This window comes from Triturus cristatus, chromosome 5_2 (genome assembly GCF_964204655.1).
Source record: "Triturus cristatus chromosome 5_2, aTriCri1.1, whole genome shotgun sequence".
Taxonomy (NCBI): domain Eukaryota; kingdom Metazoa; phylum Chordata; class Amphibia; order Caudata; family Salamandridae; genus Triturus; species Triturus cristatus.
In genome coordinates, this window is record NC_140588.1 from 520,687,728 (window position 1) to 521,264,443 (window position 576,716).

General features: G+C 42.7%; 1 protein-coding gene across 6 annotated transcripts; it reads right to left on the reverse strand.

Moving 5' to 3' along the window:
• Nucleotides 1-51,280: 51,280 nt before the first annotated feature.
• Nucleotides 51,281-396,567, reverse strand: ARPP21 (cAMP regulated phosphoprotein 21). Of its 6 annotated transcripts, none has more exons than XM_085607564.1 (21): nucleotides 395,927-396,567; nucleotides 382,421-382,600; nucleotides 380,633-380,805; nucleotides 379,997-380,038; nucleotides 378,720-378,809; nucleotides 373,596-373,746; nucleotides 352,595-352,673; nucleotides 350,060-350,119; nucleotides 345,548-345,688; nucleotides 268,162-268,270; nucleotides 260,238-260,339; nucleotides 241,110-241,147; nucleotides 238,807-238,863; nucleotides 230,753-230,979; nucleotides 222,338-222,568; nucleotides 218,231-218,391; nucleotides 213,249-213,353; nucleotides 210,612-210,869; nucleotides 190,242-190,368; nucleotides 65,937-66,088; nucleotides 51,281-52,098 (listed from the first exon to the last, which is right to left on the reverse strand). In XM_085607564.1, exons 3-21 carry the CDS (start codon nucleotides 380,765-380,767, stop codon nucleotides 51,841-51,843), a joined length of 2,523 nt encoding a protein of 840 aa, XP_085463690.1. In that variant the 5' UTR covers nucleotides 380,768-380,805; nucleotides 382,421-382,600; nucleotides 395,927-396,567; the 3' UTR covers nucleotides 51,281-51,840. The 6 variants fall into 6 exon arrangements, with proteins under 6 accessions (XP_085463690.1, XP_085463688.1, XP_085463689.1 ...); XM_085607562.1 differs by having other exon boundaries at nucleotides 373,596-373,749; nucleotides 395,927-396,562; XM_085607563.1 differs by lacking the exon at nucleotides 395,927-396,567 and adding an exon at nucleotides 382,859-383,271 and having other exon boundaries at nucleotides 373,596-373,749.
• Between the last annotated feature and the right edge of the window lie 180,149 nt (nucleotides 396,568-576,716).

Below are 576,716 nucleotides of genomic sequence, written 5' to 3' on the forward strand. Positions count from 1 at the left end.
AGGCCCTCTCATGTCAAAGTTGTGACATTTGCAGAAATATGCTGCTGGTACTTAGTACAATGGAATCATGGGCTGCTCCGAGGAAATGCTCACAGACATTTGTGATGTAAAAATCAGCTAAGTAGACAACTTGCACATTGATTGATTGAAGTGCTTCCAATTCCAGTAAACTTGTTGCCTGGTGTGTAGTGGCACTAAGGCAATATGTGTGCATTCAATTGCTTCAGCCACATGTGGTAGGTGATCCAAATCATAGAAATTGCCCTTCACATTCTCAAAATCCTCATGTCATGGAAACTGGATGAAGATGTTGATGTGTTTCGTCATTGACGAAAAAACTTCATGTAACACATGTCTGAAAATTGGTTGTGACATTCTACCAGATACTGCCACAGTGTATTGGAATAATCCTGTGGCCACAAAATAAAGTACTGTCATGTGTTTGGCAATTGGTGTAATAGATGTGGGATTTCTGTAATGAGGTAGAAGATCTGGGTCCAGCTGATGACATAAATCCAGTATAGTTTGCCTATTCAACCAGAACTTGGTGGCAAGGTCTGGAAATGGGCGGTACACTTGACGCTGTCATCTCTGCACTCTCACAGATTTATTAACACAAATGTAATGTTGTGCTAAAAATATATATGGTATAACAACATGTTTTAATCTGACATTTCATTAGTTATCTTTACTTCACAAATGTCATTTTATGGCTGTCAATATTTTAAATATGAAAGAATGTGTAAATAATACATTTCAAATTAATTTTTTACACATTCTTTTTTTGAAACTTTTCAACCAAAATACTGCAACAGAGGTGTAAACAACACTGCACACATATCGCATTTAACGACAGTAACACATTACATACAAATGTTTTTTTTTAACTACATCAGTGTATTTCAAAGTTTGAATATGTAAAAAAAGCTTGCCACCATTTTGAGTGGTGGTGACGCACTTAACAGTCAGAAAGACACTATTTGAACTTCTAAAATGGAAGGCGCCTGACCTCGTCATCAGGACACTTGGGATCAGACATCTGCGGTAGATGTTGACTGCGTAGTGGGTGTTCAACTCCACAATGGACACAGCCATCAAATAACATGTGTGAAAGCAACATACAAAGGCCAATAACTGTGTTGGTCTCCACTGACGATCATGTACATCGTGTACATGTATGCAGCAGTTCAAAAGAAGCTCACCTGCCTCCTATTACTTCAGCCATCAAGACCTCCTCCCTGTGCTGCTGTTTGTGTTATCTGGGAGCAACAATGCCAGGTCAAGCAGATGAGAGGGCCCCTGCTTTCTCACCAGAGGAGCTTGAGTTGCTGGCATAGGAGGTTATGTCCCTGTATGGCCAGCACAGTGGCTCACCAGAGGAACAGGTGTATGTTTGAAATGTATATGTGAATCTGTCCATCTATTTTTTTCCTTTAATATAGGCTACAATGTCCCTTTGAGTTCCTGAGTGAAGTGTAGGGATTGATGTGAAGTGTCATATATGTATGTGTTGTGCGTTTAAAGCCCTAGATTCTATTTGGTATGTATGTAGAAATATATCTAGCTATATGGTTGAATTACATATGAAATGTAAAAATCTCACACCATGTAAATTAGAAAAGAAATTATAGTGTCTTTACAAATGCACACATATATGTTTTCCATACAAACCAAATGAGAAAGATGTTTGGTATGTGTATCATCCCACAAATCACTCAGCCTAGATCAGAGGTACCCAAACAGTTGATTGAGCGCTAGCAGTAGCCCCCTTCAGAGCAGCACCCAGCCTTGGGGTCAGTTATTAAATGGGTACAGGGTCATTTTCTTAAATAAAGGTTAAGGGAAGGCCATGTGAATTTGACACCATGATCATAAAACTTCACATAGCAGGGCCTGACAATCAGCAGTGCTCAGTAAGAATTATGGGCCAGGCTGGGGCTGAGTAACAGGGGCAAACAACTCTGTCAACTCTGTCATAAAATAGTTCCTCGTCAACTCAAACTCGGAGGTGTGCAAAATAAGCCCCTGAATGCTATGGATGAGAATTGAAAGGGAGAGTTACCTAACTTCTTGAGCTAACACTTCCTTTAATTTTACTCCAATTTCAAAGTGTTTCATTTGCAGACTGCATGCCCCTTACTTCCAGTGGCCAATAATGACTGTGCTGTAACCACTTATGCAAGATTCAGCCCTTTTTTACATGCGAGAATTTTAAAGTTAGGACAAATGTTCCATGATATGATATAAAATAATATTTTGTATGTTGTCCTTTTCTTGTCGTCTAATTGAATTGATGCCATCAGTTTCTTTGTTTGGTAGAATAGTTATCTGCACATTTAAATTCCCCCAATTCAAAAGGACATACAATTGTATGTTTGTGTCATCTATGAATGGTGCCACATGTGGTAAAAGGTGTGACTTGTGCTACAAGCACTTGCCGCACAGACTCTGTCCCCCGTACATTTATATCCAATTTATACATACCTATGTTCATACATTCCAAAGAGCACGCTCTCAATGACAATCATGGCAGCCCTTTCATAGCGTTCTCAGTCATAATATGTACCATAGTATCTATGGACTTTAGGCATCAATAAAGCTGGCAGTGAGGTTGTCTGGCAACAATGCGCAAGTTGGTTAGCCTTCAGTAGTTCACAATATTTTGCACTGATCAGAAGTAGCTCACATGACAGAAAATGTAGGAGCCCCCTGGGCTAGATGATGTCACTGGCCTGGATTAGTGAGTTGATGAATTGAAAAGGGATGATGGTAGTCAACAGTTTCGCTACAAAGGTGTATATTCATATATTTGTCTCAGTCAGTATATGAAAATGAATATGTTGTCTGGTAAGTTATGAGTCATGCTTGTGATAGATGTAGTGAAATTGTGTTAAATCATTACAGACAAGCAAAAAGTCACAAAACCATTCTATTTTTCTTTATTTCTTGCATCTATACAGGTCAATGCTCATCAGAAGTGGGATATTTGGAAGGCCATCGCCAGGAAGGTCAGACCTTGGGATCAACAAAGCAGCGCAGCCTCCATTGCAGGAAGAGGTGATAGGACCTACAACGCTGGACCAGAAAGTCAGCCGAAGTCTAGCTTGACCAGTCCTCCCAAAAGCGTGCACCACATCCTGCATTTGTGTGGTAGCCTATCCCCAGCCTGATGGGCAGTTGAAAGCCCAACAGCAGCACAAAGGGGGTAAGTTCTTATTTGAGTTTTACATGTTACATGACATTTTTTTTGTTAGAGCCATGTTCCCTTCAACAGTAAGGCTGACACAAGTCCAACACACATGAAGAGTTCTTGAAGGTGTACGTTTTGCACAATGTGCATGATGATTTGCTTTGTCCACTAATTGGTTGTAAAGGATCCCACCTGATTCCTGTTCACTACCAAAGGACTGTTCTGAGCAGACACATAGCTGCATAAACTGTACTTAAACACCAGGTTGTTTGATGTCATGAGGGACAGTTGTACCAAGCAGGCCACTAGTCTTTGTTGTGACAGGTGTGATGCTCCATCACTATTGTGGATGATGTAATGGTAGATCATGTACATGTGACATAGCATACTATGTACTTGATACAGTGGACGTTCCAAATGTCTCATTTGTATGTTGGGATTTTACACAAACAAGAGTGAGCATGTGAGCCAAAATCACTAGTCACATCAAAATTATTGGCTACATTTTGGAGTCTACACATATCCCAATTGTGTTTAGCATCACATATGAAAAGTGACAGATTTGCATCATGTCTTACTCCTTCACAAATGTGTAAGGCTATGTGATTTTCCATAAATTCTTGTGATAGGCATACAATATTTGTAGAAACACAGGCAGAAATGTGTACGAAATGGTGACAGAGTAACACATAACCCAAGCCATTTTTCAATGTCATTTGTTCTGTCCAGACAAGAACTCAATGATGGAGAAAAATTAGATACTTGAACGGAGTTTGGCAAATTGCATGTTCCATCACATGTATTTTGGAGTATCCCAGCCTAAAGACTTAAAATCAGGCCAAACTCATGACTAATTTGGGAAATGGTGAAATGCATCAAGCTGTGATCTGTTTCATTTTGTCAATTGCATTTCATTTCTTGATGTAGATATCATATGTTCATTAGTGAAAGCCACCAAATCTTGTTCAGCAATTTCACAATGGTGAGACAACCTTGAAATAATTTGAGGTATTTTGGAGTCAAATGTGAATACGTGGTTGCTCTGTACTGGTGGATTAGAAATGTTTCAAGCCCTATGTTTTTACTTATGGTATTAGAGTCATTTACTAATCCACGATAAAAATATTTATACATTTCTTCAACAGCATGTGTAAATACATAGTGTGAGATACATTGGTAAGCTACTTCAGTACTGAATACATATACTATGTTGTACATTTCTACTATACTTGAGTTACTTGAGGTAAGTGATGCCATTGTGAAATGGCCAAACAAATGAGACAGGCTTTCAGTTTCTACAAATTGGTACAGCATTGCAGTATTTGATGACACACACTGATTCATATTTTTCTTTTAGTGTATGTCATTAATACAGCTTTTTTTACCTTGTACACACTGGCCCTCATTACGATGCAGTTCGGACTGTAACTGATGTCTTGTCGGTGGCAGTCCGAAGCACATCTACTGCTGCGGTCTGACCAATGCATTAGGATGCATGCTATTGGACACAACAGTAGGAGGAACCGACAGACGCCTTCCGACGGGCTCATTGAGCTTGTTGGTCGAAACTCCTCATAATTCCTTAAGAACATTGTTTACCCCGTCAGGATTATGATGTTGGTTTCCGACAGCCTTTCCATGTCTGCCTTTCCAACATGGAAAGGTTGTCGGAAAGCGACATTGGAAGCTCCAAGCAAGTCTCCCTTTCCCCCTGGCCCTCCGCAAGGGTGTGCACCATATGGCAGGCACAATGAGGTGCCTGCCACACCTTGCAGGGATTTTAACAAACAATCATTTCTCAATGGGAGCTTGTACTGTGTGTGGGTTCTGCCCGCCCAACAAGCTCTCATTGAGAAATTAGTTTCCAACCGCATTATGTGCGGTTGAATCGTAATTCATAGTACAGAACCTCTGACCTATGGTCGGGCGGTTTCACCACCAAAATGGGGTCGGTTGGAGGCAACTCCGACTAACATCGTAATCAGGCCCACAGTGTCCAGTGGTATTTTTGGTGCATATTCTTCTTGGTGACATACGTTCACAGTTCTGGAGATCAAAGATCAACTATTCAGAGGTCATCAACAGTTTCTTTAGAGAAATTAATATGGTTAAGAGTCAAGATCATATATGATGTAGGAGCTATCATGGGGAATTATAAAACTGTGACCAAATGTTTCAGAAGTTGTTCCCTACATACATGAAATGATGATGTAAAGGACTTGTAGCAGGTGCAATACGGAAACTAGGAAATGTTTTGTGATCAAAGTTATTGATCAGTTCTTTTCACGTAGCTACAATGAGACTATTGCATATGTCTTTTCAGCATCATCCGGCTCAGGTGAAGGAGACGTTGGCTTCGTAGGCGGGGGAGCAGCTGGCCACTGTGTCTTACCTGGTGAGACTATCGACACAGAGAAACACAGTGCCATGGAGAGACTGGCATGGAGGCCACCAGCTCCAGTTACACCTGCATCCTTGTCTGCCACCCAGATAGCCATCTCCACCCTCCCTCTTGCTCTTCCATTTGACCAACACTGCCCCCCAAAAAGGGCTGGGGACTCCTTTTCCCCAGGCACCTGTCCTTCCGGCTGCGCTGAGTGAGGAGGGATTGAACTCCTCCGGAGCATCGCTGTAGGCCAGACTGCACTCCTAAATGCCAGTCCAGGGGTTTAGCTGCCATATGCAACAAATGCTAGCTTCCCTGGAAGGCATTCATAGTGGTATGTCTGGCCTAGAGTGGTCTTTTCAAGGTCTTGCCTCTTTATAGACCACAGCCTTCCAACCATCCCACCTCCTGCCCCTTCCCCATCCCATTTCCCTAATCCCAGCCCTGTCCAAAGCATACTCACACCTTTGCATGCATCCACTCCAACACACACAAGCAGCACAAACACACACACATGAACACAGAGACAGCAAATAAAATAGGCACACACCCAAACTTATAGATTCCACACCCACATGAAAAATCACCAGCATACACACAGAGACTGCACCCGCAACCACACCCATATGCACCACCCCCACCACCAGCACACTCACAAACACCAACCACCACCACACACACATGCACCACCCCTACCAATAGCACAGACACCGCACCCACCACCACACCCACGTGCACCACTATATTTACATGCACCACAACCACACCCAGCACCTCCACAGCACACCCTTCCACACACACACATATATTAGAAAGCACACAAAAAAACCTCCCACAGTTACCCAAACAACAAACACTTAGGAAGCAACACTTCCCCAACGTACACAACATACACCAGACACAAAGGCACCTGCACCCTCTACAGACACATGCAAATCACCCACACCCACTCCCTCTACCTATCAACCCCAGCTCCCTGCCGAACATCCTGCTCATTTTCCCCATTACAGTTTACTGTTTGCCCTAACCTAACCAAAGCCCAAACCACCCATCCCAAATGCAAAGCTACCTTTTCCACACCACAACCCATACCTTCTATATCCCAGCCCACACTTACCAAAAGAGAAACGACCCCTACTAAAACCAAAAGTACCATTCTCAAACCCAAACCCACCCCTCCCAAACCACGCCTCCCAAGGAAGATCTTTGAGGTGACTGCTCTGCCCACTAGTTGCCCCTTCCTGAGGAGGTTCCCCATGGCAGTGAATTAGGAGGCAAGCTTTATGGCACGGAACAACAAGGCACAGGTATTTGTTAAAAGGTTATGGACTGCCACTTGACATTTGCAGTATGTTGAAAGACTTATCTGATTTCTTGGAATAAACCCATAATTTTGGCCAAGTTAGTCCTGGCATTAATTTTCTTTTGCAATTGTTTTATACCTAGCAATGTTTTTGACTAAAATGTGAAGTACTTATTTTTCTTTACCATGATGGCAGGAAATACAACAGATTTTTTTAATGTCTACTTTGTTAAGTGCATACACTGGTTAACATTGTATGTAATGGTCATTTGAATTTAGGTGCAAGCATTCATCATAGCAATGGCCACTTGCACCAACTAATTGCTATTTAAACATTTTTGGGGATGTGTTACTACAGGTGTGTTTGTTTCACCTTGATTACTGATCAGTATGAGCACATAGTCAAGTCAAGTCCAACAGGATTTGTATAGTGCTGCTTATCACCCGTGAGGGTATCCAGACACTGGGGAATGAGGAGGTGCTGCTGCTGGGGGAGGCCAATTAATAACCAAGGGGCAGATTTACGTTCCCTGGCGCATCCCTGCAAATCAGCAGGGATGCGCCAGGGAAGATGCGTCACGCAAGTTTGCCCTTGCGCCACCGCAGATGCGCCGCATTTACAATACGGTGCATCATGGCGTGATGCATCTGCCGGGGTAAGGTTGGCGCAGTGCTTAAGTTGTGTCGCAAGCGTGATGCAACTCCAGCACTGTTCCAACCTGCCCTATCCCTAACATGGTGCGTCACGCCTTATGCCTGCTTGAAGCAGGCGTAAGGATTTGACGCACAAGCGTCGGAAATGTGACTGCGTGAAATCTTGTAGATTTCACTGCATCACTTTTCCAAGGCTTTTCCCGACGTAACGCCCACCCTGCAAACATTAAACCTGACGCGGGTTTAATGTGGCGCAGTGCTTTACAACGTGACGCATCTCCCTAGATGCGTCATGTTGTAAATCTGTCGCAGCATGGCGCTAGCTTTGCGCCGCCGCTGCGTCACAAAAGTGACGCAACAGCAGCGCAAAAGTGGCACGCGGGGCTTGTAAATCTACCCCCAAGTGTTTAGGCTCCTCCTGAAATCCAGCAGGGTGGGGGCTGTTTGAAGGTGGAGGGGTAGGACGTTACAGGATTTTGTGAGCAGGTGGGAGAAGGCATGAACCCCACTTCTGCTTCTATGGATGCGGGGCATGTGGGCTAGGGAGAGTAGGGAGAGGGAAGTAGAGCATAGTTGTCTGACGGGTTGGTGGAAATTCACTCTGTGAGTGAGGTAGGCAGGTCCCTTGTTGTGCAGGGCCTTGTAGTCTTGGGTAAGCAGTTTGAATTGGCACCATTTGCTGATGGGGAGCCAGTACAGGGACTTCAGGTCAGGGGTGATGGGCGTCCACCTCGGAAGGTCAAGTATGAGCTTGGCTATGCATTGCACCTTAAAAAGTATTGTAACTATTAAAATTGGAGACAGTACAGGACTTGGGGAAATGTTACATGGATGTGTACAAATTTGGTACTGGCATTGATTTTACTGGTGATTTATACGGTAAAGGTTACACCTCGTCTAGTGCAATTTCTATATCATACTGCATTGTACTTATCCCAATGATGTGTGTTGCATATGTTTTTACTATCACAATTTTTTTTTATTTATCTAAACACACTTTTATGCTGATTTTCTTTTTTTTTTTTTACTTCTTATTGTTTTTGTTAGTAACAAAGCAACAAGACACTTGAATAGACAGTTTGTTCGTATCTTTTGACAATACAACATCCCAATCTACACCACGGACAGAAACAACAGATCGGTAATGTAGTCCATGGCCGGCATCAACGGTTCCCATTGCCTCCCCAACATCTACTGCATCAATCTGAATCAGAGGTGTCATCATGTGGCGTCGGTGGTGGGTCACCTATGCCGCCCTGTATTTGTTCCACGCCCCCATACCTTGTCCCACTTGCGGGGGCAACCCCGCCTAATAAACACTGAGCGCTCAGCAAACATGGCCACGTCCATATCTCTCCCCCATGCAGTCAGTGAAGGCACCTCCCCCACCCCCCACTTTTGGGCTATGTTCCTCTTCGCCATCATTATCCCCAGGGTGGCCCAGCTCTGGGCCTGGCGACTGAGGTCGTTGGGCTCCCACACATTCAGCAAGCAGCGCCGGGGCTCCGGAACCAACGAGACGCCGCACGCCTGCGACATTTTATGCTGACTTTTTGATTTCACATCCTTTTTTGTGCTAGTGTCCATTTTTTTGAAGGCAGCTTGCATCAATTTTATTGACATTGCAGAAAAATGCATTGCACATTGGTATCCCATTGCTTGTAAGAGAGATTTAAAAATGCTCAAGTCCAGTGCAAATGTTAACAGACAAGTCAAAAGGTAACAGGTAAAAGTGGATCTTACTGACAAATCCGTCGATGACGGTGTTGATTTTGTTCATTATCAAGCAGCAGCCGCTGCATGACTAGGAAGTTCGGGTTCATGAAGGAAAAGGAAGTGTGGAAGTGAGAAAAGGTGAGTGTATGCCTTATATAGGTGTCAATCTGCCAACTCAGGTGTGGAGTTTTTATTGCCACTGTCATGTCGGTGGGAAGGCACATTGTGATTGGCCCAGCAGACAAACTAGCGGTCCTCCGTTCGACAGTCGCTTTTGCCTATTGCACCATCAACATGGGTGAACATTCCTGGCGGAGTCAGCAGCACTCCTACGGTCTTTCATCTGTCAAACCACCAGCATCCAAACAGACAACCTGATAGGCAGGTGGAGAAACCAACGAAAAAGCGGCACCAGGATTAGCCCTGCCAAGATCTAAATTAGGCCCTAAGTGCCTCTTCCCTTCGCAAATAATTTCTCTTCCCAGGCCCATTTCTCCTGTCTCTCCTCCATCCTCTCCTATCCTTGTTAGGGAGATAGTCTTAGTTTCATCTTCTCAAACTCTCTGGCCTTCTCCTCTTTCTAAGTCTTAGTCTTCTGAAGAGCCAACTGCAAGCTCAGGGTGTCTGATAGACTGAACTTGCCCAAGGGATTTATTGACAGTGATACCATAGAACCTTGGGGTGGTGTACACACCTTGGGCATTCTAGAAGCTAAAGGTGATGAGTGTCTTGGGAAAAATCAGGAAAATGCATTAGGGGACACACTGCATGTGTCCAGGAACAATCTTTCATAAGGAATCCTAGAACCTGAGTCCACAGTGCTCTCTTCCTGAGTTCCTAACATGGTTTCTTCCTCAGAGCCAATTACAGCCTCTTCACTTTCACCCAGTGTCTCATAGTGGTCCATAATGAAGGTAGTAAGGGCATGTTTGTCCCTACTCCTTGGAACTCTGCACTCTCTGTCCCTACATAAATCTGTAATTTGATCTATGGGCGTGGTGCTGATGTCTATTTCCAACCTTTGTTTTGCATTTTCTGCCAACTTTTTGCCTGATTCACAAAATTTAACTTAGACCAAAAGTCTTAAGTTTATGACTTTCGGTATTCACAAAAGTAAGTTATGAGAAGTATCTTTATATCCGCACATGTGGCGGAGTTTCCGCCATTGGGGCAGAATCTCTACACACGGGGTGTAATCTCGGCTCTCAGGTGGAATCTCTAACCCGAATGCGGAGATTCCACTCCACACCCAGAGTGGAATCTTAACACTCATGGCAGAATCTCTGCACTTGGGATGGATCTCCAGGCCAAGTGTGGAGATTCCGCCCTAAGTGTGGAGTTTCCACCATGAGTCCGGATGTAAAGGTACTGCTCAGAACTTACCTCTGTGAATACAGAAAAGCAGTAAAGTTAGACTTTTGGTCTCAACTTGGACCAAACGTCTAACTTTACTTTCGTGAATCGGGCCCATACGGTGTAAAAACTGAACTTATTTTACTATTGGTGTAAGTTGGAAATTACCAATGCCACCCTATATCCAAGCTCATAAACATTAGGAACCCAATGCTTGCAGCTGATTGTCAGAACCCTGTTTATAAGGCCACTAGGCAATCAAAAGCTGCTGGCCCAAATTTTGGGAGTTGCAAACATTTGCTCCTGTTGTCCGATGCTCCGACCTAGTATGGATCATGAGCAACTGGGCCACGTACCCCTTCAACTCTTGACTCTCAGTTGAAGTGCAGATGGAGCAGTATGAAATTTGTCTAGAAGAGGTAGACAGGGGTGGGACACAGGCTTCTTGCTCAAAATATGTTCATTAGCAGAAATACATGATTGTCCAGTCAAATACTTGCTTTTATGAAAAAAGGAGTATTTACATACCAACACAGAGTTCAATATGACATTCACAAACAATACACACAGTCCACAGAGGTCAGGGGTCTACTGTTTCCATAGGCGGGTTCCTGAGTCCCACTCCTCTCTCAGTAGCTGTAGTGGTTATTGTCCATTCACTTATAGGTGATATTCAGGTTAAGCCCCACTACTATTCTTAGTCTCAGGAGTCCCACTCTGACTGTCATTAAACTCAAAAGTGTCCCAGTGACGAAGCGCTATAGGCACGTTCCCCTTGGGCCTTTCAGCCCATCAATCAGTGTTAGCCACACCAGTAGGGCCTGCACATTCAGAGTCTCTGAAAGTACCTCCATGTGGGCACTGAAGATGTAGCAGCTGTCTCCAGTGAGTATTGCACATGTGATGTTGCAGGGGTGGCAGTTAGGTGTTTTCAAGCTCCTCACACATTGTCCTACAGGGACAGAGGCAAGGTATCTATGATGCTCGTCCCATGCTGGTAAGTTTCCTTGGATCCTCTCCACAGGCGGTGCGGAATTTGACGCTTCTGGTGCAGATCCTTAATTAGGACTTGGGCCCACACTGGTTACCACAGCAGTCTCTTCCTTTTGACAAAGGTCTAGACTAGACCACACTCCTTACCTTTTTCCCGGTGGCCCCACCTTGCATACAGGGTTACTGCCATCACTCTGCAAATGGGCTATGGCCCAATCGATCTGGCAGCACTCTTCACGGCGGCCCCACCTGGCATATTGGGTCACTGATTTCATTCCATGCAAGGGTTACGGCACAATCGTCATGGCAGCAATCTTCACGGTAGCCCCACCTGGCATTTGGGGTCACTAATTTCACTCTGCACATGGGCTATGGCCCAATCAGTGCAGAACAATCTCCTCATGCTTTGTTTCAGTGATTCAATCACCAGGATCTCTCACTTGACAAACAGGTAGGCACTGGTGTTCTAGGCTCTGGGGACAGGTGGTATTATATTCCCTTTGTGGTGTTCCCTCACCCAGCTGGGAGACTGGCAGGACTTAGCCTCCAGTCTTGGCCAAAGGCAGAAGCCTTGCAGAACTTCTCCTTCTCACACAGCCCAAATGGCTGCTTGACAGTTGAGACTGTTTGGGGCCCTCAAGCTCTCCTGCTTATAGTCCATTTCCAGACTCCAACTGTGATTTGGGGTCTGAGTCTTTGAAGGTTAGTTCGGGGGTCTTCCTACTACTCTGTCCTACCCTTCCTCTGGAAAGCAGTCTGTCACAGCAGGAGCAATTCCAAATCTGATAGCCCCACAACACCAGCCATGGCAGTGGCTGGAGGTTCACAACTGGATGTCAGCCACAATAATTTGTGTATGAAAAGGTTACCTCAGGGCCTTAACCCTACTCTTTATGATTCTTTTATCAGCCTCATATCCTTTCTGAGATATGAACAGGTCCCTACCCAGTAACCTTTATCTGAATCCTTCGAAGTATACTTTCCCTTCCTCCAATGTGTCCCACCCAGTTCAGAGGAATGATGCTATCAACAAATCGGTCAGAGGGGATTCCTCTACCTCCTCATGCTCCTCATGCTCCTCATGCTCCTCATGCTCCTCCACTCAGCCTTGGGTCTCCCAAAATTGAACACAGAATCTTTCATGTATTGTACCACTCACAGGCACACATATACCCAGTGCATGCATATAATATACACACACTTCACAGCACTACATCTTCCATGCATTGTACCATTCACAGGCACACATACACAAAGCACATGCATATAACACACAAGCACTGCACAGCACTGCATACTAACTTTATGTAGACCAAGGATGAGTAAAGCATACAGCAGTGGAACATTGCATACATGAACCTGTAGTGCTCACTCCAGTGACACATGTGAAAATACATGTTCACTTCTATTGATCACTACATTCTATGCTGCCATCACTGCACTTGTGCTACTTAGCTCCTGGCAAAGGCAGTATTATAATTTCACCACTATGATGGTAGCACTTTGGGCCCCCCTCCTAGTCCAAAAAGACCACAATCTGTGAGACTGGCCTATGTCATGGTGCACACACATGATTTGTGTTCGCCTATGACAACAAAAATCAGCACCAGGGATCCAGAAATCATTGAAGTTTGCGGCACTCACCATCACCATGCAAGGGACTTTTCCATCTTAGCATTTCTCAAAACTAGTCCAGGGCTGGTTGTTTCTTGCTGGGAGGTGCTAATCAGACCAACTCAAGGAGGAAGACAGTGTTATCCCAACTGCTATTTACTAGATTAGACTTTGGGAGATGATAAGGGTGGATAACCCTATGAAGCTTTTCATGGAGGCTGTGTCACAGCTTGCATACCTTTGGAGTGAATCTGCCTCTCCTTGCTTAGACAGACCATAGATGGTCTGGAATAGCTAGACAGATTCAGTCAGTCAGGGCCACACTTCTTGTATCTCTGCTGAAATCACATTGTCCTGGATTTGAGGAGGAAACCCTAAGGCAATGCAAATATGGATACAGTCAGGATCAGCTCCTAACCTCAGGCCCTACTCAGCAGGCAGAAAGAATATTGTGTACAATCCTGAAGGTGCAGAGGTATCAGATTCTGTGATTGTGCACCAGATTGAGACAAATGTCAGTGCACACCTATTTGGTATCAAATGGTGCTCTCCCATTCAGGTGCTTAGAAATTAGCAACAGTGCTGGCATCCTTTCTGAAATATGCTGCTTCAACTATGAGATATTATGGAGACTAAACAGGACACAAAGATAAGAATGCTGTGAAGAGTTTATTGGGACACAAGACACAAGAGAAAGCCCATCACACTGTGCATTCCACAGCTATCTTCAGAGTAGAAGTAATAGCAGAGCAGGAAATTAAGTTAAGAGAGGACCAGCAGTCCTAGAAATCAGTTCCCGGATGCAGCAGCTTGAGCAAAAGACTGGAAATAGAATAGAGCTGTACAATTATCATGAAGTAATAAAGAGACTATTGACATGAGCAAAACATTACTTTGGTCAGCCTCCAGAAGTGACACATGTGATGTGAACAGATGTATGTGCTAGGCATGAAAGGACATGCCTTCATCTGAAGTTTAAATGGCCTTTTAAATAACTGCCCCCACTAGCAAATCTGTGCATAACCACCAGATCTTCTTTTTACTGTCCATGATATCAATGTAAGTCTGGTTAGCATCTCAGCAAACACACTACTATAGCTCAGCTATTACAGCTTGATTCCCAACCACTGCCAAATGTCTGTAATTGATCCACAGGCCCAGTACAATGCACTGGTCACTGACTAATGACAGATGAAGTATTGCATAGATAGAAGCTGGATTTGGGCATTCACAAGAAAGGAAAGAAAACCTGTCCACTCTGGTACTTTTACTGAAGGATCAAAGGAAGTAGGGAATGCCTGTAATTAGTAAATGTCATTATACTATTGGGCATTACAGAAGAGTGTTAGGCGAGATCAGGGAACCAAGAAAATGTGTTATCAGAGAGGTTGCAACATACACTGGGCTCAATTGACCAAGGTTTTGCTAAGAGTAGGTGTGAATTACTTTTGTAGTATTCCTGACTTATGGGCTGTTTTAGATTTTTGTGAACGGGTGACTCCATCACAACAGTGACGGATATCCCGTTCACCAAAATATAAATCCCATAGGATATTATGGAATGTATATTTCAGCAGATGGAATATCTGTCACTGTTGTGATGGAGTAAGTTGTCTGTTGAAATCTAAATTAGGTCCCTAATACTGTAATTCCAGTGCAAGCCAGGTGTAAATCAAATCTTTTTGAACTGGCCCATAGTCATAACTCTGTGAGCGTTTATCAATACCTATGTGTGTGCGAGTGTATGTGTGTGTAAAATAAATACCCATTTATATTTAAATATATATGTGTGTGTGTCCATATCTATACATCTATATCTATCTATATATCTATATATCTATATATCTATATGAGTGAAATTAGTGAAAGCCAGAGGTTTGGCATGCAGCGAGTGCGTACTGAAAAAGCTCCAGGGCATTTGTTTACTCAACTATTCAACGCGGAGTCCGGCCGCGCCAGAACAGCACCATCTTCGCTACTGTGAAAGAGGAGGCTGGGGATCAAAACTACTTTGAACCTTTTCAGCGCTGCTTGCCATACGTAATGTACTCACCTGTGCCTCGTGGATCCTACTCAAGGATGGAGAAATGTTTTTTAATAAAGGCGAGTACAAACGGAACCCACGCAGGGTATTTGAAATTGCTCCAGGGAAATACAAGTCCCAGCATCCTATGAGAACAGCTCACTCAGAGCGGCATCCAATGAGATCAGCTCACTAAGAGCGAATAACCAATGGGTGCAAAGGAGCACCTCCCATTGACTCGTGACAGCCTATGAATAAGGGGCAACAAGCCCTGAAACGCGTCAGGCAAGGCATTCTTCCACCACGATGCAGGGGTCGAGTGAAATTAGTGAAAGCCAGAGGTTTGGCATGCAGCGAGTGCGTACTGAAAAAGCTCCAGGGCATTTGTTTACTCAACTATTCAACGCGGAGTCCGGCCGCGCCAGAACAGCACCATCTTCGCTACTGTGAAAGAAGAGGCTGGGGATCAAAACTACTTTGAACCTTTTCAGCGCTGCTTGCCATACGTAATGTACTCACCTGTGCCTCGTGGATCCTACTCAAGGATGGAGAAATGTTTTTTAATAAAGGCGAGTACAAACGGAACCCACGCAGGGTATTTGAAATTGCTCCAGGGAAATACAAGTCCCAGCATCCTATGAGAACAGCTCACTCAGAGCGGCATCCAATGAGATCAGCTCACTAAGAGCGAATAACCAATGGGTGCAAAGGAGCACCTCCCATTGACTCGTGACAGCCTATGAATAAGGGGCAACAAGCCCTGAAACGCGTCAGGCAAGGCATTCTTCCACCACGATGCAGGGGTCGAGTGAAATTAGTGAAAGCCAGAGGTTTGGCATGCAGCGAGTGCGTACTGAAAAAGCTCCAGGGCATTTGTTTACTCAACTATTCAACGCGGAGTCCGGCCGCGCCAGAACAGCACCATCTTCGCTACTGTGAAAGAAGAGGCTGGGGATCAAAACTACTTTGAACCTTTTCAGCGCTGCTTGCCATACGTAATGTACTCACCTGTGCCTCGTGGATCCTACTCAAGGATGGAGAAATGTTTTTTAATAAAGGCGAGTACAAACGGAACCCACGCAGGGTATTTGAAATTGCTCCAGGGAAATACAAGTCCCAGCATCCTATGAGAACAGCTCACTCAGAGCGGCATCCAATAAGATCAGCTCACTAAGAGCGAATAACCAATGGGTGCAAAGGAGCACCTCCCATTGACTCGTGACAGCCTATGAATAAGGGGCAACAAGCCCTGAAACGCGTCAGGCAAGGCATTCTTCCACCACGATGCAGGGGTCGAGTGAAATTAGTGAAAGCCAGAGGTTTGGCATGCAGCGAGTGCGTACTGAAAAAGCTCCAGGGCATTTGTTTACTCAACTATTCAACGCGGAGTCCGGCCGCGCCAGAACAGCACCATCTTCGCTACTGTGAAAGAAGAGGCTGGGGATCAAAACTACTTTGAACCTTTTCAGCGCTGCTTGCCATACGTAATGTACTCACCTGTGCCTCGTGGATCCTACTCAAGGATGGAGAAATGTTTTTTAATAAAGGCGAGTACAAACAGAACCCACGCAGGGTATTTGAAATTGCTCCAGGGAAATACAAGTCCCAGCATCCTATGAGAACAGCTCACTCAGAGCGGCATCCAATGAGATCAGCTCACTAAGAGCGAATAACCAATGGGTGCAAAGGAGCACCTCCCATTGACTCGTGACAGCCTATGAATAAGGGGCAACAAGCCCTGAAACGCGTCAGGCAAGGCATTCTTCCACCACGATGCAGGGGTCGAGTGAAATTAGTGAAAGCCAGAGGTTTGGCATGCAGCGAGTGCATACTGAAAAAGCTCCAGGGCATTTGTTTACTCAAATATCTATATCTATATATATATATTTGTGTGTGTGTGTAGACATTTATACCTATATATATTTAAGGTTTAATGTCTTTGTTTTGCAGTAGACTTTTAAATTAGAGTTAAATTAAATGTGCGCAATTTAGAAGTTAAGGTCATCTTATTATTTGGTCATTTTAAGGCAGTCAACATTTTAAAAATAGGAATATTATTTAAGTTAAACTCTGATTTAAAGTTACATTTAAGCAATATAATGTTAAACAATTATTTAATATATAGGTTTAATACATTTTTTAGGTTGTTTAAGGTTACGTTTTCTTTAAAATAGTGAAATGGGTTTTTAGGGGTTAGTCTGCTGTTGTTTGTGGTGGGAAGGTGCTTTAGGGTATAGGGACAGGTAGTAATAAGGGGTGGTAGGGAGTGTTTAGGGTTCAAAGAAAGGCAATGCTTAGTGGTAGTGAGGGTTTTTAGGGTTCAGGGATGAGCAGTGTTCAATGCTAGTAATTGGTTTTCTGGGAACATTAGAGTTTGGCGTTAGTAAGGGATTTTAGGGCTCAGGAGGGGTATGGTTTATGATTTAGGGTTTATAAGGGGTTTTTAGGGTCCAGTGATGGGTAGTGTTTAGGGTTAATAAAAGCATTTTAGTCTTCTGGATTGGGTAGCGTAAAACTACTTTACATGAAAAAATAATAAATACATTTAAATTATAATTAAACAGTGAGATAGATAGATAGACTAACCTCACTGCTCTTAAAACAGATAATTTTTGGCACTCTAATGAGGATGTTATCCAGAATCATACTTTATTACAGCATGAAGAAAAAGGAACGCCTTTGGGCAACACTGCCTTTCTCTAACCAGGAAGGGACCTGCAGATTTAGGTCACTTCCTTAAGTACAAAAACAATGTAAACAATGGACATAAAAAAATTGCATAGGAGTGAAACAAAATGCAAAAAGTATGTACACGTAATATATGTGGGAGCTGTGATTCTTATAGAAGTTCTGAGTCCCTCATTCATGGTACTAAAGGTAACACAGTAACCAGTGTGCTAACCAGCACTGTGAATGTGTGACAGCATAATTCCTCAAATTGCTATATTGATATTTATCAGTCAATCTAACTTTTATAACACAGTGGGCACTTACGTCAAATGCAAATTATTCATAGGTAAGTCTTACAGAAACAAGTGAAATAACACAAGACAATTACATTTCTCAATAACAAATAAGTCTCAAGTTGAAAATATATTTTCACAATTAAATCATGAGGAACTAGATTTTAAGCCTTTGCGGTCATTATTCATTAATAAATCATAGAAAATATATGTGATAAACTAAATATCTCTTCATCAGTGCTGTTTATAAACCTTATGGCACCTAAAAATAAAAAGGAAGAGAAGTTATTAGTCAAATAATCTCATTAGCATCACTAAGAAAGAAATTTAAATATATTATAGAACCAGTTGCTGCATCAATCTTTGAAAGCAGCAGATTACGTTTATATTTTACTTAAGGTGGCTAATTAATTCTTCATCAGCTCTCTGACCTTTAATTCCACATGCACCTAGGCAAATGATGTATCAACTATTTTTTACAATAATAAATCCCTGTTGTGACCTTTTGGTTTGTTAATCTTTTTCTCAATTCCAAAATACATCAATACATCACAGTTAGGATCATGTTTTTCAAGACATAATTTTAAATTATACCGTCATTGGACTGCCAACAATTGTCTGTTTGAGCAACCATGAAATTGGTATATTTGGGCATAGCCTATATGTATCAGTTTTATCAGGTGTTTGGTTCTCAGTATTGATTCCTCAATAAATGCTAGAGCCTGATGCTTGATTGTAATTCTGCGGAGAGGATTAGGTAAGGATGTATCTTGTAGCAGAACTGAAATAACTTTTCGAATGATATGAGAAGTGTAACACATCCAAAGGGTGTGTGTAACCTCTGGATGTTTGGTTGATAGTTACCCATGAGCACATAGAAAATGAGGAGAAGAGTGCACTGAACAAAATAACATTTGCACAGTTTCAGCTTTAAATTTGATTGTAGCAGATAACAATTAAAATACTTGCAGCAGCATCACGGGGTAACATTGAAAATGTGCCTCGAGGCACAACATTGAATCGTAAAGGTAAAGGAAGCAATATGAACAGTAATAATGATAGTAAATGGAAGGCAACAGTGAATAATAGTTTTAATGAAACAATCAATGTAGAAATTGGGAATGAAAAAGGGGGTTAGGCAGTAGTTTATACTCTCTCACTGAAACAAAAAATTTACAAACTTGTAAAGTTGCATAAAACAGAGTTAAATAAATGGTTGGGGCTTGGAAACAGAATTTTAGGAGAAATATTTGGAGGCAGGATATATTCCAAGATCCATCTGCAATTACATAATGCAAAGCTATGAAGACCTTTTCCAGCACTGATTGATGAATGGGTGGCTGGAAGCAACTGATACTTGATACACTGGATGAAAACCCTGGTGCTAATGATAGAACCTCATTTTCAGAACCAAAAGATGTACTAACCATTGAACTGCCCAAACAGGAAAACAAATATTTCATTAAAAAATATAAGACACATATGCACAGCAGATTAGAGAAATATGAACAAGAGATAAAAGCAAAAAGAGGGAAGGTTTTTGAGACACACACGGTCACATTTTCACCAATGCTAAAGTTTTGATTTACTGAGAAAATACATAATTAAAGACCACAACCAACATAAGTTATACTCAGTAACACAATCTGGTACCCTTGATGCAAGTGGAACTTCCTTGGACATCAACTCTATGGATTCAATAAGCTTGAATGAAGGAAATGCTGTTAAATCTACACAAATCACTTTTTTTACACATATATTTACTATTTAGTAAACACAAGGAAAGGGAACAAGAGGCAGTGGTCAACCAAGAGGAGCAGGCAGAAAATCAAGAGAAAGAAATACCAAATGGGGTAATGCAAAGAAAGTGGAACAGCGAGAGCAAGACTCCATGAAGAGGGTGACCAAAGGACCAAGCTCAGCACAAACTATTGGGAATTTATCTTCATTCACATTGACTTCGAAAGAGCAACAGAGTTTGGAATCAGACTTGTCTCATTATTCTAAACAAATATTTCATTTTGTTGGAACACACACTGATATATTCAAGTTTTGTAGGAAATTGAAATTACATGAAATCTATGGATCTTGACCTACAACGATGCAACCTCCTAGATCGATTGTACATATTAATCTAAATATTAGAGACCTTTAACATTCAGCAAGGTTGTGTAATTGGGGGCAAAAATGCCTTGGCAGCCAGAGAAATACTTAGAGAGTAAGCTTTCAGATTTGGGCATATGCTAATGTAAATATTGATAATGGGTTGCCCACTAAATCCACCTTTGTGCCCACTCTGCCTTATGACAAAGTTGATGCCCTTGAAACTGCTGCCCTTATTGTTCTTGGGACATTTAGGGACTTAGCCAATGGTAGTGGAATTGTCATCAGCCTCTCAAATAAAGGGGAGAATATAGTAGTACTAATGAATAGGTCCATGTACATAGAAGAGGGTATTTGCCAGTTACAAGATCCTGCATGTTACACTAGGATTACGAGATAGGAATATCAGAGTACAGTACAAAAATATTTTTCTGATCTAAGTAAGTGGAGAAACGCAGGGCTCATTGAGTTAGAGGAATATCAGTTTTTGAAGAAAGATCATCCTATGTTGCCTACCATATATTTTCTTCTGGCAATACATAAAAATCAAAGTAAGCTCCTAGGAAGACAGATGGTTTCTTCCAATAGCAGCTTATTAGAAAATACTTCAATGTATATTGAACATTTCATTGCTTCTTTTGTCTAGGGGTTATCATTATATGTCAGAGATACCATGGATTTTCTATCCAAGATATATGATAAAATCTGGACAGACACATATTTGTAAGACTATAATAGATGTGGCTTCCCTTTGTACCTCTATTGAGCACTGTAATGCCATTGCTGCATGCAAACATCTTCTAAATACGATATGATGCTATACTATGATATGATATTTTGAGCATACTGAAATATTGTTGAAAATGTTAATTTTGTTGGCAAATAACATCTTTATATTCAAGTACACAAGATACAACAGACCAGGGTGGCATGGTGAGCAAAAGAACAATGAATTCAACCAAGATCTGTTGACTGGGGGTGAATGTTTTGATTTGTTCTGCATTCCGTACATCATTTGTGTGTCTTTTGCTTTCTCGCCCTAAGTGTGTTAGGTATGCCCTGACGTGGCTCACTGTGCCACTGGATTCAAGCTAGCCTGGCTGATGAGGGGTGAAACCCCGAAACTGGTCCTAGGATGCTTGTTTCCGGTTTAAGGAGGACCTGGCTTGGCTGTTCGGGCTCGACTGTTCCCATGAGGCACAGGGTCAAGACTGATTTGTATATGACTGGGTCTAAACTGGGGTGGCATGTGAGCAAAAGAATGATGTTCTGTTGACTGTGGTGAATGTTTTGATTTCTTCTGCATTCCGTCCATCATTTGTGTGTCTTCTGCTTTCTCACCCTAAGTGCGCCGGGTATGCACAGACATGGGTCCTGGGCTCACTGTGCCACAGGATATAAGCTAGCCTGGCTGATGTGGGTTAAAACCTCGAAATCAGTCCTAGGATGCTTGTTTCTGGTCCAGGGAGGACCTGGCTTGGCAGTTCGGGCTGGATTGTTCCCAGGAGGCATAGGGTCAAGACTGATCTGTATATGGCTGGGTCTAAACAGGGGTGGCATGGTGAGCAAAAGAACAATGTTCTGTTGACTGGGGATGAATGTTTTGATTTGTTCTGCATTCCGTCCATCATTTGTTTGTCTTTTGCTTTCTCGCCCTAAGTGCGCTGGCAATCCAGACGTGGGTCCCAGGCTCACTGTGCCACTGGATTCAAGCTAGCCTGGCTGATGATGGGTGAAACTTTGAAACCGGTCCTAGGATGCTTGTTTCTGGTCCAGGAAGGGCCTGGATCGGCAGTTAGGGCTGGACTATTCCCTTGAGGCACAGGGATAAGACTGATGGATTCAACCCAGATCTGTTGACTGGGGGTGAATGTTTTGATTTGCTCTGCATTTCGTCCATCATTTGTGTGTCTTTTACAAAAAGACTAGTGGCACAACCATGGGTACTTGTTTTGCCCTTAGCTATGTGAATGTTTTCATGTATTGGGAGGACTAGCAGGCAGTCTGGACAGAAAAAATATCTGTATACATGGAAGATATAGTTTTCTGGCTTCAGTAGCTGACTTTTTTGTAATTTCGAATGGTGATTTAAACTGAGCAAGAGATTTTTAAGAATCTTAATGATATTGATGTGGATTTACACCTACGGTATATAATTCAGAAACACCAAATAGCATTTCTGGATATTATAGTGAGGACTAACGATGATAAGTCAGTGACAAGCTTATACCACAAACCTACAGTGCGTAATAGTTCTTAACACGCAGGAAGCTGTCATCTCCCTTACTTAAAATGGAGAATTCTATAGTGAGAACTGTTTTGAACCCAAATAAATTGTTGTGGCAATGATAATTACCCTAAAGATCAGAAACTGGTTCTGTCCCATTTTAGAAAATGAGGATATCCTGAACATGTCTTGCTGGAATCTAAAAAGATAATACGTGGAGTTACGAAGGAGGAGTTCCTATCCATTTAGAGTAAAAAAGGATGAGAATAAGATCACTCAATGTATTACTATATACAGCACATAAACCCCACAGACTAGGAAAATACTGAAGAAACATTGAGGATTATTGTGGGCTGATATCAAATTGTCACCAACCTTTGGAAATATAGTGTCTGTAACTTTTAGGAAGGCTTGTTTATTGAAGGATTCTCCGGTAGAAAAGATAATTGCTCGCAGATAATGAAGAGGATTTTCGGACAAGGTATCAGGCTTTCATAAATGCCATAGGTAAAAGGCCTGCCACAGTGGGCCTGACATGCCAACTATAGAATTCCTGGCATGAAAGAAGTAAACAAAGGACAAATCTATTACATGTATGACATGTTATATGATATATTTCATGGAATTTCCTTGCGGTCATTGGTACTTTGGCAGTACAGTGCTGTCTGTCAAGAAGCACATTTTATAACATCAAAGAACCATCACCAAAAATAATCACTCTGATCCAGTTGCAAGACACTTTAATGAAAAATTGTTACTTACTGTGATGAATTGACACATGTTGGCATTATTAGTGTTTAGCAAACCAAGAGGTGACAAAAGGAAGTCACTATTGCAACATTTAGAGTCAAGATAGATCATTCAACTAGGTAGATTTAGTATGAAAGGTTTGAATAACTGATGAAGAATTAAATACCCAAATCATGTAAAAAAGAATGTCATCTGCTGCTTTCAATGATTGTTTTGCTCATTATTTTATTTCGTTTTTTAGGCACACTAATGAGATTATTTGATTGTTGGCTTCTCTCTGTTCCCTTTTAATTCTAGGTGCCATAAGGTTTTCTAAATCAGCTTATCAAGTAAATTTACAATGCATTATTAATCAACTTCAAATTTATTAATGGGCTTTGTTTTTAGTATATCATGGATTTATGTGTGAACAAATATTTACCACTTGGGATTTCTTTGCTATTTCCATCAGACTCACGTGTGAATAAATTGTATTTGACATAAACACTCATTGTAGCACAAAATAAAGTTCAACTGACTGATATATGTACTAACATGAGGAGTTATGAGTTCACACATTGAAAGTAGTCACTTAGCACACTGCTTATTGTATTACCTTTGGTGTGATAAAAATGTATTTCAAGACTTTTATCTGGATGACAGCACACACACATAATGTATGTATATATTTTTTAAACATGTATTTTGGCTCAATAATCTGCTTATTTGATGTCCATTTTCCATGTTATGTTTGCACTTAAGAGAGTCACCACAATCTGCAGGTGAATTCCTGGTTCGAGGAACAAGTTACTTTTCCTTTAAAATTTTGGATTATACATCCGTTATAGTGCAGACAATTGTCCATTCGAGGAGCAGTGAAATTGATATATTTGGGCTCAGTCTGGAAGACGTCGAACATATATATGCCTAAAAGGGTATTTTTTTATATATACATATATTTATATAAATATATATATATATTACCTACTGGCGGTCGCCAGTAGGTAGTTATAGTTAGGACCCCTTTTCCATAGGAAATCCGCAACATTCTATTTTGAATAACTTTGGCGCCGGTCGATGAATCCTCGCGAATTTCTCAAAATAGGTGGGGCGCTACGCTCCGCTCCTTCCCTGAAAGTCTCGGGGGGATACGTCAAGCGGGGGCTGAGATAAAAGGGGGGTCCCAAAACGCGTTTTTCCCATGCATTTTTCCATAGGACCTTTAGAACGAGCTACAGCCCGAACGGCTGAACAGAATTACTAGAAATTTGGCAGAGAGGTAGTCCCTATGTCAAGGAAGTGCCTTTTGTAGGTTTGGTGTAAATCTGTTCAGTAGATTCTGAGAAAATAGCCTTTAAATCAATATATATATCTGAGCCCGCTTACGGTACGCTTACCGTACGCTTACGGTAAGCTTACGGTACGCGTACGGTGGCGTGCGCGAGCGCGATTCTGATTGGCTGTTAGATCTTAGTAAACATTCGAATCGGCCGAAACCAGGAAGCGGCGGCCGCCATTTTGTGTGTTTCACTCAGAAAAAAAAGAGTGAAAACAAGAAAAGGGGGCAATGAGGAGAGTTACAGACCCCCTTACATTTGTGAGGGGGTCAAAGAAGGACTGTAAAGTACAAAGAAAACATTTATTGATTTTTTAAAAAAATCACGGGGTACGCGTACGGTAAGCTTACGGTAAGCGTACGGTAGAAAAAAAAAATAAAAAAATAAATGAAATTCAGATTTAAGTGTTTAGATATTAGGGGGCTCTAAAAAGAGCCGTTGTGTTTATGAAATGATTTTTTAGTGGTACCTACAAGTAAGTACCGATGCAGAGTCTAAGGTTCAAGAGGAAGACTCTGTTCCCTTTATCATTGAAGTGCACACCATCTCCTCTATAAATGTCTTGCATGTCAAAACGCAAGTTGTTGTGGTAAATGGCACCCATACCATAGTCACGGAGGAAAGCAGAAACAGATTTGTTGACGTGCTTTCTTGCTTTGTCAATCTGCGGACAGAAATGATTGGACCAGTTCCATTTTTGCCTTTGGCATATGTTGGAAAACACAAAGGCAGTTTTAGGGAAAAGTGAAAACAGTTGTGCAAAGGTGTCCTTCATAAGCATTTCCAGACCTACCCCAGTCAAAGTGCCTAGGTCATTGCCACCACAGTGCACTATTATGAGGTCAGGGTGTTGGATTTGCATGAAGGATTTCACCAATGGCATCAATTGGTGCCACTTTAACCCTCTCTGACCAATCCATTTAATGTCTACATTTGGCAAAGCAAGGTCTCTCACCATATCTGTTTTCTCTGCAAACTTTTCACTCCAGAAGACATAGCTGTGCCCTACAATCCACACTGTGAACATCTTCAAAGGAGAACTGGATGCACTCAGGAGGTGTCTTTCAGTAGAATGGCAATATGAAAAGAAAGACAGTTTGGAAATGGAGGCATACATATTTTTTTCAAAACAAAAAGAACTGATTGGCTGTTTCATACCATTCTAGAATAAAAACTAGGCTGCATGTGTAAACTAATAGAAGCATGTTTTGTATTGGTACAAAAAAATGTGTTACCAAAGAACAGTACTATGGATTTGCTGTTAGGTTTGAAAAGTCAAGCACTCTTGCTCTGTGGAATTGAAACATTGTGTGGCGAACTTCTGACCTAACTCCACACAGCAGTGTTCCATGAGCTGTTGCTATGGTAGCAGGCAGAAGTCAAGTTGGGGGAAGGGTACTAGGCAGAAGTCAAGTTGGGGGCAGGGTACTTTTGGAAAAGGGTTGGTTTTCAACCAATAGAAATGTGTGATTACATTTGAAAAAAAGGGGGAAGCACTGAGATTTGAAACTTACATGTATATGTGTGGAAAAATAGAGGGAAAGTTTGCCATTATCTGGTTCTGCTGAGAGGAGAGAGGTGAACACAACAGAGATCCTGGCTCTGATAATCTGCTGTTTGAGTGTCACATTTCTTTCACAACTAACTAATTTTAAAGGTGAGTTTAGAGTTTGAGAGGGGATGTATGTGGTAACTTAAGAAATGAATAATAGAAATGGAAATTCTTTTTGTTGTAGTTGCGTTTATCATTTTCTGTTTTGGGAGAAATTTAAATGTGAGGAACATGTAAAATAATATGGAGTATATTTTCACAATAAATTAAGGTGTACTGGAAAAAAAAAGAATAGTTTAAGGGTTTGAGGTTGGACTCAGTAATGCAAATACATTCAGCATCACTAAGGCTGGTTGCCCTTGCTGGAGTGTAGGCAGCCACCCAGGTTACACATGGAGGTGGTCTGAAAAAGAAGTTTGGACATGTGCATTTAAGAAAATCGAAAAAAGTGGTTTCATAATGTGTCAGTCTGTAAAAGTGATTTTCACTTGCCCAAAAAAAAAAGAGCAGTAAGTGTGCTTTCAAATTGGCAAAGAAATTTCGTTTTGGGACTAATGTGAAAACATGACTCTGTGTGCAGAGAGGAATTATAGGCAGAGATTTATTGCGTATTGCTCTGGTGATTTCACAGTTGCATTAGATGGAAAGGGGGAGCGATTTTTTGGGGGAAGAAGCAGACTCTTAGCACACACCCATGTGCTTGCCATGTATAATCATGCACAGTATTTACAAGCGAGTGGGGTTTTCAGGTTTCAGTCTGTAATGCAAATACATTCAGCATCACTAAGGCTGGTTGCCCTTGCTGGAGTGTAGGCAGCCACCCAGGTTACACATGGAGGTGGTCTGAAAAAGAAGTTTGGACATGTGCATTTAAGAAAATCGAAAAAAGTGGTTTCATAATGGGACAGTCTGTAAAAGTGATTTTCACTTGCCCCAAAAAAAAAGAGCAGTAAGTGTGCTTTCAAATTGGCAAAGAAATTTCGTTTTGGGACTAATGTGAAAACATGACTCTGTGTGCAGAGAGGAATTATAGGCAGAGATTTATTGCGTATTGCTCTGGTGATTTCACAGTTGCATTAGATGGAAAGGGGGAGCGATTTTTTGATGCAGAAGCAGACTCTTAGCACACACCCAGCTCCTTTCCATGTATAATCATGCACAGTATTTACAAGCGAGTGGGGTTTGAGGTTTCAGTCAGTAATGCAAATTCATTCAGCATCACTAAGGCTGGTTGCCCTTGCTGGAGTGTAGGCAGCCACCCAGGTTACACATGGTGGTGGTCTGAAAAAGAAGTTTGGACATGTGCATTTAAGAAAATCAAAAAAGTGGTTTCATAATGTGTCAGTCTGTAAAAGTGATTTTCACTTGCCAAAAAAAAAAGAGCAGTAAGTGTGCTTTCAAATTGGCAAAGAAATTTCGTTTTGGGACTAATGTGAAAACATGACTCTGTGTGTTGCCCGCTGTAAAATGATGAATGCAATTGCTTTCACAATTTATAGTGAAATGCAATATATTCTGAAAACAGCAAAAATAAGGCAAAAATATTTTTTGGAAAAAAATGTAAATATGTGTACTGTATTATAAAATGTTTTAAAAATATTAATACTTTTTTCTTTTTTTTCAGATTCATATAGAAAATTTTCGAAAACTAGAACCATTTTTAAAGCTATTTTTTAAAAAAACAAATGAATAAATATTTTTTTGAGTGAGTATGGTAAGTCAATAATAATAATTGTAGTCTCTCAAGGACCTTGTAATGTGATAATTGATTTTTAGTGTTTTTTTTTAAAAATAAAAAAAAAGGACGCGCACCGTACGCGTACGGTAAAAAAAAAAAAAAAAGTTTTTAAAAACATATGTAAAAAAAAGATGAAAGATAAGGTTGGCTCTTAAAAGAACCGTTGTGTTCATGCAGGGACAGAGGAAAGAAAGCATGGGAAAATTATTCAAAGTGACAAATGTGCTGATCTATTTTGTTGTTCACTAGGGAAACACTGGTCTCCCTATGGCAAATTAGATCTTGACAAAAGGCGCATCGAATATCAACCCTTCGAAATCGAGGGTTCATTTCCAGAGGGCCAGCAAAAGGAGATTCTCCCCCCACAGATGAAGGGCTCACCTGACCTGCAGAAGAAGGAGTCAGCTCTGCAGACGATGGTCCAGGCTGAGCTGCTGTGGATGTACTTGCTTGTCTTTCTGAAGAGTTACCTCCAAAAAGATGACCATGTGTCCTTTTGTGTACATCCTTGAGGTGTCTCTTCATGGTGTGATTCCCAAAGGAATACTTCCTGTCAGGATTACCTCTAGAAAGTACACGCTGACACAGCCTGCAAGTTACTAAGGGTGCATTCACCTTTTGCTGGCCTTCAGGAAAAGTAAAATAATCCCATACATAAGAGGGCTTTTGTTTCCTCGATCTCTGCCTCAAGACAGTGCTGCTAGTGCTAGCCTCACTCTCAGAAGAGCTCTGCTGTTCTGCCATCGTATCCCAAAGACAAACCAGCTCCTTCTCCTAAGGGATCACAAGCCGAAATGAGGGGAATGGGTGTGGTGTAGGAGAGTTCTAGAACTGAAAGTAGTTTCAACCAATCAAAAGTTGTGTTTCATGATCACATGACCTACCGTACGCTTACGGTACGCTTACGGTACGCTTACGGCAAAAGTGCGCATGCGCGTAAAAAAGACACGCGCTTGCGCGCATGCGCATAACAGTCACTACCCGACACTTCCGCGTAACGTGCGCGTGTAGCGTACACGCGTACGCGTCCCACGCGGAGGACGCGCGGCTACGCAAATTGCGTAACTATACGCAAACAGCGTAGATAAATTACGGACGTTGCGTAAACCGTACGCTTACCGTAAGCTTACGGTACGCGTACTAAAAAAAAAAAAAAAAAAGGAAAAAATGTATTGCTAATAAATTTTACATGTTTATTTTATAAAATATATTAAAAAAAACATATTATAGAATTTTAAAAATTTAACCATAGTCTTTAAAAAAGGATAGAAAATTAAAATAAAAATATGTTTAAAAAAATAGAAGAAAAAAAACAAAATTAGCATTTAAAAAACCTTGCAAATTCACTGAAAAAAACATGGGTTTCACACACGTTATAGTTAGGACTTAGCATTTAAAAAACGTTAGAAATTCAGTGAAAAAACCATAGGTTTCACACACGTTATAGTTAGGAATTAGCATTTAAAAAACCTTAGAAATTCAGTGAAAAAAACCATAGGTTTCACACATGTTATAGTTAACTGGACATTTTACTCGTAAAAAACCAATGAAATTCCCCCGTTATAGTTAGTTCAGCTAACTATAACTCGCGCGCCCGCAATGCACTGCTGATGACGTCACATATTACATCACTCATGACATGGTCAGTGACATCACTCATGACATCACTGATGACATCTCAAATGACATCACTGATGACATCACTTATGACATCATCCAGTGAATGTGTGTTATTCTGAAAATTAAATATATGTATATCTCAAGGTCGATGGAAGAATAAATGGGTATATAAGTGTCTAAATGGATGATTTGTTTTTGAAAAATTGATTGTATTACTGACTGATTAAGTGTATCTTTATGAATACATGGCTAAGTGAGTAATGTTTAAATGTGTAAATACCTGTATCAGTCTCTCACTTTGTATATAAGTGGCTGCATGGGTTGGTGAGTAGCTACATGGGTGTCTATATAGGTTATTAGTTGGTTTTTTGAGTATCAGTCTGAGTGTCTGCATGGTTCGGTGGGGGGTATTACGTAGTGCATAGGTGTATGAATGAGTGACTCACTGTTTGTATGTGTTGAACACAGTATGTGTGCAGGACTGTATGGGTGGATGAGTGTGTGTATGGGTGTGTTAGTGAGTGAATGACTGTCTCAATAGTGTCTTTATGAGTAACTACATATGTTTTAAACTAGTATATGTGACTATTGGTGTATATATGTGAGTATATGTGAGAGTGAGAGATTGAAAGAGTTCCTGTATGAATAAGTATGTGTTTCTATAAGTGATTGTTTAAAAGACTAAGTATATGTAAGTTTCCGTAGAAGTAAGTGTGGTGGTGTGTGTATAACTGTATATGCAAGTAAATGTATGTTTGATTCTTTATTAGCATGACTAACTATGTGTGTGAGTACCTCTATGGATGAGTGGCATTGTGTAACAGGATGTATACGTGTATGAGTACATATGATGAGTGAGTACATGTATGAGTGACTGTATAGGACTGTTGGTGAATGAGTGGATGTGTATTTGGATCTTAGAATTACTGTATAGGTTGTTGTAACTGGTATTGGTATGTCCATTGTTTTTAAAATTTTAATTTCTATTTTTGATTGTGTGTATCAAATGTTATATTAGGGGAAGAGGAAGTCTGCCACTCTATCACAAGGATGATGTCATCAGTGATGTCATCAGTGATGTCATTTGAGATGTCATCAGTGATGTCATGAGTGATGTCACTGACCATGTCATGAGTGATGTAATATGTGACGTCATCAGCAGTGCATTGCGGGCGCGCGAGTTATAGTTAGCTGAACTAACTATAACGGGGCAATTTCAATGGTTTTTTACGAGTAAAATGTCCAGTTAACTATAACATGTGTGAAACCTATGGTTTTTTTTACTGAATTTCTAAGGTTTTTTAAATGCTAATTCCTAACTATAACGTGTGTGAAACCTATGGTTTTTTCACTGAATATATAATATATATATATATATATATACATATATATATATATATATATATTCACTGAAAAAAACATAGGTTTCATGCACGTTATAGTTAGGAATTAGCATTTAAAAAACCTTAGAAATTCACTGAAAAAACCATAGGTTTCAGGGGTGTTATAGTTAGCTGGACATTTCCCTCGTACAAAACCCTAGAAATTCCCCCGTTATAGTTAGTTCAGCTAACTATAACTCGCGCGCCCCCGCAATGCACTGCTGATGACGTCACATATTACATCACTCATGACATGGTCAGTGACATCACTGATGACATCACTGATGACATCTCAAATGACACTCCAGGAGACTGTAGCAGCCGGCCCTGGGGGGTGGCGGTCCCCAGGGCCCTCGAGGGCTCCAGGAGGGGGGCCATGAAGCCCCCCTCCCCCTATTAATTTACAAACATTTTGCCCCAGGGATTTGGCCCACCCGGGGGCTAATTATTAACGAAGCACGGGAGCCCGCGCTTCGGGTTTTTTTTCGGCCGGATCCGCGCACCCTGCGCGCATTTCCCGATTTTTTTTTTTTAAAGGGGGCCCCAGGGGGTCCTTCTGGGACCCCCTAAGCAACACTAAAGGGTCAGAGTATTTCTACCCTGCCCCCTTTATATGTTTTAAACACTTATTCCCCTTACTTCTTCAGCCTCGCTTCTACAGAGGCACAAAATGGCTGCCAACAGTTCCTGGTTTCAAATGTAGACAGACACTTGACAGCCAATTAGCATTCAACGTGTGATCGGGAGGGTGCGCGCTCGGTTTGGGGAGGTTGCGCATAGGGTGCGCTTAGGGTGCGGGGATCCTCCGAGGCCATAGATATATCTATCTTTTTTAGTCTAATTTCATCAGGAACTACTGAACAGATTTATGCAAAAGGCAGGAGTCTGAACTGAGGACTACCTCTTTGCCAAATTTGGTGTAAATCCGTTCAGCAGTTCGGGCTGTAGCTGCGTCAAAAAGTCCTATGGGAAAATGCATGGGGAAAACGTGTTTTTGGACCCCCCTTTTTCCTCAGCCCCCGCTTGACGAATCACCACGAAACTTTCAGGATAGGAGCAGACTGGAGCTGGCCAAAAGTTTGGAAAATTTCGCAAAGATTCGTCAATTGGCGTCAGACTTATTGGGAATAGAATGTTGCGGATTTCCTATGGAAAATAGACCGCCAGTAGGTAATATATATATATATATATATATATATATATATTCACTGAAAAAACCATAGGTTTCAGGGGTGTTATAGTTAGCTGGACTTTTCACTTGTACAAAACCATTGAAATTCCCCCGTTATAGTTAGTTCAGCTAACTATAACTCGCGCGCCCGCAATGCACTGCTGATGACGTCACATATTACATCACTCATTACATGGTCAGTGACATCACTCATGACATCACTGATGACATCTCAAATGACATCACTGATGACATCATCCAGTGAATGTGTGTTTTTCTGAAAATTAAATATGTTTTATATATGTATATCTCAAGGTCGATGGAAGAATAAATGGGTATATAAGTGTCTAAATGGATGATTTGTTTTTGAAAAATTAATTGTGTAACTGACTGATTAAGTGTATCATAGTGAATACATGGCTTAGTGAGTAATGTTTAAATATGTAAATATCTGTATCAGTCTCTCACTTTGTGTATAAGTGGCTGGATGGGTTGGTGAGTAGCTACATGGGTGTCTATATAGGTTATTAGTTGTTTTTTTGAGTATCAGTCTGAGTGTCTGCATGGTTCGGTGGGGGGTATTATGTAGTGCATAGGTGCATGAATGAGTGACTCACTCTTTGTATGTGTTGAAGACAGCATGTGTGCAGGACTGTATGGGTGGATGAGTGTGTGTATGGGTGTGTTAGTGAGTGAATGACTGTCTCAATAGTGTCTTTATGAGTAACTACATATGTTTTAAACTAGTATATGTGACTATTGGTGTATATAAGTGAGTATATGTGAGAGTGAGAGATTGAAAGAGTTCCTGTATGAATAAGTATGTGTTTCTATAAGTGATTGTTTAAAAGACTAAGTATGTGTAAGTTTCCGTAGAAGTAAGTGTGGTGGTGTGTGTATAACTGTATATGCAAATACATGTATGTTTGATTCTTTATTAGCATGAGTGACTATGTGTGTGAGTAACTCTATGGATGAGTGGCATTGTGTAACAGGATGTATAGGTGTATGAGTACATATGATGAGTGAATACATGTATGAGTGACTGTTGGTGAATGAGTGGATGTGTATGTGGATCTTAGAATTACTGAAGAGGTTGTTGTAACTGGTATTGGTATGTCCATTGTTTTGAAAAGTTTAGTCTCTATTTTTGAATGTGTGTATCAAAGGTTATATTAGGGTGAGAGGAGGTCTGCCACTCTATCACAAGGATGATGTCATCAGTGATGTCATCAGTGATGTCATTTGAGATGTCATCAGTGATGTCATGAGTAATGTCACTGACCATGTCATGAGTGATGTAATATGTGACGTCATCAGCAGTGCATTGCGGGCGCGCGAGTTATAGTTAGCTGAACTAACTATAACGGGGGAATTTCAATGGTTTTGTACAAGTGAAAAGTCCAGCTAACTATAACACCCCTGAAACCTATGGTTTTTTCAGTGAATTTCTGAGGTTTTTTTTTTTTTTTTGTTTTTTTTATAAAAATTTTATTGTGCAGATAAAAAGGGTACAAGCACGGGCCTACAACCTCCGGGGCCGGCCGCTAGTATTCAGAAATGATCAAGCAGTTCAAAAAAACACTGACTGGCCCACAGGGGCTCCGCTAAATTACAGGAGGTCAGACTGCACATAAGGGACGTCAGGATATACCCTTTTTACATAAATATCAACAAAAGTAAAGAAAAACAAAAAGCAAGGCGAAAAACATTGAAAGGGCGTCTAACCACAGTAGAGGAACTCCACACCCGACCACCCTAGGGTGGTCAATAAAAAGGGGGGATCTGAGAGGGCGGGGGGGCCACGGGGAAACCAAATCTATACATAGATGAACAAATTAAGCAAGGAACCCTCAAGGATCAGGGGGACAAGGCAACCTCAGACGTATCCACCAGGGGGGGAGAACAGATAGTCCCTCGATACACATTCCACTGACCCCAGATTCTACCCCACGCCCCCGGTTTACCACAAGCCACAGACACCGACTTCTCCCTGAACATGCACCAGTCCATGTTCTCCTTCCATACGGACACGGTGGGAGGCCGTTGGGAACCCCAAAGCTGCGCAATATCTCTCTTTGCGATCATGTTCCCAAGGGCCGCCCACCGAGCCTGGGCCGCATTATAGTCATTGGGCTCCCACACATTCAGAACACATCGGCGCACCTCCGGCAGCAGAGCGACCCCAGTGACTCGTTTCATAACATCATGCACCTGGCGCCAATATTCCGCCACCTCGCGGCACTCCCAGAGGATGTGGAGAAAGGTGGCACTGAGCCCGCAGCCACGCTTACAGAGCCCGTCATCAGAAAACCCCATCGAGACCAAACGGAGACCCGTCACATAGACACGATGGAGAATCTTAAGCTGGACCAGACGGAGACGGGCCGGGATAGCAACCTCCTTAGGGGATGACAGCGCAGACTGCCAGTCCTCGTCGTCCAACTCAACCCCATCACCCGTCCACGCCTCCCGAAGACGCACCAAGAGATCAGCCCGATTATTTATTAGTTTTTTATAAATCAGGGAGATAGTACTGTCGGGGACGTGTCCATCGAGTATACGGTCCTCGAGAGGCGAAGAGACAGGGACCGTGGTCCCCTCCCCAAAGACCGAGAGCAGGGCGTGCCGAACCTGGGCATAGCGGAAGAACTCCCTTTCACTAAGCTCGTACTCGCTCTGAAGCGCCGCAAAGGATTTAACCGCGCCTTTAACCCATAGGTACCCCACTCTGCTAATGCCGATCGTATCCCAGTGCTCAAAGCCTTTCGTTGTCCAGAGGCTTCCCAAGCGCTCTGAGGCGAATAAAGGAGTAGCACACGTTAAACGCTCACTCCAGCCCACAGCTACATTCGCCGCCTTCCACACACGTACCGCAATCCTAGTAGGGCCCGTGAGGGTCCTACCGGCAGACCGAGAGTAAAGCGCGTTGTTATAGTTACCGCCGGGAAGCAGGAATTTATCCATCTCATATGCCGGGTTCGAACCAGGAGCGTACGTAGCATGGTTAATGGCAGCCAGCTGGGAGGCCCAATAGTACCTTCTAATGTCAGGAAGCTCGATGCCCCCGTCATACCAGGGAAGAGTCAGCTTTGCCAAAGCGATACGCGCACGACCGTCCCAAACCAGTCTCCTCTGCAAACTCTCCACTTCCCTAAAGTAGGCCGCCAGAATGATATCGAAGGAGTTCTGGAGTGCGTAAAGAAATCTGGGAAGGGACATCATTTTAAACAGTGCTGCGCGACCAAGTGGAGACAAGGGCAGCTTACACCACCGAGCCGTATCCACCCTCAAACGCCGGAGGGGAGACAGGAGATTCTGCTAGTAGCGGACCGCCGGATCCAACGAAACGTACACCCCCAAGTATTTAAAGCCGGATTGAGATGTTTGGATCGGAAGCCGAGGCGGCAAGAGAGGAAGGCCACCGGAGATAGGATACACGCAAGATTTGGACCAGTTAATTATCAAACCCGAATTTCTCCCGAAGGAAGTAAGAACATCAAAAAGCACATTGAGCGACTTCCGCGGCAAGGTGAGGTACAAGAGAATGTCATCCGCGTACAACGAGACCCGATCCTCGAAGCCCGGGGCCCACCGGATCCCTCTGATCAAGAGCTCCCAGCGGAGCCAGGCAGCGAGCGGTTCCAAGGCGAGAGCAAAGAGCAGAGGGGACAACGGGCACCCCTGCCTAGTACCCCTCCCGAGAGCGAAGGGCCGAGAAACCCGCCCATTGACAACAACCTGAGCCATTGGTCCAGCATAGAGGAGCTTAACCCAACTAATAAATCCCTCCCCAAAGCCAAACTTCGCCAAGACGGCCCAAAGGAATGGCCACTCGATGGTATCAAAGGCCATCGTGGCGTCTAAGGAAACCAATATGGCCGATTCAGAGAAGTACTCCGCCCTAGCGAGGACGCCATGGAGACGCCGCAAGTTGAGCGCGGTATTACGATGCGGGATAAAGCCGCATTGATCCGGATGTATCAAATCACATATAACTCTCAGCAAGCGATTAGCGAGGACCTTGGCAAGGATTTTCGGTTCGGCATTTAAGAGGGAAATAGGCCTATATGAGGCACAGCGGTCTCGTGGCTTACCGTCCTTGGGAATCACAACTATGGTCGCCAGACGCTGGTCATCGGGAAGGGAACCCCGCTCGAGCGACTCCAGAAACATACGACGGAGGAAGGGCGCGATTTTATCCGGGCGTAGTTTATACAGTTCAATCGGCAGTCCGTTGGGGCCCATAGCCTTGCCCGAGCAAAGGGAACGAATCGCGGTAGCAATCTCATCGACAGACAGGGAGGCCTCCATCTGCTCACGGTCCTCGACGGATAAGCCGGGCAAGGCAATATCCCGCAGCAAGAGACGAGAGTCATCCTCATCTCTATCAGACACCGGGGAGTACACCGGCTGGAGGTGGTCCGCAAAACACTCCACAATCTCACCAGGGTCAGTCACACACACTCCATCCGAAACCCGAAGCTCCGGGACCACACGATTCACTCTCTCCTTCTTATCCAACCAAGCAATCAGTTTACCCGCCTTGTCCCCGGCATCATACAACCTACCCTGCTGCTCCCTATAGATGGTCTTGGCAGCGTCAGTGACAAGAGACTTATATTCAAACTGCTTCAGGCTGAGGGCGTGAAGCCCATCCTGAGTGACACCCGTCTCCAGAGCCGCCTCCAGCCCCGATATTTCAGTCTCCAGCTTCACCACCGCCTCATTCTTAACCCTCTTAGCCTCCACTATCTGGGATAGGGCGTGCCCTCGGAGCACTGCTTTGAAGGCTTCCCACAGGGACACTGAGGACAGCACCGACCCCTCATTCTCAAGAAAATACTGATCAATCGACTTAACAAGGCTATCACGAATCTTGGGGTCACGCAAGTACCAAGGGTTAATAGGGGCGATCCGCCCAGCGGACCGCGTCCCGGTGTCAAAAAGCAACCACAGTGGGGAATGATCAGAGATACCCCGGGCCAGGTGCTTAACCTCTCGAATCCGGGCAGTCTGGGCCGCGGGCATAAGAAAATAATCCAATCTGGAGAGACTCCCATGGGCCCCAGAGTGAAATGTGTACTGACACTGTGTCGGATGCATTAACCTCCAACAATCCACCAGACCGAGGGTATCCAAGAGCCTGCCGAGCCACGCCTGGGCAGCAGGGAGGGCCCTGGGCGGGTGGCGATCCAGATCTCCCGAAACAACCGAATTAAAATCCCCACCCATGAGCAAAAGACTGTCAGGAAGCTCAAGCAGCATACGACCCAAGTCTGAGAAAGTGGAGTTCTGGAGGCCCGGGGGAACATAAACCGAAACCAAGGAAAGGGACTGTCCCTCCCACCTCCCAGTCAGGGCCACATAGCGCCCTCTATCGTCTAGGACAACCCTGGTGATCTCTAGTGGAAGTGAAGATCGTAGGAGAATGCCCACCCCTCTAGAGCCGGTGGTGAAACCGGAATGGGCCACGAGTCGGTAGCCCCCCCTGTTCATGGCATGACAAACATTACCAACCAAATGCGTCTCCTGTAAGAATACCACATCAGGAGTCAAACGACGCAAATATTGCAGCACAATACCTCGCCTTGAAAACAAAAAACACAAATCCAAACAACCCCTCCCCCCCCCCGAATTCAACTCCCCCCACCCTGCACCCCTGCGGTCCAAAAAACCACCCCAACTTGCAGTGTGCCTGTCGCCCTAGAAACCCCATTCTACGAAAAGACCCCGGAGGAGGAAAGGGACCCGTCCCTGCCCGCCCCCAACACAGATCATAATTAAACAAAATGTACAAAAGAAGTAGAACCCAGCCGAACAAAACAAAATGTCAAAGTCAAGGACCAAAAGTCACTCGGAAAGAGGCCCGCCACCCTCGGCACCACCAGAAGGCCCAGGCCGGTCACCCCGGTCCGGCAGAGAATCCAGCCAGTCACTCACAGTCGCAGGACAGTCAAAAAAGGTAGTCCGGTCTTCGTATTCCACTCGGAGCCTAGCAGGAAAAAGCATAGAGTACTTAAGACCCAGGTCCCGGAGACGACGCTTCACCCCCTGGAAGCCCATCCGCTGCTTCTGGACAAGTTGGGTGAAGTCCGGGAAAAAGTTAACGGATGAGTTCTCATATTGGACCGGGCCATGTACTCGTGAGGCCTGCAGAATCGCATCTCGGTCTCTGTAGTGAAAATGTTTTGCAACAATAGGCCTCGGGGGAGCCCCCGGTCGCGGCCGACCGCCTGGGACTCGATGGGCCCGCTCCACGGCAAAGAACTTACTCAGGCCAGTGAGTGCAAGCTGGTTGAGGATGAGATCCTCAACCATAAGATCAACCGGGCGATTGTCGGAGGTCTCTGGAACACCTATGATGCAGATGTTATTGCGTCGAGCCCGTCCCTCGAAGTCCTCCAGCCGCCGGGCCATCAGGTCGTTGGCCGACTTGAGGTCGCCAAGAGCAGTCTGCAGGTCCGACACATCCGTACCAAGGGTGGACGTCCGCAAATCCAGCGATTGAACCCTCTCATTGGTCTTAGAGAGATCCGCCCGAATTAGCGTAACATCACTGGCCACCGTGTCGATTTTACGGGCCAAGGCCTCGTACTGCTTAGCGATGGTCTCCTTGATGCCATTAATGGCGCCCATGATGTCCTGCAATGACAAATCCGGAGGGACGGTCGGAACACCACCAGCGTCATCCGGGAGAACACTGGCTGCCCCAGGGGACCCTCTACCTTGGGTGTAGCGGTCCATGTTGTTAGTCTGGACCGGTCCCCCACGTAGGGATGTCTTGGTCTTACGCCTCTCGGGATCCCCCCTGCCACCCATGTTGAACCACACTCGCCGAAGGGGACCACCGAGCAAGCGGCGAAGGGGCGCAGGCGAAGCAGACACGAGCCGTACCAGAGACCGCAATGTGGCGGTGCGAGAGGATCAAAGTCAATGGGCACACTGGTATCAGGCGGAGGCAAAGGCACCAAGCGAAGGCCGAGTGAAAACCCAGCCGCACAAAGCAACTCCACTGTCCAGCCACTCGGAGATCCAAAAGTGAAACCGAAAGTGATGGGACAGCCGCTGGCACAGCCCAGATGCCGTTGTTGTTCAACTATGCCCCGGCTCCACAGTTCACCTGCGCACCGGCACAGCCATCAGTGGGGCCTCAAAAGTTCAAACCACCATAGATCAGGTCTCCCAGGTCCGATTTGGTTTCTGAAAAGAGTTTAGGGTTCAGCCAACGTTCATCTTCCAGAATCCGTCAACCAAGTCAGGATAAAGTCAGGATAAGTTCCGAGGAGCAGCGAGGGTCCGGTGAGCCCTGTGCTCACGCGACCATCTTGGATGCGTGCTAGGCTCCTCCTGTCTGAGGTTTTTTAAATGCTAATTCCTAACTATAACGTGCCTGAAACCTATGGTTTTTTCTGTGATTTTCAAAGGTTTTTTAAATGCTAATTTCTAACTATGCCTACAGAGACAGGACATGTGAAGAAAGAAGAAAAAATGCACAGAAAGAAAAAAAAGAAGTGCAGAAAGAAGCAACAGAAGTCCTCAAAGACGAAGAAAACTGCAGGAAGAAGGATAACGTGCAGAAAGAACAAAAAGAAGAGCAGAAAGAGTCCTTGTAGCAAAATCATCATGTACCCTCAACTTTTTCAGACGGATACTGGTGGTAACTGAGTCTGACTAACCAGTCCTAGAGCCAGTGCTATGTTAAAAGACACTTAGAATACAGTGAAAACACCTACATACACTAGGGAACATTATGCGTTGGGGTCCACCTGTGATTAGCATGACCTCCTCTGTAAGCCCCTAGTATATAATAGGGCAGGGGGATTATAACTACCTCTTAAAACAGGCCACAGGGCGTTTTTGCACACGTTAACTCAGGCCCCATCCCCTCCCTTCACCACTGTGTAAACACGCCCTGTGTCTGTTTTTAGTTGGGAGATTAAGTTCATTTGAATCCTGAGGGTCCGTAAGGTCCAACTAGCCCACTAGGTACCTCCAGTAAGTGCCACAGAGCTGCGTTGCAGAGAGGTGTAAAAAGTGGCACGGCCTGGACCACCTCTCTGCAATGCAGCTCAGTGGCACTTACTGGAAGCACTTGGTGGGCTAGTTAGCCCCCAGGGGCCCTCAGTATTGAAGGAAAATTATATCCCCAATTTAAAACGTGCCATAGTGCGTGTTTGCACACGTCACCTCAGGCCCCGTCCCCTCCCTTCACCACTGTGTTAACGCGCCCTGTGGCTGTTCTAAGTTGAGAGATTAAGTCCCCTTGAATCCTAAGGGTCCCTAGGGTCAAACTAGACCACTAGGTACCTCCAGTAAGTGCCACCGAGCTGCGTTGCAGAGAGGTGTAAAAAGGGGCTTGACCTCAGAACACCTGTCTGCAGCGCAGCTCCCTGGTGCATACTGGAGATGCCTGTTGGGCTAGTTGGCCCTCAGGGACCCTCAGTATTGAAGAGGAATTAATTCCCCAACTTACAACTCGCCAGGGGGCGCGTTTGCAGAGTGCTGCAAGGAGGGGGCGTGGCCTCCGGCACGATGCCAGTCTTTTATTTATTTTAATTTTTTAAGAAGGGGGGCTGTGTGGTTCCCCTTCTTATTCTAATTTATTGGCCCTGATGACCCCATCCCCCAGGGCCTGTCTCCTAATTATATTTTTTTGACCCTAATCCCCAGGGCCGGCCACTGTTTTTTATTATTTTTAAAAAATATATGTTTATAGACACACCTAGGACATGCTGGACAAACCGTATGTACCTATCACCATGACGATTTGCGTGATATTCATTAAAAGGCGACTATGCATACAATGAATCCACGTGGAATGTATTTACACCAATAGTGAAGCTCTGACATGTCTGATGCCCTACCGTGCCTAATCCCGGTAGACACCCTTGTCGTTTATTTATACAAACATGGGTAGCTATTGACGGGCACATTTAATACACATGCACACCAAGCCATTCAAAGGGGATTCGACAAAAATTCGACCAAAACTATGCAAGAAACCCCCCTCAAGGTTAATAAAACACACATCCACTGCCGGATGTGTAATACTTTTTATTTTACTCTCTGGAAAGGGGACGAACATCACTTGAGAGTCACAGCGCGCTCCTGGCAGAGCCCAATGCTGTGTTACACCCACCATTGCCTGTTGAGTGCTACACACCTCTGTGTTGTATTCCACTAGCTAGTGCATATGCTATGACACTCTCTAGCCCATGTGCACTGTAACACCACCCCGTTAATATGTCATGCCACACTTGTCTTCGTACGGGTTATATTGCCCCATCTAACGTGCCTTCCTCGATGCCTATGTTATAATGCACAGCGCTATGCCATACATATTACAATCTGGGATCCATATCTTTGTCACAGTGCATATGCAACGTTACACTCCCCAGCACATATTTTATATTACAACTTTAGAGACTAGTTAGGTTACACAACACTGCCCTGTGCATATTACACTCCAAGGCGCATATCGCATAGCACGCGCTAGTGCCTGTGCTATCTCGCGCTCTCCAATGAATCTGTCATTGCGCACAATGTATTGCATATTATATTTCACGCCCGGTTCATCTTATATCACACTTTTTGGTGCATAGTTTATACCATACACTATATCTAGTTTTCATTTTCAATCGTGCTCTCAGGACTATGTTCTATATAACACTGTGTTCACCTACCCTTTTCACGGGCATTACATTTTGCGATAGGGGGTGGAGGGTCAAGGAGTGTTTCTGCCAAGTGAGCCCGGAGTCACAGTCACAAACGTCCTCTTCTTCCTGAATAAAAGTGAGATTATGCTGCATACTTGTTCGTATTTTAAGTAGTTCGCACAGACACACGTTTTAAAAACAATAAAGTTCCTAATACCCGCCTTCTCTGAACAGTTAGCTTGCTGCCCCATCCCCCTACTCCCTATCCTCTGTTGTGTGAATCCATGGACTAGCCTCCTCCCTCCTGCCATGCATGGTCTGATGTGCTGCCACTGCCCTCAATTTAGTATGATGTACCAGTCCACTCCTCCTGCCCTCCATTGCCCAATTCTATGCCCCATCATTGACCTCCTGCTTAAACTCTGTGCTTAGCTTGCTGCCCCTATTCCCCTTCCCCCTGCCCTCCGATGTCTTTGTGTATGCCCCTGCTCCATCCTCTTTGCCCACCATGTTCCATGGACCTGCCACTCCTATCTACTCTGAGTGTTCTGTTGAGCTGCCACTCCCCTCCCACCTGCCTAGCATTGTCAGATGACTGTAACCTGTCCCTGCCACCTCTACCCTGCCTGTCCACATGCCATGCCCCTATCCTCTTCCTCCTGTCCTACATGGTCCATTGTACTGCCACACCCTTCTGCCCTCCCTGGTCTGTTGTGCTGCAACTGCTCCTCCTGCCTGCCCCGTGCGGTCTGTTGTGAGGCCCCTTCCCCTGAACTTTCTTGTCTGTGCACAGGTCCTGACCCTCCCTTCTATCCTCCATCGTCCTTTGTGCATGCCCCTGCACCCTCCTTCTTGCCCATCATAGCCATTGTGCTACCACTAACCCTCCCACTTGCCATGCATGGTCTTCTCTGCTGCCATGGCCCCTCCCACCTTCCCTGTGTGGTCAGTTAGCTGCCCCTGAACCCCTCCCACCTTCCCTCCATGGTCTGTGTGTATGCCATCACAGTCTCACTGTTGCTCTTCATGGTGTGTCTTGCTTCTAGTGCCCATCCTGCCTGACCTTCATGGCTATCTTGCTGCTCCTGCCCTGCCCCCTAGCCCCCAGCCCTCTATTTACATGTGCAGACCCCTACTCCCTCCCTCCTGGCTTGTCTGTTCCATTGTAATGCCCCTGATCCATCCCTCCTGCCCTTTATGGTCTGTTATGCTGCAGCTTTCTCTCCTGTCTGTCCATTATGGTCCTGCCTCTTGCCCCTCTGTTCTCTGTTGTCCATGTGCATGGTCCTGTCCCCTCCCTCTTGCTTTCTATGGATTGTTGTGCTGCACTCCCGTCCCGCATGCCCTGTGTGGTGTATTGTGCTGCTGAAAACCCTGATGCCTGCCCTGCAGGGTCAGTTTGGTGCACCTCTCCATGTCCCTCCTGTCCTCTGTTATCCAAGTCCATGTCCCTACCCCATTTCCTTCCATGATCCAATGTACCATACTTGCGAACATTTTGGACTTGGTAAGAGGGAGATTTTGAAAAAAAACTGGGGTATTGATTTTCCCCTTTGAGTTACATTGAAAAAGAGGAGATTGTAGACAAGAGACAGATAAAATAAAGCCCATTTGAGCTTAAAAACATTGGACGTTTCCTGGCTGAATCGGGTCTGTTGGCATGTATGGTTGTACTACCATTGCCTCTTCCTTCTGCCAACAATGGTCTATTACATTGCCACAGCCTCTCTTGCAAGTCCTGTATTGTTGGTTTGTTGCCCCTGCCCCCCTTTCCACTGCCCTCCATAGTCTGTTGTGCTGCCACGGCCCTTCCTGCCTGCTCAGTGTGGTTAAATTGTTGCCTTTGCACCCTCCTACCTGCCTTCAATTTTCAGAGTCCGTGCCCCTGGCCTCTGCCTCTCAACAGTATCCTAATGAACAACTAGATAACTAACATTCTATATTTATTACAAAAGTGTGGAACGCCTGACGTCATCTTGATGTAATCAAAACTGTAATACCTAGAGCATTTCCTTTAGAAATTACATATATGAGAGGGTCTTATTGGCATCAAATTAAGGTTAGTGCTCTAAAAGACTAAAATAAGGACATATTTTCTGAGTTTTCAAATAGCGAGAAAGCACTTTTAAATTATTTGTTACCTTTATGTTTTTTTATCCAGTTGACCACTTGATTAAATGTTGCACTTAGGGGAGAGGATGTGGTGTTACTTCCAGAACTGCAGACTTTGCAACTGGGGAACCAGGTTGGAGTTTCTGCTTCAGCTCGACATTCTGTGATTCTGGTCAAATCACTTAGTCTCCCCATGTCTACAACCAAAATGAATTTGTTTTTGTGTGATGTAACCAATGCTCATGTAAAGCACTCCAATACCTGACAAGTCTGCACTATATAACACTGCAAAAACACAAAATAATAAGTGTTTTGCACACTTCTGTCATTGGGCTATATTTGGGCTACATCTGGGTGATTTTGGGCTACATTTGGGCTCTTTTGTCTCCGGTGGCCATCTTGGGAGATTTATTTGTTATGAAGTTTCCTAATTTCCTCATGTACTGCAGTCTCCTCAGTAGGAAATGCTTTCCGTTTTTTACTTTGATTCCATCATGAAGGTATTCAGATATGTCACACATTTGCCATAAATTCTGAATGTTAGCACTCTAGTTGCTCATTAGATCACTGTAGTAAAACTACTGTTCACCATGGAAGTCTGCTCCTGGTATTAAAAGTGCATGTTTCAGTCTGCATGTCAGAATTTTTTAATGAAATAGAAGAGGATTTGAGAAGTCACTCAAAATGTGCCCTCATTTTCATTCTTCAGCATTAATCATAATTTCTATGGCAAAATGAACACCCTCATTGTGTTCCTTTTTAAATTAAATGTTATAAGTGTTACCAGTTTATTCCAATCAAGATGGCTTCAGGTGTGCCATACTTTTGTCATAATGAAGACAGTAAGCGCTCTAGTTGTTTTTAAGAACACTCTGGGACATTCTGTCATTGGGCTATACTTGGGCTACATCTGGGTAATATTTGGGCTACATTTGGGCTCTTTTGTCTCTGGTGGCCATCTTGGCAGACTTATTTGTTATGAAGTTTCCTAATTTCCTCATTTACTGCAGTCTCCTCAGTAGGAAATACTTTCAGTTTTTTACTTTGATTCCAAAGGCATTCAGATGTGTCACACATTTGCCATAAATTCAGAATGTTAGCACTCTTTTTGCTCATTAGATCACTGTAGTAAAGCTACTGCTCACCAGGGAAAACTGCTGCTGGTATTGAAAGTGCATGTTTCAGTCTGCATGTCAGAATTTTTTAATGAAATAGAAGAGGATTTGAGAAGTCACTCAAACTGTGCCCTAATTTTTCTTTCTGCAGCACTAATCATACTTTTTATGGAAAAATTAACCCCCTCATTTTGTTCCTTTTTAAATTAAATGTTTTAGGAGTTACCACTTTAATCCAAGCAAGATGGCTTCAGGTGTGCCATACGTTTATCATAAGTAGGACTGTTAGCGCTCTAGTTGTTCTTTGGAACACTCTGGGAAGCTGCAGTAGAACACAAAGGAATCAACTGACAGTCTCTGCCCTTGTTGGATGTACATGTTTTACTGAGAATGTCAGACTTCATTCTCACATGACTGAGAAAGATAATGTGAATTTACAGAAAATAAGCTCTCAGTTTAGCTTATAGATCACCTTCCAAACCTCTGTGGGAAAAGCATGAGAAAATATTTTTCTCTCAATCATGATATCCCAGCAGAAGGCTTTTTCACATGGTGAAATCACCTTAGAACATACCACAATTCCTAAAATGAGTATGGTACCATCAACAAATGATTTATAATGTAACTAAAGTCTTAAAACGTTCTATTAACTGCAATGCTTTTTAATGAGGTGATATCATGTATATTGGTCCCAAGATGGCTGCCAACACTTCTTGGATGAAGTGCTGACAGCCAATCAGATCTCAGGATGAGATGTGTGGTTAGGCTCCGCCCACATATATATATGATTTTACTTTTGATTTTCTCAGGAACTACTGAACAGATTGACACCAGCCCTACAAAAGGCACATCCATGACCTGAGGACTACCTCTCTGCCAAATTTCAAGTAATTCTGTTCAGCCGTTCGGGCTGTACCTTGGACTAAAGGTCCCTATGGAAAATTGCATGGGGAAAACGTGTTTTGGGACCCTCCTTTTTTCTCAGCCCCCGCTTGACGAATCCCCCCCGAGACTTTCAGGGTAGGAGCGGAGCAGAGCGCCCCACCTATTTTGAAAATTTCGCGAGGATTCGTCAACCAGCGCCAAAGTTATTCCAAATAGAATGTTGCAGATTTCCTATGGAAACACGGTCCTAACTATAACTATCTACTGGCGACCGCCAGTAGATAATATATATACATATATATATATATATCCACAAAAAAGTTACTCTGCATTAGTAACTTTTTTGTGGATATATATATATATATATATATATATATATATATATATATATATATATATATATATTCACTTAAAAAACCATAGTTTTCACACATGTTATAGTTAGCTGTACATTTCACTCGTAAAAAACCAATGAAATTCCACGTTATAGTTAGATCAGGTAACTATAACTTGCGCGCCCACAATAAACTGCTGATGACATCACATATTACATCACTCATGACATGGTCAGTGACATCACTCCTGACATCAATGATGACATCTGAAATTACACATTGTGGATTGCGGTCGCGCAAGTTATAGTTACCTGATCTAACTATAACGTGGAATTTCATTGGTTTTTTACGAGTGAAATGTACAGCTAACTATAACATGTGTGAAACCTATGGTTTTTTAAGTGAATTTGCAAGGTTTTGTAAATGATAATTCCTAACTATAACGTGTGTGAAACCTATGGTTTTTTCAGTGAATTTGTACGGTTTTTTAAATGCTAAGTTATGTATTTTTTTTTTTTTTGGGGGGTTTTTCACTGTGCACACACCCTGCGCGCACTCCGCGATTTTTTTTTAAATTATTAAATGTATTTTCCGTACTTTTGGGTCCTTCTTGGAACCCCTGACAAACACTAGGGGGTCTGCAACTCTCTTCGTTGCCCCCTTTTCACGTTCCCCACCTTTGTTTCTCAGTGCGAGAGACAGAAAATGGTGGCCGACACTTCCTGATTTCGACCGATTCAAATGTTTACAGTCATGTAACCACCAATCAGAATTGAGCTCGCGCACGGCACCGTACGCGTACGGTAAGCTTACGGTAAGCGCACGGAGCGCGCTTACAGATATATATATTGATTTAAATGCTATTTTCTCAGGACCTACTGAACAGATTTACACCAGACCTACAAAAGGCACATCCTTGACCTGAGGACTACCTCTCTGCCAAATTTCAAGTAATTCTGTTCAGCCGTTCGGGCTGTAGCTCGGACTAAAGGTCCTATGGGAAAATGCATGGGGAAAACGCGTTTTGGGACCCCCCTTTTTTCTCAGCCCCCGCTTGACGAATCCCCCCGAGACTTTCAGGGTAGGAGCGGAGCGTAGCGCCCCATTAGTTTTGAAAATTTCGCGAGGATTCGTCGACCGGCGCCAAAGTTATTCCAAATAGAATGTTGCGGATTTCCTATGGAAACACGGTCCTAACTATAACTATCTACTGGCGACTGCCAGTAGATAATATATATATATATATATATATATATATATATATATTATCTACTGGCGGTCGCCAGTGGATAGTTATAGTTAGGACCGTGTTTCCATAGGAAATCTGAAAATTCTATTTTGAATAACTTTGGCGCCGGTTGACGAATCTTCGCAAAATTTTCAAAACTAATGGGGCGCTCCGCTCAGCTCCTACCCTGAAAGTCTCGGGGGGATTCGTCAAGCGAGGGCCGAATAAAAAGGGGAGTCCCAAAACGCGTTTTCCCCATGCATTTTCCCTTAGGACCTTTAGTCGAAGGTACAGCCCGAACGGCTGAACAGAATTACTTGAAATTTGGCAGAGAGGTAGTCCTCAGGTCAGGGATGTGCCTTTTGCATATATGGAGTCAATCCGTTCAGTAGTTCCTGAGAAAATTGCAGTTAAATGCATATACATATCTATAGCCGCACCTCGTGCGCGAGCACCCTAACGTGCGCGAGCGTAATTCTGATTGGTGGTTACATGTTAGTCAACGTTCGAATCGGTCGAAATCAGGAAGTGTCGGCCGCCATTTTGTTTGTTTTCAGTGCGAGAGTGAAAAAGGAAGGTGGCGAACGTGAAAATGGGGCAGGGTAGAGAGTTCCTGACCCCCTAGCCTTTGTCAGGGAGTCCCTGAAGGACCCCGAAGGCTGAAAAAAAATGTAAATTTTTTTTTTTTTAAATCGTGGGGGTGCGCGCACGGTGAAAAAGAAAAAAAAATGTTAATACGTAGTTTATTGTAAAATAAATATATAAAAAAAATAATAATACATACATAACTTAGCATTTAAAAAACCGTACAAATTCACTGAAAAAACCATAGGTTTCACACACGTTATAGTTAGGAATTAGCATTTAAAAAACCTTGCAAATTCACTTAAAAAACCATAGGTTTCACACATGTTATAGTTAGGTGGATATTTCACTCATAAAAAAATAATGAAATTCCCCCGTTATAGTTAGTTCAGATAACTATAACTCGCGCGACCGCCACTCTATCACAAGGATGATGTCATCAGTGATGTCATGAGTGATGCCACTGATCATGTCATGAGAGATGTAATATGTGACGTCATGAGCAGGATTGCGGGCGCACGAGTTATAGTTATTTGAACTAACTATAATGGGGGAATTTCATTGGTTTTTTACGAGTGAAATATCCACCTAACTATAACATGTGTGAAACCTATGGTTTTTTAAGTGAATATATATATATATATATATATATATATATATAGATATATCAATGTAATAGTCAGTAAAGTAACAACTGATATTCAACCAGGGACTGGAACTGCTCTCCAAAGGTCATCTGGCTTTCTTCTTTTTCGCTGACTCAAACACACAAAAAGGCAAAAGAAGTGTCCAATGGTGTGAAAAAGTGCCAGTTAGCCCACTGTGACTGAACTGCAACAAAGCCAGCTACAGATTCATGTCCTGTCCCACTGAGGCCTTTTTTATTCAGCAATTGAGGATACCAGAGTATCTCCACAGAAAATTATCTGATCTTGTAGAGCACCCACCAGCTACAGCCTACTGAATTGCCCTGCTAAAGGAAAACAAAATTCAAAAAGTGACTACTTTTAAAGTAGGATTCTATACCAAGACAAATGAAATAATCTACTCTGTGGTAAAGCGATGTCTGCAGCTATGAAGTCTGACATTGTCCTGCTCAGATAATGTGGCACCAAAATTAAAGGCTTCAGAGGCAGCTTGACGATGACATATCAGACTTTGAGGGGCTTTACAAATATCAACATCCTGCCATGCCTTAATGGAAGATTTTGAGAACCAGAAAATTAGCAATGTCTGAAGGTAAATTCATTGACCGTTGTGACCTGCTAGGCTTACCTAATCCCTGTTCTGTTGTGGTGAGTCCGGGATCGCACCTAGGCCCTGGTCTTCCACAAAGAATGACTTAATTTGGTGCCTTGAAATTTCTCGGGTGTTTTGCTTTCAACTTTTATTAATACATACCTCTGGTATCTCTAGTCAGTTCTTAAACCATTTTTCCATTTTTGTCTATTCTTCGTGACTTTTGTATACTGGTTTGGGAAGTTATTTTATGGTGTTCAGAACTTTAATGTTGTTTGTCACTACTTGAACTTAACACTCATTTCTTAATTGATTTGCTGCTTGTGCCACACCTACTCAGGATTAAGCAAAGTTTCTAATTGAACTATGTTGTGAAACAACCACATTGCATTTATTAAGTTGTCAGTGGTACCTGTCTTACAACTGAACAACTCAGTCTATACCAGTTGCAATGTAATAATACCATAGTTACTGCATTTTATTATTGTTGTGGATAAGGAGATTATTGCACTCTTGTCCTTCAATGATAAAAATCCAAGAATATTGCACCACGCAACTAAGACTACTTAATAGATTGTGAATAGCTGTCTTTGTTTATCAGGATAAACTTGTGAAACCAAGGACCGTTCTGGGCTGCCATGATGTCACATCAGTATATAACCCATATAATTTTACCTTGCTATGGCAACACATAGCGTGCTCCCAATTCTAATGGAATGTAAGGCCTACTGCTATATTTACATCTTCTCTGCTGATATTAGGGGAGTCCTCTGGCTGCATGATGTCTCTGCACAACCAAATGATGGGGAGTAAATGCTTTTTCTGTAGCATTATAATAAAATATATGAAACATTATGTAAACCATTGATCAAGATCTGATTCCATGCCATTGTTGCTTGCTCGCCACTGCAGTGCACAAGTTATGAAGGCTAAATCTAGTATCAAAAAGACGTTAGATGCAGCCAAACAGTCATCCAGAATGCTGATTGGCATCTTTAGTTTTGTTAAGTAGTGACATTTGTGGTCTTCCGCTTATTATAGGCTCTAATTATCAGCAACTCCACTAGTTTAACTCTGCATATTTAGTCAAAAACATAATTCATGGAGAATACCCTGGAGAACACTTGGCTAATAAATATAACTAGATAAATTTAAATTACGCCTTCTGAAACAGGCCTTGATTTGGTCCAAGAGATTGAGCCAACTCCCTCTAATTTATTTAACCCCGTTAGTTCGAGCATCAGCGCACATGCGCTGTCTGCAAGACCTGTTGTCATCATTACCACCACGTTTTTCCTGCCTCCTACTTACCATTGGCTCACTCCGATGTCGCTTTTCTTTGGTCCCTCCTCGCTCGTTCACTTTGGCCATACGACATGTCTGTTCAAGGCTCAGGCACACCGGTCAATAACAGTTTCCCTACGCATTCCCTCTTCAGATGCTGTGTGGAAGAACTCCTTTTGTTTTCTGCCACCACTCGTCGCAAAACAGGTGAGGAAAAATGCATTTTCATGCATTGCAACAGATTACAACAACTTTACTTTCATTTCCTCAACAAAAAGCCATGTTCCAGGCGCATCACAGAAGAAGCAGAAGTGATATCATGTGCACTTTTAACTCGATGATGTCACAGTAAAAATTATATCACGTGCTCCTTCAGCTGCAATGACTGGCCACGGTGCTTTTCTCTTCTTAAATATTTATGGAATGCTTGAGGCTGCTAATACTAAAGGAATACTTTTAAACGATCATCAGTCTCATTGGTTAAATTACAGGGGCAGTAAAGTACACCAGAGGCTGTAACATAGCATTAGCAATTCTACCTTGTTTACCGTTAAATAACACCAATGATTGGGACCAAGCCATTGACGTGACTTTGGAGCAGGAATCATAGACTGTACATCTGGTTTGCAAGAACTTTCTTAAATCAGGCAGCGTTTACAAATCTGCATCAAATCATTTGTTTAGAAAAATACATTAATTATACTCCTTTTTTATACGGTAACGCACACTTTCAAAATGTGGATTACAATCATTCATTAAAGAAGAGAAGATTCAAAACAGGTAATAGAAACATGACCTTCCTCCATGAGGTCAAATAGTTTTATTGTGATTAAACACTACAATACGGTATATATCCATAAAAAACTCTATATTTTATATAAATTATTCCTTCCTTTCATCAATTCTTTTTTTCCGATACAGCTTTGGTACATGTGATCTTATGATTTATATAAATATATACACATATATATCGATATATATGTATGTATATATATATTTAGATTTAAATACTTTATTTTCACAAACTCAACACAAAGTACAAAACTAATCCAAATTAGGGATATTACAATCTACACAGTGCTGTTCAGCGGTAGGAAAAAATCTTACCTCGAAGTATTCATGTCACTAGCTAAGCTATAAAGGCAGATCTAGCAGACATGACAAAAATATGCACCATTTAACCAGCAAACATTTTGTAACTTTTTACAGTTGACCAGTAGCAATCAATTGAGCATCATAAATAGTTAAGCTCTCAGCTGATCTTCCATCGAGTTCTTCTTTCTATGAAGGCCAGAGGTTATTTGTCATGAAATGCACCATTAGTTATGTTTGTATGTCCTTTTTTCAATATTTAACTTGCCATCCTGTGGTATTAATGTTCGAACAGTTTGTCCTGCAGTTAGCGGAAATAACTGGAACATTTCCGGTCGGGCAGTGTGGGGAAACCAACCTTAAACTGTTCTGTGGAGAGGGAGGTATGACATTGCAATAAACCGGCATTCCATTGGCTGTAAGTGTTCCTTGCCCTGATTGGTTTGGCAGCATCATCGATTGTTGATATGATGGTTGTGGCATTCCTTGAGATCCCTGGGTCATTGACACCTGCAAATATGATAGTGGATTATTAATTCACTCAAGTAAATATCACGTAGTTCAAATTCAAATTCTCTCGTTTTCGCTTATATCTAGGATTACTAGTCATTTTTGGGCTCTGTATTACAACGTAAAAAAACTATGCCATTTTTAGGGGTCTGCATGGTCAAGGACTTGCACATCACCATCCAAAATAACATTACATAAAACATTTCTAAATTCGTTAACTATTTTAAATGATTATTAATTATTAATTCAATCTTTCATGCCTTTGCTACAAAAATAAGATTTGTATTAAAACTGAGAGAGGATTATTGGTCTAATTGTACATGTTTTGACTAATCTAATTCCATTATTGGGGGTAATAATAGGAATGAAACAAGACTTCACAGTCAATATGTCCCAGCTTTTTATGATGTGGTGGTGGCTATTTAACCAGCTGTTGGGAATATAGTGCCATTTTTATGCTGATTATCAAGCTATAGGAAAATAAGGTGAGATTATTTACTATTTGACCAATGGTCATGAAAATATCTAGCTAAAAAGCAAAAGTAAGCACTCTTTGGTCAGCGGCCATGCAAACAGTAAGTAAACATCGCTATTTAATCAGCTGCTAGTTAAATACCTGAAAATATGCAAGATCTGGCTGGTTGCTAATCAAACAGCAGAGCAACATCATTATTTGTCGAGCTCCTGGCTAAGTAAATAATTGGCACCACTGTGCAAATAGCAAAGAAGGTTAACTATTTACTAGGCGTGGGCAGAACTCACAAAATTTCACTCCATGGAATTCCCTGGAGTTACCTAAAAACTTTTGCGGAGTTCCATGAGTGGCGGAATTCAGCACATTGCGCTGCTAGTGCTGATTTCTGGCACCTGGGAGCTTGTTCCATGCAGTAAAATCAGCGTGAACTGCACCACGCGACATGCCAGAGTGCGCTGCTTCTTTCTGCCACTCGAGTAGAGTTTTTACTCGGGCGGTAGCTTTCTCAATGCGAATGGTAGTGACCTGCCATTACCGCCCCATTGAGAAATCTCGCAGGGATGCTTTCTAGCACTAGATTTTCTTCACTCGCCATCTTAATGTTTTAGTGATCTTAATAATTCAATGTAGGTTGAAAATAAGTATGCCCTTCTACAAAGGTAAAGAAAGGAGGAGCTCTTTGGGAACTTCACACTGAGCATCTTTTTGATTAGAGCTGAGGTGAAATACACTGCCTGATCTAAAGGCAGCACGCATCATCGCTTTGCTCTCTCTCTTTTTACTCACCCTGGTGTTTGCACAACTTAAATAAAGCAAAAACAATGGAACTAGTTGGTTGGCGTAACTGTAATACTCAAAGTCACCTCACAATGGTGACTTTACGTGTTCTGCCTACTGCTCCCCCACCTTGTTTGCTTCAGCCCTGCAGGTATACCCATGCCAGCAGCTGTGCCAATGCTATTTAGCCAAAAGCAGCAAAGAAAGTTGCCCATTTAGCCTGTTGCCAACCTTCAGAAATTCTGCACAATTTAGCCAGTGACCTGAAAATATTTTATTTTCCCTTGGGGTGGCCGGTAAACTCCACTCCACCGGTGGAGTTCTCTGAGTTTTGCCCACATTATGTGTCCTGCCTGCTCCTCCACCTTGTTTGCTTCAGCTCTGCCAGTTGACTTCAGGTTGACCCATGCAAGCAGCTGTGCCAGTGCTCCGCACAAAATCTGATGTGCAAGTGGCAGACTCACCGCTGCCTGACAATAAGAAGAAAATCAGCTTTGAACTGTTAGTATTATTATTCTCTCATCTCACTAAGGCACGTGCATGCCCAGTAACTCAAACAATACCAGGAACAAGATACACTGCTGTGTGATGGCTCTGAGGGGTTGTTTCAGAAACTGCTGGACTTGAGAAAAGTTATTCCTATCTTTCATAAACAGCACACTGCATTTCCAAAAATAACTGTCTATATTTATTTGCAGGTGATTTATTGTGAGTACAAATGCACTGTGGCAGCGTCTGTGTGGGAAGACAGCATTTGTGTCTCTCTTCTAATGTGAAACATTTTTAATGAGGAGAGCGCTTCTACTGCACACAACACTATACTGTTTTGGCTGCACCACTGAATATTTTGCTACAATAAGGTTCACGGCTTACTAAGTATATTGATGACTGTGTGCAGTTCACTCTGTGAGGAACTCTTTCTAGTTAAGTACGGGCAACTGATACAGTAGTTCACGTTTTGCACTGAGGAATTGTGGGTACTGTTCTCGTTCCACATGAAGGTACTGTGGAGGGGGGCAAAAGTATGTATGCATCTATCCTATGCTTACTCAGGTGACCCACACAATTCTGCACTTGTGCAAGTGGTCATGCTGCCCCCACTGACCAGAAGGGGTGCTATGGGGACCAGCGCGCTCTTCTCTCTACATGCTCCTGACTCTATGGTGAGGGGGGAGAAGCGGCTCCACAGCACATGTGGAAAAGTTGCGAGCAGTCAAACCTGAAAACACATCAGCCCCCTTTGCCAGCAGAGCTCCATCAGTGCTGTATCTTCTCCTGCAGGTATGTGGTGTAGTGATCACTAACAGTCCTAATGGCCATCCCACACCCGCAGGGGAATTGCGGGTACCAGCTGCAAGCTGCTGATAAAGCACACAACTCAAGTGATGATCCACTAAAGTATGATTAATTAAATATGCATTTGGTATTTTGACCAGGTTCCCACACAATGTGGCAATGACTTTGGCTTGTGCAAACAATAAGATTTTCAAAAGGCAAAATGATTTTCAGTTTTGCATAGATCTACATCCCCTATTGATGCCCTCATGCACATTGCCTTTCCCACCCCCTTCCAGCACTACACCTCTGACATGAACCTGGCTCCTTGTCACCATATGTTTAGTCTTTTACCAGGTACATGGAACTCAGGGTGATCTCGCTGAGTTTTCTGGTAACTCCACGGAATTCTGTAAAGTAAAATTCTGAGAGTTCTGCCCAGCCCTAACTTTCACCCTTCCATGACCAGACAGACATTTTCATCAAACTTTTTATTGCTTTCTCCAATTCAGAATCAAACAGCGTTACTGGGTGTATGTCACTATATTGAGTCTTCATACCCTCTCTGATCCAGACTCCCAACGCTCAGTCTCTCATTAGACCAATTCTGATGATCTCTTGAAGAACCTCAGTAACCCTCAGACATGCTTCTGAGCATCAGATCTCACTACAAGATCCTGAATCTGATGATTAAGGAGTCCTTGATACCTTCTCAATTGACCCTCAGAGCCCTCAGTCACCCTTTTTTAACCCTTGAAGCCGCTAAGCAAAGCTCTTGAGTGTTCTAATTTTCAGTGTTAGTTGCATATTCACTCCAGGCTTTTCCTTTTAATTTGAGCATTTAAGGTCCTTCTCATTCTATCATAAATGCAGGACTACATGTTCCAGAATGCAATTAAAAAGTCTGGGGTGGGTCAGTAAAGGGAATCTGGATACCTGGAATGTTTGCCTTTGACGATCTCATAGCCGCTCATGCTCCTTAGCCATAATGAGGAACACTACTGATTTTTTAAAGAAAAACATTGCTTTATTTTTGCATTCTTCTGCTTCAAACATCATCTTCAGTGGAAGTTCCATAGAAAATTACATTTCCATAATATAATTTGGAACCTTCTTCTTATCTGCACTTAAATGTTGGCATACATACATGGTTGTCAGCCAGTGCTCAGCTTGCCAATTCACAGATGGAGCAGCCACTTGCAGCTGTTGAGCATTTGTCTGAAAGCATGCTTTCCTTGCTTATATGTCCCTTTTGTCAAATTCAGCCAGGTCTCTCCTGGTTATTTATGGCAAAATGCATGGCTCCTGTACTAAACTTCAGGTTCTTTTCTCTTGTGGTATAAAGTCTCCACAGAGGAGGACAGATAGTTTGTAGATGTATGTCAAGTGATGAAGACACCATTACTAAGGGCCTTCATCTAATGAGAGCTGACCTAACTAACCTGCATCATGTTAGTTGGAATCAGCCTTCTACCATAATCGGGAAAAAATTATGTGATGACCATTTATTTTTCTGGCATCCGGGTGAATAGACACTTTAATAACATGTCTCGCAAAATGGTTTATATCAGCAACAAGGTAGTCTTTAAGATGACTCCGTCGTACACAGCTACAATAGGGTGCTTCTAGCAAAAATTCAACATGGGAGACAACATTAAACACTTCTTTGCAAACACAAAGAAATGTATGGCAAGACAGGACAATTTCAGCACAGGAAACAGCAATCAAGATTCCTTTCCAGACAGAGGAATAGTTAAGTACAGATAGCAACAAAGCATACAAATATGCACTAACACAACACACACACATACATCCCAGATATACAAGTACATGCAACAGCCAGACAAGTTTGCTTCACTCAGACTAGTTACTGCTCACGACTTTAGCTACTAGGTGAGGGTATGCAAATATAGCATGGACTCTGCCCACATGATCTGACTGGTTACATTTTGATGAGGGGGCTTCTCTTAGAAACCTGAAGCAGAACCTAGAAAATAATTCAGCAATCGGAAAACACAGCTTGGGTAAAAATGTAAACTTGAAATCTGCAGCACACAAAAACAGGTTGAATTTACAGACTGTGAGCGAAGAATCAAACTTCTGCAAGTGCTTCCTAAATGCATGCTTCGTAACAACAGAAAGGAAATAGAGACTGGTGGACACAAATCAAAGCAGATACCTAGGGAGGCTGGTATCTGCCAGAATTGTGACTATCTCAGAAGTAAAGTGTGAGAGACATTTACTCCAAAAGTGGCCCACGGTATACTTATATTGCCACCTGAAAGAAAAATGAAGGCGTCCTCAAAAAAATGGAAGAGGCAAAGCTCTCCCTTATTCCTGGGAAGATATCAAGAAACATGGGGAAAGTAGCAAAGTATATGTAAACATGTCAACAGAAGAAACATGATACTTAGACTAGACAAAATAGTATCCTAGAAAAAATCAGCCTGAAAATGCAAGGTGCAACCTTGCAGTTTATGTTTATTGAATATATTCCATGTAAGTATTGCACTAGATTAATTATAAATCACACTTTCTCCATCCACAGCTTTTACCGTTTTATATTATATCACTTATGCCATTTAAAATAACAGTATTTATAATAATAGTTATGACACCGCAAATCACATCTTTTGGGAGAACACAGTGCATGGTAGAGTGGCGAGCAATAGTAGATGTGGTGTGGCTAGGAAGTTGAATACACTGCATATGGAGGTGTGTGAGATATAATAATTTGATGGTGTTGCGTACATTGTAAATTAAAGGCAATAGTATGTTAACAATTCTTCATTTTTGTGTAGTTCAAATGTGGTTTGTATTTAAGATAAATAAAGTTATATTCATTTCAAGGCAGTGCAAAATATATAAATTTAGGTATAACCATAACTTTAGGGTTTATAATGTTTGTGTATTTTAAGTTTGGTTTTTATTGAAAGAATAAGTAAAGGTTACCTAGCTATAACTATGGTATAACCTTTGTTTTTTTCTGTGAATTTCAATGATTTTTTATTTTTAATGTAAATGTATTTCAAATTGTAGTTTACTGTCATCGAGTGGAGTGTCATTAAGTGAAGTGTGGTACAGTAGAGTGCAGGAGAGCCTTGTATAATGTACTGTCGGAGAGTGCATTGTCGCAGACTGGGGTAGACTGCAGTGGAGTAGAGTGAGGTGTGGTAAAGTGGAGGGGCGTACAGGGTAATAGATTACAGTGGAGTGGCACAGAGAGGAGTGTGGTGGAGTGAAGTGGGGTATGCTAGCATGAAGTGGTGTAGTGTACAGTAGAGTAAATTGTTGTATAGTGCAGTGGCATGTTGTATAGTAGAGAGTATGGAGTGCTCTAGAGTGCAGAGGCAGTGTAGAGTCAAGTAAAGTGTTATAAATCGGATTGGCGTCTTGTACAGTACAGTTGAGTGGTGTGTCATAAAATGTTGAAAACTGTTCTAGAGTGGAGTAGAGGGTTGTACACTAGGGTGTAGAGGAATAGAGTGGATGAGAGGGTTGTACAGATTTGTGTAGGGGCATAAAGTGGAGTGCACTGTTGTATAGTGGCACACAGTGTAGTAGAGTCTTGTAGAGTGGAGTTGCAAAGTTTAGACTGTGATACAGTGGGGTGGTGTACAGTAAAGTGGTTTACAGTGCCATAGAGTGGGGTAAAGTGTTGTGCAGTGGAGTACAGTGAAGTGGAGTCCAGTGGAGTTGTGGAGCATAGACTGGAGAAGTGTCTTCTAGAGTACAGTAGTGTGGAGTTGATTAGAGAGAAATTACGTAGTATACAGTGCAGTATAGAGTTGAAGAGTGGAGGGTTGAAAAGTGTCATAAAGTGGAGTAGAGTGGAGGATCACAGAGTGGATCAAAGTTCCGTACAGTGGAGTGGCGTTGAGTAGAGAAGAGTGTGGTACAATATGGTAGAAAGGAGTGGGTAGACTGCCATACAGTTGAAAAGGCATAGAGTAGCATAGAGTAGCATACAGTGGAGTGGCATAAAGTGCAGTAATTTAGAACGGTGGAGTACAGTGGAGTAGTGTCTCATGGAGTAGAGTGTATTAACTGGGTTGTAGCTGCATAGAGGGACTTGCGTGGAGTTTCATAGAGTGGAGTACAGTACAGGGGAGGTGATGCGTTGGTTCCTTACTGTCAGAAGAGGTGATGTGTTGGTTCCTTACAGCGAGGGGAAGAAATGCATCGATCTCCAGACACGCTGCCTCAGTTCCTTACTGCTAGGCAACGTAGATGAAGAACTTGGTGCCCAAGGATGCTGAAAGTTGATGCGTGTATTTTCTTCTCAGGTTCTACTTGCAAGGACCCAGGAACTGGATTTTGCACCACTTAGCAAGTCAAGGCTCTCAGCCAAAGAGCCCAGGCACTGGCAGGTGAAGTTGTTAATTGCCTTAAGACGTCCTAACAGGAGGCAAGCATGCACAAGCCTGTGGAGAACCTTGCAAGCAGGATGTAGAAAGGAAAGTCCAGTGCTTTCAATCCCAGGACAGAAGCAGCAAGCAGCAGGCCAGCACAACAAAGCAACCAGCAGTGTGTCATTCCCTGCAAGAGCATCCAGCTCTTCTTCCTGGCAGAATAACCTTTAGTTCATAAGTGTTCTGAAATGATGGTGTCACAGCTCCAATATTTATATCATTTTGTGCTTTTGGAGTAGTCATACTTCAAAGGAAAATCATTGTAGTGCACAAGACTCTGAATATCCCTGACCTGGCTTCAGACATAATGCAGGGGGGTGGAGACAGCTTTGTGTGAGGACACTCACAGCCCTATCCAGGTGTCAGTGACAACTCCTCCCCCCACTCTAACTCAGGAAGACCCATCATCCTGGTGATGGCCAAACAGGATATGCAGGGCACACCTCAGCTCCCTTTGTGTGGCTACCTAAATTGAATGCACAAACAGCCCAACTGTCACCATCCTTCAGACGTAGATTCCAAAGAAAGGCAGAGGCACAGAATGGTTAAGCAAGAAAATGGCCACTCCAAATCTCTATCTCTTCTCAATTGGAAGTTACACTTGTAAGATGTTACAAGTCAGCTCCAATGATAACCTATGGGAAAGATAGCCCTTGCAATAATGAAAAACAATATTTCATTATTAGTATATGTAAGACACACCTGTACATGTCCTACCTTTACAATACACTGCACCCTGCACATGGGGCTAACTTGGGCCTACCTTAGAAGTGCCTTATATGTAAGAAGAGGAAATATTGGGCCTGGCAAGTGGTTGAACTTGCCAGGTCAACATGGCAGCTTAAAACTGCACCCACAGCACTGCAGTGGCAGGTCTGAGACATGTTTACATGGCTACTCATGTGGTTGGCACAATCAGTGCTGCATGCCCACTAGTAGCATTTACAGGCCCTTGGAATGCCTGGTGCACTTTACTAGGGACTTACTAGTAAACCATATATACCAATAATGGATAAACCAATCACCAATACAATTTAAACTGAGAGCATATGCACTTTAGCACTGGTTAGCAGAGGTAAATGGCCCAGAGTCCTAAAGCCAACAAAAATAGGTCAGGAAAATAGGAGCAGGAAGGCAAAGTCTTTAGGGATAACGCTGCAAAAAGGTCCAGGTGCAACACAGTGGAATAGCATAGAATACAGTATCGATGAGTGGAGTGCGGTGGCATAGAGTGGAGTGGCATTGACTTCATTGGCGTAGAGTGGAGCGGCATACAGTGGAAAGCGTACATTAGAATGACATACAGGGCAGTAGTGTCCAGTGGAGGAACATACACTGGAATAGCGTAAAGTAGACTAGCATCCACTAAAGTAGCCTACAGTAGAGTAACGTAGAGTGGAGTGGCATACACTGGAGTGGTATAGACTGGAGAGGCGTGGATTGGAATAGCATATAGTGGAGTAGCAAAGAGTGGAGTAACAGAGTGGAAAAGCATAGGGTGAAGTTGCATACAGTGGACTACCATAGAGAGGAGTAGCAAAGTGTAGTAGCCTATAGTGGAGTGACATACACATAATTGGCATAGAGTGAAATAATGTAGAGGGGAGTGGCGTAGAGTGGAGTGGCATACATGTTAGCGGAGTAGAGCAGAGTGGAGTACAGTGGAGTGGCGTACAAAGAAATATAATATAGTAGAGTAGCGTAGAGTGAAGTGCCATTGAGTTTAATTGCATAGAGTATATTGAAGTGTTGTAGAGTGGACCTGTGTATAGTAGAGTGCGGTGAAGTGCAGTGGTGTACATTGGAATGCCAGAGATTGGAGTGGCATATACTGGGGTGACATATACTGTAATAGGGTACACTGGAGCAGGGTAGAGTGGAGTGGTATTGAGTGGAGAGGCATGGAGTGTAATACCGTAAAGTGTAATGGTATACTGTAGAGTAGCATAGAGTAGAGTGGCTAGAGTGGAGAGAGGTACAGTATAGTGGCATAGAGTAGACTAGCATAGACTGGAGTGAAATACAGTCTAGTGGTGTAGGGTAGTGTTATAGATTGGAACACCATGGAGTGGAGTGTTATACAGTGGAGTGGGTACAGTTTAGTGTGGTAGAGTGTAGCGGCATACAGTGTAATGGCGTACAATAAAATAGTGTACTGTAGAGTGACGCAGACTGGAGTGCTCTAAAGTGGAGTGGTGTACAGTGGAGTAGTGTAGATTGTAGGGGTATAGAGAGGAGTGGTGTAGAGTATAGTGGCATACAGTGGAGTAGCGTACAGTAGAGTGGTGTAGGGAGGAATAATGGTGAGTGTTACTGGCATACAGTGTAGTGACATAGAGTGGAGGCGTGTACAGTGGAATAGCATAGAGTGTAGCATGGTAGAGTGGGTTGACATTTAGTAGACTGTAATGCCGCAGAATGGAGCATAATGTCATGTCATACAGTGTGTTGTCGACAAATTGAATTGCATCTAGTGGAATGGCATACAGTGGAGTGGCGTAAAGTCTAGTGGTGTACAGGGAACAGCATACACTTCAATGGTGGACATTGAAGTGGTGCACAGTGAAGTGGCAATGTAGGAAAGTAGGATCTCCTTTTATTGTTACCCCCACTGTTTGCCTGGTTCCAAGCTGTATTGTGGTTAGTCTGACTGGGATCCTGCTAATTAGGACCCCAGTCTATCTCCTTTCTCCCTAAATTGTTGTGTTGAGTACTTAGGTACACTCCAGATTAGATACTGGGGTACTCTTATCTGTTCCTAGTATTTGGTACTAAGGTACCCAGGGCATAGGTACCCCAGAGGTCTCCCATGTGCTGAAGCATGCATTATACCACCCATGGGAGACCATGACAAATTGATCTACAGGCCTGCCATGGCAGCCTGTGTAAGTTGGTGCTTGCACCACTTACTTAAGATATAGGCTTACTATATCTAAGGGTCACTGCACTTAAAAACTATTAGTCACCCCTATCGCAGGCCTTTGCAATCCTGAAGGCAGGGTGCTTGGTTCTAAGTGAGAGGGTGCCCCTGCATGAGCAGGCCACCCCAGCAGCCTACAGAGTCCATTCTCCCGGGTTGTCAGTGAAGCGGCCATATACTATAAATAGGGGCACCGCGAAATTACGCGGTGACCATCTTGAAAAAGGCTGCAACAAATCCTATCATGTTTGGCATCAAACATGTTGGAATCATACTCCCATACCATTTACGGTGTGGAAGGTCTGATTCCAAGCACTGGAGGAGCCCTCCGTTAAGCTCTCAGTGTTCCCGGTACCAGTCTTCTAGACCCAGACAGCACAAAATGGTTGCTGCTGACCAGAGACATATTTCTGCCCTCCTGTTGCCGAGCTAAGCTTGAGCAGAGGAACGTGGAACAATAGGCATCCTGTCACAGGGAGGTGTGACCACCTCCCAGACAGGATTTAGTGTATTGGGACTGGGTGGGTGTGCTTGCCAGCACCAGAAAGTCTGAATGAGGGGCACACTTAATCTCCCTTCCAGTCTGCTGCATCATCTGTGCCTGTGCATCATACAGGAACCTTCCAAGGCCTGTGAAGAATCAAAGACACCTGAAGTAATCTCTCTTGGAGTGAAGGAGTCACTCCCCTGCATTGGCAGGCACAACAACTAAGCTGACCGGTCTGCAGATCCTGAGCTCCTCCAGACTCCCTGGGCTCCGCAACACAGGTGGTGGTTTTCGACAGCTCCCGACGCCTGCCCTGCTCTCTCACCAAGTTTGAGGCTAGTATGCCTCGTGGGGGTTGCAATAACTGTACCCGTGTGCACCGGTCCAACTTGCAGTTGCAAAGGCTTGTTGGCTTCTTTTGCAAGAAGATCTTTGATCTCCAAATAGCCCCAACCTCGAGCACCTCCAGTGACCAGAATGTTTAGCCACACCGCATGATGTGCATAGTGGCCTGCATCTTTTGGTGAGCTGCTTAAGGTCCTCTCGTGACCCCTGTGCCTCCAGCCTGTGGGTCCACTTGAGGGTGAAACTTGTTACTTTTGGGCTGCCCTGTTTGCTCGGGACCTGCCCTGACTCCCCTGCCTTTGGTGAGTCCCCTGGGCCTTGCTGGTCCCAACGTTGCTCCTTCTTTGATTCCTATGTGGCTTGCCTTTGCCAAGGCTTGTTGGTGCTCCTGCCGGACACCGACCACTCAGCACTGAACATCCTGCATGGGACAGCTTGTACCCAGGTCCTGGCCTTCCTCAGCATCACCTGGTCCTCACAGCTGCAGAGTCAAGGTCATCGTCATCTTCCTTGAAGCACCTGACATCAGAGGGCATTCGTCTTCCAAGTCTCCTGGTCACTCCTGAGTGACATAGACTCTGTCTACTCTGCTTTCAGGTACTTCTTTTCAAGAATCCAAGTTTGGATTCCCACAGACACTTTCTCCTCTTCCAGCAGCGGCACTTTCCTGAAGTCCTTCATTGGGTTCGACTGAGGTTTCTGACACCACTTCACACGTATGCACCCGGCCTCACTGGTGTAGGTAACGTGGGTACTAGAGTATCCACGGATAGGGTAGCTCTCTAACTTTCTGTCTTCCGCTGGGTTTCTTCAGGGTCCACTGGGAAGGGTCCTTAATCTTTAAAAATTAAATCGCAGTTTGCACATAGAGTTGAACGGAGTACGCCGTTGTGTTTCCACACTGCACACACTCTCCATGAGGTCCCTATCTACTCACCCTGGGTGGTTACTTGGGTTCCCAGCGCTTCTACATCCCCACAACACTGTCTTGACTCGAGTTGTGGTTCTTATACCACTTTCTTAGTATATGGTTTGGTCTCCCCTGGGGCCACTGTGTATTTCATGCTATTTACTGTGTTTCTTTGCTAAATGTACTGGAATGTACTGGAGAGTATTATATAATGAATACATATTTTTACAAATACTTGGTGTGGTTCTTTTTCAATTAATCTATACTATAAGATTGCATTCTGGTAAAACAAGCTGGATTGCACTCCTTCTGGACTAAGCCTGAAGGCAGCTCTTCACACCTACCACTTAGAGAGCTTTCTAAGGTTGTTTAATTCCTCCTAAATAACCATATGGGTTGTCTGGGATTATGCAAGGTGCCACTTACATTAGTGGACATCATATACCAGGCCAGCTTATCACAGGCATAGAGTGGAATAGTGTAGAGTACAGAGTCAAAGAGAGGAGTTGTGTACAGTGGAATAGTGCACAGTGGAGTAGAGTAGAGTGGAAGGGCATAGAGTGTATTAACCTACACTGGAGTGTTATACAATGGAGTGGATTAGAGTGTAATAGCGTACAGTGTAGTGGGGTAGAGTGGAGTGGAATACAGTTGATTAGCAACGACTAGACTAGAGTATAGTGGAGTGACATAGAGTGGAGTGGCATAGAGTGTCTTAGCGTGCAGTGGAGTGGTGTACAGTGGAGTGACATAGAATGTAGTGATGAAGAGAGGCGTGTGGGAATTGAAACAGACATAGTGTGAATATATGGCGGGAAAATAAATTTGGTGTAAATAGTAATTTTTGGTAGTATGAGTGAATAGTGTAAGTAGCTTTAAAGTTATAATTTTAAAAATACTTAGTTAAATATGTGCCACTGTATACCATGTGAAGTTCGCATATACCGCGGTACGTGCAAATGATAATGCAGTCTGAGATTGGCTAATGGCTGTGTTTACCAAACGCAAAAGGCAACAATGTAGTTTTCTGCACATTTTGTCTGTGTTTTGCATTCTGAGTTACAATGTGTTCTGGTTTGGGGTCTTAGATGTAGGTAAGGAGTAGGTTTTATTGATGATCTCCATCTATTACCGATTTATTAACGTGTTTATAGGTACAATTAATATATTTATACATTTTTATACATTTTTACAGGAGTTTGGGGAGAACTGCGCATTTTTATTAAATGATTTTAAGTAGCATGGTAATTTGTAGGTATTACCAAAGTACTTAGTACACTTTTCACTAAAGATTTAAATATGTTAAAATGGCAAATATACTGTTGTACCCTATATTTGTAACATTTAGGGAACTACAGTGTATTTCTGATTTTTTTACTTGTTTAGTTTTTTTATGATTTATGTTTTGTACAGCAGTACTCCTGAGACAGTACAGCAGTACTCTGTGTTTTTTTTTTAAAACATATATACACTTATGAATACTTTTCCTTACCGTTGACCACTTTAATATACCTAATCTTACCTCCATGTAAGGGCATACTGCAGAACACAGGCAAACTGTATCTAAAAACGACATGGCTACCTTTAACTTTTGTAAAGACAGTCATTAGACAATCACATAATGACTTGTCATTGACTTGTCATTGCCATGTTCTGTGTTAGAAAAGATATCACCAAGTTTTTGATCATTAAAACTTTATAACCCCTTCATAACACCACTTACAATAGCAGACAGGACAATCTAGACTCTATAATGTATATTCATGGCAAATGTACTCAAAATCAATGTAGACATTTATGAAGTACTTTGAATACAAAACTCTATGGAGAATACATTGGGGGGGGGGGCTGCTTTAGAACCCTCCTTTTATCTTTGCAGCCCTTTAATGATTCACCACAAAAACTTCTATCATCACAAAATATGGACAATGCTATAGGTCTGGAAAGTTTTGGGGATATATTCGTATAAATTTCCCTATACTTTCCCATAGGGCAATCCATGGTGATCTATGCCCGGGTAGTGGACATGTCTGCCAAGAAGGAAAAATGTAAAATAGGGCAGTACAGTTAGTTGTAAATACCACTGGGAAAGAACCCCCTCCAATTTGAGTGTGTGGAAACCTATAAAGTGCAGAAGTAAATATACATCTGAGTAAATATTTACGTGTATAATTATTTTTAGAAATCGGGCCTTAGCGTATGAGCTAAATTTGGGAAAATGTACCCGTCATAAATACCTGATAAGACGGCATGGTAGGATACTGAACCATCATGCCTTGCACCTGGTTTCCCTGTTGATTGTTCATCATATTCTGGCTTTGTGGGGGCGGCTGCAGCCCCATGAGTCCCTGGAACCCCTGTTGTTGATTTGGTAAGACAGACTGGAACCCTGCAGGGAAACAAAGATACAACTCAGGTTAATTAATGGCATACGGACATTGTCTTAAATACGATAAACAGTATTTTCGTAAGCTGTAAATACATTTCTTTGTATTGCCTTTGTGTTCCATATATTCGACTTCTGTAGCAAACATTTTTTTAACTGAAACACCATTAAATCAACCTAAAAGATACTAAATGTTACTTCTCTGGAACATTACATGAGAGGAGCCATACGAATATGAATGTGAACACTTATTCTATCGCTTATTTTTCAGTGAACAAATCCATCACCAAAATGCAGACTATTCTTTGACTTAAAGTAACCTGGTCCTGAGCTGAGTTATAAACATAATCAAGTGGAATATTCACAGATATGTCGCAAAGAACCTCTATACTTTCATATTAGATCTGAATCATTTCATGTGGTCACTGAAGTATCACAGCAATTCACAACACCAAGCTTTGTTCAATATATTGAAGAAATGGAGAGATGGCAGAAAAACATAAGTAAATAGTTAAGGAACAATATTCAAGTAGCTTAAGGTGTATTTTATCATCATTATAAAAAATAAACGTTTTAGGAAAATAGAACCTGAATTTTCATCTCAGTTTTTTTTTTTTTTTTACATTGACGTGGAACAGGATATGGGTAAATGTCAGCAAATTTGGACAGACGCTAGATGTATGAATCCACCAGGGCTTAGGTTTTAATCTAAAAGTTCAATGATTTGGCTATACTAAAAGCAGAACCCAAGCACCTCTGCTTCAGAAAAGAATGAAGACTAAACTGTTCAGTCTTTAAGCCTCACACTATTTCACATGGCATAAGGTCCTGCAGCCACTGTGAATTAGAGAGACTGTAAAAATGTAAAAGCGATACACAAATTACATCCGAGCATGCCCTGCTCCCTTGACACCAATGACATAGCCAGGCAAGGGGGGTTTCAGTGAAAACGACATTGAGACAGTACAATAAACTATGCCCTAGCTGCAATACAACTACATGCAAGTAACCATATGTAAACAAGGAAAAAAGAAGACAGGGATCGAAGAATGCTGGAGATAGGAAGTATTTCGCATGTGCACTAGTCACTGACAGACATATTCTCATACATAAAATATTTGCTTACTTGCTCAAATTGTAAACTATCACCCATGACTGAATTCAGGATTATATCTTGTAGTCACACATAATAAAATAATTATCGAAGGCATTCCTTCTTTGATTATATTTATGCACCAACCACTAGGACAAAAGTAGCCTTGACTAGCCAGCAGAGAAGTGTCTGTGCTGGACTTGGACAACGTTCTACACATTCTGTAGCCATCAGCAGCAAAACAGTGATTTCAGGCATTCACAAAACTACTGGTTTATCAAAATTCAAGAGATGCCAATTATTCTTAAATCCTTGAAACCAGCTGGATTAAAACAGATGAGTCGGGCGGGGGGGCTGGGGGGGGGGGGGGGGTGGGTATCGCCTGTCAAAAGCCGATGTTAATATCTGCATCTACAAAGTGTTGTTTTGAAGTCCCTGCCCTGTAAAGAGGGTGCAGTACTAACAATATGGTTTAGTGCTAAAGAAATGTGGAACATTGAAAATGGGGAATGCAGGTAAAGCCATCAGAGTTAAAGGCAGCTTCACTATGTGATCGGTGAGAGACCGTCATAGACAGTTGGAAGGTTTTCAATGCTTTGTGACTGCAGAAGGGTTCACTAACCAGTGACACACTTTCTTGGGAATCACAACGAAGGAGAAGCAGAACGTCACGAATAGCACTAATATATAGGAAGCAAAGAAGTAAATAAATAATGAGTAAATATCCTTGGATCAGTGGGAAACAAGCTTGTGGCAACACATGTTTTGATGGGTAACTTCTCAGAGGATGAACCACCTGATTGTTTATCTCTGTGAGTTATTTTAATTACTGTTGTGTCTTCCCCCTCGAGCAAATCCGCTTTTTGGTAGAAGCATTGAACAATCTTCTTAGTTCTGCTTTTGATTTTCTAGCATCAATCTTTTACTAGAAGTGTGAATTCCTAAACTGGATATATTCTTTAGGCTGTGATAAAAAAAAACTCCATTCATGCACTTGTAACACTGCTTCCTTCCTTGTGATAATTAAACTTCTGCCAATTTACATCCACCTTCTTGTGGCTCTGCCTTGCCAGGCTGTTTGAAAAGGCCACTCACACTGAACCATAATCCCCTGTGTGCTTCATCATCTATATTGCAATAGACTGAGCTTTAAACTTCAAATTTTACCACTCTCTTAATTCTTAAAGGTCTATCTTTTCCAACATTCTTGTAGGTATCAAATTATTTTCTTGTCTAAAAACCAAATTCAATAAAATATGCATACACTAGCAAACCCTTTATTAATGTCATGGGTAGACTTGGAATGTAGATGGAAGGATAGATGGCCATAGTACTAAGCCGTGTAGCCCCTACTGATAGCCATCACTCTCCACAGCAAAATCAATGTAAGAACTTCATTTGTACATCGTCTTGCAGATTGCCCCTAAAGCAATTTACCATGGACTGCAGCTTCTTGTCTTAGGTGAGAGTGTAACTAACTATACTGTGCTCTACCAATGTGTAAGATCGATACTGCTGACAGCATATCATTCAAAAACTATCTTCCAATGTGGCACAGTTAGTGTCAAATTATTAGCTTTGCTAGTACAAGCCTGACCTTTGCGTCCTTTAGGGGACTTTTTTGCACCTCTGTGCTCTGTTGGTGCGCATCTGTCATTAAACTTTGAGCAACTCTCAAGGTGTCTTTTGTGCTTTCTTCATAAAGCGCTTCATCAAGGTTTTGGCTTTTTCTCCTCCATCGAAACACACTACTCTTTCAGTCAGTTTTATAATGTCATCCTTGCACACACTTTAATTATTAACCTATCTATGGGGATATAATCGAGTCAGGTGCATTTTATGAATTAAGGAATATAAATGAATCCATATTTTAAGCAGGTATGGAGGTTTGCCCTTCATGAAAGGTGATTTCTGCATGTTTTCATTTGTAATTAGATGTTTGATCGTGCCCAAGGATAGTCCGCGGAAAGACACATGAGCGTACCTGGGACCTGCTGCATGCATATGGACACTGCCTATCAGGCAGTGCATGAAAGGTAGTGATGCCATCTGTGGAATGTGTGAAAAAGGTATGTGGATTTATTGGAAAAATGAATCACTCATCCTACTTCTATGAATATATGATTGCCCGGAGAGTTTTGTCCTCTAACTGGTGAAAACGCCTATAAATTGCCTTATGCCTATTTAGTTTATGTTCTGCATGAGTCTCGTAATTCAATTGCAACTTGATCAGGAAAGTGATTCAAATTAGAAGATCTGCGATGAGAAGCCATTTGACTGTGATGTTCTATTAGCTTTTCTCAGATGCATTGTTGAAAACAGTTTGCTTTCATTACCTTTTAGAAACTGAAGTGTTTCAGTCTCTGGATCATTAATTCTTCTGGCGACCCGAGATTTTGGGAACTTGTAATCTGCTTCTATTCAAAAGATTGGAATAATATTCCATGAACTGGACATTAAGCCTGGGCAAAGCACTACGCTACGCTCGCGTAGTTTGCGAAGTTTGCGCTACTTCGCACTACGCAAATTGCACGTAGCACAGTGCAAACATGCGTAGCGTAGCATTGCGTAGTCCAGCGGTCATTTTTTGCTTGCTCGCGGTCCTCAACATCAAGATGGCGACCGCGAGCAAGCAAAATGACATCCCGGCGAGACTTTTTCCTTGTTCGCGATCAGCAACATCAAGTTGCCGATCGCGAGCATGGAAAATAAACATCCCGGCGAGATTCTCAATGCGAGGAGGTCAGGTTTCTCATTGCGAGTGGTCGCGTATGCTTGCGACCGCTCGCGATGAGAAACTACCAGTCCGCGTTGAGAAATCTGCCGCTCGAGTAAAAATCTACTCGAGCAGCAGAAAACTACAGCTCGCACTGTGCAAGATGCCGTTTTCAATGATTGCACAGTGCCGGATGCTTGTTCGCACTGTGCAATCATTAAAAACGGCATCTTGCACAGTGCGAACAGGGTAGAACGCAGTTCGCGAAATGCTACGCGAAGCTCGCGTAGTGCGAAGTACACTTTGTGTAGCTTCGCGTAGTGCTACTTCGCGAACTACGCCCAGGGTTACTGGACATGAATAAGGTCGAGCCCCATCTACAGCTGAGGGCTCAGAGCTGTCTTCAGGACTATTCAAGTCCACTTTCACGTTATTTTATAGCTCAGTAGAGGGGGACATTTAATTTTTCCCCTTCAAAAAGCCTTGGTAATGTAAAATCTGTATTTGTAAAGCGCAAACTACACACCCTTACGGGTCTCAAGGCGCTGGGGGCCATCGTGGAAATGAAGTGAGATATTGCCCAGAGTCCCTTAGGTGCTGAGCTGAGCTGCCACCAGACCCAGGGATCGAACCATGAACCCTGTGCTCTAAAGTCAGCTGTCCTGGCTGCTGCACCACACCTCTCCACTCCAATGTAGATTTGTTCCTCTGAAACAGAACAGTACTTGATATTCCTACCCCTACCAACGAGGGTCTGCAAAGATGCAAAATTACACTGATCAATCGCCCATGCTTGTTTGTTTAATGAATATTCCTTGGTATGGTTGATCTCATTTGTTGAGTGTTCATCTGTTGATTTCGATACAATAAGATACTAGATCTTTCATGTGCTTTTGACAGCGTGATTGCCTCATTTTTCTCAGCAATCTTCCTTTGGTCTCCCAGGCTTGTAACTTTCTTGTATTTTTCTTCGCACCTGTCAGATAATTATTATTAATTCAGTGATGCTAACTATTGTTCTGCTTCTTATCCTCCTCTGCCAGCTACTTTTATAATCTCTCCCTTCCATGCTACAATTATTTTCGTTTGACTTGCCTGGATACCTTCTTACTCTCTGCATGTCAGTCCGGTGGAAATTGAGATTTGTTGCCCCATCTTCTGAATCACTCCTTACTCCATCTCCCCTCTCCACCACATTCCCTCCTGCTATTCTATCTGTATCTTGTTCAGCTAAAATCTTGGTGTCATTGTTAATGCTTCTCTTTTGTTTTTGCGAACATATTTCTTGATATCTGCACCTGTCTTTTCCAGGACTACATTTTTCGGAATAGTTGTTCTACTACCTCTTTTAACACTAATAAATACTTACCTCTGAATTTAGTCTTTTCCTTTCTTGGTCATTGCAGTTATCTATGTATTGCTCACCCTGCATTTCCTCTTGCTATCAGTTTTTTCCCTGATCAGATTTAATTCGTTGATCCTCACCTGCTCAAACATTCTTGCTTTTCACGTTTTTGATATCTCATAGTTGAGTTCTATTATCATTGTCTTGTGTTTAAATATATATGTCCATATATATGTCCAGCCTATGTTTATCTTTTTAGAAAAAGAATTATGTTACCCTCACAAAAAACTAAATGCTACACAGTTCAATCAATCCACTACACAGTGTTGTGGTAAATTGCACTAATCCAGAGAAACTATAGCTCCCTCACATACACAAAAATCACCCTCCCTCTCTCTAAGGTCAGGTTACCACTATTACTATGCAGTATACTAGGGGGCAATTAGGGATTGCGCTCAGGTGTGGCACCGGGATATTACTACCTGTACGGAGTTGACTACTCAAGGGATTATTGAACATAGTGCTAGTAGGACAATCCTACCCTCCTTTTGTGCAATGTTAAAAATCAAAACTGGATCCCATTGGTTTTAGTCCTCTGACTCACACACACACAGAGTCCTCCTACCATAAACTTGTCATATACTCACTGTACACGCACACAGACTCGACGCACACAGATGATTCAGATGATTCATCACAAGGGGCTTAGCCTCACAACAATAGAACCCTGCATGAGAGGGGTCAGTAGGCCATGCTGTCCATGATACATATAAAAAGGTCTGGTCACACAATACAATATCAAACATGGCATGCTGCCACTGCTGCTTTACCTGATGAACCCAGAAAAGGGACAATCGGCCATAGTCCATTATGAGGGCATTCTTAGTGTGCCCCTTCAGGTCACAAGACAAATCCTGAACCTCACTTTGTCAGGGACAGGCCTAAGCCTCTGTGCACACACTAGATTATCCAGGACCAAAATAAAAAAGTCAGGATACCAGATTCACATGGAGTGGGCACTAATGGCAGTGGAGCATCTCCAAACATATGATGCAGTGGACATTCCCGTCCAACACAAGTATGTTCGAGAGGGTTCAGTTGGTCCCTCCTCATTAAAGATTTACAGCAGTTTCCATTCCTATACACGGGTATCAGCAACCATAGTATGAATGTGAATTGGCTAAACGATCCGATGATTACAAAAAACTGGCAGTGTGCCAATAATAGTTCTCTTCTCTTGCCTGATCTTCAAAAACACACATTCCACTCTTCTGCCTGCTAATTGCTTGTAGGTATGAAAAGCTGGGAACCATATAAATACTCATAAAAAAGGCTTTCTGAATAAATTATATTGAAGCTAATTTCAATCAGCAACAAATATTTTAGTTTTTCCCATGGTTTTGTAAGTCATAAAGGGCCTGATTATGAGTGAGCCGATTGCAAGTGAGTGAGGTTAATTTAGACCCATGCGTAAACCCCTGTTTATGCATGGGTCAGAGTTACGGCTGTGTTTGACGGTATTTAACGCAAATGAATATTATCTGATGCATTAAATAACTCAATCTTTTTTAAATTTCATCAGGTCAAACCTGCCAAAATTTGACGGGGGAAAGGCATACAGCAATTACTGTATCATGGAGATTTCTGTGTATTAAACACCAAAAGCCACATGTTAGTCCCCACAAACTCGCAATACATGTTATGTATTGCACCTGATAAATGATGTATCCTGTGGTATTGTTGTTTATCAGTTGCAGTAAATAACATCTGAACTCGTAATCAGGCCCATGGACACTTTTCTCATAAGAAATTGTTTCCTCATATTTGAAATATGTGCTATGCTGATATTACCGACCATTCTACATTTTACAAATATCTGTGCTTCAGTTCTGGATGGTTCCCTTCTAAGTGGTTAATGTCATTTCCAGCTCAAATCAGTACCAGAGCAGTAGTATATACCATTAAGGGACATCATGTGCCTTCCACCATGTCCACTGTGAATTTGTATACATGTTCACAATGGATGCAAGTGCCCACGGGCTACCATTTGCCACTACACTGATATGTAAGAGTTGAAACTATGGCCTAAGTAGCAGTGTGCTACATAGTCAAATATTTCTTTCACAAATGCCATAAAGTTGCAAGTTTCCAAAAAGTACGAAACGTTTGTGAAATGTAAAACAAACACATACATGTTGTGGGAATTCTGTCACAAAACATTTTATATGAACAGTCTTCTACAAAAACATTTTTGGCAAAAATGTTCACCCACAAGTGATGATTTGTGGAGTTCTGTAAAAGCTTGCCATCTTCTTAACCTTGGAAAGTTTAATGACTTTTTAGCACAAGTTTTCATTTCACTTACCTGCCATCTTAAAACATGTTAAAACAGTTTTAGAAAGCTTCAAGTGCTTTGTCTAGCCTTTTTCATATTTTTTCCATTAATATATTGTTATTATTTAGTCTGACCTGTTGCTTGCTATCATTGAGTAGAGAATTAATTTGAAACCCTTCTGCCAAGTTTCTTGCAATAGTGAACAGGGGACAGTACTAGTCCTATTCTTAAAATTCTACAATCTTCTTTTAGTCAAATTGCTAAACACTATGGGGTCGATTATGATGTCGTGCGGATGGCAATCTGCACGACATCACTGCACAATTTAACCCCCGCCATATTACTATGGTGGGGGTACCGCGGCAGACGGAAAATCCGTCCGCCGCTTTTCCACCGGTCGGATTGCTGGCCGGGCACAAAAGGCACACAATATGGTGGCGGTGCCTGCGGCGGGTATGCCTTTCGATGGCGGAGACTCCGCCATGGAAAGGCATGCGGTAAATGGCTTTGGGGGCCTGTTGCGGGCCCCTGGGGAGGTGAGGGGTGGGGGGGTGGCAGCACTTCGGGGTACCTATGGTATCACACTTCATTGCCATACACAAGGTGACAGGCACTGCGCAGTGCCTGTCACGTTGTACATTCTAATGCACAAAATGCAGATTTTACATTGCGGTGGGTGCTGCTTACAGAACCGCCCACTGCAATGTATTAGATGCGGGATGCAACCACCAGGGTGGTGGTTGCATCCTAATGGGCCTAGCGGGACCGCCGCACCTCTGGCGGTCGGTCCCGTTTACCGTTATCCGCCCGCCATCGTAATGGGGCCATATATGAGAGGCCACACTCTGGGTAACCAGTCTTATTTATAATCATGGTGCATAACTGGATGGCTTCAAACATACTTCATTGAACACCAACCAAAACCGAGGTTTCTTATTAGTTGATATTCTCTAACCAAATGGACCCCTTCTCTTGTTGGGCAAAAATGATGGAATTTTCCATCCCTCACTCCCCTTCACTCCATCATACTTGGTTCACAACTGAGGTATTCAAATCAATTCAGAATTTTCTCCTTGGGTGGATAAATATAAGCAATATCTGTTTCAGGTAATTCAAGCATCTGAGGAAAATTCTGCGGTACGCGCGCCCTGATCACCAAAGTTCCTTAGTCACAGGCCTGATTCAGTTCAAACTCCATAGAAGGAAATCAGTCAGCTCTAACTCAACGAAATGTTGCAGCCTACCTACTGATCAGTTTGAGATATAGAGTCCATATTTCACTATGCAGGCTCCTAGACAGAAAGAGTATGCTTTTAGCTTTCCACAACTCCTCCTCTTTTTTCTTGGCACCCAAGTTCCAACCATAAAAGCCTAAAGGTCATCTCACAAATGGTTGGTATACAATCCCAGGGCAAGGAGAGTCTCTTTTGGCGTTAGGACCTTCTCCATTGCAGCTGCCAAGGAATGGATTAGACTGCCTTTGAAGATCCTCTCCTCACCTTCCCTTTCAGCTTTTCATAAAAAACTGGAAACTTTGCTCTTTAATCAATAAAATCAATAGTCTGTCCCTTGACACCTGTATCCAGCTATGTTGTTATCTATCACAGTGTGATGAAGGTATGGTGTACATGCTCTTAACAAACAGTGATATAAGATAACATAACAAAGACCATTAGATTAAAAACAAAATTAAACTCTCCCAATATTCTACACACCTCAGTGCTCTACTGTATGGAAATTACATCAGGTTACAGCTTGCTATTTTTTCCATGAAACCTCATCAATTTCATAGTACCAGGTTGCCTTCGAGCAAATTACAACAAATCTGTTCAGGCAGCTGCCTGCACAGCAGGTCTTCCAGACTTCACCTGCTGTGACATCTGCTTTGCTTCACACTTTACTGTCCAGGAGGGCAGTGAAGAACAAGGGAAAGTGTACAACTAGGCACAAATGTGAAAACGGTGCCAGTTTCCCGTCAAACAAGGTGTGTTCACTCAGATTGCTAATCCTTAGAAAACAACTCTTCTGTGGAATATGTGTTCCCAGATACTTAAGCAAATGTTTCAAGACTGACTTGTGGGACACCATTCTAGAGAGTTAACTTTAAAGGTAAGAAACGTGTCATGGTGAATTTAAATCACTCCCAGAACACACAAAGAAATAACTGTAGTAGAAAACTTGATCTGCATTCAATTTGTGTCAAGGCATATTTATGTGTGGTGGGTTCACCAGTATAGAAAACAATCTGTATGTAGGGCATGTTGAACTTTACCTTTGTATAAAGGAGACAAACTAGTGCCAAATTCAGTTTTTTAGTGAACAGCCACTGTTTTCACTTAATGGGACACAAAAGGGATAAGAGTCAACATTGTATGCTTTACTCACACATAAAAGGCACAGTACAGGTAGCAGATCTAAAATCTTTGCGCACACACAGAACAAATACAGAACCAGCAATAACTGTGAACACTTCTATCACACAGGACAAGTATAGCACAGCATCAGTGCGAGTTCTCCACACAGAAAAGGATAGCACAAGCAGCAGAACTACAAACTCTGTATTACACTCGTAATCTCTATTGAACACACACAAACACAGGCATATACACAACAGACAATGCAGACTTGACTCAGAACCAGCAGAGCGCTGGCATCAGCAGTTTAAAGACTACTGCAGAGCATACTTTCATCACACACAGAACATGTAGATCCAGTACTAGCAGTATTCACACATAGACTCCACCAAACGTGTGCAACATCAGCAAAAACTTCCTTCACACATGCAACTATCTTACCATTAAAGACATTTACCACCTGGTGGCTGCTCACCTTGTTCAGAGGGACCCTAGATGAAGGGTGCCTGGGCAACAGCCCAATTTCATAGTGCACCCATGTGAGTACAGTTTACATCCCCTACTCTCACATATTTACTCTATATGGATGCTGATATAAATATTAAACAGAGAAACTAGACTATAACCATTGCTTATTTGTAAGTTCTCATACGGGGGCGATGTATAGGAGAAACAGGTTTCAAAATGAAAATAAAAAAAACAGGATATGTCATAGACATAAGACTAGATGTTGGCAGCCACTGTAAATACAATGGGGCACAAAAAGAATTAAAATGTAAGGACCCTCAATATAAGATGAGAACAACAGCAGCATAGTAGCATCTAATAAACTGGCACCAAATGAGAAATGCAAGAATGACCTGTATTTCTAGGGCTGAGCACTTTGCTCCTTTCATTACTTTTCTTGATTTTTCAAGCTGTCCAGAGCTAGACATGTAAATCCTATCGGGTTTTAATCTCTTTACAAATTAATATTAACAGATTTCTTAATATTAACAGATGTCTTACTTACATAATATAAGTGCCAATATGCAAGTGCAATCAGGAAGCGTAGGAAAACTTGCGCAAGTCGAGTTATATACCTGACATGTGTCAGCTTGACTTCGAAGTTTTTACCAGCTTAGGGACAGCTCATAAATCTCAAGTTCTTCCATTTCACAGATGAGCAGTTAATTTAGTATTTTATTATTTTCATTCTGAGACTTGTAGTCCTGGATTTATAATGTCAATAACACAATTCAAAGGATAATACAAATAATTAATACTCTGGCCAAACCGGACGTAGAACAGTTTGAGCGCCTAGATAAATTGTATATCATAAAACATTTGTGGCGCAATATTGATGGGGCTATGAACACTGCTTCTATTTCTCCTAACTAATTTTTCTTTTTCATTTGAATGCCCTGTAAATTATCTTCGAAAAACGACTTAACTGGCATACAGGTCGTGTTTTTTTTAACAAATGTTTCTTGGATAAAGCTGAAAGGGTGACGGGGAGCAACCCATGAATATGCAACGTGAATCACTCACATTCCATTGACATGGAAGTAAAAGACAATGTTCAGGGTCCCTGATTCAAACTGGATAGTTATCTCTTAAGTAGGATCAACCAGACAAAACATGCCCAAATGCACAGGAATTGTTACTGAATTTTATGCAAACGAAAGTACACAGGAATAACAAGCGCAACTATGTAAACAGACAGTAACATCCACTGACAAGCTCATTTCACCAGGCTCCACATATGCTACTTTGCTGCATCCCTGGTAGATAGTAGCACATGGTCCACATCGCCCAGTAGTCACTGCCAGAACACGTGTGGAGCCTCCAAGCCGCTGGAAGTCGCCACTGGGGACCGCTGTCTGGTAACACTAGTGGCGACTTGCAGCCCATTGGCCAAGCCACCCAACTGTGTTGCAGGCTATGGAAACCACAATAGTAGCTCGGCATTGACTCAAGCTTGCACTACAACAGATGCCTGCACTGCACTGTCCCCAGCCTGCTTAATTTGATCTTCCACTCTGAAACCAGCTCACTCAGACTTACAGAAAGAACTCACAAAAAAGTTAGCATCTCTGCTCAGGCTCTACACACAACTGCCAAGCATTTCCCAAACAATTGAATGAGGATTTTCTCAATCACTTCAGGATCAACCCACTTTCCCCTCAGTTGGAGGAAAGGTTTCGAGCTACCTAGTTGTTTGTTAACTTCTGGATGCTATAAGCTCTGTCTGCTGGCCGTGATTTTGCATTAATCTAATCTGTTAATGGCAGCACTATATTGAATATCAGGTTCTAAATCCGGATATTCGTTGCTATGATGCTGCAACCGTGGGAAGCAAACGTTGTAGTAGTTGAAAGAAGTGGAAAGAAGTGGCAATTGATTTTGGGGGGCGTACATAACATAAACGTATAGATGGTTAAAAAGTGAAAAACAGGAACGTTTTTCTATTACGGTTCTGAGTGACATTGTAGAGAATTAGAGCTTCGCTATTGTTGTCTATTTGATTTCACTCTGAACCCCTCGATGAAAAACACTCCAGCAATTTGCACTCACCCGCCTATAATTTTACATATCTTTTCTAATGCATGGTTTAATATCTTGCAGAGATTTTCACATTTTTAAATAATATTTCGATTTTGTGACAAAAAACTAAATATTATTGGTATGACTAAAACAATTCATATTCATACAAATGTTAACCAAGTCTCCCTGGCTATTTTTGAAGACTGTTCCACCTTCCTTATAGACAAATGGTTACTGATATTATATTAAAGTAAAATCACAATTTGTAGGTGTTAACTTCAATAACAGTACTAATTCAGGCAACTGCACCTAAACCCGCATACATCAGTATCAATGTGCCCTGTTTCAATGCACAGGAAACGTGACATGATGCACTCTTTCAATGAAGGTTCCAAATGAGGTGCAAGACGGATGCTAATTTTCGTCGTAGTGGTGCAAAAGCAAAACACAACCAAAATGTAAAGAGAAGGCTTGATGCATGTGCCTTCCTCCTCATGCATTCCAAGTGCAGAAATTTGGGGAAAACTATGAGCAATTTCTTCCTTACACTGATTGCCATCAATAGAAGTAAACATAAGAGTGACTATTTACAATGGCAAAGGGAAAACTTTTTCCATTGTAAGCACTTGCAGGCAAATACTATTTGAACTAGTAAAACACTGAGGGTCCGATCCACAATAGGTCTCCACACTCGTGAAGGAGGCCCTGCAGTCGTAGCGGGACCTCTGTAATGCAGTTACCTTTTTTCAGGTCCCCGCCAAGACTACGGGGCCTCCGCCACAAATGCGGAGGCCCTTTGTGACTCCAATCCCTGAATATCATGAATCCAATGTTATAGCTTTAGTTAAGGAGCCTTATAAGCAATTAGTTATTTTTAGCAACTGTAGACGTGGCCCATGCAGGCAACAGCGGTGGGGCCGGGTGGGTGGGGGTATTTCTGCAGATGACGACGAGGGGAAATGAATTATTTATTTAATTTTCCCTCGTCATCATCTGTTGAAATCCCCTCCACCTTGAGGTTCTGTAGCGATCCGAACCCGTGAAATCGGTATCGTAGTACTGACACGATTTTGGTACCAATGAACCGCAAATGATCCATTACATACATGACAGTGTTTTCGCTACGCAACTAGCATGAATTCACTGAGAAATAGGGCATTCTGTTGTAAAGTCATGGCATCCATTTTAGTTACGGCATCCATTTTGTTTCTTGCCCTCACATAGTCAATGAACGGGCAATGACCCCGACAGAGTCACCTTGTTAAGGACACGTAAGCTCGAGCCCCGAGAAAGGCTGACGCTGCATGACTAGGCAGAATCAAGCTGCCTCCCTTGCCTGAGGCCAGTCCTGCTATACTGGTTCTCGTGTCCGTTGTCCTTACTGAAAGGCCGAAGACGGTAGCCATGCCCGTTTATGATCCATAAACACCTCTTATCCTACTTTTCAATCCTTTGCACCTGGCTCTGCTCCTCTCCTTCTGGGCTTTTACAATGGGGAGGTTACGATTTTTATGATGGGGAGGATCGGGTAAAGAATGGAAAACTGACAAGGGGACCTGATCGAATTCCGAAAACCTACGACTAATTATTGTTTGATGTCTATTTACTGTTTATTTGGGATACCGGGTTGGGCATGAGAAATATTCATGTAATGTTGCCTAAAGACATTTTCCGTGTATTTAAGGAACAACCCACTTAATGCAATTCGAACAGTCTCGTAGATTCTGCCTCTGTGTGGTTCCTATGACTTCTGTGTCCCTGCAGTAAATAAACCTTGGTCTTTGACGCCACCATCGAGAAGCCCGTGTCTCTGTTTATTTGTGCACCGAGACAGGAGGAACTCAGGGGTCTTTGGGTGTTGTTTCCCTGACACCTCTGGACTCTTAAAAGTCCAGAACCTCAAATTGGCGCCCAACGTTGGGCTACGTCATCCGGTACCGGTCCAAAGCCTGAAAAGTTCGAGAAGTTTCGTGTGAAGATTCCGGAGGGAGGTACACCGCTTCATCGATCCCTGCATGTCGTAAAAGTGGCCCGACGATCTCTTCCACGAGGGTTCCCGTTCCCAGACGGCTACAGAGGACCGCTGCCCTGACTGTCGCCCTGTCTTGGACCCGAGGTGCAGACCTTAGTACGGCGAGACGTAGACGGGTTCTCCTTGGTGACGTCTTCCACATTTCAGTTAAGTATTAAGTGGGTTACGCTCAGTTTGGTTGTTCTTTGTTGCTCTGGTTTAATTCGTAGATTATCATTGGTTGCTCTTGTTTAGATAATCTTTGTTTTGGTATTAGTTCATTTTTGGTAGGCCTGAGTTCTTTGCGCATTTTGGTTGGAATTTGTCTTTGTTTGTCATGACTACCAGTAGTAATTGTTTCCTGTCCTGGTTACGTTGCAACGGGGATTCCCGGTTGGAGGATTCGTGTTCGGTTCCTCCGATTAGAACTCCTACATATGAGCTCTATTGTAAACATGGTGTTGGTCCTATTACGTATAATGAAGTATGGGTCCGTTATACCAGAAAAGATGGTGTCCTTAGTTGGCCACCGCATGGTAGCTTCGAAACCGAAATACTAGACAATCTAGAAATGAAGTTGTTTAAGAGAAAAGCCCGGCCGGCAATGTTTGATTCTTTTCGCGTATGGCGCAAAGAAGCCAAACAGAGAGAAATTAGGAAGACGAAGAAAGAACAGAAAGAGAAAGGGTTGACTTTAATGGAGTCTGCTAGGCAGCTGCATGTCAACGAGACTGAGAAAGCAATAGAGATGGCGAATAGAAAATATAATTTGGCGATTGATAAATGTTACCCTGTATTGCCATCTTGTCCTACTAAGCCAATGGGGATCATGAAAAGGATCCTCTGTTGTCTTACCTGTTGAATTCACCTCCACCGTATGCACAGGGTATTACAGTACCACAGTAACTACCTGTTGTACAGCCAGCTGCTGGTCAGCCTGGAGTAGTTGCTCCACTTCCTTTGATTCCAGCACCTGTCCTTCCCGTAGTTAATGTTCCTTCGGCACCCCCTCTTCCTGGGTCGCCTGCTCCGCCTTTGCCTGCCGTTACGCAAACTGCTTTACCTGCTACTCCCACCCTTACTATTTCATCTGCTCCAGCTGCCCTATCCCCGAACACTATGAACATTCTGACTCCGCTTTCCGTTCGTCGGAAAATAACCGACTCTGTAACTAATATCTTAACTCCTCTCTACAGGTCTTTAATTGGGACCCCCATTTCTGACTCTATACAGAAACGTAGCCAGCTTCCTGGTCCCCAGGAACGAGAAATGTTAGATTCGACAGCTCTTAGGTGGATGTCGAAAGCTGCGAAGTATGATGCACGAAGAGTGTTAGATACCTTTATGCAATGGAATGAACCAACTCAACGTTATGTTTTTGACGTGATGTGTTCTCTTGTGCGTGAGGAATGGGAAGATGATGACTTAGATTCCGTCCCCTCTGATCTGATAAATGTTCAGCAGAAATTTGCCGCAGGAATGGTGATAGGTTCAGAAGTAAGGGAAGCGATAGAACTGATTTTAGCTTATTGGGATGATTTCCCTCTTCGAGCGCCAAGGGACCCTGATGGTTCACCGATTACTACTAGGAAAAAACGAGGTCAATATCCGATGAGGGAAGTTCCACCGATATGGCGTGATGCAGTTCAAGCTGATGCGGCTAATGGTATTGCAGCTGCCCCAGCACAATTCCAGAGAGTATGGATACATATCCCTTGGAAACGGGCTGAAGTATTAGCAGTCAAACAAGCATTGCCAGACCCACGTAAAAATCCAGCTGGTTATTACAAAGAGTTAACGCAGACAGTTCAGGCGTGCGTCATGAATTTGGCAGACATTGAAATGTTATTTGGTAATGTAGTGCCACAGCCTATATGGGCCAAGATTCGGCAAGAGAACCACCCAGTCGCCTTAGGAGGTGATTGGCCAGCTATTGTAGCAGCAGATGCGCAACAAGTTGGCGGTGCTAAACCTGAACCTCTGATTGCTGCCCTACCTGGCAGAATAATTAATCTGATGAAAACGCTGATGCCAGCGTTACGAGTTAATTGGGATAAACTATCGGCATGCAAGCAAAAGAAGGACGAAAGCGTCTCTGACTTTTTCACTAGATTTGAAGAGACCTTCGTAGACCACAGTGGGCAAGATATGAGTACTGAGGGAGGCCAGAGATTGTTTGTCGACAAGTTTGTGTTTAATTTACTACCTGAGCTTAGTAACAAGTTAAAGGATTCTGAAAGTGCATGGGCAGTGTCGACAACAGCACAGATACTTGCAACTGCTCAGTATTACGAGAATAGAGAGAAAGAAGAGAAGGAAAAGTCAGAAAAGAAAACGAAAGATTTAAAGACTAAAGTTCTTTTGCAACAGGCATATCTGCCTCGCTCGAATCAGTCAGATTCACAGCAGCGACCCCAGTTTCAGCAACAGCCACAATTCCAGCAAGGGACGTCCCAAAGATTTAATTATGGTTTTTCCCGACAACAGTTAGCATGGAATCAGTGTGCCTATTGTAAAAAGGAGGGTCATTATAAGAATGAGTGTCCGGTACTGCACGCACAGACTAGTGGTGTCCCAGCTCAGAGAGGTAATGTTGGGTTTATGCAAACTCCTAGGGGTAGAGGACGTGGTACAATGACACCACAGGCTGATCGCCAATCGAATTATTTCGATCAGCGAAATGCACAAACTGCGCAAGCAGGTAGATCTCCACAGTATCATGTTGAAGATTATTATGATCATAATGAAGAGATTCAGAGAAGCGAGTACTAGGACAGCCACAGGCAAAGAGAGGGAGTAGTATCAGTTCCAGTTGATCAGAGTGGACCTTATGTCGCAGTAGTTACATCAGGCGTGGTCGAACCGTTTCTGTTGGATACTGGTGCGGCAAAAAGTTCAATTATGCATGCGAAACTCCCTGGCGCACCTTTGTCTGGCTTAATGAACACTTCAGTAGGTTTCTCAGGCGCCCCTGTTCACAATCCTGTTTCTAGTCCTTTGCCAATTTCTGTTGGGCCATGCGAACTAGAAGCACCCCTTATTCTAACAACCGGTTGTAATGAGAATCTGCTTGGTTTAGATCTGTTGAAACGCCTGCATGCGACACTGTACTGTTCTCCTTCGGGAGTACAGCTCACATTAGGCAAAAGAGTAATCTCTCCAATGTATATGTCGATGGATAAGCTCCCACCGGAGCTGCGTTCTCTCCCTGATACTCTTTGGGCAACTGGTCCTAACGATGTAGGCCTCTTGGAAATTCCCCCTTATGTGGTAAGTCTGAAAGCGAATGTTAAATTCCCACGAATCCCACAGTATCGGATTTCGAATGAAGGGGAACGTGCACTCTTGCTGATTGTGAAAGACTTGATACAGAAAGATGTGATTGAGGAATCTAGAGGAAATATCTGCAATAGTCCTGTTCTACCGATTTTGAAACGTACTGACCCTTCCAAACCTCCAATCTACCGGTTTGTGATTGACCTCAGAGAGGTTAACAAAATAGTGATTCCGCAGTTTCCTGTGGTACCAGATATCACTGCATTATTAACGTTGATTCCTGCCTCAGCCTCATGGTTTACAGTGATCGATTTGAAAAATGCATTTTTCAGCATTCCGATAGCCGAGGAAAGTAGAGACATTTTTGGTTTCTCCTTAGGAGGTCGCAGTTTCAGATTCAAACGCGCTCCACAAGGTTATTGTGAGAGCCCTTCAATTTACAGCCAAGCATTGAAGAGTCAATTAGATGCTCTTGTACTTCCTCCTGATGTTGCTCTGATCCAGTACGTAGACGATCTTTTACTGGCTGCTGATGACAAGGAAACTTGCAAAGCAGCTACAATTTCTCTATTACGTCATTTGTCGGACTTACATCACAAGGTGTCACCTTCTAAACTGCAATATTGTTGCCAAGAAGTGACCTACTTAGGTCATCTTTTGTCAAAGGAGGGAAGAAGGTTGACCCCAGAGAGAATCAAAGCAATTTCGCAGATGACTGTACCAAGCACACAGAGAGAAGTGCGTGCGTTTTTGGGTATTACATCATACTGTAGGCAATGGATCCCAAATTTTTCTCTCATGGCAAAACGATTGGTAGCCCTGACTGGAAAAGGTGTTCCGAGCCTTTTGCCATGGTCTGACGAATGTCAACAGAGCTTCTCTGACTTACGTGATGCGCTGTGTTCAGCTCCTGTGTTGGGTACTCCTGACTACAGTAAGCCGTTTACACTATATGTCCATGAAAGAGAAGGTTGTGCTTTGAGTGTTTTAATGCAACAATTTGGTGACAAACAGCAACCTTGCGCATATTTCTCATCCACATTAGATCCGGTAGCCAGAGCATTGCCAAGTTGTTTGAGAGCTACAGCAGCAGCTGCAGTGTCTATTCGACAGTCTGCTGGACTAGTCATGAACAACATGTTAGTAGTCATGGTTCCACATGCTGTGGATACACTCATGAATCGAACGAAAACTCAGCACCTCACCAGTGCTAGACTATCAGGCTATGAGCTGACGCTTTTGGCAAGTCACATTCAGATTAAGCGATGCAACATATTGAATCCAGCAACGCTGTTGCCGACTACTCAGGAGTCGAGTGATTCAGAGCCCCATGATTGTTGTTTCAAAACTGAGGAAGAGACAAAAGGTAGGATTGATTTGAAAGACACTCCGTTACTAGATCCAGACGGCACTTTATATGTCGATGGGTCGTGTTTTAAACTACAGAATGGTGATGTGACGGCCGCATATGCAGTTACGACTTTGAGTACGATTGTTGAGACTGCAAGAGTAAGTCAGAATTCTGCCCAAGCTGCAGAATTAATTGCATTAACAAGAGCGTGTGTTTTAGCTGAGGGAAAGAGAGTGAATGTGTTTACTGATAGCCAATACGCCTTCGGCGTAGCACATAGCTTTGGACGTCTCTGGAAAGAAAGAGGTTTTCTCACGTCCCATGGAACTAAGATCCAACATGGACAGTTAGTCAGCGATCTATTGGAATCCCTGACCCTACCGAATGAAGTTGCGATTGTGAAGTGCAGTGCACATCGAAAGATTACGGATGATGTTGGCCGTGGGAATGCGTTTGCTGATGAGGTCGCTAGAGAAACGGCCAAGAACATGACGAGCCGAATGTACGTTGCAACGTCTGCAAGATGGATTGCTGAATCAGGGATGTGTGAGAATACAATTGAAAGTGTGAAGGCAATCCAGAATGAAGCAACTGAAAATGAGAAGAATGAATGGAAGGAGAAAACGGGTAAAATGGATTCAAGTGGATGTTGGGTTGATTTGTCTGAGCAGCAGCGTTGGATGTTACCTGATGCGTATGTGCTCGCAGTAGTCACGATGGCGCATGGAGCGGCGCACATCAGTTCGAAAGGGATCTGTAAAATGTTAGCTCCAGTATGGAAGAACGATGGAATTACTAAGTGTGCGGAAAGAGTGGTGAAAAACTGCATGATATGCCTGATGCATAATGCTGGCAAGGGAACCCCAACCCCAACTGGTCATTTTGCTCCCCCTTCTTGTCCCTTTGAAGTGATTCAGTTGGATTTTATCCACATGGACAGGTGTAACAATCTTACATACGTCCTAGTGGTAGTCTGTGCCTTTTCAAGATGGATTGAGGCATATCCGTTAAAGGATAACACTGCTATGTCTACTGCCATAATCCTCCTCAAAGAGTACTTCCCCAGGTATGGTATGCCACGGATTGTTTGGTCGGACAATGGAAGTGAGTTTGTAGGGAAAGTTATGAAGAGTGTGTGTACGGGTCTTGGTATTAACCAAAAATTTCATAGTGCGAATCACCCGCAGTCAGCGGGTTTGGTTGAAGGGTACAATGGCACCCTGAAACTGAAACTTGCTAAAATTAAAGCTTCCACTGGTCTATCTTGGCCAGATGCACTGCCTTTAGCTCTACTGTCCACCAGAGCGACTGTACACTCTCGAGTAGGACTTAGCCCATATGAGATAGTGTTCGGTCGTCCTGCTAATGTTTGGGGAGTCCCTAGGCCAAAGGAATTCAAACAGATTGAATACCCAATGTTGATTGATTATCTTTATGATCTGACTGCTAAATTAAGCCTTATTCATCAACAGGTATTTGAATCCTTGCCTAAACTGCCAGAGAGTCCAGGCCACACGTTGAAACCAGGCGACCAAGTTGTAGTACGGAACTTTGAACGAACTCGGAACCTCCAGCCAAGATTCGTGGGTCCGTTCCAGGTACTCCTCGCAACAAGAACTGCTGTACGCCTAGCTGGAAGGAAGAATTGGGTGCACGCTAGCCATACGAAACGTGTCCCTCTCCCACTTCCCTATGACAACTGGGTTAGACAGGGATTTGGCGTATCCGAGACAGAACCTGTTCCTAGGCACATCCCTTTCAGTGATGCAGAGTACATAACGGACCACCCACGAACTGAAACACAGAACTTTGACACCTCAGCAGGAACCGCTCCTTTGAATCCTGGACCGAGTATTGTACAAAGTGAACATTTGCCACCTGTGGAGTCGAACATTTCCACACCTGTAGACCAGCTATTTCAAGATCAGACAAGACCCGGAAAGTACAGATATAATCTACGTTCTCATGTTATGAACTAATGACATTGCATAATTACCTTTCTGTTTGAAAACTGTTTTGATCTTACCGCATTCCATTCAGTCAGGAAGTTTGCTCTAAGTTTTATCTTTTTGTTTTTGTTGTTTCTCTCACCTTGCCGTCTGGGTTACCGTAGGGTCGTAACGTGTGCCTTGTTTTAATTTGCAGGGAACCAGACACAAGGTTGGTTTCTTCTGTCTATCTTGGGAACTCCCAGGGTAAACAGAGGCAAGTTTTTAACAGGTACAAACCATCCGTTGCGAACGGTTGTAGAAGATGGAGCTTCCTGAACTGCGACGGGTTAATGTCATAAATGTGCACAAGACAAAGCTATATGACATATTATATAGCAAATGTTTTCTAATGCAATGTACTCTGACACTTCTAATTGTTTTAATAACTTTGGTAGGCGGAATTATTTTTAGTATTCAGTTGATCTTTACACCTGTTACATCTACAGTATCTCCCCATGTTCCTGTTTCTCCGACTGTTGTTTCTCTTCATTCTTTCCATCCTTTTCCTGCCCACGAGCAAGCTCGACGCTCTGAGTTTATAAATAACACTTTCATTCAGCTCTTGCACCAACATCAACTAGTGGTTAACACAACAAACTGCTGGGTGTGTGGCTTGATACCACATACCATGGACAAGGGCATCCCTTATCTGGTTCTGCCCTTTAGTTATAATGGATCATTCTGGGCATTTCAGACCATGTTCGCTTATGCCCTAGAGACCTATCCTCCACGACCTCCGCGTTCCACTCGGTATAACTCTGCTAATAGAGCCTTGGTAAAAGGAATCACTGACATGGTTAGAGATGTCAATAACACTCCGTTCATTCCCAAGGATGAATTGCGAGTTTACATGGGTTGGAATGTTACGGAATATGGCATTACTCTGGGTGAGAACAAACGTAAAAGCTCAACTCCGATCTGGGTCGTACCCCACCAAGGTCAGGTCTGTTTGCAAGGAAATGGGAGGAATCCAAAAGCTCGACTAGGGAAGAGTGACTGTATCGAAACATATGTTTTCCCGTCACAGCCTTTCCCTGCATTCTTAGCTGCTAAGGATACCTATTTTGTTTGCCAAGACAGAGCATACACATGGCTGCCTGCTGACTTCTCAGGCTCATGTTATATCGCTCAACTGCTACCTCCGACATACACTGCTGCACCGGACTATCACAAAACTAGAGTTGTGAGAGGTGTTTTCAGTAAAGAAGATACTGCTGGCCAAGAAGCAGGAGACTTCTTCAAAGGTTTCCTTCCGTTCTGGGGGCCTATGGTTAACAGTAGAAACTTACGTCAACTAACACGGGTAGGTGAATCCACTATCACCGAAACTGCGGGTGCCCTTAGTAACCTGACAGCTGAGCTTCAAGCGGATCGCCTCATGACGTTACAGAACCGTATGGTTCTTGATGTGTTACTTGCAGATCGAGGTGGAGTGTGTAAGATGATCCAATCGAGTTGCTGTGTTTTTATCCCAGATAATGCGCCAACAGTATACAAGGCCATCTCTAAGTTACACAAAATCTCTGACTCTATTCATGTAGAGGAAGGTGACTGGTCATTAATGGGATGGTTCTGGAGCCTGTTGTCTGCGTGGGGATGGAACGTTCTGATAGTCACTGGTGTTGCGTTGGTATTTTTATTTTCGTGCTGTCTCATTGTTCAGTGTGGTCCTGCCTTATGTAATCTCTGCATTTCAACATGCGTAAGAAGACCACCTGTTTTTAGAGATACGCCACGGGATAGAGTAATGGTTCAACAACATATCAGTGACCTGATGAACATAGAAATGGACTCCGACATAGAGTAAGTTATTGCCTATGTAAGGGCAAAAGGACGGTCTGAGGTTCTGTAGCGATCCGAACCCGTGAAATCGGTATCGTAGTACTGACACGATTTTCGTACCAATGAACCGCAAATGATCCATTACATACATGACAGTGTTTTCGCTACGCAACTAGCATGAATTCACTGAGAAATAGGGCATTCTGTTGTAAAGTCATGGCATCCATTTTAGTTACGGCATCCATTTTGTTTCTTGCCCTCACATAGTCAATGAACGGGCAATGACCCCGACAGAGTCACCTTGTTAAGGACACGTAAGCTCGAGCCCCGAGAAAGGCTGACGCTGCATGACTAGGCAGAATCAAGCTGCCTCCCTTGCCTGAGGCCAGTCCTGCTATACTGGTTCTCGTGTCCGTTGTCCTTACTGAAAGGCCGAAGACGGTAGCCATGCCCGTTTATGATCCATAAACACCTCTTATCCTACTTTTCAATCCTTTGCACCTGGCTCTGCTCCTCTCCTTCTGGGCTTTTACAATGGGGAGGTTACGATTTTTATGATGGGGAGGATCGGGTAAAGAATGGAAAACTGACAAGGGGACCTGATCGAATACCGAAAACCTACGACTAATTATTGTTTGATGTCTATTTACTGTTTATTTGGGATACCGGGTTGGGCATGAGAAATATTCATGTAATGTTGCCTGAAGACATTTTCCGTGTATTTAAGGAACAACCCACTTAATGCAATTCGAACAGTCTCGTAGATTCTGCCTCTGTGTGGTTCCTATGACTTCTGTGTCCCTGCAGTAAATAAACCTTGGTCTTTGACGCCACCATCGAGAAGCCCGTGTCTCTGTTCATTTGTGCACCGAGACAGGAGGAACTCAGGGGTCTTTGGGTGTTGTTTCCCTGACACCTCTGGACTCTTAAAAGTCCAGAACCTCAAATTGGCGCCCAACGTGGGGCTACGTCATCCGGTACCGGTCCAAAGCCTGAAAAGTTCGAGAAGTTTCGTGTGAAGATTCCGGAGGGAGGTACCCCGCTTCATCGATCCCTGCATGTCGTAAAAGTGGCCCGACGATCTCTTCCACGAGGGTTCCCGTTCCCAGACGGCTACAGAGGACCGCTGCCCTGACTGTCGCCCTGTCTTGGACCCGAGGTGCAGACCTTAGTACGGCGAGACGTAGACGGGTTCTCCTTGGTGACGTCTTCCACATTTCAGTTAAGTATTAAGTGGGTTACGCTCAGTTTGGTTATCTTTGTTGCTCTGGTTTAATTCGTAGATTATCATTGGTTGCTCTTGTTTAGATAATCTTTGTTTTGGTATTAGTTCATTTTTGGTAGGCCTAAGTTCTTTGCGCATTTTGTTTGGAATTTGTCTTTGTTTGTCATGACTACCAGTAGTAATTGTTTCCTGTCCTGGTTACGTTGCAACGGGGATTTGACGCCACCATCGAGAAGCCCGTGTCTCTGTTTATTTGTGCACCGAGACAGGAGGAACTCAGGGGTCTTTGGGTGTTGTTTCCCTGACACTTCTGGACTCTTAAAAGTCCAGAACCTCAACCTGGCCCCACCCCTCTCGCCTCATCGCTCTTACCTGCACGGGCCATGACTGAGCAACTGGTGACTTTTACATTTTCAGTTTCTCTTCATTAAACGGTACAGGCTTTGGTGCTTTAGGAGCATGCAACCAAAAGACTCTTAAAGCCTTTGAAGCTGGCAATTACCACATACACGTGAGTCTCTACTGTCACTAGGGATAAGGTGAAAGGGTTTAGAAAGCCTTACCTGTCTTAAAAATAGAAGCAAAAACGTATTTCACTCAGTCTGAAAAATTCTCAACGTCCACTATTTTCCCAGGACAAAAAGCTAGAAGTTTCACTGTAATAGTGATTTCATGACTGTTGTAGCGTTTTTAGGTCTGCCGTGAAAGAGCAGCCTTTCCACCTAATGTTAACAACAATTTAACATATTCCTAGACCAGACTTTCTCTCCAACCCAGAGTGATATTTCTCCCTCACCTTCTGTTTTTGTTTGTTAGGATGTATCCTTATAGTTTCTATTCCAAAGCATGCATTACTATTTCACACCTAAAAAGTACACTCAATCATTACACATTCAATTTCTTATATCATAAATAGGTTATATGCACGAAGCAATCCTTTTCTCTTATAGAAACAAAGGCAAGACTGTAATGAAGGCTTTCTTGCCATCCGACCCTAAACAGATCTCTATCGGTAGAAACAAAGGCAAGACTGTAATGAAGGCTTTCTTGCCATCCGACCCTAAACAGATCTCTACCGGTCAATAGTAAATGCATGGAAGCCTTCGATAAATATTTAGTCCTGCTTTCGTTTTATTGTGAAACCAAGATCAAAAACACAGTTCACCAAGTCTAGCTTCAGTATGTCAATACATCCAAGCACAGGCAAATGGCACTTATGCAAGCCGTTGTATATGTGGATTACACTATTAAAGCCATACCCATTGCCAGGATGCTTGTTATTCTTTACTTTCCTAAGAAAAATGTCTGGACAAAACACTGCTTTACTATATTTCACTAATACATAGACAGTCAAAGATTTATCAAAATCATTTGACGAGAGAGACGGTAATTTTTGCAACAGTAAACTATTTTAGACAAGCTAAAATTCTGTTGTAATTAATTAAAGAATGTTAGCTTTTAGCTATTTGGGTACAGTATCCAAATGCTTGATGCATAGATCTAAAATACTTGACCATCTACTTTTAGAGATCTGACCTCAAACGTATCATCTTCCAGACTCTGTGAGACAGAATAGGGAAGAAGAAAAGTAGATGTCAAACTTATGCTGGGCATGCTGCAGAAACCTATCACTTAAAAATGGCACATTAGTGGAGCCACTTAGACGAGCCTTAAATGAAAGGATGTTGAATGTAAATCTCTTTTACAAATTGCCAATCACTTGAACAAATTGCCATAATGAGGTTGCTATTTAATGGGAGACTATGCTTCTGATAAAATCTGATTAAAAGTTTTCTACCACTGTAGTGGAATACGTATGCCTACGGTCCTTCACTTTAGCATGACAAAGAAGGAAGGGGGAGACATCCTCTGTGAAACAGGAACTTCAGTTACTCACTTTATTTGAACTGTGTCTCCAAAGCTGCAAAACATTTGCTTAGTGAATTTAAGGAACTATGATTTATATCCTAAAGGCCAGCTCCTTAAACATCAGTTGTGTGGAGATTTTGTTCCAAATTACAAGGGTAAATGACAGAATTTTACTGAGTAACAATGGTTTGTATCCGTGAAATAAAAACAGAAATCAGCAGGCCAAACATTTTTACATCAAGGTATTACCATTTCCTCAGCGAGTGATTAGACTAAAACCTTTGACGAAAGTGTGCACCTCACTATACCTTCAAACACATTATAAGAATAAGAACATATTCAAATTCAGCCCCGAAAGAATAATGTTAAATATAACAACAGAACCATTAATCAAAGCCATTAATTATCTGCCCGTTGTTCACGAACACATTTATAACATTTTGTGTAATGTGATTTAGTCAGGTATAAGCGGTAGTGGAGAAAACACACACTTTAGCAAGTTAAAAAGCATACATATTTGACCAAAGCACCAGATACAGAGATGTGGAAGATTTGCACCAGTCCTCTTAAAGATATCTTTCAACATTTCTAGATCCGTATACTTAACTATCTAAATGCCAAGCTACGTATTATAAGAAGGCTGACTGATGAGGTAACTATTTTACCGAGTCCAAGAAAAGAAATCATGACATATCTGAAAGTTTTCCTATTGCCTCCAGAGACATCCTGGGGTCTCTGTAAAGCAGGATAATCTCGTCCTAACCAGTTTGTACTTTTTTCATGTGTATGTGTGCTATATATCCCTTGGAAGAGCTTGAAAATACATCATTGAAAAATGAAATATGGACTACTGGAATGATTTGAAATAGCACCCCCTAAATCAGGTACTCTCTTTGGTAGACTCAGTAAAATGAACTTGTGAAGAAGAACAAGTTTTCATACATTATAACATTTACTGCCCACTGAGATAGTAAATTAATAGGTCTCCCCACATGAAAAGACCTGAACACAGATGGGAAACAGCCACAGGTCAAGCACATTCCATTTCACAAGCACAGCAAGAGGAAAAGCATACACTCAGTTTAGGGTGGGTGGTGCCCCTATTATGAAGAGGCCTAATGAAGTTCCCTCTTTGTTGGTGAACGTCATCCAGAAGTCACCAACACAGCATTGAGTCTCAGTGAGTTGTGGCTGTGCCCCATGCACAAACCACCCAGCAGTAGACTGGTTAAATGATGTTCTACAGTGGGCAGTGTGCGCCTGCAAATTGTAGCACTATCATTTTTAACTAATTTGTAAGGAATGAAGTGGCATGGGGAGGGCTAGATTTCAATAGAATTTGTTGCCATGAAAACTTAGTTCAATCTGTCCAACGGAGCAAAGTAGTATCAATTGTACTGTGATGATGCCTGCAAATGGATGACAATGCTCAGATCAACTGAGCTTTGGAAATGGACTGTATCTGCTGTTTGACAGTAGGGGTAATCACTACAGGGCATAAGATGGACACCATTGTTCTTCCCAGAGACAAATAGAACCACATTTTAAAGCTATACTTTGTAATCTTGTTTACAACAATCTGCTTTAACTGCCATTCGTAGCAAAGATGAGAGTACACTACAAACAAGCATTGGCAAAGTCCATGTATCTGGCCTGGGCACTAAATATAGAGGTTGGCCCCAATTACCCTCTAGTGATTAGGTCTAGTCCCATATAAAGAACAGACCAGTACCTAAATCGAGATCAATCTGAACTTTTTCATTGACAATAGTGCGTATATTATTTTTGGACATCACCATCACATGTACAAAAAATTCATTACAATTCATTTTAACATCCGGACACTGCTCCACTGTTACAATAAGTAACACTATATAGAATTGAAACCATCTTCAGGCACATACATAAATGTATATATATACTATTTTGTATTCATGTTTAAGTGCCTTTAACTTGCTCAAATATATGATCAATATTACAATGGTACAGAATGCATGTACAAGCCATTAAACAATTTAAACAGATCACCGGTACATAGATGTGTTAAACATCGATCACCAGACCACGTGCAAACATTGCTAGAATGAGTAATCTGGCAAAATAGAACAAGGATGAGTAAATTGACAGAATAAACTGAGATAAGAGATGCTGTGTGAAAAAATGTATCTTGTCCTAATCATGCATGTACTTCTTCAAAGTCAATGGGCATGACACCACGTGTTCTCTAGTGAGGTCACAAACCTATCCCGAGTGTATGGTCTATTATACAAATACCTGAAATTGCCCCAAGTCTTTCTTATCTTTAGAGATTGTTGTTTTGTATCATTTTAAAAGCTGGCCCACATTCCCTTGTGCAGTCCTGAAGAGGCCATTAAACAGATTGGTCAAAACACGCCAACTATATACTATGAGTTCACACTGACAGTTGAAAAAAAGAAAACATTGACATATGGGCCACTGACCTAATTATATTGAATGGTCTACATTTTACCATTAAGTGATAGCTAGAAAGAAAGTGGACTATCTCTTGACAGACCCGGCCTAAAAACATGCATTCGACGGTCCACTCATATGTTTACAAGGACAGTGTGGATGTGTTTTTTTAAGGTTTTGTGTTCTTATTCACAAAAAGTATTTATAGAATATATTGTTGAGGTATTGTAACACTGGAGGAGGTGTCTGGATGTTAAACCTAAATTTAATGAATGTATTGAACAAGTGATGGTGATGTCCAATGATAACATACGAGTTATTATCAATAAAAGAGTTCAGATTTATCCCTCTAGAGGTACTGTTCTGTTCTTTATATCTGCCCATGGCAAGCAGGTGTCATGTGTACGTTTTCAAAAGTTTTAATGGAGGCATATATTTCACTACAAATAAGAAACAGAAAATGGGGTAAAAGGATGCCAATGCCTAAACATGGTGGTCATGGGCTTGCATTAAAGATTTTATTAAAAAATATAAATAAAAAACCATTGCATAGAGCTTTAGAAGAACAGTATGGATGCTTCCTAGCGGCACTTAGAACTAGGACAGAGTCAGTGTTAAAAAAAAGTATTGAAAAACGTTTTTATTTTAAAAGACCATCACAGAATATATTTATCATATTGCAGCAAGAAAAGGAACTAGTGAATTTAAATTAATCTAACATGTAGACATAATTAAAACAAAGAAGGATGATAAAAACAATAAAACCAGATAAACAATGGAAACAAAACAGAATTGACAAAGTAAACTACTGGCCCACCAGCCCTGGCACTGATAAGTACTTATTTTAAGCGGATGTGCTGCAAAGGACAAAATATCCATCTCTCACAGTGTAAGAGACAATGGCTGATGTGGGCTGGCCCATTGCCCCAGGCTGTAACCTGTGGTGAGCAGAATCCAAATAAAAATTACAGTTGAAAAGACCAATGGATGAATAGGGCTGACCTATTGCCCCTTATGTATTCATTTGAAAGATTTAGTTTTTGCATGAGGCGAGCAAGCCAGCTTTAGCCAGACTATAAAATATGAATGAATACCCAGAGTTTTATGACTCTGCACAAGTGTAGGTTTGCTCATTTTTCGGAATTCACAAAGGTTTTCTATGTTAAGCTTGGAAACGTATGACAGTAGGCAGCATCCATGCGTATTCATGAACAACCATTGTGAATTTCCATTTTGTAGGATCAAATATAAAGGTGCAGGTTTGCTAAGTGAGACGCTGCAGATCAAGTGCAAAATAATTAACTATACATTCTTATCTTTTTTTCTCTATTGGGAAAATGTTTTTCGCATTGGAGAAATCCCCTACATCAGGAGAAAATTTCAGATCTCTTCTGTAGAGGGAAGGGGCTTGAGAGATGCTTATGAGTGTGCACAGTTTCACAGTATATTCAAGCAGCATCATCTTGAGAAATTTGGGGAACCAAGGCAAACCATATTTGGGGGGTCCCTGTATGGAACAACGTTCAATTTTATTATCCATTTCAAGCCCACATTATGCCTGTTAAAGCTGACAGCCTTTAGTCTCCCCCCAAACCTTTTGACTTCCTCCTCCATTTTTGCTATCTCGTTTTTGCTAGCCTTAGTACTCTGCACACTTTACCTCTGCTAACCAGTGCTAAAGTGCATGTGCTAACTCCTTAAAACATGTTGAAATTGTCTTATAGCCAATTGGCATGTTTAATTTACTTATGAGTCCCTAGTAAAGGGGAACTACACATGCCCAAGGCCTGTAAATTAAATGCTACTATCACTGATTGTGCCACCCATTTAAGTAGATAAAGCAAACTAGTGTTCAGTTCCTAAGTGTGGGTGGTAATATTCAGGTCTCTGATAAAGTGCTCTCACACACCCCCAGAGATGTCATGCTTCATCATTGGGCTTTGCTCCTCATTGGGCCAGCGCTGCAATGCCCTATGGGCACCCGCGAAGGGGCTCTTTAGCAGAGTTCTTTTGTTGATGAAGCCATAAGGTGCATGTGGGTGTGTGGACTAGGTAGTGCAGTGAGTGTAAGGTGGTGTTAAAATAGGTTTGGGGCTACCCTATATTCTAACCTAACTAAATACAGAAAGCCCTAACTAAATGCAATGGTCCTAAATGGCATGTTTTGCCCTGGTGTGAAAGGTCGACATGTTTCTTGCCTTGGATAGCCCCGAACAGGTCTGGTGGCAATTCATCAGGACCAAGTGTAAAAATAGAGAATTTTTCAAAGCTGACACTACCGCAATGCTGCTATTGACACAATGGAGTAGTAACCAGCTTTGCCTGTGGACACCAGGTCCGATTGACCTTGTGTTAGGTGACCTGAAAAAAAGTGATAATAAATAAAGCTTTAAAATTTTGAGGCAGAAACCCGCTGTGCTGAACTGTGTCAAAAAGGGGATCCCATTGTTGGTCAGGCTGTGATTGCATACTTTATTGCCCAGGGGAACCTTATTTCTATCCCCTCTGCTGTGCCTTATTGTTTCACTACATCCAAATTGCCGGAAATTCCTGTGTCGTTTTTTCACTATTGATGAGCAATTAAAAATTATTATCAGCATGGGTGAGCCGTCCGTAGCGCTCTTAGCGGTATGCACTACAGTTGCCCGTGCCTATGATAATGCTCAAGCTGCTCCAAATGTAAACTCATTAAGTAGTCAAACCCGTAAACGAAACGTGTGCAAAAACTTTGACCATTCATTTGTGGAGATGCCAGGCAGCAATACATAATACAAGACTGACAAACATGTAGGGTGGGTGGAGGCCACTTCTTTGTTGCAATATATGTATGAACTTGTACCAGTGCAATAAACCATGCCTTTGCATCCTGAGTATACAGTTTTAAAACTGCTGTTTCAACCTGGCAAAGCAAAACTTTCTGCCAGGCCCAAACCTTCCTTTTTAATACATATAAGTCACCCCTAGACCCTGGACAGGCCAGATGGCAGGGTGCCGTATATTTTAAAAAGTTGGAAATGTCCTCTGAAATTTTACATATCCTGGTGGTGAAAAATTTTTACATTTGTTTTTCACTACTGCAAGGCCTACCTCTCCCACCGATGAGCATTGGAGTTACCTTATTACATTTAATAAGCTGTCATTTCAAATTGGAGCAGGTAACCAGTTCATGTTTGGTATCTTGGGAATTGCAATGAAAAATCCTAACTTACGGGGAAGTCGGATTTTAAGTTTACATTTTTTGAAATATCACTTTTAGGAAGTTGGCATTTTCTTGCCGTAGCAAAGCAGGCGATGTGGCAATTTCACAGCCGGGAAGTAGGCAATGGGTTGATTCTTCAACGGCAAAGCAGGGCTCCGACGGAGTTGTAGCAGTTGCCAGGGACATTGGTCACATGTTACTCAGGACTCAGGCTGCAGTAGTTTTTCAGCCACAAAGCAGGCAATGCATCGATTCTTTAACTGCACAGAGTTGCTGCATCGAGAAAACGGATGGTGTGAGTCGATGCGTGGATTTTCTCTTCAGATCACCAGATTCTACTTCCAAGGGCCCAGGAACTGCATTTGGCACCACTTGGCAAGTCAGGGCTCTCAGCAGAAGAGCCCAATCACTAGTTGGTGATGTCTTTGATGGCCTTGAGACATCTTTACAAGAGGCAAGCATGCACAAGCCCTTGGAGAACCTTGGAAACAGGATACAGAAAGCAAAGTCCAGTACTTTCTCTCCCAAGACAGAAGCAGCAAGCATCAGTCCAGCTCATCAAAGCAACTGGCATAGTCGCGGTCCCTCCTACAGCATCCAGCTCTTCTTCTTGGCAGAATGTTCTTTAGTCCAGGAGTGCTCTGATTTTGGGGTGTCAGAGGTCGAATACTTATACCCCTTTCTGTCTTTGAAGTAGGCATACTTCAAAGAAAATTATTTGTAGTGCACAAGACCCTTCAGACACACTACAGGGGGTGGAGACAACTTTGTGTGATGAAAGGCACAGCCCTATGCAGGTGTCATTGACAACTTCTCCCACCACTGTAGTTCAGGATGGTCCATCGGCCTGGTGATGGCCCATCAGGAAATGCAAGGCAAATCAGCTTCCTTTGTATGACTGTCTAGAGTGTAGGCACAAGAGCCCAACTGTCATCCTAACTCAGACATGGATTCTACAGACAGGAAGAGGCACAGAGTAGTTAAGCAAGAAAATAAAACACACCAGTACATGTCCTACCTTTAAAATACATTGCACCCTAACCATAAGGCTGCCTACCTTAGGGCTGACTTACATGTAATAAAAGGGAAGTGTTGGGCCTGGCAAGTGGGTCAACTTGACAGGTTGAAATGGCCATTCAAACCTGCACAAACAGACACTGCAGTAGCAGCAAGGCTACTCATGTGGGTGGCACAATCAGTGCTGCAGGCTCAACAGTAGCACTTGATTCACAGGCCCTGAGCACCACACATGCTCTTTACTAGGGACTTATTAATGAATCAAGTGTACTACTCATGGATAGGCCAATCACCAATACATTTTAGAAAGAGAGTATCTGCACTTGGGCACTGGTTAGCAGTGGTAAAGTGCCCAGAGTCCTAAAGCCAACAGAAACAGACCAGATAAATAACAGGAATAAGGCAAAAAGTTTGGGGGATACCCCTGATAAAAGGGCCAGGTCGAACACCCGGCTTGACGTAATTCTTTAAGATGATACAGGTTTTGAAAGACGTAATGATAGGAAAAGAGAGACAGAGAGAGAGAGAGAGAGTGAGAGACAGAGAGAGAGGTTTGGATAGATAGAATAGACAGAGGTCAAGCGGAGAGAACGTTAATTTTCCCAATGTGTCCATTGAAAGGTGGGCGCACTGGGCAATTGCCCACTTTCCCCATCCCTTGAAGCATTTTTGTTTTCGAGCCCTCCTACACCGCTCTCTGTTCCTGTGAGTAAATGCAATTTACTCCAACAAAAATCTTCATGGGGGATATCACTTTCTGTAAGTAGTGAACCATTAAATGACCTATTTAATTGTTTCAGTCTCTCAGAGGGTTACTTAAGATGTTTAGCTCTGGAATTCGGATTACTCAAATTGACACATTGAGGAGGAAGTTAGAATTATGCATTTCTATTTTAAAGGAAAAGCAATCAAAACCACAAACCTCTGTCTCAACCACTCGGATTGATATTAAGACAGATTGTAGAAATGCTTAACCACTTCTGAAGTTGTATTTTCAGAGTAGTGACTTTACAGAAATGCATGCAATAATACCAGGGACAATAAAATTGCCTACTGATGTCACGACCAATAACACTTGGAATCCTACAGAGTACTACCGCCGAAAACTATGCAATAATCCCACTCCACACTACTTGTAACGAGGGCCTCAAAGAGGAAAAGTAATACCCACTGCAAATATATTACTGCACCCTTTTAGCGGTACTCAGACTCAGGTACAATATTTCCCAGAGCGTTTTTTACCCCTGCCCTGCTATGAGGCCGTAATAAGGAAATCTGGCAGAAGCCACACACTCTTGGCCCAGTTCTATGAACACTGGTCACCCAATGCCTACAAATAGATTCATTAGAAATGTTTTATGTGTGGCATAGACTTGCTGCACATTCGTCTACTGAATATTTTTGGGGGGAAGCACTGTCCTTAACAACTGGGCTCAGAGGGAAAGAGAAGCGAAACAACGTCCACGATTTAGAATATGTAGTGTGTAGTTATAAAGTTGACACCCTCCTGGGAAACAGCACCGCCAGAGCCAATAGCGTGCCTATCGAGGTTGCTGCTTTGTTCCCTGCTCGGTTTCTCATTAGCTTTCATACTACATAAAGTGTAATGTGTAGAAACCTCTTTGCTGTCCCCTGGGAGCATGCATACGGGGGCTACGTTTAATGGCAGCACACATCAGATGAACCGCCCCATTACTGCAAGCTCCAGGGCCTCTTTACTGCAATTATATCATCCTGTTCCCTGCTATCTCTGCTACAAAGAAGGTTTTTTTCACTTCAAGTCAGGGCAACATGAGAGGCATTGCTAAACGACCAAAGGAATGAACCGTGCACAGAATTCAAATGCAAGCCTCCGAGAAGAAAAGAGGGCTCGGGGTCCAGCACCAGAGGCTGTCTGTCATCTTGCTTGTTACAGTTCCCTGAAATGATGTCACCGTCCCGACATCCTGACAGAAGCCCTGCCTTAAACAAGCCACGGAGAAATGTATTCCGTAAGAGCTCGCATTTTGGCAATGATAAAAAGCCTCACACATGAAACAGCGGTGACACGTTTGCGGCATGCGTGGACGACTGGAACGCGGCCCTTCACGAAAAGCCTTCCACATCAAGCGAACACCGCGCGCAAATTGGTTGGACTTGCTGCAGCTCAAAGAGTTACCATGGAGAATAAATTGTTTCCTCTTCCTGAGACACGGGTCAAGGTCAAGGTTGCTTCCAGCTCCTGTTTTGGAAATACGTCTTCTCTGTACTGGTCACATCACGGCTTCGGCGTGTGTTCAAAGGAAAAGACACGCTCCTCCGCGCAGGATGCGGAGGTCACGCAGGTCACGCACGCAGCGTTCTTCTGTGCCATCAGTGGTTTATTGAAGCTTGCAAACTGCATGTGGCAGGTCTTACCTTTAGGCATCCACCAAACCTGCAGGAGTTAGAGTCGTCGTCTATTATAATGCAAACCTGTTATTAACCATAAGCACACTCAAAAGAGCAAGGACCCTTCCGACACAAAACGCATTGTGCATCTTCAGTGCAGAACAGCATCCACGTCTATTCAGGCGATTCGACTGGACGTTTACGACGCTCCTCTTCTTCCATCCCTTAGAGAATTGGCGATCAAAAGAGACAGGTAGACTAGTCTACAGATACACATCTCCCCAGGTTCTAACTCAAGCATTTCAGTGAAAAAATATACCACTTTTAATTCTGGCCCAGTACAATTTGAAATCCTATCGATATTGCTGATCTATAGAGCTGGGAGTATGAACCACAATATACTGGAGGGAGGGTGAATGGCAGCACTTACCATCCCCATCCCTTTCAGATCACAGACAGGTCTGTCTGCCAGTCTCTCTCCTGACACTTGACAGGAAAGAGGGTGGGAGATGGAGAAACAGGGACCCCTAGCCAACGGGGTAAAGGGTGGTAGTCCACCTACCACTCACTCTGCCTTTAGAAATTAGGGCCACGCTCCACAAAAAGTTTACAGTATACATTCTTGCCTTTCAAAAACATACATGTAATCACACATTCACAGGTACCAGCTGGTAGCAAACATCTTGCTAGAAGAGAAAGGATAAAGTATTCTGATCAAGGGCCAAGGTTGAAGATAGCAGTGGCTATTCAATTATTAAGATATTGTAACCAGTGAATATGCTGGTGACCGTTCAATCGTTGATGGTTCTGGCTGCAGCATAAGTACCAATGATAACAATTCGAACCTATCAGGGTATTTCTTGGAGTATATGGGCAAGTATGCAAAAGCAAAACCATACTATAAAAGAGCGTGTAGACAAAAGTAAAAACACATTAACTGCACTATATATCCTCATGCCTAACACTCCTTCTGCACCTGCACAGAGGTAATGACACACAGGTATATCTGAATAGCTCAGGTTTATGTGATTAACTGTACACGTTATAAGGCTTGGTGGCAGTAGTGTGATGTTATGGGTGAGCCAACATATCTTGACATCAAATGTGAGCAGATTTCTGGTTTTGAAGGCTTTCCTTACCACTTAATGAAACATGTTAAAACTCTACTACTATCTACCTTCATTGGAATGTGAACTTCAAAAATGAATACCGCGTACACCCTGAAGGTTTGGTTGACTTGCATAAGGACTCCAACATGGAACTTGTCGTGATATCTTCGTTTGCACCTAAAATTACTAAAACATATCCTACAGGGGGCAAACATTTTAGAGTTCTTGACACCTGTAATTTAGTTTATCAAAATATCTGTTTTGTTAATGTTTTCAATTGTATTTATTTTTACAGCAACATGGTATTTCAACAAAAAAATGTCTTGCAGAGTAACCATGTTGTGGTACATATTACATTATCAGTTATAGAGGGATACACAGGGATTAGAAGACTGATTGATGTTGAATACAAAAATTACTACACCAACCTTTTTTTAATTTACATTCAGGGATGGACAATATTAGAGATGCGATTTCTGGCTCACAGAATATGCACCCTGTACAAGCAAGAAGCACCACTCTAGTCATGATAAACTAGATATACACTAAAAGATAACCTGTGCTCATCGTAAGGTAGCTTGGCATGGAGCAGTCAGTTTTATCTAAAGGGCAATGTGTAAAGTATTTGCAGAACACACTGACCCTGTAACACAATGTAAACACCACAAAACTACTACAGACAGGGTTAGACAAATAGATCAATGTTATGAGTAAAACAAGACCAAAACGATAACAATTGAATATGCAGACCCAGAATTATGAACTTTTAAAGATTAAATCAAATTATAGTACTGAGTGTCAACCAGCGCCAACTGGGGACATCTGGTCGCACTAGACAGGACTAAATCCAAGATTCAGGCCAAATGCGATGGAGGGCAGGTCGATTACAGGACTCACGCAGGTCCTGTTGAAAAAGTACCTTAAACGGAGGAAGCGTCAATGTCGAAGACAAGATGCGAGGAGCAGAGGAGGCAATTCATCGTCGTCGATCCCGTGGATAGAGGCGATGTGTCGGTTTCAATCCACGCAGTTGATGAAGGCTTCGTTGATGAACTCCTTTACGATGCAGCCAATGTGTCATCGTAGAGCCATACAGCCCATTGAAGCAATGTCATCGAGCACCAGCAGCGTCGAAGAGGATGCATCAGTTCAGATCAATGAAAAGTCGTTGATGTGTCAGTTTTGATGGATCAGCATAGCAGGAATCACCTTTCAAAAGCCCAGGACTGGATTGGCACCCCTTGGCAGGGAGGACTCACAGATGGCAGAGTTGCTGTTGCAGGGTTGAAGGAAGTCTTTGATGGCCCTGAGACTTCAGAACAGGGGGCAAGACAGCAAGTACTTGGAGTCACTTGGGGTTCAAGTGAGATGGGTACAGTCATTGTCCTCAGTAGGGCAGAGGTCAGCAGACAGCAGGGTAGCACAGCAAAGCAGAAAAGTAGTTCTACCAGAGCAGCAGTCAAGAAGAGTGGCAATCCTTGCAGCACAGCAGTCTTTACTCCTGGCAGAGTTCTTCACAAGCCCAGTAGTGCACTGTTTTGGTGCGGTCAGAGACCAGTATTTTTGTGCCTTTGAAGTGGGGGTGACTTTCTTTCCAGCCTTGGCTCCAGACTATTAGCAGGGGTAATCTGCCCTTTGTGTGGGAAAGAGGACATGGCCTATTCAGTTGTGTCAGCTCCCCCCTTTCTCCCTGCTTCGGAAGAACCATCAGAATGCAGATGAGTATGCAGACACACCTAACCTTCCTCTATTTGTGGCTGACTAGAGGGAATGAACAAAGTGTAGCTGTCACCCACCCCAGACCTGTATGGGAGACAGGCTGCAGGCACACAGAGCAGTAAGAGCAGAGAGATTCTCACTTTCTAAAAGTAAAAGACACACAGATGATGGACAAAATGCAGAATAAATCAAACATTCACCCCTAGTCAAGAGATCTGGGTTAAATCCATCGTTCTCTTGCTCACCGTGATTTTGGGTGTTTGTCACTACCAGGACATGCGAAACCTATATGTCCATGTTCTGCCTTTTACTTACACAGCACCCAGCCCTATGGACTATCTAGGGCCTACCTTAGGGGTTACTTATGTGTAATAAAAGTGGAGTTTAAGGCTTGGCAACTAGTTTTAAGTGCAAGTCGAAGTGGCAGTAAACTGCACACACAGACCCTGTAATGGCAGGCCTGAGACAGGTTTGAAAGGCTACATGGGTAGGTGGCACAATCAGCGCTGAATACGCACTAGTAGCATTTAGGTTATAGGCCCTGTGTATGTGGTATATCACTTCACAAGGGACTTACAAGTAAACTAAATATGCCAATTGTGTATACACTAATGTTACTAGGTTTATGGGAGGAGCACATGCACATTACCACTGGCCAGCGGTGGTAAAGTGATTTAGTAAGACTGCCAAACTCGCGGTGGCGGTGGCTCATCCGCTGTATTACTATTATATGTAGTCGTAGCGGCGGAGGACAACCGGCTGCGCCAGGAAACCGCCATTCCCTGGTGGTGGCCGAGTTGCGGCACAATACAATATGCTGAGCAGGAATGTCTGTACTCCTCCAAGGATTCAGCACAACATGAACGTCACCGTCCATGCTGTGCTGGTACTTTTTTGCTGATCCCATTGCGGTGCTTGTTTCCCAGGAACCGCTATTTGTACAACTGCTATTTGTAAAGCGCTAATTAATCACCCCTAAGGGTCTTAAGGCACTGGGGGCCATCGGGAAGATTAAGCGAGCTATTGCCTAGAGTCACATGGTGCTGGGCTGAGTTGCCGCCGGTGATCGAACCGTGAGCCCCATGGTCCGGACTAGCAGCCTTGGCTGCTGCGCCGCACCTCTCTCCTATGCCTATGACGGTCCTTTGCCATGGGAAAGGAAAAGGACTGTCTGCCTTACACAAGTTCAATTTGTGATAAAGCGGGCAGTCCTTGCGCGGGTTTGGTGGTGCTGTGTTGGTGGAGAGCTGGCACAGCACCGCCAAACTCGTAATTGGCCCCAACATTTTTCAGTGCTTGAAGATTGAGAAAGGTATTTTGCTTAAAGATTAAAAAGGCCAAAACTTGTTGATATTTTTGCTATTCTGCAAAGGTTAGTGTTGCTGAATATATTCATGTTGTTAGTGAACAGAAATCAAATGACAGTAATTCAAGCATTTTTTAACAATAATTGATACCCAATTCTTAAACCTAACCTAAATAAACTAAAAGCTATATTTATTCTATTCTTCTAATGAGAGAACTGCAACTGTCTTTTGGAACCTGTTTAGTGTTGAAGCTCGGTGGCCAATATGCAGTGAAATAAGGGGAACTTGAGGGAGGTTCCTAAGATGCATGAACTTAAAATGAGCTTTAAAAAACACAGGAAGATAAATCCAATGGGTCTGAATATATTGATTGTAGTGGGCCCTTACAGTACATCAAATGTCAAGTCACAAAATGTGCATTCCATAAATGATAGGAAAATATTTGTAAGGCAATTCAGTGTTAAGATAGAAATCGGGGGGGAGGCGTGGCTAGCGCCCGAGGTAGACGGCAGCGTGTCCCTGACTCTCCCGGGACGGTGAAGAAGGGAACGGGCACACACAGCATATGGAATCCCCAGACTAATGGGTGTGGAACCGGAGGCATTACATCATTGAGGGAGCTGATTTTCATCCTTGTGAAGACCCGCAACAGTTTCTTTTCACCAGAAGAGTGGCAACGCGGCTTTGTGACGGAGCGGCCGCCATTTTATATCACGCCTGACGTGATTCGGCACGCAACAATAATCTGCCAGTAAATGAAGCAACTTGCTGGCAAGCAATAAAAACCTGCTGGTAAATGAAGCTAATTTCTGTAGTCACCTTCTTACTGCCTAGATGAATGCAGTATGGGCACTAACCATTCAATAGTTACCCTTTCCCTGTGAATGACTGTGCTTAGTGACTGCATTTTCCCCCATTCATCACCATTTCATTCCTCATGAGGATCAGTCTGTTCTAGAAGTTCCATGGCCGCCTTTCTCTCTTTTTGTTCTCGTCTTCTTTTCTTCTAAAAAAATAAAGGCATATCTTTCAAGCTCACACCAGCTCTTCTCCTCTTATTACATGTGGAATATATTCCTTCTTCATGTTTTATTTATTTTTATGAATGTCATGCAAAAGTTATAAGGAGGACATATAAGTGCTTGTATCTACAAATACCTTTCTAATAGGAGGTCATTCTTTGTCTCTCTCCAATATTTCATAAAGGTTCTGCCATTCTGTGTCTCTACCTCAAATGCACACTCATCTCCAGAATACTGAGGTGCTGTCTCAACATTGGTGAAAGGTGGGGTAACAACAGAAATTTGCATCTACTGTAATAGTTATAACTGCTACAATCGTGCTTAGGTGCATGGGCAAACTACTTAAAGTATAGTCACGCTCAGCACTCTCACCACGTAAACTGTCTACCCATCGCAATCCTTGCTCTCGCTATCTTTCGATGGAAGACTCAACAAATATATCGCCTAAGGGTGCCCGTCTGCTGCTACTTTATCCTCGGGTACTAATAACGCACCGAGCAAACGTCTGAAGAAAGATCCTCCCTCTCCTCCTAAGCAGCCCTCTTCAGTCTCGCTAGACATACAGCTGGAGGAAATTAGAGCTCTACTTCCTTTTGTTGAGTAAACTAACTCTAAGCTGCAAACTCTAACATACAGTCGGTCAAGTCTAGAGGATAGAGTTACTACAATGGAGCAAAATATTGAGTGTCTGAGTTCCTCTAACACCAAAATGGAGACGCTTCATTCTCAAGTAGCGGTGCTACAAAAACAGGTCAAAAATCTCGAAAACAGAAATAGAAGAAACAATCTCCGCATATATGGATTACCGGAAGGTTCAGAGGGCTCGGACCCAATCACTTTCTTCAAATCCTTCATTCCAAAAATTCGTCAATTGCCAGAGGGTAGTCATCTTAACATCCAAAGGGTTCACAGGCTAGGCCCTCCACATTCAATGTCTTCATCTGCTGTGAAGAAACTGAGAGAAATAACCTTGTATTTCTTAGAATACACTGACCTAATCAAGATCTTATCAGCTGCCAGAGCGATTAATCGTCTCACATGGTCAGGTAATCCTTTGTTTTTCTCTCAAGATTACTCAAAACCCACTGCAGACAGGCGCAGAAAGTTCCTGGCAGTGAGGCCGCATCTTCGTTCGATTGGAGCACGCTATGGCCTTTTTCATCCATGCCTGTTCAAGCTGACCATCAACAATAAGACTACCACATACGAGGATCCTGTCAAACTTAGAAGTTTTTTTATTTCTTACCATGCAACTCCTATGGACTTCTTCCTTCAAAGTTTCCTTAATCCTATCATGCTGATTTTATGGATAATTCTTCATCACACATGAGATAGACGTTTTGGACTATGAAATGCATTCACCTCTGTTACATGATGATTTAGTTCATTAACAATTTTACTTGTTTGCAGATATTGCCTGTTAGAATTAATCTCCTTTTTTCTTCCTTACAGGTTACGTCCCCATGTTTCACTTCCCCTATATTTCATTACACTTTGGTTCTGCCTTTCTTCCCGCCTTCCCGCATGGGGTCTGGACTCGTCATTGTTCTGTGTGGCCTCACCTCCCCCCACCCTTCATAGGTCCTGGATTACTTGTAAATCTTTAGATTTGTTCCTCTCTCTTTACTTTTGTATTGCTCCCAATTCTCTCCCATCTCTTCTCCTTTCCTATAGTTTTGTCTTGCTATTTTCTCACTCAAATACTCCTTCTTCTTTCTCGATGTTTTTTCATATCTCAAATGTTGTTCATTCACTTAGATCTTTCTTCCTTTTTCTTTTCCCTTTCACTTCACTTGATCCAATCTACATTTAGTCGGTTTGTTGCTTGGTACGTTCTATGTTGTACAATGAATTGCTTTGATTGGTGTTTATTTTTTTTCTACATTCTCGTCCTATGTCTTTAAAACTTGTTTCCTGGAATGTCAGGGGTTTACATTCGCCCATTAAAAGGCAGAGAGTTTTGACACATTTATCCAAGTTGGGGACAGATATAACCTGTTTACAGGAATCTCATTTGACGGCTGAAGAGCCTCTAAAATTAAAGGGAGGTTGGGTGGGGGGGAGGTCTTTTTCTCTCCAGGCAATGGTCAACGAAACGGAGTTCTCATTCTCTGCCGATAGTCACTTCCTGTTAAAATGTTATCGCAATGTGCTCATAAAGATGGTAGATGGCTGTTTGTTAAATTGATGGTGGGTAATGCTCTGATCTCTTTACTTAATATTCATGCACCCACCACTGGTGATTCCTCCTTTTGGACATCCTTGGCCCAACAAATTACACATTGTTTTGATGATAACTTTATTCTTACAGGTGATTGTAATCAAATTTTTGACCCATTTTTAGATCGTAATTCAGCAATCTCCTTTGTCCCCCATAAAACCCATAACATTTTCACACAAACTACTAAGCAGTAAAAGATTATAGATGCTTGGAGACTCTGTAATCCCAAATTAAGAGAATATACTTATTATTCTCCGGCACACCACACCCAATCACGACTAGATTATGTTTTTTATATCACATAACATATCTCAATCATTGTTGGCAGCAGATATTGGATCTATTCTAATATCTGATCACGCTCCTATTACTATTCAATTTGACATTTTGCAGAAACCAAATTCAACTCGAAAGTGGCATTTTTAATAACGCTCTGCTTTTGGACTCAACATTTACGTACTCCTTTGTTTCTTTTTTCCATTAATATTTTCTCTTGAATCAATCTGATACTTTGCCTTTTAATGTGGTTTGGGATGCTTTTAAAGCATCAGCTACGGATTTTGTTATCAGATATGTTTCTAAAAAAGGTAAAAAGTCACAGGAACTCACCAAAATCCTTTTGGCCAAGATAAAGAGATTGGAGCATTCTTATTATTCTTCCAAGTCAAAAGCTTGTTTATCAGAACTTATAGATGCTAAATATCAGTTTAATAAGGAAACAACTAATAATGCTTCTATTTATTTACTAAAGTCTAGCGCAAAATTATATGGTGGCCAAAATAAAGCTGAGAAAGTGTTAGCTAACTCTTTGAAGATTAAGCAGAACAAACTCAATATAGAGTCTATTTTGGATTAACACAATACACTGAAATTTATGGATGATGATATTTTAAATGAATTTCTCCAATTTTATAAAACATTGTATACGTCAGAAATTCCTTCCTCTGATCACTCTATTTCTCAAATTCTAACCAACATTCAATACTCTTCCGTTACACGAACAGATCTCTCACTCTTAAAATCTGACTTATCACAACAGTAGCTTCTCACTGCCTTACAAACACTCAAGAAAGATAAAGCTCCTGGTTCAGACGGTTTTACTGTTTAGTTTCTCACCCATTTTGTACATTTATTACTCCCCAAATTACATACTCTCATAAATACTTTTTTACGATCAGGTGAATCATTTGGCTCCTTTTCGGATGTCCTAATTTGTCTTATTTCTAAGGATGGCAAAGATCCAAAATATTGTAAAAACTACCGAGCCATCTCTCTGGTTAATACTGACTATAAAATGTTTTCAAAAACCCTAGCTCTACCTTTGGAATCCCACGTGCCTGACTTATTAGGAAAGGAACAATCTGGTTTTGTTAAAGAACGCCTTATCACAGACAACACTTGTTTATTTTTTGACATCCTATCCAAAGCTGCACATGTCCCACACCCCTTAACAGCAATAGCTCTTGATGCAGAAAAAAGCATTTGATAGAGTGGAATGGCCCTATCTTTTTCACACACTTAAATGGTTTGGTTTTGGCTCAAAAATTATTTCTTTAATATCTATTTTGAACTCTAATCCGCGAGCGGCAGTGTGTGCAAATGTTGGTGTGTCTTCTTATTTCCAGTTAGGTAGGGGTGTCCAACAAGGCTGCCCACTTTCTCTGTTTCTTTTCAATCTAGCTTTAGAACCTTTTTTTGTTAAAAAAATTGTCAAAATGATAACATACATGGTTTTGATTTCAAGGAGACTCAAATCAAGATGGCAGCTTATGCTGATGATGTTCTGTTATTCCTCTCGCAACCTCAATCCTCTTTCCCCGCTTTCTTGGAAGAGGTTGACTCTTTTGCATCCATCTCTGGTTATAAATTGAACAAAGACAAATGTGAAATTTTACAGCTAACAAAATATACCTTCAAAACTGACTTCATCGCCTCAGGTTTCGCATGGAGTCCCCACCATATTAAGTATTTAGGCTTACAATTCACTCCCTCTATTTCAGGAACAATATCACAATGTATGGAAAATTGTACACAGAGATTGTCCTCTCTAACCACAAAGTGGCACCCTCTGTACCAATCTTGGTGGGGTCGTCTGGACACTATAAAGATGATGCTATCCCCTATAAGTCTTTATACAACTTCCAATATTCCACTCTCTATTCCCTTAAAATGTTTTAGGAAATGTAATTCTATCTTATCCTCTCTTCTGTGGAATAATAAAAAATCACTTATGTCCATATCAAAATTGATTCGTCCAAAATTGGAGGGTGGGGAAATTTCCCTGACATTCCTACTTATCATAAATCTTTTTTACTTCGCCAAGCATCAAGATGGCTCTCCAAGTCTCCTTTGGATTATCCTCTTTGGGCTAGACTTGAACAATCTTTCATCTCCCCCTTCTCATTTCAAGAATACTTATCCTTCACACGTAAGCCGCAATCTTTATTCACTCGTATAATTAAACATACTTACAAAATCATACCATCTGTCTCTTCTTCAGATCCCATGGATTGGAACTCTTTCCTCAATTCCACCATATGGCATACAACTCGCATATTAATACGAAATAAACCTCCATATTGGGAATCCTGGCGGTAACGAGGTCTAATTTGGGTACATCAATGATATGTCCCAAATGAGATTATGTCTTTCTTCCATGCTAGTAGTTCTTTTGACATGACTACATCTTTCCGCTCAAAGTATTCTCTCCTAACAGAAGCTATTCAGAATGCTCGTACCCATTACACAAACTCACATTCTTCCACTGACCATGTGGTTCCTCCTGTTAATAAACTACGTGCTCTTTTAATTAATAACTCTAGAGCCTCTGTCATATATAACTATTAACACAGTTTACCCACCCCAAGAGAAAAGACTAAAGTAGAGCTCTCTTGGGAAAAAGATTTAGGAGTCTGTTGGTCCATAGAATCATGGAATAAGATTTGGCTCAAAATCAGGAAGTCCTTTAGAGCAGCGAACACCTTACAAACACTCTTTTTTATATATAATAGACTCCTACTCTCCCCACTTACTTTAAATGCAAGACATGCTGACCTCTCAGACGTTTGTTGGACTTGCTCTTCACCACATGCTGGTCAATATCACCTACTTTTTACATGTGCACCTGTTCATAGTTTTTGGAAAAAAGTATGGTATCAAATTAACTTGATCTTTGACTCCGGTTGCCCTTTCTCTGCTTCTCATGTCTTCTTAGGAAGTTTATCCCCTATTTGGGCCGACTGTGAATCTAATGTAAAGATAATAGACTTGTTGCTAGCAGTTGCATTCCAGCAAATAACCAAGAATTTGAAAGACTGCACCAAATTGTCTTATCAAGCATGGTGGTACGCTGTCTGTTACAACCATAGACTGGACACAACATTTGTATATCCGATACATATGGCATCGAAACGTTCAGATTTATGGCTAACTGTTACATCGTTTATTGATGCTAGTGCCCGATGTTCTCTGTCTTTGAATCCCTTACAACAAGAAGTGTCTAAACCTCCATGACTTCCCTCATATCAATATTATATTGTTAAGTCATATCTAATTTTATATCACAATATCGACATAAAATGTAACTATCCTTTGTTCACTGACTACTTGTATATCACTGTTATTCTCCTTTGTATGCTATGCTAAACTGACTTACACATTTATTTTCTCTATTCCTCTCAATTTTAGTTGCTTTATCATATGTAATTTTTCATTGTTATAATATCTTTTGTATTATTATTTTGTTCTTTCTCAATAAACTTACCTTTTGAACTTTAAAAAAAAAAGATAGAAATCGAGCGTAAGTCAGAGTCCCTGAACTCCAAACATTTATTTATTTACTGTATTCTGCTGCTTTTTTTCTGTAGTGTGGATTCTGAATGCATTGGGCCCTAATCAGAGTGTTCTTATTGTTGAGGGAGATATTTGTTCAAATCAGTTTTGAAGGAGGACTGTCATGCGCACCATGCCACATAGCACCCTTAGTATGTGTGTGCACGTGTGTGGTTTGGTTTGTTTTGTCTTAGACAACTGTTCAAGTGAAATTGCTCCACAAAAAATGTTCTTAAACAGTACCAATTCTCTGGGACTCTTAGGTCTAAGAAGCAAGTTAAGCATAAGCATAATTTCCGGGTTGTTAGTGCTATCAAATTTTACAACTGTTTTCTCTTTAATTTTGATAACTCTGGCAGTCTTTTTGTATATTTTACCTAAGAGGAAGCAGACACAGCACACCTCAGAGAGTAATCGGATCTTTGAGAGAAAGAGAGAAGTAGATCTAGTAAGAGAGAGAGAAATGCTTACTTTTTCAACTAGAATTGTTTAACCTTCTTTTTGATGTCCTTAATCAGCAAGTAAAAGCTTGCTAAGGCAAACAGGGTAGTGGTGTTACTGGGTGGGGTACCTGCTGGGGCCAGCTCTCCATCTGTAAATGCCATGCCCTCTCATCCTTGTGACCCACCACCTGCGACAGCTGTAGCCAGCAAAAACAAACACTGCCCTCTCAGCCTGGGAACAAAAATGTTGTTCATGTTTACATTTCACATTTTACTTACTGTTGCATTCCCTAAAAGTATTTGCTTTCTCTTGAATGTTGTGTTTCTGCAGAGTTTTCATACAATGTTCCTCGTGTGTAGGCTGTATTGTGAAAACTGTTGCTACTCTGTAACTGTGTGAGTTCAGGATATGGATGGGCCATGATTGACAGCTTTGGCGTTCAGGCCAAATACAGTGGGAATTTATCAGTGCCTGACAGTAGGTCATTAAGAGGTTTGGAATTGATGTTCATCAAATTCTTGGCCTCTCAGCACAGCACACAGTGTAATGTCAGGTGTGAAGCTTGTAATTGTGATTATATGCAACAGTGTGTGAAGAAAGTACACTGTTGACCAAATATTGAGAGGGCAAAAGTTTAAGAAAATGTATTGCATGCAGGCGAATGCGTGCAATGTGTGTGTGTGTGGGAGTGGGTTGGTGAAGAGATGGATATGCAAGAGAGTATGTACAGGAGAGAGTGAAAAGAGAGTGCTAAAGATGAAAGAGATGAGGTGTGAAATATGCAGATTAAGTGTTTCAGACGGATATGAGGAGAAAAAGAGCACAAATGTCTAACAAAGTGACTGCAAAAGAGAGTTGCATGAGGAGAACTGCAGTGATTGAGACACTCCAAAGACTTTACCCATTTCATAGACCATAAACATGTTTAATTCACAGTCTGCTCAAAAAAAGATTTACATTACTTTATGTTTATGTATGTATATACATTTATAGATATACACATAGATGCATACTATTCATGATCACCCATTGTAGGTGCCCACCCCAGTTTCATCTATGGCCCTTTTGTGCACCTACCAAAAAATCACATCTAGAGATGCCACTGACTAAGGATTGGATATGAGTTTAGGAATACGTTCGTTTACACATCTGGTAACTCCTAATGCCCCTCACCCACCTTCCATTTTGTGCTTAGAGGGCAGACGAAGTTAAAAGGGTGAAATCCTTTCCTTCTTCTCCTACGCATTGATATATGCATGACTTAAAAAGCTATTTGGGGCTGCTCATATTTTTTCAATGATATGTTACAGAACCATCACAGCAAATGTCTGCTCAAAGTATTCCCTCTAGTGCCTGAAATGTGCTTTTAACAACGCCAGTGCATCACCAATAAAACAGCAAATGTCATCATAGCCAAAAAGAATGTAACATTTCATTACTCAGAAATGGAATTTGCACACTTTGCTTGCACAACCAATCATAAAGACAGCAGTCTGACACATCAGTATTTTGCCATGATTGACATAAGCACTATTAAGCACTATAAAGTCAAACATAAATAGGGACACCAAAGAGGATATGCATGGACAAAGCCAATCAGTTTCACCTGCGACACGTATTTGCTTTGGTAATGCACTTTCGCTAGATGACTGTCATGTACACACATGCATACACCGATTATACTAGAATCATTTTGTTCCAACAACAAAAAAATTCAAAGATGAACACTGTATGTGCACCCATATGTGGCGGGCATCATAAAACGATTTTTCTTTAAGCAAGAGGAAAATCATTCCAAGATGGCTGTCGCTCATATGTGTGCATGCATGGTGGGTAGCCTGGAATGTATGAACCTTGGTTTTAAGAAAAAACATTCCCAGATTGCCACAGTGAATGCATGAATATGGACAGCCTTCTTGGAATGGATTAAAATCCATTTAAAGATGGCAGTTTGCTGATACAGTGGGAGTGACAACGTGTGCAGGACTGAGAGGAGGGAAGATGAGGGGACAGGCACACAGAGGTAGACACAGTATTCCTGGAAAAGCTGTTATGCATGGTAATGACAAAAGAATTAGGAAGAAACAACTCATCCAATCACAACACTGCCAGATAAAAATTCTGTTATGCGAACAAACACCAGAGAAGGTAGGAAAATCATCAAATCAGGAGCAGGGAAATGAGATGGACAGGAAACCCATGGAAGGGGTGGGCACAAAGCCCACTGGGTGCATATATTGGATACAATGAGCTTCTTAAACAACCAACAGCTGCAACGGTCTTTGGCAAGACCTAAAAACAGAAGATGTTGCTGAGAAAAATGGTGGCTAGGAATGGACATTCGACCTCCTTCACAAAATAAATGAGGAAAAAAGGAAAAATAGATCCTAAGGTCTCTTCTCAAATAATTAAACTGTCCCAAAACTAGACAAATGTAATTTGTTACTTTTACTGAGTATTAAACATTGACATTGTTACATGCATCTTGCCTAGACAACCCTTCTAAGCTGAAATGAATGTTTCTCATCAGGGTTCCGTAAACTTGTTCCTCCCTTGTGCTCACATAAGTGCCTGTAACGAAATAGGCCATTATAGAAGACATAGAGCAACAGTCTAATTGTGATGCTCTATTATTATTTTATAGATAATATTGTTACTCACAATTCGGTATTCAATGAACGAGAAACTTTTTTCCTCCAACTGAAGAGCCTTTCCCATACACAAAATGCTCAAGAAGAAAAATATTACATACATTAGAAGGAAATCTGTTTTATGTGATACTTAACAAAATGAATACACTGACCACTCAGAAGCTGTGTGGCAGTCACAGCACTTAAAAAAGGAATGATAGCAAAATTTCATTAAGTTACACTGATAGACATATCTCAATGAGTGACACTAAAATGAAACAGGCTTATTGAACCTACTCTGTATTATCACGTTTTTGTATTGAATTGTACTGGTTGTCTGACAGAATATCATTCATAAAAATATCTTTTGACAGAAATATTGTGTCCTAAATATTGCATACAAAAATATCATCATATGGGGCGTATATCTTCTATTGCCAACTCCAATCATATTTTGGATACAATATTTCTGTTTTGGTTATGATATCCTGGTAACATACTAATCGTACCATTGTGAGGGCTGTATTAATAGTTTGTATTCATTCAGGTCTATTCACAGTGTGAGGTTCAGTCTTTGCCCTTTAACTATCAATTAGATTTTGCCATGAAGCTTAGAGATAGACTACAGCACAGCACACAATGATATCATCACATGACAACTCTGAGTCTGATCTGTGAAGGAATCCTTACAAATGTACAGGACAAAGCTAAAAGACTACAATAATGGGACAAAGCACGCTATACACATATTATTAATGGTATATAACTTATAAACATGGATGTAGATGTTGAACGTGGGTGCCTATTCATTTGTTGTCTTCATTTGCATTTCCTCAGCCCGCATTGAAACACAAAAGAAAACTACTGAGTGTGTGGAGTCGTTAACAGTATTATTTCACAGTTGTGGTAAGTCAATGTAAGCTCAATTAAAATCTATTTGGGTTAGGAAGTGTTAACTGCGTTGTACAGTATAAATGGAGCACACACATTGCTCTGCTGGAATGAATATATGTGGTTCCAGAAGGAACAGAGGCTGTGGTGGGAGAATGTGACCCTTAACCCACAGCTGCCGACATCGGAACTGAGGATCCAGATACGAGTCTCGGTGTTGGCGCAACAGCCTATGATTCAGGGAAATTACTTAATCTCCCTCTGCCTAAAAAATGAATGTGTCCTTGTATAATGTAACTATTGCTCATGTAAAGTGCTTCAATACCTTTGGTCGCGTTTGCAGTATATAAAAAACAACAGCCCCCATGCATCTAATGTGAAAGTCTGGCTCTCTCACTGAAAGGGTAGCTTGACTGGTGACAACAGAGAATTATAAAGGGGACAAAAGCATTTGTAATAAAATCACAAGGTGATGTACACTCGTACAGCTGCCCTACACGTTTGAGTGGTGCACTCCCAGCCAGGGCCGTAGGAAAAAAAAAAGATTTTTATAGATGGGGATCTAAATGATGATGTATTGATTTGGGCTAATAAAGAATACAGTCACATATTAGATGAAGTAGGAACCCCAGCGGGGGAACCAACATAACATATCTTTCAATGATTTACAAAATAAATACATAGAAAAGGCAACTGGAAACGTGTTCTTCCTTTAACTCCAGTGATTATGATGCAAAAAAACTTATTGATGCAGTTAAATGACTAGTTGGAACAACATCACAGAAGTTCACAAATTAAAAAATATCAAGATACATTACGCTTCTTAAAAATAACTTTCATTCTGAAGTCATGACAACATACCAGGGTAAATTTCAAAGCTCAACAACCACGTGCTCAAACAAAGACCACTGAGTGAGTTTAATGCATGAACAAATTGAACAAATACATATATTTTCCATAACGTTCTTTTTTCTGTACTATCCATACTATGAGGCGATAAATACTACACCAGAGGCTGCGTGGTGGGAAAGAACTAGGAGGTAAAGCCCAAGAGTTGGGCATAACATATATTAATGTAAAAAATATTACAAGAGTGAGAAAACGAGACCCTCCCCCCCGCCCAATAAAAAAGGATGACATTCCTTCTGCAGCCTCTCTATCCACATGGAAAACTCTTTACTCTCCAATATAAAGCCGACATATTTTGTGAAGGTATCACAGTCTAGCTCAACAAACAGATGAAGGGTAACCTGGGATGACTTTCGTGCTTCTATGCCAGGAAAGCTCATTTCCAAGGTCACTCAATGAATCAACAAAGCTATATGGGCCATCTGGCAAGAAGAAGGAGACTGAATGAAAGTCTTGCCCACACCCACATCTCATGGACAAAAAATACATAACCTAAGACAAAGGTGGTATGGTCATCTTCCATAACATTACTGCATCCCTATCAAAATAGTACATATAAAAATATCCCTAAATAATGAACACCATTACCCCCCATCCTTCCAATAAAATAGTCGCCGGACGGACCAAAAAAACAAATCATATACTGCAATAGATCATGAAAAACATGCATCTTTTCTGCTTCAAGTTTGCATGTTGGGTTCAGTGAGCAGGAGCAAGAGTGAGGAGGTAAAACGAGGGTGACATTTATTGAGTGAGTTTTAGATTCCTGCCTGCCAACCAACTAGCTGGGAAAAAAGCAGATGCAGGATTGATACAAAGTGTCCAGTGCATGAGCCACATCTGTGTAAAATATATAGGGCTACTCCCAGCAGAACGCTAAGTGGTTGCTGAGTCAGTGGACACCCCGAGATTTGTTTGGTTTCTCACCACAACTACTTGGAAGCAGCTTGCTGTGGCTAGAAAATGTTATGCTCTATTTTGAAAGGGAACAAACAGCTGTGTCTATTGTATTTTATATGAGACATGTTTTGAATAAAGGATTGCTGGCCGGCTGGTTGGCTAATAATATTTCAACATCGTTTTCCAACTGCCAGACATTTTCTACATGATCACCATCAAATATTTCTGATATTTTAAATGCTTTGGGCAGCAATAAATGAAGGCAGACCTTAGAGGAAACTTTTGAAGCGGATCCAAACTGAGTAATTTTTTTGTTTTTTGTGGTGACAACGAAGACAGAGCCAGGAAGAATGTATGAAACAGGAGCGGCCTGTGCAGGTAAGAGCGGTGGGGCAGGGTGTCAACAGACGGCGGCGAGGACAAATTTTATATTTGTTTAATTTTCGCTTGTCGTCGTCTGTTGAGTCCCCACACCATTCTCCACCACCCCACAGATCTTACCTGCACGGATCTTTCCTGGAATTAACATCAGTTTGATGGTGTGTATGATCACCAGCAGCTCAATACTTTGGAAATAAACACACATTCTTACAGTTTTCCATGTTTCTAAAATACTAAATATATTATCAAAAGTGCTAAAACTCTGAGCGATGATTGCTGGACACTGCTATACTTTAAAGAAATCCCCCAGTGATCTTTGTGCACCTGCAGTTCCATGCACGCCAGATTTAGCCTATCATCTTTCTGTTATGTTATGTTATGTTATGTTATGTTATGTTATGTTATGGGGGATTTGTAAAGAGCACGGCTACTCCGAGGAGTGTCCCGGCGCTGAGAAAGTACCCCTTGGAAAGAGAGACCCTGGTCACTCACAGTCCTACACAGCATTCATTACTGATGGAACAGCCAGGTCTTAAATTGGCGTCTGAAGCTAAGAAGCTCTGGTTCTTGTCTGAGGGAAAGAGGCAGCTTATTCCATAATCTGCCCTCTACCACCTGGAAGGAGCATCCCCCCCTCCCTGGTCCGAAAGAATTTTGGCACCAATAACAAATGTTGGGCCGATGACCTCAACGTCCTGGCTGGAATATAGGGCATAATTCTCTTTCTGATGTACTGAGCCCCACTGTTATGAAGAGCCTTAAAGGCCAGCACAAGAGACTTAAAATCAATCCTATTTTTCACTGATAGCCAGTGTAGGGTTTTCAAATGACTTGCCATGTGAGTTCTAGGCCCAGCCAACGAGATCGCTCTGGCTGCCGCATTTTGCACAACCTGGAGGCGGCCCAGTAAATAGTTCGGGATGCCCAGGTATAATACATTGGCATAATCCAGCCTTGACATAATCAAGGCTTGGACTACCGTCTGCCTATGGGACAGAGGCAACAGTGGTAAGAAGTTCCTCATCATTTTTAGGAGTCTAAAACACGTGCCAGCCACAGATTGAACATGCGACTTCATAGAAAGGTCCGAATCTAGCATGACTCCAAGATTTTTCACAATGGTGACAGGAGTGGGAGGAGAAGGTTGATCCTGGGGCCACCAATTCCGCAGTTAATATGTAAAATTATAGAATTATCGATTGGTAACAACAAATAATGGGGATTTTTTTTCATCATTGGGTTCTGAGTGACATCCAATGAACAACGAACGTGAAGCTCAGTGAAAAAAATCCCTGCTATACATTCTTTACCCATCAATAATTTCACGTAATGTATGGCCCCCAAAATAATTTGCCCCTACTTTCAAATGGTACACAGCAGCAGAGGAGTAATGGGAGAACCATACAAAACATGGCCTATCCCGCACATTCCTTAAAGTAAGAAAACTTTTCCTCCACCTAACACCTCTATTACCCTCTATGGCTTCATTACCCTTCCAAATCTGAAGCTTTGCTCTCTGCTCCCCTGGAGAGCAGAGAGCCAGCGCCACACTATCATGCTCTCAGAGAGCCCTGCCAGAGCAGCCTGGGATTCATTTATGACATAGGAACAGTAAGCACCAAGTTAAGGTAATGGTAATATTACAAGTATGGGCAAACAAAAAGTACCATCTTTGTTATGAGCATAGATTTCTGAGATATATTCTTTATGCCTATACGGTCTGAAGTGTACTTCATGCAACCAATTCATTTGTGCTGATAAAGTTGAAGGTCTGTTATGGAGAGCATATCTATATTTTATGCAAAGCCTATCAGTCAAAGCCATTAGAATAGAAGGTCGGCTTACGGCTCTTAGGGAATAGGAGGAAATCTGTGAGATTTCTATGTTGTGCAGCATGCTTCCCCTCAAACTAGGCATAATTGCGAAGAAGCTAGCAACTGATGTAAATTTGCTCTTTACTTTTAGCAAAAGGGAGAAAGTTGCAGCAGCCAGACTTGATCCTCAGTTGTCAGCCCTAATACTTAAAGCTTCATTAGCTAATGTAAAAAACATGTTCGAAGAAAATAAAGTGGCTGGCTTCAAAGATGTTTACATCCATTGCCTTCAACAACATCCTTGGCTTCCTGTTTGTCATAGAGCTATTTTCAGCAAAACGCAACTCAAGCTGCCAATCCTAAATCGAAAATTCTAACATTTTATTTCATTTTAACAACACATAGTCTGATGATATGTATAAATGTATCTAAAGCAATTGATACTCACTGCCATTCTCACGACATTGTTCATATATTAATAATTCAGCTACATTGGCTACCTCTATTAAGCAAACGCAATATGTGTACTTTAGAGGATGCAATAATGCTGATGAACGAGGCTGGTCCTCTAAATATATAACAGATTTTTTTAAAATTTTAATGTGAGGATCTTCCTGCACTATAAAAGTGTAATATGTTATTGTATTGATGCTGATTATGTACTATTATCTTCTTCTGTGGAATCATTCCTCTTTTGTCAGCAAACCTAATATGACTTCTCTTCTCCAAACTCGTCCTCTTCCCCATGCTCTCTCGTTAACTGTACACAATCATAACCTTTCTTGGTATTCTCTACAGTCTCCCTCTGAATCCATGGAGATCTGTCTTTTTAGCATGCTAACAGCGATGGTTCCGTCATAGAAGAGTGCTGCATAGCAAGCATGAAAATTAAATGGTAATAAAATGATTTTATTACCATTTAATTTTTTGCTTTCTGCCAGCAAACAGAGTGTGTGGGCGGGGCGGAGCCAGTGCATCACTGCTGCTGATTGGTAGCAGTGAGGAGTGGTCACTTCAGTTTGAAGTGCGCATGTTGATTTGGCTAGCTTACCTTACTATGGCTAGACCGACATGCACAATTCAAAGCTCTCCAACCCAGCTGCCTTAGACAGCTGGGTTGGAGAGCAGGCACAGGCCTCCAGTGCCTTTCGGAGTGCTGAGCCAGCCCACTGTGGCCAATCCAGATGCTTCACTCATGCTACTTAAAAGCATGCGAGCAGTGTCTTCAATGGATAAGGGTGTTAGCAGTGGGACCTCCCACTCACACTAGAGTCTGGAGCCAGGAACATTGAGGGCGTGCTGCGGAACATTGAGGACATGCTGCAGGCAGTGCAAGGCAAGCCTCTGCTTACATATGCATAAATACATTTAGTACAACACTACACAACTGCCCCGTGGAACCACTTATGTTGGAGTATTACCCTGAGCCATGCACATACACAAGCTGGTGTGTTTCCAACTCACAAATTGCATCTCTTTATTTTTCCTGCGCTCCTTGACATTGAGATAAAGCTTTTTATTAAAAAAGGCCGTAAGGAGACTTTGTAGCACCTGTGTGATCACAGGCAATGCTTCCTATCACTTCAAAAGCACTTCAATACATAGACATGCAATGGCTGCACATCAAAGGAGGAAACTAACACAAATATTGGTTTAGAAATTCATATTCTGACAACATTTGCCTAATATGGGTGTATCTTTTCGTGTTCACTTGCGGTGATCAAATAATAGACCATGTTAACTCGACTACCAATTACTGAAGAATCCGGATGCTTCTAATGGAATCGTATTTATCTGGAATGAATAATTCATCTTGGATAAAATGCCACGAATATATTATAGATAAGAAAAGTTATGTCCTGTTGAGGAGGAGACGTTACAATGAGCACTTACAAAATGGTGTTACAGCCCAGGGCATCTCACTTACCTACCCCATACTTTCTCACCACGAAAAGGTAGATTCGTTTTTAGACACTGAAGTGAATTTTTCAGATGTAGCAGACAGCCCATTGAAGTTGGTTAGGATAGCTTGGTGTAGCAACTTCTAATCCTTATTTGACATTTGATACCCCTGGCACTGTGGCTGCTACCTACAGTCACAGGCGCCATGAAGACGACGTCACGAACAGAAAGTCAACATAACTCCAGGATTCTTATATGTTTCCCGTAGTTTGCCCTCCAGGCCTTTGCCTGAGACCATCAATATCATAGTGTGGGTTGTTGTGGGGCTAATTTAGAGACAATGAGTGAAACCTATGATGTTATCTGGGTGCAAAAAGTCAATGTCGCTACCATTGATATTTTGCTAATTGGAAGTGCATGCTGCAGCCCTGGTTGTACCTCAGCTTTAGATGTTACAACAGCAGGGGGTATGCAGATGTCTTCAAAAACATCTCTTTTGCTTATACTTAGGTGCTATCAGGAAACCTAATACAGCCATGGCAGCCATTTTAGTGAACGGGAATGGATTGTGTCTACGCGCACCAAAGTAAATACTTCTGCAAGCAGGATGATGGATCCTTCAGAAATCCATTTAGATTTTACAACCACTTCTTGTTGATGATCTCAAACTGAGGACACGGAGCAAAAGTCTATGAAGGTTTTAATTGACATTGATTCACTTGTGGTTGAACACAAACATATTGATTTGTGCTCCAAGCCTCAATTAAAAGGAGTTCTTCGACTCAAAACAATATGAAACATACATACAGAAGCAGCACGACATGTTCAGAAGTGATAAAGTGCTTTCATTATGAGCCCATTAAAAATGCACATTAATATCTTTTCAGCCCACATTTTAATTAAGACAGACTGGCATTTCATATTTTATTCTCTTGTATATCAGGTAGCAGCAGGTAAGGTCAATCAAAAGGAATGCACAATGAAGCTATGCCAGAAATGGGCCCGTGGAGATCTGGCATTATAAACAAGAATATGAAAAAGGGCATAGTGAGGTAGCTTATGTTTGAAATAACCTCCTTTGGTGTGCCTGCTTCCTTGCTATGTAATAAAAGCACGCTTGTCAGATAAATAAATCTGCTGGTTGATGCATCTCAGAGGATTGAAGACAGTGGAAGCTAATTAAAGAAATGTGCTCAAAATAATATGTATACAACAGCCAGTGTGTTTTTAATTGCATTATTTTAAAAAATGGGAGTAAGGCAGGCCACTAGTAAACAACTTGTCAAGGCAAAATGCATTAATTTGTGCTAACAAGTCACAAATGTCCATCCATGCTCATTTTCTCAAATAAGGTGCACGCTCTATTCCTTTTGACAATAGTTTATTAGGCATACCGTGCTGCAGAATTTTAGACAAATTCCCAAATTCAGCATATTTATTTTTTTCATGTAAAATTGCATGCCATAGATATCCATAACTCAAACCCCAGGCCTCTTCACATATGGGAGAAGGAATACTTACTGTAGCTCCCACACTGCTATTTTTTCCCCTTATAAATTTCTCAAGGAGTCGCACGACATCGCGGTGCACGGGATGGCGGCGCGCAGCCAGCAGCTGCACTCAAAAATAATTGCAACGCAATAATGCAGGGCTCCATTTCAGCAATGTAATTCTGGTAAGGCAGCTGATCCAGCCAGACTCTTGGCACTCGCCCAGGTCTGGGAGACTGACATAACTGCATTAGCCTCGAAGAGACATGTGCAGCTGTTTGGAGTCATCTGAGCCCTTGAAATTATCTGGGACACATAAAAAACCAGTCAGCCAGTAAATGACAAAAGGGAAGTGACTGGGGAGTGATGCGGTGAGCGGCTCGAGTGCCGCGCAAGCGTTATGCACCTGACAATTAGCTGTACCCAATGGAGACCAATAGCGGATACATCTCATGAATTTACCTAGAGTTCTGAGGACTTCTAAAGAGCACATTGGATCCCTGAGGATGGGCGCGTTCTGAGACAAAGGAAGACGTGCGGGTTTAATTATTCTAATTGTTCATCAAGGAACACCGCGATCAGAGAGTCTAAACCAAATGAGAGTCAATAATTGATTTCTAAACATTAATATATGCACCTAATTGCTCTATTCAGTTAGGAGGTGCCGCAGGCCTACATCCTAATATGTTGTAATTAAGAAAGCATAAACAATGTGCTTCTAATATGATACTGTTATTCACTTCCACTGGGGAAACCAGGCACGTTCAGAGGATGTCTGGATAGGAGCCCACCGAGCAAAAAGTGCACCTTTAGGAACGAAAATGGGATTGTATGGCTTGTAAATGAGGGCCCTAAAATAGGCTCAAGATGAGCACAATTAACGCGATGGTTGGCTTAGATTCTAAAATGCACAGCCAGATAAAGAAATATTTGTTCTGAAACTAATTAGTAGATGCGCAGACTTGCTGTCTTACACTATAATCACAAATAATTGTTCAGGAAATAAATCTGGAAGCTGTTGTCCGAGGGAACTCACAGTTTGTGCAACATGAAGAGCATGAAGAAACTACACGCATGCCGCATTTTCTACTGTGCAAATCTTTGTGAGTGTGATACCAGACGTCAGCCGTGAATCGGGGAGGTATTGCCATGAATTCACTAAAGTGGAAGCCTTGGTCCAAGGGGCACCAGTGAATTCATGCACTCTGAATTATTATCAACCACAGTTAAATTGCAGAATGTTACATCTACTATGTAGTCTCAATTCACATGAAGTCACAAAATTACGCGAGGGGAGATGCATTCTAATGGATCAATCACTGAGTATGTCACTTCAACACCCAAATTCAAATCACACCCTCAAAAGAGTGTGATTTGGGGCAAATCATTTATCGTCTTACGTCTAAAAATTGCAAATATGAGGATTGCAATTGTAAATGTTTGAAATGTAACTGTGTAATTTAATGAAGTAACTACCCTTTTGAGGTAACCGATCTGGTATCTTTTCCCAGAAGGCACCATAATGAACACTGCTCTGTTACTACCAGCCGCGGCCCGTGGAGGGAGTTCCGTGGGGCAGAAAGGCGGGGCGGGGAGGGGCAGGGTGGGGGGTACTAAAGACCGGAATATGGATAATTGGACGTAAGTAAACAATTAAATAAATAAAACTAATTTCGTAGCGCGTGCTGCATCACATTTTGCGATGCAGGGCGCGCAACGAAATTCGTTTTATTTATTTAATTGTTTACTTACCTCCAGTTATCCATATTCCGGTTTTTAGTACCCCCCACCCTGCCCCTCCCCTGCCCCGCCTTTCTGCCCCACGGAACTCCCTCCACGGGCCGTGGCTGGTTCCTACACAGTTAGGTTCACGCTATATAATAGTGACGAACAACAATTTTGGCAGGGAGGGGGGTGGTTATCCACATATGCACACATATAAACTCACTCACACCCATGCATTCACAAATGTTCACACACACACACTCATTCACAACACTCACTCGCAACAAAATCCTACATACATACATACATGCATGCACTATTCAAAAACATAAAACGTACCTGCCCTACAACTCCCAGAGAGGAAAGCTTTGCAAGTCCCAGGAGGGTTGGGACTGCTGCTTAATTCAGCCAATGAAGGGAGGCAACAGTCCCTTACTCGTCACAGAGTAGGATGGGGTCCGTGAGACATGCTGACCCCAGCACATTCTATGATATGGTGTCACTGATTGACACCCAGCCCTGGGCACTTCAGGGCTTGAGACTGAGGCACCCCGGTCCAAGGCTATCAGTGACACTCTTTTTCCAGGCTGGGGAGGTCACACCCATAGGGTTGTGAAATTCTCAGCTTGGCAAAGTTCAGCTTAGTCAGACAGGAGCCTTTGCATTTAGCGCATGTCTAGCTCTTGGCTGCCTGACCTGAGCAAGAAGAGTGTCTGTAAGGCTGACATTTGCTCAGGCTGACCGACACTCTTTTACAGAAAAGGTGATGGTGCATGACCTCTCCGCCCGTTGGGATGGGCCATGGCAGCTATATAAATACCAATAAATACAGTGGTGCATTTCATTTTGCATTGATAAAGTGTGTTCAACAAATTAATGTGTTTTCTTACTAGAAGCTTCCAAACAATCCTTGCCCCCAGCCCTGTTGTACTGTGGATCTTACCACAGTAAACACTACAGACCTTGCAAACTAATTAACCTCTTCCATGAAGCAGTTCCCTAAAGATAGCAGGGCTCTTTCATGCAAATCTGACGAGCATACTTGTTGATGTTAAAGAGAGGCCTGTACCTTTACCTTTTTATCCCTCCACATATTGAAAATACATCTAATGTATAGTTTGAAATTCTGTTATATACTGGTACAAATGTGTTTATTTCAATAGTATATTTGCTACAGATTTCTGCCACCCTTTCAAGGCAAAAAACTATGTTTGTGTTGATGCTCTTAGTCTCTCTAGAAAGCAGGTAAAAGATACAAATGACATTGACTGAGTGAGCGGGTTAGTGTGTTCCTACAAAGACCAACTTTTTAGGTTGAGCCTGGGCAGCACATGCGCTGCTCTGCAAGGCATGCTGTATTGAGGAAAGGAATAAAAGCTCCGCCCATTTCTCACCCATCTTTTCAATTGGCTCCTGGCACAGTCCATTCAAAATCGTTGCTTTTTATTCGTGAATAGGCTTACTAGTCCCGCCCCGGTACCACCCTGTCTGCATTTGTAACCTCCCATAACAACTGGACTTTTTATTTGTGGTCTTACACGGTCTGCTTTATCTAGTCGGTGAGCACTATTTTCTTTAACAGTAATTAATGTAACAAGCACGGAAGGCATGCCAGCTTTAGCAATGCTGGCAGTTTTTTGGGGGGTACTAGCAGCGAGCTAAGCACGCTTTCACTTTCGCTTAGTGGTCGTCGGTTATAAATATGCCCCCCATTACCCCCTACACAGACGCTGTGTGAAGCGGGTGCTGTTATTCTGCCAAAACTGTTTTTTACTAACTCAGCGCTATCATTTTGGAATATACTCCATTCTTAGCCCCCTCCCCCTGCTGCACAGATGCCAGCATGTTTTTTTTTTTTTACTATTTCACTTTTTGGTTGTTTTCAAGCACCCCATGCTGCGCTTACACTTCATTGGAAGCAACGTCCCTTTCTTTAGACGAGTGTGCCTAAGGAATGGTCCGTGGCTGCTTAAAGTGAAACCGTGGCATGGGGCGCTTTTACCAAAAAAGCATTTGTTTCTCAACTTGATAAACAAATGCTTTTTTGGTTAAAAGCACCCATACCAAATTGAACAACATCTGAGATGCTTCTGTTTAGGGCTGGTTCTTAATTAGGTGGTTTTGCTGCATTACCTTGTAACTTTGCTCAAAGGGTGGCTCGTGGGAGAAGAGAAAGTTGATTAAGTGCTGCAATAAGTAATTATTACTGGCAATCTTCAAGGCAATTCAATCCCATATTTTAGGCAAATTGCTCCATAATGTTAATTAGCTTCGATATAACTCTTTTACAAAACCATTTCATACACTAAGGATTCATTGTCAGCCCCATTTAATCTACAATTTTTGAGACACCTTGAAATCCCTAGATCTTAAAACCGCTACAGTTTTCATGCAACCTGCTTTCCAACCTGCTTGCCCCAAGAGCTATTGCTTTATCAAATTAGTATCTCCTTAGCTAAATTGCCAAATGTAAAGAAGAACGGTCTACTCTGGCAGATGTCATTTACTCCACAATATCTCACTGCATTAGACTTTATTTTATTTTGATAGTTTTTTACAGAGCGAACATGACCCTTGAACACTGGAGAGGTACATACAGGTGGCTGGAGAGGTACCTGTAGCTCACGAGCTATCGTTGGAGAAGCCTGGTCAAATACATTTTAAAGCATGCTTTTGCACTTAGTGTCATAAAAATGAACCATCTTAAGAACTCTACTCCAGCGTCCCTTCTTTTTGTAGTTTCATTTCATTGCGCTTTTGCTAAAAACAGATCTCACCCATAGATCAAACTGAGTCAATTGATAGTGGGTGATTTCGGAGGCAGAGTCGGCTGGCTAATTAGGAGGAAGAGGAAGATAGCTCGTTTTTCATGTCGTGAAAATAAAGTACAGTCCTATGGATTCCAGCTCAATAATTCTTATTTCGGAGCTGGTGACAGGTCAGTGGAAGACTGCTGGGTAAATGAACGGGGTCTGCCCGGCAGGCTGTGCTCATCTGTGTGGCCATTATTAACATCCTCGCATTTCCTCTTCTGCGAACCGACCAGATGTCTTTTTTCCGGATTATTTCACTGCTTATAATTTAGTAAAATGCTTCATCCCGCACATTCATTCCTTGCTTTCACACTACTGTCAAATTGTGCTTAACTTAGCTGGGAGTGCTTATTTATGTAAAACAACATCTTCATTGCTTTAATGTAACAAAAAACACGATAGACGACTGCTGTAGTTAACACATCTGTGAATGGCCATTGCCTTTCAATGTATTGAACTGCACATGGAGCGCTATTTACCAATCTCCTAATGCTTCCTTCTGTAGGAGACCCAGCTGGTTTGTTCTTTTTGCGAACTGTACACAGTAAACCTTTTCTTCCCTGTGTTATTAGGGCTGGTCTAGAGACCGCTTGCAGCCAGCTTCATGTTTTCCACAAAATCCTAATAAAACACATGCATCTATGCCTAAAGGGGCTTTGTCTCGGCTGGCTCCTTCCATTGGTCTGTTCAGTCATCAATCACGTTTTGCTTCTACCTGCCATAGAATATAGCATGGGGCAGTGGGTCAGCCCCATGCTTCCCTTGCATCCATTGGCTATCTTGCGCTGTGATTGATTGTATTTGACATGCTTACATGTACACAGCCACCTGAAGGGAGTGTACTTTAGTGCCAGAGTTGAGGTGCCTACGCTGCTCAGCTGCTTCTTTTTGCATTGCTAGTGTTTTTTTGCATATTGCAAATGTTTGCAAAAACAAAACAAGAAAGAAAAACATTGCATTCTTGACAAGGCCAAACCTAATGTATTTTCCAATGCTTGTTAGGTCTGGCATTGGCTTTACTAATATTATATATATATTTATATATACATACATGCATGCATACACACACACACACACACACACACACACACACACACACACACAATATACTGATTTATAGAGGCTTTCATTTAGCTCTCTTCATCCATTGATCTGTTATTGTGTTATTCACATTATTTGTCTGCCTGCTACAGCATAGGACAATGGGTCAGCTGAGTTCAGTCACTGGCTGACTTCACTTTGAGTGACACCAGTCTGCTCTTTCACAAAAGGCACATCCACAGATAAAGTAGGTCCCTTTAATGCCAGAGACTATTACGGCAATGCATGAACTTCAAGAACAAAAACTCTTTGCTTTTGGGCCCAGCAGTTTTCCCAACACTAACATTTTGCAAAAACTACGAGAAAACAAAATAGGGATTGATGACGTTAAAAGGCTGGTGTCCAATGCCAAAACTATTGACTAGTGCAAGGTTTGATTGAGTTGAGTTGTGTTGTCTATCTATCTCTTTCATTTGAAGTACACTTACTCTACAGCCTCCTCACAGGTACCGTGCATTAGAAGCTGATGAATGTTCGGCTTTGGGGTGCCTCCTTCGTCTGTCATCTGTAATCTTAGGACTTTGTTCATTTAAAAGCATGGCTAGGCTAATAATATTACTTTAATTTAGGCTACGCCCTAGGTTACATTTTTCAGCACCAGTAGTTTTGAAGGGTGTAACTTGTAATTGTTTGCCAGTGACAAGTTAATCCAACTTCAAATACAGCAAAAATAAAACTTTTACGGCTTCAACGTTTTATAGCATCTCCGAGACAATCATTGTGTATCTTTTTTGTATTTCGATTTTCATTTTTTAAATGTGATATTGCACAATTTGAGCAATAAAGTTAAATTATAAATTGTAATAAGAGGCATTTAAGCTCTTCAGTCGGCCACGAGCGAGATTGCCGTCCAAGACAATATTTTTTCTGTAAAAATGCAAGCATTATGTGGAACCTAATTTGATCTCACAAAATTGGTTATGATGCAGTGCAATTTACGCAAATAAATACCAAAGGAAGACGAAGATCTATAGAGCAGAAGGATAACATATTGTGCAGGCAAATGATAAAAATGCTTACATTGACAGCTGTGATTTATTGAAGCAATTCAAATGTACTTGGAAAAGTATATTAGCTGCGCCCCTGCCCACAGAGGGCACGTTGTTAGCAGGGTAGGCCACCCCAGTGATAAATGATATACCACAACCAAGTGAAGGCAATTGGCACTTCAGATGCCCAAAGGCCCCGAATTACCCAGATAATGGGCTTTCCATGATAATATCTCACAGGCAATGACATCCGGGGCAGTGATAGAAACAAATTAGCCCTACATTATTTATGCTTTGTTGGAGAAGATTACGATTGACTTGATATTATCGTTTCATGGGCTTTTCTACAGCTTTAACTCCATGACAAATGTGAGCTTTGAGAAACTGGCCCCCGCCTCGGCGGCCTTGCAATCCCGCAGTGGTTACTTGGCATCTACAAAAACATCCCACTGGAAAGCACAGGGCACCGCTGATTCGTTTTTTGGCGCGATTCTCAAACATATATGATGCTTTACATATTTAGCTCCCTGGGGTCATTTTTAAGGTACAGCAGGTTAAGGTGTAGCAAATATGTATTCTTGTTGTTATCCGGTGTACTATACTTGTGGTTATGATGGCATTTTTGCTATCTGAGTGTGGGCACAGTGTTTAATTGTGAAGGATTAATTCCATGTTTCTCATACAAGGTAAACTTTTTTGTTCATTCCTAGTGACACTGACAACAAACTAACTTGTATATTACTAGGTACACCTTTTTCAGCTTTTGTATACCACCATGTAAACCGTTTTATAAGATTATTAGGTCAACCTTTCTAAGATTAGTTTATGCTACTTTTCAACCAAGATTCTCTACACCTTGTTCGCCATGTCTTCTATATAATGACATATGCTGGGGTTTCGTCATCTCTGTGTGAAACATTCATTCATAAGCAAAGAAAATTAATACAAATACGATTAGCCCAAGACTAGCACATGTAACTCAATAAGGTGCATAATGTGCCTTATATGTCTACCAGCCGCGGTCCGTGGAGGGAGTTCCGTGGGGCGGAAAGGCGGGGCAGGGGAGGGGCAGGGTGGGGGTACTAAACACCGGAATATGGATAATTGGAGGTAAGTAAACAACTAAATAAATAAAATGAATTTCGTAACGCGCGCTGCATCACAAAATGCGAAGTAGCGCGTACTACAAAATTCGTTTTATTTATTTAATTGTGTACTTACCTCCAATTATCCATATTCCGGAGTTTAGTACTCCCCACCCTGCCCCTCCCCCGCCCCGCCTTTCCGCCCCACGGAACTCCCTCCACGGACAGCGGCTGATGTCTACGATAACATAGAAAATTGCTTCAGAAGCATGCTTTTCATTTTGTTACTGTTCTGACTTAACCTTGATATTTCTCACATCTCACCTAGAAAAGGAAGGCCGAATCAGAAAGAAAGCATTCAAGCATCACACAGAAGAGAAGCTGCTGTGCCTCCTTGATTGACAAGTGGCCCCCTACTCTACCAGTACATATTATATATAAGCAACATTTTGTGGGCATGCCTTTTTAATTCATTTAGAAACATAAACTATATTTGTGAAAAAACATCATAAACTCATGGCACAATGCTTTTTGACAATGTTTTGGGGGTACAAAAAAGAGGCACTGCTAAAGAAGAGACAAAGCAGCAGAATGTAATCCTCAATTACATGATCCCTAAGAAGCAGAAGTCTCACAAGGACCTTCTTCCAGCACAATCATACTTCTCCACATGGCCTTGCACATAACATAGCAGGGGGTGCTATATTCCTTATTAGACCTCTAGAAGATATCATCATTTGAATGTAATACACTTCACAAGTACAGGATTTCAATGCATTATAAAAACCTGTTTTCTGCTCAGTTAACAACTTCTGAAAAATGTAATTTCAGAAAAAGTAAATACTAGCTAGCCAAGTATTGGATAATAGATTGAAATGTATGATAGCATTTGAACAGCTCTTACTATCAACTTGTGGGTCGTTGAAGCGATTACCCACACAGGCAGCAAGCTACACTGTTTACCGTGTGTATTTGGTAGGGTCTTATAGTTTTGAGCCTACGTGGAAAGTGTTTTGCATCTTGTGCATGATGACCACCAAGGTGCAATGCTCATCATCCTTTGGCCATATTAATATGTATGGTTTTATAATTCGAGCACCCACGTGAGTAGCTCTGTAAACATGTCTCAGACCAGTCACTGCAGTGTCTGTTTTATTTTATTTTATTTATTTTCATATAGCGCGAACCAGACCCCAGAGGGTATCAGGGCGCTTTACATTTCGGATCATTACATTAGTTACATCAGTTACGAGAACATAGTAAGGTACAGTAAACAAAGCAATGTTGCTGGAATTTGTAGGAGGTAGGGGAGGAAGAAGCCATAGCAAGGAGACGAGGAGGAACTGTGTCCAATGTCCGTCTAGGTAGGTGACGGTCGAGGGGGAAACCAGGGCCAATCTCCTCTATAGCTGGCTAGCAGCTCCACTGGGCATCAGCCATGTTGCTCAAGTCTCAGCGATCAGGGAAAATGGTTTAGAATAGATACATGGGCTACAGTTGCATAGTCAGGTAGCGGAAGAACATGTCCCCACTAGGGGCAGAGGTAAAAAGGAACGGGGAGAGTAATCCAGAGAGGAAGCTGGGGCTGGCATTTAGGCTGCTGAGAGAGCGAAGGCAGAGGTGGCCGCCTTATTAAAGTCAAGCAAGAAATTTCCAGGCCTCTGTAGAACCCTGTGTAGGCCATGAGGTGCCCAAGACATTCAGGGAGCACCCTCAATAAGGGGGGGGGGGTGGCAACATGAGAGATGGCGAGTGAGGTGCTTCATGTTCCAGACATTCTGTGTGGTTAGTTTTAAATTGCCATTTCGACATGACAAGTGCACCCACTTGCAAGGCCCAAACCATCCCTTTTACTATGTACAAGTCACCCCTAAGGTATGCCGAAGGCATCCCCATAGGCAGGGTGCAGTTTATGTGTAAGGTAGGACATGTACTGGTGTGTTTTACATGTTGTAATAGTGAAAACCTGCTAATTTCATTTTTCACTATTGTAAGGACTATCTCTTCCATAGGGTAACACGGAGATTGCCTTGAGATATCTTTTTAGTCTAACTTTCCATTGGGAGCAGATTGAAATTTTGAGTTTTGGGTCTCTGCACACACAATATAATAACACCTTTTGGTAAAGTTGTTTTTAAAATTGCGTGTTTGAAAATACCACTTTTAGAAAGTGGCATTTTCTTGCTTAACCATTCTGTGCCTCTGCCTGTCTGTAAACCACACAACTGGGTTGGCTGATAGTTGGGCTAATGTGTACTTATTCTAGACATTCACACAAAGGGAGATGAGGTGTGCCCTGCATATCCTGATGGGCCATCACCAGGCTAGAGGGGTGGGAGGAGTTGTCACTGACACCTGAATAGGGCTGTGCCTATCCTCACACAAATCTATCTCCACCCCCCCTGTTTAAATGTGTCTGGAGCCAGGGCAGGGAAAGGCAGAGTCTTGTGCACTACAAAAACTTTCCTTTGAAGTTTGCCTACTTCAAAGGCAGAAAGGCGTATAAGTAATAGACCTCTGACACCCCAAAATCAGAACACTTTTGGACTGAGGACATTCTGCCCGGAAGAATAGCTGGCCTGCTGCTTGCTGCTCCTGTCCTGGGAGCGAAAGGACTGTTTCCAAGATTCTCAGAGGGCTTGTATGTGCTTGCTTCCTGTTAAGAAGTCTCAGGTCCAGCAACGATTTCACATACCAGTGCCTGGACTCTTCTGCTGAGAATCCTAACTTTCCAAGTGGTGACAAATCCAGTTGCTGGGCCCGTGGAAGTATAGCCTGGTGACCTAAAGAGAAAATCCATGCTACGACTCCCAGTGCCTGTTTTTTCAATGCATTGCTGCACAAGATCGAATGATCAATGCTGCCTGCAGTGTAGTGTGGCTCCCAATTGGCGAATCGACCACAGCTTCCACTGCAAATAAATCACCTCAGCTTGAGTCCTGAGCACCGTGCCACCAATGTCCATGACACCTGCTCCGACTCCAACACAGCACCTGGTTGGCAACTGTAGAATCGATGCAGGGCTGGCTTTGTGGCTGAAAAATCGACACAGCACCTGAGTCGCCACTGTCGCGATGACACAACGCATCTGGATTTTCTATGCATCGTCCCTCAACGCTGACACTTTATTGATGTCACACTGCAGTAAGGAACCGAGGCCATGTGTCTGGAGATCAATGCATCACCTACCCTGACAGTAAGGAACCGATGCATCACCTCCCCTGCCTAGCAATAAGGCACCGACTCATCACCTCCCCTGGCAGTAATAAACAGACTCATCATCTCCTCTGTGGAGTTAGGAGCCAATGCATTGCTTTGCAGCACCTCACCTCCCCTGGCTTCATCTTTGATTTTTGGCACATTCAATGTACTTTGTGCTAAAAGAAATGCAACCATTTATTTCTATGGATTGAACTTGCTTAATCTTTGAACTGGTGCATGTTGGACTTTTGTCATTTTCATCTTGTTTTATTCAGATAAATATTAGCTATTTATCTAACCTGGTGTGGACTCATTTTGTAGTGTTTTTACTGTGCTACTGTGTGTGTATGTACAAATGCTTTACACATTGCTTCTGAGATGAGTCTGTCTGCTTGTGCCAAGCTACCAAGGTGGTGAGCAGAGGTTATCTTAGCTGTGTGACTCCACAGAGGTTTTCTTAATATTGAATATACTTTGCTGAGGCATGTATTATTACACTATTACCTTATCAAACCTTCTTTCTCAAGGACTATACATTAATTTATAAAAGGAAAATGGAGAAATAGGGTAACTCAAGTTTAAAATGTTCAAAACATTTGCATCTTGACCTATCAACAAGTATATTGCTACAACAATGAGAACCTTTATTCTGCACGTAAACAACATAGTGCCAAATCCTGATTTCTGTACTTCAGCTTATAGAAACCTCGTCACTGGAGGCTACTCCTCATGGCTCTTTGGCACAACACCTCCCTTCCTACATTCAAGATCTCCCTAAAACGTATCTACTTTGTGTTGTGCACCAAAATAGTTGACCCCTCTCCTAACAGATCCCCATCACATTCTGTGTCCCTAAGACAACCCTCTCATGACAGGGTTCCTAATGTGTAGCATGTGTAATTCATTGTGCGTTATGTACAAGTGATGCCTTTTTCTTACCAATAATCCATCACCCTATCGCTCATACCTCTATATGTGCCCAGACAAACAATGCTCTCATGCATTGTATGTAAAAAATGTCATGCATTTTTGTAAAGATACTCTTACTCCTCAATACGTATCCATAGCTCATCAGTAAACATAAACACATTATAGGTTTGCTTGGTGTTAACTGAACAATGCACCAAACAGTGCACACAATGTACCACAAAAGTATTTTTTTGATAGAAGAAACCTTTATGGATATTCAAATACATGTTCTCTTTTTCAGTAAAGTGGATTTTTTTTTCTCTTTTTTTTTAAAAAAAAGGAAAGCCGCCTAAATTTTTTAGAGTAGGCAGAATAAATGAGCGACATGCTCTTCTCCAGGTATGAAATCCCATGTTTCCATGTTTCTTCAGTATTTTACTTGAGGTCTTTGGACATACTCTAATAGCAATGTGAAGTTGCAGCAATCAGTCCAAGCAATTTATCCTGTGCACAAATATGAATCAAGATTCCTATCTTCGGTCTGGTGATGAACCAGCCAGAAGTGCATGTTATTTAGATTAAATACATTCCAATAATGTTCATTTAACACTCTTATTTATGTGATTAAATATCTGCCATGGGAATCTTGTAAATTGCTGTCCACTGATTAGAGAATGATGCGAAGTGGCCACCTATCTTGACCTAAATTCAATTTATGCATGAAAATTACAGTGTAGTGTTTGTTATCAAATGCACTTGCTTAGAGATCGGAAACATCCGCCTGCCATCTTAAACAGTTGCTCAAAGTGGACTGATTGTGAAACAGATGTTATTTAACCTTTTTCCGTTAAAAAAGGAGGGGTTTTAAAATGTGGTGTGCTTAATTTCACAAATTGAATTGGTACATCAGCATCATTTGAGTTCAGATTATAATAAAGGGTTTACGGTGATGAATTAAGGAAAGTAATCCATGGAGCATGAGAATAAAGACAGAGCAGCTACAAAGTGGAGACAACTGTGTTAAAGTTTGTAGAAGAGGTGCAGACTTCATTGATCTTGTGTTCCTATCTCCTGTTTGCTTACCTGCCTCTGATGGGTCTGTCAGTCCGTCAATCCGTCCGTCCATCCATCCTTCTTTTTTTTGTTGCAGTTTTATATCGCACATACTCAGCCCAAAACCATTGGAGCACTATATATGAACACCAGTTACTTTACACAAGGTCAGATTTTGTTTTGTTTTTTGTTTTTGAGCCACGGGGAGATTACGTCAATTGCCAGGAGTTACGGAATGTTAAGCTGACACTAATACTTAAACCGGGCTCCTCAGTTCCAAAGCCAGCATCTCTTAATGTCATCCACTCGTCCGTCCATCCAACCATCCAACCATCCATACATCCATCTCCTCATCTGCCTGCAAATATTTTAAATGATACTCTAATATCTACGAAACAGTTTACAAATTGTATTGATTTGCAACATTAATACAGCACTTACGCCTATGTCGGACATTGAAGTGCTTGCCTACATGAACAACACCAATTAGGATGTATGGTTGGAAGGCTTCTGTCTTTCTTTTTATCCAATGTGGGAAGTATTACCATGTCATACAAGAGGACTACTGAGGTGCACTTCTCGAATTATGGGACACAGTGCTAAGCAGTGTGATGGTTGAAGTTTAAAACATAGGCAGCATACTGTTTATGGCTTTCATTAAGCTAACTGTTTTTGAAAAGCTTGCAAGTCCCTTTGTGGTATTTCCTATGATCATGGTTGTTAGACCTGTCAGCCTTAGGGAGTTCTTCCCCAGACTTCTTGCCTATCCTCCTCCTGTTTTGCTGAATTTGGTTTTCTTGGCCTTAGGATTCTGCACAGTTTACCACTGCTAACCAGTGCTAAAGTGCTTGTGCTATCTCCTTTAAACGTGGTGAAATTGGCTTACACCAAATTGGCACATTTAATTTACTTGTAAGTCCCTAGTAAAGTGGCACTCAGGGCCTGTAAATTAAATGTTACTAGTGGGCCTGCAACACAGATTATGCCACCCACATAAGTTGCCTTTAAAAACCATGTCCCAGGCCTGCCGTTGCCATGGCCATTTTAAACTACCATTTCAACCCGGCAAAATAAACCTTATACCAGGCCTAAACCTTCATCTTAATAGACAACAGTCACCCCTAGTCTGGGCCCTAAAAAGCCTATGAAGCAAGGTGCATTGTTTTTTAAAAGTTGGACATGCACTTTTAAATTTTACAAGTCCTAGTAGTGAAAAACTCCTAAATTCATTTTTCACTACTGGACGGCCTACTTCTCCCATAGGATAACATTTGGTTACCTTATTACATTGAAAAGGTGATAACTTTTGTGTAGTAGCAGGTTGGAAAGTCATGTTTTGGTGTCTGAATAATTTAATTGGAAAGCATCTTTAACCTTCATGTATGATTTTAAGTCACACGCCTTGAAAGTGTCACTTTTAGAATGTTTCCATTATCTTGTCCTAATGATTTGATGCCTGCGGGCTGTTCCTGGGTCACGTGACTAGATGTAGTTGTCATTTGGCCTTTGTGTATTCCTTTTAGACAGTATCATAATGGATTGGGTCTGGGTGTTGGCAGGATGGACCCTCCTGGATTGATGGAGGGGTGGAGCTATTATCTAACACACTTACACTTCAAAGACACTGCCCAGCTCCCCATAAAAAACTTTGCACTAGCCTATTGTGCCCCATGACTGGGACTAGGGTAGGGAGGCAGGAAATTCCAGACACCTTTCTAGTGGTAACTCCAGGAACCTCTACCACTTCAATGTGGGCACCAGACCCACTCTTCAGAATAATCCTAGACCTGCGGAGGTGCTTCTTTAGGTTTTGGACCCTTGGCTGGCATCTGAGTGCAGTCCTCTGACTCCTGAAGTTTTGGGCTTTTCGAGTCCATGAACAAGCCTGTTCATGTGAAGATTGTTTATCATGCGCCGACTGCCAATCAGAAACTCCGGTGAACCTGATACTTCAAGTTCCAACGATCGCCAGCAACGACCGCCAATGCGAGATCTGCACTCTGCACTACAGCATCAACAGGCTATGGTAATATTGGCAAATATTGAGTCACTCAAAAGGTCTATTTATCTGTCTTGCATGGACATGATAGATTAGTAAAAAATGCACCCATAGGCTGGAACAACAATATATATATATATATATATTCACTGAAAAAACCATAGGTTTCACACATGTTATAGTTAGCGGAAATTTTACTGATAAAAAACCAGTGAAATTGCCCCGTTATAGTTAGTGCTGGCAACTATAACTCACGCGACCGCAATCCTCTGCTGATGCTAATACTGTATTTAGACACTTATTTGCCCATGTCTTCTTCCATACATTTTTAGCTATACATATATTACAAATATTTTTTTTTCATAAAGACACATATGTCATCAGCAGAAGATTGCGGTCGCGTGAGTTATAGTTGCCAGCACTAACTATAACGGGGCAATTTCACTGGTTTTTTATCAGTAAAATTTCCGCTAACTATAACATGTGTGAAACCTATGGTTTTTTCAGTGAATTTGCAAGGTTTTTTAAATGCTAATTCCTAACTATAACGTGTGTGAAACCTATGGTTTTTTCAGTGAATTTGTACGGTTTTTTAAATGCTAAGTTACTTTACGCCATTCGAGGCGTGCGCGCCCACTTAACGCAGTGCGTTCCGTGCACGGTTTTTATCAACTTTAATAACCCCTGTACATTTGGTGGCCTTCGGCCACCAAAAGCACAGGGGGTGGGGTCAATGTGGATAGTGTTTTTTTTATTTCGATTTTATAATTTCATGTTGCCAAAATTTTTTTTTTTTTACCTATTAATAAGCCCTGTACATTTGGTGGCCTACGGCCACCAAAAGCACAGGGGGTGGGGTAAGTGTGGATAGTGTTTTTTTTTTTTTTTTTTTTTTTACCGTACGCTTACGGTAAGCGTACGGTAAGCGTACTCGGCGAAATTGCCGAAAAAAAATAAAACCGTTTTTGCTCTTGGGGGATGTTTGGGGACTCCCTCAACATGACTATGTGGGAGGGAGTTGTCAAAACAGCCCCGTAACATGTTTTTGGCCATCTTGTTTGATAAACAACACTCAGTGCGAGAGACAAAATGGCGGCCGCCGCTTCCTGGTTTCGGCCGATTCGAATGTTTACTAAGATCTAAGAGCCAATCAGAATCGCGCTCGCGCACGCCACCGTACGCTTACGGTAAGCGTACGGTAAGCGTACCGTAAGCGGGCTCAGATATATATATTGATTTAAAGGCTATTTTCTCAGAATCTACTGAACAGATTTACACCAAACCTACAAAAGGCACTTCCTTGACCTAGGGACTACCTCTCTGCCAAATTTCTAGTAATTCTGTTCAGCCGTTCGGGCTGTAGCTCGTTCTAAAGGTCCTATGGAAAAATGCATGGGAAAAACGCGTTTTGGGACCCCCCTTTTATCTCAGCCCCCGCTTGACGAATCCCCCCGAGACTTTCAGGGTAGGAGCGGAGCGTAGCGCCCCACCTATTTTGAGAAATTCGCGAGGATTCATCGACCGGCGCCAAAGTTATTCAAAATAGAATGTTGAGGTTTACCTATGGAAAAGGGGTCCTAACTATAACTACCTACTGGCGACCGCCAGTAGGTAATATATATATATATATATATATATATATATATATATATATATATATATATATATATATATATATATATATATACATATATAGATATAGATATAGATATAGATATAGATATAGATATATATTTGATAAAAATATGAATATTAATGAGCAAAATGGACAATTGTAAAATAAACCAACAATCGAACAGTAGCAAGCTTGTTGGGAGTTCCAAGGTGCTGAAAAAGCACTACCTAATTATGTTATACTGAAAAAGGTGCTCTCATGTAATTTTACAGAGGTAAAGAAAGGGGATGTAAAGCAAAAGGGGGTGGAGGATAGTGAAAAAATAGTTAGATTTGGGGGGAAGAATTTCTCCATTGGCTGGCTAGTGCACAGGATAAATCTGGCACCGCACCATCACCTCCTCAGAACATTCCTAGACCTTGGGAAGTCTCCACCTGAAGAAAAAGGCCTTCCATGAAAAAAGAAGAGTTGTGACTTTTGAAACTGAACAAAGAAGAAGATTCACTCAAGCTCCCAGGAATACAGTTGAGTTCAAAGGGTTGACTCCCTGTTTGCCTGATTGAGGGACACAAATAGCAAAATTACTCCTGATTCACAGAGGGTCCAGCTAACCACAGAGGACTGGACCGTGCAGGAGACATGTCTGGAGACAGCTCCAACTACTCCAAGAACTCCTTCAACAACAGAAAACAACATCACACCCTCGCGAGATCTCTGCCACACCTTTGGCAGGCTTTTTCCACAACAATATTAATACCATCTACCAAGACTTTGCACTCAAACCCCTGCCGCAGACAGCATCAACTTCCTTACACCGACCAATGCCCTTCCAAACCAGCTCACCTCATGGAACCACCTCATCAAAAAGGAAACTGCTACCATCATAAGATCCATCCACTCCAGAGCCCCTGTAAACCCCTGCCCCCACCAAACTTTCAATCTCAGCTCATCAGCAAAGAACTCACCAAAGTTCTCAGCTCCTCGATCACCACAGCCTACTTCCCTCAAAAGTGGAAACACGCCGACGTGAAGCCTTTGCTGTAGAAGCCATCTCTGGACCTAGGACACATGAAGAACTAACATCCCCTCTCTTTGCTCCCCCTTCCCGGACAAGGTCATTGAGAAGGCAATCAACATCCAGCTTACCAGTCATCTGGAGCACCACGACCTCCTGAACCACTGTTAATCCAGCTTCAGAGCAAACCACAGCATCGAGACAGCACTAGTCAAAGCCACAGATGACATCCGAATGCTGCTAGACCAGGTAGAAACAATTGCCCTCATCCTCGACCTCTCAGCAGCTTTCAACACTATATCCAACAACACACTAATGAACAAGCTCCATCAGATTGCAACCCAAGGAGCATCCCACAAGTGGATCGCATCATACATCACAGAAAGAAAACAAAAAATCATCCTCTCTCCCTACTCCTCGCTTGCTAAGAACATCACCTGCAGGGTACCTCAAGGGTCATCCCTCAGCCCAACCCTCTTCAACAAATACATGGCCACCCTGTCCAACATCTTCAAAAGCCATGGACTCAACATCATCTATGCTGATGACACCCCACTCACCCTCTCTCTGACTTACAATCCAAGTACCATCAAAGACAAGCTCCAAAGATGCCTGAAAGATGTTGCTGACAGGATGAACAGCAACTGTCTCAAACTCAACAGCCACAAGAAAGAAGTACTCATCTTCAGGAAATGCAAGGACACACACTGGAACAACGAATTGTGGTCCCCGGAGCTGGGCCCAACCCCAACCCCAATACCCACTGAACACACCTGCAACCTCAGCATCATCCTTGACAGCCAGCTATCCATGAAGAAGCAAGTCAGCATTGTTTCCATCACCTGCTTCCTCACGCTCTGTATGCTCAGGAAGGTGTTCAGATGGCTCCCGTCCAACACCAGGTGAACTGTCATGCAGGGCCTTGTCACCAGCAGACTGAACTACAGCAACTCCCTCTATGTAAGAATAACAGCCCAACTCTAGAAGAAGGTCCGGACAATCCAGAACACAGTGGCCAGACTCATCCTTGACCTCCCCAGAAGAGACACGCATAACCCCTCCCCTCAGGAAACTCAACTGTCTACCAGTCATGAGAAGATGCCACTACAAGCTACTCCCCCATTGCATACAAAGTATTAAACAACATAGGTCCTCAGCTCATGATCCCCACCCATTGCATCTTCTGGACAAATAGTGGAGGCCGATCTTTCTCCTATCTGGTTGCTAAGACCTCAAATGACCTCCCCCTGCACCTCAGACAATCCTGTGTACTGAAAAGGAGAACAAGCATTTGAATATACACAAAAGTTTCTTCTATCCAAAGAATTCTTGCGTGGTAGATTGTGTGCACTGTTTGGTTAACACCAAGCAAGCAACCTCCCCCTGCACCTCCAGCGATTCAGGATGGGACTCAAGACATGGAAGTTCAACCAACAGGAGAACAGGCAGTTTTATCAGGCAGCACCTCTAGACCCTTATGGGTAAAGCAGCCATGCTCTGCAAATCCTGATTGATTGATTGGAGAGAAAACTGGTGCCCAGAGGCCTGCCATGAAGAGCAAGGGGCTGCAGGTCCGACCAGAAGAAATTTCATAGCAACTGGAGACTAAAGCTGTAGGTAGAACATTTGACTGTGTGTTGTATCCGACCTCCGCACCATCATGGTCATCTTGTAATTGTCAATAGGTCCAGGTCCACCATGAACTGTTGTTTTTGCAGAGTGCTTGACTTTTTTCCAGGTGATATTTGCCTTAAACCTTGAACAAGTCACAAGTCATAATTGGTTTGGGTTTGTTATAGGGTAGTGTTCTTTACATTATACTTGTTGGTACTGTTTTATCTTAGCACACACTCCTCCAGGGATTACCTGCTGCTTGTGCCCTAGCTACCAGGGATTGAGCAGAGATTATCTCAGAACTGTGTGTATATATCAACCTACACAAGCTCACCACTCATCTACTTCTCCTTGTTAGGGCAGCAGTGCCTTCTCTGTTAGCACTGCCTGTGCATAGATATCACTTATTTTCTCTTTGCATTCGGTTGTAAGCAATCTTTGATTTAAAAAAAAAAAAGCCACAAATGTGTGTAGCGATCACAAATATATGAATCTTCATAGGACACTTTTGTTCTCTTCTAGTTCTCTTGGAGGTAGCACCAAGATACCCAGAACCAGGGCAGCAGCAACCAGGTCCCCTTCCTCCCTTCCTCCCCCACCCCCAACATCCTGTGTCTTTAAAGGGCCATCCTCTTGAAAGAAGCTTAAACAATGCCTTTACCCAGTCCTGCAACAATAACCTACACTAGGAATTCTAGAATGGTACCTTCTTTGATTATACTAACTAGAGTTTTGAGATGTATTATGGCATAATTCCACCCCTGGCCCCTTTAAATGTTCCGCCCTAATGCTTGAGGCTAGCATGGCGGACCAATGTTTAGTTTGCTCCTGTTCTTTGAATGGAATCTGACCAGCGTTTTGATCATACTTTTCTTTCAACGTCAAAGTCGCATTCACGGGAGAACAGGAATAGTGGAGCCCTTTGAAGCGGTATTCCCGTCTGCTGGGTTTACTGCGAGAGATCCACCTGACATCTGTTTAAAGCCTAGGATTTTGACTTGTTCTGGCACCCGATTATGATGCCAGACAAAACACTGGATCTAGTGAACCGACTTTCAGCATTCTGTTTCATTTGTATAAGAAACACATTTTCAAGTTTCATTACATTTGTAGAATAAAGTGAGCTTGAAATATTACCGTTCATCATACAGGGCACAGCATAATACTGCTTGTCTCCAAATGACACAGCCACTGTGCCCTGAAAGGCCGCGTGTCATTGCAAGTTCTGCTTTATTAAACAATGATTCATTATAACAGCTAATTACAGTTATAAATCATTAAAAAAACTCTTCTGATTGCAATTGTATTTCTCCTAAAACTGTATGAAACTAGATTTGAGTATTTCTAAGTATTCGTCGTTTGCCCTGGCAGGCCTGCATTTAGCCACCTACAAAATCTCAAAAAAATACAATAAAATGTATTATTACAATATAAACAGTTCTGATGTAAGAAACATCCAGACCTTTCGTCACTGTTAAATAAACTAGCACCTGGTTTCTAACATAATGCAGAATCTATTTATTGATTCCAATAATGCGATCTGGGTTATTGAGCTATAACTATAGAGAACACATGAAATGCTACAATCTTCAGCTATAAAAGTCTGTGATATTTGGAAGATGTGATTTGGGGCACCGGGCAGGTTGTTGTGCAGTGATGGGTATAGCAGGAGTAAACTTTCTTTTTGTTTTTTCCTGCATCTGGGATCATTTATTGTTTATTTATTATTTTATTTATTTTTGTGATTAGTGCGGACATGCCCCAGAGGCATCAGAGCACTTCACAATAAAGCCAGAACATATGATTAACATATACATGTACATTAAAAGGGGAGTTATCACCCGGGCAGCCTCTCCCAGGAGGTAGAGCACTTCACACATACTCATAACAAAGCACAGCAATGATAAGCAGTGCCGCCACATGAGGTTCATCAAAATTTCATGTAGGTTGAGGCTGAAATGCGATTGGAGGGAGCGTGATGAGGTAGGAGTGGTTTAGGCCAGATGTCCCCTGCTCTTTACCCTGCTGTTCATTTATCAAAAATCCCTCACAGATACGTCAAATACTCATTCACACATGCATTCCTATACATAGGCACTGTGGTCAACAATTCTCTCAAATGCCCACTTCCAGAGAAACAAGCTACTCACTGAGTCACAACAATTCCAACTCTGGGGGGCTATCAAAATTCTGCATAAATAACAAGTCGATCAGCGAGCAGACTTAAAGCCTTTCTTTGTCCTTGGTTTCACGCTGTGCCCTTGTTTAATGCTACAAGAAAAGAAAGGGAGGATGAGGGTTGTCTTTACAAACGATGTCCAGAGGAGATGGGCTCCGGTCTGAGAAGGTACCTGGTATCCTCATTGGCAGTAATTTCCCTAGTCTCCATCTGTATGCTAAATATGCCAAATGGTTTTAGGACTTTGCACCAAAAATGACGCACCTCTATCCCATACCCCATGAAGTAAACATCGCTGGAAGGCCTGTGTTTGCCATGTGATCGGAAGTCAGGCCATTTTCTCAAAGCTTCAGTGCCTGTCTAGTAGGCTAATGCTGTGACTGAAAAGCGACATTTAGCCCTCTACAAAATTCAGACATCAATTAATACACTTTACTGATTGGGCTTGTCGTGGATCCTTCTAATAAAGGCAGCTCCCCACTCCTTGAGTTCCTCAAGGCGGACATGACCATTGTTCTTTCAGGAAAAGGCTAGTAGGACCTCTATTGGGCTGAAGGGAGCAACCTTGGTGACTGGAGCTTGGAAACGACCATAAGGCGAGGAAGACTCTTTTGCAGTCCTTAACACACTTGAATCACAACAATTTATTCTCCGGTTATAAAAGTGAAACACAGTTTCCCACAAGGCTATGCAGTGAGCATTTAAAAAAAGAAACTTTATGAGATTTCAAAAATAAGGTCGGCAATCTAGTTAGAGTTTCCTTTCTTTCAATGTCCTAAATATACACTCAATGTGATGAGATTCTGGGCTAGAAATCCTATAAACTCGTGTCAAGGGATTTACAACAAAGTGGCATGCTGTGGGATATTCTTTTTCAGCAGGCTTTGGGATAGCAATCTTATTACCAGCTAAAGAAATATGCTAGCCAGGAGCACTGGCAATAAAATGCACTGAGCATCTAAGAAGTACTCGGTGTTCCACGGTGGATTTCAGAGTGCCTTCAGCCTTTTCAATGCTGTCTTCAGGCTGTTATGTCTTCTGCAGAGCAAGTGCTTAGAAGCACTGTGCAACAGAGCATTGAGTTCTACAACTCAAGATAGCGTTAAAAGGCAAACATGATGAAGACGAGTGGCAAACAACACATATAGGTGAATGTATATGTAGCTGAAACACCTGCCAACCTAAATGAAATGTGAACAAAAACCCAAAAGAAAAAAATAACCAATCAAAGGGAAAAATTAGCTCCTCAACCCAAACAGCCATTTTAGGCATTCATCAACAGACTTTAAATCCGGCGTAAGGACCAAGCAGAATCTGTGGTCTTGCAAGTCTCTATATATACAGCATGAGGGTCTTCCTTTATGCATTTCCAGTGCAATTGAAAGATCTTCCAGTGTGCCTTTGGCATTACAGGGATTGCAAGTGTTAGCGGGCAATGCGTTTAATCTAACTACAACCTAGCTATGTACTTCCAGTAAGAAGAGAGTTTTACGAAATAATTATTTATCTCTTCGGGAGACTGATAACCATGGTAGCTGGTTCCATGCAAACCTGCTATGTATAACAACACAAAGGCAGAGAACATGTGCAGAGAGGAAATATTGAATAAAAAAAAACAATTCTGCAGAATCGTAATTACAAAGTTGGAAACATTTTTATGACTTCAGTCATAATTTTAAAGATTTAATCAACAATTTGTGTGTGTGCTAACATTCAAACCATAAAAATGCTTCATCCATGCTCTGATTCCATATTCTTTCAAAATTGGTTGTAAATATACAATTAGTAGTTGTCTCACACCTGGAAAGCTTGTAGTTATGCTCTGCAAGGTTTCATTTTGAAGACAGCCCAAGTGACTGATCTTAACTGGTGTATTAGTCTTTCTCCAATTACTTGGGTAGTCTTAGAAATCCACTTGGTGCCATCAAAATCATGTGCATTCGCGATATAGGTAAAACTGAAGACTAAAAGATAAATATGACTGAGGACATAAATGTATAGCTTAAGACCAGATAATGTATGTTGACGATAACATTCAAACTCAAAGCTATTTATCAAAGAAGGAGCTGTCTTACGTTTTTACAATTTTTGCTAATAGACTGAAACTTGCTTCATGTACGTTCATCTTAATTATGGTTTCAATAAATCTTTTAGTTAGATCCATCCCATACCAATCTGCTTCAAGATAATACTTTTTAAAATATGTCTGTAAAATAGACTTAATGCCATGCGACTATTTGACAACTTCCTTGCAGAGCAATGCCGCCGGCGAAAGTATTTCAAAGATGATTACAATGCATTAAGAAATTCTACTCATCCGTTGCTGAGATGGCTGGAATACTCATTTCAAAACTAAGAATACACTATTGAGTTATTAACCTGGCATGGATTAGTTTATGTAATTCTTTGCTTTCAACACAGTCTAACGTTCCCTTCCCATTGTGGCTAAATGCAGCTGCACAATACAGCAATAATTAAATAACCTTGGCTTCAAGCACTTTTAGCAAAAGTAAACTCTTCTGGGCAATGAATCGACTTTTAAAACAAGCAAACCCATTAAAGCATCTTTCCACCCTAAGTCAGAGGTCCTTAAAATCCGAGGTGTGTGAAATTTGCACAATTTACTTTCACACAATTTGGCAAAATTACATGAAATGACACTCTATACAAACTGCAACTCTGTCATTTTGTGGTATATTTTAGCATGAATGGGTTCCTGGAGTAAATTTTTGATGTGAAAGTGCAATTTTCACCCCCCAAAAACAGAAAGAATAACCAAAGAACTGAAAATCACAGCGTTTTGTTGTTCCTGTGCATTTGCAGTAAAGTTTGACCACAAATTATGCATTTGCGGTACATTTTTACAGCAAATGGTGCATCATTTTGGAAAGTGGCATAATGCTCTAATTTTGAGAACGTTGTGTAACAAGCATAACACGAAATTCCCAAAATTACTGTTGCATGAAAAAATTTGAGCCACGTCTTATTAAAATGTGATTTCCACTATAGTGAGCTGTCAGAGTTAACCCCCAAGTATTTATATTGTACAACTAAATCTAATCTGCTTCCCCATTCAAACTAGATACATTATTTTTTCCAGCAACTAATGACATAAGTTTGGTTTCAGGATGATTCATAGATAATTAATTCCTTCGATTATTTTCAAAAGGGGAGGTTAATTCTAGTTGCAGCTCAAAGGGTATTTATTTAGAAGGATAATATCGTAGGCGTGTGCCAACATGTATATATGAGTGCTTTCCAAACGTGGTTGAAAGCTTTTCACCTTTACCAGATTGGTGACTTAGTCAGTCATTTACAATTCAAAGAGACAGGGGCTATTACCCCCAGGTCCCTCCGTCCTCGACACCGTCATGGACAAGTGAGATCTACTATCTCACTGACAGAAAAAAGAACGAAGGAATGCTGGACCTACCCTCCCCCTCCCACTGGGAGTACTTAAGGAGTACCGTCCCAGCATTCCTCCTGTTCTTTTTTCTGTCATCCTGACAGTGTGAGGACGCGGCAGGAGCGTGGGCGCTCCTGCCTTCTTTCTGGATGTGGCGTTGTGGCTGCTGGGTCTTACCTGGATGCCGGCGGCCCTTCGCTGTTTGCCTCTCCCTCCCTGCTGGGCTTGGGGGGAGTGGCGCGGGCCTCTTCATTTCCGGACCTCGCGGCGGTGTAATACCGCGTTGGTTCTCTCCTGGCCCGATGGCCGCCTCTCCCGGCCTGCTGGGCTTGCTGGGGGGCGCGGCCGCGCTGCTCCTCTGATTGGATGGCGCTGATTCCCCGGCCGGATGTGGTCATGCCTGACTTCCGGTTTTTGAGCGTGGGGACGGAAGTCAGGCGCCTCGTGATTGCCGGCTTTGGGGAAACTCGTTTAAAGACGAGCGTTTGGGGTGAGTACCGCATAGCGGTTGTTATCTCTGGTAATATTGCTGTTGTTGGTGTGTTTTTGTGATGGGAAAACATTCCAGGAAACGTCATCACCGGGAGAGGTCGTCCTCTTCCTCTAGTGCTTCCAGGTCTCCCTCTCCTGCCAGATCCAGGCGCCGTGATACTGGTGCTGATGCGCATATTAAGCGCTTGATCAGGGAGACTTTGTCTGAGATGGGTGATGCTGGATCCCGTCGCAGGTGTCCTGCTCCTGTTTCTTCGGACTCTAGTGGCAATGAGTCTGCGGGTTTGGGAGAGGAGGAGTTAAAAGGCAAATATATGGACAAGGAGACTATGTCCGCAATTGTGCAGCATGTTAAAGAGAACATGGGGTTCCCTGACGGAGACGCGCCTAGTACCTCTAGGGGCCCTTTGTTGCGACAATTTCAGAGTGCTGCCACTGTCGATGTCCCTGTCCATCCCTTCATCCGAGATGTTTTGAAGCGCGAGTGGGCTGATCCGCATCACATCCTGATTCCGCGCTTCATGACTAAACTCTATCCTCTGCAGGATATGGCTACTGAACTACCTGATTCGATTCCTATTGACTCGTTTGTGGCTAGTTTGGTGGGGCGTACTTCCCTTGCTGAGGATGCTGTACTGAAGGATCCGGTTGACAAGAAGGCGGATGTGGCGCTCCGTAAAGTGTATTCTGGTTCCCACCTGGCCTTACGAGCAGGCATCTACGGGACTTATGTGTCGCAGTCACTGTTGTCTGACCTGAAGTCCCTCTATCAGTCTATGGATAATGCCACGGACTGTTCTGGTTTGCTGGAGCAGATTGAGCGTCAGGTGGAACTCCTATCTGATGTCTCCTTTGACGTTGTGCGGGCTTCGGCTCTTTCCGGGGGAGCTTGTGTGGCTGCACGGCGCAGTCTTGTCCTTAAGGACTGGAAGACTGACTCTGCGCAGAAAGCATGCGCTTTGAGGTTGCCCTTTCAGGGTACTATGTTGTTTGGGGGGGAGTTGGAGGCGAAGTTACACAAATTGTTTAAGGAAAAGAAGCATTCCTCTTCCTTTAAAATCTCTACTACTGCTCCTGTCCCTTCTAAACCCAAATCTTTCTTTCGCCCTGCTTCTCGTAGACAGTTTGTGAGAGGCCAGGGTAGGTTTGCTTCTGGCCGTGGTCGGGACCGTAAGGCTAAATCCCCTCCTCCTGCCAAGCCACGTTCCTGACTCTTTGGCGGTGGTTCCCGGGTTGTTGGTTGGAGGGCGGCTGCGCTTCTTCCTGGCTGCCTGGGTTCAGTCTTGTTCCGACGTCTGGGTGTTGGACATCATTCGCCAGGGTTATGTTCTGGAGTTTACGACTCCGCCTCCGGACTCGGGTGTTCGGCCGACTCCTTGGCCTTCGAGTCGCGTAAAGCGGTCCCATCTTTCTCTCGGGCTTCTGGACCTTCTTCGAAAAGGTGCCATTCAGGAGGTTCCCCCGCTGGAGACGGGGTTGGGTTTCTATTCCCTGGTCTTTCTGGTTCCAAAGAACACGGGGGGTTTCCGCTTAATTTTGGATCTGCGGGTTATGAACAAATGGGTGGCCAGAATTCCTTTCCGCATGGAGACTTTACAAAGGATAATTCCGTTGGTACTGCCGGGGCACTTCATGTGTACCCTCGACCTTCAGGATGCGTACTACCATGTACCGATCCATCCTCGGTCCCGCAGGTTTCTGAGGTTTTGTGTTCAGGGACGTCATTTCCAGTTCATGGTCTTGCCGTTCGGTCTCCGGTCGGCGCCACGGGTGTTTACGAAGGTGGTGGCGCCTTTGGTCGCATGGCTTCATCTCCAAGGGGTGATGGTATACCCCTATTTAGACGACTGGTTGATCCATGCTCCATCTCGGGTCCTGTTACTGGAGGCCAGGGAGGTGGTGTGCTCGGCGTTGCGGGCCCATGGTTTCCTGATCAACTTGCCCAAGTCTCAACTGACTCCGTCTCAGGACATGGTTTTTATTGGGGCCCGATTCCGTTCGGATCTGAACCGTGTGTTCCTCCCCGAACCTCGGGTGACGACGTTGGTGTCCCTTGCTCATCGTTTCTGGTTGGGGGGAGCCTTTCCGGTGCGCCTTTGGTTGCGTCTTATGGGTCTGATGGCGGCGACTGTTTTTACAGTGGCTTGGGCACGGTTTCATCTGCGCCCCCTTTGGGTGTACCTTCTGTCTCTTTGGGATCCCCGGTCCCTCGCTTTGGAGATTCTCATTCCTGTGTCTCCAGTGGTCCTCCCGGTTCTTCTTTGGTGGTCTGTGAGGGATCATCTGTCTTTAGGTCTGCCCCTGCAGTCTTCTCCTTCTCTGGTCTTGACTTCGGATGCCAGCGCCTTGGGTTGGGGGGCGACCTTGGGGTCTCGCTCCCTTCAAGGTCGTTGGTCCCTCCTGGAGAGCCGCCGGTCATCCAACTGGAGAGAGCTCACGGCGGTGTCCCGGGCTGTGATGGGTTTCCGCGCTCTGTTGCTCGATCGGAACGTGTTGGTGCGGTCCGACAATATGGTGACGGTGGCCTATCTGAATCATCAAGGGGGGATTCGTTCGGCGTCTTTGAATGCGGTGGTGGTGCCCCTATTTTGTTGGGCGGAGGGCCATCTGCTGTCTCTGACGGCGGTTCATCTTCGGGGAGTGGACAACTTTGTGGCGGATGCCCTGAGTCGGTGCTTTCCGGATTCTCTGGAGTTGTCTCTCACCCCGGTTGCGTTTCGGCTTGTGTGCGGGAAGTTTGGGCGTCCCTTTCTGGACCTCTTTGCCTCCCGGCACAATGCTCAGCTCCCTCGTTTTTGCTCCCGGTTTCTGCAGGAGGGTTGCTGGGGGGTGGACGCACTGTCTCTCCCGTGGCCGTCGCGTCTCCTCTATGCCTTCCCCCCCCTGGCACTGGTTCCCAGGTTTCTGGCCCGGTTGTGTCAGGAGGATCGGGAGGTGGTGGCGGTGCTACCGTTTTGGCCTCGGAGGTCTTGGTTTCCGACGGTGCGGCTTTTGGCGGTGCAGGGTCCTTGGTTTCTTCCCCTGTCTCCGTCTCCTCTGCGGTCTTCCCCGTGCCTGTCTCTTCTCCGGTTGCGGTTGTCGGTGTGGAGGTTGAAAGGCAGGGTTGGCGACGGCGCGGTTTTCCGGAACATTTAGCGATGGCTCTTCAGCGTTCCCGACGACCTTCTACCCTTAAGGCTTATGATCGTCATTGGGGTAATTTTAATCGCTGGTGTTCTGCGTTGGGTGTCTCCCCTTTGTTCTGTTCCGTGCCGGTTGTCCTTCAATTCTTGTGGGAAGGTTTCGAGAAGGGTTTGGCTGTTTCTACGCTGCGTGCCCAGTGGGCCGCTGTTCGGGCTTTTCGTTCCCCGTGGGGGAATCTTTCGGATGTTGAAGAATTGGTTTCTCGTCTTCTTCGCAGTTTTACTGTTTCCCGGCCTGTGCCTCGCCCTTCCTTTCCCCTGTGGGACTTGCCTTTGGTCCTGCGGGTTTTGGTCGGTCCTCCTTTTGAGCCCTTGGAGACGGTGGATTTAAAGTTTCTCACCCTCAAGGTGGTTTTCCTGGTGGCTGTCACCTCTGCTCGACGTCTTGGGGAGTTGGGGGCCTTGATGGCTCGTGCTCCCTTTCTGTCTTTCACGGAGGGTGGGGTTGTCCTCCGCCTGGATTCTTCCTTTGTGCCGAAGGTTTCTTCGCAATTTCACAGGTGCCAGGAGTTGGTGTTGCCCTCCCTGGGCTCTGTCTTGGATTCTCCCGGTGGTCCCCGGTGGTCTTTGTTGGATGTGTGCAGGGCTCTGCGCGTTTATCTTGACCGAACTGCGGAATTTCGCAAGTCGGACTCCCTTTTTGTCTCCTTTGGTGCGGCTTCTCTGGGGTGTAAGGCTTCTTCTGTGTCCATCGGCCGTTGGCTGAAGCAAGCCATTTCCTTGGCCTACTCTCTGTCTGGTTCTCCTCCTCCTTTGGGGGTTCAGGGTCGTTCTACGAGAGGGGTGGCTGCTTCTTGGGCGGAGGTTCGGGGTGTTCCTCTCTCTGAGATTTGCAGGGCTGCCACGTGGGCCTCTTCTAATGCCTTCATCAGGCATTATCGTCTCCTCAATCTTTTGGGGGATGATGGAGGTTTTGCATTGGGGGTGTTGAGCTCTGTTCGCTCCTAAATGTTTTTTTCTGCTTATTTCCAATAAATCTCTGGGTTTGTTTGCTATCCTGGTGGTTTGTTGTGTTTTCTGGTATGAATGCCGGTGTTTGCTTTGGTATTTCTCACTTGTCCATGACGGTGTCGAGGACGGAGGGACCTGGGGGTAATGTCCTATTACTTACCGGTAATCTTCATTACTCCGGGTCCCGTAGTCCTCGACACCGTCATGACTTCCCTCCCTCCCTCCCTGTCTGCCGGCCTTCATTGGTGCTTGGTATTTCAGGAGGAATGCTGGGACGGTACTCCTTAAGTACTCCCAGTGGGAGGGGGAGGGTAGGTCCAGCATTCCTTCGTTCTTTTTTCTGTCAGTGAGATAGTAGATCTCACTTGTCCATGACGGTGTCGAGGACTACGGGACCCGGAGTAATGAAGATTACCGGTAAGTAATAGGACAATATGTGCCAATGTTTTAGGCCATTGCTGGTATTAATGTGATCGGTCAAAGAGTCTTTGTTGTTTGTCTGCACCTGGACCCAAGTGTTGAAATGTAAATCTATAATCAAATAAAGAAGAGGTTAACTCATGTTCACTTCTCCAGCTTGTCCCATGAAAGTCTACCATCGAGGTTATTAAAGGATGCACTCTAGTCGAACAAACAATATTACAGCCTTCTTCAATTCTTAAGACCATTTGATGCAAGCTGGAATCAATATTCCAGCTTGCCTCAAATGCCATTAAGAACACTAGCACCTAGTGATAGTATTCTTTAGGCTTCTTTATGGACTTTAGTTTGCAGACCATTATTAGTCCCGTATTCTCTATCCAGCCTTCCATATCTAACAGGAGAGCTTTGGTGAACTGTTTAGATTCAACATTAAGCAAATTGATCCATAATTGACAACGGTTGACCTGTCGCCCTTCTTATGAGATGACTCCATTATGTTGCTTTGTCACAACACATTAAAATGATGGAAATTATTAAAGGTCCTACGGTACTGGATAACGTTTCAAAAAGAGTTATAGGTATCCCACCGAGACCAGGTGCCCTAGAAATTCTAGATTTGTTTATCAGATGTGCGATTAATTCAATTTACCATTCGTGCTAAGCCAAGGGGAATTTTTTCTCTTGTGATAGCGGATCACTCAGAAAATAGTGTATGTAAATTATATGTGCTAATTGGCGCCTCAAACTAACGCTGGTATGAAACTCCCTATGGGAATCTCCCCCTCCCAGTGCCCAGAACTTCCTACAGTAACTTTGTATAACTGCTTCCCACAGTACGGACAACTGGTGTTCCTCATTGACTCTTTTTCATCAGCAAGTATTGCTCAATGCTAGTGCTTTGTTCTTGGACTTCTAATTTCATTTGAATGCTACCAGAGGACTTGGCATTCAATCTCACCTTTGCAGAAACTGAGGCTTTATCCTTTTTCCATTTTTTGTAGGCCATTGTGGGTATTATCATCTTGTGAATCAATTCTCTGTTTATTTTTGCCTGACAAGAACTTTAAAGCAGAAACCCATATTTTTTCCAGTCAGTAATTATTTTATTGAAGTCTCCCTCTGGGATGTTAATAGTCCATCAATTGTTCTGATTCAACTTTAAGCAGCCAATCTTGGGCTTTAATTTTCACATTACCAGTCAACTTTATTCTTTTCTGTCAATGCATTGAGTTATACTCTCCATTTTATATTGCAAGAATTACTGCAGTCTCTGACATGGCCAACTAGCCGCATGGCCTTAACTCTGCTTTTGCCTACTTATAAATCTCCATGCATCCCAATAGCATGTTATCGCACATGAATTTGGGGCTATTGGAATTGTCATCTACTCCAGGGTGAAGGAAATCCCCTCTGCAGAAGCCTATTGCTTCTACCACTCAGCAGTTCACACTTTATTTGTCATCGAGAACTGGGCTAACCATATTTAGAATATCTAATCAAACTGGTCCCAATCATACTATGTATTTTGATTTGACCAACCCTGAAGCTAAAGTGAACTGGGCTATTGTTAAGGACTGATTATTGCTAGATAAGGGTTTTTCCATCCCATCGATCAAATATAAAGCATCTACCTTGAAGGATCTCACTCGTCCGGAGTTATTTTTCTTGCCATCTCTTATATGTAAAAAGGACAAAACTGAATTGTAAGGTCTTTTTATGCAGAAAAGACACATTTTAAGGGAGAGCATTGAGAGCCTTGCCTATCACGGGCAATGGGAAGGTGGGAACGATCACTTTTATTTCGTTTCAGGGCAGGTACTGTTCACTACTTACTTAGCTACCTATTGGATTTTAATTGTGTGTCTCATGAGCATGCCTAGCACTGCAGTGGTAACTCAAAGCAAACCTTTGTTACACGTTGTCATTTCCTGTTCATTTTATGAAATTTTAACTAAACAGTTGTTATAACCGTTATTGTAGAAATGTGGTATTATTCAATGTAGGGTGGCTTTATGCTATCTGCAGTTGTTACGAAGTTAAGAGGTGTATTTTCTAGTTGGCTTCCATTGGAAATCTACTATTTTTTCAAGGAACAGTATAGGCTATTGAATTGCTTGAAAACGTTTTTAAAGTACTACTCATACGGATGCTTGCCTTTTGAATCTATTTAATTTTTTTCTTATTTTATTACAATGCATGTCTTGTACATTGGTATCTCTGCCAGCTTGTTGGCTCGAATCTTTGAATTACTGTGATTATTTTTACTGTTCTATTGTTTTAATTGTTTTACTTTTATGCATACCACAAGTTTGAGAAAAAAAGAAGAATTGATTGATAGACTGATTTGGCATGGAATGAGTTACCCTCTTCATTCCTGCTGCCCCTGACCAGCTTGCATTCAGGAAGGATTCGAAAACTTGGCTTTTTTTTAGCAAGTTGGCTCTTTTGGCTTTGTTTCTGATTTTTGGCGCTAGCTCCAGGACACCCCAGTGTAACAGTGCGCTTTATAAAAATACTTAACATTGATTGATTGATTTATTGTCTCTGACATTACACAAAGTGCATTGTTGAAAGAAATTATCTCACAAGTAAGGATTTAAAAGAGAGACATTACCTAGTAGATACCAGATTGGATTATCAAAGTTCTAACTGTTAGAAAATTCTTTTCAGTAAAATATCGAAAAAGAATGTGAACTCCCAGCTTCAAATCCCAAGCTAATTTGCCTGCATTCAATTAAAATGTAATATCCATCAGACATCAAATTTTAGTGCAGAGTCCTCAGTGAGTTTTGCATTATAAATGAAATTATTATCTTCACTGGAATATATCTCTTTACAATGAATGCGCTACAACGCATTCTATTACAACGTGGTCATTGTTACAATGCGAACCATGACATCGCAAGTCGTTACAACGACTTGCTGTAGGGGGCATGTTGGATTTAGGAATAATATAATTTCCCAATCCTACTCCAGTTTGTGCAACTGCAGGGAAGATGTTGGATTGTTGAAATGACTTGCGATGTAATGGTTTGCGTTGTAATAACACGGTCGTCGTAATGATCGCATTGTAATGGAATGCGTTGTAATGCATTCGATGTAAACGATGTCTCCCTCTTCACTGATGCCTTTGTTTTATGCGCATCCATTAAAAAATATTTTATTACAAGTTGTAGGTAAATGAGAATGTAGTGAACAAATTTACTATATTGAGAGATGTATAAAATAACATCAACAGGTTGTTCTGACAGTGTCACTAGGTTACACCAATGTAGAGTGGAATGAATTATATAGCTGGATGGCAATTTCTTGTCATTGATCACTTAATAGAATGAAACCTGCTTTAAAATCTAATGTGGTAGGCTCATAAGCAAATGTTAATTGATATTAGTGTTGTCTCCAAAATTTGACATTTAAATTGTTAGTGACAATCAATCTTCACATACATATTTCAGATACACCCCAAATGTACTTTTTTGTTTTAGTCTAGAAGTAAAAACTGTCAAAGGACCTAAGATAGGCATCTCACAGGAGTAGGTCAAGGGCTCCCACCAACCACTCATGAGGCCCAACTATTTCTTTGGGCACCCAACACCAGTGAATCAGGCCTTGGAATAAGAGCAGATGAGGAATGACCACCAGTCTGTGTTTGCACTCAGGTTTGGAGGTGCTTCTCAAGAGTTAGACCAGCTGCCCTCCTGAGTCCCCAAAGGCATAAATGAAACAAAATGCATCTCTGTTGAGGAGCCAGCTGCCACTAGAACTAGAATTTAGCAGAGCCCTAGTTGGATTGAATGATTGAGTCGGTCTCTCACTTCTGTCTATGCCCTGGGCTTCCTACATGCTGTTCCGAGCAGACTGGAAGATTTAAAAGTGACCAGGAGGAAGACAAACAGAATCCTGAAAAAGTTTAAATTAAAAATGTCTAACCTCTGGATGGCCAGTGCAAGGTGCTGAGGCTATCCAAAACAGAGAGACTTCAACAGGCAAGTTTGTCCAACTTGGAGCTTTTTACCACAAGACATAAAGTTTCAAGTGGACCTCATGTAGAAGGTATTTAACCTCAAACAGGTGTGTGCAGCTATGGTCTCTGCCCTTGTACCTTTAAAGGATTTCAAGAATCAAAAATGTAACAATGAAAAAGGAAGTATGATATCAAGCGCTTTGTACAATAGGTTACCATACAGAATGCCGCAGCCAAACTATTCCTTGATCTCCCTAGACTAACCCACATAACCATCGACTTTAGGGAACTCCACTGCCTCCTTATACAGAAAAGATGCCAGTTCAAGCTCCTGACCCATGCATACAAGGCCCTACACAACTGCGGACCACCCTACCTGCCCCACCACCTAAACTTTGGTCAGCCCACTAGACACCTCTGCTTCACATCCCTTTCTCCAACCCTCACCCCCCATATCCGATGTAGATGCAGAGTTCACACCTTCTCCTCCCTCATAGAAAAGACATGGAATGAGCTACCCTTTCACCTACTGACATTCCTATATCTTCCAGAGTTCCAATAGTCCCTGAAGACCTAGCTATTCGGCTAATCAACTGGGCACTCCCAACACCTCGATACCCTCACGGGTTACAAGTAGCACACTTCAAACTTACTAATTTATTGACTGACTGAGGTTAGATTTATGAATATAATTATTGAATGAAGCACAATCTCTTACCTGTGAGAGAGCACTGCACACCTGCATTTTTCCTACAATTATGCAGTGGCCTATTGTGTACAATTAGTTCATTTTCAATGCAAGAAAAAAAACAAGCTCAGCACAGCTCTTCAAGATATGGCCCTTGTTTGCATTAATGCCACTACTGTACTCAAGACGAGTACTGCATACCTCCACCGACCTCAATGCTGTGATCCATCTCATTGTGCATGGCACCTCTGTCCTGCTACATCAGTTCTGTCAGACATCTCAAAGTGTGAACTGTACACCTCCCCTGCTTTGAACAGTTCTATCACATAGATGCTTGTCACCAGCCTCGAGGCACACTGCACTATAGAAACCATCCACAGCATTCGCTGAACATGGGCATTATTGTATGAGTTTTTTGGGGGTAGTTTTATAAAGTGCAAACTCGACCCAAAAGTATTGCAGCACTTTACATGAATACCTGTTACATTCCATAGGAAAACATTAATTTTTGTTTTTTAATCACGGGAAGATAAAGTAATTTTCCCAGAATCACCAGATGTTGAGTCAACGCAGAGACCAGAACCTGGCTTCCCAGTTCCATAGTCGGCAGCTTTGGTCGTTATTCCACATTTAGAAACAGGGGAGCAGTACATTGAGACATTTTATTGCAGAGATTCAATAGTGCAGAACAACTATAGCAGCGGAAAAAAGATGCAGCTTTTCTCCCACGAGAGTCCGAAAAAACATCCTTGCTTTATGTGAGTAAAATACTCATAAAAGCCAGACTGGGGGCCAAATGCAGCCCTGGGAAAAAATGTCCAAGCCAGATCAGCTACCTCCCTCTTACATTTCTCTTTAGCTCTTTCTCATCTCTTGCTCTCGCTTTCTGTCTCTCCACTTTCTTATCTTTACTCTCTCTCTTCTAAAGCACCCCCTGTGTCTGCTGCAGTTAACTTTGCAGAGAAGGAGAAAGTTGAAAAGGGCAAGCAGAGGCCCTGGGGCCTAAAGATCTGACCTCCAAATGCGCCAGCCGCTGGCCCAATCTAAATGTCAATAACGAAGATGCAATCTCGAAATGCTGCATAATCTGCATAATTTCAGCAATACAGAATTATCGTTGATGTGCAAAACTCCTGCAGTTACACTATCACACTATGTCGTGTAATTATTAGGAGTGGGCAAAATATTCCATTCCTCCTGAGGAATTGGTGGAATTTTGGTGATTCCTCGTTACTCTTGCACTGCAGAGTTCCGGACAAATTCTACCAATCATCACGTGGTGGAATTTTTCTCGTGTGTGGCTCTAGAATGGTATATTGGTGAGGGTGAGCAAGATTTAGCATCCTCTAGCACGATTTCTGATCACTAGGAGGAGATCTGGTGAGATTTTGCTAATGCGGCGATCGCAGGCGGGTGTGACATTTCATGGTCAGTAGGCTGCCACTCGAGTAGAAAATGTACTAAAGTGGCAGTAAAATCAACTCAGTTAACTGCACCCTCTGGCACACTGCGTGGTGCCATTCATGCTAATTTTTCAATGCAGAATGTGATCCTGGTGCTAGACTACAGTGCGACTGGTGTAACATACCTATTTCCGCCCGTTCACGGTGCTCCGCAAAATCTCACAGAGTTTTTAAGTAACTCTATGGAATTTCGCAGATTCAAATTCCACAAGTTCTGACCACCCTAGTAATTATGCACTGTCCTCTGCTAAAATTTTGCAATAGCACATGGTAATAATGCTAATGACCAGAATACAAGCAGCTGCTACTTGTGTTTCATGTATTTTTTTAGCTTTTGTAGTGCAAAATGCATCCTCATTTCCAAAATGCATGTCAAGATGCATTTTGTACTAAAATATAGTGCCAAATGACAGTTTCGCATTTTGCTTGATAACTTGCAATTTCAATAAATGTTTCCAAAATTTTGCCTAATTATGCTAAAGTAAATTATGTGAATTTCACACACCCCTAATAATTGGCCATTCAAGTCCTGGTACTGATAAACTGAAGCATAAGTGCATGAAGGTAACAAAGTCGGTTGCCCAACAGAGACAGTGGCCAGGCATTTTGTTGGGCTCGCAGGGTCCGGCCGGTTTCACGGCTGGTGGGGGTCTGTTTTATTTCTGCTGGCTAAATTCCTAACTGCAGGGCTAGTAATAAAACACTGCAGAAATAAAATGCTAATGCATGCTTAGAGTATACCTTAAAACCATTTGCTTTAGGAATTTTTTATTTGGAAGCTCTGCAAGTAGGAACGTGGTTGGCAGGTCCCCAGTAACAAAACCGATCCCCACGTTCAGTGAAACAGACATCCACCCTGTCAGCCCAGAGACACGCCTCCTATCGCCCGATCGGCCAGTTCGGCAATGACAGTGTCGGATTAATCACTAGGTAAACAGGAAAACCTATTCAATCACTTTGTTAAAAAGAACAGTTCAAATGATGAAAAGTCTAATCATGGACAAGCTTACCAACATGTTTACATATTCCTCAAGAGGTCTCTCTGTGCCACTGATAACAGTGAAAGGCAATCTGCTGATGAAACTCCGATTTCTGTGCTATCAGATTAAAACTTCAGGTACCATATTAAACTATTTTGCTGCTGGTAAAATTGGAAACACAGCAACAAATTCTGTTCCATTGCACAGGTGTGAGTGGCCAATTATAGTTGTCTCTTACACAACAAGCACAGGCTCACGAGGTATGCTATCTATATTTGCATTAAAGCCCAGGACATCCTTGTAATGCGCCGCACACACACAGAGCACGTGCTGTTCTTGTGTACGTATTATCACATTTCTGAGTTGTTGGGAGAGGTACAAACTTACATGCTGCCTCAATTGACCTGTTCTTTTCAGAATAAGCGGGACTCCAGGCGCCTGAGCCTCAGCATGACCATATGCGCAAACAGCTGAGCTGAAGACAACTATAGGAGAACAAGTGGGCGTCTTCCAGAGCTTCCACATGCTCCTGTTGCTAGGGAAACCATTTCTTTTGTTGGAGCACATTCAGAGTGACAGGATCTTTCAAGCATTAATGCTCAAACATAAAGCATGGCAAAATGCACAGTATGTAATTTTGTAGGCTGAAGTATATTTCAGCACTTCCTACCGATTTAAAGAGGATGGAGTAAAACATAATAATTAAAGAATACTTACATTTAAATATGTCGTGCCCTCCCCTTTAAAGGAAGGAAGTCTGAGTCAACTAACCACAGGCTTCATCAGACCGTAGAGAATCGCGTTCGCTGTGTACCTCTTTGACATTCTCATCTCTTGTAAACATCCATAAAAGAAACAGATGTGATGGTGCATTTGCATGGGATGTGGGATTAAGGAACCTTGCAACTGCAATTACAAAATGCAAGCGATGCCGCTGCGGATGACTAGCATATAACAGATCGCAAAGCAGGTTTAAAAGAATCCTCTGTCAACAGAGTTCAAATATGGTTTCTTAAATATCACATACTGAAAATACCTTTTGTACAGCTGTAAGCATTTATTTGGGTACTTTGCATTCAACAAAACAGGAAATACACGCACTGTAAAAGACAAAAGGCAAGTCCATGGCACAATACATAACATAACATAAGAAGAAGCAAGAATGTTACATACTTACAATTTCAACACTCATATGGTTCCACATTTCGATACTACACACAGGAGGAAGGAGTTTGCTCTTGTGAGGTTTGCAAGAGCTGAAGAAGCTCTGGCCGGAGGAAGTGGCTAGATCAGAAGGATATAGGTATTTCCTCCAGTCCTCTTATGGGATTTAACTATATAAGATTTTTTTACTAATTCTTCAATCACCCAGTGACATTTAGTGCTCCCCAATTTACAGGTGTGGTTTTGTAAACAGTGGTTTCTCCACAACAGGCAACAATCTTCCTGAGCAGGTCTCTCACCTCTCCATGCAGCCAGGTACTTCTGGGCAGACATCACAAAGATCTTCAGATGAAATATAATGTCTACTTCAGTCCCTAACGGTCTGTGTAATCCCTAGTTCCTAGAGTGGCCAACTGTCACAGACCTCCAAGCACTTGTATCATTGTTGCAGTTTCCAAGCCTCAATTAAACCAATATCAAGTTCTCTCTAATGCAACAAACATCAACACCATCCCTGATGTGATTGACAATGCCTTTGGCATTAGGAGGTGTCATAAGATAATATTTGTGATGTTATCTATAACTTCCGATTTGAGATTGGGAGCAGAACTAGGGTCTGTTCAGAGTGTGTGGCAAGCATAGTGCTGCTTCTTCCAAATATCGTATTGCCATTGCGCTTTGGTGTAGGATGTAGTTGAGAACCTCCCATATTTCGCAGCCACTCTTTTAGACCTGAAACCTATTCTCCTGGCCATGGATCATTTGTGTAGTTTGTATAGTACTACAGCACTAAAGTAACATGATAATGTTTTTTTTGATGAATAAAGGTTTGAATGCTGAATTTTATTCTGACTGAAGTCTGTTCTTTGTGGTATGTCACTCAAGTTGGGGTAGGACTAGAGATGTTACTATGAGAACTATTAAGCCGTGATTCTGAGGGCAAGGCAGGCACATGTTGATCCCTGTGCAAAGCAGAGTTTCAATTCATGGGGGTAAGACCCATATCTGAAATATTTCCGTGATGGAATTCGGCATGTGAAAATTATTCAGGGAAAGGGGTGCAGTAAAAAGCACAATATGTAGAACCAGGACTCGAATACACAGATTGCACATGCCATCTCGCATTTCTGAGTAGACAACTTAGAACAGGGATATTTAATATACCTGGAAAGTACAGCACCCTCAGAATCACTCTTTAATGGATGACAACAATAGCTACTCCTTTCTGTCTTTCTTAGTTCTCATAATCAAGGTCTTAATATTTCCAGGTATCAAATTAAGGTTTTGACCATGTTTTTTGGGGGGTACCATACAAGTCAGTGCTCATGTAGATGTCAAGATTCTTTTCAACCAGTGAAGGAGTATAGTTTTGGCCTAGCATTTCGATTCAATGGAAAGGAAGGACACTATAAGTACAAGGAAGGACTACAGTCTGTGTCAAATTGAAGATTCCCCCAGGATCTTGGATGATAACGTTAACAAATAAAGACTGATATCTTGAGCAATGCCAAGCAATATGCCTACAGTGCTACCAGGAGCTATCTCATCCAAGATGCTGTTTATCCAAGGATCTGGCAATCTGACAAGTTTGAGGAGAGACACTACCAAAATTAGTAGAGTTTTTAGCTACGAATAAAATGTTGACAGCTTTAAACATATACCTCCATCGATGTTAATTTAAATAGGTTTTTCAATCATTCATAGCTCTTTTTTCAATTCATGCACTACTGTACTACCTTGTGTAATATTTTACATGTTAAAATATTGAAAAGCGTTTATATGGACTGGGAAATCTCCACAGTGAGCACATATTAGTAGCTTTTTGTTCTGCATACAATTGTGTTCTGGCAGTTAAAATTAATAGCTAGCATGTTTGAATTCACTAATAAAATAACCCCCCCCAACCAAGAGCCAGGTGGACGACCAATTTGCGACTCTCAACTTGGTTGCAATTCAATTTGCGAATGCAAAATGTGCACTACGCGATGAACGACAGGCATTTGCAAATCTGAAACAGCCATTGCAGCCGATTACCAAGTTGCAAAAAATTGCGAGCGTGAAAAGCGACTCGTAGATAGTGAACCTTATTGTGAGTCACAAAATGAGCATGTACAAATGAGTCGCAAAAGGCGATCTGTCACAAAATGGCCCATTTGCACATGCAATTTACCCCAAACTGAAAACAGGTGGTAACAGGGCCCAACCGATAAAAATAGGCCCAGAATGCATTAGAGACCTTCCAACAGTGGCTACCCAGTACGTGCTAGCAAGGAGGAGGCACATTTTGGCTGCTCTGCAGAGGAGGCAGAGACAGGAGATGATCTTCAGAGTCTGGTTGACTATGTTTGAAAAGACAGATGAAGAAATATACGAGCAATACAGGCTGAGTAGCAATGTGATCCTGGAGCTAATAGCCACCTTAAAGCCACTCCTTGAGAGCAGTACACTACGGAGCAATGCTATCCCCACCTATGTCCAGGTGCTGTGCTACCTCTACCTATTGGCCAGTGGTAGCTAACAAAATGTCTTCACAGTGGCCAAAAGGGGTTTCTCAGAGTGTGCTATCGCTATTCTGTTGTATGTTCATTGATGCCATCATCCACCATATACAACACATCTACTCATCCAGAGATGATGTAGAAATCCAAAATTCAATAACCCAATTTTACAGCATAGCCAGATTTCCACAGGTAATTAGCTGTAGAGAAAGGACCCATGTGCCCATATGTCCACATCCCACCTTAAATACATATTTTGGAACTGCAAATCCACACATTCACTAAACATTCAGGTTGTCTGCACTGCACAACATATTATCACAGACATTGTAGCAACATTTCCAGGGAGCACCCATGACTCATACATCTTTTGCCACAGCGGCATTCATCAGTGACTAGTGGGGACTTTGATGAAGTATACCTTCTAGGTAATGGAATGTGATGTACAAAGTGAAACGTATCAGTGCAAACATTACTCTCTGTATGTTGTCTCACTCTTATATGTGTCTCATCAGGTGACAGTGCATATGCCCTGTCAGCATCATGGAATTGCACTTCTGATGCCTTTATAAAAGTGGAGGGGACTTGAAGTATGAGTCTGTAATGGTGTGAAAAATTGTGGGGACATGTGCTATACTACACAACATTGCCTAAAGGAAGGACCTACCCATGCAGGTGTTTGATTCAGCCTCGGAGGATTACCCAGGCCCAACTGTCCAGCACCCACCCAAGCAAAGTAGAGCAGCAAAGGGGAGAAGACATAGGGACCTCATAGCCAGACATTGTTTTCATAGTAAGATGCATCCATTTATACAACACCCTCTACAAATGTGAAGACTAGTAGTGGATTTCACAAACTGGGAAACCTTTTAAAATCAGGGTATTGAGAAATGAACTGCAGGACAACATGTACTTCATGGGCAACATCACCTAAATGTTGGTGACAAAGCGCGGTTACTCCACCGCCAACAATGGTACCATGGGGGCAACTACATGGTAAACAAGAAATGTACAGTCACTTCCTGCCTCTTCAGTTGCTTGGGGGGTTTTACCCTCTGGGGATGTGGGCTGCCTGCCCTTACGCAGTATGTGTGTGTCCGCAGTGGAGCCACTGCTGCAGCTGGAAACATCGCTATTGGAAGCTTCTCTCATTGCCCCAGTGAGAAGACTAGAGGTCTGTATCGCCTCAGCAGCATCAGTGATACGCTTCAGGCTGGCCACATCTTCACTGTAATGGCCCATTTCCACCTGCCGTGCCAGTGTGCGTCTTGAGTGGAGGAATCGCCCGGGTAACTGGCCCTATACTGCTCCCTTTTGTTGAGCCTCTGCTGGCTTCTCTCCTCCGCCAGATCAGTGTAGAGTTGCCCAATCACCCATGAGTGCATCAAACTTGACATCCAGCCGGGCCTGGTTGTCTGCCAATTGGAGGGATAGGTCTGTGAATTCCTGGGTCAGCTTAATGTTAATCACTCTCAACTGTCTCTGTTGCAGCCACTGAATTTGGAGCATTGCCTGTTCTATGCCGCTGGCCTACACCTGGTCACCCGAGCCTGCCTTTAAGTGGGCATAGGGCCTTGCCAGTTGCCACCTCTGCAAGCGCTGAGTTGGAAGCATCTGCCAGGCCCTGGTGACAGGCGTTGCTGTCGGGCAGCTGCCTGCTGGGATGTGTTAGCTTGGATGTCAGATGAACCTGGCTGAGGCTCTGCCTTGACATCCAGCTCTTCTTCCATCAGCTCAATTACTACTCTTCCCCTGCTTCCTCTTGTGTGTCCTGTCCTTCCACAGGTCTTTCTATGTGGTACATATGAAAACAAAATAAATGCACGTGTGAGACACTATCTCAGTGGTCGAACCATGTTATTCAGCTTATGTCAGACAGTTACTCCCCACTGTTTCTGTACCTGACTACATATCCCATAATGCAACAGCTGTGACTTTTGGTGCCTGAGGATGGAGCATCTAGGGGTTTCTGTGTTGCATGCCTGTGGACTGCAGGTTTCTGGCATGTATGTTGGAATAGAAGGCATATTGCACTTACCATGGGGTGCAGAGGTGTGGATGGTCCCTGAGGCACACGCTGCCTCTGTATACTGCACAGGATCCTGCTGTGGCTCACAGATAAGTGGGGGCATCAGATGTTCCTGACCCTTGGGACTCTCCCAGCTGTGCTGCAATCATTCCCTTGGCATAAGATCGCAGGTCGAACAACCTTTTTTTATCTCTTCGATTGACCTATTGGCAGCCCCTAGGGCATTTATCTGTTGCTGCATTTCCCTCCAGATCTTGCACTTTTCAGACTCATGAAATGTCTGGGATGCCCACCCGAAAAGCTGTTCATGCAGCAACCATTAGTGAGAAATTCCAATTCTCTTTCGGAAAATGTAATATTTCACCTATGTTCCCTTGCTCCCTTCCTGCTCTGCTGGCTGGCCATTGCAGTGCTTGCTTGGTGCCTGGATGCAGTCTTGAAGTGGGCTGCTGCCTTCACAGTGTGCTCCTACTGCTAAACAGGAATCACAATGGACACCACTTCCTGGATTGGAGTATTTCTGCTGTTTCAGGAAGTGATGGACATTTTTAAAGCCGTGGAGCTTATTGCGACGGCTGTTGCAATTTGTAACCACGGACTGACTCACAAAATGCAAATTCTGTAATTGCAATTCGACTCGATTGTGGTCACAAATTGAGGGCAAGATTTGTACGTACATCGGATTAAGCAACTCTTCATTTGTAAATCGCTAATTCTCGTAAATTGTGAGTTGCTATTTCTCTCGGTCGTGCATCTGTCTACAAGTTATTTGTCATTTAAAAATGGCCAGAAAGATTTCTAACCCTGAAGGCCATACATAACATAGAAAAATAAATAGCAAAACCTGCACTTTTTCAGTCATGGACAAACTGTGCCTCATGGCCCCATCATAAAAAACATAAAATACCCCAAATGAGTCATTAACTCATTGAATTTATACTAATAAACAATCAAGCTTATCAACACTACATCATTAAATAGCGTTTCCTAATAAAGAAACAAAACAGTACCTATGGTGATGTCATTGATAATGTTAATTTTAGGGTGATGTAAAATGCCAACAGTGATGTCATGGGTGTCTTCTGTGATGACACATATTTGAGGTCATGAACAGTAAGCTTTGTGGGCAAGATATTGTTTTAATACGGTGGCCACGAGTTACGAGGTGTGTAGTGACAGTAAATTCTAATGGGCTGAGGGGCCACATCCCCTCACCTTTTGGCCATTAAAAAGAATGCCTGTCAGGCTGAGAAAAGGTGACTCTTACAGACACTCTTTATTTTCCGGCCAGGCAGCCAGGAGTTAGATACGCACTAAATCCGCAGTACCCTGGCTGCTTGAGCCGGGTTGAAGAAGTCACAGCTTCTCTGGACATGACATCTTCAGCCTAGCAAAGCAACTTGAGGCTCTTACCCTCATGCCGAGGGGGAGAGTCACTGATTGCCATGGATCTGGGCACTTCAGTTCTAAGCCCTGAAGTGCCCAGGGCCGAGTGTCAATCACAGGCACCTTGTCACAATTGGGGTGGGGTCAGCAGTCTCACTGATTCAATCCTACTCTGTGACAAGTGAAGGACTGCCAATGAGGAAAGGCAGCAATCCCAACCTTCCTGGGACCGCTGTGGCCTGGGACTGCTTCCTTCCACCGATGAGAGAAAGCAGAAGTCCCAACCCTCCTGGGGACTCCGAGTCAGTGCTACGCAGGTATGATTTTTTATTTTTAATGTTTAGTGCATGTGTATGTGCATTAATATTTGGGAGTGACTGCAGTGAATGAATGTGTATGTGTGCGTTCATGTGTGACTGCATGAGTGTGAGTGTGCATGTGTGCATGTGTGGCCCCCTACCCTCCTCCCAGGAAAAAGTACAGGGTACCACAGTGTAGTGGATGTGCTAAATATTCTACAGATTCTTCAAATTTGCACCAGTGTTGAAGGAAGCTAAAAACTGCATTTCCAATTGAAGCTGCAGCTGGAACATAACCAGAATCACTATTACTGACTCTTTAATACATATACACATAAAGACATACTAAAACTTAAGTGCATGGAGACAATTATTGTTCATTTGTATTCCAATTACAGTGCCAATATTCAGTAGATTTCTGAGTGTAAATGGTAGATGGTATTGAGGATACTGAGGTCAAGTCATGATGCCTGACTCCACCAAGGGGATCATTTCAAGTTACCTAGATGTTCCAGGAAATCACTTGGCCCTGAGGAAATACTGATACACACGGTGCAATATATTCCCATAGTGAAATGACCACCCTATTCTGAGTTAATGAGGAAGGAATGAATGATAATCTGCAGTATCAGAGACTCCTTAACCTACACCCACAGGTTTCCCCCTATTTCTGACAACCTTTCTCCTATATATATATTGCCATGTTTTTTGTAGAAAATCTGAATGGGGCAAATCTCGGTAGTCAAACATTTCCAATTTCACATTGGGTGCAAGAAGTTGCGCACGTCTGATTTGAATTGATTGACCAATTTAGAGTGAGGCCTTAGATGGATAACTTACAGGTTTAGATCTCTTAGAGAAGGGGTATAAAGATAGCCACAGAAGAATTCCAGAAATATTGGAAAATGTCAAGTTAAACAAGTATTGGCAAAGCCAATAAACCTTGCTTTAAAAATCAATGACAATCAATGTCATGCCCTCCAAAGCTGCATTTAGCACTTTCCTGATGTAAGCTGCTGTACCTCAAACCCTTCCCAGAGCACCAATAGGATTAACTTAAGCCTTTTTTCCCCAAACTGCCACACCGGCAGGCAAGAGATATATATGCACTGCAAAGGTAGAGGAAGGTTTTGTTCTACTCAGTTAGGTGTACTAGATTACGTATGGGAGATATGATAATTAGGTTAGGTGTGAGAAGTAGTTTATTAGTTGGGGTGGATTGTGGTGGCAAGTGATATTAGCACAATTCTTTCTCAGTTCAGTAAAGAGTTCAGAAATGTAAACCTGAGCTCAACTCCTAGAGCTATGGAACATGGCAGACAGGTTTAAGATAAGAAATGAATGAGAGGTATTTCTATAGTGCACAGCTATTCCTAAGAGTGTCTCGGCACTTCTAGTACTGCCCAAGTGAATAGTACAGAGGGTTTGCCTGCCTGCGTGCACCGCTAGAGTCTAAATTTAGAAGTTTCAATAGAGTTAAAAAGTCGAAAAAACACAAAATATTAAAAATCCCACTTCCGTTTACAAAAATAGAGAATATTTTATTGAACAACATTACACCAAAACAACAAAAATCCAATAAGGGGAAGCTCTAAATAAAAATAGGATTAAAGAGCACAAAGTGCCAACCGCGGGCAATTGGCTGCACTAGACCAGGAAAAAGGTAACGTTTGAGGCTTACTCCGATGGAATGTGGGACAGATTTCAGGACCAGGTTGGTCCTAGTCACAGAGTTACCTTTGGGCTAAGAAATGCTTCTGAAGCAACAGTGGCCGTCAATGAGTCAGCAAGGGGCAAGCTGTGGTTCAATGGACGTGGGTTGCTGAAGAGCAGGGTCCTAGTGCAGTCATCAGTGAAGGTGATAAAGCTTGACTACGTGAAGTCTGACATCCATGACCAAGAAGATCTCGACCTTGATTGGCTTCGACTCACCTTTGCTCTTGGTAAAGCCTTCTATGTTCGGACTTGGAAGCTTTTCTGGAAGTCAGATTTCCTCGAGTGAAGCAAACCAGCAAGTTGAGGCTGACTGGCATTTTGACCTGGATGGCTGTGCCTTTGATGGAGACCCCAGTCTCCATTATATCTCCAGGCAGAAATTTAGCAAAAGGTTTCCCAGGATTTGCATTTCCAGTTTGGGCAAAAGTAGTGCACTCCAACACCACTAAGGGATCCAGAACCCCAAGAACAGCACTTGGGGGTCAAGGTGCACTCCAACAGAAGATACCATCATTGTCCAAGGCAGGTCCAGTTGACACTGATCCGCTGGGCTCTGCCAGGAAGTGGTCATCTTGCAGCGTTTGTTTCCCTTTAGCTTAACAGGAGGTCAGCCAACAGACCCTCTAAGTCCACTTCTGTGTCTTGAGTTGAAGTGGGGGCAGGCCCAGCAATTGGGGTTCTCCTTACAGGTCACAACAGCAGGTGCAGTTCTTCTTCTCTCTTCCACAGGTCAGCAGTGTTCTAAAGAGTATGCCCAGGTGTGCCACAATTATGCCACTTGGCCCCTCTGTGATCAAAAGGGCAAAAGTTACCAAGTGTAACTCTACACACATTTGCATCAGTTCCAGTGTGCCCTACTGGAAACAATCCCACAGTGCTGATCTCTACCTAACACCAAGATGACAGAACATTTCCTCCCATATGCAGAGCTCCTTTGCCCATCTTTGAGCTGTGGCCAGAGAAATAGGGAAACGCTCCCCAGTGGTAGGATTGTTGCATTGGTGGCTAGCATGACAATTGAGGGGGCAGGCTCAGGTCTGAGCTATCTGCATGAGACAAGGCTGGCCCCTTTGAAGGTAATTATGTTCCCACGTACTGCCCAGCTAGTCATCCTGCCATGGGAACAGGACACCTCCCCAAAAGCAAGGATGTTTGGTCTCAGTTCAGGGATCTGCTTCCCAATTAATCAAAGAGCCATTCAGCTCCTAGGTGACAGTTGGAAGCTCTTTTTAAAGTACCTTTTGGGAAATGTTTGTTACAACTTCGACTTTGCCAATGGATTGGATTGGTAATACCTGTTTAAAAATCAGAGAAGTAACATTGTATCTGGTTCTTAGATAGAACAGCTAACACTGCTGTCTAAACAATAGCTTGTTTGGCCTTTTCATTGTAAGGACATGTTTTACTTTAAACTGCTACATATCCTACTCTTAAATACCATGGACACAGTCTTATGGGCACATAAGCCTAACCCTTGAGCAACTTATTAATATTTTAAAGGCGTGTTATTTTGAAAGGTAGAATTTGTAGTTTGAACCTCCAAAGACAAGTTACTGGTGGCAGGCCTACAGTTATGTTTTGTATTTTCAGTGCTGCAGTCCACTACTAACATTTAGCTTACAGGACCTTGGTACCATATACTAAAGACGTACAGTTAAGTTAAGCGTGTGCCAATTTGACATGTTATTAGCGGTCAAGGCACATACATTGGGCACTGGATAGCAGTGTCCCAGTGTGCATTGTCCAAAAAGCAGCAGTAAAATCTAGGAAAAAGTGGGGATGACCATGCAAAAAGGGGCATTTTCCTATATTTGGTATGGTAAGTTATGTATTACAAGTAAGGCAGGTAAGTTATGATAGTAAGGTTATGTAGCTATAGTAGATACATATTTATGGTTGTTGTGGAAAGAAGATATGATATCTATGAAATGTTAGACAGGTATAATGTAAGTAATTAGGTATTGTCAGAAAGTAGATATTGTAAGTAGGTATGTATGTAGTTTTTACAAGTACAAAAGGTAGTTATTTTAGTTAGGTATTGAGGTAGGTGAGGTGTGATAGGTTAGGTATGGTAAGTAGTTATAGTAAGTTAGTTATGTAAGGAAAAGTAGATGAAGTATGGTTAGTAGATATGCTAGGTAAGTAGGGATGGTAGGTAAATAAGTAGGCACAGGTTTGTTAGGTATGATAGGTTAACTATGTGATGTAGGTTATGCTTGATAGCTTAGATCTAGTAAGCATCACAGTTTGGTATGGTAAATTAGAGTATAGGAGGTTAGGTATGTTAAGTTATTTAGATAAATAGGCTAGGAAGCATAAGTAGTTATGGACGGTTTGGTAGGTTATGTATGGTGAACTAAAGTAGGTTAAGTACGGTAGAATGGTCAGTGAGATGCAAGACTTGGATCAATGGTGAGGTTAACTTCTAAATGCAAGAGTGCATGCCTCAGAGAAAAACTTTTGACATATGGTATTGTTTACATAAAATTTGTGTACTGTATTGAAATAAAATTTTGGAAAACATTAATTAAAAAAAAAAAAAATTAAAGTACGGTAGGCTGCAATGGGGGTACATTTGGAACATATGGTGATAAGGTAAGTATAATAGGCAGCCGCGGTCGGTAGTAGGAGTAACTGCAGGGCGGTGACGTGGGGAGGGGGAGGGGGACGGTGGGGGGTAGTAAACTATGGATTACGGTGGTTGACAGGTAAGTTAACATATAAATTAATAAAACGAATTTCGTTGTGTGCACTGCATCCCCAAATGCGATGCTGTGCACGCAACAAAATTCGTTTTATTAATTTAATTGTTAACTTACCTGTAAACCTCCGTAATCCATAGTTTACTACCCCCCACCCTGCCCCTCCCCCTCCCCACATCACCGCCCTGCAGTTACTCCTACTACCGACCACGGCTGATAATAGGTTAGATATAAAACGTATGTATGACATGTTGATATGGTAAGTTAGGTATGGTAGGTTAGGTTAGGTATAGGCAGTATGTTAGGTGTTATGAGTTACTCGTGGTAGGTAGGTATGGTACATTATGGTAGGTAAAACAGGCTACGTTTGGCAGGGTTGCTACCTAAGTTTGGAAAGAATGATAGATAAGTTGTTATGTATGTGGTTTCGCTAGGCAGAGATGGTTTGCAGGTGTGATAGTTCAGTATGTTATGTACATTAGGCATGCAATGTTAGGTAATGCAGGTAGATATGGAAGGATTGGTAGGTTAGTTATTGTTAGGTTAACTATGGTAGGTAATAACGTTTTATTCTGATATGTAAATGTTTGTGCTATAAAACATTTTCCTAGACTTCTTGCTTACAAATCAGAGCATTGGAAGTGAGAAGTATAAACATGTACCGTTATAATTTTGACTAAGGGACAGTACTTATGTTGCATCTTTCATACATTTTTATTTTAATTAGAAAAACACAGAAAAGCCAGCAACGTTTTATTACGACAGCAAAGTAAAATAAATGAATGTTTGATTAGTGGACATCATTGTGTCCTTATGACAGGCTGAGGCATCTAGTCAGCCACCAGTACCGCCATAAATCAGCAATAAAAATGTGACTGTGCCAACAAAGTAAATAGATTGAAGAACAAACACTGGGACTCAGTTTCAACCTCAACATCATGTTGCATAATTTAAAAAGAACTGCTTGATGTAATCCTCCTAAAAATGCCATGGTCTTGGCATCCCCTCCGTGCAATGGCAAACAATGATAAGCACATGAAATATGGTTGCTGAAGAGGACTAACCCAAATCACATTCTTTGTCTATACTTTTTGTACCTCTTTTTAAAGTCCTGATGACAAGAGCTCTCACAACAAAGAGCTAACGTGCTCTGTAGCAAGACCTAAAAAATGTGGGTGTTAATTAGCAGCAGTTATGCTGAGAGAAATAAACATCATTATCATTACGATTTCCCAGTTTCACAGCACATTTTGGAAAAATTAACATAAATGAATATATATAGAAAATATTTTCCGAAAATAAGGATCAAGCAAATTATCCCTCAATCATGGCCTCGTTCAGGCGCTGATGTTTTAAAAGGTTGGAAGACAAGAAGCAGCACCGCAGACATTCCACTTCGCTTTTCTAAATGATATACCCCCCTTTTATTGATCCACCTTCCTCTGCCCTGGAGTCGCGTAAACTCCATTTTCTTCTCTTCACAGCCATGTGTGGACGCACTGTCTCTTCCGAAGGGGATGCTGCGGTGACATTTTCCCTGCGCTCGTGACTACACGTCATGAATATTGTTCCACTTACCGCCAGGCCTTTTTCTAACAAAAACAAATTGATGGCATTAGTTTAAGCCGCGACCTCGGCAGCTCTGAGTGGGTGAAATAACTGCACGCCCTCCAATGAATGGAGGAGTGCACTGTACCTCGTTTAATGTATACCCTGGCAATGAACCATGACACATTATCGACTCAACAAATGCCGCAACAAGACTGCGGGAACATGAAGTATTAGCACGATCAATCTCGACCACTCAATCACCCTCTAACCGCTGCAGAACCAGAAGCGACTGGAGGAGCTCATGCAGAGAGATGGTCGCCGGTCCTTCCTCTGGGCAAACTGTGTAAGGACAGCGCGTGCTGTGTACAGCCCCAAACCACAGGACGTGGTGCGTGGCGCGAACTACTAAAGAGCAAAGGGAGACTGTTTATAGCCATTATCGCAAAACAGCACTTGTTTCCATTGAATACGGGAGTTCTAGGTGATACAAAACAGTTTTTGTAAATGAATTTGTGACGGTTTCATGTGCATTTTATAATTCGTCATGTCCCGGACTGTTTGGAACAAAGGGAGTTTTTCTCCAGAGTACTGGAAGAATAAACCTAGAATTCTAATTCAAGGTGTATCAGGAGAATTAAGGGACTCATTTGCAGCACTAAGTTTAGAGAATGCAATGGTCACACAGTTTCAGTTTTGAGGAGGTATCCTACCGATGTGCACAGATTCACTCCTATCTTTTTTATAATGGGGAACCTAAATGTTTTGTGGATGTTTCCCACGTGTCCCACCCTTGCACAGTCACAAACCCTCCATTGCGAGCACATATTCTCAGAAGGTACATTAAATCCATTTCTGATTTCAAATTCACATACAAATTCATAGTCTGTGAATTACAAACATAAATCAAGAAAGTCGAAGTGTGCTTGTGAATAAAGGTTTTACGTTCACAGGACTGTAATTGAGATTTTACTCAGTGAAATACTGTAGGGCAGAATTTCATTTTCAGCACCACTCCTGCGCAATTTCACAGTGACAATAAATGGCATATATGCACAACACAGTGGCAGTTGCCACCGTGTAGTTATGGCTCAGGCACACTTTCTATTAAAAAGGCAGTTTTTTGATATGCCTATCATTTTTTTACTCCGAGGACAGATTTGCGTGAAATCTACTAATTTATTCAGTTACGATTCAGGCAGTCAATTTTCATGCAGATCTGTACTAAGGAAAAACGAAGTCGTTTCTCATATTATCTCCCATGAGAAATTTTAATTATGCCTCCAGCCGGAACCACTGAACGGATTTAAACCAAAAGTGGAATTAAATTACAGCTTTAATAAGACAACGTGTTTTGTTCAGTGGTCGAATTGGGGAAAAAAAGGTAGGGGAACTGTGGGCGGAGAATCAGAGTGCGGGAATAACCTGAGGATTGGATCAGTGGGCGGAGTTAGAGGTGTGGCCAGGATTGACAAAACATCCCAATCTTTAGTATTTGTTTGGCATTTCACTAACCAGTTACAGCTTATTATTTTATGTAATTCAACCAATGGATACACATGATTATTTAACGATTAATATGACTTATTGACATTAAAATAAATTCACAAAGTGATTTTAATCACAGAATGTCCCAAATATGCTTAAAAGTGGAAGCACAAGCCCTTTGGCTCTGAGCCATGGATTTTCTGTTGTCAGCAATATACACAGAGACAATCAATTTTACGTGTGTAAATCACTGTATGGGAAATGTTACATAAGACAAAGGACTACAAGGTGTAGGAGTCACATGACAACCATACTAGTAGGCCGTATAGTTTAATAGTGATTGATCTGGAGAAACACAAACTCAGAATTTAAAACTTAATACCATGATTGGGGGTTCACTTTAATAATCATTATTGATTTCTATCCAAATGAATTTTTTTTGCAACATTAGGATAATCAAAGGCTTAGGGAAAAAAACAATAAAGCTCTAGTTTATACCTTGCAGTTTGTATGCAGCTCTAAGAAGAAAGTTAATAGCTCACTGTTCTTTGTTAGGATTTTAACTTATAAACTGCAAGTAGCAAAAGGATCTTACTGACAAAAGCAGTAAACCAATGACCTATTTACAATATGTGCACTTTGTGAAGGGCACGGTACATGTTCTTAGCAGCAGGCACATTAACCCTCTGCGCTATCTTTCCATGAGTCAAAACTTCCACTAGACAAAACTCCGATCTTGCTCTAGTAAGACGTTTATTCACCGGAGTTAACAAGACATTTTTATTATTGCCAAAAAATGCTGTAGGCCAGGAAGGAGGCAGCAATTGCTTTTAAAACCATAATATACAACGCCCCCACTCAAAGTCAGCACCTGTTGCAGTCACACCGGTCGCACCACCCTAGTGCCAGCTCTTCTCAGGGGTCCTGTGACCTCACTGTTGCTCTAGAGTCTGCTACTTTGTAGGCCTGCCAGCAAGACTGGAGGTGGACTTCAGTATGGATTGTGGTGGGCAAGCCTTCAAGGTGAACCCACACTTGCCACTGCTAGGGTCCACCTGCTGGTGTTAAGACACCAGGGCTTTTCCGGTTTTGCAGGGCCTTCTAAGGTCTAGCGTGGCAATGTGCTCCTTCAGGAGAGTGGTCTGGGGGACTGCTCATGAAGGCTGAACCTGGTTCCCCAGTTCTAAATTCGGCAGCTCTGCCCCCAGTGCTATATCCGCTCCCTCACTGAACACCATACTGCCCCACTGAGAGAAATTCACACTGCCTTCAACTACAATCCAATTTGACCTGCTAAAAAAAACTGGATGTGACTCAATTCAAATTAAGCACTAGGCAAGAGCAATATGCTCCCTAAAGGAAAAAGTAACAACATCCTGGAAAAAGCAAACACTTATTGGGAATGAAAGATTAAATATAGCTTGTGAAATGTAAGCAGGAACAACATGGTGAACTTAACGCTTTTACACTCACTATTCAGAAATCAGTGAGTGCTTCTGCCTGAAAACTACAGGGCCCAGAAAGGACCCATTTCAATGTCCACTGATTATATGCTTACAAAACGTAAGCAGTATGGTTTAAAAAGACCACATTAGTGAACACAAAGCCGCCGTACACATTTTGTTTTCCAATCCACCCATCAACCAGGTATTGCAGTACCTCAAGGTTTGGCGCACTTCCCCACCGGGGGAAAACAGCGCTTCTCTGGCAAACTCAGTAAAATGACGCTAATGTTTTGGGGGTTTGAATAAAACTGATCTAGCCACTTTAAGAACACTCCGTCTTGCTTTATTTAGTTATTGATTTTTCATATTTTGAAACTTTTGTTTCCGTGGCTGCACTTTGGAATAGAAAAATGTCAAAACGGCATTTCCAGCAAAAGTGGTTTTCTTTTTTGCATCCATTTAACAAGGGAAAAAATGAACGACAGGAAGAAAGAGAGGGTGAGAACCATTTCTTGAGTCACGGTTTTCGGTAAGTGAGGAGGAGTTAGACAGACAGAGCGGGAATAAGAGTAAGAAAGAGGGGGGGCAGCTGCCAGCGGCAGAGCAGAAGCGGACACCTTCCTTGTCTTGTCTGGGCAGGAAGCAAGAGACGGAAACCTTTTCCTTCTCTGCTCCCCGTCCGTCCCCAAACAATCACTAATGTCAGCCTTCTCTGCAGGCCTTGGAAATTTCTTACGTCCAGGGAAGCATGTTCCAGATAAAAAAGTTGGGGAACGGAATCTATAGAATTAAAGAAGTAGGGGCACGCCGTGCCCTGCCGTTCCCGCCCACTTCGACCACTGGTTTTGTTGGATTGATGTAAATCTGTTCAGCATTTTTTAAGATATTAGCATTATAAACACTTTTTGAGTGGGCTTTAAAGGGCTAACTCTTTTGTCTATCTCAGTCGTTTTAACTCATGAGTCACGACTCTCGAATCTTGTCAATCACATTTTGAATTTTTTAAGAAATGTGATTGACAGGATAAGAGCCCTGACATTTTTTTTCAGCCATCTTAAAATGTGTTAGTCAGCGCCGATTTGGAAGTGTCACTCTGTGGAAAAAAGAATTTACACACCAATGTGGGATCAACCCATAGGTGAGAGAGTCCACAGCTATTCTCATGGGGACCCAGAGGCATGGAAACTTCAAGGCCTAGAACAAGAAAATTACCAAGAATGGTGCACAACATGTGAGTCAAAAGAAAATCATGAGGTTGAAAGCAGATATTATAAGTGGAGGATTTGACTGCCTTTGCATGTGTCACATGCCATGACACACACCACCCCCATGCACAAGAGCATCAATTTACCAATGGCACAACAAGAAAACATAGCAACGTAGCAGGCAAAGTGAATTGTGTGTGTGTGTGTGTCTGCCTCACAATAGAAGAGTGACAATTGATAACTAAACTATATAGGAAAGAAACTGGTGGCAACAGCATCCTGCACGCTACCAGCTCCCATCCTATGTGCCTAAAATGGAGCATACCATTTTATGAGTTGCTCCGTGCAAGGAAGAATTGCTCTAGTGAGGAATCTTTCAAAGCTGAATGTATGCTACACAATGATGGATCGTTTCCAAAAAAGGGGCTACCGCAATAGGGTTCTCCAATCAGCACAAAATTAAGTAATCTCTCTACAGAGGGATGATTTGCTATTTAAATCAAGAAGAAAGGGAAAGACAAAAATACACAGGACAATCAAATAAGATAGCTCACGATTATAATTGAAAATTTGGTGATATTAAACAACTGATCACTAAACAATGGGGTGTCCTGACAGCTAATCGTGTGGTCAAAACCATCCTAGGACCCCATACAGGCCTCACATACAGAAGGGGTGAAATCACTAAGGGACTCTTTTATACACAATCACTTGCAGAGTCCGACAAAGGAAAGATGGCTCAAAAACACAGGAGGGTACCTCAAATATGGAAAACGTAAGGCCTGCAAACATAGCAACAATAGCAGATCTTACAAATTGCCAAATGGAAAACAAATAAGAATCACAAAACTTATCAATTGCACATCAGAATACTGTATTTGTATCCTGGAGTGTCCATGTAAATTATGGTACGTGGGAAACATGATCATCACTCTCAAAAAAGAGAATTTTGGAATATTTACATGTCATAAAAAAACACTTTTGTCACTTGCAAGAAATTTCCAACATAGCACAAAATGAGTCTGTATATCCTTCAATTTTTGGGGGCATTGACAGGATTGACAGGCCAGTGAGAGGGGGAGACCATGAGAAGCTTCTACGCATACAAGAATCACATCAAATTGTTGACCTGGAAACCAGGTTACGCAAAGTTTGAATATGGATGAGGAACTCGGCTTACACATTTGAGTTATAGGCATATGAATGCCCTTCAAATCATGATCCCTGGTGTATGCTTATCCAATCTGCTTCCACACATCCACACTGCAATCTATTAACCTGTTCTCTCATTCATGAATACATATATGATTTCCTTAAATGCTTCTTATGCTTTCTCACATTAGATTTCTGTGATTATCACTGTTTCAGTCAAACCATTTCCCAGCTGGGGACCCTATGATAACAAGTATATTGCTTATGTGGTAGCAAACCATCTCAGTTAAAATAAATTAACATTGATTATCCAAATCTCTGAGGATGCTGGGTTTTGTTTCAAATGCACTTTCACCATTAAGTGGAGGTCCACTGGGGCAGAGCACTTGTCATTGTGACCATTGATGTGCATGTCCACTTGGGCTTGAATGAATCTTAACACTTGGATTTCACAGATGCCGCATGGGGCATGATGATTTTATTGTTTCTGTTAGAGATTGTTTCATATAACATTTGTTTTCGAGATGATAACCTTAGAGGCTTTTGTATGGATTGAGATATGACTGCATATGTGACCACAGTGAACTGAGTCCCTAAAATGCATGAGGAAATAATGAGGCGTCTAATCATGAAATACTAAACGATACCAACTTCAATCATATCATATCTATTGTGCAAAGACTTTGCATTACAATCATTTCTGAAGCGTGTATACGGATATATATGTGTGTGCACACATGGGGTCAATTGAACACTGACACCAAATTCCAGTGGATGCCTGATTGTGACCTGCAGATCCATTTTTACCTTTTTTTTGTAATTATTGTCAACTTTTGCTAAGTAAACACAAGACGCTTGCATAAGAAATAAGATGCAAATAATCAATAACAGCGAGATGTATCAATGAGGTGCATTGTGGGACAATGAGGCAGGCGTTCATAAAACACAAAGACGTATGTTGATTTATACTGCTAATACCATTGCAAAGATTTTCGCTACATGTTTTTTGAATGACTCACAAATGTATTTTCCATATGCAGAACATCCTAAGACATTATATTCTATGTAATTGATGATATTGTTGAGTTTATTTCCGACATACTCTGTTTACTATCTTTTTAAATTGCTGATTGGGTTGTTCTATATATACACACACCTCTGCCAAAGAGAAAGGATATGCACTCAAGTCCAAGCATCATTCCTTGTCAATCTTCAAACAATCCAGGTACTATTTTTGTGATGAGGACTGCGGGGAATGGAATTGGAGTCCCGTGTGGAACTTTCAGTGAACTTTAATATATAGAGACAATATGGGTAATGTGCCATATGATAATGACAATGTACTTACCTATTGCAGGATTCGATGGGTACCAAATTGTCATGCTGCGCTCTTTTAATACCAGAATGCAGTAATGAGAAAGTCATTGAGACGCTCATTTGAGCCCAATTCTTATCATGCAAATAAATGGATGGAAAGCACAGCACACTGTAATTGTCACCAATTGGCCCTTGAGCAAGGACTGAAACGCGTTGGGCCTCATCACAAAAATAGTACCTGGATTGTTTGAAGATTGAGAAGGAATGAAGCTTGGAGTTGACAGAGGTGAGTGTTTAAACAAAAAAAATATATATATATATATAAGTTCCCAATCCTGAAATGCTTGGTTCCAGCAACAAACAGGTACGGACCACAGCGTGCTTGTTGAATCTAAAGTGCAGTTTTATTGCATCGATTTCAGCTACATTTGATACAGCAAGTATCCAGCATGACGCGTTTAGACAGCAGGACGCTGTCTTGATCACATGACGCACTAAGGGCCAATCAGCAATAAATAATCATCAAAGTGAAAAAAACTGGTGAAAGATGCCCGTTTTTTCTAAAAGCATAAAGCGAGAAGAAACACTATAGTAATTAAAATACATTCGTGGTATGGTATAAATATAATTACTAAAAAGGGCAAAAAAGAAATTCTGATGTACTCAAATATAAAAAAAAGTGCTAGTGCAATGATTCATGAATAACAAATCAATTCCTCATTAAAAACCAGTTATTAACATCATAACTGCTAATTCAGTCTGAGAAATACCGTATAGATGCTGTTATACTCATAAATCTACAAGTGCAAGTGCATTACTAAATTTAATCATACCGAGTAAAAAGTATGCTGAGTGCAAATAAGTCCTGTTCATCACCAATCATTGTAAATAGTTTCATTATAATCAAAATTGATTACTATTATTTATGTGATGATCAAGAGAAATGTCAATATAACGTGCAAGTGCATAAATATGACATTAAAATATTGCAGTTAATAAATAAATGGCACGAAAAGGAAACATTCAGTAGGTTCAAGGTGGCTTAATGTATAAAAAGAAACTCTAAAAAATGCTCATATAAATACCCCCAACTCTAGCCCCTTAAAAGCCAAGCGAAACCACAGGAGAAAGCTGGGGAAACCCAGATAAAACCAGTAGTAAAACCCAGCTAAATTATGGCTAAAAATCAAGGAATAAATATGAGACAAAACATCAGAGTTATGACAGATCTTAAAAACAAACTGAATGAGTTAGGGGAATGTTTTCAGTACAATCATATTCAATCTTTCAATTATAAGAAATTGTGTAGATCCTCCCCTGTATTTAGACCATTCGGCATCTTGGTATCCAGTGTTAGTATATAGTGAGACTCAAGCTGCCTAAGCCTTTTCTCTCTATTTCCACCCCTGAGTGACTTTGGCACAGAATCGATTACATAGTAACTCAATTCACTGAGGTCATTACTATGGACATGTTTAAAATGTTTAGCCACCGGGTAGCAAGGATCTGAGTTATATATATATATTTATCTCGCAGGCTTCGTCTTAAGACATCCACTCGTGATTAGGACAGACGAACGTGGACCCAAAGTTCTTCGTGCAGAACATTTTATTTGTTGCCCTGCATCACCGCCATTACGCGTTTCAGCCCCACCTGGGCCTTGATCACATGACATGTTGCATATTTTTTGACCTCTATTTAAAGTGCTAGTGCAAATTAAGACCAGTTGCTCCTTCAATAAACATAGAAGAAATACTACATAGTGTTTAACACTGAATTAGTGTTTACAAAAGGTTCACCATGTGCAAAAATAGCAATACACTTGATTACATAATAATAAATACTTAACTATGCAATAAATACATAAATAAATATACGCATAAATGCAAGATAAATATTATTGCAAGTAAAAAAGTGGCACCCAATTTTTTGGCATTTCAAATCTATAAAAATATTCATATAAAAATGTAAAAAAGCCAATATTAATAAAAAAATATGTTATAATCATAAATATAAATCGGTCCACAATGCATCAAGTCTGCTTGATCAACACATTTAGTTTATAAATAAAACTCAATGTAAGTGCAGTTTCCTGTTATTTGTCAGGTGTCAAGATAGTCCTCACTTTGTATAAGTTACGCTCAGTAAAGTCAAGTCCCAGTGGGCAAATAATCACTCCATGTTTAAAACAAGCAACAATTGTGCTAAGCAAGAAAGCGTGTCACCCATATGAACCAGCCGGTTCAATAAAAGTGTTAAAGTGCCATAAAGTGCAAAGAAATGTTAAATAACAAATTCAAAAAAAGATAAAATATGGTTACAAAGCAAGGGAAATATGGCTCATCTATACATGCATGATATTACATTTGAAAAAATTGATTTAATCTAGCGCTGCTACAGTACATCAAAATAATGGATTGCCACTGCTATACATCCTATAAACAGGTATAAAAATCTTCACTCGCATTGAGCCCTGCCAGTGTCTTTGTATGAAGCTCTAATATATATTTTGTTTCAAGCAGGTGAAATTGGCCCTCACGATTTCTACCCCTTCTCAGGGGGGGGAATAGAGTCTATTACAAATTAAAGGAGGTGCAATGGATTGCTGTCATGGCTCACCTCAAAATGTCTAGCCACTAGGTAGGCTTGATCCTTATTTGTAATGGCTCTTATGTGCTGGAGTATCCTTTTGTGTACTGGGAGCTTAGTGCTCCCAATATATCTTAAACCACAAGGACACTCCAGCACATAAACAGCAAACTTCATTTTGCTAGTCAGTCTTTTACTGATAATTACCGGATCTGACTTAACAACAGAGTGGTATAGCTTGTTTTGTTTTTAGCAAATTTGCAAGCTTTACACGTCAGGCATTTAATAAATCCTTTATGCGAGGTAAGCCAGTTAATAGAGGATCTATTCTCTGGACAATTTTTTACAAGACTATTTGCCATCGACCTAGCTTTCCTAAATGTCAGTTCCAGTTTTTTAGACAGGTATTTACCCACAGTGGGATCACTGCGTACCGGGCTCCAGTTCTTGTTTAGTATTTTTCTAAGTCACTGTGCTGCTTATTGTAGGTTAAAATCACTCTACAAGGTGGTTTCAGGTGATCTGAACCTATTTTTTGTTCTCTATTCCTAGTAGCAAGTGACTTATCTCTAGTGAGTAGCCTGGTTTTATTAATATCTCTATCTATGGCCTCCAGAGTGTAACCTCTTTCTAGAAATCTCTGTTTACTAGCTCCCTGAGCTATTTGGCAATCCTCCACCTCCAGAGGTGAGTGTTTTGAAAAAAATATTATATGTATATATATATATATATAGTCATGTGATCAAGGCCCCACATGGGCTGAAACGCGTCATGGCGGTGGAGTCGGGCTTTCAATAAAATATATGCACCATCTATTGGGTTTGCCTTGTCTATATTGCAGAGCGTGATCGTATCTGAAGGACGACTTAACTTTATATATACTTAACTTTATATATATATATATTCACTGAAAAAACCATAGGTTTCACACATGTTATAGTTAGCTGGACATTTTACTGATAAAAAACCAATGAAATTCCCCCGTTATAGTTACTGTAGGCAACTATAACTCACGCGACCGCAATCCTCTGCTGATGCTAATACTGTATTTAGACACTTATTTGCCCATGTCTTCTTCCATTAAATTTTAGCTATACATATATTACAAATATTTTTTTTTCATAAAGACACATATGTCATCAGCAGAGGATTACGGTCGCGTGAGTTATAGTTGCCTACAGTAACTATAACGGGGGAATTTCATTGGTTTTTTATCAGTAAAATGTCCAGCTAACTATAACATGTGTGAAACCTATGGTTTTTTCAGTGAATTTGTACGGTTTTTTAAATGCTAAGTTACTTTACGCCATTTGTGGCGTGCGCGCCCACTTAACGCATTTCGTTCCATGCGCGCACGGTGCGCTTCGCGCACCGTGCGCGCACAGTGAGCACGCGGTGCGCTTCGCGCACCGCGTGCCCACATTACGCTAGATGGGCCATGAACGCACGATGCGCTTCGCGCACCGTGCGCACATGGAGGACATATGAAGAGCAAACTCTTAAATCTGCTTTTCATTTTTTTTTTTTATTTTTTTTACCGTACGCTTACCGTAAGCTTACGGTACGCGTACCCCGTGATTTTTTTTAAAATCAATAAATGTTTTTTTTGTACTTTTCTGTCCTTCTTTGACCCCCTTACAAATGTTAGGGGGTCTGTAACTCTCCTCATTGCCCCCTTTCCTTGTTTTCTCTGTTTTTTTTCTGAGTGAAACACACAAAATGGCGGCCGCCGCTTCCTGGTTTCGGCCGATTCGAATGTTTACTAAGATCTATGGGCCAATCAGAATCTCCTTCGCGCACGCCATGTTTCTTCCGTACGCTTACCGTAAGCTTACCGTACGCGTACCCCGTGATTTTTTTTAAAAATCAATAAATGTTTGTTTTGTACTTTACAGTCCTTCTTTGACCCCCTCACAAATGTAAGGGGGTCTGTAACTCTCCTCATTGCCCCCTTTTCTTGTTTTCACTCTTTTTTTTTCAGAGTGAAACACAGAAAATGGCGGCCGCCGCTTCCTGGTTTCGGCCGATTCGAATGTTTACTAAGATCTAAGAGCCAATCAGAATCGCGCTCGCGCACGCCACCGTACGCTTACCGTAAGCGTACGGTAAGCGTACCGTAAGCGGGCTCAGATATATATATTGATTTAAAGGCTATTTTCTCAGAATCTACTGAACAGATTTACACCAAACCTACAAAAGGCACTTCCTTGACCTAGGGACTACCTCTCTGCCAAATTTTGAGTAATTCTGTTCAGCCGTTCGGGCTGTAGCTCGTTCTAAAGGTCCTATGGAAAAATGCATGGGAAAAACGCGTTTTGGGACCCCCCTTTTATCTCAGCCCCCGCTTGACGGATCCCCCCGAGACTTTCAGGGTAGGAGCGGAGCGTAGCGCCCCACCTATTTTGAGAAATTCGCGAGGATTCGTCGACCGGCGCCAAAGTTATTCAAAATAGAATGTTGAGGTTTTCCTATGGAAACGTGGTCCTAACTATAACTACCTACTGGCGACCGCCAGTAGGTAATATATATATATATATATATATATATATATATATATATATATATATAGATATATATAATATTTATATATATATATATATATAACATTTATCTGGTGTATATATGTATGTATCAGATGAATTTTCAATACAGTTCCAGGAAAACTGCATAAATAATGTCGAACATGGCAGGCAGTTGAGTTAGCTGCGAGCTAAAGGACTGAGACAGACATTATGCTTAAACCTTTTTGCCTTCACCTACAAACAAAATAAACAGACTATGGCTTTTTCATGAGGTTACCAGTTACACTGTGACAGAAGGTAGAACATATATGCAGCAACCTCTGCAGTATATCACTTCTGTCATATGATGATGGTGAGAGAATGCACTCATGTCCTCTATGTTCAAATGCAGCAATGCTTTCTGATAGGAAAGGTTAAACAAAGGCTTCCTTCTTCATCACATGAGACATTGAAGCCAAAGGATTAAAGCTAGCCGGGTGCACCTTTCTTTAAAAGTTGTTATTCTTTGGTATGGACACCATCACTTAATAATGCAGAAAGCAAAATAGCAAAAACATCCCCTTGCTGTAGAAAACCGCCATTTAACCATCAGTATTGCAGTGTCTAACATTGGTCGGAGATAGCTGGAGTCTTGCCACATTTTCATTTCAGGATGTCCATGTGCAAGGAAAAACATACAATGAATCAAATTATTTTCACAGTCAATGACCACCTTGGAAATCTGCCATGGTTTAAGATCTCACAGTTTAACATTTTCACAGTCAATGACCACCTTGGAAATCTGCCATGGTTTAAGATCTCACAGTTTAACATAGTACACTCTTGATTTTGTGTAATTCTTGTGGACATTATGAGGATAAACCATTAACAGCAGTCTCCTCCCCATGCCAGTTCTCTTAGACAGGTGTACTTTGTATGGACAATCAAGGACCCTTCCCTGGCCCGCTATATTCTATGTGTGTTTAGATGTGATCTATATGTGATGATATCTGATAAATTATTTCTTTGCTAATGTCATCAATTTCATGACTGTTGATGACATGTTTGTTGCCATCAGTCATACCATTTGTGATGCCTTGCATGATGCAACGATCAACATATTTTGGGGCATTAAAATGTGTTAAACTATGTTCCATGATATTTTCCATGGCCATTGTAAGATTAGATTGAATGTTCAAGATCCCAGCAAGACAACTTGTTTTAAATTGTCTTCCTTTACTTTATTAACAACACACTAACTACAGCTATATGAAATTTATCTAATTGATTATTTTTTGTATACTATACTCTAATGATTCTTCATCATGTCTAACCTCAACTCTACAGTAAACAGACCTTATAAATTGAATTTCCTAGTTTATTTATGAGAATATATATTTCATTTAAAATGTTTGACTCAAGCCCTAAAGCCCGTCTTTGTAGCCTGTAAACTTAAGTATTGCAGCAAAGAAGAGGATTGATTTAGTCTCTTGAGTCCACATTGAGTAACAAAACGGCAGAAAATGGAGGCTGCTTTGTGCATCTTTGATCTCCCTTTTAGCAAGTGAAGCAGCACATCAAACAGACAAGTGAATGTTCCTGCAGATGTCTCCCAGTGTTAGGCGCTCAGTTTCAGATTCTGTGTTACTGCCTCTTTGCTGTTTTGTTTACTGGCCATGTAAACATATTTTCCAGTGTCAGTGTATTTTCTGGCTAGTGTATGAGTGCACGTGTCTTCCTATACAAGTAAGGGACCATTGCAGCGCTGGCCAGTGCAACCCATGTCTAATTGCTAAAGAGATTCCCATCACACTATTATAGTTATCATGCCCCAGTTTCAGTTTGTGCAGTTTAGTTACTATGATGACCATGGAAAATTAAGTACAATTTTGTTTTGGTGTTGTCCTGCTCATCATGTTTAATTATTCTAATACTTGAATTTCCATACTTCAGCTTCATTGTGTTAGTATGGCCCTGGAACACAGAGCACTAAATACTGTGACTCTTTAATGTGATTGTCAAAAGATCAACAACCATAATATAAAAAAGGTAAGTATATACAGTTAAGTACAGATTCACTAGATGGGGTGTTAACAATAATAAATCTGTACTAAGCAATCTATACTTACCTTACTGACATTTTGGCTGTCAATATTTTGGCAATAATATTATTGTTCTATGATATTTACAACTCGTGTATCTGCTTCCCCACTGTTCGTATGTTCAATGTCCTGCTGTAACTGTTTATCTTTTGCAGTGTAAATATATCCTCTATCTAGGTGCATTTCTTTCTCCATCATGTCGGTGTAGTTTCCTGCCCTTGGTATGAGTTACTTTCTGTTCCAGTTTATTGCTCGTATTATTGTTAGCATGTTGCTGTGTTCTTTAATGTCTACCAATTTCAACTGTTAGGTACTGCCCCATCACAACATGAAAGTACTCCCGCTAGAGTCAGAATATATTCTAGCATATTATATGGTATTTTTTGTAAGATTGAAGGGGTCTCCTTGTTCTATTGTTAGCACCCCTACTCACAGTGGAACTTTATTTGTTGTTCCGGTGTCAGTAAAATTCCTGTCCCATTGTCCCTTCAACTCTGTCCAGATGTTTAGATGTTCCAGTTTGTTAGACACTAATAACATCATGGTGTTGCCTATTTGGTACCCCCCAACTCCATTGTACTTGTCATCAATTCCACCAGTGAGAATAAAGAGCTGTGCGAGTTTTTTGCAACTTAAGGGTCTATATATGGGACAGGTCAAGTTATGGAGTAGATGTTCCTGTCGTGACAATGATTACTCTATAGTGTAGAGGAAACAATAGGTTGAAGTTGAAGGGTTGACAATGTGATAAATAAAAGTAAGGGAGAAAAAGCACTGCCATATATCCTACAGAAAGACAATGATGAGTACAGATATTCAGCTTTAACACAACACAAAGAGGCCCATTTCAAAAGAAAAACGTTTGAAGTGGTTTTCTTTAATGTCAAACAATATTTCACATAATAACTTATTTTATTTTAAACAAATCACTATATTATCACAAACATGTCATGGAAATTCTTCTTAGGCATTTATTTTAAGAAATAAATAATTATTGGTTCATTGCAACAGAACATCGATTTCAATGACGTGATTTGACACAGTAGGAAAAGAGACCGGTTCACTGTGAGACCTGCTACTCACTCTCTTACAGTGTAACGGCCCCCCTCCCAACTGCACTTCCTTGTAGTCCAAAAAGGTTATATGGATCCCAATCCATACATTTTTGAGCACCTGCTGAATGAATGTTACAGTCCTTCAAAGTCACAATAGACAGCTTGTTGTTTGACAATTACATTCCTTGTGCATTTTGTTCAAACATGATACAAGGGAGCCTGCAACCCCTGTGTAAAAACCTGTCTCTGATTTCCTTAATACAGTTGAGTTGTGACATCTCTAGTTACCTGCAATAAGAAAATTACGAAGCTGCCCAACTATAATAAGCTAATATTGAGTCGTGGAATTATAATGCTTCTGCCAGCAGCGAAGGTGAAAGGCAGGCCACGGAGGATCAGTACAGCTGCAGTTTGAAAATCAAAAATGCTTTTCACTCTTCTGACTTTTTTTTTACAATGAACCAGTGACAAGTAGAAAGGAGATATTTATGACAATACACCTTTTTTGTACACTTGGTCCCCCTTTATGAGTTTTATGTTAACTGATATGCTATACATTGGATCCGATAACATCTGACGACACTGGGTGAGAATTTATCAAGTGCTATAACTGCCACCCAATAATTTTCAGAGATATTGGGGAATAACATGTAGATTTTGGTGCTTGCCACACAAAAATCCATACGTCCTGGTATTTACAGACATTTTCCCCCGATAAATATTGGCAATTTAGACCTCGCAGGTTTTACTTTATTTGGGGGATGCGGTATTTATCAAAATACTCACTATGTTAATATGTGCAGTAAACAAATGTCTGGCCAACTTGTACTGAGGGCCCACAGATCATTGCAGGAAAGATGTGATTTCTCAACATATTTAATCTGACTTCCAAAAACTGATTATAATGCTTTTACGTGTGTTTTGGTGTGGTTACAAATCCTATTTGTATTTGTCATGTCTGCAACCATACTACCGCTTTCATATGAAAGAGCAAGACGCCAATGATTTAAGTAGGAATGAAAGGGTGATGGTGGGACCCTCTGCTGTTCAATAAAAGGATACTGCAAGTGGCATCGGAGAACCATGACCTTATAAAGGAACTCGGCCTCTTTCCTTTATATGGTCACAGAACTCCTCTGTTACTTGCGCAATCAAAATAATGTATGTCATTGAGTACGTTATCCCATACATAACTCATTCTGTAGCATACCTCTTTTTACCAACTTTCTGTTTCATAGCAAAAATACATGTAAAATTAAAACTCTTGTTTGTATTTCTAAATGCACATTTTACTTAAAAAGACAGTGGCTATGCTCCCTATTTATAAAACAAAAATACCAAATTAACATATATAGATGATTTTCAGGTAGCAGAAATAGGTAATGATTCAGGACTGAATTCTTGCACTGCTCATAGAAGTGTTCATGTTATACACAATTTCAGGTTTCACATTGGCATGATTAAATATTTATAATGCAGACGTCTTTCCAATTAAATATTTTGCTACTTTACATACTGATATGCAATGTGCACAAGTGAAGACGAATCGAGACTGCAGAACAACAAATTAATTCCTTCAATGCAATTATGTATATATAATTTCTTGTAAGAGATTATTTTACTAAAAGTGTAAATATCTTATAAAAGTACCTGATTGTTGTGCAGTCTGCGATATCTGTTGACCTCTTTGTGCGCTGTATGGAACGGAGGCCATTGGCCGGAACGGCTGGTTTGCTGAGGTAGGGTATTGCCCAGATGAGTAATAATACACAGGCATCTGCATGATGGAATAACAAATACGATCATCAGAGAAAGCAACTAGGAACATTCCTTTTCTTTTAATTGTTCATGGAAGGCTCATACATATTTCCATTTCCCCAAATATATTGCTCAGTTAATTTGCATTTTAGAAAGGAAGAATCGTCTATACAAGTGGTTGGGGAAGCATAAACGTTGTTCTGTATATGAATGTTTAAACCTGGGAGCTATTGAGTGAGAGAAATTATTAAATTTCCCAGTGAGTAAGGCTATTTGAGAGACTAAAGTGGGTGATAGTAAGCACACAAGAAACCGTATTTTGTGCACCTTCAAACCTCAGGCACTTTAAGCTCAAAACTCACATCCCTGTCACATCTATTTTCGACTCCATGCTCGACAATATTAACTTTTTGCAGGATTATTTAGGTTGTATTTATGAACGCACATACAATTTACGATAGATCTCATGGAGAATGTCTTGCCTACTGTAGAATACATTCACATGGAAGCGCCAACCTTAAATGAAGGCCAAGGAAGGAAGAACTTGACAGAAACGAGCACTGAAGAATAAGCATTTGTGGTAGTTTAAGATGAACATTACAACCGAAGCAAACTCCAGGAAGGAGTACAAGTAAACATTTGGCAATGCATGCCTCTTTCAATGAATGACATATCTGGAGTAATCGGAATGATAGAAGTAAAACACATTTTGCATAAAAAAAACAGAAGCTGAAAAGAAGGACATTTGGGACTGGTCTGCAGAGTCAAAGTCACCCGATAGCCAAACTGATATCACATAAAATCAAACCAGCTGATGGGGTGAAACAAAGATTCTGCTCATTTACAGAATGTTTAAATCTATCAAAGAGTCCAGATTCGCCTCCACTTTAACGTTGCAAAACAGTGCAGTAATCATACAATTTTTCTCTACTCCTATGTCATTTTGCACCAAGAAATATTTAAAGAAACTGGCTCTTAGAAATGCAGACGTGGCAACTAGTAATTACAGCCATCCACTTTGAGTTGCCTCCTGCAATGTCGAACTTATAGTATCCAGACCTGAACAATACAACAAGATGACCCGATACACAAACCCTTTGTTGTGAATTACTCTTGTAGTGCTCTTGTAGTGCTCGTGGCTTAGTCATGTATCCAATGGACCAAAATCACAAAGAATTTGCAGTGGCCCTCTTTTGAAATGCTCCTGGCATATTCCTTAAATTCACGAGTACACCAGAAGTGATTATTGTGAGGAACAATATTTCATTCTTTTTTAGAGATAGTTGGAAAGCATTTGGAAGAACCAGCTACTCTGTGGATGCTTAGAGTAAATTCTTTGTGTAACAGTGCATCATAGATTGTTAGTTTTGAAGAAGGAGTAGATAGGACTACAGAAACTCTGCACCGATGCTTTAACTCTGCATATTGATTCGTTGACTAATAGACCTCAAATTACTTATGATACAGTGCAGAACAGACTTGCAGTCGATATTGTCTCTATTCCTGCTTAACGAGACTATATAAGATAAATATTTGTGAGATATATCATTCTCAATATCCTGGAGGATTGCTCGGTTATAAACAACAGATATGGAATATGGGTTTCTTTGTTTTTGGCAGTTTATGCCAAGGTCAAATAATGGTAGGGATTTGTAGTAAAATATCTAAAGTCAAGGGGAGAACTTCTCTTTGGTAAAACAGAAAAACTTGGCTTACACCTGGATTTCAGTAGTAAATCACGAATACCCCTGACCTAATACTGGAATTCTGAAGTAAGTTAAGTGAGCTCCAAGAGTAAGTCACAGCAAAATCTTTGTGGCTCAAGCCTGGTCCCCCCAGTAAAATTCAATTTTGTGACCATATGATTCTAATAACAAGTTTGTTAAGATACTGAGATGGTGCATCAGTGTAACATTCCCTTAAGGTTGAACAGTCTTAATACACAGAACGCTGTGCTCAGAGGCAAAACTTGTGTGGTAGTAACACATTTTAATTATAAGTCACCCAAGGGTAATCATAACATGTGAACCTTTTTTATATATAGTAAACTTAAACATGTACTGCATAACTTGCCCTTAAATCCTTGCAATAATGAGTTATCTTAAACTGTCATTATAAATATTTATTAATGTTACAAAAGTGCATGTATGTATACATGGATTTGTATACCCTCACCAAAGACCCCACCACCGCCAAACTCAACTTCCAGAAAGGAATGCAAGACGTCGCAGCCAGGATGACCAGCAGCTGCCTGAAACTCAATGCCGAGAAGACAGAAGTCCTCTTCCTTGGAACCACCCCCTCAGCATGGGACAACACCCGGTGGCTGACCGCCCTCGGAGCCCGCCTTCCCCCACAGACCACACCAAAAATCTCGGCATCATACTCGATGCATCAGTCACAATGAACCGACAGGTTAACGCCGTCACATCCATCTGCTTCAATACCCTCCGCATCCTCCGCAAGACCTTCAAATGAATTCCCAGAGTCAAGGAAGTTAGTCACCCATGCACTCATCACCAACAGACTGGACTATGGGAATGCGCTCTACACCGGCATCAACAAGTCCCTACTCCGCAAACTCCAGACAATACAGAATACGGCCGCCTGATTCGTCCTCGGCATCCCCCGTCACGAACACATCAGCCAACACCTGAGAAGACTCCATTGGCTACCCGTGGAGAAAAGAGTCACCTTCAAAATCCTCCCTCACGCCTACAAATGCCTACACAACAACGGACCCAAATGCCTCAACGACAGAATCAACTTCCACGTACCCAAAAGAAACCTCCGATCCTCCAACCTCGCACTGGCCAAAACCCCGCGCATCCATAGAGCCAGAGCAGGCAGACGATCCTTCTCTCATATTACAGCCAAAACCTGGAATGAACTGCCGGAGGACATCAGACGCACCCCCTCCCTGGACACCTTCAGGAAGGCCCTCAAGACCTGGCTTTTCAGTTAACGGATCTGTGGACACCCCCTCCCGCCAGCGCCTTGAGACCCTTACAGGTGAGTAGCGCGCTTACAATTCCCTGATTGATTGATTGATTGATTGATTGATTGATTGATTGATTGATTGATTGATATAGTTTGAATTTATTGCAAAAGGCAGCAATTCATGTAGAGGGTCAAAATCAAATATGCTATCAAGGCAGCTGGATTTAATATACAGTCATGGTAGATGGATTACAGAAGCTGAAATGGACTATTGCTGTATCATGACATGGTGTATTTAAAAGAGAGTCATCTTCAGCTCTGTCCTAAACTGGAGTAGGGTAGGGGTACTGCCAAGTGATAAAGAGATGTTCCAGATTCTCCATGCATAGGTGGAGAAGGCTTAATCCCTATTTTTTTTTCACTTTTTCTTCTCCATTAAGATGTCCTGACTGCGGGCGCATTGAGAACCACCAGATTTGCTGAGTAAATTTTCTAAATAGACAGGGATGTTGGTTGTGATGCATGCTAAAATTGCAGATTTTAACCACAGTTGTTGGATACATGACATTAGTGCAGTATACATTAAGGCAACTTCCACTACAGGATGTTGCATGACCACTATTTAGACATTCATAGCTATGTGTTCGAATTGTGTATGTCCTTTACCGAAAACATGACAAGTGGCAGTTTTCAAAAATGCAATGTTTGTAAAACTAAGCACTGCTACGTATTAATAATGCAGTTCTTCAAGATTGTTATGATTGATGGCATTTTTTTGCTTTCATGCAAAATACAAGTATGTAGTAACGAAAATGCCAAGAACATACAAGCAACAAAAGTCAGGAAACACATGTATTGACCAAAGTCACTATTTCTTTTGGCATAGTAAAAAAGTGCTGTAATTTGGCAGTGGAAATTAGAATAATGTGTCTCCTACACAAGTACTTTCGAAAGAAAGTAGGATGAGACAGAAACACAAAAAGAGATTGAGTTAAATGATTCAACAACATTTACATAGAGATGTTGTGTACCAATATTTTTATATATTTCAAACACATTTTACAAAGTGACTATCCCTCTCTGGACCCCTCTCCCTAGAAGCTACCTAACGCATCCGCCAGGCAAACCGAGGAGGCCGCTCTTTCTCCAACCAGGCGGCTAAAACCTGAAACACCCTCTCCTTGCACCTCAGAGTCTCCCCATCGCCCCCGCTGTTCAGTAAGGATCTCAAGACCTGTGTGTTTAACCAACAGGTACAGGCAGCGTGATCTCACAGAATGATCCCACAGCGCCTCGAGACCCACACAGGTGAAGCAGCTGCACTCTACAAATCCTGATTGATTGATTGACTATGCAACTAATGCCCTCATTACAACATATGCAGGGACACCACATTGGTAATCTCTCACGATTAAATAATTATATAGCATGGTACTATAATGAAGAGATAACGGATTACTGCTGAATTACACGTTTCCCCTGAGGAATAAGAAATGTGTAAATCAATGAATGCTTCTGCACCTATTTCCAGAGATTTTCCTATATCCATTCTCTTTTACCCCAATACATCTTGTCAGGTTTTAACTGACGAAATTGGTTGGGGAAAGAAATAGGATGCACACTATTCCCATACATTTCAGAATCCTAAATTGGCTATGAACCCATTTTCATTGCCAAAGTGAAATTACTGCACATCTTTAAATGTGGTCCTCAAACTCTTCTTGTGTGAGACACCCTCTATCATGCATCTTTCCTTCCTTAAAAAAGTATGTTTACTGGTAGTTAATAAAAAGTCATGCTACCGAATAATAAATCCTGTAGTCTTAGAAAAGTGACATAACCCTCATGCTACTGTACAGCGTTATAATTTTGAGTAAATTATATAAATGTGCATAATTATATGTAAATTAATAAAAATAACATAATCTTTGGATCTATGTGATAGAATCGTAGTGTAACCCTATTAGAGTATGGCTTCCCTTGTTATGTTATGTTAGACGTATTTGCAGAGCACTCTGTTACCCAAAGGTGTCCTGGCCCTAGGTCATATATGTACAAAGTGATCTAAGGAAAAGGCATAGTTGTTAAATAGCCAGGTTTTCAATTGTTTCCTGAATGTAAGCAGATCAGTTGCGGATCTAATATGGAATGGTAGTGCATTCCATGCTTTGGTTGAGCCTATGATGACACTTCTGCCACCCCAGATGTTTTTTTTAAATTTGGGAACCATGAGGGTTTTTGATCCCAAACAGCGAAGTGTTCTGTTTGGTTCGTGCCATTTGAGCTTCTGCCTAAGGTAATGAGGTCCTATATTATGAAGAGCTTTAAAGGTAGTACATAAGGCCTTAAATTTGATACGCTGCCTGATTCGAAGCAAATTTAGTTTCCATATTTCAGATGTCACAGACTTGAATTTAGGAAAGCCTGAGAGATTTCTGGCTGCTGCATTTTGCAACATTTGCAGCTTATTAAGGTGTTGCTGTTGTAAATTCAGAAAAAGTCAGTTGCAGTAACACTAGTGAGGCCACTACCGTTTTCTGTGATTCATACTGAATGAACAGGAGAATTAAGTTTATTATCCTCAAAGTGAGGAAGGTATAAGAGGTGATTGAGTTTACCTTGTCTAAAAAGTTTATTATCCACTAGTATGTCTAGATTTGTAGCTTTTTTCACTGGTGGTGGTAGGGAGCCAAGTTCTTCTGGCCACCATGATGGTCACCAAAAGGCTGCACAGTTTCCAAATAGGATAACTTCAGTTTTACCTGAATTTAACTTTAGGCAATTATTGTTCATCTAAGTGCTGATAGAACGCATACAGTTACAGAATCTGCTACCTGTGTACTTGTCCTGGTTGGAGAGTGACACAAGGATATGTGTGTCATCAGCATAGGAAGTCAGTGAGAAGCCAAACAATCTTTTCACAGAAGCCAGTGAGAACACATACACATTAGAGAGTGGAGGGCCCTGGCGAAACCCGCAAGGGTGGGAAAAAGGTTCTGATGCAAATGGGTCCAAGGCAAAAATGTGTTTTCTGTCAGAAAGAAAGGATCGCAACGGAGCCAGTGCAGTACCCTGCACCCCTATTTTGACCAAACAGTCCATCAGCAGATCATGATGCCTTTTTCCTGAACACTATTTTTGCTGCTGTAGAACTCTGTGAACTTTACCCTTTCTAACCAGGCATAAAGTGCTTGCTCGCTCCCTTTTAAACATGACAAAATTGTCAAAAACCTGAGTGGTACATTTAATTTACTCCACTCCACTAGTACATGGCACTACATGTACCCTGCACCTGTAAATTAAATGCTACTGGTGGACTGCACTATAAAGCATGTCTCCAGGACTGTCACTAAAGGCTGCGTGTGCAGTTTTTTTAAATAACACATTTTATTGATTTTCTGTTTGACACAAGATAATACTTCAACAAGGGTCACCCAAGGATCACTGGGAACTTGGTGTAATAACTATAAAAAAACACATGGGTCCCTGGTAAAAATACTTTTAATGCAAAGAACCAAATGGTGAATAAGAAGTTTATGAAAAACAATTTTCAGACACATAGTGGCACCCTGAATGTGCAAAACAAACATGCTTGGTGTTCTCTTTTGAGGTGATATATTCAAGTGAGAAAATCTGATCAACAAGTGTATCTACAAACACAAGAACAGCATGGCCCGTTACACCAAGTTCTCAACAATCCTATAGGATCTGTGTTTTGAAAGTTGACGGTGTTTCAATCGCAATATAAATGGCTGGATCATCATCAGTACTCTGGGGACAGAGCGAGCCAGAGAGAGAGATTATGAATGTTAATGTGTTGGCTAAAGGAAAGGATCTGTAGCGACAAGCCTCAAGAACATGGTGGCTAGGAATGGCCTGAGCTGGAAATATATTGGACACCCCAGGGGGCTTCAATCAGGCCGCAGAGGGAAGCATGTTCGGCATGTAGGGTCTGAGGGGTTGCTAAAATATGTGGTGCTTCTTTGAATTCTGTCAAGCTCCATTCTTCCATCGTTCCAAGGTGGGAAGCTAGTAGTTTGAAATGGCAGAGCTGTGGTATTAAGCACTGTATAAACATATTGTAATTAAAGAAGAAATGAATAAGCAAAGTGAGTCACCAAAGTCGATAGGGACATAGACAATGGCCATGTAGAGCAAAGAAGACATACTTTACACCATTTAAATAGTCAGCACTTGAAATGTACGTCACTGGCACAATTCTTACACAAAGGTGAGTAAGATGTAGAAAGACAGCAATTGCAAGACAAGAAAAACTTGACATAAAATGCAATGCTGTTAGGAAATCCTGAACCCCAGGCAACAAAAGCATAATTATAGAGGAACTCAGCTAACAGGGTTGTAGGTAACTACAGAACGAGTATTTATAGAAAAATAAAGTAGATTAAACCAGTGCTTCATTTGAGCCAGTGGTTTCAGGTGCTTGGCACCGGCACTTAATTGTCAGCACCGGGACTTTTTACAGTGCCCCAAATGGTGGTGCTGTTTGTCTGGTTAGGACATAAGCACAACAATAGTTGTTTGTTAATTGAATACACATTAAAAATGACAAATGCCGGCCACCCTAGCCATTCTTATAGCTTTGGGGGAATGGAAAATTCTGAACTGTCACACTTGTAGGAGTGTGATAGTAGAAGTGTTGGTACTGTAATTGGCAGTTATGGCAGGGGCAGTGGGTGGTGCAAGGTGCAGTGTCCTCCTAACAAGAACTCTGGCACTTATTCTTTTACAAATTAAACACTGGATCAAAACTTTCTTTGAAGATTCGTTACTAATGGATATTGAGATGATATGAAATGAGGGAAAGAATCACCATAGGGGTCAGACATTAAGGTTCACCCAAACACACCTTGCATGAGCCATCGAAAATACGTGTTTTGTTCTCAATTAAAAGTTTGGAAACTTGCTCAGTAATAAGGTCTACAGGTGAGTGGCCTAAGAAGATTCTCGGTAAGACGTCTACAGAAAAGCGGTGCCGACATTGTACAGTAGCTCCAAAGTCAATGTGATAACCTGCATGCTGATAAACGAGGCAAGCTTGTGCCACCGGCTGCCGATAGGAACTAGCTAAGTGAGCCCCCTGCAAGCAACTCTTAATACAATTGACATTTAAATATCATAATTAACAAGTATAGCAGAAACTTTTATGGTGAGGGAGTGTGAAGTTCCTACATCCCACGGCTATAAAATAAAGCTGACCATTTGTAAGCACATTCTGATACTTCCAGAGACCTAATGGCGTGGGCACGGTCCGTGAATCCCAGTTGAGCAGCAGACACAGCAAACAAAGATTGATTACGTCATGATATCTCAAACCAGGTCCCATACCTTGGTATGTTTTGAGGACTGCTGATTTCATGCAGGGTTGGGTAACCCCCATTTTAAAGGGATGACAATCTGCTATAACTTCTGTGTTTAATTAAAATTGCTTTTAAATCATGTCCAGATGATTCTCTCTTATGGTACGCTCATGCATGCAAGAGTATTGATCCTATGCACACTTCACATCCACTGATGGAGTCAAGGACACTTTTGTTGAAGAAAGATGTAGGGCGTTTACTTCAAAAACAGTGATACAAGGCATAATATCCGGCTATACTACTGGCAGTTATATAACATCTAACAGAATAAACACATTGTAAAATGAAAAACACACTTGTTCCTATTTACATCCCCTGGGGGGCTGGCCCAAATAGCTAACACATATTATTCCAACATTGTTGACAATCCTGAAACAGTGTCAAATAAGAGACAAATTCTGTATTTACAAGGTAAACATCAAGGGCCCGCTTAGCGCATTATTCCTTTCAGGGATCCACATGACTCATATCAGTCACACCCAGGAAACATAAACTTCGTCCATTGGCGGTATGGCTAGAAGACCTGGACCACCAGGTGGCCAGTCTGCTCCCATAACCTGTTATGTACCCATATAACAATCTCAAAGGAGAGATGTGACAACAATACCAAAGGCACAATAGGATATAAAGGCTTGTGTCTTGAGGTTGAGATATTGTGGGCAGATCAGTGAATCATGGGCTTGACTTGAGAAGATGGGACACAAAGTACTCACTGCTCTTTGCACACTGACAGCTTTACGATCCTCCCTTCACTTTTGTGCAGCCACAGATGTACAACAATGCCCATTCTGCAGGATTTACAGTTTCCTATCTTGTTAATTATAATAATTCCATTTTGCAAATTCTATGGAATGCTTGTGAACGCAGGGATTAAGGCTTCGAGGGACTGCAGAACTCCATCCTGGCATCATTTCAAAATACCTTTATTTTCTGAATTCTGACCTTGTACCTTATGGGCGGAGAAGCTGCAAACAGTACATGGCCTACATTTAGAAAATAACATTGCAAGCAGCAAAGAGAATCACGGGGAGAAGGCTGTTGTCCTTTGGACCAATAACTGCACTCCCAGATGTAAACATCCAACATCCTAAAAAAAGTAAAATCTGTCTGTCCCACACCGCTTTCACCTTAAAAATTGCTACCACCTTCTTTGACAGATCCATACCCTGCAATGTTTTGGTAATTTTTTTGCAAACTAAATTCAGGAAAGGGATGAACTTTTCACCCCCTACACCTTTCAATATGCACGGGTTTGCAAAGGATACTTTGCTAGCTAACAAAGACATTTCTTGCTGACAAAGTACTCTTTGTACATTGTAACTCTGTGTTCTACAGCTGCAAAGCCTATGATTTTGTGAGTCTCAAGTGTTGTGTCCCAAAAATATTTTTGTACATTGGAACCGAAGTCCTCAACTTGTTGCAAAAAATTTACACATCTTAACTTCTTGGAGAACAAATACAAAATATGATGTCCAAAAAACAGTGCAGAAATGAGTATGGAGGTGAGAGACAGAGGGTAGAAATTAAAGGTAGAGAGAGAGAAGTGGGGGTAGGGTGAGTGAAGACAAAGGAAGATGGAGAGGAAGAAATCATATATAACTATTAAAATTTTATGTATTTTCAAATGCTGATTCACAAATTTGATGATGATATCATCTGTATTGTTGCCAAACTTTATTGTTAACTTCTCGGGTATCAAAGAAGCATACATGTATAATGATTTGTGAACTATAATCCTGATATTTAGGACTGATGCCTAACAGGAAATAACATAATCTCACTCCCTTCATTCTTACTCTTTCTATATCTCCTGCTCTGCCACCTGTTCAATCGCACTGTTTGCTGTCAACGTTACAAGCTAAGACACACTAAACAGTTGACATATACTACCATGTTTCTTTTAAGCATCATGAGTCTGCTGAAACTGGAGCTAGATTGTACTTATCAAACATCAGTATAACCTTTACCAATGAAACAAATGTATAATAACTACTATGAGGGTATATACAGGACCCATTAAGGATGTTTCCAGGACTTGTATCCAAAATTCTATTGAGGTAAATGTATCCAGAAGTAAATCATCATGAAAATCTAATTGCTACATTTGAATTTAAAACTTTGAAATGGCTTAAAGCCGGATTACGAGTTTGGTGGATTGGATATTCTGTCACAAACTTGATGGATATCCCGTCCACCATATTACAAGTTCAATAGGATATAATGAGTGTGACGGAGTAACCCTGTACGCCAAACTCATAAGCAGGCCCTTAGTCATAAAAGTAAGACCTTAAATGTAGACAAATCGCAAGAGTTGCTTATAATATTATAGTTAATATTTAGTTTTGTACCATGTCAAAGATGTTTATACATCAGCAAACAAATGAAAGGTTTTGTTACAGAGCATCTGCTTCCAACACTGGTAAATTTTCTAACTAGAAAATCTCATATCTGTCCAGAGACCCATATTATGTAGTAACATCAACTTATTACTTTTCTACAGCGATACCTAGAGAGCTCTTTAGTGATTTTTGTCCCAACTGTATCAAAAGAACTACCTTTGAGCATGAAATTTACCAGGATCAATTAAGCAATTATGCACTTTATACGGTATTCCATTGTATGGTGAATTTAAGTATTGCTGAAAGCAAGATACTTTTTAAAGGGACCTAATGACTGAGTTGGAGAGGCACTTTCAGGCTGCGTCAGTTTAATGAAAACCCATTCATGCTGCATCAGTTTAATAAGAACACATTGTGCATAGGAGGCCACAATAGCACCTTTCTAGTTATGGGTACATCACGGTTTCCATTGAAAAGGCATTTTCTGTTTTCTTAATAACCTTGAAGCCATTTGACATTCCTGTACAAATCTTTTCCCAAAAATATCACTGACATTCACCATTTATAGTTATTTCAATTAACTATAACTCACCCCCATGCACAGTGTTGTCGTCAAAGATTTAATCTAAGATGTGATATTGATTTTAACAATAATGTGATAGAATGTGTCATAAGCAGTGCATGGCGAGAAAGTGAGCTATTGTTAATTGAAATAGCTGTAACTGGTGAATTTCAATGTCTTCTTTAGCTTAAAATGTTACGTTTAAACTTACATTTTCACCTAACTGTAACGCCACTTTAACCATTTTTTGCAGTACATTTCTGAGATTTCTTTAACAGAAAATAAGATATTATTACCATCCCTACCCTCCCTGGCTGTAACTTCACTTTAAACTTTGGGTATTTTCATCGAATTTCTAGTTTGTTTTAAATGTATATTAATATTTTATCACCATGTATAACTATACCAACCCGCCCCCGCTACGCCCTCCACCCAATCCCCAGTGAACAGCAAACACCCCACCACACACAACTTTCATCCATGTGCAGTGTGGGGGTGGGCAGGGCCTAGCTTGTGGCCAGGTTCTGTGCCCATTCCTCGCAGGCAGCCAATGCCAACCACAGAACTCAATCACAACTGTCCAGATATACATATATTTTAAACAAATTTCTCAAAACTACTGAACCGATTTACACAAAATCACAAAACGTTAGCTTTTTGGGTAAGGATCCAGCTTTCTGACAATTTTGATGGAATTCAGGTCCACCCTGGAAAACACTTAATAAGAGTGGCTGGCGCCTGCGTCGCCCCACAAAATGAGACTGCTTGTGGATAAACAGTGGGGCCACAGGCCCCTAGGGATCCCCTGGTGGATCCCAACAACAACAAAAAGCTGTGAGCATCTCGAATAGAACTGGGACACCCACAAAAAAATGACAGAAAAAAACAAACGTTGGGGAAAAAATATTAAATGAGCAGCTGGAGCCGCTCACTTATTATTCTCTGTTCCTGGAATGGGGCAATCTCCAATTCTTTCAGTGCACTAATTTAGCTATATTTGGCACCATGGTGGTGCACCTCAATCTGGGCAGTGGCAATATAAGCATATTTTCTAAGTGGTGTGGGGAGCAGCAGGTAGAACAGCAGTCCCCCAGAAATACTTAGAAAATTAACCCTCTGTTTTTCATGGGTTTATAGAACATTACTCCATGAAAATGTGATGAGATTGTGAAGCATTCCTAGAACGGGAGCATTTTCCCTTCAGTTTGGGAATGCAGGGTCCCCTTGTGGTTTGTTTTATGGTTGCATTATGTGGCTTTACCAGTGTAAAAGAAATACTCTAACACCTGTTTAATGTTTTTTTTTTAATTAGCAATGCTTTAATTAAATGTTTATTTGTAGACATTGCAATGACTACTTAGGAAAACCAATAGGCCTGCCTTTTTTATATTGACAGTGACTTACATTTTTTTTTAAAACTAGAATATCACTGAAGAAATCACAGGTTAAAGTGACAGAATTAGTTAGGAATTCAAAAAACCTTACAAATTCACTGAAAAAACCAAAGGTTAAAGTGAGAGTTTGGTGATAATTTCAGTTGCTACATTACATTTTGAACTAAAAAACTCAGATACTTAAGTGACTATAAGTCGCGCCCTCACCATCCACTGCTTATGACCTCTCATATTACATCAAGGATGACGTTCTAATGACATCATTGATTACATCAATGTGACATCGGAAATTACATGATGGAAGATAACACTGTGCACGGCGGAGGCTTCAGTGGCCCAATAGCACAATATTTACAGCAGCTGTACTAATATGCACCCATTCACACATGTTTTACTATAATGCAAAGGTCAAATTTCAGTTTACCATAGCAGAATGATGCTGACAATCGAAAAACAGAATTTACCCAGGAAAACAATTCTTGTAGGGGTCAGAATGCATCATCAATATAATCATTTACAAAACTCAGAGCAATGATGGTTACAAATTAAATAAGAACCACTGCACTCTCAAGTTATGTTTAGGAACAACAGTCATAACTCGCACAACAGCCATGCAAACTATAGCAATAAACACCAAATGCAATGCTTAAGGTTCCCTGCAAAATATTGATTTCTCATCACAGTGGAAGACCCCAAAGCCCAGCTGAGTTTTACCATGTAGAGGCTACTAGGAATATGCAGCATGGACAACCAACTTATCAGGCAAGGTTATCTAAAGGATGTGGCCAAAAATAGACGTTTTGCACAACATTTTCTGGCACATTCTCCTGCAGTGTTACTCTGGCAATGGGCTTAACATCAAGAGAAGAGTGAGCCATAGAACTTGATTTTATGGTGAGTTCAGGCCGAGCGCCATTATTAATCACTAGACAGATTCTCGTTAGCAATACATGAAACCAAAATATATATATACAGTACTACTATATTGGTATTTTACATTCAAAAAGCCATGGGGGACTCATACTAACATATGTGTAAGCAGTATATTGAATTATGCATTAAAGATCGGTGTCGGAAGGAAAACATTTAGAAAACATTTCAAAATGAATTCCAGCTAAATACATCACAAGTCATGTGTCATCTTTCATGTTTTATACATTTAGCTATTTACTATGAAGAAAGACATCCACGACTTCCAATTACTGATGCAATGATGGCCAGGACCCAAGACCCATCTATTGCAAAAATGTCAAAGTCCAGTTGAGGCTGAGATCTCTTCTACCATGCACTTACTCTAATTTACCTCCAAATATTATTCATCATGAATATCTAGCTTTGCTTCTTCACATTCTATACTTAAAGATTGACTTCTGGACATGTCTGATGCTCTCACCCACATCCATTTTTAGCCTTGCTCTATTGAATTTTACCTTCAATCACTATGTATATATTTGCAATCAATATGTACTTAATCTTAATAGTTTTTGTGCCTGGAATCAATCTGGTTCTGCAGCATATACAGCCTACATAAATATAAAGTTAGAATGCTTTACCTCATATCTCACTCTTCAATTTCCTAGTGATGTCTGGCATCGAAATTGCAGTGATATTTTTATGGAAATAGTGAAAATTACACTTGGCAAATTTGATGTGTCTGAATTAAAAGATGCCAGACTGCACATCTGAAATTCAGCTGAATGTCAAGGAGCTTGTGATGGTCATGCACAGTCGACTGAACACGTGCCACAAAAATCAACATATTCATGAAAGATTTACCAAATGTCATAATGTAAGATTAACACATACAAAAACGTTCACATCCCCCTTCTGTTTCAAAAACGTTCACAGCTTTATCAGCATTAGAATCCCCTATTACTGGATCTAACCGGATCTCAGTGGAACAGATAAACAAACAAGCAATAAAGCTAAAATGTGCGGTATAACCTTACACAATACAGAAATGTATAACTGTTCACTTGGTTTACAAATCTTCCAGGTGTACTCAGGGAAAATTTGCCGAAAGTTGCTTCTTTTTTTTACCTAACCCAATGTTTGAGGACTATTTGTATTGCAGGACTTCCATGCAATAGGGTAATGGAACACGTGACATTAAAAAAGAAAGAGTTTTGGGATTTCTTTAACTCATGGACAACCTTCTCTTTCTCAATGTACCATCTGCAAATAGAGAATATTGGTTTACTGGAGCACACCATTTGCACCATGCATTCCTGGTTCATTCAGGATGTTTAAAACAGATAAGTGCATGCATTGCCAACATGAACATTTACAACCGTGCTTTTTCAATTGTTTGCACAGCTTTTTTCCTGACAAATTCCCTAAGAACACCTATTTTTATATCCCTGGGTGTCACCTGCACTAACTAACTGAAATTCTGCATGCTTTGAAGTTGTAGATGAGGCCTCCCATATGTGTAACACAGACATTTCACCCTTTGCCAATCTTATAACGCATGTGTGGGTACCGTGCAAACCTACCTAGGACGCAATGGAGCGCTGCACAGGTAGGAAGACGTGCTCCAAGATCGTGCACATCAAGTGGTTCACATTTGTAGGCACAGGGAGGCTCTTCTCAGAGTTACATGAAGTTGAGCCAAGCACCGCGGGTACCTAGATCCCCGGGTTCCAAAGTTGGCATCTCTAGCTACTGGGCCACTCTCCTCCTCTTACTACTTAAGGATGCTAGTGTTGCGACTAGCGACTAGATGCTTGCGCTATACTGGCGCGCCTTCGATGTTTTCTGAATCAGACACTTTGACTGGCTCACTGTAGAAAAACGTGTAGATGGGCCTCTGCGAACCATGCCTGCTTTGCCTGGGTTGTAATACTGCACATTAGGGGTTAATCCAGATATCGTAAAGCATCTCCGTAAAATGCAGTGCAGCTGATGTAGGAATCCACACCGATCGTTGAGTGTGTTTTTTTCGGGGCTGCCGAGGCGGTATGTGAAACTGCTCATTACGGAACATTTTCAGAGGGAACTCTTAATTAGAGACGCAGCACGAGCCACACTTAAGAAACTGTATATGTCAGGCCAAATGGTAGCACAATAATTGTGTCTCAAAATGTCAGCACATTCGCGCGGTGCTCGAGATTAGCATCCCTTCACGTCGCAAGCGCTGGTACTAATTTTGCCTCTGAAGTAGCAACAGTTGCCATGGATTTGCAAACGTGTTGCGGAGGCGGAAGCAGCATCATTGAGGCAAACGCGATGCAAATGGGTGTTCGAGACTGGGAACTGCCGCGCTATGACAATTATAGATTTTTTTTACACAGAGTTCAGCAGATAAAGCCGTCACCTGTTTGTCACAAATGTGGTGCGCGGGAGGTGATAAAAGAGGCGCCAAGCGACTAACGATCCGGCGCCTTAAACTGTGGTTTAAAGGCAGTTATTTATCACTAATTAAGTTACAATTGTTGGAATGGAAATGCGTGCTTGGAAAACGGGCTGACAGCCCCTCTGTGCATCTGATTTCATGGCAGTAATCACGTTCAGTATTCTTCTGCCTTACCCATGGGACAGGCTGGGTCTTAGGTGGAGAGCAGAAGAAAGCAATCAGTCTTCGGCAAGACAACACACATTACTGATCTGAGGTGTCTAACATGTTCAAGTCAATTAAATATGATGAATGGCTACCTGTTCAGGGTGTCGGTGGCTCTGCCTGGCTACACTAGGGAGGGAGGACAGGTGGTGTGTGCTCCCCGCCTCATCCATATTCATTGAAGGGGCAGACGCGTCTTCAAGCGCAAGAGCGCTCGGAAGGCAAGGTTGGCGGGGAAGGTTCACGCAATGATGCCTGGGGGAGCTCATGAAAGTCAAATAAACCTGGAGACAAAGACATATGCTTTAAGAATCCATCGCGGGGTGTTATGGAGGCGTAAAAGAACAAGTAAAGAGCAGATGGCCTTCTCAGAACAATGTACGTCAAGATAATCAGGGCAGACTGGAAAGTAAACTGAGCGAGAGTAATGAGATCATATCTACTATTTTCACAAGCGCTTGAAGTGATATGCCTAATAAAGAACGAAATAGATATTACAGCCGCGATTAACCAAATACAGCTCTGGAAGCTCTTGGCGGACAAGTTATAATTCAGCAATATGCATGCGGATACAACTGGGCACCAACATTATTTCTCGTTTGGCAAATGCAAGGCATTGGATCAGTCTAGTAACTGTTTAAATTGGTCTTAAGGCTTGCGATGAGCAGCATTTGACATGTGAATCAAATAGGAGACTTGAGCACTTCTGTCATCGGTAACTTTATGGAAATGGAGCTAAAGGGCTTTGATAGAAACTCATCAGACCTCCTTGGTACACAGAACCAACGCTGAACTAGAGAGGAATTCATGACCATGAGACTGCGACCAATGATGAAGACGTTTAGCACCTTTGCTTTGACTTCTTCATACCAATTTTCAAGTATGGGCTTTGGTGAAATAGATGAGTAAAATTAGTTAGTTTATCAATTTAAAACACAAAAGTGAAATATGCAAAAGTAAAAGGACTATTCATTTTACTCACATCTATCTACCTTAGGTATTTGGGGTTACGTTTGCTTTCATGATACTTGGTTGTCCTTCATGGTAAATTTTCAAAAGTTTTAAATGATGATATGATTGACTATATGACAGCTTATGCCAAATACGCTGTCGTTTGTCCAGGTGTTCTGTGTTTGGACGAGTGGAGTGCCTGCTTTAGCACTGTATCAGAAGTAGTGTATATGGGATCTCTAACCTTGGTTATTATGCTTAACAGTGACAGAAGAACCTGTTCAAGCTTCATGCTCAGAGATCACATTGTAAATATTTCGAAGCAAATGCCTTAATTGTGACGGCACACTGAAATACATTGGGGGAAACCATATACTGACAACAGACCCTGGTTTCCTAACCCTTTCTCCTATCTGTCCCTCCCATAGAAAATGAAAATAATAATTGATATTGTTTTCACTAGTTCAATGTTAAAAAAAGATCACAGTGCAAATGCTGTGCCTCATCCACAATGTGCCTCAAGGGTACGGACAAGAGACTCTCTCCAGCTTAATACAGCAATACAATCTCTAAACAAATTAAGGAGAGTGAAGAGCTGCTGTAGAGCAAGAGCTCACCCTCGCCTAACACAGAACTTTACACAAACTATAGAGCCCAACTTGATTGGATCAACCTTAGAACCCTCCTGTTGACCTAAGGGGAAAGACTCCTTTTCCTTTAAAGAACTCCCTGCCACCAAGGGTTCTCTTTGGTGGCATGCTTCATCATAGAGTTCTTTCCCATTCCATTGCAGATCGGGGTATGCTATAACCTGTGAGCTGCACAGGAGCACTTTGTTGGAAAAGGAATGAGGTAGTGAGTGGGGGTAGGGTTACTTTTTAAAAATTCCTGCCTGCTAGCCCTAATGTTTTAATCTGGGAGCCAGCTGGCATGGTTAAAAATGGAAAAAGATAGAAAGTCACAGGGCTCTCTCTGCTTACCCCTACTTCCTCTTAGGGTCAACGCTTCTGACACTTATGTTTCCAAATTCTCATGGGTTTCGTCAGGACCGATCATACTACCACAATCAACAACTATTCAATAAGGCTGATGTAAATACTTTAGGGCTACTGGGCAGGTGTTTTTAAGGAGTACCCCCTACCCCCAATCACTACCCTATTTATTTTCCAACAAAGTGCTCCCATGCATCCTACACATTGTAGCATGCCCTGTTCCACAATGGAACGAGATGGAAATCTATGATGAAGCATGCCACCATGGGTACCCCTGGTGGATGAGAGTTCTTTAAAGCAAAGTAATTATTTTTCCCTTAGGTCGATGGGAGGGTTCTTAGATTGATCCATATGAGTTTGTCTCCACAGTTTGTGGAATACAATCCTGCCACTAGTATGAGACAGTCAACCATAATCTTCTTGGAATTTCGCCAGACAGATATAAATGGTTTGATATAATGATATCCCCTGCAGCTGCTCTATTAAAGTCCTCCAGAAACACACCATCTCCCCTGTCTCTCCACAGGATCTGCTTCTCTGGTGCATCCAATCACCACATTCAAACCACCTTGCTCTGAAGCAGCTGTCTGCTGCATGACACCCTTTAAAGGCTATCTAACACGTAGTATAATGCTACATTTGGAGGCCCATACACTTAACTGATCCTACCTCGAGGATTGGATGTAAAACAAATGAGGTTTGAATTCAGCTTCTATGTCTGTGATGCTAATAAAGCATGCAAATATAGTGAAAACTAATTTAGCAGACAGATTACACAATTATTAGACAGAATGCACAGATTTAGCCCTTTGCAGCCAGAGAAGTTAAAACAATTAAGATGATATTATAAGTGGAAAAATTGGGTTGCCGAAATAAACTTTACTGCCTTCTATAGCTCCTAGTATAAAAATCTATGCAGTTTTGAAACACTATAAACAACGGACTGCTTTATAAAGCTGCACAGGAGCAGAATGCGGCTCTGCAACTATTTTACAAATAAATATCCCTGTCTTCAAACATGCACTTACCCACTAACTTTAAGTGTAGAGTGAAAAAATAAGATGTACCAAGTCCGCTGAAGTGGCTGTGACGGCCCTATGGGCCTTAAGGCACCAAGTATGGGCTATGAAGGCTCCAGTAGAGGAACACGCTGCAGTTGGACAACCACTGCTCTGTATTTCCATGCTGTGCACATGCACTCACTAGTGGAGTAATTGAGCTAGCAAAATTACAGATTTTATACAGTAGCATCTCTTTGTGTAAAGGGCATAGCCCTAGTCTGCGCTCATTCGTGGATTCCTAATGGCATTGCACTCCTTAGATAGATGATCCACTGAGTTCACTTTTTTCCAAACTCAGTGGAATCATTCAATCAAATTCGGAAGGATGAAAGGCTATGGGCACGATTAAACTTTTTCTATTTTCCTCTTGTAGAAGGTATACCAAAGATGTCAAGACAGAGCAATCTTAAATATGGGTACGCACAGACATTTCTGGGATAAATCCATAGACAAACCTTCTAAGCCTATCTTGGCATCTAGGGTCCACACTCCCCAGATACAATCTGGGGGGTTTGACTTCGGAGGAATGACCTGCAAGTGCACTATATTTGAAGACAGCCCCTCTACCATACCGTAGCTTAAGTGACTAGTGCTCCTAATGCTTCAATCGATGTCTCCAACAGCACCCCAAAAAATACAATAGTCAATTAAATATAAACCAAAATGTTGCTCTTCACACCTGAATACAAATGCTCTGATTCATGTAATCAAAAACATACTGCAAAACACATATGCAACTTTTGGATACAAATCTTGGCCTTAAGTGACAGGGGGTGGTAATCTAGTATGGTGTATAGCACAGAGGGCATGCTGGTATATCGTTATAAGCCAGCTACAAGCAATATTGCCAAACTGAATTTCCACACCTCACTTTTCTTGAGTTTCAATTTCCATAAACAATGAAAGTGCTGGAAATGCTTGGGCATTCCAGAAAAAAATAATTGTCTGCTTTCAGCTTTTGTTGTGGCTGACTGGTTGTGCAGTGCCCACACCTATTAGCAGAGTTACAAAGACCAATCATGTAATACCAGATGTGCACTTCTATGTGTTGTACATGCTATGTTTAGGAAATAACAAGCTACATACCTGCGATGGGGGTTGTTGAACATATCCTTGTGGAGGGGGTGGCGGCTGTATTGGCTGTTGAGAGGCTGGTGGTCCTGCACCTGCAAAACTTCCTGGAGGAATTTGCTGACTTGGCGATGCCATAACATAACTAGTCTGTGGAGGTGGTGGTGGAAGAATAGGTGACGGGTATACAGGCCCAGAAGGTGGGTCGGTGGTTTCTCCTGATGACTGGCGGCTTAGACTCATCTGGGAAAACTGTGTTGTGATATCATCTCTCTGTAGAAAATGAAACCAGTCAATAACATCAACAGGGGTCTAATTTGCATTCCATAGTTTTAACATGAGTTCCTCAAAACATTGAAACCTGATGCCATATTTATGACCTGGTTTGTATTGCGTTTGCACCGTCCAATGTGGTGCAAGAGAGATACAAACCTAAAGTCATATTTTAGAAGCCACGCAAAGCCACTTAGCTTGGCTCCAAAAATCTGCAGTAATACAATGCAGTGCAAATTGCTGGGTTTCGTTACTGTACCCTGGGTAGGTCTCCCATGGGCATTGAGTGGGTGTTCCCACGCAACTCCCATGGTTTTTGACGCATTCCTAGATTTACAAAACCTTGTAAACCTGGGAATGTGGCAAAAAGATACACCTTCCCAGGGGAGCCATAACGGGTTTATTTATGTTTGTTTTTCCCTCTTTCTATTTTTACTGCATACTGCAGCACACACATAAAGAGGAAAAAGCCTCACAGGATAGATTTTGTGGAGGAAGATACCTCTTCATGCACAAAAACAATCCTGAATGCAACAACAAAGGCAAGCGTGCACAATGGTGGCTCTAGGCTGCCAAAACAGAGCCAGCGCAGGGGAAAAGGACAGGAATGCGCAGTTTTGGATAAATACTGCGCTTTCTTGCTCTTTCCCTGTGACAGCAGGGTGAGTTTCTGCGCTGCTCCGCACCTTTAATATTGTAAATATGGTGTCTAATATTTTTAATAATATATGTATGTTTTTATTCAATTATTGCGCCTAAACAAATTCGGCATTATTCATTTAACTCTTTGAAGAACTCGAAAACATGTTCTTTAATATACAGAGATTGCAGTTAAACAAAGGAAACAAAAGCATGGCCACTGAACTAAAAACCTCTTGCCAAAGCACCAAGCAAGAAACTGAAAATACTCTTTCCATCAGCAGCACTACATAGCGCGGTGTCTGCTCTGCCTGTGAGGTGGCTGGTATGGCTGCACTGGCACAGACTGGAATGCAGTATCCTTTGCAGAATTTGGACTAAAATGTGTTAACACAGTTTGTGCTTCTAAAGAAACAGCTAAAATATAGAAATCATTCCTTTAAACGGGTTAAAAGAAATGTGTCCTTTCCCAGTCTACTGGGGACTGGGAAGGAGTGTGTTTTGATTTTTTTTTTCATTACAGACCTGTAATTCCATCAAAAAAAAATCTTCACAGCAGGGGTTTGATTTAATGACGCTCAACGCAATTTCAAAGGAGCTCTCGGTCGCTACAAACCTCCCACAAGACGCCTGCAGAGACGCTTCATCAAACTTTAGCTGGGAGGCTGTTTCTTTCAATTTAGAGCTTTATTTTACATCTCTCACTTTTGTAGACTGTCTGCATGGGATGGGGAAGGACTTGTAAAGCTTGTCTCAGATCCTCTCCTTTGACACTCTGTTATCGTAAGAAAGAACCTCTGAATTTCAAAGGAAGTCATAACACTTTTTAAATTCCACCCAAAAGTCCAGATGGTTGAATGCAACGGAAGAACATTCTGTGTCCGAACCGAAGTATACCATCCATATAGTAGTCTGCAGCCGCAGAGCCCTTGGAAGGAGTAACTGGCCTGCTACATCTGCTCCCGCAGTAATGAGGTTGTACCCGCCTGTCCCGTGCACTTTGTCTAATGAATGCCAATCAGAATGTTTACTGCGCGTGCACGGGTCATTAGTCAGGCACGCAGTGAGAAATGTAACAAAGGTCTATGCTGCGTAACGGGTCTACGCTGCGTAACGGCGCTAAGCAAATGCGACGTGAAAGGCTTTGTCTATTTGGACAGGAGTCCAGTGACCTCAGAGCTATGGCGTTCAGCGTACACGAATATATGTTCCCTGAACGAAATTTCATACGTGCTCAAAAGAAAAAAAAATGATATGGTTTACAAAGCAGGTGTGTATGACAGTGCAAACCAAGCTACACAACAGAGAGGAGTACATATATGGCGGTCGGCAGTGACTTAACGTAAAATGATGGGGCCCTTCTGCTGAATGTGGCAGAGGGCCCCAGAAATCCCCTTACCTCACAAAAATGCACAGACCATTGGTTGCATGGGCGACTCCTGCGCTACAGAGGAGACGCTCCCTGCCAGTCCCTGTTGGGTGTGGTGTCGCAAGGCAACAGCAACGCCATAGCTCAGAAATGCCTGTGCGTGGTCAAGTGGTATGTGTATAAGTACAGGGTATTATGCAAGTGCAAATCAGCGCAAAGAGGAAAAGTCGTTCTGAAGTGCCCATGAGGCGAAACGTGCAGCAGTCCGAAATACAGCAAACAAATAAACACAAAATATAGAAATGTGCCCTTACACACAGTTGACACCACCACCAAAGACTAGGCTGAAAACAAACAGAAAGCAGACATACCACAGGAAACTGTTGAGTGGCAGAGAGGGACAGAAGGTGCTGGGAAGGGTAGGAGAGAGCTGGGTACTGCACTGATTGAGATGATGACTGCAGAGCCTGGACGGGCTGCAAAGAAAGAAAATCGGTCAAGCCTTTGCTGGGCACAACAGAGAAGCAAGCACGCATTTGCAGCTAAACACTTGATTTTCTAAAATAATTTATTTTGTGCTACATCATTGATTTTTCTTTTCATGATTAAAATACACACTGTCTGTCAAAGAAGCCCCTTTTGCACCCTGCGCATTCTATCAGAGTAAAGACAGTGTTGAGCGCTTAGAATTGGTGTTTGAATAGCGCGTCTTTACAAAATAACAATTTCAACACTGGGTACTACTTACTTACATAAGGAACTTGAATTCCATTCAATTCTCATTATTTTTTAAGTAGTATGTGTTGCATAGCACAATGGAGCACTGCAAGGTCATTTTTAAAGGAACAGTAATCATTTTATAATTATCATGATTATAATTCATTGCTATTTATATTAATGATAAACATAAGAATATTAAATATGATAAAGAAGTCCCACTCTACATTGTAATGATGTTGCAAACCACAAAACAGTTCCTGGAACAACAAAGAAACAAGGGAAACTCTTCTCATGGGGCCATGGAACTCTGAGGTGAATTGCAAGATCATTGTAACTTGCACTAGGGAGCATTTTTTTTCAATATATCGTACACTCTCACGACATCACTCCAGACGAACCACTTCATAATCCTTGTTTAGTTGCTCCTTTATAAGAGAGTGACGCTGGCTATGGATCGAATGCATGTAATCCATGTATTGCGAAACGAGCAATCCCTTGTGCAGCTTGTAATTTGTTGTAAGCATATTTTAAGTCTCTTGATAAGTCACTGGGTGTAGAGCACACTGAGTGGTGGCGTAGAAAGTGCAGAAGGTGCAGTGAACATGCAGATGGATTCCATTCTGGCCTAAACACCCTCAAAGCAGTAAATGAAACAAGCATTGGCATAGCCAATAGGTCTCACCTTTGGGACCTTGTAAGTGTTTAGCCATGCAACAGTTGTTGTTGCCCATAAGAAATTGTGCTGCATAAATAAATACTTATAAGGTCCCAAAAGCGAGACCTATTGGTTATGCCAATGCTTGTTCTTTGTAAAGAAATAGATGCTTGTTTCTATTTCTTTACTTTTGCTATAATCGCGGCACCAGCGCTTTATTTTTAACATTAAAAGTAAAGCGCCGGTGCCGCGATTATACCAAAGGTAAAGAAATAGAAACAAGCATCTATTTCTTTACTTTCGCTATAATCGCGGCACCGGCACTTTATTTTTAACACTAAAAGTAAAGCGCCGGTGCCCGATTATAGCAAAAGCGCCTTCATGAAGTACAGTACCGTGAGGAGACATATGGCGGCTGCGCGCGTTCACGCGCACATGCACTCAGGCTTTAGGCCAGCGGCTGCAGCACTTTGAAAATCCCCTTACAAAAATTCGAGTAACAGCGCATGCGCTGTTCTAGGCTCGACCTAAAAACAGCTCTAGCGTCTCCTTATTAGCCAATGACTGGGCGCGTAGGAAGGACAATGAAGCGGAGCTGGACTGCTACTCTTCATTCCATTATTTAGGCAGCAGTTTGCTGAGCTTTGACACAGGCAGATGCTTTTCAAACAAACCCTGCCAGGGGGCTTTGTAACATTGCAGGACCTCATAACACAAATGAAGATATCTTTAGGACAGTGGAGATGCGAACACTTATTGCAGGTGCACAGTGATGTCACACATAGACTGTAGTAAGGACATTAGAGTCTAATTTTTTAACAGTGAAGACAGACTTTGTGCATTCTGAAAACAATGGTAATAATAAAAATAATCAGAGTTGCAAAGCAATTTTTATAAATAGCATTTACATGTATTTGATTGTATTTATTTAATTTGCTTTTCTAACAAAATTTTACACATAGCTTCATTATTTAAAAAGGTGCTACAGCTGATCTTTGGCTGAGGCATCTCCTTTACACACTAGCGCTGACACAAGGTATTGTGACACTGTCTCTGGCATCACAACACAACTGTAAGACATTTTAGGATATTACTCGTGTGGTATCCTATTACTAGTAAAAGTGCCACAACTAAACAGTAATACGGAAATCCCAGACATGATTATTGAGGAACCATACTCTTTTTTGTATTGTTATAATCATAACTCTAATAAGTAAAATAATAATAGTGAGAGTCAACCAGCATTTTTATATTATGCTTTCATATAAACTTGTTTTTATTTGCTAAACAAAATGCTATAGATAGTTTAAATGCAAGCTGGAAACAAAGTCCTATCTTTTGATGTGTGGACTACGAGTAAAATAATGTTGTGAAAGGCAAATAATCGTAAACTTCCACAAAAATGTAAGTTTGCCTTTGTGAATCCGACGCCGATTCTGTCCTTCCAGGATAGGAGCTCATGACCTGCAGAACTGCATATCTGTCAAGAGACAGTTACCAACAGAGACGCAAACCACCCGCTAGACATTCGCATGAGTTCTCCCCTCTTTGATTAACCATACACAGATGGTGATTGAAGGTAGGTCTCTAACATAGAGGTGTTCAGGCAGGCATGAAACTAGAACACTAGTTGAAGCAGAAAGCATAAGGAACTACAGGAACACGTGGTGCTTGATAAGAGGGGATCAACTAAAAGTGAACACTTTGTCAAATCCATAGAAAGAAATTCTCATGTGGCATGTCCCTCGTCCCAAAGTTGAACTTGGGGTCAACGAAGAACAACAGAAAAAAAAATATTTGAAAACAGACACCGTAAGGTGCATCCGCTAATATTATTTATATAAGGTTTAACCCCTTCAGTGCCACGCCATTTCCCCGCCCAGTGCCGGCCGTTGCATTAGCGGGCGGGGTTCATGACGAGCTGGACTCGTCATGGGCACAGCGCAACCGCGGCCCATGACGAGTCCAGCTCGTCATGGGCACTGAAGAGGTTAAAGGTGCTGGGCACATAAAATCACATTATGATCCAGTCGGCAAGGTCCCATGCTCTTGGCACCGAGGAGCTATAAGAGAACCTGCTTGCTGTTTTGCTTTTGAATTGTATTTTGCTCCAAAGGGCCAGGCTGACAGACTCAGAAAGGCTCTCTGCCTAAATACACCCGAATCCCATCAATCTTTTCTCACCGCAAAATGCCAGGATAAAAAGGTCTAAAACGTTTGAGGCTAATTGCCTGGACCCTGGTGAAGAAAAGAAAGGTCAGAAAAACAAGAAATTGCAGAGGTGGTGAAACAAGGGGGATCACATCTCTTGCTCTTAGCAGTAATTGTTTTATTATTGCTTCTGACCATTCATTTAGAGCACCTTATTATGCAGATACCAATTACATTGAAATTGACCTCTCTTTTCTCGCTTTTGGCCCTCTTAAGTTGTTGCTGCGGTAGGTTGCCATAGATACCAGTAATAATGCATTGTCAGCAGTCAGTTGCTTCCTCCCAACCCAATTCAAAAAGATGCACAAAAAGGAGAGATCTAAAACTCCAGGACGAAAAACAGAGCAAAGGAGAAATACATTTTGCTAAATTCATACAGCATGAATCGAGGCACAGAGTGGCCTTTTTTTCTAAGCATTGCAGAACATCATAGTGGCTGTGAATTTACTACCTTCACTGATGTATTATTATATTGGTTTCTTAAAGAGGAAATGGGGGCTGGGGGTTTTGAGGGAGGTGTGCACAGCCCAAAGATGAGCTTCTACAAGATGGTGAACAGTGTGACAGAGAGTGTCAGGCATCGTTCAGCAACAAAACATTTACAAAAGACAAATTTTGGACAAAAAAAACCCTAGCAGCATCGTCAGCATGAGACACTCAGCTACTCGAGAAGTGCAGACTCCAAGTAACCTTCAGACAGAAGAGCATTAGAGTGAAACACGTGTATGCTTGTCACACATGTTCATGCAAAAAATGAAGGCCTTGCCCTTCACGTCAAATATTACACCACTGAGCCATCTGCTCTGACTCCCCCCGAAGCTGACCATCAGCTCATGAAGGCGTCAGACAGTAAATGGACTCGCCAGCTTCACAGATGTGCTCCCTTCTGACAAATTGCAGGTGTCATGAAAACTTCCCTTCCCGTAACACATCTAAAGGGGCAGCTTAAAATGTCAACATCTCAGCGAGAACAACAGCTGTCACGGCACATTCTCTCAGGGGTTCACTCACTATGATTTCAGGCAAAGTGGCGCAGCAAAGGAGCTTGTTGTGCTGTGTTGTGTGGAAAGGAGAGAGCAGAAATGCTCCATATTTGCAAATACACATTTCTGTTCTTTCCTTGCATTGGCACATTGTGTAGCACAAAGGTGCTTGCGTTACAGGCAAATTTGTTTTTGTGTAGGAAAGGATTCCTTCTTGCTCCCAAAAAATCCTTAGAGGTATATTCTTCTTTCTATACATACTGTCGAATGTAGCACACATGGAAAGAGGAAGTAGAAGGAGAAGTACAGATATGTCTCCTCGTTACGTCTGTTAGGTAAGTGCACCAATTTGGCGCAAACCCAGGTTAACAAGTCCTTGTTATTCTGGCTTTGTGTCAGAATACATGCTCTACCCATGTAACACTCACCCAAAACAAAGTCAAGCAGGGTAGCGCGCTGCCTTGCATTACTTTGTATTTACTAAAACATGTAACTAAGAATGACACATGATTGATGTAAAGGAAACAAAGTGTTATAGAGTGAATTAAACAAGACAGCACCATGTAGGTGAATAATGTGTGAACAATGAGTGATTGCGAAGTCTATAAGAAATGTAAGTGGACAGGTCCAAGTGTCCTATGGTTGAGCTATTTACTGTACACCAGAGCAAAGCAAGGAGAAAAAAAGATGAGGGAATTATTAAAGTGTTATCAATAGCAACATTGTATCAATAGCAAAATTGTTTTCAGTGCAAACTACACCCTAATGGAAATGAATAGGTTACCTGTGTGATAAGGTGGCCTGCTATTTGCTGTGGTGATTGCTGTTGCTGTGATGAAGGCTGCTGCTGTTGCGTCTGTCCTACAATCTGACTTCTTATTGGCTGTTGAGCACCTGGTGGGTTGTAGATTGCAGGTGTACCATCAGGATTCACAAATGGTTGACCTGTAACAAAATTAATGTAATATGCTGAATGTTTTCTTAGCTGAAGTAAAGGTCAAATGAATGTGCTTACGGGCAATGGTGTAATCTGCACTGCACTGTGTTTATGGGGTAAATTTGTTCATGGACAGATTCATTTTTTACTAAGCACATACGTGGCTAGGTGCCTACCTTTTCTGTATTCAGCCATGTTGGCAGCTGCTAGCCCATTCCCAGGAAATTGAGGTGAGAGCAGGCGAGATTGCCCGCTCCCTTGGAAGATTTGCCTGAATCCTAATGCCTCTGTGTGGCACCACAGAGCCGGACGAGAGGGGATGCCAGGGTATAATTACTCTTATAGCGTAATGCTTTTACTCTGCTAAAATGCGCAGAATGACCTATGCTGAGAACAACAGGGGTAACCAAGTAAACAATTTTTAAGAGCCCTTCTTGAATGTAAAATCAGAAAGCCATTATGTAAATGCTAGGCCCAAACTCTCAAGGCGATATTGCAATCCGAAAGGCTTTAGCAAGCTGAACCACGCTCATACAAACACATTACTCTAGTAAAGTACCTTAGAAAAGGCAGAAATGTTGAAGTGTGAATTGACCTTCGAGGTCTCTTGTTCTGAAGTTGTTAGGATATCTTCATTATTAGAGAGGTGTGGCACAGCAGCCAGAGTGGCTGACTCCGGAGCACAGGGCTCACAGTTCGATCGCCGGCAGCAGCTCAGCATCGTTGTGACTCTGAGCAATAGCTCACTTAATCTCTCCGATGGCCCCCAGCACCTTGAAACCCTTAAGGGGGCAATATGCTTGCGCTTTACAAATAGGAATTATTTATAACTGTATATTGAAGTGAACCATGGCAAGTGAGCTGCTTAAAGGAATGCATGTACTCAAGCAGGTGGGCATGTAGCAGCTGGTGAAAAGATTACATTATTTGTCCTTTGTTGATTTGTAAGAGATTAGGATAAAAAGTATCTTTAAACAACTAAAGAGAGCAGAAAAGTGTCAGGAAGTTCCCCACCAGTAAAGGATGAGGGGCATATTTACGAGCCCCTCACTTTTTGTGATGCAACGGTGGTGCAAGCCACCAAATCATATTTATGAGGCCACACAAAGCCACTTTGCATGGCTTTGAAAGGCCTCATAGAAATGGAGTAAGGCAAGGCAGCGCAAATTGCTGCGTTGCCTTACTCTGCACTAGGGAGGCATTCCATGAGCATTGTGGTGGGCGTTCCCATGCAATGCCCACGGATTTGGATGCATTGCAGATTTTCAACACCATATATCCTGTTGATGAACCAAAAGCTTACGCCTCCCCAGGGGAGGCTCACCGGGGAGATATAACTTTATTTCTCATCATTTTTTCCTCTCTAAAAAGATGAAGGTGCCCCTTCTGTACAAAAAAATCCTGCATGCAACACAGGCACCCCTGCACCATGATGCAAGGGTGCTTGCATAGGCACTAGGCTGCTGAAACGGCACCAGCACAGGGGAAAAGGACAGGAATGTACCATATGCCATAGATAATGTGCATTCCTGGCCTTTCACTTTAATGCAGGGCAGCACAGCAAGGTGACTTCATGCGCTGCCGTGTCAAATGCCTATAAATATGCCCGAGTCGTTAAGGATTTGCTTTCTCTGACAATATCAGTCAAAGCAACTATGCTGATATTATTCAAGAGCATCTATTGTTTTCTCTCATTAATACTGATTAGCTGCCATATGTCATTTTCCCAGTTACATACCCCCTCAACAGACTTGGGGTAGGATTTGGGAGTTTTACCACTGCACTTCAGGGAGGTAAGGCACATTATGTCAGTTCCATGACAGATAAAGGACTGCCACACTTGGAGATCTCCACCAGCCCAGCAGTGATTCTTTGTGTACATAGGAGCAATCACAATGGAGGCTCTTTTGAAGGCCCTGAAAGTTTGGTGCACAACCATTGTCTTTTAGGCTGCAGTGAAGAAAACCTTTTTGTTTTAACAAACAAACTCCAAAAATGGCAGATCAATTTTAAAAAACAATTATAAATGTTTTATTTTGCTGTTCATGATCACCAGGTTTTCCTTGGTGGTGATGGATAGAAAAAAGTACATCACACTGTCCACTCAACGTAGGGAGGGAGGACTCATGTCCTTATTCTGATGGCCCATACTCTGTAGGGACCATCGGAGTAAGTATTTCAGCAGCAGATGCGGAGAATGCACAGTTGTTTGAAAGCTAAATATCCACCCAACTCAGAGTACAGCAAGCAGACTGAGGGTTTGGTTGACAGATACTAAACCAGACCCTTGATTTTAATTAGTTCTGGGTTACACAGAGTAATATCATACTATAGATTGCGCTATGCATGAGTGCTAAAAATAAAAATAGCAATCTAATAGCCCTATTTCCTATAATCCCACACAGTCAAAAGCTAAATATGAAGGACTTCGCCCACGCTTACACACTACAAATAGGATACTGTTCTGTCATTGTTTATTACCCAAAAATAGCCTTCTGCTTATTTAGTTCTTTCCATGACTGTCACTTTCCTCAGCCCACATTGAAGTGATATGCAGTAATGTTTCTATCATGTATAACACTCATTGTGATGTACAGACCTTCCTGAGAATTATGAAGGACGACAGTGATAATGTTCTATAACAATAGGTTTGTGGTGAGCCTATGCAACCCAAATAAAGCCACCTCGGCTCATTTATATACCAGTCCTGTAGAGTTTTCTATGTGTTTTCGTAAAAAAATCTGATATAAGCCTCATTGGTCTGCGTATAAATGTGTTCAATAAAACCGCCTTTATACACTGATCGACCTGTTATGAAACATCCCAGGAGGAGGCTCCTGCAGGTGGTGGTGCATAAATATTTTGCACAATACAGATTCACTATATCTTATTAGAAATTGGGTAGCCAGTACAGGTTTTATGAGAACTGATCAGAGACATAAACTATCAACGGTGCAGCAGGTGCAGTAGAACCATGGTCTCAGAGTGTGAGGGTCCCACTGCACCAGATGCCACAACCATGACTGTCAAATGACATCAATAATGGGTGGGCGCTTATCCAATCCACCCGGGGTCCCACATTGCTTCCTTGAACTAGTGCTTTTCATGCCACTGTTATACCACCACCGGAAAGTTTTTATTTGCTGCATGTAACCAACAGGCATTAAAGGGGGTTGTGGGTGCCTAAAGCAGTGAAATCTTATATGCAAACATAGTTATTGTTTGCATTTAAAGAAAAACACTTGAAGACTATACTATTCATACAACCAAACGTGAAGTCACAAGACAATTAATCTGCTGACCCTTTCTGTGTACTTTATCTGCATACCATCTAACCTAATGCAACACACACTGGCTAAGATTAAGCATTGGTGCATCCAACGAAGACAATAATAACATATAAAAGACATGGAATTTAAAACAGTAGCAAGTAAGCAGGCTCAAGTTCAATAATAATTCACAATATATAGTGATACAGTGTTTTTGAGAGTTAGGTCTACGTCATGCATAAAATGATTATAAAAGTGTCGTTCAAAGGGAAATGAATGTTAGCTACCCATGAACCAAAAGCATTCTGAAGGTAGAGCCGAATTTAGAAGAGGAGAAGTTTGATGAGGACATCGTTCGGATTTCAGAATGGGCAGATCTTGTAGGGGTAGTGCGTGAAGCTTGTCAAGATAAGGTGCAATAGACAAAAATGTTTTTCAAGGATGAAAGATATTCTACTCAGGTCCTTACTGTGTCTGATGAAGTCTGGGAGACTGTTGTCACCCATACCTCTTAATAATACAAACAGAAGACAAATCCCTATTCTGTGATATGAATCCATAAATCCATTTAACATTTTCAGGATATGCTCCCAGCCACCTGCCGGAAGTCAGCATATCGCACACAGTGTGGCTGTCACTCTCCAGTCCCAAACAGTAGGATTGGTAGACAGAAGTGGGATGTTACCTGTGTGTGGATTTAGAAGAATGCTGCCTGGAGGAATGCCTGCAGCATCTAGTGGAAGTAGAATGTAGCTGGTGCTGCTTGGTGTCACCTGACCACTCATTCCATTGTCTGAGTACGAAAGGTTACTTGTCGAACATGCTGATAGGCCTGGAAGAAGGGGTGAGCTTTGGAGAGGTTGATGTGTTCTTGACAAAGACCCTGAGGAGCCAGCACTGCTGGAAGATTCTGAACCTGTAGAAAAAGGCAGCATTGTTACAAAAGGTAGGTTTATTATTCACTGGAGACAACAAAGTGATGTTTCCATGTAAGTATTATAGGGTAAGTGATGTATATCATAGCATTTGAGACACTTCAACTAAATCAGTGTTAAAGGCAGCAAACATGTCAACTAAATCATCTTTAGAGTCAGCAAACATAAGTCCTGGAAGGATTATCAATCTTGTGAAATCTCTTCAGGTGCAGCAGAATTGCATTTGTAGATTAAACCATCCAGAGCGCTTAAGTCATCTGAGTCCACTGCAAACTGTGAAACAGCTCTAAAAGGTTGTAGGTTAATAAATTGCAGTGGAAAGTGTATTGCATACTACCGCTGGTAACTTCAGGAGAAAATATTATAAACCCTGTTGTTTACAGTATTGCTTTCTTCCTTACAGATTGCAAGCATATTGAATTAATCCCTTGTAACTTGGTGGGAGTACATGCACTGAGTCTGAGGGTATAATATACTGAGAGAGTATAAGAGCAAACGCCATTTTGTGTGCTGTTCCAGATTAGGCATACTCGATTTTCTGTTTTCTGTGCACCCAAAAAACGTATCCCTTTAACGGAGTATAGCACATATGCACGAGCTGAACAAAACATTCATGGCCCAGAAAAAAAGGAGGAGGCAAAACCTGCTTACATTTCCATGTAAGCACCGGTAGAATTGCCAGATTACCTCTAATTTGTCAGATTGCCTTCACTTTTAGTAATCGGACTGCTCGTTTTATTAAAGGAAAATAGTCAGAACAAGGTTTTACCAAGTGAACGCAGAACAAGGTCTATGCTTCTGACATTGTGGCACACCATCTTGACTCTGCACCGAGCTGTAATCTAAGAACCTGCACTGGGAACCACTTTATTGAACAATATCTGAATATTCAAATGATTCGGACTCTGGGGTGGGGGGGGGGGGGTTAGCAATTTATATTTACTTTTTATTCAGTGTTAGTAAAAAAAATAAGTACTTTTAAAAAATATATATTGTAGACACTGCTGCATATTTTATAACTTGCTGGGGAAGAAATAGCTGGCATATTTGTGCTAAACCCTCTAGTACATCTGTTTTGTTTCGATCACAGAGGGTAGTTTTTATTTCTTTTATGTCTCCATAGAATAAACAATACCGTTTTGTGTTATGCTTTGGCCACCGCAAAGAAAGGCTACCACTATCTAGGCTGGTGAGTTAGGAGTGATATCAGAATAACATAGACCATCAGTCAGTCTGCTCTGAGGGGTTTATGGGAATAGAAATAATATATACACCAAAGCAGGGGTGTCTAGGATAAGTCCAGACATATGAGCATCATATCAGAGTTTTAGGAAACCCAAATAAATAAATATCAATACAATTAATCCAAGTGGGATTATATACTCTTAAAAATATTGTCTGGCAGTTTACCTAGAAAATATCGTGAGATAATTCCCTTATATACCATTGACATTTGTCCTTAAGCTCTGACCCATATAAGTTTGGAAGGACAGCATTTCAAGAGAACCAGTGGCTATATATTTATACTAACTGGTTGGCTATTCTGTTTCTTTTCTTGCAGTGAAACTCAAGTGTGAGTAGAATCAGAATCAGACGTGTTTGCCCCTGCAAAGTTATAGCTATCAATGGTACAGCAGGTGCAGAGGCACTGGGACCCCGGGGTGTGAGGGGCCCTCTACTCCTCATTTACAATTGTAGTTCAGTATTGAACCAGGAGAACGGGCCCATTTTCCTTTATTGATTTCTGACCCAGGGCAAAATTGCCACTCTATGTTTGTCCCAGGTAGAAAGCATTATCATTATTGATGAAGGAATTCAACAGCACCTTCTTCTGTAACTATTAGAGGCATGAGGCACAGTGGCTTCATATGTTGAAATCGTACTGAAAAGTTAATATGTATTGAAGAGGGGCCCGCTTGGTCTCATCTACAATAAGGAATGTTCAAGTGGAGATTTCACATTTAATTTGGTACATTCCACAGAAAAATGAGGTTGCCCCAGAGTATATTAACATTTTAGTACAATCCCCAGAGCCTCATTTTTCCAACGGGAGTAATATAATGAATAGCAATCACAAGGTTGTGCATACAGACAAGTGTGCGGTGATCTGCGTGTATTAGGGAGCCATACCCTGGAGTGGTTGAAGGTTACAGCTCTCAATATTGTGCAACCAGACTTCAATGGTTGCCCTCTTTGCAGTAGGCCCCGACAGCGCAAGGGCTAGAATGTTGATCCAAGCAGCACATGTAGGACAGAGCCCTACCTGTCTGCTTTTAGGAAGAGTTCAGGCACTGATCTCAGGAAGGCTCATTGAGGGCTCATGAGAACTGCATCAGGCCAATGGGAGACTCACCAGAGGGGTGGACAAAATATGCACAACCTTGTGATTGCTATTCATTATATTACTCCCGTTGGAAAAATGAGGCTCTGGGGATTGTACTAAAATGTTAATATACTCTGGGGCAACCTCATTTTTCTGTGGAATGTACCAAATTAAATGTGAAATCTCCACTTGAACATTCCTTATTGTAGATGAGACCAAGCGGGCCCCTCTTCAATACATATTAACTTTTCAGTACGATTTCAACATATGAAGCCACTGTGCCTCATGCCTCTAATAGTTACAGAAGAAGGTGCTGTTGAATTCCTTCATCAATAATGATAATGCTTTCTACCTGGGACAAACATAGAGTGGCAATTTTGCCCTGGGTCAGAAATCAATAAAGGAAAATGGGCCCGTTCTCCTGGTTCAATACTGAACTACAATTGTAAATGAGGAGTAGAGGGCCCCTCACACCCCGGGGTCCCAGTGCCTCTGCACCTGCTGTACCATTGATAGCTATAACTTTGCAGGGGCAAACACGTCTGATTCTGATTCTACTCACACTTGAGTTTCACTGCAAGAAAAGAAACAGAATAGCCAACCAGTTAGTATAAATATATAGCCACTGGTTCTCTTGAAATGCTGTCCTTCCAAACTTATATGGGTCAGAGCTTAAGGACAAATGTCAATGGTATATAAGGGAATTATCTCACGATATTTTCTAGGTAAACTGCCAGACAATATTTTTAAGAGTTCTCAAGCATTAATTTATGAATTTTCACTGGCATCTGTCCTTTGGTGACAAAATGTGAGAAAAATGGTAGTGTGTTTGTCATGGGCAGAATGCCCTAAGCCTGATACAGACAAGTGTGCGGTGATCTGCGTGTATTAGGGAGCCATACCCTGGAGTGGTTGAAGGTTACAGCTCTCAATATTGTGCAACCAGACTTCAATGGTTGCCCTCTTTGCAGTAGGCCCCGACAGCGCAAGGGCTAGAATGTTGATCCAAGCAGCACATGTAGGACAGAGCCCTACCTGTCTGCTTTTAGGAAGAGTTCAGGCACTGATCTCAGGAAGGCTCATTGAGGGCTCATGAGAACTGCATCAGGCCAATGGGAGACTCACCAGAGGGGTGGACAAAATATGCACAACCTTGTGATTGCTATTCATTATATTACTCCCGTTGGAAAAATGAGGCTCTGGGGATTGTACTAAAATGTTAATATACTCTGGGGCAACCTCATTTTTCTGTGGAATGTACCAAATTAAATGTGAAATCTCCACTTGAACATTCCTTATTGTAGATGAGACCAAGCGGGCCCCTCTTCAATACATATTAACTTTTCAGTACGATTTCAACATATGAAGCCACTGTGCCTCATGCCTCTAATAGTTACAGAAGAAGGTGCTGTTGAATTCCTTCATCAATAATGATAATGCTTTCTACCTGGGACAAACATAGAGTGGCAATTTTGCCCTGGGTCAGAAATCAATAAAGGAAAATGGGCCCGTTCTCCTGGTTCAATACTGAACTACAATTGTAAATGAGGAGTAGAGGGCCCCTCACACCCCGGGGTCCCAGTGCCTCTGCACCTGCTGTACCATTGATAGCTATAACTTTGCAGGGGCAAACACGTCTGATTCTGATTCTACTCACACTTGAGTTTCACTGCAAGAAAAGAAACAGAATAGCCCACCAGTTAGTAACGAAGTATATTGTCCGCCAAATTCTAAATAAGACCCATTGTCGTGCAAAAGTCCAGATGTTATGAAGATGTCACCAAAAGTGTGCAATGTCTGCTCAGAGAGACAGGATCCCTGGCAACCTTCAGTATAAGCACTGACTCTGTAAATGAGATCAATTTAAATTCACTGTATAAAAAAACATCCTGAAAATGTAGCATATAGCCCACCATTATGAATCTATGTCGCATATGCTCCTTAATAAACTGCCATTTTACTCTCTTGAAGCTTCGCTTAAAGACTCCTTTTATCATAATGTACGAACGTATTGAAGTGTCAAGAACATTAGAGTACTCTGCAGTGTACCAAACTGTACACTTCAGTGCTTTAAAAGGTTTATGAAAGTGATTGAAGCGTGGGTAGACACTTTGCTGAACAAATTGCTACAATTTAGATTAAAGCAATCCTTCTCACTAGTTATGTAAGATCACTGCTCTCACTTCTTGACTGCTTTGATCGATAAAGTAGAACGTTATTTGTGGCCTCACCAATAAGGAGAGAGCCAGCAAAACAATTCAATTTTCTTAGTTCACCCTACAAAGTGTAAAGGATGATGTGCTAGGTGGGTATGTAATAAGGTTTGAGGACTACCTCATAGGCTATAGCATACAGATACCATACTTATTTAATATTGTAAAAAGGTGTGCACAACAAACAGAGTTAACTCAAATGCAAAATAAGACTAATCAACTTTCAAGATTGATGTGTGTGGATAAAAAACTTGAAAAAAGAAAGCAACAACAAAATAACACGTAGTCAGCTTGAATTTTATCTATGGTAATTTGTACAATACTTACATGCAATGCCGGATCAAAAAACATAATTTCACTCTCTATTGTATTTATGGTTATCTAAGCATTATTATAAATACACATTCATAAATCACCCATACTTAAATACTATACAAATCATAAAATAATGCAAATTAAAATATGCATTTTTAATTGAGTTAATTGATTATCCTAGCACGAACAAATCACACATCTTCCTCAATTGTCTAAGCTCTACGTATTGCAAATATTACTTTAAATAGAAAGTGAGAAGTACAGGACAACTGAGGAACTGATGGCAACCTGTGTGTAAATATATACACTTAGAACAGGGGTACAATATACAATAAAACAACAATGGTTCCTTGGGTCTCTTCGCTTAGGCGTAAATCCAACCAAAATTCACTCCCTACATCATCCATCAGTAATGCTGTCTTTACAGTACAGTACAGTACAGTAACCAATGATTGTATCTTGGACTGGTTTATTTACTACAAGTTCTTGGACATCCCTTTGTGTTTAAGGATCACAGTTTTGGAGCACTGCGCCGTCTGCACTGCACTTGATTTTGCTGATGTTCATATGGTTGTGTATGAATACAGAGAGCATTACTGATGGAAGAGGTAGAGAGTGAATTTTGGTTGGGTTTACACATAGATGAATCGAGACCCACAGAACCATCGTTGTTTTATTGAAACCTGTTTAAAAAGACACATAGGAGAGTCTATGATTCTCTGCAATATTATACTAGATATCTTCTACAACTCCCACAAGAAGCTATCTTCAGATAAAATCCAATATCCTTCTAGAAGATTAACCATACAAAGGCAACATTTTGAAGCCAGCCTCTATGTAGCTGCATTTGGTTGTCTCCAAAAAAAGCCTAGCTTTGAAGAATACATTTTAAATCAGTAATTTGTCATTTTGTAAATGAGACTTCAGTGTAACTTTTTATTGACATATATTCTACAAGTAGCAGTATTACAGCAATATGTCTGTCATAGCTCATTCCGCCTGCAATATTTAATGAAGTAGCAAAACAGCTGCAGAACCCACTTCTGATGCCCTGATCTGGAGAGGGCATCTCAGGCAAGGTAGGACTCAAAGAAGGCAGAGCCCAGCAGTACAAGCAGTATTGCAGGAAGTTATTTGTGATTCTGAGACTTCAGAAAACATGAGGCAAGCCAGCAAGCCCTTGGAGATCACTTGGGGCGAAGGCAGAGTCCAGCTCTCCTTAAGCAGAGTCAGGGAGCAGCAAGAAGCTGGGTAACACACAAAAAAGCAATCCTTCCAGAAAAACAGCCCAGTTGAGTCCTTTAAGCAGCACAACAGTGGTTATGACAGAGGTCCAGGTAAAAGATCCAGAAGTGCCTGCATTTAGAGGGTCAGAGACCCAATACATATACCCAAAAGTGTCTTTGATGTAGGGTGTGACTTCAAAGCAGTTCTCTGAAGTGCATAAGGATACCCTAAATCCCAGTCCTGTCTGCCAGGCTTTCTGTGGGGGCAAATCAATGATTTGTGTTTGGACAGGACACTACCTATTGAAGTGTAAGTATTAGCCCCTCCCATTCCTACCCACCCAGGAAGACCCATCAGAATGCAGAAGAATGCAGCTGAGTGATCAGAATGCAAATTATCCTCACCTTCCTGTGTTTGTGGCTGATAAGAGGGAATGCTCAATGTGTAGTTGTCACCCAACCCAGATGTGTATTGGAGACATGCAGTGAGCAGGGCCGGACTGGCTACCGGGCGTTTTGGAATTCTGCCGAGCAGGGGGCTGATTTCACTGCGGTGGGGGCTGATTTAGTTCATAGAGACCTGCGTGTACTTCGAAATAATTAAAGCAAAACGAATTTCGTTCAGTAGACGCAGGTCCCCATCAACGAAATCAGCCCCCAGCCCAGCAGCATTCCAAAACGCCCGGTAGTCAGTCCGGCCCTGGCAGTGAGGCACAAAGAGCATTAAGTGCAGAAAAGTGTCCAGTTTCTAAAAGTGGTATTTCTAAAACAGTAATGTAAATTCCAACTTCACCAGTAAAGTAGATTTATCATTACCATTCAAAACATATGAAACATGAAAAAGCTACTCCTTTATGAACAGGAATTACAGCTTAAAAGTGTATTAAGGAATTCCCAATGCTGGCCTATGATAGAGGTAAGCCTCACAGTAGTGAAAAACAAAAAAAGGCTGTTTTTCACTACCAGGATATGCGAAACATACAAGTACATGTCTTACCCTTTACTTACATGGCACCCAGCCCTTAGGTTTACTTAGGGCCTACTTTAGGGGTGACATTTGTAATAAAATGGGAGTTTAAGGCTTGACAAGAAGTAATAAATGACAAGTCTAAGTGGCAGTAAACTGCACTAATAGGCCTTACAATGGCACACCTGAGACAGGTTTGAAAGGCTAATTGTGTGGGTGGCACAACCAGTGCTGAATGCCCATTAGCAGCATTTGGATGACAGGCCCTCGGTATATGGTATACTACTTTACAAGGGACTCATAAGTAAACTAAATATGCCAACAGGTCCAAACCAATAATAACATGTTTAGAGGAGAAAACACTTGCACTTTAGCACTGGTCAGCAGTAGAAAAGGCCCCAAAGTCATAAAGCCATAAGGAGGTTAGAAAAATAGGAGGAGAAAGGCAAACATTTGGGGTCACCCTTTAAAGAGGACCATTTTCCAGCAATCATATATGACTTTATTGTTTCCCAATTCTATACAATGTTTCAAAATTATTAGATTAGACCAAAAACACGCTTCTAAAACCTCCACCTTTGATCCAAGCATACAAAATGGGATGAAACAAAGGAAGAAGAAACACTAATTTAGTGATATCCCATAAAAAAACTCTGTTAAACCAGTCTTTCTTGGAAATTACCTTACGTAACAAAGTTGAATTGTGTTGGCCCTTTCAGAAAGAAATAAAAATGACACATTCTCTATCGCTTCCCTTTCTTTAAATTGTATTTTAATTTTTGCTAGTGCAGGTGTTTATCAGTGTTTATATGTTTACACTGATGAGGGTTGTTTCCCTTTTGGTGAGGGTTTGACCGTTATTGTAGGTTGAAACCTAAAACAGGATAGACAGCCTAATGTTAACTAACCTGTGCCATCAATAATTCTGTTACTTGCAGATAACAGATTTAGGTTGCAAACAGGTTGGCACCCACTGAGAAAAAAACTAGGTATCTTTGAGTTGGGTAGCAATAATAAGTTATATTCACATTTCTATGAGGAATACAACTGTGGCAAAATCATTAAATATTACAGTTTATTCTCAGCATGCAATTCATATAAATGCAGTCTGGACTAGTTACCTGTTTTAGATAGTTTTCCAGTACTTCTGCTACTGGATGAGCTATCACCCCTTGTCAGCACAGTAATTCCACCAAAACTTGCAGTCTTTGTAATGGCTGGCTTTAGATTACGACTGGAGCTGTCTGAGTCCGTACTGCTCCAAGGTCTTGGGTCTGTCCATTTCAGGTCATTCTCTGTGCTACTTTGCCGACTTCCAGAGGCCCTGCCTGTGCTGTCTCTATTACCTCTGTAGCATGAAAAGGGTTGAAAATAAGACAAGAAAAATTTGGAGTGATTACATTTTATGTTATTATATATAAGAACCTTGAAGCTTTATGCAGCGTATGTACTAAAACAAATGGACATACAAGGATATGTTTAACATACAATCTACAAAACACAATTACAACCTATCAGTACAAAACATTTTTGGTAGATTCCTCACCTCATGCAAATATTTGTATTTGTATGAAAACCATACTGGCCAATACAATAAATTATGGTATGTATAAAGAAATGAGATAATCCATAGGCAAAAGTAGAGCAAAGTTTACATGGGGAAGAAGGATCTGCTTCTGAAACGAAGAAGGTTTTGAGGGGAATGTTAAAATAATGCATTCTTCTAAAGCAAACAATACCCCTCTTTACCATAAGACGGAAGTGAGGAAAAGACCTGAAACATTATTGGAAGGGCCAATTTCAGCTTTTTTGTGTGTTCATATATAAAACGTTATGTTCTCAACCTGCATTACCCTTTAAAGTTTCCAGCAGTAGACAAGTCATCGGACAAAGGGTTGCATAATTGGGCTGCACATTTTCATTTAATAAGAATAGATGTACTACCAACCAGAAAAATGTTGACAGATAAAAGCCAATCACATTCCAGGAAATATTGAAAGATAAAAGTCAATTATATCTCATAAACAAAACCTTAAATAAAATAACATACCATCAATACAATATTTTTGCTATTGATCCTTATTTTTAAACATCTACGGCATCTCAGACAACAGAAGCAGTGGATGCTCACTGTCGACCAACAGCCAAGGGTGAGGAACTCGTAGGGCTGGGCCACCATTTCTTTTCTCTCCTAGACCTAGACCCTTGGAAGATACTTATTTTCCAATCTTTTAATATGCAGCATTTTATGGCTGCAAGGAGTGCAGTTCCCATGAGAACACGTTCAATAAACAACAGTTATGGCTGTCCATTTAAACCCCAATGCGTCTCTACTCTCCCTCTCTTGCCAACAATTCTGCCATGTTTTAAAGTCAGCCTGTCCCCTTAGGTATTGGGTTTGTTAATTTGATGCTTTGCTTTGCTTTCCTTACAGAACTAATTTTGCATTGATACAATGATATAGGACTTCCATGGTCCTCAGTAAATTCTGTGGCCAGTATGAATGTACTTGTGGTTAGGTTAAACTAACTAGGTGAGGTTAGTTGTATCCATGACAGAGTATAGAACAGAAACTAGAGGCTCAGACACTGAGCCGTGTACCTAAGGGGGAAGATGCTCCAAAGAAAGACCTACAATTCTATATGCGAGAGAGTGAAGTGTGGTATGTTTTCATAAATCCCGGTACTTGAAGTGGTAGAAGTGTACTATTCTAAGAGCAGTATAAGAAAGTGAATAAAAAATTGAGGTGAGGGTTAGTGCATCACAATTGATAAAGTCACTAACCTGTTAGGTCCAGGCAGAGGTTTCAGTAATTTAAACCTGAGCTCAAATCCTTGTAGCTATGGCACAGAGCAGCCATGCTTAATTGTGTTAAATTGTGCAAAGCATTTAGAACTACCAAACACAAAACAATTACATCCTGCTCCAGATTAGAAAAACTGAGTAAAATGTATTAAGCAAAATAACACCAAAACTTGACCTGGGTAAAATTTGAATTAAACTAATATATTTTGTATACTTTTGGGAATTCTGTGTTACTTAAAAATATGCCATCATTCCACTACTCATAATTATGGACTTTTGACTGTATAAATTTACCACAAATGCATCAATTACTGTAAACGTTTCTTACAAAGGCACTTGAACAAAAGAACGGGAGCAGTTATTCATTGTTCTTTTGATTTTTGCACTTTTATTAATGTGAAATGCATCCTCGCACCAAAAATAGACCCAAGGATGCATTTTGCGCTAAAAAATAGCACTAAATGATGGGTTTATACTTTGAGTAAATATGTGTAATTTCCCATAATTTTGATGGTTTCATGTAATCATGCAAAAGGAAATTATGCAAATTTCACACAACCTTAACCAAAGCAACAAAAGCCAATTAGGGGAACTAAAGGTACAGATTTATAAAGATTTAAAAGAAAAAGCACCAAGAAAAAGCAAAGCTTTAGTCAATGTTTGTGTGTGACTAGGATTTAGCTGTGATTTCAGGCAACCATGATGGTGCAGAGGTTGAATGCATCCATTAAGTTCATTCCAGGGAAAGATTTTACCTTAGGACCTGGGCTCTATAATGAAAGTTAAAATCCCATGTTTGCTGATGGGATTGAGGGAAGCTGGACAGCCATTGGATGAGGTCCTGCTGAAGCTATTTGTTTTAGTTGGAAAATCTCAGACTTAAAATTTGTAACCCGGTGAAGCGCTCCAGTAATCCAGATACTAAACGTTTGGACTTAGGGCCTGATCAGGGCCTGATTTAGAATTTGGCGGGCAGCTTACTTCATCACAAATGTGGCAGATAACCCGTCTGCCATATTACTAGTGCATTATATCCAATGGAACTTGCAATATGGGAAATGGGATATGCTTATGATGGAGTAACCCATCTGTCAAACTCTAAATCAGATCCTTAGTTTAATTTCTAAAGCCCAGAATCCATCAGCGGTACAAGACTGCAGCTGTATACAATGGGATCCATGAGGCTTGATCCTTCTTGCCAACTACCCATGGAGATGGACTTGAGGCTAATGAGAAGATCCAAGTGGGAGAAATAGTCTAATTAATTTGCACATTTGCTGGATCAGTGCCAAGTGGTTGATCCTGGTCCTCTGGCATCTAGATTTTAGAATGTTTCAGAGATTCTATTATAAGTCCAGAATTTCAAAGAAAGGGTCCCAGGACCTCAGCGATAGCACTTAGGGGTAATTAATCCCTGCAGCAGAGGCCACAAGCTGGGTCCACTGCATGTCTATTTGCCACATTTATTGTTGCCACTGGCTAGTGAACAGAGGTGACTCCAGCCTTCTCCCTAACCAACAGGCTCCCCTACTGCAAACAATCCCACAGTGCACCTCACCATTAAAATCCAAGATGTGGAAATCTTTCTACATTATGCAGAGTCTATATGCCCTCCCAAAGTTGTGGCCAAGGACATGAGAAGTCTACTCCTCTGTGGTCACTTAGACATGGTTCCAGGGCAGCTTCTCTCCCACTGGGTTTGGAGCCAGCCTGGCTGGGGCAGGAAAGGGTTGCCTTCCCCAGGTCTCATTTCACCTTACAATTACCGGCGAAAGGGCAAGCCTCTTTATATGTTAATGAAGCTCCTGTGACCAACCTAACTGGTCTTCCTCATCATAACCAGACCTTTTTCTATGCTCTGGGAGATGTTTTCATACCGCATTAAGATAAAAAACTGGTTAGACAGCTGCTGGAGAGCCAGCACAAATTAGCCTCCAGGAGCGTCAGCCAGGAAAACGTTTGCTTTCTAAAAGTCATCTTCCCTATATATTTAATAAAAATCTGACTCCACCATTGAATTGGATTATAAATAGTGGTTGTATAATGTTTCTATCTATTGGCAAACCTGAGATAGACTTAATATTTTAGTCTGTACTTTAGTTTTCTCATATGACAGCTAAAGCCTTCCACAATGAAAATAGCCTTTGGAGGCTTGTCACTGCAGGGACATGGAAGCATTCGATTTCCACATGTCCCACATTTAAATACCACGCACCCTATCTTGTGGGCTGCAAAGCCTGTATAGAAATTACATATTTTAAAAGGAAGCATTTTCCACTATCAAAATGGTTATTTTGACAGGTCAGGCTGCTGGTTTAACCTACAGCAGTCAGGCTACAATGGTGTGCCTCACACCATGTTTTGTAGTGTGTGAGAGTGACAGCTGGATTCATCAAGCAAAATCAACAGGTCAGTTGAGACTCACTGTTCTAACACGTTACCTGTGGAGGCTTTCTGGCATTAAAGATACCAGAGAAGTACTTTGGGTATTACCCCAGTTACATGGCCAAGGCTAGAAGAGTATACTGTCTCTGTCAGTGAGATGCCTAGCTGAGATTTAAAGTGCAGTTGTAGGGTTGCAATAAGTTGCCAGGAATCAATTTGGTGGCACTGAGAAAGTGATATCCAAATGATAAAAGGACTCGTGAGGAAGAAAGAAAGACAGATGAATGATGGAGTGAATATGTTTGATTGAGTAAGACCAAATGATTTATATCTCCTTAGCCTTAAACAACAACAGATGGAGACAATCTTCATTATTGTTTGTAGTCCATATTTTGGCATCCTTAACCTGCTAGCAGCAGAAATTCTCTAGAGTGAGATGCTACCAATTCAGATGGAATCTCACTCACTGACTGGATTATAAAGTACCAACAATAGTACATGTAAAGCTAATATTAAGCTCTTGAATGTAACATAATCAAACTTCCAAGATAATTGTTCTGAGAATCAAGCAATGTCATTTGCAGTGGACAAATAACTAGTCACTCAAACATTGGTATACACCAGTTTTGTGTTTACTTACTATCAAGTAACCAAAATGGTGAAATAAGTTGCTATATGCCGAGTTTCTACCTGTTTATTGTTATGTTTTGTGCCACAATAATGCATACCTGAGAAGTGGTTTGTCGCACCTATTTCATCATGGTGCACCCTGGGGAAATGAGTGCCCATCCAAGGAAATAGCAAAGGGATTCGGTAAAAATTACCTCGATGATATTCAGGATTATGGCATTACGTGTTTCTATCAATAAGTCCTACAGAACTCAGGTTACTGTTGTTTATAATCATATCGCTATCCTATTTCTTTTCTGCTGTTAGTAAGTTAGGTGAGTGTGGAGGGCAAAGGGCATAAATAAGGTTTGTATTTTTGTGAAATTTTGCAAATATCTTTTGGTACTCAGGTATGTGAAGTCTTTCGTTCTCCCACTTAGCTTCACTAAATGGGGATGGTTGTTGTAGCTTCCTCCACTTTATTCCTGGTTGATTCAGATCAAGTTTAGAAGTGGAAGGTTTAAGAATGTAATTGAAAATTTGCAAGAAAATTCTACCAAAAGCACTTTATGATTTCACCATGCTTTTGGCACAGGTGCACTTTGCTTTTCATTCACAATAAAGAAGACATATGTTTGGTGGACTACTAAGATCAGTGAGAAAAGTTACAAATCTTGGTGTTTCCCTTATGTGCATGGCGAACTACCCTAAAACTCAACTAAGCACACTGATATCAATATATCTGCACATATGAGTGATTTGTCATGGCTCAGAATCGAATATTGCTTGCACGCTTTTCCCATTTTGTGATTTGGACTTATGATATGTATATATTATCCTTTTTGTTGTACTTCTGCAATTACCCTAACAAAAATTGGCTAAAATTGGTAATTTCAATAATGTGTTTCATTATATAATAAACAATGGGACACATTTGCTATTATTTCATGCAACGCGGCACAGCAAGGTAACTTTCTGTGCTGCATTGCTTGAAAGGGAGAGAGCAAAAATGCTCCATATTTATCAATAAACTACGCATTTCTGATTCTCCTTGAGCTGGAGCGCTGTGTGCTGCCTAGCATCAATGCAGGCACCTTTGCACCATAGTGCAAGTGTGCCTGTGTTACGTGCAGGATTGTTTTTGTGAAGGAAGGGACACCTCCCTGCACTAAAATCAACCCGCAGAGGCATTTCTATGTGTGCAGCTGAATGAACAGCACATGGAAAAAGGAAGTAAAGAGGAGAAATAACAATAATTCTCCTTGCTATGAATTTGTAGGGTAGGTGCACCATTTTGGTGTAAACTCATGTTTAAAGCCTTTGTGAATCACGGTTTGCATCAAAATATATGGATGGGTGCGGGGAACACCAATGCTCCACCAATGTAAAACGTAGCCAACACAAAGTAACGCTATGCACTGTGTTGCATTACTTTATAATTACAAAACCATGCAAAGCCACTCAACACAGCTTTGTGTAGCTTATTAAATGCCAAAAATGATTTTGATGCATGGATGACCCACAAAGGGGATGCAACTGTATGAGAATTTTATGGATTTACATTTTTGTGCAGCATTAACAATGGCCAGTAGGCAATTTCAGACAGAATTTCACACCTACAGACTGATTTAATGCAACTGCTTTTGAAAATTGTTTTTTTTAACAATGTGTAGAAGTATATTTTCTAATCTGTTTTAGTTAGGTCACATTTCTGTGTGAAATGCCATTTTGATGAAAATGGAAGTCAATTCTGTCACTCACTCACTGTACCCATTCGCTCCTCACAGACTCTGTAGTACTTGTCAATCTGCTCTGTCTTACATTTCTACTGTTGGTTTTGCTTTGCTCATGATGAATTTTCTATATGTCCAATGTAATTGCAATCATATTGCCATATCTTTTGTTTCTTCACTGAGGTGTATTCATACACTTAGTGCGACAAATATATTTTTTTTTGCAAGAAGATCTCTGGATGACATTAGCATAGAGGGCACTGACTAATTATTAATTCAGTGGGTTAGTGCTTAGGTGTTAAGGTAATGTGGTATTTATTTTTTCTTGTTATCTGATTTGCTGTAGAAATGATCAGTTCACTCAGACCACGATAAAACTGCAAAAGTTCTTCTTTTCTATGCAAAAATTGTGTATAAAAACCATTGATTTTGGAGGTGAGCCCAAATACCTTCCTGTTCTAGTAGAGAAGCTGCCAAATTCTTTTCTGAATTTGGCCATTGAGACTTAGCATATTTCCTGATTTTTGCATAGCCTGTATAATTCCACATTTGACTGCCTTCATGGCACTGGTACTGTATTGCTTATTTTTTAATTATTTAATAAAGTCCTATACCTATGCATACTAGAACTCAGTTATTGATTGGGGCCATTCAATCTGATCACGTTCAATGAATTTATATTAATTGATCTTGGTGCTTATGGTGGTGCCTTAACGCCTCATGAAATTGAGGTTAACACTGTCTCCAATCCTGTAAATCGTAGGAGGACTGATTAAGGTAAATTTGGAGTGTCTCAATTTTGGAGTACGTTTTTGCTCCCGCACAACCCCTAGCAATTCTGGGCAACTATTTACAATTTAAAAGACTTTATTGAGAATCTGCATGGATTGTAGGAACACCTGAATACAATATACCATGAAGGAGTCCTAAAGCAATGGGAAAATAACGATACCATGTGAATGACAAGTAAACAACATTCTGGGACCTAGAGCACAGAAATAGCAAAATGAGATAGGCAACAGGGGAAATGGCCAACAGTGATCTTACAATGAATAAAATATCTAAAATAATTAAAATCATGAGACTGGAATGATGATTAAATTAAAAATCATTAGAAACTTTTCAAGGGTGACATGACAAGTGAGTGGCTGATATCATTTGGACATTGATTAGAGTCATGTTGAGAAAACAGGGAGGGAAATCAGCAAATTGGCTATTAGAGTGGTTTAACAGTTCCCATCCTGCATTTGGTGTGTATATGTTACCAATGAGAAATTGAAAGTGCTCAATTCAACCCACCTTGTATACTCTTGCAAATCCCACAGAATGCAACAATATTTTCCTCACCCCATAATTTAGGCACTGCATTTCGGAATTAAGTGTGCGATTAAATGAGCCCGCTTAAAAGAAAAGGATTATTGCTTCATGGGCTCTCTATAATGAAGCAAAAAACTCCTCTGTTGCTGGTTTCGTCACAAAAAAATAATCTGCTTTCCCTTGAAAGTTGTCCCTATACATATGTCATGGAGTAGAAGAGGCTACTTGAATTTACAAATAATTTTGAGCCAGTAATATATGTTTCTTTTAGGAGGTCAAGGCATGCACAAGCAACATGTATTGACAACAATATGATGAACACAAACCTGAATAGCTGTCTTTTTTTCTGCGTATCGTTGCATAAGCTGTCTTCCAAGAGTCGACTAAAAGTAAATAGGAGGGATATATAAATTAAATGTTGATATTTATAAAGTGCACTTAATATTCTATGCTTTGAAATATCATGTCTCGGTGTTGCTATGAAAGGTTGTAGGTCAAAATGTCACCTTGTTTTTTAGATCGACCTACAAATATAGTGAACCCCGAAAATAGACTACCAATATATCATCAAGGAATTTATAGATTTTCTATTCTTAATTCGACATGTGCTATGCTTACCTTGAAGATACATGTTAATTTTAATAGTCTGTTGATATAGAGTTGAGAATAATACCTCAATTATTACCTACATATATATAGCTGTGTGTGTGTATTTATATATATATACATATATATACATATATATGTATATATATTCACATATGTGTGTGTTTATATATCAGTGTGTGTGTATATATATACATACACACACATATATATAATAATTGATTTTATATATATATGTATATATATATGTGTATATATATATATATATATATATATATATATATATATATATATATATATATATATTCCATTTAAATGAGGCAATCAATATTACAGGTTGATATAATTATGTGGCAGAACACCTTCCAGAAGCACGTGTTTCCTGCTAGAATGACAGCATGGGTGAACTCTATGGGGTTCAGCAGTAAGCAACATTCTGGGATAGAGCACAGAAATATCAAAATGAGAGAGGCAACAGTGGAAATGGTCAGCAGTGATATTACAATGAATAAAATATTTACAAGAATTAAAATCATGCGCTTGGAATGTAAATTAAAATAAAATCATTAGAACCTGCCCAGACTAGGTGGCATGAGGAGGGAGGGGTTGACATTATTTGAGCAATGCTATCGATATTGATAGTTATATTATTTGGACAATACTTTTGCTTGCCGGTCACAGCCAAGACACTGTTGTAGGACTGAACACGCTTCTCTGTTATCGAGTCAGAACCAACTCCATTGATATTACATGTCTGGAAATGGTTATGCTTTGTAGGAATATGTGTACATTTTTCTTCCTTTAAAACGTTTCCATGGCAGCAAATCGGCAGTTTGATAATTCAACCGGTCTTTGTCTATGTTAGTCCTAATTCAGACCGCTTTTCTAACGTGCAAAAACTTTAAAAACAATATATTTAAAAGATAATGACTTAATAGCAGACTTTTAATTGGATATAGTAGTTTGTCTTTCACAAGTGTTTTATTGTTTTATATTAATGTTTTTGTGCATGTGCAGAATGACCTTTCCTTGTAAGCAAACATGCAAAGTGAGGAACTAAGAACACTGGTTATCAGAGGTGCTTTCTCTTTTTAGAAGTGACATTCACTTATTATATTTCTAAATAATTGGGTAGGCTTTAGTCTAATCGCATCCATTGCAAACTGCTATGAGCCAGTCGATGGAAAATCCATTCCCCTTTTTACATAACGGATTTTGAGATCCTCTATGAGCAGAGTCTAGATTCGCTCTCTAATATCCATTGTGTCAGGGGAAATGATGCCTCGGTGTCCCCCCCCTATATCACTGTTCTGTGGGTCAATTTGGGTACCAACATAAATAAGCTATACACTGGTCACCAAATACAGTGAGTCCTTTTAATGAACTTAAATGAAACAAGATAATAGCATATCCATGCCCTTCTTAAATGCATAATGGTGTTTAGGGTACTGTGAGTAACATTGTGCCTGGTCTGTCTCTCTTATGCATTAGCAAAAGAGCATCCCTGCCTTTTTATTGGGATGGGTTACAATTGTAGAAAATGCAGCAGTAGACCGTGAACACTACAAATAGATAACAGCTAAAACTGCTTTGTTACTAATCCGCCCCGAATAAATTTAGGATTTCATCCAATTTATCGCAATGGTGATCTTTACATTTCATTCACAGAAGAAAAACAGGAACATGTTTGGTGGGATGCAAAGTCTGTAACTGAGATCCGGTTGGAAAATCAGTATGTTAACAGGAATTAAGTCTATTCAAAGTCGATTCTGGCTGTCATTATTCCCAGTGGCCCATGGATTAAATATAGATTCTGCTTTTTAGAATGAACATTCTTTTCGATGGCCAATTGAAGGACCGAAATTCTTGCAAAGGGACAATATTATATGCAAATTGTAAATGTATGCTTTATTAATTGGCAAGACAGAAAATGAATGGAATGGTCTAATTTCGGACTACATCTATAGCATAGATTTAAATTCTGATTCAATTTATTTAAAAAAACCAATAGATATAATTTTACCTGGTTTCCACAAAAAGGTTTTCCTGGGAACAAACTGACTGAAAAATAGAAAAGATATTGTATCAGAAGCTCTGGGTTAAATGTTTTCCAGTTTTATTCCTGACTCTCAAATTTGTATATTTCCCTCATGCTGAAGACGAATATGTGATGATGCAAGACAAAATGGCTGTTGTAAAGATAATTAAGAAATAACACTAGCTGGAATAGGCCTGACATTGCTATGCAGTAGGGAACAGCTGCATCTAGGGAGCACCTGCCAGTAAAAGGGTGTCAGACATGAAGTGCTGGAAGGGAAGGTGTGGTCAACTGGAAATGAAGAGGGTACACATTAAAAGAAAGAAAAAGCCCTTTGTGTAAGGGATGTATAACTAGTGCAACACTGTGCACTTGAGATATCTCACTTTAAAGAGAGACATTGTCAATAAGAGCAGTGGGACAAGTGTCTTATCTAGACTATGAAAGTATCAGAAGACACAATGGTGACAATATACAGGCACTGGAGATGCCCCTAACAAAATGTCAACTCCTGGTGAGATTTATGAACACAGACCTCCCCCACCAGCCCTTAGTGAGTGGTGTTTTTAATCACCCAGATAACATTCTATAAAGGGCTCAGCCCTCATCATTCATAAGCTACAAGAGAATAGTTGATATGGAAAGTAATGCTTTTAGGCTTGGCGTACATTGTGTGCCACAACTATTCACTTAATGCCAATGAAGTAACACACAAGCTTTGTAATAATAGTTTTTTCATTTGGAAAAACACAGGAGCTTTCATCTTTTTTAATGATGAAATGTCTTTTCATTTTGATATGAACAAGTCTCAGTTAAATTGATTTTACTATCATTTGAAAAATGTTCACAACAGGAGCCAAGGCCTGCTGCTTGCTGACATTGCTTTGTAAGGCAAACGAATAGCATGTACTTCAACTACATTTCAAGAACATCAGGTGTAAGCAAGAGCAAGGCAAGGCAGAAAATGCATGCGGATCATGCACAAAACTAAGAACATCACAGCTGAAGCACTTTGACATGATAAATGGGAGAACGATATACATTAACCAAGCAATAAATGTCTGTTGTTATAGCGTGTGAATGCACATTTTAAACGCATACAGTAAAGGTACCTGTGACTGGTTAAGATAAAACTGTTGAGATTCCCAGGTTACCCTAATTTGACTCAAATACGTTTTTGGAATTATGACTGCACTAAATCATCTACAGATAATTTAAACAAAGTAACTATTTGATAGCCCATAGTGAATTATTACTAAGTCCACCTGCTCTGCTTATCTCTAGTTGATCAATAAGGAAAGCAACATTAAGTGAGTTTGTGGCTGGCAAAAACAATTATAGATATAAAAGGACTCTGCATGTTTCACAAGTGTAGACATGCACAAACATGTGATTGATTTATCGGAAGCGCAATAATCATTGATTTTTTGAGCATCTTATATCTTTTTCAGGTGCCCAAAAATAATACCCACAACGAACATGCAAGTATGTTAAAGGTTTCAGAACAGATACTGGTCTTGGCATAGTGTGTTCGGGCAAAAAATTACTGTGAATGGCCAATGTCTTATGTTTTAGTGATACATATCCTCATCTGAATTCACCAGTCATCATCATAAAACATAACATGAATGCAACATTGCAAAGCGGCATTCAAGGGTACCTTTTCAATCTTTATTACCTGCAATAAAAAGCAATTGCTCAAAAGTGAGCAACGTCTGGGAAGTCATGTGACTCTACAAGCTTCACCCAAAGAAAACGTTAGCACTTTACATCGTTCTGCTGCCCCACGCTTCTTTACTTGGGCATGCTGTGCTACAAACTATACCATCACCCCCATCGACAAGGCTCTCACAATAAACCATCCAGCCATTTTTGGGGTGAGCTAGATTCCTTCATAAAGTTTATGCAGAGTGTATGCTTCTAATATTGCTCCACTCATTCTCTATTTCTCATCAGTAGCAGATTTAGCTCTGTTGTTTTAATCAGATCATATTGAAAAATAGATGGTCCTACAGATTTTATTAAAGCCAACACTACCAAGTCAAAAGCTATTTAGACAAAAACAGATACAAAGGATCAGGAAGTACTATACACCCAATGGTGGTTTGAGTGAATATACAAAGACATCTGTATGTTCGGCCTACTTCCCCAAGATTGAATCCCAAACTTGCAACTATAGCCTGCCACCTCATTTGACTATAAAAATACATATTATCTATAGGAAAACAGTGCCTTCGGCCATTGTCTGTGTTTTAGTGCTATCTGAAATTACTCCTACTTATTTTAATGTAAAATGGAGAGACCACTAAAATGAACTTGCAAAAGCCTTTTATGCAAGCAAAGACCCCATTATTGATTATCTCACATCTGTAAACCTGGGGAAATTAACATTTTCCTTTAATTTAGGAAATCACCTCATCATCTAAAATCCCTGTCATTGCTGCATGGTCTGACACTCTAGTATCAGCTATCACAATACATTATTGAAGCACTCACGCTGGCTGGCTACCAAAACAAGAAAAGGCTCATTTGAGAGCTGCATCCTAGCCAAACAATGGCATCATGACCATCGAGCCCAAGCCGGACATACTCTTTCCAGCGAACAAGATTATTTGGCCCATTAAGGCTGACAAAATGCACCAAGAGAGATCTTTGGTTTTCAGAAGCATATAGAAGATTGAGCTGTCCAAAAAACAAAGGGCCATCGTGAGGAATACATCTTTTAACTACCTGAGTATTTGAAACCTTTATCTACATAAACGAAAACACTATGTGGGGATATGCATCCTAAATATCGAACCCACCATATCTCTCGGACAGAATACTGTACACAAAATAGTGAAAAGATTATATCAATAGGTTAGTCTAGATTTTCTATACCTAACTCCATACATATTTTCATACATTGTACAATATCTTCAAGGTTTATGGATGTGGAGTTCGGAATAGTAAATCTACACATCCCTATATGCACTAACCTTATGATATTTTGTCCCTCAATATTCTGTCCTAAATATTCTTCTATCTCTATATTGTTGGTGTTGATATTCAGTAGTACAACCCAACCTGCCATGGTCAAATGTCACTGCATTGTCTCGACAAAACAATTCTGCGGATCCACTCAGTGAAACACTAGAATTGATTATTAATTTTTTAGCAAAATCATAACCAAACTACAGAAGGGCATCTTTCAGTGGACATTCAATGCTATTTATGTTTTACCAGTCATCTCTGACTGCAAAGTCTCACCCAGGATACAAACTCGCAGGATGAGTGAACACATTGGGTATAGGAATCTAAGTAGGTCTTATGGGTTCTATGGACTTGTGTATTCCTAATCTATTTTCAGATTTTTATTTAGTCTTTGATTGCACATGAAAACTAACTGTACTGTCACACCTGCCGATTCCAAAATTATGCAATAAGAATGGCAGCAGCTAGACTAGAATGTGTAACGTCACTTAACATCAAAAGGAAAATCGTCAAGAAATGGAAGCATGGTCTCCCCTGGAAATCGCAATTTGAAAAAAGGTTTGAAATTTCTTTCACCATAAGCCAGACGTGCCATTACTATGCCTTTGCTCTGTCACCACAATTGACTATGAGAAGCATTACAATTTGGGGGAGGGGGCTGTGGGGAGAGGGTGGTTGCTAGGTCTTGAAATTTGATGCCTCACAAATGTTCGCTGCTTTAAGCTGCAAAGGCTTTGAAAAGTGTGGCCTTGAAAAGTAATTTAAAAAAGGGCACTCTTCAGCATCCCTCAGTCTCCTACATATTGTATCATTTGTACAGCAATTATTTCCCTTCGAAACAGCACCGCTGAATTAATCCTATTTATTTTGTGTAAACATGAACATGCTATACTTCTCCAGTCCACACAAGTCCTTCTGTGGATCTGACAGATGTTGTCACATGTTACTACTGCAACTTCTTTTCTCGATATCATTTTCTGTTACCCTATCACGCCTCTCAAATGAGGAGGGCTATTTCTCTGCAATATGACCAATGACGAAAGGAAATGTGAATAGGTTAAACAGAATATGAGTCATCATTTATAAGCACTCCAAAAGAGCCTCTCAAAATATATATATTCTGCTGCTCATAACAATGCAGCAATGAACAACCTGGATAACTATGCAGCTGCACAAGAATCCTGAATTCCATAGCTCTCTTGGGTTCAGACTGGTAATGGCAGGAAGTGACACCTATTTCAATTTTCAGGAAATACGTCTGTTGAATTCTAAGGTTGCTAGCCTTTTACCTAAATTAAGTGTTGTTTGTTTGCCATTTGCCTCTTTTACTGTAATGGCTAGTTTGGTTGCAACGTTTATTAAATGGTTCGGCTTGGTCTGCAAATGTACCCATATCATATTCCCTATCACTAACCCGCCTCTTGTTGATTCTATTTGCCTTAGCTTTAACGCTGTTACCACTGTTCTAAATAAAGTTCTTGGCTAGTGCCAATCACAATCATAATGATTAAGGTAGTACCTTCTTTGAGTGCTCAACTCAACATCAGTAATGTCTTTACAGGTTGCAAAGATTATATTTCAATGCTACTTGCGATGGAGATTATCACTAGCAAATCAAACAGAACCCAAATTAGTAAATGACCCGCAATCGTTATCTCAGCACACTTTGGGTTTGTCTCACTGTGGAATCATCTTTCCCTCAGTGGAACCATTCCCTTATGTAGGGAGCTTTATAAACCTGATCAAATGTGGCAGATATTGGTCCAACATATATATTTGTCTTGTCACTCACAGGAGAATCTGTCTCCAAGAGTACATTTGGTGTGCCCAGCAACAGCCCAATGCCTAAAGTCTTACAAGTAACCAACATATCAAACTAGATTACGCATTTTCCTGCATTATTCTAAAAGTACTCAAAAAATGAGTTAAGTGACTGAACAGGATGACTTGACACTTTGCCATAACACTGTTTGGTTGCCTTTCTCATTCATATCCATGGTGATATTGGAGAGGAAGTGCAATATTTTGCATTTGCATCATAAATAACCTCTGTTGTGACAGAAAAAAAGTTTGGAACGGGATAACATGAAATAATGATCGGGTATAAGGAGAACTAGAAGGTGGAGGATTACTCACATCCATTTTTTGATAGACACTTTGTCCTTATTTTCTTGGAGCATCGAAGTTTCCCCACACACGGTAGCAATAAACGAGTCAGATTAGTTTGCTAACATCAATGAGGGTATGACCTGTCTACTTTGGACATCCATTTCTATCAGAGGTGCCCAACAGTGGCATACCAGAAAACCTTCTATTTGCCACTGCTGAGACAGCATCTGCGCCACATTATCTTGTAATGCTTCACAGATACCTCAGTCATGGCAGTATTTTGCTCTTTACAAATGTAATCCACAGTGCTCTTCTGGTTTGCTTATAGTCTGCTCAGTCTCAGAAGGGGATACGAAACCCTAGGCTGTGCTATCCGCTCAGCAGTATCCTTTCAGGTTTCAAGGTATTGAGAACACCTGATCATATTTGATGACCCTGTGAAAACCCAAGACCAGACATGCAGCCCTAAAATTGGGTGCTCAAGTGTTTTCTCGATAAATGCAAAACAGAGAGTGTCTAGATAAGGAGCACTGACAAATTGCTTTAGCAGAGTACTCCTTCTATACTTCACACAATGGCTTCCTCAATGATCATCTGGTGTGCTTAAGGTCTGCTCTTAGTGAAAGACAAGGGTATATGTACTGGTATTGCCCCTATAAAAGATTGCTCTGGCTTATGGTCTCCAAACCACCCACTTCAATTACTCATGATCCAACTGTAGGGCAAGACTGAAATGTGCCACACAGTGTTTTAAGGAGCAACACTGAATAGAGATTGGCAGGTTAATGAGTGATCATACAGATGGATAGAATTGAACTGTTTATTTGATTCACATATTCTGAGGGGCCAAGAGCAGTGATCATGGGACTAAGTAACATCTCTGTGTGGAAGAATAATAAGTTACAGGAAGTTTGAGGTATTATCAATTCGGGAAATTCCAGCAATTAGTCAAATGTGGAAAACGAATGCTATGAAGATTAAGCAAAAAAAGGTAAGTGAAACAACAGGAAATTATCTTTGATTTGACTGGTCAAAGTATGAAACATAGAGCGTGGATTAGCAGAGCTGGAAAGTGTGAACAGTGGTCTGGTAGACAGAAATGTAATAAAGTACTCAAGGTGTGATGTTTTGAGGAACTCTCTGACCAAGAAGAGGGAGAGACAAAGTTTTGGCCAATGTTTTCCTAAGTTTCAACCACACTCGGTTATAGATCACTTGGGTAAATGAATCAAGTCTCTATAAGTTACACTAAGCTCACTTCTTCGGGAACTTTGGTAACTACAAAGTAAAAACTACAGTCTTCGAAAATTGAGCTTGCTAGTCTTAGAACAACATTGCAGTAAGAACATTCCAAGTAGCTATGTAAGTAAATTCACAATCAAAAAAATGACTAGAAAAATTACTGAGATACTGGTTCATTTTGACCTGCACAACTCAACTTTGGAGCAAACCAAAGGGGGCGAAACATGCAGTTTTGATGTAATAGCCCTCAAAGGGCATTTACCCTGAATTGTAAGGTGATTGCACATGCAGTAAATTCTGTAATCAGTGGTTTTGGTATTTAGTTATTGTGCAATTAGAACATGGGATTATATGAGAGAAAGAGTGAAGGCATACCTATATTACAGGAGTCCTAATGAGGTATATCTTTGGTGTTGACTTGAACATAAATGAGTCATGATTTCAAACTGAATATACAAGTCACACATGCAATCATTTTCTCACCACAAGCCTGTATCTGCATGACTTCTTGAGTACCTTGGAGACACATTCAAAATTAAAAGCTTTTTTCCTAGAACACCCTTCCACCATACATCTTTCAAAAAGGCATGCATGCTCCACCCAGCGACAACCTGGACAAGGCAGGAGTGTTGTGAAGCCTCTTGATTGGAAGATGTGAATAATACAAATGCCAAGTCATAATAGGCTTCACAATGTTACTTTAGTACAAGGGGTCTCATTTGGAGGTTGGAGGAAATTGAAAGTCTCCCAAATGCTGTTTAATGGGGGGAAATGGATATAATGAATGTTTCAAGAGTTATAATGGTAACCTCAGCTTAGTGGAGGAATTGGAAGGTCTCCGAAATCTTCACAAATATCTCAGTAAGCTGTTGTCCTTTAAACACACCAGCCTTTTGTTTGTAAGGGTGCCTGTGGGTTCCTCTTCCATTACTTTGGACATGTTTGAAATGTCAAGGTTCCTTTGTGTTATTGACTAAGAACTGAATATTGTGTCATCAATTAGTAGCATGAATGCTTTTAATCTCAGCAAAGGCCACTGAAAGGAAGGATGGGATTTCAATAATGACTTTTGGAATTTGGGTTAAAAATGAAAAAGAAAATTTGTGTAATTTCATCTATTGAAGGATTTAAATCCGTGGTTAACTGTTTGCTGGAAATGACCCTCCTAGTTGTGAAACCCTATCAGATAAAAAGGTTGCTGGAGATCAAATGGAAGTACCTTGGTAACAAGAGGATTTATATCCATTTTTCCTGGTTGAATAGAGGGCAAACTCTCCGTAAGTGGAATGAATACGTCTTCTATGAAAGGCTCATGACTTTAATTGTATTTCTGGACCTGACGTTCACCACTTTTGCCATCCTAACTATCACCCTGAATTAAGTTAGTTCATTTTCTAGTTCAGAGTTTGTCATCCTTTCTTCTTTTGTTATGGTTACTACATCACTTTGCTCTAAATGAGAAATCTTTGATGCAAAATGCTTCCCTTCATGTACTTGTCTTAGATGACACTCTACAATACACCACTCCATTCCACTCCATGACCTGTCACTCCATTCTACAACATTCCACTCCACTCTACACCATTCCACTCTATGCCACTCCACTCTCCCTATTCCACAATATGCCACAGCACTCTACACAACACTCTAAGACCCGACCTTCTACACCATTCGACTCTACTCCACTTTACTGTATGTTACTCCAACACACGCCACAACTCTCAACTCCACTCTATGACACTTTGTGGCACTCTACGACACTCTGTGCCCCTTCACTCTATCACACTCTATGACATTTCACTCTACAATATTCTACTCACCTCCGTGCCACTCTATGCACATTATTCCACTCTATGACACTGTACTCCCCTCTATGGTACGCTACACAACTCCCTGTATGCTACTCCATCGCACTTTACTCCACTCTACTCTATGGCACACTATTCAGCTGTACTCCACAAAACCACACAACTCCACTCGCCTCCGCAACTTCACTCTGCGTCACACAACACCATTCAACTTTGAATGGTGTTGAGTGGCTAGTGTACTAGAGAAGGTGTCTAGTCATGAAGCTCTACTCTAAAGATCGCTTAGCGTGATTCAGCGCGGGACCCAACTGGTGTCCTCTAGTCACCGCCAGGACTGTTGCTAGCAATTTCTAGCAACCCACTATGTAACGCACCTGAAGACGTGGTAGGTAGAATGCACCTTACCACGTAGTGTAGATAGTTGCTTCTGATCCTGAAGAAGTGCCTAGATCCCCCTGACACACGAGGCACGAAACATGTCGATCTTTAGAGTAGAGCTTCATGACTAGACACCTTCTCTAGTACACTAGCCACTCTACACCATTTTAATCGGGTAGTTTACCTTCCTAATAAACTATTCATAAGGACTAACTGACTCGTTTTAATCTCACTCCTTCACACATCTACACACATTAGGCCCCTCACCCCCATGCACCAACCGGCAGGAACAGAAGATCCCCGATAAAGAGCCCCGGTTCGGGTGCCCGTCAAGGATTGCAGCGCCGCCTTGACGAGGGGCAGAGCTCATATGATGAAGCATGACACCCAGCTTGCTGGGTGTGTGAGAGCTCTAGTTCAACCAAGGGAATTTCCCAAGTCACTGCCAGGCCTTTCCGGTTCTGAATAATAGGATTGACGTCCTGAGCAATCTCTTCTATGTACCAGAGGAACTTTGTACCCAGTTTTGTTCTTAATCGTTGGGGCCTGTACACTGGACCTCATTAAATAAGCCCGTCTGTCTTGTCCCTCCTTTTGCATTATATTATACTCTACTCTATATGTCACTTGAGTTGACACACCACTCCACTCTACAACACTCCACTGCACTATCTCTATGACATGCCACTCCACTTTGTGAGACACCACTCCACTCTACAACATACCACTACACTCTATGACATGACACTGCTCTACGTCACTCCACTCTATGCCCTTCTACTCAAAGAGACTCTACGACACACCACTATATGACATGCCACTCCACTCTACTGGATTGCAGCCGCTGCACTCTACAACTTTAATGACACACCACTTCATTCCACTCTATGATATGTCACACCATTCTATGACATGCCAGCTCACTCTACGACATGCCACTCCACCCTATGACACTGAAATGGCATCATTTATGAGAACAATGTGGATGGTAGCAGGGTGAGTTACAGTTAATGTGTCTGCCCAGCAAGTTCACAGCACTGGGACTGGAGGTGTGCGACTTATAATATGTGTTGGCTGGAGCATAAATTATAACTTAAACCTATAACTATAACTTTAGAATTTATAATGTATTTGTAATGTAGGTGTGCTTTGCATAAAAATAATCTTTCTTAACTATAACTAATCTTTAACGTTTTGATTGTTTCATTGAAAATATATATACATGATAATGTAACACAGTGTACAACAACATGTTGTACGTGTCCACATGTTGTAAAACATGCACAGTAGAGGCATGTTTGCTAAGGGCTTAACTTGAATTCCTTACCTGTTGTATTCAATGCCCTCATCAGTATCATGCTTTTTTTTGTTAGGTTTTCCAGACTCTGAGAATCTCTAGGGGAGTTTTCAATCAAATGCTTGCCATTCTTACTTCAGCTTCTCTTAGGTTCTCATCAGTAACTGGTTTTTAGCAGGAACAATCGTAGGGGAAATACATTGGTGCTAACTTTGTCTGAGCTCTTGATTGTTTTTTTCTTTTTTATCTCTTTTTTTGCAGCCTGCTGCTGTGCCTTGAAGGTCTCTCAAAAATATCCTGAACTCATGAATCAAAGAGGGAGATGGGATGTAAAATCTTAGTACTCCAATTGTGGGAAAAGGTGAGGTACCAAATCTGCCTGAAAATGTAAGCATTATATTGCACTTCATAAGGAAATAACTAGACACATCCAATTAGAAACAATATATGCACATTATATTTTTTAAGTGTTTCTGAAAGAGGTTTGTCTCTGCTCACTTTAACAAAGCAACTAGCATTCTAATATGCAGATCCCATTTATTAACCCTAACATGTGAGTGTTTTCATCTGGTGACATTCGAAGCCTAGAATCTACCATTATGCCAATGAAGCCTCATGCTTCTCATGCCAACAGGATAGCAGATGTGACATATTTCCATTGTCCTTGAGGGCATGCACTCCTTTAATTGCTTATAGGGGGACTGTCTGCTTGAGGCTAGTTTATCCATGTTTGTTGGATAAACCTCTTTCTACAGGTCCTTTTAAGAGTACCCAATGCTCTTCCTGGTAAAATGTATGAACCCTTTGCAAGAAGGACTCTGTTCCCTCATATTAAGTGTGTAACATAGATACTATGCTTATAACCATCCCAGTAATATTCTTCATAGGTAGACATAATGCTTACAGTTGTTGTAGCTCATAACTTGAGAGTCTGTCCTGTTTACGCAACCCTCTCTCTCGAACCTTACCCATACTAAAAGGGATTTATCTCCCTCTTGGAGACAGGTGGGATAAACAAATATTTGAGCTAAACCTGATTATTAAATTATGTCTGCAAAAGGGCTTTCATATTCCTCAGTGGCTTCAGACTAAAATTTGAACATTGCTCATATGTCACTGGCAGAAAAGAGCAGTATCCAACTTCACAATGCAATAACTGCACTGGACATCCAATATAGTCAATCATTTTGAGGACCCAATAGAATATGACAGGACCACCAGTATGTGGAGCTGGCTTCCTGTCCACTACCTTTCAAAAGAGGACCAAGTTGGACAAAGCTTATTTCCTATTCTGAAAATGCCCACTTTGACTGCCTGACAACTGGCCTGAATGCAGATAGCAAAAGGAATTTTCACAGCAATGGGGAAACCAAACATCACGGAAGGTGAGCATTCCTACCTATCTCAAGGACCTCTCAGCTGTATGAAACATAGAACAGCCACAGTATCAACATTTTAAATGGACATGGGACAGATTAATGCAGAGTGCAGGTCAGTGACTAATGGCCTGATTTAGATATTGGTGGATGGGTTACTCCGTCACAACGGTGATGGATATCCCATCCACCGAAATATAAATCCCTTAGGATATAATGGGATTTATATTTCAGCTGACATGATATCCATCACCGTTATGATGGAGTAACCCATCTGCAAAAGATCTGAATCAGGCCTTAAGTTAGGTAATGACCCACCTTTGGGGGGGGGGGGCTCAGCCTCAAAGCAATGAGTACAATTCTCACTCAGTGTAGGCAAACCATCCTGCTTGAGGGACACCAAAAGGTACCTGTTGCTGAAACTCCTCTGCCTAGTTTCCTTTCTTTTGATAACCCACTTAAGCTGGCCTGTCATTGATCATGGCCCAAATGATCCCCAAGGGCTTTTGAAAGTTGTTAAGCACAATCAATCTGCCTCATGCCTGACCTGGCTAACAAAGTGGTCTAGTAACAATTCTTCTTCACATTGAGGCAGATGTTAACCAAAGAACTGACTGTGTAGAGTAAGGACCATCATGATCCTCAGCCTTGTCTGACCAGAAGAAAGAGCAGGCAGAGGTAGGAAAGACAACAAGAAACTCAAATATGAATTACCAATACTAAGGTCATACTTTGCAAGAGACCTGTAAGAAACTGGGTTGTTGGTTGCTGAATGTGAGACCTAGTGATGCAGCAACCACAATCCTTGCCAGGGTGAGGCACAAACCAACCCTAAATTGACCTGCACGCAACCCTCTGGTAGTTTGGCACAGAGCTGTCAGGCTTAACCTATAGGCAATGTGTACAGTATTTGTGCAATACTTCAAACAGTAACAAAGTGAAAAGACCACATAAAAAGGATCCCACACCAAGGTAGAAAATGTGAACTTTCTTTAATAGACAAACAAAACAAGACCATAATGAATTAAAAACGCAGAAATGCAATTTTAAAGATTTTAGTGAACATAGCACCAAAAAGCACAAAGCACCATTGTGAATATCTGGTCGTGCCGGACAAGAACACTGTCACAATTTTAGGTCACTGTTCCTATAGGGACACCATTACTGTGCACAAAGAAAAGGAATAGGAGGGGACAGGCACCCATGCGAGTGTAGGTGTTGCAGAACAGTGCAACCAGCAGAAATCCCCGTTACAGTGCGGACGGACATGTGAAAGCCTATGGAGTGATCTTAAGTTTACCAATAATCATTGGTGATTATTTTAGCTGACACCATCCTGTAGTTTTCACAAGAGGAACCGCTCGACTTTTAATATAGGGTTCTTTATTTATTTGTTTGTGTTTCACTTTTCAAAATTACCCTTTTTGGTCCTGATGAAGCGCCAGGGATCGTTTTGAACATTGAGGGGCACAAAACATGTTGACCTGAGAGTTACTGGGGTACAATATTACCCAGCCAGTAACACAGAACCTACAGGTTTTTTAAGCCTGTCAGGGGAACCAACATATTAAAATGTCTTTCGGGTATGCGCTAGCCAGTTTTAGTCATTCACTCACTCACCCTCTCTCATGAACCCTCTCTTTCACTGCAAAATCTCACACCCTCACTCATCATATGGCGTAATTAAAGGATCTCCACCAAAGTGACCCTTTGGGGGACCCGTAGGGCGTTGTAGCACCGGCCCAAAGAGGAGCAACACCCAATGATGAAGCAAGACATCCCTCAGGGTGTGGGAGGGCAACAAGAGACAAAATCTGTGATATACTACTACGTGGAGCACGGGTACTGGACCTCAACTAGCTCCTAGTCCCCCCCCCCCTTTTTGATTTATAGACAATTTTAGGTCAACCACTGTGGAGCGCGGGCCGGCTGCAGAGACCTAGCTAGGACAGCTGAACAAAGTACCTTAAATCCTGGTTTGCAGAGATTGGTTTCAAGAGCATTGAGGATCCGCTTTGAAGTCAAGGCAATACGTCGATTCCAAGATGAAGCGAGACTGCAATGTGAGGGTATGCGTCAATGTTGAGAATCCTGTTGACGGGGCTTGTGATGTGAAGTCAGGTGTTGAAGATGCACTGTGCAGTCAGGGCTATGCATCGGTTCCGAGGAACTTCAAGGCTGGCGAGTCTGCCATTATCTGTAAGGATGACATGGATGAGGGATGTGAGGGCCTGCACTGAGGTTTTGATGTACAAGGGGGGGGTCCGAAGAAATTGTGGGTTGTGGCATTGATGTGAGTCTTTATGATTGCGCAAATATACACAGCAGCAGAGATGGGTCAGTTCTGCTTGGGGTTGCGCTGCACAGCAGAGGAGATTTGCTGGTTCCACTGGATCAACAAAGGCTGGCAGAGCACCTTACGCTCACTTCCAAGGATCTAGAACTGGGGTGGCACCACTTGGCATGGTAGACTCACAGATGGCAGAGTCCAGGTGCAAGGTTGTCTGAAAGCCTGTTACGTCTCTGAGGCTTCAGATCAGGAGGCTAGCCAATTAGCCCTTGCCGTCACTGGGTTCAAGAGATGCAGATCTAGTCCTTCTTTCCCAGGCAAGTGTAGAGCAGGCAGTAGGTCAGCTCAGAAGGGCAACAGTTCTTCAGAGCATCACTCCAGCAGAGTGGAATTCGTTTCAGCAGCACAGCAGTCCTTCTTCTCCGTAGTGTGTTCACAGTTCCAGAATTGTACTGAAGAGGTGGTGTCTGAGGTTCGGTATTTAGACCCAGTTGTGCCTTTGAAGTGGGGAGACACTTTCAAAGGCATCCCTTTGAAGTGCACAAGTGCCCTGTCTACCTGACCCTGGCTCCAGATTAACTACAGGGTGCATGCATCTCTTTGTGAGGAGACAGGACACAGCCTATTCAAGTGTAAGTGGTGCCGGGCCCAGCTCCTGCTACCCATCCAGTCACACCTAAACTCCCCATTGTGTGTGGCAGTCTAAGAGGAATACACAAAGCCCAACTGTCACCCACACCCAGTCAGTCACCCACACCCAGTCATGTGACCCAGAGACAGATTGCAGGCACCAAATGGCTAAGGCAAGAAATATCAACTTCAAAAGTGCCATTGTCAAAACTGAAATTTAATATCCAACTTCCCAATAAGTTGGGATTTAAATTGATATTCCACAGACATCAAACATGAACTGGTTACCTATTTTCATTTGAAAATTACACTTAGAAATTTAAAAAGGGAATACCAATGTCATCCTGTGGGAGTGGTAGGCTTTGAAAGTAGTTACATCTAAGTGTTTCACCTCAAGGACATGTAAATCTCAAAAGTGCTTGTCCAGCTTTTTAAATGCACTGCACCTTGCCCTTTGGGCTCCCCAGGGCTTACCTTAGGGGTAATTTATATGTAATAAAAAGGAAGGTTAGGGACTGGCAATGGGTTTACTGTGCCAGCTCGACATAGTAGTTTAAAACTGCACACAAACAGGCTGCAATGGCAGGCCTGGAACATGTTTAAAGTGATACTCAAGTGGGTCACACAATCAGTGCTGTAGGCTCGCCAGTAGTGTTTAATTTACAGAACCTGGGCACAGGTAGTGCCATATTACTAGGGATTTATAAGCAAATTAAATATGCTAATTGGGAATAAGTCATGTTTTAAGGAGAGAGCACAAGCACGTTAGAACTGGTTAGAAGTGATAAAGTGTGCAGATGCCTAACACCAGCAAAATCAAAGTCAGCAAAAACTGGAGGTCTGAAGGCAAAGCGTTAGGGGGAAATCCACACCAAGGATGCCAGGTTCTCGGATCTTGGGAAACTAAATAATACTGTCATTGAGCATTATAAACCAAAATGGAGGTGTGTTTTGTTGTCTCATGTTCTGAACCCCCCCCCACAACTTATCGCCTAGAACTCTAACAATCATTGTTGCATTAGAAGACACCTCACCACAAAAACCCAGAATTGAGACACAGAGTTATTTTGGTGGCAACTGATAACAAGCTAGTCAATGCCAAAAGGCTCCAAGACAATGAAAAAATGATACAGAAAAATCAAATAAATATGAAAAATTAATATGGGTTGTGTGGATAGTTTTTAAGGTAGTTGTATAAGGTTTCCAAATTCACAGTGTTGTGACTTTGCCCAAATTTAGAGGTGTTCAAAACTTTCAACGGAAAAGAGGTTCTAGTGGAATGGCTCTCCACAATGTACCTTACTAAAGGTTGATTTTCAAGGGTTTTCTTCCACAAAACCATTATTTTCCAAGACTTTTCACACACATTTTTTCCAAGCTTTCCCAATATTGTGATATCATCGAGTTTTAAAATGTACAAATTTCTAAAAATAACCTACTACAACATAGTTTGCTTGTTTCTCCTACTCTAAGAAGGCAATGAAACACAGAAGTACCACATAAAACTGGGCTGGGCTGCAAGGGTTGTGATCCCTCAACCATGGTGACATTGTTTTGCCACCAAGGATAGTGGTGAAGCTAGTTATAGCGCTGAAAGACGACAGCATATCTTTGGCCTTTGGGATAACATTAGACCATTACTGTTACAATACTGGTACCCTCTGATTTAGTGGCAAAAGTACACAGGATGTTGTCTCAGTAATTGTTATGTCTAGACAGTTTTGGTTTTCACATTAGCTAATCGTCTCAAATTGTATATGTACCAAAGTGATCATTAAGAACAGATACTTTTTACAAACAGTATCTCTGACTGCATATTGACTGGATTTTGACATTAATTGATATTGTTCATTATTGTGTGAAATTATGTCTGTTGCCAATCTTCAAACAATCTCTCCGTATTTATACCTTAACCACTACACCAATGCTACCACTGGAGAGTCAAGGGAGCTAAGCAAAGTCATTGATCAGTGAGGCAAACATGAACCAGACCCTTTGAAATTGCTAGATGATGCCAATAGAGTACAGCATGTGGAGACAACCCTTGCAGTAGTCCTTCTTGTTATTGTTTGTCTCTGTTCTAGGTGTTCCTTTCCCCCATTCCTGATGCAATACCTGAAATTATGGTTTATGCCATGAAAGTGAGGCACTTTCTAATGGATGTGCTTGGTGGACCATGATAGGTAAATTTGCGCTAGCCAACTGGGCATACTTTGCAGGCACGATGACTTCACAAGTTCAATGCAAACTAACCACATGTCCTTCCCTATGTGTAGGGAAATGTTGATGGCGAACCCACTTCCAAGCATAACTGCATTTTTGTTTGGGACACCTATTATGAAACCAGCATTGATGTTTTTTTAACTCACTAGGCCCAACTTGCAAAACCCTTTTTCAAAACATGCTGATGCGTATCATGAGAAAAGGTGGATTTTGCATATTTGAAAAGTCACAAAAAGGGTTGTGTTCAAAGTATGATGTGTGCTAATTATATTTTGCACAACATATTGCCCCTGGGCAAAATTGTATTCCAGGGAATATTATTTGCAGATTCCAGAGCATCATTCTTTCACAGAGAGATTTTCTGGGTTTCGAGCCCGCTGCACCCACTGTTGTCATTTAATGGTCCTGGCCTTGTACAGGGTTGTTGCAGGGGCAGAGTCAATGCATAACGAGAACAGACATGGGCACTGTATATATTACAGATCCAGTACTCCAATCCTTAGGACATTGGAGTGCAGTGGAATGGTGATTTACATTTCGATCCCTTAGAGGAGGAAATGTAAAGATAAGCATTAACTTTTAAGTGCACATTTAGGGTCGGTACATTTTATGCTGTTCCTGTCAGCGAAGTGGGGATGATGTGGAGGTCTACTGACATAGGAAGGACCCCATCAACATGCCCAGCTTCCTTAAAGGATCCAATGCGTAAGAGGACATGGGGCGCATGCTCCCTACTTTGCAATGTATGGAGGGCCATTGAGAAATGATAAAGTGAATTTTGACATCACTGCAGTTTTTCCCCTACCACTTGCTCAGGAGTATGAAGCGGGCCTGAGGCCATAGAATAAACAGCTGCACATTTGTGATGACTATTTGCCCTTTTCAAATGTGCATTCATTTAATTGTGAAAGATGCTCTTTCATGTAAATTTGTGCATTGATGGCTGAGCCACAAATGTGAGTGAAGCATCAATATTCATTCCTGTTTCTAAATTGGGACCTGCGGGCACTGAAACTGCAGACGCAGATTTGCGCAGAACAAAATGACGCTCACAAATATGTGGCCGCAGCTTAGGGAATCAGGGTCCCTATTGATTTTTAGATTGAGTTCGATTTTATCAGGGAAGCGGTAACAACCCAGTTGTGGAGATGGACAATGGTTGGGTCATGAAGAGGTACTCAGCACATCAAGGGCACCAACCTGTAGATGCCAGGACTGCTTGCGTGGTCAAGACCTACATTTAGGCAACCCTGACCCATCTATATGAAAGTCATTTGAATGCTGGCCAATACACAAGTCATACCAGAAGGGAATTGTCCCTGCTGAATCCAACACCGTAGAAGGCGTCTTCGCCCATGCACACCCACTTTAATACATTTATTCAGTTTCAGCTAATGTGGAGCACGAGACTGATTCTTGTAAAAATTATGAGTGCTGAGCAAAGCACTCTGCGCAATTGACCTCACTTTATTAACTTCTATAATTTGTTGAACGAGACATTTTATCCTTAAGACAAAGGATTAAGAGGTTTCTGAAAATGTACCCTTCCTAATACATGAAAGAATCAATGCATCGTTTTGCTTTAAATGAAAAGTCGGAGAACGAAGGCATTGTTTTAATTAAGGATTCTAAGATTAAAGTAGTTTAAATTAGGATATGTTGTACCATCACACCTCCACGTCCAATGGGTATGATGTGCAGTGAGTCACACCGACCTAAATAGATCCTCTCTCATTGAGTCATACTAAAGGGGAATGATTTACACCTGCTTCACTGCAACAGGGTCTTTTTTATCCATCTTTCTTTGCTTAGCCATGAGGAGAAGGTGTTGCATTGAAACAATCCTCTTCCGGGGTATTGCTAAGTGTAGACCTACTCCAAGAAGCATCCAGCTTTAATGGGTGCTTTGAGGGAGTGGCATTGACTTGCCCATGCACTTGGCATGCAGTGATTAGGAAAAAGCAGTAAACCAGGGCAGGAAGGAAAGGAGGCAAAACAGACACCATATTCTGTACATGTCCATTACTCCTTTGCAGCCCTTTGCTGTTGTCTCACTCCTTCCCCATTAAAAAGTGGTCAGTTGAGTGCAGCACATGCAAAAACAGAACATGGGAAAAGCAGAGAGAAGAGGGCCTGTAAAGGATATCAAAACCAGGAAGACATGACTGGGGAGAGATTGAGTGCCATTGAAACCATATCCCAACCAGGCCAAATTGTGTGGTCTTAACTAACTGTGGTAAAGTTGGTGGAAACATTTCCAGTCTGCTTCAAAAGTTATACTGAATAATTCATTTGTAAGAGGGCATTTTCGGAGTGCGAAAAAACATACATACAACAATATATAACTGCTTTTCAATCAGTCTTAATATTCACAAACAGTGTTTTACTAGCAGTGTGAGCCAGACTGGGAGCGCTAAGGTGCCCCCAAGGACATATGTGACAGATTCTCATCATGATGATGCCACTGCTGGTGAGCCCTCCAGTACTAAATCTTGCATTAAATCCGAAGTACCCTAAAGGCAGTGGAGGGCAGAATCTGTAAAAATGGCACTCTAGAGGGGGCCGTGATGGAGTGCTCTCAGGAAGCAGCAGCTCTTACTTTCTTGACATGCACACGCCTGCATTTGCAGCCATAGCTAATCAGCTCAAATGCTGCAGTGTCGCGCATTCGCTAGGCAGAAGGTACTTTCTTATTGCAGCGACACTGTCAATGTCAGAGGGGGGAGGATGCTGTCTGACTACTGATAAAGATATGGCACTAAAGAGGCAATTTAAACAACTACTCACATCTTGTGCAAATATTCTCTCTCTTACTCTCTGATACTCTTCTTCTCTCTCTTCAATTGATTTACTTCGTCTGTCATCTCTAAATGGATGCATTCTATTTTGCTGAGCAGAAAAAAAATCAGGAGGGTTATACAAGTTGAGCTGTTAAAAACCGCAGTTAAGTAGCTGTCAGCGTAGAATAATGAATGTTCACTTAAACAAATGAAGCATGAAAATGACGGCGAGCCTCCATTTTGTGAGGTGGTGTAATGCACATGAAGCATGAGTGAGCCGCCTGTGTATACCCTGGGGCGGCGGGGTGGGCCGGCTCGTGTAGGAGCAGACACTCAGAGCAACGTTCCACACACAGAACAGGTCCCTGTTCTTTGGCGGGAACAAGCAGCTGTGAATGCGATTTCTTCGGTTTTCTGAGTGTGTGGGCCATACAGAGGAAATAACCACAATGGTGCATGGGCACAAGGACAAGAAATATATATATATATATATTTTTTTTTTTTACGACACGAAACAATGACAGTGTTTTTTTATGGCCTGGCAAAAATGGAATGACCAGTGAGAAATGACCAGATGGTCTTCAGTTCGATATGGAGTAAATATCTAAGGACAGTGAAACAAAAACATTCTGACAATAAGGGTGACAAAACACAAATTAATAATGTATAAATGAAAAGAAACACATGATGGTGATGGGTAGAGACATCAGGGAGTTACATTCACAATCTGACACAATGCCAAGTAAATACAATGCAATGTCCTAACTTTCATAAATAGTTAAATATATACAGTTAAATTGCTGTGTCCCAGTAAAAGTTTAGTGTATTTCTGTTGACTGAGTGCTTTTAAAATTCTTAGGTAGAAGTGGAATCAGTAATGCATGAAAAGTGTATGCTCCTATTTTTGTCTCTTTGGTGCCCTCAAAAATAGCACCCACCTTAGTATCCTTCAACGTGTGCTAATATTCTGTTATTGTTTCAAGATATACTTAAGTATACTATGTCCATGACTAATCTCGCTGGAATATGTTAGATGCCCCAGAATAGGTGCTAAAAAATTAAATTCGACATTGACCTTGTTGTAAAGTTGGTCAATCTCATAGGATCATAAAGGCGAGCCAGCAAAAGCTATGTTAGAAGAATAGTATTATGAAAGCAATAACTTTGACCAGATGACTTTGCTGTCAAAATATGACACAGAACTGCAGGCACTATTTCCATGGTGCAGAGTCTTCCACCTTCATTTTGGTGCCATAGATGATTGAAAGATGATAAATAATTATTATTATTTATTTAAGTGCTGAGGCCCATGTTTTTTGCTCAGAAGTCAGAGACTGGCGCTATTGAAAATTGGGGTGCCAAATACCAAGGCTGCATACTCTTGATTCTACCTCATGCCTCTTTAATCCATCACTACACAATCTCTGCTTCTTTATCTCACTCCTTCGGGTTCTTTTTCATTCCTGCTTGCTGTCTTTTTCACTGTCTTTCCCCATTTTTGTTTATCTTTTGCTCTGGATCAAAGTTTGGTGAGGAAAAATAAGTGCTGGTCCACAAAAATGAGTGTTGGTGGTCTCCAATTGAAACCCACCTCAAATTAAGCACTGGAGAGGTGAGGTGCAAACCAAGCACTGAGAGTCTTCCTGAAACCAGAGCTTCTGCATAGTTAATGGGCAAAGATTGTGGGATGTTGAGGGATGATGAAGGGATGCCACATTACCTACAGCCCACAACAGGATACGCAAAAGTGATTTTAAAAGTGGAATAGGTAAAGGAAAAGATGCCTAACCTTGACTCCGGTCAACTGTGATAAAACAAGATTTTATAACCATGAACTTAAAAAAACAAATCACATTTAGATTCTCTATTGCCCAGAGACAGACCCATTTTTTGTAACATCTCCACTTCTGGTTATTTGTTGCATGCACATTTGTAAGATCCAGCGCATCCCTAGTTGTCAGAGAGATGTAGTGGAAGGAATAGCCCCCTGGCACACCTCACATGCCCCCCCCCCACTTATATGAAATACATGAAGAGTGGACTGCCGATTTAAATTCTCAGCCCAAAGTGAGTGGCGGAATGTATGGGTTAGTTGAGGCCAGTAATTGTCAATGCTGCTTCCCTACGTTATGTGGGCAGGTGGTGGAAGCCTACTAACATCAGTATGCTTCCTTGCCCATGGCCATGCGCATAAGGGAGGTAACGCATAACAGAACTTCCTAGCCGCTTTCTTACACATGGGTGCCCAGGTGACAATAGCAGTTTGCAACATCTGCAGACTCTACCCAGCTCTCGTCCTGGCTGCAGATTGCGAGTGAGTATTTCGATCTGCAACTACATAATGTACTAAGGCAAGGAAAATGCATTATGCCTCTTGTAAATGTGAGTTCATATATGCGTGAATATGTCCATTTTGGGCGCTTAGATATTCTAATAATCACGAATTGGACATCCCGAATCTAGGTACTGTTTTTAAAACATCGATTTTGTTGGCCTTGTCCACGTCAGACAGAAAACCCAAGCATTTGCAGGTACTGACAGCGGATAAAGTTTAGGAAATAACATATGCTCAGATGCAAGCTGTGTAATTTCAGTGTGGCACGCAGTTGTCAATCTCAGTCTGTTCAAACACTTACAGATGTACCTTAGAAGCCAGGTGTACATTTATGTTAAGGGAAAGATGTCGATTGTCAAAGGTGAGGAAAAGTTTCATGCTCATGTATACATCCGCCTTGTGCTCAGATGCCATGCACAGATGGGAATTCAGCTCATGTAGGCGATTGGCAAACCTGGCACAATTTTTGCAGAATGTCTGCATTGCTTCTTCGCGCGCACTGCATGTGTCATTCCACCATCTGGGCACCAGCAATGACTCAGAGCTCGTGCTCACACCGAGCACTGGTGCATATTTATGAGCTGGGAGAAAAAAGCGGGCGGGACACTGCAGTATGCTGACCTTTTGATTCTAATGTTCTTCATGATCACAAAACGCTGAAATATGCTCCCTTTATAACTGCATTTATTCTACAGGCTGTGGATGTGGGATATAGGAACAGATCACGTGGTCATAGGCCTCTTATCAAAAGTGTCATAACCAGCCGCGGTCGGTAGTAGGAGTAACTGCAGTGTGGTGACGTGGGGAGGGGGAGGGGCAGGGTGGGGGGTAGTAAACTATGGATTACGGAGATTTATAGGTAAATTAACATATAAATTAATAAAACGAATTTGCGTGCACTGCATCGCATTTGGGGATGCAGTGCACGCAACGAAATTCTTTTTATTAATTTATATGTTAACTTACCTGTAAATCTCTGTAATCCATAGTTTACTACCCCCCACCCTGTCCCTCACCCTCCCCACGTCACCGCCCTGTAGTTACTCCTACTACCGACCGCGGATGGTCATAACACTGATCACCAACTAAAGGACGCCTACTTCAAAGAGTAAAAGAATATAAGTGACTTCAGAGAAAAAGACAGACACAACGCATGGAAGTTCACAGACATCCCCCCTTCCTGCACAGGGGGGGCAGCCTCGTGGATGAGAATTAAAATGAGTGCACCAGTAGCACGCACCAAGATTCAAAGCCTTCCATCCTCACGTCACAGGGTAGAGCCCTGGATGGGTGTGTCTTAGCCTACTGTGCCTGTTTATGTGACCACTGGTCCTGCACCCTCTTGGGCTATGGTGAGCTGAATTCAGCGATGAACATGGCATGTGCTTAGGTAGCAAATGAATACTCCGAGCCACGGAAAACCACTTATCCCTAGGCAGCTATTTTCCTGTTTCCCTTCTCCCAGGGATAAGTAAGATACTAGAAAAACAATCCAACCTGACTCTGAATTTCTAGAAAAATATAAATTATTTCAACCTACCCAGACTGGATTCCGGCCTCTTCACTGCACGGAAACGGCCCTTCTGACAGTGGTCAAGGAATCTAAAAATCTTCTCAATCAAGGAGGATCAGCTGCCATCATATTACTCGACCTGAGCTCTGCATTTGGTACAGTACATTATGACATCCTCATATTAAGACTTGTCTGGAATTAGTGAATTCGAAACACTACACCACGAGAACAGGGGATAGGGTGGCATTCCTCTTATAAATCCTCTTCATTTTTAGGAGTCATTAAAGAAAATTATATTTGGAACCCGTATGTGGGCAGGCCTAGCAGTGATACAAGTTACTGCAGACAGGACAAGGTGGGGGCGAGAGTGCAATCTACTACCCCACCCCAAAACAGTCAGATCTGGCATCATCGGGGGAATGGTCATCGATAGCCCCCTACGCATGCAATCACGGATTCGGACCACGTTGGCAGTACGATATCTAGGATCAAAAAGGTAGGGCGATCTGCATGCTGTCGCTATTTAAGATAAGACGAGGATGGTGGGAGACTGAATGTTTATCTCAACAAGAGTTTAGCCTTAATTATGACGGCATCTGGAGGCAATATGGAAACTAAACATACTGATGGCATGATTGATTCATAGTAGGGCATGAAGCACGCCAACAAAGAGCCTTGCTGAGTCCTTGTTATAAGGGGCACTTGATCACCTACTGCTTTCATCACTATTGACAGACACAGCAAAAGCGTTGCTAAACCACGCAGGTTCTGTAGAAAATACTCAATCATGTACCTTGAGGGATGTTTGGCTTAATATTTATTCTATTCAGCAGTGTGTGACTACAGAGCGGTTTTCCCACTACCGTCACAGGTTCAGAGATTTAATTACGAAACTTGGGTAAGATACTCCAAGGGTAGCCTCACTATGAAGGCTTCTGTGTTTTCACCACTAGTGTGCTTATGGTTAACAAGTCCATACCTTCATGGGTGTTGGGTCCTTATTGTGTGTTTATTATGTTTTTATGGCAACACTCGGGGTTGGGACTACACAGGTGTGTTTCCTAAAAATGAGATTGGAACGATCTTTGTATATTTGTAGGGGTTTAGAAGGGATCACTCATGATTTTCATTTCTCTTGAGACATTAATGATGAATGTGTTACTGGGAAACAAGTAAGGTTGAGTCAACCACTTTGTACTAATTGATCACATTGTGATACAGACCAGTGTTACTAGGGATCTTTAGCCTGAATAAGGCCAGTGACCCAGAAGGGCAATTAAATGTGGCTGAAACATGTTGGTACATGCAGTGAGGGCTAAGGATTGGCAACTCCTCCTATATACCCTGCTTTTTGATTTTTGTTATCCTGCCAAGGGAGACCAATAGTAAAGGAATTTAGGTGGTACTTCCTTAGACAGTTTTAGCTCACTTTCTTCTGCACCAGTGATCCCTCAAGGGGGAAACTTTTCCTTCCTTAGCCTCACTTTTCCTTTTTCTTTACCTCTCAAAAAATAAAAATCATTGCTCCGTCCAGTGGTTTGGTCTCCACCTGGGTGTCATAAGTGGCCCTATGTTGAAGCATGACACTAATTAGTGGGTGAGGGCTGTATTTAAAAATCTGTTAATTTTTCTCTCTTTTACTGTTTTACAACTCTTTCTGTAGTTTTCCTAGGACAGAGGCAGACAAAACTGCATATAGTATGGTGTCCTCTGTTATGTTTTTTAGTCCTTCTCTTTTTGTGAGTTGAGGTGTACTTGTGAGGGGAGTTAGAGAAGGCTCACCCCCTTGTTTCTCTTTTTTTGTGAGTCTGGAGCAGAAAGAGACCTACTGCTTACTGTCCTTTCAGTCCTCTCTGTGCATGTGGTATACAAAAACAGTTGAGAAAATTTGTGCATCTTTCAATTCTTATTCTGCACTTATATATAACGCCTCATAGTAATTACGATTGTCTCTTCCCAAATCAATAAGCTGTGCCTTTTCTCGAGAACTTTATGAACTTTAAACATGCATGTCTGCTATGAACAAAATAGTGTCCTGCATTACTCTAAAGTGTTTTGAAAAAACATCAACTCGAAAACACAGCACATGCACTATGTGGAATACTTCTAATTTGAGAGTTTAGGTTTTGCCACATAGGTGGATAAGATTCTGTGGATGTATACGCTCAATGTGTAGATCAGTTTTTAAGATGAGTCATCTTGGATTTTAACCTCGCAGGTTAACTCAAAACCTGAAATCTTATTTCTGCTGGATCTAATGTGTACTAATGTCTCATCCTTGTGTAAGAGTCAATAAAGAAAAGAAATACCGAGGAATATTTTCTGCCAGACATAACCAAGTGTCTTGCCCACCTATCAGTCAATCCAACTAATTAATTAAAAAAGAGAAATCCAACATTTCTCATAGGTTTCCTTTTACAATGGAGTACACAGGCATTCAGACATCTACTCCAAACGCAAAAGGAAGTCTACAGTAGTAAATTCCAATATTTTTCTGGGCTTGAGCGCTTTTAGGCACGTCTAGGAATAAGATCCAATTTCCATCCCTCAAAAACGATGATGTGATCTTGCAAAACAGTGGGTCAATGTAGTTAATTAATTAATGTAAGAATGAGGGATCTTCACATTTACCTCCAAACCCATACCACAACTATTTAGCGGCACTTTTTATATTCTCCGTATTCAAAATATGTATTGGCAAATAATCTCTTGTGTGTGCTTAGGGTTGCCTTGTTGGTGAGTCTAGTCATATTTGTAACGCACTATCATGGAGCAACAGAGGGAACCAGTAAACAGAAAGCTATGCTTGTTGTGCAGATCACTAAATCGTACATTGGCAATACATTGAAAGACCACTATTAAAGTTGAGCGCCTGGAATGCTGAAAGATTGCAAAATTGATTCAGAGAACGTAATTTCCCAAGTTTGGTAGATTCACCCATTTCTGGTCATATATTCCATTCAAAAGTGATACTTTGCCAAGAGGTGTTGATGAGCACTGTACTCATATAGCAACGGTGAGCTACTTTTCTCTGTTTTGTTTTTCAGTAGATTGCTGTTTTGCAGCAGCAAACATTGAAGTTTGCATACACCTATGCCGACATAACTCAGAAGGGATGAGGCAGAAAGACCACCAGACTCAAGAGGGGTGGCCCCATTCCTGTATTTGTTAAGGTTTCCAAAATATGACCATCACTTGCCACAAGTACAATACAGCATTGAGATCAGTACAAAGAGATACAGGAAGAGAGCGCATCCAACCAATATGGACAATGGCACAAATTAGCACCACTTGGGCAGCTTATCTATCCTGGACCAAGCTATTAAGCTCTGTCTGCATCAGTATCTGCAGACGTTTACTTTAGCCTAAGTGTCATGAGGTGTGATCTTTCTTCGTTGTCAAGCACATAGCAAAATATTGTAAAATAACTAAACAACACTTGCCTATCCCAAAAGCCCAACGCAATAACTAACACACGAATAAGTAACAAGGACCACAACAAGGACGAACAGTCCGGTACGTACAAAGCAATTTCTGAAAGCGGTGTTCACTAATAAAACAAGAAATAAAAAGGACTGCAGCACAATAGTTTTGTTCATTTCGGGATGTAACTGCTTCTAACCTGCTTCAGAATGAAATTTGAGTAAATCATATATTTACCTACGCTGACTAGCATTTTTTCGGCATCAGTAGATAAGTGCTATGGGTGCAGACTGAAGGATAGGTTGCTAGTGAGGCTTATCCCCATTTTGTGTAAATGTTGCATACAAACACCCACACATGTACACAAGCACTTACACGCACTTGGGAGCAGCAAATGACAAAGCATAAACAGCAGCTTTGGAGGCCAAGAACTCACTCCTCTCCAGCATGCAGGAAGAAGGGCAGCACTGCAAAGCATCAGACATGCAGCCTACACACTGCCATTTCCAAAGCAGCCACAAAAGCTGGGCACAGACCCGTGGACGCCAAAAAGGTAGGGTAGGCGAGACAGAGAAAAAACGGAGGATGGGAAACAGAAACACCAGCCAGCCCACCTGCAAAACAGACCACATGGCAGCATCTCCGGAATTCAGAACCAACCTGATTGTCTTCTGTATCAAGACTAGAGTTATCTCGCTTCAAGATAAACCGCTTCTGGGATTCTTCACCTTTTTCATCTTTTAAATGTTCACAAAACCTTTGCTCTGGTCTGCCAGCAGAGTAAAACATATCAATAAAAACTCTTTTTGTGTTTTTCTAATTTCTAGCGTTCTCTTTTTATGTTTTCCAATAAAGTAATTAGTGTAAAGGCTGTTGATTGTGAAATGATAATGAGCAGTTTCAGGTTGCTTTGAACATCTTATGTAGTAAAGTAGACTTTAGAAATGTACATTCGAGTGTCAATTATACTATCGGCATTTCGTATGCATTCTATTTATTGGTTTTCAATCTATCATTGCATTTTTTTAATGCCACAATAACAATTAAGCAAATAACATGCAGCAAAATAATCTAGAAATACATATGTAAAGCAGCAGATATTTTCGGAAGCCAAAAATATGCATTGCCAAAAAAACAAATGTCCAGATCAATTGGGACCAGTCCACAGACCAGCAACCCTTGAAATGTTTTCCTATTCTCACTGCCCTACCCCAAAGCTATTTGAGCCCCACGAGTAGCATCGTGTACGAGCGCAAATTCAAGTATGTGATTCACAAAATATTAAATTGCTCTTATAAATGGGTTTACTCAAATTAAAGCTACCCAAGTATGGTATAATTGTAAACGTGAGTACCCTTTCTCATAGGGATGCGTTGACCTACAAAAGGAGTGGCAGGAGTAAATCAGTTTTCGGAGTAATGAAAAGCAAGGGACAACCTGAAAGTTGGTGAGGGGTGCAAGAGAAGGGATTTTTCCTTAGAAAGGTTTTTTGTGGTGAATCAAAAAAATATCAGTCGTAACTCTACACATTCTACGACCCTGCATGCATAACTATTTACGGAAATGAGTACCCCTAAGTGGATGTGACAAGAAGTATGTATGGAAAGCTATGTGTAAATTCATAAATAGTCAGAAATTTGCTCTTGATATAAGAGTAACTCTATGGGGCCATACTGCCGACTCCCTGTGTGAGTCGGGCTCCAGGGGAATGTCTTGTTGCATTTACACACTCTAGCGAACATGTTTTATTGTTAGCAATGCTAGGTTGTATCTCGAAATGTCTGTGGCACATTGTAAAAGCTGCTCATCTGCCAAGACCATAGCTAAAAACGGTGAAGAGAAATTCTGATGTATTGTGTCCAACTTTACCTTTAGGGGACTCCAAGAACATTCAGCTACATATCTACTTGCTGGCATTTTAAATCAAACATATAATTTAGTATGTCTTTAAATAAAAGAATGCAATATTTTATACGGTAAACTAAACACATTTTAAATCTTTTGGTCACAGTGGCTAGTCGCAGAAAGCATAAGCATTATTTTCCAGAGATTATTAAAGGGTTAAATACACCAGAGGTTTCAGATAGTGGAAGGATGATGATTACACAGAAGACTTAAACCAATAGAGACATGGTGCCATTTTTTGTGACTGTGCGGGTGCTCTGGGTGTGCAGAGCATACCCAAGGGTCCTGCATTGCTTCTCCAAAAATTGGACACTGTAAAATAAATTCTCAATGAAAGAATTTCAGTTTGTGCTGGAGACTGTTCAGTACTTCATCCTAGAATGGAGCCCTCAAGCTCACATAATATAAGGAGAACTTACAAAATTGTATCCTTTCTTGAGAGTTTTTTTCACGGCCCAATAGACTCTCACGACATGGAGTGCTCTCACGCGATTGCGTGCAATCACAAACTGCACTAACTTTTGCGACTTCTTTCACAGCATGGCCGCTGTTATTTTGTTAGTATCAGTGCAGAAGTAGCTTTTGTTTGAAGGCGAACCAGTCTCTTCTACCCACACAGCCTGAGTGCCCCTTCCCAGATCATGACCTAGAGCAAGAAGTTGATGGACTGCCATGGTGGTGATGCATAATTAGCATATTCTTAGCAAGTGTAATTTTACAAAGCAAATGCATTTCCTCATTGGCATGTGACCACACTCTCATTCAAATACGAGGAATTCCACATATGCCCATACTTCGTAATGATCTATTAGTTGGCCCAGATGCAATGCTGAATATACGGTCAGTTTTCCAAGTTCCAGGTTTGCAACTCCAAAACTTAAAAACATATTTCTAGTCACAGAGAAATGCAATTCAGTCATTGCCTTTCATTTGGGTTCACATGAGCTGATCCAGAAACTGTTTGCATGTTAGAATATACAAATATTATCCCACTGGTATAGATTTTCTATTAATAACTCCAAATAGGTAATAGTTTTGTAAACAATATTTAGGACTCAATACATGCAACAGAAGCTAGTGCAACTATGACCCTTGAGAAAAAGTACTTTCGCTTACACACATGGTTATTGAGAAAGAAAATATGAGAAGTTATGTAAACAATATTTTAGAGACAAATGTCACATTTAATTGCCAGCTACTTTTCATGTGTGAACAAAAGACCAAATGGCTTCCATTTTTACTACATCAATCTAATTAAGTCATATGGTAAGAATGCAAACCCTTTTATGAACACTTTTTAAACTTAAATATATTCATGATATTACAAAGCAATTATGCTTTTACGGTGATGTGGGGCTTTTTACACAAAAGAGTGTTTAAAACCAAAAAGTGACAGTGGTTGCTAAGAAAAATAGAAATTATAATCTCTCCTTCTATTGTCATTACTACATAGAAATTGGCTCACTGAAACAAAAATCCCTCCAGTATATTGATAGAAATTGTATAATGGTCTAGATTGGAACAAATAACTCCTAGCATGTTTTTCAGATGGTTTGTTTCAAGTTCCCTCATCACCCATAATTTGGGGAGTTCTCCAGGGCTTTATACATTCATTTAGATTTTGTATTCTATGCATGGAAAGTTGGTGAATAATCAGTGGCAAACAATGCATTCAATGGCAATATATTAATCTACCTCAAAGCGTTGTTGGCCGATGGAATACACATAAATGACAGCACGAGTTCAGCCACATGGCCCCAAGCCCAACAAACTGACTTTGGTGACTCAACCTGCAAGCACATATCCAATCTAAAGCATTCTACATCATATCAAAAGCCATAACAATTAAGAGATCCTCCAACTAATCTGTAAGGTTTACAATCATTAGCAGGAACTGTACAACCTAAAGCCAGGCCAAAAGCAGAATGGAAATAAGGATTGAAGATAAGCACACGCATGCTCACTCAACCTGATTACTCCCATCCCTCATGCCTTTCGTGCCCCAAAGAGATTACACCACCTACTACATATAAACACCCTCTGAATTGCATCCCTCTCCTTAAACACTCTCTGAATTGTAAACATCTATATAACTATTCAGCTCTTCTTGGTTCTCTTTTCCAATGTTTCACACCCTGGATAATAGGAAGCAGCAGATTTTTAGTATGAATGTATGCTCCGTACAATAGTTGCCCATATTGAATACACAAGTGTACACACAGTTTTGTCTTCTTGCTCCGTTAATGGCCACCGAGAAGAGGGAATGCCACACCCTTTACCGGTCCCTGTGATGTATATTAAAATAAAGGGCTTTCCTGACAATGTGGAAAATAATTCAAATTGGATTTTCTCTAAAGATTTCTTAGAAATTAAAATTGAGTTCACATTTTGAGACAAGAAACAGTGTCCAAAGTAAGAGTATCAATAAAAAGACAGTGAACAGATGGGACACAGTTGGAGAGAACCCAACAAGTTCCAATGGATTTACTTTATTTTGAATTGGGTGGTCTTTTTGTGGAGTTCCATTTTATTTAGCATATTGCCTAGTGATACTGTCTATAAGGCTACTATTATTCTTCCTAATCTGTTCCATCTACCTGTGAGCTTCTGGATAAATGTAAATTGACAATTATAGCCAATTAAGTTAAATATGATAATGGGTCCTGTTATCTGCACAGCTTTTGATGTCTCAGATTGCAAAAAGATAGTGCTATTAGTATAGATAAATGTGTATTCATATCTCAAAGAGACCTGCTTCTTCAGTGTGGCAAAGAGTGCTAAAATAGCACAGAATATTGTCACCATTAATTAACAGGATCTAAGGAGCTACTCATGCCCATTCCCACACTCTGAACCATCATGTCCCACAATAAAGTCAATAGAGTCAACAATATCCACCACTTCCTTGATTGTCTTCTCTGAAACACTAAACCAAGCCTCCAAACATAAAGCAATAGACATGAAAATAATGTCCTCAAAGTTCGAATGCAGAAATATACTTTTAATGGGAGTTCTATGATATGTTTCTCAAGACCAAAATACATCCAAATGTGGTAGCCAGAGAATTGGTGGGGTATGAAAGTTCTCGAACAATAGTGCCATTCAGTGTTGATTGGGCAAGCTGACTGCCCAAGCTAGGGTACAGTACAAAGAAGGTAAAAAATAAAGTAAAGTGGAAGAAATTCATCTAGTGGTTACATCTCATGTTGTCTTTGGACTTCATAAAAGGCATGACACTACAGAAATTATGTCAGACTTTGAAAGTTGTAAAGACACAAAAACCAAGTTCTGTTAAGGATGGTTACACTACAAGATGTGACTCTTTATGTAGATGATAGCATTCATGCATCCCTAAGAAAACCTGCGAATGATAGTTAGCCATAATTGTTCCGGAGAAAGAAAGCATGGACCAGTTTTCAGTAGTCAACAAAAGAGACTAGAAATTCATACATGTTCAAGAGGATTTTTGATTTCAGTTCGGTGACACATACAACATTGGGATTCTCTGTGGGCACAATATGATAAAGGCAGAAAAAAAATGTGGATGAAGTGCATTTGGATAAGAATTGTACCCTGTGAAAGCTTCATATGACCTGACATAGTCCTCAGTCAAACACAACTTGAGAGGCATTCATTCACTAAGAAACTGCTCGCCCAGCAGATGTGGCTTTATTGCAACAGAGTGTAGCCAATATACTTTGGATGGCTAATCTGAATGGTAATTATATTGTATCAATTTATTTGAAGCAGTATGTAAATTGGACCAAGTTTTGAAAAAAAGACAGGTGGGCAATCATATGCTGAGCCAATGTACAGCCTGATCAAAACACCTGAGGTGGCTCCATAGTTTACATTTAAGGGCCCCCACAAATCGGTGATTTATTTAAGAAGGTTTATATACTTTGAGTTCCAAGAGTCCACTCTACCTGAGACAAGTGTACAGAGAGATTGCATAGCTCCTATATACCTAGTCAATGGATGATACTTGTGCATGCCTTTGCTAAAATGGTCAGATTTTGAAACTCCGATAATTTGTGTTTCTCAGAAGACAAAAGGCCAGTCAACATTGTTACATGGCAAAAGTAAGTGACCAAGGCATGGTTTCCATTTGGTATCAATGTTATACTATTAAGTTGGAATCTAGCCAATAATTGATGTTGGACAGATAAGCTGGGGCAGACATACAGTTTGTTTAATTTGCATTCCTATGTCCATTTGAGGTGTTTTAGGAGTGGGGGTTATGACGTGTATTTGAACCTGCAGGAATAAAACATTGGGAAAGTATGCTTCAATGTACACCTAACACAAAGGATCAATGTTCTAACATCAAATATGTCTATAGATTCTAGAGTCTTTAGCATTAGAATGCTCATTTAGTAGGCTTGTGCAATATATGAATCTCAAATAAGATAGCAGCATAAAGCGGAAAGCACAGCCAAGAGAGCTGAAATTGTTAAAAATACGGAAATAGCAATGTAGGTACATGCACGCTCAAAATTTTGTCAGCCATGCAAACCTTTGTTTAAAAGCTATGTAATACATAAATTGATTGCAATTAGCAAAATCTTTATAATGCATAATTGAATCTGCTTGATGGACTTACAAATACAATTAAAGTAACTGTGTAGAGTGGCAATGATTAAAGATGAAACTAGGCAATGAGCTGAATGATAAGCTATTTCTTTATGACACTGCATACGCCAACATTAATTTACTGAATATTGCCACTTCAATTCTGCTGTAATTAGACTTGTCTCTTTATTAACGAACATGACACTGTTCAGTATCTCTCTAGCAATGGATCATCTTTCTCAGACACATTCACAAATCACAACTTTGCCAATACAGACAAGTGTAGACAGCCACACAGTAACATCGCAAATGTGCAGTACCAAGAACCTTCAAGTACATTACTAATGTTTCTACGCACATAAATTACCACAGGCATTTTTTCTAATTATTATGTTGTTGAAAAATATTATACTGTTGAGCATCATGCAGGCCTATGCAAGTCCTGAATCTAGCTTCAAACATTTCCCAGTAATCTTTCAAAATAGGGAGTCTTTTAGCTCTACCACTGGTCCAAGGGCATCCAGTCTGCTTAATGTTTCTGAATCTTGCCCAAAAATACTATGTATTATATTATAGCTTCCTTTGAAATTGCTCCTACTGTGAAGATCATCCACTCGGGGGTCAATCTGACAATTACCCGCGCACCTGCACCAAAGGACTCCTATGATCAGCAAAGGACTAATACCTATCTTCAACACCTTTATTTAGTCTGCACATTTCCAGTCACCTGGAAATATGCCACTGTCACACCCCCACTAAAGAAACCATTGGCTGACACAGCAATGTCTTCCAATTATAGACTCATCTCCCTCCTACCATTCCCAGAGTCTTAGAGAAACCTATCAAACGATTCTTTAATGACCACCACAGCAACCACCAGCTCAATGCCATGCAGTCCACATCCATGCCTAACCACTGTACAGAATCAGCACTCTTCGCTGACACAGACAATATCCACATGATCCTTGAGAGAGGAGACACCACAGCCCTCATTCTCTTTAATCTCTCCGCAGCATTGACATGGTCTCACACCCCATCCTCCTCAGCTACCTGCATGAGATTGTCATCCAAGCACACGCCCTCCATGGTATCTGTTCTTTCTTAATGTGTAGAACACAGGCTATCAGCCTGGCACTTTAGTCCTCAGAAACCTGCAAACTCATCTTCAGAGTACCTCAAGGTTCATCGCTCAGCGCCGCCCTCTTCAAACCATTCATGATTTCTCTATCCAACATCATCTGCCCACTACACATCAACAACCTCGCCTAAGCAGATAACACACACTCATGTTCTCCCTCTCGGACAAGACTCCCAATACAAGAAACAAGTTCACAGCCTGCCTGAACTTGAAAGCCACCTTTCTCAAGCTCAGCACAAGACAGAAGTAGTGATCTTCAACAAGAACACATCATCATGGGTCTCAAACTGGTGGCCAGATGAACTCAAGTCCAGACCCATGTTACTGACTGATGAAATGTTTTGCAAACAAAGCAAAGAGGCAGCACACCCATAGTCTCACAATTTCCTGTATTTCTCAAGGCCTTGTGGTCACTGCAAGCTCAGCACAGGTCATAAGACCTTCAGACATTCTGCAAGCTCTTATTAGGTGTTCCAAAAAGGAACTTAAATCGATTCTACACACCCATGCCAGGAACCTCGAAACAATTATCAACAGCAAACTGGACATAACTGCAAAAGTCAACACAGTCACTGCATTATGCTTTCAGACACCGAAGATGCAGAGGAAGATCTTTTAATGGCTCCCTAGCAACACTAGACAAACTGTCAATCTCACCTTACTCACCAGCATGTTAGACTACGGGAATACCATCAATGCCAGGATCACCAAGCAGCTCACTAAAAGGCTACAGACCATCCAGAACTCAGGAGTCAACCTCATCCTCAGCCTTGCAGACATAACTTACATCACACTACACCGCAGGGAGCTCTACTGGCTTCCGATACGCAAACACGCTGTAGCAAAATGGGAGATACCACACACGCTCATTTCAAACTCCTCACAGACACATTCAAGGCACTACACAACTTAGGCTCTACCTACCTGAACAGTCACATCTCCTTCCATGAACCACCCAAACACCTCCTCATACTCTCACACACCCCATGCATAAAAAGAACCATATCAGGAGGACAGGCATTCCCTTACATCCCTACTAAAGCAAGGGACCTGCCTGTCATTCGACATCAGAGCCTCCTCCTCCTCTATTCTTAATTTCGTAAGAAGCAGAAGACCTGGATTTCCAATAAACAACCTACCATAGGCTGGGCTAGGAACTCACATCTGTTCAGCGCCAGGATACCCTCGAGGATGATATTGTGCTTTACATATATACATAGCATAACATAAAATGACTGTATTCATTTATTAACCTGCATATTTCTCTCAAAGGATTATGGCATTGCTATGCTCTTCCGAGCGACTGACAATGCTGTGCAGGGACAGTTACTGTATACAGGAGAGATAGCATTGGAACCTTCTTCCCTGTCACCTACCTATCAGTTACCAGCACTAGAGAACAGCAGAACAGTCAATAAAGAATCCCATAGCAGAATCATTAAAGCCTATCACTTGACAGCAACAAGCTGTGTAGCTCAAGAGTTGTAAACAAAACTTCACAGCACGTCATTCCAAGAATGTAAGGTACATTAAAAATGTTACAAATGCTTGTTTGGTTATGCCTAGGACCTGCTGACCTCGGGTAGTGCTTGGTGCACAATTTTATTATTAACCTCATTTAGATCACATCTTCACCATTACAGTTATTGGATGTTTCCTTTTAACCAAATAAATATGATCACATCACTGACATCCTGATGAAGCTTCACTGGCTCCCCTTGCTGGCCCACACCAACTACAAAACAAATAGTAACATTTACAAAACCATTGCACAGAATGCCGGCTTTCAAGGTGGGTCCTTGACCATTTGCTACACATTTTGAAAAATATGTTCCTCACTTATCTTTTACCCCACAAGCGATTTTTAGCTGGTGAAATACTACATCTGTAAATCTAGGAAAAGAGGTATGGACATTTCTGATCCGTCATCGTGGATATGGAGGTCACTGGCTTCAGAAAATCTGAAACACGCTCCCCCTTTAGAACGAAACTGAAGACACGTAATTCTACTGACTAGCCTGGTCTTAAGTATACATCAATTCAACTCTCCTCTGAAGGAATACCCTAATCAATAGCAATAATTTCTCAACCTTATTGGGAACCTTATAAAAGTACATAACATAATATAGAAATGCATATGTAAGCATAACCTAGTAGTCAATTGAAATACAGGAATAATATTGGGGAGGAAACTAAATCAAAGGAAACTGGGATTGTCTTAATTCATTGTAGCACAGTTTGTGTAAATCAGCTGTGGATGCCTTGCCATGGAGCCATATTAAATTGGGAGCAGTGTAGATCTGTATCATGCTACCTTACCATTTTCATCATCTTATGTCAAAAACTGTCTATAGGAGTTTTAAGAAGGGAAACAATTGAGACTGACTACTCAGGTAGAGGAAGCCACCCAAATTCCTTCCAGTATTCATGGAAGTACATTCACATACACATTTGTAGATACAATGTCTTTCTAACACAAATAAATAGGTAAACAGTAGTCAATTCAATTCAATTTTTATTTGTTAAGGAACTCCTACGGACGTCCAAAAAAATACACCAATACAATAAAAAAAACATATTTTAAATACAATACAAAAATTTTTTCCGTTTTTTTCCTAAAATACAACAGTAGATTAAAAAGTGGGAAGAAGGATAAACATACTTTTTATACAGTGCAAACTTCTTCAATATCCAACAATTAGACGTTATAACCTAATAGATAGATTTAAAATTTTTCCTAATAAAGAGCCAGAAAAGTTTTAAAAAATTGGAATATCCTATGACAGACCATTTCATTTGGTGGGGATAAAACAAATGGTCGGGCCGCCTGAGCAGAATGAATATTAAATTTAATAAATGATGATCTTAAAAACATATGCCTTGCCCTTTGTAATTCCGGACACATAAATAATACGTGATTGAGATCCTGGATTTGTATATGACACAATTCTCAAATCCTCTCCTCTCTTGGGATTTTATCCCAAATGCCAGTAACATCTCTTAAGGGCAACAGGTTAATTCTCAAAAGAAGCATCAGTCTTCTAATCCCATGTGGATGATTCCAAGTTAAGTAAGATTGTGGCCTTTTACCCAAGGCACTCCCACAAACCAAATCATTGTGGGACTTAGATTTACTTAAAACTATATCTCTTGCCTTACTAAACGAGCTTGCAGACTTCTTTATGAGTAACTTCAGTGCAGACTTTGTCATAGGTGAATTACTATTTGAACTGAGTCCAAATATGTCATTTGTGTAAGCAAATTATCTAAAGAATGCTGATCCTTTAGCTTATCAAAGATTTCCATTCTTAAGGCGGCCCTAAGAGAGCATTCCCCCACTTCTGGACCACTGACAGAGATAAAATATAAGAAGAGACTAGTCCGTATTCCAAGCGTAGAACATGTGGGGCAGCCAGAGAATTTAGATTACAAATTTGGCGGAAGAACCGGCCTTTAGCCTTATCAAAGGCGAGCCAGTGGTGCTTATCCAATACTTCTGCAGCATAAGTTAATGAGGGAGGAATTTTAACCTTGAATACTGACAGGACATGACTAAAATGGCGTCTCCCACAGGTTTTATAAAATCTGTTTAGAGCTCCGGCCTGGGAGGCAGCCTTACCAACACACAGTTTAATATGCTCTGAATCTTGCCAATTTGTTGAAAAAACCTTTCCCAGGTACAAATATGAGTCAAACAATTCTAGTTCTTCATCCCCTAACAACCACTTAAACCTTTTCTTTATTCTATGACCTTTCTTGCGGAAGATAAAGATTTTGCTTTTTGAAATATACATTTTCAGAAAATGGTCCTCCGCATATTTAGTTAGGGCATCCAGTCGACGTTGCAAGCCAATAGGAGTTAAATCGAAAATTGCAACGTCGTCTGCATATAGTAGGTAACCGATGGACAATGTCCTAATTCTAGGGGCATCCACCCTCACTGAATTTAACATGCCTGGGAGATCATATATTTAAAAGGAAAACAGAAGAGGGGCCAACAGGCAGCCTTGCTTAAGCCCATTATCAGTCTCAATGCTACAAGATAGACCCTGGGGCCTCCCATCATCACTTGACACCAGGTGTCTGTATGTAATTCTATCAAGAGGCCCAGGAGATGGTGTGGCATACCGAGATGGTGAAGCTTTCTCCACAGCGTTTGACGATCCACTTTATCAAACGCCGTGGAGAAATCAATGAAAGCCGTATAAACTGGCATGCTTCGTGAGAAAGCATATTTCTCTACGATGGTCTGGACAGCCGCGATGTTGTCCAGGGTTCCATGATTTTTTCTAAAGCCAGCCTGTTATGGTGGTAAGATGTTCTGGTCATTGGTCGATTGCTGCAGGTGACAAAGTATACTTTTTGTAAATAATTTGCCCAAAGCGTCCAATAACTCAATCTGTCTAAAACTAGTAGGTAGACTCTTCGGGCCCTTTTTGTACAAAGGAACTATAATACTCCCCTTCCAAGAGGAGGGGATATTAATCGTTGGAAAGCTAAAGTTAAACAATGGTGCCAAAAGAGCACCCCATGCCACTGGCTCCTTTTTAATTAACACGATCGGGATTCCATCCAGCCCTTGTGCGCTGGAGGATATAGCATTCCTTATGTAACCCACTACTTCATCCCTTATACCATATTCCAAAAAAGAAGATTCCTCTATGGCGGGCATCAAAAAAGGTACTGAACCATTATTTTTATATAATAGTGAAATATAGACCACCCACTCCCTTTCTGGAATCGGAGTAGGGAGAGCCCTCTATCTTGAAACGCAATATTCTGCAATCAGGTGCCAGCATTTTCTTTGAGTCTTTGGCTCTAGCGGCTTCCCTCAACCCAATCCATTTGGCATCAAACTCCCTTCCCTTTTCTCTGAATTTATAGCGACTTCTTGCTCGCTTAAGGCGACTGATTTCCTGTTGTTTGCCAATGGAGAATTGTAAATGTTGTTTTTGGACTAAACGGCTAATTTCTTGATTTGATACGTTCAGCAAGGGCAAACCCTGGTTTGCAATACGGGGGCCAGCTGAATCAGTACTTACATTTTTTATCGCCTTCATTTGGGCCTCGAAGAACTGTATAAAGTTTGCAAAAGCAAGGCCCTGCTGTTCTACGTGACTTTTCTTCACTATCACAACTACCTCGTGGTATTTTTTGGGGTCCAAAAGGAACGTTCATTAGCTTTATTAAAAACCACTGAGCCCTGGTCCAGGTTCCCTTGATTCAGTGCAGGTAGATTAAAGGCTATTGTCAAACCTATTATGCTGTGGTCACTCCATACTGACGGAGATACCACTAAGTTTTCACAGGCCCCAAACATTTGGTAGGAGACACCCACGTAGTCCAATAGGCTTTGTGTATAATGGGAGTTGAAAGTAAATTCTGCTATTTTATCAAGCGGTACCCTACCATTTAAAATGACCACGTCCATGCTTCTGGTACTATCAAGCAAGAGAAAACCCCGTTTGTCCGTTTTTATTTTATTTGGTAGTAGAGAATCTGGAATTTGCCAGATTTCCTCTTTATCTGGATTGGCATAAGTCTCCAGTGCAGAATTTGAGATTTTCGCATTCAAATCTCCCATTAATACAATGAAGTGGCATTCTTCCATGGTAGCTATCTCATGAATATATGAGAAGAGTGTACTCAACAAATGGTCGAAGTTTCTCCCTGGGGGGATATATAGATTTGCCACCAGGAAGAAGGTAAGACTGCCAGATTCTCCCAAACATAATACAGGCATTAGATCCAGCCCTCGTTTTAAAAAATGCTCGCAATTCTGCATGACCAAATTGGCCACAATCAGAGAGCTAAAGATGACTCTAGAATAAAAAAAGCTCCCATCCAAGTTAATCTTCACGAACGAGATATCCCTACTTTCTATCAACTTTAGTGCCTCAATTTCGGAAAAGAGCTTTAGAATGAATCCTCTGTTTACCGGACAGGATTCACCATCACATAGCCAAATAAAATCCACGATAGATGAAGAAACATTCTGCAACACATTATCTATCTTTACAGAGTCTCTTGGGGGGATCCATAGAGGTACTCTATCACCATGACTGACAGCTTGTGCCTCCTCATTAAACTGAGTCGTCAAGTGTGACACAGTAGTGGTGATTGGAATATCTGACTTTCTATTATATGATGATGTTATCCCTGTGAGAGTTCTATTAGATCCCGTTTGTGAGTTGTTCAGTACTTGCGACCCCACCTCTAAGTTATCATCCACATTAGCGCCCAGTGCACTAGACCATGTCTGATATATGGCAGCCCCACCTCCCTTTAGAATTCCCCTACAGAAGGGATCGCACAACTCACTAGTCTGGAGGGAATAGGATACCTGAGGAGGCTGCAACACTGGACTCAATGGAGTATCTTCCATTCCTGTAGCTGCCATTCTCCCGTCTGATGTTAAATGCACTATAAACAGGTCTCTGGGGGCACCTTCCTCAACTGGCAGTTTGAGACTTCCCTCCTCCATTGTAATCTGAGGATCACTCTGGCTATCAGGGATCTGTGGGAAATATAATTTTGCCATTTTCCGTTTAGGGAATTGTCTTGTCTTTTTATGTTTCTTATTCATATTATCCCCTTTGAGGTTTATTGCGAGACCTCCCTTCTTCTTGGCTTTTGACCCTCCTTTTCCCTGTGAGGTAGGGAGTTGGGCCTGTGATGTGGATGGGGATGGGGCCTCCCCCTGCATCTCTCCCCTGCCTTTTTGCCTCACATAACTCCTGATAGTCTCATCTTTCTTGCTATCCCTACTGCCCCCTTTTTCCCCTTGATGTACTTTTTTTGGGTAAGATTTTAGTGTGACATTTCCCAATGGGGTCTCTGGGGGCACCCTCCTCAACTGGCAATTTGAGACTTCCCTCCTCCATTGTAATCTGAGGATCACTCTGGCTATCGGGGATCTGTGGGAAATATATTTTTTCCATTTTCCGTTTAGGGAATCGTCTTGTCTTTTTATGTTTCTTATTCATATTATCCCCTTTGAGGTTTATTGCGTGACCTCCCTTCTTCTTGGCTTTTGACCCTCCTTTTCCCTGTGAGGTAGGGGGTTGGGCCTGTGAGGTGGATGGGGATGGGGCCTCCCCCTGCATCTCTCCCCTGCCTTTTTGCCTCACATAACTCCTGATAGTCTCATATTTCGTGTTATCCCTACTGCCCCCTTTTTTCCCTTGATGAACAAAGGGTAAGATTTTAGTGTGACATTTCCCAAGGGGGGCCCGCTATGGAATACCCAAAAAGTGAGTTTAAACAAAGCTCTTCCTTTTCAAGATTACACAAAGGTTCAATGAGGGACAGTAGGAAAAGGGGTATTTCTGCTTGATGACTCTACTGGTTAAAAAGATGTTCCGAATCCAGTTTTGCATACAAGTCAGCACCTGATGCGGTTGTTGATTTGGAGAAATATGTTGTTTACTCTGCCGGCTCTGTTGGGTTGAATGGTGAACGCGAGAACCGGGGTCCAGGTTAATGCATGGGGGTATCAGATGGTTGCCCGCTTGAGCCGTCCTGCACTCCTGAAATTGACTGTGCCGTGGCCCCTTCGCAGTACTTTATCTGACCCCCCACGAGGCCACAAGGGTTCCTCCGTGCTTCCCCCAAAGATGAGTGATGAGATGTTGCTAGGAGAGGATTAGAAAGCAAGCCTTCTTGACCCAGTATTCCCTCCACAGGAGCAGACCAAGGAGTTGTTCGAAAAAAGCCAGTAATGACTGGCTGGGCTTTATAACAGAGATGCTGTAGATGTCTGGTCCCGCTATAGAATCTCCTTAATCTACTTATATGGCTTGGTGACGAGGAAAGTACACGCCCAAGCGTAATTTTTTGGAGGACATCTCGCACAGGCATACTTAAATGTCAAAAAGGAACAAGCTCTCGCCTCCACTCAATTGCTTGTTAAAAAAGAAATGATCCAGTGGTTCAGATGTCAACCTGATCCCACTAACAAATGAAACTTGCTGCTTACTGTTACTTGCAGCTTTCCCTTTATTTCTGCGGTTGATGGCTGAAACCCAGCTCATGCAGTGCACTGGTGGCACATTACAGCAAGCAAGCCAGACAGAGCGAGGAGGAAATGAGAGGAGACAGATGGGAACACCACAAAGACCCTGCTACCCCTGCCTTCCTTCCTCCTTACCTTGCTCCGGACTTCGCTCCTGGCGCTTAATGTTGTATCATCAGTGTCTCATCAGTGTCACCGCAGGCCGCTACAGCCTCAATAGCCACAATAATCTAAATTACAAGAGGCCCCTCAGCCACCAGCAAGAAAGTGGAAAGTATGAGAGACTGCCACCGACTGCCACTCAGCCACCAGCAAGGAAGTTTGAGAGACTGCCACCGACTGCCACTCAATCGGTAGTCATAAACAGGTCGCAGAACACAACTGGAAAAAGACGCCGGATGTAAAACACCGACTCTATCCGCTGGGCTGGCTGACGGTCTAACAATCGTCAGATGGCGGGCGCTTGGTAAAAATGCTGGTGAAAGTGCTGGGAGGGAAAAAAGCCGCCCAATGTCCCAGGCTGCATTTTATTTTTATTTTGGCATTTTCAGGTGTTTCGTTTGCACTCCCTCACTGCCTCCTTCGCTGCTTGAGCTGCTTGAGCAGGCTCGAATTCCTCCACGTGGAACCAAGCGAACCAAGCAGATTCTCGGTTCACTCCCCAGCTTCCTCCACAAATTACCTCACCCGTCACCCTTTGTCGCTGCCAACCTCAGCGACCTCAGGGGGCCAAGCTAGTCCCAGCTCGCAACTCAGCAGCTTTTAAGGCGGCTTTCCTGCTGTGGCAGAGTTTTTTGAAGCGGCACTCACAGCCTGCCCGCTCTGCTCCTCACACACAGGCTCAACTGACCTCAAAACATGGACTGGAGTCACTGCCCAAGGCTGAAAAAGCTATTAATAATATGAGTGTCCTGAAAGTCCAAGAATAAATCACAAAATAATAGATGAGACGTGTCAGAACACTGATGACACTGTTAGCGCTCCTGCGCTTAGACGACTGGTTTCCAGATCGGAATTGTTAGATCACTGATGGCACAGTCAGCGCTCCTGCGCTCCGACTACTCTTTTCCAGAGAGTAGAAGAGATTCAGGAAGCTGGTTCAGCGCTGGCACGAAAGAGGAACTCCAAGGCCTTCCACGGCGGGGGCCGGTAGCAAGGAGAACACAATGTGCAGGTAAAGACGAGTGAGACAGGGGCTCACTCGAGGATGTAGCAGCAGGATTCAAAAGCGGCAAAAAGGAGACAGTTGCTTCACTGTGTCAAAGTAGCTGCCTAGGATGCTGCTGTGAATGTGTGCAAAAAGATTAAAACTGACATTTCCAGGATGTTAGAAGGGCACTGTCAGAGGGAGTGAGTGACTCTACCCCTTGGATCAGTGATAAGTGGCTTGATGTAAATCTTACAACAGTTGCCTTGTTACATGATCCAAAAGTGTATACAGTTACTGCATCTCCATTTCGCAAGGGGATGGGATTGATATGAGACAGGAGTATCTGAGACTGCAGTTCATGGGTCCTCTACAGGATACAGCATTGTCCATTGGACTCATTTAGGACAACTGTATAAGATCCCTTTCAGGAGATAATAAATGCAGAACATATTGAAGATGTTCTAGCAATGGTGCTCTCCCGCCTTCAATTGTTGTGCTGGTGCAGTTGCAGAAAAGGTTGATAAAGTTAATCTGTGTGGATGCCCATGGTCAGACTGGGACACAAAATATGCCCAGACACCAAAATAAAAATGGTCCCATTAGCAAATCAGATAGCTAAAAAATGGCCCATGTGTACAAACATGGCAGTTTTAAACTTCTAAAGACACATTGCATAGGTTATTTGCAAGGCATCGGAGACTGTGTACATTTGTGCATGCAAAAGCAATGTTTGTGCTTTAGGTAATGGAGGTTCTATTTCGTCCATATAATTTTCAAGGGAAGAGAATGATTTGAGTTCTAGAAAGGATTTAGTCTGTTTCCACGAGCCAGACGGTAGATTTGTTCGGACCCCACCTGATCCCAGTGCACTGACTTCAGGTTTTTTTATTTCAAGAAATGAAATAGAATGTGGATCTGACCAGTACCTTTGCATGCTTAATTAATAGCAGGTCTGTTTCACACAGGCCAGCCACCAAAGCTTCCTCCCTCTTTGGGAACTATCCAGTAGGCACCGGATAGTTCCTCTCTGCCGTTTCCTTGGTGTTGGATGCTACAAGGTAGCCGTGAGATTCTGCAGACCTGAAACATTGCCCGTTATAGTTTTTTCAATTGAAAAGTTTTTAGAGAGCATCTGGCGCATTCTGTATAACCTTTTAACATGCTTTAAAGTAAACATAGTGCAGTCCTGCCCATTGGTTGAGGTTACTTAATTGTATTTCTAGATTTGTGCTGTGCGATATTATACATTTTTGACTAGTGTTATCATTGCAATGCTTAATATTATATTTTTTATGTATTGTTATTAGACTTGATCGGAAGTAATTTACTTGTACTGTATTATAATTTTCTGCCTTTATGGTCAATGACCGAAATAAGTACACATGAATAAAGTGTAATGTTTGTGTTGATATCAGGGAAACAACATCAAAAACTGACCCACCAGACCAAAAAACAGGCCCACAATCCTCCAAACAACATCCCATTGAATGATATATCAGACCAGCCCTTTGGGTCCTACCTGAATGTCCTATAGGCCAGTCTGACCTGATGTTAGAGCTCATAGTTTTGGGTAAATCTCCAAACAATTGACTTTCGTCTAGGACAAAACATTTTTGCTGTGTCTATCTTTAATTATGCTTTAGCTCAAGTTTCTCAGTCAGATACTTTTTAGCACTGGCTCTCCATAACGTCTGATTGGATCTCAAGACAGTTCCAAACAATTTTAGGAATTAACTCACTCTAGCAGTCCAGGAAGATGTACCAATAAACATGTGTTGGTCCTAAGTTTTACATTGTACCCTCACATACGTTAAACCAGCTCCATCAGAAGCTATGGTCATTTTGGCACTGTTACACTGCAGGTATTCGTCTCGAATTCGCCTGGACGTGCACCTGAATGAACCCTCTTTTCTTCTCAAATTGGTGATGACCGCACAAGCTTATAGTGATAGTTCACTCTTCCATTCAATCAGGTAGCACGAGACGGCAAAAACATATCAGTACTTATTGAATCGCATATTTAAGGGGCAAAATACAGCGACCTTCCCATTAACTTTTAATATTGTATAAAATCTTACTCATATACCAGGTTTTCTGCAAAACAAATGTAATAACTTCAAAAATGGCATCACTTATTCTACATATAGATGTGCCTCTCACCATTCTTCCTGTTTAATGCTAATTAACAGTTGCATTTATCAACATTTTCAAGCTTTGGCTCCAGAAAGAAACTTTTCTTATTTACTAACCTTTCATAATGTCGATTGGAAAATCTAAGAAATATGTGTCAAATTTCCATACTTGGTTCTACTGAACAATTCAACTTTCACCATATTAAGCAATTTGGTTTATAAAACTGAGCTTCTAAATATTCATCGTCGTCATTTTATCATATAGGCTAGTACTATTAAACTTTTACCCAATTTAATGGTTCATCAACCTTGGCAAGATGAAAGGCTGAGATGGCCATGCAAGGATTCAGTAATTTCCAGTTTTCTCTTGAGGCCAATGTTCAGCCCTTAACTCGTTCAGCCGTCTTTATGACAGTATTTAATCTTGGAACATTACCAAAGTAAACAATATTTACGACTTCATGATAACAAATGCATAAACGTGGCAAGGTTGGCATTCTGTTTTTTTAATGCACCCCCATAAACAAATAGCAAAGTTTGCTCTGATTGTATTTGCCCACAGGTTGAATGGTGAAATTGTGTGACCGATAATGAAGCAATACATTGGTAATGTGTCAGAATTTGAGAATTGGCAGGGTGCTAATATAGCCCAGCGCAGGTGGTTGTGTAACTAATTTGGCATCTCCGAGTTCACATCACAAATCGCATACCCATGTGCACAACCATTAGGCATGCAAATTGCACACCCTGATTCGTGAATAGCATTTGATGGTGCCCCCTTAGGGACGAGCCCAGCCCCCTCTCATTGGGTCAGCTTCCACCATGAGCTATAAGTCTATGGTGTCCTACAACAACCACAAAGCCCAAGCTCTAGATCAATCATCACAAGGGTGGCTTAATATTTACAATACCCAAGGCAGGTCTTGGTCAAAGGGATCATACATTACCAATTTCTTCTATTCTCTTTGTGAGAGGGTGTGTGGGCATAATGCCTTTCTCTACCATCTCAATCTCCCAAAATCAGGGATGCTGCTAGTATGCACATGGCGGGGTGGCAATGCTCATCAGGGTCAGTGCATGTGCATTATCTTTATATACACAGATACAAATTATGGCCCTGTTCATTCTAGCAAGGTTATGCTCAGGGGACAAGTCCTAAAACAAGCATTGGCATAGCCAATAGGTCTTGCTTTTGGGGCCTTATAAGTATTTAGTTATGCAGCACAATATCCTTGGTGCAACAACATCAACTGTTGCATGGCTAAACACTTGTAAGGTCCCAAAGGTGAGATCTATTGGCTATGCCAATGCTTGTTTTTAATAATCATTTGATGATTTAGCTTGAGTACTCCTCACTTTTGTAATGAGAGGAAAGAGGATGGGGACGACGAGCTAATGCTTACATTACTTACTGGTAATTCTATTACTTAAAGTTCAGACCTCCTTGTTCCAATCTTTGCTTCCCTCCCTTTCTTCCTGGATGTTTGATCAATTGATTATAGAGAGGAAGGAAAGAATGTAAAGTGTTATAGCTTCACAGTCTACAGGCAGAGTGCGTTAAGGGGAGGCATAAGGAGGGAGGGAGGAGTTGGTTTTGGGCTTACTAATATCTGTTTATGGAGGCACTGGCACCTCGGTTTGTAATGCTAGGAATGAGGAAGTTTGTACTCAGAATAATGAAATTACTGGTAAGTAATGTAAGCATTATACAGATGGTGACGAGAACCTGCATATGACCAAAAATGGGCTATAAAGATACACTTTTTACAGGATACCAGTCCCTGTGCTTTGCACCCTAAAAGATAATCATATATAGTAATATGAGTTTCCTAATTCTCATTGAGTCTAAAAAGGCAATAAAAAGAAATAGGTGAATGTAGTCTGAGTAAAGAACTGTAGACACTCCCAAAAATGTTGATAAGGAAAACAAAGAACACAACGGAAACTTACACAAAAAAGTGAAAGAGGAATGAAGACGCCAAAGTGCAGACAAACTAGATAGATACAATTAAAATACTCTTGTGTACTATTCAGAAAATTATGTTTTATGTGGCGAGACAGAGTGCATTTGTAAACAAGAGGTTATGGGGCAGACTTACTTTGGGTTTTCTCATGACTGCATACTACACTAATAAGTCATCACGTTACAATTTGGAATATTTGTGAAATACAATGCTGATTTTTACCCTTGTCTTATATATGTAAGATATTATAGACTATGTGTGAATAGTCATTTAAAATTAATGCAACAGTCTAGGGAAGAACAAGCAAACTAAAAATAGGTGGGAAGATTAAAGAAGTAAATGGACGAATGCCGTCGCAGGCACAAGGAAAATCTGTTGGATTCGACTTATCTCTAGGTGTTAATGAGTTCTGGAAAGCATAAGACGAATATTGCTCGGAGATTCCGTATACATGAGTTTTGAAGGGTTGACTACAATGGAAAATAGCTTCTTGACTTGGACGTAAGGAGAGCGGATCTGAGCAATTCTCTGAGTGCAGTTCATTTGTGCAGAAAGGGCTGGTATTTATTTATTTATTTACGTATTTATTTGTGTATTTATTTAATTATATGAGTCATCCTTATCCCCTTCGGAGTCTGCTCACCCGCTATCAGAGGATGCATTAAGTCCAAGAACTTTGTTCTGAGAAAGTAAATAATGAAAATGATTTTTTTAAAGCGTTACATACCGCATTTCTGCCATTTCTAGGCGTTGTAAATACCATCAGTTGTCATTATCACTGAGAACAGTACTCAACGTACCGGCCATGGAAAAATGAAAGGCTCGGCTCGCCTTGGTGGGATAGTAACTGTGAACTTCAGAGCACTGCAGACATCAGCCACAAGCGCAAAAATTCGGAAATTTTTCTCTATGAACAATCCATGCGTTTCTTGACGCAAGTTAAAATCGTTTGGATTTCAACATCAAACAAGTAACCTGAGACTGGAATGCAGCCTGCCCTCCATCAGGCACACTGCGCGCTGCCGCTGCTAATTAAAAACAGAAGGCTCCCGGCTCGATGCTGCTCGCTCCCAAGCTCCACAGGCCAGGGGAGAGAGAAGGCGGGACATGCACCCGCCTTTGGCCAATTGCGTGCTGTCTTTCTTAAAAAGATGCATGCAAAGGCCAATAGAGGGTGATGAAAAAAAAAAGTTCTTACTAAAAGCCTCGTAGAGCAACGCAAGCGCTCTGTCTCAGGTGAGACCTAAAAAGAAGTGGGAGGACTGACCAAGTCCGGCAGTATGCAAGTGACATCATGATGCATGCTATTCCAGGTGGCATCACAGGAAGTGACCTCACTGGTGATGCTCTGATAGGTGTATGTTATAACATATGCCAACTGAAAATGCAATAAAATATTTATTTTTTTAAAGTTGTCTCCTGCAAAGCATATCATGTAACATGCAGATCACAGATTTTTATATTATGTAAATAGGTAAGTGGATTACAGACATCCTTTTGTTACTTGCAGTTAATAAATAGTAATCCTTCTAGTAGACCACAGTGAGCTATGAAGTGTATTTGACTCCCAGTAGCGGTCTGTGGAGGGAGTTCCATGGGGCGGTGAGGCGGGGCGGGGGAATGTAAACACCGGAATATGGATGAACGGAGGTAAGTACACATTTAAATAAATAAAACGAATTTCGTTGCGCCTGCTGCATCGCATTTTGCGATGCAGCGTGCGCAAAGGAATTTGTTTTATTTATTTAAATGTGTACTTACCTTCATTCATTCATATTCCGGTGTTTACATTCCCCCACCCTGCCCCTACCCCGCCCCGCCTCATCACCCCACGGAACTCCCTCCACGGACCGCTACTGTTGACTCCTACACCTTGTAACGCTGACTGTCCCATGTAACACATCTTGTGCATTAATTTACACACTTACATGTTTTATTTGGAATGGATAATGTGTATGTTATGTAAAGTGCTCTAATGCTCTGCATTAGGATGAGTAGCGCTATAAAAGAAATAAAAAGTGCTTTTTAAATTGTTATTTGTGTAAATAATGAGACTGACCAACCCATCAAGACATTCTTACAGTGCATGCACTTATATACAACAAAGTAAAAAGCATGCCTCTCTTAAGTACCTGTGAAGAGATAACAAGCTGTGTGCTTTTGTTTTCTCACAGGGTGTATTTGCGAGGTTCCAAGATGCCTCCAGTCCTACACTCGATCAAAAGGAGGCCTGATGGACCTTAAACTTCTGTCTTTATCATTGCCCAGCTGGAGGTGGAAATAAAAGCCCCCTCCCTGCCTACCTGTTGCTGCTGGGAATCGAAAGCAGACAACGTGAAGGAGCTGAGTGAAGGAGCTGATGAATGTGTCCCAGTGTTTCAAAATGACAGTGGGACAAGTTCAACATATTTCTGTGGGGCCCAACTTCTTAGCAGAGGGGATGGCATCCACCCTGTGAAATAGTGGGTGGACGCCATGTACCCACGTGTACCCCAGACTCGGGCCCTGGTTATGCTAGATCTATGCATTGTGAAGGAATAATACCCCCCGTCACTCTGCCTGGAGGTGAACTGAAATAAAGGACTAATTTCACATTTTCTGGGTTATTGATTTACTCTGGGTAGTTAGCATAGCATAATTCTTTCCATGAGTGCTTTACAGGTTGCAGTGCATTAAGTCAGGAGTATTTTGCAGCACTGCAAATTAAGTAGACTCTGCCTTTAGTTTTAATGTTCTCAAAAAACAGACTGGGACAAAAAAAACGAAATCTGCTTTGCACATAGCTGCCAAGGTGTGTGACATTATCATAGTTTCAGTGTTAATATGAGTGACATTTCAACGACTATGAGTGACACTTTCTGGCGAGCAAAATCAAGCAATGAAGACGAGGGAAACATATAAATATCAGAAATTTCACCCATTTGGGCAATGAGAAAGTCTAAGAAGAGTCACATCATAGGTCGCAGGTTGATTTCTTTAAAAAAAAGTAATAAGATCATCAATTATAATGATTAGCTGACTAAGCGGTCCACCCCAACGTTGCACCCGCTACCTGCCCAGCCCTGCTGGTGGCACCATCACACCAGCCGCAGCCTGTCACTACACGCTCTGCTGACGTAGTGATGCGTGGTGCACTGAAAAGTAAAGTTGACAGGCACCACAGTGGCATGCAAATGTATACAATGATATCATAAACATACATAACGTGATCACCGCTGACAGTGTCTGCTCTAACGCCCTATTTCACTTTTTTTTAAAGCCTTATTTATACATTTATGATTAGAAATTTAGACCTAGGAGATTTCCTCACTGTCCCACTTACTTATTGCGAGGCGAGACCGAGCCGGTGGCAATAAATGGACTGTATCCTCAAAGACTAGGGGATTCCTGCGGCAACGCTGCATGTGCTGCCTCTGGGCTGCTGAAGAACCACTGGGTCAGGTCTGGTCATGGGATTATTTTACCGCAGTGTAAGTACAGCAGCTGTGCTGCCATGATTGTCAGAAGATGTGACAAGAAAGATGGAATGGAGCGGTAAGGGGCTATCAAGTCATTCCCCAAGACAAAATGTTTTATGATAATTCCATTCCAAAAGGTATTAGGGTTCAAGACACATATGCACAGCTTGGCCGCAGAGTATCCATTTGTTTTGAGGCCTGAGGAGAACCCTTAAGTCATACATGGTTTGAAATGTGTCAGCAGTGGCATAGTCCAAAGAGCATGGAGGAAAGACATCATTGGCATGCAAGGAAATTGGTTAAAACAGTGTAAAGAATAGATCCCTGCTACTAGTCACAAAACTGTAAGTTGGTTATCCGCTTCTGACATAAGCCCATCAAGCAGGAGCTATTGAAAGGTCACAAGGAGTTTGGCTCCTAGTGGGAAGATCAATTCAGAACCAGGATACTAATTGTCATTACATGTTTACACATAGGTGTGATAGTATTGCATTGTGTTTTTATCACATGTGAATTTCTTGTGAAAATTTAATGAATTCATAAACAAATATGAATTAATTGGTGGCCATGTCAATTGATTTGTGCACCCACAGAATTCAAAGTTATTGTATGTGTAAAATGATCATCAGCATTGGCAACAGTTTATTTGGTGTATAAGATTGCCAGAAGAGCACTGCAGGTTCAAGTCAGCTACATGCGCCGGTGAGGTTGAATCTCATCTTCATTACCGCCGCAGACAAAATTTCAAAGAACAGTTCGCAACTGGACAAACCAGCCTATTAAATTGTGTCTCTCAAACTGATGCCCAGACCTCACCTGGCTGACACTATGTCATTGGGCACTGACTCCTGACATAATGCCGCTTCTTGCTTTCAAATGTCATTATGTGTACTATTGTAGCAGAGCAACAACTAGAGCTGCAAGCAGCTGAGCCAGCCCTCCTAGCCTGCTGGAAGCAGCATGCGCTGCTAACTGCTGCAGCTTTCACAGGCAGTATGGTGCATTACAGCAGTTTCTGATTTGATAGCTGAGAAGGTGCTTTAATACGTGACTTTGCATTTCAGTGCTGTGATGTGGACCAACACACTGAAATGCGTTAGTCAAATGCCTTTTGCATGATACTTGGCAGGGTTGTTTGCAGATGCACTAAAAGGAAGCTAGAATCCTGTCTTGGAACACTGCATGTATTAGACTGCCGCATACTTACAGAAACTGAAAAACATCCTGTTGATGTGTAGTTTGCCTATTGGTTTTGTGCATTTGATACCATCAGAAAATCTTACCAGGGAATTTCTGAAAAGGCCTTCTATTCTAGGATTTTTCAGGAATTCTGATTGGCGGCAAATAGTCAATCAGAATATGTGTCCCTGAATTTAAGCATTCCTCTTTAGCTGATGATCATTTAGAGATTGCCCATCTATGTCCTTGCCCACCTATCCAGCTGTTGACTTCTGTGTCTAAGGGCATGGAAAGGACAGTAATTTCACAACAATACTTGGCTCACTGCAAGAATACAGACTGCCTTCCATGGAAGGCAGAAGCAAGTTAACCAAAATAACTGATCTGCACCACAATCTGCCTCCCCTTACCAAAGAATTCAATATAAATTACACCAGCCTAACCATGAGCTTTACACTGTGCTTGGGAATACAGTATTTCAGAAGAGCACAAGCTGTTTGTTTAGCACATTCCAGTCTACCTTTTTACACGAGGATATACAAACGTTATCCTCCTGCTGAAGTATGTTACAAGACTTTAAGAGAAAATGCCTGTTTGTATAGAACAGTACACAACAGTAGAGACTACAGGAAGACATTGAAAATAAATGGGGTACACAGCACATTGTTTTGTGCTGAATAGAGTCACACATAGGATTACAGTGAGGCTGTTGAGTAGACATGTTTGGCAGAGGTGGCAGCTCTGAAGCTGGATGGAAGATGTGGCTGAGAATAGCTGGTGGCTAGTGTGGGAATTCTTTAAACGTGGGATGCAAATTTTAGCTAGGATTGTATCATGTGTAGGGAGCAGTTTTGCAGTGAGAATGGGAGGTAGTTTAGGTGTTAGGGCCTTTTAGTTTCAGCCAATCTTGTATGGGTTTCATCCAGACCCTTACTGCTCTGAGTTCATTTGGAAAACATGGATACCGTACTAGGCCTATATCTACAGGACATTCAAGAGGACATTGTTGGCCATTGTGACAAAGGCCAAGGAAATGCCATGGAAATACAGCAGCAATAATAGGCAGCCACGACCCCATCAGCTATGGCCAGGTCAGCAGATTGTAATTACCACGAGAAGAGTCTTTGCCTCCACATGCGCTGGTCTAAAACCTGACTAAGAGATATGTCTATGCAGATATATAGCTATCATGCTACTGCCTGATGTCTAGATGCAACACATTTGCTACATAGATGGCTTTCTGTGACAGATGTGCCAAGTGTTGTATCAATAAAACAAGTAGAGATGCATTACATTTATCATCCTTCCCATACACATTAATCAGATGTTTAAGCACAAAGTGCCCTTTTCCATGTGAAGGAAGAGAGACTCATGTAGGTTACTTGCAGTCTTCCATCTATAATCATGTGTTAGTAAATTTGAATTCTGCCCCATTGCTTCTGCTTATCTTGCTCTGAGCAGGGAGAATTTTCATTACATTTCAGTGCTTGATTTGAAGCAAGACCAATGACCTATAAGAATTCGACTTCCTACTTTAATTAACCATAAGGTTGACATTTCTCTAAGTGATTGTTAATACTAGACCGTGAGATTCTATCTGCATATTTTCAAACTAAAAGTTGTTCACCAGGTAGAGCTTTGTCAAAGACAGGAAAAAGGGAATGACTAGGGTCCATTAGGTCACACGATACCGTAGTGCTTGTTGTTCTTTCAATCTGCAGATGGCAAACGCCTGAGACTTAAGCTGCCTAGATCTTTACTTACATCAACCCCGAGAGTATAGGCTACCAATATATCTTTAAGGTAACAACAAATACTAACCTTGATTATATATAGGAAGTTGATACTGTGCAGAGTGACATAAAAAAACATTTTGATAGAACACCTCTTTAGTGTGCTGAGAAATGAGCATTTCATGATATGACTTAGATTTTGATCTTGAGTGCATCTAGTGTAATAAAAGTCAATGCAGGACACAACACGGGAGAATGTACCTAACCATGTTAGTTCTTATTCATTTTAAGCAAGTTAAGATTTGATTATTTTCAGTAGATTTTGTGTAACTATTCTGTACAAAGGACAGCTAAATGTGTGTGAATTCGGATTTCATTAATCTTCACCTACAGAACAATGCTGAACATGCTATTTTTCGGGTAATTAGCATTTGTCTGACTTCATTTTGTAACTGACATGAACAACTATGTTAACCTCTATAAAAATTGTTTCTGATGAAGGATCCTATGTGAAATGTGGCAAGTCTCCAAGTGAAAAACATCATACTCCACAATCAGGAAACTGAAAATATGTTCTCATTTATGAGATCTAAGGGCTAGAATGTACAAAGCAATTTAGTGGTTATAAACCATACGATTCGCAAAATGACAGGGTTCAGAAGTGCTAAGTGGCTCTTTTGTATGCACTAAACCCATTTTGCGATTTGGCAAACCCATTTTGTGGTTCCCTAAGTATTTATCGAATTGTAAAATGGGATTAGAAATGACTACAACATTAGCAATTTTGAAGGGTCCTGTTTATTGCATTCAGTACTCAAGTCCTAAAATACAGAAGTGGGGGACGCACCAAGTTTGGCAGAATGTGTGTGACATCACCACATGTGACATCATTGCCTGTGACATCACAGAAAGAGACATCACAGGAAGTGACATCATGCACTACATCACATGTGGCATCACAGGAAGTGGCATCACAACCCATGACTTCACAGGATGTGACATCAGATCGTAAGAACTCACATATGCTTAGCATGTCTATTATGAGTACATTTGAGCCCGTTACAATTGAACAAATTCGATTTTGCATTGCAGTTGTGACAAAATATTGATGCAACCCAGATGCTAAATCTGGGCCTCATCTTATACATTAATTTTTGCATACTCTGAAAAAAAATATTTGCCAACAAGGAGAAATGTAGCAGTAAATCTGCTCTGCTTAATTGGTTGCAATGTCCGCATTTGAAAATATATTATAGGGTTAAGGCGCCAGCTGCACAGATCTTTGGGTGTCAGCTAAGTCTCAGAGAATAGTAATAATGGAAAGATAACTCTGGAGGATAATGTATTTCCTGGAGAGATCTGTCTTTTGCCTAGTCCTAGTTTTGAATCATAGTAGCATTGAGGGTTAATATGTGTTCTTCAAAGCACATGCAGATTTTATTTTATGTAAATGGGTAACTGGGCTACTGCATTAATGACGGATCCTTTTGTTACTTGCAGTTCATAAATTCTAATCCTTCTAATGTAGCACAGTGAGGAATGAAGGGCATGTGGCTGCCACACCTTGTAACCCTTACTGTCTTATTTAACACATCCTTTATATTGCTGTACACACATATGATTTATTGTCACTTTATAATCTGTACCTGTGATGTGAAGCGCTCTGACACCCTGCATTGGGATGAGTAGTGGCACTACTCATCCCAATGCAGGGTGTCAGAACACTTTACATCACCTGTACAAAAATAGTAATCTAAATACTACTATTTTTTTTATTACGCTTTAGCCCTACTGTGGTGCTAAAGTGCTATAAAGGAAATAAAACAAAATACTGGTATTTAAATAGTTGTTTGTGTACATACTGGGGCAACCAATACACCCTCTTATACAGGGACTGAACAAAGTTAAACGCATTTCCCTCTTAAGTACCTGTGAAGTGATGTCTTTGTTCCCCTCCACTGCATCTAGGCGTCAGGCTCCTAATATCCACCAACCAGGTTAGTCCAACAAAAAGAGCCCTAATGGCCCCTTAACTTTGGGCCCAGCTTGCATCTGATAAGCCCCTTCCTCGTCTTCACGTTGCTGCTCAGAACAAAAACAGACAATGTGCAGGCGCTGCTGAAAGTGTCCAGTGTCAAAAAATTACACCGGAATGAGTTCAGCATATTTCTGTACATCCAGAAGAAGTAGCAAAGGAATGTCGCACTCCGCTGAAAGAAGATAGCTTTGCAGCAGGATAAACGTAGTCTACCTTTGAAAATAGTGGGTAGACAGTGTCTACTTGCATCTAACCTCGATTCAAAACCTGATGGCATCCCTTCCAAATTGTGATTTGGAATGTTATGTGTCAATGGCTTGCGACCACAATTTCAGTCACAAACCCCTGATAGGCTAATGACTACTCACAAGATACATTCAAAAAGGGGAAGGGGCACTTAGGAACACTTCCCCTTTTTCAATGTAAAAATGTTTGTAAAAAAGTAAATTTCTATTTAAACAAAACACCATTTACTATTAGGACATGGGCTACATTAAAAATACTATAGATGTATTTAAAATGTGACCACAGATATGGTGGCTTAATAACTCCAGTGGGCCACTATCCTTGTGATACTATCTGTCAGATGAAGTTGCAATCTGTGACTTACTTCATGAATAGTACTGAGACAGGTCAGATTACAACCAATTATGATCCCTATTTTGTGAATGGACCTGTTAATACATTGGTCTGTTCACAAACTAACTGTGGTTGCAAATTTACTGGTCACAAAGTGCGAGCAGTATTTTCTGACCCAATGTATGTACATCCGGTCCAATGCAAAAAAGAACAAGAAGAATTAAAATGCAACCAAAACCAAACAAATCATTTCAGCATTTCAATATTGTAGTTGATGCCAATTTGTGCTTAGTCTACATACATGTATATCATGAGTGAAACAATGGTCTCTGTCCTGAATTGAAAATGTGAATGACTGAGGTGTGTTAGAAAAGGAGACATTAAGTGCAATGAAGACATAACTAAGTCCTTCTCTTAATATAAATCTTGTATTTTGTATAATGTATAATGTTGTTGCAAGCGTGGTAGTTAAGTTTACTCAGACAGAGAATGTCCAAGAGAAAATAGGCACTAATTAGGTTGCAGTCAACAGACTTAACCTCGACTGTAAAGTAGTCTGGAATAGTGAACATTACATAGCATACAACTTGCCACATGTTCTGATGGCTTCATCTTTGAAACATAAGATATCCCTCCTACCATACAGAGACACATATTTACTAAGTTGATGGTAAACTAAGAAATGACATTTTATTTTGTGTCACTATTTAGTTATGTGCTGCACACAGCTCCAGTGACTTTACGTATGGGATTTACACTTCATACATATTTAAATAATACACAAAAAAATATGCAACAAAAGTTTCTTTACCTCTTTCAAACTTCTGTGTCTTAGTCTCTGTATCTTTCACTGGGGAATCTATAATATCTTCCATGTGTTTTTCTGCCATTAAATATGTGTTACTAAAGTGATGTCATAAACTGATCCTCTCCATCCGCATCAATTGGCACAAACAGCCGCCAAATCTGTTCCAAGGGGAAACAATCAGTGAATTCACTGCTGATATAATGAGGAGAATCATGGGTATGAGCAGGATGGCCAGTTTTAAAAATGAAATTCAAGCTATTAAACACAATCTGAAAATTCGGGGTCATGCCATAAGGGAGCTCGCTGCACCCCAGAACATCAAAGGTCTTTAGAGCAATGCTTTATCCTACCTATCTCTAACAATGCATACAAAATTGTTTCAACAGCCAACTGATTTTAACAAACAACTCAAAAAAGGTCGATACATGCTTAGGAATTGAACAAAGGACTAGAAACAACATATCCACACCTCAGTTGTAGTGGGTCTTACATTCTGTCAGCTGAAGGGGGCAACCAGACAAATTTTCAGGCAAGCGTTTTCTTCATTTATTGCATTTAGACTATTATAAAAGCATATTGCGATGAGAAATGTTGTCAAAGTGTCCATAGCAGTCATGCTAAAACCCTTCATGGGGGACGAGGAGAGGGTCTTCAGATTTCCAATAAACTTTAAAACAGTTTCATAGGCATTTCAAAACTGACTACATTACTTATGGATACAGCCATTAGAACCACACCCATTTGGGCTTATTTTTGAAGGATTTACGTTTGCAACAAATAACAAATAATTTGTTTGGCACTATATAAAATCTGCATGAAATACATTCGACTTGTATATTTTCCCTCAGAGTTACATTTCTCTTCTAATTCTTATGGATAAAAAGCAAATGTAATCCAATATTGTAGAATATTAGGAAAATCTGTGGGCAAAGGTTTGCTATTATACATTGCAATGTAATATTCGGGCTACATTTCAGCTTATCAAGTGAAGTATGTAATCTGCATACCACATAATTATATGATAGAGATACCTCATACATCTACCTACCATGCTTAGTCTAGTTTTAATAACATAGGTTTAAGCACATTATCCTGGCAGTTTTATAAACGTCATTGTTTAGTTGAGTAGGTAGTATGCTGAAAGGCACCCTTGAATGGAGTACATTTGTTAGAGGTTCCAGGTAAGGACACTATTTTCAAGGGGTATGTAAGTTCCAAAAAACAGATGAGTTTGTGAGTGCTTACCTATCTTTGTAGATCAGACTTCCCTCAAATGCCCACAAACCCATCTTTAAGTGCAGAAACTGAACTATACATATGAGCTTTTGTATTCACATATTTTATTTGCCACAGTAAAATTCTAACATTACATATTCTGGGCAGAGATTTCAAATGAATAAGTCAAAATTTACTTGAAAAAGCATGCAGCTGCTTCAAACAGAAACGTCCCCATGCCCAAGCAGACAATACGGGTCAGCCGGATTAACATAGAGGCTAAACACTTTCAAATAATCAGTATTTGAGCAGTTTTTTAATGTTGTCAGACACTCTGGCCAGCGCAGGTTGGGTGGTAGACTGTTCCATACTTTAGTCATGAGAACAGTAAAGGAGCTGCCTTCAAAGCGAGACTTCAAGAATTTAGGGATCCGCAGGACACGGCTGTGTACCCTCTCTTGACAGTATGGCGACAGTCTGTTTAACAGGTATCGTGGGGCCTCACTGTGGAAAGCTCTGAAGGCCAGTCTCAAAGCTTTTATTTGGATGCACTGTTCCACTGGGAGGCAGTGCAGATATCTCAGATGTGGAGAAATATGATGGCAACGTGGGACGCTCCTAATTAATCACACTGCTGCATTCTGGATTGACTGGAGTCTGTATATCAGATATGCAGGGAGACTGAGGTAAAGGCTTTTCGAGTAGTCCAGGTGAGAGGTGACTAGAGTATGGACTACCATTTTTTTTCTTTTCCTCAGGAACCAGATGAAGGAACTTTTTTAAGATTTTCAACTTTATGAAACAGACTGATGAGATTTGCGTAATTTGAGTGGCAAAAGACTAAGGATCAAAGATGATGCCAAGATTTCAAGCCAAAGAGGTTGGATTGGGAGGATTGTTAAGTTCAGCTGGACACCAAAGAGATGGTGGAGGGGGATCTGCTCTGGTTGATAACCAAGACTTCCTTTTTGTCAGAATTAAGTTTTAGGCAATTTGCCTCCATCCAGGTTGTGACTACTCTGAGATTTAAAATATGAAATTATAGTTATTTGTGCATATAAATTGAGATTAAGTGCCAATATAATTTTGTAAATCTGCTCAACTGAGTTTTTTCCTCCCATGGCCTTATTCATGGTCCAGCAGGTTTCTGTAATGGGTAAACCTGATACAAAAGCGAAACAGGCTCTGCCCTTTTCCACAAACAACCAGCAATGTTTTGCATTACTAATCGTGGCACCCCTCTTTTTCCATTACTTAATCTTAGTTTTTTCTTTTGGTTTTAGTGTTAATAAGTATTTATGCAGCCTAATATTGTTTTAATATTCTTTTTGACTCACTATGACTCAAGGATTGCTTGCGAAATCTGCTTTGACAACACACCACCAATGTTTCCTAATCTACTTCTAACTGATGTAGTTTGGATTACCAGCTACAGTTTCCTTGCACACTGTTTGACCTATTGTTTGAGACTCTTAAATGCATTGCTTGCTATAACTCCCACATTGCAAATTTTCTGCCAATTTTTAACAATATGTTTATTATGTTACATTCTGTTTAAAAGCAACAGCATGTGCCTTATCTGGTGTAAACAAGCAATACCTCTTGTCATTTTTCTTATTGACGCCCACTCCATTGTAATATATGGATGCTCACATTTGCTTTGGGCCATCACTTTAGAATTCAGATAGATTAAAAAATATTCAATTTGGGTTCTTATAGCCTCACATTTAAATGTATAGACAGTACAAATATCATTTGGAAACCACAAATTTTACTTACACCTGGTGAGTTTTATTTTACATTTTGTCCCCTTTATACATAGTTTCTTAAGCCAAGTCTCTGGTTCCCGGAAGTACCTAGCAACATAATCATGTATAATTCTTCCATTCAATTCACAAGTTAGAACAACTGGAGTTCCAGGAAATGTTTCTCTGGATGATAAGAAATTTAACTTCAATATTTCCATTTATTCTTTTACCTTTTTATGCCTGTTTGGCCAAGTGTAGAAATGATTCAGTAGATGATTTTCATTTAATATCCACTGGGAAATCGTTTTTGTGAGGAAAAGGAGTTTCACTCCGAATGGATGATAGTGCCTTTCAGAACAACACTATCAGATAAGAAAATTTGATTCCCCTAGACACAGAAACTTCCTTTTCCTTTTTTGTAGTGCTGGGTGAAAAAATGTCGCTCCACCAGTAGAGTTTGCGCAGTTTTACACACTCCATGTTCCGCTTGGAATGCACAGTTCCCTCAAAACTCTGCAAACCACTGTGTGGTGGAGTTTTGTCTAGCATGTGGCTTGCCAATGTTAATTTGGCGAGAGCGAGCTAGAATTTGCATCCTCTAGTGTGATTTTTAGGTGATAGAACGCCTCTCAAAGAGATTTCTCAACGCAGGTAGTCACAGCAGGTCCTGACCATTTGCGCTGAGAAAGCTGCTGCTCGAGAAAATGTACTCGAGCAGCAGAAGAAAGCAGCGCACTCTGGTGCACCAGATGGTGGCATTCATGCTGATTTTACAGCAAGAAACAAGCTCCCAGTGCTAAAAAACAGCGGAGCAGCACGATGTGCTGAATTCAGTCTGCTCAGAGAACTCTGCGAAATCTCGCTGATTTTTTATGTAACTCTGTGGAATTCCGCAGAGTAAAATGCAGAAAGTTCCTCCCACACCTAATTTGTGTATTTTTTGTCAAAGACAGAATAACCCTTAAAAGTTGAAGAGGTAAACAAGGACTACTGAAAAGAAAAGTGCAAACTTGCACATAAAGGTTTCCTGTCTTTTATCCTCCATTATAATTGGGTATTTATATACTTTCATATGTGTGTCCAAACCTTATTCATGCTAGTCAAATCTACACTAGACGAAATCTGCACTGCCCGATATTGACTTGATAACATCTCTAAAAAGGGGGATTTTTCCTTTCTTGATATCTAATTGAACATTATTTAATGAGGAGGTATTAGTGTTACAAATATTTGTGTTTTGAAAAGTTATTTAGGATGACTAGTGTCCTTCGATTTTTTGAAACTCTTGCCTCTTTTGGAGTCCAATACTTCTTGCACAATTAAAGTACTTTTACTACCAACTATCTGCTGAAAATGTAATGGGGGTAGCTCCGCATGTAGTGCAAGTGCTACCAATTTTATTAAATGTAGTCAATTTATGTTCATTTGTTTAAATGTTTACTCAGTTATCCTTCACATTATTTACAGAAACCCTTCTGTAACCTCTTATACTGTTACATTATCATTCATCTTTCTCAGATCACTGATCCAAGACAAAGGTAACTATGCAGCCCCTACCAACTTGATCTTAGTGGTGTGTGTGATACTGTTTCCCATGCTCTACATATTCAATGCCTCCACAATGTTAGTGTGAGGGGTGGAGTTCTTCAACAGCCTACTTCTTTTCTGTCTGATGGAACTCACTCAGTGTACATTCCTCCCTTATTCTTGAGTTCTCAACTTCTGATTTGCAGGGTTCTTCAAGGATGAGACCTACCAAGTTCAATCTTTATCTAACCCCAATCGCTGTATTTATTTTTTCTTATGGGCTATGTACTACTCAGACAGTACTCAGATTATCATCTCTTTAAAGGACAACATACGTAGCAGTTATTACAAATGTATACATTGTTTCTCTGAGGTAGCCCCTGTATGAACAGCAATACCCTTAAACCCTTAAACTAAATAGTAATAAAATGGATGTCCTGATTCTAGGAACTCTGTTCTTCTGATCCACCATGTGGTGGCCCAGAAAGAAATGCTCTACCCTCCCCCTTTTCCAGGGGAATCTATTTAAAAAAACTGGAAAAACAGACTAACAAAACTCTGAGTCTCTCTGGTGGCTTCCTGTTACTTAAGAATGCTGAGAAAATCATCCCCTTTCTTCCCTCTGATGGGTAGGAATCCAGGCCACCATCTCACCTCTTATTGATTACTGTAATTCCTTATACTTAGCTCTTCTGAAAAGTGAAATTAAGAAAATTCAAGTAATCTAAAACACTGCTACAAAATTGTAGTTCTGTTTTCCAGCTCATTCCTCTAAATTAACTGATTTAATCAACCTTCTTTGGATGACTAAGCGCATTATCCAACATCACCTCTCCTGTTATTCACCTCCTAGGTTCGTTTGGGCTTCGTCTGCCACTTTTGTCCAGACTCTCATCATCATCAGATCCCATAGGGGAGAACGCTTCATTTTGTTACTGGCGGCCAAATACGTTAAATCTCTCCCCCCAGATATTCATCGTGAAAACATCTACATGTCCTTCAGGAAAAAGTCTAAAGCATGGCTGTTGGGATGCTTTCATAGTGGAGCATATTATCTCTAAGTCCTCACATGCCCAGATGATTTGTTAAGCTAACAGCATGACAAACTCCTACTCATGAATTTTTTCATTCATTTACTGGTGAAGTCCACATGTTTTAAATTAATTTTAGAGACATACTTTAGCAGAGGAAGGTAGTCGTGATCTACCTCAGTTAAGAAGCAGAGGATTCCATTTCCTCTGTTGCTTCCTCCGATAAACAGATTGAAGTAAATACAGCAAAGAATTTTCATTCACTTTCTGGTCATGAGTTAACTTATGCAGCTCCTTTTATGCTCTTCAGTTTGTTCTTTTTGTCATCTTTGTTTACAGAGAAGCAACACATACCTAGAGACATTGGAGGATCTCTCTCAAGCTTATTTGCAATATGAATTCAAATTTGACATTTATATTTTTACTTGTCTTCTCTATACATAAACATTTAGAAGCTGTCATCTATTCGAATTATATGATTAGCAGCCACCTTATGCTTTTTGATGCTTTCTACAAATTCTTCTACCTTACGCATAGGAGAGTACAGGAAAGTGGACCTTACTCTTCCATATGCTCACCTCTGTAGATATTTTTACTTGAGTACCACTCTAGAAGGTTAAGTGATATGTTTACAAAATTGTTAAGGTTGTTAGTTATGTTATCAGGGCAGACGTCTTCAGTCATGCCATCATGGCAGATGTCATCTGAGGTCAGCACATACTAGGATAGCTCCTTCAGTCTAAATACATTTTTGCATATTGTGCAGAATACTTAGATTTTTTCCAGTTCACTGAATAATGTTTTCACCAGACCTATCTGATAATTTAGTTGTATCTATTTGTCAAACATTGTTTCTTGTATTCTCAATAAGTGTGTTCCACCTTAAGGAAATTGATTATGCAATAGAAAAGCTAATACTAACTGAAATATTGAATTGCACCAAGACATCCACCACATCAGCTTTACACTGTGGAAGTCCGACCTCAAAGTGATATCCTCTTCAGAATCTTGGTAGGCTCATTAACATTGCTTTAAGCAGTTATTTGCCATCTGGGTTTCCAAAAGAAAATTCTTCAATCATATTTGGAATTTCCACATTTTCAGTGTCAGGGTGGCCCAACAGACATTCTTTGTGCACCTTCCTGTATTACACAAGGTTGAGAGTGCTGTAATCCAACCATGGCAAAGTGTATGCTGGTTCAAAATAATTAGCAATAAAGTTCTTAAGTAACTGAACAAGGGCTCGAATGTACCCTTCCCTGTCCGTGTTTGTAGTACTCCTAGGTTATTCATCACATTCACTTTTAAGTTTCACATGCTTTGTCGTTGGCATCTTCAGCCTTCCAAAAGGATAAACAAGGCAACCTCAACCCAAGTTCAGACAGGAAAAAGTAATATGTCCTAACAACAAAATATTGAAGGAAAACAATAAAATGGAGAACAATAAATGTCCTAAATGTGTCAAAACATACTTTGCTAATGGTGGTTCCAACTGGTCAAACACTAAATTTATCAGGAATTGAATTGTATTGAAGAAGCCAATAAACCTTAATTAATCACTGGAGAGTTTGCAGGGCTATGGTTTAATAACATTAATCCCCTAAGATCCGTGTAATTTCTTGACGCCCTCAAGCCCACCATCCATGCCTCGGTGGTGTGCACACCTGCAGTCCCACGTGAATTTAATTGCCCTTCCTCCTCTGAAAGGTATGAACTGATGCTGCCACGATCCTGTTCCCTGTGTGGTTGAAAGAATAAATGGTTGAATATGTGAATGGTTTAAGGCTCGTTAGCTAAGTTAGTATGATTCTAGTATGCACAGTGCCATTAGGGATGTAAGCAGTGGCAAAACAATGCCTCACAGAAATCTAAAATCACAAAACACTAGGAAGCTTGCACTGATGAGACTGAACAAGAGTAACGATGTATTTGCTGTCCAGGTGGTAACACACAGTGCGCCATAAGTCAGGATAATAACCACCCACAAATGAGGATCAAACATTTTCCAACCATGAGCAATGCTTTCACCTGTGGCGACCTTACTTCCGAACTCTAAATTTCATCCAGGGCAATTTTCATACATCTCCCTTCTTGAAATGAGGTTTCATGTGCCTGGTATTATTCCAAGATGCACTAAAATGTGCATTCTGCTGTGAAAGCTTGACTTTATTGTTCACTTCATCATACAGACAATATAATAAGAGGCCATTGCTGCATTATGTGCAGAAACTAGACAAGTAAATCATTACAATTACCCTGACAGAGATTCCAGGATGTTAAAAGGTTGTCTCTGTCTCTCAAACCCTAAATAGCATTTTAAAACCTTTAAACTGTTTTAACAAAGAACATCTTTCAAGTCAGATCCTTTGTTCAAGCATCACTGTCTAGAAATAAACAAATGATGTATTAAAGATTGACTTAGTTGGGTTTATTGGCTATTAAATGGAAAAAATGATTTTCTGTTATTATTTCACCAGCACGTTTGGTTCAAGAAGACAGCTCCTATCTGCCAGCCTAGCACGTGTTTTGTAGATTTCAAAACAAAATGTAGTTCTCAAAACGGAAATGCCTTGTGATGTTTGGGTACAACTAAAACCCAAAAGCCAGAACATATTTCTTAAAATGGGATATTTATTCACCAAAATCTAAATTATTATTTTACATCGATAATGCAACTTCATAAAGTCATGTTTAATATCAACTTTGGGGCCAAAATTACCATTGCAAATGTAACAGGTTTTAAACTTTAAGTAGATAAGAGGACATGTTTTTAGGAAATGACAAGCTGCAATAACTATGGTTTTCTTTCTGCTCCACAAAATCGAAACAATATGCAGTAGAGGCTCCACTGCCTTAGCGGAGGAGTGTCGCCCCACTACATATCGCAATGTAAATAAAGGAAAAATAAAATGATATTTAACTCAATGTTGTTATCATTTTATTTTTTCTTGCCGTAGCAGCTTTGCGGGCGGGGTGGGGATGCTTTGTTGGTAGAGGAGCAGGGGAAGGAGTGATGAGCACTCTGTAAGTGCACATGAATGTTTGGCTGATCGTCTTGGGCCGGCAAACATTTATGCGCACATTTCATGTTCTCCACCCAGGTTCCCATTCCCCGTCCGAGCACCGAACCATGGCACTCAGACCAATCACAACACTGCATTGAAGTGCTGTGGTTGGCTTAGGGGAGCCTGCAAATGTAACAGGTTTTAAACTTTAAGTAGATAAGAGGATATGTTTTTAGGAAAAGACAAGCTGCAATTACTATGGTTTTCTTTCTGCTCCACAAAATCGAAACAATATGCAGTGGAGGCTCCACCGCCTTAGCGGAGGAGTGTCGCCCCACTACATATCGCAGTGTAAATAAAGGAAAAATAAAATGACATTTAACTCAATGTTGTAATCATTTTATTTTTTCTTGCTGTAGCAGCTTTGCAGGCGGGGTGGGGATGCTTTGTTGGTAGAGGAGCAGGGGAAGGAGTGATGAGCACTCTGTAAGTGCACATGAATGTTTGGCTGACCGTCTTGGGCCGGCAAACATTTATGCGCACAGTTCATGTTCTCCACCCAGGTTCCCATTCCCCGTTCGAGCACTGAACCATGGCACTCAGACCAATCACAACACTGCATTGAAGTGCTGTGGTTGGCTTAGGGGAGCCTGGGTGCTTCCTGTTCCTGCTGGGACGAGGAGGAGAGACGGGGCAAGGAGGTGAGTGAAATCTTTTTATGTACGCACTTACCCCCACCCTGCCAAACCCGATCCATGACACCCGCCACTAACAATATGGCCTACCATTTATATGCCTATAATATGTCAAACACAACTACAGACTACTCAATTAAAAAAAAAATGTGGGAAATAAATGTGTTAATATAGCTGTTTATTGTTCAATGATACAAACTAAATGACAATAAAAGGCGTTTACAGAAGCACGCTTCAAATGTATTCTAAACATTAGTCACACACATTCCCAACCCATGGGAAATACTAAATACTGACATACATTATTAAATTAAACTTGTTACAAGTACAGACTGCAGAATGTAGGTGTGCACATTATGCAATGGCTTTGTTTATTTCAATATCCAGTGATAATAATGATTAAAAGAGGGATTTAAGCACAATTATGACAGCGTTAATTGATCTTAATGCTGTTAGAATTTTGCTCAAGTTAGATTTGTTTTTTTGCGAAAAATTGTATTTCGTTGTAAAAATAATGCCAACATAAGACCAAAAGAGAGAATGAGGAGGGGTCATTTTTTAGCAGATCCAAAAGAGAAAGTGATGGGAACGAGGGAAAAACTGAAAAAATTCAATCAAGGACCAGGAAAAAGACAAATTCTGAGTTCAGTCAGGTAGATAGAATCAGACGTTTTGTGCTTTTTCAAACAGTTTAAAAATAGAAGGAGAAGACGGGCCCAATCTACCAAACAAATCAAGCAAAAACATCGATTTTTATGGACCTCTAAACTGGGACAGTCATTCCTTACATAGAACAAATTCAATTCTTTTTAAAAGCTTCAATGTATAAAGAAATTCAAGAGAAAACAAAATGGATATACACACATACGAGATACTTTTAAGAAGCATGCCAATTTCAAGAACTCAAAGAAATGCAAAATGTTGTAAAATTATTTGGATGGATCCTTTCACCAGATTGGCAGTACTTAAAACATTGTAAAAGCGTTAATAAACCTTGGATATAGGGGGAGATTGTTTCCTGAGACCTCACAAAAAACTGGACAGGGAGAAATGTCATGGTTTCAGCCACAAACAGTCCATAAACGTGACTAAAAATAAATGCTTGTTGCTGAGAACAGCTGATTGTGTCCTACACTTTTGTCACCTATGTGAACTGTTGATATTGGAGGATTAGCAAAGATTGTACATTACTCATTAGAATATTTCTGATAAAATGGGGTTCTGGAAATCATCTGAATGCAGTCTCAAAGCAAAGATGTACTCCTATTCATCTAATTGAAGGATTCTGAACTTTCTTGTGTGTTCTCTTAACTAGTGACTTCCTTTGCCACTTGGACTTGTCATTCCAGATTGCCATAAACGTTCTTTCACTGTCAGTAGAACATGATCAACAATATGCTCTACAAAAATACCCTGCATTTTCATTACAATAAAAACACAGAGTGGTCACATATATCATTAATGATATAAATAATTTGACTAAAGTATTGAATATATTGAATGGTTGACAATTTAGATGGTGAGCACAGATAATGGAATAGTTTCAGGATTTTATGTTTTAATTCTAATCATTTGGATTTTGTATTATCAGTAATAATTTGTAATTATGGTATTACTGCATGTAAAACCACATTGGTATGACTGAACGTGATTAGGAAACTTGTTAAAGGATGTTACTAAAGAACAACTGATCGATGGGAATGGCTTATGTGTGATGCTCTGAAGACAGTTATCGGTAATTGGCAATGCGCCATAAAAAACACCCATTCATAGGCCTTTAGTTATCGAGAAGGACAACATATATTTACCTCTGCATTAAAAGTAAAGTTCTTTCTAATGAACATTTGCAAGAGCAACAGAATAATGAACCAATCAGAATTAATCAGTAATATGCAAATTTCTATGCAATATGTGATATCAAGCATTTTATTAACCTCAACTTTCTTACTCCACAAATTCAGATAGAACAGGAAGCCAAAAGAAACAACTAGAAGGGAAGTTTCATACCTAAAAGCCAGCTAAGATTTATACTGCATTTTGGAAAGTTTTCTTTAATCTAAATCCTGTTGAAGAAGTTTTGATATCATTCCTCTACAAGCAGTTTGGTTCTAAAAATATTGCTTCTATCATGGCCTTTTGAAAAATCCAGCACTTAGAGTAGGCTAAAGTACAAGTGAACAAAGGATAATATGGTTTTAAAGGATAATATTCATACAGGTTTAATTTAAGAGTTAAGCTGAGAGGAGCTATCAAAGAGTGGCAAGATTTAAGGCATCAGACCACACTCAATTTGGTATTGCCTGTGAAGATAAACAAATAAGTGGAAAATGGGTTTGGACAACATTCATCACATAGAAATGCATTCATCTTTCTAGACATTGCACTAGTCAGACCATGTTAATATTAAAATGTTGTTGTGACATTAAACCAGGATTACTCTCTAAAAATATCTGAGCCTGGGATTAACCAAGGCTGCCCGATAATTTGCAAGCAAGATAAGATCATGAGATGGACCAATGCTGTCCGAATAAATGTAAACCAAATGAAATGCCTCCCCTTCGTCTTCAACTGTCAGAAATTAATGACTATCTGATGGTTCATAGGTGGTAAATGGATATAAAGATCAGAAATCATGTCTCAACAGTTAAATTAAAGAAGTTGCTGGAAGTGCTGGACTTTTTCGTCTGGGAAATGTTTAAAATTGTGATTGGTGCTCATGTCAGAGTTGAAGAATCACACAATAAATCACAGACAAACAAGAATTTTAGGGAACTTTTTTGCGAGAAATTCCACTCTGGTCCCCTATTGGGGGAATTTTATATTTAGAAGTGATGGAACTCATATGAGTGCTAGACAGGACATAATTGAAATCAAGAATTCTACACAGATTGAAATTTGATTGTCTAGTAAAATGTGTGAGAACACCGTGACAAAATCCACTTACATTGTCAATTTTATTTCCCCTAGATATTTATTTATGCAAACTGTGTAACTATATGTATATATATATATATATATATATATATATATATATATATATATATATACATCCTTTCGCCTTCCTTCGCCTTGTGCAGTGGATCGCTTGCAGCTGGCGGAACGCGCCAGACATAGTATTTCCAAACTCAGTTCAAAAAAGCAATCATTCACAGGTTTTGCAATTCACCAGAAGTTGGTTTTAATCCAGGTGATTAAAACCAACTTCTGGTGAACTGCAAAACCTCTGAGTGATCGCTTTATTGAATTGAGTTTGGAAATATATATATATAGAGCACTGTGGATTACCATTCTCTCATTACCAAGTGGCATGAAAAAGGACTATTCGTCATGGACAAATTCCTATTTCTGAGATGATTGAATCCTACCATCCTGACCTTCTACCATCTACTGAAGGTGCATAAGAACAAGTTGGCACCGCCGGGAAGACCCATTGTGGCCTCGCAAGGGAGTCTAACTGAAAATATGTCGATCTATGTAGATTCTTTTCTTTTACCTCATGTAAAAACTTTAAAATCGTACATTAGAGATACTAAAGACTTGCTAGGCCACATTGCATCATTGCAATGGATTGAAGGCTATAAATTGATGGTATTGGATATTACTAGTCTAGCGGATTGGTACTGGACTTTGCCAGATTTTGTCTAACTAATAAAATGTTTCTCTTTAAGACACAGATGTACAGGCAGATCTCGGGCACGGCCATGGGCACCTGCTTCGCCCCCAGCTACGCGAACTTATTCGTGGGCTGGTGGGAGGAGCAGGTGGCCTGGGGCGAGGCCAATAAAGAATGGACAAATCGGGTTGTCAGGTGGTACAGTTTCATCGATGACTTGTTCATCATATGGAACGGATCACTGGATACAGCTAGGGAATACATCAGGATTCTTAATACAAATAAGGTCAATCTTGAATTCACTGGAGATGTGGATGCAGTATCAGTGAAATATTTAGATCTTAACATCTATGTGGAGGAAGGGCAGCTTAAGACGAAGCTCTACCGGAAGGCAACTGCAGGGAATTCTGTCCTACATGCCTCGAGTAGTCACCCCACCAATTTGATGAGGAGTATCCCCTATGGGGAACTACTCCGGATAAAGAAGAATAGTTCAGATGACAAGGAGTTTCAGCAGGCAGCGAAGGATAGTATCAGCCACTTTCAAATACGAGGTTACAGCAAGGAAGTACTGGATGAGGCCTTTGGGAGAGTTAATCTTACAAAAAGGACAGACTTACTGAAGAATAAGGATATGCAGAGTATAGATAATAGACCTAGTGAAGGTAAATTTTGGCTCATTACGACCTACTCTAGGAATGCAGAGGATGTGAAAAGAATCATGAAAAGAAAATGGCATATATTGCAGACCGACAATATAATAGGAGAGGATCTTCCTTCAAATCCCCTTATTACATTCAGGAAGGTAAGATCACTAAAAAACAATTTAGTCTGTAGTCATCTTATTGATGTCCCGAGATCAGCTTTTGGGGCAATGCAAGGTTTCTCCCCATGCGGCAAGTGTAAAGCCTGCAAGGGAAGTAAGAGGGTTCTTTTTTATGACATCCCTAATGTGAGCATTCGCAAAGATATTAGGAAGTTTCTGACTTGTACTACACCCTATACAGTATACTGTCTCATATGCCCATGCGGCCTACGTTATGTAGGCAGCACTATTCATCCTACTAAAATCAGGATATTGTAGCATATGCGGGTGATAGCAAAGGGGGATGAAACATACCCTGTTGCGCGGCATTTTGATAAAGTACATCATCGCAACAGGGATCTGTTGAGTTACTTTTGCCTTGACCATGTACCGATTAGCCCTAGAGGGTCAGACAGGATCCTGAGACTCCGTAGGTTGGAGTCGCGTTACATAATTGACCTTCAGACAAAGACACCTCTAGGTCTTAACAGTAGCGAAGAGCTTGCCATTCATTTGGGGGAGTGAGATATCTGCGTAAATTAGTCTGACTAAAGTGAGACATCTGATTAAATAGTTGTATATAATTTCAAGATACTCTCTATAAGGGACATATATGTATATACGATGATCTATGTATTTCCTACTGTTACTCTTTTCCACCCTTTCTTGATTTCTTGATTTCTTGATTCCTCTGTGATCTGCTCTTTTCTTCAATTTTCTTCAAATTTAATTTTCTTCAATTTTCTTTGATTTTGACCACGATTTGACTTGGAATATGCATTCTTAGCCCATTTTTATATAATTGTATACAACTGTAGAAATTTGAGTAAAACATGTGATATGGAAATAGGCTACTTAGAGGCATGAGGACATCTATTATAAAGTAGTGTCATTTTCCTCCAGGGTGTTGCCCATAAAGGGCTTAATGTTCTGTCTGGTTTTACTAGCCGAAATGAATTTTTTGAATAGCACCGGTCTTTATGCATTACCCATTAGTGTGTGTGATATACAATTAATGTACTGTATTTTACGTGTCAGGTATTTACTATTATGACCGATATTTATAGTTCCTTGAGTTGTCTGTATATGAAATTAGACATTTCAAGATGGCGCGGATTGATTGGAGGAAATGCGAGAGACATTGCAATGTGCGGTAGTCCCTCTTTGATGTTTATGTAAAAAGATGAATGTTTAAAAATCAAGGCTCGTTGGCGCTTCGGTAAACATAGAGAAAGGTTGTTACCGAAACGCGTCTGTTTGTTTTTTGTATACGTGCAAAAGTTTCCGGTTAATAAAATTACGGAAACGGCCCCCCGTGAGTGCTTTCTTTCTCCAGAGAAGTCTAGAGTGAGGAGGAGAGTTGCAATTGATATGCGAGAGCACCCCCGTATTAAGAAGCACCCGCCTGCAAGTGCACCCGATTGGTGTTTTGGAGCAGATATATATATATATATATATATATATATATATATATATATGTTTCAGAAAAGCTCTGTTTTTCCGGGGGCCCCCAACCCTGCAGGGCGGGCTCTTGTAACAGGAGCAGAGAATCCTGTAAGCATGGGTTTCACCAGAACAAGCAGAGCCCAATTCCGACTTCCATTTAAAGCTGACTTTTATTTGTCAAAGGCGTGGCAGCAATTAAATCACTTATTTATACCTAACATGTTTCAGCTATTCGCCTTGTTGACCTTTCTCTATGTTTACCGAAGCGCCAACGAGCCTTGATTTTTAAACATTCATCTTTTTACATAAACATCAAAGAGGGACTACCGCACATTGCAATGTCTCTCGCATTTCCTCCAATCAATTTCATTGCTGCCATGCTTTTGACAAATAAAAGTCAGCTTTAAATGGAAGTCGGAATAGGGCTCTGCTTGTTCTGGTGATATATATATATATATTTATATCGCCGTGATTTATACATAGAAATGTTGATAGAAATGTATGTTCTATGTCCATTGATTGAAGCACCAGCACTTGCACTTTAAAAAGAGCGGTCATCAGCCAAAGTGTTGTCATGTGATCAAGGGCGGGATCGCCCGAAACGCGTAATGGCGGAGAATGGCTAAATAAATAACGAATTGCACGAATAATACTGGGTCTACGCTCGTTTGTTTCCAGCGAGGGAAGAGTGAGGCGAGTGGAAGTAATATTTTACCGGATTGACTGTCTCCGGTTCGTGGACCCCCTCTCTGACTGTGGCTTCACTTACGGCAAGTCTTGTCCTGGAGTATCCGTCTGCAGTCAGCACCACGGGCCCGTGGTGCGTCTTGGCGGGGACCCCCGGGGCACTCAAAAGGTTTTTTCCAATCGGGAAAAAGTGAAGCCCCCTGCCAGCCTACAGTTTAACGCAAGTACGAAGATTGGCCTGCCGAGCAGCTGTGGAGTTTCCGTCCGCTTCCGGTGTTTCCCTGGAGGATCGGCGGCGGCAGCGAAGAGGCATCCACGGCTAAATTGGTGGACATTTCTAATAAGGTACGGCGCATTTTGGCGAAGGGCAGGTTGAAAGGTGTGCAACGCGAGTACGAACCCCTGTGAGCATCACGCAATAGGTGTTCTAGCTCGCAATTCGAATTATACAAAAAGGCCAGAAAATGTCCGCAGACACACTCAGGGACCGCGAGTTAGCAGCTGAAGGGATGTTTTCGGACTCCCCCGAGGACGGTCAAGGAACTGGAAAAGTGACCACGGAAGAACCCGTAAGAGCATGGGGCTGCGAGATAATTTCCGAGCTTTGGAAAAATTGAAAAAGCAAGAGCAGGCCAAGTGGTGGGAGGCGCGTTCATTACAGAGATATCTCGATGTGGGGAGAATTCCAAGAGGCCTTAGAATAATGATCGCCCCCAGCTACGAATCCCCGAATCCTCTCATGATGGCTGAATGGGGAGAATGCAATCTCGAATCATCGAGGCGACTTGTTACAATATTGGTAAAGTACGCGGAGATTGACAGGGCAGCTCTACAAGAAAAGATTGAGCTCATGGAAAAAGAAATAGAACCACTAGGTGACCCACAGGCTAAGCAAAAATTGGTGGAGGAGATGAACGCAAGACTCAAAAAGGAGGAGGAAAAGATAAAGAGCCGCAAAACCTTCAAATTTAGGCGTGATCGTGACGATTATGCAAACGGGCAAATATTCACATTTGCAAGGAGGTATGATTCTATGCGTGTTGATACAGCCAAAAAGCGCATGGGCAATAGGGAGGACAGGAGAAATCACCAAGAAGCAACCAACGCTTCCCCATCAGCATCGGAGCTCAGCTCGGCCATGGAGAGCGGATCAGAGTCCGACAATCCGGCAGTGAGGGCCGAGGCAAGGAGCATTAGATTAACCTTGGGGGAAGAGTTGGACATTTTAAAACGAAGCAGGAGGGAAACATTGCGGCCACGCACCCAGGTAATCGAAAAAGCAGGGCAAACAAACGAAGAAGGGAGCGTAGGCAAGCAAAACGAAAACGTCAGAAGGCGTGGGAGGGGCAGAGCACGACGGTAAGGGATCAACTGTCGCCAAACCTATGCACTGACCCTTCATCCTCTGAGCAATCCAATACCATTGTTAATCTGGCAGGTATTGATCTCTCAGCTGCGGAACGACAGCTCCTTTCATTAGGACTTTCCTATTGCCCTGAATCTAACTTCAACTATACCCAAACCCGCGCAGATGTTTATAAGTTCATTCGCAAGCTGAAGTTAAAGAAATATCATCATCAGCGAGGAAACAAGGAAAGACCAGAAGAATTGGGGGGCCCGGTCAAGATGCCAGAAATGCACGGGCTGATAAGCTCTGATTATGAACTATTTGAAACCACGCGGAGTTTGGAAAGAGGTGACAACCCAGTCAATGATCAAGCTCAATGGGACAATATCACAACCAACACGCAAACGTCACAGATCCCAGGAACGGATATGAAACCCTGGACTCCGTTCCGCCCAAAGTCTAAATTTGTACCTGTCATGGCGAGAGATTCCATAGACGTTTTCAATGAACAGATAGTGGCGCAAATCAAGAGGCTCAACATTGCAACTAATGAAACAAGCAAAAAGAAGTTTTCCAACCAAGAGAGAAAGTATTGGCAACTCATCAAAAAATTAAAAGAAAATCAGGAGATCATCATACGCAACTCAGATAAAGGAGGCAATTTGGTGCTGTGGCCACTAAAGGAATATCTTGAAGAGGCTCACAGCCAATTAAACAACATAGAGTGCTATAGAAAAGTAGCACCGACCAAATTTAGAACAACACAAGAGACGCTCTTTTCCCAGCTTGTAGCTTGGAGAAGCACAGGTTTACTCAGTTGGGATGAATTTAAATATCTCAAGAAAGAGAATGCTACCATCCCAGTCATCTACTTTATACCAAAATTGCATAAAGATATGAAGAAACCCCCGGGACATCCAATTATTTCTGCGTGTGATGGACTTTTGGAAAATTTATCAAGATACATAGATTTCTTTTTGCAGGATTTTGTAAAGAGTTTGAAATCATTTGTACAGGACACAAGTGACTTCCTAAGGAAAGTGCAACATATTACATGGAAACCTTCGTATTTAATGATTGCACTACATGTGTCTTCACTTTATACCTGCATCAGAAATAATGATGGTATCAGAGCCATAGAATTTTTCTTGATGAATAGACCAATTGAATTCTTTCTGCACAATAAGATGTTGGTTAAAATGCTTCTTTTTTGTCTTGAAAACAATCTGTTTTTATTCAATGGTGTTATGTACCAACAGATACAGGGAGTGGCCATGGGGGCCAGCTTCTCTCCCAGTTATGCCTGTCTATTTATGGGCTGGTGGGAGGAGCTGGTCCTCATGCAGCAACATGAACAGATATTTAATGAAAAAGTAATCTCCTGGCTCCGCTATATTGATGACCTTTTTATAGTGTGGGAGGGTGATGTTGACAGCGCCACTAAGTTCATTGCATTGTTGAATGACAACACACTCAATCAATCAATCAAAGACATTTCTAAAGCGCACTACATACCCGTAGGGTCTCAAGGCGCTGGGGGTAGGGGGGGTGCCGCTACTGCTCGAACAGCCAGGTCTTCAGCTTCTTCCTGAAGGAGAGGTGGTCTTGGGTCAGGCGCAGGTCGGTCGGGAGGGAGTTCCAGGTCTTGGCGGCCAGGTAGGAGAAGGACCTTCCTCCTGTAGTCGCTCTTCGGATGCGGGGGACCGCGGCGAGGGCGTGGTTGGCTGAACGGAGGTGGCGTTTGGGAGCGTAGAAGTTGATTCGGCTGTTGAGGTAGCTCGGGCCTTGGTCGTGTAGGGCTTTGTGTGCGTGGGTGAGGAGGCGGAAGGTGATTCTTTTGTTGACGGGGAGCCAGTGTAGGTCTCTCAGATGTCCGGAGATGTGGCTGGTTCGTGGGATGTCGAGGATGAGTCTGGCTGAGGCGTTCTGGATCCGCTGGAGTCTCTTCTGGAGCTTGGCGGTGGTACCGGCGTAGAGGGCGTTGCCGTAGTCCAGTCGGCTAGTGACGAGGGCCTGGGTGACGGTCTTCCTGGTCTCGGTGGGGATCCACCAGAAGATCTTCCGTAGCATGCGTAGGATGTTGAAGCACGCCGAGGAGACGTTGTTGACTTGTCTGGTCATGGAGAGGGAGGAGTCCAGGATGAAGCCCAGGTTGCGTGCATGGTCTGTCGGTTTGGGTGCGGTGCCCAGGGCGGGAGGCCACCAGGAGTCGTCCCAGGCGGAGGGTGAAGAGCCCAGGATGAGGACCTCCGTCTTGTCTGAGTTCAGTTTCAGGCGGCTGGTCGTCATCCACTCGGCTACCTCTTTCATCCCTTCGTGCAGGTTGGCTCTTGCGGCGGCGGGGTCGTTGGTCAGGGAGAGGATCAGCTGGGTGTCGTCAGCGTAGGAGATTATGCTGAGGTTGTGTTGGCGTGCGATGGCCGCGAGGGGGCTCATGTAGACGTTGAAGAGGGTGGGGCTCAGCGAGGATCCTTGGGGGACGCCGCAGATGACTTCGGTGGCCTCTGACTTGTACGGTGGTAGGCGGACTCTCTGTGTTCTTCCGTCGAGGAAGGAGATGATCCATTCCAGAGCCTTGTCCTGGATTCCGACGTTGCTGAGGCGCTGTACTAGGGTGCGGTGGCAGACAGTGTCGAATGCCGCGGAGAGGTCTAGGAGGATGAGGGCCGCTGTTTCTCCGTTGTCCATCAGGGCTCGGATGTCATCGGTGGCGGCGATGAGGGCGGTCTCGGTGCTGTGGTTGGCTCGGAAGCCAGACTGTGAGGGGTCGAGGGATCCATTCGTCTCGAGGAAGGCGGCCAGCTGCTTGTTGACGGTCTTCTCGATGACTTTGGCTGGAAACGGGAGGAGCGAGATGGGGCGGTAGTTCTTGAGTTCGGTGGGGTCCGCTGTGGGTTTCTTGAGTAGAGCGCTGAGTTCGGCGTGCTTCCAGCTCTCGGGGAAGGTGGCGGTGTCGAAGGATGTGTTGATGATGTCTCGCAGGTGGGGTGCGATGACAGCGTCGGCCTTGTTGAAGACATGGTGAGGGCAGGGGTCGGTCGGTGATCCGGAGTGGATGGAGTTCATCGTGCGGATGGTGTCTTCGGTGCTGATCGGGGTCCAGGCGTGGAGGGTGGTGGTGGGGGGTGGTTGTTCTGTCGTGGTGTGCGTTGGTTGGTTGTTGAAGCTGTTGTGTATGTCCGCGATCTTGTTGTGGAAGTATGAGGCGAGGGAGTTGCAGAGGTCTTGCGATGGGGTGATGTCGTTGTTTCCTGCGCTGGGGTTGGATAGCTCTTTCACGATGTTGAAGAGTTCCTTGCAGTTGTGTGCGTTGTTGTCCAGCCGGTCCTTGAATGCTGTTTTCTTGGCGGCGCGGATCAGCTGGTGGTGCTTCCGGGTGGCAAGCTTGAAGGAGGTTCTGTTGTCCGGTGTTGGTTCCCTTCTCCAGACTTTCTCGAGGGCTCGGCAGTTCTTCTTGGAGCTCTTGAGTTCGTCGGTGAACCATGGGGCTTTCTTGCTGCCGGGTCTGCTGGGCGGGGTCCTCAGCGGGGCGAGCTCGTCCGCGCAGTTGCTGATCCACTTCGTGAGGTTGTCGGCGGCCTGGCTGGGGTTCGCTGAGCTGGCAGGAGGGTGCTGGCTCAGGGAGGTGGCGAGCTGGTCGGCTGTGATCTTGTTCCAGCTTCTGCGGGCAGCCTGTTGCTGGTGGTGGTGGGTCGTCGTTCTTTTGAAGGTGAAGTGGACGCAGCTGTGGTCCGTCCATTGAAGCTCTGTGGCGTGGCTGAAGTCGATGTCTGTGCAGGAAGAGAAGACTGCGTCGAGTGTGTGTCCGGCGAGGTGGGTGGGGGTGGACACCAGCTGCTTGAGTCCAAGATTGGCGAGGTTGTCGAGCAGGGTGCTGGTGTTGCGGTCGTTGTTGTTCTCCAGGTGGAAGTTGAGGTCCCCCAGGAGGATGTAGTCAGCGGAGGGGAGGGCATGTGGGCTGACGAAGTCGGCGATGTCCTCACTGAATTGGGTGCGTGGTCCCGGAGGTCGGTAGATCAGGGTGCCTCTGAGGGTGGTCTTCGGGTCGGTGTGGATCTGGAAATGCAGGTGTTCGGCAGTGGTCAGGGTGTTGTCGGTGCTGGTCGTGAGACGGATGGTGTTCCTGTGGATGATGGCGATGCCTCCTCCCATCTGGTTGGCGGTGCGATCCCTCCGGGTGATCTTGTAGCCCTCTGGGATGGCGATGGCGATGTCGGGAGCTGAAGAGGCGTTCATCCAAGTCTCCGTGAGGAAGGCAACGTCCGGGGCTGTGGCGTCTAGGAGGTTCCAGAGTTCGATGGCGTGTCTGTGGACGGAGCGGGTGTTGAGCAGGATGCACTTGAGGTGGGTGCTGCTGGTGTTCGACTTGGCGGGTGCTGGTGCGAGGCAGGTCCGGATGCAGGTGAACTTGCAGGCGTGGCAGCTGAAGGGTCCGTGGGTGCGTCGTGGTGTGGCTCGGTAGCATCCTGGGAATCGGCCGGTGTTGAGTGCGATGAGGGTGGCGGCGGTGTACGTCAGGCGGGTCGGTCGGGGTCCTCGTGGGCCAGGGGTCCTGGCGCTGGGCGCGATCCGGTCGCGGACGGGCGCAGACGGGCTTACCTTTGGCGCACCTTCGGCGCTCAATCGGTGCTCCCGCTGCGCGCGTCCGCTGCGCGGTCGCTCTGGGGACGTCATAAGAAGGGAGCCGGTCGGGAGGGTCTGCGGGGAGGCGGGAGCGCGGTCCAATCGGCTGTCGGGGGCGGGGCCACGGGCTGGGGCGGCGGGAAAAGCAGGTGTGGGCTCGGCGGCCCTCGGGAGGCTGGGGCAGCGGGAGCGGCAGCAGGCACAGGAGCGTGGGGGTGACCAGGCCGAAGGCGCTGTGGTCACTCCCTAGATCTTGGTCTGGCTCCCCTTAAGAAGGGAGCCGGTCGGGAGGGTCTGCGGGGAGGCGGGAGCGCGGTCCAATCGGCTGTCGGGGGCGGGGCCACGGGCTGGGGCGGCGGGAAAAGCAGGTGTGGGCTCGGCGGCCCTCGGGAGGCTGGGGCAGCGGGAGCGGCAGCAGGCACAGGAGCGTGGGGGTGACCAGGCCGAAGGCGCTGTGGTCACTCCCTAGATCTTGGTCTGGCTCCCCTTAAGAAGGGAGCCGGTCGGGAGGGTCTGCGGGGAGGCGGGAGCGCGGTCCAATCGGCTGTCGGGGGCGGGGCCACGGGCTGGGGCGGCGGGAAAAGCAGGTGTGGGCTCGGCGGCCCTCGGGAGGCTGGGGCAGCGGGAGCGGCAGCAGGCACAGGAGCGTGGGGGTGACCAGGCCGAAGGCGCTGTGGTCACTCCCTAGATCTTGGTCTGGCTCCCCTTAAGAAGGGAGCCGGTCGGGAGGGTCTGCGGGGAGGCGGGAGCGCGGTCCAATCGGCTGTCGGGGGCGGGGCCACGGGCTGGGGCGGCGGGAAAAGCAGGTGTGGGCTCGGCGGCCCTCGGGAGGCTGGGGCAGCGGGAGCGGCAGCAGGCACAGGAGCGTGGGGGTGACCAGGCCGAAGGCGCTGTGGTCACTCCCTAGATCTTGGTCTGGCTCCCCTTAAGAAGGGAGCCGGTCGGGAGGGTCTGCGGGGAGGCGGGAGCGCGGTCCAATCGGCTGTCGGGGGCGGGGCCACGGGCTGGGGCGGCGGGAAAAGCAGGTGTGGGCTCGGCGGCCCTCGGGAGGCTGGGGCAGCGGGAGCGGCAGCAGGCACAGGAGCGTGGGGGTGACCAGGCCGAAGGCGCTGTGGTCACTCCCTAGATCTTGGTCTGGCTCCCCTTAAGAAGGGAGCCGGTCGGGAGGGTCTGCGGGGAGGCGGGAGCGCGGTCCAATCGGCTGTCGGGGGCGGGGCCACGGGCTGGGGCGGCGGGAAAAGCAGGTGTGGGCTCGGCGGCCCTCGGGAGGCTGGGGCAGCGGGAGCGGCAGCAGGCACAGGAGCGTGGGGGTGACCAGGCCGAAGGCGCTGTGGTCACTCCCTAGATCTTGGTCTGGCTCCCCTTAAGAAGGGAGCCGGTCGGGAGGGTCTGCGGGGAGGTGGGAGCGCGGTCCAATCGGCTGTCGGGGGCGGGGCCACGGGCTGGGGCGGCGGGAAAAGCAGGTGTGGGCTCGGCGGCCCTCGGGAGGCTGGGGCAGCGGGAGCGGCAGCAGGCACAGGAGCGTGGGGGTGACCAGGCCGAAGGCTCACCACTCATTTACTTCACACATCAGCAAGGTAAAGGTCACATTTCTTGACGTGGAAATCATGATAATGAATAATAAGATCTCTACTACCCTCTATAGGAAACCCACAGCGGGTAATACATTATTGCACGCCTCGAGTTCCCATCCTCCTCATCTAATTAAGAGCATCCCCTACGGGGAGATGCTCAGAATCAGACGTATATGTAGTGAGGATAAGGAATGCTCAATCAAACAAGGCGAAAGCCGGGCGAGATTCCTTAATAGAGGCTACAATACTGAAATCATAGAGTCTGCCATTATTAAATCTAGATCATGGGCAAGACAGGACCTGCTAAAAAAGAAAGAGACTGTATTAGACTCGAAAAAAGAGCAGGAACCTATTCGCTTGATTTTAGGATTTTCACGACAGGAGAAACAGATCAGAAATATTGTAAGGAAAAATTGGCCTATTGTGAAAGATGACCCTATATTGGGAGAATTGCTACCAAACAGTCCCTCAGTTGCCTTTAGAAAGACTAATAGCATGGGCATGGCTTTAGTCAGAAGCAATTTGGAAATAGGCAGCAAGGGTTCCTGGTTATCCATGAGAAAGGGATTCTTTAAATGTGCATCTTGTAAAGCATGTAAATATGCCATTAATACCAAGAACTACGTTCCAGCATTTGGTTTCAAAACATGTGAGATTCAACATCATCTCACATGCAAGACCGAATTTGCTGTTTATGTGCTCACCTGCAGGTGCAATTTGAGATATGTAGGGAGCACAAAATTACCGGTCCATAAAAGAATCCTGCAACATCTAAGAGCGATCAATAATAATGATGAGAATTACCCGGTCGCAAGGCATTTCAAAAGTACTCACAATAGTGATCCTAAATTCCTGCAATATTATGTTATTGACACGGTCACCCCACAAAAAAGAGGAGGGGAGAGGGAATCCAGGTTAAGGAAATTAGAAACATCATACATTTTACGCTTGGATTCTAAACACCCGATGGGGCTTAACAACAGTGAAGACCTGTATACGTTTTTGTAAAATCTGAAAAATTGTTTACAATATGAGGTGTGTTGCCAAATAGTATGTATAATGGAATGTTAATGTCTATTTTAGTCTCACGCTCTGTATGACAGTCCATATGGACGATTTAATTGTATGTTAGAGGCTGTGCCTCTTTGTTTTACCTCGGTCTCCTTGGAGGGTTAGACGGAAGTCTCCATCACCACAATTTGTTTATGGACATGAATATTTTAGGTGACATTTTAAGATGTTGTATAGGGTTATTTATTGAATATGAAATGAGGTTTTAGGAATATTTTTAATTAAATAGATAGCATATTATATGCATCTATGAAATGATTTATGATTCCTGTTGGATCTCCTAGAAATAGCTCAATTTAATAATAGGTACATTTCATCTACTACCTCAATGCACTTTTTATTTGTCTATGTAATTATGTCCTATGTTCAGATCTGGCTCTGATTTAATATTGTGCCAGACCTGGGTCAGAATGGAATACGGTAACCTTCCGAGATCATCATTTAGTCTTCCTTGTATGAATTTAGTCGTTTATACTTATTTTTAATTTTAGATGAATTAGCACTTAAATGTCGAGGTGAGGGCACTGTCACTGTTTGGTAAAATAATTATTTTTAATGGACATAATATAAAGTACATATCATGCATTTACGCAATTATCAAGTGTCATACGATGTGAAAATCAGTATTAGGATAACATAATGGCATTATGCGGTTATCGTGTTCGCCGTGATTTATACATAGAAATGTTGATAGAAATGTATGTTTTCTATGTCCATTGATTGAAGCACCAGCACTTGCACTTTAAAAAGAGCGGTCATCAGCCAAAGTGTTGTCATGTGATCAAGGGCGGGATCGCCCGAAACGCGTAATGGCGGAGAATGGCTAAATAAATAACGAATTGCACGAATAATACTGGGTCTACGCTCGTTTGTTTCCAGCGAGGGAAGAGTGAGGCGAGTGGAAGTAATATTTATATATATATATATATTATATATATATATATAAAATATATATATATACATACATAAATATACACATAGATAGATAGATAGATAGATAGATAGATAGATAGATAGATAGATAGATAGATAGATAGATAGATAGATAGATAGATAGATAGATAGATAGATAGATAGATAGATAGATAGATAGATAGATAGATAGATAGATAGATAGATAGATAGATAGATAGATAGATAGATAGATAGATAGATAGATAGATAGATAGATAGATAGATAGACCACCACTGCGTTTATGGCTTAAAATACCACCTTTCATTGTGGTATGCACCCTTTTGAGACTCCACGAATGGAGCAATACCCATTAGCCAGAGGATAACAGCATAAACAGTGAACGCCCTTGAAACCCTTTGTATAGGCAATATACTGAAAACTCCAATTATTTTCACAAAATCTTTTAACACTGGAGCAAGTTAACATCCTGTAATTGCGATTAATTCCAGAAATCACTCAGGGCAGAGGAGGTGCAGATCAGTTAATCTTATATAACTGCTGAAACCATTTTTTATGTCACCGGTTTATGTTGCCCAAGCACTGTAGTGTTATGCTAGTGATCTGGGGTTCTCTTCTCTAAACATACTTTTACTGTAAAAATAAATAGTTTTCATACAGTGTAAAAAGTGTATAAGCCTGAAAAAAGTAATTTAAACGGCTGTGTTGTGCTGTGCAGGACATATAAAATTTAAACAGCCTATGTATATTGACATTGTGAAAATAATGTACATAAGGTATTCATATAGGTGTCATCTGTCAAATGGAAGATCTGCTTCTTAAATAGCCAACTATTTTCTTCCCATCATTAGCTATTAAAGACTAGTGCATTATTCAGAGAACCGTTAGTTGTCTTGCACATATTACTACAGAATTGTTTTAATGAACTGGCCTGTGAAAAGGATCCAATCTCAAAGGATTCACAGTGTCTATGTGAACTTCAATTGCATTGCCATAGCCTATTATTTGCTTTAGCTTTATTTCCTATCCTTCAGATGGAGCAAGTGGAAGAATTGGTGCTTCAAGCTCAGCAACTAGAATGCAGAAAAATGGACATGCGTAGCTTGTGTCTTTCCAAAAACACATCAGATCATGCAAATATTTGTAATAAATTGCACTTCAATCCTAATCTGATATGGGTTGACAGTCAATAGGTGACATTTCTAGAAACATAAAACACAAAGTAATGAGATTTGTTTAAACACAGTCCTTCTTTAAAAGTTGATAACTAATTTTGAGAAACAGTTTAAAGAAGTGGACTCTGGAAACATTTTTGAAGAGTGGAAAAGAAAGATGTAATATGTGCCGTAAAATAGCATTTAAATCACTGTCAGGTTCTGATGAAAAATGTTTTTATAAAAAAAGACTGATTTCAAGGATGGGGAATTAGATCTCGCTTAAGATATTAGGGTGATCTTCTAATGTCTTTTTGTATTTGGCCCCAAATTCCATACACCAGTTTTAGGAGATTTGTAAAGAAAGACCAGATACAGGCTTCGCCAAAATTGCAAGAGGTAAATTGCAAAAGTAAGTCATGCCCATTCAACTGTTAATGCAAATATTAGAGAGAAAAGGAAGGAAGTTTCACAAAAGAGTTTTTCAAATCCAGAGCAGAGTTTATGAGAAGAAGAAACATATTTTCCATAGGTTCTAACTTAAATCATATGAAGTATCCAAAGCCTTTTTGAGGAACAGACTGTTTTCAGGATACATGTGTTTGATTTTCCTTTGCATGAAAAGTACTTCTAAATCTTTCTTGTGGATAAAGACAATGGGACATGAATACCCAAATTAGCAGATATGATATGTTCTTGATGGATTTTCTTAAAGGATAGAGTGGAAAATTAGAGAGGGCTATGTTTTCTTTGTTGATGAAGGCTTCTGTAAACCACTTTCTGGAACCATCCAGTAGTTCTAAAGCAAATGGCAATAAAGTGATTTTACTCCCAATATCTGCTATCTTATTTGTTATAAATGAGCAGTGAATGCTTTTATGAAAAGGGTCTTGTTCGTGTTCACAATCTAAAAGTCTAGATTTGTCTCACTGTTTGAATGAAAATGTGCAAACTACAATTCTATCTTTAACAAATGAAAATACATTTGTCTTCTTGCTATAGAGATCCATCTATTAGAACGTTTTGGTCTGACTGTGGAAAGCCCAAAGATTCTGAATGTTTTAATGGAAGACTCAGGAAAAAGATTTTCTGTATGGTAGTATCTTAAGTAAGTTGTTGAGGAAGGACTCCCTGAAGAGTATGTGTTTAGTTTTAAATGTGGATAAAAGCCGAACTTGGGTTGTTTTGTGAATGATTTTAAATCCTGTCAGTCGTGACTGGCTGACCAATAGCTGTGCAGATTGACAAGTAAGGGGTTTGACAAAAGAAAGGAATTTTAGATAAATAGCAGTATATTTGCACAAGGTTGATAACAAAATGTGCATGTTATCACATGAGCACATAGATTTAATATCTATGGATGTTCATATAATTTAAATCTGTCATGTATTCAAGCATGAGTGCACATTTATCAGTTAAATAAATGTGAAAATTTACTAGTTTCAGCTTACTTTTTTTCACAAAAGGGCAAATAAATATGAATAGATATAGATAAAATTAGCAATACATATGGCTAAATACAGACAGAAATGTAAAAAAAACCATAAAACAGGATTCACTAGTATAATGCACATCTTTCTCGATATTGGGGATTATGAAAGTATGCATCAGTTAGATTAGACAATGCAACTGAAGACCAGAGGACCTTTGATATTGAGCCGGAATCTGGCCTTCAGCTGGTGGTCCCCTCTCATTTGCAGCTAAGCAGACAAATAGTGGGGTGATCACTAAACCTGTTTAAGATTGACTATGTTTTTATATTGCGCATTACAATTTGACTGCAAATCCTTATTTCCTTTTGAAAGCAGCAATCCAGACTTCTCAATGGACCAAACATCTGCATTGTTTACTGAGAAGGAAGATGTTCTGGGCTAAATTACTTCTTACATGTTTATGACCCAGTTTGAATAAGCATGTAATAGACACCGCTGAATCTGAGTTATAAGGAAGGGAATTACCTAGTGATGCGTCTAAAATGTATCTAAAATGTGTATATATGTATATAAAAACAATCTTTGCTGCAAGGCGCATGTGCTTTATTTTAAAACAAAATGTAAAACAGGGTAAAGGAAATAGAATGTCAAGCAAAATTCTGATGTAAATACAGTTTACATAACAAGCTATATTAGTATGGACGATGCATGACAGGCATAGCAAGGAAGAAAGAAGTGCACATAAGAAATGTCGGCTGTGAAGTAGGGCCTACAATGAAATTAAATGAAATGGAGCCTTCTGTCTTGCTTGGCCATCTTTAGATGTGCATACATAAAGATGAGGAGAGAACAATACCATGACTGGTTTGGAAGAAGGACTCATTTAGAAGTTGAACTGTTGTAATAGTACTCCTTTGCTGATTACCAATCCTTCAAAAATGGGTCAGAAATGCTCCAAGAGGTGGGCCAACATGCTGCTAGAGAAGTAAGGCAGACCGAATGACTGGATATTCATATAAGCCTCGCTCCCTCAGAAAAAGTGAATCACACAGTGTGCAAAATATGTACCTAAATGATTGAAAAAATATGAAGCTGCAATGCTACAACTAAAACCAGTTTTCTACATATAAACCGAGTTAATGAAGACTATAAATAGGCATAATAAATCAGAAAATATTCGCTAAGTAGACTGCGGTGAAAGAAAAAAAGCCTGTATTTGGTTGACAAGTATAAAAGAAAGTGGAAGTTATTGAGTTTCTTGACATTACCAAAAGATCAGGGAACAATTGATTGCTCACTGCTTTATGAATAGTACATCATAGGGGATTACAACCTAAGAAACCCTCTACTTTCTCTAGTATGCATTGAAAACATTTCACTTTGCAAAAAGGAGTTAAAGAACAGCTTATAATTTTGTGGTTATCCTAAACTACAATTCAGAAATATAAACACTTTCCCGAAAATATTCTGAATGCACAAACGAAAAACATTTACCTGTTAATCCTCTAGAAAGCTCTACTTTGATAAATACTTAAGACCTCATTACGATGGCGGTGGTACCGCCACCCTCAGGACATTGGCGGCAAGCCCACCGCTATCAGACCCTGCATGACCGCACCCTGCATTATGATGGCAGGCGGATGGAAGGCGGGCGGAAAGACTGACCGACCATACATCTAACGGGCTCAAGGAGTCCATCGGCGCATCAGAGAGACTACAATCCCTACAACACTGGCGGTGCCTGCTCAGGAATCGCTGTACGGATTACAATGTCCCTTTCTGCCAGCTGTTTCATGGCGGTTAACAGCCATGAAAAGGCAGGCAGAAAGTGACTTGAGGCCCTTCTCCTTGGACCTCCGATATGGGAATTGGGGGGCACTTATGGTCCCCCCAACATATCCCTGCACCATGCGGCAGGCACCGCACACTGCCTGCCACATAGTGCAAATACAAAATATACAGATTGTGACCACCTTAAAGATGTTTGCATCCTAATCCTGGGACTGCGAACAGCTAGTTGGGCGGCCCTGTTTCCTACAGGATGGCGGTCAAACCCTTGTTCAACCTCCATCATAATCAGGCCCTAAGTTTGAAAATCTATGTTAAGCTATCCTTCCACTTTAAATATTTCACTGGTGACTTTACTCTCTGTGGTAGACAAAGTATTTCTTTAGGAAGGTGAAAGCAATGTTTCTGAGTGTAAGTCAGATGGATTGGTGAGGGCTATTTGGACAAAATATTGAGTTTTAAATAAAAAGTTACAGAAACATGAGAAAAAATATTGTGATACAAACATATTTAGATGCAGAAATATTGTCAAGAATATTGATTTTTTTTCAGGTAAGTAGTATTGTTGTCAAGAATATCATTGTTAACACGTTTTCAATAATATAGTTGTAAAACATGCTGTTTTTTAATTATCTCTATCTGTTTTTGTTTATATTAATCTTATGTGTTATTATGGTTAGTATAATTGTTAATTATTTTTTGAAAAATAGTTTGTAATCTTAAGTGATTTATAATTTTTCATTTCATTACTAATAGTCATTTATGGTGTTGAAACGGGTTAGCTAGGTTTGTAGGGGTATAGGGTGAGAAGGCAATTAAGTTTAATTAATTAACAAGAAATTATTAATGTATTATTAATTATGCATTTCATTACTAATTATGTAAATTGTGTAATCATTATAATTTTTAGGTTATATACTAGGTGCGGGCTGCTGAGTTTGTAGTTGTATAAGGTACAAAGTTAATTAATAATTAATTAGGAATACATTTATTACTGCTTATTTAATTGATTATTACATATTTATTTTAGTTATATTTTAAGTGTGGGTTGCTAGGATTTTGGGGGTATATTGTGGGAAGTTAATTAATTAATAAATACATAACTTTTTTAAAATTGATAATTAAGTATTACATTGTTTCATAATCATGTAAAATTGTTTAACTGTTTTTTATTTTTAAATATATATACACTCCTTCCGCCAAAATAACGCAAAGATTAAAAACTGCTTGGGCATGGTTTTTATTTTCAGTACCAAGCTGGAAATAAACCCGTGAGCAAGGCATGTTGATGCCGAAATGCGTTGTTTTTTTTCGGGCAGAAGGAGTGCACGTGTACAATTCTGTACGTGGTGATTTGCAAATCAAGACAGGGCTGCCTCGGACCCTGGCGTGCACCACTGCATCAGTGTCCTGGCTAACCCAAGGGGGTGGAAAGGGTATATATATATATATATATATTCATACCCACACATACATAGTATTACATTTTATTTGCATTTATATAATTTACATGTTATGAAAATATTTATGAATTACAATATTAGTCTAAATCTATTCCAAACAATATTTTTGGATTGTTTTTTAACAATATTAGTACAAAACGATTTTTTAAAATATTTTGTACTTACTTTTATAAGTAAAGGAAAACACTATTTTTGACACAATATTTCTGTATCTCTATGTTGTTGTGTTCGATATTGTGTTAGTGATCCCTGGTGAGGCAAAGTAAAGTTACAGATGGTAATCCTGCTATGCTGGTTGTAGCAGTAAAATTAACAAAATCAGGGAATTGAGCTTCTTTCGCAAACGAAAGTCACATGGATCAAGCAATGGAGTTTAAAGAAAGGTCAATCATACAGAAAAAAATAGAACAGTGTTCAATAAAAGAGATGTTTATATTTTGGGTACGTACAGGACAGTTTCTTTTGTATTTATTTTCCATCAACAACCTGCAGTTTTTGGCTATTCCAAATTTAGCATATTCAGTCATGAAATCACTTTTCCTAGCATCTAATCATTATTATATTGCGGCTAAAACACATTACTAATTCTATTAATAAAAACGTGATTATATTATCACTTACAAGAGAGAGAAAATGTACAACATATTTGTTTTACTACAAACACATGTAGCAGCCCAAAAAGCAATATTTTGCTTGGAGGTGAACGCATTTCCATTCTATTCAACTTCAGCTTTATAACTGGTATCAGTTACCTCTAGTCTTTGGATGCATCAGGGCATGTCAGTGCAGCATCGTGTAGTGGTGGTTCACAGTTCACAATACAAAAATTGCTATTCCATCACCGTAACAGCAGTGATTACATTCTCGCTCCAGTATGTTCACCACTAATTATTATGAGGTAAGATTGTATTAAGTGCTAACTTGTGGAAAACACATTATGGATTGGCAGAAAATCAATTAGAAACACGTATATTCCTGCTTTTGTGCTGCGTATACTATGAGGAAATTTCATTGTTCAACTCTTTGGTTCTTTAAATGTGCTTGATAAATAAACCCAGTGTAAGCTTGGCAACCCATAAAAAACACTGTGATAAACAGGACTTGATAATTTGCTCTAGACCATATGTATGCCAATGGTACTTTAAGTGGATGATGTTGTACCTATAAAGTACAAGCAATTAATTTATATTAATCACAGACCCAAGTGTTATACAAATCCTCACATTCAATTTTTACTTGTAAATAGTTCTATGTGGTCATAATAAACAATTATATGATTTAATTATTAACAGTAATCAGCCAAATCCATGATATAATTGTAGGGCTTTGGGTTAAATGTTGTGGACATTCTATTTGCTAATGCAGAGCCATATTTCAATTGGAAGATTTCAAAATGATATTCCCTTTCCCAGAAATGCAAAATGCCAGGATTTATAAATAATTTTGGATATATGCTGTCACAATGGATGAATCATGTGCGTATCTAATTAGAAATGAATGAGTCTACTCTATTTGTGTTAATAAAAATCCAGAGAGAGAGGGCATGATTTAGAGTTCAGCGGACAGGTTACTCTATCACAAACTTGACGAATATCCTGTCCACCATATTACAAGTGCCATTGGATATAATGCACTTGTAGTATGGTGGACAGGATATCCCTCACGTTTGTAACCCATCCATCTAACTATAAACACGCCCTGAGTCCTTCTGAACACTGGGATTTATTTTCAATTCTCCACATTGCAATTGCAGACCACCCCTTTAAACCAATTAACCCCTTCGGCGCGGCACGGATTACCGCGCCATGCTGAAGGTTTGTTGCGCGGGCGGGGCCGTGACGGAGCAGTTCCGTCATACGCACAGCGCGACTGATGCGCATGACGGAACCGCTCCGTCATGCGCACCGAAAGGGTTAAATAGCTTTACATTCTTCAAAATGAAGTAAAGAGGCTCCATTAAGAAGCTGCAGAATGTACATTGTAAGTTTCCATTTCATTTGGAAGCTAAACTATTTACAATGGGCCAACCTCAATCTCCAAATAAAACATAGTGGCAATTAAAGTGAAATAATACTGACATTTTGAAGTATGTTTTGGAATTGAACACAAAGTAGCAGCTCAGTCATATAGAATGATCTGTCTTACTTTAAATGAGCTGTGTGTGACATCATACTTCTCTTTGAAGTGCATCACTTGGTGTAGCACCATGAGCAGGGTAAAAGAAAATACCCCAAAAAAACAAACTGAGGAGTCCCTAAGGAAGATAGACTTTGATAACTCATTCAGGCATATGGCCTTTGGATTCCCACTTCGAATGGTGCTTGGTGATAAAATAATCTTGCTTCCAGCATTATTTTCGAAGCTTGAAGGAACAGACTGAACATTGCAGTGATATCCCACATTTATGAACCCCATATATTTCTGCAGTGTTGTTTGTGAAAGGCTTATATTCCTTTGATAAATCTGAACAGAGGAAATGTTTTGCCCTTTTATGAACAAAAAACGTTCAATCAAACCATGATATTGTGTGTGTGACAAAAGCCATACAACATGAAGGACTATTTGTGGCAACCTAAGGTTTCACTGTTTTCCTGACTCAGCTTCTGCATGCAGCACTTCTTTCTAAAAGCCCAGGATGTTGAAAAGAAGGCCAGATGCCTTTTAATGAATACAAAGAAAGAATGTATGCTCAAATCTATCCTCCAGTTGTGTGCTTAAAGTAAAGTCCAAAAAGTCTCCAACACAAATATATGAATTGACTCAACTGAAGTTCCTTCTTTAAAGACTTTTGTATGCTGCATACAGAGTTGCAAACAATATTAGTTATTTTGTTCTCGGTTTGAAAGATATTAGAATACTTTTTTCAGTTTGAATGGGGCCTATAAAATATGCATGTACACCTCCAATAATACTGTAAAATAATTGTGATGTGGGAAAGGAAATCCATTATGTAAAATGTGGAATGCGTGCGTGTAGGATCTACATGATTCTCAAAGAATGACATTAATCACAATTTTACATGAATTCAACTTCCAATTCCCAACCATTCTGGTGATGAAGTTCATTGGCTAAGGCCATTACTAAGAATAATCACCTATAGGAAATGTTATGAAAACATCAGTCACATAAAAAGATGTGTGGCTATCTGCTTGGTAATTATTTAACATAAAGCACAGCCACAGATTGTGTTCTTGCTATAAGAATACTTTTCTATGAAAGGGCATTGAATAGCAGTTGATTGCTACTGATTCCACCCCTCAGAATTTATAGCGGGTAGGAATACCATTCTGCAAGTTCCAAAGGACAATACCATTTTCTTACAGCATGATAGCCTTCTTATAATGACAATGAAGGACTGGATTTGTTTTCACTACATTGGATCCTGTTCCATATTTGCCAACCAAAATGTCTAAACCTCTCGCAACTCTTCTGTTCTTATACAACTACTTCCTAATCCTATTGTAGAGTAAATACCAAAAGCCTTAAAGTAACAGAAAGCCCATTTAGCCCCAGAAATGCATGACGTGCATTCTGCCACTATATGCATCTGTGTGGCATAAGAGTTTTGCACAAAACCAGTGCTATTGTATGCCATTTAACTTTAATAAAATACATTACAGCTATCAGACAGGCCACCTAGGCAATTATTAAACCTGGGCCTCTACAACTTAACTCAACCCCACAAGAACAGAATCATTCACATTCAAAGATTAAATCACATTTAATATCAGAAACTTTTTTTAGTGTTTCGGCTTAAGAGAGAAACCATCACAAAGTGAATTCAGTTGAAGAAAATCTCATCTGGTTTCATTAAAAAGAACATGACTAAGACAGTTTAGATAGCTCACCCTTATTTATTTGTATTAGAAAAACACACTTTAGGTAAAAAACAGTACCTGGCGTGAAATTAAGCTGTACATCTAAATATATATCATCTACATTAAATTGATCATACAAGCCCTTACTGGCTCCTAGTGGAATATTCAATAACATTTACAATCTCCTAGTTCGCAAGTATACTGTGGGCCAAGAAGTACTTGGCTCTTCTTTTCTGTAGTGTACCCCAAATACAGACATATTACAGCAATCAAAATGTTAAAAGGAAAATAGAAACCCTCTAAAATGAGAGAAAAATATCTCGATGATAGATGCCCAGATGTTCAGATCTTTCTTAATTAAGATAACATCTTCCAACTGTTACTTTGAGAGTCGTAAAAAAGCTCAAACCGTCTCTTACATTTCAAGCATTTCAATACTCCTCTCTTCTGCAACAGCCTTTAGGAGAAAATACACCTAGTCTGACCTCTAATGGGCTTATTTCAAGTGTGGCAGACTATACTCCATTCTGCCTTAGCAGCGGAGTGATGTACTCCTCTTCCATGGTGGACTATAGCCCGCCATATTCAGAGATCTCTACCTACCTGGCAGGGATCTCTGTGCCTTCAGAGGAGCTGCCACCTCCTGACATCATTGAACCTTGCTATGCAGGCACCATGTTCAGTGCAGCCAGACAGCACAGTTGTTTGTTTTTCAAATTCAAAGTCCCAACATGTGATTTGGATATTGAAAAATAAAAAATGTGCATCCCTAACACACTGGGAGTTTTTTTTCTCAACATATGGGGGTCATTTGGGCTTTCCCTGGTGGGCCCAATAAGAAAATTAAGGTATATAGGACCCTTTTCCTGAATAAGACCTAAAGGCTGAGGTACTTTGACTGATGTACCAATGTCGGTCAGGCAATCTTCAAAGGTTTCCACCTGTGGAGCGAGTGGAGACTCACCAACAGAAATACAACATTACCCCCAACTCAAAATCAGAGCAGCTGAAGAGGGAGCTTTTTCAGACAGGGTACTCTGCCAGGTTTGTGTTGGAGCACCCTCTCACCCAAACTCTAAATAAGGCCCTGAGTTTGGTACACACCTCTTGGAGGTCTACACATTAGTATGTTGTTATGTATGTACAATAGTATCAAACCATATGAGTAGCAGTCTGGCATCTCTGTTATGGAAGTTAAATGACTTGGGTTCTGTGTACACGGATCTGCTCCCAAATATTGCCCTGTACAGAGGCACAGGTTGGCCTACAGTTAACCAAAAATAAGTAAATTAATAATTACAAAGCAAGATGAAAGTAGCATGAAACATGTTAAGTGTTTTTATGCCAAATGTACAGTATACCTATGTTCCTAATTTTCATGTTGTCATACATGACAAATGTGCAAGAGTAACTTACTCTTCACAATTTGACATTATAACAAATTAAACTGCACACAAACACTTTAAATTCACAGTCTATAATCAGAGAAATGTTATCCATGCAGCACATTTGCAGCAAGTCACATAAATGCTGTTCCTGCAGAACAAATACATAACAATATTTATAAGTCAATGCCATTTAATAATAAGAGCTGCCCAATCAAGTCCAACTTTTCTAGAGCACTGTCATTTTGTAAAATGAAGGGGAACATAGTTGGAGGGATGTTTACTGTGCTCACCACTTTTTGTGGGTGTATTTTTAACACAGAAGACACTTAACGACTGCATTTGGGGTAATGATAATAATAATAATAATAATATCACTTATAAAGCGCCTGGTTACACCAGCAGGTGTGTCCCTGCTCAGACTGACTTTTCAGAATAGGAGAAAGAAAAAAGGACCTATAGCTGGAAGAGCCAGGTTTTCAGGTTTTTTTCCAGAAGATAGTCTCCGATGGTACAGCACAGAGGGAGAGAGGAAGTGTGTTCCAATTTTTGGCCGCCAGGTGACTGAACGAGCGTGCACTCATTCTTACTTTTCGTACTTGAGGAAATTTGACCAGATAGGTCCCAGTCGATATGAGATGGCGAATAGGGTTGTAAGGGGCGAGTAAGTCATGAAGATAACCTGGACCTTTTTCACTGCAGGCTACGATGACTAATGCATAAGGCTTTGAAAATAATTATTTTCTTAACCGACAGCCAGTGCATGTCATCAAGAGCCTTCCCAGTGGACGCACTCCTAGGGAGCTTCAGAACTAAGCAAGCCACTGCATTCTGAATACATATATAGATATAGGATGTTTCCATAGTCCAATTATGATGTTACCAAAGCGTGGACCAGGGTTTTCCTAGATGGAGTGGGGAGAACATGCAGAGTTTTCCTCAACATTCTAAGGGTTCCAAAGCACTTCGCCGCCACCTTTCTGGTATGTGCCTCAAAAAAAAGAGTGGTGTCCAACCAGACTCCTAGGTTTTTAACCTGTTGTCTTGGTGTAGGGCCCAGAGACTGTGGCCACCATGCCGATAACCAAATGGAGGGGGATTTCCCCACCTCTAAGATCTCTGTTTTACTACCATTTAATTTGAGGCAGTTATTTGTCATCCAGGATGCCAAGTCATGCAGGCAGCAAGAAAACTTGGTGGCTGCTACGTCAAAGTCATGTGACAGAGAAACCACAAGTTGCATGTCATCCACATATAGCACAATGGTGACACCTAGCCTTTCCACAATGTCAGCCAAGTGTGCAATGTACAGATTACAAAGAGTTGGGATCACAATGGAGCCTTGAGAAACCCCTTTAGACAGAGCTATGCTTTCGGAAATATATGGGCGTTGTGTAACCTGGAAGCTCCAGTCCTGCAAGAAGGAAGCCATCCAATTTAGTGCTTTTTGCCTAGCCCTCCTACCTGAGACGTTGTAAAAGCAGTTTGTGGGATACCATATCAAAAGCAGCGCTAAGGTCCAATAGGACTAAAGCAACAGTCTGACCTTCATCCACACGTCTGCGTATTGTCTCCGTAGCAAGGAGCAGTGCAGACTCCGTAGAGTATGTGGCTCTGAAGCCCGACTGTGTGGGATGTAGTAGATTTTGCAGATCAATATGTGCAACTAGTTGTGTATTCACCACCTTTCCTGCTATTTTAGAAAAATAGGGCAGAAGCGAAATAGAGGGTAAGTTCTCCAGCTGAGTCGAGTCAGCTCCTGGATTTTTCATAAGAGGGAGGACAATTGCCTGCTTCCATATATTTGAAACCTTGCCACCAGAAAAGGAGAGATCAAGAAGCTGCCGTATGTAAGGCATTATTATCTACAGGCCTTCTCTCATAATCTTAGGTGTAGCTTGTTATCTGGGAGAGCCGGATTTAATGCTTAAAGCTACCCCTTTTAGTTCTTCAAGTGAGGGTGGATAGAATTTAGTGAGGGAGTTTGCCCTATCTGCAGAGGTCCTTTCAGTTTGGCAGAGCATCCCATTACGAGTCTCAACTGGAAAGGTATCATATACTTTGGCTACCTTCTCGGCAAAGAAATCAGCAATCTGGTTACATAACTCAGATGAGCTGTTAGCAGGAGCCACAGTTCTCTCAAGTGAGGACAAATCTTTAAGGATGGTAAATAACTTTTTAGAAGAGTTCTCTGCCTGTTCTATTCTCTCACTATAGTAGGCAGCCTGCGTTTTTTTGATGAGAGAGTGGTAGTGCTTTAAATGCAGCTTGTAGGCAGTCTTATTCTGGTTTGAGAAATCTATCCTCCATTTGCCTTCTAGCCATAGCTTCTCAGGTAGAAATTTACTCACAAAGGCATGATGCGATGATCTTCAATGGCTCTGCGACGATGTTCGCAGCGATGAAATGCGGCCCACTAATGAGCGGTGCGACGATCTCACTCAGCGGCGGCAGGCTCTGCGACAATACTCGCAGCGACAGGAATCTTCCCGCTCCGGGGGCGATGCGCTCCGAAGAAGAACACGGTGTTGATGTTGCAGCGGTGACAGGCGCTGCGACGATCTCCGCGGCGACGGAAATTTTCTCGCTAAGCCGGCGGTGCGTGAAAAAGTTGAAGATCTTTTACTTCTTTTCTCTTGGTCAGCTTCCCAACAGCAGGCACAACTTCCAGAGTCTCCACAATTGGATCAAGCACTCTACGAAGGGCAGAACTCACACAGCAGAGTTCAGGGGGAAGCTGGGGGTGAAGTCCTTTTGTTCCTGGGACTTCTTAACAGGAGGCCAGCTCTACTCAGGCCCTTGGAGATTCCTTCAAGCCAGGGGACACAGCACACAGCAAAGTCCTTCCCCTCTCCTTGGCAGCAAAGCAACTGCAGGTCAGCCTTACAGCAGCTCAGCCCTTCTTCTTCAGTCTTCCAGCTTTCTCCTTGGCAGAGGTTCCTTCTTGATTCCAGGATGATCTAAACTCTTGGGAACAGGGTCCCAATATTTATACCCCCAAATCCTTTGTGCTCTGAGGGCAGAGGGGCCTTTGCCCAGTCCAAACCAGTTCTGGAGCACTCTGTTTACATGACTCCTTCTTTCCTTTCACAGTGCAGGGCAGAAATATCAGACGCCCCACAGGAGGTGGAGCCAGCATTGTGGAGGGAAAGCACAGCCCTGGAGCACTTTGTTAACAATTCCTTCTCTCCTTTCACAGTGCAGGGCAGAGACATCAGACGCACCACAGGGGGTGGAGCCAGCACTGTGGGGGGCAGGCACTGTCCTATTCAGGTCCCAGGTGCAACTCCTCCCTCCCATCTAGATGTAGATCTCTCTATTCAGCCCTGTTCTGGCTCACCCTGTCACTCAAACGTCAGACAAGGAATACACAACCTAGCAAAGGCAGGTTTGGATGGTTAGACAAGAAAATACCTACTTTCTAAAAGTGGTATTTTCAAACACAGAATGTTAAAACCAACTTCACTAAAAGATGTATTTTATCATTCTGAGTTCAGGCATACTAAACCCTAATTTCTACCATGTTCCCGGAGTCAGTTTAGGATTATAAGATGTAATAATCAAACTGCCCATTCTGGCCTATGGAGAACAGGTAGCCTTGCAATAGTGAAAAATGAAAATGGCTGTAATTCACTACCAGAGCATGTCACCCACACTAGTACATGCTCTACCTTTCACATACACTGCACCCTGCCCAGGGGGGGTACCTAGGGCCTTCCATAGGGGGGTCCAATGTGTATAGAAAGGGAAGGGTTAGGCCTGGCCAGTGTCGACACTGGTCAGGGCAGCATGGCAGTTAGCAACTGCACCCAGGCACCGCAGTGGCAGGCCTGAGACACCAGGTGAGGGCTACTCATGTGGGTGGCACAATCAGTGCTGCAGGCCCACTAGTAGCATTTGAATCACCAGCCCTGGCACACTTGGTGCACTTTACTAGGGAGTTCCTGGTAACACAAATATGCCAATCATGGATAACCAATTACAATAACAATTTACCTAGGGAGCACTTGCACTTTGACACTGATCAGCAGTGGCAAAGTGCCCAAAGCATCTAAACCAGCAAAAACGAAATCCAGCACAGCGTCAAAAATACAGGCGGCAGAGGCAAAAAGTCTGGGGAAACCACGCCAAAGATGCTAGGTCTAACACCCATGAAATGCCTTCCTGGGGCAGAGAAATGCCAGATAATGACACATGTACCAAGCACTGCAGGGTCATGCAAGGTGGCCTTGTGTAGCTTGGTAAATCTCATCTAGGTTTTTTTTTCACACTTATATTACCTTGCATCTTGCAAGGGTGATGCAAAACATTTGATAAATATCACCCTAGATGTCTGGCGCTGTCCTACTAAATGTTTCATTCATTCTTTCTTCGTGATCATCTTTTTTCTTCTTTAAAACTACTGGGAGAGTGGAAACTGATTGGTTAAACTAAATACATACAGCGTGGGTTACATCAGCCAGTAGTGTTAGAGCCAGATGATCTGGTTTGCAAATAGGCCGTCCCGGATGGAAAATATCTCCAGACGGTTTTGCTATTTGAACTTGAGCTTACCTGAATATTTTTGTAGGAATTACCCTGACAGAAGAGATTTAAATGGACTACCTCTTGTGCCAAAGAACCATGAAAGAGGAGTAGCATCAGTGCTTTACCCTTGTTCAAACAAATAATCTTTCAGCAGAGAAATACATTAGAGAACTCCTCAGTTCTGTAAGAGAGGGTTTGTCAACTCTAGAACCAGGGAGGGTGCATAAGATCAGACAAAGAAATGAGAGTACTTGCGAAAAGTCAGAACCGGGCTAATAGTCTCTCCCTAAATATTTGGACTTTACATCTTCTAGGCCAGTCAAAATAGAATAAATTAGTCAATCGGGATTATTGTGGAATCAATTATGAGAGTACAATCTGTTCCCTGGGAAGTTAGCTTCGTCTCCAGCATGGTGATTCGCTGGAAAGTTCGTGTATGCCCACAAACCTGTCAGTTTGTGGCCATTTACAATTTTTTCTCAGTCCATAGCGAACCTTAAAATGTGTAGAGATTTACTCCTTCAAAGCCATAACTAAATCTGAAACAACTTCAAAATGGGTGCATTGTTGCATATTTTCCCCATGTAGAGGAGCCACATTCACACGTGTTCAAACATTTTCATGTGAATAAATGCTACGTTTAAATTTGTTCATGGAAAAATAAAATTCTCAAAAGATGTATTGGATTATTCCTGTGAAAACTGTGACAGTTGCAGTCTAGTGGAGTGCTCCTGGAAATCTCTTAGAATTTTTTTTTAAAGTCAGAAATTAACTCCAAGCATAAGGTGAGGCCTGTGGTAGTAATTTTCTGATTTTGTTTAGAATTGATACTTGGAATATATTTCAAGTATGAAAAATTAATAATCCCCTGCAATATACGAAATTGAAAACAAAGTAATCCATATGGAATGGTGTATTTAGTTAGCTCAACCAATAAACATGGAGATAGGCTGGATATTGATTTCCAGGCGTACAGACAGACAGAAACAGCCTGCATATTGATCTGCACAGCTTGATTTATTGATCTATCTTCAGCATCAGCTCTTACACAACTGTATTTGTACAGTGCTGTGTTAATCATTCTTAATGGTCACCTACTGGTGTGGCTGCTTGCAAGTGAAAACGTGTACATTTCACAGCTCTCTCATTTAAAATAAGAATAGAATGGAATAGAATACATTTTATTGTTTAGTTAATTAAAACCGGAACAATATAACATTTGTTAACAGTGCATTATATCAATAAAATCAATTTAAAAAGTATTGTAAAACCAGTTACTTTTTTCATAAAATTTTTGGGCCGTTTCCTTGTACAGATAGCCAATGTAACAATAAAATTAGGCCAATACCTGAGATTAATTATGAAAGTGCCATCGTGTTGTTAACTTGTTCTTAAAACATGCGCGTTTACAATTTAGTTATAGATGGTGTAAATTGTGTGCAAAAATTAAAGTTTTAAGAAAGCCATGTATAGCGTTTGTGTACAACAACAGAGGGATGAGCAGGCAAGTTCTTAGTTCATTCAAAAGGGGCTCTCTTATGACTAGGTTTGTAGCGAATCGTCCACGTCCCACAACACTGTCTAAACTGGTTCCTTGTAGGTGCTTGCTGTGGCATAGTCCCGTAGTGAATAGATGTTGAGACCATGGAGTCCGACTAAGACGGATCCAAGTCCCCTTCAGGTTGTCCAAGAACATTGGTGATTCTTTGATCAAATACCAAGTTTTTTAGCCGTTTTAAAATAAGCTTTTGTATTACTACATGTGTTAAAACATCAATGAAAAAGAACAGTTTGGTTTATGGATAAACAAAATGGTCACAACCAGTTTCTTTTCCCTCTGGTTAAATCTCCTTTAGTGTCTAGCCCTCTGATACCAAATTAGTCACAAATACTTGACCTATGAATTAAAATAATTACAAAACAGACATTGATCGAATAGCTAGGCTAAAGTGTATTTGCCTTCCCACCTATACATGAGCATGGAGGCATGAATGTCAGTTAAGGATGTCCATTCTGCCTTACCCTTTGAGAACCATAGCACCGCCTTTGCTGCCCATGCTCTCAGGGATCAGGATGGACATGGCAGAAGTAGACATAATTACTTTCCACAGCTCTCTCTCCTTCTCTAACCACAATGTTATGAGGTGGTTGAAGAGCTAAGTGGGTCTAGTAAGTGATGTTATGGGGGTTTGAAGGGTGGGCAATGTCAACTCAACATCCATGCATACTAAATCATATATACACTAAATAATATATGAATCTCAAACCAGTTTCTGCCGATAGTCATTTCAAGAGAGGAAAACATGTCAGTCTGCGGTGTTCATTAGAGTCTGGCAGGTGTCTCATGGGGACACTAGGTCAGTGGAGCCCACAGTCTCAACTCTGCTCGTCGCATACCAAATTCCATATTAGTGATCTCCACCTGCCTGGTGGGGATTGCTTTCTCTTCGGTGGAGATCAACCTCCACTGAAGACATAGAACACTGCTAGGCCAGTGTCATATTTGATATGCCCCCTCAACAAAGTGAAAGGAGTTTTTCCCTGCCATTTAGACCATTGTGAGTTTTTTCTACCTGCGACCACACAGCCTCACATGATGGTCCCTGGAAGGAAAATGAGTGACAGTCTCTTGTGCTAAGTAGAGGGGGGAGTTTGGACACTGTGACCTGGCAACCCAGTGGCAAACCAGCTTTCGGATTAAGATTTTATGCCCGCTGATTCAGCTGAGGCTATGGATGTATAAATTTATCATTTACCCAAATTCTAAATCGAGCAGGGAATCGTGAGCTCGGCTAGATTGGAGACCTGGCATTCTTGGGTAGTGCTCCTGCTCTGACAAACTCAAAATGAGGTAATAATGGAAACAGGGCTAAACAAATTTTGATGAACATGACCTTCACTCTCCACTGAACAGCTCTCCTACAAATTTAGGGTTGAGACAAGCCAACCTCAGAATAAAGCTATGGGCAATGACAAATTAGCAAGTTCAATTCGACTACAGGCAACAATTCAAAGCATAACACGTCCAAAGATACGAGTATATACTTTGAAACTCAAATGGTATTGAAAATATTATTGAGACACCATCTAATGAGGGGAGGATGCATTACAAGGTCATAAATTGTCTTTTAAATACTATTAAATAAGATGAAGGTTCACTATGCGGTCATAAATTGACTTTTAGCCACCAATTGCTGATTAATCTATTACAAACTTTCTAATTTCCATTTACTGCCACTACGGCATCTCTACATATCAAGTATCCTACAATGTACATCCCAGACCCACCAGCCCTCTCATCCTTAAATGTTCTTGCATGTAGCTTGATGCTGTCCACTTAGCAATAAAGCATACATAGCCAGGAAACCTTTCACCAATCAAAGTTATAATATTATGCTTTCAAAAGCCAGATAGATGCTCAGCTTACTGAGCCCTCAACATGAAATGTAGGAAAGTAAAGTCTGGTGGCAGGAACTTTAAGACGAGTGCAGCTCAACTATGGAATAAGCTGCCAGCCCCCGTCAGAGCCAGCATGAATGTTACTTATTTTAAGAAGGATCTAAAAACTTGACTTGTCCCTAAAGAGTAGCTAGTTCCATATTTAGGATGGGGTCTGGAAAGATGGTTTATGAATAAGGAAGGGTCGGTCTTGCAGTTGCTGATCTGGCAAGGTGGAAACTGCACCAGGATACCTCTAAGGTGAACATTGCGCTTTATACATTTCTATTACTTACTTACTTACTTACTTAGCAAGCATTAGCAGTCACTACAGAAAAGTAGTAAGGAGCATAGAGTGCGTTCCCTCAGTTGTAGTTGGACTTGGATATTTAGGTCCAGTCATCTATTACTGGCATGTACGCCAAGGTATGCCAAGTCAAGGTTGAATTGATTTCTTTCCACACAATTAAGATATTATGGTAACATAAGGCAGGAGGCAAATTCTGGCTTGGGTGTAGTCTAGGAACATCCCTCTTTCTTAGGCAGAGAGTGAAAGAAATATAGCTGTGGACACTCTGAAGGCCAGTAGAGACTGTCAAATGATTTAAAGACTGCATAAGGCAGAATTCTACTGATCTCTTAATGCTTGCTATACGGTTTCATGATACAGACTAATAATATTTTGTTCCCTCAAAAACAAGGACTTTTCCCTGTCTCACATCATTCCACTTCCAGGCTCACTGGAAATTTGTTACAAATCCCCACATGCTGTCCAGGGTAAACCATACACTAATGCACTAAAAATGGTCTATAAACAGTATGGGGCATATTATCAAGCACGGCGTTAAAATTATTGCCGCTTTAGTGGCAGAAAACTGCAGCTAAAGCGGCGATAATGGGCTTGATAATATGCAGCATAGAATTCCAATAGAAGCCCATGTTCAGACCAGAACATGGACGTCTATTGGAATTCTCAAGGGCGTATTATCAAGCAGTTTTCTGCCGCTAAACTGGCGATAATTTTTAACGCCGTCCTTGATAATATGCCTCTTGATTATTTTAGTGTCATTATAATACCTTTTGGCATGTATTGTACTATCATTAAAAATGTATATGTCTCCTCACTCAAGCTGTGAGCAACATGTTTGTATATTCAAGCTTGCCTTACTATAAATGCACAAAGCCTAATAACTTTAAAGTTGAAAAATTATGTTGTTGATACAACACACAACTTTCAAACAAACTGACTCTTGGCTGCTGGCTTAATAAATGATAGGTCTGTAAAATACCAATACAAAATGACCTTGCTGCCCTTATTTATGGTAAAAGTCTGTACAGAGGAATATATGTTATGTATGTTTGACCAAGAGAGACTTTGGTTGATGCTGGAGTAGAGGATGTAGGTGGAGCCCAATTGAGCATGACAAGCAAAGAGTGTCTGATATACCATTATGTCTCCCAGTGACTTTTTCCGGGTGCATTGATTGGACTGATAGAAGCATAATTAAATGTAGTTCCTTACTTCTGCCCTTCATATAGTTTGACAACTTTACCAATTTCCTCTGGCTGTCCCTGATCGTAGTTTTTCTCCTGCGAGTGTTATTTGGTCCTGAAACCACAAGTGACTTTTTCACACACCTGCTGTGAAATTGTGCAGCGTCAGTAGTTTGCAAAACTTTTGGCGTGAATGCACAAATTTTCCTTCTGGGGTAAGCAATGTCAAATTACACTTACGCACTAATGCTAAAAATGGGGAATAAGCAATATTAATGCATAACAAAGTCCGACGTTTTTTAAGCAAAAGCCCCATTTACATAGAACTTCACAACCTTCATGCATTTTCAAAGGGTTTGTGAGAATTATGTGGAGGTCGCAAGACTTTTTCTTTTTCAGTTTCACAAACAGTAGCGGCTCGCATAGGTAAGAGCAGTGGGGCAGTGGGGCAGGGACGATGTGGGGCGGGGAGTGGTTGAATTCGATAGAGAACGGCATAAGTAATATTAAATAAATAAATAAAACCACTTACTTTACCCTCGCCGCATCACTGCGTCAGCGATGCCGTGAGCGCAAAGTAAGTGGTTTTATTTATTTATTTAATATTACTTATTCCCTTCGTCTGTCGAATTCCAACACCCCCCACGTGCCTCACTGCTCCTACCTGTGCGAGCCGCCACTCTTCACGTACCCCTGTGCCTGTGATTTAGTTTGCCAAGATAAAAATTCATAGGCTTGGCAGCGCTCCAGATGCTGACATCAGCGTTAAACAAATCCAAAGTACTCTTGGAGTACACAGGGTGCTTGGCTGACATAGAGGCAGCACCAACACAACTGTGCTATTAATAGACAGGGAGATTGACATTTTCAATAAAGATGGCCAATAATAAAAAAAAACACCACTGCAAGCAGCCGATCTATTTGCAGCAGGATGTAATTGCCCGACTGAAAAGTGGCCTTCGAGTTTATGCTTCCTTAAACCTCGCAATGATGCTTAATCTCGTTTTTATTAAACCATGCGGAAGAGAATCACATTATCGGGCAGCTGACGGAGATTACATCCACTGTGGAGGGAGCTTAATTCATTGATTGCACTTCCCTATTGCTGAAGCCCGGCGACTCTTTTTCAAGGGCAATGAACTGCATTATCACAGCAGATATCAGGCGTGATAACACCACGAGGCCATTAATAATGTTTTCCCCAATGCACAGATCATTCCATACAATAAGCCTACGAGAGCATATCTCTGCTTTTACATTCTGCCTCCATGGGGCCTCCTCCCAATGTGTATGTCAGAGGGAGAACTATGAGTGACCAGGAGGGAGGGATAATGAGTTATAATTCGATTAATTGCATGCAAATGTTTCTTACAAGGAAATCATGAAAATCCGTTTTCAGCCTGGCTATCATGAACCTTCTCTGAGCCTCCCTGTTACACATAATAGCTTTACAAGCAGATATATTTTAAATACAGCTCAGTTCGAGATTGGTACAGCAGGTGCAGTGCATTTGGGATATAAAATGAAACTCGCTGCAGACGAGAAGCAGCTGGACGCGTTGAAGGCCATACTTACATCCTGGTATTGGTGGTTTTATTGATGATGACTGATTTGCCAGTCTGGTCCACATTGTGATCCATTCCAAAGTAGGCAGCCACCCGATGCACCAGCATTCTCTGATACGAGGACATCTGAGGAAATTTCTTAAAATGATTGCTAGAATTTTGAGAAGAAAAAGATTCCTGATATAACAAAGGATTCGATCTAAGGAATGCTCACTGGTTTGCAAAAACACATCAATATACACACTTGCATTTAACATAAGTACATTTTAAATTGCCAACAAATCTAAAGCATTCAAATCACTTTTTATCACAGATCATCAGTGTGCTTGGACAATCATCTTTATAAAGCGTTTTACAGTGACATGAAAGACCTAAGTGGTGGGATTAAATAGACCTGCATGGTGAAAAAGAGTAGCTACTACAGTTTTAATTGTTGTAAATACTCTTGCTCACTGTTTGTTCTTCTTGTACAATAGGGTACATGTTACATAAAGCATTTTGCACCTGGGCAAAAAATGCACAATAATTAATTTGGACAATGTTTGCTGTAGTTATGTATTAAGGAATGGAACATTTACACATTTTTGCTTTCAAAATGTTAAATCAGCTATCAAGAAACAGGGGAGTCAAGAGTGCCCGAAGCAGAACCTTTAATGCGTGTGTAGGACTGATTTTGTTATTGTTAAAAGGCGCATGTATAGTGCAGAGGCGGCCATTATCATGACGTCATAGCACATTTATGTGTAGGTAGTCGTATGAAATCACTAAGGAATGTGGTATACACTCACTGGCATGTACCATCAACTGTAGGCAGCATGGAAGAACCTACAGCCCTGCACTTGCTAGAGCTGTGTGGTTTCTGCTGGTATTTAGGGGTTGTTCTCTGCAAGCAGAGAAGAATAGAAGTGCAGCCATGCCAGACATGGACGTTTTTATGTAGTTACATTAGATTCCCAGTTAGCAAGCATTGTTCTGTGGAATCCTGGGTACCTTTGTGCTTTTCCATTACAGTAGGAGGGTGGAGGTTTGTTGCTGTATGTGAATTGAAGAAACAGGGAAAACTCGTCACGCCTGATAAATGTGTGTATTATTTTCTAATTAGAAGTACTTTCTGACATCAGAATTCTCTCTCATACGAAACAGATGCTTCTTAAAACACTGTACTCTTGTTAAATAAAAATCTCTTCAGTGTTGTGAATGGATACTTATGATGTTTAAACAATTGTATACAACATGATTCTTAAAAACCTTTACTGATTTATGAAAAATAAATAATTCATTATAGGTGATTAGCCCCTTTAAATTTACCCACACCATATGCTGGAAAAGTGTCTGCATATCACCCGCATTCCTATAGATATTGTGATGGAACATGGTGGACAAGTGCACAAACAGTCTATTTTTGTGGTGGAGACATTCCTGTTATTTCGTAAACAAATGCAGAGTGACCATGTGCTAGACCAACATGTTCCCACACTATCCCACATGGAATGTGGGTGCCAGTGCTTCCCCGTCTGCAAACAGCTCCTTTCGGCAGGTAAATAATGAGGCAGGGTTATAAAAAAGGGACAAGGGTAGGAGACCGAAGATCAATCGCATAGAGGAAGAACAGGAGAAGCAACTAAAAACAATAAAGGACCATGCATTTATAAACAGGGGAATGCGGAGGGAGGAGTCAATGTAAAACAAAAAAAGGTGAATGAGAGGTTGAGGAAGTGGGTAACACTGAAAAACCACAGAGGGGAAGTCAGTGGGCTGAAGGAATACGCCGCACATACATTAACAATTGTAGAATTAATAGGAAGGTTTACAATATGAAGCCTTGGTGGGAGAAAAGATGAAAATGGCTTAGTTGGGCAAGGAAAAGGGAACGATGACAGGTGAACATCACAGATAATAAAGGCCTCGGTTACAAAGCTTTCTGCAAGAAATTGTGTTTCACTTCAGGTGGGTCCCTTTCCTATATTTTCAGGATTAGGACATGCTTAATCACTTAAAAATGCTCCTTGAATAAAGAATGTTTTACTAATGGAATTCATGAGTAAGCCACTCAATTAGGAGTCAAGCACTGCTGACAGAAAATGTTGTATGAATCAGACAAGTACATTCAGTACTCATGATGACCCACAAACAGACTTTATATCGCAGTTGAAGCATATCATAAATGATTGGGTGTTGCTAAAATATTAACCTGTCTTGGGTCTGACTGAAGCTAAATTACAGAAAAATGGATGGGCAGGATTATGCAAACGAAATTTTGCTGAAAATAGAGAACTAAATTCTTTAAATATTTACAATCTGAACTCAACAGAGATAGAGCAATTTGACTATGTAACTCAGAAAGCTATTTGCCCACGTACGTCAATCTTAGGTTCACAAATACCATTATATATGGGGCTAAAAATCCCACTCCTGATTCACAGAAAAATTAATGGTGAGGTTTTGGCACCGTAAATGGGGGTTTGTCACCTTACATTCTGCCAGTATAACTGCATTTTCCACCCTCAGAACATTCAGGGATTTACTTCTGTTAAGGGTGGGAACAGTGCTGCTTTCAGAGTGAAAATGGGGATGAAACACAAACAATATTAATGGAGAAGACACGTAACAGGTGTCTCCGGGGGATAAACAAAAATAAAATGTACAGGGTACACATACATATTGGTGGTTCACATACACGTGCAGAAATACGCACTAGTACATTGCCACATGCATACATGACTATGCATGTGTGTATTCTTACAGAGCTGTGACAGTCACATGACTTCAAGTACTATTCTTGGAGGTGTTTTTGTGAAATCAGTGAAAGTCACAAACTTGCAGAAAATATAGATATAAGCCTACATGAAAAATGTCTGATATTGAACGCAGGAGTTTTTTTTACATCAGCCTATATTGTATTTGTTCAAAAAATACATCCAAATCTCCAGTTGTAAGATTAAATAATCCATTAGACCACATCACTTTTAGGTAAAGGCTGAAATATTACGTCCCACACAATATCTGATGTCATCCTTATTTTCCAATCAGAAAACCCTCACCCCATCTTATCTCTCTAGTCACTAACTTTAATCTAACCAACTGCACCCTGAAAATTGCCTTGTTTCCAGTCAGACACCTAAAGGACACATACATATTTGTGTCTGTTTTCATTGTAACAACATACAGTTGTTACCAAAGACCTATTATAGATTTAACAAGAACATACAGTGGCATACAGCCTGCCTACTGCTTACCATTGGTTGGATTTATTGCCAATGTTATTTGCTTGCTTTATATTCAGCTGCTTTCCTTGTACCATCTTGTATTTTTACCTCCCCTGGAGCATAGTCTATTAACCATCTTTTTGCTTGGCTATCTTTTAGGGAACTCCTTTTTTCTTTTTGGTTAAGCGCTCCATGAAAGTGTGAGGTTTTTCCAGTTATTAAATTGACATGGTTTTTTCCACCATACCATGGACCCACACAATCTGTGTTGATCTTTCCCTTGCATGCTTCCTCCCTTCAAAATTTCATTTACCGTGCTACTTTCTCACTCATGTGCTTATCCCCTGCACTCCTTGTTGCTGTTCCTGCCATGTGCTTCCCCCACTCAAAATACCCCCACCATTGTGCTATGTGTTGCTCTTGCTCTCTTGTGCTTCTTCCTGCAGCACCCTGTCCCCATGCTCTATTTTGCTTTTTCAAATTGTGTATTGCTGTCGGCCTGATTTCCTTTTCCTGATGAAACCCCACACACTCCAAACAGCATTTGTGAAGCCAAGAGGTCCAAATGTTGAGAACTATTGGCTTATCCAATGCTTATTTCATTAATTTTCAATAGGATTTAGTTCCTGTTTGATTAATTTCTGACAGCCCATGAACAATTTTCTTCATTCTTTTTTATTTTTCTTATCAGGTTTTTCTTTTCCTATTTAAATGAGGAGTGAACCTTTAAGTTTTGTATTACTTTCTGTGCATTGTTATTTGGTTGGTATATTACTGATTGTGCATCCCATATTTTCCCAGTTCAGGTGAAGCTACCAAAGATGAGCGAGTACACTTTCATTCAAACATGATTTGTTTTTTGGAAGTCTGTGTTTGGATGGTGTACAGGCTCAGCCAAAATCCACACCAGGTTTGGGACTGCTCTCCAAAGCCAGCGAGTGAATTTTCCTACAGTCAAGGAGATACAAAACATTTATAATTACAACAAATATCCTTGGCAAATTCCTGCTTTGATGACCTTAGCGCCAAGTGATTCACTGACTATAAACAATACTTCTGTTGTTTAAGGAGGCCAATTGAAAATGTAGTATATGTCACTATGTTTGTTTAGAATCAAGCTATTTAACCTATGTGTTTTGAGACACTTAAACATGTCATGACATCAAATAAGTATGGCCACCACAATGATACTTAATTGAGCTTTGTCAAAGTTCATACAAAGACTCTTCCTCCTTACGTTAATGCTATACAGCACCTTCCACCAAAGCTGAAGATTTGAGAAAACCTAAATTGTTTTACATTGGCATGTATCATACCTATTGTCACTGATAAAATCCACAATTTCCTGCTCCATTTTCAAAAGGATCATCCTGTCCCTGCAAGATAAACAAACGTTTAAAAAGTGTAAATTTATCAAACAGGTATGTTTGTATTTCTCTTTTTGTGAAGAATAAGATCAAGAAATGCAGTCTCATAAATGAAATTAGTTCTAATTTCATCCAATATCAGAAAGTCCACATTCTGCTGACACTCTGTTACTCTGATATAGTTTGGATATATTATTAGGTGCATTCATGAACTGGGTGTAAGGGTTGAGCACACAACGCAAACCATTACATAACAACATGAGAATAAAGGTTGGTAGGTGATACTGTTAAGCATATGAGAACATGAGCCAATAGAAAGCCAAGAAAGGTAAATCCATTAACTGCACTCAATGCTTGTGTGCTAAAGGAAATGGGGTGCTATGGAACTAATAAATACATGCAGGATCTTAAGATCATTCAAGGTGAACACTATACAAATTCCTTCAACGACAATTTCAATTGCATTAATACCAACATGAACAAAATATCTAAGGTATGGGGAATTTACAAAGGCAAGTTATTTTACTGGAGCTTCACTTTCTTACAGAACATAATGCACATTTCACAATGAACTAGGTTTTAGTTTTCGTGGGTCATATTGCTTCTCTGGTAAATGTAGTATTCCCATTTCATCAAAAGTAAACAATTACCACTTACACAATTTTTAGGTCAGAGTTTTACAGTTTCTTTTATTTAGTAACAGTTTTCTATGGAAGCTTCAGCTTTAGAAGGACTTGCCAGAGTAAAACATAGACCAATGCAAACAGCACATCAGTGGCATAGCATGTTTGACAGATGCTACTGCAGCAAAATTCAGATATGACAGGAGCAGCCCATTTTAACATTAGGGAATCTGCTCGAAGGACAGTCTGGCATACAACAAGAGACACTTGTGCAAATATAGTGGTCTAGTCACAATGGCGTTTTGGAGTACTTGAAGCAGTACTCCTGTAGCATTCCTTTGAGTACTTTTAGTTGTTTGTCCCCAGAATACATAATATGGGAATACAATGGGAACATTTAGTGAACATTTATATACAATTAGCTCAAATAGAAAGGACTGCGACCTGTATGCACTTTTAATATTAGGAAATTGGATGATTCAGTATCGATTCACGAAGCCATATAAGAGTGTGTAAAAGAGTACCTTTATAGGACTACTTCCTGTACCCATGAATGCTTCTGTGAATCAGCCCCATTGGTTGTAGTCCCAGAATTCCAGCTACTATATTAGCTCCTCTATTAAATCCTGCCTCTATGTTAATTTACTTATTGCTGTGTAACAGCATTGCTCTCAATCAATAGAAAAAAGACAGATGATCACGAAAGATGTTTCATTTCTATTTTCCTACTATTACAAGAGGAATTTCCTGATGGTCGAAGGAGGGATGAACACAGTAAAGCATTATGAATTACACAAATAAAAGTAATGTTATACATCTCAACAGATCTGAATGCATAGTTAGAGGTGAAACTGAATGTCTGATGTTGGATGGCCCTGAGGTTTTTCCCCACATTTCAATAAGTGTAGTTGTCAGTTGAGCAATTAGTATTTGAGGAGTACTACCAAAGATCACACTAAGAATGCCATATGTAAGCCTCAGTCAATCACCACTGAGTCAAACCCTGTTGTCATCAATAGTGTTTACTGTGTTCCCACCCTCCTGGATGCTTATGATCCTTAGCTTACACTTCGGTATATGTTTTTTAAAATAGAGAGGTGTGTGCATATGCTTTAAACATAAACATTGTAATTTCAAAAAATAAAGACTGCTTCTTCTCTCATGGTCTTCTTATGCTTTGCTACCTTTGTGTCATGTACTACTGCTGATAGCAAGCTTTGTTATCCAGTTATTGTATCACTCTTCATTTCACCTAACTCTCCAGAATTCATCCATTTCTGTGAAAATATTCTAGATTCTACATTAGCAAAAAAAGGGTTTAAATTCAGGTAAGTAATGCTTGCAAAATGAAGCAAGAGACCAGAGTGCAGTATGTAATGTCATGCCATTGTGATACACTGGGATTGAAATGTCTGGGTTGAATTTCTGGGCTATGCACTGGTCTCCACTCTACTGATGTGCCATATAAATTATGACAATCCTAAATCAATCGCATATCCTACAGAAATAGCATTATTATTTTGCCACCTTTCATCTTCGAATAAATGTACGGCTCAAATTGGGGCATTCAAAGTATTTCACCAGAAGCAGAAATTTCAGTCAGATTTCCTAAGCATAGTTACTGACATTTGCCATCATCAGCACTCATCTATTTAAAATAGCCAACAATACAAATTGTTCCTTTATGGGAGGTCTATGTTAAAAGAGATAAAGCATTCTATGTTCCTCTAGAGTGAAGCAAATAGTTTCCATCAGTTCAATGGAGATTGCTATTTGGTTAAACAGAAACAGACATGCCAAAGGAGAGGCTGTCCTATAAGTTACATAAAACAAATTAGGAAGAATTTAAATAACCACTTACCTGGGGTTATTCTTTAAAGTGTTTATCAGAAATTCATGCAAGTCTATTCCAGTGGAGTCTGTATATTCCTGGCTGCAATCTAATGGAAAACCAATGCAAAGTGTACTTCAGGAAAGGCATTTCAATCAAACAACAAAACTTCCTCATATTCTTATATTTAAAAACAGCATTGTAAGAATGTATCATCTTATTATTGCGTTGTAATTATATTGCTCTTTGTCACTGGCTGTTCTGCAACATCTTTTTAGCAGCTGTTCCATCTCCCAGTGAGTCATCCGTCACCCAAATTATCTTCCTTACTTTGGTACACTACTATCAGAATGTTTAACCAAGCCTCTCACTGCACAAATTTCACATTTACTCTAATTTTCCTACTAGTTATACCTGTTCAATCACACACTAGTCTGCCCATCAACCCTCATTAAACATACAATACCCTCTTACAACAACATATATTCTTGTCTTAACTTGATACTTTAAAACCAACCAATTTGTATCTCATTCACAAACTCGTTGACCTTTATCCAGCATTACTGCCTCCTACTATATCTGTAGTTTCCTAACTAGTCCTCTAACTTCCACGCAGTCAAATAATTTTAGTCTTGACAATAGAACGGTCACTGTACACAAATCATTACAGACTGATATCTTCCTGCTATCAACATGCACGCTTTATCGAAATTAAGTTTAAAACGAACCAGAAACTATGTCTATCCATTGAGACTATAGGAGATGAAAAAAGTGAGAGAGTAAGAGCACCAGCTTTAATTCATACTGCAAAGACATCATCCAGTCAACACTCCATTTGATCTTGAAGTAACGGATGTCTGACAGTAAGTCTAAACAAAGATATCCCAGAGGTGGGGATCCACTACAGCTTTAGTGCCGTGCTAGCGGGCCTCCAACCAATGACTCAATTTCTACTTTGTAAATGACTTTAGTGTGTAGTGAATGGTATTCTAGCTGGATGTTTAATTCTTTAAACATGTTCACACATATTTTAGCGTATTAGCCTACAATCCTGCAACCTCACAATCATCTTTATGTTCTACAATTCTATCTAGGTTGTTCAAGTGCCCGTTAGAGTTTTTTGCCTTTCCTGTACTTAATTACTACATTCTTGTTACTATTAAAAAATGTATAATTTTGGGGAATTGAATTGAGACAAACTTAATTAATTGTAAAAAAAATGTATTTGCAAGAATCTAATACTCAGTCATACCAATTTATTGTTCATCAGCAATTCTGATTAATGGCAAGTAGGGCAATGTCTGGATTCTCTGAAATTGACCATAACCCTTTTCAAAAATCACTTCTATGAGCTCATGATTATGAACACTTTAATTATGTATCTAGTTACAATACAGATCACAACAGTCTGATATCTACAGGTCTTTAGAAAATCAATACTTGTGCTTTCTATGGATAAAAATTGGAACAAATATTTCCAAAATCTATTTTCACCAAAATAAATTAATGCAAAATAATGTAGCAGAAAATGGACTTCATCTTCATAGGGAAAGGCATATGGTATGATAAACTAATTAGTAATTCTAACATTTTGAGTTTCTATCACTTCATATATCGATGAAAAATAATATTAACAAAGCTTTTATGAATGAAGTCTAATTCGAGCAAGTATTAAATAGGCAATGTGAATTAATAGCACATTTTGCTAAGCCATCAGGTTTTTCAAAACATGCTGGCTTAAATGGATTACACAACTATGGATGTAATTAGACCCAGAATTTCCAGTTAACAAAGCATGAACTATTGATTTGTGTAAAACATTTCATACAATAAAACATTTTATTTGCATTTGAAACTGTACAAAATTTGGTCTGGTGATCATCAACAACAACTGATTAATAACACGTTAAAAGAACTTGTATAGTAGGAATGGGCTGCCATCCTGTTCGATAGTGTGAAATAGGCCGGTGAGATACTTTGAACTTAGCACTCTGCCCAATACTTTCCAGAATATTCTTACACAGAATATTTAGGAGGTAAATAAGAGGAACAATGAGCCTAGCTCATGTACCTAAATAAAAAGCTCATCAAAAAATGTCCAACATGTCTGTCCTGATTGAAAATGGTCAAGGATGGCTTGGAATGGCAGATCAAGAGGGCATGATTATGCTTTGCTCCCATGTACCATGTTGCAGTAAGGAAAGGGGCCTGATGCCAGAAGGTCACAAGCTCTTCACCATTCAGGATGAGAGGTCCCATTTTCAAGGACAAATTAAGGGTAAGCATAAACTTAGGTACATCATTAGTAAGGCTCCCTGCTTTCAGTTTTTACTGATTTTTAAAGAGAAATACAGACAGAAAATCATTCATTTTCTTGTCTGTATTTATTTTTTAAGTGAATAAAAACGGAAATTGGGTGCTTTTTGAGTGATTCTAAATACACTTTGCCATGACTGCCAGGCCAAAATCTGTTTCGATTTATAGGTAAGGGGGTTAAAAAAGAAAGGAATTTTAGTAAAGAGGCTTAAACAGCAGTAGATATGCACACGGTTGATACTGAAATGTGTATATTTTCATATAAGTGCACTGATTTATCTTCGGTGGGTGTTCATATCACTGAAACCTGGCAGGCATTCAAGCATGACTACATATGTATTGGTTAAATACATGTGGAAATATACCAGTTGCAGCTTTACTTTTTCACAAAACCCATAATAAATATGGATGAATACAGATAAAGTTAACAAAAAATAAATATGGCTAAATACAGACGGAAATGACAAAAAATTAAATACCATAAAACCGGGATCCCTAATCATTACTTATGGCATAGGCAGGAGAGGAAAACAAAGCAAGCATTAGGCATTTTTGTATGCCATTCATATTGTGTATCATGCCTAGTTTGAGGAACATATAGAAAAGTGCAGAAAGTGACACGTCCCTAAGTGAATGAGGCAGACAGCTGATTCTGTGTCCATCATGTGCCTGGCAAAGACAACTTCCAGAGATTGTTTTCTTGGTCATTCTGCATGTGCTCTGAGCACAGTCAGAATATGTTAAGCAAGAAAATATATCATTTCTGAATGCGGCCTCACACAATAAGACTTTATTGTTCACACCCTATTTGTAAAAAAGGTTTTGTGATTGTGGTTTTATGATTGTGTTTCTACGTTTGTTAAATATCATTGCTGTACACATCAGAATAGTGCACATATAGGATTGATAGATGAGCTCCTGGTACTTGGACACCACCATTTCCAGTCCAGGGCTTTCCTTTACGAAATTACAGCATTCTGTGACCTCTACATTTGCTTCATTTAAGGTAATTATACATAAACACCCAATAATAATGATTTCTATAAGAACAGGCCAGTCCTGGAAAAAATTTGTCACAGTGCCTTGAAGCCATGTGAGCAGGCTCATCCCATATGACACGACTATAAGTAAAGAAAAGATAGCTGTGGCTGCTCAAGGACAGCAAGGTAATCACAACTACAAGAGGTCATGCTGAAGAAATACAAAAAGAACATGTATTATCCTAGTCACCTTGAAGCAAGTGGGATGGTGGCTAACTCTTACATTTATTGGGCATGAAAAGCAAGCATAGAAAAACACTTTCATTGTGCAGAGCCCCAATGATGCAAACTTTTGATTTAATTTCAGACACTTTTGAAAATAATTTTGCCATTTTTAGGTCTCGCCTGACCCAGCGCATGCGCTGGGCTGGCGAGACTTATTGAGAGGGCTCCAAAAAGTGCTACCAGGCCAGCCTAGAGCTACAGTGCATGTGCGCGGGCGCGTGCGCCGCACTTGACCGCGACTACTTTCACTTTCGCGGCTGCACGGCCGCTTTGATGTTTGATCGTGATCACGATCACTTTCACTTTCGCTGCCGCTTCGCATAGCCAATAGGTCTCGCTTTTGGGACCTTATAAGTATTTAGTAATGCAACTGTTGCATGGCTAAACACTTATAAGGTCCCAAAGGCGAGACCTATTGGCTATGCCAATGCTTGTTACCTATGCCCTTAAAATGAGTTTAAGGATGGAAGAATTGCAGAACTACAATGTTTAACCAGTTAGGGTGCTTCCCATGAAAACAGGGATTAAGGTTCATATGTGATCGTGTTTGTAAGTTTAAAAATACTGTTTAATAGTTCATATATGTAGTTATGTAAGTGAGGAAATATGCAGTGAAAATGTATAGATGCTTGTGCTCTCCTTAATTGTGTGTGCGTCAATACTGAATCCCACGGGCCAGTTACTCTCTCTTCATTGTGTCAGCAATTTTGCAACATTGTTGTTGCGATGGTTACCGGATAGCCCTTTGTCTCAGTAGTTGTGGCTGTAGGGCTGGCAGGGATTGCTAATGGCCATCTAGGAATAAGAGTTGTCTGTTGATAGCTATATTGTAGAGCATAAGAAATTTCACCCTCCTAGCTTCTACAAATCCCTTAATGCAAGCAAATGGTTTCCTGTTTATGCACCCCAGCGGATTGCTCAATAGTGTATCGTGAGAGATCTGTGCAGTGTTGAATCTTATCTGTGCCTTGGTGACTGGTTGTGGAAATACTTCATAACGCATTTCGTGAGCTGATATTCACTGTCACCGGAAGCTGGAAGTCAGATATCCTGAGTGGGAATTATTGTGTGTCACAAAATAGATGGTTTTGCATATCTCGAAACCCTGTTCTGGTACCCACTATATCAGCATCATATCACGATCCTTGAAAGCATTTAGGCTTGGGTGTGCATCACAATCTAATTGATGTTAAAGCTGGAATATCCTGTTTTATCATTTTAAAAAGAGACGGATGTTAAGAATCTTGATGGTTGAGGTGTACACAATCAAAACATCTGTGGTGAAAAGGCACACTTGTCTTGTATAAGTCACTGAGATTGCCTGATGTCATGTGATGTGGGAAGAAAGCGGTGCTTGAAATGGGAAAATAGAAGTGCATGTGAGTACCTGCTTGTTTCTGAGAAGTACCAGTACTCTCCAATTAAAAGTATAGCATTTCTCTTGAGAAGTGCCGGTACTCTAACTCCCAAAATACACAAGCATTGGCATAGCCAATAGGTCTCGCCTTTGGGACCTTATAAGTGTTTAGCCATGCAACAGTTGCATAACTAACCACTTATAAGGTCCCAAAAGCGAGACCTATTGGCTATGCCAATGCTTGTTTTGACTACTGCAATCTATTGAAGCCTCACGGAGAACATCAGAGCGGCCGTGCGGCCGTGAAAGTGATCGCGATTGCGATCAAACATCAAAGCGAAAGTGAGAGTAACCGCGATCAAGCACGGTGCGCGCGCCCGCGCACAAGCACTGTAGCTCTAGGCTGGCCTGGTAGCACTTTTTGGAGCCCTAACAAAATGTCTCGCCAGACCAGCACATGCGCTGGGTAAGGCGAGACCTAAAAAGGGCCAGTACTCCATACCGGACAGTACCGGCCCATTTAAAGCACTGGAAGAAAGGCATTTCAGCATGCCACATCGTTGTTATGCGTATGCGGCTTCCTAGACTGTCTTGCTGGTGGGTAGTTGTGATAGGATCAGAGCGACTCCGGTTTCTCCCCGAAAGAAACAACTAGCGTACTAGCTGTGTCTCTGCTAATACCATCTTTTTTTTTTTGTGTGTTACAGGCTCATATTGGGTAGCAGGGATTTGAAGATATACTTGATGACCTCCTTTGCTCCTAATTTCTAGCCTGAGTCTGTGTGGCAGGCTAATTGGCATTTCTATGAAGTCAAGGCTGTGAACATCGGATTCGTCCATAGCAAACAGCTTCCCGTTTTTGGAAAGGAGGTTTTTTATTGTTATCATTTATCCTACTGATGGGCATGGGGACATGTGTCTTATCGTGCAGTAATTGCAATGTCCTGGTGTATTAAGAGGGTTGCTGTCTTTACTACTTGCTAGGGTGACCAACTGTCCGTAAATTTCACGGACTGGCCGTTATTTTGGCCCCTTGTCCGTGAGCATTTCTTTCAGGGACGCCTTTTGTCTGTAATTTGGGGGATGGCAGCAAGCTGTGCTGTTCCCCTGTGACAATCGGAGCCTGCTCGCACTTCTCTGAGGCTGACGCAGCCCCTCCCCGACCTCGCTCAGTCTTTCTACGTGCCTATTGTCATTCTGATGTGGCAGATTATTACCTAAAGAATGACAATGGCCCAAAGGTATAGGGAAGCACCCGGGGTCAGATAAGTGTTTCATGGCCCTTCCTAACTTTGATCTGTGACTCGCAGATCAGCACAGGACAGAATAAAAAACAAATAAAACAAGAATAATCACTGTGATGCAGCTGTGTGTGTATACTGGAGGGGTGGGGGGTGGAGAGGGGCAGTGGGTGCCGAAGTAGCCAAAAGCGGCGACACAAAGAAATTTTGATCATGGGAATTAAAAAAGAAGCACAAGGCAAATGTGGTGAGAAAGCGAAGGAAGAATAGAATGCAAGTAAAGAAAGAAAGCTGGAAAGATAGAGAAAAGTTTAGATTTAACAATGGAAGGAAAGACAAGAGGATGATCAAATGGAAAAAAGGAACACAATATGAATGTTAATGTGGAATATGGAAATATGAAAAGAAAATGAAATATGAATTTATAGAATAGAGAGTGAATGAGAGACGAAATGAAAGGATGTACAGACAGAAAGATGGAAATAAAAATAAATAAATAGAGGATGTAAAGAAGAAAGTAGAGAACAAAGGTGGATAGAAAGAAGGACATAAAATGAAAAGACGGAAAGAATAAAAGACAAACGTCAATATAGGTAAATGCAGTTTCTTTCCTGCTGTAAAAAGCATAATTTTGCATTGTTTTTGCAAATTTCCATCAGTGGAACAATTTTAAGACTTCAAAAGGAAAGACCAGGATAGCTCACTTTGCTCCTTTATTAAGTGCCATATAAAGCGGGAGGGGGGGTATTTTTCTGGCTACTCCCTTGCAATGGGCCCTTGTGTAGTTACAGCATGTGGCGTGCCGTCCTCTGCATAGGCCTATGGCACAGCATGCTGCTTTTGTGAAGGAGCCATGCTGGAGGACTAAGCTACATTTTGAAATATACGACAGGATGAAAGGCAAAGACTTCTGAGTGCTTTGCACGCCTCCAAATTTCGGCCATAACAAAAATGTCTATTGAACTCTGGTGATTAATGTATCTCTTGAAGAGATCTGAGTTTTCACTAATCCCGGTTTTGACTCATCATAAAGAAGCATAGAGGCATAATGCGCCTCTTGTAAAGCACAAAGTGTAACATGCAGAGCAAAGTATTCATTTGTATAATAATTGCAAAGACAACCTCAACCACTATGTTATGTGTTATATCCTCAGTTTGTATTTCTGGGTCACTGGAATTATGCGATTTTTCGGCTTCAACAGTTTTCGCATGATTATGGATTTGCCGCAAGTGCCACATAATCCATCATTAGCTGAATATGTCTGAAGATTCTAATTTAAAAACAGTTTCTACCTCAAGTGGTTAAAAAAAACTCAAAAGGCAGTGACGTGTTGCAAAGGCCCTTGTAAAGGTTGACTGGTCACCTTCCTTTACATATTAGTATATTTGGGTGTTATACGAGTACTAATGAGGTGCAAATTATGACCAGAAAGTGTTAAAATGTGCAAAAATGAGAAAATAATATGGTAATTCTATGACAAAATTTGCAGCATTACACTGCATAAATTCCCTTTTCTTGCCAAATAATTTAGTCAACCCTCAGCATAATTTGGCCCTCCCTGCTGCATAATTCCAGAGGCACTGCATATAGTACCTACCAGTATGGATGCCATGTGACTCCTATACCCTGTAGCCCTCCTTGTCTTAAGTAATATTTCCTATATATTGATTTACACACTTATATGAGAACAATATGTGTGTGAGCTAAAGCGCTCAACACCCTACATTGGGCTGAGCAGCATTGTAAAATACATGACATACACATGAGGGAGGGTCTATATAGAGATGAGGGGCACCATGGGAGGTTGATAGTAGGGAATCTGTGCAGAGGGAGGTCTTTGGTGAAGTGGTGTAATGAAGGTTGAAGGCCTCTGCCTCCCCTGCATTATGGGTGGGACAACACTTCAAAGGAACCCAAAACTGTAAACAAAATATCATATGAAATACCACAAAAAGACCTGCACAGTTGCTCAAATCTGTGCACATACCAAAACGGTGAGGTGCACGATTGTTTCAACTTAATATAAACTTATTTTGACGTGTACTTATGTTGGTTGTCTATTTACTTACTTATACACTATTGTACTTTGTCCCAAATTTCTTCCCTGAATTTTGACCTTCTGTCCTGAATTTATGTCCTTCATTTTGACCCTTTGTCCTGAATTTTTGCACTCACTGTCCTGAATTTGCACCTATGCAAGTTGGTCACCCTACTCCTTGGCAGTTCGGTTTCATAATGTTTTGCATAAATTACATGATTGGTTGGCACCTGCTTTGTGTTGAGTTGCTCTTTTTCACTTAATCAGCATTTCTGATATCTTCTGTTTTGTGCTTAAGAATTTTCTTCCTTAACCTCTCTACAGGGTTAACCAAAAACGATGGGGTAGCTCCATGCAAATCTATTTTGTATCGTCACTCTTAGGCTTACGTTTGAGTTTCTCGACCTGATTGATATTCACTTTGCTTTCTTAATCTAACAATTTTTTCTGGATTTACAATTAACTCTACTTTCGTTTAGAAAATAAATTAAAGCCAAAATACACGAAATTTTTGATCTGATAAAAATGCAAATATTTAAAAAAGTGACACTACCTTACGTCCCCATTTTTTGAACATTTTTGGGCGGATTTACAGGTCCCTTGCGCTGCCGGTGCGTCACTTTTAAATTAATGAGGACAATGACGCACCGGCAGCGCAGGTGGCTTTTAAATTAGCTCGTTTTTGCATTTCACCACGTACTTTACCCTTATGACACTTTTCAGAAGCTCTTTTGAAAAGTATTTGCATAAAATATGAGCGTGCAGGATGAGGTATCGAGAGAAGTGCTCGCGTCCTTGCGATAATGAATGTTCTAGAAGCTGGCAGTACCCGCCATTTGCTGGACTGCTCGCGCCTCCGCCACGAGGTGTTTCGGTTTCGCCACATGACACGTGCGCCGTGTTTCACTGGCGGCAAGGTTATCGGGATTGCACAGTGCTTTCCTTTTCCTCATATTACGAAGTAATTCCCTGCGGTTTCAAAGCGCAAATTGGTAGTCTCCGACTCTTGCTTAAACAGGTAAACCGAATGCGATTTACCATTTGTGCCATATTGTGTGTGCTAACTGTCGGGTGGCCTATTAACTGAAAATATGGCACCATTTTATCCCCAGCTCTATCGTTAAGTAGCCTGTACTGCTGTTTAAATGAGGCAGAAATAAAGCTGAATTGGATTGGAAATATTTAAATGCAATAGAATTATCCGGGATAATTGTGCCCAGATAAGGCCGACAGAAGGTCAAACAGTATTGAAGGGAACTAACGAGAAGTCCTCTTCTCGTGAATTGTCTGATATGTCTGAGGGAGACTGATGAGTTTTCACTGGAGCTAATAATGTGATACTGCAGGGAAGGATACCGGAAAACTTCATGCATGTGAAGCGCAGCCAAAGGGTAAATCGCTGAACATGGAACAGGGGTCCAAACCAGAAAGTCATGTTACATGGAATGGAGCATCTCCGTGGGAAAGTCAGGGAACAAAGAATAGGCTGTCCTGATCTGAAGGTCAATTTTATGATTTGAGAGCGTTGTTTGTGGAAGCATGATGCCAGTATCTCCTATTGCTCAACAAAAATTGAAGAATGTATGTTTTATATGTATTTTGTATCTGTTGCTGTTGTTATAGCTCTGGATGATTTGTTAAACCAGAGCATTTTCTGTATATTTTGTTTATGTAGAACTCTTAGGAGCTCCAAATCATGATAAAAAATTGGAATGTGAATGTGGAAGCACGCCATCAAATTTCAATGTGCAGCTAGGTTTTTACTTTGTGGTGGACATTTTGATCGCAGCTAGATACCTGATCCTGTGCAAGTGCATTCAGGGGGAAATGGATTTGTACACTGCCAATTAATATATTTTACTGTAACTAAATTATAATGTGAAGACAGGCAGATGTGTGATATAAGCTAATGCCTACATGTCATCACATTGCACTCGATTACCATATTTTGCTGGCAGCATTAGAAAATACAAGTTTTAATCCTCAAAAGATATATTTATAATGAGAAAAGTCAGGTTATTCTAAAGAAGGCACATGGTGTTATATAAAATAATATTTCATGTAGTCAATATTGTGGTGTGCACCAAAGTTTGACTGAACATTTAATAACAAGGCAGCTCTCACCTAGAGTTTTTCTGGAAGGATAGAAATATTCTCACAGGCGGAAGCCAGTGGATGCCACTCTCTGGCACTAAGTGAGGTTCCCATGAAAGAGATGCTCACACAAATACACTGCGGTCTTAATCCAGATCTGCTGAGTTAATGATAGATACATGCCTTTCAAATAGCTGTTAGCCTCTTCATGCCATTGGAAAGGAGAATGATATACACTACTTTTCTTAAAAGACTCAGGGGCATATTATCAAGAAACTGCGTTAAAATTATCGCAGCTTTAGCGGCAGAAAACTGCTGCTAAATCGGCGATAATGGACTTGATAATATGCCCTTGAGAATTCCCATAGAAGCCCATATTCTGGTGTCAACATGGGCTTCTATTGGAATTCTCTGCGGCATATTATCAAGCCCATTATCGCCGCTTTGGTGGCAGTTTTCTGCCGCTAAAGCGGCGATAATTTTAACGCTTTGCTTGAAAAGATGCCCCTGAGTAGTTCACCAGTTTCTCCTACTAGGAAACCAACAAGACTATGTCACTAGTTTCCACTGACTAGTTTGTGTAAGGATGTTATCAATTCCCTATAAAGGGTGAGCATTATAAAAATCAAACCTAACATTTTCAGAGATACAAAATCTCTTTCCCGAATAGAGTTATTTCGCTCAAGATTCCTTGGCAAGACTGAATAAAACTTCCAGAATAAGATGAGTTTATTCTCAGGCAAACATCCTGAAATTTCGAAAAGCTAAGCTGACACCAAGTATTGACTCTATTGAAATCAATTCTCAAGATTCTATCATTTAAAAGCATTGTCTCATGAAATATATATGAATATATATAGGGCCCCAAAATGTCTTATTCCGCTGGAAGTGCTTCTTCACTGGATCACCCTTACTCTGACATCCTTAGGTGCGCCAAAAAAACTGCCTTCCAGTTAGCAGATCCCAGGGCCTTGGCCACATCTTTGACTTCCTGCAACATCTGGTAATATGTGGAATATATTTATCATCCTTAAATACTAACATCTGGAGTATTAATTAAGCCAATCTGTGAGCACCAGGACATCAGGTTTTCTCTGGACATTGACTGCTTGAAGGAACTTTTCCTCAAAGACCAAAATTGGAATAATCCACCATAAAAGAACGCATGGAACCTCAAACTTGGTACATTGTGTTTTACTAATTACTTCATAGACATATTTTTCACCACTGGATGTCGCCACTGTGAACATTCCCTAGCTTTATCTCAGAATGTTGGTACTTCACCTGTACAGTATGTGATCAGAACTTGTGAGATGTTGTGAGAACTTTTAACTGAAAACAGATTAAATACAATGATACATTTCCTCATCGGTCCATCCCTACATGATATACTTGCTAGATCCCTTCTTGGTACAGCCAAACTCTTGATCTCTGACCCCAAAAATAATTTCCTAATGATGCTTAACCATTTTATTCTTTCATAATCTTGCTGAGTTCCTAGAATTAATATTTTAGAGGGCCTATGTCAAATGTTCTACTGGGCTACCACAGCTATTTACAGCTAGGTAGTGGAAAGTTTGCTTTTAATTGCTCCCCTAGCATTTCATTGATCATTTGCTAAGATGTTGTTTAGATTTTATGAAATTTCTATTGGCAGGACCTTAAATTTAAAATCTTAAATATTTTGCATTGTGATTTTTGTTTACTGGACCCCTTAACACCACTTCTCGGGTTTAGTTGTGAGCCAGGGGTGTCTTAGAGAGCATTTGCTCATTATCAGAGTGTGAATATCAAGTATTGTATAGAGCAATGTGCTTTTACTTCTCCTTTCACTTCTGACTGTCCGGTGAGTTTCTCTGAATAGTGATAACAGAAATCCTCTTTAGGAAGACCATTTCCATTGGGGGCAGAGAGAAGAATCCCAGTTTAGCAGTAGACATTTATATATTATACACATTTTCTTTTTCAACAAGGATGCTGAAGTGCAATGGTAAAAATAAAAATCGTAAAGATGCTTTTCTTCAGAAAAAGTTGTCTTGGGTTCTCTCAATACATTCAATCTTATGTACATACTATCCAATGGGGACAAAGGTGGAAGACTACACTTGGTGTTTAAGAAGGATAGAGATATTCCTGTCTTAAAATGGAGAATGGTGTGCTTCAGAATGCTGATGTATATAGCTGGACGAGATAAAGAAGAGAGTCAAGGAAATCAAATGCTGAAGGGAGAATGTAGGAATACTTGAGCTGAATTGGAAAGGGTATCAAGGTACTGATGGACGACACGTCATCAGGGTGATTTACAAGGATAATGTAATTAGATTAGTGTGATATAGGGGGTGGTACAGCATCAAGCTGATGAATAACATTTTAATAAAGGCTTAATTATCAGGGTGCTGACTTAAGAGGAAATAATTAAGTAATAATTAAGTGCTGAAGGTAGAAGGAAGTATTAGTGTGCATGATAGTTGTATTATCATGGCAAAGAAGATGGTTCATCATGGTACTGATAAAGGATAAGAGTCAAGGTTGTAGGCATCATATGGGAGATCATATCTGAAACCACTGAAAATGTCAATACAGTTCCACAATACCACAGTTGTTCCCAATTAAACTGATATAGCTACCATTGACATTGGTTAATGTTCAGAGGAGAATTAGAAATTGATTATTGATTTTCTAATAAATTTGGTACAGGTCAACAAATCAGCATGACATTTAGCATCCTCTTTGAGGGTCCACCTCAGTTCTTTATGTCCATTTTCTGTTTATTGATCAAGAGGAAAAGAGAGCCCGATTCACAAAAGTAATCTGAGACAAAATCCTAACTTTACGACTTTCGGTATTCACAAAGGGCATTTAGCAGTACTAAAGTCAGGATTCCTAACTTTACTACCTCTAAATGCCCTTTGTGAATACTGAAAGTCGTAAAGTTAGGACTTTCTCTCAGATTACTTTTGTGAATCGGGCCCAGAGTTAGCAAGAATTACCTTAAAGACTAATTTCCATTTTAAGACCCATATATTTTTTGTTCTTTGATATAGCAGAAACTGCTGCTTGCAATTCATAAGGATATAACTTCCTTCTTGATGGGCCCATTCTGGGGTTTTGTGTTACAAAAAAAGTGTAGGCAGGCTTCAAGAAGTTAATCTTTTCTATGTGAAATGTTATGTCCATGAATCCTCCACAAATTTGGAAAAACAATTTTAGGATAAAAATTCACAAATACATGAATCTGATTGGATGAAGGAGCATTTCCTTCTGCCGGACCATTTATTAACTGTATTAACTGTGGATTTAGGAAGGATCTGTAGATCTGAGTGATCTGAATTTCTTCTTGTGGCTTAAACATTTTATTTGCAGCAGCTAGTATGTGATGTGAGGGATTATTGTTCATTGTTAAAACCTTCTTTGCAGAAAACCAATTTGGGGGGTGGTTCGAAGTATGAGAGGGCATCTTCATAACAAGATACAGCTATTCCAAATGGGAGAAGATCATCAAGATTAGACAATCCCATTCAGTTTTAAAAAAATTGTTTTTGTGTCGTGGTATCCACAGAACTAAAAGCAAAACAGTGGATCCCACAGACCCCAGATCACATGGTAGGTTCCATTACTTTTTGTTTATATTTTGTTTAAATCCCCGAAATTTAAATGAGCTCGGGGTGGTTAAAAAATAAAAAAAATATATAAATATAGGAAATGTAGCTGCCAAATTGGGCACTGATACAAGACTGTGCTCAGGGCACATTTGTAAGATGATACCTTGCGCCCAGAACTCATGCACGTGTCTGACTGATATGCATCGCAGGAGACCCATGTATAGGAAAGTTCTGATTGTAGAGAAGAGGTAGTTGTACTACTGTTCTACAAATGATTGATGGTGTGTACAAATTTTGAGGTGGTAAAAATCTATCCAAGGTGGTATCATCAAAGTAATCAGGGCATGTATCTTAGTTAAATTATTCCCCTTCTTCAAAACCTTAAATTGAAAAGGTGAGAGGGTGTCCATTAGGAATGATGAAGAGGTTCCTTATAAGTGTGGCTGAAAATTGATAGGAAAATAAACTTTAAATGTCTGATGAAACTTGCATTTAACACAGACCAGAGAAATATTTTCCATATTTCATTGGTAAATGTGAAATATGTTTTTATGTTTTTTTGACAGGACCATTGAAGTTTGTGTACTGTAATGCTTATACTAATAGATTCATAAAGGACTGTGTTCAAGAGCATAATTATATAATGAAAGGGTGATTATAAACACACACACATATATGTGTATCTCTCTGTATATATCTCTCTCTATATATATGTACATGTATATGTATATATATATATATTTATATATATATATATATTTATATATATATATATATATATAAATATATATATATATATATATATATATATATTCTTTCAGTAGGTAATCCCTCTACTAAATTAAAAGACAAAACAGTTCTCTATTTTCAGTCAGTATTTCCTTTGAACTCAGAGCAAATGCCATTCAACCATGTATTGTCTAGATTGCACACATGCATACATGCAGACATACACACACACATATACGCATATATCCATATTTAATGCTGGGTTCATGACTACATACTTGCACAACTCCGAGGAACAAAATTCCCATTACAGATGCGCAAGTGCATTTTCAGTCTACGCATGTGTCTATTCAAAGAGAGACTTGAATACAGAGTAGAGGGTTAAGCCGGTACCACATGTATTGTGCTACCAATGTACTGTATTTCTTTATCTAACACTAAATGGATAGTAGCCCTATACCTTACTGCTCATTGACTCCCCCTCAGCCATGTGGGATATAGGGGACTGATGATGTAAGAAGCTCACCTCCACCCACCTGGGCTACAGGCTACACCCCTTAGCATAGTAATTAACAGGTCCATGCAAAGAAACATACATGATTTCAGTTCTAGCCCTATGTCAAGTGAAGTCATGAAATCCTAAACAGCAATGAAAATGCCTTGTATGCATTATTTAGGACAATGTACTGAAGGCTGGTGATATAGCACCTTCCCCATAGCAAATCATGCATGCAGTCAGCACTCCTTAGGGGATGGGGCAGTGTTCATTTCAGAATTGTGAATTAGAGATGTAGAAGATTCGAACCTGCTATTGTGCTGACCCCACCCATATATACAAACTTTGGAACCAATTGAGATGCATTAGCCTAAACAATTTGGGCACATGCATCCTGAAAATTTCTTTTGTGAATTTGCTCCCATGCGAAATGCACTTCCACTCCAGCCCCTCGGCCTGTGGGTGAAAGGGGGAAAATCTTAGTAAACCAGGCCCTTACTGTATGCCTCATTCTTACTGCATAGTGTAAATGTGCACCCATTTAAGAACCTAGAAACATAATAGTTTATGTTTGAAATAAAGGGAATACACCACTCCAGTGAGTTACATAAATCGTTTATTTCACTCATTATGAATGATTAAATCATTGAATCAAGGCTCTCCACTGAGCAATAGTTGTTTTTATCTCATGAAATAAAATGCATGCAACTTCTGGAAGTGATGTATTCCCTGTAAAAAGATAATACACAATACAACAATTTCAAATACAACTATCAACAGGGAGGTGTTGATACAAACATTGTACAGTGAGGCCATCTCAAACAAAAATATATTCGCCCTGTACCGTACCTTTACGGACAGATATTAAAGCATTTCGATTTACATTTGTATGAAAAAAGACTGCATATAAAATAAAATATGTTGGTCCTTAACCATCATACAGATGTTTTGATTGTTACAATAGGTAGCACATTGAATTTTGTGTCGTGAAAGAATCTGAGTAAAATTGAATTACAAAAAAAGTGACATTTAATGGTGCATAAAAGATATCTATTCATTCTCCTCCCCCTTTTGGTGAATTTCTACAATAATTGTTAGCAGGAATGCCGATGAAGCTGGTTTCAAAAATATAATGCCTGTCTTTTCCAGCATTCCCTAAGATCACGCACAAAGCTATTTGTGTTAAGCCCTGCTTACCCTTACAGTTCAAGCACAGTGCATCGTGAGCTGTGTTTTTTGGGAAATCTGCACAAGTGTACATTTTCTTGGAAGTATTTTTCCCTACTCTTCAAGGCAACTTTCACATGAAGGTTTAGGAATGCGAGGGTATCATTCAAAGCAAATTTCAGTGGTGCAAAAAACAGGGTAATATATTGTCAGCTCACCCTTCAAGAGAGCAACTAGAGTTTGCAGGCAGCACCATGTTGCCAAACGATTGTGGTTGATCTGTAAATACAGCTGTTTGAAAAGAGGACTGCCCCTTTTTTTAAAGGCATTTAGACTTTGTCTGGCAGTGGGTTGTGTATATAAAACCGAGTCTGACTGATCGAAATGTACAAAGCAGCGGCAGTAGCAGCATGTTCCTGGTAATAGGTCACAGATCATTTGCTGTGCATTGTAATGAAGTCAGAATCACCCATTGCTCTAGCTCTTTCTGCTGAATTTGTGCCAAGGAGCATTTTCAAAAGACTTTACATAAACGTTTGAAAGTCCCTGGCCATTAATTCGGGGATGATGACTGACAAATACAGCCCTTGACTTCTTAAAATGACGCCTTCGGATAAGATACTTTGCGCACCAATGGTGCCTACTGGAATGATAACAGGAAGTTGCAGTGATGTTCACATTAAATAAAACAGCACAGCGAAGAAGATAAAATGAAAATCTCTTTGCTGAATAGGAAGGAGCTAGTCTGGAGGGCTACATAAAGCAAAGCATTTGATTCCATGTAATATTCCTGCGCTTCGTTTTGTAATTGTTTGTTTAAAAACGATAAATAAAATAATGGCTGCAGTAATATTGGTCCTATCAAGAGGGGCTCCATCATTTGCGATATTTACATTATAAGGACAACAAAAATAAAACAAAACTTTTGGGACCTTAAAGTGCTGTGCACGTTTGCCTACATTTAAATGTGGAGCCTGTGTGACCCGAAACAAAATGGACACAGATATTTTGCATCATGTATGTTTTTTCAATAAAAATGCATGGCAAATTATAATACTACAACGATCACACAACACAAAAACAGTAGCTGGCAGCCGCGGTCGGTAGTAGGAGTAACTGCAGGGCGGTGACGTGGGGAGGGGGAGGGGCAGGGTGGGGTGTAGTAAACGATGGATTACGGAGGTTTACAGGTAAATTAACATATAAATTAATAAAACGAATTTCGTTGCGTGCACTGCATCCCCAAATGCAATGCAGTGCAAGCGCTGATATTCGTTTTATTAATTTATATGTTAACTTACCTGTAAACCTCCGTAATCCATAGTTTACTACCCCCTACCCTGCCCCTCCCCACGTCACCGCCCTGCAGTTACTCCTACTACCGACCTCGGCTGGTAGCTGGGACGGGCGGATGAACAGAGGGTCAGCGTAAGACACGCTCAATTTGAAGGCAAATAGTCCTGCAAAACTTTGATTACACCGTGTGTAAAGCCACACGTAAGGCATGGAACAGAAAACATGAACTATATGAAACGAGCCCAAGTCTACACACTGCTTCGGCCAGGAAGCACGCGAGGATGTTAAATGTGGGGTAATGAAACTCCTCAAAGACATGATACAGGATGTCATGACAAAATACATCTCCAACACAAAAAGCAAACAAAAGAAGGGATTTGACTGCTGCATTATATTAGAATCATGTTTTGTCTGACTGATTTACACCGCCTTTGCGGAATGGTTGATGGTAATATGGTGAAAGAAAACGGAGGAAGAGGGGAGATAATCCATTTTGTGGGTCAGTTCCTTGTATCTATCATGAGTCACAAGGGTGAAACCACAAATTGTCTACAGAGCAAACCACAGATTGGCATTTATAAATAAAAAGCCTTTTAGAATTCAAAATTGCACCAAAGTGTTTCACCATAGTTCGCAACCATGGAGCTCTCTCCACCTTTTCAATATTCAGCCTTAAATACAAAAGTGATGCTTTGCCACTGGACAGCAGAACACAATGAGCCACGGTTGCCATGAGTCCAAATTCAAACAAGAAACGTGTACCACCCTTATTAGGAAGATATCCTCAGGCCCTCATTGACACCAGTGTCTTTTTGTTCTAGGTTTCACAAAGGAGGTGGATTTGTTTTATTTGTGTCTTGTTTTAAAATATTTTAAATACATTACCGCGTGTGGGAAGTTGTGAATTTACAGGGCTTTGAAACAGAAACCTGCACTAAAAATGAAATACTTTTTTTACAGTTTTCTCTGGCATGAATTTGACCCAAGGGCATTTAGTGCTGTTTGCAAGAGCATAAGATTACCATTTACACAAGGTCAGACCATTTTGTTTCTTCTTAATTTAGGAATGGGAAGACTGAGTGATTTACCCAGAATCACAGGATGTTTGCTGTGCTGCCATTAGGCCACAGTGACACCCTAAGACACTTTGTTGGAGTATGTTGGTGTACTTCTGGGAAAGTGTGGCACATGGCACATTTTAAAACATAATGGACTAGTAATATTGCTCTGAACTGGAAGAGTTTGAAAGTTGGTTTTAATGGAAGGTTGGTGCAGTTGTTGGTCTTTTGAAGAGTGTTTTAGATAGCTTTGGAAAATGTTCAACATTAAACTAGGGCAATAACACATTTCCAAGCTGAATATAATTTAAACATAACTGTCTTGAGAGGGATTAGTAGAAGATATAATGTTTCGAAGAGTATTTGCCCAGATCATTCAAAGGCCATATGAGAGTTTCCAAAGATGATTCTAAAGAGCTCTGGATCTAGTCAAATTGTGTTTGTAGATAGTAGTCAGTAGAGCTAACTCCACACAAATGGTCCATAATCCGTGCTAGACACCATCAGTAATGCTACAAGAATCCAACACTGTCTACAATACATATTTTTGCCCAATACCCACAAAACCGCAACACTGCACGTTTGCCCGGTTTACCCAGTTTCGCTGTCATCCACATTTTTGTCCTATCTGCACAATGGAAGGATAATGCACAACTGCCCAGTTTCTACAATGCAGCAGTAAAGTACATTTTGCCCAGTGTCTACAATGATGCAATAATACACGTTGTCCATTTTCTACTACTCAATAGTAATGTATGTTTTAAACAGTTTTCAGACTGATGGATTAAGACAAATAATTGCTCAATGCCAACAATACCACAATAAGGCACATGAATTATCCAGCCTTCAAAATGCTGCAGAAATACACATAATGCTCCTGATACCACACAGACTTATACACACATGTGCACACATTCAGAAAACGGCTGCAATAAGGGTAGGGATGTACAGAGGTTCATATACAGGCACGCCGACCGACACAAAGGTAGGTAAGCCAGACACATACAAACACGCATTAAGGTGCTCAAAAAGTTTCAATACAGTTACACAAACACGGATAGCCGTGCAAAGAGAACGTAAGGCACACAATACGATGAAGTAATTAAAAAGCTATGAAAGGCACACACAGGCATGAAACTGTGGCAGAAATACACAAACACTGGTATCCCAGCAGGTATATACATTAACCACTCGCCTAACCTGCTTACACCCAAACTGATGTAAGCCACATAAACCTTCTCTACACAGCCTAAGTCCAACATTTAGAGGGTAAGCATCTAAAACTGGTCATCCAAACCCAGCTACAGATTTCTTACTCTGTTGAGCACATGAAGCTTAACATGTTGCTTTAATTACAGGTGAGGCTACAATGTGGGGCAGACTGGGAGCTGTTAAGCAGCTGTGCTACTTTACATACATCAAGATCCAGAGATGGTGGCTGGCAAGCGTCAGTGAAGTAGCTTTTGTTGCACATAATTATCTATTAATGTGCATAGGACAGACTGGCCGTGCATTTAATAAACTGTGTCATCCCAGTCTGGAGGAGAGTGGAATGGCAGGTACGCTCACACCACACTCAACCATGCAGTCCTGGCATGCACAACTCTGGTCTACCGTTTTTGGCTGCTTTATGTCAAACAAGCCTTAGTCTGAAAAAGCAACCCACATCCCCAGAGCCATGCTATTGTTCAGTGGGGCTGCTGCTACCATCAGGACGCAGATCCATTGCACCCGATGAAAGATTTTAATTTGTACCGTGAGAAAACCTCATCAATAGGACCAATCAACTGCGCTAACATGAGTTAATTTGCACATCATGGATATCTTGCATATTTCCACATTGATATGATCTTAGTCCTATTTTATGTCATACACAGGGTTCATATGTGCATGGTAAATGATGCAAGTGTTAATTAGGAGCTGCAAGTTAAACTAACCAAGATAGTCAGAGTAGATTGTATAAATAATGAAGACACGCTCAGAATCTAAGTTCTGTGCCTTATATTCAAGTACTACCAATGAGTATTAGGTAGTAAACAAATTGGTTCTGGTTAACAGCTCACTGTGAAGAGTTGTTTTTCACAATGTCAGAACAAACCCTAGTATCACCCAATGCATAATTTGAAATGTAAACTATCTTAACAATTTGGCATTTGTTCACAGCTTTCTCTGGCAACCACAGTATGACTTTTCAGTTCTCAATTGCGCACAATATAAGCATTAAAATGTTACATGCTTTGAAATTCAATCTGAATTATAAACATGTTAACTATCAAAAAGAGTGTCTCCTCTTACAGCAGAAAAATATCAATATCACATCTCAGACCTGGCAACTCCCTCTCTAGAGATTAAAAAATGCTTCTCATTTCACCTTTTGATAATGCTCGCAGCTTGCTTTTTTCACATGATTTATCTTTTTCTTTGCTTTTTTCTTTTTCTTTCTCTTTTTCAGAGTCATCTTTAATACATTTGTCATCTTCTTGCAGGCTGGGGGTAGTGGAAAGCTGCAGGTGAATGGAGTCCTGCTTAAAAATGGAAGAAATACAAACAGAAATAGATTGGCAAGTATCAAAAGTGCATTACATTCATGAACATTCTACTTTTTCTGGGCAGGAAATATTATTTGGCTTTGAATTAATTCAAAGTAATGTTTTTTAAATGCCTTGTACATTTGCGTAAAATTTCACTACTATGCAACACATAAATATATTTCAACTACCATTTTTAAACTGTGCCTACTGCCCCAGGGCATAATAATACAAAATAATGTTCATCTGCTATTGCAAATTCCTCTGCTTTTTAAGATGAGAAGCATTATAAATGATTGAGAAGGCAAAATTAAATTCTGCAGTTAAATGGATACTAATTTTGGGACTAAATACAGCAGCTTTCCATCATTTACTACTGATAACGTTGCGCTTCCTCTAGATAAAAATACAAATGGATGAAGACGCAAATCCTAATGCAACTAGGAAGGATAAAATGAGTTAATTATAAGATTGCTCAAAGTTAGGAGGGTAGGTATCTTGTACTGATATGTTTCTCGAACTGATATAACTTAAAAATGTTACATTCTTCTATGGTCTGGTAGCAAACCATGGATTTCTATCCTTTCCTGAGTAATACACAAAAGGTATTTTGGTGCCACCTATAAGAATTCATGTTGTAAAAGGGGTGATATGATTCACTCAGTCAATGACTATCTATTCATATTTTGGGAGTGACCAGTGAATAAAAATGTGAAAGCCCATTGACTTTTCCAAGGTGGGCAGGGAGGATAACAAGAAAATTGGGATGAGTTAAGTATTTTGTGAATATTACAAATAGTGGTGCATGTAGGACAATGTCAAAGAATACGATTTTGTTTATAAACAAGTTTCAGTGCTTGAAAAATGAATGTTTGGCAAGTGATTTTTCCGAGGATTATGCCATCTTCTTTCACAGTTATGGTGGCAAGAACAGTACTCCATTTGAATATATAAATCATGGAGGTTCCATTTTTAGAGAAGTTTCATTATTAGGAGGCAGAATACCCTACTACAGTGTGACCTCAGTCTGGTTAAAGGTGCAGTTGTCTCATTGACCTATTTCATTCACATAAGTAGTGTTTTCATAAAAGGGATACACTAAATAAATCCTGTTATAATACAAATAATCTAAATCTTATGATGCAGATTCTCAAAACTATTTCTAAAAGCCAGGAAGATTGAAATAATATGTTTGAGTATATTACAAAAATTCCCGAGATTACTCATGGAAATCTGAGCATATCATAAACTTAAGAGAGGGCTCCTGCATATCTTACGAGTAATGCCTAAACTACACAGCAGGATAAAGTATAACATGTGATTTTTCTTTTACTCTCCACAAGGCACCCATTTTTCCTATTGGAAAAAGCAACCCCATGAAAGAAGTGAGCGTTAACTTCCCTTTCCACCCCTACAAACAAATGTACATCAAATCTTTTTTGAAAAATATGTAATTGTGTTTCCAGTAAAGGAATACTCTTTTTAAAGTGTATGCGACTACAGACAAAATTCTGACTTTGTGTCTTTTCCAGGCATTTTGCCTGACTTTCTAAGCAACACTTCTGACTCCCTCTTCCACTTTTCTACCTTTAAATTACAGAGTGCAGAACTGCTACCTTGCTTGCACATTATCCCCACGTGGACATTCCTCCCGTGGACATAAACTTCCAGATCTGGAAAATCACAAATTTGTGTATATTTTTGTATATCTAAGTAGAGTTTACAAATGCAAATATAGTTTGTCAGTTGGGTTGTATATGCCACCAACACAAGTCAAGACTAAATGTTTCTCAGCTAAATAGGAATTTTCAACAATCAAATCAAATAAAAAACTGCGGAGAAATGGCCACATATCCTAATGGCCAGAATACCAGAATACCAGAAAGAAATAATGAGGATTGTAACTCTTGCTAGGTGGAGGGAAATACCCGAAATGATTTCAACTCTAAGACATCACCTGGCAAAACATTGGCTAGGTTACTTGTTAAGTCTGGGCTGATATGGCATTCCACTCCAGGCATAAAATGGTCATGAACTAAACTTCTTGAAAATCAAACAGCATCATTTTGACTTTTCCTTGAATTTAGCATCAATTATTTAAATGTTGAATTTTAAATGTGTTTTTAGGATTTCTCTGATTCGTGTCCCTATCATTGAAAGGCTCTTGTGCAGGAAAACAAAACCTATAGTACTGTTTGCCAATTAACCTTCCCAGCATCTTTTATGGGGAAACGTTATCAAATTATGGTGCTTTCATATAAAAATGTACAAATCTTCATTAGTAAACAAGCAAAGCAGACTTGTTTGTGGACTGATGTTAAAATAAACAGATACGCGTGACAAAATGAGATGAAGGCAATTGATACACAATTGCGAAATCTAAGATTAAGTACAATAAATTTATTTGCTACCTGGTAGGGACACAATACAACAAATAATGTTTCCACGCTATATAGGACAAGCCCAACTACATTACATTCTCATGACTAATTTTATGAAGAACAACATTTCCATTAGTAACCAAAATGTTGTTTGCGACAAGAAAGTCCAAGATCATTCAAGTGTTGCCAATTAATATTTGATGAGAAGGAGAGATACATGAAACACACACTGGCTGGTAGGGCGATTATCTATAAGAAGTAAAGGTAAAGCAAATGCTAAATTAAAAAATTGGACCTAAAAAAAAGTACCACATGTAGAAAAATTACACATTATGAAAGCCTAGAGTGAATCGCTATCTTCCAGAATCAGTGACAGTGTGTTTTTCCTCCCATACGTAGAATGATGGTTTACAAGACTTGAGATGCACAACAGAAAGCTTCTATAAAGCCCCATGACAAGTATTACCTTGAGATCCTCTTCCAAATCCTCAGCTTTGCTGTTGTAGGAAATACAGTATTAGGAATTGTGCAGAGAATACAAGGGTGTAACAGCTATTAGCCACATAGGTCAGAGGCAGTCGTGATTCCTCGATTGATAACATTATTTATAACGCGTGGCTTCATTAAATAAAGCAAACGTATGTTGCTGAGGAAATCTAGAGAGATGCCTGCCTTTAAAATACGTCAATGAATCATGACTGCAGCAGGCATGATAGCCCCAAAAAGAAAATATGTTTTTTTAGAGACCGTGTAGCTAAGAGCTGCACAGCCCGGGTACGTTTGGGTCGCAAATCTGTCAGGGTTTGAGAATAAACAATGAATATGCAAATCAAAACTTATTAGATCTATGGTAAGAAAATTTATCTCATGCATATTCATCTTGGATATCCTAAAATCCTGTCCTCTTTGTGTCCCTCAAACACTGGAGCGTTTAACAAGTGTTTCAGATGATGATACAGACCTGTACTTTAGTCACTGCCATTGAAAGGAACAAAAGCACTATTCTGCTGTCAGCAAAATACACCAAAAGTAAGCTCAGGACACTGAAAAGTAGGTTTGGTATGCCTTGAATGAGGTAATGAAAGTACACACAAGCATGCATGTACAGAAAAACTATACCAATGCATTCTCATACATTGTACTGTATTACACGAAAACATCAACATGAGGAGTGAAATTATGCATTGTGTTTAATACAATGGTGTGCAATAATGATCAGAGTTACTTCAGCAGCATGCATTTCATAGATAGATGTTTCATGGAATTACACAATATTTTACTACAAACAATTCATCCAATTAGGAACTGTCAGGTGACATACTGGATTTGTCACAGTCAATGCTTGGTCACATATGTGCCTAAACTTCATATTGTAAACCAGATTTTGTGGTTTGAGCAAAGAACTATATTTATGATGTAAATCTAATTTTAGATGAGTTACAGTTTAAATTACTCTAAACATTTCAAAACAAAGGGAGTGACTGCTGTATTATCCCATAAACAACATAGTTACAGATTTTTTATGTGGATCTAGAAAAAGAAAATGTATGGCATTATGCTGGAAGTGGCCTGAATTCGAATGCAAGCATTTTATAACTGAATTAAAAAAAATTGAAACGGATTATACGTGGTTCAACAGTTTGGATTAATTTGCTGAAATACATATTTTCAAAGATTTTTCATGTATGTTTTGAATAGTTAGAGTTGTTTTATATAGTGCAAAACCTTTCACCTCAAGGCTACTTCAAGACTGGTATTGCAATATCCATGTGTATTGCTGCCAAGATATTCCAGACTGAGTTTCCAATTATGGACACATCTGTCATAGAAAGGTTTTTCAAAACCAATATTGAAATCAGCATTCTGCTCCTATGCATGTGTATTTTTTAATATGCAATATCGTTGATAGTTGTATTATTGTACACAGAAAAGGCACCTCAGCAACACATTATGTTTAAAATTGTGAAACTAACTGAGGTGAAGAGCCAATTTGTGTGTCTTTATTAATTACTAAGCCACAATCTACTTATGCAAGGTAAATTGAAAAATAGTGGACTTCTGTAGTTACAATTCAGATTAGTAGAAGCTTCAAAGTAGCTACAATTTTCACAAAGGAAATACTCTCTTGAGATAGTGAAAGGTGATACAGTTGGTTCAACAGAACTGGGGAGATAAACTGCAGGTTTAAGGCTCCATGCATTTCTTATGCAGGAAATGGGCCACTGCACTAACTCTAAGTGGAGTTAGAGAGTATATCTTCTTCAGCTGGCGGTGATCATGAATCTGTAAATTTAACTATTCTAACAATTTCCACGTATGCACTATCATTACAGGTTCTGTTTAGTATTCAGTGTTAAGTGGAATAATTGATCCTTTGTTCATGTTGAACTCACACGAGTTTTTTTCTGGAGAATAACATTTCCTGAACTACCTGTCTTGTTGCAGCTAAGTGAGTGTATCAAACCCCTGTTCCATTAAATAAACACGCACACCCAGCTAAAAATGATTATCAACAACAACCATGCACCAAAAAAGAGCAAAACACAGCCCTGGCAGCCAGTGCATTGACACAGAATCAAGACCTACCTCGTTCTCAGGATAGCCTTCCCCAAATGCCCTTGGGTAATTCTCTTCGCAGACTGCAAGACTTCGCACCAATTTACCCTTTGCTCCTGACTATAGAAGGAAGAAAGAAATATTCATCTACAAAATACACTCTCTCGTGAAAGCTTACTTTTTATCAATTAGAAGTTACTGTACCCGCAGAGCACAAAGTTGTCCAGGCTATGGACATCTCTTTGTAGCAGGCAGTGTATCTGAAAATTGTTCTTCTCAGATCCAAATAACAGACTGGATCATGAGTGGTAATTATAACAGCTTCCCTGATCCCTTATTCATGTGCAGATAAATATTGGGTTGATCCTCAGACCGTACAGGTTAGAATTAGTGACACACGAAGTCGCATGCAACTTATAGACTCCCTATTTCTACTTATGCCATGTAACACAAAATATCAAATTTGTTGAGAAATTAAGAAGTTATGGAAATCAACTCATGTTGATGAACAATTGGTTAGAAGCACTCCTCATAATCCATACAAAAGTGCACTAAGTGTTCGCAGCTAAAAAATAAATCAAAAGTCTAGCGTGCGCTGCCACATTGCACCTAGCACGGCAAGAAAAGGCACCACATTATATCTAATTTCAGGGGCCTGGGAGGTCATCACATCTCTTGCTGTAGATCACTGCCTCAAGGAATATTATTGTTGGTCTAACCCAGTCACAGATTTTTTAAACCTATTCTTCGACTAAGATTTTAGGAAGTGTGTTTTTAATTTTTGCCTACTGATACCAAAATGGATTTTCTTTAAAAAAAATGACTTATTGTTTGATATATTCTGCAGTGAAACTGAACCTAGGCACACTCAGCACCCTATTGCAAATATCACCGCATCTACAAGGCACAATGGGTACTGAAAAATATTCAGCATGTTTTTAAAAGTCAAAAAATGCTGCATAGTGAAGTAACCCATCTAAAATTCCTGTGTCGCTTAAAGTACCCTGCACGCCTTTCGTCTCTTTTGACAGATCATATTTCAGTCACAACGTACAATTTGATAAACTCTTAGATCATCAGATCACAAAGACAAATATTTTTCTAACACTTTGACGCAGCACATTATTTACCAGGCACACATGCACATATTACTTAAAACTGTATGACATCCCTTTCTCCTGAAAGTCATTCACTATATGGTGAAAAGACAAATGTCCACTCAACCAGTTGTAGAGGGGAAAGCAACGCCTGAACTGAACTACTCATCCGCTCATCACGCATCTTTCTGCAATATGCGAGAACCCTACCTTGGCTCGCTTTTTTTGCTGTCCCTGGTTTACGCCTCGCTTCTGCGTGTGAAACAGAATAAAACACATTGTCAGTTAACAGTTGAATTTTCAGACAAATATGACAAAAGAAGCAATTTAGACATGTGAAAAAAATCCAATTCATGTTTCAATTTACAAAACCTTTAAAACGTTTTCTAAATATATGGGGGAAGACTTTTGAAGGTAAATTGGATAGCTTTACATTCTCCTCCATTCTGCAAATCCTTACAAGTATGACTTGAATGCAAATTGCACAGTATTAGCAACAACAGTGCAAGAAAATGGAAAGAAAATTACAGAATAGGGTTTTTCACATCGGGTTGTTAATTGTGGACTCGGTTACAATACATGTCTTGGTGTATTGTTATTTTCTTTCCATTCTTGCTTGCATTTACTCAAGGGCGCAAAGATGCATGTCTCCAGCTTTGGCAGACAAGGTGTAAAAGGTGGTCGAACACTGACTAACCATAGAATTAACTAACCATAGGTTATCCGATTTAGAAATGCACCAAAGCGCATCGAGGCTGCTGTCTCTATTCCAGTGGCACTACCTGGAAGCCTACCCCCCCAAACCCCATCAAATTTGAGCTAGCTCACTTCCCCCGGTTCACTTACCTGAAAGTCGTCTCCGTCCAGGCCCTCGGTTTTAATAATAAGGTTTTTCTCGCCAGTCGCTGAAGAAGATTCTCCTTCTTGGTCGTTCCCAGTTTCCTCTGCTGTGTCCTGGTTCAATCGACTTTGCTCAGACATCCTCCCAGTCACAAATTAAAACAACACGGGGTGGTGACCTAGAAGGTCAAGACATCAAAAAAAAGCTGATGTTTCTGTTTTATTTTTTATTCTAGGTCCCAGATGAGTCATTTCATTGCCGCTGACAATCAAAGCAGCAAGGTAAAGGAATGGGACCTTATGTTCACCTATCATCCAGCCTGTGTCAGTGCTCACAGAGCAGAATATGCTCTGTGGGGCAGAAAATAAATCAATTGAAGAGCTAATAGTTTAATATAAGTTAAAAAAGAAATCTAAATTTGGCAGCAAATCTCTCGGGTCAACATTTCCAGACATCAAGCTGACAGCTCCATTATTAGAATCCTAAGCCTCTACCCAAAGCCCATGCCACTTCCCTGTCCTGTGGAAATGCTGCTGGATGCCCCTGGCAGGTAGCACTAATGAAGCTATCTTAGCGCGCTCTATGGCTCTGAGCTCACAATGGACTGCGCTAGCCAAGCGCACACTGGCTTCTCTTAGGTGATGCCCATTATTATTTCCCACTCTCTGCTCCTTGCCATCCCCGGCACCTCCCCCACTGATCAGCTGTCCAATGAGACTCATGAATAATTTAGCGTTTCCACCTCCCCCACCAGCCCTCCTCCACAGCCACTGCCGCACACATATGCACACGCTCACACCAACACCGCTCACACATACACAGCAGACATGATATGAAGACAAATAACAGAGCTTGAGGGGGCATTTCCACAGTATTTAAAAGGACCATGAAACAAAGTCAGCAATTCATTCTCCATCGTGACTATCAATAGTGCAAACTCCCCTTTCGACCCCCACTATCCAGGCCCACTCTCAAAACAGTCCTTGATATTAAGCATCGGTCTTTTGATCACGTGTAACGCGATTTACTCTGGAGCCAATACTGAAATCTCAGCTTTCCCCAAAAACACATTTAAATTCTAAATGCTTATTTCGGCAACACTGCATTTTTCGCCTTGTTGCCGCACAGCCATAACACATTGTGCAAATAACTGTTCCCACCTTTTTTTTAAAGAGCACCGGCCATTCGAATATCGGTGCGACCCACACCAAATAAATTCCAGGTCGAATAGTCAACTAGATATGTGCTGGTAAGTCTCGTTCATGTATTTGTCTGAAGTTTTTGCAATGTTTTAACACATGCTGTCCAGGCGGGTCAGTGTCCAGCAGAGATGATTGGCATATATGTTAAAGACAGAGCTTTCTCCCACAGTGTTGTCTACCGCCTGGACAATGGGTGTCCAATTCGGCAACAATGCATTCTTTATAGCATGATAGATCAATGCATTGGGTGGGAGATTCGTTAAGACATGAAAGTCGCTGTTCAAGTGTATCCTTTGGTTAAAACTACCAGCGAACGACTCTTATAATTAAACCTACATGAAAAGAGTTCTCTCCCTACCTGTTATAAAATGACTTTCCCGTACACTGCTCTGTTTCCCATCTCCACACCGTGTGTGTGTGTGTGTGTGATGCTATATTTCCATCACCCAGTTATCAAGCCATTTCAAATGTCCTCAACCTTTTGAGGCAGCCCGGATTCTGTCCCTGCTGCTATCTAGCTCTGGTAAGATTGAGGCACGCGCAAACATATTACATGTGAACATATGACTCGAGGACGGTTCCCGCGGTTACCTTGAGCACAGAACGCCTGCTCCGGGTCTCGGCGTCGTCCTCCTAGCGGCTTTCGTTGCTCTTCGCGGGTACAATCCACACGGCTGGTGACTGGCACTGCCAAGCCCATGTCCCCATTAGCAGTTCAGAATGACATTCTCCGCGCTGCAGCTCCGGACTGTTTGACAGACCATCGTCAACCTAAAAAGGGACACAAAAAAGTAAATAATAAGGAACGGAAATGAGCGTAGCAGGGCTAAAGGATGGAAGAAGCAAGCGCAGATTCACATCACAAATGAACGCTTCAAGCGAATCACAGGCACAGCGTGATTCGGCTCCACCTGTCTCAAACTGCTTGCCTCTGCTCTAATGAAGGCTGCAGCCGGCTGTTCAAGTCATAACAGCTCCTACGCAGGGAGCTAAATTTAACAATTGCATTATGCGCTGAACATTACTCACTTCGGATTTTAAAAAATTTCAGCGCATCCTGGCACTCAGCTTTTTTAAACCCAAACGAAGATGATTTTTCCTCGTATAAGGAGATATTGTATCATTTTCGACGCACACAAGTGCTGCCGGGCGGGTATTTTTGCTTTTCTTGAAGTGCGCCTCTCCGTTTCGCTCCACAGTTATGCAATGTTGCACAGGCGGGGTGGCGAGCTCTTCCAAGCCGCGTCGAGCGGGCACATTTCAGTACAATGAGGTATCGCCTAACGAGATGTCACTGACACACCCAGTAATTGAAATCCTGGGTGGGGAGGGGTTTGCTGAGAGAAACAATACTGTGACAGATCTGTCCTATGTAGCCGGCTCCGGTTCCTGAGAGGACAGGAGAGCCTCTTCCCTTGCTGAGCTTTCCACGACCACTGCACATTCCCTACACAGCTCTGTCAGGCATCAGATCAACAACCCTACGCCACACCTCCCCCCACCCCCTTCCCCCCCACTAGAATGTCTGCGCGTGGAGCCCACAAAGGAATATGCAGTGAGCGGCGTAGCAAATTTGCCATAAGCAAAAAGGAAAATGGAACCCTTTCAGTCCACAATTAGGGCGAAGTGCAGCTATAGTGGGGTACAGTGGGGCCCTAAGGCTCAGGGTCCCGGTGCCACTGCACCTGCTGCACTATTAATAGCTATCCCACTGGTTAATATTTAGAGCAGCTATAGTGGGGTACAGTGGGGCCCTAAGGCTCTGGGTTCCGGTGCCACTGCACCTGCTGCACTACCAATAGTTATTGCTCTGGTTGACATTTTGTATCACCCCATGATTTTATTCCCTTTGCTTGCAATACATATATGAATTTTAACTTTACATTGCTATGTCATGAAAGTCCTGTAGCACCATTTCCAATGTAAATGGTCTAGTCCCTTTACAATTACATAGTGGTTTAATTCATATTTAATAATGGAACACATCATAACTACTCTGTGGTACACGGATGTGCCAGTGAGCGAGAGGAGAGTGAGGGGCAGATTGCTGGTGGCAGGGAGGCGAACCAGGGGAAGTGGAAGGAATTTCAGACTGTCCCAGACAGAGGTAATGAGGGAAAGGTAAAATGTGAAATGCATGGAATAATAGAAATATATTGCATTTATGTAATGACAACATCTGTTCTGTCAACCAGCATCAGGTAATTTCTCACCCGAGGAGTCCTGTCTATATTTTAAATGTGAAAGGAAAGCTTGATGTGATGGAGCATTTCATGAGGCAGATCAAATGCAGTTCTTCTGCCATCTACAACATATGACTGGTTCAATTTGTCAAAAAATGGCCATCTGCTGTGGAATACCAATTTCACACAGCATTCTGTCTGTGGTTGAGAATGATAATTTTTTGGCACGGCTTCGTATGCTCATGCCCTTCGAACTCTGCTATGGGTGTAGGGAAACTATGGATGGAGTGGAATAAGAGAAAATGTATTCTGCTCACGAGGATCACCTCAGAGTGGGATGGCATTTATTTTCAACTAGTGAACCTTATATTGAGATAGTAACTTTCAGGCACAATGAAGACTCTCCCACCGAGCTAAAGTAGAACCTTACGGGATGTACTTATCCCTACGAGGACTTGCACATTTTGTGGCGGTTGGCCACAGTGCAGGACGTTTCAGAGCTGGTCTTCATTAATTATGAAGCTATTGGGCATATCGCTGGTTCTTACATACTCACTGACTCACATCACACCACAGGTGAAGAAATAGCAGGTCTGTTGGCGATCAAATACCGCTGTCTGTGTGAGGTAACAAAAAACTTCTCAGAACCCAGTTTGTGGTGGGACCCAATGACCATGTTGTCTTCTCTATGAACAAGCAAGCACTATTACCCCTTTCAAAGCAGTAAATATTTGGTGAACCTGCACTTATACTGGACACCAACACAGATCCAGGTTTAGTCTGAAAAAATATACGTTTGTTTCGACTAAATGTCCTTGCACATTGCACATGTACCAATTGTAAACTGATGGGAAGTAATATGGCATACAACAGTCCACAATTGATATGTATAAAGTGTGCCACCATTTCTAAATAAAGCATTGTTTTAACACAAATGGGACTTCGTTATATTTGTCAGTGTGCATCAGCAATGAACAGTCAGCTCAAATGCTCTCTTGAACACCAGAATGTGCTTGACTGAGCAATAAGAAATGTAGGTGTAAATATCACAATAACACATCAGCACATTTTGTTTATTCGTCCCAATTTGCATGTGTTTTCTTCAACTTTGCTATTTTTGCATTTAATTGCTTTCACACACAATTTACCCTTCTGCCATCAAAGAGCACATGTCCTGCCGTCACCACCCATCCACAGTAGGCTGAAAGTGAATGCACATTTCAGGTAAATGAGAGTCTAAAGCATGCATGTTAAGATGACAGGAACAGTGTGTCCATGCATGGGGATGAGAATGGGATCATAAATGCGAATAACCTTTTCCAATTCACATACCGCCAAGTAAAATTGTTTTAATGCTACCTTCCTCGTCATTATGTGGCCTTCTCTTTGTCTTAGCCAATAATTACCAGGCAAGTGATTCACAGACATTCGTGCTTCCAGCAGAGGGCAGTCACATGTTCTTTAACTCTTTGGCCATTGCCTCTGCTATTTCCCCATTACTAGAGTAATCCTGAAGGCTCTGTGAAAAATATTTGAGTATTAGCAAGAAGACTGGCCCTTAGCTCAGGGACCAGCACTTGTTTGCTATTTCCTGTTGAACTATCCAGTTATCTATTGATTTAAAGGCATTCATGACCTGATTCACGACTCGGTTACAGTTGGTTGGATATAAGCATTTGTGAAATCTGAATACTGAATATTTGTACTCCATTTATGTTTTATGAATTATATGGTTTTATAGGTATTGTTAAATCTTGTAGCCTATTTTTTTGCTTATTTTATATTCCACTTAATGATATAACAGGACTTATCAAACAAATAATGAAATTGATTTGCTTTCTTAAACTCGCTCTCAGATATGAATAGCTCTATTTTCGCCTGTCAGTTGTATGTCAGAGTATCGATAACAAAATCATCTGACATAACTTTCATGACTGAACAAAATTTGCAAAAATCTTCTTACATTCGATGTAGATTTTCTATTATTAATCCCAATTCGTCAACATTTTGTAAACAATATTTAGACCATAATGTTTTTGGTAGATGATATTAAGGCCACAATAATCTGGTACCATGCCAAATTGGCTCCATTGCATTGTCCGCTCATTGCCTTTCATCAAACATTGACGCAGTTGTCTAATTTTAACAACACATGCCAGTTTTGCATCCACTTAGTCTTTCAAGTGTTCCATCTTCCAAATGTCCCTGAATAAATCAAGTATTTTTGCCTTTGAGCGCGAGTGTGAGTTTACACCACTGTACTGTGGTAGTGTGATATTTAAGGGCTTTGGGGTACACGTGCAGTGAGTAATTCACCAGTAGCAAATCCTATGAAAAGCAGGATGCACCAAACCCATAATGGATTGTAAAGGATCAGTGTGCCTACTCCCTGGGTGCCTGGACAAACTGTTAGCCCTTCAACACTGATACAAGGATGGTGGGTACCTACTGACACCTGCCCAACATCACTCCCTCTGTAAGAAAACCAAACCAGCAGTAGTTATCATGTTTTCCTTTTCTTCCACAAGAGTTGTATTAGATTTTGCCCCTCTTCACTCTGGATCTTTTGTGGCATATGCTTCCGCATTCAGGCCACCACACATCCTGCTGCCGTCTTAGTTAATAGCTGCATCCACAATCGCCAATGCATCTTAATGAAGTCAACTGGTTCACAAGCAATGGCATGCAATTAGGTCTACCCTAATATTTAGCGAGGACCAGTTGAGCTGTGTAATCCCCTAACCACTGCCTTAATGAAAGGTCTTGCAATGTCACCAGTTCCTTTCTGCTTCCACTATAGAAGGGGTCCAAGTGTAGACCGATCTCGTTTTCCATCCAACTATCCTTTATATTCGTAAGAATGTCTCTTGGGCCGCATTTCCATTGATCCCCATGCACATCTCACCGCTGGCTCTTACTGTTGCCTCACTAAGGACACATATGAAATGGACTCCTCTCCTACCTCAAGGAGGCTACCATTTTGCCCACTGCTATTCCTAGCCACTTTATTTTGGTTGTTTTATAAGGTAATTGTTTTCACTCAAAAATGCGTAATTCTGGCAAATTCTCTGGAAAATGCAATGAACACAGGAATCATTTTTTTTTCATTTCACTGGTGTCTAGGGGAGGTCTCTCACAGAGTTCCAGAGCATTGCATGGTACATCTCATTGGCTAATATTATACATTTGCCTTACTTTTTTTAATTGCAACCAATAGTTTTGACACATTATGTGAATCACAAAATGACCTTATAAGCTGTCATTCATCTTTAGAGCCTACAACCATTCACCACAATATATATCATAGTATAAGAATGAAACAGCAAATAGTGGGAGATTTAAATGGAGAAGTAAGATAGCGAGAAAGTGAAAGACAGGAGAGAATTATGGTAAGAGATTAGAATGGCAGTGAAAGGATTTAATAAAGGAGCGTGAAAGATAATAGTGCAAAAAGATGACCGAGTGAAGAAATGTGGAAGTGAGAAGAGAGTGTAAAGAAAAAGGCTACAAGGAAGTGGAGTAAGCAGCCCAAAGACATAAAACGGCCAGTGGCAGGTCCTAATATATAGATTTAGAAATATTTGCTCTAACCACATCATTCCCTTTAATGAAAACTCACTGAGCAGTACACAATTTCGTACGCATTAGCAGGTTACGATTTGATATATGTAAATTTATAAAGAGAACAATTTGTTTTTGTATGCGTTCCAGTTTAATTGTACTCAATTTATAGACCCATGAAGGATGAAAGGAAGAACAAATCTTGCTGGGATTCAAGCTCATGACCTCTTGATCAAAGGAGATGTCAGCAGCCAGCTCTCCACCAGCCACATTACCCACTGAAAGCAGAGAAGAAATGCTTTCGCAAATGGAGTCCACAGATGAAAAGATACCTCAAGCCACCCACTCTTGACTTACTAGAAAAGATAACGTTTTAAACAATTCAGCAATTAAATTACTAATATGCCGAGTCATTTTCAAAGCAATTCCGCCGCCTCTCTAGCCTGCTATCTGCATTCCCATGTGTTTTCCTTTGTTCCCCTTGTTCTATCTTTACTGCACCTATTATCTTTACCCTCACGAGCAACCATTTGCTTGTGGGTGACGCGTCACATTCCGATTTAAAACAATGTTAATCTTTTTGGCGTCTTGACTGACAGATTCCTACACACTCCAACCACATTAAAGTTAGTCACGCATGCTTGTTCAAGGCTGGGCCTGCTTCCAGGGGTACACCACAGCAGGACCAATTAACAGGGCGTATCAAAAACTATCTTGTAAAGGAATACAAGAGTCAGATGGGATATTGATCTAGTTAAGAACGAAAGTCCACATGCATCTCCTCTGAGTTTGTCAGTAGTACGCGCAGATCCAATGTCAAGGGGACACATGAAAGGCGAGATCGAAGAGGGCCCAATCACCCAAGGGCCCCTCTATATAAAGATGGGGCGCTTGGAGTCTGCACCTCCTGCTACAGGCAGACTGGAGCATGCTTTGTCCCTCAAAGCAGGTTACCACGAGGGCTTCGAAATTGTATCTGTATATTGCATTTTTCAGGGGGGTTTTCATCTATGGCTCTACTATTATAGTCATATTTGTAAAATGTGCATTGGTGCAAGCGATGAGCCCAAACATTATTTCGAAAAAGAGGATCCACTTTATTTTTAGTGAATACCGAAAAACTTTATCGTTGTTCTAATTCCAAATAATTATACTAGATGTTTTAATTCACATTTAGAGACAAGCAGCATTAGCACTTTTATGCATTTTATTTTGAAGAATACTCATTTGTTTTTGGGTAACTGAAAATGTACTATGTTGAGACGTTTTCTTTGCAATTCTTGGTCTGTTATTGAGGATACTGCTAAGCATACACCAGAATATGTGCATTACATTTTAGAACATATTACTTCACATTTTGTAAGCTAAAAGTAAAATATATATAATTAGACGTGCTAGACGCATTGTGGGTTTAGAGAACTCATCCAAGAAGAATAGAGCACACCTTCAAAATTGAGATCATCTGTCTCGCCTAAGCGGTACATATTGGACATGGCACAATATCGTGAGATCAGGAAAATAAATAATTATGCATGAAAGAATGAAAGTAATTCAAATCAAAACGGAAGAGTAGAAATGAAAGACGGATGTACCCTTGAATGGAGCGAAATCCCGAAGAAAGGGAGAACATAAAGAGAACAGGGAGATTACAGCCTTACACAAAATAGAGAAAGGACAGAGAGACGGATTTCTTTGAATTTAATTGACGATGACTAATGGGGAAACTGAAATAAAAGAACAGAGCAGAGAGAAAGAGTACGGAAAATAATGTGTTAGAAAGTAGAAGCAAAATGAAGCAAGAAAAACAGATTAATACATAATTGAGCAAGTACATCCATTAAAAAAAAGATATTATATCACAACAAGCGCTTGGCAGGATTGGGTACTGATCATTTCCCATTACTGTGGCAGGGATACGTGAAAAGAGTGTCACAATTATGGAAACATAATATACTCACACATACAGGGATGTGCACGTCAGGTAACGCTAAGGCTCTCATTATGCGCAACACTGATTGTGGAATATATATTATATACACATATGATGTTAGGACTTAAAAATCAAGACCTGAACCAAGTGTGAGACTGTTTTTTGCACCGCTCTTCCCTAAAGGAGGAGCTCTGTGCCGAAATAACTGGAAGTCTTTGAAATCGCCCCTTGGCCATATTAATTGGGTGTTCCTGGGAATATACCGGGGCAAATAAACTGTATCGCTGTCTCAATTATGCAGTTATTCCTTACAAGGGGGAGTGAGGATTATCTGTTATGGCCTCATTCGCTTACCCCCTAACAGAAGATAATTTGGTAAAAACAGCCAGAGATTAAATTGAATAATCAATTTTTTCCTAGAAAATATGCAGTTGCTAAGGAAAAGATGGACAGGTGCATGGGTTTTCCAAATATGCTGATACACACCAAAAATAATTGCTGCAGTCCATGGGTCTTAACAAGCCATTTGTATTGAACAGTTCAATTACGGATTTGGAGTCTGTGATCCCAAATTTGAGGTAGAGGTGGGTTTAAGTGACATATACACATAATCTTATCTTGATTTGTTAATTGACAAAAAAAATAGATGTCAAGAATTACAAAGGGAGCTTAAAGGTATTTGCCATAAAACATTTCATTAAACATAGATTCTAAGGTGAAGTTTGAGTTTACATTTGAGCAAGTAATCGAAGCAAGGGAAATATTGTCAACAATTGTAAAGTGGACTTTGGTATCTCAAAGCAGTATTTTGTAACAACTGTGTGAGCTGCTACATTTTAATGCACATTTTGCCTAATTTCTCACTCAAGCACTACATTTTGAAGCATGTTTTGCCAAACATAATATTTAAAAGCAGGGGAGACAGTAGATGTAGCTCCATTGTTACAAATCTTTACCATTCCCATTTCTATGCCAAGAGATATCTATGTGAATCACAGATTGTGCTTCACAGAACTAACAAAAGTATTCACAGGAGCTAGTGGGCTATAGAGTCAGGTTGAACACGAGAGTCGGCTCTGCTAGTAGAAACAATGGGCGTATGCTGCCCAAGCTAACATTATCATCAGATTTAGCTGGAATACTCCCACTTGTGCCCACACTCTTCCATCAGCCTGCCAGAACGCCCAATAGACTAATGGCTATAGGGGAGCCTCCTTCCACTGCTGGGTGGACACCTGTTGCCTGAACACCCCTTGAAGCCCAAACTTGCCTTTCAGAAAAGTATCAATTTGCAGAAATCGTTGGAGGACCTACTAGAATAATGAAACCCTTGTGACACAGACATTGCTATGCAAGTGCTGACGTGCAAAGGGGTCTTGCCAGATGATTAAAACCACCCCATGGATGCTCTTGTTCACCATAGGCATACCATGATTTCCATTGGTGCTAATGCAAACAAGGAAAATGTACATATCACCACCACCACCAACGATACCGACCACCAAAAGCAGGAATTCTTGGTTAAATGACGGAACATTGTTTCATTGTTTTCTATCTTCCAAGCTTTGATTTTATCATGAAAATTTCTGGGAAGAAATGAATTTTGAAGTACATTGGCCTGGTACGTTTGGTGAAAATTGGAAAGGATTTAGGCATTTTGACAAACTCCCTCTCCTAATTACTTTTTGGGGGGTGGATTTAGCAGTGAGTGGTGTATTTGTAAACCACTAAGGACAAAAAGAATGGCCAAGCATGAATAATATTACAGGCTGTGAAGACAATTGACAGGGGAATTGGTAAGTCTGCAACGGTTTGGGGGAAATGTTGATGTTAAACTGGGCCAGTAATATTGATACAATATAAACATGTTTTTTACAGAATTGTACAGACGAGATCCCATCAACTTTTTTGTGACAGTTATTGTCAAATAGATTTTTTTCAAACACAACTCTTAAGGGGGTCTAAGCCTGATGGTTAAAAATGTTTGTAACTGGGAGACAGTAGGTATATATTCCATTAGCAGACCCAATAATATGTTACCACAAGTACCTCTACCAGAGCACAGCACTAGCAGTAATGCCCAAATTTGCCCAAATTCCAGAATGTTCAAGTAGTGGACATTTTTAACAAGTTTTCAACAATTATACATTTGTACTCATATTTTCTAAATTCTCATAAATACCATTATGCATAATTTTAGAAATGGTTCAGATTTCAGAGGATTGCTGAAGAACATTGTTAGTCCAGTTTCCACAGTGCCACAGTGATGCACACTGATGCCCACATTTCACAGTGGCACAGTATCAAATGTCTACAAAGCTTCAGGGAGAGCATGTTTTCACCTTCTACTATTCCAGTAGCGGAATGATGCACGTGCTTCGTTTGCATAATGCGGTAATAAGGATGGTTTGCCACAAATCTACATGTATGCAGCAAGACACATACCTGCTGAACTTGCACACTGCTCCGTTGATGTACATGTATGTCTGATTTCAACGTTGAAGTGGGTTGGAATGCATACGGTCGTGATACATAACACCTTAGCAATGCAGAGTCTGCCAGGTTTTGACAATGCACGGTAATTCTCATCCCTACAGTTTCCACACATACAGATTGACAAACGCTCTGACATAGATACAGACAGAGAGAATAGCACAGACACACATGCAGACAGGCACATTTGTGGGCAGGGAAGGATTGCACAGGCAGGCCCAGGGCCCCCTGTCAGAGGTTCACCCTCGACCCCTCTTACACATGGACCTGGCATACAACTAGGCGCACCTACTCACACACAATCCTGGGACAGCATTTTATTCCAACAACGCCAAAGATTGAATAAACAAGGTGCGCCATAGTTGCCAAAGCTTCATCCCCACTAATCACTTCCCAAGTCTCCTATCTTTTTATTCGTTAAATAGTTTCTTGTGCCACTCAAATCTCTCCAAAATGACACTCACAACTGAGGAGTCACTAGATGGTTGATAGGCTTTTCACAAACCACTCCAAATGTTGTTCTCTAATCATATTTTTCCTGTAGGCATTATTTCCTATTTTTGCAAAAATATGCACATCTTAATTTGCAATCATTGCTTGAACGAACAATTTGAAGATGGGGTTCGTGCCTGCATCGAGAAAGCCTAAAGATGTGAAGATTTGCAGTCGTTCAATTGAATGGATAACAAACAACTGTGTGTGTCAGGAAGTGTAAGATTGTGTATCTGGAATTCTACTTTTAGAAGTTGGTAGTGTCTTTAGAGAGGGCATGAGACAGAATTGCCTTGGTGCCAGACCTACCTCTTACCATCCTCAAAAGGTATAGTAGGCTCTTAAATGTAGGAATAGAAGCCAGCTTTTTAACAAGGGACAGGTGATATTCTTGTAATGGGTCGGTAATAACAATACTCAGCAACGTTGCCAAACTTTGAATGGGGCAAAAGCAAAATTCTAAGCATTGCTGCAAAGACTTAAATCGGAGAGCACCAGCAATTCCCAGCGCCGGTGTAGCATTTTAATGAAACAGGGTGTTTGCTTCTCTTTTGGACTTCCATTGCTGGATTGGGTGATGAACCACCCTTCCAGAGGCCCACTAAAATGTTAATTGTACACTACCTGTCTTCTTAGCATGGGTGTTGTATTTCAATTAGGAAAGTATGGGCATTCTCAGCAGGCTTTTAGGTGCTTGTTATGGCAGACCCCGCACTTCAAAATGGACCTGGTGTTCCTTTAAGGCGACAGCACCAGCAGCACAGGCCCTTCTCAGACGGCCGGCTGTACTTTAAATGGGACAGAACCGGGACTTCTCTGCACGGCTGCTGAGCCTTTAAAGAGACAGCCCCAGAGGGAGCTCCCTTTCCAAATGTGCAAGTACCAGGAGTCTGGACAGAACTGCTAGACTTCTACATCAGCAGCACTGTCGCCTCTCAGAAGGTCTGTTGTACTCAGAGCAGCAGAATGGTGCTGTGTGTTGCAGTCTCAGTGAAGGTATGTTGGTCCATTCACATCAAAATCTAGCCCGTGTGACCTGTTCTTGAACTGGCCTACCAGAGGCTGTGACCAGCCCTGCTGAGACGTTCCAGTTCTGCAATACTACACGTATAGCAAGCCCTTGGAGCATGCGCGATGTGTACTCCTGTGGAGCGCACCAGCACACTTAAGCATGGGCGAGCTGGGCCCTGGGGCGCACGGACGTCTGTGCATTAAGGTTATGCCAACAGCAGCCCCCTCTCATCTTGCTCCAGCCTTGTCCTTGTCCCTGCCGGTTCGTTTCTGTCTGATTTGCCAGTTTACAGTGGTTTTAGCCCTCATAATCATAGGGTGGGCGATGTTTTTAACACCCTTTTAGCCCCTTTCCTTGCCCTGCCTTCACCCTCTCACTCCTGCTGGCACACATCAACAAAACCATCATCTGTGAGGCAGCTGAGCTATCGGTGACTTGGGCGAGCTGGGGAGGTGCGGGGATGTTTGAGGTCGGGGGCCAGTACCGGCTTATCCAGTTACTGACCTGAGAACACAAAAGCACCCCAAAGCTGCCTCGTTTAATTCACCACCATCAGCAAGAGCGCCATATTTCTCTCCGCCCACCGCCAGGCACTATGTTAGCATAGGCCAGCCATGCACACCACGCGCCTCCAATGCACGGTTTTCTCATATAGAGAAGAACTACAGCACAGACAAGAGTAGTCACAAATAGAGAAAACAGCAGCAGTGCTGGCCTCTCTCGGAAACACGGAATCAGAACAGCTCGGACATAAAAAGTGCAGGCTTCAGTTTCACACATGCAACCAACAGGTGCAAAAGAACAAGACACAAAAGGAGCACAACAGACAGTAGAACGGCGATCTATGCAAAGAGTGATTTTTTTTATCATATCATGCGTATTTCAGTGCAGTGGTCTTGTGCATGCAGTTCATCCTACTTGATTAAAATGTAAGCCATAGGTAGCTGGAAACAATCATTAGAGGAGCTACCACGCCCGACCCGAGGCTGGTCGAGCAGTATGTGGCAGCAGCAAGAACTAATGCAGCCCAATGTGCAACTTGTTGGAGTGTGCCACAAATTGACATGCCCACTCTCTCTGTGTCCCCCTTGCTCTTATCATGTACGCTTGCCTATTTATTCTGGCTCCCTTATTCTTATTTTTGTTTACAAATCAAGGGCTACAATTATCATTATTTAGAAAACAGCAGAACAGTACAATATTGTAATTGCCATGACTTAAGGATGTCATAATATCTCTCCATTTGATGGGGGATGCCGTGCCAGTCAGAGGCGTACTGCAAAAGAGCGGTGCACCCTCCCACCCCTTACAATCTGACGCGGGGGCACCACTGTCTTCCATATAACAGATATTCGGAGCTTTGGACCGAATGAATGGGCACCCCTGAAAAGTTGGGGGGCCCTTAAGTTTTGCCCGTCCCCTAGGCGCAGGGGCTGCCGACGCCCGCATTCTGCCCCTTGCCTTTAGTTCTGGACGTTCATTTAAAAAGGACCGGCGCATTCTGGGATGTGTAGTCCCATTGTGTAATATTTTGATCCTTTACTAGAGAGATAATGCAACCCCAATCATCACTGAACAAGCAAGTGTGAAAGCTTGCCCTACTCAACGCTCTTATCGCGTGTATGACGCTATTATATGCTGGCACGTAAGAAAGGGCAACGAACATGTACTGCTTTTTGGATTGTATTTTGATATGTTTCTAAGTTATCGTTTGGTGTAGGTGCACAGCTTGTGGTTATGACTAAACGGGCAGTCTCACCCAGGTGAACGGGCAGGTTTTCATGCCACACAAGCAGTATTGTGTTGTAGGTGAAGGTGATCGCGTTGCACAGGGCACACCGCAAAATCAGCACCCTCTTGGATTTGCTTTAGTGGGTCGTTCTCCGGAGACTGTCACAAGCTGATCAGCCAACTGAAGGAAATTGAATTTGGAGTTGTTTTGAATTTGATTTCCACCGAAACTCCTCCCCTTGATGACCCACGCACGAACGTGACTGATAAATGATTGCTCGGCTTTTAAATTGTCAATGCACTACTCCAAATAATCACACGTTTTTAAAATATGCAATGGCCACGCGAAGTGAAAGCCCTGCCCTTGGAGGGCACCCAGGAGCAGAGATGCCACACAGAGAAAATGGACTATGTCAAGGTGGGGGAGAGGGGACAGAAGTCATAGAGCCTGGCTGGTGGTGAAATCAATGAGGAAAATAGACTCTCTCTGGAAGCTGGGCTCAGCCTGCAGCGTCGGCAGTTCCTCGCGCTCCTCTGTGCCTTGGAGCCTTGCGAGCGCCCTGCCCACACATGCCTCGGGCTAGCTTTGTACACACAGACATGCTCACCCCCACTCAGCGCCACTGCACAAACCTCTGTCACCGGAGCTGCCTCCCTCACTCCCCCACGGTACACATAGTACTCTCTGAACTTACCAGCAGTGTGAGACTCCCCGTGACTCGGCTCTGCACAGTTCCAGCTGATGCTCAGGGGGTGTCAGGCCCAGGACAGTGGCGGCGCCGGGGCGCCCTGTGCGCACAGTTACGCCGTGCCGAGAAGGGAGTGCAATGCAGCCCTTGGGATGCCGGCAGACAGACAGCTGATCAGTGGTCCGATAGATGCTGCTTTTCGTCAGATAGTTCTTCTCTCTGTGCTCATGCGTATACTCTTTGGTGCGCATGCGTATAGTGTAAAAAACGCACGCTTACACAAAAGCTTTTACGAATGGCACGAAACAACGACCACCGCAGCAGCATGTCCCTCTGTGGGCCACCGGGCTGGGGCTGGTCGGAGCTGAGCTGTCGAGCTCGGTGGTGAAGAGAGAAAGGAGGGAAGAGGCAGGTCACTGTGGTATTTATGCCGCTTCCTACTGGGCGCAAAGTGCGTCTAAATGAAACGCAGGGTGGACAGCGGCAACTGTTCTTGCTGCGCGCTCTGCCGCCCTTGTAGACTAAGCGGAGGTGTCAGAGGTAAGGCATGAGAGGGGGCGGGCTGCAGGGTCTGCAGAGAGCACATTCTGTGCCCGTATGCAGCCCTGCCCGGGGCAGTTGACACTGACTGCTTTTAGAGCGTTGTCAGAGTGAAAGGAGCACGGGGTAGGCAGGGCGGTTTCCTGGAAATAAGAAGCAGTGGTAGGGGGGAGCAGAGAGTGCGCGCGTGCAGGAAGTGGAGGAGGCCGATGGATTTCTGCGTCCCGCACTAAGACCTGGGGGAGGGTCGGTTCCTTGAGATGCCGGCTGCTGCCAGACTGAGTCACTCTGCCAGGGGGTGCCCGGTCCGCAATGCACTAGGAACCTGGAAATCAATCTCAGCATCATGGGTGGTGGCAAAGCGGAGTTCAGTCCGACAGAATTCGCCAATTCTTTCAAGCAAGCTATGCACTGATTAATTCCAAAATTGCAACCAGAACTAAGAGATTCGTTTTCCAAATCTACATCGCAGTGTATTTTTAAATTCAAACTTAAAATTTCTACAGCGAGTGAAACAATAAAGAGTGGAATTGTTAGAATGATAATATTCAGCACCTCACCGCAGGGAGAGTGCTCGGTCTGGGATGGCCTTTTTTTTACCACGGCGAAATGCGTGACTTTCTTATATCGCTCCAACTTCAGCCTGAGTTTTGCATCGATAGATGCTAGTATTTGCAAGGGAACCAGACCCGATAACTAATTGACAGGGGCATGCCCCAGGTCATGTAAACAGCTACACCAATGCCAGATGCCACGCCAGGACCTGGGAAATTTGTGGTATGGCCCCAAGCTCCAAGCGAAAGATCTAGGTGCAGACCTCAGGACCATGCATACACTAGCGCTGCACTAGACTGTTCGGATGTAGCGCCTCGATCCTATAAAAAAAGAGTTACAAGTTGGGCAGGAGCCCGATCAGACGGGAGTAACCGAGCTCCTGCAGCCCATGCGGTGCGAAGGGCTGCTGTGTGTGGGGGGTGGACGCCAACTCATCACTGAATATCTCTGAAATATGGGAGACTCAGGGACCCTCCATCACATTCTGCGGGGCATCATTTTGCTTTACGCCACTGTGATTAGCATCAACAAAGCACAGTATTGTCACTTATTCACATAGAAAGTAATATCGTAATCACGTGCACATTTTCAATATTTGATCTATTTCGCAGGTAAATCACAGGTACAATCTTTACAATATAGTTAAATATTTGTACGCAAATATTTGCATAATATATATAATGCACATGTTCATCGCTAATCCTCGTACTCATGTCTATTTCTTTAGCTCTCAACACAGGGTGTCACTCCTGCCTTGTTCCTCATCCATCAGCAAGTCAGGGTAGGAAGAAGAAGCCCTATCACTTCCCTCCTACGCATCTTGTCATCTTTGAGCTTCTTTAAGAGACAGCTGTATATGATTGTTGGACGTCTTTTAGAGATGTTGTTCAGATATCATCATTAACAAGCTAGAGAGGCACTGATTTGTGATTCTAGAGCGTCTTTCAGAGCTGCCAGTGTGTCAATGTTAATCATGGTTCAATGAACCCATTCTTTGAAAGGTTTGCACATCCTTGATAGATGCTACTGTGTGATAGTTAAACATGTTTGAGAGATGCTGGTCAAAGACTGGCAAATATCATTGAGAGATATCATTTTAGCCTCTCATTAATGAATATCTTCGAGGGATTACGCATTGTGATTCGTTGGATATCTTTGAGAGGTGCTTACCTATGATTGTAAAACATCTTCAAGGGTTGCTGCCGCGTGAGTGTTAAACATTCCAAGTCCACCTGAAATTTCAAAATCGCATTACAAATATAGTTCTTGGCCATCCCTACTACCCCCAATTTTATATGTTTTGTCCAAAAATTCCATTTCCCTGGAAGCCAAAATATATCTTATTCTGCCCCAGCCCTCATCCGATGAACCTGAAGACACTGACATAGCACATCTTTAAAGTCCATCTTTCAGAAGTTCATAAAATACACAAATCCGGCTGTTAAGCAGTTTTCATTTTAATTGGTGAGGGGATAGTTGGCCCTCTTCTTTACCAGCTCCACCCCATTCTACCACTGTTGCAAAGAATATGGGTGTCAAATTTGGCTCTCAGCTCTCTTTTCGTTTTCAGGTTTCTTCGATAGTAGGATCTTGCTTTGTGTTATTGTAGGCTTTAAAGAAGTTTGTGCACCTCCTTCCCTTGCTCTCACGAAAAATTGTGTTGCATGCCTCTCATCTCTTCAAGAATGCATTATGCCAATGTCTCGTATTTAGACCCTCCAAAATATATTATCAGACACTTGCAGGCCATATAGAACTCAGCTGCGTGTCTGATCCTTAAATTGCACCGGCAAATCTCAGTTTCTTTCCTTTTCAAAGCCCTTCATTGGCTGCCAGTTGTCAGGAGGATCCTTTGTAAGTCCCTGCTTTTGACTCATATGTCCCTGTATTCCTCCGGTACATGATATCTGGCAGATAGGATCCAGTTCTACCATCCACCTAGTGTCCTCTGTTCTTCTCGTGTCGCACGGGCAGTGGTAACTATAGGACAACAGTCTCAGAGTGGTGGTTGCTCCTTTATGCTCTGGCTTCTAATGCATGGAATAGACTCCCATCTGAATTCTGCATGGTGCATGTGGAGCCATAGTTTTGAAATAAAATGGAAAACCTGGCAGTTTGGACAGGGCTAAAACGTAGTTGGTTTGATACTGTTTTTTTCACAGTGCAGGGACGCTCCTAGGAGCAGCCATACACTCTATACATTCATTCCTTCATTAGTTTGTTCATCCATCTATCCATTCATATCAACATATGACTGATTGCATCAATGCACATCCCTCGTCATTGCACACCTGCACTTGCTGACAGAAAGTTGAATTAAAATAAAGCACAACACGTTGGAAGCCACCACGCCTAACTTACATTCAATGCAAAAATAGCGACCGGTACAGCAAATAACCAAGAGACAATTATCATTTCAACAGACCAGAGCTCTTGCCCCAAAAGGGCCAGTGAGAGCATATTATGATGAAACACAGAAATGTCAACAGTTTTTGTACATTTATCTCTTCATACATGTCTATGTCACATGAACACAACCGAAACTTCTTACTTTCAGTGAAAAGCATCTAAAGAGCAGGTGCCAGACCTTCTCATGGAGAAAATGCGAGATGTCCTTGAAGCAAGAAGATGTAACGGAAAAGCACACTGGTGACTTCATTAATTTTCTAAAATCAAGCTACTGTTTGCCAACATCGAAAGCAAGGCTACTGTTCACCGCAAGATTCAGAAAATGTACAAATGTACTACCTACGCCTTTAAGCCCACAAGAGCCATGAAACACAGCAGACATACAGATTCTAAAGGACACTCCAGATTAATGAGCAAACAACATTCATATTTGATTATACAATATACTAATGCACAATGTTATATACAGATGCAAAAAAGACATTGATGTCAAAGCAGTAGGAATATAGGATTATGTATTCACAGTTGCAGGATCAGCTCCTCATTGTGGTTACCATGGTGACACCTCTTAACCACAAGTAAGCAATGATGGAAATGGAAGCAGACGAAGAGCAGTAATAAAGAACCACTAATGAAACTGAAAAGATACAAGAAAAATACACTAAACAAGTGGATACCTAGAATTCCAGGATCCTGCAGTACAGTTGAATTAGGAAGATCAAAACATGACATATGACCTGAGGGGTAAAGTGTTGCAGCCTAATCCCTGTACATAGCTAATCCCGTATTGAACATTTTAGACCTACCCATGTCTGCCTAGAGTTGTGTCTGGCCATAAAATGTCTGTTGTCTTGTTTCTATGTCCTGCTTCTTCATGCCCAGTGAGGTCGTAAGGTTCCAGCTAAGTGTTCTACTGATGTAATTTGAAATATCGGCTAGGTCTGGGCCAAATTTAAACGACACTGGCATAATTTGCATAGATTTGGGGATTTCACATTATGCTTGCCATGTAATATTCCCTAAATAAAGACGTCAACTAATTATGTTGACATTTGTGGTAAAAATGAACAATGAAATGCGCTATTCGCAGTAAAGCATGCAAACAACAGAACACATGTGGCTGTTGTAGGAGGTGCTTTGTTTAACTGCATCATTGTGTAAAAAGTTGATATGAGGAGACATTTTACACTAAAATGTAGCACAAAATGATGGATTTGCATTTCGTGCAGTTATGCATAATTTCATATAATTTTTCAAAATTAAACAAAAGCAAATTACCCAAATTTCACAGACATTTAATTTGGAACAAACTGTCTGGGAAGTGAGGAAATGACATCTAGATCCAAGTGTCAGCATTGTTGTTGGCTCTATCGCCTTATCCTGTGTACCTTATTGTGCATGTGTTTCCACAACTTTCTCCACTTATATCTGCCTGCTTTCGGTCATCTTTTCATGTGCTTACTAAAGTTCTGTGTAGCAATTGGATATTGTCTAAGAACCAGAAGCCCTATCATCTTAGGCTACCTATCCAACTTAAGGCCTACTGCTATCTGAGCTCAAATCTATAAAGTCCTGTTGAGCCTGTAAAATGCCGCTTTATGACCTATATTCTCTGAATTTCATTTTAAGACATAATGCGCTTAACCTGGCGCTGCCCTCCCTCACGTAGCAAGCACACCACACTTAAAGGACAAAACAATTGTCAAAAACACATCCTTCATCTATGCTCACCCATATAGCTTGGCAGAAAAAGTGGCTGGTAAACTGCTGGGGAGTAAGCACCGTCCTCAAAAATGGCATAAATAGTAAGCGAAGTTACTGAGCCTGACTTCTATTGAGAGGGTTTGTGGTGGGTGGGGGGTGCTCTGGGCTCCCTTAATACACAAAAAATAGGGACATATTGAATATATTATGGCACAGTTAAAAAAAACAGACATTGATTGAAAACCTAAAGAGTCCTAAGGAACACAATTTAAATATTGTATGGTTGAAAGGATGTGTATGTTGTACGCATGGCATATGTGGAAGTATATTGGTCGTGTGAGCAATGACCAATAACTTCTTTTTGATGTGTCACTGTAATTGTGTATCTGCACTTATGCACCAAGTGGGCTGAGGCTCGGGAGAGTGCTGCACATGTGGTTGTGCTACCATCTGTGCATGAGAGATGAGTATGAGCTTGGGGCCGATGACCTTTTATAAACTATGGGGCCGATTCCGATGGCCGGTTGGACAGCTGTCTGTAGCCTTACCGTGCGACTGACACGTACCCGGAGCCGGTCCATCCTGTAGAGTAAGTACGATGCGCATAACTGCCAAAAACACGACCAACACGTAGGCTGTGAATCAAGCCCCATTCTCCGTCCGAGCTGTAACTCCTAAAGAGGAACTCAGTCGCCCGGAAGCAGTATCCATAGCAGTTTCCGGCATGACAAGTACGATGTGTACTTCCTACGTGCCGGACTGGTCGTCACGTACGGCACGTCACAGCATCTAGAAAACAAGCATATCAGCTACGATTCGCGCCACAAATCAATACACGGCTACGAGACGGACCAGCTTGCTGCGGGTACAAGACGGAGCAACAAGCAGCATGTACGACACGAACACATCATGGATCCCATCGCGCAGGTCACTATGACCAGATCAGTGACCGACGCCGGTGGCGCAGACGGTAAGTCAGACACCTACAACACAAACAAATGACACGTACACGCAAAATGGCACACACACACAGGGGATCCACATCCTGGCCGCTAACAACAGCCCACCATAGGGGTTGCATGGCCAGCACCACTAACACCCCTACCCATAGGGGGCCTGTTGCCCATCACTACTGCCACCCCCACCCAAAGTGCTTATGTTGCCCATCACCCCTGCCACCCACACCCATAGTGCTTATATTGCCCATCACCCCTGCCACCCCCACTCACAGGGGACCTGTTGCTCATCACCCCTGCCACCCCCACTCACAGGGGACCTGTTGCCCATCACTACTGCCACCCCCACCCATAGGGACTATGTTGCCCATCACCCCTGCCACCCACACCCATAGTGCTTATGTTGCCCATCACCCCTGCCACCCCCACTCACACGGGACCTGTTGCCCATCACCCCTGCCACCCCCACTCACATGGGGACCTGTTGCCCATCACCCCTGCCACCCCCAATCACAGGGGACCTGTTGCCCATCACCCCTGCCACCCCCACTCACAGGGCTTATGTTGCCCATCACCCCTGCCACCCACACCCATAGTGCTAATGTTGCCCATCACCCCTGCCATCCCCACTCACAGGGGACCTGTTGCCCATCACCACTGCTACCCCCACTCACAGTGGACCTGTTGCCCATCACCCCTGCCACCCCCAGCCATAGGATGGGTGATGCGCAACACATCCGGCATACGCAAACATCAGGTATGTCTGCAAAATACATCCCCCATGACATCATGACAACAGTGTGTAGTCTGTGACAAATGCCCACAACAGTGATTATGGCTACGAGCATACAATGTAAGTAACAGCACATGTGTGACCAACACATGAGTGTGACATACACAAGGCAAGCATCACCATAGCACTGTGGCAATGTAAAAAGAACACCCCCTCACTGTGTAGAGCAGAAGTTAAGTGGGGGCTCACAAATTGCAGCAGATGTGGAGCATTTTGGTGATGGGGACCAAACCCCCCTCATCACAGTGACCAAAAGGTAAGTGTCATCATGGTCAAAGCTGCAAATAACAAACATCATGTATGATTCCTGCTCCCAACACATCAAACACTTCTGGGGCAAACTAGTGGTTGTGTCCCATACACACAGAGATGTGGTGAGGCTAACAGTGCTGTGAAAACATAACACTCTCGGCCATGAGCAGACAAGCACCACACATGGGGGCTGACAATGCACACAGCGTACAATGACACAACAGCAGAAGTGAGCATGACCAAGCATGCACACATCTCGAAAATAGACACACCAATCAAAACAACATGTGTAGACTGTAGATGTCAGCTCACAAACTCACATTCCATGCCAGCAATGGCAACCAGGATGAATGTGCACAATGATGTGAAATGACTCAAAGGGACAGCATGCAAAATCACAGAAACAGCATCCAGACCAAGGCCCACAATAGCAATACCAATGCACTGATGCAGATGCACAAACAGGCAAACTCACACTGCACATCAGACACAACATGTGTGTGTGTGTGTCACAGTATCCCCAGGCAACTACACAACACATGAGGGGGACTGAACCACAGTGACACAGATGTGTACACAGTGCCATACAAAAGTAAACCATCATTGGGACACCCTCAGTGGGCAATCAGGCATTGGGAGATGAGAGGAAGCACAACAGACACATGTGACACAAGCTGGAATGAACACCAACTAACACAGCAAGAGACTGACACACAACACCACTACCCCCAGGGACCAGACAGTGGGGTGACACAAGCATGCATGACACCTCCACTGTGATGACAAAGGCAGATGTCGTACAAACTGGGAAACTCAGACATGTGTCCTGTGCCACAAACATACATCACACATACACAAACACAAATCACTCAGCATGGCCCCTCATCCATGGACAAACGGGAGCTAGGGGACCATTCATGCAAACATTCACATCAGTCCACCCTCAACACCACACACCTGAACTGCAACAATGTGTATCTGTGAAGTCCACATGGACAGGTGACATTGCACATGCACCCATGACAAACACAGGAATGTTGGCAGGAACTAAGGTGCACACACACATCACACAAGGACTGTTTACAACCCTGGGGAATGACAGACACACTGCACAGTATGCGGTACATGGCCATGACGTCAAAGGGCATGTAACCTTCAGAATCCCTGCCACAGTCCCAGGACTAGGCAGATGCCAAGGAGAAACACAACCAAAACCAACACTGGAGGTAGGCTGGAGGCAGTAAAGCTGAGCCTCAAATGATATTTAACAATACAACTGCTAGTACTGCACTAAGTCTTAAAACTCAATTTCTTTTGTGAGGACACATCTTGAAGGGAAACAAAAAGTGTCAAAGACCTTTCTTTTTCTTGAATTAATCAATATTTTTAATTATTTGAGTATTTTAGCCTTCCATTTGCCAGGACAATTCAGAGGATAAACAAACAAACAATGGCAAACAGTTTGTGATAATGTCTCCACACCATTCAATGATTCAAATCATCCATACTAGTCACACATACCGTCCATTCTTATGGATTCATTCAAACTCATACATTCATTGTCTGATGGATAGACTTCAACATCAAGGAATGCAATCTTGATTTGGGAATGATTCAGACTGAATTTAATGTCTTCAGTTCTATTATTTATCCAAAGGTGGAATTTTTGTAGATTCTCAAGGGAACCAGTCCATGTCATGAAAACATCGTCGATGTAACGAGTCCATTTACCGATGTTATGGGTGAAGGGATTATCATTATAGATAAACTTCTCTTCATATTTAGCCATAAAGAGCACTGCTAGTTCTGGTGCAAAGGGACAACCCATTGCTAATGTCCTTCACACCAAGAACGAGATCTTAAAAGTAAGTCAGAATTGCCCAATGTACACAGCCTGTTTGAAACTTCAGTGTGTTTGCGACTACACCTTTGTTCCTATGTTCTTTCACTCAGGCTACATCCTTCTACAACACGCTTGACTTCTACATCATTTCACCTAAGGTAATTTATTTATACTATTGCTTGATTGCTCATAAGAGGCCTAGGGGTCCCAACTGTTTCACTCAAACAGGCTTGTTTTTTTAAATCCACAGGTCCTGATGAGAGCCCCAGCTAATAAGGGGTCTCGAAACGCGTCGACCTTGTGAAGCGACCACAAGAATTTTGAATTTTTGGTTAAAGAAATAGTTATAGATAATCATCTTTCCCAATGTCTTTTCTTTGTGGTCCTAACAGAAAGATTATAAAACATGTTTTCTAATTTAAAACTTCCAGATTGAACAGCACGTATGTGAATGTATGAGTTTGAATGAATCCATAAGAATGGACAGTATGTGTGACTAGTATGGATGATTTGAATCAATGAATGGTGTGGAGAAATTATCACAAACTGTTTGCCATTGTTTGTTTGTTTATCCTCTGAATTGTCCTGGCAAATGGAAGGCTAAAAAACTCAAATAATTAAAAATATTGATTAATTTAAGAAAAAGAAAGGTCTTTGACACTTTTTGTTTCCCTTCAAGATGTGTCCTCACAAAAGAAATTGAGTTTTAAGACTTAGTGCAGTACTAGCAGTTGTATTGTTAAATATTATAAGGAGAAACACAAGGCACCCATGCTGACACCTGCCAGCATCGCTGCCGTGAACCCGACAAGTGGGAGCAGTCACACACACATACAAATGTCTCAATCACTGAAAACTACCACCTAGGGACAACTACATGATATTGCGAACAAACAAGTGCCTTGAGGAACCCTGACTGTGTCCCATCTGTGTCTGACAACATCATCACCACTCAGAACTGACAAATCCCAATGATGATACACCAATTAACAGTAGTGTGTCATGCACCCAAACATCTGGTAGCCCATTGGAAAAGTAGTGGGATGAACCCAGCACCACTCAGCAAGCATCAACAACAGGAACATATCAAGGGAACCTTGTCTGTGTATGAACAGGGATGTGGACACACACACATGCACATACAACACACACCATGGGCCCAGGCAATGTCACTGGACAACACACTAACTTGAGGGGACACAACTCCTGTGGGAGCCCAGCTGTGCCAAACATATTCACCGCAAGTCCCACTCGTGTCTGCAGAACACTTGGCCAGTCAGCCATCAGTTACCACACAATGAAGGCTCTGGTCACAACAGCCTGGGTACGGGAGTCTCCCCTAAGTCAGCTGCACATACCCAAAACATATGTCTAGCAAGTTGCACAGAGGACCCAGTTGCTCCTATTACAATGATGTCCACACCTGTAGGGCCAGTAGTGATGAGCACGAAGTATGTGGAAGTGACAATTTGGACAATGGGAAGCACATCATATGTGCAGGGGTGCAAGCCACAGATGTGACCATGCCAATGAAATGCTCACAGAGAGATGTACACAAATAGTTAATCCAGACACCCCCAGGTAGCTGCAAAGGATGACATGGATACCCACCAGAATAGGATACATATCTCATGGACCACAGGGAGTACCTCACCTCAACACATTAGTATGCAACATTGTAAACCAAGCATTATAGGTGCAAGGGCATGTAAAACAACATCAACATGATGTACAGCTAAATCAAGTTCACAGGGACAAAGAAAAAAGCTTTATTCAGCATATGAAAAGTGAAACGTCTGTTCCAACAAAAGGCCAATGGCCAGTCCATGTCCAAATGGCAAGGAGTGAACTAGAGTGACAAATTCAGTATATGAAATGCTAAACGTCTGTGCAACCAAAAGGCCAATGGCCAGTCCATGTCCAAATGCAAAGGAGTGAACTAGAGTGACAAATTTAGTATATGAAATTCAAAACATCTGTGCAACCAAAAGGCCAATGGCCAGTCCATGTCAAAATGCCAAGGAGTGAACTAGAGTGACAACTGTCACACCTTGCTTGCCTGCACTGCTAAGGACCGCGGTCATCCCCTTGGAGGGGCATACATGGGGGCAGGCCAGGCACCACAGGGACAGGATCAGGGCGCAGCAGAAGGAGGCAGTGAAGAGGTGGGGGATGCAGGTGAGACACTTGCAACTGCAGTGGAGATGACTGAAGTGGTGGGTGCTGTCACAACTGTGGGGCACAAGTCAGATGGGGTGGGTGCCGGCACAACTCCAGTGGGCAGGTCAGATGGAGTGGATTGGCTCACCACTGCAGTGCCCAAGTCAGAGGGGGTGGTCGTGGACTCCAAAGCAGTGCCTACATCCATGGGAGCGGAATGGGGGACAGGTGAGGTCGGCAGGGGGGACACACTCCCCACATCAGTGGCATCAACTGTCTGACCAGGTGTGGAGGAGCAAGTGCTGGGGGGGATGGTCTTAGCATTTTCGGGATGGTGTATCTGTGTGTGGGGGAACCCGGGGCAGGGAGTGGCGGGGGAACCTCTGGAGTGGTGGCCTGGGGGATGGAGGATGGAGACTTTGCCTTGGAGCTGCGTGGTGGTGGGGGGGTCTTGCTCTTCTTGCGCCGGGGGGACTTGCGGGTGGGCGTCTCGGTCTGACTGCGCCTGGCGGAGGGTGTCCGGGTGTGAGGGGCACTCCCTTCTGTGTGTGGAGACTTCCTCTCCCCCTTGTAATCAGGATCTGCTGGGTCAGTGGGGAAGAGGCCAAGGTCACAGAGGAAGAGCTTCTGGGGGGTTGGGGTTGCAGGTGAGGCAAGGGAAGGGGGCTGGGAGGGAAAGGTCTCGGAGGACTGTGGAGTGGTTGTGGATGACTGTGTGTGTGTCAGCAAACCAGCCCCTGTGAGTGTGGAATCAGTCCCCTGCGCTTGCTTGTGTGCACGTCTAGCCCTTGGTTTGGGGGTTTCTGTGCTTGGGACAGGTAGGGTGCTAGGAATCGTGGATGGTGCAGGGGTAGGAGGGGTGCGGGACTGTTGGAGGAGGGACACTGCTGCCGTCAGGGAGAAGGCCACGGACTGGTTGGTCCTCTGTAGGGCAGACATGCCCGAGGAAATGCCCTCCATGAATGACACCAGTTGTGTCAACAGACCTGTGTGTGCATGGAGGACCTTCAGCATCAACGTCTGCCCTACATGGATCTGTTGAAGTAAGTCCACAGACTCCTCACTCAGGGCAGCAGGGGATACAGGGGCAGGGGGTGAGGTGCCTGGCACAAAGGAGACATGCTCACGAACACGGGAGCCCACAGGGACCTCTGGGATGGGAGCCGATGGGAGGGGGGTGAAGGTGGTGGTAGCGGTGGCGGAGAAAGCCTCACTAGCTGGTGTTTGGTGGCTGCTGACACCCGCCTCCACAAGGGAGTCATCCTCAGAGCTGCTGTGGCCTTCAGCTGGGGGGATGGTGCTGACGACTCCTCTGTGTGGCTCAACTCGCCCTCCGTGTCACTGGGTCCACCTGACTCCTCTCCTTCTGTCCCTGTAAGGCTCTGTGGCTCCTCCTGGTCTGTGGAGCTGTCCCCTCCTGTGGCCGTGGATGTATCTGGATAGGAATAGGAAGTAACAGAACTACATCTGTCACCTGCACCGACTGCACACACCACAGTGAGTACATCACATCACAGGGCAAGCCCTGGCATCATCAGCTGAACACAGCTCAAAGTGCCAACACTGTTTAGGATAAGACAATTGTCATTCTCAACATCAACCATGGCACACATATCCCTCCTTGACTTTCACACATATGTCCGTTGCATGTTGGATGCTAACACACCAATGTGCCAACATGCACCAGCCACACATTAGTTGTACATGCAAGTGAACATGTAGGAGTATGTCACTAGACACACAGCACATCTCTTGCGACTGACTCAGTACAGGTGTCCGGATGAAGGGATGGGCAGAGACTCATTTCACATGCTTGGGATGCATGCCAGCAACACACACTATGATGTACGTATGTCCTGATGGGCAAGGCTACAATGGGGTGCATGGTGCACACTTGAACACAACGCAGGCTCACTCTTAGCAAGTTCAATGCCATGGCACTGGGATGCCCTGAAAGTCAGCCAACGTTGTCTCCTGTCACAGGGGCAGGACATCCAGACAACAACAATATGCACTGACTCACAATCCTAGCTCAGGGGTAAAGCTGACTCTGCAAATGACCGGCGCACTTGCCCATCCCATGCAAACAACATATCCAGGACCCAGAAGACCCCACATGATGTAAATCATTCATATGAGTCTCAGCAAACACAAATCCATGTACAATAACACATCACAGTCTGCCATGCATGTAACCCAGCTGCATGAGGGACACAGTTGCATACACCATTGTGCGCTGTCAGATGATCACACACCTATATGTCACACAGGTCTTGTCTCCCACAATCACATTGCAGATGTCATGATGACCCTCTGAATCATGGACACCCCAGTTGTACGTAGCAACAAGCCACACCCTAATGACACAGAGGCAGACACCTGTGGGCACATGTCACTAAGCACAATCCGCAATTTCATACACAGGATTGGGATTACAGAGTGTTTCTGAATGCCCTTGAGGGGGCATGACTGGGCAGGACTAAGTGAAACAGTATTTTGCCCCGGACAGTAGTCAAGTGGCTAAGCAATTGTGACATACTTGATATACATACTCCTGATGCCCAAAAATTGGAGTCCCCTGCTGCATGGTTTTGTTTCGAATACCCCAGAAACATGTTGCGAGTCAGATTAGCAATTGGTACACATCTCAAGGGCACACACAGTTCACATGTCAGATCTCAGGCATTGTGTAAACAATTGACCCACCCATGAAACACACAACAGAGTCACAGGAACTGATGCTGACTGGTACCTGAAGCATAGCTGACTGCAGGGACACAGTGCCCTTGTGACACAAGCAACAGATTGTAGTGGCCACACCTGTGGAACAGATGAGGAGGGTGCATCACACAAATGAGGGATCTGATTTTGGGACTACAAGACCTACGTAATGTGGAAGTGTGACCAGGACAAAAGACTGCTATTTGCATGTCAGACATAGTACACAGATCAGGCATGGACTTACCCCCTTCCTGCTGTGGGGAGTCAGGGTCCGGTGTCCGCCCCTCCTGCGTGGAGGTGACAGCTTCAGCTGGACTCTAGCTATCCTCCGGGTCCAGCCCCGAAGGTCCTGCCCCCTTTTCTGGCAGTTGCGGATGCGGCGCTTGTAGACCCCCACAGAACGTACAGCCCGGGCGATGGTCAGCCAGATCTCCTACTTCTGGTGGGCATCAACCTGTGAGGATGACAAAGTGAAAAGTACATTAACACACATGCCCCAGATTTGTGCAGCACACAATTGGATATACATGTCATCATCACAAAGGGAAAGAAATTGCACAGGTAGTGCAACCATGGGGAATGAAAACTCACATGCATGTCTGACATGTTAACAATGCCTGGATAGTTTAAGCTTGCAGTAATGCACTTTAGCAGCAGGAAAACTATTCATTACATGTACCTACACACTTTGGAGGATGAAAGTAGTCAGTGAGAATGCTTGCCACTGGTGTACACACTGCTAGTACTGCTAGTCAGACAACATGCATAATTAGGAAGGCAGTGGACAGCACACTCACCTGCTCCCCTGGTGTCCCATAGAGCTTTCTGTACTCTGGAAGGAGCCCGTCCAGCAGGGCCTGGTTCTCCTCCTCAGTGAAGGCTGAGGCCCTCTCCAGAGTACGTGCCATAGCGCGAGCCAGAGGATGCATAGACAGCAGCAGTGGTAGCAGTGATGTGGTCCAGTAGCATGTAGTGCAGGCAAGTGAGCTCCCTGGGGGCCAGCCAGCCTTATATCTGTGCTGCAGAGGCAGACTCTGTGCCATGTGTTCCAAGTGATAGGTCCAACACGGTTGCATTCTATGAATCTGGCCAATCCATTCAAAAGTACGACTCGTACACGCCTTCCGCATCGTTCAAATCTTCACCTTCATGGAACACTTGAAATTGCAACATTGTTGTAGGCATCCAACTGAATTTGCAGTGCACAACTCGTGCAAGTTTTGAATCCGCATCCGTCTCCATGACAGTCCTGAGCCAATGGGTGCGCCCGGCTCATTCAACTGACTGTACAACGAGTGTTTTGAACATACACATGTACCCGTCTCCATACGATTCAATGGCCAAGGCATACGCCTGTCTCGGAGCATGCCTGTCCGACGCGTATGCATGATAGTCACCTGCGTCGGACCTCATTGGATTCAATGACAAAGCGTAAGCACGGCTCGGTCAGGAACCGTGCAATGCGTACGCATTGTCACCCGGGTCGGACCTCATTGGATTCAATGACAAAGCATACGCACGGCTCCGTTATGAACCGTGCAATGCGTACGCATTGTCACCCGCGTCAGACCTCATTGGATTCAATGACAAAGCGTAGGCACGGCTCGGTCATGAACCGTGCAATGCGTACGCATTGTCACCTGCGTCGGACCTCATTGGATTCAATAACAAAGCGTACGCACGGCTCGGTCATGAACCGTGCAATGTGTACGCATTGTCACCCACGTCGGACCTCATTGGATTCAATGACAAAGCGTACGCACGGCTCGGTCATGAACCGTGCAATGTGTACGCATTGTCACCTGCGTCGGACCTCATTAGTTTGACTATTAGACGGATGCAACACACATATACTGGCCATGGACACCTGCGCACACCTGCCACACTATAGCATTGGCCACACAGTGTCCCATGGCATGTAAGGCTGCATTCCCTGGGTGTTTGAGGGGGCCACAGCTGTTTTTCTGTCTGGCACTTTGTGCAGCCACTCCCAGGCTGTTATCTTGTACATGGGGGCAGAGTCCTTTGTGTGTTGTGCACATTACCACTGTGATGTGCAATTGGACAGTAATGGGCATGAGTGAAGGCCACAGTGTCAGGTTGGATATGTTTAAGACAGGTCAGATACACCCTGGGTCATGGGGGTGATGGCATGTACGTCACAGTGAGACCTGTGGCCCCAATACTGATGTGCACCCACAATCTGTGTGCATGTTGTGTCTCAGATGTGTCTTATCACATGTTACCAATGGGTGACAGTCTCCACATCCATGTGGTATATGCATCAACCTTGATGGGGTGTGTGTCTAAGAGACGTACATGTAGGGCCGGCAGGAACAACAGTGGCCACTACCTGTGGGACTTACGTTTGCCTTGTGGTGTGTACGTGCTACGCCATGTCCATTGCTGTGTTGATGTGGCAATACAGGGAGCCTGGGTTTCTGCTTGGCAAAGATCTGTGATGCCTGGGAGACATGAGTCCTCATTTGTCACTGGGGTGGGTTTTTTGAACGTTGCAGCAGCACATAGGTTGGGCGACACAGCCAGATGATTAGCCCATTGCACTACATGGCACTCATGTGGACATGTGGAATTGAGATGTGAGGTGGTGGTCTCGTAGATGACATATGTGTCCATGACCAACAGCACACACCTCAGTACATTGTGTAATGTCATGAACTAGCATGTGATAGTGATCGTGGTCATGGCCACATTGGTGGATGTACTGACAATCTTCCTTTGTGCATCTCTGTACTGCAGGGCACCAGCTGTCCATCGTTCGTTCCCAGACCTTGCAACCATGCAGGAATGCGACAGCATCAGACGGTACCGCTTCACCAGGCCACTGATTGAGGAGTTGGTGGAGCAGTTGGCGCCACATCTGCTACCTGGCCGGACATACCCTACAGTACTGACCCCAGAGATGAAGGTGATGGCAGCCCTGCACGTCTTTGCTACCGGTACCTTCCAGTACACGGTGGCTACTGCTGGTGGTATGTCGCAAACGATGTTTAGTCGGGTGCTACGCGATGTCTTGGAGGGGATGTTGCAATTCCTCGGCCTGTATATCAAGTTCCCGAGCAAAGATGAACTCCCTGAAATTAAAGATGCCTTTTATACACTAGGGAGGATGCCAAACGTCATTGGATCCATTGACGGGACACATTTTGCACTGATACCACCACAGGCACATGAGCCGGCATACCGGAACAGGAAGCACTACCATTCGATCAATGCTCTGGTGGTCTGTCTTGCTGACATGTTGTTCACACATGTGTGTGCACAGTTCCCTGGTTCGGCGCACAATGCCTACATTATGATGAGTAGTCGCATTGCAACACTGATTTCAAAGATGCCAGCTCAGCGTGCCTGGCTTGTCGCTGTGTACTGACTGTTTCTCATTGTGTGTGTTTGTCAGTGTTGTATTCTGCACTCCTACAAAACTCAGCTACTTGTTCATTTTTGTGTGTGTAGGTGACTCTGGATACCCCAACATGCCGTGGTTGCTGACACCCCTCAGGAACCCTGTGACACCAGCCGAGCGGTGCTAAAATGAGGCACATGGTCGGAGCAGGTGGGTGATTGAGCGGACATTCGGCCTCCTGAAAAGCCGCTTTCGCTGCCTGGACAAGACCGGAGGGGCCCTCCCATATGAGCCTGCAATGGTGTGCAAAAAAGTACTGGTCTGCTGCATGCTACACAACATGGTGGTGCGGAAGGAGGTGCCTCTCACCCAGGATGACAATGACGACGACCAATGTCCGGCACCTGTGGAGGATCCCGGCCTGGGCCAAGATGCCAGTGATGATGAAGATGATGGTGACGTCCACTCCCAGCTCATCAACAACCTCTTCACCTGAATGTGAGTTTCCAGTGTTGTTATGTGAATGTATGGAGGTAGCCTTGAATGTGTTGAGCCAGCTCTGTTGCTGTCTGAGTGTGTCTGTGTGCCACTTGACTGGATGCGTGCTGTGATGTGTCCATTCAGGTGGTGTGTACTCCGCAATAGGGTAGTACTGCTAACTAGTGTTTGTGTAGGTGTTTTGCAACATGTTTTGTGCATGTGTATTGCATTTCTCTCCTGTTCTTCTGTGCTTTTGACTGTATCTTGTCTGTCCCTCCCAGGGTCCTTTGCCTATTGTGTGGTCAACACTGACCCCCAATACCCAGAAGCCAACACCAGTGTGGAAGTTGACAATTCCCATCAACTGATGTACCACACATCCCTGGACTTCCATTCTCCAACACATTGTGAGCGTGTGTCCACTGTTACGTAGAATTACCATGCAACTAGTGTGGAATAAACATGTTGCTGATGTGTAATGAACCTGTGCTACGCTTTGTTATGTGCGTTGTCTGTCTTCCCACATCTGAGTGACATCTGCTTACCTCACCTGTGGACTTGTTACCACTGACTGTGCTTGGTGTTGTGTCTGTGCATGCCAATGTGTTTCAGGTCAACATCATTGTGTGTGATGAGTAACATGGCCATGGTGAGTATGTTTTGTGTTGCCATAGTGGTGTGTCTCCCTCACATGTGTCACATCCCCATGACTCACCTTACGTTGGTCACATTGTTGCAGTATTTGGCATGCACTGTGTTGTGTAGCAGATCGACATCTCCCTGAACATGACAAGTTGGAATCACAACAGAGGCAAGTATGGTGTACTGGTGAGTTTATTTACAAACATGTGTGAGATAAGTGCACAGGAGGATGGTGGGTGCTGTACAGTGGTTTGGGAATACAAAGTTCACATTGGAGTTGGAAGTACTGGTAGATGAAATGTCCAGAGTAAAGTCCACAGCTGTTTGCTACATTGGCCCAATATGAACCTTCCATGTAATGTGGGCGAGTTGTTGCGAATGGACAAGGTGAACGGATTGCGCACAAAGAACATTGTACAGAACAGGTTTGGAGGCCCTGGGGGATCTGCTGGGACATCTGCCTCTCACATGTCCTTCTTCGGACAACCCCTCTTTTTCCGGGGTGGGGGGATCCTCATGTGCAGGCCTCTGCGGTGCAGGGGACTCTCCGCCAGAGTCCTCCACCCTCCCTGTGGCGCTGGCAGATGGTGTTGTGACAGATGTTGTGGGCACACAGGGGGGTGTGGACAGGTTCGTGTTGATCTGGCGGAGGCATTGTAGTATGTCTCGATGCACTGCAGTGATGTCATCTCACTTGGCCTCTATGCCGGCATGGGGGGCGACCTGCTCGTGTTGCATGTCCTTGAGGATCCCCACTACCTGGCCAAATCCTCCGGTGCTATCCTGGTATGCATCTAAGATGCCTGCCAGTTGGGGGTCATCATGCAGTCCAGACCTCTCTGCAAGGCGTGCCCTGTGCCTCCCACCCCTCCCAGCAGCCCTCTCCACATGGGCAGGACCAGCGGCGGTACGCACAGGTGACACTGGGACCCCGTGGGTTGTGTTGCTGGTGGTGTTGGTGTTGGCTGTAGCTTCCGGGGGGTCCTGTGTCCCTGTGCTGTGGGTGTTGATTGTCCTTGGTCTGTCCGTGTTGGCGGGGGTGCCCTGTTGGTGTCCAGATGTTGGAGGCATGGGTACAGGGGGGGCAGATGTTGCTGCTGCTGGTGCTACATGATGGCTCATACCGGAGGGGCCAGGTTGGTCGTCGTCATCCGAAGAGGACAATGAGAGAGTCAGACCAGAGAGCTCAGAGTCGACCAGAGTCTGGGACTGGGTATCCTCATCATTTGGTGCTGGGTGCCCAGCACAACCTGTGTTTGGAAGAGACACACTATGTGATTTATGTTTCTACATGCATCGTTGGTTCACAAACATGACGTTTTCTACTTTTCAAACAGATGCCTGCCTGTACACTGCTTTTTCCCAGGTTGTCACAGACAGAGTTTGATATTGTTATTGGCCATTTGCCAGCATGGCCTTGTGCTCCCCACAACAGAGCCCAGTGTCAGACATCTTGTCAGTCCCTTCCCACTCCCTGTGAGGCAAGTATGGTTCAGTTTGATGTTGCTGGGCCATGTGGGTGGGTGTAGCTTGTCTGTGACTGCGACTCCCATCATACTCTTGGCTACACCCCCCTTCCCAGCATGCCCATGCTTCCTCCCTCTTGACTCTGCTTCCCTGTGAGGGGGTGTGACATCAATGGCAAGATGGCTGACTGTGAAATCCTGGTGTTTGTTTGGCTACAAGTCCCAAGTGAGCCCCTGTGCTTCACACAGCAGCACCCAGTACGGGGTATCTTTTGCTGATATTTCAATTAGGTGTGTGTCAATGCATTGTACCCGGTGAGTTGTGTGGAGTTTGTGTTGGGGGGGTGTCTCCCCATGCTGAGTAGTATGGTCAGGGCTGTCCTCCTTCCCATCATGAAACGTGCTTCCACTGTAGGGCGTGCAAGTTGCCTTTCAGGATGTCAGTCAGTGGTGTCCTGCTTCTGATTTGCACACAAGCCCTAGTAGGGGGATCTCCTGCGTGCGGTCTTTGGGACGGACAGTTTCTCTGCGATGCTGATTATAGAACGCGCCCATAGATCCTTAGCTCCGAAGCCGCCGCCGGGAGCTCCGCCTCGTCCCATTATTGCACGGGTCCTTAATTACAGGGACCGGGATACAGTCCTGAGATTAGCAAGAGAAAAGCAGCAAATTACCTATCAGGGAAACAGCAAAGCCTTCTACCCTGACTTTACTATGTTGGTGCAGACAGCGCGTAAGGAATTCAATCCTGGAAAAAAAAAATCGCGAGTTGGGGATCGAATATGCAATGCTGTATCCGGCACGACTGAGGGTGACGCAAGATGGTCGATCAACGGTGCTTCAGACTCCAAAGATGGCGCAGGAATTTATAAAAAAAGTTCTCAACAAGCGCAAAGAGCAGAGGAGAGCTACGCAGGAACAACATGATGAATCGAATGTGAATTGCCATGTCACGCTTGTAGTTGAACTGCTGCTGTGGTAACATAAGCGCCCCTGCAGATGCGTGCAGTACCTGGCCGAGGATGGGAGACTGCTGCTGCCCCACATAGCACAACTAGATTGTCAATAAGCCTGGTGAGATGGATGCTAACTATGGGGTTGGGCAGACAGTTGGGTGACGCTCCTCGGCCGTGACTGTGGAATCAAGATGTCGACATGGCGCTTCAGCGGAGAATGTGCTGGACTTAGTAGCTTGCTAATGGCGGTAATGTATGAACTGTCAAAGCGCTGGTACATTCTGTTCAAGACTGTTAAACGCAGGACATGGGGCCAGTTTGGGTTCCATGTTGGTTATATTCGCCTGGCCACTCAAAGACTGGCAAATGGTGTTTCTAAATGTACTGCTATGTTGTCTTATTGGGTAAAAAACTGCAATTGTTGGATTGGGTTGGGATTGGTTGGCGTAGCAACAAGATACATTTTCTATTCCACAGAGCATAGTAATGGACTGAATATTATATGTGGGAAAACTAGACTGTGCTGCGCCGGGCTTTGCCTCACTCGTAGAGTCCAGAGATATGCACGGTGGGCGTGGGGTGGTTGTGGTGGGTCTTGCTAACTGCACTATTAATATAACCCCTGACCGCATCCACTATGTTGGATGAAGACATGCACACTTGGTGGATCCCCCCAGGCGGGTGCTCCCCAGTACAAGTTTGCTGAGTTGTTGTTACAATTTGGGGTATGGCTTTGGCGTAGTTGGGCTGCCAAAGTGGGAGGGAATGGGGTGGGGTGGGGGTGGGTCTTGTTTTGCAGGCTGTGGGGCTTGAGACACATTGCTGGCATCCGTATGCATTGTATTTTGGCTGCTGACACTCAGATGTTCAAACACATGGCGATGGTACACATAGAGACTGGTCGACGGGCATATACTGTGTGATAGATCCTCATGTCGGATACAGGTAGATTGCAACCGACGCATATAAATCTGCTGACATGGAATGTTAGGGGGCTTCACAACCCCAGGAAGATACGCCAGATCTTTGCTTATTTCGACAGACTACACATAGACATTGCGCTCCTCCAGGAAACTCACCTTTCACCAATGCACAAGAGTAACATTGGGAGCAGATGGGCAGAATCGTACTACAGCTCTGTCTACTCCACTTACTCTAGAGGAGTAATGATATTGGTAAGGAAAGGGACAAAATTCGTAGTTGATTCCAGTCATATAGATGACCTAGGTTGATATGTTATCATAACGGGAAAGCTCAGGGGACAGAGAATTGCCTTAATAAACACGTATGGGCCAAACATAGATGACCCTGATTTTTTTAAATCTGTTTGGCGGAAAATTACTGAATTGCCCGAGATGGAGCTGCTTTGGGGTGGTGACTTCAATTTAGCCTTAAATGAGGTGTTGGATAGGCCGAGTGGATCCAAAGAGCCGCATAGAAGAGCTGTAGAGATGATGAAGGATATTATGTCTGATACTCGATTGTTTGACCTGTGGCGAACTCGATATCCTGTAGATAGGGAGGCTACGCACACCTCAGTTATACACAACAGCTGGTTGCGTATTGACTATCGGTTGGGCACAGAAGGGTTGGCGACGCAGATGGGACACATACGTCATTTACCGAAAACACTTTCTGATCATGCTCCTGTGATCCTGACTATTGACATGCCACATTACATACCCCCACCTTATATCTGGCGGTTTAACGCAAAAGCATTGCTCGATACTGTATACACAGACACTATTAGTAAAGCAATCACAGACTTTTTTTTGTTTAACAAGCCATCCACAGAGGACCCAGGTTTGTTGTGGGAAGCCTTTAAAGCTTTCATAAGAGGCATATGTATTAGCACGAATTCGGGTATATTAAAAGATATACGTCACCAGCTTAGCAAGCGAGAAAGGACACTGGCGGAATTAGAGCGGGAATATGCCCGAACGTAAAATGAGCAGCTATTGGGGGATATCCGAAAGGCCCAGACGGAATATCAATCGTTCGCTGATGACGAACTTAAATACATTGCGAAGCGGCAACGTACAAGGGCATTCGGTGAGGGGGGCAGGCCGGGGAAAGTGTTAGCGCACAAAATCTGCACTGGTCGTGCGTCGCACACGATTCTATCTGTGGCTGACAAGACGGGTATACTTCAATACGACACCTAGAATATACTGCAGGCATTTATGGGCTCCTACAGTGAGCTCTACAATTCGCAGCATACTGCCCCACCATCAGAAATTAGCGACTATATGGAAGATGTTGCAATTGCCTGGCTCTCTGACACACAAAGAGAATATCTCTCTTTGCCGGTCACAGTAGAGGAAGTACTAGAAGTAATTAAGCTGCTTCCTAATGGCAAGGCACCGGGGCCGGACGGCTTTACTTCGGAATTTTATAAGGCATTCGCAGCTCAATTGGCACCCCATCTTGTGGAGATGTATGGAGACGCTCATGATAAACTTATTTTGCCTCCTACATTGAGGGAAGCAATGATTATCGCTCTCCTGAAGCCGACTAAAAATCCGGAACAGTGTGATTCGTACAGGCCTTTGTCGTTAATAAACGTAGATAAAAAAAATACTGGCTAAGCTTCTGGCGAGGCGTCTGCAACCTCTTATGACGAAGCTCGTACTCCCGGATCAATCCGGCTTTATACCCAGTAGATCAACAGCGCATAACACTAGAACGTTATTTGCGCTCTCGCATTACCTGATCCCGTCCACAAAAGCTGCTGCAGTCCTGTTGGATGCAGCTAAAGCTTTCGATTCCATTGAATGGCCATATCTACACGCTGTATTGCAGAGTATGGGATTTCCCCCAGTATTTTCCCGGTGGATCCAACTACTGTATACAGCGCCCACTGCGCGTATTCGGGTGAATCAGCATGTGTCGGGGGCTATACTGATCGCGAGAGGCACGAGGCAGGGTTGTCTGCTGTCCCCGTTGCTTTTTGCGCTGGCACTCGAACCGTTAGCGTGTAAGATAAGGCAAGGACATCACTACTCTGCGCTACAGTTCCCACAAAGACCGCTACATATTTCGCTATACGCTGATGATATGGTGTTGTATGTGCGGGATCCGGAAGCGAATTTAGCGCCATTGCTGAGGGAGTATATTAAATTTGGCAGGCAATCGGGGCTTCAAATTAATTGGACCAAATCGCTAATTATACCGCTCACTGATACCACGCAGCCGCACTCCACTGAATTTCCCCTTGAATGGCAAACTGAGCCAGTTAAATACCTGGGCGTTTGGTATCATAGAGATCCGGAGGTTGTTATCCGTATTAACTACGGAAGGATGATTGATGCGCTGGAGGACAAAGTTAGGCGATGGATACAGCTACCGTTAACACTGGCTGATCGCACGGCCATTGTAAAAATGGTTATACTACCTAAATTTCTATACTTGTTTAATAGTATACCCATCACACCTCCGGTGGCGGTATTTTGCAGAATAACTACTCTGGTTACGCGACTGATATGGGCAGGTCGCCAGGTGCAAATCGAATTACGGTCCATGACTCTTCCTTATTCGAAAGGGGGCCTTCAGGTGCCGGATCTTTTTCTGTATTATTTGTGTGCGCAAGCGCAATATGTGCATTATTGGTATCATAGAGTACCGTATCTAACGCATGTAGCAATAGAGGAGGGGGATGCACACCCCATCCCGCTGACGGCTATTTTACCTTATAAACATCCTCCTCTGCACACCAGAGATATTAATACAATTGACGCCACGTGTGCAGCATGGCGTAAGATGGGCAAATTAGCCCATAAGTTTCCCTTATATGCCCCTGCAATGCCGCTGGTTAAACACCCGGAACTGTCGGTTACTCAGGAGGATAAAGGTATGCAGCTTCTCAAGCAAGTGGGTATTGAGAAAATGGGGGATTTATACCTAGATGGCACTTTTGTTGAGCCAAAGAACCTTACATATATTAGCAATCAGACATTACTTTTTAAATTTACGTATTATAGATTGCAAGGTGCTATCAAAACATTATATTCATCCTATCCCGTAGAGCCACCACAGCTAAAAACATTGCAACTATTGATCACTGACACACGGTGCGCATATATGGTGTCGAGGATATATGTGAAATTACAGGAGGACATTGATGGCAGTGCACAGCAGGCCTTAGCAAGATGGAATAATAGCTTGGAGGATCCACTCACGGGTGAGGAGTGGAAAGCTGTTGTATGCTCACGGGCATCCTTATGCCTAATGATAATTTGCGCATGCTGCACTTTAAATATCTGCACCAAACCTACTACACTCCTGCTAGACTATATAGATATGGACTGCGCCCAGATGCCCGATGTAGACGCTGTGGGGAAGATGAGGCAAATTTTATACATCTGACATGGTACTGCAAGCTGATCAATGACTATTGGGTACAAGTGGTGGAGATGCTCGGTAGGATGGTGGATCACAATACAGAATGCACGATCCGAGTATGTTTATTGGGACTAATTCAAGATGTACTAGCAGTTAAGCGTAAATTTTGTGTCGTAGCATTGCTACTAGCCAAGCGTAGAGTTTCATTATGTTGGGGTAGTCAGAAAACCCCCACCATTAAAGGCTGGCTTGAAGATATGGCTTATTGCCGTGATGCGCTGAAAACGTATGAAGAGGAGCTGCCCGCTGGCGCCAAGCCTAGAGACTATTGGAAGTATTTAGTTGATTATTTACAAAGTATTCAAGATCATTGACTATGTGATGCAGTGTAAATGGCAAGTACAAAACTGGAAGATGTCGCTATGTGTTTGTAAAATATGGGATGGAGAGTGTGGTAGTCCTACAGTCTGTGAGTTGTAAACTGTTTTTTTTGGACGAGGTATGTCCTGTTAAAAGCTAATAAACAAAATAAATAAACAAAACTGTCTGGCTGGGTGTATTTTGCTTAGTGCCACTGGCTTGCTCTATTTGTTTGTAGGTTGGTGCATGTCATGACACAGTCCCCAGTCACTATGAGATGGCAGGTATTGTGTTTGTGTGACTGGCATACACATCTTGGGTTGATTATCTATTGGTTAGTGTAGCTTTGCTTGCGGTGCATGTTTTCACTGTCCCCTTGCCACACAATCTTAGGTATGTTGTTTGTGTACTCACCAGGCTCTGGGATGTGTGTTAGGCCATGGATGCTCTCTGGTGGTAGGATGTCCCGCACCTTTTCCTCCCAGGTCCTGATGTAGACTGGTTTGGCAGGAGGGCCACCGCCGGTGCGCTGACTCAAGGCGTGATCTTTCTCGATGAGTTTCTTGACCATCCTGTGCACGTCATACCACCGGTTCTGGATATCGCCCTTTGTGCGCAACGTTGGTGCTTGTGCGTTCACCTTGTCCACAATCCTCGCCCACATCTTGGTTTTCTGTGAGATGGGGGTCCTTTGAACCAATGTACCAAACAAATGTGGCACTACTCTGATGATCTTGTCTACCAGCACTTAAAACTCACTATCTGTGAACTTTGGATTCTTCTTTGGAGGCATGGTGATGGGTGGTGGTGGTGGGGGATGTGTGTGTGAGGGTGCAAGTGATGTTGGTTGGGTGTTGGTTTTGCTGTGTGTATGTGTGTGTGCTTTTGTATGAGGTGCTGATGGTGTGTGAGTTGTGTGATGGGTGAGTTGTGAGTGTGTCTGTGGTTGCTGTTTACTGGTGTTTGCTGCTGGCTGTGTCTCCTGTTTGCAAGGGATGATGGTAGTGATTGTAGTCCTTTATATAGTTGGAGTTGTGGGTGTGTCTTTGTCCAATTATTTTTTTGGGGCTATTTATTGGCTTAGTCATTGCTTGTTTGGTCCTTTTTTTGTCTTTTTTCCTTTGTGTTTTGTAGGCATGAAGGAGACGTTCATGTGATGGAAACGGACGCTGCTGTTTTCTCGTGCGGCTTCTCCGCCTCGTTCACGCTGCCTGTCTTCTGTGTATGGTACGCGTCGTTCGTGGCAGTCTCTATTGCTTGTGTGCCTGGTTGTCTGTGCGTGTCGGTCGTGCGACTTGGTCTCCGTGCAAGTCGGTCTGGTTTTACACGCATAGCATCATACTGCGCTAATCGTACATCGCGGGTACGGGTCGGTCGGGTTAATTCCGGGTTCGTGTCGGTCGGTGAAAATCACATCGGTTTTCCGGCCGGATCACTATTTTCCCTCTGGCTCGATCGTACTTCTTGTATTCTGTGCGTGTCGATTGTAATTCACTCGCTGTTGGACTTGGCCCTTCTGGCAGGTTCACCCCTGAACTTTTTTGATTTTTACTGGTGACTTGGTGTGGTGATTGGTTGGTTTCTGCGCACTTTCCCTGTGTCCCAGGGTAAAGTGCGTGCGTGCTCTGAGTGCATGAGGTGAGATAGGCCTGCCCTCCCATAGGAATGCATGGGGAATGTATGTGTCCCTAGTAGTTCCTGATGCGTGGGGTGTGCAGGCCCGAGTTTGGTATGTGCGGACTCGTGGGAGTGAATGCTGCGCGATGATGTGTGCGGCGTGTATGTACCTAGTGTGGAAGTGCCACTTCTAGAAGTGGGCACTTCTGTGTGCAGTGTGTCTGTCGCGTGATTGGCTGGTCGTGTCATGTGACGGGCTAGGGATTCCCCAGTGTCAGGATGAGTCACCCAGTGGTGAATGGGGAGATCATCAGCTAGATGGGTGGGAGGAGTCCACCTGGGTCCTGAATAGGACAGGGTTTTCCAAACACAATGCTGGCCCCGCCCCCTGTGGTGCGACTGACGACCCTAGCCCTGCCAATGAATAGAGTGAGGGGCTGAGCACATCAAGGGTGCTCCCCAACCAGCTGCGACTGGTTTTCCCCCTCACCCTGAACCCAGAACAAAGGGTTTGTCTGTATAAAAATGGGGCTGTGTCCCCACAGAAACTGTTCTCTGCCAGGATCTTACCTGAGGGGGGCTGCTGCTGCTGCTGGACCAGAGGACCGCCACCTGGACTACCTCCCTGCCTGGAGGCCCAGTGAGCTGGCTCTGGGTCCAGCCTTGCCCCCCCCCTGCCCTGCTGCATGCAGGGAAGAACTCTGCTGGACTTGCGCTTTTTATTGTATGCTCCCCAAAGCACCTGGAAGCGCTGTTCTTTGACCTGCAGCCTGGGAGCGTTTTTTTTTCATTGATAGCGCTAGGAGCGCTTTATTTTTGCCAGCCGGTGCCCACCCGGCGTTTGCCCCGTTTTCTGCCGATTCTAGGGTCTCCTGGCAGGTGCCCACCCTGCCAGGGACATTGCTGAGGCTGTAAGCGGGTGCCCACCCCGCGGGATATTGTTGTTATTATCTCGAGGGAGCCCACCCCTCTTACGGCAGGAGAAATCACCGCAGCGGCCCGAGCCGCGGCCAACAGGAAGTCAGGCAAGTCTTGAAGAGACGTGGGCGGGGCTTCCGGCCGGGAAGCTGAGGGACCCCGAGGGCTGCGTCTATCCCCAGCGGTGCTCCCGGTGTGTAGGGAGCCCCGCAGACACCCCGAGGCCCGCCAAGGAAAGAAGCTAGCAGGTCTGCCCGGGGCCCTCGTGAGCTGAGAGAGCCCCGGTGTCCCGGAGAGGTCGGAGCGTGGTATGCTCCGTGTCCGCCGCCTGCTGAGACCCGGGAGCAGCCGAGAGAACCAGAAGCAACGCGGGAGTCCCAGGTGAGTGGAGCTCCACGCGGTGGAAGATTCTGCCTGTTCGGCCCCTCTTCCCCCCCCCCCAGCAGCGCCGCAGGTGCAGGCTGCTGCACTGAGGGGGCAGTTCTTTCGTTGCATTGCTCGGAGTGTGCTCGAGTGGCACTCCAACGCGGGCCATAATTGATCCTAGAGCCCCTGAGAGGCTCCAACGAAGGTGCCCATTGTTTTGTTGAGCCCGTGAGGCTCCCAACGTTCTGGGGGCATTCTTTGCGCGAGAGCGGCCCCGTGAGGCTCCAACGAAGGAGCGCATTATCGATCAGAGCCTGCGAGGCTCAGGGGCATTTCTTGTGTAGAGCCTGTGAGGCTCAGGGGGCCACAAGTGTTTTCTTAGAGCCCAGAGGGGCCCCACGTGACTGTGATCTGTGTTCAGAGGGCACAGTGGTGCCCACGTTCCTTTTCCCAGCTGCCCAGCACTTAGTGGGCAGCTGCAACGTTTAGGTTGTGACCTCTGCGTTTGGTTGTGCGCTTGGCTGGCGCAGCTGGCGCAGCCGTGCCCTAAATTCTCTGGACATAGGACGTCCAAGCCCCAACAAGGCCAGTTGGCCTAGGGACTGCCACAGTGGTGGCTAATGTGAGTTTGGCGCTATTGTTCCTTTCCTGCACCTCTGAATGTGTTTATGCGTCATGTGCTTTGCTTTACACCTCTAAATGTATTTTTTGCATCCTGTGTTTAGGTGCTTAGACCCCTACAGGTAGAGTGATACTTAGGTGGTTGTTTTTCCCCTAGTACAGGTGGTGCTAGTGAGGTCCTAGTTCCCTGCGTGGTATTCCTAAAGGTGGTTAGGGTTGCGTAGGTGGTACGTTCTGATACCAGTAGTTACTGGTTGTGTGCTATATGTTCTATTTTTAGTGCTACAGTGATTGTATGTGCTATGTTCTAAAATAGTATCCCTACGTTCTAAGTGCTATTTCTACAAAGTGCTAATTCCTGACAGTGGTCCATGTGGCCCTGTCCCCTGTATATATAATCCCTTGTAAATTCTGCCCGTGCCTGTTGGCACATTATAAAGTGTGTGTTTTTATCTAATGTGTTGTGTATAATACAAAGGCTATTTTTATATAATACCTTGTGTGGAGTTTCCTTTGTGGTGGGCCTTGGGTGTTGTTGCTGGGTGCGCGCGCAAACGCTTTACACATCGCCTCAGGGATAAGCCTGACTGCTCGTGCCAAGCTACCAAGGGGGTGAGCAGGGGTTATCTTTGGCGTGTAACTCCCCAGCCCTGACTAGAGTGGTGGTTTCTGCCTGACTTTGGCACAAGCCTTAGCCAACCAGAAATCCCATTTCTAACATTGGTGATCAGCGGTGGGATTTGGACTTGCGTTTGCGCTGTACCGCAGCGGCAACTGGCCGCACTACAAAACTCTGCATTTAGATAAATCACATGGTATAGGGATTATTGTTTTAAAATTGTTTTTAATTGTCATTTCCTTGGAAATGTGTTTTTGTGCACTGTGAGTTAGGTGTCCCTAGCTCGGGAGGGTAGATCATCCCCCTTAGTGCATTGTGTTTTCTGGATTCACCAGAGGGTGGGATCCAGTGGTGGCAGCGTAATAGTGTCCTGTACATTTGTCCCCCGCCCTGCGCCCAGAGTTGGTACCTGTGTCACGTGGTGGTCAGGTTGAGGAATCAGGGGTGGTAGAAACTGCCTTACCAGTCCGAGGGGAGGGTTGTGTGTGGATGAGTGGTGAGTGGCACTAGGCAAGTGAGTGTGAGTTCTCTGGGTTAGAGAGCTTGCTGAATCTTTTTGTGAAGTGTGTACTCCTGTTAAGCTCAGACCCCGAGGTTCCCTGTGTGATCTTTTCTCTAGAACGTCTGCCAGAATGGAGCCTGCTTTTGATCTCAGTGATCTAGTTTATTACAGTATGCAGGAGTTGGAAAGGTTCTGTAGAGAGAGAAACATAGGGGTGAGCGAGTCAGACACGGTGTACGAATTGAGGAACTACATGATTGGATGGCAAGCAGATGAATGGGAACGTGAGCGCAGTGAGGAAGAAAGGGCCCGGGCCTCACACCTGGAGGGTGGTGGGTCCGTGGGGAGCCCTGAAGATTTAGAAGATGACAGTACCTGGACTCCAGTAGAGAGTGAGGACCCCGTAGGTAGGGAGTCCCTTGCTGGGTCCAGCGTAGGAGATAGCGCCTCATCCCTTTCCTTGTCCCCTGAGTATAGTGGTAGTTTTCTGGATTCCCCAGTGAGGGTGGAGTCCAGGGGGGGCAGCGATATAAAGTGCAGTACAGAGAGTCCCAGTCCCCCGAGTGTGGTACCTTGTTCCCGAGAGGAGGAATGTAGGTTGAAGTTCAGGGGCAGTAAGAAGCTGTCTCACCAGTCTTGGGAGGAGGCTGTGGAGGAATGTCATGATGCACTGGTGGACTGGTTGGTGTTTAACCCGGAGCAGGATTTGGATGGAGTACTAAATATGATTATCAAGGAGCAGATGCTCAGTAGTTGTTCTCCAGGGTTGCGCCAACACCTGTTGAGGTATAACTCTTTTTGTCCATTTGAACTTGCAGAGGAAGCAGACCGCTGGGAAAGGGCCAGAGGTTCTCTAGTGTCATTAGTGAGTGATTCCAACAATAGTGGGTCAGAGATCCTCCAGCCCAGCGTGGTGGAGGAGGCTCAGTGTAGCCCAGCTAGGTCCCAGGATAGCGAGGAGGGTGTAGGGGCTCACTGCCTGGCTCAGTGGAGCAGGAGTGAGGGGGTGACCGAGGGTCCCCAGACGCCCGAAACCCTGCCTCAGGACTTGGATGGTTTCATGAGGGAACACCAAGTTGGGGACCTAGGCTGTCCTGTTAGTCCACTTGAGGAAGATCTCTTAGTGAATGGAGGACCTAGAGCACCTGTAACCAGGGCTCCTGTGGTTCTGGAGTCTGGCGGTACCGCTCCGGTAGGGAGGGTACAGGAGTCCAGCGTGAGTGATTGGGGGATGAGTTCCCCAGTGGAAGAGCCGGTGGGTCAGGGACTTCCCAGTTGGGCTAGGTTCCCGTGTAGTGACCAGGGTGACACCACTTCTGTTCTGGGGGATCTCCGCGCACTGTCAGGTGGACAGGGGACGGGAGATCAGCGCCAGACAGACAGTCGCTCGACATACGTGTCATTTGATAGCCTCAGGGGGATGGAGTGGAGATCCCCAGAAGTCCTGGAGTGCCAGGCAATTATTCCACCAAAGGTTCTAGGCCGGAGGTTGGAAGGCCAGGTTCAGGATCAGCCTGACCTGAAGGGTGGGACGTCTGTAATCAGCGTCCCGACCAGTTCTTCTTCCAGAGGTACCGCCCCAGTTGGTAGGGAGCAGGGTTCTGGAAGGGGGTGCAGAGGGTGGGAGAGCCCACCTCTGCCCCCAGTACAACCTGAGGGGTTAAACCCTGGGTTGGAATGGCGTTCTAGGTGTACCCCTCGCCAGAGGAGGAGGAACCCTAGGAGAAGAGGTAGGGGGAGGAGAGCCTTCCCTGAGACTCCTGGTCCGCCTGAGGGTGTAGACCCTAGGCTGGAGAACCAGTGGCAGTCTAGTCCTGTCTTTCAGAGAGGAAGAGTGGAGAATGGCCGCTATGTGCCAGGGGTTACTACCCCCCACTCTGTGGTTAGGCAAAGACCAGTGGCACCTGGGTGGCCTAGGGCCTGGTCTTGGCCGCGGACAACTTGGGAGTACCAGTGGGGTAGCCCAGTTGGTCCAGACAGTGGTGTTAGAAAGAATTCCATGGGTTCGCCGTGGCGTAGAACCGGAGGGTGTCCCTGCAGTTGCGGGCCCGCGTCCGTGTTCTATCGCCCCAAGCAGGGAAGTCCATCACGGTGGTGATTGGGCTGCCCTGCGTTTTGGCTGGAAGGGGGTTGTGTTGGACTTGGCCCTTCTGGCAGGTTCACCCCTGAACTTTTTTGATTTTTACTGGTGACTTGGTGTGGTGATTGGTTGGTTTCTGCGCACTTTCCCTGTGTCCCAGGGTAAAGTGCGTGCGTGCTCTGAGTGCATGAGGTGAGATAGGCCTGCCCTCCCATAGGAATGCATGGGGAATGTATGTGTCCCTAGTAGTTCCTGATGCGTGGGGTGTGCAGGCCCGAGTTTGGTATGTGCGGACTCGTGGGAGTGAATGCTGCGCGATGATGTGTGCGGCGTGTATGTACCTAGTGTGGAAGTGCCACTTCTAGAAGTGGGCACTTCTGTGTGCAGTGTGTCTGTCGCGTGATTGGCTGGTCGTGTCATGTGACGGGCTAGGGATTCCCCAGTGTCAGGATGAGTCACCCAGTGGTGAATGGGGAGATCATCAGCTAGATGGGTGGGAGGAGTCCACCTGGGTCCTGAATAGGACAGGGTTTTCCAAACACAATGCTGGCCCCGCCCCCTGTGGTGCGACTGACGACCCTAGCCCTGCCAATGAATAGAGTGAGGGGCTGAGCACATCAAGGGTGCTCCCCAACCAGCTGCGACTGGTTTTCCCCCTCACCCTGAACCCAGAACAAAGGGTTTGTCTGTATAAAAATGGGGCTGTGTCCCCACAGAAACTGTTCTCTGCCAGGATCTTACCTGAGGGGGGCTGCTGCTGCTGCTGGACCAGAGGACCGCCACCTGGACTACCTCCCTGCCTGGAGGCCCAGTGAGCTGGCTCTGGGTCCAGCCTTGCCCCCCCCCTGCCCTGCTGCATGCAGGGAAGAACTCTGCTGGACTTGCGCTTTTTATTGTATGCTCCCCAAAGCACCTGGAAGCGCTGTTCTTTGACCTGCAGCCTGGGAGCGTTTTTTTTTCATTGATAGCGCTAGGAGCGCTTTATTTTTGCCAGCCGGTGCCCACCCGGCGTTTGCCCCGTTTTCTGCCGATTCTAGGGTCTCCTGGCAGGTGCCCACCCTGCCAGGGACATTGCTGAGGCTGTAAGCGGGTGCCCACCCCGCGGGATATTGTTGTTATTATCTCGAGGGAGCCCACCCCTCTTACGGCAGGAGAAATCACCGCAGCGGCCCGAGCCGCGGCCAACAGGAAGTCAGGCAAGTCTTGAAGAGACGTGGGCGGGGCTTCCGGCCGGGAAGCTGAGGGACCCCGAGGGCTGCGTCTATCCCCAGCGGTGCTCCCGGTGTGTAGGGAGCCCCGCAGACACCCCGAGGCCCGCCAAGGAAAGAAGCTAGCAGGTCTGCCCGGGGCCCTCGTGAGCTGAGAGAGCCCCGGTGTCCCGGAGAGGTCGGAGCGTGGTATGCTCCGTGTCCGCCGCCTGCTGAGACCCGGGAGCAGCCGAGAGAACCAGAAGCAACGCGGGAGTCCCAGGTGAGTGGAGCTCCACGCGGTGGAAGATTCTGCCTGTTCGGCCCCTCTTCCCCCCCCCCCAGCAGCGCCGCAGGTGCAGGCTGCTGCACTGAGGGGGCAGTTCTTTCGTTGCATTGCTCGGAGTGTGCTCGAGTGGCACTCCAACGCGGGCCATAATTGATCCTAGAGCCCCTGAGAGGCTCCAACGAAGGTGCCCATTGTTTTGTTGAGCCCGTGAGGCTCCCAACGTTCTGGGGGCATTCTTTGCGCGAGAGCGGCCCCAGATAACAGTGGGCCGCTCCCGGAACCAAGGCTCATTTTTCCGCTGCCCCGCCTGACAGTGGGCAGCGGCAGCGTCCGGGGGCATCTCCTTGGCGACCACGAGCCCCGTGAGGCTCCAACGAAGGAGCGCATTATCGATCAGAGCCTGCGAGGCTCAGGGGCATTTCTTGTGTAGAGCCTGTGAGGCTCAGGGGGCCACAAGTGTTTTCTTAGAGCCCAGAGGGGCCCCACGTGACTGTGATCTGTGTTCAGAGGGCACAGTGGTGCCCACGTTCCTTTTCCCAGCTGCCCAGCACTTAGTGGGCAGCTGCAACGTTTAGGTTGTGACCTCTGCGTTTGGTTGTGCGCTTGGCTGGCGCAGCTGGCGCAGCCGTGCCCTAAATTCTCTGGACATAGGACGTCCAAGCCCCAACAAGGCCAGTTGGCCTAGGGACTGCCACAGTGGTGGCTAATGTGAGTTTGGCGCTATTGTTCCTTTCCTGCACCTCTGAATGTGTTTATGCGTCATGTGCTTTGCTTTACACCTCTAAATGTATTTTTTGCATCCTGTGTTTAGGTGCTTAGACCCCTACAGGTAGAGTGATACTTAGGTGGTTGTTTTTCCCCTAGTACAGGTGGTGCTAGTGAGGTCCTAGTTCCCTGCGTGGTATTCCTAAAGGTGGTTAGGGTTGCGTAGGTGGTACGTTCTGATACCAGTAGTTACTGGTTGTGTGCTATATGTTCTATTTTTAGTGCTACAGTGATTGTATGTGCTATGTTCTAAAATAGTATCCCTACGTTCTAAGTGCTATTTCTACAAAGTGCTAATTCCTGACAGTGGTCCATGTGGCCCTGTCCCCTGTATATATAATCCCTTGTAAATTCTGCCCGTGCCTGTTGGCACATTATAAAGTGTGTGTTTTTATCTAATGTGTTGTGTATAATACAAAGGCTATTTTTATATAATACCTTGTGTGGAGTTTCCTTTGTGGTGGGCCTTGGGTGTTGTTGCTGGGTGCGCGCGCAAACGCTTTACACATCGCCTCAGGGATAAGCCTGACTGCTCGTGCCAAGCTACCAAGGGGGTGAGCAGGGGTTATCTTTGGCGTGTAACTCCCCAGCCCTGACTAGAGTGGTGGTTTCTGCCTGACTTTGGCACAAGCCTTAGCCAACCAGAAATCCCATTTCTAACACTCGCGTTGCATCGTACTGCACGGGTCGTACGGCGCTGGTCCGTGTCGGTCGGTATTCGGTCCGGGTCCGTGTCGGTCGGTTCATTTTGCGGCATGAATCGGAATGGGCCCCTTAGTGTCTTGGGGGCAATGGTGGAGGAGTAGAGAAGAGCTATAAATAAAAAGTAGAGGGACAACTGTCTGCTGTAAGACAATTATCTGTTCCGCCATCTACATCTAAATGCCGACAAAGGGCAGAGTTATTTTAGTATTCTGATAACACATGAGCTGTTGAAAATGTAAACAGATTACTAATCTGTTGTTATTTCCAGGTATTTAGAAATCTGCATTTGTGAAATCGCTGCTAGCAAATCTTTGCTTGATACCTCTGAGCTGAATAATTTTAGACGCATAGCATTGCCCAGTACTGGGTTAAAGCCCTTGAAAAACACTCTTGCTCGCAAATTCAAATAATTGTGGAACAAAACTGCATCCTTGACCCCTTTCATTCAGGCTTCAGACTAGGTAGAAGAACTGAATTAATTGTACTTTCAGTTCTGGACAATATCCGTAGATTGGTGGACAAAGGTGGAATGGGTGCTTTGGTCCTTGTGGACCTTTCTCCATCCTTTGGTATGATGATTGATCACACATTCTGTTTTCCAGACATTAGTCCGCTGGCATCTCAGACAATATACTGGTTATTGTCTTATCTGACAGGAACACATTAACTAGTTGCTTTACCTTCCTACAAGTTCAAACCCAAAGCTCTTAACTTCTGTGTCCTTCATGGCTCAATACTATTGCCTCTTTTATTTAACATTCACTTCACCTTTCAGCCTAGTTTCTCCATCAGTCTGGTGCAACATTCTATATGTATGCAGATGACATCCAATTGGCCTTTAGGTTTGCTCATAATACATCCTCATCCCTGGCATTGCAGCATAGCATTCAATTAGGGCGTTGGCGGATGCCGTTAATTTCTTGAAACTGAACCCCTACAAAAATGGAACATTTTACTGTTTCACTTGAGACCCTGACTTTAGAATATCTTTCTTGGCCTACTTTTATGGGTCCATGTGATACTCCTTCCTCCATAGTTCTCAACTTAGGTATCTATGTGGATTTCAAATTTTCTTTTGGCTCACAGGTAGCAATAGTGGTAAGTTCTTGTTTTATTTAACTTAAATCACTCTGCACCATTCTTTCATGTATGAAAAGAAGATTTCATGTTATAACTAAGAAGCTTGTTCAATCCAGCATGGATTATGGTAATGCCATATATTTGTTGGCACCTAGAAAACTGGTCAATCAGCTACAATTGAACCAAAATACAGATGCTCAATTGATGTGTGAGGAACCTAGGCACCAGCATATTTCTCCCTTCTGAAACAACGACACAGGCTACCAGCTCAAAACATTTTGTTTAGGGCCATAGTCATTGTTTAGAGAGCTGTTTATTAAAATGTTCCAGACCTCATTGCATCCAGATTCACTTGATCCAAGTCTAGTCTGTTTAATTATCTAACGATCATCATCTTACAATAGTTTTCCTCAGTGATTTGGGGTTTTTCAGTCAATACCTCTAGATTCTGGAATTCCCTACCTTGCCTTCTTCGATCAGAACTTTCTATAATTTGTTTCAGAAAGACAATAATACTTTTTTTTTTACTATGTAGCCATTCCAGTAGCCTGTGTTTAAAATAGTATATTTTAGAGCCATGAGATTTTGGTGTACATGTGCATTACAAATAACCTATAACAGCATAATAAATAGAACATAGAGGACTGCGGTCATGAGAAGGTAGCAGTACTCTTATGTGGGATGCTTTTATCACAAATAGTACAGTGCAGGCACAACACATTTTCTCTTCTCATGTTTTTTGTGCATGACCCCTCCACGTTACTCCACTAGCAATACCTCTAAACAGTATTCCTGGTGCTAACCTTCACCATGTTCATTGTGAATGTGAAATCAGACGCAAGGGAACACATGTTCTTATGGAAGGTGTTATGAAATGCGTGAGGAAAGCGGCTTATTGTAGAGTGAGGTTGTGAGGCCTCACTATGTAATAATCTCACGATCTGTACTGAGTACAGCTAGATTTGTTTTCAAAATCTTAGCTCAACCCTGGTTAGCTGTTGCTCTGAACAGTCAGGCTTTATCAAAGAAACAAGTGTAAATTACTAGGAAGTCCCAAAAGGTATGCAGACATAATATCACATTGGAAGTGGCGACCTACATAAATACCGAGTTAGAAATATCGTGACACAGAAATATTGACAGCAAGAATATCGCAGTCAAGAATATTGAATTTAAGGGGCGAAATATCATTTAAAAAAATATAGAAGTCAATAATATCGTTTACAAACATATAGGGGCATATTATCCAGACACGGTGTTAAAATGATCGCCGCTTTAGCGACAGAAAACTGCCGCTAAAGTGGCGATAATGGGCTTGATAATATGTCCTTGAGAATTCCCATAGAAGCCCATGTTCTGGTGTCAACATGGGCTTCTATTGGAATGCTCTGCGGCATATTATCAAACCCATTATCGCCGCTTTAGCAGCAGTTTTCTGCCGCTAAAGCGGCGATAATTTTAACGCCGTGCTTGATAATATGCCCCATAGTTGTTTAAAATATACATTTTTTAATTGGTGTTATGTATTATAGTTTATATTTTAAATGTATGTGATGTATGTATTTTTGTATGAGTGTTCTTTTTGTTTTTAAAATGTGTAACATTTTCAGTAGTGATCAATTTTATTTAATAAAATTTTGCGTTTTTTTAGTTCTGTAGTGGGTTGTAGGTTTATAGAGGAATAGGGTGGGAAGTAATTTAGTTATAATAAATTAATGCATATTTTTGATTTAATAATATTTATTTTATTGAGATTTTATAGTGTTAATTGTGGGAAGGAATTTATTTGTAATTATTTATCATTTGGTTGTTAATTAATAATAATTAATTGATTGGCAATTAACTATAGTAATTGTGTAATTGTTTTCAGGTATGGGTTGTGGGGTTTATAGGGGTAAAGGGTGGGAAATATTTCTTGTTTAATTAATAATTAGTTCTTAATTTATGTCAATTAATTTATTGAAAATTAAGCATGGAAATTGTGTAATAATTTTTAGGTGCGGGTTGTGGGGTTTATAGGAGTAAAGGGTGGGAAGTAATTTATCTTTAATTAATTAATAATTAGTTGATAATTTATATTAATGAATTGATTGTAAATTACTGATAGGAATTGTCTAATTAATTTTAGGTGCAGTTTGTGCGGTTTATAGCAGTAAAGGGTGGGAAATATTGTATTTGTAATTAATTATTAATTAGTTATTCATTAATATTAATTAATTTTAATTAATTAATTGAACATTGAATATGTAAATTGCTTAATTATTTTTAGATGTGCGTCGTGGGGTTTATATGGGTAATGGATGGGAAGTCATTTATGTTTAATCAATTAATAATTAGTTGATCTTTATTATTCATCAATTAATTGATATTTAATTAGGGTATTTGTTTATAATTTTTGTGGATTCGTTTTACTTTTATGGAGGTAAAGGGAGGTGCGTAAAATCATTCTACTTACTTTATAATAAGTTGTTAAATACTATTAGATTTAATTTGTTTTTTAATTAATAATATTTCGGTAATTGGTAAATAATTATGTTAATTATTGAAGTACATTAAAAGAAATTAGATGTGGTTTGTGAATTGTGTGGTGTTATAGGGTAGAAAATAAAAAGTAAATGTATGTAATAATTAATATTTTTGTTTCTAAATAATTATTAATTCAATATATTTATTTGTTTGAATATTATTTTTTATTTGATTTAATATATTATTTGTAATCAATTAATCAATCACAGTACTTATAAAGCGCGCTACACAAGGCGCTGAAGGGGGGGGGGGCGTTCTGCTGCTACTGCCCGAAGAGCCATGTCTTGAGGAGCCTCCTGAAGGTGAGCAGGTCCTGGGTCTGCCGCAGGTGGGTGGGGAGGGAGTTCCAGGTCTTGGCCGCGATGTAAGTGAAGGATCTGCCTCCGGCAGTGGTTCGTTGGATTCGGGGGACAGCAGCGAGGGCGAGGCTTGCAGAGCGGAGCTGGCGGGCGGGGTTGTAGAAGTTGAGTTTGCTGTTCAGGTATGTTGGTCCAGAGTTGTGGAGTGCTTTGTGTGTGTGGGTGAGGAGTTTGAAGGTGATCCTCTTGTTGACGGGGAGCCAGTGCAGGTCTCTTAGGTGGGGGGTGATGTGGCTGCGGCGAGGGAGGTTGAGGATCAGGCGGGCTGAGGCGTTCTGGATGCGTTGTAGTCGCTGTAGGTGTAGGGTTGGGATTCCAGCGTAGAGTGCGTTGCCGTAGTCCAGCTGGCTGCTGACGAGGGCTTGGGTCACCGTTCTTCTGGTTTCGATCGGGATCCACTTGTAGACCCTGCGAAGCATGCGGAGGGTGTTGAAGCAGGAGGAGGAGACGGCGTTTACCTGCTTGGACATGGAGGAGTCGAGGATGAATCCCAAGTTGCGTGCGTGGTCTGTGGGTGTCGGTGCCGTTCCTAGTGTAGTCAGCCACCAGGAGTCGTCCCAGGCAGACGGGGTAGGGCCGAGGATGAGGACTTCCGTCTTATCCGAATTCAGCTTCAGGTGGCTGTTCCTCATCCACTCGGCAACGGCCTTCATACCCTCATGGAGGTTGGTTTTGGCGGTGTGCGGGTCCTTGGTGAGGGAGAGGATGAGCTGGGTATCGTCGGCATAGGAGATGATGTTCAGGTCGTGTTAGCGGGCCACTTGTGCGAGTGGGGCCATGTAGATGTTGAATAGTGTCAGGCTGAGGGATGAGCCCAGGGGAACGCCGCAGATGAGGTCGGTTGCTTCGGCTCTGTAGGGTGGGAGGTGGACTCTCTGGGTTCTACCAGCGAGGAAGGAGGAGGTCCAGTCCAGGGCTTTATCCCGAATTCCGGCATCTTGGAGGCGCGTTCTTAGTGTGCGGTGACAGACCGTGTCGAAGGCGGCTGACAGGTCCAGGAGGATGAGGGAAGAGGTTTTGCCGCTGTCAACTTGGTGTCAGATGTCGTCTGTGGCGGCGATGAGGGCTGTCTCGGTGCTGTGGTTCCGTCTGAATCCGGATTGCGACGGGTCTAGGAGATTGTTGTCTTCGAGGTGGTGGGTCAGCTGTATGTTGGCGATCTTCTCGATGACTTTTCCCGGGAAGGGGAGCAGGGAGATGGGCCGGTAGTTCTTGAGGTCTTTGGGGTCCGCCTTGGGCTTCTTGAGGAGGGCGTTGATTTCGGCGTGCTTCCAGCTTTCCGGGAATGTCGCTGAGTCGAAGGAGATGTTAATGACCTTTCGTAGTTGGGGTGCGATGGTAGTGTCTGCTTTGTTGAACACGTGGTGTGGGCAGGGGTCTGCTGGCGATCCTGAGTGGATGGAGTTCATGGTCTTGCGTGTTTCGACGTCGCTAACGTGGGCCCAGGAGGTCAGTAGGTTGGTGTTGTTCGGGATGGGGTCTGCCGTGGTCGGGCCGGGCGGTACGTTGAAATGTGGATGTCGATGATCTTGGGTGTTTGTCATATGTATGTAACATTATAATATGTTTTTAAAAAATATTAAATATATTTGTATTTACATTTTTGATATATATATATTTTGATTTGTTTTGTTTTTCAAATACTTTAGTTGTTGTTAATAATATGTTTGTTTTAAATTTTGAACTGACTTTAGTGAGAATATTAATTGTTACCCCTCCTCAATCCAACACTTTGCCTACTGTTGCACTCACTGGAGTGGGAATAGTAATTTTACCCCTCCACTATCCAACACAATTCCCTACTGTTGCACTCATTGGAGTGGGAATAGTAATTATTTCCCCTCTACTATCCAACACTTTACCTACTGTTACAATTATTGGAGTGGGAATAGTAATTGTTACCCATCCGCAATCCAACAATTTCCCTACTGTTACTCTGACTGGAGTGGGAATATACATTTTTACCCCTCCGCTTTCCAACACTTTCCATACTGTTGCACTGATTGGAGTGGAAATAGTACATTTTATCCCACCATTATCCAACACTTTCCCTACTGTTGCACTCACTGGAGAGGGATTAGAAATGTTAACCCCTCTGCTATCCAACACTTTCCCTACTGTTACGCTCACAGGAGTGGGGATAGAAATTTTTAGCCCTCCGCTATCCATCACTTTCCCTACTGTTACACTCACTGGAGTGGGAATAGTATTTTTTACCCCTTTGCTATCCAGCACTTGACCTACTGTTGCATTAACCGGAGTAGGAAATTTAAGTTTAAAGATTTCGGAGGAATTTCAATGGTTTTGTTCGAGTGAAATGTCCAGCTAACTATAACACCCCAAAACCTATGGTTTTTTCAGTGAATTTCTAAGGTTTTTTAAATGCTAATTCCTAACTATATCAGGACTGAAACCGATGTTTTTTTCAGTGAATTTCAAAGGTTTTTTAAATACTAATTCCTAACTATATCAGGCCTGAAACCTATGGTTTTTTCAGTGAATTTCAAAGGTTTTGTAAATGACAATTTTCAATGTATTAATTGTTATACTGATTGTTTTGATACTGATTTACTACATTTTTGAAACTATTTATTTGTAGATATATTTTTTTAAATTACATAATTACATTATACATTACAAAATATACTTTCTCAGAATGAATTACTTTAGTTTAAATACTTGGCAAATAGGCAACAGACTTTTAAGTACAGTAGTTACAGTTGTTGCAATGGGCAACACAATTTCAAACACAAAGCAACATTGAGCTCAATGTGAATTTCTAGTTAAATGCAATTAGTTACTTTATGGATTACTTTTCTAACCACAGGACTGGATCCTAGATTCAGTCCTTGGACATCTCCTGTAAACAGTTGAGTAAAAGCGTTTTGGTTACAGTAGTTATTTTTAAGGAATATTATTGTATTTTAAAAGTTGACACTTAGAAAACTTTTCACATAGAATCACCAATGTTATCCTATGGCAGAAAATTCACTTAGCAGGTAAGTAGTGTTATCGTGACTTTTTCTTACTCAGTGGTGGATCCTGGATCCAGCACTGGCCAACCTCCTGTAAACAGTTGAAAGAATGAGTTTAAGTCATACAGACGATTTTTTAGGAATATTTTTAGTTTGTGAAAATAGACAGCAACTTTTCTGCTGAAAACCACACAATGGATTCCTATGGAAGGAAATACAAGTTACTGGTAAGTACGATTAGAATTACTTTTCAGAGTCGGTGCTGGGCTAAAAGATGCAGCCCTGGGTTCTCTCCTGATAACAGGTGAGTAAATCCGAATTCGTAGTTCGGCTGATTTTAGAGGAATATTTGTACAATGGTGAAGGAAGGGGGCGGGGTCTGAGGTGTCCTGTGCAAACACGCCCTGTGGTGCATTTTAAGTTGGGGAATTAATTCCTCTTCAATCCTGAGGTCCCCTGGGGACCAACTAGCCCACCAGGTACCTCCAGTATGCGCCAGGGAGCTGCATTGCAGAGAGGTGTTCAGAGGCCACGCCCCTTTTTACAACACTCTGCAATGCAGCTCCGTGGTGCTTACTGGAGGTACCTGGTGGGCTAGTTGGCCCCTAGGGGACCTCTGGATTGAAGAGGAATTAATTCCCCAACTTAAAACGCGCCACAGGGTGTGTTTGCACACATATCACCTCAGGCCCCGCCCCCTACCTTCACGACTGTGCAAACGCACCCCGTGGGGTGTTTTAAGTTGGGGGATTAAGTCCCCTTGAATCCTGAGGTCCCCTGGCGGCCAACTAGCCCACCAGGTACCTCCAGTATGCGCCAGGGAGCTGCTTTGCAGAGAGGTGTTCAGAGGCCACGCCCCTTTTTACAACACTCTGGAACGCAGCTACGTGGCGCTAAGTGGAGGTACCTGATGGGGCTGGGAGCCCCCCCACAATTCACATAAGCCCTGGGGGGTGGTGGTCCCCGGGGCCCCTCTGGGCCCCCCATTATCATTTACATATTGCCCCCGGGTCTTGGCCCCCCCGTCCATTTTTGAAAAAAAATTAAAAAATGTAGTGATATCTATGGCCGGGGAGGATCCGTGGACCCTACCCGCACCGTAAGTGCACCCTCCCCGAATCGAGCACGCACCCTCCCGATCGCACGCTGAATGCTATATGGCTGTCGAGTGTCTGTCTACATTCGAAACCAGGAACTGTTGGCGGCCATTTTCTGCCTCGGTAGAAGCGAGGTTGAGGAAGCAAGGGGAATAAGTGTGTAAAACATATAAAGGGGGCAGAGTGGAAATACTCTGACCCTCTAGAGGTGCTTAGGGGGTCCCAGAAGGACCCCCTGGGGCCCCCTGTTTAAAAAAAAAAACGGCGAAATGCGCGCAGGGTGCGCGCATCCTATCGCGTTTGGTGCACAGATCCTCTCACGTTGGGTGCGCGGATCCAAGGAAAAAAAATTGAAAAAAGAAAAGAAATCATTGGTTGTATGACAACTTTCTACACTGAAAGGTAGGGTGTATATTTCTGTTTTTTAAACGCATGATTCTTATTGGTTAACAAAAACTGATTGTAAGGAACATTATATATGATAAGCTGATATGTTGAAAAGTCAAGCACACTTGCTGTCTTGTTTAGCAGCATTGTGTGCTGAACTTGTGACCTGTGTGCTCAGTGCAGTGTTCCATGACCTGTTTCTATGGTAACAGGCAGAAGGCAGATTGGGGGAAGGGTTGATATGTATTTCATTTGGAAAGGGTTGAAATGTTTAACCAATAGAAATGTGTGTTTGCTTTTGAATTTATGTGTGAAGGATTGTGATTTGATGTTTACATGTATATGTATGGAAAAATGAAAGGGAAACTTTGCCATTCTTTGTTTTTGCTGAGAGGTGCACAGTGCAGAGGTTCTGTATAAGAAAATCTGGTGTGTGACTGATATCTGGTGTGTGACTGATATACTTCTTAATCTACAAAACAACTTGAAAGGTGAGTTATTTAATTGTGAGGGGATGTATGTAGACTAATTTAATCAGACTAATGTATTTCTCCTGCTAAAGTGTAGGGAGTACTTTTTTTCTCTACAATCTTATTGACAGTGTGTGTGCATGTAGAAACCATTCTGTGATGAGCATTTGTGTTTTTCATGTGTTTGCAGACAGATAACTGTGCTGTTTTTATATTTTGGTAGAATTAGAAACCAGTCATTGTTTATGAATTTGTGAAATGAGTTATGTTTCTATACTAAAATGTAGTACTCCTTCTAGATGAAGGAATGTGTTTTGGTATAGTGCAAGGGATAGTGTTGTTTGTCTAGAATCATAATATAATATGTAGATTGTGTGTAGTCTCCTTACCCCTTGCACAGTAGTGAATGAGTTTTTGTAAGCTGCTAGGGATAGTGTTGCTTGTCTAGAATCACACTGTGAGTCTGTGTGCATTTGGGAACCACTGTGAGAGAAGCATTTGGTAACATCGTGTATTTTCTGGCAGATAACTCTTTTAAAACCTGTCATGTTGTCAAGTTTTAGAAGCATTAGAAGCCAGTCTTTGCTTATGCGTTGATTAAATGAGTCATGCTTTGACACTAATGTGCTGTACTTCAATATGTAGATTGTGTGCAGTACCCTTACCTCTTCTAGACTAGTGAATGAGTTTTGGTAAACTCCTAGGATAGTGTTGCTTGTCTAAAATCACACTGTGAGTCTGTGTGCATTTGGGTAAGGATTGTGATAGAAGCATTTGGTAACATCGTGTATTTGCTGACAGATAACTGTTTTAAAACCGGTCATGTTGTCAAGTTTTAGTAGCTTTAGAAGCCAGTCTTTGCTTATGCATTAATAAAATGAGTCATGCTTTGACACGAATGTGCTGTACTTAAATATGTAGATTGTGTGCAGTACCCTTACCTCTTCTAGACCAGTGAATGAGTTTTGGTAAGCTCCTAGGATAGTGTTGCTTGTCTAACATCACACTGTGAGTCTGTGTGCATTTGGGTAAGGATTGTGATAGAAGCATTTGGTAACATTGTGTATTTGCTGACAGATAATTGTTTTAAAACCCGTCATGTTGTCAAGTTTTAGTAGCTTTAGAAGCTATTCTTTGCCTATGCATTGATAAAATGAGTCAGGGTTTGACACTAAAGTGCAGTACCATGTACTATTCTCTTCACTGTGCCAGAACTGAAAATGTAAAGTTTTACCAAGGCACTGTCCTAGCAGTAGTCTGATGATTTAGTCAGTTTCCAAGTACTCATGTTGTGAATCATACATTACTACATAGACTGCTTCAAATGTCTATGCAGTATGCATGCAGTCTTCTAACATACTGTACACTTGTCTTTCAAACCTTCAATTCCCTAGTCAGTATCCATACAGTCCAGCAAACATCCTGTCACTCCCTTTGCACTCCTCTAGTGACCTATTCAGTACCAAGTACTAATCCATTCACTGTGTCAAAAGCCAACCACTTATAAATTCACCCAGGCACTCTCCTTGCTGTACTCTAATCATTCCGTCAGTTCCCAAGTACTCATGCAGTGAGCCAGGCCTTAGCACATAGACTGCTTCAAATGCCTATTCACTTTGCATGCAGGCCTCTAACCACGTAGACAGTTGTCTTTCACACCTTCAATTCCCCAGTCAGTATTCATACACTTCTAGCAAACACCCTGTTACTCACCCAGTGTGTCTCCTTATAGTACTGTAATCATTCAGTCAGTTAGCATGTAGTCTTTTAGTAAGGTAGGCTTTAGGGCATGAACTGCTTCAAAGTAGTATGCACTATGCATGTAGTGTTTTAACCATCGTCACACTTGTGGTTCAGGGCTATTTTTTCTTGGTCAGTTTTGATATAAAATGTGTTTGTACAGTAATGGAATAGTATAAATTTGAAAGTTATTAATATACATTTATTTGTGATTCTTTTTTACAGATACTGTTTTTCAACGTAAAAATAGAGAAATCATGCCAGAAAAAAAAAGAAAAAGAAAAGAAACTCAGAAAGGCGCAGGAGTGTTTCTCATCCGTTTGCACTATTCTCGTGCAAGATTGTTTGGATGAAGGGTCCTTAGGTGTTTCATCATACTTGCCGTGCTGTACGAGTATTTCTTGTTAGGATCCCCTCGCGACAGAACTCTGTTGCAAATCTTGCACGTGACCAAGGTGGTATTGGTCTTTGTTTGCCCCTCGGGAAAAGTATAAAATTTCCACAACACTGAAGAAAAACGTTGTGGGCGTGGTGCCTCCTCCAAAAATTCATCCTTAGATTCGGTGAATATTTTTAAGAGACAACATTTACAGTTTTTGTAAGTTAAACTTATAAAATTTTGTTAGCCGTAAGCATTTTATATATGTGTGATTTGTATCTTGTGGTATATTACTGAGAATACCATGTTGTTTTTTTTTTAACAATCTTTCTGATTGTTTTTTTTTGCCCGCTGTTAAGTGATGAGTACGATTGAAATCACTATTTTTAGTGAAATTCATTATATTATGAGAACAGCAAAAAAGGCAAACAAATTACTTTGTGGAAAATATGCTGTGTTGTAAAAAATGTATTATTACATGTTATAATTTTTTTTCCCTTTTCTTTCACAGATCCAAATTTTAAAATAAGCAATTTATATGAATTTAGATTGCAATGAAAATCTGAAAAAAATGTATACCATTTTTTATTCCTATTACTGTGAAGGTAAGTTTAACTAAGTCTCAATATGCAGAGTGAGGAGGTCTGCAAGAAGCTACAAAGTTGAAACACATTTCTAAAAGCACTCTGTTTATACCTATGTAGTTTTGAAATCTGACCATAATCAGATATCATGTGACCTGCAAAAAAAGAGATTTGAGGGGTTCATAATATTTCCCATTGTACCTATTGAAGGACCACAATCATTTCAATCATTCTTCTTTGAACATCTTTGCAGACAAAACTCTGTGCTTTAAAACCGGAAATATGTCACTTTTTGTAACATAGTTATTGCGCAAGACACTCTTTCATATTTACAAAGAGAGGAAAAGGCACTCTGTGTACTTTTTACACTCCATGTAAATACATCCTCATTATGCACACCAGTTTGCGTTGAAAGGGTGTTCTAATAGTGTTGTTGTGCATGATTGCTCTGAATGCTCATAGAACAAGACACATGTCTAGATTTATCAGAAATCATAAATCTCGATATGTATGTGAATGCTGCACCATTCTAAAATTGGTGTAGGAAAGCACAACAAGGAGAATTGTTTTCATTTCTCCACATTTTTATATCTTCAATGCATGCTACAATGCTCAGCATACATTGAAAGAGAAAAATGCCTTTACTGATTGTTTTTGTGCAGGAAGGTGTGTCTTCCTGCACAAAAACAAACAGCACATGACACAGATATCCTTGCACTATGGTGCAAGGGTGCCTGTGTCACCACATGGCTGCAGTTTAAGCAGCCGTGCAGAGAGAAGCATAGATTTGCACCATATTTATGTACATATGTTGCATCCCTGTGCTTCGGAAGTACTACAGCACACTGCAGTTAAAGAGGTTACTGGGTGATGCTGCAGCACTTCCTCATAGTTCTGCACTTATACATTCACCATACGCTACTAATGCATTCATTCAGTCAATTACGTACTATACATACATTCATCTAAACTTTCACACACTAACAAAGAAATGTAGCCCTTTTTTTAAACCGGGAAAGTTAGTTCTTACAAGAACTTTTTTTTTGTTTTTTATTTTTTGGGGGGTTTTCTGAACAATTTCTATTTTTTTTTGGTTTTTCTGCAAATACATTTTTTTTAAAAAAACTAGCAAATGTGACTTACTTGCCGGCGGCAGATCAGATCGATCGACTGCTCACCGTAGCACAAAGTCGCATTGCACTTAGTGCAGAGCACTTTTAAAAATTGAAATTGAGGACGGATGTCCACATTTTGGGCTGATGGATGCACTCTTGAAGTGCTCGGCTGCGATGAGGTGGAAGGCGCAGGAGCAGGAGTGTTTCTCATCTGTTTGCACTCTTCGTGCAAGATTGTTTGGATGAAGGGTCCTTAGGTGCTTCATCATACTAGCTGTGCCGCACGAGTATTTCTTGTTAGGATCCCCTCGCGACAGCACTCTTTTGCAAATCTTGCATGTGACCAAGGTGGCATTTGTCTTATTCTGCCCCTCGGAAAAAGTAAAAAATGTCCACACCACTGAAGAAAATTGTTCTTTGCGTGGTGCCTCCTCCAAAAATTCATCCTCAGATGTATGAGGAGATGCAGGTGATGCCTGCTGCCCTGAAGCCATTTTTAGTTGAAAAAAGTTAGAGCTAAGTGTAAACTTAGTCTAAAATAATCTTCTTCTCTGCAAAGAGATGCTCCTCCAAAGAAGGTCAAAGAAGAACGATTGAATTGGGTGGGGTCTTTCAATAGTTAGAAGAGAAAGTGTAATGAACCAATCAAATCTCTTTTTTTGCAGGTCACATGGGATCCGCGCATCCTGCGCATACGCAGTACGCACCCAGCGTGCATCCGCGAAATTGAATTAAAAAAAATTATAGGATTTGATGTAAAAATATATTAGTTTTAAGACTAGTTTAGAATTTGTCTTCAATTAATATTGAAATGAAATACATATATATATGTTTTTTTAAATGTTAAATATTTTGCGGAATCCACGCACCTACCACGTTATAGATGCAGATGACGTATCGCAGAAGCGCGTAAACGTCGCGTTACATACATCGAACGTGTCGCGTATAGGCTGGGAGTCGCGTACCTGTCGCATTGCGATCACGCACTAAACACATACCCAATGCATACCATGCGTGGATGCTATCGCGTAGGGATCGAGAACGGTGCGCATAGGGTGCGCGGATCCAAAAACATGGAAACAAAATATATAAAATAAAGTTTGGAACATATAGTTAAAGAAATATTTTTCAAAATATAAAAATATATGTTTGAAAAACCCAATAAAAACAAATAATATTTTTTAATTTTTAAAATAATTAATTAAAAAAATTAATTTAAAAAATGGTGATAAAAAAGAATTTCAAAAAAACATAATTAATGAAATTGACACACTGAATTTGAAAAATATAGCAATCCAATGAAAATCATTAAACATGATATCTTTAGAGATAAGTTATAGATAGGAATTAGCATTTAAAAAACCTTTGAAATTCACTGAAAAAACCATATGTTTCATGCACGTTATAGTTAGGAATTGGCATTTAAAAAACCTTTGAAATTCACTGAAAAAAACAAAGGTTTCAGGGGCGTTATAGTTAGGAATTGGCATTTAAAAAACCTTAGAAATTCACTAACAAAAACATAGGTTTCAGGGGCGTTATAGTTAGCTGAACATTTCCCTCGTACACAACCCTAGAAATTCCCCTGATATAGTTAGTTCAGCTAACTATAACTCACGCCCCAGCAATGCACTGCTGATGACGTCACATATTACATCACTCATGACATGGTCAGTGACATCACTGATGACATCTCAAATGACATCACTGATGACATCACTAATGACATCATTCACGTGATAAATTAGTGCATCTTCTCACACCCTAATATAATCTTTGATACACTGACTCAAAATTTCAGACGGCCATTCTCAAAACCATAGATACTCCAATACCAATAACTACATACCCACTCATTGACTCTTAGGTCTACATACATCTCCACTCACTCACCTGTACAGTCACTCATACTTACAGTCACTCCGTACAAGACTATCATATGCATTTATACACCTATATAGACACTCACACACCACCAATCATCCATTGAGGTACTGACACACCTAGTCAGTCATGCAAATAATTAAACACAGTCCAATTTACTCACCTATACAGTTAAACACACTCAAGTTCACTCACTCATAAAAATACTAACACATTCTGACGCTCTTATACAATTACTAATACAAGCACACACTCATCCATACAGCCACTCCTGCATTCACACACTCTCACATATAGATAGTTATATACTCTTACACACATATACACTGCGTTTCACATATGTAGTTACTGACACATGTACAACTGATATATACATTCAATCACTAACACACCCATACATACACTCACCCAACCATACAGTCCATCACAATTGCACTCTTAAAACCATGCACCCACTGAATCACCCTCTCACACATCTATGCACAGAGTCACACACACCCTACCCACACAAACACTCAGGCACCCATACAGATACTCAAACAACCAATCAATAACCCATATAGACACTCATATAGCTATTCACAAAACAATCCATGCAGCCACTTATACACCAACACACAGACACATACAAACATTCACACAGTTTAGTCACTAGTCTGCAGTAAGATACATTTAATGACTCACTTATAGAGTCAGTTACGCACCTAGAAAATCACCCATTCACACACTTATACACCCACTCATTCTTCCATAGGCCTTTCACTATAAATATATAAAACATATTTAAACTTTTCAGAAAAACACACATTCACTGGATGATGTAATCAGTGATGTCATCAGTGATGTAATTTCAGATGTCATCAGTGATGTCATCAGTGATGTCACTGACCATGTCATGAGTCATATAATATGTGACGTCATCAGCAGTGCATTGTGGGGGCGCGAGTTATAGTTAGCTGAACTAACTATAACAGGGGAATTTCTAGGGTTTTGTACGAGGGAAATGTCCAGCTAACCATAACGCCCCTGAAACATATGTTTTTTTTAGTGAATATATATATATATATATATAAGAAATTTCTCGTAAAACAAGGATGACGACGCCGTGTCACTTCATTTGCCGGTTACTGCTGTATGCGTTTCGCCTGCACAGCAGGCTTGCTCACCAACAAAGGAACACATTTTTCAACATTATTTAAATCACCTCCATCTTGTGTCACATGTGAACTGCTAAACAAATGAAACTGAAAACAGACTCGTAGTTTATCATGGAACTCTTAAAAACAGCAGGGTTTAGAACGATGTATGGAAACCGTAATTGTTTGTGTTTAAAATATGTACCATGTCACTAAAATAGCACATATTTACATATTAAAAATACATTAAAAAAAATACTAAATTTATAAATGTTCATTTTTTTGCAATTTTTAGAGTCCATGCTCAAAATTAACCCGATGTAGTCTGGTCCTCCATTATGGTGCAAAACACACAAATCCTGCCCAAGTGGGCATTACAAAAGGAGAGTAGAATAACATTTGGTTACTAACTTGATCTCATGTTTATAGTCTTCAAACGCATAAAAGGGGAGAATCCACTTATCAATTCCAATGATGTAATCTAAACAGTCCTGCCCCAGACTTGCTCCAGTGGGCCTTTAATGAAGAGCCAAATTTATCATTTACTGTCTGTCTTCTACAAAAAGTGCTCGTGCCAAATTTAAACATACTCTTATACATACAAACTACTCTAAAAGTTAAAAACATAGAGAATATTTGGATTTTAATTCTATGGCAATGATCACATTACAAATGGATATGGAAATCTTTTTGTATTAAGCTCAATGATAAAACATGATTCAAGCTGTCAAATAGAGACAAAACTCAGACAGCTTGAATCATGTTGTATCATTGAGCTTAATACAAAATTTTCGGATTGTCTCGATATGGAAGAAGATTTCAATAACCAGTTCAAGTTTCTTTATTCGAAATGTAAAAACATTATCATAAAAAGTGAGTTTTCATGATTAAAATATCATAAAATGACATAAAAATTTAAAAGAAAGGATAGTAATGAGCATAATTACATACAAAATGCATAACATACGGGAAAGCTTTTATCGTCGAAGACTGCATAGATGCCCTTATTCTTACAATCACTTTCAGATAAAAAGAAACCACAGCAATGGCTAATGGGTTGTCCAATGTTTTCAATTTGTGATACGCTGCCCTACAGGAACGTAATCCCCATGATTTAAGCAATGGTTTCAGATAAGTGACCCTTGGCAATTGGTAAAACTTACAAAATAAAATGCAGTGGATATTGGATTGTACTGACAGGCCATCGCATGGACATTTCTCCAAATATCTGGACCAACAATTCTGATTGGGGAATGTTAGCAGTCTGAAAAAGGTATTAGTACGGAAACGAGTCACGAGCATGCGGATGAAGGGGGATGGAATTAAAGATAGATATTGCTGCATCCCTTCAACAATGGTGGAATGTTGATACTCCACAACCGTACACTTAGATTTTTCAAGGGACCAGCGACGATTAGCCAGATGGGTAACGACTAATCGTTTTAATGTAACTCTAGGTATATTTTTTAAAGTAGAGGGATCAGTAAAGAATTCTGGATGCCCTATATCACGTGACAAGTTTCTTACATAGTTCAACCATTTGATGTTGTCAACCTCATTCAGACTGAGACAATCAGTGATAATTTCCCTATTAAAGTGTGTTTCGGGGGTAGTCCAGACTTTGTGCCATAAAATGATGGGAGAAGATTTTATAATGTCCGTGATATATGTCAGGCCAAGTTCATTATGCATTACATATATAGAGGTGCCACGTGGGGTTTCAGAGCGCTGGATGTAATCAGCCTGCTCGATTCCCCAAATCCCAGATCCATATGTGCCAGTCGAGACACACTTGGCGCCATAGATCTGTAATAAGGGGGTGATCGGGCGTCCCCCCAATTTTTTCGAAAAGTTGGTCAATGCGCCCAAGGCTTTGGAGAATGCAGCTCCTCTAGCTTGGGCAGCGGCCCGCCAAGTACCCTTCTTGTCAAAAGTGATGGCCAGGTAAGGAAACCTATCAACGCTTTCCAGTTTATTGCCGCTTATAAAACGGAGCATTGTTTCTTTCCGATTCCCAGGCCACAAGACATTGTGAAAGTTTTAGATGCATTGATTTTTAAGCCTCTCTGTGACATAAACTCAGTAAAATCCTTTACAGCCCTTTGAAGCCCCATGCGTGTCTGTGACCCATTTGTAATGTGATCTTTGTAATTATTATGTATGTATTTTTATTTAGGTTTATTTGTTATGTTTGTTAAAATGTATATTACATTTATTATTTAACATATTTAATATTCATTATTTATTTTACATATTTATACCAATATCTATTTTGTACAACTATAATTTTTACATCGTTTTTTTAGGGATATTTTTGTACTTACCTGTTAGGGATAGTTGCTTTCTATATTTTGTCATGCCTATTTTTAACAACCATATTTTGTACATCGATATTCTGTCAGTGAACTGTGCCAAAACAGGAGAATAAACAAAAACAATAAAAATCCAAAACCAATTTAGAAAAACAGATGACAAAAAGCCACTGGAGGGTTCCGAGATATGAATTTTCAAATGAATATTAAATCACTTCTTTTTCACTCAATGTCATAAATGACTGTGGTGGATCGCACTCATGGTCAGCTTTGCAAATTTTGGAAGATGTTTATAAAGTTGTAAACTGCTACTGTGGCCCTCTTTGGGTAGACAAATCTGTTAGGGAGCAGATTGCAGGGGCCAAAGAGACTTAATTGAACAGCTACCTCACAGTCAAAGCAGTCTCCAGTCCAGTTCTATTGGTGAATCGCCATAGACTTGAATAGAGTGGTCCTGATGCAAGGGATACAGGATGTTGAAGGATGCAGAGGATGCTGTTCTGGTGACGGCTGCCTTTACCTGGTGATAACTTTCCCGCTGGGAGAACATACTGCATCCCAGTAACTTTCCCGGGTCCAGCAGAATCAGGTGCAACTTTTGAGGGCTGGGACTCGGTGTCCCAGGCTGCACATTGGTGGTCAGCGACTGTTAGACTTGGCTTTTTCGGCAGCTTTACCCCCCAGACTTTTTTGATTTGAGGTCCCTTGTTTTTTACCCTGTTTTTGTTGGTTTAAGGATTCAGTGCTAAATTGCATATGCTGTCCTGTTGTAAATTGTTATTATGTATTGGTGTTTCCATAATTGGCATATTTGGTTTACTGATAAGTCTCAAGGAAAGTGCACTGATAGTGCCGGGGCCTGTAAATCAAATGCTACTAGTGGGCCTGAAGCACTGATTGTGCCACCCACAGAAGTAGCCCTATAAAGTTATGTCAGACCTGCCACTGCAGTGTCTGCGCACAGTTTGTAACTGCCATGTCAAACTGGCACGTGCACCCACTTGCCAGGCCCTAGTCTGCTCTTTTATTTCATGTAAGTCACCCCTAAGGTAGGCCCAAGGTACCCCTGTGAGCAGGGTGCGGTGTATGTTAAAGGTGGGACATGTGCTGGTGGGTGTGACATGTCCTGGTGGTGAATTACAGTGTATTTAGTTTTTCACTATTGAAAGGCTATCTGTCCCTTAGGATAGCATGGGAGTGTATTAATAACTTCTTATAAATATAACTTCTCATTGGGACAAGATAGAAAGATGGAGTTTAGCATACCTGAACTCAGAATATAAAAATGTATCTTTTAGGAAAGATGATTTTTGTATTGTGTGTTTGAAAATGTCATTTTTAGAAAGTGGGTATTGTCTTGATTAGCCATCCTGTGTGCCTCTGCTGGGTTTGTGGATTGACTGTCCAGCTTTGGATTGACAGGGAATGGGGAGGTGCATTCTCTCAGATGACCTCTAGGGGTGGATGGGGTTGATGTGTGTCCTACCTTTCCTGAATGTGTCAGGGCTGGGCGGAATAGACCTGGCTGCATTCAGAGTAGTGGGAGAAGTTTTCACTAGCTCCAGAATAGGCCTGGTCTGCATTCAGAGTGGTAGGAGGAGATTCCCCTTGCACCTGAATAGGCCCTGTCTGCCTTGGACAATGCTCTCTCCACCTCCTGCCAGGAAGCTGCACCAGGGAGGACACACTGATTCTGGCTGGGCAAAGATCTTCTCTGCCACCAGAGAACACAGGAAGTTGTGCTTTAAAAAGTGGGACCCAGACCACAGAACTTTAGATTACTGCTGAACGAAAGAACCTGCCAAGAAGAAGAGCTAGGAAAGCTGTCAATTGGGAACTGCCACATTGCTGCATGCACTGCTGTTTTGGCCTGCTGCTTGCTGGTCCTGTCTTGGGCAGAGAAAGGACTGGAGTGTACTTTCATCATCCTGCTGTTAGAGTGTTCTCCAAAGGCTTGCAGTGGAGCTTGACTCCTGTTGGAAGTCTCAGGGAGATAACAGACTTCAGAGAACTCGCTGGAATCAAGGAACCTGCCAAGAAGAAGAGTTGGAAAAGCTGCCAGGAGGAGTACTTCCCCTTTGCTGTGTTGTTGCTTTGTTTTGTTGGCCTGCAGTTGCTGCTTCTGCCTTGGGCAATAAAAGGGCTGGACAGAACTTTCTTTACTTGTGCTGAGTACCTCCAAGGGCTTGAAGTAGAGCTTGCCTCCAGTTCTGAAGTCACAGGGACTGCAAAGACTTCACCAACCTCTGGGTACTGCTTCTGGAACCTCTGATTCAGTTGCCACAGAAAAGGGAAAAGCAACCAACTCCATCACCGACTCTGTCGCTGGCTCCATGACCTGACGGCATAGCAGAGGGCACTGCTGCATCTCTCACCACAATCCTGGTCACACCGATGACGACGACTGCCGCCGCCACCGAGCCGCTGCTTGCACCGTGATCTGTGGCCACTGCACCTCGCACCATCTCACTTAACTTCCCTGCCCTGGTCTCACCAATGGTGTCACTGCACGCTGACCACGACCTCCGTGAAGGCATCACGGTTTGGGGGCACCATGTGTAAGTCACATGACGCACCTTCCCGTCCCACACCGCAGTCTTGACAGACCAACGACAGCTTCCCGCAACCAGCTCTGCCGACTGCACCGTGATCTGTTAGCACCGCTACGAGCACCGCCTTCACTCCACACCACAGCCCTGGTCTAACAGACACCACTAGACGACTGTCACCCAGCCGCTGCCTGCACCGCGACTTGAGGGCACCACACCTGCACTGCTTCTCTTCACACCGCAACTGCAACGGTTGCCATGACCGGCCTGCACCAATGTGTCGGGCGCAGCACAAAAGGTACTGTTTACGAGTCTTTTGACACCCTTGACTGACGCGGTCAGGCAGAATTATGGGATTCTGTTATTTACTGCACAGCAGTAGCACTGGAAAGAGCTATCATGTTACGATTCCACCCTTGATCTGGTACTCCTCAGGATCCGAGTGATGCAATAGGGTATCCATCTCTTGATATCTCCAATTCCAGCAATTACTGCATGGAGGATTAGAGCGATCAAGTGAGGGAAGGGTAGGAAGGGAACAGCGGGGATTAGAACCTGAAAGAAAAAGAACACCATATAAACAACATGACATGCAACACTACTCTTGTGAATTCTCACTAGGACGATATCTAACTTAGGCAGAGTGCTCTGAGATCAATCTCTTCTTCAGACCGATCACTGGGGGTATTCCATAATACCAGCAGACACTACAAAACACAACACAGAAATTAGCGCTCTGCCCCCACACTCCCAAGGAAACCCAGGCCGCTCGTGAAATCCACGCTCACCACAAAATGAAAAGAGAATCAGCATTAGTTCATGCCGGAGACTGGAGAAATTCTTTAGGTTGTTACTGGGGTCCTTTCTACACTAGGAGCGCTCGAGCAAGTCCCAATATCCAGAGCCTACCAGGTTACTACAGTTTTGCTGTCCCGAACGGAATACATAATGAAACGATAGTTCCAAATACACAAAGAAGGTCTCCCGTGCACAGTACCTTACTGTGGTAGGGTTATTTGGGGAAAAGGTTACTAATTATAGAAAAAATGCTCTTAATCCTGAGCGGAGCAAGTCACTAATCATAATCACACATGTGACACTCAGTGAGTGTTCATAGAAATTGTCTCGCACAAGGGGTTGCTGCGCATGCTCCTGTCACGGGGCCCCGCACAAGTCAAGGGAGATCCAGGAGCCAGATAATTATCCCCCCAAGGCCCCCTCGGGGCTCTGCTGAACACACCAGGCTCACCGCATAAAAAGGCCTCCAGGAAGGCGCCGGCTGGGACTCACCCGGTCGGATCTACCCCACACTGAAAGGCTACGGGGTTCCGTGCGAGGTCCAGGAAACCGATGGTGCCGCCGTCCGCGCCTCCCCCGGTCACTGAAGGGAGCGAGTTCGTGCAGGGGGGAAAACGGAGCCGCTGGACCGGCAGTTTCTTCAAAAGGGATGAGACATGCCCCGGAGTCGACCAGGAAGGCTCCGTGCTGTTTGAATCAGAAGACGCCGTCAAAGTTCAAAAAGCGCGAGGAGGGACTCGCTAGGGGAATTACGCACGCCGGCCAGAGCGCGTCGCGTTCTTTTAAGGACGTGGCTCCGCCCATTCTGCTGTGGCCTCATGGGTGTTGTAGGCCAGGCAGGCGCGTTGCGTATGATGGGGGGGGGGCGTGATGCGCGATCCCTGACATACCAACTTCAAGGAACTGTGTTTTTCTCGATAATTCTTGCAAAGTGCATATTTTTAAAGTACTGTTTTTTGGATGTTTGTCATTTTGGTCTTGTTTTGGATATATAAAAATATTGGATATTTTTCTAAACTGGTGAGGTGTCCTTTTGTAATGTTTTCACAGTATTACTGTTTGTTATGTGAAAATGCTTTACACACTGCCTCTGAGATGAGCCGGACTGCTCGTGCCAAGCTACCACTGGGGTGAGCAAGGGTTTTTTAGGAGTGTATCCCCCTTACCCTGACTCGGAAGAAGGGTTCCTACTTGAACAAAGGTGTAAACCCTTGCCAAGTAGAGACCCCCATTTCTAACAGCGCCTGTCAGGCATTTTCGGCTACCAACTCACCAAGGCATTCTACTCCTTCTTTGGTGAGCAAAAAAAGATGGATTGAGGCCCAGATCTCTGTACTGGGGTGAATGTATGACATTGTTCTGCATTCTGTCCATCAACTGTTGTTTTTGCATTTGTCACCCCGAGTGGGACGGGTATGCCCAGACTTGGGTCCCGTGTTCTCCATGCCACTGGAATCAAGCTATCCTGGCTGAAGAGGGGTGAAACCCCAAAACCGTTCCTAGGATGCCTCTTTCCAGTCCAGGGAGGACCTGGCTTGGCAGTTCAGGCTGGACTGTTCCCATGAGGCACAGGGTCAAGACTGATTTGCATATGGCTGGTCCAAACTGGAATGGCATGGTGAGCAAAAAAACGATGGATTTAGGCCCAGAGCTCTGTACTGGGGTGAATGTATGATATTGTTCTGCATTCTGTCCATCAACTGTTGCTTTTGCATTTGTCACCCCGAGTGGGACGGGTATGCCCAGACGTGGGTCCCGTGCTCTCCATGCCACTGGAATCAAGCTATCCTGGCTGAAGAGGGGTGAAACCCCGAAACCGGTCCTAGGATGCTTCTTTCCAGTCAAGGGAGGACCTGGCTTGGCAGTTCGGGCTGGACTGTTCCCAAGATGCACAGGGTCATGACTGATTTGCATATGGCTGGGTCCAAACTGGAATGGCATGGTGAGCAAAAAACGATGGATTTAGGCCCAGATCTCTGTACTGGGGTGAATGTATAACATTGTTCTGCATTCTGTCCATCAACTGTTGTTTTTGCATTTGTCACCCCGAGTGGGTTGGTTATGCCCAGACGTGGGTCCCGTGTCCTCCATGCCACTGGAATCAAGCTATCCTGGCTGAAGAGCGGTGAAACCCTGGAACTGGTCCTAGGATGCTTGTTTCCAGTCCAGGGAGGGCCTGGCTTGGCAGTTCGGGCTGGACTGTTCCCATGAGGCACTGTCCATCAACTGTTGTTTTTGCAGCTGTAACAAGAAGTCAGCCAACTGGCTCTTGGAGGTATTTATTATGTCCGAGGCACGGGATGACTATTTCTCAAGCAGGGCACCACAGACACAGTCCTCACTTTGCTAGCTCAAGGAGCAGCAAGTGCAGTCCAGTCTTGGAGAAGTCTCTCTTTGCTTGATCCAGAGAACAGCAGGAAAGTCCTTCTTTGGTCCACTCTTCAGTACAGATGCGATCTGAGGTCTGGGAGCCAGGGTTGCTACTTTTATGCCCACTTTGTACCCTAGGGGGATGCGTCAAATACTTGCCAAAGGACTACAAGTTCTAATCCCATCTAGTATGACTTCCTGTAATGTGTGACATCTAGTTATCTCAGATTGCACTATTCTGCCCACTCCTGACATGGTAGAACCATTCTCTTGATGGTTGAAGGTCCCTAGCCCATCGCTAAGGTGTGGCTGCCTGAAGGCTACACACCCATGGAAAAAATGGTTTGGCAATGGCTTCTTCCTCTCTGACTCCGATGTCAGCTTGTGCAAGAACAAAAGAGCAGCCCCTCTTGTGTGTATCTGCCATTTGCCCTTCAAAGGCCCTTTGTCAATTCAAATGTTAGTACTGCTGAGTTGTAAGCTTTTAACCCTGTACTCAGCAATATGGCTACTAGCCTTTCCTCAGTAAAAACAACAATGCAGGGCTTTTACTGTTGGGGCATGTAAGGTTAAGAACTACATGTCCAAACTTTTAATATAATGCACCCTGCCTTTAGGGCTCAGTAGGCCTGCCTTAGGGTTGACTTATAAATATTAAAAAGAAGGTTTGGGATTTGCCATTAAATCAAGTTAGCAGTTAAAAACTGCTCTGCTAGCCAGCATTGGTAGGCTGGGAGTATCACTTTGCTTTGTCACACTCGTGGTGGCACAATAAGTGCTGCAGTCCATGAGACACACCTTAACTTACTTGCCCTGGGTACCCCTGGTACCATATACTGAAGACGTATGAATAAGTTAACTTATGCCATTTGTGGATGACCAATCAGTTATATACCTTGTAAGGGTCATAGCAATGGCACTGAGTTCTGGTTAGCAGGTTTCAGTGCACATTAGAGTAAAAAAAAAACTGCAGCATCAGTTCACAAACGTGGTGGTGATCATGCAAAAAGAGGCATTTCCTCACAAAATGCTTGTAAACATGGGAATATATTTTGGCAGAAAAAATTGCTATGAAGCTGTGCTTGTTAGATGGTATTCAATGAAAGTGCAGCCCACAAAGGAATCACTGGCACAATATCAATCACAACAATATCGAGATGCAGAAATATTGTGTAAATAATATAGATTATAAAAATATATTTTCCCTCTACTTAGAATGGTAAGTACAATTATATAAAAAAAAATTGATTCACACTAATGTTGTTAAAATACCTACAAACCATCGATTTTTAGTTCACATAATGCTTAAAATAGTAAATCTGAAATATTTAAATATAAACATTCATTTAATGCAAATTAAACAAATAATATTTAATTATATATATATATACACACACACACATATATATATATATACACACACACACATATATAAATATATACTTTTATAAATATACACATATATGTGTATTTTTACATATACATATATAATGCAACATTATTATAAAAAAGATATATTATACATTCCATTACACTTTTGTGCTATTGTTCCCAGAAAAGGAGGCGAGCTGCCATGTCTATGGAATTGGTCATTCTCTGGGTTTAGCTCAGGTAAGTCCACAGCATTCTGGATTAAACTCTGGAATGACTTTTCAAATTCCCTTCATAAGTGGCAGGAGTGGATAGATTTTTAGAAAATCCTTAAAACATGGCTAGTTAGGTTAGAACTTCAGAGCCTCTCATCAATAATTTCCTCTTTTAGAACCAGGACACCTGTTTATATATTTGTTTACACTCTTTAACTACGAGTCCCAGCATGCTCTAAATGATAATTAGGCACTAAGCACAGCCCACTGGGGGTGAAGAGCCAATAAAAATGCTTAAATTAAAAGAGGAGAATATTCTGTGTATTGCTTTGGCGAAAGCAGCCCATGAATAGGAGGTAGTGAACCTCGAAACGCGTCAGGCCATCATTATTCTAGAAATGCTGTGCCAAATTGAAGTTTTAACCCGGATGGGAGGCAGGCTGCAGAGTGCGTTCTCAAAAGCTCTTGGGCATTGTTTGAAAACTCTATAACATATATACATAACATTCCATAATATCCAGCCCTGCAAGGTTCTTCTGAGCGCTGCTAGTAGTACCCTGTTTCCCTCACATTAAATAGACATAAACACACACCTATGCATTGCCACTGCACCTCAAGTTCAGAAACAAGATTTTACAAAGTATCCACAAAGTAAATAAAACCTATTTCCTGTTTGCTTACAGAGGTCTTAAATAATACAATTGCATGAGTTTATAATATTCATAGGTGCCTTATAGTATTAGAGGGCTATCTTATGAGTTAATGGACCACTCAAACAACAAATTACCACACACCATGTTAATATCGCTTTGCAGAAACATAGCTGCCAAGAGGCCCCCATGACATAAGTGACATCTTCAGCCAGTTATATATTTTCTTTACCAGCACATTGCTTGTTGGGATTTATGGGCCCTCACTTCCAATGTTAAAAGTGAAACTCTAACTCCAAGAATGCAGCATTCTCCTGCCTTAAAAATCAGAACAGAATGGAGGTGTAAATCATGAAATAAGGTTACTTGACTGCTGTGCAGACAAAGTTTGCTAGCTAAAATGACTGAACACACTTAAGAGCAGCTTCTGAACAGTTGAGGCATGCACAGAATGAAGAGTTAGGATTGACATGCACTCTAAGAGATGTCATTTGTTTATGAATCAATTACATCCTACAAACATACATAAACCCTGACATTAAGCACAAAACATGCAAAGTTTTGGGGAGAGCTAAATCACTATTCACCAGTAATTACATGTTATCTTCATTATCATTCATATCAAAAACAGAACAGGACAAGAAACATACAATTGTAAGGGGGATTTCTAAAAAGTCCAAATGAATGAATGTTGTGCAGGCGTAGTTTCTGAAATCTGCAAATCTGCTTAATCAGTAGTGAGAATGTTTCCTTCTCATTAATAATAGATTTCCTTCATTTTAACAAAGGTGTGATTATATATAAATATTTAATATAGATAAGTTCCAAAATGTTCCTCAATATATTGTCCAACACATCTGGATCTAAATACTCCCTTTCACAAATATTATATATTTCTTAAGTTCCAGTTGTATAGATTACAGCTAGCCAACATTTGTTTTGTGTGAATGCTTCCCCACTTCTTAATGGATACAGAATATAATAACATGATCAGAAGGAGTGAACACAATCAATACTTTCTACATATGTTTATGATCCCAGCCTTTGCCAGACTAGCGGTGGCTCAGCGGAAACAGATTCCTCTGGATCTTCTAGATCTATCCGCAGCTTTTGATATGGTCTTGCATTATTCTTTTGCAGCATCTCGGTGCTGTGGGTGTGGGTGGTTCAGCCTTGGTGTGGCTTTCTTTCTTAATTGCAGAGAGGTCCCACACTGTTTAATGTGTATATGACTCCTCGGCGACTCTGATTGAATCATCTGGCATACACATTTTCTCATAAGCTGACAATAAGTAACTCCTTCTTTCATTAAACCATAAATCTCCCAGTGCTATGAGCAGTTTCAAGGCATGTCTGACAGCCGTTTTTCAATGGATGTGTGATAGAAGCCTCAAATGCAATGCATGATAGGCCACAATTTTGCTTTTTGGGCCCCCCCTGACCTGGGACAATGTCCTTTGGACACAGTATGCTCCTCCTCTACCTCCCCAGCAACGGTAGCATGCAATTTGGGGATGACGTTTGATAACTCTGTGTCTTTTGTTCCTAAGGTTGCCGGTGCCGGGGTAGTAGGTACCTTCTTTGGCTCGTTAAAAATGATAAATAAAATCCATTCCTGTTTTTGCCCCCCCCCCTCTTATGCAGCAAAAACAGTGATTCAGGCTCTCATCACTTCGCGATTGGACTACACCAACTCATTCTATGGGGGTTGTCTGAGGAGATTGCAACTAGTGCAGAATGCTGCTGCCAGACCTTTGGTTGCAGCTCCCCAGTAGACTTCACAGTCAGCCCACTTAAAACATTTACATTGGTTTCCTTTGAAAGAACACATCAGGTTCAAAAGCTTAGTTCCTACTCACTGAGCTTTCCATCATAAGGGCCCTCAGTATCTGTTCAACAGATCAACCAATGTTAAGTTATGTAATTTTACAGTTTCTTGTAGGGCGCATGGCTACCCAGAATGGGATTCCCGATGCTTTGACAGGGATCATGAGATGAGTTACGTGCTAATTACACAAAGAGGTGAGTCTTAAACTACTTTCTAAAGCTGAGCAAATTGCTGTTGGCTCTCAGGTGAACAGGAAGGAAGTTCCCCAGCTTGGACACTAAATATGCAAATGGTCGCCCTCCACTTCTCACCCTTTTGAATCTGGGCATAGCTAAGAAGAAGAGGTTATTCAATTGTATCTCTCTTGAGAGTAGATCACTTTGGTCCTCCAATTCTCTGTTGGTGGTCATCCCTCAGTTTAGTAGGAAGAAATGAGGTGTCAACTCTTATTCCTGCTTGGCCACCAATGAATGGAACACTCTTCCACTACATGCCACTGTGGTCATTTTGCTCTTTTGAAAACCTTTCAATACTTTTTGGGTCTGCTTATTAATGCCTCTATTTTTAGGTCTAGATTTCACTAATGGTGCTGGTGAACTCTCTGGAGTAATTGCCTTAATAAAAATCATAATAATGTTTACAAAGAATTTTTCCATCATTTACTAAATAATTCAATAAGGAAAACATTAGTGGTGTGTGGTAAATTCTGCTCAGCCGTCAGAGTTCATGGAGTTTTGCTTCTCCGCACTCTGCTTGGAGCGTGGAGTTCGACAAAAAAACTCTGTCAACCTCAGGCAGAGTGGAGTTCAGTTTACCAGTGCGTTCACCATGACTGCACTTTTAATTAACTAGTTGCAAATTACAGCAAGCCTGCTAAACATATTGGACCTATTTACGAGTCTGGCGGTCTTTGGACTGCCAGACTCCTGGTTGTCCTGACTGGGACTGCAGACTCTGCCAGCGGTCGCCCAGTGGTCTTGAGGTAGTAATATGATTGGCAGGATTGCCGCAGTCCTGCCAAGCACAACACGACTTTCCTCTCCCCCACTGATTTAATGGAGGTCTTTCCTCCATTAAAAGAGTGGCAGTGAGGAAAGAAAGGGGGCCCTATAGGGCCTGCTTGTGCCTCACTCCATGTGGATGCACACAGGTGAGCACAACATTTGACCCCTGTGTGCATGCACCCCCACTTCCAGCACGGCCTGGACTTCACAGTCCATGTAATGCTGGAACTTCCTTTGATGTTCCCATTGCGGTGCCTATTTTATAGGCACCACTGTGGGAACGTCAAAAGAACCACCCAGCAGTGATCAAAGAAATCATAAAACGGCGGGCGATACTTACGCGGGTTTGGCTGTGAGGAGGCAAAACTCATAATCAGGCGATTAATAGCCAGTGCATGCATTTCCCATGGGGTTCTGGGCTGCTAATCCAGTAATGAAACAGCACCAGCACTTCTCAGCAAAGCTACTATATTTTTAGTTTGACTGTCCCAGGACTGCTGAGAAGTGCTCATGTTTTTAAGAGGCAATACCTCAATTGCACTGCTGGACTTTTAATGTGCTTCACAATATGAGTAGTGATGTTGGGTCAGTCATTTCCTTTGACCAGCTCACAGGGGCCCGAATACAGTGTCCTCTTAGGCTGCCCAAGAGGACTCTGTCACAGTGCCCACCCATGCACCCTAGTTCCTACTGGGGACATTCTTCACGTGCTCATGACTTAAGAAGAAATACCCAATATTGCTATTATGCCGGTACGCTGGGACCCCTTCTACCCAACTAATACACACCAAGGCCTAGACCTTGGTGAGACATTGCCCTTTATGTACAAAGTGTGAGTGAAAGTTACCTGCTGCACTGGCAAGTGTTCATGAACAACCTCCGTGCAAAAGGTTCCATACCGAATAGTCTTCTCAGGTCCAGTTGTAGAAGGAGTTTGATGTCTGTAGAGTCCTGTCCACCCCCGGGACAGGTATGCTTCCACTGTGCCCAAGTAGTTTGCAGGTGTGGTAAGGGCGATTCCTATCGGGGCTGGGCCACTTTGGCTCCAGCCCTAGAGTCGCCCAGTAGTGGCCTGTTCAGTGCCCAGTGATTTTCGGTGCAGTCCGGTGGCAGTAGTGCCCAGTTATGTCAGAGTCTAGTCCTGCTGAAGCAGCGCTCCCTGGAGTGAACAGCAGTACAGTTGCTGCTCTATGGAGGTCTTCTTTGGTGACCCTTTTAATTTGTTAATGAAGCTGTCTTTAGTTTTGGAAAATGCTTTGTGAAGCAGCAACTGTGCCGGTGTGCCCTCAGACTGCTGCAGAAATGGGTTATTGTTTATTAAGGGGGAAGTCAGGAAACACACTAGTCTATCTGTGGAGGGAACTACGCAGGTGCACCATTAATGTGACACTGGCTGAAGAATGGGAAAAGCTACACACTGCGATCTCCAGCTGAGTGGATTAATTAGTTGTAATAAGGGGAACATTAAAAAAAACGAATTTCCTTTTTTTGTATCCAACAAACAGCTTTGTCATGGCCATGTCTGAGGCATGAATCATAGGTGTGAATCACATCGGCCCACCTTCTAAGTTCCTGGGCACACCCTGTGTCACCTAATGGCTGCCTGTCCACCCCCCTACTACGCTACTACCTTGTGGTGCTCTTCTGTGGCACTCTGGGTGCAAATGGTAGGAGTCTAGGTTCTGATGAGAAAGAGGTGACCCTGCTGCTGTGGAAGGTGCTTGACCTTGCCAACAACAAATTAGGTGCCTGCTGCTTTCACTGCTAGCCTCGATTATGGAGAAACCCACAAGAAAAGCATGCCCTTGTTCAAAGTAATTGAGAGAGTTACGGATCAAATGTTGGGAATTTACACTTCACTTTTGCATTTTTGGACTGGTGTCCCTCAACTCACTTTCAGATGGTAAACACCCTGGTGCATTAAAGGCTAACATGAAATAAAGCAGGACTTGAATCGCTGTCCACTCGCAGAACTCTGTGGAATCCCACAGAGTTTTTTAGGAACTCTGCGGAATTCCACAGAGTTTCACTACGCCCAGGCCTAGTAAACTTCTCAAAAACACAGGGAAACAACTGCATTTGTAATTCAAAGCAAAGATAATTGTAAGTGAGTTATATATGGCAACCAATTTGTAAATCACAGTTCCTAGTGGATGAAACCTTTATCTTATATATTTCCGATCACTTGAATTGAATCCGGTAGTTTTTAAAATTTATATTGACTCATATGATTGGGACCACCTTATCAGGGACATGGATTTGGGCAAATACTCTCATGGATCTAATTGTACTTCATATTATGCTTAATCTATAAAATATTTCTATTATGCCAAAACCATCATGCAATCACCGCTATTCATGGAAATAGACTTTACATCATTACTTGTAATGAGTGGAGCCATTGTCAAATAATTTGTTGATTGTGTTGGGTCCCTTACACGTAAATACACAAAATCTAAAACATAATACTGTGAATCTATTCCTAATGTTCCTAAAGAGCATTTCCTGATTTTTGAGTATATCTAAAGAAAACTGACTTGGGCAGATGCTTACCTCCGAGTGAGAAATTTTCCAAGCTCATAGGAAAAATCAAACAGTGTTTCCAATGGAACAATAATCCCAGAGTTGAATAATAAGCAAAGAAAAGTCTCTAAAGAAATAATAAGGGGAAATAATGAGGAAGATGCAATGAAGAACTGCAAGGTTTTCATAAACAATCATTTGAATATCTAAAGAATCTAGTAAATATCTTTCAATGAGGAAGGGTAATCCTAAACACTCACCATAGTTATAGAAGGCTGATTGCTAGATTAAAGCTACAATGTTTACAAACACCCATCAGTCACATGAAGGAAAATAAGAAACATTGTATCATACCTGGCTGGAACAACTCAAAATTACACAGACCATCTGCAAAAAGTGAAACGTCTTAAGCAGCAAATAATTCATTTGGTGGCAAATATTGGTATTCTGCCAAAATAATGTTTAAAAATATTGTGATGTAAAAAATCTCATTGTAAAAATTACAGATGGCAGGGCTATCAATGTTTGAATTTTTACATGTTTACATTTTAAAAAAAAATAATATTCTTCAATTATTGAATTTTGATTGTATAAGTATTATTAGTTCTTAGTATTTTCAGTATAAGTATGTTTTGTGTGTGTTTTTATATTTGGAACTTTAAAGATTTTTTTATGTCAATTATTTTATGGTGGGTCATTGGGTCTGTAGGGGAATATGGTGTGAAGTTTTTTTTTAAACATTCTTATTTTCATTGAGTTTATTTTTTATGAGTTGCAATTTATAAATTTGATTATTAATTGTATAAGTAATTTATTAAACATTAAAACTATACATTAAAATATGGTAATACATTTGTATTTGTTAGTTGGCTAATTAGGTATTTGATTGTGTTAATTATTTATTTGTTTTCATTTAAATAGGATATTAATGCATTTTTATCATTTTCAAAGTTTTATGGTTAATAATTAATTTTATTGTATTTTAAATAACTTGTTTTGAGTGCTTCTTCTGTTATTAATGTTTCATCTATTTTTGTGGGGGTGTCGCCTGGATGGTTTACGCACTTGCTTAGGGCTCTGCTATATTGGACCCAAATCTGCCTAATTTATGCGGCAACAGGCAACATCACCTGCCAGAATTCGAAGGAGAAACTGTGCTGAGCGGGGCAGCTCCAGAAGACAATTAGTGTTTTGTTGAAGTGACCCCCCACAGAGAGAGGATGAGCTGCGAGAGACTACAGCCTATCATGCTCCAGCAGCGGTCGACTGGAACACTGAAATAGATCTGCCTCACCCCCTTCTTCCGGGAGGCTTGCAACAGGCCCGGGTTTGCTTGACAAGGTCACGATGATGAATATCTGCAGAGCTTCCGGGCTGGCTCCTGAAATGGGAGTTTGTGTGAGTGTGCGGTCTGGCGAGAGCTCAAGCTGACAGCGATGAGGTAGCTGGTGTGGCGGCCCATCCTACTCGTAGTTCTGTGGTGGGCCAGGCTGACCTACGGACACTTTTCTCTCTCTCACTGTTGCAGGGCTGAGCAGTGAGCCCTGCCCTGGCAAGAAAGAGTTATTTGGTCACAGCATGAACTGGAGTGCTGGGAGGTGGGCCGGATGAATCAGGGGCTGAGACCAGAGCGGTGAATGCAAGATGGTGACAGGGCTCTGGGGCTGATGAGGTGGGGGCTCCGAAGAAGCAGAGTCCCAGACACCCGCAGCAACAGAGGGGAGAGGATTAAGGATACCGTAACCTGCAAGGGCTTAGCCTGCATTGCCCCCTTACTTCGACTGGAAAATGAGTGTACAGGGTGATATAACAGACATACCATAAGGCTGCTTGTGCCCCCCTTCGCCCCCCCCTTGGGTGGAGCAGATAGTGTTCTGAGATGGGTGGCTACTGTGGTTGTTGTCACTGAGGAAGAGCCGGACACACCTGGTGGGTTCAGAAGCTTGGAGGGTGAACCCACCTCCCCATCAGTGTGAAGTGGGAACTGCAGCTGCAACAAGTTGTTGCCATGAAACAAAGTCCATTAAAAAAAAAGTTTTGCACACCCTCTGGTGCCCTTCATCCTTGGGGAGCTGTAGAGCACATTATACACCCTGCGGATGCTCATGCCTCCTCAGCCTATGCACGGTCAGGAGGTATAAATGGGTATGATGTTCCTTTGTTTTTGATACTTACATTCTGCCAGCCTAAGGCACATTCTATGCTTTTATTGAAACTCCAAACATTTCCAGGAATGGTACAACAAAAAAGTCTAAAGCCTTAAAGTGCGGCACAGACATTGGAGGGAGCAGCTAGCGACTGCTTATGTTTTACTCTTGGCACTCCCGGCTCTGCCTCAATAAGGGTCTGGATCCATGGCCATGAAATTGGATACCATTCTGCAAGCCACTACAGACACCAGGTTTGAAGTCAGGGGCATAGTGACCCTGGAGATGGGGCACCAAAGGGAGGATCAATGTACACTTTCAGACAGGGTAAAACACACAAAGTCTGATGTACAAGATTTGCAAACTCAAGCTCTAAGCACCCTAATGAAAACTCCAGCCAACACAGTCAAACTTCTGAAGGGGAAGCTGGATGATCTGGAGAGCTGATCTAGGCACGACAACATCAGAATCATAGGCTTCCTAGAAGGTGCAGAGGGCAACAACCCTATTGCCTTCTTTGAAAATTGGCTCTCTATGTGTGTTGTGTCAAATGGACTATTCACTCACCTCATTGTGGAGAGGCCCTCAGAGTTCCGGCCAGACTGCCCACAACTGAAAGTCCGCTTAGACCAGTGAAGGCCAGATTTCACAATTTCAGGTACAAAACTGAATTTCTGCTAGCAGCCAGACAACTGGGATGGATATCTTTGAGAATGCGCAGATTTTTCTCTTCCCAGATCACAGTGTCGCATTGCAGCATAAGAGGACGTCTTTCATGGGGTAAAACATAAGCTGCGGGAGGCTGGCCTTAAGTACGCATTACTGTTCTCTACACTGTAAAAGTGCTAGATAATGAGAAATCCTACTATTTAATGGAGTGGGATGCCTGAGGCTGGGTCTAGCAACACAGGTACAACTCACTGGAGAAAAGGAACACCCCTGTGTGAAAACAGAACCAGGGGCACTCATGTCCTAGATGTGTGACGCAACTCCAGCCTAGGCGCACCAGGAGAGGAACCTGACCCCAGTGACAGCACTTCGCCTGCATGTGCCTGGAAAGACTGACTCTGCGGAGTGCTCGGATGATGATGATGATGCAGCTTCAGATTTTAAGCAGTCAAATGTTGCTCTACCGCCCTGGAGTTTGAGAGTTGGGAAGTGTATATTGCCAAGCTTCTTGTGCATCATGCTAGTTGGGGTGCCTCATGTGGTTTGGCCCATGTGGTGCTGAATTCAATTTGTCGTTACTTCCTATGACCTTCATACACTGCTGACCTGGAACATTTGTGGTTTCACCACTGCATGGAGGCAGTACTCTATATTGCAGTATAGCAAGAGACGCGGAGCACACATAATTTTTTGCAAGAAGCTCACCTTGCCGGGGGGAAGGTACAAAACGAAAAAAATGTTAGAGGGGCAGTGTTATGCCAACGGCTGCTCTGGATACGCGTGGAGTACTCATATGGATTCAACCGGTAGTGCCATACTGTCAGGTTGCAATGGCGAAGGACCCAGAGGGAAGGTATAGTCTGGTTGAGGGAATCTTAGACGACTTTGCAGTATTATTGTGTAGTGTTTACTTGTTGAATACTGGGCAATCACAGTTTTCAGCTGCACTGTCAGCCAAATTATTGAGATGATCCCACCTACCCTGGATATTAGGGGGGGAGTTAACAATGTATTGTATACTGCATTATATCACTCACACCCCTCCCCCTTTGTACTCTACCACTGCAATATATTTCATGCAATAGACCACTCAATGGTCATTGGCTGATAGCTGGAGAGTGCTGCACCCAGACATTAGATAATATTTATTTTATTCCCCTCTCACGATTTACATGTCAGTCTTGATCATTTCCTATGCTACCTGGCCACACAACCGGCATTGGAGAATCTAGTGTTTCACACTGCAATGCATGATGCACTTACAACTTACTTCCCTGAAAACACGTACATGGTTTCTACATGGCTGGTGTAATGGAATGTATTGGTGTAATGGAGTGTGATGAAAGCGGTACTCAGGGGTCATTATATACATACGGTCATTGGTGCACAAGGAACCCTAAGTCAGGAACTGGACTTAGAGAGGCACCTGCAAGGTCTTGAAGTTAAAGCCATTGCAGATGTTGTGGGTCCTACCACATTACAAGAGGTGTGTGACTGACATGCTTCCTTCTTGATTCCTTACGATGTCTGGATTATAAAGAATTCCAAGCAAAAACTCATATACTCACAGGGAGATATCCATAGGCTTTCATCACTCATAATTTAGGCTCCCTGTTTTCCGTTTTTACGAATTCTTACAGATAAATACAGACATAAATCAGGGTGTTTTCTGTCTGCATTGTTTTTTTAACGGTGGATAAATACAGAAAATTGTGCTTCTTTAAGTGAACTTCCATGCTGTTTTTCATGAATTATAGCCCAACAGCTGAGCAGATAGATAGCATGGAAAATGAAAAAAACAGAATGAAATGTCTATAAATAATAGCATATGTCAACATACATTTGTGGTATAATGCTAATATTTACCAGCGGCTGTATTGTTATGTAATATTTGGTAGCTTAAATAGCGGAAACACGACAGACATCAAAGTATGACTGCACGTTGATCAGTTAAATTCATATGAAAATTTACATTTTTACAAATTAATTTTTACCAAAACACAAAATAAATATGGATAAATACAGATAAAATGGCCCAAAAATAAATAAGGATAAATACAGACGGAAATATATATAAAAAAAAGACCATAAAATTGGCAGCCCTACTCATAATCAATCTCTCTATTGCCCCAGGTATGACCTTCAATGCCCAGGGCCCAACCACTATCTGTCTGATATTGAGCTCCCAACTGCAACAGCAGGGCAGGGAATAGTCTTGAATGCTCTGATAACAGAACAGGAGATTAGGTGTGTCATCCGAGACTGTCATCCGGGACTCTCCATGTGCAAGACTCCTGGACTTGATGGCCTCATCAAATTCTTTAAGACACGCGCTGATTTACTGATCCCCCAAGCTGGCTGAATTATACTCTTTGGCACTTGATGTGGGGATCCTGCCAAACTCTATGTGGGAAGCCCTGCTGGTTTCCCTCCCAAGTTCTGTTGGAAGTTGCCTCCTGTTGCGTTGGCTTTGATGGGATGCAACTATAAAATGCTCAGCAACAGTCTTGAAACCCAGATGCTGGAATGTATGCCACATCTTGTCCATGATGACCAGAATGGGTTCATACCAGGTAGGTCTACCGCCCTCAACCATAGGTGCTTACATAGGATCCTAGAGGAAGCTCCACACCAGTGGTGTTGCTCTGCCTGCCTAGTTTTGGATCTTGGGAAAGTGTTTGATATGTTGGACTGGGATATTATGTTTGCAGTCCTCGGGCGCGTGGACATGGGAGATAAGATGATGCGTTTGGTCAAACTACTCCAACCCGGATCGGTAACCAGGATTGGTCAGTTGATATTTGCTCCATTTCTGGTGGGCCAATTTACGTGCCAAGTCTATCCATTGTCACCTTTGCTCTCCACTCTGTCTATCAAACCCCCGGCTCAGTGGCTGCACCACTCTGGAGGGGCTTGGGAAATGTAGTTGCAAGTAGCAACTCATGTGGTATCATCGTATGCCAACAAAAAAATCAGAATAATCCAGATATCAGAGATGGTGTGGTACCTTTAAGGTTGCCTAAAACCTGAGGGTTAATTGGTGAAAAACCTACTTGTTCTCGCTGCGTCAGGGTGGCCCGGCTCAACACATAATTGGTTTCTGGATCCAGTGGAAACCTCAAACTTTCCGTCTTCAAATCGTATTTTGGAAATTAGTCCCTCTCACTGTACAGGGCTGGGTCACGCTGTGCAAGATGGTGATGCTCCCAAGGTTATTATAATTTTTCATCAACCTACCCAGCCTAATCCCTCATACAGTGTTCTGAATGTTGGATGGAATGCTAGGCAATCTGATATGAAATGCCGGCAGACGCAGAGTGACTCAAATAAGATATTAAAAAAAATGTTGTTTGCATTAGTGGTTGTTGGAATTTTCATGTAATTGAGTGGGAAGAGTTGACATCTATTTTTCAAAATTTTTAAATGATATGAATTTTTAATAAATGTAATGTAATATGTATACAATTTGTTTTTGTGGGTGTTGGAATTTTCCTTCGGAGTAGGAAGTATTTTAAATTTATTTTTCAAAACTTTTACATGATATCCTTTTTCAATATAATTTAATGTATAATAGATATCAATGTTCTGGTTTTATTTTTTAATTTGTTTATACAAATTGTATAAGGTAATGTTTTGTATGTGCATGGAAATATATTTAATTTGTTCTTTGTTTTATTTGTAATTTATTTTGTAATAATTTAGCATGAGGATAATTAAAACAGAGCTTTCTAAAATGAACCATTTTCCCTACTTTTGCTTATGATGGAGAGGGGGTAGCTAATCTGCCCTCTCCAAAGTCAAGCATGTTTCCTGTATTTGCTTAGGATGGAGTGAGAATAGTAGTTCAGAACCCTCCAAAGTCCAACACTTCCCAATACTGTTTCTTAAAACAGACTCGTAATAGTGAATCTTACCCCTCCAAAGTCCAACACTTTCCCCACTTTTGATTATGTTGGAGTGAGAATAGTACATCTGTCCCTTCAATGTTTAACACTTTTTCCTACTGTTGCTCAATTTGAAGTCTGTATAGTACATCAGACTCCTCCAATGTCCGATACTTCCCATACTCTTGGTTACATCAGACTGGTAATAGTATATCTTACCCCTCCAAAGTCCAGCACATTCCCCACTATTGTTTTTGTTGGATGAGAATAATACATTTGCTTTCAGTGTCCAACACTAGTGTTGCTCAGGTTGGAGTGGGAATAGTAAATCTGACCCCTGCAAAAGTCTAACACTTTCACTACTGTTGCCTACACTAGAGTGAGAATAGTAAATCTACCCCCCCACCAGTGTCCACTCTTTGCCTACTGTTGCTTACCTATTAAGTGTTGCAGTACTTTAATTGTCCAGCACTTTCCTAATTGGCTCCTGAATGAAAAAGACAGAGGGCCTGATTACGATCTTGATGGTCAGGGTTACTCTGTCACAAGCGTGAGGCATATCCCATCTGCCAAATTCCAATTCCATGATTATCCTATGAAACTTGAAATACAGCGGATGAGATATCTGTCACATTTGGGAAGGGATATCCCATCTGCCAAGATTGTAATTAGGCCCAGAGTCTCATTACAGATTTGCAGTTGAACTAATTCTCACTATGGATTTTCAGATGGAAGAGAGTGGCTCTCACAATGCAATAATAAAGCCACAATTGGCTGTCACATAGGAGACAGATGTTTGTCTGCTTTTCTGAGCTGGAACTTGGAAGAGATAGATGTTTACCACAGACAAAAGGATGAGGCTCTGGAATAGAAGAGGCAGACTTTCATCAAGAGCTATGCATGAATGAGGCAGATCCTCATATGGAAAAAAGGCTGACAGAGAAAGGTTACTAAACTTTGGACCGGGTTCCTGAATAATTTCACATGGTCAGACCATGGAAGAGAGCAGGGCAGACTGGCACAAACATAATAGGCTTGGCTTCTATTGCTGGACAGGGAACATTGCTCTTGGTTCACATTACAGTGATTACACGTGCAGTAGGAGCAAGCAAGCTAGGTACTTTCAAACAATGTCACATTCAGTCCTCATCTAAGTCATAAATCCTAGGCAGAAAACTTACATACAGTGGAAGGCAGACAGGAGGAGGTGAGGGAAAAAGAGGCCGCTCAGTTGTAGTAAACTTAGTCGGCTGGTGCAACATGAGTGCTTGGCTGGAAGACCAGATAACTTCACAGAGTGACATTTGTAACAAAACAGCTGCTCGTGAGACGGACAGAAAGAGTCCCAGTTCCATTCCATAAGTGGAGTAGGCACTAACATTACCCATAGGCTAAAATTAACCACTACTCCTCTCCACCCAGGTGTACATACACACACCTTTCTAGTTTATCTGCAAATCCACCCACTATCATAGCCACCCACGGCTTTCTTTTCACAGTGCAGGTTTGAATTCTCAAAACTATGAGTTTGTGGTCTTAATAGAGAAGTCAAGGTAGTAAGGCCATTTTATGGCATAAACAATACAGAAGGCCTGTTCCCAGATATGGAGTTCCATTCATTGACTATGTCAACACTTTATTCTAGTTGTGCCAGCTCCACTCACCTGAAGTACAGGTACTGCAGAAACGAAGAGAGTCCCAATCACCCACCCTGTACCTTGACCCTCCGTTCCCACCAAGACTACAGCACGGGCGGACAATGCACTGGGGAGAAGGTAGGAAGGAAAAGAAAACAAGGATGGCAATGATAACACAGGTCAGTTTCTCTAGGAATAGCCCCAACTGTCAGGCCCACCAATGGACCCCAAGAAGTTATGCTGCAGAGAAAGAAATAACAGACATGACAGAGTATGACCCCAAACAACAAGGAGGTATCCTTTTACATAACAACCCTCCAGTGTACTGGGAAAGTAAGCAAAAAGAAACCAAGGATCATGGGAAACGAGGTAAAAAAGCACCTTGCATATTCAACTGCCAATTACGGATTCCAGGACTCCAGAAGAAGGACGGGAGAATCGATGAGTGCCAACCAGAACTGATTGCTGCTTGGAACCCCAAACAACAAGAAATCTAATCCGTACAGCAGGGAAAATCCGAAACAGCGTCGGTGTCCAGATTCCATCTGGGTCACGAATCGGAAGAGAACCCAAGCGCGGAGAATCATGAAGGTGAATCTCTTATACTTCCCATACCGCCCTCCACACCAACAGCGGCTGTGCAGACCAAGCGAAGGAAAACACTGCAGCGCGCGGAAAGCAAGGGAAAAGAAAGACCCTCCCAAAGACGAGCAAAAACGAAAAGGAAGGAAAAACAATCACCACAAACAGCACAACCCAAGCACACAGGACAAGTAAGGGTAATCAGACTGCAACATCTTGTTCCCCACTGGAAGCGGAGGAAATGAAGTGATGATGGAATGAACTCAAGATGCATAGTGAGGAAATCATTGGAAAACACAGCTGGGACAACTTGGAAGTAAATGTTTACTCCCCATACCAATCAACCCTCCAAGTTTGGGAGGAGACACTCATAAACCTCTTGGACCTTTCAGTTGTGGTCAGGGTCCATAATAGCAATGACACAGGAGGGCATTTCCAGCAGCATGAAAGGTGCTCGTTCGTTAAACATAAATTGCTCACCCTATAGATCTGATGTAATAATTCGAATAATTTTAGGTGGTGCTGTAATGGTAACGTTCTGTACAAATTATTTTTGTGCACAATTTCACACTGTGAGTCCACAGTGAAATAAGTGTGCAAAGTTTGATACTATGCTGTTTCACCATTTTGAAAGACTGCCACCTTGAGGTATCCCCCAGCATGATGGAGAAAATCTAAAAGGGTCAACAAAACTACCCAGGGTACTACCATAAGTGCAGCAGTGTTGTTACCCTTGCCAATATTAACTGCCATTATTAACTGCTGCTTGTCCGACAAGAAGTAGTCAGAGTACCATATTTTGGCATCAAGACTAACCAGTATGCCAATGATGCACAGCTCTACTTGAAAGTCTCCTAGGCTTCAGACATTCAACATCTCAAACACTGCTTGCACATCACTCAGACCGGGCTGTCTGGTGCCTACCTGACACTCAACCCATCCAAGACAGAATTGCTGTTATTTGCCAATTACAACAAGCATGATACACTACCAACCTGGATCAATGATATGAATTTGGATGGCTTTGAACTCCAGCATTCACTGAATGCCAAGTCACTTGAATTCACCTTTCACAATATCCGCACCCTTAAGGAATACATTGCAAAAAAAAAGATAGGATCTAACTCAAGTCAAACCATTTCTTTCAGAAAGCGACTTCAGAACTGCTGTTCAAGCCCTCATACTCTTGAATCTAGATGGAGTAATGTCCTGCTTTATGGCCTCCCAGACTCCACACTGGCACCATTTAGTGGCATTCTACACACCTCAGCGTGTCTCATCCAGGTCCTGAAAAAATATGATCACTTCACCCCCTTGCCGACCTACACCATCTTCAAAACTAGCCACATCACTTACAGAGCCATCAGGACCAGCACCCGTTTATCTTTAAAACAAGATCACCATCTCTGGTGTGTTTTGCACACCCTCAGCTAGGGCACTGTCAGACTGCAGACTAAGTGTAAAAAAGAAATAACAAGACAGTAGGCCATTTCTATCTATGCACATGGAATCTAGAACAACATCCCCATACCCATCAAGACCATCCCAATGCTGGCCTAGTTTAGGAAAGATTTGAAGACTCACTTCTTTAAAGACCACTACATCATAGAGAATTAACAATCCACAACCCAGTTTTCTCACCTATTACTCGCTGACTTTATGCTTGTGTTCGACCGTGTACAGTGCTCTGCCCGCTTTATGACTTGGTTCACACTATAGCTGTTGATTCAATCCGGCATGCCAGAACTCACGCCTGGGTATGTCCAAGACGACCGGATTCTGACTCTAATCAGCTGCAGAAGAACCCGCCAGTAGCGAGGAAGCCCGGAGTTGCGAGTTTCCGCGCTCCAAGAACAATTATCGGGCAGTAAGAAAGCCCCAAGACGCGATCCTCCCCGCTCCAGAATTACTATAGGTCAGAGGCAAACGCCCCACCTGATCGGTTGCAATTAAAAGACAGCGCTACTGCCTAGGCACTCCTTCGGCCCCAAGGGGCAATATTAGGCTGTCATCCCCCGCCTATGTCCTGATGAAGACCCGCACTGACTAACTAGTAGCGCAGACCCTAGGTTGAAACATCGACAATATCCCTTGGACCAGTCCTAAGGCTCTGCGGAAAAAAGACGTATTCATTCAATTCGCAGAATCATTAATTTCTAATACCTACTCCCTGGCCACCAACCTTTTTGTACATATTTTTAATCACCTTGTACATATTGTGTCACTGAGCACTAGATGTCACTTTTGAGACATATCACAACGTATTTCACTTTATGTGTTGACAGCCTTAAAAAGAATGTTGGGGTATCTATAAATGAAGTAATTTATAAAAATTAACGCAATACCCCACAAGGTCTTCGTGTTTGTTCCTTTAATTCAAAGTAAACATTTTGTTGATCAACTCATTGATTTTTCGGCTGCTGAAGGAATATGTGATACCCGACAGAACCATTGTTTTTTTCTATATACGATTGCCCAGGTTCTGAGGGATACTGGGTTACCCCATTGCTACTAAACTTGGTTCACACTATAAACATGCATGCATACATACATACATACACACATGATACATATATACTTACATACATACACACATATGCACATATATACATTCATACATACATGTATATTGTGATTTGCAAACTAATCACCATTTTACATCAAAGTGAACACTCAGCACTGTGAACCCGACGACACCGATGGTGATGAGGTATCAATAAAAATGCAAATCATCCACACCAGCTGTCAGTGATCCATTTGGCCCTACCACAACCACCCTCATCACTGTCACCACCACTTTTTGTGTTGCGGCCCATTTAGACTGGAGAAAAAGCCTCACACATGTACAGCCTAAGGGCATTCTCACTATCTTTCGAAGGAAGATACAGGTGATGCTGTAGATGACCTGCCCCAATCACCTATTCCTGTTGATGGAAAGAATGGTGGTTGGGTCTTGTCTTGTCATGTCTCCTTAGCAACATTATCTCTGCCCGTTATTTGTGCTTCAGATGTCTTCCACTGAGATATCCACTCAGGAACTTCCCAGGAGGATTACCATCTAGGAGAAAGATCAGCATTAATGATGGCCAATACACAGGTGACTGACAATTCCCTGTGTGTCTGTTAGATGTACACTGACATTTGGAACATCAGGAATGAGAAGTCCAAATGTGAAGAGGACCGCAATCAAAGCTGCTAAGAACCTGTCTTGGATAGTGCTCAAAACTGGTATTAAATGTAATCATCAGCCACCAGACACTGTAGCTATGCATGATTATTATATTCATTTAAGATGTTCCATATAAACCAGAATAGGTTGGAGATGACCCTCACTCAGATATCGGTCTTCTGTGCCAAGGACTGAAGGACCGCATCCATCATCCTCTTGCAGTCATCCTGGATGTCCCTGCCCCAGTCAAGGAGGCAATCTGCCTTTATGGCCTAAGTTCCTTACACACATGGTGAACCAACATTCAGAAACCCGTTTTTGGGTGCCTTGACATGTCTGCCAGGGCACGTACTGTGCTAGGATTTGGATAGGTGTAGAATAGCAAAGCCAGGGTATAAGGATAAGTAGGGCTAGGATGGAGCTGGCAGGTCATGGTGTGTTGGAATTAGGGTGGGGTAAAGTAATGCGGCCAGAGAGTTGGGTCTGTTGTGTTTGAGTGGGAGTAAGATAAAGCAGCCATGGAACGAGGTGTGTTGAAGCTACAGGGAGAGTAGTACAGCCAGGGAATATAGCCTTGTTGGGCTACGGCATCTGCCAGGATAGAGACAAACATTATGATGATTAGGGGGGCACATTCACTTTTGTAAAAACATTTTCCAAAGCACCATTTTTGTAACAATATCTTCTTTACAAGTAGTTCCTAAGTTCAGAAATTTGAGAAATTATTTTGACTGTTGATTGTGACATTAGAATTCTGTTGATGTTCAACATGTACCAGGGTTGATTCCACATCCTGTCACGGCTTGTAATTTCCTTTCTCCTCCTTAAAGGGCTTTGATACGAGGTCATATCACTGCAATGTTGATGAGTATGCAACAACCTTATACTCTGCAATAAACACTGTCTGATTTGTACACCAGTGCAGTGCAGACACTGGACACAGAACTTTAATAATCCAAATGCATATTCCATTGTTTTACATGTCTTGAAGTGCGCCGCCGCATGCATGTTCATTAGCAGCTGTTGGTTCTCTCAGAAAGATAATGAGCCATGGCATCAGATACCCTTAGTCATCTATAGAGGGTGCCTAGAGGGCTATACTTGTGAGAGCCAACTAGATAACAGTGCATTCGACATATACTGTATCACAGTGCATTTGCTATTAGTTTCCATTGCATGACATCACAAAAATAGTTAGCTTTAACAAAGGTCAATCCAACATGCCCTATGTGGGTGATATTTCTCCATAATGTTTAAAATAAAGTTATTTCTCTGAATCAATAAGTCATGAATAGAAATCAAGAGCAGCAAGCAATGAAGCACAGAAGTGCATCCCACTCTGTCTCGTCTTTAATGGTGTGTCGAGTTTTCTGTTTTTGGTACACTTGATCCCTGACCTTTGAAGGGATCAGTCAGATGTGCAACCAATCTATGGTCCCTTCAATGTGATGAGTGGGGTATGGAATTGTGTAGTGTATCCTAGAGTTTAATCAGGCGATTTGTTTATGAGTAACAGAATGTGCTACCTTGACTCCATGCTGGAACAATAGATTGCTAGGAACCTTTAAAGGACTGATTTGTCTACTGGGGATCCTCTATTTAGGAACCTGCATTGCACATTGTAGAAGGAAATGCCGCACAAAAGCTGAAAATGGAATCCCCACTGAAGGGCTTCACTAATTATATGGGTTGCACATTAAAGGAAGATCGCAGTGACACAACCCTTGACCGCAGACTACACCCCGTAGGTGTGAGGTATCCTTAATGGTAGGTGCACCTGCAGACTCTAACCCTTGAAGCTATAGGACAAACACATAAGCCTAGGGTAATTCAAGTGGTACAAGGTTATCAAATGTAAGGTCAACTGACTTTATCACAGGGTGTTCACAGTGCATTCAACAGTGACAAAATGTACTTTTCAATCTCAATAAACATTTCAGCGCTATTTCACAACTATGAAGATATTCCCATTTTCCCTATTTAAAAGCCATGCCTACTGTCTTTGACACCCATGAACATTGTACATCAGTGATAATTTAAATTAAAACATATTCTGACTGTTGAGCCAGGTTTCCCATTAACGTCACAATGCGTTCAACACAATGGGCCCGCACGCTTTGAGGGCACACAAAAGGGAAAGACTTAAAAACTGTCCCATCCTCTCCCTGGGGCCACTATTGCCTCCTCTTCCTTTTATCTGGCCCAGCGGCTCTTCACAATTTCTCCCCCCCTCCCCTGGATCTCTTTGGAGCCTTGTTCAGCCTCCTGAAACTCCTGCCAGCGCTCCCCCTGTGTCCAATGAACCCATTGTGGAATCCCTGCTCCTTCCTGTTACCTTAGAAAAGCTATGCACTTATTAAAAACTATTTATTATGAACAATTAATTCCTTAAACACATACGGTAAACAATTGGTCCACACAATGATAATCTTTAAAAAAGCAGTCACATGGCAATATTTTTTACATTAACCAGAAACATTTTTCATATAACAATATGATATTCAAGGTGAACAAGTCTTTAGCAGCTTAACAATTAATGGCAAATTTAAAGTGCAAGTGCTTCTTTAAGACATTTCAGATAAACTGAGCAATCATACAAATCATTTAGCTTTACAGTCAAATAAACGTGCAAGGGGCAGTGCAACTAACACCAAAGAATCTCTTTTGAATAATCCTTCATTGTTCATTTTATCAGACGTCAATTGCACTTATAAAAACTTAAATCTTGTATTAGCTGTTCAAATTACACCCTCGAGCTAATTGTGCAGTTATACTAAACCAAGCTACAATGTAAAATCAGCTTTAAAATGTCAATTACACATTAAAATTGTAAATCCGTCTGCTTCCGCATGAGCCCGGCAGCAAATAAGTAGCTACTCAAGCTAATCAGTATATAGGGTGAGGTATCACTTTTTAATACCCTTATTGCTTCCAGGTATTGCCCAAAACCTAAGCGCATACAAAGTGGACGTGGCCATTTGCTTCTTGGCCTTACATAAGCTTGGAAAAAAAACAGAACGCGTGGAACATTTTCTTTGGTATTCATATGACGCATAAAGCAGATGCCATCTTCTGAGTTAGCTCTGCCCTTTTCCTTTTTGACGAAAAAGACTCAGGGGCATATTCTCAAGCCACTATCACCACGGGAACGTCACTTTTCCTGACGTTCCCGTGGCGATAGGGTCAGCGCCTTATTCTGAAGGCAGCGTTAACCCACTTAACGTGGCTTTAAGCCACGTTAAGTGGCTTAACGCTGCCTTGCAAAAAAAGGCCCCTTTCACACTAAATTTTGCGTGAAAGGGGCGTTCAGTGGTTGTTGCGGTGGGCGTTACACCGCAACATCCATTGTGATTGACGCTGCCACCTATTATCAAGGGCGGCGATAATAGGTAGCAGCGCAGAACTTAAGACCAGAAAAATCCTGCTCTTAAGTTGGGGAAACAAGGAGAAATGCTTCATTTATCCTTGTTTTTGGTTCAGCACACATGGAAAAAGCAAAGTGGTATTTCAGAAATGTTCATGTGCAGGAAGGGGCACCTTTCTGTACATGAACAACCCTCCCCTGAACACAGATACCCTTGCCATCTGGTGCAAGGGTGCCTGCATTGGCGATAAGTCGAGAAACTTAGAGCCATCGCAGGGGGGAACACCAGGCTGCACCACATTCTTGAGTTTAGGGTGCAGCCTCACATTTACGAAGTGGCGGTGAGAGGTGTTAAGCCAAGGAGGCTAACGCTTCTCATCACCACTTCATTGAGGATACCCCCCTTAATTTCTAAAATATGGTAACGGAGCTTTATGTACAGGGTCTTGGCCAGCTGAAATAGTGAGGCATCCATAAATTCTTCGGAAAATGGTCTGAGGTTTAATTTCCAGAAATTGGGCTGATAATCTCCCCAAACTACAGCTTCGATGTGAACCAGTGATAACATAATACCAACAATTCATTTCAATTTGGTTTTGGAAGACATAGGAAACTAGGGTCAGTCCAGAAGGTCCTAAGTCCCAGTTTAGTGAAACAAGAATTGGACATTCACGAACCATTGAAAAGTGATGTTCTCATCTAGTTCCAAATGTTCTCTCATACCCTTCCTAGATGGCACAAGCTCCTGTACTGTCCAAATCCTCACCCGAAGAGGAGAGGCCTTAACACTGCTAAATGTTCTATTCTCTTGAGTGCAACATCATAGAACATGAGGGTAAGGGGAGTGCTTTTAGGGAGATGTATGAGGAACCTTACAAAACTGTTCTCACTCTGGTTCAGTGTTTCGACATTTGAAGGGCCCCAAATTTCAGCACCATAAAGGGCTGCTGCTTGTGCTTTTAACTAATAGGGGTGAATCACTGGAGAGATTGCTCTGGACAATGTTGCTAGATGCTTTTGAGAGATTGCCATAGCTCTATGCTAAAGTCTTGCACTTCGCTAATGAATGTGTGGAGTCTAGGATAATTTACTATGTAGTATAATGGCCAGATACTCGAATCTTGCTACAGAGATAAAACCCTTCTGAATGACTTGTGGGGTCTGATCACCATACATTTGGTCTAAGTAGCATTCATCTCCAGATCCTTATTCTCAAAATATAGGTTGCCATTATCCAGTAATTGCTGCATGCCTCTAGCTGTTTGTGATAACAAAGGAGTCTCATCTCGTCTAACTTTGGAGAGTCATCATTGCATTCTAGAAGAGCCTTAATAACATCATTCACGTGAAGGGAGAAAAGTGTGAACGCAAGCGGACAACTTTGTCTCGCAACCCTACATCTAGCGATACAATCAGTGAGTTGACCCTGAGATCCTCAGTGTACTCTCATGGTGTAATCATATCAGTTGGATAAGAAGGTTCTCGGTAACTCCCAGCTCCTTGAGCGAAGCCCACAATGATCCACTAGAAACTAGATTGAAGGCTGCCCTTAGCTCTAGGAAAGCTATATATATATTGCCATACCTCAACTTTGTGTATTTTCAGAAAATTAGAATGAGCCTAAACACCTGGTCTATTGTGCTCACTCTTGATCTAAATCCTGCCTGGTTAGGTAACATGATCTTATTGCCCTCTATATATTCTGTAAGTTTATTCAGAATCTGCCTCACATAGACCTTCTGTAGAGTGTCCAGAAGGCTAATTGGTATCTCGTTTCACAGATTGTATCGATCTCCTTTTTTATATGTGGGAATTATCTCAGCACCTTTCCAGTTATCAGGTATCGAGCTCCTAAAGATAGAGAGTTGCACAACAGATTAATATATGGCCCTCATATTGATAGTTTTTGTTGCAATAGCTCCGCTGGAATCTTATCTGGCCCAGGGGCTTTACACAATTTAATAGCCCCAATGTCTAACGTTGTCTCATCAAGGGTAAAGTATGGTTCTGCTTACATGTTCAAGAAATACTTTATAAATGTGAATCAGCTGAAATGCCACACATGAATAGATTCTGTAAATTACGATTACCCAGCCGCGGTCGGTAGTAGAAGTAACTGCAGGGCGGTGACGTGGGGAGGGGGAGGGGCAGGGTGGGGGGTAGTAAACTATGGATTACGGAGGTTTACAGGTAAGTTAACATATAAATTAATAAAACGAATTTCGTTGTGTGCACTGCATCGCATTTGGGGATGCAGTGCACGCAACGAAATTCGTTTTATTAATTTATATGTTAACTTACCTGTAAACCTCAGTAATCCATAGTTTGCTACACCCCACCCTGCCCCTCCCCCTCCCCACGTCACCGCCCTGCAGTTACTCCTACTACCGACCGCGGCTGGGATTACCTCTGTACCCAATGCACAGGCTTGTACAAGGTTTTCTTTTATATGCTCCTCTATACCCTCTTCAACCACCAGAAGTGTGCTTATGGTGCCTCCTGAACCCACAATTTCAGTGTTGGATTCACATATGTAACAATCCCTTTTGTGTATGTTGTGTATGTTTGCGCTTTTTCAGTATTCACAAAACTGTATTTTAATAGTAAGTTTACACAGGCAGACTTGGCAGTTGGGGCAGAGAACTCTGCACCCAAAAAGATAGGCCAAGTCAGGCTTTGTGAATCAGGCCCTCAGTAGTTGACTCTTGGTGTATTTAAAGCCTCTGACATTGTGGCTTCTTCTGCAGCAACAGATGGCTGTTGGAACCTAATGTCTCCTCTTGCCCACCTTGCTTCTTCATGGCATCGAATGCCATATGATCCTCAATGCAGACAACTCTACCTCCCTTCACTTCCCAAGAACATACAGCAATTCAGGGTACTTGTGTGTCCAGTAACAGTTTGTAGTGCCCACTCCTAATCCACCTGCACCTATGACCAGTGCACAGAGTTCCAAGGCAACTACCTTCCTTCAGAGTCCCCATCAAGTCCATCCTGTACTCACTCCAAAAAGGGGACAGAGAGCTAGTGCCACTAGCTCCACAGAAGAAATTTAACACATTTCCCAGAGTCTGAATTATTAAAAGGGCCACAAGGGCACAAAAAGTGTGTGCACACAGGCACTGTCCCCACATTTGGTTCCACTGGGGCACTTTGGCATTACAAAAGGGGCTGCAAATGCCTCAGAGACGCTTTTTTATTACAGATCACACTGGCACACATTTAGTACCAGTGTGTTCTTAAGGGAACATTCCCTCATTGATATGGAGGTTCAGCCTCATGCAAAGGAATAAACTCTTTGCCCCTCTGCCCATGTCATATAATACATGCAGGTGCAGAGTCAAAAGAGCTGTCAGGAGTACATTGTCTGTGCACCGCAAATAACTAGTGAATAGTCATTGTGTCTCAGAAGGAGGCCTTTAAAGAAGTGTACAGTGGTACTATAGACCACCAGACATCTCCTGCAGGATCGTGCAATCATTCTCTGGCCAGTCTGCAGGGGATTATCTCCCCCCTCCTCATTTGAAGTACAGGCCATATTGTTGCCTACACAGTGAATAGTGGTCAAGCAGCTTCAAACAACCAGTCCACCTAAAGATAGAAAATTCTAGAAATTCGCAGTGGCCGCCCAATCCAGAGATACTACATCACCGTCTCCGATCAAGGGTATCTGGTCACCATTCTGAGGTCCACAGGGAAGATCACCAAAGACTAAGGGCCGGATTTAGATCTTGACGGGACTCCCATTGTCCCTATATGGCGGTAGTTACAAGTACTCCGTTGAGCTGTCGGAGTATTTAGATGTGGGCTGTTTGAACTGCTGTCCACATCAACAGACTGTTTACTGTTGCCTAAGCGGCACACCTCCGTCGACGTGGCAAACCCCTCTGCTGGCAAACAGTACCCAGTCGCTGTCAGGCCAGCGGGTTTGCACCAATCCTATTTAGATTTCCCTGTTGGTCTGGCATTGTCTGAGTGGTGGATTCCTGACTAGTGAGCCTCTGGTGGAGTGGAGACTGGTAAGTATTTCTTATTAATGTGTCAAAAATATATGTAATGTGTTATGCCACTTTTGTTACATATAGCATAGCACACAAACAACATACACACACTATTGAATGTGCAACCACATGCACCACAGCACAACATCCCCAACCACCACAACAAATAAATATTTGTTTTTCGCGTCAATACAGGTGTGTTCATTTTACCTTGATAAGTTGCAATAAGAACACCACTGCATTATTCATACGAAAAAAATTGCATGTAAGAGCAATGTAAAAATACACAAGGCCAGAGCAAATGTTAACAAACAATTCATAGTAAAGCAAGTGAAAAAGAAGCTTACCTTAAATAACGGCGCCAAGGGAGCTGATTAGCATCATTGTCAAGTAGTAGCAGCAAAGGGAGGACCCAGGTGCAGTCGGTGTGCTGGACAAGTGGTGGGGCGAACGGGATGCACGGGGGGGTTACAGGTCGAAAAAAAAAACTCACCGGCAGCTGGCCGCGTCGCACTCTTCTGCTCATCTTCTCCAGGCAGCAGGGGCTTTCAGAAAGCCCTGCAGCCAATCTTGAAGCTGCTCTCATGCATGAGAGCAGCTTCAGGATTGGCCTGAGTGCCCTCTATTTGCACTCCAGAACAGACTGGAAGCCTGTGCCTGTTCTTTCCAACCCAGATGCGTTGCTGGTTTGGAGAGAGCTTTCACTGCGCATGATCGTTTGGCCAGCTTGAGACAGGCTGCCAAACCATCATGTGCAATGAAGAGAGTGCAGCTACCACTCCCCTCAGTGCCTGTCAACCCCAGGCCCCGCCCCAAAGTTTTGGCAGGAAAGGGAAAATAAAACGAGTGTTTATTAGCATTTTATTATTTGTTTCCTGCCGTTTGGGGGGGGGGGCGACTTTCCTCCTCAAGTGTGGAGGAGCTGATGGTAGAAGCACCTGGACAATGGGGTACAAGATGGAAACGGAAGTTGAAAACTGAAAAAAAGGTAAGTTTCTACCTCATCTCCTTCAATTCCGCCAACTCAATGTTGGAGGTGTTCCCGCCACAGTTTCTGTTATGGATAGTCACATTGTGATTGACCTGGTGGTAATCTAGGCTAGTCTCCCTCCGATAGTCACTTTTGCCTATACCACCATCGGAAAATTCTGGCGGAGTTACTCGGATGGTCTATAGCCTGTAGACCCGCTAACATCTAAATAAAGTGGGCAGACCGCCAAGTAGACCAACTGAAATCATCGGAAAAGCTTATAGCGGAACCAGACCCACCAAGATCTTAATCAGGGCCTACAACCTTTGCCTTCTCCTCATTTATATTGCGTGACTTTGATTTGATTCAATTGGCCACTGAGCCTAAACAGTTCTTAAATTGCAGCTGTATGATCGGAATATTATTCACGTATGTAAAAAACCCAAGATAGATGGGATCAACGGACACTGGATAGTAGAGAGACTAAACTAATAGATTGAAGAGCATAGTGCTGAAGGCAGACCCTTGGAGCAATCCAATATTGAGGGATTTGATGGAAGAAGGATTAACGGCAGCAAGCACAGCCTGTGTATGTTTCATAAGAAAGAAACAAAGTTAGTCAAATACTGTATGAAAGTGGATTATTATTTGGAGTGGGTGACTGCTCGATTCAAGGAATTTAATCTTTCCTAGTCAGGGTGAATCGCGATGGTCACTAAATTAATCTGTGCTCAACCCCAGTAGCCATGGCACAGAGCAGAATCTCTTAACTTGATTCGATGTGTAAAGTATTTGTGCAGCACCAAACAAAAATAATAATAAAGTCAAATCATTAAGCAAAAAAGTATGAATTAGAAAAATGGAATATAGAAAATAACACCAAAACTACAAAAATCTAATAAGGGGAACCAGAGAAAGATTTTTTTGGAAAGTTTTGAAACATTTGCTGGGACCCAGGAATGATTTGAGGCTGACTGCAATAGAGCCCTGGTTGAATACACCAAGTAGGTTGGTCCCAGTGAAAGTCTTGAAATGAAAACGTTTGTAACAGTTTTTTTAGTCTCACATGAGAAAGAGACATTTTTTAACAGAAGCATTGACATTTCTTCTAAGTTCCGACACAAAACTGTGTACAATTTTGAGAAAAGAAGTCCTACCTGTACAGGCTGTCACTGAAATTGAAGCCAGGGCTTTGGAACTGAAGGCCGGATACCGAATGGTTGAAGTTCTGCTGCTGTCTGGCAACACAGGATAGGCCTGAAGCCATGTTTTCACTCTCACTTTAGTGGATGTCACCAGGTGGCAGCTGGTAATTTGCGCTGCTTCACACATTCCCCTATCATTCACAAGCACATACACTCACGCACACAGTGATACCCATTCACAGCACACATCACAAGTACACAGGCATTCATACATACACATATGCAGGCACGTACTCAAGATGGAAAAAATAACTATCCAGGCTGTCATGGTGTTCTCACTTGGTGAGGAACAGCGGACTAGAGCTGAACTCAGACAAGACAGAGGTCCTCATCCTCGGCTCCACCCCCTCGGCCTGGGGCGACTCCTGGTGGCCCACGGCACTAGGAGCACCCCCTACATCCACCAACCACACACGAAACCTAGGGATCATCCTCGACTCCACACTCTCCATGACAAAGCAGGTCAACACCGTCTCCTCCTCCTGCTTCAACACCCTCCGCATGCTTCGCAGGATCTTCAAGTGGATCCCCACCGAAACTAGAAGGACTGTCACCCAGGCCCACGTCAGCAGTAGACTGGACTACGGTAAAGCTTTCTACGCAGGAGCCCTGGCCAAACTCCTGAAACAACTCTAACGCATCCAGAACGCCTCCGCACGCCTGATCCTTGACATCCCCCGCTGCAGCCACATCACACCCCACCTGAAAGACCTGCACTGGCTCCCCATCGACAAGAGGATAACCTTCAAGCTCCTCACCCATGCACACAAGGCACTTCACGACACCGGACCGGCGTACCTCAACAGACAACTCGGCCTCTACACCCCCTCCCGCCAGCTCCGCTCCGCAGACCACAACCTCGCAACCGTCCCCCGCATCCATAGAGTGACCGCCAGTGGCAGATCATTCTCCCACCTCGCCGCCAAGACGTGGAACACCCTCCCCATCCGCCTACGGCAGACCGAAGACCTTCTAACCTTCAGGAGACTCCTCAAGACCTGGCTCTTCGATCAGTAGCAGCATTCCCCCCCCTAGCGCCTTGAGACCCTCACAGGTATTTAGTGCGCTTTACAAATGCTATGATTGATTGATGATTGATTGATTGAGAGTGTAGCTTCGGTGGTTGATGATGATTGGGACTACCACTTCCACTCATTTGCTTATCCTGTTACAGGTCAGCCAATGAGAGCAGGCAACAGTCCCTTACTCATCACATAGTAAGATGAGGTCGTGAGACTGTTGACTCCAACAAACTCTTTTGACGAGCATCACTGATGGACACCCAGTGCTGGGCACCTCAGGGCTTAAAACTGAAGCGCCCAATGTCCGAGGCTGTCAGTGACACAGCCCCTCATCATAAGGAGGAGGACCACCAAGTACTTTGCCCGGGTGAAGAGGTGACGCAGACAGGGCTGTGACATCTTCAGCCCTACAAAGTTCAGCTCAGGTCACCAGGTGCCCATGTGTTTAGCACTAGTACAGTGCCTGACTGCCTGTCCTGTACATGAAGAGTGTATGTCAGGCTGACCTTGGCTCAACCTGACAGATATTCTTTGCATTGGAAAAAGGTGGGGGTGGGTGGGACGGATCCGCTATTAAGGATATGAAGTTATGACACAACAATCGGTTCTGTTGGGAAGAGAATGATTTCTTCTAATGAATTGGTGTTTTAGTCCAGTATCTTAGGATATATTGATGAATGATTAACAAACGAATAAAACACACACACATATGATCCTGTATTCTCGCCCTATATTGCCATTCATATAACACTACAATACAGAACACTACAATTATTAGAGACTGGACGACTGTCTTACAACAACAGTAAACCATTCAAACGTACAGAATAGTAATGTGGTCATAGCAAAATGAGTAGTGAAAAATGACATGTACAAAATTAATTAGATCGGGTGTCCGCTATGGATCACTGACATAATATCGTCAGTCAAAATATCGAGGTACCAGAATATCGTGTCCAAAATATCGATGGACAAAATATCGACTTCCTATCTCCATAAACGTGAGTACCAAAATATCAATACCAAAATATTGTTGTTAGAAATATAGCTGTATAAAATATCGATTTTTTTAATGTCTTAAAAATAATATAAATTATTTAAATTATACATATAATTAAATAAAACATAGTTAGAATCATTTAAAAAAATCTTCAAATTAATAGATAATAAATGTAATAGAAAGAAATATTAAACAGGCATAATTAAAAAGTTGTATGTATACTAACTTAATAATATGAATTAATAATTATTCAATTTAATTATAAAATGTAAAAAAAAAAAAAAAAAGCAAAAGGAACAAACGATGGATGGAATGCTGAAAAATGCAAACATTCATCCCCAGTTACAAAGATCTGGGTTTAATGATGTGGAGTGATCTGAGAACCGAGGGAAGACAGGGATCAAACTCCTCATCGATCTGCCCAAGGTTCATTGCTAGTCAGCCTGACTTCTGGGCTGCCCATGTTATGTTCTTCTCTACAGCAGCGAATCTTGTTTAGCGGTCGTCTGTCAAAGGGGTATCCGACCTGCTGAAACTGTCTTGAGCTACAGCCTTCTACTTCATCCGGCTGGAGATTTTCGACTTCTATGAAAGAGACTATGTGTGAATGTAGAAATCTTCACCGTGATTTTGTTTGTCCAGCAGCTCCCCGATGATGACGCTCCATCCTCTGTTACCTATTATATACCCTTGAAACAGAGTCCTAAGTGCGCGTGAAATTGTTTTCTGAAACTTTGGACCTTTATGTGAATATCGGGTCCATGCTTGATGAGCATACACCACCCCCGTAAGAAAGTAAGTAAGCCTGCAGCTGACTTATGTTCTACTATATATGTATATCTATGGTCGCTAGTATATGTCGATAGTTCTGATTTTCCATAGATGGAGCATTTTCTGGTTTGCTAAAAACTTTGGCCCCGTTCGACAAATCTTCACAAAACCTTTTGTTTTAAAAGTTCATCCACCTCAGCTCCTCCCTGGAAAGTTTTGGGGTGATCTGTCCAGTGTGGCTCAGAAAAAAGGGTGGTCCCAAAACATAAAATCTCCATGCATTTTCTATAGACTTCTTTAAGACAGGTTTAAGCGAAAACTGCTAAACTGGATTACACCAAATTTGGCAGAAAGATAGATCTTGGTCCACAGATTGTGCTTTTTGTGATTTGGTGTAAATCCGTTCAGTAGTATTTGAGGTATTAATGGTAAAAAATAATTGTATATTTTGTCATTTGGGCTCGCGAGAGACCCACGAGCCTCCTGAAAGAGTGTGAAATCAAAAATAGAGCCCTGTGATTGCTCCAGAGGCCCATTTTTTTCCAGTGAGCCTTCGTGTAAGTCTCATGAGAGTGAGAGCTCAGATTGGCTGGCGGTTGGGATGTTAGAAATTAAATGGTCACCATTACTTTTTATTGTGAAAGTTTGGAGGTGTAGAGTAAATGAAATAAAAAAGCTATAAAAAGGGGACAGGAGAAAGGCATGCTGTCCCGCTCGATTTAGAGAGGAAGTATCTAAGGGATAACTACTGTGAATAAATAAATGCATTTTAATTTTTACAATTTCAAGGGCTTCTTGAGGGATGGTGAATAGTAAAAATGAGTAGATGAGTTCTGAATACAGTCCATTAGTAGGAATGCATATTGAGGTCATTGTTTTTGAGCTGAAGCATGTAAGCAATGATAAGAAGGTTAAATCTTTTCTTTTTTTAATGTTATAGTCTTGCTAGACTCTCGCAGGTTTGTGAAATGTAGAAAGCGGTAGGTGATGTTTGATTGCATACTACTATGCACACTTGTTACTGTATGAAGGAGTGTTACTGGAGATGTGTTTATCAGACTCTACTATTTATGCTCATTGGTTTGAGAAGAGTTTTGTGTAGAGTTAAGGCTCATCCAAACACCCTACAGCGCACACCTATCATCTGAGATAGAGGTCTGAAATGTGAGCCCAGTCCCTCCACACTCAGTACTATGTGCACCTATCATTACAGAGAGAGGGTTCTGCAGAGAGGCCAGTCCCTTCACACACCGTACGATGAACATCCATCATCTAAGAGAGAGAGGTCTGTAAGGAGAGGGTAGTTGTTCCTCACACTCCACTATTCCCACCCGTCATCTGAGTGAGAGGTCTGAAACGAGAGGCCAGTCCCTCTCCACACCCTACTATGCACGACCATCATTACAGAGAGAGGTTTCACCAGAGAGGCCAGTCACCCTGCTGACTGTTTTGCAAAACAAATAAAAATAATAATAATAATTTTTAAAAAAACACTCTGTAGACCCTACTATGCCCACCTGTCATCTGAGAGAGAGGTCTGGAAAGAGAGGGTAGTCCATGTACACACGTACTACACTCTCCCTTTATCTGAGAAAGAGGTGTGGAAATAGAGGGCAGTCCATGCAGACACGTCCATGCAGACACCATACTACGTATACCTCTCATGTAAGAGAGAGGCCTGAGGGAAGAGGCCAGTTCTTCTTCACACCCTACTAAACACAGTCATCTTCAAAGAGAGGGGTCACAGCGGAGAGGTCAGTTACTCTCCATGTTCTACTGCACACACCTGTCATCCATGACAGAGATCTCTGTGAAAAGTTCACTTTCTCCACATATTATAGCATGCACACCCAACATGCAAGACAGAGGTCTGACTGTGGAGGCCATTCCCTCCCTGCACTCTAATACACATATGGAATCTATGAGAGAGGTCTAAGTGAAGAGCTCAATCTCTGCCTACACCCTAATATGCATTCTTGTAATCTAAGAGAGAAGTGTCAGAGGAGGGGCCAGGCTCTCCCCAAACTCTGGTATGCACACTTTTAATTGAAGAGAGAGATCTAAGTTGACTATGCACATCTGTCAAATAAGCAAATACACATTCACTTCTGAAATATTGAGTGTTTATCTGTTTAATACTCACACATATTTTGGGAGCAATCACTCTGATTGGCAGTCAGCAACATGAGAAAAATGTTTCTGGCAGTCATTACAGGGCTCAGAAATTAGGGCCAGATGTGTGAAAGAATAGTGACTCGCAAATCTGTCGCAATGTGGCTTGTGAAGGCAAAAAAGGCTTATCAAGATGTACAAAAGCCATTCACAAATCATAAATTGCGATGCGACCAGTTTTGTGAGTCAGTACCAATAGCGACCAGAAATAGCAACTTGCAAATAGGGAATCACAAATATTGATACATAGACGGTATGTGAAAGACCGTGGCAAATAGCGACTTGTCTCAAAGATACCCATCTGCACATGCAATTTACCACTAATCCAAACCTGGTGGTAACTGGGTGCAACGTTTTAAAAATGGCTGCCCTGTACTTGGTTGAAAGGAGGATGCACATTCTGCCTGCTCAGCAGGGGAGGAGGCGAAGACAAGAACGGATTTTCCAAGCCCTGCTGACCATTTTCCAACAAAAAGAAGAAGAAATATATGACCAATACAGGCTAAGTAGCAATGTCATTCTGGAGATTATAGCCCTTCTAAAGCCACATTTAGAAAGAAGTACTCTGCGTAGCAATTCCATCCGCACCCATGTTCAGGTGTTACACTCGTTACACCTATTAGCCAGTGGAATTTACCATGATCTCCTCCCAAGTCCAATCCTTCCTCTCTCCGGTCTTCCTTCCAGTCTGTGCAACTCGACGACTGTCTGCTGACTGCCTTAACCACGCATATGTGTGGCTAAGGTCTATGCATGGTTAAGGCAAAAAGTGTTCAGCTTCTGTGGAAACGGCACAAGTGGCTTATCCAACGTGGTTAATGCAGTTTCCCGATAGCTGTTGAAGGAGGGGTGTCTCAAAGTGCGCTTTCGCATTTATTCAAGAGAAAACTAGATGCCATGCATCTCTACATCCACCGTCACATATACCTGCCCAGGAATGCACAGCAAATACAAAGTACAAAACTGCAATTTTACCGGATTGCCCATTTTAATGGTGTCATAGTGTGTATAGATGGGACACATGTGCCCATATGTCACCATAACATATTCAATATCTTGTTTGTAACCAGAAAAATACCAATTCCCCTAATATTCAAGTGGTATGCTATACCAACAACATTATCACTGATATTGTGTCACATATCCGGGAAGCACCCATGACTCCTTCATGTTTAAGCACAGCCTTATTTAGAGACACCTGGAAAGAGGGGAATTTGATGACGGATACTTATTAGGTACTGAAAATAAATGTTGAAACATATATGTAATTGCTCAATCAAAACAAAATGTATGTTGTCTCAAATTAATGCATGTTTTCAGGTGACAGTGGGTTTCCCCTGCGTCCATGGATCCTCAAAACTACCTCTCTCCCACCACCCAGAACAAGAGGAGATGCAACACTGCACAGCTTTGCACCAGGACTGACAATGCAGACAATTGGGCTACTGAAATCATGATTTCACTGCTTAGATATGAGTGGGGTGCCCTATATTATGCCCCAGAAATTGCCTGTACAATGGTAGCAACATCTGCCATACTATACAACATTGCCTGCAGGAGAGACTACACATTGCAGTGTTTGAATTCGATTCTGTGGATGTACAACCCGGCCCACCAGTTCACCATTGAACTGAATAGAACAGAGCAGTGGAGGGAAGGAGGCATAGGGACCACATTGCCACACATTACTTCTCAAGGTAAGTCATGGTTAGTTCTACAAAATGAAATAAAATGGTTCCATAATAGTTTGATTTATCAAAGTGAAGATAACGTTAATGCCAGGTGTTTAACAACTGTTTCTAAACAATCTGTCTTACACATACATATATGAACATGAGGTCAACATGTAAGTTGGTTACTGCACCAACCTAAAATAAACCAACAAATGTAGGCACTCTCTGATTGATACACCTCAATGTTTTCTGTAACTGTGCCCACAATAAGATGTGCCACCATGTTGAGGTGTAGGAATATGGCTGCTACTGTTTCACAGCATACGTGCATCTGTGGCAGAGATGCTGATGACACTGGACAATTCCTCGTCATCAGGTTGCCCCTCACTCACCCCACTTCAGTCTTGCACTTTCTGTATGGCTTCCACTGTGTGTCACAGTACGCTTTGATAAGGCTGAGGTGGCATGTGCAAGCTTTCCAACTGGCCTTGTTAATGCACCCATATGCACATCACTGCTCCTCTCTCTTTGCCTCTGATTGCCAGTGTCCTCTACCATTAGTGTGCATAGTTTCTCTTGGACACTTGTTAGGTTGTCCATTTTAGTGACCATTGTATTGAAACCAACTGAAATTACATGCTGAATGTTCCGCAATTTTCTGTTGACAATTTGTATTTATTTGTGCTGCAAGTGCTTAATCTACAGCATGGATGCGTCAAGCCCACCAAATGATGCTAGCTATTCTGAAGTTGTCTGGGACTCATAAGGCTGGTGTACGTTTGGAATATCATGGTGCTTATGAGCATGCACTGGGGTATGCTGATGTCGGGGCCTGACAACTGGTGCAGGATTGGAGTATGCAGCTGGATGCCATCCTCATGTGATACAAAAGGGGTGGTGATGGACAGAGAATCCGAACCAATCAAACACTCACACCCAGTCAACAGATCTGGGTTTGATCCATCACCGTTCTTTAGCCCACTTTGCCACCCCAGTTCAGACATGGCCATATGCAAATCAGTCTGACCCTGTGCCTCATGGGAACAGTCCAGCCCGAACTGCCAAGCCATGTCTTCCCTGGACCAGAAACAAGCTTCCTAGGACCGGTTTCTGGCATTTCAGCCGTCTTCAGCCAGGCTTGCTTGAATCCAGTGGTAAAGTGAGCAAGGGACTCACGTCTGAGCATACCCTGCCAACTTATGGCGAACAAAGCGGTACAAAAGGGGTGGTGATGGACAGAGAATCCGAACCAATCAAACACTCACACCCAGTCAACAGATCTGGGTTTGATCCATCACCGTTCTTTAGCCCACTTTGCCACCCCAGTTCAGACATGGCCATATGCAAATCAGTCTGACCCGGTCCAGGGAAGACATGGCTTGGCAGTTCGGGCTGGACTGTTCCCATGAGGCACAGGGAACAGTCCAGCCCGAACTGCCAAGCCATGTCTTCCCTGGACCGGAAACAAGCTTCCTAGGACCGGTTTCTGGCATTTCAGCCGTCTTCAGCCAGGCTTGCTTGAATCCAGTGGTAAAGTGAGCAAGGGACTCACGTCTGAGCATACCCTGCCAACTTATGGCGAACAAAGCGGTACAAAAGGGGTGGTGATGGACAGAGAATCCGAACCAATCAAACACTCACACCCAGTCAACAGATCTGGGTTTGATCCATCACCGTTCTTTAGCCCACTTTGCCACCCCAGTTCAGACATGGCCATATGCAAATCAGTCTGACCCTGTGCCTCATGGGAACAGTCCAGCCCGAACTGCCAAGCCATGTCTTCCCTGGACCGGAAACAAGCTTCCTAGGACCGGTTTCTGGCATTTCAGCCGTCTTCAGCCAGGCTTGCTTGAATCCAGTGGTAAAGTGAGCAAGGGACTCACGTCTGAGCATACCCTGCCAACTTATGGCGAACAAAGCGGTACAAAAGGGGTGGTGATGGACAGAGAATCCGAACCAATCAAACACTCACACCCAGTCAACAGATCTGGGTTTGATCCATCACCGTTCTTTAGCCCACTTTGCCACCCCAGTTCAGACATGGCCATATGCAAATCAGTCTGACCCGGTCCAGGGAAGACATGGCTTGGCAGTTCGGGCTGGACTGTTCCCATGAGGCACAGGGAACAGTCCAGCCCGAACTGCCAAGCCATGTCTTCCCTGGACCGGAAACAAGCTTCCTAGGACCGGTTTCTGGCATTTCAGCCGTCTTCAGCCAGGCTTGCTTGAATCCAGTGGTAAAGTGAGCAAGGGACTCACGTCTGAGCATACCCTGCCAACTTATGGCGAACAAAGCGGTACAAAAGGGGTGGTGATGGACAGAGAATCCGAACCAATCAAACACTCACACCCAGTCAACAGATCTGGGTTTGATCCATCACCGTTCTTTAGCCCACTTTGCCACCCCAGTTCAGACATGGCCATATGCAAATCAGTCTGACCCTGTGCCTCATGGGAACAGTCCAGCCCGAACTGCCAAGCCATGTCTTCCCTGGACCGGAAACAAGCTTCCTAGGACCGGTTTCTGGCATTTCAGCCGTCTTCAGCCAGGCTTGCTTGAATCCAGTGGTAAAGTGAGCAAGGGACTCACGTCTGAGCATACCCTGCCAACTTATGGCGAACAAAGCGGTACAAAAGGGGTGGTGATGGACAGAGAATCCGAACCAATCAAACACTCACACCCAGTCAACAGATCTGGGTTTGATCCATCACCGTTCTTTAGCCCACTTTGCCACCCCAGTTCAGACATGGCCATATGCAAATCAGTCTGACCCTGTGCCTCATGGGAACAGTCCAGCCCGAACTGCCAAGCCATGTCTTCCCTGGACCGGAAACAAGCTTCCTAGGACCGGTTTCTGGCATTTCAGCCGTCTTCAGCCAGGCTTGCTTGAATCCAGTGGTAAAGTGAGCAAGGGACTCACGTCTGAGCATACCCTGCCAACTTATGGCGAACAAAGCGGTACAAAAGGGGTGGTGATGGACAGAGAATCCGAACCAATAAAACACTCACACCCAGTCAACAGATCTGGGTTTGATCCATCACCGTTCTTTAGCCCACTTTGCCACCCCAGTTCAGACATGGCCATATGCAAATCAGTCTGACCCTGTGCCTCATGGGAACAGTCCAGCCCGAACTGCCAAGCCATGTCTTCCCTGGACCGGAAACAAGCTTCCTAGGACCGGTTTCTGGCATTTCAGCCGTCTTCAGCCAGGCTTGCTTGAATCCAGTGGTAAAGTGAGCAAGGGACTCACGTCTGAGCATACCCTGCCAACTTATGGCGAACAAAGCGGTACAAAAGGGGTGGTGATGGACAGAGAATCCGAACCAATCAAACACTCACACCCAGTCAACAGATCTGGGTTTGATCCATCACCGTTCTTTAGCCCACTTTGCCACCCCAGTTCAGACATGGCCATATGCAAATCAGTCTGACCCTGTGCCTCATGGGAACAGTCCAGCCCGAACTGCCAAGCCATGTCTTCCCTGGAGCGGAAACAAGCTTCCTAGGACCGGTTTCTGGCATTTCAGCCGTCTTCAGCCAGGCTTGCTTGAATCCAGTGGTAAAGTGAGCAAGGGACTCACGTCTGAGCATACCCTGCCAACTTATGGCGAACAAAGCGGTACAAAAGGGGTGGTGATGGACAGAGAATCCGAACCAATCAAACACTCACACCCAGTCAACAGATCTGGGTTTGATCCATCACCGTTCTTTAGCCCACTTTGCCACCCCAGTTCAGACATGGCCATATGCAAATCAGTCTGACCCTGTGCCTCATGGGAACAGTCCAGCCCGAACTGCCAAGCCATGTCTTCCCTGGACCGGAAACAAGCTTCCTAGGACCGGTTTCTGGCATTTCAGCCGTCTTCAGCCAGGCTTGCTTGAATCCAGTGGTAAAGTGAGCAAGGGACTCACGTCTGAGCATACCCTGCCAACTTATGGCGAACAAAGCGGTACGAAAGGGGTGGTGATGGACAGAGAATCCGAACCAATCAAACACTCACACCCAGTCAACAGATCTGGGTTTGATCCATCACCGTTCTTTAGCCCACTTTGCCACCCCAGTTCAGACATGGCCATATGCAAATCAGTCTGACCCTGTGCCTCATGTGAACAGTCCAGCCCGAACTGCCAAGCCATGTCTTCCCTGGACCGGAAACAAGCTTCCTAGGACCGGTTTCTGGCATTTCAGCCGTCTTCAGCCAGGCTTGCTTGAATCCAGTGGTAAAGTGAGCAAGGGACTCACGTCTGAGCATACCCTGCCAACTTATGGCGAACAAAGCGGTACAAAAGGGGTGGTGATGGACAGAGAATCCGAACCAATCAAACACTCACACCCAGTCAACAGATCTGGGTTTGATCCATCACCGTTCTTTAGCCCACTTTGCCACCCCAGTTCAGACATGGCCATATGCAAATCAGTCTGACCCTGTGCCTCATGGGAACAGTCCAGCCCGAACTGCCAAGCCATGTCTTCCCTGGACCGGAAACAAGCTTCCTAGGACCGGTTTCTGGCATTTCAGCCGTCTTCAGCCAGGCTTGCTTGAATCCAGTGGTAAAGTGAGCAAGGGACTCACGTCTGAGCATACCCTGCCAACTTTTGGCGAACAAAGCGGTACCGCTTTGTTCGCCATAAGTTGGCAGGGTATGCTCAGACGTGAGTCCCTTGCTCACTTTGCCACTGGATTCAAGCAAGCCTGGCTGAAGACGGCTGAAATGCCAGAAACCGGTCCTAGGAAGCTTGTTTCCGGTCCAGGGAAGGCATGGCTTGGCAGTTCGGGCTGGACTGTTCCCATGAGGCACAGGGTCAGACTGATTTGCATATGGCCATGTCTGAACTGGGGTGGCAGAGTGGGCTAAAGAACGGTGATGGATCAAACCCAGATCTGTTGACTGGGTGTGAGTGTTTGATTGGTTCGGATTCTCTGTCCATCACCACCCCTTTTGTACCGCTTTGTTCGCCATAAGTTGGCAGGGTATGCTCAGACGTGAGTCCCTTGCTCACTTTACCACTGGATTCAAGCAAGCCTGGCTGAAGATGGCTGAAATGCCAGAAACCGGTCCTAGGAAGCTTGTTTCCGGTCCAGGGAAGACATGGCTTGGCAGTTCGGGCTGGACTGTTCCCATGAGGCACAGGGTCAGACTGATTTGCATATGGCCATGTCTGAACTGGGGTGGCAAAGTGGGCTAAAGAACGGTGATGGATCAAACCCAGATCTGTTGACTGGGTGTGAGTGTTTGATTGGTTCGGATTCTCTGTCCATCACCACCCCTTTTGTACCGCTTTGTTCGCCATAAGTTGGCAGGGTATGCTCAGACGTGAGTCCCTTGCTCACTTTGCCACTGGATTCAAGCAAGCCTGGCTGAAGACGGCTGAAATGCCAGAAACCGGTCCTAGGAAGCTTGTTTCCGGTCCAGGGAAGGCATGGCTTGGCAGTTCGGGCTGGACTGTTCCCATGAGGCACAGGGTCAGACTGATTTGCATATGGCCATGTCTGAACTGGGGTGGCAGAGTGGGCTAAAGAACGGTGATGGATCAAACCCAGATCTGTTGACTGGGTGTGAGTGTTTGATTGGTTCGGATTCTCTGTCCATCACCACCCCTTTTGTACCGCTTTGTTCGCCATAAGTTGGCAGGGTATGCTCAGACGTGAGTCCCTTGCTCACTTTACCACTGGATTCAAGCAAGCCTGGCTGAAGATGGCTGAAATGCCAGAAACCGGTCCTAGGAAGCTTGTTTCCGGTCCAGGGAAGACATGGCTTGGCAGTTCGGGCTGGACTGTTCCCATGAGGCACAGGGTCAGACTGATTTGCATATGGCCATGTCTGAACTGGGGTGGCAAAGTGGGCTAAAGAACGGTGATGGATCAAACCCAGATCTGTTGACTGGGTGTGAGTGTTTGATTGGTTCGGATTCTCTGTCCATCACCACCCCTTTTGTACCGCTTTGTTCGCCATAAGTTGGCAGGGTATGCTCAGACGTGAGTCCCTTGCTCACTTTACCACTGGATTCAAGCAAGCCTGGCTGAAGACGGCTGAAATGCCAGAAACCGGTCCTAGGAAGCTTGTTTCCGGTCCAGGGAAGACATGGCTTGGCAGTTCGGGCTGGACTGTTCCCATGAGGCACAGGGTCAGACTGATTTGCATATGGCCATGTCTGAACTGGGGTGGCAAAGTGGGCTAAAGAACGGTGATGGATCAAACCCAGATCTGTTGACTGGGTGTGAGTGTTTGATTGGTTCGGATTCTCTGTCCATCACCACCCCTTTTGTACCGCTTTGTTCGCCATAAGTTGGCAGGGTATGCTCAGACGTGAGTCCCTTGCTCACTTTGCCACTGGATTCAAGCAAGCCTGGCTGAAGATGGCTGAAATGCCAGAAACCGGTCCTAGGAAGCTTGTTTCCGGTCCAGGGAAGACATGGCTTGGCAGTTCGGGCTGGACTGTTCCCATGAGGCACAGGGTCAGACTGATTTGCATATGGCCATGTCTGAACTGGGGTGGCAAAGTGGGCTAAAGAACGGTGATGGATCAAACCCAGATCTGTTGACTGGGTGTGAGTGTTTGATTGGTTCGGATTCTCTGTCCATCACCACCCCTTTTGTACCGCTTTGTTCGCCATAAGTTGGCAGGGTATGCTCAGACGTGAGTCCCTTGCTCACTTTACCACTGGATTCAAGCAAGCCTGGCTGAAGACGGCTGAAATGCCAGAAACCGGTCCTAGGAAGCTTGTTTCCGGTCCAGGGAAGACATGGCTTTGCAGTTCGGGCTGGACTGTTCCCATGAGGCACAGGGTCAGACTGATTTGCATATGGCCATGTCTGAACTGGGGTGGCAAAGTGGGCTAAAGAACGGTGATGGATCAAACCCAGATCTGTTGACTGGGTGTGAGTGTTTGATTGGTTCGGATTCTCTGTCCATCACCACCCCTTTTGTACCGCTTTGTTCGCCATAAGTTGGCAGGGTATGCTCAGACGTGAGTCCCTTGCTCACTTTGTCACTGGATTCAAGCAAGCCTGGCTGAAGACGGCTGAAATGCCAGAAACCGGTCCTAGGAAGCTTGTTTCCGGTCCAGGGAAGGCATGGCTTGGCAGTTCGGGCTGGACTGTTCCCATGAGGCACAGGGTCAGACTGATTTGCATATGGCCATGTCTGAACTGGGGTGGCAGAGTGGGCTAAAGAACGGTGATGGATCAAACCCAGATCTGTTGACTGGGTGTGAGTGTTTGATTGGTTCTGATGCTCCGTCCATCACCACCCCTTTTGTACCGCTTTATCCTCATGTGATGGCGGCTGTGGGTAAAAAAATGCACACTCGAGTGGCCATGAGATGGTGTAGGCAGCCTCTCCAACAATGCTGCTTCTTCTTCCACCATTTGTGGCTGTTCTTCTCCCTCATCAACTGGGTATCCAATTTCTACCCCAGGTGCATCTATTTGAAGGATGGACATGCTATTAATGTCATTATATGGGGAAGCCATTTGTCTTTAGTTGTACAATATGATTTAATAAATGTTTGACACTTACTACAGTGTGCTACTTTTTGATTACGAGTCCCATGATGCACCATAAGGGGTACTTTAGCTATGTAATAGTCTCATACAGATCTGCCTGTATCCGTTCTATTTTTATATCCATGTAATAGACATTGTTATAGATGTACACTTACTTTGCGATGAAGCAAGTGCAGAAGTGTCATGGCTGCTAAACCCAACTATTTTCTCTGGCTCCAGGGTAGTCTCTATTATTGTCTCCAGTGTAGTGGGTGAGGGTACAATTAAGGGACCACCTCCTGTTACCCAGGACTCATTCAGGTGTGTTGCCACCCTTTCTTTGGTGAAAGACCGAAAGTCATACCACTACTTCCGTATTTCTTCCACCGAGCGCTGTGCCTCATCTACAGCATTTATTTTCTGCTGTATGTCCGTCCATATTTTGTATTTCTGGGTCTTAGGCACAGTCATAGATCACGGCCAAGCAGCTGCTGATGGTTGTTCCAACATTCCTCCGTGAGTATCTCCAGTTCTTTACTTCAATTTGCGCTTTCCTACCCCTGCCTCCTTCTCTTCCTGTTGGCTGGCCATTCCTGTAATATGTTTTTGGGGCTCCTCAAATTGAATTGTGCAGCAGTTCTCTCCTCCTCTCTCTTCCTGCTCTCCTGGATTCTATTGGGCAGAATTTCCTGTTTGTGATGTCCTCACAGCAGTTTCGCACATTTACAAGCTAGTTTGCTTTTTGCGACTGCGTTTGCAATTTAGATAATTGCTAATTCAGATACAAAAATAAGGAAGTGACTTGTTTGCGAATCACTATTTTCAAACACCAACCATTCGAACATGCTCAAATGTGATACTCTAATTGTGATTCTCAAAAAAATCGCTATTTGGAAATCGCAGTTCCCAAGCTTCATACATCTCTCCACAGGACCCTTGTCCTGAAGTAAAAAAAAAAGTAATATGTGGGGACAGGGTAGAGATACCCTGCCCCACTAAGCCTGATGGGTTATGGGGAGTAAGATGGACCATCCCTGGAGACAAAATATAAAAGAAATACGTGTTTTTTTGCCCCAATCCCATGGGATTCCAATGGAAATGTAGCAAAACCATACAAAAAAATGTTGGTTACCAGTTTTTTAAATATATACATGGGCAAGGGGGATGTGTCATGTCTGGTAGCTTAGTGGACTAATGCATCCACTGCAGGGCCCTGTGTTTGACCTCATGGTCACAGGTTCAAATCCCGGCGGGTCCACTCAGCCTTTCATCCAATTTCAATAAAATGAGTACCGTTGGGTAATAATAAACATCTGTTATTCAGTGCCTTGAGACCCCTGGGTGATAAGTGCCCTTTACAAATACAAGTGCTATGTTATGAGTAGAGCCCCCCTACCCCAGCCCATTTTGGGCCACCGGGTCCCCATCCCCTGGAACTGCATATATTAATGAAGGGGACGGGGGCCGCTGCAGTTCCCCTCCCAAAGCCAATGGTGACCACATCCCCTTGGCCTGAATTTCTAATAAGGAGAGGGGGGCTGTACGTATTCAATATGTCTACACAGCTATCATGCATTAGGAGCACGTGTTTTTCAAACACTTAAAACCATTAGCTGCACGCAGGCTGTAACAAATTAGGGAGAGGAATGATATGGTAGTTACCAGCTATTGTCTAAACTATAAAGCAAACATAACTCACTCATTGGATGATGTAATCAGTGATGTCATGAATAATGTCATTTGAGATGTCATCAGTAATTTCATAAATGATGTCATAGAAATATCACATGTGATGTAATATGTGAGGTCATAAGCAGTGCATGGTGGGGGCACAAGTTATAGTTAGCTTTCCTAACTGCAATTGGCAAGTTTCTGTAGGTTTTTTAGTTAACAAAAATTGTGTTGGCACTGACATATTCAACTAACCATAACGTCACTTCAACCTTTGGATTTCTCAGTTAATTGAAAACATTTAATTTTAACAAAATCATATCTTGTTATCACAGCTAACTGTAATGTCACTATAACCTTAGTTTATTTTCCTAAGAATTTCTAAAGTTTTTTTTAACATAAAGTAATATTTTATTACCATATGCAAAGTCAACACCCACTGTGCACAGCCTTTGTCAGTGCATGGCAGGGGGAGCAGCTGCACACTTGGTCTGCAGCCAGGCCCTGTGTCCAGCGCCCCATAAGCAGCCAATCCCATGCTAGAGGAGGGGGTCGGGCAGTCCCCTCCCCAAGCTACTACTAGCCATGGGGACCTCAGGACCTTTGTTTTTTTTAAAAGGGGAGGGAGTGCATGCAGTCCCACTTCCCAGCCACTATTGGCCTTGGGAACACTATCCTCCAGGTTCAAAACATATATTATTAGGAGAGGGGGATGCATGGTCCCCCTCCCCAATTCATTTAGAGGCTCTGGGGAAACCATCTCCCAGGGCAAAATAGATCAACATTAGGATAGGGGGGTGTTTGGCCCTCCACCCCAGCACAAATTGGCCCTGCCGATTCCATTCTTTTTTTAAAAAACAGTTTTTATAAAGAACTAACTGCAGCATTGAAAGACATTGTACAGACATCTTTGGCAGAGTTGCACAAGGTTTCAGCATTGTATTGCACCTTCCGGACCACCAGGAGCACCAGGGAATACAATCTTTGGCAGACATCACGCTCATTATGAAAACACGCAACAGGTTCATTTGTAGGTACTCACTATTAATGGCTGTTCCGGGCGGGGGCCATCAATGTCCCATCCTCTCCCCCAACAATGATTGTCTCTCCCTCCTCAGTTCTATTGTAGGAGATAAGCAGATCTCACCTCTATATTTGTTGCAGCGTCCCCACTTATGATCCCATTTTCATGGACACCCTCTCCCTTTATACACTGCTTTTTCCGCAATCATGGCATAATCCATGTCCTTTGCCCAGTCCCGTAAGTGCGGTGTCTTGTCCACCCCCCACTTCTGGTCGATATTTCGTTTTGCTATGCTCCAACCCATTGTGGCCCATGACTGCTCCGCCTGTGTGAGGTCAGTTGCTCCCCAGATATTAAGGAGACATAGTGTGGGGGATGGTTGTATAGGTTTGTCGCAAGTCCTGACCAATTGTCGGGTGACGTCTGTCCAGAATTGTTGTATGCATGGGCAGTCCCAAAGAATATGTAGGAATGTGCCAGTCTGATTACAGTGTCATAGGCAGAGTAGATCGGGCCTCCTACCCATCCTGAATAACAATACGCTTCAAAGTATACCCTGTGGAGAATCTTGAGCTGGACCAGCCTTAGTCTCATTGGTATAGCCACTTCCCGGGGATAGGCCAGTGCCTCTCTCCAATCCTCATCGGCCAACTCTCCCAAGTCAACCTCCCAGCTCGACCGCAGTTTCAGCATAGGGTTGGTTCGGTTGTTGACCAATTTCTTAAACGTGAGGGAGATAGCCTTGCGTTCCATTGGGTCCAATAAGAGCCTGTCTTCTAGCGGAGAGGAATCTGGAAGGGGGGCATCCTTCGGGAGGGCCGAATCAATGGCATGACTGATCTGGAGATATCGATAAGCCTCCGACTGTGCTAACTGGTACTTAAGTTGAAGGTCCGCGAACGTGGCTTTCCTCTATTTCACGCACATGTCCCCCACCGTAGAGATCCCAATCATGTCCCATTTATCAAACCCCGCAAAGGTACTGAGGCAGTCTAAAATATCTGGTGCCCACAGGGGGGTAGCCTTCATGAGACGTCCCTGCCAGCCCAGCTTTCGCTGGACTCCATGCCACACTTCCACCGTACGCGCCGTGGAGCCAGTTAAACGTAGCTTTTGATAGTTGGTATACAATGCCCTATTGTCGGTGCGAAAGCTGGGGTCGTCATGTGGTCCAAACACCCATTTGTCAATTGCGAAGCCTGGTAGTAAAGGCGCATATGCGGCAACCCTATACCCCTGTCGTATCACCCCATAGTGAGCTTTGTTATGGCGATGCGGGGCGTTTTGTTCTCCCACAGCAATTCCCGCACTGCGGCTTCAATCTACAGGAAATAAAAATTAGGAATGGGATTGGGAGCATTTTGTAGGGCATAGAGAAATTGTGGCAGGGAAACCATTTTGAATAGAGACTTGCGTCCCAAGAGAGTAAGGGACAGTGCCCTCCAATGTGTCACGTCTGATCTAAACCGCTGTAGAGGCCCCAGAAGATTTTGTTCAAAAAATAATGTGGCATCCAGAGTGATGAAAATACCCAAATATCGGAAGCCCTGGGACGCTACTGGAATGTCGTATCCTCAAGGACTTGGTGGGGGGTCTCTCCAGAGTGCGTACATCTGGGATTTGGACCAGTTTATCTGGTATCCTGAGTGTTCCCCAAAAATATGTAAAATATGTAACACCCGACGTAACGAGCGCGGTGGAGAGGCAAGATAAAGCAGAATATCATCCGCATAGAGCGATATGTGGGCCTCATGGTCTCTCGTCCATTTGAGGCCTCTGATGCCCAGGTCTCCCCTAATCCACACTGCTAGTGGCTCCAGCACCATGGCAAAAAGGAGCGATGACAGCAGGCCTCCTTGTCTTGTGCCACAACAAAGGGAGAAAGAAGCGGAGCGATGGTCGTTTACCGAGACATGCGCCGTGGGTCGTGTATATAAGAGTTTGAGTTCGATCAGCTTGGGTCCAAACCCCATGCAGGCTAGGACAGCGAACAGATACTCCCAAGCAATAGTGTCAAATGCCATTTTGGCATCTAGCGCGAGCAAAATCCCTTCCTCCTCAAGTGTGTCTATCCGTCCCAGTGCACCATGTACACGACGCAGATTCCGTGCCGTATTCTGTTCCGGCATGAATCCCGACTGGTCTGGGTGAATCAGATCATTAAGATACGGGAGGAATCGATTGGCCAACAGTTTGGCAGGAATTTTAGCTTCCACCGTAATCAGAGATATGGGCCGGTATGATGTGCAATCTTCCGCCGGTTTACCGGGTTTGTTAATAACCACAATGTTGGCCGCGCGAATGTCGGCCGGGAGAAGCCTAGATTCATAAATTTCATTATATAGGTTAAGCAAATGGGGCGCTAGCTTTGTTGCCATGGGTTTGAAAAGTTCGATAGGAAGTCCGTTAGGACCCATCGCTTTACCTGAATTGCCTTCTGGATCTCAGTTACAGATAAGTCCTCGTCCAATGCCTCTCTACCCTGCTGGGAGATACGCACTACCTCTATAGTGGCGAGGAGATCTGCTGCCATTAAAGCTTGTGAAGCTTGCGGAATTCCGTATATATTATCATAATGGGCCGCAAAGGCATCAGCTATGCCTTGGAGGTCCGTGATCAGTTTGTTATTAGGCCCTTAATTGCTCGTACCCATCTCGCTGACTGTTCCTTACGTTCCAGCCATGCCAGTAATTTACCTGTGCGCTCACCCTGCTCATAAATCCGGTGATAAGTAGCCAGGGAGCGTCTAGTAGCGTCCTCTAGAAGTAGTTGCCTATAGTCCTGTCTTTTAATATTGAGACGGTGCTGGGTGTCGGGATCAGGGCCCTGAGAGATGGCCCCTCCAGGTGCAAAATGTCAGTTTCTAATTCAACCACCCTCCGATTATGCTCGGTTCTATGGCCCACCATTAGAGACAGAGCCCTCCCCTTCATCACTGCACCGTATGCACTCCAGAGTGTAACTACCGACTTTACTGACCCCAAATTTTCTTCAAAGTAATAATTCTCTAATAAGCGGGATCTTTAGCACCCATGGCTGTATCCTGATTGGGCCAGATAGTCTAGCGCATTGGGCCCTGAGAATAGTTAGGACAGGGGAGTGATCCGAGATTCCTCTCGCCAAGCAGGCCGAGTCAGTAAAGTGATGTATGTCTTGGGCATGAGTGAATAAATAGTCAATCCGTGATTGGCTGCCATGTACGCCTGATTGGAACGTAAAGTGTGTGTTGTGGGGGTGTGACCATCACCATATGTCTATCATCCCTAGAGCATTAGTAAAATCATGGAGTTGCGAGCTATGTGTCTGGTCCTGTCTGGGCGAGGATCTGTCGAGTAGGCCGTCCATCGTCAAATTAAAGTCACCTCCCATTACTAAGGATCCCACAGGTAAGTCCAACAATAATGCCCCCACATCCTTCAGTGTTAGGCATTGCAATACAGGCGGGGCATATATGGAAATAACGTTAATGACTTTACCCTCCCACGTACCAGTGCATGCTGCATACCTACCCTGTGGAACAACCCAGGTGTTCTGTATCACGTAGGGGCAGCCTTTACGTAGGAGGATCCCCACCCATGTGGTATCCCTTCCTATTCAGGGCCCTGCAGGAATTCCCTGTCAGATGAGTTTCTTGAAGCATTACTATATCAAGCTCATGACGATGAATATACTGTAACACAATGCCTCTTTTGATTTTATCCCCCAGCCCGTTGACATTCCAGGTAGCCAGTTTAATTCCTTGACCCCTCACCATTGGCATTGAGCAGTAATACGATGAATACCAAAAACAGGCTGTCCCATCCTGTTTCCCCAACTGCATCCTCCGTAGGGACCCCTAGGCGGCCACCCTGCGACATTTCGTACGTGACTCGGATTTTGGTGTCTACCAAGATGTAGCCACACCAAATGACATTTCTTCCAGCTGCAAAAAAACAGAAACTCCAGACCTCCCAATAAAACAGACCCACACTCGCCCCCCTTTAACTTCACGCCCCCCTCCCTGCCTCCCTGCACAACAGTACTAGAACCGCCCGCCACCCTCAACATGCAGAGTTCCTGTCGCCCACCCATAAACAATGTCAGGGCACATGAGCTACCCCACTCCCAAACTACGTATGGAGAAAAAGAAAAACAAGATTACGTGTTATCCACCCGATCTGACCCACCCCCAAGGTAAAATACAGTCAAAAGGCCTAAATGGCACCCATCTATTGTCCGGTGGTGTCCTTGAGCAAACACAAGCGCGTCTGCCGACCCAACAAGAGAAATAACAACTGCAGAACAACTAAAAGGGAGAAACAGCCTACAGTTTAAAGTCTTAAATGGTCTACCAGGGCTCTGGCCCGGTCCCCCAACCTCCAGCTTATTGCAGTACATTGATGTCAGGACCTTCCCTCACTCAATCAGCCAAATCAGTGATCGTTGTGCAAGTACATCTGAGGAAACGACCACGCACAATCGCCGTAAAGCACTCTAGAGGGTTTCCAAAGTCCGGGATTCACACAACATAGTCTTACCAGTCTCTGGGATCAGCGCCCCCCTGTATGTCCCTGGGAGTCGGAGTCAGAGTGTGGAGGAGAACGTCTATGCTGACGCCAGTCCTCAGCATCATCCGAAGCCGAGAAACCTTTTTTTGACTTTTTTTCGACCGTGCGCCAGCCATCCAGCCAGTCCCAGGCGTCTCTCCGGTCTAGTGAAAAACCACGATTTGCCATTGGCCTCCACTCTCAGCTTGGCAGGGAACATCATTGCATATTTAACCTCTTGGTCTCGGAGGGCCCATTTCACCTCCAGGAAGGTGCGGCGTTGTTTCCGCACTCTCAGAGTAAAATCCGGAAAGAACATGATCTTACTGTTTTAGGGGGGGCCGCTCTTGCCGTTTGAAGAATGACATCACGGTCTTGGAAGTTAAACACCCGGGCAAGGAGAGGCCTCAGCCGGCCTCCCGGCACACGATGAGCCCTTTCGATCGAGAAGCACTTAGAGAGACCTCGGGGTTGCAGATGTTTGAGAACCATCTCCTCAAAAAAAGGTCAGCTGCCTGTCCCTCTGCGCGTTCCGGCACACCTAAAATACGGACGTTGTTGCGCCACCTTCTTCCTTCATAGTCATCTAGCTGCAGTGCCATTGCATCATGTGAAGCATGCAAATCGGTCATCTGCCGCTTAAGAAGGGCGGTGTCGTAGACAAGTTCCTTGGTGGTGCTCTCAACTGTCCCCACTCGTTCCGCTATTTTCTTCATGTCCTCCCGGATTAGTGCCACGTCTGTTGCCACAGTGTCAATCCTCACCTCGAGAGAGGTCCTTATAGCCGTGATCGCCTCGAGGAGATCTTTATTCGTGGGTTCCATGGCGCCGCTCAGGGCTGCCGTCTCCCCTCGGTCTTCACCCTGCTGCTTTTGCACGCAAACTTTCCAGCTTGGTCTGCATTGCCGTCCAGTTATTGCGGCCAGACGCCATGGTAGTCGTGTAAGTATCCCCACTCAGCGCCGGGGTGCGACCGCTACTCCCCGCCGCCTGCAGTGGAATCGTCCACTCGGCCTGTCGGTTTTTGCGGGGGCACCCCGCTTGCAGGACTTTGTAGTTGGACGTAGTGCATGTAACTCTCCGCAATGGAGCTCCCACGAGTCGTACCCGCCCTGATGTTGAACCGGAGCCGGGCTAGGCACTTCTCTGCCTGGCTATCGAGGTTCCCCAATCACCACACCTCACGTCGCACCTCCAGTAGAGTAGGCCAGTATGTGGGGGAAGCAGGAATCTATGCAACCCCTCAGGGAAACTCCCGCACCACTGATCACTAGAAGAACTGGGTGGATCTCTCGCCGCAGCCCTCCCAGCAGCGCTCCGGTACTTTCATTGCCCACCTTACCAGTTCCGGTCAGTCTCCAAACCTCGAGGCTCCTGCCACCAAATGTCGCAAGGCCCCAAAAGTCCGGCGGGAGCGAGTCGTTCAATGGAGCCCACTTCAAGTGCACGGGGCTGCGTCAGGGGCAGTTTTCAGGCCACGATGCAGACAATCCTATATCACGGCCACTGAGTGTCGCCACAAGGGCCAGGAAGGCACAGCAGGCTGTCAGGCGACCTGCAGGAACCACTTTGAAGCAGGTCCCGGGGTCCCAAGGCCGCCCCTGATCGCATGGGCATCAGCTATTATGAGGCCTCCACTCACAGTCTCTTAAGGGTCCGTAGGAGCAGCTGTGTAACCCCTATGTCACTGGGGTCCTGGGGCCAAGCACTTATACCCCCATCTGTGGTGCAGCAGAGTGTTGTTGTTTTATTTATTTGGAGTTTTTATATAGCGCATAGTTACCTTAGGGCATCCCAGCGCTTGTCCAGGGCGACAACCATTAGCAAAAGACAGTTGTGGAGCCAGGCACTCGCCGCCGATATTTCCGGTCACCGCCTGATCAGGCCGCGACCGCGGTCTAGCGTAGCTTGCTCCTGCCGCACAGCTCACCTTCACCGGCAGGACCTCCAACGTTGTTCCGATGCGTGGAGCGCGCTCTGGAATAATTCGCCGATCCACTTCAAACTCGGCTCACATCTAGCCGGGCACCACCGCACACCAAAGAGCCCCCGGGGGCGAGAATCAGGCCAGCGGACAACCCGCTACACGGATGATTTGGGAGTGGCGCTCCGGAGCAGAGCTACCGAGCGGCCATTCCCTCCAGCGGTTAGCCACGCCCCCGCCGATTCCATTCTTAAGAACCATACTTTAATTGTAGGGGAGCGAGGGGCATGGCCCACCTCCACAGCGTTAAAAGGCTCCGGGGACCCATGCCCAGGGCCAAAAATTTTCTATTTGGGGAGGGGGCAAGTGGCTCCCCTCCCCAAAACCAAATGAGCCCCTGGGGGAGCCAATCCCATAATTTAATTAAAGAGGAGAGGGGTCAAATACCCTCCCCCAAGCCTTAAAGAGCCCCAGGGATCTCATCTCCCAGGGCCAAATTCACAATATGGCCTTCTCCCCAAGCCTTAAGGGCCCCAGAAACCTCATGTCCAGGCCAAAATGCTTAATTAAGGCGAGGAGGCATTAGGGCCACAGAGCCTTCTATGACCCCGGGGGCACCCATATCCCGGGGCCACTGGTGGGTGCCCACCTAAGAACTTCCACAGACCACACCTTAGGGACGACGGGGGAGACCCAGAGCCCCTGCTTTCCCCAACCAGCTCCCCGCATGGTCCTGGCATTGCTCCTGCCCGGAAGGAACAGCTAAATATGCTTTCTACTTCCGAGCAGAAGCAATATCTGTTCTGTTCCCTTGCCCACATGGGTGCAGGCAGGGAAACAGAACAGAAGTCCACTCCCAGCCAGTGGGAGCATGTTTAAATCTCCTGCTGGCTGGAAGCAGACTTGCCTTTCCTGTCTCGCACTGCTGGACAGAGAAGGCATGTGTGCACCCATTTGGAGGGAGCCTGAAAGACCCTCCCACTAAGTGGGAGCAAACAAATTTCCATGCCCTCATCAGTGCGGGGAGGGAAACTACTCTCCACCGGGGTTAGGCTCTATGGGACAGAGCACTTGAGCTGGCCCAGAGGTATGGGTTTCTGGGTCCTTTAGAGGCTTTGGGAGGGGGCCATGCAGCCGCCCTCCCTTTAAGTTAATTTAATCTTTGGGTATGGGTTCTCCCTGACCTACAATAGCTCAGGGTGGGGTTTGTGTGACCATCTTTCATTTTTTTAAGACTTTGCCCCAGTAATGGGATTCCAGTGGCCCAAATCGACCCCACTCATGCCCCGCCCCAAAACAGTAAAAAAAGGCAGGTCATCAATTGGATTATTTTCGTTTTTGCTGCAATCCTGTGGGAGTCATGCAGGATCTTCGCAAAAATGTTCTTTTTTATTATTTTGACTCTGGGGTGCAGTCCCTCTGGGCCCCCTGCAGTGCCTAAGAGGACTGGGTATCCATACTCTGCCCCCTTATATATATATATTTTTTTAAACTCCAGGACAGGTGACTGAATTACAGAGTACTGTAATGGCTGCCAGCAACATTTTTCTCATGTTGCTGGCAGTCAATCAGAGTGCTCTCTCCTGCGGCAGTCTGACTTACACTGGAGCAAATTGGCCCAAGTCAAAAAAGCTCCCTGGACTAATCACAATCAGAACACTCAATTTTTGAATTGCCGCTCCCACAAGACTCTCTTGGAGTCCCTTGGACGCAACCGTCTACATATACAAATATTTCTAAACTTTAATTTCTCCAAAACTACTGAACAGACTTATAGCAAATCATAAATATTACAATTTGTGGACCACAATGCAGCTTTATGCTAAATTTGGTCTATTTCTGTTCAGCAGTTTTTGCGGTAGCTCTGCCTAAAGCAGTTTATAGAAAATGAATTGTTGGATCACTCCGAAACTTTCCAGGAAGGAGCTGAGGTGAATGTACTTTTGTTTGGAAATTCGTCAAAAGGAGCCAAACTTTTCAGCAAACCAAAAAATACCTCTTCTATGGAAAAGCAGACCTAACTATAAGTACCCAGTGGTGACCACCACTTGGTAATATATATATATATGCTGTGTGTACATATGTGTGTGTGCAGCAGCCACAGCTTGACATTTGTAAAGAAAGTATACCCTCCAAGGGATTTCTCAGTGGTACCAGTTTATTGCATCAAATCCATACAGTGAGGCATTGCTAAGGTAGCAAAGGAAGTCAGAAAAACAGGCACTAGCATGCAGTGGAGGTAGGCATAGCTCGCGGGTGGGGGGGCAGGAGGGGTCGTGCGGGGGGAATAAAAAATAAATAAACTTACTTTGAGGTTGGTCCCGCATCTCTGCTCCTGCTCTCCTGAGTCCGACTACAGGAACAGGAAGCAGGCAGCCAGGCTCCCTTCCCTAAGCCAATCACAATGCTGTAAAACAGCATTATGATTGGTCTGAGTGCCGAGACACGGCGCTCAGCCAGTGGCAGATGTGGTGGGCATGTTCTCCATGCAGTCTGTAATGCAGCCTGCATGGAGAACAGGGAAGTGTGCATGACTGTTTTAGGTGTCCCGAGACGGCCGACCAAACAGTCATTGCACATTTAGGAGTGGGTAAACCACTCCTCCCCTGCTCCCAGAGCAGAGCAGCCCGCCTGCCCGCCCACCAGCAAAGCAACAGCATAAAATGATAATAAATCTGTTATTATGTTTCTAAAGTTGCCACTGCTTAAAAGCAGTGGGGCGACGCTCCTCCGCCATAGCAGAGGTGCCACCACTACTAGCATGTCTCCTAAAACTACCCCTGCAGAAGAAAAGGATATGGGGGTCAAAAATTATTTTTTTTCCTTAGAGGGAGTGGGTATGCTTGTAGCCTCCTCTCAGAACAAATTAATATGGCATGTGAAGGACAGGGTCCTAAGACCCTGTCCCGGGGATCCAGAACAAAGAAGAGGAGCTGTTTGTTTGCCAGTCGGGCATGTAGCCTTCCTCCCCAGTGTCAATGCCAGCAAGGGCAGATGACATTTTGCCTTGCATCTGTCATGGGCAGGAGCCAAGAGGAAATGCTTCTCCTACACAACTGAGCACAAAGTACTATTTCCAGTTTCTATGCAGCCAGAGAGAATGTGCTCTAGGATCCGGCAGGGTCATGAGGGCATTGGGCCTTTTTCTGTGGCCTCCAATGAGCCCCCAAGTATGTGTGTGCACCAGGTGGGGTTTGCATATAAAAGAAATAACATACAGTGTGAGGTTCAAGTAAAAGAAAAAGACCACAGCAGAAGCAAAACAATGGTCTTTATTTCATATTCACAGCATGGAGAGAGCGCCCAATCAGGCCCGATAAATAGTCTAGAGGGGGCCCTAATTTGCCTGTGCTACTTCTTTTGTCATGCCCCCTGAAGCACAGGGGCACCTCCAAACATTGACTATGGGTATTTGGGGGACTGAAGCCCCCCAAGACTGTGTTTGAAGACATCTGCACTATGTCTCCGGGGGCCTTAAAATTATGACCATGGGAGAAGCCTATTTCTTGTTTCCCAGTCAAAAGACAATTGCGGATATACTACTTGTGAAGGGCTCACATCCTTTGCAGCTAAAAACCCAATTTCTCATAGGTACCAAATGCAATGTGTGACCCTCAGCCACACCTTCTGCAGTTTCTATGTACCCATACAGTGTTTGATGATCTGCAGCATCTACTTGGTGCAGGGCATGTCCTGTAGCTGTGCCCTACACCCAAAGTCTTCCTGCCCATGGCACAGCACCTGGCCTATAGTTGTTGTCCAAGAACTGTATCCAGTCCTCCTGCCTGCAACAATACCAGTAATAGCTTACAGCTATCTGTATTGTACATTTGAGTTCTTACACAACATACTAAATGTTATCACACATCAAATCCTTGAAACTATTGACACATGTAGGCCTCACATTTTAAAAGGGGAAGGAAATCTGACCATACCAAACTTAGAATGCTCATCTAGACACCATTTAAGGTGACAGGGTGGCAACTAAACAAAATATGAACAAACCTATAGATTATATTGATTACAGATTAATTTGTCCAATTATCAATTGAATGAGCCAAATGAAAGCTATTCCATCTGCAAACAGGACACCTAGGCAGCTGACAGATGGCAGTCTTCTTCCATCCTAAAAGAAATGCTGGTGAAAGAGGCCCAGGATAGCTGTTTGTCCCAGTGACCAGTTTGAATTTACAAACAGGTCACTTGTGCAGCTGACAGCTACTTCAGTCCTCTGTCACCCCAAAAAACGTATGGGTGAAAGAGGTGCCGAGCAGATGATAGCTGTTCCTGTGCCCTGTTCACGACTGCATAGATGGCTACAGGGCAGCTAACAAAAGTCCAGGTCCTTCTTAACCCTTAAAGAGCATGTGAAGTTGTTCCAGGACAGCTGCCAGTTGCCAAGATTCTCAGCTCACAAATGCAAGAAGGATACTGGGCCTGGATATCAAAGTGAAAACTCCTTCGCAGCTCTTGGGCAAGGTCTAGGTATCTCTATACGGGTGACATCTCCTTTAGACTGTACATATTATTAATGTTTCTAAGTGACATAGTTCAGCACTTCTGGTTATACTTTTTCTAAATAGAAAAGTCTTCTGCATGGTGATGGATGTGCGCCCCTGCCGTCAGTGACCCAGTTTCAGTAATATCTGGATCCGTGGTGCATGGATGAACATATATAAGTGTGTGCCATGACCTAGGCCGGTCTCACAGTGATGCAGTCTGTTTAGACTGTGAAGAACACACCAAATGCTACCCCGGGAAGGTAGCGGCTACAGCCCTTGCCTTGAGTTAAGTGACATGAGTATGGTGGTGGAAGTATAACAGTTTTGGTGTTCAGTAATTTAAGTAATGTGAACAGGCACTTTTATGTGTGTCACAGGAGTGGGGCCTACTGATTCATTGGTGTAAATTTAAGTGGCAGTGTATTAACTCACCCTTGGCCTGCAGGGTGCAGCACCATACAGTGCATGATACTTGTGTGTGCGTGCCCAGACAGAGCATGATACTTGCATGTGTGTGCTGGGTTGCATGTTTGTGCCTGTAGATGGTACATAGAATGCGGGCCTGTAAGCTCAATTTTGGCAGCATAGGGCCTGCAGAGCCTAGAAAGAGGTGAGAACTGAAATCCCCATACAGGAGATGTGTATTGCTTCAACTCATGAGCTGAAGTGGAACACACACATTGAAGAGAGTTGTGTAAAGCATCCTCAGTGCACATAAATGGTCTCTTTCATTCCAGGAAGACTTACTAGTCAGTGGAGCCTAGGCTCATTGTCAGGAAGATGATGGGACTGATAAGGCTGGGGCATATTACAGTGGAGGCCGACTGTCAGGTGTGAGCCCCTGTTACTCACATTGCCTATGTGGGACTTCCGCAATGATCCAGTGAAGTTGGAGGTCTTACTGGAAGCCATGAAGGAGAACAATGTCAAGTTTGGGCCTTCACTTACACGTGCCAGAGTTGGCAACACAGGTGTGGGCAGGATGAATGAATGAATTAATGGACGAATAGGAATCTTCTAAAGCGAGCTGTCACTCCCAAAGGAACATCCTGGCTCTGCATGGAAAGAAGTGACTCAATCAAGAAAGAGAAAACCCCAGAAGGATACTAGGTCAGAGAATAAGAGAGTAACAATGCACACTGAGAGATTAAAAATAGAAGGTCTTCAGCTGCTTTTTGAAAATTACTTCAGATTCAAAGCATTTTAAATGACTGGGAAGTTGGTTCCATGCCCTAATACACAGATCTGAGAAGACTTTACCACCTCAAGTTATGAGTCTAAAAGAGAGGGGTGTAAGGAAATTTGCATGGGAAGATCCAAGGTTCGATTTAGTTGTATAATGGGGAAATCTGACCATTAGATATCTCGGCCCAGTGAATCTGTAATCTCTAAAGGTCAATAGGAGAACTTGAAAAACAATCATTTTATGTACTAGAAGCCAGTACAAGGCTTTCAGAGCTGCCACAGCAGAAGATCGTCTGGGAAGTTTCAGTTTCAGTCTGGCCGCCGCATATTGCACAATCAGGGCAAAGGCAACTGTCTTGCTTGCAGCCAATGGGACACAATCGAAAAACGTTCTCAATGATTTTATTAGAATAAAACACATGCCTGCTAACGCAAGAGCTTGTGGGTGGAAGGACAAGGAGACACTGAATTTTACTCCAAGATTTCTTACAATCTCAACAGTGGCAGGCAGAAGGGGGCACAGAATTCAGCCCCCATTGGGATAGGGCAAAATAATTTGATGTGACAAGCAGCATAATCTCAGTTTTCACAGCATTACATTTTAAATGATTGGATTGAATCCATTGGATAACTTCGGTAAGGCAGTTTTTAAAATTGAGCTCAGAGTCAATAGATGCTTTGTCCCGAGATAAGATCAGCTGCGTATCGTCTGCATATGAGGTGATTTATATTCCAAGTAATCCGAGAGATTGGGGGTCATATAAATATTAAATAATGTAGGGTTAAGAGATGAGCCCTGTGGAACCCCTGATGAGACAGTTCTTTCTGGGGATAAAAAGGTCCTAATGAAACAGGGTGTCTAATATCTGTTAGGAAGGATTTAATCCAGGACAGGGCAAATTGAGAAATCCCACAGTCCTTGACACGTTGGCGCAAAATGTCTTGTGTTGAATGCAATAGATAAGTCCAATAAAATCAACACAGCATTATTTCTTGCACCCAAAGTAAATTTTAGGGTGTCTGTGATTTCCAAAAGGGCAGATTCTGTGGAGGGTCTTGGGTGACAGCCAGACTGCTGTTGATGAAGTACATTCTCATCTCCCAAAAAGTCGATTGATTGGCCATTAACCAATTTCTCAAGCATTTTGCTCAAAGTAGTGAATAGTAAGAAGGGGCAAAGATTGGACAATATTTTGGGGTTTGCTAAATGTTTAATCTTGCAGAGGTTTAACAACTGCCAATTTCTAGTCAGGCGGGACCTCAGAAGTATCTTGTGAGGCATTCGGAATTTCATAATTTCACAGGGTTCACAATGTCAATTACTTTTTTAAGAATGAGAGGGAGGCAGGGGTCCGTAGGGAATCCCACTTTGCAGAACAAGATGACCTGACATTGAGGGCTAAAGCGATTATCTGAAAGGCTGTCACGTTTGCAGTTACTACTTTCGAGAGGGTGTTCACCACAATATTATTCATCAGGGGTGTAATAATTGTAAAGTCACGTTGGATAGCTCGTATTTTCTCTGCTAAAAAGAGGAAATTTGATCACATAGAGTTTGAGAGGGCAGGATATACCTTACAAGTGCCCTGGGTTGGAAAAAATATTCAGAAACCTTAAAAATTGTGTTCTGATCGGATTGGGCTTCATCAATCTCAGTGTAAAAATCAACTTTCTGGGTAGCCTTAATCTGCCCATGAAAGGCTTTCATTGTTGTTTTAAAATGGAGCAAATCCTCTGGGTTTTATGTCTTCCACCATTTCTGTTCTAGTTGCTTGCACTGCAGGCGTTGTTCAGTTACAGCCTAAGTGAACCATTAAGCTGATGGTTGGGATCTGTGCTACTTCTTTGAGGAAAATACTGAGACTAAATCATTAACTGTGTGGGTGATCCAATTATTAACCCCTTCGGTGCTCATGACGGAATGGTTCCGTCATGACCCACGGTTGAGCTGTGCTCATGACGGAACCATTCCGTCATGACCACACCCGCGCAAGATTCCGTCAGCACAGCGGCGGAATCTGCGCAGCATCGAAGGGGTTAAAGGAAGAGAGAACTTCCACCAGGTTCCCCGTCAGAGTTGCAGTGAAAGTGGTTAAGCAAGTGGAGAGTTTGTGATCGGTCATCAACTTGCCTCATTTACATAAAGGATTGGAACCCATAGCTGAGAGGTGCCTATCTTGCTCAGGACAAATTCTAGAAGGGATGAGCACATGATCGAACCAGGTCTGCCGGATTGCAGCTTCGACTACCAAATTGGGTTTATTGGAGCAAACCCTACCAAGGGTAGAGGGTATGGCCTGCAACATGTGCGGAGGAAGAAACAAATTGGTGGGGACGAACAATACTTAAAGTATCAATAAAATTAGCTACATCAGGATCATTACTGCACTCTATGTGGTAATTGTAGTCTCCCAAAAATGTAAAATTTGTAAATCAAAGTAACAGAAGAGCTAATGTTTCTCCAAGAAAAACTAAGCAAATGGGACCAGGGCCTGGAGGACGCTATATTAGACCAAGTAGAAAGTACTGGGAGGGGCTAATCTTAAAGCAAGAAACCCAGGCTTTCTGCCTCTTTCTCGGAAGCTAGATCAAATGTTTTGCATTGGAGTATGTCTTGAAAATGATAGCCAAGCCTCCTCCAAGAGTTCCTACTCTGTCCTGCCTAAGAATGGTGTATCCTTGAGGTAGAGCAAGGGCAATGTCGGGAATTACACCACTCTGAGCCAAGATTCTGTAATGAAAAGAAAACCCAACTAAAGGTTTTTAATCAAATTATACGTTTCTTAAAGCATGGCTGCTCAAAGAATGATCGCTGATGAGGCTGCCTGATAGTGACCTCTCAGCGCATGCCTGAGCAGTTACAGCGGGTGGCTTTGAGGGGACTCTGAACTTGCCTTTGCACTTAAGGCTGAATAAGGACCTTCAATACAAGTTGGAGAGAAAATGAGACCACAGTGCGGAACAGACTCTTTAAATTGAAAGACCTGAGGAAAAATGGACTGAGTGGCTGGCATTGGTCGCAATCCGTGTTCAATGGGAACTGCCTTAAGGTGCAGGTCATTGCCTGTGCAGGTGCTAAAGTTGCAGACTCCTGATTTACCAGGAATTACCCCACAGTGAAGTATGGACCATCACCTGTTTGTGTGCCAAAGTCAATGTCCACCTTGTCGCCAAGAGGGATCACACCATGAGGTTGAGGCCATTGCTGGAGTGCAGACTGAGGTCGGAGACCCTGGTGTCACCAGGAAAGGGGCCACAGTGGGATCAGGTCCTTTGCCCTGGTTCATCATGCCAGGGAAGCAAGAGAGAATATTCAACATCAACAAGGGCTATCAAAGGACTGAGGAGGTCATCATGTCAGTGGGGAAAGATCGCAAGAGGTTGCAGGCTCTCAGTAGCGAGAGACCGGAGCTAGCAGAGTAGTGTTGAGGGTTTTCCTGGATTGCCAGCTGTTATTTAGTTACGTAAAATTGTTCCAGGCTGTCAGACCTGCTGGGTAGTTTGGACAGTAGTTTGGTCTCCTGGGCATCCGCAGGAAAAGGCCTAACCCCCCACGGTTGGGCCCAGTAGTTTCTGCTTACCCCATGGCCCTCCGAAAGGGGTTCTCACATACCCTTTTTTATTAGTTTGCCCTTTGTTGCAGTTTGGCTCGGCGGGGCATGGAAAATAAAATGTGTTCTTTTTTCTTAAACAAACATTCTTCACCGGACAAAAAGTATTGAGGTGGCATGTATTTTTTTCTACTAAAAGCCCTCCCACTTTTCCACTACTATGTTTTAAGAGCATAAACAAATTGCAGTCTAGTTGAATACCCACAGTGGCATAATACAAACAAAGGAAGGGCATACAGCCATCCACTTTTGCTTTATTTGTGCTTGGGTTTGTCAAGGTGTCTGAGGAGAGAAATTGCAGAAATATAATGCTCATTCTAATCCCTTAGGTCTGTCCAGGGTCAGGGTTAAACATTCACCCCAGACTTGCCTGACGGTCAGAGTGCAAAATCCTAATCATTCATTCTCTCTTCCAAACCTTGTGGATTGGTTGCGTAAATTTAAATTCCCCATCTCATACAAATGAGATGGCTCCTGGCTTTTCTCCAGCGGAGGATTGCTGTATTCCTCAAAAATCTTCACCCACTCCCAGCTCATGTGCCAAGAAGAAACAGGTCACTCATTTTTCTCTGGCCTCACATAAAGGCAAAGGGAAATTATTTCCCAACAACTTTTACCAAAGGTTGGGAGGGAATTGAGTGTCCAAAGGCCCCCTTCATTACTGGTTTGCTCAAGAACTATAGTGGGGATTCCCAAACATGGACTCCCTTGGCTCTTATATGGTCCAAAGAGACGTGATCCCCCCTTATTTACACTTGTTACACTGAATCAATCACAAAACCAGCTTGCTGCCCTAATGTCCCTCTTCCAATCCAGAGCAACTATTATATTCCCCAAAAGTCCATCTTCAATATAAGCAGAAACTTGCAAAGTCCGAAAAAAACAAACATAAAACGTTAAAACCAACAGGGGCATGATATCAACTGTTGACTCCTGCCAAAAAAAAGGCAAGGAAACTGGGGCTTGCACTGCCACACAGACCTAAAAGTTTCCATAAAGAGGTAATTAAAAGGATACATTCCTGCTCAAAACAATCCAAAGAGACATTTTCCTCTTTCTATGTGTGATGCAAAAAGCATCACACATACAAAGAGGAAATAATGAGGAAAAAAGAAAAAGATTGTACTCCTATTTATGCCATCATCAGGGTAGGCTTACTGATTTGACACAATTTTAGGTTTACAAACTTTTGTTAATCTGGAATTTTGTCAAACCCATGGGTAGATGCAAAGGAACAACCATGCTTCACCCACTTGACCTCCTCTCAGCTTGAAATGTAACATAAGGCAGAGCAAGCAGCTGCGTTGCATTACATTTATTTACAAAGCCGCACAATTCAGTGCAAAATGCCCGTGGCTTTGTAAATCTGGAGTAAGGAATTACGCTGATTTACAACACCTTGCATGACACAAGGACAACGCAATACCTTAATACATCTGGCCCATAATTTATTAAGTTTAAGTCATGAATGAGAGTCACTCCATGCAAATAATTTTATGAGAGGGTACAGATTTTTGTAAAAGAGTTTTGTGTAGTAGCAGGCGTAGCAGGCTGAGAACGGTTAAGCCTCAGTGTAATATCCATTCTTATCACCTGAACTCTACCCCATAGTTGTTCAATAATGCGTTTTGTGTATTAATGGGATAAGATTAGTAGTTGTCAAGGCCCGTTTTGAAAAGATTGCCTAGTTATCTAAGGTCCTCATTGAACCTTTTCATTGTGTGTGGACACAAACAAGCTTTCATTGTCAACCTGGACATTGGTAATGCCTCGCATTTGGACCAATCACATTTTTACCCAAAGAAAGTGAAGGTGGAAACAATAATCAACATTAATGTGGTAAGAGGGGCCTTTGGACTCAGAAATGTCATCAGTATGTCATCACGAATAAAATGATTTCACTGGACGAAAGTGTGTGGGAATTCATAATATAGATTTGGAACTTCGCATTTATGCCGAGAATGGTTCCAGGTCTCACAAAAAAGTAATGTGAAAGGGGACAAACCTAGTACATGCCCCTCCTTTTCAGCAACATGCAAGACAGAATCCACTCCACTCCCCTAAGTTTACCTGTGCTACTGGAGGCTAGTAAAGTCATCTGATGCTTGAAATAAAGTCCAACCCAAGGCAGCCCTTTCCATAGTCCTAAAGAGGTATCCCCCAATCCATCCAGTCGATGGCCTTCTTGGATTCCAGAAAGATGGTAAACACCTCATCTAGAACAACTCAAGTCTGCCATAGAAGATGTGCCAGTGTCATAATGGTGACTCCAGGAGGTGTGACTGGAGAAAATCCACACTTGAGATCCATGTATTAGAGAGGAATGAATTGAAATAGTCTTGTGATAAGTATTTTGGGTAAGATCTTGATACCTACATTGATCAGAGATATGGTGCAGAAACTTTCACATTCCAAAGGATCATTCCCCTCTTTCACAATGAACAAGAGAGAGGCTTTCTCAAAGAAAATGTTGCAGGGAGCCTGTCCTCTCCTGCTCTTTAAAGGCTGCATAAAGCATAGTGTTTAGCAAGTCCTTGCTGGTTTTCTAAAACTCACCTGGAAAGCCATTGACCCTAGGACCTTGGAACTGTGGAGGTTCACCATTGCTTCTGAGAACTTTTCTTCTGTGATTTCCCCATTTAGGAGTCACATATCATCAGGAGAAAGAGATAGAAGCTTTAGCTTTCTTAAAAGTCCTTCTCTGCCTCTGTTATTCCCTGTTCTTCTGATTTATACATTGTTTCATAACATGAGATGAATGCCGCAGTAATATTAGTCGGGTGGGTTAGCAAGCACCCCAACTTGGTGCAGATGTCCGCTCTTATCAGTTGAGATTCTCTGTGCCATAATTTAAAGGCCAGAAGCCTTCCAGCTTTTTCATCTCTTTCAGAATGGCTTTATTGTAGTTTGGCAAATGCATGTTCAGTGTGTGATTGAAAAGAGAATTAAGTGTGAATTTCTTTGTTTAATATCTTTTTATTGAGTTTTAACAAAGTTCAATAAACAGGACAGTATCCCATTAATAATTGTACTAAAATTAAGATCGGCAATTGCATGAATAGTATTCTTGTCGCTCCATTTTGCTTCTTCTAAACTGTTAGACGTGCTACATATCAGTCCAATTACCTCTTTACCCACCCTTATTCCCATGAGATCTGACCTCTCACATGTCCTCCCCTTCCATGTATATTAGGCTAGTATACAATGCATCCCCCTCCTGGTATACCTCGAGACCTTGGAAGTGGATTTGTTAACTTCCTTTTGTGGAATTATGGGCGGACGACTGGTGGTCTCTCTCAACTGACTGACCATACAGTAGTTCTGGCTGAGTGGTACCTGTGTGTATCTATGATGTGCTAAGTAAATGTGCATGTCTGGATAAGACCCTCCCCCATCCTCTGCCACATTTTGTCTAGTTTCTCATTTGTGATAGGTTTTCTGTTCAAACATGATGGTTTTATAAATTTCCTGCACTCATATATGGGTGACATACACAGAGGGACACAGCAACGTAGTCCACTGTCCCTCCTGCCTCATGTTTTGGCACTTTGGAGTCTAGCTATACCCATCAGACAAAATAATTGAAAAAAAGCCATTGCGTCCAAGGTGGGGGAGCACAAGACCCTCTTGTATGTGGATGATGGTCTGGTTAAGATTTCAAAATCTCATCACTCCATCCACCACCACCTCATAGATACGGTCTCAAGATCCTTTGGTATTCTCCGGATATGAAATTAATTAGGGCAAGTAACCCACTGGGTTAGTGAAAAAGTATCTATATATTCCCCTTCATTCATGTGTTGCAATGTTAACCTGCATTTTCTTTAGTAGGTTCTCTCTCTCACTTGTTCAGCTCTGACACTGAGCCCCTCACTGCTTTCCCTTTATTCCCAACAGAACTACATACATACATTATTTTACCTTGGAGCCCATTAAAGTGAACATAACAGTAAAACGCCTAACAGGAAACAATGACAAAATATTTGTAAATAGTGTTATAGGTATGTCTTCTTATCTGAGCCAGGATCTGTCGCCACCATAAGGAGGTGGTTTAAGTGGGGACCTGGATTTATTCCTCACAAGGTGTTTTTTTCAACTGTCTGTGCTTTGAGCCTGTCGACTACTGTTGAGTTACTTCTTACAGTCTTCTCTGTTCATTTAGCTTTGAAGCTTTTGGATCTTCCTCTGATATTTCATGGTATTTCATGCCTATTGTATGAGTCCTTACATTTGTTTCAGCAGTGTCAAAGTCTGTTTTCTTGAGGAGGTGTATGAATTCTTCCAGGTGACCAGGATCATCAAACTCTGATGTTTTATCGTCCTGTGTGACTAGCATGATAGCAGTGTGTACAAGCTGTACCTAATGCCCAGCTTTCTAAGTCATGGGCTGAGTGCTAGAAATCTTTTCCATCATTGGATGGTTTCTGCAAGAAATCCTGTGTAATCGTGATCCGCATGACATCTTGCACACATGGGCCATATTTGTTTTCCTCTTATCTTGTCTGGCATACTTGCTGATGTTGTAGGAAGAGTACAATGACCCACCACAGTCTGTTTTTGGCCAGTTAGATCCACGATTCCAGCATGAAACATCATTGCATTTCTCTGAGAGGTGTGAATGTAAGTTTTGTGAGTTCTGGAATAAATTGTGCTAGCAAGGTGAGCATATCTGTACCTTTCATGTTTTGGGGGATACCAGAGGAACTGAGTTTGTTCCAATGACTTCTGTCCTCCTACTTTGTGATTGTCTTTGTAGGAACCACTGATCATTTTTCCAGTTCATGGAAGATGCAATTTCCTGTCCCACGTGTTGTCACCGGTCTTTAGTCTGTTGCATGCGGGAGTTAAATGAGTCAATATCGAGGCAAATAGAGAGTATGTAATTTGAGGTTTAGTGCTGGTATCTGCAACCAAAACCACTGAAAGTCTAAAGGTAGAGAATTCCTTTAGAATAGCTCCCTAGGCCGGATCAGTTGGTGGGACAGTCTGATATGGCATTGCTTTAGGAGCTTTCCCCACTACCACCTCTATAAAAAGTAACTGTCTGCTGGATTTGGACATAATGATGATGCAATGTTTATAGTCACTAAGGGGGATGGTGGAGTGGTAAGACATGCCTTTCACAAGATTTCATTTTTTGAGATTCCCAAAGATTAGTCTCACTCTAACGCATGTGAAGAGCCGATGTATATGTAGTTGTGGGAAGTCCAGATTGAGACAGGTGCTCCCTCTTTATGTGACCTTGTGTCTAAAAAGTCTTGGTATGTCCCCTTGCTTAGGTATCCTGCAGCTGTGTCAAACTGTTGCAATACAGAGGATTTTAAGGGCAACCCAGAATTAAAAGACTATACTAGGCTGGTGGAGTAAATGGTTCAGTATTGTGTTGGATAAGCAAAGGGTATTATGTGAGACATGGTGTCACCATATGTCCCTAATTGTGGCCTCTCTACCACTTGTCCTGCACCTAAAGTGTGCATTAATGCCCTGTGAAAAACCTTGTCTCTTGTGCTGCGCTGTGGAGTGGTGTCTTAACTATGACATTGAGACTGTAGTTCCTTCTTCATTCCTAGTGGCAAACTATATTGTTGTTATAGTAGCCCCTCTCCTGAAATCCTAGTTCTCCCTTCTGGTCCATGAACTGTAACCAGTTGTTTTGAGCAGACTATTGCCACTGGCATTGTGCCACTTCCTTGGTCTCGAGTGGGCCCCACCACCTATATGATGGATGCCCAGTACCGTTCCTAAAGGCGGAGTACAAGCTGCCACACTGCTGTGCTAGTCCTGGCCACCTTAAGTCTGGCCATCGCCATTCTCTCTCCTACAGTCGGTGCTCCGAGGGTGATCCAACGATGGGTCCCATGCCACCAGTGCCCCTCACTCTGTACAGAGATTCTGCTTGTTTTCAGCATGGCAGTGTACCCTAGCAGTGTAGGTTCAGTCAAGGGGCCACAAGTCTTGGCAGAGCTCTAGCAAGGGACCACCATCTCCTGTAGCTCATAGCTCCACCCCCTCTAAGTGCAAATCTCAACTCTCAACTGACTTTATGCCATGGGTATTAGTCATGCATTGAATTGTTTTAGTAAGGTTATTTATGGATTTCTCAGGTTTGGCCTGTTCTGCAGCATTCCGGTACTTTATATAGGCTGAGTCTTTCATTAAACCACCTCTACAGGTTAGCCATAGCTAGTGACATAATGCAAACTAATAGATCCCCCTATACAGAAGGTTTTGAGGGGCCTTTGAGACTCCCATATGCCACAGAGGTTCATAGTCATGAAGCTGAATGGTGGCCCTAACTACACAGGCAGTGACTGGCTAGAGCAGGTGGGTTGACGAGACAGAAGTCACATTTACAGCCTTGTTTGTACATATGTGTGTCTTCTACATCACGAGGAACATTTTGTCTTCAGGATGTCTATATCTCATAGCTTGCTTATGCCAGAGTGACTGGGAAGGTGGGATGCCCCCGCGGTTGAGTCCAACATGAATTAAGAAATGGTCTGATAAAACACCTTCCAAGTCTTTGCATTGAGTCAGATATAATAGTAGGGTGGAGCATAACAGGTGAAATGATGCAACATAAACAGTAGAGAGAAATGTATAGTTTGTTTTAGTTTGATATAGGAGACTCCAGACATCTGCAAGTTCATGATCTATCATCCCGGCTCGCATCATTGCTCTATCACCTTCATTATATCTGTCAGCTGGGCCTTATTTATACAGTAAGAAGTCTAGTGCTAAGTTCCAATCTCCCTCGACAATCAGCTTAGAGGGGTCAAATTCAGAGAGGACTTGGGGCAGCAAAGACTTCTTACAAGTACTGGGGCAAATATTGAGTCCATAACCAGGGTTTGGGTAAAGTTCATTAATTTGAGGTCGACAAAGGTGCATGTGACTTTCTGGTTGCTCCAAGCTTGTAGTAGTTGTGAGGTAAGGACTTTGGATCAAAATTCTGACTCATCATTGTTTAGATCTGGAGTAAATGTCTGAAGCGTGGTTACTACTGATGACTGTACCCACCCGGTGACATTTGTGTTCAGCCTATTTAACGCCACATAGATGAGTCTCCTACAGTAGAGCAATGTCAGTTAATTTAAAACTCAGATTTTATTTAGCATTTAATGATGCAAGAGAGACAGTGCACACACAGTGACAAATCAGCACTATAGAGTGAGATGAGGAGGGTAGAAGTTTTAAGCTGGTAGGCAAGATAATATTTTAGCATGTAGAATACTTGATATTGGAGATACTCATTCAGTGGTTAATGGAGGGTGCGTGATAAAGCACAACTATTGGTAGATGGTGGAGGAGTAGTCATGCAGCCTGCATGGCAGTAGGAGCAACCTTCCATATCTGTGAGCTTGTATTTCAATTGCCAAATCTCTTGACCCAAGTCTGGTCAAGTCTTCCTCTGCTGCTGAGAGGCCTCGTTCCATTATGTCAAAATGAATGCAGAAAGAACCGAAGTCTGCGCAAATGGACTTCACCTTATCTGACATTGCTGTCACATTTGGTTCCTAAAGCTGCACTGGTATTGAAAGTCCCTTCATTAAACGATGAGTATGATGCCTTGGGACTTGGCTATAGCCATGGACATCATATGTTTTCCCTCATCAATGTCCTTGGTCATCAGCAGTTTTTGTGCCAGTTTTGTGGCGGACAAATGTACACTTTTCAAAAGACTCCAGATGAGATATGCAATGCAAAAGAGCACAGTGCTCAGGCATGTGCATTATAGAGCTGAGGGTTATGATGGCATTCATCTGCTGGGCATTTAGGCCCTCATTTACGGAAAGTGACGCATCACTGCGAGAAAACAGCCGATGCGTCACTTTTCATTGCCCCCTCCTTGCGACACAAATGATGCATCATATTTACAGTATGATGCATCATGTCGCGAGGAGTTACAGATGCGTCGGTATTTCTGACGTATCTGTAGACGCAAAAATGACGCATTGCTGGAGTGTGTCACAAAAGTGACGTAACACCAGCAGTGGGTCATTATACATGGGCAAGTCCCATGTTAAATATGCCTGTGTCAGTCTGACAGGCGTAAGATATAGACGCATTTGCGTCCTAGAAGTAGCGCAGTGAAATCGCATAGATTTCACTGCATCACTTTTACGACCCTTTTTTGCGTCGGAACGCTCCCCTTGCATACATTATACCTGGTGCAGGTATAATGTGGTGCAGGGGTTTACAAAGTGACACATCTACCTAGATGCGTCACTTTGTAAATAAGGCGCAACGTGGCACATTTTTTACAAAGCTGGTGCGTCACAAAAAGTGACGCACCAGCGGCGCAAAAGTGATGCAAGGGCTCATAAATAAGCTCCTTAATAGGCTGTATTAAGAATCAGTAGCAGTGAATAGTGAAGTGAAGTACAGATTTGCTGGAAGTCTGGGTCCCAGCTAAAATAACAAGTCACAATACAATCAAGGACCGCATAACATTGATTGGTGGGCTCATGTCTTTGGAGATTTCATCATTAATGTCATTTGTAAGCAGTACATGGCGAAGGACTGAGTCATGGTATGCACATGTAAACGTAACTGACTAACCTCAGTTGTTTATAGGCTTTTTTTTCACTTTAAATGTGTTTTTTGGGGAATTTCTGAATGTTTTGTAACACACTCAAATGTCTTGTAAGCAAATTGCAAAGCAGAATACCAGATTTTTAAACTGTTTTCATGCTCTGCACCATCAGTCAACGATATGATTATCTTAAATGATTGGTATCAATTTAATTCAAATATATTTAATATCAAACCCTAAAAAGAAACAATGATCTTACTATAAAAGAATAACTGAGTCTTTCAAAAATAGCAAACATTTAATCTATCACCCTAATAGCGGCAGTTCTTGAAAGAGCTCTTCTTAACATAAATATCAATAATTATAACAGAAAGATCAATTAATATTTTCAAGATGACAACATATTTAATGTCTACAAATGACCCACTAATGAAAAAATGCCGATGGTTTTGGCAAAAAAACCTCTGGAGAACCCTCCAGCCGGATTCAGGGCAAAAAGAGCAAGAGGGAAAAACTTCAAGAAATTTGTTGTTTAGTATATTATGTCCCTTATTAAACATGGTTGAGATCTCTGATTATTACTTTTAGTAACATAAAGGAAGGAAGGAAGGAACATAGATGGGAAGGCTATTTAATATTTTTTTAGAGGTTTCAATAACTGTGTCTTTGTATTTGTAACACCTTGTCAATATAAATTGTATTCTGTATATAGATGCTATGTCGTTGCTCTGCTCTGCTCAATAACAAAACAAACAAAAAAAAAAGAAATTAGAGGATCAGCTGCTTCTGTTGTTTCTTGCGGGCTTTAATCAACCTTCATATTACTTCAGCTCTCATGCAAAAAAGGGGGCTTGCGATCATCTGTTGGTAATCGTATTGAGAAATGCGCCAAATAAACCAAGAGAAGTCTTAGGCGTCCTTTTGTTCTGATGTTTACGACCATCAATGCAAATGCAGTTCAGATAATGTTGTAGATGTCCATTCTTAAGAAATAAAGCAGCGGAGGTCTATCATACCCTAAGTCACTGGATTTAACATGGAGATTGCAAGTAAGCAACACCACTGGGTCCAGCTGCCGAGTCCAAAAACGACAAAATGTCAAAATAGTTACCCCACAAGTCTATGAAATAGAGTGACCTGTCAAGGAGTTGCGCCGTCTGAAGAGACAACAAGAATGTTCATAGGGGGACCAAGAAATGCACTTTTGGGAAGTCTCTCGTGATTTGTGGATCTTGACTCTCAGCTTAAAAATAGCAATGCAACAGCATTGTAAGTACCTCAGTTACGTTCATCTGCACAGCCTCCAATCCAGGTGATAATCCAATCCCATCTACATTTTTTTGCTATCACGAGGTCTTGTATTAAATAATGGTATCATTCGAACACCTTTACTCAAGATTCAAGGTGTATGAGAATATATTGGACGTTTTATTGTGCATTAGTAATACATTGATGCTGAGTATGAGTGCTTAGAATGAACATCTTTCAAATTATCTATCAAATTACATTAGTCAATCACAAAAGTAACAGTCATACATTATAAAAAAAAAAATCATGTTATATCCCCATAGTGCAAACTGTGACCACTCCATGTTCTAAAATGATTCCTAGTACTGAATATAAAACAACTCTTTGAACTCATGATAGGAATCGAGATGCTCTTGCAACCATTTGATTTCTTGAATATTTGCTTTTTGATAATGCTAAAGTATTTGCTACTGAAATGATGCATAGGGTGTAGCCCGAAAAATAATAAAAGACCGCTCTACAGATTTTATATGAAGGTAATCAAATAAATCGAAAGTTAATACGTGTACCAAAGTGATATTTTTTTTTTTTTTTTTTTTTTTTTTTTGCCTTTTTTTTTTTTTTTTTTTTTTATTTTTTTTTTTTTTAAGTTTGAGTTTATTGAAGAAATAAAGAAGGGAAGGAGAAGGGAGGGGAACGGGGTATAATCATCATGATAAACATATACAAAAAAATAAGCAATTCAATAGAAACTCTCATTAAAAGCAATTATAACAAGCATGAAGCTTACATGAACAGAGCCTACGTATAGGAATGAAAAATACCATATAGTATAGTAGAACGTGATATCATAACAAAAAAGGCATTAAAGAAAGAAGAAAATCATGGTGGCTTACGCACCTCAACTGTGTTAGGATCTGGAGAGGCGTGCACCGGAGCAAAGGAGGAGAGATAGGATACCAAAGGAAGCCAAATCAGGTCGCGTTTAATTGCCAGGGAAATGGGAGATACGTAATTAGTATCTAGGCGATGATGGAAGCAAACTGCATTCCACCAAGATTGGTAGGAGACATTTGCAGCCTGTTTCCAATTAGAAGTAATGGTATGGAAAGCCACAGCAACTAGAAGGTCAAGTAGTAGATAATGGGAAGGAGATTGTGGGAGTGACGGTGATAGGGAACCTAGAAAAACTTGTGAAGGGGAAAAGGGAATTTGAAGTTGAAATATCTTTTGTATTTGCGTCCATACTAGGTGCCAGAACTTGGAGATAGGAGGGCATTCAAACAACATGTGTTTGAGATCTGCGACGGGACAGGAACAGGACCAACAAATAGGGGATGTGTCAGGTGAAAAACGGGATAAAGCTTGTGGAGTACATAAAGTTCTGTTATAAATGAAATATAAGGTTTGGGTAGTATTAGCAGCTCTAGAGGCTTTATGAAGCTTAGCCCATATTTTGTCCCAAAAAGGTATTGGCCAACCCTGAGAAAGATCCAATTCCCATGCATTCTCGATTTTAGATTTTAGTCTGTCAGTGGAGTACCGGAAAGAGTTATAAATAGCAGAGGCTGAGGGAGACGTCTCCAATAATAAAGAAGTAGCTTTGCGGTCCAAAGGAATATCAGTAGATGGCGCCAAAGAGCGAAGATATAAGATCAGGACTGGGAGAAGGGCATTGTATTGCGAACGAGCAGAAGAGGGCAGTGAGAAAGAGGATTGAAGTTCCTGGAATGAGAGAGGGGTATCTTGGGAAATTAATTGAGAGATCCAACACAATCCTCGAGAATGCCATGTCTTCCAAAAGATGGTGCGATTACGAATTTTGAAAAGAGAGTTGTGCCATATCGGTTGATCGTGAATGGAAAGGAGGGAGGGATAAGATGATATTATGTAAGGGAGAAGGAGAGTGCGGCAATGAGAAATAACAGGCGTACGAAAGCGAACTAAAGAAGACGTGAAGGATAAAAACTCGCGAAAGGTAAAGGGGGATAGAAAGGAAGATTCCATACTTAACCAGACGGGCGGATAGTGCGGAAGATCAGAAGAGAACCAACGGGTCGATTGTTTCAAAGAGAAAGCTCGATGATATTCTCTGAAATTCGGAAAGCGCACACCAGACTGAGCCTTATCCTTGCGCAATGAAGCCAAAGCTATCCGAGACCGCTTGCCATTCCATAAGAATTTCAGCAACAAGGAATCAATCCGTTTAAAGAAGGAAACTGGAATGTGTACTGGCAGCATGGAAATGGTATAAAGAAGAAGAGGGGATAACATCATTTTTATAGAATTGAGCCGACCCCACCAAGACAGAAAGAGCGGGTTCCAGCGTTGAATAGCCGTGTCCATTTTCTTGAAGACATAATCAAAATTAAATTTGAGTGTATCAGACAAGAGAGGAGCGAACCAAACACCCAGATATTTGATCCTAGATGGTTGCCAGGAGAAACTCGTTTGGGAAAAAAGATGCTTTTGACAAATAGGGTTTAAAGGTAGAATCTCGCACTTATCAGCATTTAGGCGATAACCAGAGACCGCGGAGAAGGAAGACACCTGCTGGAGAAAAGAGGGAATAGAGGAAACAGGATCAGAGCAGTAAAAAAGAATATCATCAGCATAGACCGAGAGTTTAACTTGACGCGAACCAAATTTAAAACCAGAAATACTGTTGTCTAGACGAATTTTAGTAAGAAAGGGTTCCAAGGCTAAAACAAAAAGTAGGGGGGATAGAGGACAGCCTTGTCGCACTCCCCTGTGTAACGAGAAATAATCCGAGGTCATCCCGTTGACAAAAATGGAAGCCTGGGGATTAGAATAGAGTAAAGAAATAATAGAGATGAATTTGGAAGAAAAGCCGATCCAGCGCAAGGCCTGAAACATAAAATCCCATCCAATCCTGTCAAAGGCTTTCTCCGCGTCTAAAGAAATAGCCGCGAAGGGAAGCGACAAAGAGGAAGCCTTGCTAAGTATATTAAGAAAAACACGGGCATTGTCAGATGAGAGACGGCCCTTGACAAAGCCTGATTGTTCAGGGCCAATGAGATCGGGTAAAAGGGGATCCATGCGCAATGCCAAAATTTTGGCCAAAATTTTATAATCCGTATTGACCAGTGAAATTGGTCTGTAATTTTTGCATAATGAGTGGTCCTTATCTTCTTTGGGAATTAAACAGATTAAAGCCTGTTGGAAGGAGCCGCTGGAAGAACCCGCTGCAAGGAAGGATCGGAATAATAATAATAGTTTAGGGAGAAGTAGAGAGGCGAAGTGGCTGTAAAATTCAATAGTGAAACCATCAGGGCCTGGAGACTTACCGTGCCGCAATTTAGAAACAGCATGAGAGATTTCAGAAAGCGAAATGTCTTGTTCTAGGGCAAAAAAATCAACTTGAGAAGCCGGGGGGGAGGGAAGCGAATGAAAATATGAAAGAAGATCCGTAGTCTCCGGGATGTGTTCGGGGGTATAAAGATTGTCATAAAATTTCACAAACTCAGAGAGAATGTCTTTATCTTTAAAGCAAGAGTTCCCAGTGGAAGTCTTAATGGACTCAATCTTTGTACGCTCCTTTCTTATCTTTAAGTAATTGGCCAAAAGTTTTCCCATTTTGTTCTTACCTCCATAATACCTGGAATTAAATTTTAGCAAAAGGTTAGAGGCAGCATCAGTTGTAAACTTATTGAAGGAAATTTTCGCATCAATAAGTTTTTTAAGAGAAATCTCAGATTTAGAAGCATGATAATCAAGCTCTAAAGTCTTAATATTAGCTAAAATGCGTTCGGATTTGGCTTCTCGAAGTTTCTTTCGTCGGGCTACAAAATTAATAATAAAACCCCTAGAGGCTGCTTTAAAAGAATCCCAAACAGTAACAAAAGAGGAATCAGGGGTATGATTGAAAAGGAAAAATTCAGTGGCAAAGGCAGTAAATTCGGAACAAAAAGTAGGTTCCAAAAGCAAAGCATTGTTGAAACGCCATCTGCCAGAGTGAGGGGAAAAAGGAAGTAGGTCAAGGTCCACATGAACCGGAGCATGGTCCGAGATTAGGATGGAACCAATGTCAGAGCGTATAGCGTGCTGGGATAGGGATTTACTAAGGAAGATATGATCAATGCGGGATTGTGATTGATGTGGAGGGGAGTAAAAACTGTATTCTCTAAGATCAGGATTACACAATCTCCAGATATCCACCAAGGCATTATTTTGAAAGGTGTTAACAAATTGAGAGTGCATCCTAGAGGGGACAAATTTAACATTGGAATGACGATCGAGGAAGGGATCAACAACTTGGTTACAATCTCCCCCTAGAAGTATGTAATCTCCAGAAAGGGAGGACAGCTTAGTTGAAATAGAGGGCCAAAATAATCTGTCAATCCCAGTTGGGGCATACACATTAAAAAGAGTGATAGGAATATTATCTATAAGCAGTGTAACAATAACCCATCGACCATCAACATCACATTCGTGAGAAATTGAGGAAACATTTAACTTTTTATGTAATAAAATCACAACACCATTTTTCTTGGAAACTGTGGGGGAGCAAAAAACATGACCCACCCAACAACGCTTGAGTTTTAGAGCCTCGTTTTCAGAGAGATGAGTCTCCTGAAGGAGGGCAACATCAGACTTAAGTCTCGCTAAATGTGATAAAACCCTTTGCCTTTTAATGGGATTGTTTAAACCCTTAACGTTCCACGATGTAACTCGGAATGGAACAGCAAAGAAAAACAGCTAACAGCAACATGCTTATTACTGCAGAAAAAAAAAAAAATAATAACTTGAGAAAACTGAGAGAATTGTAACGAATTGATGAAGGAGAGAGGGCAGAAGGAGAGAAAGCAAAGAAGAATAAAAGGAAAGGAAAAAAAAGGGAGGAACCACTATGAATATAATACTGAATCCAAGGAAAGGAAGGAGCAAGAAGGGGAGATGGGAGGTGAAAAAAAAGTGAAAAGAAAGAGGAAAGAGCAAAAGGTAAGAGATCAAGTGTAGGAAAAAGGACAGAAACAAAAAACAACAAGAAGACAGTACACGTTCGAAACGAACGACTAAAAAACATACTTACAGAACGAAAAACTCAAGAACGAGGATGGGGTGATGGCGCCGGGAGACAACGACGACGACAACATCCAGAGCAGATATCAAACCTCAACTACCATGGATCCAAAAATGCAGCATATAGAAAGTAGCATGGCATATCAGGGTAGGAGGGAGGAAGGAGATGTCTGTAGAAACAAGAGAGATATACAATTGAAGGGAAAGACGTGTCACAGGGGAACAGGAAACAATTGAACTACATAGGGGACACATGAGAGTGAAACGACTATCGGAAGAAGAGACAGTAGGGGAATCACAACATCAGCGATAATGGAGAGACAACAGAATCATAACACAATGAGTTCCAAGAAGAAGTAGCAGATCTTGTCAACCAGGTCTGGATACATCCATAACATCTGGGCCTTGCCGTTGGAGAAACGCCTGCAAGGCTGCAGGGTCTTCATATGTGGTTGTTCTATCTTTATATGTGACCTTGAAGAGACAAGGATGTAGTAGTCCATATCTAGCATTCAGGGCCCGTAGTTGAGGTCGCATGTCCAAGAACTTCTTCCTTCGATCTGCAGTGGCCTTGGAGACATCTTGTGAAATATAGAGGCGATGACCTTCCCACATAATTTGCTTCTTGAGCTTGGCAGCTGAAAGGACCTGCAGGAGGTCAGTGAATTGCAGGAATAACATAATGACACCTCTAGATATTTAATTTTAAAACACGAGTATCTTCCTTGCTATAACCTGTGTATTATTATACCGCAAGTGAATGCATTTATGCAAAAGTTCTCCCAAGGCCTTTTCCCATCTATCAACTAATATTGTTTAAAAAAGTCATATTTCAAAACCTAAATGTTGATGCGTGTTGGATTTTTATTTCTAATTTTCCATTTGATCTCATTTTTGAGAGAAAAGAGTCTATAATTTCTTGTGTGAACGTGTAAAGTGCAATAAACACAAGGGAACAGTGAACATAGGGCAAGCCGAAAGCTACAGAAAACGACATTCTAAAATACTTGCCACAGAGAAAGCAGAAAAGATCATTGTTAGGGCCTCCTGATCATATGAGAAAAAAAAGGAACATAGACTTGGAATTCAAGGCTTCAAAATCTTAAAAGAAAAAAAAAAGAGAAGCATCTAAGTAGTAAGATATTCAACATCAGGGGATTATATTGTCCGCATTAGACAAAGGATAAAATGCTTTGCTATAGGGTAATATTGATAGCCTGGTGCTCTACTTACTGTGTGGCACTGATACAGTCTAATGTTTTAGGCGGTAGTCAAAGGAAAGTAATCCTCAGTTGACCATGAATCCTGTGCTGCAGCGACTGTTATGTTTTTATTATCCTGTGCATTGGGGGCCAAACCTATCCCTGCCCTTTATGAAATTAAGTAGATTTTCATTTTCAAATTATGCCAAGAACCTGGATTTGAATCCAGTCAAAACAGTGTGTTAATCAGAAAAGCCGTATACATTAATTGCATTTGAAATGTTACAAAAACAAATCGAAGTACTACATTTGCTTCAAAGTATCTGCATATATTGTTTCTACATCTCTTTTAGTTTAGATAAGTGATTTAAGTCGCTAAGGGCTCGATTTAATTCTTGGAGGTCTGCCTGTTTACCACCAGGGTAATGGAGTAAAATACTCCTCTGCCCTGGCGGAGGTCCCCACCTGAAAATTTAGAAATGTCCGTCAGGCCGATGGACATTTCTAGCATTCACAGGAACTGCTATCAAGGCAGTTCCTGTGAACCATAACAACTTTGCCCTACTACCCCATCAAAAATGAGGAAGCCGTAGGGTAATGTTTCCAAAGATTTTTATTATCAAATACAAAAATTCAAAGCAGCTCTTTGTATTTGAAAAAAATAAACAAATAAACATGCCCAACCCCTCACCATGGGAGTTATCTGCCATGGTGAGGGTGGCATTTTTGCCTGGTGGTGACGGGCAGTAAAAAAAACTCTATATCCTAATTGAGCGGATGGACATTGTTAGATCTGGGGGTCTCTAGTTGGCAGAGGTAAGTACCTTAGACCAAATAGAGACCCTTGCTTCTAGTCAGGGTACAGGGACACACACGGTAGATAACCCCTGCTCACCCTCTAGGTAGCTTGGCTCGAGCAGACAGGCTTATCCCCAAGGCAATGTGTAAAGTATTTGCACGTAACAACTACAATGACCCCCCTAGTACACCACAAACGTAGACCACACAGGTGAGTATATCAAAAAATATAACTTTATCTAGTTTCAGCAGTGGAAATCAAATTATCAAAGGGTTGCACATTAATCGCTTTCTTGGGTTGTCAGGATCGTAAGAAGATAGTCTCTAGACTCTTGTGTGACTTCGTATTCAAAGAAAAAGAATAAGTTCGTAGGCTCTCAGTGTTTAAATAGCCACGTTCCTCTAGCGGTGCCTCTGCGCTTATAACTAAAGCGCTCCTCTCAGGCTGCTCGGTGCAGGGCTTCCACAGCTCCCGATCGATGGACCAATCAGGTCGCGGCTCCCTTGACGAGCCCCCAGTGACGATGTTAGATGTCACCGGAGTCAGCCACTCGCAGCGCGGCTCCTCCGGCCAAGCCTCCACCAGCAACCAATCAGGTCGCGGCCTCCTCGTTCTCTTCTCCGCGGCTTCACAGAGCGGGGAAGTGCAGCTTCTGATCAGTTTCGGCTCCCCGGGCCGCGGCGGTGAATCGCGGGCAGGGTATTCCACGGCGCCCCGTGTCAGCGGGTCAATCGTGACGCCACCAAGCCTCACAGCGGCTCGGTTAGCACGGGGGACGCTCACACTCCTGCGGCCACAGCAATACACGTGCCGATGAGCACGTCGATCTTCTCAATGTGGCAACCGGTGTCAGACCAAGATCAGCGCGGTACTCTCCAGCAAAACAGAGAGCAGCCAGCGCACTTCCCGGGGCAGATGCTTGGAAACTTGGTAGAAACAGCCCACGGTCCTTGCAGCACACAGCAGCACAGGGGGGACACAGCAGAGTCTTAAAGTCTTGGCAACCTTTCTGTCCCTGTGTTGCAAAACAGGAGGCCAGCTCTTCTCAGGCCCTTGGAGATTCAAAGTTGAAGACACAGCACACAGCAAAGTCTTGTTAGGTCAAGTAGGCAGGGTCACAGCACACAGCAAGGCCCTTTCTCCTCCTCAGCTTCAGTTGCACAGCAGAACAGGTCAGCCCTTAGAGCACACAGCAAGGCAATCTTCCTTCAGTCCTTCAGCGGTCCGTCTTTCAGCAGAGGTTCCTCTTGATTGTAGAATCTAAAAATCTGTTGTCAGGGGTCCTGTACTTATACCCCTAAAAGTCTTTGAAGTCTTTGTGCAAGTGGGTCATGAGCCCGGTCCGATCCAGTTCTGGGTGTTGCTGGAGCACTTTGTTTTCCTGGCTTCTGCTTTCCTTTCAGAGTGAGGGGCAGAGTCGTCAGCCGCCCAGCAGGAGGTGGAGCCAGCAGTGTGGCAGGCAGGCACAGCCCTATTCACTCCCAGGTGCTATCTCCTCCCTCCACTCTACTTGCAAATGCAGTCATTTAGCAAAGGGCTGACTCATCCAACCTCCTGGGGGCTCCCCAGCCCCTGTCACTCTCAAACCAGACAGTCAATCCACAAGCATGCCCAGGCACGCAGAAGGGTCAGACAAGAGAACAGCTACTCTCTAAAAAGTACTGTTCTCCAACTCAGGATTTAAAAACAACCTCTCCTAAAAGATGTGTTATTAAATGCTGAGCTCAGGGATATCAAACACTCATGTCTTATCTTGATCCTATGAGAAGATAGGCTGATGGCCATTGGCACCAGCCTCCCCCATGTTAGCCTATGGAGCAAGATAACCTTGCAGCAGTGAACACACAAAATGGCCGCTGTTCACTACCAGAGCATGTTACCTGCACTAGTACATGCTCTACCTTTTACATACACTGCACCCTGCCCAGGGGGGTACCTTGGGCCTTCCATAGGGATGACTGACGTGTACAAAAAGGGAAGGGTTAGGCCCGGCCAGTGTGGACACTGGCCAGGAGGACATGGCAGTCCAGGGACTGCAGGCAGGCCTGCGGTGGCAGGCCTGAGACACCATTTAGGGCTACTCGTGTGGGTGGCGCAATCGGCGCTGCAGGCCCACTAGTAGCATCTGTCATCACCAGCCCTGGCACACACAGTGCACTTTACTAGGGACTTCATGGTGATACAAATATGCCAATCCGGTATATCCAATCAATACGATATTTTACACAGGGAGCACTTACACTCTGGCACTGATTAGCAGTGGCAGAGTGTCCAAAGCATCTAAACCAGCAAAAACGAAATCCAGCACAGCATCAAAAATCCAGGTAGCAGAGGCAAAAGATAGGGGAAAAACCCACGCCAAGGATGTCAGGTCTAACAGACATATAGCTAATTTTCAGAAGGCCCTTAATCCTTTGGGCTATCTGAGAAGTGTGGTCACAGCAGAGACAGAGCAGCTGTGAACAAATTATGGTCCGCTCTCATTTAAATTTGGCGGCCAGACCATGATGTTGGCAGAATGCATAATACATTGCCTTGCTTAAGAAAGTTGGCTTGTTTGCTATCCAAAGCAGAAGCAATAGCTCATCTTCTGTGTTTAGTTTTGGTTCAAATCACATCAAAGTTAAGTAAATATAAACATACTATTGGTATTGCTATATATTCAGAAAAAAGACAGAGATCATGACCATCAAGCCGTTAGGAAATACATAATATAGTCTATATCATAGGTAGGAAATTGCACTCATGACCAATTGTACACCTTCAATATTTAACAAGAAACACTTATTTAAATTAGCAATGACCTTAATCTTGGATGTGAACTTCATCAAATGAAGATTCAAATTCAGTTCATGATCCATAGCTACACTCAAGTATGGGTAGTTAGTGACACGCTCAACTGAAAAGGATTTGATTGTTATGTTGTGTTATGTTATGTTACTGAGATTTTTAGAGCGCTCTGCTACCCTGAGGTGTCCTGGCGCTATGCACTACCTGCCAAAGGAGACAGCTGAGGCAGTGGGCTGGATAGATCATCTAGGCGAATAACCAAGTTTTTAATCCCTTCCTAAAGGGAAGAAGTTCTGTAGAGTTCCTAAGATGAAAAGGAAGGCCGTTCCATGCCTTAATAGCGCAATGGCGGAAACTCCTGCCACCCCAGCTAGTTTTATTTTAGCGGGGGAGGATAGCAAGTCTGGATTGCAGGGAGCGCAAGGCTCTCCCCGGCACATACAACTGAATTGAGTGTCTCAAAAAGTCCGGGCCCATACCATTAAGAGCCTTGAAGACTATACACATGGCCTTAAACTGAATCCGCAGGTAGCCAATGAAGACATCTGAGTCCCGCCTTTACTGAAGTAAACCTGGGTGTGCCAGTGAACATTCTAGCTGCCGCATTCTGCACGGTCTGGTGTCTGGACAGGTGTTTTTTCTGGATGTTAATATAGAGACTGTTGCAATAGTCCAGCCGCGACAGAATGAGTGCAGTAACGGCAGTTTTCAGACAGTCTTCTGGGAGGAGGAATTTAATTTTACATAAGATTTTGAGCATAAAAAACAGGATGAAACGACCCTGCTAACCTGGTCACCAAAAGACAATCTTGAATCTATGAGTACTCCAAGATTTTGCCTTTACCACCGCAACAGGAGGCCCTCCCATTATAGTCGGCCACCAGTCTGGTGTCCAGAGGTTGGCCGTGTTCTCAAAGAGTATGACCTCGTTTTTTTCTGCATTAAGTTTGAGGCAGTTTGATGCCATCCATGCAGCAATTGCCTGCATGCAGTTGTGACACTTTGAGGCAGTCTCAACCGCTGACCCCTTTATGATTGACAATACAATTTGTGTGTCATCGGCGTAGGAGGACAACTGAAATCCAAAGGATTTAATCAGGGTTGCCAGCGGAGTGACATATACATTAAATAATGTAGGGCTGAGCGACGCGACGACCCCTGTGGGACTCCACATGGGAGAGAGAAGGGCTTGGAACTGTCTCTACCGAGGTCCACCGTTTGTATTCTGTTGGCTAGGAACGATTTCAGGAGGTCCCAGGCCCTGCCTTTAACCCCGATCGCTGATAAACGGTCCATCAGAGCTTTGTGATGGACCGTATCAAATGCGGCCAAGAGATCCAGCATGACAATTATGGCAGGGCCATCCTGACCTAAGGCCTCCCTGATCTCGTCCGTGGATTTTATTAGTGCCAGTTCAGTGCTATGTTCAGCACGAAGTCCAAACTGCGTGGTGTCTAAAGATGAGTTAGTCTGCAGGAAGAGACTAAGTTGACCATTCATGACCCTTTCAATCATCTTACGGGGGAAGACGAGAGATGGGCCTATAATTGATCAGATCTTTTGAGTCTAGATTAGATTTTTTGAGTAATGGAAGATTGTCCAATTAGATACAGGTTTCAAGCAGCCAAAAGGCATATAATCTTTGTTTTGGTTAAACATATTTGCAAGTGATTAAGATGATAATATTCTTACAGGCAATAAACGTATTGCTCTAGGTCTACTTGTGTCATTGATATTATTGAATCATCAATTTATGCTAGATACCTATCCTGGCATCTTCCAGATTAGCGGATAATTTGTCTAAAAGATCCAAATATTCAGCCACCTAAAAAAAGAAAAATAGCGAGGTCGAAAGGCACTCCTGTTTTAAGGAGTTGGTAGTGTACATTTTTAAGGAAAGCCTGTTGTCTGATAGCTTGCATTGTACCCAGGTGTTAAAGTATAATTCAACTAAAAAGTGCACTATGGTGCTTTCAATTTTCTTTTCTTGTAATTTGGATCAGAGGGGCTTCCTGCCTTCTTTGTCAGAAGTGATTGAATAATTGACTGCATACAAAAAGGTTGTTAATGGTTTTTGTCAAAGTACGCCAAGGCAATGGATATAAGCCATAGTATTCTTGAGAGGACAGCAATTGGCCCAAAATCCAATTTGTGAAAACTTTAATAGTCCCTTGTTACAACACCACTGGGAGAGCTTATCCTATAAAAATTTGGAAAATATTTTATTTGCGATTTATTTAGAGGATGAAAATTAGAACCTGTTCATGATGTTGTAATAATTTCAGAATTGTAAATATTAGTGAAGAGTAGTCTCAAAGTAAAGCTAAACAATGTGGGAATGTTGTCCTTTACTACAGTGGTTGGTACATTTTTGGCACCTGGTCATGTGAAGAACAGTTATTCTTTACCAGTGGCAAGACAGCTTACTCTGACATGTGGAAATTATTATTTATGACTGTTAGTTTCAGGAACTTGTTTTTTTATAAAATTATTTCAATTATTTTATTAAGGAATTATGAGAAGCATCAATAGCAAGAGCCCTTAATATTAAACAAACCTTCCAACTGAGTTGCCTTTTCTCTTCTGTGATCATCTTGTCAAACCTGTTAAAATGCATGTCACGACCTTATCTGTAGATGTCAAATGATTGAAGGCTTTTATTATCAAACTCTGCAAACAATGGAAGTAGACAGATTGTATATATGAAACTTTTTAAGTGTTTTATGTATCTCAAGCTTAAATCCACATGACCCGAAAGAAGATAAATTGATCAGATATGCAATTATTCCAACAAATACTCTTTTTAATTTTAATTATGAATGATTTCTCTTTTCAAACACATAATAGATCCACATTTATACTAAAGTTTTATGGGTGATGATCACTCTCTGACCTAGCAAAATTTTTAAAATGAAAGCAAAAATGGAAATCTATGATGTGAATAAATATATAATTTAGGATGGAGCTAAGCATGTGAGAAAATTGAGTGCTATAGGCAGAATGATCATGTCCAAAGCTACCATTCAAACAACAAAAGCCTAGGTCATGTAAAAACTACATAAAACTTTATTGGTCATTCGTTGAAACAATGCATGTGGAATGTGTTCTGAGAGTCAAGTAAACAAGGCACATATGATCAATCAATCAATCAATCATAGCACTTGTAAAGCGCACTACATACCCGTGAGGGTCTCAAGGCACTAGGGGGGGGATGCTGCTACTGTTCGAAGAGCCAGGTCTTGAGGAGTCTCCTGAAGGTTAGGAGGTCTTCGGTCTGCTGTAGGTGGATGGGGAGAGTGTTCCACGTCTTGGCGGCGAGGTGGGAGAATGATCTGCCGCTGGCGGTCACTCTTTGGAAGCGGGGGACGGTGGCGGGCGGGGGTGTAGAGGCCGAGTCGGCTGTTGAGGTACGCTGGTCCGGTGTCGTGGAGTGCTTTGTGTGCGTGGGTGAGGAGCTTGAAGGTTATCCTCTTGTTGATGGGGAGCCAGTGCAGGTCTTTCAGGTGGGGTGTGATGTGGCTGCGGCGGGGGATGTCGAGGATCAGGCGTGCAGAGGCGTTATGGATGCGTTGGAGTCATTTCAGGAGTTTGGCCAGGGCTCCTGCGTAGAGTGCATTGCCGTAGTCCAGTCTGCTGCTGACGAACCTTCTAGTTTCGGTGGGGATCCACTTGAAGATCCTGTGAAGCATGTGAAGGGTGTTGAAGCAGGAGGAGGAGACGGCGTTGACCTGCTTTGTCATGGAGAGTGTGGAGTCGAGGATGACCCCCAGGTTTTGTGAATGGTTGGTGGGTGTAGGGGGTGCTCCTAGTGCCGTCGGCCACCAGGAGTCATCCCAGACTGAGGGGGTGGAACCGAGGATGAGGACCTCTGTCTTGTCCGAGTTTAGCTTCAGACGGCTATTCCTCATCCAGTCGGCGATGGCCTTCATTCCTTCGTGGAGGTTGGTTTTGATGGTGTGGAGGTCCTTGGTGAGCGAGAGGATCAGCTGGGTGTCGTCGGCGTAGGAGATAATGTTGAGGTCGTGCTGTCGGGCGACGTGGGCGATTGGTGCCATGTAGACGTTGAACAGCATTGGGCTGAGGGATGAGCCTTGGGGTACGCCGCAGATGATCTCGGTGGCTTCGGAGCGGAAGGGGGAGGCGGACGCTCTGGGTTCTCCCGGAGAGGAAGGGGGTGGTCCAGTCCAGGGCCTTCTCTTGGAGTCCGGTGTCATGGAGGCATGCTCTTAGTGTGCGGTGGCAGACTGTGTCGAACGCAGCTGACAGGTCCAGGAGGATGAGGGCCGCGGTTTCTCCGTTGTCGAGCAGGATCCTGATGTTGTCGGAGGCGACGATGAGGACAGTTTCGGTGCTGTGGTTGCTGCGGACCCCGGACTGGGACGGATCCAGGGTGTTGTCCTTTTCGAGGAAGCTGGTCAGTTGTTTGTTGACGGCCTTTTCGATGACCTTCGCCGGGAACGGGAGCAGGGAGATGGGCCGGATGTTCTTGAGGTCCTTGGGGATCTGCCTTGGGTTTCTTCAGTAAGGCATTGATCTCTGCGTGCTTCCAGCTCTCCGGGAAGGTCGCTGTCTCGAAGGAGATGTTGATGGTTTTCCATAGGTGGGGTGCGATGATGCTGCTGGCTTTGTTGAAGATGTGGTGTGGACAGGGGTCTTCTGGTGATCCAGAGTGGACGGTGTTCATGATCTTGATGGTGTCGTCATCGTTGATGTTGGTCCAGGCGAGCAGGCGGTTGGTGCGGGTGGTGGTCGTGGGGGCGGGGGTGTCGGTGGTTGCCGGGGTGGTGACGGCATCGAAGCTGTCGTGGATGTCTGCGATCTTGCGATGGAAGAAGGTAGCCAGCGAGTCGCACAGGTCTTGTGACGGTGGGATGCCGTTGGTGTTGGAGCTGGGGTTGGAGAGTTCCTTAACGATGCTGAAGAGCTCTTTGCTGTTGTGTGCGTTGTTGTCTATGCGGTCACTGAAGGCGGTCCTTTTGGCGGATCTGATGAGTTGGTGGTGTTGGCGGGTGACGTTCCTGTGGGCTGAGTCGCTTTCCGGTGTTCTTTCGTGGGTCCAGTTTTTTCCTAGTTTTCGGCAGGTTCGCTTGGAGGCCTGGAGGTCTTCATTGAACCAGCTGGCTCTCTTACTGGTGTGGGTGTTGGGGGGCTTCTTGAGCGAGGCGAGGGTGTTGGCGCAGTCATTGATCCATTGTCTGAAGCTGCAGGCTGCGGCGTCGGGGTCGGTCGGGTCCGCGGGTGGGCTCTGGGCGAGGGTGGCCGTTAGCTGGTCCTCGGTGATCTTGCCCCAGCTGCGATGAGGCATCTGCTGGGTGTGGTGGTGTGTGGTGGGTTTCCGGAAGGTGAAGTGGATGCATTGGTGGTCGGTCCAGTGGAGTTCGGTGGTGCGGTCGAAGAAGATGTGAGTGCTCGCTGAGAAGATGGGGTCAAGCGTGTGGCCAGGGAAGTGAGTGGGTGTTGTGACGAGTTGTCTGAGTCCGAGGTTGCCGAGGTTGTCGATCAGGGTGGAGGAGTTGGTGTCGTTGTTGTTCTTGAGGTGGAAGTTCAGGTCCCCGAGGAGGATGTAGTCCATGGAGGCGAGGGCATGTGTGCTGATGAATTCGGTGATGGAGTCGCTGAACTGCGGTCGGGGTCCGGGGGTCTGTAGATGAGGGTGCCTCTGAGGGTGGTGTTGGGGTTGGTGTGGATCTGGAAGTGCAGGTGTTCGGTGGTGTTGAGGGTGTCGTCAGCGTGTGTTGAGATTTTGAGAGTGTTCCTGTGGACGATGGCAATTCCTCCTCCTATTCCGTTGGTGTTGTCCTTGCGGGTGATCTTGTAGTCTTCCGGGATTGCTATGGCGATGTCAGGTGCCGAGGAGGGGGTCAGCCAGGTCTCTGTCAGGAAGGCGACATCTGGGGCGTTGGTGTCGAGTAGGTCCCAGAGTTCGACTGCGTGGTTGCGGGCTGAGCGGGTGTTGAGCAGGATACATCTGAGGAAGTTGGGTTCCTTGTTGGGCGGGTTGGCGGGCCGGATGCTGGTGAAGGTGCAGTTCCGGCAGGAGAAGGGTCCTTGAGTGCTTTTCTGGGTGGCCTGGCACCAGGTGCAAGATCGTCCGGCATTGAGTGCGTGGGGAGTGATGGAGCCGTAGCGGAGGTGGGCGTCATGGTGTGTGTGGGAGCCAGGGGTCCTTGTGCTGGACGCGGTCCAGGCGCGGACGGGTGCAGACAGGCTTGCCTTAGGTACGCCAGCGGCGCGCCCACTGCGTGCGGCCGCTGTGCGGCCGCTGCGTGGCCTCCATATGAGGGGCTGTGGGATGGAGGAGCAGCTTGGAGTTGGGAGCGGGGTGGTGAATCGGTTTGGAGGGGGTCGGGGCTGCAGTGGCGGGAAACTTGAGGGGGGGAGTGGGTGGGGTCACAGAAGGCAAAAGGGACAACAAGAGAAGGGGGCACAAGGGAGAAAACGGACGCAAACAACCAACAGTGGGGGCAGAGAGATATAGGCAGAAGCAATACGAGGCAGGCAGTACAGAGGCAAAACGAAGTAAAAGCAAAGAGCAGGCGGGATACCGGTCAACGGGTGGCAGCAGCAGCGGTGCTCAAGTCACACAGGGGGTTGCGTGGCGGTGAGGGGAGCGACCTGCCTGGTGACAGGTTCAAGGGTCGCACTCTCTACCGCTGCACGGCCTCCATATGAGGGGCTGTGGGAGGGAGGAGCAGCTGGGAGGCGGGAGCGGGCTGGCGAATGGGTTTGGAGGGGGGCGGGGCCACAGGGGACGCACCGGTGGGAAACTTTAGGGGGGAGCGGGTGGGGGTCACAGAAGGCAAAGGGGACAACAAGAGAAGGGGGCACAAGGGAGAAAACGGACACAATAAAACCAACAGTGGGGGCACAGAGATATAGGCAGAAGCAATACGAGACAGGCAGTACAGAGGCAAAACGAAGTAAAAGCAAAGAGAAGGCAGGATACACACACATGCTCAAGTCACACAGGGGGCTGCGTGGAGGTGAGGGGAGTGACCAGCCTGGTGACAGGGTCAATGGTTGCTCTCTCTACTGCTGCACGGCCTCCATATGAGGGGCTGTGGGAGGGAGGAGCAGCTGGGAGGCGGGAGCGGGCTGGCGAATGGGTTTGGAGGGGGGCGGGGCCACAGGGGACGCACCGGTGGGAAACTTTAGGGGGGAGCGGGTGGGGGTCACAGAAGGCAAAGGGGACAACAAGAGAAGGGGGCACAAGGGAGAAAACGGACACAATAAAACCAACAGTGGGGGCACAGAGATATAGGCAGAAGCAATACGAGACAGGCAGTACAGAGGCAAAACGAAGTAAAAGCAAAGAGAAGGCAGGATACACACACATGCTCAAGTCACACAGGGGGCTGCGTGGAGGTGAGGGGAGTGACCAGCCTGGTGACAGGGTCAATGGTTGCTCTCTCTACTGCTGCACGGCCTCCATATGAGGGGCTGTGGGAGGGAGGAGCAGCTGGGAGGTGGGAGCGGGGTGGCGAATGGGTTTGGAGGGGGGCCGGGCTGCAGGGGACGCAGCAGTGGGAAACTTGAGGGGGGGAGCGGGTGGGGGTCACAGAAGGCAAAGGGGACAACAAGAGAAGGGGGCACAAGGGAGAAAATGGACACAAAAAACCAACAGTGGGGGCACAGAGATATAGGTAGAAGCAATACGAGGCAGGCAGTGTAGAGGCGAAAACGAAGTAAAAGCAAAGAGCAGGCAGGATACCGGTCAACCGGCAACAGCAGCAGTGGTGCTCAAGTCACACAGGGGGTTGTGGGGCAGTGAGGGGAGCGACCTGTCTGGTGATAAGTATCATAAGTATGAAACAGAGTGGTATTAAAATCATTAGGTGATTATAATAAAGTGTTTATAGTACCTTTCTGTCAAGTATACAACATCACATCAAATAGAGCTCAATGATGTAGGCCCTTTAAAGCTTGCTAGGGGTAAATTAATATTAAGGACATCATTACGAGTTAGGTGCTCCTTTGGACCACCGTTTCGGCGGTCTGAGCGCAGTGAGCTTGGCAATTTGACTGCCGTATTACAAGTTGGACAGATTGACTTTCCGTAGACCGCTGCTGAATAGCTGACACCAATAGCCAACTCCGAATGTGGCCACCGTGGAGCGGGACTATGAGGCTGTGGGAGACCTGAACCGCCAGTGAAAACACCCCCCTAATTGCGACCTACTTTGCTGCCAGAGTAACCATAGTAGTCGAATCACCACATCTGAGACGGCAGAAAGGGATGGATCTATGGCCAAAACACACCTCTACTCACCCCTACTCAGCCATCATGGATCCCATCATGCATGTCCTGCTGTTGGTTTACCACCTTGAACAACTTCAAAACCCAGTCCGTTGCGGAAAAAATTTGAGGGAAGTCATATAACTACCTGTTACCATAGAATCCTCAGCAAAACGATGCACAACCAGGGACCAGGCAAGAATACATCTCTGTACTACGCATGCGAAGGATCGCATGCCATGACAACATGGTCGTTACAACGACCGCGTGTTACATCATAAACCATTACATCGCAAGTCGTTACAACGACTTGCTGTAGGGGGCGCGCGGGACTAAGGAATAGTATAATTTACTATTCCTACTCCAGTTTGTGCAACAGCATGGAAGGTGTTGGATTCTAAATCCAACACCTTCTGCCCCCTACAGCAAGTCGTTGTAACTACTTGCGATGTAATGGTTCGCAATGTAACGATGCGATTGTTGTAACAACCGCGTTGTAATGGCATGCAAAGTTTTGCATGCAATCTAAATGCTGTTTCCCCCAGGCAAGGGAGGAGTGGTCCCTAGGTAATTTACAGATATGCAGGGACCTCTCTGGGATTGTTTCTTATCAATCATCTCAAAGACATCTGTAGGAGGCCCTTCTAGGCAAAAACTATGGTACCACACAGGCACACTGTACACACATGGATATGTGTTTGCAAATGATATACTGTGATAGTGATGTGTGCAATATTTAATGTTCCACAGCACCACCTCCTCAGCAATATCACACCTATTAATCTCTGTCACACTTAACATTTGCTCTTTATCACTTGCCTGCCATGTTTCTACTGATCTTTACTAGTCATACAGCTTACTATTTCTGAAGTGTTGCTAAAGTGACATTGAACTGAATACAACTAACATGTAGCCTTGTGATAGGAATACTGACCAAGATGGTACAGTGAATGCGACACACTCATATTGCACACATCTCAGGTCCTGTTGTGAGGTCAAAGAACCATCAGTATGGATGTGTCATTAAAGTGAAACACACCTTCTCTGCTACAACTCTGTAGTGGACTCTCACATATCATCCACATGAATAGGCACTGTTGATCAATGGGATTACATAGAATCAGTGTGAGAAACATTATAAGGACACAATGGAAACACTCTCTGCAGTATAGCTAAGACTCTGTCAGGGGAACACTGGAAGGCTGGGGCCCAGGGGCACAGTACATTTTGCACATGTCTGACAAACGCCATGTGCACTGGAACTGGTAACTGAAGTATATCACTGACAACCAATAAAATAACCAAGTGCGGGGCTTGAGTAAGCAATCGGTAAGTGCAACTTATGAAAGCAAACTCAGAATGTGAAACACATCTAGATGAAGTAGCTGTATGGTACACATTGGAAAATGGACACATGTCCGTGCAGAACTACACAAAGGTATGACAAGTTGACACCCTCCATGTGTGGATACACAAATATCTAACTTAAACACACCTAACACATACACAACCTACATCATAGGAAGAAGGGCAAGTCAAATGACGTTGACAGTGGCCAGGCCAATGTGAACTATTTACCACATAACATGTTATCCATTGCAATGTCTGCCCAATCTGAATGTCAACCCACATAGACATCCATCCAACATTTACCCTTCTCCTGTGTAACTCAATCACTGACTCCAAGTGAAGAACCAGAACCTTTTGTGCCTGGCGGCGCAGGGTACGCCCAAAGTCTCCGGAGTTCACCTGCTTCGCTACACAGAGACACGGGACACTCTGTCGGCGATAGAAGATCAGATTTATTTAGCTGCAGCTAGTACAGTTATCCTAGAAGTACACAGAGTAGGTGCTCAGGAGACTGCCACTTCACTCTGTGGCGCACAGCGTTAAATACTATACAAGGTTCGGACATTTTGATCCAAAGCCCTCCCAGAACATACAAGAAAGAGCCAATAAGGAAAGTTAGAAAACAGCATGGAACCAATGGGAAAAGTTGGGAAACAAAAGTGTCAGATGACTAGTTCTAACACCAGCTTTGCAAATAGAGGCCGAAGGCGTATTTCGACACCAGGCTACAGAAAAAGCAGAATAGACTTTGTTCGCTGTGCTGCCTGAGTGATGGCAACACAAAATGGCGGCGGGCCACAAAATGGCGGGTCGCTTCGATCGTGATCGAAAATCGAAGCTCCTCAGACCCTCCTTTTGCCAGAACTCAGGCAAGATAGACTCATGTTAATCTGAGTCAATGTCGATAGCCATGAGGTCATCGAGTTGTTGCTGTAACATCATTCTTATGTTTTCTGTTACTTGCGGTTTGGGTTTTGGGATGCACATAGTAGCACAAAGATCACAGATAGCGGGACCACAGTGCATACAAAGGCAACAGGAGAAAATAATGGTCAAGATTATACCAAGAAACGTCAATGCTTTCCAACCCCATTTAGACAGTAGTCCCCAAAACCATTCCGTTAAAGACCAATCTCCTTCGTCCTGATGAATAGACTCAGAGATTATGTGCAACTTGGAGATAGCTTGGTATACTGTCGGAGCGTCATTAGGTATGAAAATAAAGCAACTTGACCCGATCAATTTGCATACTCCACCACGATCGGCAAGAACAAAGTCTAAGGCAACTCGATTTTGTAATGTCATAAGACGATCCGCCTGTAGTTCTGCCGTGATGTTACTTAAGGCTCCTACAGTGATGTCTATTGTAGTTTCTACGACACGGACCAATTGCCTTATATTTCTGCTGTTAGCCATTGGACCCCAGAAGGGAAGAAATCCCTTAAGGAAATCTCCTCCCTCTTGTCCTGCTGTGTCCTTTGAATCAATAATCCCTCTGCCGTATCGGGTTCGGTGATGATTTGCGGAAGCGGTGTAAGTAGGGGGAAGAAGAAAGGCTATATAACAAGTACCAGAGAAACCCATTGGTAACCAAGTATAAGCTCTATTATAGCAGATGAAATAGGTGCCTTGAGACGGCACTAGAGGAGGCGAGTTCTGAGAGGAATAAACGTACGTGTAGGAGCAGTTATTCCTTCGTGTAGTGTCAGAAGAGTGAATATTTATCTGCAAGCAGAAGTTGCCCTGATGTGGTATAGTCCAAATTGGCGAGGACTTTCCTTTTCCAATTTTATTACTAAGACTAGACATATATTGGGTGACGTTCCAATTAGTGTACGCTTTTCTTTCGTCAATGGAGATTTTACTGTTTTCCATGATTTTAGCCATAGCTACCATACCCTTAATCAAAGAACTATGACTAAAATCCGGATAATTAATATGTGAACTAACAGATCGTCTGAATTTGCTTTGATAAGCATTGGAGAAGATGACGAAGTAAGCCCAAGCAGAACCCTCATAAGAAAAAGGGAGAACTAGATATGGCATTCCTTTCTCTGTGGTATGTGGCATAAGACCACACACCCAACAATCAGTTGTATTAACCACTAATTGGTGCTGATGTAATAGCTGGATAAAGGAATTGTTATAATATTCGGTTCTTCTGACAAGTTCATGTGGTGGAAGAGTATGAAAGAGGTGTGGAGAGACAGTAGAAGAAGGCAAAGAGGAAGAAGGGGAGGCATCTTTTGGCTGCAAAGCATAAATTATCCAACTAATAAACGCCAAAACAATACACAATGATATAATAACACATAAAGTTATGCTGCAACGACTGTACATTATTTTACAGGATGCTTTCTTCATTTCATCTTTTCTTTCTTTATTACCTAGTGTAGTTTCCATCTTTCTAATGGATGCTCATGCAATCTTCCTCAATCGCTAAGTCACGATGTTCCACCGTCCTATGACACTGAAGATCCTGCAGGCCTATTGCCACTACTCAGGTCGTGACTTAGACTCCTACCGTGACCCTGCAACCGGGACAGAATACTACACAAGGGAGAAGAGTCTTAAATGTTCTTTGGTCTGGGTCTTAAATTATATCGTTCCTTCCCCGGAACATTCTGGTCTTGGAACAATGTTCGTGGTTTAGTCGTATCCAAGCGACGATGTGATGGAATTGCTTCCTGTAAAATGTCGTCGTCCTCTTTCTCAGACAGTGTCCCACTCAGGTGTGCATCGCTGAAGGGTACGAATCGTGGAACTCTTTCACTTTCACAGTCACCAACACCTCTGCGTACCCATTGATCGTATGGCATAGGCAAAGGCACTTTCTTACAATGCACACCGTGAATCCAATTTTTCTTTCTTTCGACTTTAACTGCTGTCCTTGTGGTGAGGAGGACCATTCGAGGCTCCCGCCATCTGGGTTCTAAATTGCTGGACCTCTGAAAATTCTTTACACATACCCAGTCACCTGGTCGGATGGAGTGACCTGGGTCTGTGGAAGCCTCCGGCACAGCACTCTGAACCTGTTGATGAAGAACACGCAATTTAGTCGTAAGGTCATGTAGATAGTCAATCAACATTGGATATGGCAAGTCTGAGTATTTCTTAGGGCGAGGGATTCCCCATACGTTAGCCGGATGGCCAAACACCACTTCGTATGGGCTAAGTCCCAAACGAGAGTGTACTGCAGTTCTGGTAAATAGCAGAGCTAACGGCAAAGCATTGGGCCAATTGAGTCCTGTACTTGCTTGAACCTTTGCTAACTTTAACTTCAAGGTTCCGTTGTAACATTCTACTAAACCCGCTGACTGTGGGTGATTTGCCGCGTGGAACTTTTGCTTGATACCAAGACCTGCACAAACTTTCTGCATGACTTGGCCAACAAATTCGCTCCCATTGTCACTCCAGACAATGCGCGGCAAACCAAACCTGGGGAAGAATTCTTTTTGAAGGAATTTAGCTGTGGATAGGGCTGTGTTATCCTTTAGAGGATATGCTTCTATCCATCTCGAAAAGGTGCATACTACCACCAGAACATATTTGAGGTTGTTGCATCGCTCCATATGAATCTAATCGATTTGCAACACCTCAAATGGATATGTCGGAGGAGCAAAGTGACCCGCTGGAGTTGGTGTTCCCTTTCCCAGGTTGAACATTAAACAAACAATACAGTGCTTCACTACATTGTCTGCACATTTTGGGATACTTTCATTCTGCCACACTGGAGCCAGAAGTTTACAAATGCCTTTTGCACTTAAGTGGGCTGGACCATGCGCCATAGTAACCACTGGGAGAACATAGGCATCTGGTAACAGCCAACGTTGATGTTCAGATAATTCCACCCAACAACCCATCTCATCTAACATTCCCGTACTTTCTTTCCACTTGCTTATCTCCTTCTCTGAAGCTTCTTTCTGAATCTCTTTTATACTTTCCACTGTATTCTCATACATTCCTCTCTCTCTGACCCAATTCGCAGGACCTGCCACATACATTTGACTTGTTGAATCTCTCGCTGTCTTCTTTGCTATTTCGTCTGCAAACGCATTTCCTCGACCAACATCATCCGTAATCTTTTTGTGTGCACTACACTTTACTATCGCTATTTGGGTGGGTAAGGCAAGTGATTCGAGGAGATCAGTCACCAACTGACCATGTTGTATTTTGGTGCCATGTGAAGTGAGAAAACCCCTTTCCTTCCAGAGGCGCCCGAAGTTGAACGCTACACCAAAAGCGTATTGGCTGTCAGTGTATACGTTCACTCTTTTCCCTTTCGATAATACACAAGCTCTTGTTAATGCTATCAATTCTGCTGCTTGCGCTGAATTATGTCTAATGCGTGCAGTTTCCACAATCGTATATAAAGTAGTTACAGCATAGGCTGAAACTGTATCTCCATTAGGCATTTTAAAACAGGAACCGTCTACCCATAGAGTTCCATCTGGATTCTCTAGCGGTGTGTCTCTCAGGTCAATTCTTCCTTTTGTCTCTTCCTCAGTACGGAAGAAACAATCATGTTGAGCCTCAACACATTCCAAAAGCGCTTTTTCACCTTCAGCAGAAATTCTATATTGTGGGATGCGCGGTAATTCAACATTGGGCTTAAGATGGAATCTCAAGACAACCAACATCGTTCGGACCCGTGGCCCAAAGTGCTGTTGGAAGAGAAAGTAATTCAGGTGGAAACTGATCTTTGGACAAATACATTGGGGAGACCAATTTCTGTCCTAAAGTAAGATGTACGCCAGAAGGAGAACAATATATTGTAGCATGCATTCTTTTCAATAGGTCTAGACACAACAGATTCTCACCGCAACCATTTGTTAACAGAAGTGGAGCTTCCAAATCATAAGAACCAACTGAAATGGGCATAGGGCAAGAAACTGGATTGCGAACAGGGGCGCCAGAAAATCCTACGGAAACATTCGTTAAGCCAGACAAAGGTGCCCCAGGGAGTTTAGAATGAATGATAGAACTTCTCATTGCTCCAGTATCCAGAAGAAATGGCTCTGAAACACCCATTGTAGTGACGTTAATATAAGGTCCATTTTGATCTACTGGGATTGGCACAACTCCCTTACTTTGTCCATGGCTGTCCTAGTTAGCATGAAGACTTTCATTCTCGCCTTCAACATAATGGTCTTCATTGTAATATTGTGCAGACCTCACATTTTGCTGATCAAAGTAGTTCATGGAATTGGGAGAAGGAAGGGCACGCTGTTCTTGAGTCAACACACCCCGACCTCTACCTCTGTTTGCTGACTGGAGGCCAGCACGACCTCGTGGAGCAGGTAACGCTCCATTGCGCTGCAATAAAACCGGACAACTATTCTTAAAATGACCTTCCTCTCTACAATAGGCACATTGATTAGGACCTAACAAAGGTCGCGGATTGTATGGCTCAGGTTTTTTATACAACCTCTGAAACTGCGGGGGGTGCTGAATTTGAGGCTGAGCATAACGTGGCAGATAGGCTTGTTGCAAGAGAACCTTCGTTTTTAATTCTTTCGTCTTTTTCTCTTGCTTTTCTTTTTCTTCCTTATCTCTATTCTCATAATATTGCGCAGTAGCCAATATCTGGGCAGAAGAAGAAACAGCCCATGAACTTTCTGAATCTTTTAATTTGTGTGACAGCTCGGGAAGCAAATTGAATACAAATTTGTCCACGAATAATCGCTGTCCACCCTCTGTAGCCATGTCTTGACCACTGTGGTCGATAAATGTCTCCTCTAAACGAGTAAAGAAGTCAGAGACACTTTCATCTTTCTTTTGTTTCCATGCTGCTAGTTTATCCCAGTTAACTCTCAATGCAGGCATCATAGTTTTCATTAACGTAATGATTCTACCAGGGAGTTCCGAGATCAGAGTGTCAGGCTTTGCGCCACCCACTTGGTCTCTATCTGTATTAGTTATAACATCCCAAGTAGCACCTAGTTCCTGCGCGTGATCCTCTCTACGAATTTTAGCCCATATTGTCTGTGGGACTACATTTCCCATTAGCATGTCAATATCTGCTAGGTTCATAATGCAGGCGTCAACTGTCTGCGATAATTCTTTATAATAACCTGCAGGGTTTTTACGAGGATCTGGTAAAGTCTGCTTAAGGGCCAAAACTTCAGATCTCTTCCAAGGGACATGTACCCATATACGTTGGAAATGAGCAGGAATAGCTGCATTAGCACCTACTGCCGCAACCTCTTCCTTCCATACTGGAGGAAACTCTCTCATAGGATAATTTTTCGACGTCAGTCTAACCGACCGATCGGAATCAAGGAAAATCTGAGAAAACAATAAGGATCTATAAGAGATAAGCGTTCTTACAGCTTCCTCAACCTTAGAACCCACAATAAGACCTTTTTCAAAATCAGTCTGAACATTTAACAGATCTTGTGGGATCGGACTCGAACTCACATCTTCCCATTCTTTAATGAGAGTGTCGCACATTACATTGAAAACGTATCTTTGCGTAGGCGCATTCCATTGCAAAAAGGTAGGCATAATATCTAGCACACTGTATTGTGGACCCTTATTGATCCATTTTCGTGCAAGAGAGTCTAACTTCTCTCGTTCCTCAAAATCTGAGAACTGACTACGAGATTGTCTTCGAACAAAAGCCGGAGACACATTTAAAGCTTCAAAGAAAGGAGATAGAATACTAGTGACAGAGTCTGTGAGACGCTTCCGCACATACGGACAATTAGACATAAGAATTGGAGACAGAGTATTAGGGGAACCGACAGGAGAAGAATGGATAACTGCAGGAGGAGCAGAAGGCAAAGGAGTTCTAAGATCAGGAGATGAGGGCAAAGAAGTTGAGACTAACGGTAGAACCGGCAAGGGCGGTAATACTGGAGGAGGCAAATGCAGAAGAGCCGGAACAGGCGGAAGTACCACTGGCGGCTGAACAGGCTGTAACGGCTGAGGTACATTGGCACTTTGCGCATAGGGCAGAGGCAACCTTAATAAATGGGACATTAGGGGATCTTCTTCTATATCTTTCTTATTATCAGAAGGAGAAACAGGCAACACCGGATAGCATTTATCTATTGCCATATGATGTTGTCTTTCTGAAATTTCAGTCGCATTATCAATTTCATCGTCTTTGAACTGTTGGGCAGCCTGTATAATTGTCATACCCTGTGCTTTCCTATATCGTTTTGCTTGTTTAATTTCTTTCTGTTTGGCTTCCTTACGCCAAAGGCAGAAAGAGTAAAACATTGCCGGCCGGGCTTTTCTTTTGAACAAAACTGCTTCCAAATTATCTAACACATCAGGATCAAAACTACAATTTTCTGGCCATTTGAGAACACCATCTTTCTTCGTGTATCGGGTCCATGTCTCGTTAAAGGCAATGGGGCCGATACCATGTTTTGAATAGAGCTCATATGTGGGAGTTCCAACCGAAGGAATCGGACAAGAGTCCTCAAGTCGGGAATCCCTATTACAACCAAGACAACAAATTCTTCCAGACTTAGTCAGACCAGGCATCTCGAGATTTTTCCTGTCTGTTCACAAACTTCAAGGGAGTAAAACTCAGTTTACGCAGCACAAACGCACTTACCCTCGGCTTTATCTATTGCAAGAGATAAATCTAAGAACCCAAAGAAATCAATCAAAGAACCAAACTTGTGGGCGCGACCCACGAAAATACTTAACTAAGGATGTCTTCTTCCACCAACAGAGGCTCGTCTCGCCTTACCATACATCATCAAAGGAAGGGCCAAAGCAGGGCGGCAGTCAGGGCAGTGGTCGTCAGTAGCCGTCAGGAAGGAGTAACCGCGCTGCAAAAGACCTTTGGACCACTTTCGACATACAGGGGTCGCTTAGTGTGGCTCGCGAACCCTCCGGAATTTTCTTGAGGGGTTCCTCACGACCTTCGAGCAGAACCAGTACCACTGAAGCCGCCCCACATTGGGCGCCAGTTGAAGAACCAGAACCTTTTGGGCCTGGCGGCGCAGGGTACGCTTAAAGTCTCCGGAGTTCACCTGCTTCGCTACACAGAGACACGGGACTCTCTGTCGGCGTTAGAAGATCAGATTTATTTAGCTGCAGCTAGTACAGTTATCCTAGAAGTACACAGAGTAGGTTCTCAGGAGACTGCCACTTCACTCTGTGGCGCACAGCGTTAAATACTATACAAGGTTCGGACATTTTGATCCAAAGCCCTCCAAGAACATACAAGAAAGAGCCAATAAGGAAAGTTAGAAAACAGGATGGAACCAATGGGAAAAGTTGGAAAACAAAAGTGTCAGATGACTCGAAGAGACCTCTCCTCCAACTATGTTTGTCACCCCTCCCTCAAGCTAATTCATTAGCAGATTCATAACTAACTTGCAGGTGGCGAGATACGTTTGTGTGTGTTGGAGGACAGTCGTGAAACGAGAGAATGCTAGCAGAAGACAGTGAAGGCCAGTCGATAATATAAGGTCGGAAAGAATAGTGTGAGCCAACAGATAGTTGAGACGTGTGAAGTAATCTAATAGTAATCCCAAGGGCCACACTTACCAGTGGTTTGCAATATCAAGTCAATAATAAGCAGTTGGCAACGTAGAAGGTTAAAGCGTTTATTGGCCACAACAGAACTCTACATAGAGGAGCCTCATCGATCTTCACCCATCAGGTGCGCCTAGGAAGACTGTTGGCCCCTTGACAGAATCACACTTATATACATAACAGACTCAGCATAAAAAGCATTGTAAGTGGAAAAACACCAGTTAGCCCTAGAGCTCCTAAATGAGCTCATACCATCTGCACACATAAGGTTACTATCTTCTACAGAGAAGGTCGGCAGGGTGACTCCCTTTCGTCTCGGGCACGGAGGAATTTCGCTTAATACTCCCTACTGCAGATGTGACCTTGGGCCTCAGCCGTAAATACAATTCGTCCTGTCTCTAGGCTGGTACGAGCTAAATCATACAGACGGTGTTCAAAGAGAACCACGTGATCTGAGACTCGACTGGTCATGATCCAAGATGGCCGCAGTATGGCTTTTCGGCCCTTTCTATCATACAAGACACGGAGAACAAATGGGCCATCTTATAAAGCAGTTCTCGATGCATATAGAGTACAGATACAGCCCAAGATACGTTATGCTAACTTCACATACTGACTTGAATCCCACAGAACGGCCCTTTTTAGCATAATGTAGCTATTCATCAAACTACTCTTCGAAAATACCCTCGTCTATCTGCATTATGTCATGTATCTCTTTCTGGACTAGTTGGGCACTCACCCTGACAGAGTTTGCTTCAGGTTTAGGTAAAGCAAGACGAACTTGGGCGGCACAGTAGGAGCAACAGGCGGGCCCACATTGGATACAGATACAACAAGTAAAAAGGAAACCCCCTATTCCTAGGAGGACCATAAATATTTTCCAACCCCAGGTGGTAAGGAGACCCCAGAACCACCCCGAAATGGACCAGGTACCAGTCTCCGTATGTATTTCAGATGCTAATTGATGCAACTTCTGAATGGCCAGATGAACCGAAGGGGCGGAGTAGGTATATATACGCAGCAGGAGCTGCCGATCACTCTACATGCTCCCCCGCGATCAGCGAGGATAACATCTAAAACAAGGCGGTTTTGGAGGGTCACAAGTCTGGTCGCTTGAAGCTCAATGGTTATGTTAGTCAATATCCCCGCCGTGGTATTTACTACTCCCTCTACTACTCTGGACAATCTTCTAACCTCCTTACTGGTTATAATGGGACCCCATATTGGCAGGACTCCTTTTATAACATCGACAAAATGCTGGGCAGGAGTATCAGTCTGGTCTGTGGCATCCCTATCAGCATCTCCTGATTCTAAACTCCGTCGGTTCAGTGAGTGGGATCTATGATAGTCAGAAGGGGCTATATAGACAGGAGGCTATAGGAAGGATAAGTAACATTTACTTGACCACCCTCTGGGGAGCCAGGTGTAAGCGTTTTCTCCGCACACAAAGTATACATTTGGAGGAGTGAGTATAGGCGGGCTGCTAAAGGTTTTTAATCTATAGGTATAGTTACATTTACTAAATCCAACAGGTAGGTGGCCAGTACCATGTATGCAAAAGGAGGACGAGGTGTTCAACACAGGGACCGGAATAATCCTATCATTTGATACATTTCGTTCCTGGAAATATCTGAAATACTCGGTAAAATTGAAGGACACAAAATCTAACACTTCGTCTCTCAACCAGGTGTCATTCTCATGTTCCGTACACACATTCATGCAGGCGGTAGGATCCAGAGTACTATCCGTGCCTTCAGCATTTGGGGTGAATCCCTGGTGCCTTTCTATATAGGCCAGAATCAGTTCATAATCTTTCTCTGAAAATCGGTGCTCATCAACAGTATAATGTTCATACATCATTGACAACAATTTGAACCAAGCTTCACAACTGCCTAAATATGACAAAGGCATCGAAATGAATAGATCATGCTTGTGCATTACAGAAGGAAGAAGGCCACATACCCAGCAATTTGTGACATTCGTCGAACTATGGGTCTGATGTAACATTTCAATAAAAGCATTATTCACATAGGTCTGACGATGCCTCTCTTTATGTGAGGCAAAAGTCTGAAAACGGTGCTCCTCGGGAGCGGGAGTGGTAGCTATCAGGGTGTGCACAGGATGGCGAAATTCTAAATAGATGAACATTCCCAAACATAACATTAATGAAATGATTATTATGACAATAAAAACAATCTTGGCACGCAAACTCCAAGCAGAAAACATTGGCAAATGTGAATACAAAGGGCGGTGTACTATGGGACGCTCCTCTTCAGGGACAAACGGAGCAAAAGGGTACATTCTCACTAAAAGTCCAGGCATAATCTCGGGAAAATGGAATCTACAAGCAGTCCAATCTGCCGGAGGGTGCTTCTTTCCTGTGTCCGTATTAGAGCCTCACAGGCAGACTCCTATTGTTCCATGTAACACAAAAAGAAAAAGGCACAAAAACTTCTCGCGTCGGAGTTGCACTTGACACAACTCTTGCTGAAAGGAAACTCTACCTGGGCCCCCCACCAACTGATCAATGTCTCTATCTTCTTTCTGAACAGAGCGTTATCAACAAGTTCCAAGCTCTCAACGAGTTCAGTCCAGTGTTTTTACATTTCCCAGGGTTTTGCTCAGACCTTCACTCTCATTCTCTAGGCTGAACCTTGGATCTCTGCTTTCTGTCGGGGGCGCAGGTTGTAGCGAACATGACCCGGTATTTTGGGATTAATGAAAAGAACAGGCACAGTGGGGTCAGGTAAAGGACTGGGTGTGTGACTTTCCTTGTCACGTATTGCATCCCCAGGTGTCAGATTACCTGTTGCAGAGGTCGCCGAACTCACGACACCCTCCACTCGCCTATCCGTTTCTCCTTGGGCTTCTGGGGAAGGTGACTTTTCGATATGTTTATCACTTTTGTACCTTCGCTCTGATCCTGTTGATCATCCGGCAAGGGAAGTGGAACCCTCTTCAGATGCGAAACGTGGATCCAATGCCGCTTCCCTTCAACTTTCACAGCCGTCCTCGTAACCAAGAGTACTTGAAAGGGCTTGGTCCAGCGTGGGTCTAGACTCGATTTCCGTTGATAGTTCCGAACCAGGACCCACTGTCCAGGCTCCAGGCTGTGTCCAGGACCCTCCGGCAGAGGCTGCAGTACTGCTGATATATGTTGGTGAATACAACGAAGATCTTTAGTCAGCGCATAAAGGTAGTCTGCCAACATAGGGTACTCAATGTCTCTAAGGGATTTTGGTCGTGGCAAACCCTATACATTAGAGGGCCTGCCAAATATCACCTCATACGGCGATATCCCACTGCGGGAGTGGGGAGTGGTTCTTACAGACAGTAAGGCCAGGGGTAAGAGATCAGGCCATTTCAGTCCTGTGGTAGCCTGTAACTTTGCTAATTTCAATTTTAAGATCCCATTATATTTTTCCACCAGCCCTGCTGATTGGGGGTGAAGGGCAGCATGGAACTTCTGCTGTATTGACAGGCCCTTGCAAACATGTCCAACAAGGTCACCATTGAAATGTTTCCCATTATCACTCCAGATCACCCGAGGTAACCCATAGCGGGGAAAGAACTCCTTTACTAGGGCCTTCGCGGTGGCTAGGGCAGTATTCTCCTTGGTAGGGTACGCCCCCACCCACTTGCTGAACGTACAAACCCCCACCAAGACATATTTGAGATTGTTAACCCGCTCAAGCTGAATGAAATCCATTTGTAATACCTCAAAAGGTAGGGTGGGGGGCGCGAAGCTACCGGTCAGAACGGGGATGCTACCTCCCGGATTATGCTGTAGACAAATCATGCAATTCTGGACCAGTTGCTTTGCAGTCCTATGGATGTTGGTATTATACCATACGGGATCTAGTATTGCGCAAATACCTTGAACCCCCACATGTGCGGGACCGTGTGCCATGGATACTACCGCATTCACAAATGCATTCAGCAGAAGCCATCTACATCTTTCCGATAGATCAATCCAACATCCATTGTCATCCAGCTTCCCTATCTGTTCTTGCCAGTACTTTAGTTCTTCAGGGGTTACTTCCGACTGCAATTCTTTCACACTGTCTATAGTATTATTGAATGTCTCTGTTTCTACCATCCCTTTATGCAGACTCGCTACAAACATGGAGGTGGTGTTGGATTGGGCAGTTTCTTTAGCGATTCTGTCCGCAAAGGAATTTCCCTTACCTACATCATCAACTACTGCTTTATGAGCACTACATTTTACAACAGCTATGGCTTGGGGCAAGGTCAGGGCGGCCAATAATCTCAAAACCAACTGACCATTCTTTATTTTCTGACCATGGGATGTGAGGAAACCTCTCTCTGACCGCAACCTCCCAAAGCTATGTGCTACGCCAAAAGCATACTGGCTATCGGTGTAGACATTTATCCTTAACCCTTCACCTAATTCACAAGCCCTTAGTAGTGCGACTAACTCGGCAGCCTGGGCCGATCGATAAGGTACCTTGGCCGTCTCAACTACTGTTTGCAATGTGGTGATCGCATAAGCAGCGGTCGTAGTGCCGTTAGGTAACTTAAAACATGAGCCATCGACATACAATTCCCCTTGCGGGTCAGATAAAGGAATGTCTGTCAAATCTATCCGCCCTTTTGTTTCTTCTTCTGTCCGAAATATGCAATCATGTATGTCTTGACTATGATCTTCCAGAGGGAGAGGTAGTAACGTAGCAGGGTTCAAGGTGACACATCGTTTGATGGTGATGTGTGGTGCAAACAGGGTCAATTCGTACCCCGTAAGACACGCACTAGTTAAGTGCTGGGTCTGCGTCCTGTTAAACAATACGTCCACAGCGTGAGGCACCATCACTGTCAGGTCCGTATTCAGGACGAGCCCTTCCGATTGTCGGATCGCCACTGCAACCGCAGCCGTGGCTCTCAGACAACTGGGAAGTGCCCTGGCGACATTGTCCAATACCGCCGAGAAGTACGCACAAGGTCTTTGCTTACCCTCAAATCCTTGTGTTAACACTGAAAGCGAGCAACCGTCCACCTCATGCACGTAGAGTACAAAAGGCTTCCGGTAATCAGGGGTGCCAAGCACGGGAGCAGAGCAAAGAGCAGATTTCAAAGAAACAAAAGCATTCTGACATTCAGCTGTCCAAGGTAAAGGCTCATGCACATCTTTAGTCGTTAGGTACAAGAAAGGTTTAGTCAGTAGGGAATAGTTAGGGATCCACTGGCGACAGTAAGAAGTTATGCCAAGCAAAGCGCGAACATCACGTTGCGTGCGAGGAACAGGCATGTTAGATATAGTTATGATGCGATCAGGAGTCAGTCGTCTTCCCTCCTTCGACAGGAGATGACCTAGATAGGTCACCTCCGGTCGACAATATTGAAATTTAGACAACGAGACTTTATTACCATGGTCTGCCAAATGCTGTAATAATGCAGTCGTCGCCGCTCGGCAACCGTGCTCGGTATCCGAGGCCACAAGGAGATCATCTACATACTGCACCAGAACGTTACCGGGTGGCAAAGTCAGTGTATCCAATAACGTTTTAAGCGCTTGACTGTAAATACTCGGACTTTCTGTATAGCCCTGTGGGGCGCGACAAAATCTCAAGCTGCGGCCTCCCAATGAGAAGCCGAAAAGATAACGGCTATCTTGATGTATGGGAATACTAAAGAAAGCATTTTTCAAATCAATGACAGAGAAAAACCTAACAGTCGGGGGAATCATCGTCAAAATAGTAGTGATGTCAGGTACCACGGGATATTGGGGCACTACAATCTTGTTTATTTCGCGCAGGTCAATCACAAAACGATATGTGTCAGCATAATCAGGGCTTTGATCTATCGGGGCTCGTTTAAGAATAGGAAGAATAGGGCTGTTGCACGTATTGGAAACTGTCTCCTCCACTACACCGGTGCCGATCAAATCATGCACGATGGACTATAATGCCCGCTCACCCGCGGGAGCAATCTTATACTGCGGGACTCTAGGTAACCGGGCATTTTGTTTCAGGGTGATCGAAATGGGTGGAATGTGCAACAAACCCACATCAGTATCTCCGGTAGCCCAAAGACTCTGGGGAATCTTTGCAAGTTCAGGGGGCAGGGTGTCTGTTTTGGAAAAACATTGCGCTGAAGGAGGAAAGGGTTTCTTAATAGTCAAATAAATACCATCTGGGGTGCAATAGATGCGGGCATATAGCCTCTTCAGTATATCCATCCCCAAGAGATTCTCACCACACTGTGAAGTTAGAAGGAAGGGAGAATCAATTGAGATCGGTCCCAAAGTAAGAGAAAGAGGTTGGGAGATGGGGCTTACCACCGGAGTTCCAGAGAATCCTACAGACACATTATTCTGGCCAGACAGAGCAGCCCCAGGGACAAGGGCATGTGAAACAGAACTATTCATAGCCCGTGTCAACTAAAAACTTACCTGGTGTATCCATTAAACGGGCACGCACATAAGGTCCGTTTTGATCTACTGGAATTGACACACGTCCCCCACTCTGTCCTCGGCTCTCCTATGCCTCAGAATAGCCTGCCGAGTCCACCACACATCCTTCATTGTAATACTGTTTTCCCTGACCATGGTCGAAATAATTCTGACTATTCTCACCTTGCCCGACACCTTCCTGTCTCGAATGCCCACCTCGATGACCACCAGCACGACCTCTCCCTTGGCCCCTCGGAACGCCGTTTTGCGCCTGTAACAACGGACACGGAGCTCGCCAATGCCCCTCCTGCTTACAGAATGCACACTGATTTATTCCCAAATCTGTTCGTCCTCCACCCTGCCCGGAACCCACCCCTCGTGGGGCGAAGTTCTGTGTTCCCCGACCCCTCCCTCTGCCTCTTTCAACTTGCTGTAACAGGACCCTAGTCTTCAAATCCTTCGATCTCTTTTCTGTTTTCTCCTTACTTTCGTTTTCCCGATGCTCATAGTATTGAGCCATACTTAAGATAGTTGAAGGGGTAGATGTAGTCCAGGTACTCTCCGCAGCCTGAAGTCAGGCTAATATCTCGGGTAATAGGTTAGTTACAAACCTATTAACAAACAGACGTATGCCACCCTCCTTGGACAGATCTTGCCCACTAAAGTCAATGAAAACCCCTTCGAACCTCGTAAAGAAATCAGACACACTCTCATCCTTCTTTTGTTTACACGCGGTCAGCTTATCCCAATCTACTCTCCTGGGCGGGATTAGTGAATGCATGTAAGTTATGATTTTCTCCGGCAGAGTCAATATTTCAGTTCTAGGCTTATCCCCTGGCTTACGATCCCTATCCCAGTCCTTCAATTGCTCCCAGGTTCCCCCAAACTCTGTCACATGGTCCTGGTCATGCACCTGCTGCCATATGTCCACCGGCACCAATAGAGCAAAAAACAGCTCGATATCAGCCAGTGTCATTACCGCCGAGGAGGCGGCTTCCGTCAGTTCCTTATAGTATGCTGTAGGATTCTTTCTGGGGTTAGGCAACTGGGTTTTCAATGAAAGTACCTCACTGCGTTTCCACGGGGTGTATACCCATTGCTCTTGGAAACGGGCGTCCGCTCTTGGGCGGGTAACCGTCCCATGTGCGTCTACTAACTCGGCTACTTCTGGGTGATACATGTGGTGCACCTCACGCATTGGGAACTGCTGTTCCCCTGCGGGACTAGCTGCCTGTGGGCGTGTTCTGTAACCGACCAGAGTTTTCACATTCCCATATACCTTGTCTGGACTTAACTGAGACTCATGTGCCTGGGTATGAATGTCATATAGTATAGTCGGAGCTCTTTCCCTGTTATAAGCTTGCTCCCACAATGAGATGAGGCGTCCAGCCATGTGTGCTAACGCATGCTGCTGCATCACCGGTTCATAGTCTTTCATGGTGCTGCATATGTCAGACAGGGTGTAACTAGACTGCCACATCCATTGGGATGCCTGTACTGCAATGGTCTCCTTTTCCTCTGTTCCTAAAGCTGATCGAGTGAACAGCTTCTTGCCGTCTAATGAACCGGCCGGATGTACTGGAGTTGAAACAGCTGCAAAAGGAGTTGCACTCGCGGAAGAGGAGGTCAAGGCAGAGGGAGAATGTATGGCCCCCGGTGACAACTGGGGAGCTTCAGCTGCTGTGGCTGACAACAAATTGGGTAATAAAGCCATAACTTCCGAGACAGAGGAAGTCAGCCGAGAGAGATTAGTGACAGGCGTGAGGGAGGGAGGCTGAGGCGCCGCTGCAACCGGAGTTGCTGTGGAGGCAACTAAAGCCGGCGTAGGGGCGACTGTCCCTGCCCCCGCCGGTACACTAGCTGTGGATGCCTCTGGATATAATCGTTGCGGGACATAAGGGGGCAGTGGCCGCATGTCCAGCAGGTCTTCTATTTCATCCTCCGCATTAGGTCGAGCCACATAACTTTTATCGACCTTCAATCTAAACTCCCGATTCATACAATCGATTCCTTTCTCTACCCTAGCTCTGTCATAGGCTACAGCTTTCTGAGTTATGGTCTGCCCAGCCTTAGCTCTTGCTAGTTTCTCCCCCCTCATCCGTCTTTGCTTGGCTTCTTTCTGCCAGGCATTTAAGGCATCAAACAGATTGCCTACTGCGCCTAGAAAATAGTTGGTCCTGTAAAAAGGCAATTTTCTTTTCATCAAATGAACCAGTCTTTGGCCACTGTAACTCTTCATTACCTTTAGTATACTTATGCCACAAGGTGTTGAACAATATGGGGCAATTCCATGCTTCACATACATGAAATGGCTAGGGCTGCCCTCCGGTGGGGTAGGCTGACTCTCAGCCAAACGAGAGTCGCTGGTCCGACAACAACAACCAAAACATTCAATTTGCTGAAACACGACATATTGGTTAGTAGACAGACACAAATAACATATAACAGACTCTATACCACAGATAACATGTATGTCGACATTACTCTCTGCAGTTCAACCTATCCAAACTTGATGCATCCAAACAAACAAACCGAGCCCATCGACTCCCGTTCGTGGAGAATTATTCAAAAGGATCAACAGACTCACAACAAGCAGTCTCCCAACAGACTGGCAAGAGGCTGTCAGACAGGGGTAACCACGAACTGGACTACGGACCATTCCATGACCTCCCTGGTTCACCACTGAGACTGTTCTGATGTAGTCCAAGCCGTACTTCAGATATGTCTCATGGCTACCCAGTTACAGCCACAGGCTTTTCCGAGTGCAATCCGGCCGTGTATTACTAACGGGTACTAGGCATCTGATCAGTATCTCAAAATATCACAAAAGATCCGCGGAGTCTCTACAGTCAGTCCCTACCCGACCACCCTGCAAGACCTCGGTAATTCTCCTAGGGTACTCACGACCCCTCAAATCAAATACAGTTAACTGTTCCAAATGCACCGCTCAACAGCGCATGCTTCAAACAAATGCACCGCTCAACAGCGCATGCTTCAGACAAACAAATTACTCACCGGGTGCACCCAGGTACGAATGTCCGTTCTCCGCTGCCAACTTCTTACAATCAACACGGTCAGCTCCTGGGTTTAAGCCCGTAGGACCCCGGTGAAGGGCGACTAGCAGCAGAGGGCACCCCGATCGGGAGCACGGAGTGGACGTCAAACTCCCCTCCGCCCACCCGGCCAAGACGCCCTCGATCCTGCCACCCGAATACGGGGGAGGAAAGACCCTATCATGGGGTCCCTTCGTGGTCGCCAACTGAAGTAATCTAATAGTAATCCCAAGGGCCACACTTACCAGTGGCCCGCAATATCAAGTCAATAATAAGCAGTTGGCAACGTAGAAGGTTCAAGCGTTTATTGGCCACAACAGAACTCTACATAGAGGAGCCTCATCGATCTTCACCCATCAGGTGCGCCGAGGAAGACTGTTGGCCCCTTGACAGAATCACACTTATATACATAACAGACTCAGCATACAAAGCATTGTAAGTGGAAAAACACCAGTTAGCCCTAGAGCTCCTAAATGAGCTCATACCATCTGCACACATAAGGTTACTATCTTCTACAGAGAAGGTTGGCAGGGTGACTCCCTTTCGTCTCGGGCACAGAGGAATTTCGCTTAATACTCCCTACTGCAGATGTGACTTTGGGCCTCAGCCGTAAATACAATTCGTCCTGTCTCTAGGCTGGTACGAGCTAAATCATACAGACGGTGTTCAAAGAGAACCACGTGATCTGAGACTCGACTGGTCATGATCTAAGATGGCCGCAGTATGGCTTTTCGGCCCTTTCTATCATACAGGACACAGAGAACAAATGGGCCATCTGATAAAGCAGTTCTCGATGCATATAGAGTACAGATACAGCCCAAGATACGTTATGCTAACTTCACATACTGACTTGAATCCCACACGTGGATTAGAAAAGCCAGACAGGGATTAGTGTACTCGGCTAGTTCTAACACCAGCTTTGCAAATAGAGGCCGAAGGCGTATTTCGACACCAGGCTACAGAAAAAGCAGAATAGACTTTGTTCGCCGTGCTGCCTGAGTGATGGCAACACAAAATGGCGGCGGGCCACAAAATGGCGGGTCGCTTCGATCGTGATCGAAAATCGAAGCTCCTCACAAGGTCACATCATACTAACAAATACAACTGGATCAGCAATCAGGTATAAAACAAACACAGCTGCACTCACACAGCACTAAATATAGAACAATATCAAATAAATAGGAAAGTAATGGCAGGACTATTGTCTTCCAAACTTTGAAATGGTTTATTGAAAGGATTTAACCAAATAAAACAAAACGAAGACCAAATGCCAGTCCATTAATTGTCTATGTGCCACAGCACAATGCTGTGCCTCCAAACTTGCCAATACTGACACTGGCGGGGTAACCATCCTAGTAAGGGGCATCTATTGTCCAGTCCAGGCAGTTCAATTATTTAATTTAGGAAGGCTGGGGTCAGTGTTTGGAGGGGTTGGTTTGACTTTGGGAGGGGGAGTGGCTGTGGCAAAGGTAAGGGCAAGGGCAAACATAGGGCTTTCCTTGGGGGCCTGGGGAGGAGGAATGACAAGGGGTGGGCTCCTGGAGGTAGAAGGAGTGTCTGTGTGTTTTAGGTGTGTGTGTTGTAGGTGCAGGTATTTGTGGATCTGATGTATGTTGTGTCTGTGTTGTAGGTGACAGTGGTTTGGGTGAGATTTTGTGCTTGCATGTTTTTTGTGTGTTTACTGTGGATGTACTGGGTATGTTGGTGGCTGGGCTCTGTTGGTGCAGTGTCTGTGAGTATGTTTGTGGTGGGGCTGGTGAGGGTAGTGAGTGGTTGCATGCCTGGGCTTCTTTCTGCGTTTTGGTGTGTGTGTGTGCGCTGCATATGGAAATTGTTGTGGGTGCGTGCTTCAGCGTGCGTTTGATGTGGACAGGTCTGGGTAAAGGTATTTGGGATGGGGGAAGAGGCAGGAGGTGGGGTGGGGTGGAAACCTGGGGTGGGTGGAAAGCTGCTGTCAGAGCCTGAAACAAAGTATATAGGCCAGACATGCTACTGTGAATGCTTTCCAGGCAGTCCAGAATCCGGCTGGACTCCCCCTGGATGGCATTCAGCAGTGCAGTCTACCCAACAGAGATCTGTCTCAAGAGGTCCATAGCCTCCTCACTCAGGCAGCTGGGGACACAGGGGCTGAGGTGCCTTGAGCAAAGGAGACGCCACCCTGTTTATGAGAGCAGAGCCAGACAACTTGGTGGGGAGCAGCAGGGATGGTGGAGATGGAATGAGGGGGTGGTGGGCAAGGATGTGGACACAGGTCCTGTGGGTTCTGCCACCACCAGGGAGTTGCCACTGGAGGTCAACTCAGAAGATGACGTTGAGTCAGGCACCTCCATGGAACCAACCTTATCCTCTGGGCTACTGCCTCCATTGGTGTCAGTCTCCAACTGAAGGCACTCTGGTCAACTGCATCCCCAACATCATCAACTCGGTCTCCTCTGCTTGCCTCGGTGATGCTGAAAAGACAGTTGAAATAAGTTTAAGACATCTTCATAAACTCAATGTATTAAAAGCTCCTAAAATACCATTATCAAAGGTGCATAAATCACTCCACTGACAGGGTTTCCTGAAACTTGCATAGGAGACAAGGTTTCCCTATGTTTTCTGTTAAAAGTTGCACAATTAGCTGTAGTACCATACCCACTGACAGCTAGGGACATCCACAGTCCACATTGGTCCTGGTGGGAACACCATCCTCAGATTGCATATCTACAAATAAATAGAACAGTGAAAGTCTTACGAGGTTTAGGTAATCTCCAGTCCATGGATATGAGGTGTCACTTGTGTCCAAAAGGTAAGTCACACACAAATAGCAGTGTATCACATTGTTTAAACACCCACATATGACCACATAAAATCTGCATGTCACTCCTGGATGCATGTCATCAAGTCAATGAATGACCCTTCATAAGTCTACATGTGTATTTCTCATAACACTACACTCCCATGTCAATGCCATCGATGAACAGTTTGTGAGACGCAACTGTAAGTGTACATTCCATGAAATACATATCCACAACAATTGAACATGACTAGTAAGAGAGATCAATGTCTCTTCATATGTCTAACAAACCCACCCGTGTCTACACACTCTTGTCCGTGTGTAAACATCACCTGCATCCTCAGCATGAATGTACATTGTCCTTTCCACATTGGCCAACACAAACAAGTATGGATGATTCTCGCCTTATCCTTTGTAGACCCTTACATCATGTTTCATACCCTTGTGCAGATGATAGCACAACAAATTAAAGCTACACCTGCCATCATGGAAGCATAAATACTGATGGAACAAGTGTTGTTTGCCATCTCAAAATACTGTACATACTCCTCTTACTAAGGCATAGCATGGTTCATTTTTTGCATCCTATGTGAACTGTATGCCATGTCACAAGTAAGAGATCCCTAGGACAAGATAATCAGCATTGGGGGAGCATCACTCCTGACACAAAGAAAACACGTGGTCTGTGTGGGACAGCTGCTACACACACCATCAAACATATGTAGATGGACTGTCACATTACTCAGCCATGTGTCGGTACAAATCTAACAATAGACATGTGACCTGACTCACCTTTGGATCTGATCTAACAGACATAAGTCTTGGTGAAACGTCAGGCACCTACGACAAGACCTACACATGCAACAACACTGCTATTCCTTAGGACATGAGTAACCTACAATGTTGATGGGAAAACTGCTTCTACTAACAGGAATGAAATGTTAATGAACAATGTCTGACTCAGCCCAAAAATCACACCCTCCTAGCTGCTGTTGGGCGCTGAACTGCCCTCCAAGCTCCGGGTAGGCCCCTGCCAGGATGCGAGTCAGTAGGGGAGTCAGTGTCCAGTGCGAGCCCCTACCACGTTGGTAGGACTTCCCCAGCTGGATCTTCACGATCTTCCTGGTTCAGCATCTCAGGTCCTCCCACCTCTTTCTACAGTGGACACTGCACCGGCAATAGACCCCCAGGGACCGCACTTTCAGGGCGATGGCTTTCCACAATCCCTGCTTCTGGTGTGCGTTGACCTGAAAATATACAAGAGATGAAGCAAAACATTTTAACTGCAAGTAAATTGCTAAATATCGGGGTCACACATTTTGGAGATATCAAGCACAAGCAAGTGACAGTTCTTAATACACTACATGTGTACTCCTCACAGGTTTAGCACCACATATAGGGATATGCACACTTTTGTAGTCATTAGCGGATTATCTTCAATCCTGGTTGTGTCCTACACTGACAAAGACAGCCAACTAACACCATGTAGGCCAGGGCCATCCTAAATGTAGTGTGTTTGGAGCTATTGTGGCACACACCACACCATTCAAGACTTTTGAAAGGTAACCTATTTGTGCATGTTTTTACACACCCTGTAACCACCAGGCCCATTTACAATATGCATACGTAAATAAACCCTGACACCATAGTACAAACTGACAGCAAACTCTAAGGTCACAATGAAAGGGCTTGCATGTGTCACACTGACAGATACTACTCTGGTATTGTCTGGCCATCTGTGCAACAGAAAAAGATACTATACTATGCATAAAAGAGCAGGGCTGCGACCAGTGCCACTGCACTGGGTGCTGACTTGGTGTGGGGGCGCCATATTTGCATGTTATCATTTTAAAAGTACCTGGTACCACGTTCCTTGCCTCCAGCAATTTCCAGGTATCAATAAAAATTTCAATATAACTCCATGATTAATGTTCTTCCTATGTCTAGTGGAACTTTTGACTTCCACTAGACATACTAGGTAGCGCAGAGGGTTAATGTGCCTGCTGCAAAGAATGTGTACTATGCAGATCACAAAGTGCATATAATATAAATCGGTCAGTGGCTTACTGCTTTTGTTAGAAATATATTTTTTTGACTTGCAGTTTATACGTTAAAATCCTAATGTAGAGCAGTGAGCTATTTGAAAATAACCGTCATCAAAGAGCTGCATGCAAACTGCAAGGTATATATTTGAGTTGTATTTTTTCCCAGTCTTTCAGTATTGTAATCTTGCAAAAAGGGTTCATTTGGGTAAAAGTCAATTCTTCCTATTAATGAAAACCCCTAACAATGGTGTTACATTTTAAAATCTGATTTTGTGCTTTTCCAGACAAAGGATTCTTAAACTATACTGCCTACCAGAATGGATGACATGTGACTCCAACACCTTGTAGTCCTCTGCCGTATGCAACATTTCCCATATACTGATTTACATGCGCATGATTGTCTCTGTGCAATGGGTGTGAAACAAAGTGCTCTGACACCTTACACTGGTAATAGTGGCACTATAAAACTAAATAAATCTGAGAGAGAGAGGTTACAGGGACTTGAGGGGCACTGTTAAATGGTTATAGAAAGGGAATCCGTGGCAGATGTGGTTATTGGGGAGCACCAACAAATATTGTCGCATACGGCACCACCATTGCTAAAGCCGGCCTTGTGAAAGAGTTTGAGTGGTTGGTAGTAGTATCACAGGACATACATACTGCCATATGTGGCACTGACAAAGGGATGACACCTACGAACTTTAAAATATCTAGTTGTATATGTTGCCTTTTAACAAGCTGCTGAACAACAAAAGTTGATGGTCTCACACTTAAGCTACTTCAAAGATAGTCAAAATGTCACATGATCATTAGGCCTGTCAATGCAAGCACGACATTAGGAAGAGTTACAACACACCCGTGGAAATTAATGGCCTCACCTAATCCAATCACACACATTGTGGGACAACGGAAATAAAGATCAGGTCAGGAAGTGACCTCTGTCACAATATACAGAATTAACGGCATGCAAACGCATTCTGGACAATTATTGTAGGAAGGGACTCATTTTGGGAACGTCCAAAGATCAGAGGAAGTACAGGGAGGTAAACCCGAAGTGACTGTGCCTCACAGCCTCTTGCCCTCTGCAGGCTGTGCAGACTTATCCCACATGTACAGCACATTCTCAACACTTCAATCCAGAAATGTACATCTTTGGGTCATGCTATATGTGACATGACCTTTGTGTGGCACTCTGAGGGGGCCATTGCAGTATAACTAGCTCCATAAGCATAGCTTTATGAGTACAGATCTGTCCTGCATAAGTATTTTGACTGCACAGATGCCTCACATCATCCTTATGTGCTTCTAACAGTATACATACACAGCTCAAACTGTAAGCCTATAAATATTTAACACTATTTACCAGCAGTTTCAGTAGGCAAGTGAATAGTTTTGTGAACCACAATGTGCATGTACGCGACATAGGCGGTCTTCAGCATACACAGACTCAGCCACTGGGCTGTGACCATCATATGCACCAATGTTAGCCAATAGCTGTGTCCGCCATGGATAACACTGCCTAACACGCCGTTTACTTCCGCTGGCGGCAGTTGATTTAAATGTCCGCTAAGCGACATCAGGCCACTGTCATTTTGGCGTTTGAAATGAAAGTATTTCTCAATTTTTCTACAGCATCACCATCACTACAAATATGTTGGAACATGTCTACAGAGGTTGTAGACCAATGCTCTGTAACTACCACTTCAGAAACAGGATTGTACAACATTCCTGCTGATGCACCAAAGTTTACCATGGGGATTTTGACCCCGGCGAGTACGGAAATGGTGTTCATATGAACTTATATAGGACAGGTCGGTGTATATGATGCATTTGGACTATGTACAATGTGTACATCACTGAAATTCACACATGTGGAGTCCAGAATGAGTATTTAATGGTTAACATTGATGTTATTCAATTGAATGCATGGATGGATGTTTAATGTTTACATATCCAGTACTGTTTGTTCACCAGATTAATGTGGCTTTCTCCTCACAGATGTTACTGCAAACACTGTGACCCTATACCCAATGTATGTACACCCCGCGTATAGAGAGTCTGGGACTGTCAGAAGATGTTAGGCTCCAGTGTACCTGCCATTCCCTGACCTTCAAACCATGGAAGAAAGAAATGTCATGAAGAAGTTCTGTCTGAATAGAAAGCACCCATACATGATAGTACCCATGCACCATGTGAGTTCCTGACAGCTTGTGGGCCTGAGCCACAGTCAACGTTGCATATGACTCCAAATCCCCAAGTGGATAGTAGCAGTGGACTGAAGCATATCAGGGACTAACATTTACTTAACCAACAGCCATGCAAATCAGGGAAATGTAGATGTCCAAGTTGGCTAAGCAAACACAGCAGGAACTGATTCTGTGACACAGTAAGATGATTTAGGTGGATGTCTAACACACATATGTGGACATCTGCCCATTACAAATCATACAACATTAGGCCTACATATTTCCCTCCATTTGTGGTGAATCACGTTTTTTACTTCAACTCATCAAACATATATTCAGCCTACATCATTGCACAATCTTCAAGACAAATGAGGTCAACATTGCTCAAAAGAAGTAGAAATGCAGACCATATGACATCCCACCTAATTCCATGTCATCCAATATGTCTATCCATGGAATAGTTAGACTTCTCCTGTGGTATACCATCACCGGTGTCATTTACAGGATTTATAAACCTCTGCTAATTGCACAGCAAACTAGATGTAAGAACCAAAACTGGCACACATTACAAAGTACATAGTAACTTCACAATAATGTCAGAAAAAGTGTCAGGACTTGTGTGCTTCTAACAAAATGATCTGCTTTATTCAGATCTAAACAAAACTATTTTTAAAATTGTGAGGCCATTGGCCAGTCCACATGTGTGCTGGTAGGGGCAGGTAACCAATAGGTTTGCTATCAAACTTGCCTACAAAACACTGCCAGGGGAACATCCACAGGAAGAGGCATCTAGTGGGCCTGCCAGGCACCTCAAAGATCAAAAATGAGAGGGGGAGTCTTGGGCTTGTGAGTGGTGAACTTTTTTGTTTTTTGGTTTTGGGAGGTACGTTGGTTTCTTCTTCCTTTTGGTTTGGGATTTGGGAGGAGTGGTTCTTGAGGTGGAAGGCATGGACAAGGGTATGCAAAAAGGGGGCCTGGGCTGGGGCAGGGAGGGTGGTTTGCAACAGGGCAAAGTCCAAGGGAAAGGAAGAATTGCTCCTGAGTCCGTTGGACATTCATAGGTGGGTTCAGGTTGGGAGATATAGGGAGTGGATGTGTCTGGTGTAGGTGGCTCTATTGTTGGTGCAGGTGTGGGTTGGTGTTGTGTAGGTGAGTGTGGGTGTCTGTGGTAGACGTGTCTGTTGGTACATCAGTTGTGTGTGTGATGATGGTGGGTATTAATGGGTGTGTGGGTGCAGGTGTGCTATTTGTGCTGATGGTGGGTGTTGCTGATGGGTATATGGGTTCAGGTGTGCGTTGAGTGCCAAGTGGAGGTGATGAGTCAGCTGGTACTGCTCTGCTCCTAGGGCCAATGCTGGTGGGGTCGATGAGGGTGTAAGTTGAAAGTGTGTGCTGTGTGCATGTGTGTTTGAGAAGTTTAGGCTGTGTGTGTTGCATAGGTATGTGTGGGTGGGTGCATGCACAGGTGTGTGTGTGCTTGGGGCAGGCAGGGAAATAGGTTATTTGGATGAGGATGGGTTAGAGGAAGGATGTGGGGAGGAAGGCTTGGGTGGGTGTAAGGCTGCCGTCAAATGATCTTTGTAGGGCAAATATCCCACTGTGAATGCCTTCCAGGTAGGCAACCATCTGAGCCCATTGGCTGTCAGACCATGGATGGCACAGTAGATAAGGTACCTGGAACTGAGGAGACAGCTCCCCTCCTAGGGGGAGCAGGCCCAAACAACCGGGTGGGGAGCAACAGGGAAGGTGGAGATGGAACAGGGGGTGGCAGACAATGATGGTATCGCACCAGGATGGGTGGGGTCTGCCACCACTGAGGAGTGGTCACTGGAGTCTGACTCTGTGGATGAGGAAGTTGAGTCTGGGTCCTCTGTGACAGTCCTCTCACTCTCTTGGCCACTGGGTCCATCTGCATATTGATCATGACTGGACCCACTTTGGCCAGCTGCCTCCCCAATGACCTGGGCCCTGTCTCCTCCGCTTGCCTGGGTAAATTCTGAAATGAAAAAGAGTTTGGTCAATTCCAACTGTGTAGAAACACATGAGGAACAGATCATTACAAAGAACACAACAAATCTGCACGTATCATACAAGCTACTATGAAGCCTTTATTGTCTACAACTTTAACATTAGCACATGTATGAATGCAACGTGAGTTCTCAACAGTTGCACACAATGAAGTCTGGACCACAGTCTGCCACAATTGTATGAGTTAGCTTGTCTCCACTCCATTCTCATGTATGTAGCTGGATATAATATCACCCTATATACCTAGGCCCTTTAAACAAACAACAATGACCAGGTGAACTCAACTAGCATGGCCATAATTAATACATCCTACCCATTCCACGCAAGGCTGTTCTACAGCAACTAGTCATGTACCTAAACCCATCTCATGATGAATCACTAGAAACTGGATACAGCTATATTCCTGCAGTATATGTTGTATCAAGAAGGATGTGTCTTGGAAGTGCCCTTTTCACACTGTTCACATGACCCAACTGAAACCTCTTCTTTTGTCCTCTGTTACAATACTCTCTACAAACATACCTTTGCTATGTATCACATGTTGCACACAAAATTGGAATAGAACCAATGTGGACTAAAGTTGGGTGAGATGTCCTCACATATATCCATATGATATGAGACCACCTAGGCCTAGGGACATGCCCACTCCTGATTGGTGTACTCAGCAGTGCCAATCTCCCATGGTTGGTTGCACCTCTGAGGATTCCTAAACGCCAGTCGAAGTCCACTTCAACGAGGCACCTAGAAGAACACAGCAGGCAATGGAGCAGGCTTTTGGGCTCCTGAAATCCAGATTCAGATGTCTGAACCAGACTGGGGGAGCCCTCCTCTACTCATAAGGGAAGGTGAGTAAGATCACCGAAGCCTGCTGCATACCCCACAACATTGCCATGCGACGGAATATCCATTACATCACAGAGAATGCAGGCCATGAAGACCCACCGGGTGGGGTACCTGGAATGGCAAATGAAGATGATGATAGTGCTGAAGAGGATTTAGCTGATTGTTGTAGTCCCCTCACTACAGTGCCACTGTAGTGGCCCATTTCTACCTGCAGTGCTAGGGTGCGTTTGCTGTGCAGGCTTGTTGCATTCGCCAGATGTCCATTCACCCTCGTCATGGAATGCATGTCATGTGACCTGCTGAGCTCCATACTATAGTTATGTGCCCTGTCCTCCTTAAGCTCCATGCACAGCTGCACAATAGCATCTGTCATGGCATCCATTTTGCCCTCCATGCGGGCCTGATTCTCTGACATCTGATTTGTGATCCTGTCAAACCCCCTGCTCAACTTAATGTTCATGAGTCTCATTTGCCTGTGTTGCAGCTGCTGAGTTTTAAGCATGGATCCCTCCAGGCCAGCAGAAGGAGATGGAGTGACTGCCATGGTGTTGGCAGTAGCGTGCCTATGGCTTCGGAGCAGCCTTTGGGATCGCTGGCTCAAATTTGGGGCAGTTCCCCTTGTGCCCAGAGTGCGACGCCTGGTTGTCTGCTGCTGTGGGGCTGTTGTGTTGTGTTGTGTTGTGCACTGCCCAAGGTAAAAGAAGTACTGGGATCATACAGTCTTTGGTCCATCTGCCCATGCTCCTGCTCAGAGTCAGTATCTTCCTCAACTGGTTCTAATCTCAAAGATGTATCTATGTTGAAAAAGAAGAAATAAAAGAAATGTTTTGTGTCTCTATCTCTGTGGTTGTACTATGTTCACAACTCATGTCAGTACCTAACAGCAATGTTTGTGTCACGTACTACAATTCCCATGAAGCACTAACTGTGAATTTTTCATCATGCAGACGGAGCATGTACATACAGTTTTGTTTGTGTGTGGTACATGCATGTGGGGTGCTGGCTTGAGTGTGACATACATTGTTTTTCAATTCTCACTTACCTGTGGGTGGTGGAGGTTGGGATGTGTCCAGACTTCCAATTCCCACGGCTGTTCATGGTTGTTGCAGCACTCATTGATAATAATGTCAATTTCTTTTTTGGAAAATTTTAGTTTATGCAGCCTTTTCTTCCCTTCCTTATCAGAAGTCTGGCTGGCCATCTTGCTGTGCTGTTCTCTCTGTGTAGCAGCGTTCAATTGAGCTGCTGCACCTTGCCATGTGCTTGTAATTATGATCAGTAATCTCCATAGACACTACTTCCTGGTTTGGGGTCCTTCAGATCCACCAGGTAATTTGTTTTTCAATTCTTTTTTAAACTCGCTATTTGCGCATGCAAAATGCATGCTTTCAATCGCATATGTTATTTGTGCCTGCCAAATGCATCTTTTCTAACGCGTATGCTATGTGCGAGCGTTTAGCGTATCGCAATTTGAGACTCGCAATTTTGCATTGTGAGTCAATTGCAAGTTGCTATTTTGTGGACGAAGTGTAGGTACATTTTGTGATTTGCTATTTGCGAGTCACAATCTTGTGAAATTGCAACTCGCAAAAATATTTGGTCGTACATCTGGCCCGTACTCACTTCAATCCCACTTAAGCAACACTTGACAAATGATCAGTATACCATAGCTGTTGGCAACATGCATTTGCGACAGGTCATACATTTTCATTTTAACACATATGAGTCCTTGATAGATATTTTGGTGGAAATGCTTTTACAGATAGCAATGCAACATGTAGCATGTCCTGGAGTTGGATACATTTGCTCTTATTTGCAACAATACACATTTTCACAGACCAAACAACATCTCAGATACTTTGAGTATTGAATGTCAGGAAAGTAAATAGAGAACAGAATAGGAAAAGCAGAGTTGAGAGCAAACAGGATATTGTGATATTGTAGCAGTTGGTGTAGTGTAACTTGCAAGAGTCCATTCTCCCTCTATTCCTGACAAGCCTCCAGTGTGCAGGATGACCACAACCTTCTCCTTCTAGGGTAACAGTTGTAATGGTGTGCTGGGAGGGCCACCGCCAGTCCTCTGAGTGTCTAAGTAGTGGCTGTTTTACTTGGTACGGACCTTCAGCCTGAGGTCATTCCACCTCTTCCTAATGTCTCCCTGTCTGAGCTGGGTGTTATCAACACCATTCAGTCTGCTGACTATCCTGTCCAACATTTCTATTTTCCTACGAAGAGGAGTATGCTGGACTTGGGAGCCTACAATGTGTGGCTCAACTCTAATGATTTCATCCACCATGACTGTCAACTCTTGTTCAGTGAAGCTAGTTTTCTTTTCGCAGACATGGTGAAAAAAACGAAAATGTGAGTGAGTATGTGAATGAAGAACAAACAAGTGATAGAGATATAAATGTGCAAAAATAAAAATACAAGAAGGTGCTAAATGGGAAGATGAAAAAAGGGGTGCCTTATCTAAAAAGTGCAGTAAATGGCTGTCTGTCTTGATGTACTTCAGGAGGGAAACATAGGATGCTGGTCAAGGATGGGGTGTGTTTTATAGTATGATTTGCAGGCATGTTCACTTGCCAAAGCACATCAGGTGTCCAGTTTTTAAATCCATCCAATGGTCACTGTTGTGGGATTTTTTTTTTGCCGCCTACTACGGCGGTCATTCGCTGTTGGGTAACCACCCTCTGTTGAGCACCGCTGAAAAACTGCAAGTACAACTGTGTAGTTGTAATATGCTCGGCGGGTGGACCGCGGGCCTGAAGGCATTGTTGGATGCACTGCTGATATTGCAGACTTCCGCGGTCCCGCTGGGTAGACTGCCATGCTGCGGTCAGCATTTCAGATAGCACAACTCGTAATACGGCAGGTGCACATCGCCAGTGCACGGTGGCGAGAACGACACAGACACAGTTCTTGGGTTTTCAGATTGTGAAACTTTCAATGAGCCCCTTAGTATTAAAAGCTGGTTAATGTTCTTGTTTT

Coding starts and splice junctions, on each gene's coding strand:
- ARPP21 (XM_085607562.1), bottom strand. CDS start 380,767: ATGTCTGAGCAAAGTCGATTGAACCAGGACACAGCAGAGGAAACTGGG. Junction 268,271..345,547: donor AAAACCACCAATACCAGGAT/GTAAGTATGGCC, acceptor CTCTGCTGGCAG/ACCAGAGCAAAGGTTTTGTG. Junction 222,569..230,752: donor TGGAAAACTATCTAAAACAG/GTAACTAGTCCA, acceptor CTTTTTCTACAG/GTTCAGAATCTTCCAGCAGT.